Source organism: Scyliorhinus torazame, chromosome 9 (genome assembly GCF_047496885.1).
Source record: "Scyliorhinus torazame isolate Kashiwa2021f chromosome 9, sScyTor2.1, whole genome shotgun sequence".
In the NCBI taxonomy this organism is placed as follows: Eukaryota; Metazoa; Chordata; class Chondrichthyes; order Carcharhiniformes; family Scyliorhinidae; genus Scyliorhinus; species Scyliorhinus torazame.
In genome coordinates, this window is record NC_092715.1 from 88429081 (window position 1) to 89005796 (window position 576716).

The following is a 576716-nucleotide window of genomic DNA, read 5'->3' on the forward strand; positions in this document are numbered from 1 at the left end:
GAAGACACAGCCAGAGTGAGACAGAACCAAGAGTGAGTTTGGGAATTTGAATCTAGGTGGGAATTGAATCAAATCAGTAAGGCAGCTCCTTTTAAATTTCAGGAGTTTAAATTAATTTAAATTAAGCTAGAATTGTGCAGTGTAGGTTAACAAGGGCTGCTCCACCCACTCACATAACTGGTTGGCAGTTAAGTGTCAGTCACTTAAATCTACCTTGATCTAAAAGCAGGTGGGAGAGGGGAGTCAATTCAGGACAGTTTAAAAAGAGCAACTTGTAAACCCATCCCCAGTGAGTTCTCCCAGTGAGCCAGAGAAGACACAGCCAGAGTGAGACAGAACCAAGAGTGAGTTTGGGAATGTGAATCTAGGTGGGAATTCGAAGCTTGGGGGGGAGTAGGTGCTCTTTATCCCTGGTAAGTGACTGGTAAGTAGTGTTTCTGTTTTCTTTTTCTTTTCATTGGTATATTTATTTATTTTTTTCTTCGTTGTTTATTTATTTATTTATTTTTGTGGGGGGGGCGGAAATTGTAATTGTTGAAGTTAACCGAAGGTTTAAGACATGGCAGGAGATTTCAGATCCATGTCATGCTCCTCGTGTGCGATGTGGGAGCTCAGGGACACATCCACTGTCCCTGGCTCCTTCACGTGCAAGAAATGTGTCCAGTTGCAACTCCTGTTAGACCACTTGGCGGCTCTGGAGCTGCGGATGGACTCACTTTGGAGCATCCGCAATGCCGAGGACGTCGTGGATAGCACGTTTAGCGAGTTGGTCACACCGCAGGTGAAAGGTACTGAGTGAGATAGAAAATGGGTGACCAAAAGGCAGAGCAAGAGTAGGAAGGCAGTGCAGGTGTCCTCTGCGGTCATCTCCCTGCAAAACAGATATACCGCTTTGGATACTGTTGAGGGAGATGGCTCACCAGGGGAAGGAAGCAGCAGCCAGGTTCATGGCACCGTAGCTGGCTCTGCTGTGCAGCTGGGAAGGAAGAAGAATAGCAGAGCAATAGTGATAGGGGACTCAATTGTAAGGGGAATAGACAGGCAGTTCTGTGGACGCAATCGAGACTCCAGGATGGTATGTTGCCTCCCTGGTGCAAGGGTCAAGGATGTCTCGGAGCGGCTGCAGGACATTCTGGGGGTGAGGGTGAACAGCCAGCTGTCGTGGTGCACATAGGCACCAACGATATAGGTAAAAAACGGGACGAGGTCCTACAAACTGAATTTAGGGAGTTAGGAGTTAAACTAAAAAGTAGGACCTCAAAGGTAGTAATCTCAGGATTGCTACCAGTGCCACGTGATAGTCAGAGTAGGAATGTCAGGATAGACAGGATGAATGCAAGAGAGATGGTGCAAGAGGGAGGGATTCAAATTCCTGGGACATTGGAACCGGTTCTGGGGGAGGTGGGACCAGTATAAACCGGACGGTCTGCACCTGGGCAGGACTGGAACCGATGTCGTAGAGGGGGGGGGGGTGTTTGCTAGAGCTGTTGGGGAGAGTTTAAACTAATGTGGCAGGGGGATGGGAACCGGTGCAGGAAGTTGGAAGGTAGTGAAACAGGGACAGAAACAAAAGGCAGTAAGGGGGAAAGTGTAAGGCAGAGAAGCCGTAGTCAAAAATCAAAAAGGGCGACAGTACAAGGTACAGTGACTGAGGGGAGCTCAGTGAATAGGACCAGGAATACTAAAAGGAATAAAACAGGAAGTGAAAACATTAATGGTAAGCGACGCGGCAGGTTGTCACATGAAGATATGGGTTCAACGACAAGGAAAATTAGGAGAAAGGTTAAGAGGAAATATAATTTAGGAGAGGTTACTGATCGGGGTGTTAAGATTCAGAACAGAGGTAAAAATGCCAACATAAGTGTACTTTACCTGAATGCTCGTAGTATTCGGAATAAGGTAAATAAGTTGATGGCGCAAATCATCGTGAATGACTATGATTTAGTGGCCATTACTGAAACATGGTTAAAGGATGGTCACGACTGAGAGTTAAATATCCGAGAGTATCAAACTATTCGGAAGGACAGAGTGGATGGTAAGGGAGGTGGTGTAGCTCTGTTATTTAAGGATGACATCCGGGCAACATTAAGGGATGACATCGGTGCTATGGAGGATAAGGTTGAATCCATTTGGGTGGAAATCAGGAATAGTAAGGCAAAAAAGTCACTGATAGGAGTAGTCTATAGGCCACCAAATCGTAACATTATGGTGGGCAGGCAATAAACAAAGAAATAACTGATGCATGTAGAAATGGTACAGCAGTTATCATGGGGGATTTTAATCTACAAGTCGATTGGTTTAACCAGGTCGGTCAAGGCAGCCTTGAGGAGGAGTTTATAGAATGTATCCGCGATAGTTTCCTAGAACAGTATGTCATCGAACCTACGAGGGAACAAGCGGTCCTAGATCTTGTCCTGTGTAATGAGACAGGATTGATTCAGGATCTCATAGTTAGAGATCCTCTCGAAAGGAGCGATCACAATATGGTGGAATTTAAAATACAGATGGAGAGTGAGAAGGTAAAATCAAGCACTAGTGCTTTGTGCTTAAACAAAGGAGATTACAATGGGATGAGAGAAGAACTAGCTAAGGTAGACTGGGAGCAAAGACTTTATGGTGAATCAGTTGAGGAACAGTGGAGAACCTTCCAAGTGATTTTTCACAGTGCTCAGCAAAGGTTTATACCAACAAAAAGGAAGGACGATAAAAAGAGGGAAAATCGACCGTGGATATCTAAGGAAATAAGGGAGAGTATCAAATTGAAGGAAAAAACATAGAAAGTAGCAAAGATCAGTGGGAGATTAGAGGACTGGGAAATCTTTAGGGGGGAACAGAAAGCTACTAAAAAAGCTATGAAGAAGAGTAAGATAGATTATGAGAGTAAACTTGCTCAGAATATAAAAACAGATAGTAAAAGTTTCTACAAATATATAACACAAAAAAGAGTGGCTAAGGTAAATATTGGTCCTTTAGAGGATGAGAAGGGAGATTTAATAATAGGAGATGAGGAAATGGCTGAGGAACTGAACAGGTTTTTTGGGTCAGTCTTCACAGTGGAAGACACAAATAACATGTCAGTGACTGATGGAAATGAGGCTATGACAGGTGAGGACCTTGAGAGGATTGTTATCACCAAGGAGGTAGTGACGGGCAAGCTAATGGGGCTAAAGGTAGACAAGTCTCCTGGACCTGATGGAATGCATCCCAGAGTGCTAAAAGAGATGGCTAGGGAAATTGCAAATGCACTAGTGATAATTTACCAAAATTCACTAGACTCTGGGGTGGTCCCGGCGGATTGGAAATTAGCACTGTTTAAAAAAGGAGGTAGGCAGAAAGCGGGTAATTATAGGCCAGTGAGCTTAACTTCGGTAGTAGGGAAGATGCTGGAATCTATCATCAAGGAAGAAATAGCGAGGCATCTGGATGGAAATTGTCCCATTGGGCAGACGCAGCATGGGTTCATAAAGAGCAGGTCGTGCCTAACTAATTTAGTGGAATTTTTTGAGGACATTAACAGTGCGGTAGATAACGGGGAGCCAATGGATGTGGTATATCGGGATTTCCAGAAAGCCTTTGACAAGGTGCCACACAAAAGGTTGCTGCATAAGATAAAGATGCATGGCATTAAGGGGAAAGTAGTAGCATGGATAGAGGATTGGTTAATTAATAGAAAGCAAAGAGTGGGGATTAATGGGTGTTTCTCTGGTTGGCAATCAGTAGCTAGTGGTGTCCCTCAGGGATCAGTGTTGGGCCCACAACTGTGCACAATTTACATAGATAATTTGGAGTTGGGGACCAAGGGCAATGTGTCCAAGTTTTCAGACGACACGAAGATAAGTGGTAAAGCAAAAATACTGGAAGTCTGCAGAGGGATTTGGATAGGTTAAGTGAATGGGCTAGGGTTTGGCAGATGGAATACAATGATGAAAAATGGGAGGTTATCCATTTTGGTAGGAATAACAGCAAAAGGGATTATTATTTAAATGATAAAATATTAAGACATGCTGCTGTGCAGAGAGACCTGGCTGTGCTAGTGCATGAGTCGCAAAAAGTTGGTTTACAGGTGCAACAGGTGATTCAGAAGGCAAATGGAATTTTGTCCTTCATTGCTAGAGGGATGGAGTTTAAGACTAGGGAGGTTATGCTGCAATTGTATAAGGTGTTAGTGAGGCAACACCTGGAGTATTGTGTTCAGTTTTGGTCTCCTTATTTGAGAAAGGACGTACTGGCACTGGAGGGTGTGCAGAGGAGATTCACGAGGTTAATCCCAGAGTTGAAGGGGTTGGATTACGAGGAGAGGTTGAGTAGACTGGGACTGTACTCATTGGAATTTAGAAGGATGAGGGGGGATCTTATAGAAACATATAAGGCTATGAAGGGAATAGATAGGATAAATGCGGGCAGTGGTTGTTTCCACTGGCGGGTGAAAGCAGAACTAGGTGGCATAGCCTCAAAATAAGGGGAAGTAGATTTCGGACTGAGTTTAGGAGGAACTTCTTCACCCAAAGGGTTGTGAATCTATGGAATTCCTTGCCCAGTGAAGCAGTAGAGGCTCTTTCATGAAATGTTTTTAAGATAAAGATAGTTTTTTGAAGAATAAAGGGATTAAAGGTTATGGTGTTCGGGTCGGAAAGTGGAGCTAAGTCCACAAAAGATCAGCCATGATCTCATTGAATGGTGGAGCAGGCTCGAGGGGCCAGATGGCCTACTCCTGCTCCTAGTTCTTATGTTCTTATGTGCCACACATAGTTTGGAACATTCGCATACTACATTATTTATTGCCACGAACACAAATTTTTTTTCGAAAAGGGGGGATGTCATAATATACACATCAGTATATGATGGTGCAGAGACACACACTGACTGACACACTGCAAGATCAATCAACACACACAACACAGCAGCCAATCACCAGTTCGGGCACAGTCACTATAAAGACAGAAGGCACTAGTTTTCCCGCTCATTCGGGATGCAGCCTCTGAGACAGACAGAGCCCGCAGTCAGTAGCACAAACAGCCACCATGTGCTAGCAGTATAGGCTGGTCAGGTTAGGCATAGATCTTCAGTCAATCTAACATAGTGTCGACCCACAATGCAAGTATGTTTAACAGCTCTTAGTTAAATAAAATAGAGTTGTACTATTACAAGTGTTGGTAGCCTGTCTATGTTACTGCTAAGATAAACGCAGTCTCCACAGATCCAGAGTACCCAACACATCATCCTCCATTTTGAACATGATACTTTCTCTGTGGAGGCAAGAATTCAATCCTTGGAAAACCGTTTAAGTAGCATGGTGAAAGTCCGGGATGACTTGGAAAACCAAGTTTAGCGAAAGAATATTCAAATCATCGGTCTGCCGGAAGGTGTGGAGGGTAAGGGCCCTGTTAAGTTCTTCGAGAACTGGCTGTCATGTTCTCTCAGGTTGGTTGGGAAGGCTGATGTTTCAAAATAGAAAGGCCGTATCGTATCCTATTATTGAGGCCAAGGGGTGGTTTCCATTGCAGACTCTTAATCATTCACTTCCACAACCTTAAAGACTGCCAGAAGGTCCTGGAGATAGAACGGAGAAATGAGACCTGGCTCCACAAGGGAATGAGGATTTCTTTGTTCCAGGACTTTTCGGCAGGGATACAGAACAAATGTCGGGGCTTCGATGAAGTTCAAGGGAACTTCGGACTGTTGGTGTGAATTATAGTATGCTTTATCCTGTGACCCTGAAAATTGTATCCAACAACTCCGTCAAGTCGCTCGATAATCTGACAACCTTCATTTAATGCATGAGGTGCAATAAAATGTATTTGATGGTTTGCAGCTCAGATTAACTCAAGCTCTAATCGGGACTTCTTCCCTATCATGGTGTTGTTGATTTTATTATCTTGTATCCTGTTAAAGGGAGATGTAATTATATGTGCACTGATTGAATGTCTTCTGCTTCTCCAGGAGTATTTCAGGGACTTGTATTATCTTGTTTCACCCTGTATTATCTCATATTACCTTCTCTTAGTCATGATTGATATGGCGTCTGCTTATTATCCATCACTTTTCTTCTATTCTCTGAGTGTTAATCATTGGGGAAGTGAGTGGCACCACTGCCGAAGGGTGGATGGTGGTGGATACAGGTCCCATGAGTAAATCAAAAATGCGGGTGGGGGGTGGGGGGGGGGGGGGGGGGTGGGGGGTGGGGTGGGGTGGTGGTGGTTGGTGGGGGGTGCGGGGTGTTGGGGGGTGGGTGCATTCAATTCCCATTCCCTTTGTGGCCTTCCTTTTTTTCTCCTTGTTCTGAGAAGGTATTCAGATGGTAATGACATTATCCCGGGTTGGGGGGAAGGGGGTGTTTATCCTATGGAGCCTCAGTCTTAATGAGGAATGTCCCCTTTGGTTGTAATGTTCTTGTTTCATTTTGTTATTATGGAAGGGGCTGACTGGAGGGTGCAAATCAATCATCTATTGACATTTTAATGGGGTGGAACGGTGCCTCACGGCACCGAGGTCCCGGGTTCGATCCCGATCCCGGGTCACTGTCCGTGCGTAGTTTGCGCATTCTCTCCATGTCTGCGTGGGTCTCACCCCCACAACTCAAAGATGGGTTGGTGGAATGGCCATGCCAAATTGCCTTAATTGGAAAAAAATAATTGGGTACTCTAAATTTAAAATAAATAAATAAATATATTTTACAGTCAACATCGGACTTGAAGTCCATAACTCCCACAACTGGAAATCCACCGGGCGGTCATTGTGCAAATTTTCCAGGCATGACTGAGACGTGGTGGAGCCTGATGTGGGTCAAGGGGGTCAGAGCATAACTGAGGTGTCTCCCAAAGTTTATCGGAAGATTCCCCCCACCCACCTGACAAGCAGGGGCATCGTCCACTCCCCCAACCACAGGAATAACAAGTCACCCTCCCCCCAAAAGCACGCAGTATAAGGGTGACCTGATCCCCCCAACCCACCCTCCCACTCGTTCCAATAGCCTCCCATCAGTAACCCCTATCAGATCCCTTATTAGAGACCCCCTATCAGAGACCTCCATCAAAGACTTCCCATCAGAAACACACATCAGTCACACCTTACTTAAAGCTGAAGAGCTGTCAAAGCAGTACAGGAAAGATTACTGCATTTTCATTGACCCTACCCTAAAATCTGCTGCCTCAGACAAAAGTGTTTAAAGCAGTAGTCGTACAAGTGTCAGAAGGTTCCTGGAAAGCCAAATGCGCTTCAGGTGGCTTCAAATCCCTTAACAGATTTTGAAATGCAAAACTTCCATTTAATTTCACCCAGCAATTCATTTCACTAGCCAGTGGTTTTCAGTCTTGTTTGTTCAAACACAGCTGCTGAGGAGAATTGTTTATTCATCTTTCCATTGACACTTGAATGCATCTCAAATGCCCTGCATTGATGCTGACCATAATGTTTATAAACCCTCTTGCTTTGATTGACAGCTCTACAACATATCAAAAGGAGTTACGTGCTTTCTTCTGAGGAACTTTTTTTTCTTTTTTTTAAAAAGTTAGTGTACTCAATTCATTTTTTCCAATTAAGGGGCAATTTAGTGTGGCCAATCCACCTAGCCTGCACATCTTTGGGTTGTGGGGGTGAAACCCATGCAATCACGGGGGGAATGTGCAAACTCCACACGGACAGTGACCCCGAGCTGGCATCGAACCTGGGACCTTTGCGCCGTGAGGCTGCAGTGCTAACCCACTGCACCACCGTGCTGCCCTCTTCTGAGAAAAAGAGGAAGTGAAAGCACTTAGCCCATTTGGATGTGATGAGAAGGTGCCGATTATAGCAAAACTGTTTATAAACATTGTGATTTGCATCAATGGTGGGTACTTGAGATCCATTCAAGCGTGAAGGGAATGCTAAATAAATAATCCCCCTAAGCAGCTGTGTCTGGACCAATAAAGCTGTCAGTCACTGGCTACTGAAATGTATTGTTGCTTGGAATGGATTGGAAAATTTGCATTTCAAAGGCTGTCAAGAGATGTAAAGCCCTTTGAAGTGGAATTGGCTTTTGAGTAAGCCTCTGACACCTGTAAAAGCTGCTGCTTTTGAACATTTTTGTCTGAGACAACAAATGTAGTGGGGCATAAGTGAAAATGCACTGAATTTTCACTCTACTGCCTGGCCTGATCTTCAGCTTTCAGGACGTGCTGGCTGATGGAGGTCTCTGTTGGGTTTTTCATTGGGGGGTCTCTGATGGAGTCTCTGTTGGATGGCCCCCATGGGAATTAAATATCTTGGGGTTTTCATTATCCCTTCCTTTGGACAGGTATATGGGACCAACCTCCCCAGTTGATTGTGGCTATTAGATTTTGGCTCGATGGTGGCGCTCCCAATTTCATGACTTGTGAGGATTGCACTAATTAAAATTAATGTTTTGCCCAGATTATAATATCCTTTGCAAATGCTGTCTAATTTACTGTTGGCTAGAGTCATTAAAGAAATTAATGGAATAGTTAGCATATTCATTTGGAGCATAAAGAAGCCTCATTGTAAGTTCCTTAACCTCCAGGTGAATCTCTTGAATATTCAGCTATATCAGCTGGCCTCTCATCTAAAATTCATCAGAGACTGGGTTAGGATAGATCCGGCGTCCATCTGGTTCAATACAGAGCAGTCTATTCTCCCTCGACAGGCCTTGTTGTTTTATGGTGACATTAAGGCCGGCTCTGCTAAGTGAGATAATCCTAATATTATTAATACTCTTAGAGCATGGAGGTTGGTCCACCAACGAGAAGGGAGATCTAAACTGACTTCTGCTCTCTGTCCTATCCAGGACAATCCAGACTTTCCACCCTGTCTAATTGACTGGAGATTCGATATCTGGAGAAATAGAGGCATTTGTAGGCTGGGAGACATGTTCAGAGATGCCTCCTTGTCATCCTTTGAGCAGTGATGTCAGCAGTTTGGCATTCCAAGACAATTCTGTATATACAGTCTAGAGACTTTATCCATAACAAGACTTCCCTGCATCTTGACTCCACAATTTCCCCGTTGGAAAGAATCCTGAATTCTGTGGAACCTAAACAATTGGTTAGTAAGTTCTATGATGTTTTGAATTCCAGGGTCTGCATCACCTTGTTGAATGCCATGCTGGAAAGGTACTTAGCTATCAAGATTGATGAGGAAACACGGGGTAACATATGGGACTACGGCAGTAAAATTTCAGTTTGCGATAAGATGAAGGAGACCCCATTCAAAATTCTACATTGTACTCATATTACACCTAGTCTTAGACACAGGTTAGATGCTGCTTTATCCCCAATATGCCTAAAGTGCAGAGTTGTCGAGGGTGATTATATGCATTGTCTATGGGCCTGTGTCAAGATTCAATCCTATTGGTCAGGTGTGGTCAGAGAACCGAAGAGGATTTTTGAGAGAGCCTTAGAATCTAATCCTGTATTTCTGAATCTGGATCTCCCCGACGAGAGAATTACAGATTCTACTGAAAAAGGTCTGCAGAAATATTCTGGCCTTTGCCGATCGTAAGAATCCTATGTCCCTGGATCAGTGACAAATATCCCTCTATCGAAAACTTAAAATCCATAAAATCCCTACAGTATAAAAGGAGGCCATTGCGTCTGCACTGACCCTCCAAAAGAGCACCCTACTTGAGCCCACTCCCCTGCCCCATCCTTGCAACCCCACCAGAGTGGGCACTATGAGGCAATTTAGCATGGTTAATCCATCGAACCTGCACATCTTTGGACTGTGGAAGAAAACTGAAGCATCTGGAGGAAACCCACGCATACACGGGGAGAATGTACAACTCCACACAGTCAGGTTGGAATCGAACACGGTCCCTGATGCTGTGAGGCAGCAGTGCTAACCACTGTGCCACCCATAATTGATAATGGAATGCACCACATTGAATTTTTGACATTTGTTCTCTGCTCTAAATCTGATGTGTTCTGTAAACTGTGGGAGCCCTGTCTTTAATTTATAGGCTCTACTTTGGCTTATTTGCTTCTGTTGGGCTTTCTATGAGTGAATTCATCTTATTTCAACTCAATTCCATTTATCTCAAGTTGTTTGTCTGAATCACTGTACTTTGGGGTGTGCAACCTTGTTATCTTTCTCTATCAATATGATCTTGCCCTCTTTTCCCCATTCACTGTGGTATCTCCTCCGAATTGATCTGGCATTTAAGGTGGAGGCTCTAGTTTCTGATGTCATGGATTTGCCTAGTAACAGCAATAAACCAAATTTAACAAGGCATGATTGGGTGCGATCAGCCCAGCAACAGGTAGAAATCTGCCTACTGATAACAGCAGCCAGCATTCAAAAGGCATGATGAGATACGATTTTCACAGTAATGAGATTAGCAGGCACCTAGATAGAATCAGTTGGTAATCACCCTGTTAGTAGAAACAGCTTGCCCAGATGACTGAAAGATCAGTGGAGTTATAAGCAGGCTAATTTCTAGAGTCACCGGGGGAGGGGACGCCAGAATGGCCAGGCTTGCGATCAGGGGCCACCGATCGGTGGGCGCAATCTGCGGGGGGGTGCCTATATTTATGGGGCTGGCCCATGGTGTGGGTCCGCAATGTTGGCGGGGCCGCCGCGCGCATGTTCAGACCCGTGGCTGAAAGTGCAGGGCCCCATATCGGCAGCCAGAGCTGCGAGGAGCACTCCGGGACCCTGCTAGCCCCCTTCAAAACGCAGAATCACTCTGGACTTTCTCCAAGAAAGTGGAGATAGCCCAGAGTGATTTGCACCTGTTTTCACATGGCCGTGGGGGACATAACCCCATTATCAGAGAATTCCCCCCCAAGGAATTTGAGAGGCAGACTGTAAATATACAGAATGCAGAATCAATGCAAAATTGTATAACTGTCATCACCCGCAGAAGCCTGAAGGCCAGTTTACATTCAGCAGCCTGAGAGAGCAGTTTTACACTGAATCGCCTGAAAGGCCCATTTTACAATTTTTTATTTATTTTTTATTTTATGTTATTTTTTTTTCTGTCCTACCCACCCCTTTCTTAACCTGACCTGATCCGCCACCTTCAAATGTGTCTCTTGGAGCATGACCACGTCTGCCTTCAGTCCCTTTAAGTGCGCGAACACTCGGGCCCTCTTTACCGGCCCATTCACGCCCCTCACATTCCACGTTATCAGTCGGATTGGGGGGGCTCCCACCTTCCCCCCCCCCCCCCCCCGCCGACTAGCCATCTCCTTTTCTAGGCCAGTCCCGTGTCCGCGCCGCCCTCACCCTCCAGTCCCCCAGACAGGAGACACCCGCCCCGACCACCCCTTCTGTGTCCCATTCCCCTTCGGCCAGTGCAGCAGCAACCCTTTTTCCCCCCCTTCCCCCCCCCCCACCCCCCCGCTAGACATGTGTCTAGCTTTTCTGCTCCCCCCCATAACACTCCCGTAAGTCAGCTGACACCTGCTGACCCCGGCTTCCCCCGCCGTCCCGTTGACCTCCCCGTGTGGGAATCTCCCAGTCAGTGTGCGTTCCTCCATTCTCCCTCCCGCCTTTCTTCCCTAGCGCGGGAAAAAACCCGTGCTTTCCTAAGCCTACCCCGCCCCCTCTGGCGCAGCTCCTGTCGCGGCCTTGTCTCTCTCCCCCATTGCCATCCCCCTCTCTCCCCCAGCCCGTGTATCATTTCCTGCGCGTGATTAACACCCTATATACAACAACCATCAAACATCCGCCCCCAACCTTCACAAACCCTCAGTTTGAGTCCAACTTTTCGGTTTGAATAAAGGTCCATGCCTCTTCAGGCGTTTCGAAATAATGGTGCTGATCCTTGTATGTGACCCACAATCGCGCTGGCTGCAGCATTCCGAATCTCACTCCTTTCCGGTGCAGCACCGCCTTGGCCCGGTTGAAACCCGCTCTCCTCTTTGCAACCTCCGTGCTCCAGTCCGGGTATGTTCGGATCTCCACATTGTCCCACCTGCTGCTCCGCTCTTTCTTGGCCCATTTCAAGACCCTCTCTCTGTCCGTGAAACGGTGAAACCTCACCACAATCGCGCTTGGCGGCTCGTTAGCCTTGGGCCTCCTCGCCAGCACCTGGTGTGCCCCATCCAGCTCCAAAGGCCTCGAAGGGGCCTCCACGCCCATCATCGACTCGAGCATCGTGCTCGCATATGCCCCGGCACATCGGCCCCCTCCACTCCTTCAGGGAGACCCAGGATCCGCAGATTCTTTCTCCTCGACCTGTTCTCCAGGTCTTCGAATCTTTCCGCCCACCTCTTGTGCAGCGCCTCGTGCTCCTCCACTCTCCCCGCCAGGCCCAAGATCTCGTCCTCGCTCTCATTGACTTTTTTCTGCACCTCTTGGATCTTTACTTCGTGGCCTTCTGGGTCATCCCTAGTCCTTCAATCGCCGACAGCATAGGCACCTGCATCTCCTTCCGCAGCTCATCGAAGCAGCGCTTGATGAACTCCTGCAGCTCTGGCCCGCATTCAACTTTATCCCCGGCCGCCGCCATTTTGTTTTTCTTCACTCGCTTCTCCCGCTGCTCGAATGCCGCTTTTTGGGCAGTTTTGCTTCTGGTCCGGTCCATAAAAGGTGAAGGGGGACCTCTCTCTTCCCTTCCCACACGGCACGTCTTCAAAAAATTCCCGTTGGGGCTCCTCTAAAGAGCCCGAAAGTCCGTAATAGCGGGAGCTGCCGAATCGTGCGGCTTAGCTCCGCATCGCCGCAACTGGAAGTCGGCCCATTTTACAATTAACAGCCTGAGCGGTGAGTTAATAATTCACAGTCAGAAGGCGAGCTTTACATCTAAGTTTTAAAGCCAAGACTGTGCAGAAGCCTTTTATGAAGGCAGTTTAAATATATTTTTCTAGGCCAGGAAAATGTTTCCTTGACTTGATCAATTGCCTTGTATTGTGTGGTAACTATAAGCTGGATTTGATTTATAGATTTATTTAATTTGGATGTTGTTCAGGGAAAAAGGAAGTCTTAAGGAGTGCAGGGATCAGAAATATATTTTGGAACAAGGGATACATTCTGCACAAACTGCGTGTGTGTTTAGTGATTCATACACTTAATTGTCTGAGGGTATTGCAGTTCTGTTCATGTGCATTTCTCTCTTCTTTAATAAATAATCCATAATAATTGGTACACAATGACTGTGTTGGTCATTTTCACCAGAGTTTCATGTGACTCCTTGCACCATTCCAAAAACAAAACTATACACCTCCACGAACCAGAGTTTCATGTTGGAATACCCTCACAGATACCATCAGCATAGATTGTGAGATTTATCTAACCTGTTCCATATGTAGTCTGTACTGTTATCCTTGTATCTATGCTGGCAATAACTCTTGTTCTGTCTGTACATCTTTTGTAATTTTTTCTGTTGTTTGTTGCATTTATTTTTACAAAATGGGAAATGTGCAGCACGGTGGTGCAGTGGTTAGCGCTGCTGCCTCAAGGCACTGAAGGCTCGGGTTCGATCCTGGCCCCGGGTCACTGTCCGTTGGAGTTTGCACATTCTACCTGCGTAGGTCTCACCCCCACAACTCAAAGATGTTGAGGGTAGGTGGATTGGCTATGCTAAATTGCCCCTTAATTCGAAAAAAGAATAGGGTACTCTAAATTTTTTTTTAAATGGGAAACAGACCTAATAAAAACTAAATTAGGGTGACGGCGGGTGGGAGGCAGCCGCACACTGGAGGGCTCCCACTCGGGAATAGAAATTTCAGAGTTTTAACGCCCGGTCCCAGTGGCAATGGAGGCTGAAAAGGCTGTAAGAAGGCACAGGGAGGAGAAATGTCCAAGTTTGGGAGAAAAACAGCCGTGAAAAATGGGGTTAACTAAAGTCCGCTGGTGAGTGGAAAAGTCAGAATAGAACTGTAAGGAAAGTGAAGGCTGGAGCACCAGGGGAGGCAGCATCGCTCACAGCAGAAGAAATTACCAAGGTGATGGCCGTGGAACTTGAAAAACAGTTCACAAAACACATGGAAGCGAGGAAGGAGATGGGGGCGGTACTGAAAGTGCTGGTGGAGGAGGCGATTGCCCCGGTGAGGGCGGTGGTATCAACCGCAGCGGCGGAGGTGTGGGAGCAAGGTGAGACACTGAAGGAAGTGGAAGAGGCATTATCGCAGCACAGTGATCAACTCACCTCGATGGGGAAGGAGTTGAAGAGGGTGATAAGAGACCAACAACGGTCTGCGAGCCAAAATGGAAGACCTGGAAAATAGATCCAGGCGACAGAATCTGAGGATCGTGGGTCTGCCCGAAGGGGTGGAAGGCCCGAGGCCGATGGAGTATTTTACCACGATGTTGGCAAAGCTATTGGGGGAGGGGTACGATCCCATCCGATATTAACTGGATCGGGCTCATCGGTCGTGGAGGTCTATACCAAAGGCGAGTGAGCCGCCAAGACTAGAAACTGTGTGTTTCGGTAGGTATAGCGTGAAGGAGAAAGTCCTGTGCTGGGCCAAGCAGAAGCGGGTGGTGCAGTGGGCTGGAGCTGGTATACGCATATACCAGGACTTTACGGTGGAGCTGGCGAGGAGGCTGGCTGCCTTCAGCCGGGTGAAGGCACTGTACATCAGCAAGGTGCAGTGCAGCATAGTATATCCAGCTAAGTTGAGGGTGACCTACTGATGCGCAATCAATTACTCTCGAGACAAGGTGAGTCATAACTAATAGGCTTTAATCTGCTAGAACTGTTCCGCAGCAGCTTCGATACAGAAAGTGAAGCCTGCTGGGACGGCATTGGTTCTTATACCCCACCTCTCAGGGCGGAGCTATGTACATCAGCCAATGGTAGACTCCTGGGTCTAGCCAATGGTCATCCACCTCTCAGGTACCGCAATACCTGGTATTACCACACCTACAAATCCAAGGACTTTTATTTTGGGACGGTGGAGGAGCTTGCGAAGGCAGAAGGACTGTGGTAGAATTGAGAACTGGTCGTGTACCAATGTAGCCTCATGTAACTTTATTTTTTCACTGCATGTTGGTGCATGTGCTAAATGAGTCGACGCTGTATATATTTGGACAAGGGAAGAGATGGGACTTTCATTTGTAATGATGGTTCTTTGGGGCTTCAGTGTGTATGCGGGGGTTGTGTGCTAAAGGAGATTTCTTAGTTTTCCTGGGACCGGGCAAGGGGGAAGGAGACCCAGGCATTGAATATTAGGGGGGGTGGGGGTGGAATATATATGTCAATGTTGACCATAGGTGATTCCTGATTCCTTTTCTTTTTTCCTTTTTTTTCCACCTTGGGAGAGTTTGTCGTATTTGATGCTTATATTGTCAGGTGGGCCGTTGTTTGGGGGTGGTGGGAGGATGGGATCGTTGTTGGTAGGGGGATTGACATTGTATTAGTTACCGTTTACTGTTTGTTGGTGGGGTGTAAATTCTGAAGAAAATGTGAAAATGGGGAATAAAAATATTAAAAAAAACTATATTGAAGAAAAACAAAAAAGGGCCCCATGTATCAGCAAAGCCCGTCTGTCACAGGACACGCTTTAACGTGCATGGCTTCCCTTGATGCCAGGATAATTCCAAGATGTATTTATTAATTGATATTATTTGCATATTGTGTAATCATACTTATTAAATGTAACATTTTCTAGGATAATTGCTTTTGCATCAATACTTAGAAAAACAATTTCAATACAAATTTGAGGATCATAAGATACCTTTTCACACAAAGTGTGAAGTTACTCTGCAATCCAGTTGCGCAGAAATTGATTTGGTCCAGCTGAATCAGTTTGCAAAGTATGAAATCTCAGAACCAGAAGAAACTAATAGAAAAAAAAATAAAATGAACAATTCAGGTGTAATCATTCATCAGATCCTTATTCTGGCAGCAGTCAGTGATCCCCGTCCACTTCAGGAAATACATCAATGTGGTGACATTAGGTGTGAATGTCACATTGTTGAGAATGGAGATGGAAGTGCTGTCATGCTAACAAATGTATGCACCAGTTTTCTCATGCGTGTGTCTGCAGCTCGGTACATGATACTGAACTGTCATCTGGAAATGTATCTTGTGCAGATGAACTGACAACCATCCCAACTACTTGCCCCGCTACCTGATGTTGTAAGTTTGCTTGGGGTGACCTTACAGCATATGACAAAGAATTATCTTGATAAATGGCATAGTAAACTGAATCACTGGCAGGTTGGTGCCAGGGTCTGTAGATAGATGTTGTAAGTTATGCTTGTAGTGAAACTTCTGTCCTATGCCTCAACCTTTGCATTATCACTGCAAACATGAACTCTTCCTCCTCTTTTCTCACTTCCATGTAAATGGTTCAGTTTGCACAAAATCCATTGGGAAACCTTTTTTATGAAAGAAAATTGCCACTGGACCCAGTTCAAGTCTGAGAATCACTTCTTCTTCTGAAATTTTCTTAATGACTACGAATAACACAATACCACCTCCACTCCCACTTTGACAGATGGAAGATTCAAATCAAAATGATTATCTACGGATTTCTGAAATATTTTATATGATATTGGATCAGTTTGATGAGTAATTGTGGCAAAGGTAATGTGGATGATTGATTTTACATGAATAGGCCTGTATTTATTTGAATACTCTCAGGCAGAATACCGTGTATTCTTTGGAAATCCAGTGGTGTTATAGCACAATAGTACATAGACTGTTATTATCAAGCCATCTGATTGGGTATGAAAATGAGCATTAATGCATGATCAGTACTTGCATTCTTATAGCAAAGTTAGCAGATCAAACGTTTGAGCATGAGTTCCAAGATTGACATTTGCCTTTGTTCTTCTATCTAGTAATGGGATAATGACCATGCCAATATGTTTTATTCTTGTGGTTTAATCAAAATTGGTCCCTTATGCTAGCATAATATACACCACACTCTATTATAGCCATTATTTGTTTTCTATAATAAATATACACTTAATTAATTCTAACTATGAGAATGGATCCTGATCAGAGGTTCTGGTGCCACACTCATTCCTGTTAACTCAAACTACTGCATGTACGTTTTAAATATTTCCCTTTTCATGCCTTTGTTTATTGTTACGAGGATGTGTTCTTTGACTTTTCAAATGTTTGAAATGAGACATCAAAATGAAATTGCCTGTTCTGAAACAATAACTGCTAATAGAACTTCTCTCACATATACAACCAGTGTATTACTTTAAGGTACTGCTTATCAAGCAGTAGAGATGTAAAAAAAATACTGTACTGAACCAGGCTTCTGAAGCTCTTTGTCCTCAGTCTCTCTCTCAGAAGTATTGTACCCGAATTTGCCAAGTAAGCATCCTGAGAAATGTACCACAACTGAGATCTATTGGGAATAAAATGTGGAATCTGCTCCATTCAATGACACCCAGGAAGACAACAAAATGGCCATAAGCTGGAATCATTGCATTAAGACCAGCCAAGGAACAGCTAACCTTATGCACAAAGTGTAAAAAAACCCTTAAAGTTATCCTCTTATTCTACCATCTATACTGGGTGTCGGTCTGTGCTCAAGCGAATTTGTGAGATGTATGAACAGTGGTTGCGTGCTCTTTATTTTAAATTTGGTGAAGTTTCAATAAATGTACCTTGACTTTGTTTAACCCAAGAAGATCCATCCGAATAATTCTTTATAGTCTGAAGGTGTAAATAATGGGACTCCTTTCGAACTGGTGAAGCACTTTCTCTCTAAATTCATGAAAAACCCTTTCATGGTCAGACCTGGAGTGAGAGAATAGAGCAGTCATCCCACCCCTCCTCACGTGGTCACAACATTGTGTTGCACAAAACAGTTAAAAATGGTAGGTTTGTAAAAATAAGGCAAATCTTTTAAAATATTTTTGTGAGAAGAATATCCATTGTTGTAAATAGAACACTGCAGAGCATGAAATTTACATGTATGTAGACATACTCAGATAACTAACCAACAGCTGAGTACCAAAGTGCGGCTTGCATCAATAGATGTACATGTAAAGTGGAGAGGGCTTCAAAAAAGTTGCAATTTCTTTGGTTGGATTTGCAAAACATGACACTTGGGCTTTAGACATTGAGCAAAAAGTCTAAAGTTGTTGGAATCATTTGGAGGGGTGGTGTATTATTTTGGATAGGTCCATGGACCAAGTGTGAGAGGTCAAGTGCCCTTTATGAGAGGCCAGGTGCCTTTAACATTGTTAAGATTAGACATGAATGTGCATAAAAAGTGGATAAATTCATTGGAATGATCACATTTTCAAGATTTTTAAATCTGCTGCCCTTTAATTAAAAAAACAGCCTGCTGAGCTTACTTACAATATCACTTGTTTTCTTCACGTTAGCCTGAGGGTTATCGGTTATCATAACTGGATTAGTGCTGCATGACTTATTTCACAATCTTTCATTATCACAGTGGGGGGGGACTTGCAAATTCAGTTTGATTGACAGCTCCACATGGTTATAAAGTCTTTGATGTGGGGCTAAGAATAAAAATGGTTGTTGTCATAATGGATTATGTACTTGAAGGAACTTAAATGTATTTTAAAAAGTTTAAATTCAATGAGAGTGTTTTTTTAATACTGAAGTCATCAATCGAGTTTTTGAATTTCATTTTATTACAACTCAGTACGAGCCCGAGATCTGACATGGTAGGTACTGGGTGAGTTGGCACAAAGAGTGTAAGAGAAAAGTGTGGTGGGTGGTTGGGGGGGGTATGGGTTGGCATAAGTTAGCATAGGGCTATAAAACGTCATGAGGGATGAATGGGAGGTCATGGGTTAGCATGCGTTTGCAGTAAATTTGCATGGGGTTATAAAGGATCATGGTGGTGTTTGTGTGGAGGAGCATAGGTTGGCATGGAGGGAATGAGAGGTCATGGGGGTGGGGTTGACATGGAAGGTCTGGGGAGTCAGTGTGACAGTGACATCTGCACACTATTACTCACCTGTGGCCCAAGTCCCACATTGATCCGGGGCCTCACATTGGTGCACTTCTGGCACCTACCATTGCTCCCACTCTGGTGACAGTGCTGGCAATGGCAATCATCAGCCTCTAATTGTCCAGCAGCTCTCAGAGAATGGGATCTGTTCGCAGGCTGGATTGGCATGTAATTTGGCAAGCCTTCCTGAAAGGAACTAATGGGCTCTCGCCATCTCCCCAGCTGGCAAGACCCCCCCACCCCACCATTACCTCTATTAAATATCGTATGCAAAAGAGAAAAAATAATCACACTATGACATCAAATCACTATGAAAGCCAGTAACTTTACTGATTTGTCTGCAAAATACAAATTATACCTTATTTCCAGCGAGAGAAACTTGAATTTCCTCATAAAAATTTTCACTACAGACAGCTGAATTAAGTCCCTTGAGATACATAGATGTAATTTAACTTAGTTATTAACATCTTTTTGTCATCAAGTGGCGACAAAGTCCAGCTTATGCCGCTGTGAGCCTCTTTATTTTTGCTGCAAACGTCCACATTTCCCCCATTTACAAGCAATCATTTTGTATTACTATTGTATAATGGAAACAAATCCTCAGAAAAAATAACAGCAAACCAGCTGGAGCAATCCAAGTATGTTTTAGGTCAATAACAATAGTCTTTCTAAAGTAATCCACGGCTACAGTTTATAACAGTTCCTTCATATAGAGCACCGGTACCGTTTATCATTGCTTAATTAACTGACCTCTTTAAATTGTTTTGAGGTATGGATGAATTTGAGGTACGATCAGGGCAAGTATAATATATATAATAACCTGAACACAAAATAAAACAGAAAACAATTAGAGAAGCATATTTGCAAAACTGTGGCTAACCGCCTGGATTGCTCCACGTCTTTGGTTAAAATATTAACAAAAGCCTTTATCATTACTCTACAATTGAAGCACTCTAAATAAACATTTTTTTTGATCAGTCTTTCCAGAACTCTGTAGTGGCAGGAAACCAGCGTTAGGTGAAAGTTGCCACATTCTACACAGCGGATGGCACAAATAGTAACAATTGAAGCACTCATATTTTAATTTATTTTTTAGGCAATAGTCTTTTACGAGCAACAAAGTGGTTTTCTGGAACACTTGTTTTTAATTGTTAAGTATGTTTCTAGTAAAGTCAAACCTTCAAGGCATACTTTACAGAGTTTGGGAAGCAGTGGTGTGTGCACAAAGTCCATTTCTTGCTTTAAGTTTCCATTTAGAAAAGGCTATTTTAATGGTCAACTATAAATAAATATATTGTCAGACTTTTAAAAATAAATTTTCAAAAAATGTATAAGATACTGAATTGAGTTAGCTAGCTGATTTTCTTCTGAAAAAAAAAAGTTTCCTGAATGCTGTCTATTTTGATGGTGTGACCATTTTCTAGGGCTTTTAAAAATATTTCATGGGGCAATGTTGGGATATCCCATTTATCATAAACTCTGTCTTTTGGAGGTAGAATAGTGGATTTTGCAGAATATTCTGTCAAAGCTGATCTGGTTTGCTGATATTTTCACTATCTCAGCTTTCAAGGTATGACATCTGCTGGCTCTGATATGTCAACTCAAGTTACTGGCAGCAGTAATGCATTGCAAACATCAAGATATCAGTAAATGACTTTGCTCTCACTTCTGCGCAGAATAGTAACAAGCCTTTTTGATGTTCGTGAGTTTTATGAAACAGAAAATAACTTAACTGCCCCCAGGAAAGTGTCACTGCCATTTTTTTTTGCCTCGCAGTAAAGAACATTGCCTAAATCTGTTAGCAAATGGGTTGCGTGGAGTACATGAGAATATACAAAGGGCTCTGCCCCAATAATTTTAAAACCATAGTACTGTATCATTATATGCTAACTCAGAATTAGCTCTGTGGTCAAACATACAGCAAAATTATAACACTTGGATAACAGTGAGTAAGAGGGTTGTAGGTACAGAAAGGAGTGACCCATTGTGAATGAAGTTGTGCTTCTCGATTGATTCTAAAAAAAATGGTGGATATTAATTTGCTGTTATGATATTTTGCTAGTAGTTCAATTTACAATGAAATTGATTACTTAATTTTCATTAGGGTGCTGAATTAAAATAGTGTTAGGAATCTGGCTGCCTGACGTTCGTTTATTGACTGAGTCATTAGTGAGAATTGCTTTTTAGTAACATGCAAACACCTTACAATGAAGTTGTGAAGGCATGAAAGTTAGCTGGGATCGAAGCTTTATGTATGATTTTGCTTCCAAAATCCATTTGGAAATGGATCTATTACAGAACTGAAAGAGAACACACACACACAAAATGTGTCTCAATTAGGTTGTGGTCGGGGGTTATGATTGAGAAAAGTTAATTTTCTTTTCACAATCTTTAAAAAGACCTTTTTGTAAACAAATTCTTAAACGTATAAGTGACAAAATATCTGCTGGTAATTCTTCAGTTTCAAAAATTCCTGTTTAGAAAACATACAAATCCAAATAACTGAACTAATTTTTGTCAAGTATTCATATTAGGTTAAAAATAGATCAGCATTTCACACAATGCTCAGAATTACAAATTAGCAATTGGGTGTACTGGGAAAAACTAGCCCCGATAGCAAGGTCCTTCTGAAATTACCCCGGAACCCAAAATGGCAGGCAGCCCCACTCCTTTTGTTTTAATTCCTAAACAGTAACAAAATTTAGAATACATACTAAACCCGTCCTCCCAACTGGTTAACTCCTTTACACTGAACACAGCCAACTCTGATTCTGCAAAAGGTGTGCAGAAAAGACCTAAAGAATTTAGCTACTTAAACGTGCATATGCACAAATACATTCCCCCCCCCCCCCCCCCACTAATAAGATAACCAAAACAATGTTTGTTATGACCATAATTAATATATATTAGAAAGCTATACACAAGCATGTTAATTTCACAGATTTTAAAAGATTTTCTTAATATTATTTTTTTTATATAATTAGAAATACACAATTCAAAAACAAAACCTCTACAAAGAGAAAACAGTTATCTTGGTTAGCAAAGCGTGGAGTTTTTGTCATGGCTAGGGTAGTGCTTCCATACGAAGAGCCCAATTCCATTGGTTTTAGGACTGTTTAAAATACCGGCAAAGCTATCAGGAAAAAAACATTTTGGCTCAGGTAACTACAAAAAGCCACAAATGCTTTGCAAATGTTTTTTCTTGCTTTCATATGAAAATATAAGCAAAATGTAATGTACATCTTTTTTTTAAATCCACTTAAAATGTTAAACAGACCCAGAATTTGGACTTTTCCACATATTAACGATATTCCATTTTTTTGTCAAAGTACAACCTTCATGTAAATGACTGAGCCATTTCATTGAGTGCCATACTCTATTGATATGCCTTTTTTTCCTTAGTATGTTCAGAGATGTCAGTTGACCGGTTTGTCTCGTTGAGAATGGTCACCCATATTTCTGGGCCTGTCAACCAGCTATACATATATAATTTTTTTTTGTTTTTGTTGCATAACAGCTGCACTTTCTCTCTCAGCAAAGATCCACCAGTTCTGGCAAATGTTTCCTTTTAATCTGCTATTTACATGTAAATACGTTGAACCTGCAACATGACACTATCTATTGTAACATACATTTTGCAAGGGAGCACAGCAATGAAAAAGAGTTAGCAGTTAAATCTACATTGTACAAGGGTTTTCTTTGTACAACTCAAGTGCTAAAGCTGTTATCTCAGCAATTTACGTTACTTTATATCACTGAGGCAAGTTAAAAGTACTTTTACAAAACAGAGTACCTGACTTATTTTCCACACACGGCACATATAATGTTGAACTCCCCCCTCCCTCCCTTGCCCTGTAATGTAGCGCACACACACACTGCAAGAAAAAAAGATTACTGAAGAATCTTATCATGTTGCCCATCCTTCAGAGAGCCTCATCCGCTTGACAGATGGACTTTCCCTTTCGTCTGGCAAAGGCCTTGTTAGTCCGATGGGAGAGTGGAAGTCATTCCTGTGATCCTCTCGGTCACTTCCGTCATAGGAACTGCTACAGCTGCTCAGACTATCCACTGGAGATCGCCCTGCATCGAGCCTCGAGTGCTGCGGGTATCCCAGCGGTGTGTGGGTGCGGTCTCTAGGAGGAGAAACAGGTTCTGACTTGATGTTGAGGCTTTGAGTAGAAGGCAGGGACAGATTTGAATTCTGAGATAAGTGAGTGCTAGTACAAATTCTGTAGAAGGAAAGGAAACCAGTTACAGATTGAAGAGGGCAATTGCCCCCACCTGCATACATACAAATTTGCATGGATACTCACATAAATGCACATCTGTGTCAAGGATTTTAAATATTTTTATTAGAAGCAACTTCGATATTAGTAGTAGACGTTTAGACCTACATTGATGTGTTGCTGCTTCTAGTTGGCTTAGAATGGTGACAATGTCAAAATTAACTGAAAACTTCAGTCTCAATATTGATTGTGATCTCACGTTCATTTATTTAACGGACACAAACATTTTCCGTTACATTGCTTTTATAAATAGGCAGCTAAGTTTGAAACTGTCCTATATGAAGCCCGGGTTAATGGTAAACAATTTAAAAAGGATTCGGAGCTCCTGTTATTATGTTATTACTTCAACAAGTTTCTGTTTACTCAGAGACTGCTCACTGGAGCAGTCAAAGGGCATGATGAGCACTGCCGGGTCGGTATTCCCAGCCTTCCATCAGTGTGTTTCCCAGCGGGGTGAGGCGGTGTGCCATTCGCTGGTGGCAGGATTCTCTGCTCCTGTAAGTGTCAGTGGAAATTCCAATTGAAGCCACCCCACGCCAGGAAACGGGGGTGCGCTGCTGCCGGGACCAGAGAATCAGAGACGGCTGGAGAATTCCAGCTCTGATATTTAAAGTGATAAAAAAAATTAAAATACCTTTAGTATACAGGACTAAAAGGTTTTGGCGTCAATGGTATGTCTGAAGTGTTAATGGTTGTGTGATGCCGATTAATATCACAGAACCTTTTTGAGTAAAAGTAGTTATAGCATTGACTCTTAACAGCTCAGAAATCAGTCTGAACTGTCTAGCTGATACATTGCAGCAACAAACAACTGCAGCTGCTTTAAAGTTGCAAATTTCTAACTTAATTTCTGGCTGATGAATCTTCCCAAATGACTGTAGAGGGTGCATATAATGGGAGGAATGGTTGTGGTGGTATTGTCAATGGACTAGTAGTCCTGAGACCCAGGATAATGATCTGGGGACCATGATATGAATCTCACATTGGCAGGTGGTGAAATTTAAATTCAATAAAAATTTGGAATTAAAAATCTAATGATGACCACAAAACCATTGTTGACTGTCGTAAAAACACATCTGGTTCACTAATGTCCTCTAGGGGAGGAAATCTGCCATCTTTACCTGGACTGGCCTACAAGTGACTCCAGACCTACAGTAATGCAGTTGGACTCTGAAATGGCCTAGCAAGCCACTCTGTTTAGGGGCAACAAGGGATGTTCATATCACTATTGCTACTGAACTTTTGAAGATGCTGGGGAAACCTACCTGTCTACACCATTTGGGGACTTTGCAAAACAGTATAACTATTTCCCTGGGTTTCACAACAACTACTGGGGAATGACACCATGACCTAATTTCAAACACTGAGCTACTCGCCATGCTTGTCTTAAGGAGATGTCATTGAGGTTAAGCATTCACTCTATCCATAGTAAAAGAACTTAAAATCATAGAAAAGTGCTACATCTAAATAAAAGGTTTGAAAGTAAGTTTTAACAAGGAATTTGCATGGCACAGTGTGATAGTGCTTTGCTGGAAAGTGTGATGAAATAGCTATTAGAAGATCAGAATTGATTATTTCTGACTGAAAACGCAGTTTTATTCCTTAATTATCAAACTGAATAACAGTAGGCTGCAGTGGTTATGTTCAAAATGCGCTCGGTGATAGAGGACTGATAAGTAATTATCCATTGATTTAAATGGGCATCAGCAGACATACTTGGAAGATTGTCTTGGGGAATTCTGTTGAACTAATTAATGTAAGACAAAAAAGTTCAGATGCTACATTGATGTTTTTAACCTGAGCCATGAGTGCATGGATACAGTAACTAGGTTAGGTAACATGATGTGAAGTTGAATATTACAGCAATAATAATACCTTGCCATGGTACGTTTCTAAAGTTTTACCTTTGATGGTAATAAACGAAGGACCCTATTTATTTTGCCCCATCCTGAAAGCTACTTGTTTTAAACTTTTTGTTGGTGTGCTTTCAAATTGTTCGACCTCTATAACACAAGTCAAGTAATGAAAGATGTGCATTATTTGAAGGATACCGGTGAGCAGTATTACTCACCACAAGTGAGTATCCATTACGGCAGGAGGGGTCAGAGATCAGGGATGGGGCTGATTGGTGGAAGCAACTCGGGAGGGAGGCGGAGCTAATTAGGAGAAGGATGACAGGGAGAGAAAGTTAATCGGCGAATGAGGTCCAGTTCCCTTGATGGGTTTTCATTCTAACCAACTCTGGATGGATTTTTCAGAGCCAGCATCATATAATTTACAGTGCAGAAGGAGGCCATTCGGCCCATTGAGTATGCACCGGCCCTTGGAAAGAGCACCCTACTTAAGCCCATCCCTCCACCCTATCACCATAACCCTGTAACCCCACCTAACCTTTTGGACACTAAGGGGCAACTTAGCATGGCCAATTCACCTAACCTGCACATCTTTGGCAGGAAACCAGAGCACCCGGAGGAAACCCATGGAGACACGGAGAGAAAGCGCAAACTCCAGAGTCACCCAGGGCCAGAATTGAACCCGGATCCCCGGATCCGTGAGATAGCACTGCTAACCACTGTACCACCATGGTACATAAGTCGTTTGGTAATTGGTTTTCTATATTTGTTTGCAATGCGATTGACGAGTCAGATATTCTTTTCTTTCTAAAATGTTAAGAGTTTTATGGACACCTGAAGATTCCACAGTCACTTGAATGACATTGACCAATGTCACTGTCTTTCTTTCTGGACCTGACTTTCCCCGTTGCCATCCTATATGAAATATCACAAAAACATATCCTGCAGATGATGTCACCGCACATCAGAAAATGTTCTTTAATATATACTGAGAATCCCAGTGTCTGCGCGGGTCTCACTCCCCAGACCCAAAAAGATGTGCAGTGTAGGTGAATTGGCCATGCTAAATTGCTCCTTAATTGGAAAAAATTGAACTGGGTATTCTAAATTAAAAAAAAATATATATATATATATATATTGCAAAACACGAAACATTCACAGCAAAACCTCTTAACCTAAGATATATATAATTTCTAGTAATTAATATTTTTTCTGTTTGAGCATAAAATAATCATAGATCAATTTACTTGATCTATCATCACTCAACTAAATTTCAGCAATTTGGTTGACATGCAGAACTGCATGCGATGAAGGTACTGTACTGTGCTGCCCCCAAGTGGCTAATTATTGCCAAGCTACTTCTACACCATGAGGTTAAAGGGCTCATTGGATTCATTGATATCAAAAATGCTGAATGTTTTTTGTCTTTACTCAGTTTTAAATCTCACTTTTTAACACCATTGTGCAGACTGACAGCATATACTATGCCTGAGTCACACACATACTAGGTCACTTAACCGACTTTTAGTTTTCATAGAATCATAGAATTTACAGTGAAGAAGGAGGCCATTCGGTCCATCGAGTCTGCACCGGCCCTTGGAAAGAGCACCCCATCTACGCCCACACCTCCACCCCATCATCCAGTAACCCCACCTAACATTTTTTTTGGACACTAAGGGCAATTTAGCATGGCCAATCCACTTAACCTGCACATCTTTGGACTGTGGGAGGAACCGGAGAACCCGGAGGAAACCCACGCAGACTTGGGGAGAACGTGCACACTCCGCACTCCAAGCCGGGAATCGAACCAGGGATCCTGGAGCTGTGAGCCAATTGTGCTAACCACTGTGCTACCGTGCTGCCCTGATTTAGCCCCACTTTTAAACATTATTTTAAATTTTAACAAGAAATTTCTATCTGCATAAAAAAGCCTTAACTGTGAAAGATTCCATAACCCAATTACAGTGGAGGAGACCGTCCGCACCTCCTGCAACGCGTTTCACAGTGGCGGGAATCCGCCCGCCGTAGACAGGATCGTTTGGTCCCGCCCCTATCAATGGGCGTTCCCTTTGATTCCAACCTCTGCCGCCAGGAAACCCATGCCGAGGGTTTGCAATCGGCAGGACTGGAAGATCCCAACAACGAGAATGATCAGAAAATCCCCCCAAATATATCTTGAAGATTTTGAATAAAATGCTCTGAGACTCCAAGACACTGGGTAACCTTGTAAATAACATTTTTCAGTTCAATTATTTTAGTGGACAGAAATAGTGTGCATTGCCACTGGTTCCCCCAAAGCCATCCATTGTATGCAGAGTCCTGCCAGTGAAATAGGGCTCAGAAAGATTTTCTGGACATATTTTATTTATAATGTAGAAAAATAAATATTGCCACTCACTTTCAAAGATAACACAATCATCATTCTTTCAGTGTACTCACTTATCTCATTGATGAGGCTGGATTCAGGTGGGTGGGTATATAGAAATATTTCAGGGTTTAAGTTCTAATTATCTTCTGATCTAGGCAACCGGTCTTTATTTAAATTTGCCACTGGTAGTATTCAGGCAGGGTCTGCCTGAAATAATGGGCTTGCTTCTCTGGTTCGCCAGCCACGTGTTCCTCAGCAGAATGTCATTCGCTGTACGGAATTCTATACTCCCGCCACTTGTCAATGAAATACCCCACGCCGCCCGTAAACCCATGGGCGGGGTGCACTGCCAGTGGGAAAAGTGAATCCCAACGGCTGGAGCATTCCAGCCAATATTTACTACTGGTTTTATGATTTCATACAGAAACCCAACCCAAATGGAAAAGTCTGCCTGAAAGACTTTTTTGCTTAAAAAATTGAAATGTCTCCAATGATAGAATATATCTAGAGTGGTGGTCTTCGGCTGCTAGAGCAAGGTTGCTCTATGATTTTCTTTTTACATAAAACAGCCAATAGAGTGACGGTATATACAGAAAATACTTCGAGCATTTAAAAATGTGGTAAGACCTGCAAACCTTAAAAGTATTGTCTAACATTGAAAACATGTGATTGTCCTTGTAGCTATATTGTGAAAGGAGAACTGGATAGACTGAGCAAGATCTGGGGCCTACCAGCGTTCCACAGGTATGGCTGGACTCATAGGAATGTGAAATAGGCAAGATTAGTAATTTCTTTCTGCTGCTGGGGTTTTCTCTGAATGAATTTGAGAACAATGTTATTCAGTAACATGGAGATGCCATTTTGGTACAATAGTGCTTTTCCAATGTTGGAGTTAGGACACATGTTTGGAGCTGAATACAGGGAACTGGTACTCTGCCATTTGGGATGAGTGTTCACCATCAATTCAGTTTGCCTTTCCCCAGCAACAACAGTCAAGGCCTGAATTAGTAACTAAAAATCACTTAAATTGAAAAATTTACGTCCATATTTCATATAGGTTTTGAAGTATACTATTGCAATTATTGGCACATAAAAGAGTTGTATTACAATTTCATTATGATTTTTGCTCTTGGGTCATATTACATATATATGTCGCGCATGGTGAGAATGAAGAGATTAAATTAATAAATCATACAGAAGATTAATTCACTGTTTTGTTAAATGTACTTACCCCAACTGGCTGAGGGCTGAATGTTGCATATTCTGTAACTGATGTTGCTGCCAGCCAGTCATTGAGCCCAGGTGGAGGGCATTGGTAGTATTGTACCCAGTGAGAGATGACAAGTCTGCACTACTGAGGGAATATTCTTTATCGCGATGTCAGCAGGGGCCAGAATAAGAGGAAAAAGAAACAATACCGTCAATCAAAATGCAACATTCAGATTCCTGATCAAACAATTTACATTTGATGTTCTGAACACATTGAACATAAACTAATTTGGACCCTCCAGTACAAAATATTTAGTTTGAAGACGTATCAAGATCTTAATTTGTCGGAAGCCAATACATTATTGTTCAAAAGAAACATAATACCACAGAATCAGAAGATTTATCGAACAGAAAGAGCATGTTTGTTTTATTGCATCTGTGTCAACTCCAGAGCAATCCAAAACTATTGTCAACTGCCTCTCTCTTTGACCACAGCATTGCATTTTCCTCCGCTTCAAATAGTTATCTATTTTTTCCTTCCAAAATGCAGTGGTCGCTACCTCAACTACTCTCTATGGCAAAACATTCCACACCTCCAACTCTTCGTGGCCTGAAGTTTTTCCTAACTTCTGTCTGCCACTCACTTCCCAACCAGAGGAAATAATACTGCTCCAGTAAAAATAATGCTTGAAACACATGGTGCGGAATTTTCTGAGTGCTAGGTCAGGTGAGAAAAGCAGTGTGAAACTTGCTGATTTCACAGCTGCCTTTTCTCACCTGATCAAAGGGCACTTTGTGCAATTTCAAAATGCTGATGAAGATCACACAGCCAATTTGTGCATGTTGGTTGCGGGGGCACCGACACTGGCGGACATGGTCCTGCCATGTCCCTCACCATCTGGGGTCTATGTTCACTTCCGTGCCCCTGTTGTGGTCATCACGACTGTTTTTTGTTTTCGAAAACCAGTAGTGATTCCCGCCAGAGTGACTTCATGCCGGCAGCAATGGCGTTAAACTGTATAGTGATACTTAAATTAATTTAAATCTATGGAGATCAGATTCATCCCCACGGGGAAGATCTCAACCTGAGATCCCATTATGACCCTCTTGCGAGATTTAGTGGCCATTATGGTATTTGCACCTGCGGTGAATGGGCCCCGAGAATCGCACCCAAGGTTTTTTAATATCTACACCTTTCAGTATATTTCCATTCAGTGTGCACTCCCACTCCTTAATTTTCCTCACAAAACGTGTCCTACTGACATTTTTCATTGTCTTGCAACTTCAAAATGCTATCTTTGTACTCCCAGCATATTTACTCCATGAGTCTAAGGCAAAATCACCTGTCCTGAGAACAAAAATGATTCAACACTGATTCCTGCTCATCTTCAACCAACTTTATAACATGATCAAATTTTTGTAACAAATCCATTTTGTTTATTACAGATTCCCTTCCTAAAACTACCTGCATCACGCATACTACATTTCCTTTATCTATCCAATCACTCCCATAAAAACATCATTAAATTTGTCACATATGACTTGCTTTTAACAAAACCATGTTGCCTATTTTTTATTATCCTGCATATTTCTAAATGTTTACCTATCTGATCTTAAATGATGCTTTCTAAGAGTTTGGCTGCAACTAGTGTTAGAGTTGTCAATCTAAAGTCCACTCCCTTAAATTGAAAGCCATCTGGTTTAGCACACTGGTCTAAATCGCTGGCTTTTAAAGCAGACCCAGGCAGGCCAGCAGCACGGTTCAATTGCCGTACCAGCCTCCCCGAACAGGCGCCGGAATGTGGTGACTAGAGGCTTTTCACAGTAACTTCATTTGAAGCCTACTTCTGACAATAAGCAATTTCATTTCATTTCATTCATTTCATTTGTTTCAACAAAATAAATTGATTTTTTTCAGTAATTTGAAATGAAGCAATTTAATTGAAACAGCATGTGAATTATTTCTTTTACTTGAAATAAATTCGATATAATAGATAATTTGAATTAAGAGATAGAATTAAGAGTAAATTCTGTTATATTTGATTTATCTTCTTTCTCTTTTGATCAGAAGAATTATTTTGGTACCCAAGGAGGTCTAAAATATGCGGGGGAGCACCTGAACTATTTCCTCAGGTGATGTCAAGGCCCAGTGACATACGCATCAGCGGCTGGATCCTCCGCTGTCGGGATTCTCTGTTGCGCCGGCAGCCCGGGGGTTTCCCGATGGCGTGGGCCTGCCCTCAATGGGAAACCCCATAGGCCGGCTGGCGAGATGGAGAATCCCGGGTGTGCACTGCATCAGAGGTCTGGTGCGGCAGGACGGGGAATCTCGCCCCTTGAATGCTGTTACCCTTTTTAGGTCTAATTCGTTTTCTGATCTCTAAACCTTGTTCCATATCCTTCACTGGTACACCTATGTTCTCACATCCACCGACATTTGTGAAAACTGAGCATAATATATCTTTAAAATATCTTCATCCCCTACAACTAGATTTTCTTCTTAATTCCTGAGTCATTCTATCCTTTCTTTAATTACTCTTATTTACAATATGTTTATAAATACTTTCATTATTCTCAATTCTTTATTTGCCTTCTTCACTCTCATTCTCTATATTCCGAATAATTTTCATAGTAATAACTCTTGTTATATCCCAAACCTCCCATTAAATTTCATTTTGTATTAATCTCTCTGTTGTCAGATAACTCTATGTTTTGGTGTGTCCCGCTTTTCAAAATAAATTTATTTTATACTCTATCCATCTCATATTTGAACATTTTCTTCTGTTTGCTAAATTTTCTGTCTGGATATTTTGGGTCATATCCAATTCACCAAGGTTCATTTGACAGCACCTTCCACTCTCTGCTACCTAGAAGGACAAGGGCAGTGAATGCATGGGAACACCACAAGTCACACACCATCCCAACTTGGAACTATATTGCCATTACTTCACTGTTACTGCCTCAAAATCCTGGAACTTCCTTCTGGACAGCACTGTGGGTGTACCTACACCAAAAGAAATGCAGTGGTTCAAGAAGGCAACTCATAACTACCTTCTCAAGGGCAAGTATTAGGGATGGGCAACATATGCTGGCTTAGCCAGCGGAGCCAATATCCCATGAACAAACATAAAATGATCCCTTCATTAGACTTTACTAGTAAAATACCATACTTAATTCTTCATTATCCATTTCTATTTTTAATTTGAAACTATTTCCTAATTCTTCTTCTACTTTACATTAGTTATTTGTCAGACTTACTTTTTCCAGCAACAAGCTAGGATTGATTCTGATTGGAAACATCTCACAAATGCTTACATAAAAAGAGTAATTCTTACAAGAACCTTCCATTCAGGGGTTTCACTTCTTAGGTTACTCTGTTGACTTTAAATAATGGGTAGCTTCAAAAAGACTTGGGGGCGATATCTTCCAGCTGTTCACACCAATGGGATCTTCCAGTCCTGCTGACGGTGCACCATTGCTACGGGTTTCCAGATGGCATGGGGTAGATTCAATGGGAAATACCATTGACAGCGGCGGGACCAAAAAAAATCTCACCACCGACCAACCTCTCACTGCCAAGAAGCAAGCTGCGGAAGGGCAGAGAATCTTGCCCTTGTTAGGAAAAAAAGTAGTTGAACATCATGTGTGTTTCCTAATGTTCTCAAAGATTTTCTTTTTACTACAAGTTCCAGTTACAAGTTGTCTGAACCTATTAATCATATTGGGCGTGATTTAGTGGCCTTGTCACACCTGGCTTGGAGACACAGCGAGGCCGTTTCGCGATGGTCGAAATGTCTCGCAAGATTCAATGGAATCTCACTAGATGAGATCTGGATCTTGCCCTCGCTGGACAGGATCAAAATTAGCATATTTAAATGAGCCACTAGACCTTCCTCGCTGGGGCCAAAAAAAAACGGCAAAGTGACCACCCCGCTAAACGCGCCAGAAATGGGATTCTGTTTTCGTCCTGTTGAATCGCGCCCATTAAAACACACGCGAATGGTCAGCCCCTGAATCCTTTGAGGTCCCACAAACAACACCAAAAATAAAATTCCAGCCTGCTTGAAGAATAGTTTCAATTTACCATGTGCCCATTTAAAAACATTTTTAAGCAGTGTTTTTCATTAGGTAAATTAGTGGCAATTCAACAAAATTTTATTCAAAAGTTAGTAAAAATGCTTTCAAAAGTATGCGATTAAAATATATTTTGATTCCAAGGCTGATGGCTTCAATTATTCAAGGTGCATCAAAACACGTAATGTAAATTGTTCCAAAAGTATTATACTCAGTAAAATGCTTTCAATTGGGTTCTTACTGTATTACTATATGCCTGATATATATGACAATCAAAACTGAAGGATGTTAACTAAACGTGCAATTTGGAAAGTTTAACACAGCAGGGCACCCACTGTTGCGGAATTGATTAGCAATGCTTTTCACCAGACAACGGTGCTCCATATTTTACATTAAACTATGTAGAGATGTAATCAATAAATAAAATAGAAAGCATTCTTACAACACATTTGGTTGAAGAGTACATGTTTTTTTAAAAACTGTGGTGCAGGGTAAATTGCTGTGGTCAATATACACAACAGCGTGCATTTATGTAGCATCTTTAATGCAGTGATCTGGACTAAGTTGTTTCATTGGAGTGCAATTAAATAAAAATGGACAGACATATATAAATATGAATTTCCAAATGCGTGGGCCTACAATCGTCAAAGATATGTGGATATTGGAATTTGTGCCTGCCAAAGTTCATGCTAAATGCATGCCCCTTGACTATTCCTACAAATTCCACCGGACCTAGCACTAAAGGGCACCTGTATGTGTGATCCTGATGTAACCAGTGGGATCACGAGATTAAGAATTTTGGTCCCAGGTTTTCTTTCTTTTACGTGACCGAAAACTGTTACAAGAATCAACTCCCAACAAACAGAAGTCTTACTTTTGAAGGGAAGCAAGTAGGTCAGATGCAAAGAAATAGCAGGAAGTACAGTTATTTATTTGTTTATAAAGCAATATGTGCGCTCCTCTGTAGTACTCAGACACTATCTGTGAACCAGCAGAACAGCGTACCTGTTTTAGGAATAATGTAACAGCAGTATATCAGTAATATTGAAAGTCTTGGTTGATCTATTTCCTTGATAGTGATAGGAGTTACCTACCAGTACCATATGTGGTAGAAATGGCTGAAGGGTATCCTCCCATTCCATGCCCAGGCAAAGTAGGGGTTGCCACAGAAACTACTGGCGTAGCCAATGACTGTGCAGCTTGCGAGTTGTTTATTCTTTGATTCTAAAGGAAAACAAAATTGTGACTTTTAAATGATCTTTTAAGACTCTATTTTTAAAAATAATAGCTGCAAAAATAGCCAAAATGTAGACCGGACATTTTTAATAAAACGAATCACTTAACATAATTGGTCTTTAAGAACTCTTCTAAACCTATCATTTACAGCACTTCAGGAGACTAGATGTTCCCAAGGTAACCAATTACATCAGTATCTCCATAGTAACCAGTTAAGTCACCAGCAAGGATAGTGGTATTGTGGCAGGAAAAAGACCATATGGAAAACAGATAAAAATGTGCATTAGGCCCAGTTATTGTGCTTTTATATATATATATTTTTTAATGAATATTATGGTGGTGGATTTCAGTCGTTCTTCAAAGTATTGGATAGCTTGTCTTAATTATGACCAGAGGTTGTAAATCATAATATTTTACATAACCAGTAGGTGGTGCTGTGATACTTCTGTTTAACAGCTTGTCTGTAACATGCTTATGAAGGCAGCACATTTTAGGTTGCGTATATCATTTCTCATTTCATACCAGCATAATAAGATCAGAGCAATTAATTGATTAACAAATGCATAATGTCCAGCACAACAAAGTTTCAGAGATCTATTCTGGTTATAGGAACATGGAACTTAGGAACAGGAGTGGGCCATTCGGCCCTTTGGACATCTCCGCCATCAATAATATCATAGTTGTTCTGATTATGGCCTCAACCTCACTTTCCTCTTTACTTTGCCAGAAAGCATTATCATTTTCTAGATACCCTGCTATAATCTGCTCAATAATGATTCTAGCAATTTCCCTATGATGGATGTTACATTAACAGGCCTATAGCTTCCTGCTTTCTCTCCCTCTCCCGCATAACCCTTGACTCCCATTGACTATCAAGAATCTATCCAACTGAGCTTTGGATAATTTTGATGAACTAGCCTCCCTGGGGAAGAGAATTCCATAGAATAAAGATGTACTGGGAGAAAGAATTTCTCATCTCCATCGTAAATGGAAGACCTCTTATTTTTATCTTGTGTCCCCCAATTCTAGACTTCCACACAAGCGGAAGCATCCTCTCAGCATCCACCCTGTAAAGTCTCCTCAGAATCTTTTATGTTTCAGTAAAATCACATCCCATTCTTCCAAACTCTAATGGGTATAGGTCCCCTGTTCAACCTTCCTTCATAACACCACAGAATCACAAAATTGTTACAGCACAGAAGACCATTCAGCCCATTGCATGTGTACTAGCTCTACAACTGAGCATTATGACTTGGTGTCATTTCCCTGCCTTTTCCTCTGTACCCTTGCACTTTGTTTCTATTAAAATAGTAATTGAAAGCCTTCTTGAATGCCTCAATGGAACCTGCCCCCATCACACTTCCGGGCAGTGCATCCCAGACCTGAACCACTCACATTTACTTCTTGCTGTGCAGAGGGACCTGGGTGTGCTGGTGCACGAGTCGCAAAAAGTTGGTGTGCAGGTGCAACAGGTGATTAAGAAGGCTAATCGAGTTTTGTCTTTCATTGCCAGAGGGATGGAGTTCAAGACTAGGGAGGCTATGCTGCAATTGTATAGGGTGTTGGTGAGGCCGCATCTGGAGTATTGTGTTCAGTTTTGGTCTCCGTATCTGAGAAAGGACATATTGGCACTGGAGGGAGTGCAGAGGAGATTCACTAGGTTGATCCCAGAGTTGAGGGGATTAGATTATGACGAGAGGTTGAGTAGACTGGGACTGTACTCATTGGAGTTTAGAAGGATGCGGGGGGATCTTATTGAAACATATAAAATTATGAAGGGACTAGATAGGATAGATGCGGGCAGGTTGTTTCCACTGGTCGGGGAAAGCAGAACTAAGGGACATAGCCTCAAAATAAGGGGAAGTAGATTTAGGACGGAGTGTAGGAGGAACTTTTTCACCCAAAAGGTTGTGAATCTCTGGAATTCCTTGCCCAGTGAAGCAGTGGAGGCTCCTTCTTTAAACGTTTTTAAGAAAAAGATAGATACCTTTCTAAAGAATAAAGGGATTCGGGGATATGGTGTACGGGCCGGAGAGTGGAGCTGAGTCCACAAAGATCAGCCACGATCTCATTGAATGGCGGAGCAGGCTCGAGGGGCCAGATGGCCTACTCCTGTTCCTGGTTCTTATCTTTTGCAAATCATTTTTAATCTGTTCCCTCTCATTCCTGGACCTTTTATGAGTGGGAACAGTTTCTCCCTATCTACTCTGTCCAGCCCCCTCAAGATTTTAAACATCTCTATTAAATCTCCTCTTAGTCTTCTTCTCTCCAAGGAGTATAGCCCCAACCTCTCCAGTCTTTCCTAATAACTGAAGTTTCTCATCCCTCAAACCATTCTTGTAGAGCTCTTCTGCACTCTCGCCAATGAGTTCATATCTTCCTATAGTGTTGTGCCCAGAACTGTACATAGCTGAGGTCGAACTAGTATCTTGTATAAGTTCAGCATAACCTCCTTGCTCTTGCACTCTATGTACTTATTAATAAAGCTAAGAATACAATATGCATTATTAACTGCTCTCTCCACCTGTCCGGTCACCTTTGATGATCTATGCACAAATACACCCAGTTCCGTCTGCTCCGGAACCCCTGTAGAATTGTACCCATTATTTTTTATTGTCTACCCATGATCTGCCTACCAAAATGCATCACCCCACACTTTCCTGCATTGAACTTCACATCCGTCATCTATCTGCCCACTCCACCAACTTGTCTATGTCGTTTTGAAGTTCTATAGTGTCCTCCTCACAGTTTACAATACTTCCAAGTATTTTATCATCTACAAACATTGAAATTGTCCCTGACACACCAAGATCTAATATGTATCAGGAAAAACAAGGGTTCCAATACCGACCCCAGGGGAACTCCACTGCAAATCTTCCTCCAGCCTAAAAAATATTAATTGAGCATGACTCTCTGCTTCTTATTATTCAGTCAATTTTGTATCTGCCTTGCGACTAGATCAGCTTCCAAAATGGAAAATCTGTGAGCAGGACCTCAGGGGGCTCCTGCACTACCTGCCTAGTTCTCTTGGACTGCTTGGTGGCCATGCATTCCCTCAAACTGCATCGTAACCACCTCTCTGAACAAACTTTGCATGTAGCCCTCAGCCTTGCGAATGCATCACAGTGGCTCCAGCTGCTGCTCGAGATCTGAAACCCGGAGCTCAGGTTTCTGCAGCTGGAGTGCTTCCTGCATATATACTGATCAAGGACATCAGTAGCATCCAAGACTACGCACATATTACAGGACAGGCATCCCACTCGACTGACATCCCTTCCATGTCTTGGACTTTACTTCCCTTTCGTTATCTTTATTTTATTTTGGATCATCTTACTATATTGACCCCAACTTTTCCTTATTCCTGGTGTTTCTCAGTTAAATCCAAGTATAGCTACTTGTTTAAAAATAAAATGCTTTTCTAATTTACAGCAAATAAGCCCTTAATCCCAGGAATGAGCTCAGTGAACCTTCTCTGAACTGGTTCTGAAGCAATTACACCCTTTTTCAAATAAGGAAACCAAAACTGCATACAAGGCTTTAGATGTGGTCTCACCGAGATCCTGCACAGCTGCAGCAAAACAGCCCTACTTTTATATTCCAGTCCCCTTGCAATAAACACCAACATTTGCCTTCCTAAACATCTGCCTTCCTAATCACTTGCCGTACCTGCTTACTAACGTTTTCTGAGTCATGCATCAGGATATCCAGATTCCACAGAGCTCTGCAGTCTCTCTCCATTTATAAAGTATACTGCTTTTCTATATTTCCTACCAAAGTGGTCAAGTTCACATTTTCCCACTAGTTACAGCTTGCCAACCTGAAAATAACCCATTTATCCCAACTCACTGCTTCCGATTAGCTAATAAATCCTTTATCCTCCCCAATTTTTACCATGAGTTCTTACTTTTTGTAGGAAAGTTAAGACAACACTTACGGGAGTAACTTACAGGTCCCCTAACAGTAGCTGCACTGTAGGACAGAGTATACAGGATGAAATAAATGGAGTATGTAAGAAAGGTACTGCAATATTCATGGCAGATTTTAATGTACATGTGGAGTAGGAAGGACAGGTTGCCAAAGGTGGCCCAGAAAATGAGTTCATAGAGTATACTCCGGAAACCTTCTTAGAGAGGCACGGCTGATCAGCTTCAGGGTCCCAGGTTCGTATCCCGGCTTGGGTTACTGTCTGTGCAGAGTCTGCACGTTCTCCCCATGTCTGTGTGGGTTTCCTCCGGGTGCTCCGGTTTCCTCCCAAAGACGTGCTGTTAGGTGAATTGGATATTCTGAATTCTCCCTCTGTGTACCCGAACAGGCGCCGGAATGTGGTGGCTAGAAGCTTTTCACAGTAACTTCTTACAGTGTTAATGAAAGCCTACTTGTGACAATAAAGATTATATTATTATGACGTGGCACCTTGGAAATCCAAGTACACCACAGCTACAGATTCCCCTTTATCCATCTTACTTGTTACTTCCTTAAAGAAGTTGAATAAATTGGTATGATTTCTCTTTCAAAAAACTATGCTGACTCTGTCTGATCGCATTGTAAATTTCAAGTATCCTGCTATAACCTCCTTAATAATGGATTTCAGGAATTCCCCAATGACTGGCCTATAGTTTCCTGCTTTCTGTCTCCCTCCTTTCTTGGAAAAAGGTGTAACATTTGTTATTTTCTAATCCACTGGAACTGTTCCAGGATTTATGGCATTTTGGAAGATCACAACTAATGCAACTATTACCTCTGCTGCCACTTCTTTTGACCATAATAATAATCTTTATTATTGTCACAAGTAGGCTTACATTAACACTGCAATGAAGTTACTGTGAAAAGCCCCTAGTTGCCACAATCTGGCACCTGCTCGGGTACACGGAGGCAGAATTCAGAATATCCAAATTACCTAACATCACATCATTTGGGACTTGTGGGAGGAAACTGGAGAAACCAGAGGAAACCCACGCAGACATGGGGAGAACATGTAGACTCCTCACAGTCAGTGACCCCAGCCGGGTATCGAACCTGGCACCCTGACGCAGTGAAGCAACAGTGCTAACCACTGTGCTACTGTGCCGATAGGATGCAGGCCTTCAGGTCCTGGGGTATTGACAGCCTTTAGTTTTAATAGTTTTCCCCAGTACCCTTTTCCCTGGTGGTGGTGATTATTTTAATTTCCTCACTCCCTTTCTCCTCTTTCTTCTACAATACAAAATACTGTTCAAAGCTTCCGCAGTTTTCTTGTTTCCCATGATTAGCTCACCAGACTCCCATTCCAGAGGGCCAATGCTCACCACTTCAGTTCATAAGACATAGAGCAAAATTAGTTACTATTTTCCTTTTTAAATACTTGTAGAATCTCTTTCTGTTTTTATATTTCTAGCTATGTTTCTCTCCTACTCTAATTTCTCCCTTCTTCTTACTTTTTTTAGTAATTCTTTGCTGTTTTTTATATTTTGACCAATCTTCTGACCTACCACTAATCTTCACAGAATTGTACAGTTCTTTCAGTTTGATACTATCCTTAACATTCTTTTCAGCCACGGGTGATGGGTCCTTATCATAGTCTTTCTTTCTCATTGGGATATAATTCTGCTGAGAATTATTAAATACCTCAAACGTTTGCCGATGCTTATCTATTGTCCTACCTTTTAACCGAGATTCCCAGTTCACTTTAGTCAACTTTGCCTTCATGCTCTTATAATTAACTTTATTTAGGTTTAATAATAATAATAATCACTTATTGTCACAAGTAGGCTTCAGTGAAGTTACTGTGACTTCATTGAAGCCTACTTGTGACAATAAGCGATTATTATTATTATTAATAAACCTAAATAAAGTTAATTATAATAGCATGAAGGCAAAGTTGACTAAAGTGAACGGGGAATCTAGGTTAAAAGGTAGGACAATAGATAAGCATCGGCAAACGTTTGAGGTATTTAATAATTCTCAGCAGAATTATATCCCAATGAGAAAGAAAGACTATGATAAGGACCCATCACCCGTGGCTGAAAAGAATGTTAAGGATAGTATCAAACTGAAAGAACTGTCCAAGGTTTAAACACTAGTCTTAGACCCACACTTCTCACCTTCAAACTGAATTTGCAATTTTATGATCGTTCTCACTTAGATGCTCCTTTACTATGAGACACTGATTAGTCCTGTCTCATTGTACATTACCAGGACTAAATAGCAAGCTCCCTGGTTGATGCTAGAATGTACCTCTCTAAGAAACTGTCCTAAGTTCATTCTATGAACTCATTTTCCAGGCTACCTTTGTCAACCTGTTTTTCCTACTCTATATGTAGATTAAAATCAGCCATGAATATTGCAATATCTTTCTACCACACATTTTCCTGTATACTGTACCATACAGTGTAGCTATTGTTAGGGGACCTGTAAATTACTCCCGCAACTGTCCTCTTGCCTTTCCTATTTCTCGTATCTAACTAAACTGTTTATATATCTTGATCTTTCGAGCTAAGGTCATTTCTCATTACTGTGCTAATGTCATTCTTAATTAGCAAAGCTACCCCACTACCTTTCCCTAACTTCCTAGCTTTTTGTAATGTCAAATACACCTGAATATTCGGGTCCCCGTCTTGGTCATCTTACAACAGTGTCTCTGTAATGGCAATCAGATCATACATATTCATTTCTATTTGTGCTAACAATTCGTCCCTTTTGTTGCAAATTCACATCCAGATACAGAACCTTTAATTTGGACTTTTACCATTTCTGCAAACTCTGGCCTTATCTGCTGGTGCAATTTTAAGTTTCTAAGCTCTGTACCTTCCAGTCACACTCTGGTTATTATCATCCAAATCTTGCTACCTTGCTCTATTGACTTGTCATTTCCCTTTACTTTACCACACCTTTCCTTACATGATCCCCCCCCCCCAAAAATTTTTTTTTAGCTTAAATCTCTCTCTAGTTATATGACTCATCAAAATATTGATCTCGTCATGGCCCAGGTGAATACCATCCCAATGTTACAGCTTCAACCCAACTAAACCTGGCTTTTAAGCTTTATGAAAACCATAGGTGTGGAACTCCCAGGCTCAAGAAGTATACATAATTTGAGAACTACATTTAAGAAAGAAAATAAAAATAAAGTATCTTATTTGCTAAACAGGTTTGTACTAAAAACCACTGCCTACCCTGGTTATTTCAAAAGTAATGTGAACCTGAAGATAATGGCTATTGTACAAATGAGAACAGGGGTTGTAGGTAAATGCTATGGTTCACAGTTGTAAGTCAATGCTATGGTTCAGTAGGTGTAGGTGTAGGTCAATGCTATGGTTTACAGTTGTGGGTCAATGCTATGGTTCAATAGGTGTAGGTCAATGCTATGGTTCAGTAAGTGCAGGTCAATGCTATGGTTCACTGTTGTAAATCAATGCTAAGGTTCAGTAGGTGTAGATCAATGCTATGGTTCAGTAGGTGTAGGTCAATGCTATGATTCAGTAGGTGTAGGTCAATGCAATGGTTCACAGTTGTAAATCAATGCTAAGGTTCAGTAGGTGTAGATCAATGCTATGGTTCAGTAGGTGTAGGTCAATGCTATGATTCAGTAGGTGTAGGTCAATGCAATGGTTCACAGTTGTAAATCAATGCTATGGTTCAGCAGTTGTGGGTCAATGCTGTCGTTCAGCAGCTGTAGGTCAATGCTATGGTTCAGCAGGTGTGGGTCAATGCTATGGTTCAGTAGGTGTGGGTCAATGCTATGGTTCAGTAAGTGTAGGTCAATGCTGTGGTTCAGCAGCTGTAGGTCAATGCTATGGTTCAGCAGGTGTGGGTCAATGCTATGGTTCAGTAGTTGTGGGTCAATGCTATGATTCAGCAGGTGTGGGTCAATGCTCTGGTTCAGCAGCTGTTGGTGAATGCTATGATTCAGCAGTTGTGGGTCAATGCTATGGTTCAGTAGGTGTAGGTCAATGCTATGGTTCAGTAGGTGTAGGTCAATGCTATGGTTCAGCAGTTGTGGGTCAATGCTATGGTTCAGCAGTTGTGGGTCAATGCTATGATTCAGTAGGAGTAGGTCAATGCTATGATTCAGTAGGTGTAGGTCAATGCTATGGTTCAGTAGGTGTAGGTCAATGCTATGGTTCAGCAGTTGTGGGTCAATGCTATGGTTCAGCAGTTGTGGGTCAATGCTATGATTCAGTAGGAGTAGGTCAATGCTATGATTCAGTAGGTGTAGGTCAATGCTATGATTCAGTAGGTGTAGGTCAATGCTACGGTTCAGCAGTTGTGGGTCAATGCTATGGTTCAGCAGGTGTGGGTCAATGCTACGGTTCAGTAGTTGTGGGTCAATGCTATTGTTCAGTAGGAGTAGGTCAATGCTATGGTTCAGTAGGTGTAGGTCATTGCTATTGTTCAGCAGGTGTGGGTCAATGCTATGGTTCAGTAGTTGTGGGTCAATGCTATTGTTCAGCAGGTGTGGGTCAATGCTATGGTTCAGTAGGTGTGGGTCAATCCTACGGTTCAGTAGGTGTGGGTTAATGCTATGGTTCAGCAGTTGTGGGTCAATGCTACGGTTCAGTAGGTGGGGGTCAATGCTACGGTTCAGTAGTTGTGGGTCAATGCTATGGTTCAGTAGTTGTGGGTCAATGCTATTGTTCAGCAGGTGTAGGTCAATGCTATGGTTCAGCAGTTGTGGGTCAATGCTATGGTTCAGTAGGTGTGGGTCAATGCTATGGTTCCGTAATTGTGGGTCAATGCTATGGTTCAGCAGTTGTGGGTCAATGCTATGGTTCAGCAGTTGTGGGTCAATGCTATGGTTCAGAAGTTGTGGGTCAATGCTATGGTTCAGTAGTTGTGGGTCAATGCTATGGTTCAGTCGGTGTAGGTCAATGCTATGGTTAAGCAGTTGTGGGTCAATGCTATTGTTCAACAGTTGTGGGTCAATGCTACGGTTCAGTAGGTGTAGGTCAATGCTATGGTTCAGTAGTTGTGGGTCAATGCTATAGTTCAGTAGGTGTAGGTCAATGCTATGGTTCAGTAGGTGTAGGTCAATGCTATGGTTCAGTAGTTGTAGGTCAATGCTATGGTTCAGCAGTTGTGGGTCAATGCTATGGTTCAGTAGGTGTAGGTCAATGCTATGATTCAGCAGTTGTGGGTCAATGCTATGATTCAGTAGTTGTGGGTCAATGCTATGGTTCAGCAGGTGTAGGTCAATGCTATGGTTCAGCAGTTGTGGGTCAATGCTATGGTTCAGTAGGTGTAGGTCAATGCTATGGTTCAGCAGTTGTGGGTCAATGCTACGGTTCAGTAGGTGTAGGTCAATGCTATGGTTCAGTAGTTGTAGGTCAATGCTATGGTTCAGCAGTTGTGGGTCAATGCTATGGTTCAGTAGGTGTAGGTCAATGCTATGATTCAGCAGTTGTGGGTCAATGCTACGGTTCAGCAGTTGTGGGTCAATGCTATGGTTCAGTAGTTGTGGGTCAATGCTACGGTTCAGTAGTTGTAGGTCAATGCTATGGTTCAGCAGTTGTGGGTCAATGCTATGGTTCAGTAGTTGTGGGTCAATGCTATGGTTCAGCAGGTGTACGTCAATGCAATGGTTCAGTAGTTGTGGGTCAATGCTATGGTTCAGTAGTTGTGGGTCAATGCTATGGTTCAGTAGTTGTGGGTCAATGCTACGGTTCAGTAGTTGTAGGTCAATGCTATGGTTCAGCAGTTGTGGGTCAATGCTATGGTTCAGTAGTTGTGGGTCAATGCTATGGTTCAGCAGGTGTAGGTCAATGCAATGGTTCAGTAGTTGTGGGTCAATGCTATGGTTCAGTAGTTGTGGGTCAATGCTATAGTTCAGTAGTTGTGGGTCAAAGCTACGGTTCAGTAGGTGTAGGTCAATGCTATGGTTCAGTCGGTGTAGGTCAATGCTATGGTTCAGCAGTTGTGGGTCAATGCTATGGTTCAGCAGTTGTGGGTCAATGCTATGGTTCAGTAGTTGTGGGTCAATGCTATGGTTCAGTAGGTGTAGGTCAATGCTATGGTTCAGCAGCTGTGGGTCAATGCTATGGTTCAGCAGCTGTGGGTCAATGCTATGGTTCAGCAGCTGTGGGTCAATGCTATGGTTCAGCAGCTGTTGGTGAATGCTATGGTTCAGCAGTTGTGGGTCAATGCTATGGTTCAGTAGTTGTGGGTCAGTGCTATGGTTCAGTAGGTGTGGGTCAGTGCTATGGTTCAGTAGGTGTAGGTCAATGCTATGGTTCAACAGTTGTGGGTCAATGCTATGGTTCAGCAGCTGTGGGTCAATGCTATGGTTCAGTAGTTGTAGGTCAATGCTATGGTTCAGCAGGTGTAGGTCAATACTATGGTTCAGCAGCTGTGGGTCAATGCTATGGTTCAGCAGTTGTGGGTCAATGCTATGGTTCAGCAGGTGTGGGTCAATGCTATGGTTCAGTAGTTGTGGGTCAATGCTATGGTTCAGTAGGTGTAGGTCAATGCTATGGTTCAACAGTTGTGGGTCAATGCTATGGTTCAGCAGCTTTGGGTCAATGCTATGGTTCAGTAGTTGTAGGTCAATGCTATGGTTCAGCAGGTGTAGGTCAATACTATGGTTCAGCAGCTGTGGGTCAATGCTATGGTTCAGCAGTTGTGGGTCAATGCTATGGTTCAGCAGGTGTGGGTCAATGCTATGGTTCAGCAGGTGTGGGTCAATGCTATGGTTCAGTAGTTGTGGGTCAATGCTATGGTTCAGTAGGTGTAGGTCAATGCTATGGTTCAACAGTTGTGGGTCAATGCTATGGTTCAGCAGCTTTGGGTCAATGCTATGGTTCAGTAGTTGTAGGTCAATGCTATGGTTCAGCAGGTGTAGGTCAATACTATGGTTCAGCAGCTGTGGGTCAATGCTATGGTTCAGCAGTTGTGGGTCAATGCTATGGTTCAGCAGGTGTGGGTCAATGCTATGGTTCAGTAGTTGTGGGTCAATGCTATGGTTCAGTAGGTGTGGGTCAGTGCTATGGTTCAGTAGGTGTAGGTCAATGCTATGGTTCAACAGTTGTGGGTCAATGCTATGGTTCAGCAGCTGTGGGTCAATGCTATGGTTCAGTAGTTGTAGGTCAATGCTATGGTTCAGCAGGTGTAGGTCAATACTATGGTTCAGCAGCTGTGGGTCAATGCTATGGTTCAGCAGTTGTGGGTCAATGCTATGGTTCAGCAGGTGTGGGTCAATGCTATGGTTCAGTAGTTGTGGGTCAATGCTATGGTTCAGTAGGTGTAGGTCAATGCTATGGTTCAACAGTTGTGGGTCAATGCTATGGTTCAGCAGCTTTGGGTCAATGCTATGGTTCAGTAGTTGTAGGTCAATGCTATGGTTCAGCAGGTGTAGGTCAATACTATGGTTCAGCAGCTGTGGGTCAATGCTATGGTTCAGCAGTTGTGGGTCAATGCTATGGTTCAGCAGGTGTGGGTCAATGCTATGGTTCAGCAGGTGTGGGTCAATGCTATGGTTCAGTAGTTGTGGGTCAATGCTATGGTTCAGTAGGTGTAGGTCAATGCTATGGTTCAACAGTTGTGGGTCAATGCTATGGTTCAGCAGCTTTGGGTCAATGCTATGGTTCAGTAGTTGTAGGTCAATGCTATGGTTCAGCAGGTGTAGGTCAATACTATGGTTCAGCAGCTGTGGGTCAATGCTATGGTTCAGCAGTTGTGGGTCAATGCTATGGTTCAGCAGGTGTGGGTCAATGCTATGGTTCAGTAGTTGTGGGTCAATGCTATGGTTCAGTAAGTGTAGGTGAAAGCTATGGTTCAGTAGTTGTGGGTCAATGCTCTGGTTCAGTAGTTGTGGGTCAATGCTCTGGTTCAGTAGTTGTGGGTCAATGCTATGGTTCAGTAGTTGTGGGTCAATGCTATGATTCAGTAGTTGTGGGTCAATGCTATGGTTCAGCAGCTGTGGGTCAATGCTATGGTTCAGTAGGTGTAGGTGAAAGCTATGGTTCAGTAGTTGTGGGTCAATGCTATGGTTCAGCAGTTGTGGGTCAATGCTATGGTTCAGTAAGTGTAGGTCAATGCTAAGGTTCAGCAGCTGTCGGTGAAAGCTATGGTTCAGTAGTTGTGGGTCAATGCTATGGTTCAGTAGTTGTGGGTCAATGCTATGGTTCAGCAGTTGTGGGTCAATGCTATGGTTCAGCAAGTGTAGGTCAATGCTATGGTTAAGCAGTTGTGGGTCAATGCTATTGTTCAACAGTTGTAGGTCAATGCTATGGTTCAGTAGTTGTAGGTCAATGCTATGGTTCAGTAGCTATGGGTCAATGCTACGGTTCAGTAGGTGTAGGTCAATGCTATGGTTCAGTAGTTGTGGGTCAATGCTATGGTTCAGTAGGTGTAGGTCAATGCTACGGTTAAGCAATTGTGGGTTAATGCTATTGTTCAACAGTTGTAGGTCAATGCTATGGTTCAGTAGGTGTAGGTCAATGCTATGGTTCAGTAGGTGTAGGTCAATGCTATGGTTCAGTAGTTGTGGGTCAATGCTATGGTTCAGTAGTTGTAGGTCAATGCTATGGTTAAGCAGTTGTGGGTCAATGCTATTGTTCAATAGTTGTGGGTCAATGCTACGGTTCAGTAGTTGTGGGTCAAAGCTATGGTTCAGTAGTTGTAGGTCAATGCTATGGTAAAGCAGTTGTGGGTCAATGCTCTGGTTCAGTAGTTGTGGGTCAATGCTATTGTTCAGCAGTTGTTGGTCAATGCTATGGTTCAGTAGTTATGGGTCAATGCTACGGTTCAGTAGGTGTAGGTCAATGCTATGGTTCAGCAGCTGTGGGTCAATGCTACGGTTCAGTAGTTGTGGGTCAATGCTCTGGTTCAGTAGTTATGGGTCAATGCTACGGTTCAGTAGGTGTAGGTCAATGCTATGGTTCAGTAGTTGTGGGTCAATGCTATGGTTCAGTAGTTGTGGGTCAATGCTATGGTTCAGTAGTTGTGGGTCAATGCTATGGTTCAGCAGGTGTGGGTCAATGCTATGGTTCAGTAGTTGTGGGTCAATGCTATGGTTCAGTAGGTGTGGGTCAATGCTATGGTTCAGTAGTTGTGGGTCAATGCTATGGTTCAGCAGGTGTGGGTCAATGCTATGGTTCAGTAGTTGTGAGTCAATGCTATGGTTCAGCAGGTGTGGGTCAATGCTACGGTTCAGTAGGTGTAGGTCAATGCTCTGGTTCAGTAGTTGTGGGTCAATGCTACGGTTCAGTAGGTGTAGGTCAATGCTACGGTTCAGCAGTTGCGGGTCGATGCTATGATTCAGCAGCTGTAGGTCAATGCTATGGTTCAGTAGGTAGAGGTCAATGCTATGGTTCAGCAGTTGTGGGTCAATGCTACGGTTCAGTAGGTGTGGGTCAATGCTATGGTTCAGTAGGTAGAGGTCAATGCTATGGTTCAGCAGTTGTAGACAAATGCTATGGTTCAGAAAAACAAATCAGAAGTTACTATTATCTAAGAGTTTGGAAATGGTTTGAATGTATCAGCAGAACTCTCACTTACCTGTAATAAATCAACATCCTCAGACTGACAGCATAGAAAGGGAGCAATGGATAACTGTTAGCTGAAACGTTAACTCTGTTTCTCTCCCCACAGGTGCTACCTGGCCTGCTGAGTATTTCCAGCATTTTCTGTTTTTTGTTTCAGATTTCCAGCATCTGCAGTATTTGGGATTTGATCTATGGTAACGCTTGATTTGGGAAGACAAAGGTAGATAGGAATTGCACTCACCTGGGGCTCCAATCACAATATAAATCCATCGATTTACAGACTGCATGTACGTTTCAGAATTTTGCAATCCATCGTACATATTCAGTTCTCTTTTTAGCTTTTTGCACTATTCCCTCTAAGGTGCTTCCACCTGTGACCTGCTTCTCGGTTTTAGCCAATCAGCATGGAGCCCAGTACTACCTAGAGGGAGGCAGTATCCCTGGAAATACTCTCCTTTATTTGCCTTCCTTATGTGAGAATGCCAGGGATTGCATAGCACTTCTCTTTAATGGATTAAGAAAGATCAACATCCATATTTTGTGTGGTATTGCAAGTATGTACCTGCAACACACCACTTTGTGGCACGGCAAATTTAAATTACCACCCATTTAAAGCTGTTCCTTTAGGTTATTTCTTTCTATTTTTGTGCATTCATCCCTGAAAGGAGGATTTAAATATTCATTCAGTGGGGTTCAATTCTACTTTGTTTTACAGAATTAAGTAGAGTTATTATGCATCATCATACTACCAATTTTTTCTTTACCCACAAAACAAGTTAAAATCTTCTTCCAGTCTAACGAAAAAAAGCAGAAATGCTAAATTTTATTCCAAGTTCTATTGTATGTATAATTTGTATGTATCTTTTGTTTTAGAAGATTCTGGGAAAAAAAGTTCAGGCTTACCACTGATGGCATATTCTTTGAACCTGGCGGGATGAGAACCCGGAGGTCAGGTTTCCGATTGTTCATTCCCAAATTCATGGGAGGGGGTGACTTGGTTTGCATGTTCTTGTTCATACTGCCAGGCGAGACCAGCAAACCTGGCGAATTACGGGGATTTCCATACCCATTTCCTGTTGCATAAAAGATTAATTATCAGCGACCATATATTTAACATATAACAGAGAAATCACTTCAAATTAGAAATTAGTGGTCAATAGCTGATCTTTCATGGGAATAAATAAAATTAATATAATAATAATTATGGCCACAAATACAACACATCTATTTTTGACATCTGTTAATTTCCATGACGCTTTATCAAACCTTTGGCAGTACGAAAGGACTGTATCAATGAAGTGCACCAATGAAATGCTATTTGTCTCAGAATCTCAGCATCTAACATTTAATATGCTTGAATTAATATCAGTACAGTTCTTTAAAAAGTATGTTTTATTAATTGTCCTAAGAAACAGATTATGAAATCAAAGGCCGGAATTCTCCGGTCGTCAGGATACTCTTTTCAAGCTGGCAGCGCACCCCCGGCAGCGGGTTTCGCGAAGGGGAGGTGGTTTCGATGGGAAATCCCATTGACAAGTGGCGCGAAGATAGAATCCTATTGCAAGTGAACGGCACGTCGCCGAGGAACACGCGGCTGGGGAACTGGAGAATCCTGCCCAATGGCTCCACCAATTCCCATTTTGTAAAAAATGTGTCAACAAAAGGCATCAATAATTTCTGGAATATTTTTGTTTAAACTAGGAGTGCTGTTGATATCAGGTTAAAGTCCAACAGGTTTGTTTCAAGCACTGCTCCTTCCTCAGGTGAATCAGTGTTTGAAACAAACCTGATGGATTTTAACCTGGTATTGTAAGACTTCCTTCTGCGCTCACCCCAGTCCGACGCTGGCATCTCCACATCGTTGATATCAGGAGCAGGTAATCTGGATTACTTACTACCGGACGCATGAAGGAGCTCAATTAATGGTCATAGTTGAAATGGAAACACTGATGTATTAATGATTATATTTCCTGAGGTAATTAGTATTTCTCCACCTTCTAGCGTATTATGCCTTTTAAAAGCTAGCAGCATCTCCCCCTCCCCCCCCTCCCCACCCCAGCACCCACATCAGGCAACCCTGGCCCAATCATGCACACACAAAAAATGCCAGCTTGGCACCTTAGCAGTGCAAATGCAAGCTGGCAGTGCCACCTGGACAATGCCAGGCTACCACCCAGGTGCCACTGCCAGGGTACCCGGGTGGTACCAGCAGTGCCAGGGCATCACCCTGCTCAAAGGGCATGTAGCTGGGGACCTGGGAGACCCCCACAAGTGGCATTCTGTCTGTGGGGATCAGTTTTATTTTTACAAAAAGTATACTTTATTCGTAAAATCCATAATAAATATTACAGAACATTTAGAATTGTCCTGACAGTACATTTCCATCAGCGTTGCACATTCCCTTGACTTTCTTCCATTCAATTCGGATGACATTACCTACATATCCCTCTTTACATTACAATTCTTTCTTAAATATTTACATTGTCATGTTTCTTTTGTACATTGGAGTGTTAATGACCCAGACCGAGGGGGGTTTACACTGTTACCCGCCCCTCAGTGTACATTTGCTGGGAAGACCTTACACAGTGGTCTTTCCCCATTGCACCTTGGCGGCAGCTGCCCCAAGCATGAGTGCGTCCCTTAGCACGTAGTCCTGGACCTTGGAATGTGCCAGTCTGCAACACTCGGTCGAGGACAGTTCTTTGCACTGGAAGATCAGCAAGTTCCGGGCAGACCAAAGAGCATCTTTCACCGAGTTGATGACCTTCCAGCAGCAGTTCATGTTTGTTTTGGTGTGTGTCCCTGGAAACAGTCCGTAGAGCACAGAGCCCTGTGTCACAGAGCTGCTCGGGATAAACCTTGACAAATACCACTGCATCTCTCTCCAGGCCTTCTTTGCAAAGGCACATTCCACAAATAGGTGGGTGACCCTCTCATTTCCCCCACAGCCACTCCGAGGGCAGCGTGCAACGGCGCTGAGCCTTCGGGTGGACATGAAGAATCTGACGGGGAGGGCCCTTCTCACCACCAGCCAAGCTAGGTCTTGGTGCTTGTTTGTAAGTTCTGGTGATGAAGCGTTCTGCCAGATGACTCTGACAGTCTGCTCAGGGAACCGTCCAACGTCCTCCATAGTCTCCTTTTCCCTGAGGGCCTCGAGGACATTACGTGCTGAGCACTGCTTCATTGCCTTGTGGTCAAAGGTGTTTTTCTTCAAAAACCTTTCCACGAGGGACAGGTGGCACGGCACGGTCCAACTACTTGGAGCGTTCCGCGGCAATGAGGCCAGGCCCATCCTGCGTAACACCGGGGACAGATAGAACCTCAGTATGTAGTGACACTTGGTGTTTGCATACCGGGATGCAGCTGCACACAAAGGTGGCCATCAGGATGAGGGAGACGTTGGGTATGTTTCTTCCTCCCTTATCCAGAGGTTTGTACATGGTGTCACTTCGGACATGGTCCATCTTGGATCTCCAGATAAATTCGAAGATGGCCCGGGTGACTGCTGCGGCATAGGGTCGGGTAATGGGCCAGACCTGCGCTACGTGTAGTAACACCGAGAGTGCCTCACACCTGATGATCATGGTTTTGCCTGCAATGGACAGGGAGCGTTGCTCCCACCAGCCCAGTTTCTGTCTTACCTTGGCAATGCGCTCCTCCCAGTTTTTGGAGCACGCCCCAGCCGCTCCAAACCATATTCCCAGCATCTTCAGGTAATCTGACCTGACAGTGAAGGGGACAAAGGACTGGTCGGCCCAGTTCCCAAAGAACATGGCCTCGCTCTTGCCGCGGTTTACCTTGGCTCCCGAGGCCAGTTCAAACTGGTCGCAGGCATTCAACAGCCTGCATACAGATGTGGGATCCGAGCAGAAGACGGTGACGTCGTCCATGTTCAGGGAGGCCTTAACTTGCACACCTCCGCTGCCTGGGATCGTCACTCCTCTTATACCCGGATCCTTCCTGATGGACTCGGCAAAGGGTTCTATGCAGCACACAAACAGGGCTGAGGAGAGTGGGCAGCCCTGCCTGACTCCAGATTTGATCTGGAACTTTTCTGATTCCCACCCATTGATTGCGCTATAGATGTTTGTGTAGAGCAGTTTGATCCAATTGCGAATCCCTCCCCAAACCCCATTTTGGAGAGCACATCCATCATGTAGGTGTGCGATATTCTGTCAAAAGCCTTCTCCTGGTCAAGGCTGATGAGGTACGTGTCCACTCTCCTGACTTGCATGTAGGCGATCGTATCCCTGAGTAGCGCGAGGCTATCAGAGATCTTCCTGCCGGGTACAGCACAGGTCTGGTCAGGGTGGATCACCGACTCCAGAGCAGACCTGACCCGATTGGCGATGACCTTGGCTAGAATTTTATAATCCACATTCAACAGTGAAATGGTCGCCAATTTCGAATTTCTTCCCTTTCCCCCTTCTGCTTGTAGATGAGGGTGATGATGCCTTTCCTCATGGATTCTGACATGCTGCCGTCCAGAAGCATACTCTCGTACACTTCCAGCAGGTCTGGGCCCATCCAGTCCCACAGAGCCAAATACAACTCAGCCGGTAAGCCGTTGCTTCCGGGACTTTTACTCGTCTCAAAGGACCTGACGGCCTTGTCAGCTCTTCCAGAGTTAGCGGTTTGTCCAGGTTTTCCCCACTCGATATCGCCAAAGACCTCCATGATAGACGACAGGAAGGTCTGGGAAACAGTGCTATCTGTTGGCTTCAGATCATACAGTCCGGCATAAAAGGATTTACTGATCCTCAGGATGTCAGACTGCAATGACTTTACAGAGCCATCTTCTTCCTTCAGGCTGCTGATCACAGAGGTCTCTCTGTGCACCTTTTGGAAGAAGAAGCGTGAGCACTTTTCATCCTGCTCCATGGAGCAGACTCTGGAACAGAAGATAACCTTGGAGGCCTCCGAGGTGTAGAGTGAGACTTGCTGGCTCTTCACCTCTTGGAGATCCTCCTTGACATCAACCCCCATCAACTGCAGCTGGAGCAAATTCTGCATGCTTTTCTGGAGCCTGGACATGACCCCTCGTCTCTCTCTCACCTTTTGAATGCCTTTGAGGATGAAAAACCTTTTGATGTTCCCTTTGATTGCTTCCCACCAGAGATGTGGAGACTCAAAGAGGCGCTTCACGGTTCTCCAACCTTTGTAATCCCTTTTAAGTTCCTCAAGGTTCTCTGGAGTCAACAGTTTTGCATTCAGCTTCCATGTCCCCCGCCCGCCCCTTTGTTTTTCTGCAGGTAGCAGTCGGCCAGTAGGAGGCAGTGGTCAGAGAAGAACACCGGACCTGACCGTGAAAGCACGGGACACAAAGAAGAAGTCTATCCTGGAGCGGACGGACCCGTCTGGCCATGACCATGTGTATCTACGCTGCGCTCCGTCTGCAGGGTTGCTGAAGACGTCGAGCAGCTTGGTGTCTTTTACCGTTTCTATCAGGAGCCTGGACGTAGCGTCTAGTTTGCTGTTGGTTCTGCTGGATTGTCCAGCCGCATCGATGATGCAGTTGAAGTCACCACCCAGAATGACAGGCTTGGAGGTGGCCAACAGCAGTGGGAGTTGCTGAAGGACTGCCAGCCGCTCACTCTTTACTGCCGGGGCGTACACGTTAATGAGTCTGAGAGGGACGTTTTTGTATTTAACTTCTGCTTCAAGAAGGCGTCCACCCACTACCTCCTTAACGTCGGAGATGGTGAAGTTGCCTCCCAGCAGCAGAATACCCAAGCCAGAGGAACGACAGTCGTTTCCTCCTGACCAGATGGATGGCCTGTGGGACCACCAGCTCGACCAGCGCCTGTAGTTGCTGAGGTGAGGAATTCCACACTCCTGCAGGAACAGTAGGTTGGCTTTCACGTTTGCTAAGTAGCTGAGTGTGGCTACACACCGCGAAGTATCTTTAATGCTTTGCACATTTATAGATGCAATTTTAAACCCCATTTTAAAAAGGTAGATTTACCAGTCTCAGAGTCCAGAGTCTATGTAGTTGGGTGTTCCAGCTGTTGAATGTTCCCCAGCATGCCGGTGGTGCTCGCAAACTGTTGCACAGTTGCAGGGCTGAGAAAGCTGTCCTGGTCCGCACTGGGCCCGTGAACTCGACGGGGATGCATTGGGGGGGGGGGGGGGGGGGGGGGGGGGTAGTGTAGCCCTGGCGACTTTCGTGGCATTCAGTGGGTGTTGGGGTTGCAGGCCGGTTTTCGCCTGGGTTGTTGCTGCTCGTTAATTTCTGGAGTTGGTCTGTGACCTTATTTTTAATGTCCGGCGTTTGGTGTCCCTTGGTCATATTGCTGTTCCCATCCACCAGAGGTTGATGATCTCGGCGTGCTTTATTTTCTTCCCTGTCTGTGGTCTGGGAGGTCTGTGCATCCCGTTCCACATTGGTACTTTGCCTCTTTATTTGAGGCCGATTCTTGTCTTGTTTTCCCTCATCGGAGGAGGTATCGGCGCTAAGTCCGCTGGCTGAAAGGTGCCGCTTTTTGCTACTCCCCATCAGGGGTTTCTTCAGTTTATTTTTTTGTTTCCTCTTTTGTTTGTCCCTGTTCACCGTTTCCCAGGGCTCTTGATTCTTCGTTCCATCCTCTTCCATTGAGTCTTCCTCGCCAGATGAGGTTGGGGTTGAGTTGTCAGGTTGAGCTGGGGCCTCCACCTTTTGTTGAGGGCCCTTCTGTTGATTTTCAGTATTCTGTGCTGTGGTGTCTTTGTCGATGGAGGGTGCATGAACCTCCTCTGTGGTCGCCTTTTTGACTCCGCCGCTGATGATTTGTGCGTACGTTGCCCCGCGTTTTGGGCAGGCCCTGTAAAGATGGTCGGCCTCCCCACACAGGTAGCAGCACTTGTCTTCCTTGCAGTCCTTTGTCATGTGTCCCTCCTGCCTGCAGTTTTTGCAGAAGGTAACATTGCAGTTGGCGGCAATGTGCCCCGTTTTGCCACAGGTGCGGCATACCCGTGGTTGTCCCACGTAGTAGAGGTAGCCACGATTTCCTCCAATGGCAAAACTGGAGGGGGGGATGCAGGATGGTTCCGTCGCCGTCTGTTCTCAGAGTCACCTTGATCTGGTGCTCACTTGTCCAGATGCCAAAGGTGTCCTTCAGTTGCACGCTGTTACTTTTCAGCTCGACGTACCTGGCGAGGAACGTGAGCACATCAGACACGGGGACGTGGGGGTTGTACGTGTGCAGTGTAACAAACCGGTTTTGCTGAGATGGTAGCGTAAATAGAGGCTCCGCAGTCAGAGGCTCCGCAGTCAGGATAGACAGGGGGCTCTGGTTACCTTTTTCTTTGAACATGTTCAAGAATTTGGTGGAAGCTGCGATACTCTTGAAGGTAACGTCAAAATATCCATTGTTGGGGAAGTCTTGCAAGCAGAAGATATCTGTTGCTTGAAACCCGCAGCACTCGAGCAGCACCCGCTTCACGAAGAAATTGCGGTCTACAGGTGACTCCCCTTCCGATTTCTTCACTGTAACCCGGACAGTGTTTCGCACTCCCCAGCCTGGTGGTCGGGATGCAGCTGCAGCCATAGCTCACACGTTGAGTCTAAACTGTATCGGCATTAGGCCTAAACCAGAGGCTTAGACCAGCATGTAGATACACAAATAGCAGCAGAGCTCTAAACGTTTCCTCTTCGACGACTTCAATCCCTCCGTGTTCTCCAATCCATGATCGACATCGAAATCCTCAGCTTTCCTTGATCAAATATACAGTTGATCTTAGCCAAAAGGCCAAGAAGCGTTCTCAGCAAGCACTCACTCAGCAACCTCTGCCCCCCGCACGTCTGTGGGGACCAGTGCTGAACCAGTGCTCACCCAAGGTCTCTGAGGTAAAGGGGTTGAATCCCAAAGCCTCATGTAGCTCAGGAATCTGCACGTAAGCCTCACTCTATAATACAGATTGGCTTAAAAGTTGAATCTCGCGAGGCTTTGCGAGTCGGGTAGATCCTGGCAGCAAGGTCTCCCCGCTTTTAAAAGCCACGCTATGGCACGGCAAACTGATTTTCAGGTGCAGCGTGGCCGTAAGATTGTGGCCAAAGAGTTTAAAAGACTTCATAAACACATAGATTCGGCAGCAAATAATCAAACATGGCAGTGGCAGCATATAGCTAGTCACTGGAATAGTAATCAAGAGGCTAATGCTCTGGGAGCACAGGTTCAAATCACACTATAGGATTGAATGACAAGCTGGTGGAATTTAAATTCAATTAATGAATTCTACATTCGAAAGCTAGTCTCAGCAATGATGGCCATGAAATCATTGTCTTTGTAAAAATCCATCTGGTTCACTAACACCCTTGAGTGAAGGAAGTCTACCCTCCTTACCGGACCTGGCCTACATGTGACTCCAGACCCAGAGTAATGTGATGTGGAGATGCCGGGTGGGTACAGTAAGAAGTCTAACAACACCAAGTTAGTAACATTTAAGGGGCATCTTGACAAATACATGAATAGGATGGGAATAGAGGGATACGGACCCAGGAAGTGTAGAAGATTGTAGTTTAGTCGGGCAGCATGGTCGGCACGGGCTTGGAGGGCCGAAGGGCCTGTTCCTGTGCTGTACATTTCTTTGTTCTTTGTTCTTTGTTAAAGTCCAACTCCGAATGTTAGTGATTCCAAACAAACCTGTTGGACTTTAACCTGGTGTTGTAAGACCTCTTACAGAGAAATGTGGTTGACTCTAACAGCCCTGTAAAGTGACTGAGCAAGCCACTAAGTTCAACGGCAATTAAGGATGGGCAAAAAATGTTGGCTTTGCCAATGACTCCCACATCTAATGGGAGAATAAATAAGAAAAATAAAGTGGCAGATGTAATTCATTGTGAATAAGGTGGGAGGGGAAAAAAATGAGCATGCACTCAATGAAAATAAGCTGAAGGGGTGAATGAACATCTGGGGCGAAATTCTCCTACCCGCCCCGCCACATTTCTGCCCCGACCGGCCGGCGGGAGTCTCCGTAACACCGGCTGGTCAATGGGGTTTCCCATTGTGGGGCAGCCCCACGCCGTCGGGAAACCCCCGGGCGCCGGCAAAACGGAGACTCCCGCCGGCGGAGAATGACGCCCAATGTCTCCCGGCCTGAAAAATATAATTTCCCGGAAATGCCAGTACAGGCAAAGCCATAAAAGACCAATAGCGATTTGGGTGTCATAAGGAGGTATAAAGTACAAAAGCAAAAATGTAATGATAAATTTGTTCTGGGCATTGATTAAACGGTGTGCTGTATGCAATTCCAAGCCCCAATTATAGAGAGGATCTACAAGGCAGAGTACGCAATGTGGTGCAGAATCCCTAGGTTGATGCCGGTAATGGAAAGCTATTGGTATGTGGAGGGACTTAAGAAATTGAGATTACTTTCACTGAGATAGACAAGGCTAAGAGGGGATTTAATAGATTTATTAAAATTATGAAGGGTTTTGATAGTAAATGGAGAAAGATTATTTAGTCTGGTCAGGGATTGGACTTCAATTGTCACAAAGACTAAAGAAGCAGGTTAGGAAAAAACATCTTTACGCTGAGCACTGCTGGATATAGAATGCTTTGGCGCAGGGAGTAGTTCTTGCAGGCACCTTTTAAAACAAAAATGAATAAATGTTTGAATCAGAGAAAGATGCAGGGCAATATGGAGAAGGTAGGAAGGACAATGGGATAGCTGTTCCAGCAATGGGCTGAAGGCCCTTTTTTGTGTTGTAATCTCTGTGATTCAACGGTATAACATGACATGCTGAAATTGGGGTGTTTCTGAAAAATCTTTCAGGTTATATGATGATTTGCATATCATAATCATGCAACAGAAGATTATTGGCAAAGTTACTACACACAGATTTACTACTGCACCACTCAAGCTCTACCCATCTTTATTTAATGCATATTCAGAGCTCCAATCAGGATACAAGGTACATTTTTAATAAACAAAGAGTTTATTCTCATGTTGCAGCTGTTTTGAGGTCCATAGGGGTTTGAGACAACCTCTTTCTGACAGCAAGGCTAGCACAGTTATGTCAACCTGAAATTTGCATCACATTGCCCTCATAAGTACAGTCTAACTGGACCATTAAAGGCACCAACTTGTACACAAGTCCTTTCAGGAATACTTTCTATTTCAACTTCAGAGACTACTAAATGAGCATGTCTGCATTCAGAAACGTAATTCAAGTTTCTTCAACCTTCTTGGCATAACAACATTCATAAAGGACACTCAGAACACATAGTTGTGGATTGTGAACCAATTATGCAGAAACCCTTCATAAAATTAAAGAAAATAAATGAAAAATATGTGGTCGATTACAAAGTTTTTTTTGCATATACCCAAATATGCAAACCGCATCCTTCTTGCTTAGAATATTGCGGCCTGCACTGAGGCCTGGTGCTCCTCCCCAAGATAATCCATGAAACAGAATGACTTGATTTGATCTAGGAACAGGGATCTTCCCAAAAGCGTTTAATGTACAGATTAAAACTTTCCTCCTCAGCCCAGTTTAAAATTATGGTGGATCATGAAAATTACAATCTGTAATGCATCCATGAGCACTGTACTAAATTGTTTACTCACTATAAAGGACAAAAAATTATATATCAAAATTAGACATTCCGGAAAATCACAGGAAGATGAGAAGCACATGTTTTTAATGTAAAGCCGCATAATTGTATTTTCTGCAAGATGTTAATGAAAGTACTTTACAAAGAGAACGTTTATTGCTAAATTACTGTTTTAATCTCAAATACTTAATTTATTAATGGCAATGGATTTAATACTGTATACCACATGGTTTTATTTATTTGTTAGAATTGAAGATTGATTGTACTCCGTTACAGTTCATAACAATTAACTTAGCTTCAAGACTTTGCAGAAAATGTGGTTTGTGCACAAGCTGCAAATGTAGAAGTCCTGATGTGAAATCAGGAAACCATTAAGGGTAAACCTCAGTGTGATTTCATTCATCAGCAATACCAATCTGTTGACTCAATTTGGTCTAAACAATGCCTTTGATAGGATATAATCTGAGGTTTTCAGTAATCGACAGTCTCTACAGTTTTCACAGAGTGCACCAGATATGCATTATGAGTTAAGTTTTCCCAATAGACCAGAGAGTCTACCCAATAGAAAATGGAGGTAAAAAGACCAGGATGGTCATTAAGTTTTGATACCTAGACTGTGCTTGCTATCTAGCTTGATTGTGTGGTACAAGTGGCTTTAATGTTCTTAGGTTACTGAAGGGAACAAAGTAAAAAAAACAACGTTCTTTCTATTTAGCAACCTGCACTGGAAGTGTGTGCATATTTGAGAGTGAGTTTGTCCATCATGTGACAGGATGAGGCTTGGCTGTGATACCTGATTGAATTGCCTGCCAAAGCATAGTGCCAAGTGGCACTAATGACTGATGATGACCAGTTGGCTGAAGCAGGGAAGGGAACTAGAAACAGTGGAACCATTCCATACAATGGAATTAATATCTTTGGAAAAGAGGAGAAAACTGGTGGAGAAAAGTTGCAGAGAAACAAATAAATCAAGGGCACAATATAGGCTTCATTATGAATAAAACAGTAATGTGACAAAAGCTTAGATGAGCTCCACATTAAGCATGATGCAATGTTTTAGAAAATTTTAGAAGCTGTAGGAAAATTAATTGGTTATTTGAAAAAAGTCTCAATCCAAAATTAAATTTTAAGGTAATATCTACAACAATGTTTATTTACGTAGTGTCTTTAAAGAAATAAAACATCGGTGCTCCCAAGGTTTTTGTTCCTGTTCCAGTGCCACCCCGTGTTTATCCCGAAGGCTTTTTTCAGGCGGGTTAACAGGAGTATAATGGGGTTTGTGTGGGCGCGAGGGACTCCGAGGGTGAGAAGGGTGTTCCTCGAGCGGAGTAGAGATAGGGGGGGGCTGGCGCTGCCCAACCTCTGTGGGTACTACTGGGCCGCCAATGCGACAATGGCAAGTGGGTGATGGAGGGGGCTGCATGGAAGAGGCTGGAGACGGCGTCCTGTGTGGGTACGAGTCTGGGGGCGCTGGCAACGGCGCCGCTGCCTCAGGCGGGTTAACAGGAGTATAATGGGGTTTGTGTGGGCGCGAGGGACTCCGAGGGTGTTCCTCGAGCGGAGTAGAGATAGGGGGGGGCTGGCGCTGCCCAACCTCTGTGGGTACTACTGGGCCGCCAATGCGACAATGGTGCGCAAGTGGGTGATGGAGGGGGAGGGGGCTGCATGGAAGAGGCTGGAGACGGCGTCCTGTGTGGGTACGAGTCTGGGGGCGCTGGCAACGGCACCGCTGCCGCTCCCTCCAAGGAGGTATACCATGAGCCCAGTGGTGGTGGCGGCCCTCAAAACTTGGGGGCAGTGGAGGCGGCATAGGGGGGAAGTTAGGGCCTCGGCGTGGACCCCATTACGGGGGAACCACCGGTTCACCCCAGGAAGAACAGGTGGAGGGTTTTCGGGGTGGCACAGGGCAGGCATACGAAAGTTAGGGGACCTGTTTGTGGACGGGAAGTTCGTGAGCTTGGGTGAGCTGCAGGAGAAGTACGGGCTCCCCCCGGGGAACACCTTCAGGTACTTACAGGTAAGGGCGTTTGCCAGACGGCAGGTGGTGGAATTCCCACGGCTACTGCCACACACAGTGCAAGACAGGGTGCTCTCGGGGGGGTGGGTGGGATTGGGGAAGATCTTGGAAACTTACCAGGTGATGCAGGAGGAGGAGGAGGTCTCAGTGGTGGAGTTGACAGGTAAGTGGGAGTAGGAGTTGGGAGAGGAGATCGAAGAGGGGACGTGGGCAGATGCCCTAGGGAGGGTGAACTCTTCCTCTTCATGCGCGAGGCTTTGGGGGTGAGGACAGGTGTGTTAGGTGCTCAGGGAGCCCAGCAAATCACACCCATATGTTCTGGGTATGCCCAGCGCTGGAGGAATTTTGGAAGGGCGTAGCGAGGACGGTGTCGAGGGTGGTAGGATCCAGGGTCAAACCGGGCTGGGGGCTCGCAATATTTGGGGTGGCAGAGGAGCCGGGAGTGCAGGAGGCGAAAGAGGCTGGAATTCTGGCCTTTGCGTCCCTGGTAGCCCGGCGGAGGATTCTCCTTCAGTGGAAAGATACGAGGCCCCCAAGTGTGGAATCCTGGATCAGCGATATGGCAGGGTTCATTAAATTGGAGAGGGTGAAATTCGCCTTGAGAGGGTCGGTACAAGGTTTCTTTAGGCGGTGGCAACCGTTCTTAGACTTTCTGGCAGAACGATAGACATTGGTCAATGGCAGCAGCAGCTCGGGGGGTGGGGGGGGTTTACTTTATTTTTGTTTATGTTATTTACACTGGAAGGGTCTGAGGGGGTGTATACACCTGTTGTCTTAAGTCGGGGTGTTAATGTTAATTTATTATTTAGGTACGGGGAGGGAGGGGTTTGGGGGGTTGCTTTTTTAGATTGTGATTTGTACTTACCCCTGTTGGGTTCTTTTTTCTGTCTCATTTTGTTATTGATATTTTATGAAAACCTTTAATAAAAATTATTTAAAAGAAAAAAAGAAATAAAACATCACAAGACACATCAGAGGATTATTAACAAACAAAACACGATACTAAGCTACACAAGGCGAGATTACGGAAGCTAGGTAGGTTTTAAGGAGGAGTGTCTTAAGAGAGTTAGAGAGGTGGAGTAGTTTAAGTTGGGAATTACAAAGTTTAGGGCCTTAGCAGCTGAAGGCATGACTCCCAGTTTTGGAAAATTAAAATCAGGGGTGCTCAAGAGGCCAGAATTGGAGGAGCGCAGATATCTTAAGAGAGTTGTGTGCTGGAGGAGATTAGAAATTAGTGGGACATGGCCATCGACAGACTTTGAAATAAGGATGAGGATTTTAAAATTGAAGGGCTTAAATGAGAGACAATGCAGTTCAACAAGCACAAGGATGATGAGTTAATGGGACATTATGTGAGTTAGGGAGACGAGCAGTGGAATTTTGGATGACTTCAAGTTTCTGGAGGGTAGAAAATGAGACGCTGACCAGGAGTTTGTTGGAATAGTCAAGAGGTAACAAAAACATTAGTGAGAGGTTCAGCAGCTGATGAGGTGAAGTAACCTCTGAGTCAAGTGACATCATTGAGGTGAAAATAGGCACTCTTAGTAATGGTGCGGATATGTGGTCAGAAACCTATCTTGGTTTGAAATATGATGCCAAGATTGCAAAGGATCTGGTTCGACCTCAGACAGTTGCTAGAGCGAGAGACAGCATCAATGGCCAGGGAACAGACTGTGAGTAGCTGGCCCGACTCGGGGCTTGAAGAGGCCGTTAAATTGCGACGCTCGGGACACCATGTGAGATCTAATGGGATCTCATGAGATGCCGCAATCTGGATCTTGCCCTCACTGACCAAGATCCAGATTTGCATACTTACGTGAGCCATTAGGCGCACTTAAATATGTGTGCACCAGATTCTCCCACGGCCTGGGATCGAACGCCCACGTCCGGGACACCTCGCTATGGCGCCATTTAGCACTGGTCCAAATAAATGTGGACCAGGTGTAACAGCACCAATGGGGGGGGGGGGTTGGTCTCCCAGGCCATCGGAGGCCCCCCAGGTGGTCGGGCTCTGGGCAAAATGGTACACTGGCACTTCTGTTGGCACATGGGCATCTTGGCACTGCCAGCCGGACACCTTGGCACTGTCTTCCAGACACCCTGGCAGTGCCTGCTGGGCACTGTCAGGCTGCCTTGAGTGGCTCTACCAGGCCGGCAGGGACACTGCTGGGGTACCAGGCTGGTAGTGCCAAGTTGCCTGGGTGCCAGGTTGGCACTGCCAAGGATTGGGCCTGGGTGTGCCTTGCCCTTATGATGTGGGGTGAGGGGGTCTCGCAGATCTCCTAACAAGTAAGTTGGGGTGTGGGGTGGGGTGTTCAGAGGCGATGGTGGGGGTGTCCAAGGGGGGTCCAGAGATCGGGGTGATCTGGGCGGCACCTAAAAATGGTGCCCCGATCTCTTTCTGCACTGATGAGCTCAAATGAAAGTGTGCGGTGAGGCCAAACAAAACAGAGTGTCGTTTGACAGTGAGGTCTTTCTAAGCACTGCAGGCACAAAGGAACATACCACTAAACACACCCAAAACTGGACTCTGTTTTTTACCCATTAAATCGCGTCCAGTGGCTTTGGATTTCCCAATTTTTAGTTGAAGGAAATTTCTGTTCAACCCAGTTCTGGTCATTGAGCAAGCAGTGTGACAATTTAGGGAGAATAGAAAGATCAAGAAAGCTGGTGGTGGTGCAGAGCTAGGAGTCCTCCAAATATGTGTGGAAACCGGTGCTGCACTTTCAGATGAAATTGCCAAGGGGTAGCATGTAGATGAGAAATAGGAGGTGGCCAAGGATAGATCTAATACTTTGAGTTTTAACTACTGCCTCATGCTCTTAGACTTAGATCTACGGAGATCACAGATGTTAGTCACTGTATATAGTATAGATGGCTACTAATTAAAATGCAGTTTCAGAAAAGTATAGAGCAGTGATTTTAATCAAATCTAAAGTACAGTATTTATGTTTATAAATGTCCTAAATTATAAGCATGAATTTCACTTAAATGATGTACTTGAAGATTATGGTTATTAAAGGCATTTTCTACCTAAAATATTAGGCAAGGAATATAGGGTGTGGCCTACACAGATTTGTGGCTGATGTGACGAAAAGTATGCATTTCTCATGAATTCAGCCAGAAACAGTACTGTTTGAAGAACTCAGTTCAGTAAAAGTAATGGTCCTAAGTAATCAATGTTCAAAGGTTATCCTTGTTAATATTTTTGTTACCATTAATGGTTACCACAAAAACAAAGGTAAAATTATAATGTTGTAAGCTATTGCTTTCTCTGAAAGAATGTCTGTTAGCCTTTTATAAGTGATGTTTCTTGAGCAGGGATGGTATTACACAGTCAAGTCTGATGAGTGATTCATTATGTAAAGTGGTTTCAGATGTTTTAACATGGTTAGGCATGATAAAAATTGTAAGCTTTATTACAAATATAGCAGTAGGAACTACAACATCCATAGGTGTAATTTGCAAATAATGGATTGAATAACACAAATAAATATCTAACAGCTTTAATATGCCAGGAAAGACTCCTCTACTTATGTACCATTGCATTAACTTTGTTTGGGATGGGAAAATGGCATCAATAAAACAATGAACATTTTGTTTAATAAACACTTTGGGAATGTGTAATAGTCTGAAAAACAAACCACTAAATAAGTTGTGTTCAGTCACAGAGAACTAACTGTAGCAGAGTCCACATGCTTTTAATACGCCCAAATTTTCCTGTGCCAGAGTGGTAGGATGTGGGTTTGGCGTCACGATTCCTCACACAGTGAATTTCTGATCTTGCAAGTTCCACTGTAGGGAGATGATGAGAAGAGACAAACACACCCCTATGGTTTGGGAGGAAGAAATAAGAGGGAAACTCATGCTATGCTAATCTTGTGTGTTTCGTCGACATCAATTTTAATTATCTTTTATGCATTCGCAATGATATATTACAGGAAATTATGTAATGCGAGAAAGAAAATCATCAAAAATATTCAAAGAACTATGGAAATATTGGCAGAGAAAAAGGACGCAGAACAGCACGTACCTTTGCTTGTTTGCAATTGGCAAAGTACTGACAGAGTACCGACTGTGCATTCAGCCCGTGCTTGTAAAACCCAGAACATAACATCTAAAGTTAGCTGTGATTCTGGGGTTGGACAGCACTTGCTGAACAATTCTGAGTGTGCTAGGAATTTAAAATGATCAGTCAAGTTCACAATGTGCCCCACCTGCACCTCCTAGAAGCTACATATATTCATAGGCAGGAATCTGTTCTCTGCAGGCAAAAGAAACAGGTCCCAGGCATTATGTCTTCTTTGAATTAAACAAAAGCATGGGGCAATAGTTCTCCATGGCAATGCCTCAACCAATCAAAATAGACCTTTTCTCTTGCAGTATAAATTGTTGCTCCCATTGAAATTTGGAATTTTTGCACCTGTCCTGATGAATGCAAGATGAAAAGCTTCGACAGCATGTCTCTTTCTTCAGTAATACTTAAGATCTATACTACCAAAAAACTATAAAGAAAAAGGTGAAAGTCTACCTGGAGCTAAAACACGGGCAAAAGATTAGGCTAAAAACAGAGGTCTGTCATTCCAGATGTAAGCCTTCTTGGTCTATATATGTCGGTACCATATTAATGGATATCCTACAGTTCGCACTCTCAAGTCGAATAAATTACTTCCAAGATCAATTTTGAAAAATGGATCAAATTATTTTGTCAGATATAAGCAGAAAATGCTGGAAAATACTCAGCAAGTCAGTGGTCACATAACTTGATGTCATTTTGCTTTATTCTTTCCTGGGACAAGGGCAAGGCCAGCATTTGTTGCCAATCCCTAATTGCCCTTAGGACGGCAGTAGTAATAATAATAATAATGTCTATTAGTGTCGCAAGTAGGCTTATATTAACACTGATGTGGAGATGCCGGCGTTGGACTGGGGTCAGCACAGTAAGAAGTCTTACAACACCAGGTTAAAGTCCAACAGGTTTGTTTCGATATCACTAGCTTTCGGAGGGCTGCTCCTTCCTCAAGGAGCAGCGCTCCGAAAGCTAGTGATATCGAAACAAACCTGTTGGACCTTAACCTGGTGTTGTAAGACTTCTTACTATATTAACACTGCAATGAAGTTACTGTTAAAAACCCCTGGTTGCCACACTCCAGTGCCAGTCCGGTACACTGAGGGAGAAATCAGAATGCCCAATTCACATAACAAGCACGTCTTTCAGGACTTCTGGGAGGAAACCGGAGCGCCCGGAGGAAACCCACGCAGACACGAGGAGAACGTTCAGACTTCGCACAGACAGTGACCCAAGCCGGGAATCGAACCCGAGTCCGTGGTGCTGTGAAGCAACAGTGCTAAGCACTGCGCTACCGTGACACCCAAGTTGCCTTCTTGAACCACTGCAGTCCATGTGATGTAGACACACCCACTGTGCTGTTAGGAGGGAAGTTCCATGATTTTGATTCAGTAACAGTGAAGGAATGGCGATGCAGTTCCAAGTCAGGACGTTGTGTGGCTTGGAGGGGAACTTGCAGATGATGGTGTCCCCATGAGACTGCTGCCATTGTCCTTTTAGGTGATAGAGGTCACGGGTTTGGTAGGGACCCTTGATAAGTTGTTGCAGTGTATCTTGTATGTAGTAAGCACTGTTTACATGGTGGGTAAGTGGTGAAGGAATTGAGTGTTGAGGTTGATGGGTGGGATGCCAATAAAGGGGGCTGCTTTGTCCTCAAGCTACTTGAGTGTTCATGGTGCTGCACTCAGATAAGTGGAGTGTATACCATCAGACTCCTGACTTTGCTTTATAATAATAAGAATTCCCAACCTATAACCTGCGCTCGTAGCCACAGTGTATATATGGCTGGTCCAGTTCAATTTCTTGTAAATGGTAACCCCCCAGAGTCACCCTTGTACTTGGGAAGGGGGACCCAGAAAATCCGGGGGTAGGGGCCTCAATGTGGGGGGGGGGGGGGTACATAAATTTGCCTTGATGGGATACTGAATAACTTTGTGATTTGCGCTCCCACCAGTAGCAGTTCTCCTCCGGCAGGAGAACATAGGGCACGATCTTCAAAAAGGGAGCAAAGTCCCCTAGCGAGCCTGTTTAGCCGCATGTTTCCCAGCATTCGCAGTGCTGAGAAATATGAGGCTATTCAATGCTACTCGTGTTGAATAAGGGGCCTGAATGGGGAACGCATGGCCAAGGCCGCACATAGCCTGCTGGAACTGCCCATTGTAGTGAGAGATTGGGACACCATTTTAAAATGACATCCTGATATCCGAGGCTCACAAATAAAATCCCTGACCTCCCCCCAGCCCAAGCGCAACACGGGAAGGTGCCCCAGCCCACTCCCCGCACCCTCTAACATACATGGTGGGCACCCCCCGGCCCACTCACGCACACGCAACAAATGCCAGCTTGGCACCATGGCAGTGCCCCTGCCAGCAACACCTGGGTATCTTGGCAGTGCCAGGATGGCACCTAGGTGGCACTGCCAGGGTACCCAGATGGCACTAGCAGTGTCAGGACACCACCCTGCCCAAAGGGCATGCAGCTGGGCACCTCTGATCCCCTTGGAGATCCCCACAAGTGTCATTCCGTTTGTGGGGCCCAGTACCAAACGCTGCTCGCCTGAGGTCTCCAAGGCAAAGGGATTGAATCCCAAAGTCTGAGGTATCTTGGGAATCTGCATATTAGAGTAAGGCTTACTGCCTCACTCTAATATTCAGACATGTAATATTCAAAAAGTGATCCCACCCATTGTGGGCGCGATTCTCCTTGCAACATCTCGCAAGATTGCTTTGAATCTCGCGGATCCCGGGAGTGTGGCCTCCTGGCTTTCACCAGCCACGCTGCATTGCAATGAGATGCTTTTCCAGCGCAGCATGGCTGGAAGGTCGTACCCCTAGTCCCCCAAACAGAGAATCCCAGCCAACATCTTGAACAAACTGCAGCACTGGGTCTCCTGCCTGGCTATCTAACCTTGCCCATAAAATGCAATTATTCCGATCAATTTCAAAATAAAGACAGTTGAATTAGAAATGTACTAAAACAAAATTGTCATAAAAAATAGTATCCTCCCTGCCACATACACAATATTCTTGCATACATAGCAATTTATATGGATTGAGGTTTTTATTACTTTTGTCCAAAAATATAACTTAGAGACAGAACAACATATTAAGGAAACCAAAATGATAGGCATTTATAAACTATCGGAGTCCTTTGCACTGCAATGTCTATGCCCTGAGGTTACAATAGCTCATGGTCCATCACCACTTAATGTGAGTTACTGCAACTTCAGTGATCAAGGACCCTGCAAGTTCAAGACCCAGCAAAACTGTAATCTTTATTATGGGAGCTATGACAAATTAAAGATTTGCTTGTGCCAGAATCAATATGCTGAGTAATAATATAGTCAGCAAAATTTAGGAAGCAAAAAAACACCAGAAGTAGGAAAGTAAACCAGGTGTAAGTTAAGGAACATATAAACATAGGAACATGGGGCGGAATTCTCCATTGGCCAACTGCGATATCATAATCGGCGATCGGATGGAGAATCTCTTCCGACGCCCAAATTGCCAGTTTGACGCCGGTTTTCTACTTCCCGTTCCCTCTGAAATGGCGTTATTGCGACGCACGCCATTGGAACGGCTTTGGTGCCTCATCGGAAGCCTCTCCCCGATGCTCTGCCCCTGATGGACCAAGTTCCCGACTGCGCGTGGAGCGTGTGGTCTCAACGGTCGGGAACCCGGCGTGGCGGCCACAAACTGTGTCCACTGCCTCCTCAGTTGGCGAGGAGCCATGCTGCTGGCCGGCAGGCTTTCTGCGAGGGCTGGGGGGACTGGTGGAGGTAGCCAGGGGGGCAGTATTTGGCAGTCGGGTCCGCGCACGGCCAGCGCCATGTTGTCCGGCGCGACCGCTGTCAGTCGTCGCCATCCGCATGCGCGGCCATGGACCTGGCCATTCTCCAGCCGTTTTTGGCGTGGGTGCCGGGAGTTTTACCCAGCACGGCTGCCAGCCCCTCCCATTCCCAGGATCGGTGAAGGTTCAGCGCCGATTTTGCCATCGTAAAACGCCACAGTTCCCACACTGGCGTCGGCAATTAGCTGCAAAATCAGAGAATCCAGCCCATAATCTTGTCATCTTCAAATCTTTTCCACCATGAAATGTGATTATGCCTGTTCTTTATCCTTTTAAAAATAAATTTAGAGTACCCAATTAATTTTTTCCAATTACGGGGCAATTTAGTGTGGCCAATCCACCTACCCAGCACATCTTTGGGTTGTGGGGGTGAAACCCACGCAAACACAGGGAGAATGTGCAAACTCCACATGGACAGTGACCCAGAGCCGGGTATATACACTTTAATACCTTTTGCTAACTATCCATTCAATTCCCAGCAATCAGTCTCTCCCCCCCTGAACAGCAACCCCCCCCCCCCCCCCCAACCAGCTCTGGCAGCTAGTCTCTCTGTCTCTTCCCCCAATCCCCCTCCCTAAAACCTCTCTTTCTCCCCAGACTCACTGCCCCTGATGTTCAGGCCTCAGGCTGCATACAACACACTGCTCACTGCTCCTCCAATCCGAGACTGTTCTCTTACACATTTGTTGTTATTATTGTGCCTATCAGCAGCAAACACAGGAGAGAAGTAGCCTTTAATTGGAGGAGCAGGAGCAGCTCCTTGCAGAATCATCTGCACCACTCCACTTACTGCCATTTTGAACACTTGGTCCGGGAGCCAGGCTAGAGAATCATGGCGTGCGTACAGTGGACAAACCTGTCCTAACCAGTTGAATGATTTGCCTTCATTTCCATGAGCTTTGATTTTAGGTAACAGTCTGCCATCTTGAACTTCATCAAATGGCTTCTGTAAGTTCATATAAATTACATCCTTAAATATTCCCATCTCATGCTTTAGTTACTTCCACAAAAAATTCAGTTCCGCTGATTAGACATGATGATTCCTTTGCAAATCCACGTTGATTCACGCTAATCATCTCTGTCCTTAATTACAGATTCCAAAAGGTTGATGAAATGGATTACAAACTGTTCTCTTATGTCAAGATACAGGTTTGAATCTAGCCTAAACTGATGGTAGCTTCACCGTTGGCTGTAAGGGCCCTATATAAAATACGTTTGGACAATCCTAATGTCCACTTCACAAACCTGGTCAGAATTCAGGAAAAAATGCTAATCTCATTCAAAGAGGTTTTGGGATAGCTGGTGTTGGAAATGGACAATTTTGGTAGAAGTTGTATTTTAGAAATTGGAGGGACAGCATAGTGTTGGGCAAGGTAGTAGGACATTAGCTGAACTATATCCCTCATCTGTAAATGCTTGCTGGTAAGAGGTTAAATATTGTGAACTATCTAAGTGATCCCTTCAGCAGGAATCCACGTCTACTTTAAGGGCCAGGTCTTTTTAACATATTAGAAACACATTCTTTTTTAAATGTGCGCTGCCCATCCAAAACAATCTGCCTGCAGCTCACCAGCTCCAGGCCAGTGCAATATTGGGTGGCCAAGAGACTGATTTAGCCAGCGGGAAGACAGGTCTGGGAATGGCAGATTGTAGAATGGAGGCTCCCAGATTAGAAGTGGGTCACATCACTTTTGTGAACTCTTATTTTCAGGTATTTATAATGCTCCCACCTGATTCAAATTGGCAGCTGGACTACCCAGCCGAAGACTCAAGTTAAAACTGTAACTGAGCAAGAATGTGCCGAGAAGTTGGCCTCGAGGCTAGCTCTGGTATTCCCCTATTTCTGCCAGATGGAGGGAGTTAACATCAATGGTAACTAGCATCCTCTAACATTACTATCTCTCATCTTGCAAGAAGCAAAGGTTTGGAAAAGTACAGAAGTTTTACTGCAGTTATACTGGACATTGGTGAGAGCAAATCTGGAATACTGTGTGTAGTTTTGGTTTCCTGATTTGAAAAATGATATAATTGCATTAGAAGCAGTTCATAGAGGGGTCACTCAACTCATTCCTGGGATGAAGGGATTACGTGAAGAAATTTGAACAGGCTGGGTTGGTGTTTAGGAGAATGAGCAGTGATATTATTGAAAACTGTAAGATCCTGAGGGGACTTAATAGCGTAGGTACCTGTGGGGGAGGTGAGAACTAGGGAGAAACAGTTTAAGAATAAGAGGTCCACCTTTTAAATGTAGACATGATGTGGAGATGCCGGCGTTGGACTGGGGTGAGCACAGTAAGAAGTCTTACAACACCAGGTTAAAGTCCAACAGGTTTGTTTCAACACTAGCTTTCGGAGCACTGCTCACCTGAGAAAGGAGCAGTGCTCCGAAAGTTAGTGTTTGAAACAAACCTGTTGGACTTTAACCTGGTGTTGTAAGACTTCTTACTGTGTTAATGTAGAGGTGAGAAGAAATTTTCTCTCTCAAAGGGTCCTTAGTTTTCTATGAATTTAAGGAATGTTTGCTTTGCCAGCTAGTCCAGCATTTATCCCTAATTGTCCTTGAGAAGGTGGTGGTGAGCTGTCTTCTTGAATCACTGCAGTCCTTGGGGTGTAGTTCCAGGATTTTGACCCAATGACAGTGAAGGAACGGTGACATATTTCCACGTCAGGGTGGTGAGTGGCTTGTAATTCTCTGCCCCAGAAAGCGGTGGAGGCTGAATCATTAAGCTTAGACAAGGCAGAGTTTGACAGATGTGTGATAGACAAGCAAGTCAAGGATTGTGGGTGGCAGACCAGGAAAGTGGAATTGGGACCACAGCCAAATCAACCATGATCAAATTGAATGGCGGAGGAGGCTTGAAGTGCCGAATGGCCTACTGCTGCTCCTACGACCTATGTTCCCATACTTCTTGTTTTCCACCAAGTAAAGAACTTCTTCAATGTAAGTTCAGATGCTGAGAGTGTCTTATTATTGGTACCATTATAACCCTTTAAAAAGTACTAGGTAAACAGGTATTATCGACCAATTTTTTGCAAGCTGCACAGGTAATTGGGTACTGTCCAACCAATCAAAAGATGAAAATCTTCCAAGACTTAGTTAGAAACTTGTCAGTGTAAAATTCAACTACTTAGATATAATAGTGAACTTCACTGACATCTTGTTTGTCACACGAACATGTACTACTCAGTCCATAATTTTGAAAGAGAAATAGTTGCCTTTTCCGTATCATGTAAACAATTTAAGAAGTGCAGAATCTGCTGAACCATATAAAACTCTATTTCACTTCAGTTATTTACCACTGTTTTGCTTAAATTGGATTACATCTTCTGTTAAGTTAACAAAGAACATGAAAAATTCTACCTTCATAACATTTCCTTCTTCACGGTCCACCTATTCTTAAATATATGACATCAATTTCTTTAAATTCTGCTACGTTTTGTGGAGCTTACTTTAATATGGCAAATAAAATGCAATCTGGTTTTATAAATAGGAAGCTTACAAGAGCTGTGAATAAGGCTTTCCTTTTCTAAAATCAATGCACCAAGATTAGAGTTAGTACATAACATGCCAGTAACTGAAGAGAGCATACTTTCTAAGGCTGCATTCAAACTATAATGTTCTGCCAAAGGAAATGGTTCCATCAATGCAGACTGCTATCATACAGTAGCTATTAGCAATAAAATACTAATTTAAATAAAATTCAAAATGGGTTCTAGATTTTCCATTCATCGGAGCAAGCAAATTCTCCATTTGACAGAGTCAAAATATGTTGCTCAAAAGATCGTTTCATGTGACTTGTTATGCAATTTTAAAGCAAAGTAATAACAACTACAGAGTATCTTCTGTTTGAAAAACAAATGAAGAACAAAGACGACTTTTCATGTGTCCTACTGAAAACCCGTGGACACAAGAGTGGTTGAAAATCTTACATTCTCTGAAAGTGACATCATAGCAGACAGTGAAGCCCCTGAGGGTCCTTCCGTCCCACACCCTTTTCTGTGTGCCCTTTGACACGTCAGGCGATAAATGTAGTTTTCAAATATTAAGCCACATATTGCCATCTCCATAAAGACCGCATTTTTAAATAAAAGGTTATTATTTTCCAATTGAGAAACAATACATGCAAGATCATCTAACATGTAGGTTTATGCCACATACATTAAACAATTTATAATTTCAGCTGGTGTTTGTGTTTGTGCAAAACAAGAGTTTACCTACACCTTGTAGCATCATAATTCTCTTCAATCTAAAAAGGCAGTGCCTAATGTCAAAGGTTGACATGGCCTTTATCATTTCTAACCAAAAATCTGTAATATGAACTAAAAATGTAACTTATTTGTTCTGCCAATATTTGTTAACAAAACACTCTTGTAAACCTATTGTTTTCATTGGCTGGTGTTCATAATTCATTTCTATGGCTCTTTTTATAATCCATGATGCAGAGCTGTAGACAATATGTGTGAACTTTTGTAGTAAAGGCAAGAAAACACCACCCATAGTTGATAGACAGGCACAAATGCAGCTCAACAATGTGAACTTCCCATGGTTCTTTTTGTGGAAAAAGATATAAATCCTACAGTTGTACTGTTCATTAAATTTATATTTTAAACTTTTAATTGTACTAAAGGTATTTACTTTGTACTTTTTTCATCAGACTTTTTCTCCTTTCTGGTCATTCCAGCACAGGTGTCAAATGTAGCCAAGACGACAAATATGCAATTTGCCTCTGGTGTCTACCAATGCTGCCCTGAGCCAGTTATGAGGAGGCATGTAAAAATAGCCCAGGGTCAGCTGTCTTACCACTGTTCACACCCTCCTACCCTCTATTTGGAGAGATGCCCAAATTCTCCAACATCTGAGAGTGGGATTTATGATAAAAATTGAAACAAAGATTACAAACTCACTTGAATATACACAGTCATTTTTCAGAGTGAGACACATCAAAAGAGGTCATTTTTTTCAATTCAAATAAATGAGTCTTATTAGAAATTTGTGATAATTGACAACTCTCGGACAGTGCTTCATTCAATAGTTTAGAATAGCAATATTATTGAGATTAGTAACTCAGCAGACTTGAGTTCAAACTTTGAGCCTTGTGCATTTGAGTTCTGGTATGCTGTACTACAGTGCTGCAGATCTCTCAGTATTCTGAAGCATAGACTAAGCCAAATTCTAACTTCACACATTTCATTTAAAACGTAATTGCTACAAATAAAAATGGCACAACTTCAGATTAATTAAACGTGTGACAATGAAATAGTTGCCATACCTGCACTGGTGCCTGCACCAGTTGTTGTGAGGTCCCCACCCAAGAGGCCACCTAAAATTGAAAGCATAGGTTTTGATTAGGAACAATGACAGGAAAAAATATTTCCCAGCAAATCTAGTCTAAACATTATGAGTAGTAAAGCACATATAATATATAGTCAGAGTTAACATGGCATGTGTGGATCAACAGGTCAATATGATGCATCTAGTGTGTGGGTAAAGAGAATTAGCATGCTTTCAGCTTTTGTGTGTTAATTTGCTTCTAGCTTTCAGCCTACACTACTGGCTAACAGCAAGGTGAAAAAGAGAGACAAATGTCCACATCGTTTCCTTACAGCATCTCCATTTGCAAGTCCTCAGGGTCTCCTCGTGACAACCCACAGAAACTGGGTTCCTCACATCCTCAGGCTAAAGGTTCAGAGCAATTCAGAGGAGGTTTGGCCCTTAGACATGTAGGGCGCGATTTACTGGCCACGTTGCGCCTGAAAAGCAACACTTGGGCGGTAAATGAAGGGAGACTCCGCTCCCGGGATCTACCCCATTCACCATGTTTCGTGAGATCTAACGCGATCTTGCGAGACATCGCATGTAGGTGTGATCACTTTTTGGCAAATCTGCATATTAGAACGAGACAGCTAGTCTCACTTTAATATGCAGTCCCCTGAGGTAACCAAGGCTTTGGGATCTATCCCATTTGATTGGAGACCTCTGACAAGCGCCATTCAGTACTAGTCTTTACAGGGTTAGACGTAATGGCACTTGTGGGGTCTACCAGGGGATTGGAGGCCCCCAGGTGCATGCTCTCTGGGCAGGGTAGCACCCTGGCACGGCTGGTGTCACCTGGGCATCCTGACTGCCAGGCTGGCTCCCTGGCATTGCCAGCCTAGTACCCTGGCATGCCACCTGGGTGATAGCCTGGCACTGCGTGGGTGAGGGACTCCTTTACAGTGAGTTGCGGGTTGGGGGGTCGCTTCAGGGTCTTGAGAGATTGTGACGCCATTTAAAAATGGTGTCCCAATCTCTCCCTGCTCTGGGGAGTTTCGGCAAGCGGGGCCTCAGCTCTAATGCCTTGTGGATATCCCTGGAGTGGTTAAAAGCTAAGGAAGTCAACCCGAACAAACAATTTTAAGTGGACCCCAAAGGCAGACTGATGTCTATACATCTCATATTTCCAGAAATTCCTGTAACCAGGCCAGTTTCAAAAGCAGTATTTTACACTCCTTTGGTCCCAGTCAGAGAGATCAAGAGGGTAACCTTGATGTTTGGGCAGTCCAAGGTCTCCATAAATTTTGCCCAGGCTTGCACCCCGGGAGGATACTCCAGTTTCTCTGCAGAGTATTAACGCAACACAGGAGACAGCAGTTATGAGCGATGAGCCCAACTTGGCTGCCATAGAAGATGGGTGCACTTTGGGCTGTCCTGACAGAGGGAGGGGGTCATTGTGTTCTACTGGTCAGCCAACACCCATCTTAAGTTGGGCAGCCCCCAACTAGTAAGGCCCACCATTGTCCATCTGCTTCAATGAATGCTTGGAGCTTAGCATCTCTGCTCAACAAATAGATGGAATCCTTTGCACCAGGCAAACAAAGGAAATAAAGAAAAATAAAGAAGGTGTCAACTCTGATTGGTAAGCAGGAACCATGTGCAGGTGACTGACAGACGACTTGTAACTGGTTAATAATGTGCTGTGACTGTGGCTGACATGATGGCTGTAAGGGGCAGCAAGGTAGCACATTGGTTAGCACAGTTGCTTCACAGCTTCAGGGTCTCAGGTTCGATTCCCGGCTTGGGTCACTGTCTGTGCAGAGCCTGCACGTTCTCCCCATGTCTGCGTGGGTTTCCTCCGGGTGCTCCAGATTCCTTCCACAGTCCAAAGATGTGCAGGTTAGGTGGATTGGCCATGATAAATTGCCCTTAGTGTCCAGAAAAATGATTGCGTGGGTTACGGGGATAGGGTGGAGGCATGGGCTTAAGTGGGGTGCTCCTTCCAAGGTCCGGTGCAGATTCGATGGCCCAAATGGCCTCCTTCTGCACTATAAATTCTATGATTCTAACTGACATGGAACTTGGTAGGTTGAACATTGACATAGCTTCCCTGCAAGAGGCCGAGCTCACTGAGAGTGTGTCGCTGAAAGAAAAACATTCATCTGGGAGGGGAAGAGTTCAGAGGTGTAGGCTGCGCTGTAAGGTACTCACTGCTCTCAATTACAAATGATTCAGAACGTGTTCTCTGCAATTGCCTTTCAACTCAAACGGGGGGGGGGGGGGGGTGTTACCTCATGAGTTTCTTTAATTTGTTCATGGGACGTGGGCATCACAGGCTGTGCCAGCATTTATTGCCCATCCCTAATTGCCCTTGAGGGGACAGTTAAGAGTCAACCACATTGCTGTGGGTCTGGAGTCACATGTCGGCCAGACAAGGTAAGGACGACAGATTTCCTTCCCTAAAGGGCATAGCATGGTGGTTAGCAACATTGCTTCACAGCTCCAGGGTCCCAGGTTCGATTCCCGGCTTGGGTCTCTGTCTGTGCGGAGTCTGCACGTTCTCCCCGTGTGTGCGTGGGTTTCCTCCGGGTGCTCCGGTTTCCTCCCACAGTCCAAAGATGTGCAGGTTAGGTGGATTGGCCATGCTAAATTGCCCTTAGTGTCCAAAATTGCCCTTAGTGTTGGGTGGGGTTACTAGGTTATGGGATTATGGGGATAGGGTGGAGGTGTGGGCTTGGGTAGGGTGCTCTTTCCAAGCGCTGATGCAGACTCGATGGGCCGAATGGCCTTCTTCTGCACTGTAAATTCTATGATTCTATGATTCTATGATTAGTGAACCAGATAGGTTTTTACGACAATCGACAATGTTTTCATGGTCCAGATTTTTATGAATTCAAATTTCACCATCTGCAGTGGCAGGATTGGAACCTGGGTCCCCAGAGCATTACACTGGTCTACCAGTCCAGTGACAATACCACTATGCCACCATCTCCCCATTATTTATGCTCCAACACTGTGCGCCACTACAGAGGCACAAGGTCAGTTCAATGGAGAACTTGATGCTATCAGCAGAATTCTCAAGTCAGAACACCTTTACCTACTGGAGAATTTAAACACAGGAGTGGGTGTAAACCATGAGGCTTGACCCTCCTTCCTCAGACATCATGGCCTGGGAAAGATAAATGAGAAAAGACAGAGACTACTTGAGCTTTGCCGCTGCCACAAATTTCGAGCAACTAACTACTTATTTCAAAATAATGTCACAAGGTGTCCTGGAGACATCGAAGATGAGGGCATTGGCACCAGCTGGATTTGATAATCAACAGACGTGACTCTCTGAACAACATTCTCAAAACACACAGCTACCACACACAGTGCTGACTGTGGTACAGATCATTCCCTGGTCTGCACCAGGGTTAGAATGCAACACTTATTTCATTCAAAGCTGAAATGCCATCCTCATATCAACGTCAACCATACTGCCTGCCACGAAACAATGGACAGATCTTCCACTCAATTGAGCAGGTGCTCTCTGGAATTCCCAAAGAGATTGCAGAAGTGAAATGGACCATATTTTGAGACATCGAGCTTGATTCAACCAAATGGGAACAAAGTTTCATAGTGAACTCATTTGGCCGCGCTTTTCCCGGCGCTCGCAATGCCCAGAAACACATGGCTATTCAACATGATTTGCGTTGTATAGGGGGCCGCAATGGGGACTGCGTGGCCGAGGCCACACATACACCCATTCTGAACCCTAGGAATCGCCACTCCGCCAGAACTCCCCAGGGTAGTGAGAAGTCGGGACACCATTTTTAAATGGCATCCCGATCTCTTAAGGCTCCCAAAGCGATCCCCGACCTCCCCACAGCCTGCATGCACAATGGGAGGGTCCCTGCTCCCCCCCCCCCCCCCACAACATGTATGCAGGGCACGCCTGGCCCAATTCCGCATGAAAAGAATGCTATGTGGCACTGCCAGGGTGCATGCTGGCACTTCCAAGGTGCCAGGATGGCACAGCCAGGGTGCCCAGTTGGCACCAGCAGAGCCAGGGCACCACTCTGCCCAAAGGGCATGCAGCTGGGGGCCTGCGATCCCCTGGGAGACCCTTATGAGTGCTGTTACATCTGTTTCCCATTTGCGGGGACCAGTGCTGAACCAATGTCTCCAAGGCGGAGGGGATGAATCCCAAAGGTACCTCAGGAATCTGCACATTAGAGTGAGATGAACTGTCTTGCTCTAATATACAGATTTGCCAAAAGGTGATCACACCCACAATGGGTGGGATTTACATCGCAACATCTCGCAAGATCGTGTTGGATCTAGCGAGGTGTTGCGAGCTGGATAGATCCTGGGTGTAGGGTCTCCCGGTTTTAATCAGCCACGCTGTGCTGCAGCGAGCTGCTTTTATGGCACAGCATGGTATTGGATTGCGCCCACTATCTACAATACTGGTCTCTCAACGTATGGGAAGCAAGAGTGGAAAAATGTTGACTGGCTTGAGGCCAATGTCACTGTGATGAAACCTGTCATTGAAGCCTAATGGCCCACGCTCATCAATGATAAGAGAGGAGACCTGAGCAAGAAACCTCTGAATGCACTAAGAGCTGTTTGAAGTAAAGTCCGACATGTTGATAGGTGGTGCACCAATGATTACTGGTTTTAGTTTTGACAGAACATCCAGATATCATTCAACACAGGGAATGTCAGGGACGTGTATGAACGGATCAAAAGGCAACATGTCCATCAGCAAAGAACATGGCTCCATTGAAAACAAAGGTAGGGAGAGGTTAGTGGGGGAGATTTTGAGAGTGGACAGGAGATACGCAGAGGCCCCGGAGGAAAGATTACTTGGGGAAAGACGATGGCTCCAGACGGAGTTTGACCTGTTGACTACAGGGAAGGCGGAGGCACAGTGGAGGGAAGGCGGAGGCACAGTGGAGGAAAGCGCAGGGGGCGACCTACGAGTATGGGGAAAAGGCTAGTCGGATGCTGGCACACCAGCTCCGTAAGAGGATGGCAGCGAGGGAAATAGGGGGAGTCAAAGATGGAAGGGGAGCCACGGTTTGGAGTGCGATGAAAATAAACGAGGTATTCAAGGCCTTTTATGAAGAGCTGTACAGATCCCAGCCCCCAGCGGGGGAAGAGGGGATGAGACGATTCCTAGATCAGCTGAGATTCCCGAGGGTGGAGGAGCAAGAGGTGGCTGGTTTGGGGGCACCAATTGGGTTGGAGGAGCGGAGCAAGGGTTTGGGGAGCATGCAGGCGGGGAAGGCCCCGGGACCGGACGGATTCCCGGTGGAGTTCTACAGGAAGTACGCAGACCTGTTGGCCCCGCTACTGGTGAGGACCTTTAATGAGGCAAGAGAAGAGGGGACCCTGCCCCCGACAATGTCGGAAGCGACAATTTCTTTGATCCTAAAGCAGGACAAGGACCCACTGCACTGTGGATCGTACAGGCCGATCTCGCTCCTCAATGTGGATGCAAAGTTGCTGGCAAAAGTGCTGGCCATGAGGATCGAGGACTGTGTCCCGGGGGTAATCCACGGGGACCAGACGGGATTTGTAAAGGGCAGGCAACTAAACACCAATGTGCGGCGGCTCTTAAACGTGATAATGATGCCATCGGAGGAGGGAGAGGCGGAGATAGTGGCAGCTCTGGACGCGGAGAAGGCCTTTGACCGAGTAGAGTGGGAGTACCTCCGGGAGGTGCTGCGTAGGTTTGGGTTCGGGGTAGGGTTTATCAATTGGGTTAAGCTCCTTTACAGAGCCCTGATGGCGAGTGTAGTGACGAACCGGCGGAGGTCGGAGTACTTTCGACTGTACCGAGGGACGAGGCAGGGGGGCCCCCTGTCCCCCCTGTTGGTCGCATTGGCGATCGAACCATTGGCCATGTCATTGAGGGAGTCTAATAAATGGAGGGGGGTGGTCCGAGGGGGCGAAGAGCATGGAGTGTCGCTATATGCGGATGACCTGTTGCTGTACGTGGCGGATCCAATGGAGGGCATGGTGGAGGTCATGCAGACTCTAAGGGAGTTTGGGGAGTTTTCGGGCTATAAGCTCAATGTAGGGAAGAGTGAGGTCTTTGTATTACAGGCGGGGGACCAAGAAAGAGGGATAGGGGACCTACCGCTGAGGAGGGCGGAGGGGAGCTTTCGGTATCTGGGGATCCAGATAGCCAGGAGTTGGGGGACCCTACATAAACTGAATCTGACGAGGTTGGTGGAGCAAATGGAGGAGGATTTCAAAAGGTGGGACATGTTACCGCTCTCGCTGGCGGGTAGAGTGCAGTCGGTCAAAATGGTGGTCCTTCCGAGGTTTCTGTTTGTGTTTCAGTGCCTTCCCATCGTGATCACTAAGGCCTTTTTTAAGAGAGTAGGCAGGAGTATTATGGGGTTTGTGTGGGCAAATAAGACCCCGAGAGTAAGGAGAGGGTTCCTGGAACGCAGTAGGGACCGAGGAGGGTTGGCGCTGCCAAAACTGGGGAGCTACTACTGGGCAGCAAATGTGGCGATGATCCGCAAGTGGGTTATGGAGGGAGAGGGGGCGGCATGGAAGAGGATGGAGATGGCGTCCTGTAAAGGAATGAGCCTGGGGGCGTTGGTGACGGCACCGCTGCCGCTCCCGCCGACAAAGTATACCACGAGCCCGGTGGTGGCGGCAACGCTAAGGATCTGGGGCCAGTGGAGACAGCACCGGGGTGCAATGGGAGCATCGGTGTGGTCCCCGATCAGGGGTAACTACCGGTTTGTCCCGGGGAAGATGGACGGGGGTTCCAGAGCTGGCATGGGGCGGGGATTGGAAGAATGGGGGACCTGTTCATCGACGGGACTTTTGCGAGCCTAGGGGCACTGGAGGAGAAGTTCGAGTTACCCCCGGGAAATGTCTTTAGATATATGCAGGTGAGGGCTTTTGTGAGGCGACTGGTGAGGGAATTCCCGTTGCTCCCGGCACAAGAAGTTCAAGATAGGGTGATCTCGGGTGAATGGGTCGGGGAGGGCAAGGTGTCGGAAATACACCAGGAGTTGAAAGAAGAGGGGGAAGCGCTGTTAGAAGAGTTGAAGGGTAAATGGGAGGAGGAGCTGGGGGAGGAGATCGAGGAAGGTCTGTGGGCTGATGCCCTAGGTAGGGTTAATTCCTCCTCCTCGTGTGCCAGGCTCAGCCTGATACAATTTAAGGTGGTCCACAGAGCGCACTTGACGGGGGCGAGGTTGAGTAGGTTCTTTGGGGTAGAGGACAGATGTGGAAGGTGCTCAGGGAGCCCGGCGAACCATGTCCATATGTTTTGGTCATGCCCGGTACTGGAGGGGTTCTGGAGAGGAGTGGCGGGAGCAATATCTCAGGTGGTGAAAGTCCGGGTCAAGCCAAGCTGGGGGCTAGCAATATTTGGAGTAGTGGACGAACCGGGAGTGTAGGAGGCGAAAGAGGCCGGCATTCTGGCCTTTGCGTCCCTAGTAGACCGGCGAAGGATCTTGCTAATGTGGAAGGAGGCGAAGCCCCCCAGCCTGGAGGCCTGGATAAATGATATGGCTGGGTTCATAAAGTTGGAGAGGATTAAGTTCGCCTTGAGAGGGTCTGTGCGGGGATTCTACAGGCGATGGCAAGCGTTCCTAGACTATCTCGTGGAGCGTTAGAGGAAGGTTGGTCAGCAGCAGCAGCAACCTTGGGGGGGGGGTTTGCTCTGCGCGATTTCTCGGGTTTTTTTGTTACGAGGCGGGGGGGGGGGGGGGAGGTTATTGTTTGTAAGGGAGAAAAATTGTGTTAAAAAACTTTAATAAATATATTTTTTTTAAAAAGAAAACAAAGGTAGGGGAGATCATCACCGACTGCAACAAACAGTTGGAGAGATGGGTGGAACACTACCTTGAATTGTACTTGGATAGAACACTGTCACCAAGGAGGTTCTAGACACCATAGGAAGCCTACCTTGTCTTGGAATAGCTGGATATAGAACACATTGTGAAGAAGCTATTGACCCACTTGCCATGGGCAAAGCTCCAGCTGCTAATGCTATACACCTGAACTCAAATAGAGTGCATATTCTTTTGGCAGTGCCAAAGAATATGCACAATGGGAAGATTGTGATCTGTACAAGTACAAGGGCAACCGCAGCGATTACAACTATGGAAGCAACTCACTGCTAAGCATCATGGGAAATATATTTGCCCATGTTGCCCTTTTTTTAAAGGAGGGAGTTTGCGGTGGTGGATGGGGTGCCAGTCAAGCAAAATGATTCATTCTGGATGGTGTCAATGATCTTGAGTGTTGTCATCCAGACATGAGGGGAGTATGCCATCACATTCCTGACTTGTGCCTTGTGGATGGTGGACAGGCTTTGGGGCATCAGGACTTGAGTTTCTTGCCTCAGAATTCCCAGCCTTGACCTGTTCTTGTAGTCACAGTATTTATATGGCTGGTCCAGTTCAGTTTCTGGTAAATGGTAGCTGACATGTCCAAACTGAGTAAAAGAGCATCGAGGAACAACAACCTGACTGAGGACACCAAACCATGAGTCCATCAAGTCTAGTGCCCTCATCACTGTCCTCTACAGTGGTGAGATCTGGACAACATATAGACAGGAGAACAGGCTGCATTGTTTCCACCTTTGCAGTCTCAGATGTACTCTTGACATCCCTTGGCAGGACTTGGTCACAAACTCGGAGGTCCTAGAGCATGTTTATTCTATCAGCGTACATTTATTACTAAGCCTATGATATCTGCTCTGGCTGGGCAACATTCATCGGATGGATGATGGCCGTATACCAAAAGACCTTCTGGAATGGTGAACTGGTCACTGGGTCACAACCTCCTGTACATCCATATCTCTGCTACAAGGATATCTGCAAATGAGAGATGAGGATTCCGGACATTGACAACCGGGACATGAGCTCTGGAGGTTGACTTTGGCAGGGCATTGGAAAAGGCTGGCAGAAATTAAAAGCTCAGCCAACTGGGAAGAGGCCCAGAGAAAACAGAGGCCAACAAATTGTTCACCATCTCCGGCCCTAATGCTGGAGTGGGGCACCTGAACCACACTAGCACCATAGAATCCCTGCAGTGCAGAAGGAGGCCTTTTGGTCCATCGAGTCTGCACTGACCCTTACCCAGGACCCCTCCCCCGCCCAATCCCTGTAACCCCACCTAATCTTTGGAAAATTTAGCATGGCCAATCCACCTAACGGGCACATCTTTGGACTGTGGGAGGAAACAATAGGAAACTAGGTGGTGTTTATCACAGTTGAGCAACAGGGTGCAAACCATCACTGTGAAAGGCAGAAGACTGCCACCATCAACATTGTGAAGATTTTGCTTGTGTATTATGTGAAATAGTCATAAGCTTGTTCCAATTAAAAAGGACTTATAGTTTTGCAACACACAATGCACTGAGGAAATCTTTTTCTGATATTAGCTAGTTTATGATATGCAAGTCTGAGAATGATCCAAGCAAATATCAACATGTAATAACCTTTGCAGATGGATGGTCACTATCTTGTACTTATTAACCTCTCAACATTCTCCAATACACAATCACTGATATCCTTTTATAAGGCTTTGAAAGAGGGCTATGAGTGCTGGTAACTCATTTGAAATTTACAATCTTCATAAATAAAAATTAAAAAATAACGATTTCTACACAAACAACAGAACAGTGCAAAGCTTAAAATTTCAATGTCAGAGATTATGATAACATGCCCATCTCCCCAGGGATGATGCTCTGGATAGATAGGGAGTAACAAGAACAAATTTCTCCATTGAATACAATGAGAGCACTAGAGGGCAGCAGAACAGTTTATATAACCCGTGTCCACTAATAAACAACAGAAGCATGTGAAGACAAATAAATAGCACAATGGTTTGCTTCTTTGGGCAGAGTAGGTTGTCAATTACTCACATCTCCATTGTTTTCAAGTACTAATACAGTAGTTAATCCAGTGTCACTACTTCTTGTGAGAAATAAAATAAGGGGCTTGATCTATCGGGACCCAGTCGACCAGCCACTTTACGTCTTGCGATCTAACAAGATATTGTGAGGCGTCCCGATCTGAATCCTGATTCAAGTGAGCAGTTAGTCTCACCTACGTCGGATCTACCCAGTGCCTGGGATCGAATGGCCTTGCCTCGGAGCCCTAAGCGAGAACCATTTAGCACTAGTTTTCAAACGAGGACCAGGCTTATCGGCACTTGCCAGGATGCCAGGCTGATATTGCCAAAGTGCCCAGGTGGCATCTTACCTGAGCTAGGGATCGGGCTGGGGGGTGCCCTGAGGTAAGGTGCAGGGCCCTCAATGACCTCTTTATTGGTGAGTTGGACATTGGGGGGTCCCGAAGGCCCTGGTGGGGGAGGGGGGTCTAGAGATCGGGGTGCCATTTAAAAATAACGCCCCGATTTCTTCCTGCAGTGGAGAGCGGAGCTTATTAGTGCACAAAATGGGACTAAGTGCGGCCTTGACAGAGCGTTCCTTGTCAAGGCCCCGAAAAGAAGCAGAGTCCCATTTAATAGCGGGGTCATTCTCAACGCTGGGAAAGACATGGCTAAACTCGCCTGACAAGGGACTCTGTTTCATTTCCATCAAATTGCGCCCAAGGTTCTTGCGACTGACCCACCCAGTGGGAAAGTCACAGATCGTATCAGCTGCCTATTTTACACCTCTCCCAATTTTGCGTTCTATTGATGATTAAAATGACCCCTCCTTCAAAAGTGCATGTTAATATGTGCAAAAATATGTGTTATGTGGCCAAGTGAATCAAAATGAGTCAGAAAAATTAAAAAAGCATGTCTTTGTTTCAACTATCAGGGCCATTATGAAAGATTAAGCCACAATTCTACCTGCTTGTTCCAGTTGTTCAAGTTGAAAGATTCCATGGAAACATTCAAATGGCTAGAAGGTTCTCTCAGTGTCCTGACCAACACCTCAAAAAAACTGATTAACCAGTCATTCAGCTCATTGGCATTTGTGAGATATAGATATGTGCAAAACGGAAGCTATGCTCACCTACAGAAGAACAAAGACTACCACACAGCATCCCATCGCATGTGAACATAGAACATACGGTGCAGAAGGAGGCCATTCGGCCCATCGAGTCTGCACCGACCCACTTAAGTCCTCACTTCCACCCTATCCCTGTAACCCAATAACCCCATCTAACCTTTTTGGTCACTAAGGGCAATTATATCATGGCCAATCCACCTAACCTGCACATCTTTGGACTGTGGGAGGAAACCGGAGCACCCGGAGGAAACCCAAGCAGACACGGGGAGAACGTGCAGACTCCGCACAGACAGTGACCCAGTGGGGAATCGAACCTGGGACCCTGGCGCTGTGAAGCCACAGTGCTATCCACTTGTGCTACCGTGCTGCCCAAAACAATAACAGAACATACAGAGCAGAAGGAGGCCATTCGGCCCATCGAGTCCGCACTGACCCACTTAAGCCCTCATTTTCACCCTATCCCCGTAACCCAATAACCTCTCCTCACCTTTTTTGGACACTAAGGGCAATTTTAGCATGTCCAATCCACCTAACTTGCACGTCTTTGGACTGTGTGTGGAAACTAGAGCACCCGGAGGAAACCCACGCAGACACGGGGAGAATGTGCAGACTCCACACAGACAGTAACCCAGCGGGGAATTGAACCTGGGACCCTGGCGCTGTGAAACCACAGTGCTAGCCACTTGTGCTACTGTGCTGAAGAGTACCTTAGGTTGCTTGTCACAGGCCTGATAAGTGACTGTATAAACGTTAATATTGTAACTTATAAGTTTGCCTATTTTTATTTGGTTCCACAATCAACAGACTTTTAAAAACATAGCTGAGTGTTCCTTAATCATTACTTCATTGTCTAGGGATGTGCCAGTGTTTTTAGGGATGGAGGAAAAATGAAGTCAGTGAGCACAGGGGATTATGGGTGAAAGGGACTTGTACAAGTTAGTCATGTGATAGTGAAAGGCGCTGTAATGCAAGTTCTTTAGTTTTCTTGGTTTATCTCTTTCTCTCCTGCTCTAAAATCCAGACCAACTGAACACTAGAATTGAATCCAATTGCATTGGTACATTAATTGTTTAAGAGCTTTGAAAGTGGAACAAAGTGTAGCACAATCAATCACTCACACGACGAGAAGAGATGAAGTCAATCGATGGCTTTATTACGCAGACTTGTTCCCCAGCAGCTCGGTTACAGAATGCGGCTGCTGGGAGAACCCTGGTTCTTATACTCCGCCTTACTGGGTGGAGCCAGCACGCGGCAGATCCAATCAGGACCCAGTGTCTGTCCACCAATAGCCTCTCGGCATCACTGGGTACCGTACTACCCCTAATACATACCACCACAGAAAGCTCCCGCCGCAACATGTCCATATACAGTGTAATGCCCTGCAGTCTGTTGCCAAGTCCAGCACTTGAACTAACAGGCTACAGTGCACCTTTAAGGCCTATTTATTAAGATTGTTGACCTATAGCTGACAGCCCAGATTGATGGTCAGTGACCATCAATGAGAATTAAGCAACTGAAGGGTTGAACCATGGTTTGCATTTCTGCGTGAGTACTTCCTGTCAGGAAATAGGGAGCAGAACCAAAGCTTCTCGCAGAGAGTCAGTGCTCCAACCTGGTGATTCAAGGCACAGTCCCACAGAGTTTTTTTGACTGCAAAGGAAAGGTGCAACTTGTATGGAAATCTGACACAAACAAAACAGAAACACAGCAGCAATTTTGAGACAAATCTACAAATTCCCTGCCATTATGAAACTCTCAATTTCAATTCAGTGCTTTCTGTTTACAGGAAGTTGACAGAATAATCCAGGATTTGTCAGAGCAATCAGTGATCAGTTTCAATTAATTCCCGGCAGAAAAACAGCGCAGGCCAACACTCCCTCGCAGTTTCTTCCCACTCCCACTCGGCAGACCAACACTCCCTCACAGTCACTGTCAGGCTGACCCTCATTTCAGTGTCCTGAGCCCGAGTTTCCCACCTCCACACTCCCTCATGCCTGCTGTCCGGCCCTCAGGACTCAGGCTGAATACCACCACACAACTTTCCACTGCTCGCTGTTCCACCAATCACAGGTAGTTTCTTTCCTGCATTTGCTGCGAACGTGTCAGCCAATCAGCAGCAAACACAGGAAAGAAACTGCCTGTCACTAAGGGCAATTTATCATGGCCAATCCACCTAACCTGCGCATCTGGACTGTGGGAGGAAAACGGAGCACTCGGAGGAAACCCACGCAGACACGGGGAGAACGTGCAGACTCCGCACAGACAGTGACCCAGCAGGGAATCGAACCTGGGACCCTGGTGCTGTGAAGCCACAGTGCTATCCACTTGTGCTACCGTGCTGCCCTAAATTTAGAGTACCCAATTCATTTTTCCAATTAAGGGGCAATTTAGCGTGGCCAATCCACCTAGCCTGCACATCTTTTGGGTTGTGGGGGCGAAACCCACACAAACACGGGGAGAATGTGGAAACTCCACACAGACAGTGACCCAGAGTCGGGATTGAACCTGGGACGTCAGCGCCGTGAGGCAGCAGGGCTAACCCACTGCACCACCGTGCTGAAGAAGCAGCTCCTTACAGAATCCTTCACTCTTACACTTACAAGTCATTTTGAACACTGGTTGGTGGGCCGGATGGAAACCCTTGGCGGGCTGGACTCTTGCCCATGGTCCATATGTTTGACATGCCTGCTCAACAAGGCTGCTGGAGCCTGCTACCAGTTTTTCATCCTTGTATTCATTCACCCATCTGTTCCCATCTTTTAGCTGTTCACACACTCTTAAGATTCTGTTTATGGGCGGAATGCTCCCCAAAAATTGGTAAATTGATGTGAATCACGTCAGCTGTTCCAGCACGATTCTGATCGTAATCTTCCCGCACTTGGTAATTTTTTTGGAGCTTGGGGTGATTTGCGCCGTTAATGAGATGTGCGGGACCCAAAGACGCCAGCAAGGCCAGATTCTCCGAGATCGGAGCCCTGATCTTCGAATAATACTGCAGAACCCCCCCATCCTCACCGGCAAATACCACCACTCCTACAATTGCCAGCATCAGCCCTCCCGGGCCCCCCAAGAATGCCTCAATCTCAAAGTTAAAATGAATGCCCCCCCACAACCCCACTCACAGTCATTGCGCACACCCCTTCCACAGATATGGGCAACACCCCCAACCCTTGATGCCGTAGAGGCAACCTCCCCCCCCCCCCCATCAATAAATGTCCACTTCACCCCAGCCCCACCTCTCTCTTCCCCCTCCTAACCCCCAAGTGAGCAATATCCTGTTATGAGGTCGTTGAGGGTCCCCCTTTCACCCCCCTTCAATTCTCCCTCCCTTTCATGGCCATGACCCCTCTCAGGCACCACCCCTTGGCAGTGCCTCGTGGTACAATGGCACTACCCCATGGTAGTGCCAACTGGTATCTGCCTGGCATTGCCACGTTGACACTGCCGGAATGCCATTGTGCCAGGGAAGTTTCTCTGCCCTTTCCTCGACCACCCAGGGACTCCAGTAGCCTCTAGCAGCTCCGGCGCTGCCATCCTAGTGAGGCTGTGAACCAGATTGCATCCGGTACCACTGACCAGGAGTATCGCACATCTTTGAGTGCCCAGAGTGGAACCCGTTTAGCGGCCCCCCCTCTATTCTCTGGGATTAGTGTGAGATGCGCCATGTACAAGAGGGCGTTAGAATCGCGCCCTGTGTATCTTGTTACTTGATTGATTTCATTGCGTTTCCAGTTATCTCTTGCTTATATCACTGTCATTTAACCATTAAAGCACATTCCAAGCAATTCTATTTCTTTTTTCACCTTTCCCATGTGTTTTCCCTAGTTCACTCCCTTTTTAAATTCGATTCATCTGAAATATTTTCCAGTTCAGATGAAGGGTGCAAGCCTAAGATCTGAACTTGCTGCTGAGTGGTTCCAGTACTTTTATTTTTGTTTCATCATTTGTCTTTTAACCTTGTGATGTTCTGTATCATGAACCTTGGCCTTTCACCTAGGTTTCTCAACAAGGTAAATCCCTCAAAGCTTGGTAGAGAAGGACCTTAAATATAATCACACAGGTCTCAGTAAATTCTCTTTGCTAACCTTTATAATTATGGTAGAAAAGGGAGGGCATTCAATGCTCCTTTGTATTGAAGAAGAAATGTCAAGTATATTCGATGTGCCAAATAAATAATAATATAATAATAATAATAAATCGCTTATTGTCACAAGTAGGCTTCAATGAAGTTACTGTGAAAAGTCCCTAGTCGCCACATTCTGGCGCCTGTTCGGGGAGGCCGGAACGGGAATTGAACCCGCGCTGCTGGTCTTGTTCTGCATTACAAACCAGCTTTCTTAGCCCACTGTGCTAAACCAGCCCCTATATATATATATATATATAAATAAAAGCCCCTATAAATAAAAGCAACATACTTGGAACAACTACTGACCTTCCGTTCACAAGGCAATTACTAAACATGGAAGTTTATTGAATCTTACCTGTGTTTCCTGCACTTGGTGGCCGTTGTGTTACTCCAGGAGACATGCTGTTCCTCTGCAGAGAAGGATGACCCAGTGGCATTAGGTTGTGATTGCCCAGCGAGCTGCCTGGGCTACCGTATACCAGACTGTTTTGGTTGGACACTGGGATAGAAACTGGCATCTCAAAGTTAGGCGGTGGAACAGCCTATACAACAGGAAAGAGCAAAAAAATATACCAAAATAGGAAGGCATAGTCAATGTTAAAGAAATAAGGCTGAATTTTGTTTTGAGCTCATATCAGTGCAGTGATGGTTTGACCTTGCAGGACACTTCAGTGATAATATTTTTTTCCCACTGTTTTAATAATTTAAAATACATTTTGTACAGATTGGAAAGCAATTTTATCCCAACAAAAGGAAAGCATCAATGGAAATGCATTACATAACTGTCATAAGATGATTTCAAAAGTGTTAGAACATTTTGAACAAGCAAAACTAGTCAAATTATCTGAACAACTGGAATGAACTTCACAAAGAAAAGTAACTTCTGTATTATTATTTATTTATAAATTTTGAGTACCCAATTCATTTTTCCAATTAAGGGGCAATTTAGTGTGGCCAATCCACCTAGCCTGCACATCTTTTGGGTTGTGGGGGTGAAACCCACGCAAACACGGGGGGAATGTGCAAACTCCACACGGACAGTGACCCAGAGCCGGGATCGAACCTGGGACCTCAGCACCGTGCGGCAGCAGGGCTAACCCACTGCACCACCGTGCTGCCCACCAATTTGTATTATTAACCATTCTCATTTTATGTTATGAGGTAAGAAAATTAAAAGAAATAATTATTTTACTCATTCGTGGGATATGAGAATCATTGACAAGGTCAGCATTTATTGTCTATCCTGAAAGGCCTTTCAGAAGGTGGTAGTGAATCCATTTCTTGACTGCTGCAGTATATTTGTGAAGTTAATTCCTACAATACTATTATGGAGGGACATCCAGGGTTTTTGTGTAGCATTGATGAAGAAACAGCAATATATTCCCAAGTCAGCGATGTGGGTGATTTGAAGGGAAACTTGGAGGGGGTGGTGTCCCACGCATTTGCTGCTTTGGCTTCCTTGGACATGGAGGAGGCAGATGATGTCGATGAAGCCTTTGCAAGTTACTAAATGTAATGTGTAGATGGTACTTACCATAGCCATGGAGCACCAGCATTGGAGTGAGAGGAATGTTTAACAAAGAGGGTAGTCTGGTTTATGTAGTGTACATGGATTTCCAAAAGGATTTTGCTAAAGTGCCACAGAACAGGATTGCCAGCGACGCTGAATTATGTCCACGGAATAAAAGGGGTAGAGGCAGCATGAATACAACATTAGTTGAGTGACAGGAAGCAGAATGCAGTGGCCAAGGTTGTTTTCTGGACTGTACCTTTGCATTCCGCTGGGGTCAATACTAGGACAACTGCTTTTCTTGATATATATTGATGTCTGAGACTTGAGTGTACAGGAATAAGTTTCAGAATTTGCAGAAAGTTTAGGAGTATTGTGAAGCGTGAGGAGAATAGTGATAGACTTCAAGAGGGCAAAGAAAGGCTAGTGAAATGGGCAGACATGTGGCAGGTGAAATTTATGTTGAGGAGTGGAGTGATACATCTTGGTAGGAAGAATGAGGAGAGGCAATATAAAACAAAGGGCAAAACTCTAAAGTGGATGCAGGAACATAGGGACCTGGGGCTACTTGTGTAGAAATCATTAAAGGTGACACAGCAGTTTGCAAAAGGCATTTGGCATCCTGGGCTCGATAAACAGAGGCATAGAATACAAAAGCAGGGAAGTAATGTTGCACCTTTATAAAGCCCAGGTTGAACTGGACACCACACTTTAGAAAACATGTGAAGGCTTTAGAGAAGGTGCAGAGAAGTTTAGGGTCAGTTATCTCTGTTATTAGATGCCTAGATTGTGATGGAGAATAACATCAACAGAAGGAGTCCAATTCCTGTACCAGCTTCGGTAGTTCTAGTGCCCTGCCTCCTCGCCTAGTCCCATAGTGATATCATGCCACAAGACATGATTAGTAACCTTCGGACAACGAGGACGCTACATAGATTGAAAATGTCAGTATCGACCTAAATGGTTGTATGTGAAGCAAGAAGAGTGGTGTTAGCAAGCGGCATACTTATTTTATCAAGGTATGCGTTAAGTATGAGCACTGGAACTAGGTTAGCACTGCAGATACTGAACAAATATGAAGCAAAGACATTTGAATTTCACAGGTTTGTTATGAATGGAAGGAAAAAAACATGTTTTGATCTTGGATATATAGGCAAAAATGAACAAAGTTCCCCTAATTTTGATGTTCCATTGACCAAGACTGGTTTTAAATGTGTTAAAACAATACCAATAAAAATGTCTGGCCACGGAAACAACCATTGCACTGTTGTTTTGATGTGTTGTACTGATGGCAAAAAAATGATGTCATTACTGATCTTTAAGAGAAAATAGGCACCAACAGTTGAAATTCCACATGGAATCTTTGTTCACGTTGATCCTAAGGGATGGATGAATGAAGAAAGGATGCAACATTGACTGGAGAAAGTGTGGGTCAAAACAGGTTGCAGAAGTGAAGATACAGCCAGCTGTGATTCTAGGTGATCTTACTGGCCAATTGCAGCTCCTGGATATTTCAATAAATAAAGCATTTGAAGCATTCATGCACGAAACCCGACAAAATGGATGGCAGCTCCAAATCACAACTTTACACCAACAATGAAGCAAGAACCATTTTACAGGTGTCCGTGTATGTCCATGTGTGTGTGTCCATGTCCCACTGTGTGTGTGTCCATGTGTGTGTGTCTGTGACTGTGTGTGTGTGTGACAATTGCGAAGGCATTCAAGAAATGTGATATCAGCAATGTCCTAGATGGCAGCACTATTTGAAGAAAGTGACAGTTCAAATAACACCAGTGATGATGATTGCGATGGCAGTAATGAGGAATTCTGGGGCATCTACGATTAGAAAAACTTTGTGCTGCAATTTGTTTTGTGTCTGTAATGGTAAATGTATGTATTAAGTACGTACATGCACGGAAATACTTCTTCACAAATATTTATATTTAAAATCCTGGTGCGTCTTATGGTCTGGCAAATGTGGCAGCTGTCAGTAGCGTGGGCAAACATTTTCTTCTAACTGTGAGCAGGCCAAGGGACTTTTACATTGTTGTATGGTATTCTTGAGACATCAGGTTATTAAAGACGCTCATGGTATTACTGATGCTATAGCATCCATAGCATAAATGAAATAGTTTGCACATCAAAGACAACACTAAACAGTTTTGATTCTGAATTATACTAATTTTTTCTGTAAATAAAGGGCAAAAAAAACTTGAAATCTCACAACCATCAAACCACACTGTTGTGCATTACCCATACACCCATCACTCACCCAGCAGCAGTCCCTAGCTTTCAGGTCACGTGTCTAGCATTCACACACTGCACCTCACCACGGGCGGCACGGTAGCACAGCGGGTGGCACAGTAGCACAGTGGTTAGCAATGTGGCTTTTAGGGTCCCAGGTTCGATTACCAGCTTGGGTCACTGTCAGTGCAGAGTCTGCACGTTCTCCCCCTGTCTGCGTGGGTTTCCTCCGGGTGCTCCGGTTTCCTCGCACAGTCCAAAGTTGTGCAGGTTAGTTGGATTGGCCATGCTAGATTGCCCTTAATGTCCCAAAAAACTTCGGTGGGGTTGCTGGATTACGGGCATAGGGTGGAGGTAAGGACTTAAGTGGGGTGCTTTTTCCAAGGGCTGGTGCAGACTCGATGGGCCGAATGGCCTCCTTCTGCACTGTAAATTCTATGATCACACATCTTCCAGTTATGTAGCCACCACATACCCCCAACTTTTCAGCTATGGAAGGCACATTACCTAAACACAGGGCAACACAATCGGTGCCGTTCTTTCCTCGCTCCTGCAGGACAAAGTCTCAGCAGCAGAACTGGGGGGTGACAGGCAATGCCAAGATCAACACAACCTGATGGAGGAGTCAGTGCTCTGCATCTTGGGCTGGCTGCAACCAAACCCATTGCAATTGGCATCGCCAAGACCTTTCAAGTTGATGGCATGTCTAGTACCTCAACTCCCTCCTCTCATTTACAAGCATGATGAACAAGCTGGAGATGCTCTCTAACACCCCATCTGGAGCAAAGGGGTTCAGGATGCATCATCACTGCCTCTCCTCTTCTCAAGGTGGCCTCTGGATTCCTGAAGGCAATGGCTGTTTGACCCACCAATGCAGCAGGCCACTAGAATTTCTGAAAGCTGCTCCATTGTGTATGGACAACGTGCTGCTGAATGTCTGTTCAGTTGGGTGTGATCTGTGCTCAGGCTGACATTAGACATTCCCAGATGAAGAGACTGAAATAAACATCAAATTAGCTGGATATCATAATAACAGCACTCCTGATGCTTTGGATGCATGGACAGCATGCCGGTGCGAGAGCCCTTGCAAGGGGCACCATAAGGGTCTGTGCCAGAATTGGTTAGAAGTGGGGGAAGAACCAGCCCAGTGCTGCTATGGAGTCCAATCTACTGAGAAGTTACCATTTAGTTAACTGTTTACCTTGAAGTTAATTGAAATGATAAGCATTTTTACTCTGGCCAACTGGATAACTTAATTTATGCAATAATGCAAGTATTTTATTGTTCATTAACATGCACTTGAAAGTATTTTAAAATGATCAATGATTCAATAGTGTTTAAATGACTTTCCACATGAATATGCTACGGAAATTTCACAACATATCTTTTACAAGAAGGACTGTTGCAAACGTATAAAATTTATTTTGGCTGTGTTAATGTTATTTTTGATGGGAGACTTTGGATTGGAGGCTGTGTCTAAAGTTCATTCAGGGTCCCCACATTAAGTCAGGTCTTCAATAGCTCTTTGTTTTTATTTTCTGACCATGTCTTCTCTAGGATCCACCATTTCAACCTTCCTCAGTAATGTCCTTTCCGCCCTTATTTTGTGGTCTACTGGGTGAGGCGATTTGAAATGGTGATACTACACCATGCATGTGTGGGCTTTTAGTAGGCTGTCATTTTGCTGGTGCCATCCTTCCTGTGAGATGACGGCATCCAATACTTGAATCTGGACGCCCTGCTCTTTTTAACCACACTAACCACAGTATGAACTGTCGCAAGCAGAAGCTGGAGACAGTAATATTCATTTTATTTATTTTGTGATACTAATCCAATAAACTTTTTCTAAATCAAAACTGAAATATTTACTTATACACCATGCCCTATATTGATTTACAGAGCAAAAAACAACAAATTTAAATGTTTAGAATAACAGTTGTAATCATACTGCTGTATTAGAAAAAAAACTATTGTACTTATATTCATAATAACAAGTACTTATATTCATAATAACAAGCATAGTTTAAAAATAATGGAATAAATTAAAGCCCAACTTAGCAGATCACACAGTATTATAAGGTGATCACTATGGCGAGCTCATTAATCATGCAACTGTAAGCACATGCAGAAGTTATGTTATTTCTCTCAGTTTTCTGGCTAGGCATATGAATGACTATGAATGTTGAGGTTTTGGTTTAGTTGTCAACAGAATAGCTTAGTGTTAAGGCAGGAATATAAAATGTTCTTGACGGGACGCAAAGCAATTTTTGTAATCCTGTTAAATCACCCCAGCACACAATGTGTTTGAATTTCATCAACAGGATTTCATGCAAACTGACTCTCTACAGCAAGCAGTTAGCTTTAACCCTTTGAGTACAGATATCAAGTTTAATTTTTAATATAAATGTTGCATTTTGATATATTTGATTTACCTTTAATATTAAGGAAATATATAGAACTGCATTTAATAATGTACAAATATGATAGTTGCTGCTAAAGAAATATTTGTATTTACCCAAATTGTCTTTTAAAAGGTTTTAAAAATTTTATAAAACTGACAGTCAGTGATGTGATATTGCATGCATGTCGTGCATGTGTTATACAGTAAGATATATTATCACATAAAAATGCATTTATGCCTATGTGCATATTACAAAGTTGCTGCGTGAAACATCTATTTTTCCTATTAATTGAACAAACATGTGGTAAATAAGTCCATGTGGTTAATAGGATGAGAATAAACGTCAAAGCTATCTTGCTGTTTGGTATTTATAACCCCAACAATATCTTCCTCACATGCATAATAATGACCAGGTGGGTGGTGAACAAAGACAAAGAAGTAGACTGAGTTATAACACTGGTCTTTTCATCAAGGGTACTTGGGTTTGAACCTAGGTCAGAAATATAGAATAAAGGTTTTTCTGCAATGGACATTAAAGATCCTCAGTAAACGAAGCAGTGTCAAACTGATCTGAAGTGAATATTAGTGCAGTATGGCATCACACTGAAGATTGGCACACTCAGCCTTACGTAGTTATATCATTAATATAGGGACATGTAGTAGGTGAGCAAACAGCCATGTTGGGGCACAAGAGTTTGCACTACAACGTTGGAAATTTTGACACATTGCTTGAATACTGTTGACCAGTGATTTCTGTTGCAATCATTGAGTGAAAAGAAGGTTGAGATGCAAACAGTTATATTCAGTGTTGTTTTTTTATTTGGGATGCATAAATACAAATATTTGAGAAAATAACAAGTTACATAATGAAGACAGAAATTGTCAACATTTTTTTTAGGGGGGGACATTAATCACTATTCTGCAATAATCAAGTGTAATTTCTATAGTTATAATGGAATTGCATGTGGTTCAGTGACATTTTATAACAAAAACCCTGGGATGGATTTGCCAGTCCCCAGCCGCATGTTTCTCGAAGGTGCACCGTTCACTGGTGGCAGGACTTTTAACTCCCGCCGCTTGTCAATGGGATTTCCCACTGAAGCCACCCCACGCAGTCGGGAAACCCATGGGCGGGGTATTCTGCTGGCGGGAACAGAGAATCCCAACAGCTGGAGAATTCTGGCCCCTATCTTCTCAACAAAATGATGTAATCACAGGTTTGTCATGATGTGCAGCAAATTTACTGGAGCTTAAAATAGATGGATATTGCAAACAATTACTGTTTTCTTTCAATTATTAAAGAAAACTGCTTTCTGATAAGGTCATGTTTATTAGCATATAAAAAGGAGACAATATGGGCATGTTTCAATCATTTTTTTTTAAATGATGAGAAAGTTGTGAGTTCTTTTCTTAAATCTTTCACTCAAACATCTTTTTTGACAAAATGTAACACACTGATACTAACATATGTTGATAGTGAATGCTCTCCTAGGAAGGGATGACTTATTTACAGATCAGTATTTTTCAATTTATATGGTTCCTTAATCTCCTCTGTGGTTTTATTAAAAACCCTTATTTATTCTTACTTGGTTTATTTAGATTTGAATATTGAAATTCAAAGGTTTTATAGATCGACTTCCTGTTGTAGACTGTTGCACAGTCATTTTTCCTGTTAATTTTAGACTCTCAGTTCTTCTATTTAAAATTTCGGTCAATCATGTGAATGAGAAATTCAGAAAGCACCTAATAGCTGCTTTAGAGGGATGGAAACTAGCTGCTTTAAATGGACTGTAAAGTTTCAAAATAAGTTACAATCTGGCAACAATTTGGGTGTTAATTTCACTCCATAGTGATTGACTATGCGTTGCTATTTTCTTAAAAAAATGCTGCTATTTATTAGAAATAAAAACGGAATTGTAATCTGAATTATGTATTTCATAGAATTTACAGTGCAGGAGGCCATTCGGCCCATCGAGTCTGCACCGGCTCTTTGAAAGAGCACCCTTTGAAAGAGTATATTGGTGAATTAAATAGGGATAATAAATAAGGGTTTATTTTGTCCTATTTGATGGTGTCTTGTTTGTGAGCTATATGTAAAACTGCATTTAATGCAATTTAAATTGAAAGAAACCTGCACTGAAAGGGTAAAGTAGATTACTGCAGCAGTCATTAGCAGAGCAGCCATCTAACTCATGGTACTTACAGGTATTTTATGATTCCTGATCATATTATCAAACTCTTCATTAATTTTTTTGTATTTTTCTTCAGTGCGTGGGGTGAGAGCGTAAGAGGAGTCAGGATCAGGGCTGTCACAGCCTTTGTTTTCTTTCTTGTTCAATGCCTGCCAGGTTCAGAGAAATATCAAAAGTAAAAATAAAGGAGGGCCCTCGTACTTACACACAATCTTTGTCTGCTGATCATTAGATCAATATCTTCATTTATTTTTCTGCACTTCTCGTCAGACTCAGGGCTGTGACCCACTGAATCGTCTGCGTCTGGATCTGGGCTGTCACAGCCATTTAGTCCCTTCTTTCTCAACGTCTGAAATACACAATTTGTAAAGTTCAAACTTCTACACAGATCACAAGGGACACACTGGAATAAAGGATGTCTAAACTCTGAGGGACTTTGATCAAAACTTAGTCCATTTAAGTTCAAAGATGGTGAATACATACTAAATGAAAGAAACCATACTAACACTATTATATATGAAAGGATCCATATACATTTCATGTAAATACCAATCATTGGCTACAACCTTTGCTGTGATTATATTCAGAACTATTTAGAACAGTACTATACAATTGATATGAACCCATCAATTCAACCAATTAAAACAGCCTTTTATACCTCAAGTTTATGTCACCACTGTTTTATTGATCCTTGAGGGATTAAAAGCCATTTAACTTCAAATCTGAGCATTTTGCCTTCCATGTTAATAGTTCCAAAAAATCCACAATGTTATCAGCAAAATGCACAGAAAGGAAAGAAAATATTTTAATATTCCTCTTTTAAAATGTGTTGAGTGAAAATATATTTTTTTGTTAGATGTTTGATTTTGGTTCTAAAATGTTGGTGTAGCCCCCAAAAACTAAAAAACACTTTCCCCCATCATTTCTACTTAACTAAGCCATTAGCTTTCACATTTTTAAAGCATTTTTGTTCTTTGATTTTGATGAATTCTTGCTCCAGGTACTTGCATCAGCAATAGAAATATTCTGTTCTCATCAATTACTAATTTTGTTCATTGTTATTCCAGCAATATTTATTTCACCAAATATTTCTTGTGAAAAATGATAAATTAGTGAAACAGAACAGCCAGTATGTAACATTATTTTTGATTCATTTTACGGGGTGAGAGAGTCGCTGTCTGGGCCAGCATTTATTGCCCTTCCCTAACTGCCCTCCAGAAGGCATTTGAGAGTCAACCACATTGCTGTGCATCTGGAGTCAGGTAAGACTGGCAGACCTCGTTATAGAAGTCAGACCAGGTAAGGACGGCAGATTATGTTCTCTAAAGAGATATTGGTGAAGGAGATAGTTTTTGTTACGACAATCGACAATGGTTTCAAATCCAGATTTTAATTGAATTCAAATTTCACCATCTGCCATGGTGGGATTTGAACCCGAGTCCTCAGATCTTGTTCTGGGTCTCTGGATTACTAGAATGAATGAATTCACCCAATGAATGAAACCAGGATTTTTTTACTAAGACATCTGGATTTTGGTGGGAGCTTTAAAGAAATCTTGTTATGTTGGCAAGCTTTCTCAGTAAAACGCTAGCGGTAATAGGCTTGCAGAATTTTGCTTTAGTGTAAGTTTTTTCCGAATTGGTTTCCACGATGCAAAAAAATGAGTGACTACTGTGGTATGGCAAATGTCTCACCTCTACTACCGAAATGCATATTCGTTCACTACTTCTGTGATTTTTTTCAACTTCTTACTTAAAGATACATTTACAAAGCATGTCACTCTTATTCAAGTTAATAAATGAAATTCTCTGCAGTTTGTGTAGTAAAAGCATGAATTTTCCATTTACATAAACATGTTTAAGCACACATACACACAGCATATATATCCTAGTGAAAAAATAAAACCATTGTTGTAACAGCTATACCCAGATATTCCAATTGTCTCTCATGTTCCTGTGGGAAAGTGCCAGGACTTTGGAAAGAATAAACATTTAGCCAGATCAGCCCCCTTGCTCAGGACTCTGATGGAAACAATGGTCGAGTTGGGAGATCCTTCCCTCCAAACTGACCTGTGGGCAGAGTGGGAGATTGTCAGAATTTATGACTGTCATGGGAAGGCAAACGCTGGAGATGTGTCCAAAGTGGCATGTGGGACCAAATAGTTCAAGTAGATGATGTGTCCTTCTGCTGACCCTGAAAATTCCAGCTGGGCGAGTGACAAAGAGTATCATCAGGCACAAACAATGCATAATTATTAATTTCATAACCCAAGGAACTTTGTGAAGATTACATTTATTGCCAAATTGAGAAAAGTGTATCGCAAGCTGATTTTTAACTTCCTAGTGTGCATTGAAAATATATCAGTATCTTTGGCATGATGCAATTATAAGACAACACTTAAAGAACGGCAATTTCTAGTCGCTACCACCTGATGGCCACACACTGACTTGTCAGCTTCCTTCTGTTCTTGTCTGCAATGTTCTTTCAGCTGCTCTGCTAGTGTCCCCTTTTCTGACACTGCCAGCTGTCCAGCAATATTCCATGGTTGACAGGTGCAAATGTCACAGCAGTGATTTCCTCAAAGCATAAATGTTACCAAAAAGCTGCTGCTATTTGGCAGGTATTATGAAAGAGATATTGCTGAGTTTTTAAAAAAATCAAAGCAGCAATTTTACATAAATCATGACGTGAATTACCTATAACCCTTTAGCTAAACATGTACTCAAAGCACATTATAAAATTGTGTCACTTTTATTATAGACTTCTGTGCAATAATTGCATCAAGTCTGTAAAGAACAAGCTATCAGTTTTAAAATGCAAGAGCATTACTTCATAATTGCTCATTTTGCTTGAATTTTCATATGTTAACGGGGCCACATTTTATCTTTGAAGGCAGTTTCATGAACCTTTTCAATGAACTACAATTGTAGACTACACATTTGTGAAAATAGTCCTCATGTACCTCTCAATGAACAACAAAATGCAGCAGTCGATAAGTTTGAGACAACTTGGCTGAAGCCGAGTTCCAACAAGTTTCCAGTAAATCCCTGCTAGACAAACAGCTCAGAATTCTTATGCCCTCTCCCAACTGACAGGATTACATTTCCCAGGCGTCTGTAAAACACAGATACCATTTACACAGGGTTCAGTAAGAACTTGGACCTCGCCACCCGAGAATTCATACGGGGGCATGGGGGAGGGCTAACTTCGGCATCAAGTGATCTGAAAGCATGCAATTTGGCTTTGTGTTCAGTCAGAGCTCAGCATTTTACAATCTAACACGTGGCTACATTATTAGCCATCAGCAATTTTACTCATCCAAGATATCCACACCTGTCAGCAAATCTGCACCTGTTGTCTGGGAAAGATCACTTGACACAGCCAATCAGAACAGATGGTTCAGCTTCATGGCCATAGATGGCTCTATGTCTGTGATGTCTCCAATAACTATCTCTGTTAATCTCTTAAGGACCTGAACTGCAGCTTTGTCATTCGAACATTGTCAAAAACACATTCTCCCAGCCTACCAAATATGTCATAACCTCTTGCTTTAGCAACAAAATAAGTAACAAACCAATTTTTGTCTTATTTGTTTTTCTTATTGATCACTGTATAAACACTATTTGACACTGTAGTTTTAAAAAAACATTCTTAGACATTTGACATTCTAAAAATGCTGCTGTATTTTTTCCAAATAGGATTAGTGTGGAATGAGAGAAATATCACAATATGTCCTATTTATAATAGAGATATGAGATTCAATTATTTAAATTTTGGACGGAAGTAGCACAGCTTCAAAGGTTCAATGTTATCTATTGGGTTTGCATATAGTATATCTTCTGGAAGAAAACTATTAAATCCCTGTAATTTCAAAAAGAGACTTGTATTTGTTTTGCAATATATCGTGTCATTTAGAAATTTCTAAAAGCAATTCACGTACAATGAACTACTTTGATCTGTTATGTTTGGTTGAAGAACAGCTTTTTAAATGGATTAGTAATCATGGACCCCTCCCACCCCATTTAAATTATAATAGTGTATAATACTTGTAATATAAAACTGTTGCAAGTAAAGATTATTTTGATTAATACTTCTAAGAAAACAGATATTTATTGCATTACTGCAGAGTTTTTGTACCCTTGGTGTGATATTTGTTCATGCCACTAAAAATGTCTTATATAAAAGCCAACGCGCGGGGTTTCCAGCTCCTCTGCGGTGCATTTTCAAATGGCAAAGGCAACTTGCCATTGGTTGCTGGTGGGATCTTCCGGTCCCACCGATGTCCATGCCACCTTGTGTGGCTCACCCTTCCTGCTGCAGAGGGTTGCCTTCATAGGGACTGGAAGTTCCCGCTGGTGGGAAGGCCATAAAATTTGCCCAACATTTATTGTTTCCAAGGGAAAGGTTGATGGAATTAGTCAGTTCTTGGGATGTGAGCAAGGCCAGCATTTACCGACTGCTAAATACCCTTGAGAAGGTTGTGATGAGAATTCTTTCTGATCTGTTGATGTCCATGTGGCTAGATTTATCCACAGAGATTTTGGCCCGGATTCTCCGCCTCCATTTGGAGAGGGCGGGGGGGCGGGGAGGAGAATCCAACGGGATTCCTCAAATGGCTTTGACACTGGCAGGATTTCCCATTGTTCCACCCCCACCCACCCACCAAAAATGTAATGGAATTCCTGCATCGCATATCGGCCCTTAACCCCCCCCCCCCCCACACTGCAAATTGGCTCCGAACACCCCCCACCCCTGCACCTCAGAGCAGCTCCCCCCACCCCAAGATTTCCTATTTGTCCCCCCTCCCACCCACAAGTATGGGGATAGCACAACCCCAAACACCGGCCAGGGACCCCTGTGATGAGGAAATCCCCTCCCAGGGACACCTGTAGTAGGGGCACACCCCACAAGGGCCCCTGTAGTAGGTGATCCCCCACAGGGACCCCTTCAATAGGGAGACACCCCTGCCCAAAGGAACTCCCCTTCCAGAAAAGAGACCCTAGTGTGGAAGCTAGAGAAAATCCATACGGTGTAGTGAGAAGAAATCCAGCTGTGACTGGTATCCTGCAGCTCCACGTGTCCATTCCAGAAAGGAGAGCAGCTGTGACCTGCATCTGGTTCCCAGTCTCTTTAGCTGCAAACCATTCATAACTTTCCAGTAGTGGTCTATGATAGACAGCTTCTACAAACCATCTGCAGCTGTGATTCATTCACCTCCATTCATGGTTCAGTGATCCAAGTGGTGAAACCTCAATGTTTGTAAAGAGAGGTAAGTGCAGTGAAATTACATGCATGAATGATTGGAATGTACTTAGTGCTTGGAATGCACTTAGCTCTCTTTGACATGGTTAATGTTTACAAACATTGGGATTTCACCACTTAGGCCACTGAGTGGGGGTAGGGGGTTCTTTTGGCAATCTTGAAAATAAAATCCTCATCTTCAAAAATCTAAGTTGGTGCCGAGTGGCTCAATCAGAGCCTACCTTGCCAGAATAATGTTGTTGTACTGCCCCTCGCCTTTTTTTTCATAAGTCCAGATGGTCTGGCTGCTATAGTGCCACTTTTCCCGCCCGCTCTCATCCTTTGCCGATATTTGTGAAAGCTCAGTCCATTGCGTCAAAAGGTAGGAATTCGAGATGAATCTGAGGCGGGATTCTCCCATCCTGCGACAGAGTGTTCACGGCGTCGTAAGCGCCATCGCGTTTTATGGCAGTGTGAACGGGCCGCTGCCAGGAGTAATTCTGGCCCCTACAGGGAGCCAGCACGGCGATGGAGTGGTTCGCGCCGCTCCAGCTGCCGATACCGGCGCGAACTGTGCGCCGTGGGATCCGCGCATGCGCAGTGGCGTGTCACCAATGCGGACATGCGCAGTGGCGCTGGTGCCAACGCGCGCATGCGCAGAGGCCTCCTTCAACGCTCGACGCAACATGGACTACAGGGGCCAGCGCGTAGTAAATGAGGCCCCCAGCCAGAGAGGCCGGCCCGCCAATTGGTGGGCCCCGATCGCGGGCCAGGCCACATCGGAGCCCCCCACCCTCCCCACAAGCCCCACCCGATCCTTCAACGCCGAGGTCCCCCTCAGAGCAGGTTAGAACGGCGCCGGGGGGACTCATTTTATTTCTTACGGCTGCTCGGCCCATTCGGGCCAGAGAATTGGCGGGCCGGCCACGTAGAGCAGCCTGCGACCGGCGCCGCACCAACCACGCCGGCGCCAATTGCACCGATTCTCCGCTCTGCGGAGAATCGCATGCCGGCATCGGGGCGGCGTGGCGCAATTCGCGCGGCCCGCCAGCGATTCTCCGACCCGGCGTAGGGTTGGAGAATCCCACCCCTGATGTTAGTTTATTGTTTTAAATTGGGATTCTATTTAGGTGATGAACAAAGACTTTTCAGATGCAAAGCAGGAAAACGTAGCTCATGCGTGATGACACCTTTTTTATCCTGAAGCATGATACATAATACAGCAAAGCCATGTTCTGTTGTTAGTGTGGACTTCACCACGTATTACAGGCATTATTTGAATGAATAGTTGAAATGTTGAGGTCAGATATAATGGGCGGGAGTCTCCGTTGCCCGATGCTGAAATCAGGAATGGCGTTTGGGCGGAGAATGGCTCCTGACGGCTAAATTGTGGCAGGCGCCGGTTTGACGCCGGGTCACGATGCTCCTCCCCCTCCAAATCGCCACCATCATGACGTGTGACGCATGCAGATGCAACTCCGTTTGAAGAACAGTATCGGGCCCACCCGCGATGCTTTGCCTCCGATGGGCCGAGTCCCTGACAGCGTGGACCATGTGTGGTCTCAGCGGTCATGAGCCTGGCATGGTGGCTACGGAGAGAAAGAGGGCATGCGGACAGTGTCCAGCATTGCCATACTCCGCCAAGAGCCATGTCGCTGGCTGGGGGGGGCTTCTGCCAGGGCTGGAGGGAGTAGTGGGTGGTGGCCAGAAGGTGAGCTGTAGGGTCAAGATGGACAGGTACGTGGTCCAGCACAACCGGTGCCATGGTTTCCGGCGCAATATATGCGTGTGTAGGGGGTTTAGCCATACATGCGGCTGCAGCTCATCAGCCCTACACATGTCTAGCACGGACCCGGCGAAAACTACTTTTTTGCGCATTCCGCGGGTGTTTCATGCAGCGCCGGTGCTAGCCCTCACCGGTAGCAGACTCGGTGCGGGAGTGGTGCCCTTTTTCCATCGTGAAACAGCCCGGATTCTCCGTTGGCGTCAGCACTAAGATGTAGGAATGGAGAATCCAGCCCTATATGTTTGCTATGTTTGGGTATAATGGATCTCTCAAATTTAATTAAAACTGCTGTCACTTATTTTCTATTTGCTTTTCTGTTCTGGTTTTGAACTGCGAGTGCACAAGCCATACATTGCCAAATAAAGGCATTGCTTTGCAAAATAAGTTTTAAATCTAGCATTGTCACTTGATTGGAGTTTACATGTTCTCCCCGTGTCTGTGTGGGTTTTCACCGGATGCTCCGGTTTCCTCCCACAGTCCAAAATATGCAGATCATGTGGACTGGCTCTGCTAAATTGCTCCTTAGTTTGGCTCTGAGTGTGTGAGTGTGGCTATGCTTGATGTGGTGTAATGCCCCTCAAAGTTCTAAGCCCCTGGTGACAGACTAGCGATCTGTTCCAGCAATAATTTGCTACAGAAACAGACGCAAGTCTGACCTATGCACATTCAAGGCTGCGGAAAAGTTGAGAGAGAGAGATTGACACTTGGTTAACATACTTTTTAATCAGATTAAGCTTTGTCTTGAGATCGGGTCAGCTGCTATATAATATAGCATCTATCTGTGATAACTACCTAAGAAGGAAACCTCAAAACAAATCCTCACAAATACAGATACATCATCACAAATACATCACCTTATAATGGAACTAAGGTGAATGAAAAGGGAGCCCCATAAATCAAAATCTAGCCCCGAAAATTAAAAGAAGCCCTTAAGAAAATTTCCAACAGATGCCTCAAACAATATTTGCTGCCCCGAGGTACATTAGCTGTTTGTTGCCATTATTAATATTTGACTGCTTTCCACAACGTATAATCCTCTTTGCATGGGATCTGAAATTCACAGTTTGATTGATAGCTCAAAGAGGCTATGAAAGGATTAGCTGTCTTTGATGTGGGGTTATGAGTGCAAGGCTGTTTGTTTTTACAAGGGATTAAGTACTTAACAGGAATTCAAAGTTTTGAATGGGATGTAATGGATGGGTCTGTTATTTAATGCAGTGAAGGTTTCAATACATCTTTAAAAGTTTATTTTATTTAATCTCATCATGGCTCCTGAGGATGTCCTATGGTGGATACTGGGTCAGTTAGCGCGGAAGGTGTAAGTGGGTTGGCATGAAGTTGGCATTGGGAGCTACAAGGGACCATTATAAATCTATTAAATTAGTAGTATGTTAATCCTGCCACATGGAACCCATCTTGGAAGCAAAAATCCTGGTCCTTCCCTTCAACATCCCAGGAGAATGTTGAGAATGTCGGGATATAAACAAGTATACCTTAAATTGCCAATTTGCTTCCACGATTGAGCTCTCAAGGATAGCTAATCAGCATTTCTACCTGATACATGGTTCATATGATTCACATTAGCATGGAGTCAGTCTTTGAGAGAGAATCTTCTAGGATATCCCTGAAACTCACACAGGCAGGCTGCCAGGATCTGGAAGAGAAAGAGTAGCTAGAGGCCAAAGGTCTCTATGGTCACTGAACAGGAATGAGGGTGAGAGCTGATGGCAGACTGAAAAGACCAATTAGTTAGGATTTGAAACAAGGCTAAAAGATTGACTCAGTTTGTGCCAGAGAAAGAATTTTCAGGAAAAGCCCTCACCGCGGAAGTAAGTTTTGGGGTTAAAGGTTACCAGGTTGGGAAAGAAAGAGAATAAAAGTAAACTCTCAAGAGCTAAAAATCACTTTGGACTAGGTCTGGGAAAATCAAATGACCACTTAAGGGACAGAGTAAAGTATATCTGTGAAGTGCCAGATCATCCTTTCAGCTATTAACTGGAAAATAAAATTTCTTCCTAAAAGTTAACAGTCTCTACAGAGATCATAATAAATGCTGTGATTTAATTTGTTGATTGCAGGATCACTTAGTTCTGCTTTTTAGCCTTGATGTAGTCCTGTGCTGCAGCTTCGCCAAGTTGCCATCGCATTTTTAGGTATGTCTGATGCTGCTCCTGGCATGCTCTCCTATACTCCTCATTGAACCAAGATTGCTGCCTTGGCTTGATAATAATGATGTGGAGATGCCGGCGTTGGACTGGGGTGAGCACAGTAAGAAGTCTTACAACACGAGATTAAAGTCCAACAGGTTTGTTTCAAACACTAGCTTTCGGAGCACTGCTCCTTCCTCAGGTGAATATATACCTCTTCATTCACCCGAGGAAGGAGCAATGCTCCGAAAGAGAGTGTTTGAAACAAACCTGTTGGACTTTAACCTGGTGTTGTAAGACTTCTCACATTGATAATAATGGTAGAGTCAGATTGAGGGCCTTGCCAGGTCATGAGGTTACAAGATCTGTTCTGAGTCTAGTCCATTTAGGATTGTATCAGTGCTAGGAAACACAATGTAGGCTGTCTTCAGTGTGAAGACAGAATTTTGTCCCCACAAGGATTAAATGCTGTTCACTCCTGCCAATACTGATCTGGACAGATGCATCTGCAACAGGTAGGTTGATGAGGATGAGATCAAGTAGGTTTTCCCTCTAGTTGGGCCTCTCACCACCTGCCGCAGGACAATTTGGCAAGTTATATCCTTCTGAACATTCCGCTCAGTCTGTAGTGGTGCTACCAAGTCACGCTTGGTGAGGGACATTGAAGTCCCTCACCCAGAGTACATTGTATTCCTTTGCTAGGCTCACTATTTCTTCCAAGTGGTGTTCAACATGGAGGAGCACTGTTTCATCAATTGAGAGTGTTCAATTGAGAGTGTGTGGCAATCAGTGGGATGTTCCCTTGTTTTTGTTTGATCTGCTGCCGTGAGATTTCATTTGCTGTTGAATGCTGATGCTGGATAAAGTGCTGGCACTGCAGTTGGAACACTGCCTTCCAGAGGTGATCTCAGAAGACCAGACATGTTCTGTCAAGGGTTCGCAGCTATCAACCAATATACGTTGATTATTAAACATCACTGGAGGTAATTGTCTCACTGAACGCCAAAAAGCCATTTGATAGGCTGGAGTGGGGGTATCTCTTTGAGATTCTAGGGAGGTTTGGTTTTGGGACAAAGTTTATATCTTGAATTTGTCTTCTGTACAGGCCCCCACCGCAAGTGTTTGAGCTCGGGTTACTTTCAGTTGAATAGATGTACGAGGCAGGATTGTCCATTGTCTCCACTTTTGTTTGCTTTGGCTATCGAACCATTGGCCAAGTTAAGATCATAGTGTTAAGATCTTTCACTGATTGGAAGGGGTAAAGCGGGCAGGGAGGGAAACATAGGGGTCAGGATTCTCTAAAAACGCAGCTAAGTGTTGACACCGGCGTAAACACCGGAGTGTTTCATGCTGGCGGCAACGGGCCTCTTGGCCCAGCGATTCTGTAGCTCACAGGCGGCCAGCACGGCGCCGGAGTGCTCCAGCTGCCGTACGCGGTCCGTGCATGTGCGTGGTGGCGTGGAAGAAGTCCCCTCCAGATCGCGCGCGCCTGCCGATCAGTGGTCCCGATCGCGGGCCTGACCGTTGTGGAGGCACCCCCCCCCCGGAGACTGATCCCCCCGCCCCCCCCCCCCCCCACCAGGACGGCCACCGCAGCCGCGATGGCGAGCACCCACCGGGTGGAACCATATTTGAACCACGCTGGCGGGAACTCGGCTGGTCGACCGCGGGGAATCGCCGCGGGGGCCTCTTTCAACGGCCCCCGACTGACACCGTGTCGACCGCGCGCATGCTACTGCCGCCGATTCTCCGGTCGCCGAAGAATCGCGTCCCAACGTCGGACCCGATCGCGGGTCTGAGGCCCCATTCCCCGCCCCCCCCCGCTGAGCGCCATTTCGGCTCGGAGAATCCTGGCCCGCATGTCCTTGTATGCAGATGTTCTGTTTCTTTATATCAAGGACCCAATCTCCGCCATGGGTGAAATAATGAGGTTACTTAGTAGCTTTGGCTCCTTCTCAGGGTCTAAACTGAATTTGGACAAGAGCAAATACATTCCGGTGAATCGCCCAGGGAGGTTACCGATCTGGAGTTCTTGTGTTTTCTCCTTGCCAGATCTAGCTTTTGTAATCTGAGAATCTAGATGGCCCATGATTGAGCCTCCCTTCGTAAATTATGCTATTCTGGTGAATGGGGTTAATTCTAACTTGCAGAAGTGGGATAATCACCCCTTGTCCTTGGCAAGTAGGGTTCAGACTGTTAAAATAAAAGTCCTCCCGAGGATTTTATTTCTTTTCCAGTATCTCCTCATTTTTCTCCCCAAATCTTTCTTTGTCAGAGTCAACATTTCGATAGCTTCCTTCGTTTCGGCGGGCAAGACCCCAAGGATTCGTCTGGCGATTCTTCAGAGAGAGAAACAGTCAGGTGGCTTAGCCTTACCTAATTTGTTATTTTATTACTGGGCAGCTAATATTGAAAAGCTGCTGGGGTGGCTGAAAGAGTTGATGTCCATATGGGGCAGACGGAGGTGGGCTCTTGTTATGATTCCTGCCAGGGGGCTTTGGTAACTGCTTTGATCCATTTTCTCCTGCAAAATTTACCTCGAGTCCGGTTGTGCTGTCCACTCTGAGGATTTGGAGGCAGTTTAGGCAACATTTTAAGCTCGGCTCTATGTCTTTGCCAGCCCCTATTTGTAGTAAACATCTCTTTGTGCCAGCGGGTTTAGATTCAATCTACAGGTCATGGGGGAGGAGGATTTGGTGAGGTCTGGGGACAGGTTTGTGGAGGGTAGTTTTGTCGGTTTTGGGGAGCTCTTGGACAAATTTCAATTCCCGAGGACTAATTTGTTTAGCTATTTTCAGGTTCCAGATTTCTTGGTAAGGAGTTTTCTTCATTTTCCTTGCATCTTCGCCCTCTCTCTTGAACAGAATCTTAACTCTGGCCGATGCAGGTGAGGTGAAGATTTCGGATATTTATTACCAGATCTTGTCGGCGGAGCAGGCTCTGTTGGATGAGGTGAAGAGAAAGTGGAAGGGTGAACTGGGCCCTGTTTTGGATGGGGGGGGGGGGGGGGGGGGGGAGGGGGGAGCGTGTGGAGTGAGGCGCTTCGCAGGGTCAACTCTAGCTCCTCATGTGCTAGGCTCAGCTCTATTCAGTTCTACACGTGGCTCAGAGCTAGTCTGGTCCAGTTAGTTATAGTTAGCACACTTAGATTAATAGAGTGTCCCACAGCAAGCTGTGTGCACTGCTCCAGAAGTTCAATAAACATATTGAACTAACGTCTAAGTTTGGTGTCTACTTTACAGTAAACTGCATCCAGTTGCAGTCCGTGTTATCCCAGGGTGAATAACACGACATGGTGCCAGTAGTCTACTTTATCTAAGTGGTTTACCTCGAGTGATTCAGTGACGACCAGCGAGTGCCTTCCAGCGGCATGGAGAAAATCCAGACCCTCCACAGCTACGGATCTCCGGCAATCTCGGCGCCAACTGGCGGGTCTTCAAGCAGAGATTCCTTCTGCATTGTAATGTTCTATGTTCTATGGGAATAGTGTAGATGGGCTTTAGAGTGGTTTCAAAGGTCGGCGCAACATCGAAGGCCGAAGGGCCTGTACTGCGCTGTCATGTTCTATGTTCTATGTTCTCTACATTGAGGCCTTGGGCCTCGAGGATGCGTCCGATGCCAAAAAATTGCGCTGCTCCTATCAACTGCGGGGGACCAAGCCATCCAAATTTTCAACTCGCTCACTTTTGCCGATGGGGTGGACAAGACCAAATTCAAGACCGTTTTAGCGAAATTCAACAGTCACTGTGAAGCCGAAACGAACGAGAGCTTTGAGCACTATGTCTTCCAGCAACGCCTTCAGGGTAAGGATGAACCTTTCCAATCCTTTATAACTCATCTCCGTATATTAGCGCAGTCCTGCAACTATGGTGACACCGCTGATTCCATCATCAGGGATCAGATCAGTGTTTGGGGTCCACTCCGATTCTTTGCGGGAGCAGCTCCTCAAAATTAAAAACATGACCCTGCCAGTCGCAATCGAGACATGTAAAGTGCATGAACAGGCGAGAAATCGGCACTCCTGTTTCAAATCGGCAGAATAGGAACAACTTGCCTTCCACGAGGCAGAGAGTGTACAGGCCATCGCCCGGATGCGGCGCCTCAGTATCGATGAAGGCAGCCATTTCGCACGGTTTTCTCGGGGTCCCACGCATGCGCACCATGAACAGGAGAACGAACGGCCGAAGACCAAATTGTGCAAGTGCGAACATCGGCTGAGCGCACTGCGCATGAGCGACGACGCACGTCAACGTCATGACATGCCCGAACTGCGGGACCTCCCACGTAAAGCAGCAATGCCCTGCAAAAGGCAGGTGATGTTTAAATTGTGGGAAGCCTGGACATTATGCAGCCTTGTGCAGGTCTGCACCACTGGTTAAGGGCCAGCAATCCCATTTCCAACGCAAACGCGTTTGATGTGTACAGCAAGGTCTACTGGATTCTGATCCTGGTAGCACTACGGATCCAGAGGATGACTGCCTGGAGTCCCCATATCGTGTGGACATCATCACGACATGTGAATATGCCTCCTTGAATTCAGCAATGTGGATTCTGCGGACTCTGCTTCTGACTTCAACCTTGCGTTGTTGGCGTACAGGGCAACCCCTCTGTCCACCGGTATGTCCACGGCACAACTCCTCATGAATAGAAACCTGCGGACGACTGTTCCGGCCATACACTTACCAGACCTGGATCACCTCCCAGTGCTGCGAAAGCTGACGTACGATGCTCATGCTACCGATTTGCCTGTGCTCTGTCCGGAAGATGCTGTTTGCATCAAGTTACCTGATGGAGGCTGGTCAGCCCCAGCTGTTGTTGTTCGACAGGCTGCTCACAGATCGTTTGTGGTTCGTTTGGCTGATGGCTCCATTGTCAGGCGCAACAGAAGGGCATTACGCAAACTTGCCTTCCCACCACAAAATCTCACCTTTCCAGATGTTGTTATGCCTCCTCCGGATACCTCGCACTTCGAGGCCACCAAACTGGCAGCAATTCCGCCTGTCACGACGCCGTCGTCCCCACCTCCACCTCTCAGGCGGTTGACAAGGATCCGATGCCAGCCCCAAAGATTGGATTTATAGGCATTTATCTTGTAAATATTGTTCTGTATCTGCACGGTAGGCACCTTTCATGTACATATTCATTCACTCGCCATTTCATGTAGTTATACATGTACCTACAGTCGCATATGCTCTAAGCAACCGACAATTTTTTTTTAAAAAGGGGAATGTCATGATATGCACTCATGCACATAATGCGATACAGACAGGCAGTGACAGACACCCAGTACAGCCAATCAACACACAGGACAGAACACAGCCAATCACCAGGCAGAACACTAGAGGGGAGTTTCCCACTATAAAACACACGAAGCATCAGCACTCTGCCTCTTTCGATTGGTGCCAACTGTAGTGACAGTCAGGGTGTATATATCAGTTAGAACCTTCTACACATGGCTCAGAGCTAGTCTAGTCTAGTTAGTTATAGTTAGCACACTTAGATTAGTAGAGTGTCAACCCATAGCAAGCTGTGTGCACTGCTCCAGAAGTTCAATAAAACGTATTGAACTAACGTCTAAGTTTGGTGTCTACTTTACAGTACAACTGCATCCAGTTGCAGTCCGTGTTACCCCAGGGTGACTAACACAAGTTCTGCTTGGGTGGAGACCTCCTACTCTGCCCAGTGCCTTGGCCTGTTTGGGTGACCTAATGGAGTTCCTCTATCTGGAGAAGGTCAAGTACATCATTAGGGGTCGGTCGATGGGTCCTACTTGAGATGGCAGCCATTAATTTCCTCTTTCAAAGAGTTAGTTACCATCAGCTGTTTTGGGGGGGGGGGGGGGTTAGATTTTTCTTAGTTCGATGTTTGAAGAGTTGTGTAGTGGGGTTGTTGAGTAGTGATTGTGTTATTTCTTCCGTGCTTTCTTTATGTATTGGTGACGTAGTGTGGTATTATTTTGTTATAATGAAAAATGTATTCAATAAAAATATATATTTTTTTAAATGGCACCACCATCCTGGCCGCTTTTAACTTTGCATAATTTCTATGTTCACCAAATAAAATGGAAAACAAGTCATATTAAAACTAGGGAACCTTGCTAGGAATTAAATTCCGGTGAGCTAAGAAAATGTAGGTCACCAAATGGTGCAGTAAAATATGCATCTCAAAGAAACACTCTGGTTTACTTAAAAAGGTAATATTCTCCTTCCTTATATATTATTCTTACATTGAAATAATTCAGAAATTGATACCTTTAAATGATTGGTTTTACTGTCTTTTACAATGCCTCCAGGTTGCTATTTGACATAAATGACACTAAGTCTATCACGTCTGTCTCTTTACAGCATTGAAAACATGAAATATGGTGATGTAATATCTAGTAGCATGAGAATGCAGAACTGCAGTTTGCTCAGTTAATTGCTCCCAGCCCCAACTGAAATTGCTGTTAATTCCCAGTGGTTCATTGCCACAGTACTGAACCATACAGGCCAAGAGTGCTCCAGTTCAATCTTTGAGTTAGCTAGTTTCAGCTCTTTAATTTTGAAACCTTGCAAAAGATCATTGCAAAGCTTTGTTGTTTCCAGAGAAAGCCGTTTTCAACCAGAAGTCATTAGATAGAAATCTGGTGCAGAAACCTGGCTGATTTTCCACTCCCGAACCCAGTGACACCGAACCAAATGTATCAACAACTTGCTTATCAACACATGCAAGTCCCATATAACTCAATAAATGGAATTCTGTTTATTATGAATAGCAAGGGTTGGATTTTTGCAGAATCACGACGACTCTGGAGCCATAAAAAAGGCGAGCACAACCTGATTCCAAAATTTCTGCCCCCATTCCCAGTTCCGCAGTTTCCGTTAGCACAGAATAAGAATGGCCAGCTCAGACCCTGGCCTCCTGATCTGACCAGCTCCATTGTGAGGAAAGGCATCTCATAGCACCCCACAATTTTCCTGGCGTTAGGTCCCGCAGCTTCTCCATGACAGTGAAAATCTGGTCCTCGATTTTTAGGTTTCAATAGTCAATAATTTCCTTCCATCTACACAATACATATTAATTCATATATGCACAGAATACAAACAACAAATAGCCAAGAAACATACAAATAATCATAAAATAAAACCGACTGCTTTAACAGCTACACTGGGAAACACTCGCCTTTAAAATCACTTGGTCTCTGAATAAAACTCACTAAATAGCATGCCATGTCAATCCCGCTCGTCATAAAGAATGATTACTTCAGGAAAACAATGCTCCAGCATTATTTTTAAGGAATGAACGAAAAAAAATGGAATAGTCAGCCATTTAGTGCCTTCAAATAAATATATGAAAGTGCCAAATGACTGTTTGCTAATTTGTACTACCACCTATCTAAACTATTTTGCAACGTGGCATTTTCCACATACCATAACCAGCTACAATAGACCTTTGGCAATGCTCCTTTAATGAAATATCAATGGTTCTCCCTTGCACTCTGTGAAAAACAACTTGGTCTCTATTTGGTGATTCTGATTCTGTTTAACGCCACCACCAAGCCAAATCTGCATTTGATTTGGGGAAACTGCAGGTGTGAAGCGCACCATTGTGCCAACCCACACCAATGTTTTAAAAGTTATATAATAGCCCCACCGCAATATTTAAACACCAGTCCAGCACATTAATCTCACTCTCTCCAGCCTACCCATCTTCACCAGACCATACAGGATGTCAGAGGAAAAAGGCTAGCAGCCTCAAGAAGTCTGTTCCGCGATTCAACCATTCTGCCCCGATTCCATCACCTGTGATGCACCCATGCTCCATTTGGACCTCTACTTACTGCATCTAGAATCTTAGTGCATCCCCTTTCAGTAAACAATTTGGTATCTCTTTGACCCCCTTGGTTGTGAGCTTTTCAAGTCTTGTCGGGGGCCAGTGTCCGCCCTGTCTTCCCTCTGCCTTCCATTGCTCGTCTTCTTCATCCACCTTCTTGCCCCTCTACCTGCCATCGTGAAACCGCTCGCATTCCCCGCCCTCCTGGTAGAGCCCCACTTTCAGTTTGCCCCCCTTGTCTTCGCCAGCCCCCTACCCATCGTGACCTCACCTTGCACTCCAGCCCTACGTTTGAACTTCGGACCTCTGTTGCGGTGGCTGCATGAGTCCCACAGAACAATCCTGTCCAGATAAATACAAGTGTGTGACACCAGTGGGAAGGAGACCAGTGTACTCCCCAACCCCAGGCACAGTACTAATCTGAGACGGTGACACGGGAGGGTCCATGGGTGTAGCAGCACGGTGCTGTCCTTGAAGAGATGTTGGGTAGGATCTGGTCTGCCCCGGCAGAGTGGAGAGCAGCACAGCACTATGGCAGAAAGTTGTTGCACTCACCTCAAAGTTTCTGGTGAACTGACGACTGCCTTGTGCACGCCACTCTTCAGCAATCGGGTTTCGACCAATGTAATTTCAGGTTGGCATGGCGCAAGATTGGAAGACCTGATCGGGGGCCTGCAGGGAGCTAGCTTAATAAGCATTCAAGAGGTGCAAATGAATGCAAATTACTTTTACGCCATCAGCCGGGGGAAGACCAACTCACCATTAACCCGCCTTTGGGAAAATTACAATGTGATTTTACGTCAGTCGATTTCAAATTAATTGGCTCCGGCCCACAAGCAAACCCATCACAGACAGGATGGGAGCATTCTGCCGTTAGTCTTCACTTTTAGAAATAATTTAAAGATTGTTATACATCACATTACTGTGCCGTACGACACTACACTTCAGAATATTAGAAACCAGTGATGGGTTTCTCATTCATTTGCAGTGAACTGAAGCAGATATGAAAAATTGAAGATTATTTACTTTTTACTTTATTAACTCTTCTCACACCTTATAATTTCAGATAATGGGCGGGATTCTCCGATCTCCCAGCCACATGTTTCTCGTCCGCAAGCCGTTCGCTGGCTACAGATTCTATCTTCCCGCCGCTTGTCAATGGGGTTTCCCATTGTAACCATCCCACGCTGCCGGGAAGCCCCGACCGGCTGTGCGCTGCCTACAGGAAAAATGAATCACAACGACTGGAGAATTCCGGCCAATATAGAATATTTTATACTTAAATGAAAGTATTATGAAATTCCAGAAAAGCAGGCAAAAGTGATAAATCATTGCATAAAAGATAACAGAGGAATGAGGCAGGTGGGGTTCTCTGCACCCCCCCACCCACATATTTCTTGGTGGCAGGAGGTGGTGCGCCATTCGCTGGTGGCAGGATTCTTTGTTCCCGCCGCTGTCAATGGGAATTCCCATTGAAGCTACCTCACGCCGCTGGGAAACTAGTTGGCGGCAGTGCGCTGCTGGCGGGGCAAGAAAACCTCACAAAGAACAAAGAAAAGTAGAGCACAGGAACGGGCCCTTCGGCCCTCCAAGCCTGCGCTGACCATGCTGCCCGTCTAAACTAAAATCTTCTACACTTCCGGGGTCCGTATCCCTTTATTCCCATCATATTCATGTATTTGTCAAAATGCCCCTTAAACGTCACTATCGTTGCTGCTTCCACCACCTCCTTCGGCAGCGAGTTCCAGGCACCCACTACCCTCGGTGTAAAAAAACTTGCCTCGTACATCTCTAAACCTTGCCCCTTGTACCTTAAATCTATGCCCCCTAGTAATTGACCCCTCTACCCTGGGAAAATGTCTCTGATTATCCACTCTGTCTATGCCATTCATAGTTTTGTAGACCTCTATCAGGTCGTCCCTCAACCTCCGTCGTTCCAATGAGAACAAACCGAGTTTATTCAACCTCTCCTCATAGCTAATGCCCTCCATACCAGGCAACATCCTGGTAAATCTCTTCTGCACCCTTTCTAAAGCCTCCACATCCGTCTGGTAGTGTGGCGACCAGAATTGAACACTATACTCCAAGTGTGGCCTAACTAAGGTTCTATACAGCTGCAACATGACTTGCCAATTCTTATACTCAATGCCCCGGCCACGAAGGCAAGCATGCCGTATGCCTTCCTGATTACCTTCTCCACCTGTGTTGCCCCTTTCAGTGACCAGTCACGTCGGCGAACGGCCGGAGAATTCTGGCCTATATTTCAAACTAATTTGTCTGGCTTATCAAAGCACAAACAATAATTTAAAGATCCTCGGCTTCCTTCATTATTCTTTCATCCCTGAAATTAAACTATTGCAGACTTGAATTACACAATTTAGCTTAAAATTAAGCAATTCCTTTTTTTCTTGAGCATGTCATACCATGTGGAGGTAGTAATCGCCAAGTTACCAATCCCAGAGTGTGCTTTATTCTGTTTATTTCATAGCTAATGAGTCAAGTTTAATTCGTTCGGAAGACAACCTATTAAAAAAAACATTAATCTCAAACCTGCTGCCTCCATCAATGAATGACTTGAGTTTCTCTGTTTTTATAAACACACATTTTCCTCCTCTCTTTTCTGCCTAATTTGAGGCAGCCCATTTCTTCCACTGCTCCAGGCTGTTTCCGTAACTGAATCCTTTTGCACGTGGACTGGTTATTAGCCTGACTCACAACTCCCTACCAGGAGAACTGACTAGATATGATGGAGGTTGCCATTCCGCTTTCATCAGACAAGATTATTTTGCTGGATGTGAACCTAGTACTCAGAGACCTAAAACCTTGTGACTCAGAAGCAGCAACACTTCCACTGAGCCATGGGTCACTCATGTAGACATATGTGCTGATTATAAAACAATTAAGCTCAAGCCATCAAGCAGTCTGGTACAGTTACAATAATTATGCTTCTTAACCAGGAAACATTCCTCTCTGGGTTATATTTATCCCGGGGCATTGTCACTGTTGGCACATATAGGGGATAAACATAATGGGGAATTTTTACCTGACAAGTTGGGTTTGAATTTTATCAAGACTCACAGAACTTCTGGGTCGAGCATGCCAAAGAGTACAAGACTTAGCCTCATGGAGTCATCTATATTTTGAACTTTCCTTCCCACAAAATGAATGGCTGAAAAGAGAACAGCAATTGTCTGCCTCTAGATTGGTATGTGTGTGCATTTACAGAAATAAAATGTGGATACTTGTGCAAATTAAAGCATTTTTGCTCATAATTTATACCATCATGTCAGATAATGCTATTAATCTACAGTATTCTAAGCATTTCAAGCATGACAATTTTCATTGAATAGCATTCGCCTAAAAACTGAAAAAAGGAATGTTAAAATATATCATACTTTTAAAAATACAAAAAAGCTTTTAAAAAAGCACAGAGCAACTGAAAAAAGAAAATTTGTTTGATGTGTTGTCCTAAACAAGAAGAATCTCGCTCCTTCTTTCCCTCTGAGCTCTGGTTCCAATAAAACAAATGCTTTGTATTTTTCTCACTTGGCCCCCTTTGTCAGGGCAGTGCTCTGTGTCAAGCAGAATGCAGACATTGGGCGCGATCTTCCGAAAAGAGAACCAGTCCCCAAGTGAGCGTGTTTAGCCGCGTGTTTCCTGGCAGTCTTAGTGCAAAGAGACACATGGCTATTCAACGCGACTCGCTTTGAATAAGGGGCTTGAACAGGGAGTGCACGGCCTAGGCCACACATAGCCCCATTTCTTACAATGGGGAGCTCCCTGGAACTCCCTGTTGTAGTGAGAGATAGGGACGCCATCTGTAAATGGCATTAAAATCTCTGAGGCCCACAAAAGAATCCCTGACCTCCCCCAAGCCCGAACGCAATATGGGAGGGTCTCCCGGCTCCACTCTCCACATCCCCCAACCCCCAGGCGTGCAACCTCGAACTGACCCGCGCGCGCAGAAAATGCCCCTGCCTGCTGGCAATACCACCTGGGCACCTTGGCAGTGCCCGGTTGGCACCCAGGTGGCACTGCCAGGGTGCCAGGCTGGCACTGCCAGGGAATCCATGTGGCAGCAGCAGCGCCAGTGCACTACCCTGCACAAAGGGCAAGCAGTGATGCACTATCAATTATCACAAAGATGAGAGTAGTGGAAGAATCAAGGCTTTATTGAGTAAAGATGTTGTGCCTCCTGTAGCTGCCACCAGAATGGCTGCAGCACCGGCGAGCACACACATCTATACGCCGCCTACTGGGCGGAGCCAGCAGGCAGGGATTTATCCATGTACCTCTATTATACGTGTCTTACCGTAATACATATAACACTGCTAGTGGTGACTACCACAAGCAGCTGGTTGCCTCCAATCCCCTTGGAGACCCCCACGAGTGCCGTTCCGTCTGGTCCCCGTTTGTGGGGACCTGTACCAAGCGGCGCTTGCCCGAGGTCCCCGAGGCGAAGGGATTAAATCCGAAAGCCTCAGGTACCTTGGGAATCTGCACATTAGAGTAAAGCTTACTCGCTCTAAAATGCAAATTTGCGAAAAAGTGATCCTGACCATTGTGGGCAGGATTCACTTGACAACGTCTCGCGAGATTGCATTGAATCCTGCAAGGTGTTGTGAGCCAGGTAGATTCCGGGAGCGGGGTCTCCTGGCTTTCAACGGCCATGCTATGTCGCAGCGAGCTGCTTTTCCGCTGCAGCGTGGCTGGAGGATCGCATCCATAGTGTCCTACATCTACATCATCTGTACCTTTCAGTTCAAGATTTGTAGTTGTAATTATTCAATTGGCCCTAACCAAGCAGCGGTCTCATCTCCTGCCATCCAAATAAAAGCAAAATACTGCGGATGTTGGCAAACTGAAATAAAAACAGACAATTCAGCAGATCTGGCAGCATCGGTGCAGAGAGAAAATAGAGTTAATATTTCAAGTCTTTATGACTCCTCTTCAGAGCTAAAGAGAGGGGAAAATGTGATGGACTTTATACTGTATAAGGGGGTGAGGAGCAAAGTAGAAGGTTTGTGATAGGTGGAAGCTAGGAAAGACTGCAAAAAGATGTGTGGCATGATGCAGAGAAGCATTAATGGCAGTGTGAACGGCTACAGAAGGTGCTGGTAGTGGCATAAAGGTAATATAGCAGAATGTGTTGACAGGAGAACAGACGTCAGTGCTCGGTGAAAGCAAAACTTTTTTTGTGACAGAAGTGACAGATGGCCCAGTGGGGGAGGGGGAGGGAGGGTTTGCATTGGGACATAAAATGTTTGGGTTAAAAAAAGACGGTGGAGCAAGATTATACTCTAAAGTTATTGAACTCAATGTTAAGTCCCGATGCATTTAACATGCCTAATCGGAAGATGAGCTGCTGTTCCTTCATTTGGGCCATCTGTCACTTCTTCCGAAGTTTTGTTTTCACCAAGCATTGACCTTTGTTCTCCTATTAACACATGCTGCTATACTACCTTGATGCCACTATTAGAATCTTCCATAGTCCTTTACACTGCCATTCACGCTTCCTCGGTCTCGTGCCCTCCACATCTTTGTTGCAATCTCTCCTGGCTCCCACCTAACATTGACCTTCTGATCCAGCTGCTCCACCTCCTCTTGTACAGTGTATAAATAACCCTCACATGTCTCACTCTCAGTTCTGAAGAGTTATAAAGACTCGAAACGTTGCCTCTGTTTCTCTCTCCACAGATGCTGCCAGACCTGCTATATTTCTCCAGCATTTTCTGTTTTTATTCCTGCCATCTGAAACCAAGACTGGCCTTTTATGGCAAATATTCCAAGGCAATGTCCTGATTCGGGACAAACAGGTTGACACTTTACAACTTGCTGACCCTTTGTACATTACACTTCCTATCCTGTTTTCCACACATAGTCCTTTATCTTCCAGGTATTCTTTGTGCAGGCTGCAAAATTTTAAGGTTATTATTTTGAATCTGCAATTGTCTGACACCTGTTTTATTTTACTCTCTTTTCAAAAATGTATTGTATCGAATGCAAAAAAAAAAATTAAGACCAGATGAGAACAAAAGTAAGAAATTATCATTTACTGAAGCCAATTTTAACACTCCAAAGCTGAACAATAACTCAAATTTATGTGCAATGCAATAACAGTTCAGAATTGGCTTCTATCAAGAACATAAATATGTTGCACATTTGTACAGTACTGGCAATGCACAGAAGACATTAGGAAGTGTACACAGGGCAGTATCTTTATATACTTTTATTCAAATTCCAGTAATGTTGTATGTTACTTTGAAGAAGCATACTGACTTTTCATCTGCAAATCACTTATTTCGTTTAAGATAGTTGAGTACAATGTTCAAAAATTATATGCACCCTCCTGAAACTAAAGTATCTGCATATGTTGCAATAATGCACTTTTAAACACAACAAAAAATGTCGATGCATCTTAAGAAAAAGGTGCTAGAGTGGTGTGCACAAGGTTTAAGAATACAAGTTGATAGCACCGCCAGAGACCCAGGTTTGATTTTGGTCAGGGGTGACTGTATGGGATTTGCATGTTCTCCCTGTATCTGTGAGGTTTTCCTCCAGGAGCTCCGGTTTCCACCCACAGTCCAAAGATGTGTAGGTTAGGTGGATTGGCTATGCTAAATTGCCCTTAGTGTTCAAAGATGTAACGGTTAGGTGATTACAGAGATAGGGCGGGGGACTGGGCTTAGAGGGTCGGTGCAGACTTGATGGGCCAAATGACCTCCTTCTGTGCTGAAGGGATTCTAATACTAAACTTTAAAACTTTTAATGTTAAATATATTTCAGCAGTTATTAGTTACAAAATGGATATAGATCTTCACTGAGTGGTTATCTAGCAGAATGAATCGCCAAATACTGGAATGAAGGTGGTGGATGAAGGGTGAGAGATCGGCTCCACCAGATTATCAAGAAGCTTCAATGCAATTTTTATTTTCTCAAAGGTTTTCTGTCCAGCTGAAGTACAGTGTCATAAATGGTTATCTTATATCCTGTACCAATAGTCATTATTCATATCAGCACTAAGACAATAAGTACAGGTAATTATTTAATTGTGGAGCTCATCCGACCTTCAAATGTTCTCTTTCTAAATGCACCACTGGATAGCGATCAGCAGTAGAAATAAAACTGAATTCATAGAATCATAGAATCCCTACATTTACAGAGGCCATTCAGCCCATTGAACCAACCCTTCAAAAGAGCACCCTACCAAGGCCCAATCTCCCGTCCTATCGCTGAAGCCCCACCCAACCTCAGGGGCAATTTATCATGGCTAATCCACCTAACCTGCACATTGTTGAACTGGAGGAAACCGGAGCACCAGGGGAAACCCATGCAGACACTGGGAAAATGTGCAAAGTCCACACAGACAGTAATCAGAGGTTGGAATCGAACCCGGGTCCCTGGCGGTGTGAGGCAGCAGTGCTAACCACTGAGCCACCGTGCCACCTGTCCTCCCACCCTAGTCATTGAGTACATTTGCCCCTGAAGACATTTTGAGTATTGCCTATTTGAAAAGAGCTATTGACATTTGCATGGGACTCAAACAAAGAGAAAATGATGAACATGGGCGGAATTCTCCGCAATCGGCGTGATGTCTGCCAACTGGCGCCAAACACAGCGCGAATCAGTCCGGCATCACGACGCCCCAAAGGTGCGGAATCCTCTGCATCTTGAGCGGCCGAGCCCTAACCTTGAGGGGCTAAGCCCTCGCCGGACTGATTTCCGCCCCGCCAGCTGGCGGGAAAGGCCTTTGGTGCCTTGCCAGCTGGCGCGAATCTGACTTTGCCGGGCGGTGCATGCGCGGGAGCGTCAGCGGCCGCTCACGGGATCCCTGCGCATGCGCAGTGGAGGGGGTCTCTTCTGCCTCCGCCATGGTGGAGACCATGGCGAAGGCGGAAGGAAAAGAGTGCCCCCATGGCACAGGCCTGCCCGCGGATCGGTGGGCCCCGATCGCGGGCCAGGCCACCGTGGGGGCACCCTCCGGGGCCAGATCGCCCCGCGCCCCACCCCAGGACCCCGAAGCCCGCCCGCGCCGCCTTGTCCCGCCGGTAAGAGAGGTGGTTTAATCCACGCTGGCGGGACAGGCATTCCAGCAGCGGGACTTCGGCCCATCCGGGCCCGAGAATCGCCGGGGGGGGGCCCGCCAACTGGCGCGGCGCGATTCCCGCCCCCGCCGAATATCCGGTGCCGGAGAATTCGGCAACCGGCAGGGGCGGGATTCACACCAGCCCCCGGCGATTCCCGCCTCATATGTTTTAAAACTTAGAAATTAAGAATGCAATTGGAATTCCCCCTTCTAACAATTGTCAGTTCCAAAATAAAACAACCACAATCCAAACAGTTTTACAATAAGGTAGCATCAAAATACTTTTAATGGAAAAATGTTATCTTTTTGTAAAGATCTAAAATATGATCATTTGCAGGTCTCATGACAAGGAAACAGCACTGGAATTCATTCCTCAATAGCTGTGAATATACCAGACTAACACAATACAATCCAGTGTACAGGATAAAGAAATTGCTTGAGGTCTATTTCATTACAAAGAGCAGCAGGGGGCCGAAGCATGAGGAACAAATACTTCAGATCGTTTTGGAAAGAGACTAATGGGGCCCAGGCACACAGACATAAGGACCACAGTTTTTTCTATGGCACTCCACATCAATTATTGGCTTTGTCACTAAAGCCTTATCACAAATGCCCTACAGGAAGGATCTGCAACTATAGGCAAAGAGTACTGATACATTTGACCCTCTGAACGACAGTGACATTTACACACACAACAGTTCATAATTCAAGGACGCTTGATTATTCACACATTGCTATATAAAGAAATAAATGTTTAACTCTATTTGTATGTCTTAACCTATTACATTTTAACTAAAAATGTTAGTAGTTTTAACAATTTAGTGGCTAACATCTACCTCTCACGAACTTACAAAATCCAATAGTTTCTTCAATGTTTTTTTCGGTTTAATTGCTTAATCAATAACAATCTTGAATTATTATTGCAAATTTATTTTTATGCAGCCTTGTTATGTTTAATGGAAATATTCTGCGTGCTTCTATCTTTGCCTAGTTGCATCTATTTCATCTGTCCATTTTCTCTCCTATTCTGCATTTTATGTCCTTTTCCAGAGGAGAGGGCAATATGACATAGAGAGAGGTTATCCACAACTGATGCCATTTTGTGGCTATCTAACAGAAATCACAATTCAATTTGGCTAATGGACCCATATTTTCTCACCATTCTTATTTTGTCTGTTCTTTAATGGTTTTAAAATAGTAGTAATCACAAATTGGGAGAGGAAATTCTAAACTTATTCAAAACACCTCTTATTCAGAACTATGGACCTATAAATCATATCGTGGAAGGTATGGTTTGCAATTATTATCATACATGTATTTAACCCTTTCCTATCAGTTAAAAAATATATATTTTATTGTATTTTACCATGAGTTAGCAGATGCGTTTTAAACTGATGATAACACCACAGTAAAAGTGACACCAGCAACCTGGAAAAATATAAGAAAATGGAAGGAAAGCAAAATAATGGCTGAATATTTAATATTACCAACAGCATGCCTGATTGTAATTCATTTATGAGTTAAGCAGATTCCCTGACAGAAATAAAAATCTACACAACACAATCATCTATTCAGCAGCCTGCTAAACATAAATTAATATTAAGCAATAACAGTAAAAAGGTGTCTATACATTAGGGGGTTTATCGTGCTGAGGATTGTTCTAAAACAGAGTGAAGACGATTGTTGAAATAATTTGCCGTATGCATGTCTTGGAGTGCATTACTTCTGTTAGATTAGTATGTTTCTTCATTATATCTAGTTTTCTTTTTGAAAATCAGTAAATTAACAAAAATCACAACAGCCAAGTTATACTAATAGGAAAAATAAGAGGGCAGACACAAAGAACAAATTAAATATGTATTGAATTTCTAAAAATACCAAGAGCATTGTCATTGTTTCAATAGTGGTGTGAGGATAAATTCTGAACAAACGAAGCAATGTTGCTTTTACATCAACCTTTATGTTGCAAAGATTAATTGACGCAATCAAGGCCCAATTATGAATGATAACCTTGATTAAAACATATTTTATAGTGTATCTGTTGGGCAGGCAATTGTGCTTTTTGACTATATGTTGTGTGTAATAATAATAAACAGCAATTTGAACCAATACACAAAAGAATCTTCAATTTTCTACAATTTTATTTACGCTGTATGAAGCTAAATGTATATTTTATGCACAGAAACTGTACTATATTTGTTGATCTATTGCCCTTTCTGAATCTAAAGTCTGTGATTCACTGCTGTGCTGTTAAACAAAAAAAAAAGTGTATCCTTGGGCTAAAAGACTTATTGGCACCCAGAAGTCTGAAGAGTGGAGTTGGAGACTGTGGCTTTTTTCAAGGGCACTTTATCATTGCCTATGTTCTCAGAGGAATCGTTGAATGAATAGAGCAGGATCAGAGAAACTGCTACTCCACGCCCATTCCTTTCCATTCTCCTTGGCAAGGCACAGAGCTCACTAATTTTAGCTGCACCAGATCCTATTTTTAGGATACTACCGGTTATGAGGCATTTCTTAGCAAAAGAATAAAAACACAAAAGGGGGAGAACTCCCATTCTCATTATTTGAAACAAGCCTACGATCTGTTAACTCCAGGCACTTCATCTGCTTCCAATCTTAGAAAAATAAAGACTATTCAGAGTTCAGAGGTTTAAAAATAAACTTGCCCTCTGGCAGGCTGGCCAAAAATACTGAAAACGACAAGCTTTTACTGTGTGAAATAGCAACTAGAAAACAAAGAACTGACTCTACTTGGGAAATGCAGAAAACGCTAGAATGCAAGATATAATTATGAGCTGTGTAAAATATTCTTGCACGTTTGGTTTCTGATGTAGGAAGATTTATTTTTGCTCACTGGAACTTTCACTTCTTTTAAATATTGTGTATTGTATATTTGAGAGATGCGTTGCACTTACCATGTTATGAAATAAAAGAATCTTAAACTGCTGAAAATGTATGAAGGCACAACTCGATTAGAAACAGTAGTTAATTTGAAGTGTGAAGCTAAGCTCAGTCGTATGATTATTTTAGCTTTAACTCTCCTTATGAAAAATAAAACTCAAGATGAGAGCTTACTAACTGCTAAAAAAGAAATCTCCTAAAGTGTAATAATTGTGAAGTACGTAATGCTGATGACGCGAGATAAACCTCCTTAGTCCCACAAAAGCTAATTCAGTGCATAATCCTGTTTAATTCATTTCCACTCGAAATCTTTGAACAGGCTGAATATGTGGAGCGGCAGGATATCCAAAAGTATCTTTCATGCTAAAACTTCAACTCACACTGTACCTCACCTAGCCAAAGCAAAGCTGTTGTTTATGGTTTGCAAGGGTGACATAGATTAAAACAGTCGGATTTATGAAATCATGCTGAGATTTAATAGGACATTATACAATAATATATGTATTTGAACCCAAATCTCAAAACCCCCCAAATTGTTTTACTCTTAGCATATTGATTGCCATGCACTAGATGGCTCCAGTACACTTCATAAAGATACCCCAATGACAGCATATTGATGCCGTTCAAAAGATTTGATTTTGCCATTCAAAAGATTTGATTTTTTAATTAAGAAAAAATCTCTTTTTACACATTTACAAGTCTTTTCCCACATTCTTCTACTGCACATACAGTGCAAATAATGAAGCTCCATTGCCTATCTTTGCTGTCACACTCCATAAATAGCATAAATTTGACTTCACAGATTATGTACTTTTGCTCTTGAAGAGTCCCTTTTCCAATTTCTATTCCCATACCAATACATATATAGATATGCTATAGAAATTGCAGCACAGAAGAATCTGTTTATTTTGCTGTGCCTATGTTATTGCAAAGGCTCTAAATAGAGCTGTGTAATCTGACTTCTCTACCCTTTCCCCCAATGCTTGTAAATTCCACTTATAAAAACTTTATCCAGTTTCCTTTGTAGTGATCTTGTAGTCTCTGCCTCAAAGAACGTGTAGTGAAACATTCCATGTCCTGGTGACCTTGTAACAAATTACAGAATCATAGAAATTTCAACACTGAAGGAGGCCATCTGATTCATTGTACTTGTGCCGGTGTTAACTCCACACTGGAGCTCTTCAGTATATTCTCAGATTTCTGCTTTGCCATCACATACTGTGATTGAATTGTGCAACATCATATGCTATAATATATTCTGTATTCTACTAAACTTTTGAACAAAGAACAATACAGCATAGGAACAGGCAATTTGGGCCTCGATACCAACCTTGGCCAAAACCCTCAGCATTTCCTCGTGCCATATCCCACTAACCCATCGTATCCATGTATTTGTCGAGATGCCTTTTGAATGCCGTTAATGTATCTGATTCCACAACCTCCCCTGGCAATGTTCCAGGCCCCACGGACCTTAAACCGATGTCCCCTGGTGACTGACCCCTCCACCCTGGGAAGGGTGCCTGCCTATCAATTCTATCCATACCCCTCATAATCTTGTAGACCTCTATCAGGTCACCTCTCAACCTCCGTCTTTCTAATGAAAACAGTCCGAGTCTATTTAGCCTCTCCGCATAGCTAAAACCCTCCAGACCAGGCAACATCCTGGTAAACGTCCTCTGCACCCTCTCCAAATCTTCCACATCCTTCTGGTAATGTGGCAACCAGAATTGTGCGCAATATTCCAAGTGCAGCCTTACCAAGGTTCTATACAACTGTTGCATGACTTGCCAGTTTTTATACTCGATGCCCCGTCCAATGAAGGTAAGCATCCCGTATGCTTTCTGGACTACCTTGTCCAAATGTGTTGCCCCTTTCAAAGATCTGTGGACCTGCACGCCCAGATCTCTCTGACTTTCTATATTCCTAAGAGCTTTGCCATTTACTATTTTGCTATTTCCCCTCTATGTTAGACCTACCTCACATTTGTATGGATTAAACTCCATTTGCCATTTCTCTGCCCAAGTCTCCAGCCTGTCTATGTCCTGCTGGATCTGCTAACAATCCACTATCTGCCACTCCACCAACCTTGGTGTCATTGGCGAACTTACTAATCAGACCAGCTACATTTTGCTCCAAATCATTTATGTGTACAAACAACAGAGGATCCAGCACAGATCCCTGTGGAACACCACCAGTCACAACCTTCCATTCAGAAAACACCCTTCCACTGCTACTCTTTGCCTTCTGTGACCGAGCCAGTTCTGTATCCATTTGCATTGAAAGAATTCCTCCAATTTCCTCCTTCTATGCTTTTAGTACTAGTATACAGTACTAGATATATTTATGCGCTACTGAATCACCAGCGGTGTAAATAATTTTCATTAATATCCTCTCAAATACCTGTCAATACTTTGATCATTTTTATTAAATCTCTCTCAATGTCCTCTTTTCCAGTGGATTCAGTTTTGGTTTGCAAGCCTCTCATTATGTGCATCCTCTTAACCCTGGTATCATTCAAATCATTCTGGAATGTAACTTTTCATCAGCTTCAACGTTTGTTTTATAATTGGTTGCCTAAAATTGCACATTGTAATCTTGTTCAGATTCTTCATTCCTTCTTGCACGTATTTTCAATGTATGTATTAAAAATCCTAAATCAAATTTGTCATTTTTATGGTTACGAATGTTGAGGATTTGTTTCTGCGTTATTTCCATAGTACATTATAGATTCATGGAAAATAACTTAAGAATTCACATAAATTCAATTTCTTATTGATTTCTTACATTAATTTTGCACATACTAACAGGGAGTGCTCCAGTCAACATTCTTCTTTATCGTAAGCTGTCTTCACCTTCTAACAATTTTTAAAAATTGAGCAATTCCAGTACCAAAATAGTCACAACAGGATTTTAAGATTATTTTGCACTTTTGAAAGGCAATGAAATAAATTTAAACAGCTCTAGAAATGTGTATTTTTGTTTGTAAGTTGCTGGGACGGGGGTGGGGTGGGAGGGGGGAATCTGATTTCTAAGAGGCACGATAAAACATATTACCCCAGCAGCAAGTCATTAGCATTTTGACCTTTACAAATAATTGACAGAGATCTCTTTCATCTCATTCACAAGTTCTTACCAGGTGACTGAGTTGAAGCACGATGTAAGGCTAACTGCTGGGCTGCTAGCTTTGACGGGGATTATGCAGGCTAAAACAATCAGGATGATGGAATTGTTGGATTTTGTTTAGCACTAAAACACTGTTCATGTGGCACATCATGCATGAGCAACCCGTGTCGCCACCATTCTGCATGTTGCTCAACCTACAGGTACTGAAAGGAAAACCATTCTAATGCACAGGACCGTAAACTGTTCTTTCTGATCTTCTCCATATAGGAACTTCTTTTCAGGAGCATCATTACCCTAGCCCGTTTCCTGCTATAAAATGGCTTTACTAACCATCTTCAATTCATGGTTTCTGGGTACGAATATAATTAAGCAAAATTCCACACAAACCAATGGACTGTACAGTATACAGTGCAACGTTCTAACACTAAATAGTTCTCCCCCACCTACGTTTTCAGAAAAGATTGTGTTCCTCATAAATGGTGGTTTTTACCATCAGTCATAAATAACAGTAAGTACTGTACATTCTGATCCTAAATAACACCCTAAACCACTAACTCTAAACAAGAGCTTCATTGATGTTAGTGTTTTTTTTGTAATCAAAAGACACACGTGAGCAATGCCATTTTGAACATTATTCAAAGACTCTTTAAAAAAAACATAGCAAGCATGTGTGCACAAAATTATATATATTACATATTAAAAATCTGCAAGCGCAGCTTTTTAGATGATGCTAAAATGTTAAATGAAGTAACAATGACTGAATCTACTGCAAGGGTATCATGTTGCACTGACTGTCAGTTGCAAATTATTTTAAAATTAGTATGCGAAGTGACTTTATTACTTTTGTTTGTAAGTATTCAGCACAACCCTCAGCTTCTTTAATGCTACAGTACACATTTTAACTGGCAATGTTTTCAGTAGGAATAAAAGGTAGGAATTTTATGTTTTTCATAATTCTAAACTAGAGCAGCTCTCCTGTTAATCTGTCAGGATTGACATTCTGACTATATACACAGTAGTCCCACCTACTGATCTCATTTCTTAAGTAGTCTGTGACTTTCAGATCTGTTGTTGCATCTGATCATTTATTTCAGGAACATAAAGTAACTAAGAACTTTATCAAGTCAGAGGTAATGAGGATGCTTAGGGAATCCGGGGACTTTTCGGGGTACAAGCTCAATATGGGGAAGAGCGAGCTGTTCGTAGTTCAGCTAGGGGACCAGGAGAGGGGGATTGGCGAGCTCCCACTAAAAAGGGCGGAGAGGAGTTTCAGATATTTGGGGGTCCAGGTGGCCAGGAGCTGGGGGGCCCTGCATAGGCTTAACTTTACAAGGCTGGTGGAGCAAATGGAGGAGGAGTTCAAGAGGTGGGACGCGTTGCCGCTGTCCCTGGCAGGTAGGGAGCAGTCAATCAAAATGACGGTGCTCCCAAGGTTTTTGTTCCTGTTCCAGTGCCTCCCCGTGTTTATCCCGAGGGCTTTTTTCAGGCGGGTTAACAGGAGTATAATGGGGTTTGTGTGGGCGCGAGGGACTCCGAGGGTGAGAAGGGTGATCCTGGAGCGGAGTAGAGATAGGGGGGGGCTGGCGCTGCCCAACCTCTGTGGGTACTACTGGGCCACCAATGCGACAATTGTGCGCAAGTGGGTGATGGAGGGGGAGGGGACTGCATGGAAGAGGCTGGAGACGGCGTCCTGTGTGGGTACGAGTGTGGGGGCGCTGGCAACGGCGTCGCTGCCGCTCCCTCCAAGGAGGTATACCACGAGCCCGGTGGTGGTGGTGGGCCTCAAAATTTGGGGGCAGTGGAGGCGGCATAGGGGGGAAGTTAGGGCCTCGGCGTGGACCCCATTACAGGGGAACCACCGGTTCGCCCCAGGAAGAACAGGTGGAGGGTTTTCGGGGCGGCACAGGGCAGGCATACGAAAGTTGGGGGACCTGTTTGTGGACGGGAAGTTCGCGAGCTTGGTTGAGCTGGAGGAGAAGTACGGGCTCCCCCCGGGGAACACCTTCAGGTACTTACAGGTAAGGGCGTTTGCCAGACGGCAGGTGGTGGAATTCCCACGGCTACTGCCGCACACAGTACAGGACAGGGTGCTCTCGGGGGGGTGGGTGGGAGTGGGGAAGATCTCGGAAACTTACCAGGTGATGCAGGAGGAGGAGGAGGCCTCGGTGGTGGAGTTGAAAGGTAAGTGGGAGGAGGAGTTCGGAGAGGAGATCGAAGAGGGGACGTGGGCAGGTGCCCTAGGGAGGGTGAACTCTTCCTCTTCATGCGCGAGGCTCAGCCTCATACAGTTTAAGGTGCTGCACAGGGCACACATGACCGGGACAAGGATGAGCAGGTTCTTTGGGGGTGAGGACAGGTGTGTTAGGTGCTCAGGGAGCCCAGCAAATCACACCCATATGTTCTAGGCATGCCCAGCGCTGGAGGAATTTTGGAAGGGCGTAGCGAGGATGGTGTCGAGGGTGGTAGCAGCCAGGGTCAACCCGGGCTGGGGGCTCGCAATATTTGGGGTGGCAGAGGAGCCGGGAGTGCAGGAGGCGAAAGAGGCTGGAATTCTGACCTTTGCGTCCCTGGTAGCCCGGCGAAGGATTCTCCTTCAGTGGAAAGATACGAGGCCCCCAAGCATGGAATCCTGGATCAACGATATGGCAGGGTTCATTAAATTGGAGAGGGTGAAATTCGCCTTGAGAGGGTCGGTACAAGGGTTCTTTAGGCGGTGGCAACCGTTCTTAGACTTTCTGGCAGAACGATAGACATTGGTCAATGGCAGCAGCAGCTCGGGGGATGGGGGGGGTTTACTTTATTTTTGTTTATGTTATTTACACTGGAAGGGTCTGAGGGGGTGTATACACCTGTTGTCTTAAGTCGGGGTGTTAATGTTAATTTATTATTTAGGTACAGGGGGGGAGGGGTTTGGGGGGTTGCTTTTTTAGATTGTGTTTTGTACTTAACCCTGTTGGGTTCTTTTTTTCTTTCTCATTTTGTTATTGATATTTTATGAAAACCTTTGATAAAAATTATTTTTTTTAAAAAAAAGAACTTTTATCAAGTCTAAATTTTTTATGTGAGCCACATGTTAACTTACTTGAAGTAAGTTTCAACGCAAGAATTTTAATACCATAACCATTCAGCATACAGTAAGGTCAGCTGAGGTGATATATTTATACATATATGTGTGTGTGTGGATGGTCAGCACATACTGTGATTATTTTATCTGGTCGACGCACACAAGATACTCGCTTGTGTTATTGTTGTGGTCAATACCATACATGATTATTTTATCTGCTCTATTCACAAACTACTTGCTTGTCATTGTTGTGGTCAATACCACACAATGTAATACACTGCTGCATCCTGACTACAAGTTTGATATAAACATGTAAATCTGCAAGAATATCTGTGCTATACATAGCCAAGGTGGTTTTATTTCTCTTCATTAATTGATGCGATTCTGCAGTTGTTCCACAGGTACCACAGATTCTCCGGCCAGCAACGCCACAATCACGAATCGTGATCGGGCGGAGAATCGGGCGTCAGCCGAAAATAGAGGTTGGTGCCGAGCGCCCAATGGAGCGCCATGCTCCGATGTCTCAATGGCAGCTTGAATGCGTTCTACTCTCCGCGCCAACATGGGCATGCAAAACGTACAGTAGCATTCATTAACAAATCATTAATGGGCCCCGACCTGGTAATCTTTGGCCTCCCACTATGCTCCGCCTCTGCCAGGCAAAAGTGACGCCTTTGCGGTTCTCTTGCAGTACTTAAAAACGGGGACTGGGTGCTGTGGCTGCTGAGGGAGAGAGAGGAGGTAAGGAAACTTTTCAAAGACGCAACGGTGGGTTGACAGTTGTGCCGCTGGCTGGGGTGCATCTGCTGGGGCAGGGATGGGGGGAAATAGCGGGGCCAGAGGCGCTCCAAGCCATTGACGAGGCTGCAAGACAGCAGTCTGGATACACACTGCATTGACTGTCCACTGTGTCTGGTAAATGTGCAGAATCCACCGGCTGTGTGGATGCCCCCCTTCGGACCATCCCCCCTTGGAACCCTCAGACACCAGCTGCCCCATTAACGGGATGGGCGTGGTCCAGTGCAGCCAGAGGCCCACCAGGTGCTGGCACTCCTCAGTGCACCCATCCGAGGTGCTGCCGCACTGCAGAGGGAGAAGGGCAAGAGCACATCACACACCGGACCCATGCCTTTGCCACACTCTGGCACACTGCCCCCCAGGATGGATGCCGCACCTGTGGTACTATCAGCTAGCCCAATCCGCAGGATCACCAGTTGTCACCGAGCCCCGCCTGCCCACTGCGCCCTGTTCCCATCCATCCTGCCCCCAGAGAGGGGGGCACAACCCATGCATCGTAAAGAGAGCCCACAACACACCACAGCTACGGTCCCAATGGGTGCCCACTCTCCTTGCCCAGACTTATCCGTTGGCCCTGCCAGCATGCATGCCTCTAAACATGGTGCCGGTCAGTGAGACATGGTGGCATACACCCCAAACCAGGTGCCACCCTGCTGGCTGAATAGCACATGGCCCACCCAAGGAGGATACCCTAAGTAGGCCACACCAGAGGGCGCATGACAGTGGCCGCGGAGCGTTGCGCTGGCATGGGTAGCGACAGCCACGGGTACCCCTGCCAGCAGGGACGGGTGGTGGGATAAGAGTCTCCCCCGGTGCCAGGCATCAAAGAACAAAGAAATATTACAGCACAGGAACAGGCCCTTCAAGCCTGCGACGATCCAGATCCTCTATCTAAAACTGTCGCCTATTTTCTAAGGATCTGTATCCCTCTGCTCCCTGCCCATTCATGTATCTGTCTAGATACATCTTAAATGATGCTATCGTGCCCGCCTCTACCACCTCCGCCGGCAATGCATTCCAGGCACCCACCACCTTCTGCGTAAAGAACTTTCCATTCATATCTCCCTTAAACCTTTCCCCTCTCACCGTGAACTCGTGACATTTAGTAATTGAGTCCCCCACTCTGGGAAAAAGTTTCTTGCTATCCACCCGGTCTATACCTCTCATGATTTTGTAGACCTCAATGAGGTCCCCTCTCAACCTCCGTCTTTCTAATGAAAATAATCCTAATCTACTCAACCTCTCTTCATAGCTAGCGCCCTCCATACCAGGCAACATCCTGGTGAACCTCCTCTGCATCCACATCCTTTTGGTAATGTGGCGACCAGAACTGTACACAGTATTCCAAATGTGGCTGAACCAAAGTCTTATACAACTGTAACATGACCTGCCAACTCTTGTACTCAATACCCCTACCGATGAAGGAAAGCATGCCGTATGCCTTCTTGACCACTCTATCAACCTGCGCAGCCACTTTCAGGGTACAAAGGACCTGAACACCCAGATCTCTCTGTACATCAATTTTCCCCAGGGCTTTTTCATTTACTGTATAGTTCACTCTTGGATCTTTCAAAATGCATCACCTCGCATTTGCCCGGATTGAACTCCATCTGCCATTTCTCTGCCCAACTCTCCAATCTATCTATATTTTGCTGTATTCTCTGACAGTCCCCTTCACTATCTGCTACTCCACCAACTTAGTGTCATCTGCAAACTTGCTAATCAGACCACCTATACCTTCCTCCAGGTCATTTATGTATATCACAGACAACAGTGGTCACAGCACGGATCCCTGTGGAATACCACTGGTCACAGTTCTCCATTTTGAAAAACTCCCTTCCACTACTACTCTCTGTCTCCTGTTGCCTAGCCAGTTCTTTATCCATCTAGCTAGTACACCCTGGACCCCATGAGACTTCACTTTTTCCATCAGCCTACCATGGGGAACCTTATCAAATGCCTTACTGAAGTCCATGTATGTGACATCTACAGCCCTTCCCTCATCAATCAACTTTGTCACTTCCTCAAATAATTCTATTAGGTTTGTAAGGCATGACCTTCCCTGCACAAAACCATGCTGCCTATCACTGATAAGTCTATTTTCTTCCAAATGTGAATAGATCCTATCCCTCAGTATCTTCTCCAACAGTTTGCCTACCACTGACGTCAAGCTCACAGGTCTATAATTCCCTGGATTATCCCTGCTACCCTTCTTAAACAAGGGGACAACATTCTCCAGTCCTCTGGTACCTCACCTGTGTTCAAGGATGCTGCAAAGATATCTATTAAGGCCCCAGCTATTTCCTCTCTCACGTCCCTCAGTAACCTCGGATAGATCCCATCTGGACCTGGGGACATGTCCACCTTAATGCCTTTTAGAATACCCAACACATCCTCCCTCCTTATGCCGACTTGATCTAGAGTAATCAAACATCTATCCCTAACCTCAACATCCGTCATGACCCTCTCCTCGGTGAATACCGATGCAAAGTACTCGTTAAGAATCTCACCCATTTTCTCCTTTGTCCTCGAGTGGGCCAACACTTTCTCTAGCTACCCTCTTGCTCCTTATGTATGAATGAAAGGCTTTGGGATTTTCCTTAACCCTGTTGGCTAAAGATATTTCATGACCCCTTTTAGCCCTCTTGAATCCTCATTTCAGATTGGTCCTACATTCCTGATATTCTTCCAAAGCTTTGTCTGTCTTCAGTCGCCTGGACCTTATGTATGCTTCCTTTTTCCTCTTAGCTCGTCTCACAATTTCACCTGTCATCCATGGTTCCCTAATCTTGCCATTTCTATCCCTCATTTCCACAGGGACATGTCTGTCCTGCACTCTAATCAACCTCTCTTTAAAAGCCTCCCACATATCAAATGTCGATTTACTTTCAAACAGCTGCTCCCAATCCACATTCCCCAGCTCCTGCCGAATTTTGGCATAGTTGGCCTTCTCCCAATTTAGCACTCTTCCTTTAGGGCCACTCTCGTCTTTGTCCATGAGTATTCCAAAACTTACGGAATTGTGATCACTATTCCCAAAGAAATCCCCAACTGAAACTTCAACCACCTGGCCGGGCTCATTCCCCAACACCAGGTCCAGTATAGCCCCTTCCCGAGTTAAACTATTTACATACTGATCTAGAAAACCCTCCTGGATGCTCCTGACAAATTCTGCTCCATCTAGACCTCTGACACCAAGTGTATCCCAGTCAATGTTGGAAAATTAAAATCTCCTATCACCACCACCCTATTGCTCCTACATCTTTCCATAATCTGTTTACACATTTGTACCTCTATCTCACGCTCGCTGTTGGGAGGTCTGTAGTACAGCCCCAACACTGTTACCGCACCCTTCCTATTTCTGAACTCTGCCCATATCGCCTCACTGCTACAGTCCTCCATAGTGCCCTCCTTCAGCACAGCTGTGATATCCTCTCTGACCAGTAATGCAACTCCTCCACCCGTTTTACCTCCCTCTCTATCCTGCCTGAAGCATCGATATCCTGGGATATTTAGTTGCCAATCATGCCCTTCCCTCAACCAAGTCTCAGTAATAGCAATAACATCATACGCCCAGGTACTAATCCGAGCCCTAAGTTCATCTGCCTTACCTACTACACTTCTTGCATTAAAACAAATGCACCTCAGACCACCAGTCCCTTTGCGTTCATCATCTGTTCCCTGCCTACTCTTCCCATTAGTCACGCTGACTTCATGATCTAGTTCCTTACAGGCTTTAGTTACTACCTCCTTACTGTCCACTAACCTCCTCATTTGGTTCCCATCCCCCTGCCACATTAGTTTAAACCCTCCCCAACAGCGTTAGCAAAAGCACCCCCAAGGACATTGGTTCCAGTCCGGCCCAGGTGTAGACCGTCCAATTTGTAGTAGTCCCACCTCCCCCAGAACCGGTCCCAATGTCCCAAAAATCTGAACCCCTCCCTCCTGCACCATCTCTCAAGCCATGCATTCATCCTGCCTATTCTTTCATTTCTACTCTGACTACCACGTGACACTGGCAGCAATCCTGAGATTACTACCTATGAGGTCCGACTTTTTAACTTGGCTCCTAACTCCCTAAATGCTGCTTGTAGGACCTCATCCCGTTTTTTTACCTATATCATTGGTGCCTATATGCACCACAACAACTGGCTGTTCTCCCTCCCCCTTCAGAGTGTTCTGCAGCCGGTCTGAGATATCCCTGACCCGTGCACCTGGGAGGCAACATACCATTCGGGAGTCTCGATTTCAACCCTAGAACCGCATATCTACTCCCCTTACAATTGAATCCCTATGACTATAGCCCTTCCACTCTTTTTCCCGCCCTTCTGTACAGCAGAGCCAGCCACGATGCCATGAACCTGGCTACTGCTGCCTTCCCCTGGTGAGCCATCTCCCCCAACAGTATCCAAAACGGTATACCTGTTTTGGAGGGCGATGACCGCAGGGGCCACCTGCACTGCCTTCCTGCTTTTTCTCTGCCTTTTGGTCACCCATTCCCTTTCTCCCTCAGCAATCCTAATCTGTGGTGTGACCAATTCGCTAAACGTGGTATCCACGACCTCCTCAGCATCGCGGATGCTCCAAAGTGAGTCCATCCGCAGCTCCAGAGCTGTCATGCGGTCTAACAGGAGCTGCAGCTGGACACACTTCCCGCACGTGAAAGTGTCAGGGACATCAGCCACGTCCCTGAGCACCCACATTGAGCAAGAGGAGCATAACAGGGGTCTGAGATCTCCTGCCATTTTTAATCTTAAGCTTAACTTAGTCCAACTATAATATCAAATAATAGATACCAATTGTTACCAATCATACGATAAAAAAAAAATAGAAATAGAAAAACCCTACCTTATCAAGACACCTCAGGGAAAAGAAACTACTTACCAGTCACCAGACAATCACTTACCTGCTGGCTGTGACCTCACGGTTCAACTTCTTTCTACTTCTACCTGCCCTCGAGTCTCTCTCTTGATCTTTACTCAGCTGGGATCCTTACAGTAATTGTTTTTTTTTGGTTAGAGGAGGAGGTAGGGAGGGAAACACTGAAGAAGTGTTTGGGGTTTAACTGTCACTTGACAACAGCTCCTCCACAAACCACCTTCTGGATACAGTGATTGCAATGCACTGATGCAAATTTCCCTGCAACAGGCAATTAGCGGCTCCGCTCTGCTGCCCTCTGCTGGATTCTTGCCTTCCCTTGAACACGGAGGGTGTCTTGCTCAGGTACACCTTCTGGATACAGTGACCGCAATGCACTGATGCAAATTTTCCCCGCAACAGCCAATCAGCGGCTCCGCTCTGCTGCCCTCTGCTGGAACGATGGGGCCAGTTTTCCCCATCGATGGGGCCAGGGGCGTGATGCAGACAGCTGAGTCGGGGCGAACGGACGGAGGTGGGAGTGGGAGGATGAGACATGCGGGAACAGCGGCTGCAGTGCAGGCCAGGGCCAGCACATCGCCTATTGGACCTGGATGAGTATGGGAGTACTCACCATGCTAACATGTCTGCCCTTTACCCTTGCAGGCAATGGGTTTAGGAGTCCAGCCAAGATGGTTAGCATCTGCCTGGCTGCGGCAGCCCGTTCGGACATGATGAGACTGCACGAGCAGAAGTTGCTCTGGGAGCACCCTGAAGAACAGGAGTCTATTCCAGAGGAGCAGGGGCCAGCCGGTGAGGCTGGCGAGCCAGCCGTCCAACAGTCCGAGGAGGAGATGGTAAGGAGGCGACGCATCAGGCCCCATGTTTATCAGCAGTGCCTGTCCTTCGAGATCCTGCCAGAGAGCATGTCTCCGATGACTGTGGCTCAGAAGGGAGATGGTGCGACATCTGTGCAGATGATGGTGCACCTGGAATCATGAGGGAATGGGAGAGGAAACCTGCTTCCGGTGGCCGTTAAGGTGACGGTCGCCCTGAACCTTTTTGCCACAGGGTCATTCTCGACGTTAAATGGGGATCTGTCTGGGATCTCGCAGATGCCCATTCAAAGGTGCAGCCATGCTGTCACGGATGCCCCATATGCCCGAGCAGCACAATTCGTCAACTTCAGTCTGGATCAAGCCCATCAGGTTTCCCGGGCAGCAGGATTCACCGTCATCGCAGACATGCCTCAAGCCCAGAGGTGATAGATGACTATTTTAATGCTCTTATTGCTGGTCTTCTTACTCCATTCTTTATCTACATGTCCAAAACGTTGCTATATACAGGTTATCACACACTAAGTTCCACTTGCTGATCACCATCTTTGAATATCTACATTCACTATCAGTCCTCCCACAGGTCCAATTTAAAATCTTATCCTTTGAATCCTTAGCATTGAAACAGTGGAGGCAATTTTCCGACCATGTTGCACCTGCTGCAAATCCCGGGAAAATTGTGGGAGAGGACTGAAACAGAATTTGGGCTGGGCACCAAACTGTTTGCGATGTTCCTGGGCCATCCCAGCAGATGTAATCAGGTTCATGCCCAATAAGGGTATGAACCTGATTACCATTATTTTCATGGATTTCGGAGACCCCCATATCAGAGACATCATTTCAGAGACCCCATATCAGAGACCCCACTGTAATACCTGCCAGACAGCCAGGTATCTGAATTGTTTATTTTCATTTTACTTCATGCTAGTTTCTCAAGTACCCTGCTTTGAAGCTAACCACAATGTTTATAAACATTTAACTGAGTGACAGGTGTGCACCACATCAAAAGAAGTTAAGTGTTTTCTGTTGAGAAAACGAGGAAGTGAAAGCACTTATCTCCTGGATGTTTATAAACATATGGTTAGCTTCACAGCAGGGCACTTGAGATGCATTCAAGGGTGAAGGGAAATGAAAATATACAATCCAGACACCTGGCTGTCTGGAAGCATTTATCCTGTCATTTGCAGCCTACTAAATGCTATTTATCTTTGGAAGTGAATATAAACCCCACAGATCAAAGGATCTGAGGAGGTTTAAGTCCTTGTGATTTTTTTTGGCTTTCTATGAAGTAACACCTGCTGCTTTCAGTACTTTTGTCTGAGGCAGTAGGTGTAAGAGGCTGGTACGTGAAAAAGCAGTGACTTTTCACTGTTCTGCCTGGATTGCTCTTTAGCTTCAAGGCAGGGGTGACTATGGGGGTGGGTGGGGGATCTCCGTTATGGGCACCTCTGACATGGTGACACTTCGATGAGGGGTCGGTGGGGGAGAAATCGGGTCATCCTCATGCATGCATGCTGTGAGGGGGAATGACCCATAATTCCCAGGTGTTTGGGGGAGGATGCCCCTATTTGTCAGCAGGGCTGGGGGGCAGGATTTGAATCCCAGAAGCTCACCTCCTTGCATACATTTACATGGAAAAGGAGGGGGAAATCACTTGAGCGATGCTCCTCACGTCAGTGCAGGCCAGGAGCGATTCTACTCTGGCGGGAGAACTTAGTCTCCAAATGGAGAATCCAGTCCCTGGTATTAACCTGACTGTTTGCAACTTTTGCTTCATGCTTGACATTAAGGTGAGTTTCAGATTCCATATTTTCTGTCACAAGGACAGCTTTCTTGCACTCCTGCAAACCTTCACACCAATCTCAGAACCGTCATTGTTAAAACCCTAATGCTTTCACCACCATAAGACGACTACTTTAATGCTCTTATTGCTGGTCTTCTTACTCCATTCTTTATCTGCAACATATCCAAAACTTTGCCACATACAGGTTATCGACGCTAAGTTCTGCTTGCTGATCATCATCTCAGTAGACCTACATTCAGTACCAGCCCTCCCACATGTCCAATTTAAAATCTTACCCTTTGAATACTTACACAGCATTCTTCCATATTTCTGCACACTAACCCATATCCCTATACTCACTAGCAGCCAGTCCCACCTGCATTTTCCTGAAAATTCTGTACTTCTGAATCTGGCTTTTTGTGTGCCCCCTTGATTTTGCCCCACCATTGACAGGAAAGCCTTCAGCCACATAGGCGGTGGCATTTTGGTATTGTCACTAGACTAGTAATCCAGAGACACAGGGTAATTCTCTGTTGTCCTGGGTTCGAATCCTACCATGGCAGATGGTGAAATTTGATTTCAATAAAAATTTGAAATTAAAAGTATAATGATGACCATGAAACCATTGCCGATTGTCATAAAAACCCATCTGATTCACTAATGTCCTTCGGGGAAGGAAATTTGCTGTCCTTACCCGTTCTGGCCACTTGGTTCAAGGGCAATTAGAGATGGGCAACGAATGCTGGCACAGGCAGCGACACCCACATCCCAAGAACAAATTTTTACGAATAGAACCTGGTTTTAAATGGACCTATGCCAGATGAGGTACAAACCAGGACATAGATCTTTTCCTTGCCGGTAGATTTATCCACAGGATATAGCATTGCAGATCTCTGCCTCCTAACTACTAACCCAGTGTTCCAGCTGACTTTTATTATATGTCCTTTTGAATGCCAGTAAAATAAACTGATTAACAAATAAATGAATGAACAAATTCACCACCTCTCAAAGGGGCACTGTAACAAAAAAGACAAAACTTGAAAGGAAACTTTTCAAATTAAATGAAAATAATGCTCTTGGGGCTGATGATGTACTCCAGCCGATGATGGCCAACAACCCGCGGAAGATATCAAGAGTACCAATCGGATCTAATGAACCTCTCCATGGCCAACTGCCTGGACCTGTTAATGGTCACCTTGGCCGGGAGCAGACCCATGAGAAAGTCCTGACCAAAGGAAAATGTTTTAATTGGATATAAATTCCACCAGCTGCTGTGGTGCGATTTCAACCAGTGACCCCAGAAATGTAGCCTTGGCCGGTGGATTACAAGTATAGTGACATTACCACTACACCACATTTACCCATCATTAAATGGTGTGCTCAAATCTCTGAAGAGGTACTTGAACCCCAAACCATCTGATTCAGAGATGACAAAACTGACAGCTTTAAAACCATGCATTCATTGAATAAACAAATAAAGGCATGGCTAAGATTTGAAATCAAGATCTCCTATTTACTGGACAGGTGCTTCAATCCACTCAGCCATGGCACTAATTGGCATGTTTCACGGCCACCATTACGGAGACTAGTTTTCAATTCTAGATTTATTAACTGAACAGCTGCCATGGTGAGTTATTTTTGAACCTATGTCCCCAGAGCTTTAGACTGGGCCCCAAGATTACTGGAGCAGTGATGTTGTCACTATGTCACCGTCTTCCCCTGATTTTCTTTATCTTTTTTTAAGGGATGTTCGCACACACTTTTTCTCCTTTGCCGACGAGCAGAGAGCTGGTGAAAGAAATTCCAGGTTGATAATCAGCCCACCAAACTGAATAACAAACCCTCCTTTTGTGGCAAACAAGTTCCGGTGTTGGACTTGAATCCGGGGCTTCTGGCCAAGAGACACTACCCATTGCACCACAAGACGTCCTCTTGACTCTTTTTCATTTTCTTTTGAGTACCAATTTAAAAAATAAAGAAAATGGACAAATTAGCTACTTAACTAATTGACAGCCCCTTAAAGAGACAGAATATTGGGTTCTAGATCACCAGGGAGAATCCGCTCCTGCCTTCTTCGAACTAGTGCCATGGGATCTACTACATCCATGAGGCAGGCAGATGAAGCTTCAATTTAATACGTTCTGTCCTTGCCAAATATTACCCAATGTAATGATATGTATATATGTAGATAAGTAAAGGGTTAATTATTACATCTCAGTGTAACACAACCGCTAGAGGGCATCACTCGATCCCACTATAAATATGAGAACTCAGAGGATCTTGGTCTCTTCCAACCAGGAGTGACTAGACAGTCGAGTGTAAGAGAGATAGATTGCAGCAAAGTTTAGCATATGTAGTTTAAATTAGTTAATACTTTAATATAGATTACTTGATTACTAGTTATAGTTCTGTGGAGTGTGCGAACTCAATATTAATCAATCGTTACTCAATAAATCAGTTTTGCTTTAAGTTAAAGATTGGTGGTTTCTTCAGAATCACACCATCAGACCATTCTGGATTACGCAGCATAGAGTAACGAGATATATTACCAAAGAGTAATATAATACCCAACACTTGTGTATCTTCAACAGCATAATCAACCAACCATTAACACCCAGACTCTGAAATTCCCTATCTAAACTTCTCTAGCTCCTCTTTGAAATTTCTTCTCAAAACTAAAATTTGATCACCTTCCTAATGTCTCCCTTCCTGTTTCGGTGTAAAGTTTCTTCATGCAAAGCTCCTTGAGAACCGCTTTAATATTAGGCGCACATTTTCCAGTCCCGCCTGCCATGGGCAACATTTAAAGGTTCATTTAAAGACCATTTAAAGGTACGTTGACTTTGGGTGGAATTTCCGATCTCGGGGCATTGTGTGCCCACTAAATCCACCCTTAATGTCAGAGAGAGCAAGTTTAACTCCGAGTTAGAAGGTAATGGATGCAAACCCCGCTCCAGAGATTAGGGCACGTCACCTAAACTGACAGTTCAAAAAGTTTCAGCCGGAGTGACATTTCAGCCAGAGTGAAGGTATTGAGAATTTGGAGCGGAAGGAAAATTCGATGCTGAGGGAAAAGAGGTGCTCATAATCAGGAGGAGTGAAGAGGCGGACCTACAAGGGACACTCGAGCGCAAGTGAGAGGTGGAAAGAAATCAAAACGTGACGTCACAGCCAGCAGGTAAGGGATTGGTTGTTGACTGGTAGTTTTTTTCTTTTTTCTCTTGGCATTGTAGTTGTTGTTCTAAGCTAACTTAAGGGTTACGTCATGGCAGGGCCTGTGTCATGCTCCTCTTGTGCAAACTTGGAATTCAAGGACCCTTCCGGTATCCATGGCTCCTTCACGTGCAAGAAGTGTGTCCAACTGCAGCTCCTGTTAGACCACTTGACGGCTCTGGAGCTGCAGATGGATTCACTTTGGAGCATCCACGATGCTGAAGAAGTCGTGGATAGCACGTTCAGTGAGTTAGTCACACTGCAGTTAAAATTTACTGAGGGAGATAGGACATAGGTGACCACCAGACAGAGGAAGAGTAGGGTGGCAGTCTAGAGGCCCCCTGCGGTCATCACCCTCCAAAACAGATATACTGTTTTGGATACTGTTGGGGGAAATGGCTCACCAGGGGAGCGTGGCAGCAGCCAGGTTCATGGCACCATGGCTGGCTCTGCTGCGCAGGAGGGCAGGATAAAGAGTGGCAGAGCTATAATAATAGGGGGCTCAGTGGTAAGGGGAATAGACAGGCATTTCTGCGGACGCAAACAAGGCTCGAGGATGGTATGTTGCCTCCCTGGTGCAAGGGTCAAGGATTTCTCGGAGCGGCTGCAGGAAATTCTGGAGGGGGAAGGGTGAACAACCAGCTATCATGGTGCATAAAGGCACCAATGATATAGGTACAAAATATGATGAGGCCTACAAGCTGAATGTATGGAGTTAGGAGTTAAACTAAAATGTAGGACCTCAAAAGGTTGTAATCTCAGGATTGCTACCAGTGGCACGGTGGGGTAGCACGGTAACACAGTGGTTAGCACAGTTGCTTCACAGCTCTAGGGTCCCAGGGTCGATTCCCGGCTTGGGTCACTGTCCGTGCGGAATCTGCACGTTCTCCCCAACTCTGCATGGGTTTCCACCGGGTGCTCCAGTTTCCTCCCACAGTCGAAAGACGTGCAGGTTAGGTGGATTGACCATGGTAAATTGCCCTTAGTGTCCAAAAAGCTTAGTGCGGTTACTCGGTTACGGGGATAGGGTGGAGGTGTGGGCTTGGGTGGAGTGCTCTTTCCAACAGCCGGTGCAAACACGATGGGCCGAATGGCCTCCTTCTGCACTGTAAATCCTATGATGATTCAAACATAGCCAGAGCAGGAATATTAGGATTGATGAGGTGAATACAATGAATATGGTGCCGGAGGGAGGGATTCAAATTCCTGGGACATTGTAACTGGTTCTGGGGGAGGTGGGACCAGAACAAACCAGACGGTCTGCACCTGGGCTGGACTGGAACTAATGTCCTCGGGGGACTGTTTGTTGGGGAGCTTTTAAACTAATGTGGCCTGGGGATGGGAACCGATGCAGGAAGTTGGTGGGAAGTAAAGTGGGGACAGAAGGCAGTAAGGGGAAAAGTGAAAAGCAGAGAAATAAAATCAAAAACGGCCACAGTACAGAGACTGTGGAGAACTCAGTGAATGGGTTCAGTAAGGCTAAGAGAAATAAAACACAGAGTGTACAAAACATGACCGGACAGGTCTGAGAAAGCAGGGCAGAGAGCAATGGAAGTCTAGATTAAACTGCATTTATTTCAAAACTGCATTTATTTCAATACAAGAGGCCTGATGTAAAGGCAGATGAACTCAGGGCATGGATGGGTAAGTGGGACTGGGATATTATAGCTATTGCTGAAACATGGCTAAGGGAGGGGCAGGACTGGCAGCTCGATGTTCCAGGGTACAGATAGAACAAGAGATAAGAGAGGAGGGGGAGTTGGGATTTTGATTAGGGAAAATATCACGGCAGTACTGAGAGGGGATATATCTGAGGGTTCATCTACTAAGCCTATATGGGTAGAACTGAAAAATAAGGAGAGATCACTTTGATAGGATTGTGGCATAGGCCCCCAAATAGTCAGCATGAAATTGAGGAGCAAATATGTACGGAAATTACAGGTAGCTGCAAGAAAAATAAGGTGATAATAGTTGGGGACTTTAACTTTCCCAACATTGACTGGGACAGCCATAGCATTCGGGGCTTGAATGGAAAGAAATTTGTTCAGTGTATTCAGGAGGAATTTCTCATTCAGTATATGGATGGTCGATTAGAGAGGGGGAAAAACTTGACCTCCTCTTTGCAAATAAGGAAAGGCAGGTGACAGAAGTGTCAGTGAGGGATCACTTTGGGGCCAGTTACCATAATTCCATTAGTTTTAAGATAGCTATGGAGAATGATAGATCTGGCCCAAAAGTTAAAATTCTAAATTGGGGCATGGCCAATTTTGATGGTATTAGACAGAAACTTTCAAAAGTTAATTGGGGGAATCTGTTGGCAGGCAAAGGGACGGCTGGTAAGTGGGAGCTTTCAAAAGTGTGTTAACCACGGTTCAGGATAAGCACATTCTTTTTAGAGTAAAGGGCAAGGCTGGTAGAAGTAGGGAACCCTGGAAGACTTGGGATATTGAGGCCCTGGTCAAAAAGAAGGAGGAGGCCATTCATAGGCAGCTGGATCAAGTGAATCCTTTGCCCTTGAAGAGTATAGAGGTTGTCGGAGAAGAGTAGGAGAGAAATCAGGAAGGCAAAAAGGGGACATGAGATTTCTTTGGCAGATAAGGGAAAGGAGAATCCAAAGAGCTTCTACAAATACATAAAGGGTAAAAGAGTAACTAAGGAGAGAGTAGGGCCTCTTAAGGATCTACAAGGTCATCTATGTGCAGATCCACAAGAGATGGGGGAGATCCCAAATGAATATTTCTCATCGGTATTTACTGTTGAGAAAGCATGGATGTTAGGGAACTTGGGGAAATAAATAGTGATGTCTTGAGGAGTGTAAATATTACAGAGAAGGAAGTGCTGGAAGTCTTAAAACGCAGAAAGTAGATAAATCCCCAGGACCTGATGAAATGTATCCCAGGACGTTGTGGGAGGCTAGGGAGGAAATTGCGGTTCCCCGTGCACAGATATTTGAATCGTCGACAGCCACAGGTGAGGTGCCTCAAGATTGGAGGGTAGCAAATGTTGTGCCTTTAAGAGGGGTTGCAGGGAAAAGCCTGGGAACTACAGACCGGTGGGCCTAACTTCTGCGGTGGGTAAGTTGTTAAAAGGTATTTTGAGACAGGATCTACAGGCTTTTAGAGAGGCAAGGACTGATTAGGGACAGTTAGCATGGCTTTGTGAGTGGAATATCATGTCTCACAAATTTGATTTAGTTTTTTGAAGGGGTAACCATCAAGGTAGATGAGGGCAGTGCAGTCGACGTTGTCTACGTGGATTTTAGCAAGGCCTTTGACAAGGTATAGCTTGGTAGGTTGTTGCATAAGGTTAAATCTCACGGGATCCAGGGTGAGGTAGCCAACTGGATACAAAATTGGCTTGATGACAGAACACAAAGGGTGGTTGTAGAGGGTTGTTTTTTTCAAACTGGAGGCCTGTGACCAGTTGTGCGCCTCAGAGATTAGTGCTGGGTCCACTGTTATTTGTTATTTATATTAATGATTTGGATGAGAATTTAGGAGGCATGGAATACTTGGAATGCTGTGTACAATTCTGGTCATCCTATTATAGAAAGGATATTATTAAACTAGAAAGAGTGCAGAAAAGATTTACCCTCGCCAACACCTATCCCTCAACCAACAACGAAAACAGATGATATGGTCATTCATTTCATTGCAGGTTGAAGGAATTTACTGTGTTCATTTTGCACACATTTTTCTGTGTTTCCAGCTTTACCATCATATATTCAAAAGTCGTTCATTGCCTGCATGTCCTGAGTATGTGAATGCACCATCTAAATGCAAGTTTAAATTTTTTCTTCCCAAATTATTGCCGGGATTTTAATTTATGTACTTTGGAATTCCATGTCTCCAAAAGGTCATATTTATAAACTTTAGTGTAAAAATTCAGAGAGATTTGGTGCTATGTGGCATTTTTGTGACTGTTATGTTCCCCAGAGTACAAACTTTTTCAATCTGTCCAAACATGTCTGAAAAGCTTTCATGGGGTTATGCACCATTGTAGCCACACCACTAATTATCAAGCAAAGACATGCAAATTATACAGAACACCAGCTAATGTAAAGACCCTCTTTCAACACCCACACATACTGCAGAGCTATTTCCTGCAGGCTTGAAACTATGTTGTCTATGGCTGTGAACCTGAAGCAGCTTGTTTTATAAGAAAACTGCACTTAAATCAGATGAACAATAAACGTCTATTTCTTACCGTTTAAAAAAAACAAAGCTTAAACGTCCGAGGCGGCATCATTCGATTGATGTTGCAGTGAATAGTATGGTTGAGTTTTGCTGTTAATTACTGAAAATTCCTATGTTACTGATGTGAGTAATTTTAGCAAGCACTCTGTTCAGCTTTATCTATTGGTAATACCAATATTAAAGTGCACGTTATAACATAGTAAAAAGAAGCAAATAAATCAAAAATTAAAGCAGAGCAATCTGGGATTTTGCAGGTCAACATCTGAATGAGGGATTAGGTTAGGTAACATTTCTGGTTGGACAGTTTAATATCAATGAAGAGTATTATCCAAAAAGTTAACTTCTATTTCTCCTTCAGATACTGATATTTTGTGCGTTTTCTGTTTTTATTTCGCAAAAGAATGTGATGTTTTATTAATATTTTACATGTCTCCCATTGTTTTGTGCAATGTATGGTGACATCACGACACAAATGAATCCCAACAAACTTGGATCAGATTCGAGACAGCAACATGGGAACAATTACTCCTGAATTTAATTTGCAATTGGACTGGGTATAATAGATTTGCAACATCTGAGCATTTCTTCACATCTTTCATTACTAAAAGATTTTTCAATAACACTAAATGAACTGCATATTTTAACAGTTCTGTCCTCTAGGTGTATGGAATAAATGTCCATAGATCTAATTAATTTGTCTCGGTCAGAATCAGAAACAGACTTTTGATATATTTTGCTACCTCTAAGATCCTGAATACTACTAAACAATAATTAAGTCAGGGCAAATCCTACCTCAACAATATCTGAATTTGTTCGACTCTCATGTGGTTCGTTGTACTCTGTATATTTCAACAGTACTTTGTCCATATCGGTGCTGGCATACTGGAACAGTTTATTAGTGCTGTTAAAGATGATCAGAGCAATCTCACAGTCGCACAGAACACTTAGCTCATAAGCCTTCTTCATTAACCCAAACTTCCTCTTGGTAAATGTCACCTGTAGAAGGCATAAAAGCAGATTGAAGTCTGTTCAACATTCTGTAAATGTTCAAAAATCATCATCATCATAGGATTCTCAAGCATTTCCAGTAAGTTGTCCCTTTTATTATGTACTACTATAATCACATTCTAGAAACAGTTAGTCCAATATTGAGCAAAATATTGAAAATCTCACACAATAGATGGAATATCAAAAGTCATCATTTCTTGAGTATAATTATACCTTTACACTCAGGGCTGTTATTGACAATATTAATGAATCAGAAGTCACAAACTTCAGTCGATGGCACTAACGTTTTTACATGATATTGTTAACCCTGAAATGTACAAGATGTGAAATTGTGATCATCTAGCGCCTGATTTTTGGGTGACACAACTGCCCTCAGGCTTCCAAAATGGCATCCACGTCATACGTGCACACCTGAAAGGGGAATCACACTGGATACCACATTGGTGAGGACATTAACTGGGCACGGTGAATGTCCAATTATAGTACACAGAGCAGACAAACCACAATGTTAATCAACGTACAATCAGCCCTGGTAGGAATGGCAATCACCATTGGATTGTCACTCCTCTCCTATTTATTTACCTTGCACCGGAGCGCCGCATTTCCTGCCCAGACTTCTGAACCGGGCCACTTGAGAAATGTGGAGCACAGAGTCTCCTTTGTAGTGCAGGAGCATTAGTGAAAAGAAAGCCCCCCCCTTTAATGGCACTAGCTGCCGCAAATTGATAAGTTTAAACATCCCAAAGTAATTTTGATAAGCTACGGAGGGAAGGCAAGTGTGGTAGGTAAGTGAGTGAGCGGGTAGGACGGGTCAGAAAGACAATCACGTGTCAGGGCTAATCGCATGAAGGCTAGTGGGGGGGGGGGGGGGGGGGGTTAATTTGTGGGTTGTCAAGGTGTTGAGGGTAGTTGTGTAGCCGTGGGGGTAGTCGGGGGGCTGGAGAGGTAGTGAGAGATGTGGGGCTAGTTGGGGTTGGAGGAATAGTCAGGTGGTCGGGCTAATCGGGGTTGGGTAGTCAGGGACAGGCAGTGGTCAATGGTGTGTAGTCAGGTGGTCGGCAGTATACTCAAAAGTGGGAAGGTGCAAGGGTAGTCTGGGATTCGGGGGTAGTCCAGTGTTCGGGGGGTTGGGGGCCGTCTTGGATTCAGGGGATAGTCTTGGATTCGGGGGGGTAGTTGGGGGAAGATGTGTGGTCAGAGGAAGGTAGTTGCGGGTCAGTAGTATAGTTATGCTTGAGTTAGAACTCGTTTTAATCCTCTGGTAAGTGAATTGGAACCATCCAAAGTCTCCAACTTTAACTTTCAGATTGAGAGGGATGCAGATGTAGGGGAATTGCCCATTGGAAATTGAAACTTCCCAGGCAATTCCCGCAGAGTCCACACAATGGGACTTCTGAAGGGTTCCCCAGCATATCTTCAGGGGTACCTCTGGGTTAAAATACCCCAAAAGATCAAAAGGTCTGGATCATTGAATCATAAAATGGTTGCAGCACAGAAGGGGGCCATTCAGCCTCTGCCGGCTCTCTGCAAGAGCAATTCCAAAGCTCCATTCCCCCTTTTCCCCAGAATCCTGCAATTTTTGCCAGATAATTATCCAATTATCTTTAGAAAGCCACACTTGAATCTGCCTCCACCACCCTCTCAGACAGTGCATTCCAGACCCAAACTTCTTGCTGCATGAAACAGATTTTCCTTTTCGCTTCTTTTACCTTAAATCGGTGTTTGCAGTTCTAGATCCTTCCATGGAAATAATTTCTCCCTACCTACTCAGTCCAGGCACTTTATGATTTTGAACACCTCTATCAAATATAAACTTTCTCTTCTCCAAGGAGAACAATCACAACTTCTCTAATCCATCCATGTAAGGGAAGTTCTTCATCTGCAACCATATAGTGATTTTTTTCTGCACCTTTTAGAATGCCTTCACATCCTTCCTAAAGTGTCGTACCCAGAACTGGATACAATATTCCAATACAATATTGAAGCAAATTGGTATTTTATACAGGCTTATCGTAATTTCCTTTCTTTTGTACTCTATGCCCCTATCGATAAAACCAAGAATCCTATTTCATAGAATCCCTACAGTGCAGAAGGAGGCCATTCAGCCCATTGAGTCTGCACCATGCCTCTAAAAGACCACCCTACCGAGGCCCACTACCCAGCCCTATCCCCATAACCACACTTAACCTGCACATCCCTGGACACCAAGAGGCAATTTAGCATGGCCAATCCACCTAACCTGCACATTTTTGGACTGTGGGAGGAAACCGGAACACCCGGAGGAAACCCACGCAGACATGGGGAGAAAGTGCAAGCTCCACACAGACAGTCACCCAAGGTTGGAATTAAACCTAAGTCCCTAGAGCTGCGAGGCAGCTGTGCTAACCACTGTGCCACCGTGCTGCCCCGTGCTTTATTAACAACTCCCTCAACATACCATCCTTAAGGATCTGTGCAGTTATACCCCCAGGTCCTCTGCTCATGGACCCACTTTAGAATTGTACCCTTCATTTTACACTGCTTCTCTTCAATCTTCCAACCAAAATTAATCATAGAATTTACAGTGCAGAAGGAGGCCATTCGGCCAATCGAGTCTGCACTGGCTCTTGGAAAGAGCACCCTACCCAAGGTCAACACTTCCACCCTATCCCCATAACCCTGTAACCCCACCCAACACTAAGGGCAATTTTGGACACTAAGGGCAATTTATCACGGCCAATCCACCTAACCTGCACATCTTTGGATTGTGGGAGGAAACCGGAGCACCCGGAGGAAACCCACTCACACATGGGGAGAACGTGCAGACTCCGCACAGACAGCGACCCAAGCCAGAATCGAACCTAGGACCCTGGAGCTGTGAAGCAATTGTGCTATCCACAATGCTACCGTGCTGAAATAATCACTGAACACTTCTCTGCATTATATTTCATCTGCCACTGGTCAGCCCATTCCACCAGCCTGTCTATGTCTGCCCGTTTGAAATTTAACATTATCATCCTCCAAGTTCACAATACTTCCAAGTTTTGTGCCATCCTCAAATTTTGACATGGTGTCCTGTACAGCCAAGTCTAGATCATCAGTATATAGCAAAGAAAAGCAGGAATCCTAACGCTGCCCTCTGAGAAATCTAAACAAAAACTTTTCTCCTGTCCAAAAAACCAAACTATTTACCACAATACTCTCATGCTGCCTGTCACTCAGTCAATTTTGTATCCACACTGCGACTGCCCATTTCACCCAATAAGCTCTAACTTTGCTCATATGTCTGTTATGTGAACGTTATCAAATGACTTTTGGAAATCCATGTGCACCACATCGACCACATTAGCCTCAAACATCCTCTGTTACCTCATCAAAAGACTCAGGCAAGATAGTTAATCACATTTAAAGAAACATAGAAAATAGGAACAGGAGTAGTCCATTCGATCCTTTGAGCCTGCTCCACCATTCATCAAGATCATAGCTGATCATACAACTCAGTACCCTGTTCCTGCTTTCCCCCATATCCTTTGATTGCTTTATCCCCAAAATTAGTCCCAAGAGCTATATCTAACTCCCTCTTGAAAGCACTCAATGTTTTGGCCTCAACTACGTCCTGTGGTCGTGAATTCCACAGGCTCACCACTCTCTGGGTGAAAACATTTCTCCTCATCCCAGCCCTAAATGGTTTATCCCTTATCAATTGGACTGCAACCCCTGGTTCTGGACTCCCCCACCGTTTGGAACATCCTCCCTGTCTAGTCCCATTAGAATTTTATAGATTTCTGTGAGAACCCCCCTCAATCTTCTAAATGCCTGCAAATATAAAACAATCTGACTCAATCTGTCCCCAAACATCAGTCCTGCCATCCCAGGAATCAGTTGGTAAACCTTCACTGCACTCCCTCTATAGCATGAACATCCTTCCTTAGATAAGAAGACCAAAATGGCACACAATATTCCAGGTGTGGTCTCACCAAGGCATTCCTTCTCCTGTATTCAAATCTTCTCACTATGAATGGCAACATACCGTTTGCGTTCTTTGCCACCTGCCTCACCTGCATGCTTACTAGTGACTGGTATATAAAGGCACCCAGATCCTGTTGCACATTCCCCTCTTTTTAGTCTATAATCATTCAGATAATAACCTGTCTTCCTGTTTTCGTTACCGAAGTGGCTAACCTCACATTTATCCACATTATTATGCATCCACCATGTATTTGCCCATTCACTCATCCTGTCCAAATCACGCTGAAGGATTTCTGCACCTCCTCACAGCTCACCGTCCCACCCAGCTTTGTGTCATTTGCAAATTTGGAGATATTACATTTAATTCCCTCATCTAACTCATTAACATATATTGTGAATAGCTGGGGTCCTGGTATTGATCCCTCCGGTATGCCACTAGTCACTGCCTGCCATTTGGAAATAGATCAGTTTATTCCTAATCTTTGTTTCCTGCCTGCCAACTAGTTTCTATCCATCTCAATACACTACGCACAATCCCATGTGCTCTAACTTTATACTCTAATCACTTATGTGGGACTTTATCAAAAGCCTTTTGAAAGTTCAAATAAACCACATCCACTGGCTCTCTCTCGTCAACTCAATTAGTTGCATCCTTAAAGAATTCCAATAGATTTGTCAAACACTATTTCCCTTTCATAAATTCATGTTGATTCTGTGCGATTCTGCCACTGTTTTCCAAGTGCTCTGCTACTAAATCTTTTATAATGGGCAAGCATTTTCCCCACGACCGACGTCAGGTTGACTTGTCTATTGCTCCCTGTTTTCTCTCTCCCTCCCTTTTCAAATAGTGGGGTTACATTAGCTACCCTCCAATAGAACATAGAATATACAGTGCAGAAGGAGGCCATTCGGCCCATCGAGTCCACTTAAGCCCCCACTTCCACCCCATAACCGTAACCCAATAACCCCTCCTAACCTTTTTTTTGGTCACAAAGGGCAATTTATCATCGCCAATCCACCTAACCTGCACGTCTTTGGACTGTGGGAGGAAACCGGAGCATCCGGAGGAAACCCACGCAGACACGGGGAGAACATGCAGACTCCGCACAGACAGTGACCCAGCGGGGAATTGAACCTGGGACCCTGGCGCTGTGAAGCCACAGTGCTATCCACTTTGCTACCAAGCTGCCCAATCTATAAGAACTGTTCCAGAGTCTATAGAGTCTATGTGCTATGCATGATACTCTCCACCTCGCAGGTGCTCCAGAGTATCCTCAGCCGCTGCTCCATCTCCAAAATCCAGGCTTCTAGGACTGCAGTTAGAGACACTGCCTGCACATATACTGGCCCGGGTAACTGGAAATGTTCCCAGTTTCCCACATAGGCGCAATAGAAGCACACCACAACTTTGAGCTGTCCTGCCATGACTTACCCCTTTGAATTAAACCTTTTTGAAGATACTTAAAACCAAATAATACCAATTGCTCCAGCACTCTTCTACATGGTCCTTGGTACTATAGAATATAGCCCTTACAAACAACAGACCACAAAATACAGACCGTACAAACTATAAACCCTTCACATATTTGTGTGGGATTTACCTTAATTGATCTGCATTTGCCTCAAGTGATTGCTAATTTTGTCTAGCACTATCATTTCTAAAAGGTTCCTCAGCACTGAAGTTAAATTGCTTGGTTTGTAGTCGCTTATATTATCCTTACACCCAGTCAATGTTCTCTCTTCACCTCAAACAACTGAACACACACTCAGTGACATCTCCCCAGCACTACTTAACGAAAAGTGATTATTAACTATTTACAGGTTGATTGCTTGCTCAATGAATGTTGTGTAATCTGTTTGGGTCATACAGCTGACATGGTTCAATCGCTGCCAATGTGTGGAACCTGTGAGCTGTGGAGTGGAATTTAATGGGTGAGTGAATGGTGGGCCTGGCCACTGATTGGCAAGCCAGTGACAACACCTAAAGCCATTCCGGGCCCAAACCCCTCAGCTTGTTTTGTGTCACTCAGACACTTATCTGATCTGTGTGGGGACAAATCCTCATCATCCTCAGAGAGAAATGTCCCACCACTCAAGAGTTTCTAGCCAATCAGGGCCCATCCACTCTCCATTAATGGCAGCACTACTGGGAGCGGTGACAACTGGTTGTACTGCAGGAGGCCAAGGATGCTGGATGGTCATGGAAGTGATGTGGATTTGTCAGGGACAGTCAGGGAGGCACTTGCGAGGTATGGGTGAGAGGAGAATTTAGTGGTTAGGGCAGGCAGGAAAATTCACCCATTGGTATCCATGGCTCCAGCTGATGATTCCAGATGGTGTCACCATTGGGAAAAAGCTGCCCAGGTGCGAGGGATCGCCCCACCATGCTGTAGACATACTCATCGGGGACCTGGTGTTGTAAGACTTCTTATTAAGTGTCTAAGTAACTTGGTAGGAAATAGGAATAAAAAGAAAAGAACAATGGACCAAATCATTATGAATGTAGGTAGTGTGTAATACTCTGTGCTCTTTTTAAGTGGTGGACAAAAACCATGCACACGGATTGCACAAGCACAACCCTTTGCACAGTTTGTCTCAGTAAACATTCCAGCTACTATTGTTCACACAATTTTGTTTTCTTTTTGGAAAAGTTTAGCCCTTGAAAAACATTTCCTTAAAAATATTTATATTTTCTCATTTGACTAATTCCATTATTTGCTTACAGGAAAATCTTTAATAATTAAAGTTAAAAAATGAACGCATCAGAACTTTAATGTTGACATGCCTTTAAAGTTACAATTCAGCAGAAAACAACTTGCCTACACTTTTAAACCTCCAACTAATTGACAGAAATTAACATGAGTTTTTTTCCCTGTTACGTGCATTTTCATTTGCACAGGAGTTGGCTAATCAGCAGAACAAGCTATCAAATCACACTTTAATTAGGCACACTACAATGTTAGGTGACGGATAGATGGATTCAAACTGAAATGCCTGTGATAACTGTCTATGCATTTGAACCATGTGGTGCGATAATGAGTATCAGCAATAAAAATACACATTTAGATCGCAAAGTCTTATTGTTGTAATGTAGTGCATATTGAATTGGGATAAATGACCATGATTATTAATAATATTCTGGACCACTTGAAAGGAAGGAAGGAAGAATAATTGCACAATACATAGAATGAACTAATTTTACCCCCTTAAAGCAGTTCCCATTATTGACGGTGATAGAAAGATCATAAAAAGCAAGGAACCAGAGGTGGCCATTTGGCCCATCAAGTTAATATGTAAGCTAGTCTTTCGTATATGTAAGCTAGTCTTTTATAAGACACCAGCTCATCCAATTTCTCTCCTGAGAAAAAGCATGGTGTAAATATTTGATAATCAAGCAAGCCTCCAACATTCATCGTTTCTCATATCTCCACTATTTAACCTTGATGTTTACTCAACAAAAGAACATTTCTACCTCACCTCAGCAACATAGGAATCATTAGCACAGATCATGTTCCATGGTCCTTCTTGGAGTTCGAGTGCACTACACCAGGAAACAATATAAACTTTGAGCAGGGAGGCTTACCTCTGATTCATAGACTGATCTGCAATTCTTTCCAACCAGTGCCACGGAAAGAAATCATGGGCATTGGTGCTTCTCTTGTTCCGAGCCCCTTATTCCCCCCTCGCCACTTGAAACCTCCCCCTCAATCATGCGTGATATATTTCCTCCTTAGATTCACCAATTAATTCACCAAACAGTGTCAGGAAGGTCTTAATAAAAGGATAATGCCCATTGTTGGCATCTGGGTAAAATATTGTCTGATGGGGAGGGTGAAGGCTGAAATTAGAGGCCCAGTGATGAGTTTCTAAGGATAATTAATCAGAGAGTAATCAACTGATGTTAGGAAAATTACGACAAAGATATCACTACATTTACAAAACAATTAAACTCTGTAGCTAATGCAACCTTACCATTCTGACTTCTCTGGTGAATTTACAGCCTATGCACAGATTTCAAGTGATGTTGTGTCAGATTTATATTAAATAATCATGCAAATTCTAATAATTGTTTGAGGTGTGAGAGAAACAGGCAAATTAAGTGACAAAATGTAATTAAATAAATAAGAAACTCCAACAACAGGAAAAATGTGACAGCAACATCCCAAGAGAAATAATTTCTAGAAGCACTTAACTCAGAATTGGGTTCTATAAAGAAAAAGCACTTTATGTTATTTCTCCAGAATTTCAATGGACCTTTTTACCAAAGTTATGATGGATGATCAGGAATCCTCACCCATAGAGAAACATTAGCTGTACAGCGTGACCACCTTGTGCTACATTTTAAACAGGGTGGTGCAGAGTGGGGTGAACCTAAGATGGTGTAGAGATTTGTAAAGCTTTCCTTAAACAATCTCTTAGCGACAAACATGGATTTAATTCCCCAACTTAATGACAGCAATAAAACAGGTGAAAGTGAGGATAGTCAACACCCTGGTTTGCATCAGTCTTGGTTTTTAGTTTCTCACATTTATTTTAATGAGACCCAGGATTCTCTTCTTTTAAAAACAATTTTTTTTAAATTCTCCTCCTTTTTCACATTTTCTCCCACATTTACATCCATCAACAATAAACAATAATCAGCAAGATGTCAGTCCCCATAATAACAACGATCCCATCTACCCACAAACCCCCAAACCTCAACCCGCATGTTTACATAAACAAATGACAAAAAGGAATCAGGGATTACCCGTAGTCACCCTTAATTTTACACAGCTCCCCCCCCCCCCCCACCCCCCGGTCTCCAGCTCCTCCCGTCCACTGCCTCTTGTAAAACCCCTTCTCCCAACCTCAGTTCCTTCCCCCCAACTTTCCACCCTGGCTAGACCACTCGGACCCTGTTCTGCCAGGCTCCGATGGCCGCAGCCCCTCCCCCCACCTCACTCCCGTTCACTGGCCGGCTTAAACCGGCCAGCGTGGAGGCCCCCGCCCGGGTCCCTTTCCCACTTGCCCGACCCTAGGCAAGCCCAAAGATCTCCTTTTAGCACACAAACCCCGCATATCCACCTACACCCCAAAGAACCCTCATTTCGAGTGAAAGTCCCGTCCCTTCCCTTGTCCAAATATATACCACATTGGCTCCTTTAGTCTCTACACCCGCGCGCAGTGATACAAAAAAGAAGAAAATACAGTCATGAGGTTACATCGGCACATGGCCATTCCTCAATTTGTCAGTTCTGCCACAGTCCTTCTGCTTTCGCAAACTCCTCCGCTGCTTCCGCCGTTCCGAAATAAAAGTCCCTGAGCTTGTAAGTCACCCTCAATTTCGCTGGATATACAATGCCGCGCTGCACCTTGCTAATGTACAGTGCCCTCTTCACCCGGTTGAAGGCAGCCCGCCTCCTTGCCAGCTCCACCGTAAAGTCCTGGTATACATGTATACCAGCTCCAGCACACTGCACCATCCGCTTCTGCTTGGCCCAGCTCAGGACCTTCTCCTTCACACTGTACCTACGGAAGCACAGAGTCACTGCCCTTGGCGGCTCACTCGCCTTTGGTACAGGCCTCCACGACCGATGAGCCCAATCCAGTTCATATCGGGAGGGATCCTCCCCCTCCCCCAATAGTTTTGCCAACATCGCAGCAAAATACTCAGTCGGCTTCGGTCCTTCAACTCCTTCGGGCAGCCCCACAATCCTCAAATTCTGTCGCCTGGATCTGTTTTCCAGGTCTTCCATTTTTTCTCGCAGATCCTTGTTAGTATCCATCACCTTCCGCATCTCTTTCCCCATCAAGGCAAGTTGATCACCGTGCTGCAATAACGTCTCCTCCACTTCCTTCAGCGCCTCCCCTTGCTCTCGCACCTCCGCCACTGGGCTCGCCACCTCCGTCCTCACCGGGGAAACCGCCTCCTCCACCAGCACACTCAAAAGCTCCCTCATCTCCTTCCTCACCGTCTCCATGCATTTCGCAATCTGCGCCAACTGCTTTTCAAATTCCGCAGCCATCACCTTAGTTATTTCTTCAGCCGTAAGCAGTGCGGCCTTCCCTGGTGCTCCAGCCTCCATTTTCCTTGGTGACCCCGCAGTGACCTTTCCCCTCCCCGACGGACCTTCAGCTGTTTTTTTTCCAGCCGTTTTCTTGCTCACCCTGGACATTTTTCTTTGTTCTTTTTTTCCTCCTGTGTCTTCACTGTGCCTCCTCCGTGCCTTCTCCCTGCTTCTGCCGCCTCCGTGGACCCTGGGACCGGGCTTAAAGCCCTGAAAATGCCGATGCCGAACGGGAGCTCTCCATTGTGCGGCCGCCTCCCGCCCGCCGTCACCAGAAGTCGAGACCCAGGATTCTCAAGCAGCTGGTATGTCACACAGCATGTCACCAGAATTGTGTCTACTTTAGGCCATAATGAACTTTTGGCCGCCACTTTATGCTGGTTTAAGTTCAAAAGAGACATTCAAAGGAGGTTAACCAGATTGATTCCAGGTTGACGTACGAGAACAGTTTGGGCTTTCACTCGCTAGTTTAGAAGAATGAGAGGGGATCTGATCGAGGTCTATAAAATACTAAACGGGATCGATAGAGTAAACATAGACCAAATGTTCCTCCTTGTGGGGCAATCTAGAACAAGAAGCCACAGATATAGGTTGAGAGGCGGTAGATTTAAAACCGAGAACTACTTCTCGCAAAGGGTGGTGAATTTGTGGAACTCGCTGCCCCATAGTGCAGTGGTGTCCAAATCATTATCCTTCTCAACCTGTCTACAACCTTTCACACAACTGACCACAGCACCTTCCTCCAATACCTCTCCACTGTTGTCAAGCTGGTTGGCACTACATGTGCCTGGTTCCATATTTAAGTGTCGAGTTAAGCTCACATAAATATACTTGTGCCGGAGTTACCCAAGGCGCTGGACCTAAGGGTCTCGTCTCGGAGACCCGGAGCGCTCGCTGTTTAGCACTGGTTTCCACAAACGTGGACGAGGCATACTGACACTTGGGCAGTGGGAGGCTCAGGGGGGTCTCCCAGGTAATCAGGGACCCCGAATGGTCGGGCTCTGGGCAGGGTGGTACATTGGCACTCCCAATGCCACCTGGGCACTGTGGCACTGCCAGCCTGGCACCCTGGCATTGTCGGCATCATGCCTGTGCCGGTGATCATGCCAGGGAGTGCCTGCTCTTATGAGGTGGGGTGCAGGGGCTCCTGCCCTGACTAATACCAATTTTGACTGTTCCACAATTGGTGCCTGTGTCATAAGTAGCAAAGGCTCTAAGCACTGGAATTTGCTGCCCAGACCTTTCCAGTTGTCTCATAGACATAGACATAGAATTTACAGTGCAGAAGGAGGCCATTCGGCCCATCAAATCTGCACCCATCCCTGGAAAGAGCACTCCACCTAAGCCACACCTCTACCCTATCCCTGTAACCACCTAACCTTTTGTTTTGGACACTAAGGGAATTTAGCGTGGCCAATCCACCTAACCTGCACATAATTGGGCTGTGGGAGGAAACCGGAGCACCTGGAGGAAACCCACGCAGACATGAGGAGAATGTGCAGACTCCACACAGACAGTGACCCAAGCTGGGAATCGAGCTTTGGACCCTGGAGCTGTGACGCAAATGTGCTAACCACTGTGCTATTTATTGTGCCGCCCGTTTCCCTACCTTTCCTCCTTTAAGATACTACTTAAAACCTCTTAAGCGGTTCCAATGTCAAGTTATGTTTGATAATGCTTCTATGAAGTCCCTGCAGATGGTTGATTACATTAATGATGTTATAGAAACACAAATTGTTATTTCTGCTCACCAGTAACTGTAACTGTCTGGTCTTATCATGTAAATAAGGCTAGAGGCCTAATTGTGCTGGTGAAGGTATCGTCCTCTATTCTGAGTTTATGCTGATCAATTTCTAGGACCCTGTGTCATTGGCCTACAACATACAAAGAAAACTATTGACAGTTAAAATGCTGGGTGAAATAGGTATGATGATTAACAGATTTGGGCATCACCACGGATTACAGGGATGGATTGTGATCCAGTTCTGAAGAAGTTATATTGGACTTGAAACACTGGGCGAAATTCTCCCGAAACGGCGCGATGTCCGCCGACTGGCGCCCAAAACGGCGCCAATCAGACGGGCATCGCGCCGCCCCAAAGGTGAGGAATGCTCCGCATCTTTGGGGGCCGAGCCCCAACATTGAGGGGCTAGGCCGACGCCGGAGGAATTTCCGCCCCGCCAGCTGGCGGAAACGGCCTTTGTTGCCCCGCCAGCTGGCGCGGAAATGACATCCCCGGGCGGCGCATGCGCGGGAGCGTCAGCGGCCGCTGACAGTTTCCCACGCATGCGCAGTGGAGGGAGTCTCTTCCGCCTCCGCCGTGGTGGAGACCGTGGCGGAGGCGGAAGGGAAAGAGTGCCCCCACGGCACAGGCCCGCCCGCGGATCGGTGGGCCCCGATCGCGGGCCAGGCCACCGTGGGGGCACCCCCCGGGGCCAGATCGCCCCGCGTCCCCCCCAGGACCCCGGAGCCCGCCCACGCCGCCTTGTCCCGCCGTTCAAAAGGTGGTTTAATCCACGCCGGCGGGACAGGCAATTTATCGGCGGGACTTCGGCCCATCCGGGCCGGAGAATCCAGCGGGGGGGGGCCACCAACCGGCGCAGCCCGATGCCCGCCCCTGCCGAATATCCGGTACCGGAGACTTCGGCAACCAGCAGGGGCGGGATTCACGGCAGCCCCCGGCGATTCTCCGACCCGGCGGGAGGTCGGAGAATGACGCCCACTAACTCTGTTTCTCTCTCCACAGATGCTGCCAGACCTGCTGATCTTTTCCAACATTTTCTATTTTTATTTTGGATTGAGGCATAGATTACAAAAGCAGGGAGCTCATGGTGGAGTTGTATAGAACTTTGGTGAGGCCACAGCTGGAGTACTGTGTGCAATTCAAGTCACCACATTATTGGAAAGAAGTGATTGCACTGCAGCGGGTGCAGAGGCAATTCACCATGATGTTGCCTGGATGGAAAATTTAAGTTATAAAGAGAGGTTGGATAGGCTTGGATTGTTTTCACTGGAGCAGAGAAGACTGAGGGGTGACCTGATTGAGGTGTACAAGATTATGAGGGGCATGGACAGCGTGGATAGAGAGCAGCTATTTCCCTTAGTTAAAGGGTCAGTTACGAAGGGACACAAGTTCAAGGTGAGGGGAAGGAGGTTTAGGGGGATTTGAGGAAAACATTTTTACCCAGAGTGTGGTGATGGTCTGGAATGTACCGCCTGGGAGAGTGGTAGAGGCAGGTTGCCTCACATCCTTTATAAAGTACCTGGATGAGTACTTGGCACATCACGCCATTCAAGGCTATGGGTCAAGTGCTGGATTAGTTAGGCAGATTAGGTGTTTTACATATCGGTGCAGACTTGATGGGCCGATGGGCCTCTTCTGCACTGAATTATTCTGTGATTCAGTGGTTGTGGCCTTGTTCCCTAAAAACTGAGGATACGTTTTTTTCTGGGTAAGTGAGGAACCTAGCAATCCTCTGAGCCTGCCAACTGGCACCATAGCTTTTGGCCTCCAGGTGTGGGTGAGTGCTCAGTATGCATCTCTCATGGTGTGGATGCACACCACTGCATACATAAAAGGGACCTTCACTTCACAAACTTTGGCAGAGTCAGTGCTGGAGGTGTTGACTGGATATATCTCAACAGTTGGGCTAAGATAGAGACACTGGATTTTCAGGCTCCCTGATATAGGATACTGCACAGTGATACAAATATATTCATACAAACATAATCCCCATTTAATCAACGAATGGCTATATCCTTTACACTCCAGAAATTAAACAAAATTTCAGTTTGCTTTTATTATTCAAATAACACGGGCGGATTCTCTGGTCCCACAGCTGCGTGTTCCTCAGCGGCACGCCCTCACCCGCAGCGGGATTTTCCATTCCCGCGATCTGCCATTGGGATTTACATTGCAGCCACCCCACGTTGCCAGGAAACCCCAGGCGTGAGTGCGCTACCAGCCAATCAGAGAATCTCGCTAGCGGAGAATCCCACCCCGTATGCCTTTCATAGCATTAGGAGTATATGATGACCTGATATCGTCTGAGGAATTCATGTGGTTTTCAGACCAACCTCACCATGTTGCAGATAGGCTGTAAGTGATCTTTTTTTCCTGAAGCTAAATTTAAACTACAAAACAGTAATCTCTTCCCCATCCCAGATTCTACCACTCTCAAGCATGAATGGATGGGAACACACAGTGTGGCGGCTGCACATTCTTTGACAAATGAAGAAGGAACTTGTTTGGAGTAACCTAACCTACTCCAGCAGATAAGTTGGATACTTTGGGGTTGAAGTTTCACATGGGTTCTCATGACCACTCTCTGTAATCTCAGAAAAAAAGGTGCTACAAACTAAAGTAAATTATGCAAGCAGGAAGAGAAATTTTAATGTAGCCATGTATATAATGGGGATGATTTTTGTTTTGAGTGATCATTGGGCAGATTTCTTTTTCTTCATTGGGATGTGGGTGTCGCTTACAAGGCCAGCATTTGTTACCCACTCCTAACTGACCTTGCATTCCATGGCTTGCGAGGCCATTTCAGGGGGGTAGTTAAGAGTCAACCACATTACTGTGGGTCAGGAGTTGCATATAGGCGAGGCAGGGTAAGGAGGGTAAATTTCCCTCCCTGAAGGACATTGGTGAACCAAATGAGTCTTTCGGACTATCGATGATAGTTTCCTGGTTACTCAGACTAGCTTTCAATTCAAGATATTATTGCTTGAATTTAAATTCCACTAATTGCCATGGTGGGATTTGAAACTATGTCCCCAGAGCATGGACCACTGGATTAGTAGCCCAGTGACATTACCACTATGTTGCCATCTCCCCTTGGTAGGTGGAATGCCACCCAATGTTGCTGAGAGGAGACGTGCTTTATTTTGGGGATTGAGCCTCTCCTGATTAGAATAATAATAATCTTTCTTAGATTCACAAGTAGGCTTACATCAACACTGCAATGAAGTTACTGTGAAAAGCCCCTAGTCGCCACATTCTGTCGCCTGTTCGGGTACACAGAGGGAGAATTCAGAATGTCCAATTCACCTACCAGCACGTCTTTCGGTACTTGTGGGAGGAAACTGGAGCACTCGAAGGAAACCCATGCAGATACAGGGAGAAAGTGCAGACTCCGCACAGACAGTGACCTAAGCCAGGAATTGAACCCGGGTCCCTGGCCCTGTGACGCAACAGTGCTAACTACTGTGCTACCGTGCCGCCCCATTAAAATGAATGGCCGGTCAGTATTAAACAAATTCTGATCAGCCGCTCACTGATGAAGAAGTTTGCAGGAGACCCAGCAAGTTCACTTACCTACCGGGAGCAGAGAGGAACGGAGCTGTGCGGGACACTGCTGAAGGGGAGAGGATAAAGGCAGCACCAGGCTCGGGGCCTTCACTTACCTTCCAGGAGCAGAGAGGAGCGGAGCTGTGCGGGACACTGCTGAAGGGGAGAGGATAAAGGCAGCACCAGGCTCGGGGCCTTCACTTACCTTCCTGGAGCAGAGAGGAGCGGACCTGCGTGGGACAGTGCTGCAGGGGAGAGGATAAAGGCAGCACCAGGTTGGGGCCTTCACTTACCTTGGGCTCATAAAGGGCAGGTCGTGCCTAACTAATTTAGTGGAATTTTCTGAGGACATTACCAGTGCGGTAGATGACGGGGAGCCAATGGAAGTGGTATATCTGGATTTCCAGAAAGCCTTTGACAAGGTGCCACACAAAAGGTTGCTGCATAAGATAAAGATGCATGGCATTAAGGGGAAAGTAGTAGCATGGATAGGGGATTGGTTAATTAATAGAAAGCAAAGAGTGGGGATTAATGGGTGTTTCTCTGGTTGGCAATCAGTAGCTAGTGGTGTCCCTCAGAGGTCAGTGTTGGGCCCACAATTGTTCACAATTTACATAGATGATTTGGAGTTGGGGACCAAGGGCAATATGTCCAAGTTTGCAGACGATACTAAGATGAGTGGTAATGCAAAAAGTGCAGAGGATACCGGAAGTCTGCAGAGGGATTTGGATAGGCGAAGTGAATGGGCTAGGGTCTGGCAGATGGAATACAATGTTGACAAATGTGAGATTATCCATTTTGGTAGGAACAACAGCAAAAGGGAGTATTAGTTAAATGATAAAATATTAAAACATGCTGCTGTGCAGAGAGACCTGGGTGTGCTAGTGCATGAGTCGCAAAAAGTTGGTTTACAGGTGCAACAGGTGATTAAGAAGGCAAATGGAATTTTGTCCTTCATTGCTAGAGGGAGGGAGTTTAAAGACTAGGGAGGTTATGCTGCAATTGTATAAGGTGTTAGTGAGGCCACACCTGGAGTATTGTGTTCAGTTTTGGTCTCCTTACCTGAGAAAGGACGTACTGGCGCTGGAGAGTGTGCAGAGGAGATTCACTAGGTTAATCCCAGAGCTGAAGGGGTTGGATTACGAGGAGAGATTGAGTAGACTGGGACTGTACTCGTTGGAATTTAGAAGGATGCGGGGGGGGGGGTCTTATAGAAACGTATAAAATTATGAAGGGAATAGATAGGATAGATGCGCGCAGGTTGTTTCCACTGGCGGGTGAAAGCAGAACTAGGGGGCATAGCCTCAAAATGAGGGGAAGTAGATTTAGGACTGAGTTTAGGAGGAACCTCTTCACCCAAAGGGTTGTGAATCTATGGAATTCCTTGCCCAGTGAAGCAGTTGAGGCTCCTTCATTAAATGTTTTTAAGATAAAGATAGATAGTTTTTTGAAGAATAAAGGGATTAAGGGCCGGAAAGTGGAGCTGAGTCCAAAAAAGATCAGCCATGATCTCATTGAATGGCGGAGCAGGCTCGAGGGGCCAGATGGCCTACTCCTGCTCCTAGTTCTTATGGTCTAAGTGCTAAGCCATTAAAAGCACATAGGCAGGCAGTTAATGAAAGTGGTTCTGAACTTCTGAACTGTCATCAGAAGTGACAGTCTTTTTGTGATGTGGAGATGCCAGGTTTGGACTAGGGAGGGCACAGTAAGACGTCTTACAACACCAGGTTAAAGTCCAACAGTTTTATTTGGAATCACTAGCTTTCAGAGCACTGCTCCTTCCTCAGGTCTGGCCAGGGGAAGCATATATGCCAAAAGAGGAGAAACCTGCAGAAGTTCTATAACTTGTTTGATCACTTTTTGTCCATTTGTTTGTCCCATGTCTATCCCTTTTCCTTCCTATAGCAGAGTGTGGCAATTCACATGACCCAATATTGAAAAAGCAGTTCCCAATTTGTGACATCTGACCCGATGATCTTATTAATCCAGTCACTTTTGCTAATACAAGTAAAATCTTGACCGTACTTAGCACTGAATCCCAGCTGTTCACATCACAAAAAGATGACATGGAAATATTTCTGTCAATCTGTGTTAGTTCGGAGTAGATCATTTAGATTGCTGCTACTTTTTACTTTCAGTGCCCTAAGATATAATATATGCTAAATCCTTACTCCTCTTATCATATTAGTCTTATCAAAAAACATAATTGGCCTGTATCTTCCTCAGATGGCAATTTCCACCCAACCTTCCTCACTCAGGGCTGGGTGAGGCAGGAACTGTAGAGCCCACCCCTGGCTGCATTGGCTTGGATTAATTGGGGCGCAGAGAGGTAAGAAACACCCCCTTTTTACAGCACAAGGTAATTTAAAGGGAGACGGTAAGCAGAGGTGGGAATAAACAGGTCCTTTTCAGAGTGGCAGGCACCGGTGGAGTACAACAGGGTTCAGTGCTGAAACCCCAGCTGTTCACAATATACATGAATGATTTGGACAAAGGAATTGCCTGCAATATCTCCAAACTTGCAACCGACACTAAGCTGGGTGGCAGTGTGTGCTGTGAGGAGGACGCAAAGAGGCTGCAGGGTGACTTGGACAGGCTGGCTGAGTAGGCAAATACTTATTAAATGCAATATAATGTGGGTAAATGTGAGGTTATCCACTTTGGCAAAAACAGGAAGGCAGATTGTTATCTGAATGGTGGCAGTTTAGGAAAAGGGGAAGTGCAACGAGACCTGGGTGTCATGGTGGAACAGTCGCTGAAAGTTGGCATGCAGATACAGCAGACAGTGAGGAAAGCTAATAGAAACATAGAAAATAGGTGCAGGAGTAGGCCATTTGGACCATTGAACCTTCACCACCATTCAATATGATCATGGCTGATCATGCTAATTCAGTATCCCACTCCTGCTTTCTCTCTATACCCCTTCATCTCTTTAGCCGCAAGGGCCATATCCAGCTCCCTCTTGAAAATATCCAACAAACTGGCCCCGACAGCTTTCTGTGGTGGAGAAATCCACAAGTTCACAACTCTGAGAGAAGAAGTTCTTCCTCATCACAGTCCTGAATGGCTTACCCCTTATTTGTCGGCTGTGACCCCTAGTTCTCGACGTCCCCAACATCGGGAACATTCTTCCCGCATCTAGCTTGTCCAGTCCCAGCAGGATCTTATATGATTTATGACATCCCTCTCATTCTTCTAAACTACAGAGAGCACAAGCCCAGTCGATCCAGTCTTTCTTAATTTGTCAGTCCTGCCATACCGGGAATTAGTCTGGTGAACCTTCGCTGGATGCCCTGAATCGCAAGAATTTCCTTCCTCAAACTAGGAGAACAAAACTGCACACAATACTCAAGGTGTGGCATGCTAATGCCATGCTGGCCTTCATAGCACAAGGAATTGAGTACAGGAGTAGGGATGTCTTGCTGCAGTTATACAGGGCCTTGGTGAGGGTATATTCAAGAGGGAGCTGGACGTCGCCCTTGCAGATAAAGGGATTAAGGGGTATGGAGAGAAAGCGGGAATGGGATACTAAATTTGCATGATCTGTCATGATCATATTGACTGGTGGTGCATGGTCGAATGGTCTACTCCTGTACCTAGTCTCCATGTTTCTATCTTTCAAAGGTGAGTGAGTCAGACAAAAGGATTGGGCCGCTATGTGGGGTGGTGGAGCGGCGGGGGTGGGGTTCTTGCTCAAGCTGAATCCACAGACTGTCCTTAGAATTTGGGTGACACTGGGAAGGCTGCATTTATTGCCTGTCCCAGCTGCCCTAAGAAGTTGGTTGTGAAACTTCTCTTTCAGCAGAAATATTTCCACAATGGTGTCAGTCAGGGATTCCAGCATATTGACCTAGATAATGAAGGAACATCAAAGTCAGGATGGTATGTGAAACTTGAAGATAATGGCGTAACTACAACATTGCTGGTCTTGTCCTTTTTGGTGAATGAGGTTACAAGGAAAGAGGTGCTGTTAAATAATCTTGATGAGTTGCAATAGTGCACCATGGAGGTAAAACAATGCTCTATTGATAAAGGAGTGGTTGGCTAGTGTGTCCAATTGCAGGGATACCAATCAAAAGAACTGTTCTGTTCACAATTGTGCTTAGTTTCTTGAATATTATCTTATCTATATCCATACAGGAGAGTGGTGAATGTGCTTCACACTCCTGAGTTCTGCAGATGGGGAAGAATGTTCTGAGCATCAGAAAGTGAGCTATTTATTCCAGGGTGTTCAACCTCTGCCCCAGCTGGTCCAGTTCATAGATCATAGAATTTACAGTGCAGAAGGAGGTCATTCGGCCAATCAAATCTGCACCAGCCCTTGGAAAGAGAATCCTACCTAAGCGCATACCTCCACCCTATCCCCACACCTCCACCCTTTCCCCGTAACCCCACCTACCCTTTTTTTGGACACTAAAGGAATTTAGCATAGCCAATCCACCTAACCTGCACATCTTTGGACTGTGGGAGGAAACCGGAGCACCCGGAGGAAACCCACACAGCCACCGTGGAGGCCACCCCCGCCCCCCAGAGTGACCCAAGCCAGGAGAACCCCGGCCAAAGGTTTCCTGGAACTACTAATTCTATATTGAAATACATTTTTTCATCAGAGGTTTGCGGAGCGGGTTTTATAATAAAAAAAAAAAAATTGAATTCATGGTTCTGAAAATATTTTTTTTAATATAAATTTAGAGTACCCAATTATTTTTTTTTCCAATTAAGGGGCAATTTAGCATAGCCAATCCACCTAACCTGCATATCTTTTGGGTTGTGGGGGTGAAACCCACACACACACGGAGAGAATGTGCAAACTCCACACGGACAGTGACCCAGGACCCGAGTCCTCACCCGGGCCCAGTGCTAACCATTGCGCCACCGTGCTGCCCTGGCTCTACAAATATTAAACACATCAGCGCATTAGGATCTTGGTGGATTGTTAACAGCGTACTAGATTACATCTTGAGCTGCCGCAAGTATTCAATCAGACAAATGTTCAGCTGGTGTTAACTCTGTTTCTTTCTGCACAGATACGGCCTGAGCTGCTGAGTTTTACCAGCATTTTCTGCTTGTATTTCAGATTTCCTGCACCTGCAGTAGTTTGCTTTTGCAGTAACAGTCAGCTTATTCCCAATGGGCTGCTACATAGTGTAAATTACAGCTATGGAGAGCTTTATTGATGACAGGGGGCCAGAGAAAAACCAACAGAACCAGCAATGCCCTCCAGCAGCATAGTTTGTTGTTTATAATTACAACAGTATTACTCGTGTCTCTGGACCTTTTGCCCCCAGGCTGAGAAGACAAGATGGGGTGAGAGGCAGCAATGGGGTCTACTTTATGGAAGAGAAGAAATAGTATGTTTTTTAAATATTGAAAAGAGGTATAAAGAGCTTCTCATTCTTTGAGGCAATAAATTAAGTTGTTTATTACAATAACTTTATAAACTGACAGTTTAACTCAAATGTGATTACTTGACAGGCAATCCATTTTTAGATCATGCTTTTGCTTATATTGCAGTACTCTGCACTAAATTAACAACCAAAGCCAGATGAAATAAAATAATATTGCTGCCTACTGTACAGCAACCTTTGTTACTGTGCAAAAAACGAGGTGTGACTGAGCACTTTTAGGGATTTTAAACCACAGACCAGTGATAAATCAAGTATTCTGTGTGTCTAGCAAACCATAAATACTGAAATAGCACTACTCTGATGAATTATTGCACCTTAAACATTTAAATAATACATAAATAAAATATCCATTCAAGTTACATTTGAAAAAAGCCATATGTTGCTGTGAAAAAATAACTTTTCAGATCACAACTAAAATAGTGGGGGCATGGATTAAAACCCCCACAGTTTTTATCCTAATGTCACCTTCATAGAGACTACAAAAGGGGTGGGATTTTTCAGGTGCGTTCGCCATGGGTGAAAATCCTGTTATGGCTGCTAAACCTCGCAAGAGAACCATAGTGGGATTTGCGACAGTGAGATTCTGGTTTGCGATCTTCCCCGTCCCCGCTGTCATTGACGTGATCAGGTTCACTTCCAGAAAGGGTGTGTATTTGTAAACAGTTGAGGCCCGAGGACTGCCCCTGCGGCACCCCACTAGTTACAGTTCATCAACCAGAGAAAGATCCATTTAACCCCGACCCTCTGCTTTCTGTCAGTCAGCCAATTCTTAATCTCGTACTCTACCCTCAGTCCCCTACGATCTCACCTTCTGGACCAGTCTTTTACGAAGCACCTTGCCAAATGCTTTCTGGAAGTCTGAAATATCATAACCAATGCCAGCACTATCTCTGCTGCCACCTCCCTTAATACCCTAGGGTGCAGGCCATCAGGTCCCGGAGACTTATCTGCCTTTAATCCCATAGAGTTCAATTTTCCCACCAACTGGGGCGTCATCTTTAAAGATTGTGCCCCAATCTCTGTGTAGTCGGGCTTGCTGGCTCTTTCAGGCCCCACCCCATCAAAATGACAGCACGAAATACACACCCACCCACCCGTTTCTTTTTCTAATAGAGCATGAGAAGATCTGAGAAACACACCGGTTTTCGGTCACATCCTGACACTTTGCCATTTAAAAAAAAAAATTCCACGCAATGTCTTGAAGCTTTAGCCACTCTCTCTTTTACAATTGATCACATTATGGTCCTTATTTCAGCTAGGGCATTGGGAGAGAACCCGTTGAATCAAAGAGAAGCACATGCCCACGGGAAGAGAGAGGGTGAAAAACTGAAAGACATGTCAAAGTATACTTCTCTCACACACCTCTCTCCAAAGTACTATAGACTGGCAAGAGGGCTGCCTCCCTTTCCTTTTAGTGAAGGAATACTGTGTGACCTGGAAGTTGGGGCAGAACAGCAAAACCGAAATATATAAAGGCAACTGAGGAAGGATGTTCTTGCTCTCGAGGGAGTGCAGCGAATGTTTACCAGACTGATATGAGGAGAGATTGACTAGGTTAGGATTGTTCTCGCTGGAGTTCAGAAGAATGAGGGGGGATCTCATAGAGACTTATAAAATTCTAACAGGACTAGACAGGGTAGATGCAGGGAAGATGTTACCAATGATAGGTGTGTCCAGAACCAGGGGTCACAGCCTGAGGATTCAGGGTAACCATTTCAGACAGACATAAGGAGACATTTCTTCACACAAAGAGTGGTGAGCCTGTGGAATTCATTACCACAGGAAGGAGTTGATGCCAAAACTTTGAATATATTCAAGAGGCGGCTGGATATAGCACTTGGGGAGAATGGGATCAAAGGCTATGGGGAGAAAGCAGGATTAGGTTATTGAGCTATTCAGCCATAATCGTGATGAATGGCAGAGCAGGCTTGAAGGGCCAAAAGGCCTTCTCCTGCTCCTATCTTCTATGTATCTATGTATGTATGTAACTCACCTTTCTGGGAACCCATAAAGGGACAGAAATATATTCCTATGTGCCCTAATAATTCATTTATTTCACTTTTTTGTTTAATCTCTTTCTTAATCTCCCAAAAGTTAAAAGGAGAAAGATTACAAGGGATGTCGAAAAACTTGGTGAAAGAAGTGGATTGTAAAATGGCCCTGAAAGGAGGAGAGATGGAGGTCAGGGTGCATAGGTGTTTAAGAAGATAATTCCAGCACTTGAAGCCGAGGCAGCTGAAATCACTACAATTTCAGTGAAGTATAATGATGAGTGGATGAAGTCTTCATATCATTATTACTTTAACTTTCAAAAATATTCACCAACACAACTATATGCTTTATCCTTCCAAACAAATAAAAAAACAGTGTCAGCTGTGTAACACTGAGTTGACGGACCAGTGCTGACATGCAAGTCTGTCATGAATGTTTGGAGCAATTTGAGGTATCAAGCAAGAAATAAATGGTGCAACACTAAAGAACATTGATTTTCCTGTTCATATTTCCTGTTAAATATGCTAAATAGGATCAGTGATAAAACACGTTATTATAAATCTATAAATTTAGTAGCCAATCTATCATTAATTTGCTGAAGGAAGCATTTCAACCCATTTTCTGTTGTTTGTAAGTTTATTATAAGGAATATTTGTTTCCGACAAACCTGTACTCTCGTCTTAGTCAACTTTTTTGTTTAATTTTACTGAAAGTGCAATGAATCCTGACTTTTCAAAATCCAGTATTAGGGAGTGTGTGAATGTTAATTTCTATTCATTTATGTGCCTCAACAATGCTCTGGCCTTTGCTCAATAACACAGTGCACTGCCAATACATTGAAGATCAAAGTTGTACAGCAGGCAGATATTACAAGCTCCATAAAACTTCAGAAACTGTATCCATTTGTTTACATTTTTTTTGTTTTAGAACAAATAATCCAATGTTCATCAAGTAATAGGTCAACTTCCCAATTTCAGTATGGAAATATCATGACATCCCATCCTATAGCAACGTCAATTACTCAAAAATAAGCAAAGGTAGTTAATCAGATATTTTAAGCTTTTAGTTACAATTTTTAAATTGTAATGTTTTCTTAATCCAATGTAAATTTTACTGTTTTCACCTAGTTTTCTTATATGGTAGAACTACCATAAAACCAGGAGCCAAGATACACCACAAAGTACCATTTACTATGTTTACCCAGAAGCATTCCAGACCACCGAGCATGAATTGACCATAGAACTTTCCTATTTCTTTCTTTTAAATATAACATTGACAGGTATACATTAGAAATCATTTAACAAAAACATGTTTACTAAGGCAACAAAGACAAGTTATACCTTAGCTAAAGGTCAAAGAAGATCTGATTCCCTCCTGAGCAAATGGCCAGGAAGCACATTTGTCTGCATTTCCTGTCATAACAGGAAGAGTGCAACTTCTTCCCCTCTACAATGGCTTCAGTTCTGCTTCCCGCCTCTTACACTTCCTTAAGGCCTCCAGAAAGAAGCTGTAGCATTAGGAGTAAAAGCATTCTGCTACCATCTAATAGAAATTATATGTTGCCGCATGGGTACTGATGTTTACTATTTGGTGCAACCTTTAGGAAAGTAGCATGTTTTAATAAACTAAGAAACAAATTAAGAATCAAATAACTTTAACAAAAAGTAATAACGCTATTAAAATAAAAGTTCAGTTGTGAAGAATAATCTTGTTTTGACTTTTTTCACACTTTGCAGATCATTAGAATTGTGAGGGGTTTATAAATGTGCAGGACCATAGTGAAGACAAGACTAGAGAAGTTGAGCATGGATGTGGCAAAATTATGATGACGATTTCAGCAGAAGTGGGTGGGGAGGGTGACAAAGTATGAGTAATAATTTGAACTGGAGTTTGAAGCTCAGCTTGTGGCTTGGGAATGGGGGTTTAGGTGCAATTTTTCTAAAAGGAGGCAAACAAGGTGACTTTGACTTTCCTCCCAAAATAAGAGCAGTATCAGAATGTCACATAATAATTAGACGGCTGTATGTAGGGGTATTGGGAGTTTTCAAAATAAATTAAAATGTTGAATAATTATTTGGCGAGGCTTATTGTTGCCAAATAAAATTTTAAAACTTTTTTAATGCCACAGTGCTCCAGATTGGCCAGAACATTCTCAATATCAGTAACATAATAAGTGTAATTAAATTTTGGGTGTAGATCCATCAGACTTGATTTCAATTTCCACACAAGAACACAGCAAAGTGAGCATGCTGACTTCCAAACCAAAAAGGCTAGGAAATTTGTGGCAGGCAGCTAGCTATCCAGCCATTAAAGTCATTCTAGGAAACCCAGAAGTACTGTTCCTGGAACGGGGAAAGTGCTCCTAGACAAGGTTAGTTTTCTTGGAGGGAACCAAGGGGATCAAGGGAGGGGAATGCCAGTTGGTGGAGGAAGGAAGTAGAAACCCGGGGCATGGGAGGAACAAGGTTTCCTTCTGGAACAAGAAAGAATATTTTTGCTAGTTTTGACCTGGAAGGAAAGCGCAACATATTTTTAGAAAACTTAGGCTGCGTCTAGTTGTTTTCCTGGCAGTACTTGCCTGGGTGGGGGCCTCCACAACTCTGTCGCATGGGCTTCAGGTTACAATGGTAGTTGGGGTGTTGAAGACGGTATCAGTGCCCAATCTACATATTTAAAGAGGATCCCAGCAGCTTCAACTGGGTGTCCTCATAGCCTGCAACTTAAAATTGTAGTCACCCAGGGTAAGAAAGGAATGTATAAATCTGAAATTCAATTTCAACTTTCACCCCTGCCAAACCATCCTAGTTTCTGCCTGTCTTTTCCACAGATGTTATCTTAGCTACTGAGTTTTTCTCTTTTGCTTTTCAGATTTCCAGAACCAGCAGTTTCTCCCTTTCTTCTCACATGTAAAACATCTTCCGCTGTGTTCTTAGAACATAATCAAGGCTTTTGTTGCAGTTCTGTAGTAGCTGTGGTGGAAGAGTCCAAAATAAAGAGGCATAACCCTCAAATTAGGTTGTTCGTGGGTGATGTCTGAATTCAGTTCACACAAAGGGTAGTAGAAATCTCAAAATTTCTCCCTCCAAAAAGTTGTTGAGGCTATGTCAATTGAAAATCTCAAAACTGATAAGCAAGGGGTTTTAGGGTTACTCGAACCAGTATTTATGTTGCACATTAAAAATGATCTAACTTAATAGCACAATAACGCTCGAGAGACCTAATACCTGCTCTTGTTCCTAAAATGTTGCAGTATTTGGGTGGGATTTTCCAGCCCTTCTGCCGAAGGTATGCCCAGGGTTCCCCGGCAGCAGGACGGGCAAACCACTCAAAATGCCAGACATCGGCAGAAGCAGGAGATTCTGGTGGCGGAGCAATGGTGAGAAGTCTCCCCTGCTGTAAAACAACTGGCGGGGGGCTTGAAAATCCTGCTCTTTTAGAGATTGGAGAAGTTAGGACTGTTCTCCTTGAAGTAGAGAAATTTGGGAAGTGTTTTGACAGGGGTACTTAAAATCATGGGGAGTCTGGACAGAGAAGATGGGAGATGGTTCCCATTGGTGGAAGGATCAAAAACCAGAGGGCATTCAAGGTTGGCAAAAGAAGCAACGGCGATGTGGAAACATTTTGTCATACACCAAGAGGTTCGGATCTGCAATGCACGGCCTGAAAGTGTGATGGAGGCAGGGTCAATTAAAGCTTACAAAAGAGAATTAGAGTCTTCTTATCTGAAAATAAAGAATTTGCAGGGCTACAGGGAAAAGGCTGGAGAATGGCGCAAGGTGAATTGCTCCTCCAGAGAGTCAGCGCAGACATGACAGCTCAAATGGTCTCCTCCTGTGCTGTAACCACTTGATGATTCCATGATATAGCTTTAAGCCACACATTAATCTTCAGTGATAACATTTTGAGTGAAAACACTGGTTCTCCTTATTCATGGAATAAAAACTATATTGAACCTTTCGGTACAGAAACCAAGTTAAAATAACTGAATAAACATCTCGATTAAAAATAACAAAGGGAATGCAGACAAAACAAATTAAGTATTCAACCGTAATTTCCAAGGTTATCAACCTTGCTTGAATGTTTAAAAAATTTGATTTATATGTTTTAAAATCTTTTTTCACTTTCTGCACCATAAGGAACTAATCTCTGCAAAGAAAAAGTCTAATTTAGGTGGTACTGTGCACTTTATATTCCAAAAACTGAAATAGGCAGGGCCTATCCAAAAGTATAATTTCTCTGAGAGCTTCATGCGTTTGGTCTATTTTCAAAGCCCTTATCCACCTATCAAAATTACTCTGAGCCTTTCAAACTCCATGAATGTTTGACCAAATTATTTCCATAAGTTTCTAAACCTTTGTCTGTAAGCTTCAGGCACTAGCTCATATGCACTTCAGATGGATTTCTTCACCTCCTCATACGTTCCAGATACCTCCTCCGGTAGTGATGCAAACACTTCACTAGCCCTACCTACCAGTTTTGCTTGAGTCAGTAATACCCACATGTCCTGTGGCCATTGCATTTGTTTAGCTACCTTCTCAAATGAAATGAAAAAGGCTTCTACCTCCTCCTCGTCAAACCTTGGCAATGCTTGGACATATTTAAATAGATCCCCACCACGTCTTCGACTATGACGCTCTGTCTCATTATCCTCATCCATCTCCCCCAACTGTACGTGTCCCTTTGCGCCTGCCAATTTTAACTGATTTTCATGTTTCAGAGCCATTTTCCAAAGTTCAAACTCTCTCTCCTTTACCCTTTCCTCTCTATCTCTTTCTTTGTTTCTTTCTTCTCTCTCCTTTTCTTTTTCCTCTCTATCTCTATCCCTTTCTTTTTCTTTCATTGCCTATTCAAGCCACTTTAATTCTTTTTCATGTTCAAGTTGCTTTAATTCTTTTTCATGTTCAAATTGCTTAATCTGCAACTGGAGCTTTGCCATATCTAATGAGTCCGAATGTATCACAGGCAAACGTAAATGCACAGATACCGCGTTAAGTACCTCACCTTTTCGTATTTTGCTAGGCAGTGTTAACTGCAATGCTTTCGCCAAACCTAACAGTCTGTCTTTAGTCTCTGTCCGTAAGGTATCACGTGTCACCGTGTCCAACCCCAAAAACTTCTGAGCCTCCGAAAGAGTCATTGTTCACAACACTCTCCCCACTTAACCTAAAATACCACACCAGAAAAGCAACAAACCGCGATCGGTGCCCACCAATCATCGGTCCGTCCTCTCTGCAGGAGGACCTCCCTCCTTCCGCGGCCCTGCAAGATCCATCCCCCATCTTCTTGCAGGGCGGATTTAGAGAGGACAGCAACCACGCACGCGCGGATGACGCCCGTTATGCGGCGCCGGCCGCGTCATCTATGCGGCGCCGCTTTTACGCGGGAGACAAGGCCTGGCACATGTAGATGATGCGGCCCCGATCCTGGCCCATTGTAGGGCCTGAATCGGTCAGGACCGGGGCCGTTCCGCGCCGTCGTGAACCTCGACGGCGTTCACGACGGCGTTCACGACGGCGCGGCCACTTCAGCGTGGGAGTGGAGAATCCCGCCCATGGTTTTTAACACAAAACAAATGTTTATTCCATGAACTCAACTTAACCTTTTAAATAAACATTGGATCCCTTAACACCCCTTACTTCAAAGATAACCCTGAAAATATTACAACACTAAATAATCCTTCAGTTATCCCTTTCAACATCCATGAGATTTAACACCTTTAAACAGAAACACGTCAGGTTAAAGGCTTTACTATTATGAGTTTAAATCACCCAAATGATCAAGAGGTAGGCTTTCATGGCAGCGATCACAGCAGATCCAGCTCACTGCAAAACACAGACACACACCCAAGCTCTTTTTCAAACTGAAACTTCAAAATGGCTGAACTGAGCTCAGCTCCACCCACTCTCTGACATCACTGTTTTCTTAAAGGTACATTGCTTAAACATCCATTTCTTAAAGGTACTCTCACATGACAGGTGACAAACGTACATGGCATTTTTGTTTGGTTAATGTGGTTGAAAGTGTTGTCAGTATTCTCATGTGAGAGTACCTTTAAGTAATGGGTGTTTATAAATGGGTGTGTATATATGTATCTGTAGTGAGAGTACCTTTAAGAAATGGGTGTTTATTACTGCAGTGATCTCAGAGGGTGGGTGGAGCTGGGCTGTTTGTCAGCTTTTTACTTTTGTTTTAGGCTGTTTGCTGCAGGGTGTGTAACGGAAAGCTTAAAGGATTACGTAGTGTTGTATTCTTTGAGGGTTGTATTTGAATTAATGGTTGCTAAGATGTTCACTGTATGTTTTAAAAAGGTCACCTTGAGTTCATAGAATAAACATTGTTTTGCTTCAAAAATACTTTTACATTTCTGCTCTACCACACCTGTAGAGTGGGCCGTGTGCTCCCCATACCAGAATCTATTAAAAGTTGTGCGTCAGGTGAACTCCATGATACACTTTGGGGCTCTCTAAACCCTGGCCCATAACAGTATAAATGCCCCAAGTTTGAAAGGATTGACCATGATATACCCTCAGGACATGCTCAGGTAATCACGAGTGCATTAGTTTCATTTTCTAAACAAAAAGAAAAACAAAAAGAGTGCTCAGTCTCATTTTGCAAGCAACTTACTCAAGAAAAAAATGCATTCTAAAGTTTCTTTGGCAACGCAGGTAGAGTCATGTATTTTACATATTATACTGCATTATTTACTATATTCACTCAAGGATAAAGTCTTGTCATTTCCTTATCCTCATGAAAACAATACTATGGTATTTTTAAAAAAAAATTTAGATTACCCAATTATTTTTTTTCCAATTAAGGGGCAGTTTAGAGTGGCCACTCCACCTAACCTGCACATTTTTGGGTTGTTGGGGTGAAACCCATGCACACAAGGGTAGAACTTGCAAACTCCACACTGACAGTGACCCAGGGCCAGGATTCGAACCTGGGTCCTCAGCGCCGAAGGCAGCAATGCTAACCGTTGTGCCACGTGCCACCCTCAATACTACGCTATTAACTATTTACCTTGCCTTGCTTTCTTCATGAAATGCCTGAGATGTTGAAATTTTTGGCATTAAGTCTGGGCTCAAAATCTTCCACTTGCATGTTAAAAACAATGGGTAGCAGGTGTTCTGAAAACCAAGGCTGAGTACAGAAACACATGTTTCAGTGAGTCAGCCTAGAAAATGATAAGACCATCTGCAATAGTGAGGCTAGCCAGTGAGCCGAAAGATTTTTGTTTACATTTTGGCCATTTTTAATAACTATGCGGGCATGGGGAATAACATTTAGGGTCATAATTTGAAGGAAATAGCATTCAGAAAATGTTTAGTAATTAAGAACAAAAACAACAGAATAGAAGGATGTTTCTCCATACAGGGAATTATTGATGCGTGGCATAAAAGTGGAGATATAACAGAGAACAGACATTTTCCAGCCAACAAAAATTGAAAATTGGATATGGACAAAAGATCACAGAGAGATGTAATCACAGGAGGTGTCAGAGAACTGGCAGTTTTACAATGTAAAGGAAGACAAAACCAGGGAAATAGCTGACTATAGCTGAAAAAGAGACATGTTGCTGAAGCTTTTTGACTTGCAGTCATCAGAACACATGCAAGAATGCCAAATTTATACTATAGGAAAAAAAAGGTAACTTTTTCCACCCAAAAAGGTAGTAAATAGAAGTAAAAACTAGACAAACTTTAACAAATGGCAAGGGTGTTGGTGGTGGGATTGCAGGGATGGGGGGATTTGGGGTTGGGGCATTTAATTGGTGAGGTGAATTGTTTAGCAACTTAGACTGTGATTGGCCAAGGCATGCCATGGAGAAAGCAATGGGGAGGTTTCGGCTCCCCAAACTAATGGGAATTCAAAAAAAGCACAAGGCTTGGATCTCTGCCTTTCATTTGAAGAGAATAGGTATCATGTGACAAGCTTGCTTGTTGTTAATGTAACTATTAACACACTCAGGACACATGGATGACTCTTGAGACGATTGAAAACAGAGGTGAGGTGCATCCCCAACAAGAAATGAAAAGGAAAAGTGAAATAACTCCTCCTGCTGGCTGGCCATTCTTATCAATTAATTGGGTAGATGCAAGCAGTTATCTGAATGCAAATTAGTCATCCAATGTTCTTAAAGGAGAGAATGGCACACAACCAGGGACAAAGATCTATCACAGGGGAAGGAACACTGAGCCTCTCCCCCACACAAGCCTTGGAACTGGTGGGCACGAATTGTGTGGCCAGCTGAGTAAACTTCATGAAAGGCATATTTGAACCATCTGTACAGGTGGAAGATGTGAACACATGACAGCATATTACTGTTTATGGATTATGGCAATAAAGTGCTGGACCTCCCAATGCCATTTCCAATTCTTGCTATCCATTCCACATCTGCAACCAAAAAGGTAGTAAACAGAAGTAAAAACTAGACCGCTTAACCAGTGGTGAGTTTGATGGTGGGGAGAGGCATTTGATCTGGTAGGAAAGTGGAAGATTGGGGCCCAGCCGCCTTCCTGGCTCTTTCCGAATTAAGTCCGTGGCGAGAATGCTCATTGATAGTCCCACTTAAGAGCCTCATTCTGCCGCCATTTGTATTCACCGAGGAAGCCTGAAAAGCAAACTGTGTCAGGATTGCTTGTGGGCTTCCAGGTTGGAGACTCTCATTCAATGGCACTCATTGTCCGATTGAGCGACCCAGCATCAGGAAAGGAGGGCCTGCTAAGAGCCAGTCGTTGCCCTTGTTGCCAACTCTCTCTCCCACAAGCCCCATCACCTTCCTGCCATCACTCACCTGTAGCGTGGGTCCTTCCTAGGCCCCGGGTATCTGTATTAGCAGCAGCAGTCAGTGCCTCCCCAGTGGCACTGCTAAGTAATGAGCAGCTGCTGGTCTCCAATTAGTTGGAAGCTCTTGGTGGGTGGGAATTCAATGCCTAGGTCCATTTTCCTGGGGAAAACCCAGTTAAGTGCCTGATTAGTACTTCAGCAACAGGCCTTCAAAAAAAGAGGTGATGCAGAGATCTTGCCAACTCTCCAGGCAGCGGGTGGGATATGGGAACAGAGTGGGTAATGGTGAATGTGGTGGACAACTAAACAAATAATAGGAGAAGGGAACTTCATGAATACTCCCCAAACTCAATGATGCTGAAGTCCAGTGTAAAATACATGACTGAATGAAGCAAATGTAACCGTCTTAAGCCAAAACGCTGAGTGGATGATCCATCTCAGCCTCCTCCTGAGGTCCTAAGCACCATGGATGCTAATTTTAAGCTCATTCAATTCACTTCAGGTGATATCAAGAAATGGCTGAGCGCACTGAATACAGCAAATGTAATAGGCCTTGACAACAAGTTGGCTTTAGTGCTGAAGTTTTGTGCTTCAAAACTAACTATCTCTAGCCAAGCTGTCCCAGACCAGCTGCAACACCCGCCTCTAGCTGATAAAGTAGAAAATTGTCCGGCTGTGGCCTGTCCATAAAGAAATCAAACAAATTCAATTTGGCCAATTACCACTCCATCAATCTACCCTCAATTATCAGTAAAGTGATGGAGTATGTCATCGACAGTGCCATCAAATGGCACTTATTTAGCAATATTGTGTTAACTTATGCTCAATTTGGGTTTTAGAAGGACCATTCACCTCTAGAACTCATTACAGTCTTGGTCAAACTATTGGCAAACTGGCCGAATTCCAGATGTGAGGTGAGAGTGACTGCCCTAATTGTCATCAAGGCAGCATTTGACCAAGTAGACACTAAAGGAATCTGAGTAAAATTGAAATCAACCGGAATCAGGGGTAAACTCCCATTGGTTGGAATCATACCTGGTACAAAGGAAGATATATGTGGTTGTCAGAGGCCAATCAGTGCCAGGACATAGCTGCAGGATTGACATTCCCCCCACTGACATTCCCTGACATAAGGTCAGAATGCGCACTGATGATCACACAGTGTTCAGTTCCATTCACGTCTCCTGAACTAATGAAGAAGTGCATGCCCACATACAACAAGACCTGGACAACATTCTGGCTTGGGCTAATATGGTAAGTAACATCCATGACATATGTGTCAGGCAATGACAACCTCCAACAAGGGGTATGATGTACTCATGCATCCTAAAGGTGGCGTGGCCAGTAGATGCTAGGAGATCCCTCTTCTAGGATCTACCCGGCTCGCCACGTCTCGCAAGATCTAACCCGATGGAGGATGCAATCTCGCAAGACGTCGTAATTGGAATCCCGCCTGTTGTGTAAATCTGCATATTAGAGTAAGACAGCTAGTCTCACACTAGCATTTTCCTGATCTACCTGAGGTGTTGGGTTCTAACCTCTTTGCCTCTCAGACCTCAGGCGAGCACTGTTCAGTGCTGGTACCCACAAACGGGGACCAGATGGAACGGTACTTGTAGGGGTCTCCCAGGGCATCAGAGGCCCCCAGTTGCTTGTCCTCTGGACAGGGTGGCACCTTGAAACTGGATGCCAGTCTGGCACTGCCAAGGTGCCCAGGTGGCATAGCCAGGTGGGGCATTGCCAGGATGCCAAGCTGACTGTGCCAATGTGTCAGGCTGGCTTTTCTCCCACACAGGGATCATGCCCAGGCTGGGGGTGCCCTATGCGTGTGAGGTAGGGTGCAAGGGGGCTTGAGGACCCCTTATAGGTGCGTTGGGGCTTTGGGGGGTCAAGAGCTCTGGCAAGCGGAGCTCCTCAGTGCAGGAAATGGGACTACGTTCGGCCTCGGTGGGGAGTTCCCTGCTGAGACGCTGCATTAAAACAGAGTCCCGGTAGATAGCGTGATGTTTCTTGGTGCTGCAAGTGCCGGGAAACATCTTGCTAAATGCACTCATCACGGGACTCTTCCAATTTGGTTAGATCGCATCCTAGACATCTCTCCTTGACAGTCAACTGTATTATCATTGATGAAGCTCTTTGGAGGTCACCATCAACCAGAAAGTAAACTGGACTAGCCATATAAATATAGTGGCTAAAAGAGGTGGTCAGAGGGTGGGAGGTTTGCTCGCCAAAACCTCTCTGCAATCTAGAAAACATGGGTTTAGCTCCAACAATACTTATTTTTTATAAATTCAGATTAACCAATTATTCTTTTTTTCAATTAAGGGGCAATTTAGCGTGGCCAATTCACCTAATCTGCACATCTTTGTGTTGTGGGGGGTGAAATCCACGCAGACACGAGGAGAAGGTGCTAACTGCACACGGACAAGGCCAGGATTTGAACCCGGATCCTCAATGCCGTAGTGCTAACCACTGTGCCATGTGCCGCCCTCAATACTACGCTATTAACTATTTACCTTGCTATCTTCATAAAATGCCTGAGGTGTTGAAATTTTTGGCATTGTGTCTTGGCACCTTCTCAAGGATAATTAGGGATGGGCAAAATGTTGGTCGTGCCTGTGTACCTGCATCCCATGAATGAATAACAAAACACTGATTAGGACTGTTTGCTGGTGTGGAAGCTAAATTATAACATGAACCAATTGGACCAAGTAGCTTGTTTCTTCATGATAACTTTCAAATATTTCCATGTGCCAGCTATATACAACTGAACCAAAAATTATCACACTCTAGTTGGGCTGGTTTTCTTTGTCAGTACAATGAACATGTCGGAAATTAAGACATTAAATGAAAGGCCAATAAAGAAAGTCGTTGTTATTGTGCCACAATGTTCTAAATTATTAATACAAATTCTGACTGCCGGATAGAAAAAGAAACAGTTGGGAGTGGGAGAATAGACAAGGAGATAAACTACTCAAAGGGCCTAATTAGTTATGGAGCTAATTTTAAACAGATCTATCAAAGTGCACAAAGAACATGAGGCTGCTGATTAAACAGCTATCATTGAGAGAGCCGTTGATTCCTTTTGAGTAGAAATTATGTTCAGATATAAATAGACACAGATAGAGCTGAATTTAGTTCTGAAACCAACAGCAGAAGGTATCGGGGATCAGCAGAACCCCTCTAGGTCTTCCTGTAGCTGGTCATTTCCGATCGGGGTACTTCCCCCTCACCCTCCACGAGCTTATCACTTCAGTTTCAGTTATAACAACTTGACTGGTGTCATTTAGTAATGATAAATGATCATGTGCAGTACATGCAAATGTCAATCACATTTTATAGGGGGACATATAGAAAGGAAAAACACCATTTATTGTTGGTTCAGTTTTGGTTTTATGATTTCCTGCAGGACTACCAATGCTATTTCTAACATTTGAAATGTGTCTTAAATCCTGAAGGTTGGAAAAGTAGTTAAAGCTTTTGGATTTATGCGATAAGACAAGAGAATATTTGAACTTATTGTTGGCAATCGAGAGGATGAGTGTTTAAATGTTCATATGAAAGAAGGGTTAACTCATTTAAAAGATGTTAAGCACCATTTGATATTGTCAACAGTAATTTGTAGTCTGTAGGACCTTGAGTTTATGAAACTTTATTGATCAATGTAGGCAGACCAAACTATTTTGTTACTGCATAGTTGGGTCATGAAAACAAATGAAAACTAGTTAACCAGCTTTCTTATTTGGATGTTTAGAATGCAAAATGGACAACTTGTTAGAGATAAAACAATTTAAATATATTGCACTCTGATTGAAATGTAGTAATCATTTGACACTACGTTCCAATATTAAATTTGCAGTTTTCTGATTATCCTCTTTCATAAAGAGGCACTAGGACCTACATTCCTTAACCTCCAAATTAGGCGCCAGCGATGGCACTCTGAAAAGAAGAAGCCTGGAGATAAAAATAAATTTGCTCTTGGGCATCATCAGAACAAATCTCATCTGTTGGAGTCTTAGTAATTTCACTCTGCACTGAAGTCCCGAGGTAAGAGTAGGAAGGCTGGTAAGGAATGGTGGGGGATTAGGGGAGCTGAGAAGCTGCCCACATATGTTTTGTGAAGCTCGGAGGGGCACTCTTATTCCTTTTAATAAAGTTGGAGGCAATTTATTTTTTGGGGGGGGCGGTGGGTGGTAAAGCAGAATCCAGTTTATTAGGGTTTTGAAACAAAAAAGGCATGATTAGGCTGCTGGGATTTTCTATAAGCTTTCAAACAGTGAACAAGAGAGGAACAAATCTGCAGGGAAATCATAAAGATACACAAAAACTATAAAGTAATGATATCGAGCGGCCTTTAATTATCCAAGTATCAATCGGATAATATCAGAGGAAAGGGAAGAGAGGGAGGAATTTCTGAAATGGTGTTCAGGAGAATGTCATTGACCATATGATAGCGGTCCAACTAGAAAGGAGGCATTGCTGGATCTGGTGCTGAGGGATAGGATGGGCCCGTGGACCAAGTATCTGCAGGAGAACACTTGGGTAAGAGCAATCATCATATTTTAAGGTTTAGGTGAGTGATGGAAAAGAGCATGGGACAATGTAAAATAGAAATTGTAAACTGGAAGAGGTCAAACTTCAATGGGATGAGAAGGAACACAGCCTTGGTAAAATAGAAACAAAGATTGCCAGGAAGAGTTGTAACGGGGGAATGAATGATCTTTAAGGAAGTAATGTTGCACATTCATATTTTCCATACATATTACAACAAGGGTGAACGGCAAGGGAACCAAAACTAGGGCTCCTTAGACACTGAGTGAGATAGAGAATATGATGAAACAAAAAATGAGGGTGTATGATGCATGTCAGGTGAATTCTTTAAGAACCAGGCTAAATAAAATAAGTTGGAAGGGAAGTGAAGCGGAAAATAAGATTGGCAAAGAGAGAATATGAGAATAGAATAGCAGTTAACATAAAGTGGACCCAAACGACTTCTACCAGTAAATAGTAAGCGGGTAGTAAGAGGCAGGACAGGATATGTTGGGGCAAAGGAGGCACAGGGCAAGGCTACAATACTTAAATGTGTACTTTGTATTGGTGCTTACCTAAGAAGAGTAAACTGACAAAATATCAGTGGAAGGGCATCCAGTACATATAATAGATTGGGTGGAAGTTGACTGTACTGGAAAGTCCAGTTGGGTTTAAGAGTGGATAAGTCACCTGGTCCAGATGGCTTGCACCCGAGGATGCTCAAATAAGCTCCGGGAGTTGAGAAAGAGCTTGTCATAATCCTTCAATCTTCCCTAGGTATGGGGAAGGTGCAACATGCTTTCAGATTGTCAAATGTAACACCTTTATTCAAGGGACAGCTGTAAGGCTAGTAACTATAGGCCTTTCACTTTAACATTAGTACTGGGTAAGCTTTTAGAAACATTAAATGGGGAAACAAATTAACAGGCACATGGAGAGATTTGGGTTAATAACTGAGAGCTAGCACAGGTTTGTACAAGGCAGACCATGACTGACTAATCTATTTGAGATTTTTGGTGAAGTAACAGGGGAGGTTGATGAAGTGAAACCAATGGAAGCTGCCTACATGGATTAAAAAAAACAATCTTTGACAAATCACCGCATAAAAGGCTGGTTAACAAAAACAAATCATGGACTAGGATAGTCAGCGTCACTTAGGGTTAAATATTTGCTTAAGGACAGAAAACAGCGAGTTGTGGTAAATGGTTGCTTTTCAGGCTTGAGTGGTGTTCCCGAAGGGTCAGTGCTGTACAACTGCTCTGTTGATAAATATATATATATATATATTTATTATATTGTAAATATATAATATAGCTATTAAGGGCGCGGTTTAACCAAATGGGAACTATGTCCCAGACCAAGCACATTTAGCCACGTGTTTCCTGGCGCTCGCAACACCAAGAAACACAACGCTATCTAATGCAACTCCAGTTAGGTATGGGGCCTCAGCAGGGAATCCGTGGCCAAGGCCACACTTAGTCCTGTTTCCTGCACCGAGGAGCCCGCTCGCCGAAACTCCAGTGTAGGGAGAGATTGGGACACCATTTAGAAATGGTGTTCCAACCTCTCAAGCCTCTGACGCGGCCCCCAAACCGCCCCCAAGCCCCAACTCACTGTAAGGCGGTCCCTGCCTGCCCCTCACCCATGCAGGGCAACTCCCGCATGATCACTGCTGTGAAAAAAATGCCAGCTTGGCAGTGCCAGCCTGGCAGTGACACCTGGGCATCTTGGCAGTACCCAGCTGGCACCCAGGAGGCTCTGTCAGGCTGGCACTGTCAAGGTGCATGGCTGGCAGTGCTAAGATGCCCAGGTGTCATCAGCAGTGCCAGGGTACCACCCTGCCCAGCTGGCATTTTTGCACACGTGCGATTGGGCCGGGATGCCCTGCATGGGTGTTGGGGGAGTGTGGGCGTGCGGGGCCATTCCCATAGTGTGTTCCGGCTGTGGGGAGGTCAGGAATCGCTTTGGGGGCCTCAGAGATTGGGACGCCATTTCAAAATGGGGTCCCGATCTCTTGCTACGTTGGGGAGTTCCGTGAGCAGAGCTCCCAGTGTGCAAAATGGGGCTATGTGCAGCCTCAGCCGCGCATTCTCCGATGAGGCCCTTATACAATGCGAGTTGCGTTGTATAGCCATATGTTTCTCGCTGGGAAACAAGCGGCCAAATGTGTTCACTATGGGATTTTGTTCCCATTTGGTTGAATCAAGCCCTATATGTCTAAGTGTATCCCCTAAGGTTGAGCTCATGGATAAAAGGATCAAACGTATATAATTAAAAGTTTTATATTATACTGGAATGTGCAGGAAATAAAGAATAATTTCTTGGACAGGGCTGCAGGTAATCCAGGAGAGAAATCATAGGGGAGGAAGAAGTGCATTTTAAAATTTTCTTAAGAACCCTTACGTCAATTAGTCTTGAAAATATTGTAGACTTGGAAACAAAACGTTGTCTGACTGTGTGGGTGGTTAGAGGCAGGAGGTCAAGCAATGAAACCCACAGGAAAATGTGCAATCAGAATGAGAAACCCCAGGGCGAAGTTGATGGTGATTTACATTCCTCACCCATGCTGCCATCAGGAAACCCACGGTGGGGTTTATCTTTGGCGGGACTGGAATATCCTGCTGGTGGGAAGGGCTAGAGGATTTCGCCCCAGACTCTTATGCCTCCTGCACATCAGTTGTGTGTAGTAAAGTTGTCCATCATAAATATTATGGGCCAGATCTTCTGGCTCTTCAAGCCAGTGGGATCTTCTGGATTCGCCAATAGTGCACCCCTGCCACGTGTTGTCCCGGAGGCGTGGGGTAGAATCAATAGGAAAGTCCATTGATAGAGGCGGGATGAAAGGATCTCGCCGCCGGCCACCGAGAAACAAAACTTGTTTGCAGGTGTGCGGGGACGACAGTGAATCCCGCCTCATGTCTTCTGACCATTGACTCAATTGGATCAAAGACCATTATCGATCCCACTTTTTGTATTTTGTAAACTTGAGGTCATAGAAAACTCTGTTGATCATGTCCTAACTCGAATTAAGTCCTGTTTACCCATCACCCCTGTACTGACTGGCCTACATTGGCTGTGGGCTAAGCAATGCCTCAATTTAAAATTCCCAACCCTTATTTAAAATTCCTCCATGACTTCATCTCTCCCTGTCTCTGTAATCTTTTCCGGTGCCACAACATTCTGCGATCTCTGCGCTCCTCCAAATCTGGTTTCTTGAGCATCCTTGATCTCAGTAGTGCTGCTCTAGTCCACATACTACTGCATTCCTCTCACAGTTCATTGCACACGACCGGTGCCTGGCACTAAATCCCACCACTGCCGCATGTGATCACTGCTGCAACACAAGAGATTGGTAGAACAGCCTTGCAGATTAAGGAATTGACAGTCTATATGTAATAGTGGAGATCAAGGCTGATAAAGTTAGTTTAGTAGGAACCAAAGAGAAGGGGGAGAAGGTTCTCCCTATCCAGTGCCTAGCACTACCTTCTTTGGAAGCAGCAATAACATTGACAGATCTCAGGGAAATCTATCATGGATCCAAACCCCACCAGCTGAAAAGATGGGTGGGGGAGTAGCAGTCACTAATGATCCTGGAGCAGTTAGAAGGAAGGGAAACTCAGTTGGGTCAAGTGAGGCACTGGAAGCCTCACCACTTATTTTCTGCCTTTTTCCATTTCTATCCTTACCACCTTGTTTTAAGGAGCTTAGCAGAGGGAAAACTCAGCAGACATGCTCCAGTTTGACAGTGCCTTCAGGAAGGGAGATGCAAAGGCTCCAAGAAAGATAGCAGTGAAACCTCAGATAATGTTATGATCAGAAGGGTTGATTCATATCCAGTTAACTTTGAGTTACAGCATGGATATGCTATTTTCCAAGGAGAAAGAAATTAATTATGTATATTACCAAAAATCTGCTGTATTCCAATAAAATTTCCAATATAATTTGCTTCCCAATAAAACCACAAACTTGAGTCATTGGCTGCTAGAACCTTGATTCTACTGTACTCCGAAGTCAAGGTAATTATTTATGAGGATTTAATATATTCATTAAAACTAAATACAGTAACAGAGGTTTTGTGATCAACCCCCGAGTTACAAATGTTAAGAAGAAATTTCTAACATTAGTCCTTTTAGTAGCTTGCACTTGTTTCAGGGGTCGTAGTCGCCTCTGCCAAAGTAAATTTTAAGACCAGAAAAGTGACTACAATCAGTGTTACTTTGTGGTTGCCTTGCAGAAGGTGCAATTAAACAGGGGAAATCATTCTGCAAGATATTGTATTTACATTATTTATATCACCTAGTTATCTTCCCAGCTCTGACACAACCCAATACTGAGCTGTCTAACAAGCACACGTGCTACAATTTTCAGGAGCCTTGCAATAAACTTGAGAGCAACTCAATTGCTGTCCCAAACCTCAGCATATAAAAGCATATTCAATCCTCTCCTGCACTGAATCCCACAAACCCATCTTCTTCATCTTTACTGAGGTCCCCTGTTTAACACATGTTAATGACGGCATTAAGTTACATATGAACATACATACGAATTAGGAGCAGCGTCACTCGGCCCCCTCGAGCCTGTTTCGCCATTCAACAAGATCATGTCTGATCTGATTGTAACCTCAGTCCCACATTCCTGCCTATCCCCGATAACCTTTAACACCACTGTTAATCAAAAATCTATGTAGCTCTGTCTTAAAAATATTCAGATTCTGCTTCCACTGCTTTTTGAGGAAGAGAGTTCCAGAGACTCAGACCCTCAAAGAAATAAATTCTCCTTATCCCTGTCTTAAATGAGTGAAACTTTATTTTTAAACAGTGACTCCTAGTTCTATATTCTCTGACAAGAGGAAACATTTGCTCCATATCCAACCTGTCAACACCCTCAGGATCTTAAAAGTTTTGATCAAGTCGCCTCTTACTCTTCTAAACTCTAGTAGATACAAATCTAACCTATCCAACCTTTCCTCATCAGAGAACCTGCCCATTCCCGGTATTAGTCTAGTAAACCTTCTCTGAACTGCTATATAATGCATATACATATTTCCTTAAATAAGGAGACCAGTAGCATGCAGAATACTCCAGATGTCGTTTCACTTGTGTTCTTTACAACTGAAGCATAACCTCTCTACTTTTGTAATCAATTCCCCTCATCATAAACAATAACATGCTATTAGCTTTCCAAATTACTTGCTATACCTGTACACATGCATGTATACGAGCCTTTTGTGATCCATGCACGAGGACACACAGATCCCTCTGCATCTCTCTCTGCAATCTCTTACCATTTGGATAATAAGCTTTTCTTTTATTCCTCCTGGCAAAACGGGAAATTTCACATTTGCTCATGTTGTACTCTATTTGCCACAGTTTCGCTAACTCGCTTAACCTATCTTTGTCCCTTTATGCCTCCTTAGGTTCGCTTCACAATTTGCTTTCCTATCTTTGCGTTGTCAGAAAATTTAGCAACCATACTTTCAGTCCCTTCATCCAAGTCATTTGTATAAATTGTAAAATGTTGAGACCCAGCATTAATTCCTGTGGCAAATCACTTGTCCCAAAAAGAAATTGATGCATTTTGCCTACTCTTTGCTTCCTGTTAGCGAGCCAATCATCAATCTATGCCAACATATAACCCCCTAAACCATAAAAGTAAATCCACCGGTTCCCCATTATCCACAGCACATGTGACTCCTTCAAATAATTCCAATAAATTGGTTAAATATGATTTGCTTCACTGCAGAAAGAAATGTTATGCAAACTTGTCAACCCAGATTTATTTTTGATATTGGGTTCCCAGCTGTATCTTTTATCAAAATGTTCCAAAGTAGCTTTAAAAGTCTTCCTGTACACACTTCCAGCACACTCAAAAACTAAATGTAGCTTAACAGTGTAGAAACATTATAACGGTGTTATTTTGCTAAATAATAAATTGCTGCCCCACAGCTCATTGCTATTTAAAGTTAAATTGTGCTATTTAAAGTTAATTTGTACTGGAAGTAAATGCCACCCATTCAGGTCACATACAGCAGTGTATTCAAGCTAGTGTTTATTTTAATCAAGAAATGTGTCCTGTTCTTCCTAAACCTTTTGTTCCTTATAGGTTCTTCTGTGTTTTTAACCACCCCTCAATGTTGACATCTGCTATCGCCTCTCTAACTCCCAGGTCTCTATCACTGGCAAGGCCATCTCCAATTACTTCCCTCGTGTCCCTCACCACTTATGTACAAGTGTTCCTGCTAACATCATTTCCTTCTACATTCATCCCTAGAAGAAATTCTCACCCATGAACAAAACTTCAGTTTCCAATTTCAAACAACCTCCTTTAACTTTTCATTGTCAACAAATTTCCCGCCATCAATTTGCTCAGCCAGTCTCTTTACCTCAACCAGATACCCTCGTCGACAGAAAAACCTTAATTTGAAAAAAAGTTATTTCACGGGATGTGGGTGTTGTCATAATATGCACCCATGCACATCATGAGGTAAAAGCAGGCGGTGACAGACACCCAGGTGAGCCAATCAATGTACAGAACAGAACACGACCAATCACAAGACAGGACACCAGAGGGGGACTTACACCTATAAAACACATGAGGCATCAGCCCTCTGCCTCTTTCCACTGGTGATAGCTATAGTGACAGTCAGGGTGTACAAATCATTCAACACCTCCAACACGTGGATCAGAGCTAGCCTGGTCTAGATAGTTAGCTTTAGTTTACTTAGGGTAGTAGAGAGTCAACCCACAGGCAGCTGTGTGATTTGTTGTTAGAGTTCAATAAATCTTTTATTGAACCAACGCCTTCGTTTGGTGTATACTTGATCAGTTAATTGCATCGTGTGCAATCCGTGTTACCCCAGGGTGAACAACACGACAGGTGTCACTGTCTAAGCCAGCATTTGTTGCCCATCCCAAATTGCCTTTGAGAAGGGTGAGCGACCTGCTTAAACCATTGCAGTCCACATGGTGTAAGTACACCCACAGTTCTGTAAGGGAGGAAATTCAAGGATTTTGACCCAGCGGCTGTGAAGGAAAGGCAATATTGTTTCAAGCCAGGATGGTGTGTGGTTTGGAGACAAACCTGCAGGTGGTGGTGTTCCCCTGCATCATTGCCTTTGCCCTTCTAAGTGGTAAAGGTCATGGGTTTGAAAGGTGCTGTTGAAGGAATTGTGGAATTTTCTCCATTCTGGCCAATCTCCCAGTACGCCCCACTGCTTTGTTCCCACAAAACCAAGGGGTGCTTAACTGAGTGTACCTGGCGCAAAACTAATTTAGCAATCCATCACTGCATCTGGCTATATTATATTATGTACTATCGGGCCTAAGCCTCTTCTGTCAAAAGCACCCACTAGTGATTATCTTGGAGATATGTGGGCGTCACGGTGGCACAGTGGAAAGAGCACCCCACGCCTCCACCGTATCCCCATAACCCAGTAACCCCACCTAACCTTTTGGAAACTAAGGGGAAATTTAGCGTGGCCAATCCACCTAACCTGCACATTTTTGGACTGTGGGACGAAACTGGAGCACCCAGAGGAAATCCAAGCAGACACGGGGAGAACGTGTAGACTCTGCACAGACAGTGACCCAAGCCGTGAATCGAACCTGGGACCCTGGAACTGTGAAGCAACAGTGCTAACCACTGTGCTACTGTGCCGCCCATGTTGATCCATGGTGATATCATCTGCAGAAATGCAGTCAGCTTCCACATATCTGCTGATTACATCCAAGTCTACTGATCCTGACCACTACATTGACTATGTTGTCAAACTGCTTGGTCTCATCTTAGATGAGATGCAATTTCCTCCAAAACAATCACTGAAGACGAAATCTATCGTCTTCAGTCTCTTCTACAAACCCTATAACTTGCCATCAATTTAATTCTACTACCAGACCACTGTCTTAAGCTGAGCCATATTATTTACAGTCTTGGTGTTCTACTTGATCCTGTCAATGGTTCCTGGCTACATATCTTCTTTATTGCAAGACAACCTATTTTCACTTTTGGCATTGCCCACTTTTGTGTTGGCCCAGCAGTTGTTGAATCTTTTTGTCATTTTCATCTTCCGCTAACTCAATGCTCTTTTCGTCAGCTCCCCCTTGTTCTGCTGCCTCTAAACTACTCTATGGCTGTTCAGTGATCAACCATGCTTTTACTGATTTTAAATTCTTATACTCATGTTTAAATCTTTTCATTGTTTTGCCCTTCCCTATAACTACAACTTCCTCTAGCCCTGCAATTCACCTCCCAAACTATTCATTCCTCTGATTTATTCCTTTCATTTTTTTCCTACCATTAACTCAGCCTGCAACTTTGTTTCTTAAATCACTGTGTAGCACCTTGAGAATTTTTTTGCTATGAATGTGCAAGATAAATGTACATTTTTCTTGTTCTCCTAAACTAGCCTGGTGATGAAAGCAATTTTATTCCTGTCCAGAGCACAAGAAGCGGTACTAGCAGTAACCATCAAAACATCCATGAACCTGCATCTCTACCTGTCCACAGTATTACCAACCAATCTATGCCAGCAAAACATGGAAGAGAACAGCAAAGATGTGTCATAAGTTGGATGTAATTCTCCCCAGCTGCCTTTGTAAGATTCTGGGCATCATATGGAGTGACAGAATCACCAACAAAGAGGTACCATAGAGGACCTATCAGAGGTGCCTAGCGGACATCATGACGGAAAGATTACTAAGGCTGGCAGACACATATTTCATCTCCTGAAGGTACACACCACCAGAGTGGCAATAAAATGAACACCAGTTGGAAGAAGACAATGGGGCCAGCCAAAGAAGACCTGGTGAAGTACTTTTAAAGAGGACCTTCAAAAGATGGACACCACCTGAGTTGGAATGAAAGAGATTGTGATGGCTCGGTGGCAGAGTTTTGCTGCTCATTATCCTGCATGGGACCGGAGAAACAAAGGATGCAAACCAATGGCACGCTGCGTCGCAAAAAGCAGCTCGCCGCATAGCAGCGGAACCGATAAAAGCCGAGAGACCCTGCTCCCGGGATCTACCCGGCTCGCAATACCTCTCGAGATCCAACACAATCTCACGAGATGTTGCAATGTAAATCCTGCTCATTGTGGGCGGGATCACTTTTTCGTAAATCTGCATATTAAAGCGAGACAGCTAGCTTCACTCTAATGTACAGATTCCCGAGGTACCCAAGTCTTTGGCATTTATCCCCTTCGCCTCAGAGACCTCCGGTGAGCACCGTTCAGCACTGGTCCACACAAATGGGGACCAAATGGAATAGCACTCGTTGGGGTCTCCCAGGGGATTGGAGGCGCCCAGCTGCATGCCCTTTGGGCAAGGTGGCGTCCTGGCCCTGCTGGTACCATCTTGGTAGCCTTCAAGGTGCTCAGGTGGCATTGCCAGTTGGCATGGGCACTGCAAAGGTGGTATTGCCAAGGTGCCAAGCTGGCATTTTTTGAGTACGTGTGATCAGGCCGGGATGCCCTGTGTGAGTTTTGGGGGGGGCGGACCCTCCCATAGTGCATTTGGGCTGAGGGGGTGAGGTCGGGGATCACTTCGGGGCCTAGGAGATCAAATGGGGCTATGTGTGGCCGTGATCATGCGTTCCCCGTTGAGGCCCCTTGTACAGCGCGAGTTGCGTTGAATAGCCATGTGTTTCTCTGCACTGTGAGTGCCAGTAAACACGCGGCTAAACGCGTCATTATGGGACTTTGTTCCCTTTTGGATTAATCGTGTCCTGTGTCTGTCTAAGTAGGTAAGTAACTAACAGCCCTGATTGGCACAGTCATATAGTAATCAGTATTAGTCGAGCGACTTAAATTTAGATCAAACATAAACACAATTTGCTTTCAAGCATTCTAATCTTGCTTTTTTTTGGTTTTTGCAGTATTTTGCTTTTATTAGCTTTGCCAAATTGGCTGCAAGATGTGCCACAGTTCCTTGCTTTATGTTTGCTTCAATGTGCTTGTGATTTCCTTTTGCAGTGCTTCTCTCCACTGCCAAGTATGTCCAGAAATTAATAAGTAGTATCCTTTCTCATGTCAAAAGATTTCCAGATTTCAGTGTTTCATGAGATATACTGGAGAGGTGCAATGTGATAAAAGAAGAAACAAAACACAGGAAGTGAACAGAAAAAGTAATTATTTTATAATTATCACAAACTCAGCCAAAGGAATAAAAGAGGTGTCAAACATGAAATAAGGCTCATGTTCTTCTTTGTCAACCAGGAAATGGTATTGCATTTGCTGCTTGTAGTCGATGCAAATTTAGAATAATGAACATTGAAGACTGTGATGTAAAGAATTTTATAGACTATCTAGTTCTATTTATTTAAATACAGGAACAACTCAATAAAAGGATCATGTGCACATCTGTAATCTTCCCATCTCGATGTATTATGTTGCATAAAGTATTTAAGATGTTATCCTTGTTTTTCTTTGTGAGAAAGAGCAAGTGCTGGAGTAGGATTTATTTTACAGACTAGATTGCTGATTGTAAAGTGTAATGTGTACATGGTGTCACAGACATATTAGCACAATGAGTATACAAGGCCCAAAAAATATTACATGAAATTACATATTTGGGACATATAAATTACAAGGATATTGTTTTAAGAATGTGGAGGATAAATCATGTTGTTTGTGGTATAACAGGTACACAATAATATGCATTCGAGTAAAATAAGAGAAATATTTCTTCCTGCTCTTATAAAGTCCACTTTTTCTGTCAGAATAAATAAACAGGTGCCAATTGCACTCGTTATTTCACGTAGAGCAAATGTGTACCAGTAGATGGAGATGTTGAATTCCTGCACTGAAAACATCAATGAACACCAAAGCACAGAAATTTATATTTCTGATATTAGTGTACAAATGTTTAATGCACTCCATAATATTTCTCCATATACTGTTGTGATGACAGTATTACCATGTTCACTTTAAATGATCTAATACCTTCAAAACACATTCTAATACCTGAAACAACAGAGAAGTATGAACATCGCAAAGAGTGATTTCAGAAGCCTAAAGAGAGATCCTATTCAGCGTTTCAATATTACAAAGAGTACAGATAAAATGAATCATAATGAAACTGCATAACAGTTTAGAATTAGCTATTTTACAACACTATGAATGGAGGAAACGCACTACCCAGGAAAAAAAAATTTTAAGCAGGAAAGGAAGGGATGCCAGAAACCGAGCACGACGTGATATTTTCTGACCTTTGGGAAAGGCCAAATAGACCACAATGATCATTTTTGTTTCCCCAAGTTCCTAACTTTCAATAATGAACGTCGTGCCAGGAACATGCAACAATTTTTTGGTTTCTCATTGGATAAAGTTTTGGAGACAAAAATCTTTGAATCCACTCTATTGCTGCAATTGCAGCGAAGTCGAAGTACCAGCACTGACCTCCACTCTGGCAACAGCATGGGCTCAGGCAGTGGCACTTGGAATAGCTGCTTTGTGGGAGGAAAGGTGATGTGGCACTGAGATGCACTTGTTGACTCTCATCAAAAGTTGCTGCTTGGCAAATAATTTCCGTACCGCACTCACCCCACCCACTTTAGAAGGACATGTAAAATGTAGAATGCTCAAATCTGGGATTTTTCCAGGCCATAATACATAAAACAACTCCACCAATTCATAAACATCACATGCTTCCCCATAAATTCTACCGTGCCATTTTCCGAACATTCTCAATCGGTGTCTATTAGTAGACTGCACCACACCCAGACCTATTCTTGTTTCCTGGACTTGTACCTATTGGAAAGTTGATGTCCCATATGATGTCTGACTTTGTGGCTTGAATTTTTACTCCCGAGGCAAGAGTGTAGAGTCGGGAAATTTCCCAATGCCCTGAACCACCTTGAAAGAAACTATCCTGAATTCCAAATATTTGCTCCATGGGGGGGGGGGGGGGGGGGGGGGGGGGGGGGGGGGGCACATGCAGGATGGAGCCAGGCTCAGCAACCCCATAAGCAGTGCAGGTGACGAGATGGTCCCAACATAGGTAGTGTGACTTGGGCAGGGGATAAAAGGATTGTAAGGAGTTCCTTCTGAGCAAGAAGAAGATGGATGTTTTGCTGTATCTGGGAGGCGAAAACAATCAAGAATCAGATAACCATTAACTGTAATAGTTGTCCAATTGGTTGCTGCCACTGGAAAAGATGGCCCATTATGGCCTTTCCATACGAGAATAAATATAGATATTACTAACGTCTGTTTGCATTGTAACGAAGGAGCAAATTCTACAAAGTTAAGCCTAGAAAAGCTTCACACAACCCAGCCATGCAGATGGCAGCATCTTGGCACCATCAGCTGCTCATGATATTATGCATTGTCTCAGATTAATATAATGCCACAAGGGATGACTGCTAGATACCAGATGCAAAACCTCCTACCTACCCACTTTCCATCCATCTCTCAGAGTGTGGCAATGAAGCTGAACCTTCACCATGATCCTCATAGCTGCACACTGTTATTGAAGAACAATGTGACCCAGAGGGAGAGAGTCAGCAGAGTAACTTGTATTCAGGAGCACAAGATGTTTTCTGAGTGACAGGAACAAATGCCAGTCCACTCTGCATTCATTCAGCCCATTTCTCCCCCACACTCCCTAACATTCTACATTGATTAGAATACATGGTTTCTGTGTGTAAGTAGCCATGCCTGTGTAAGATCATTCAAAGCCGGAGGCCTTAAGTGCCCATGTTTTATTTTCATGTATGATGCCAGAATGTCAAAAAGCAGGCCAAGTGGGGAAGGGATGGGAGGACCAGCTTGCCGTTTCAGTAAGCCAGATCTACAGATTCTGTTTGAGGAGATCCAGAGAGCACCTGAATATAGGAAGTACATAGACGTTCAAGTGATGGTTAAACATCCGAATGTTGCACGAATGCTGGGAAACCTTGCACATACCTCTCCTACAGCATGAAGACTTGTATGTCCAAGCTGCTCCTGTAGGTGCACAGTCAAGATATGAATGTACAATGTGATGCACTGCCAGGTGCAAGAGATTTGTCCCTGGCGGCACTATATATTAGGCTAACATCACTCTATATTGTATCTGCCGGACAAGTGGGCCCATAATACGAGAGAGATGACTCGGACTAGCGGTGCGTCAGCGAGGCTACAGGAAATCAGAAATATGGAGAAGTCTGCAATGGAATTAGCCAAGCTGCCTGCCCGACTAGTTGTCAGAGATGGAGAATTGCCCATAGCAGATGCTTACGGCGGTGGTAAAGGCACTTTGGAACGTGGTGCTAATGGTGAAGGTGATCCTGAGAATTCAATGGGAAGAAGAGGACATTCGTATGTGAGGGAGCGTAAAGGTTGATTTGTATGATAATAATAATCGCTAGGCATCCTATTGCTAAAGGCAATGGCGTACATCAGAACATTCTCTCACAATTTAAAGGACTAAGGGCCGCATTTCATTTTGCCCTGTCGGGCATGGTTTTAGTGGAGGGCGGGAGCACTAAAGTAGAGTGCGTACACACCCCACCATCTTTCAATCCACACCCGAGCTCGCCCCATATTTAAATAGGTAATCAAGGATCAATTAGTCTTGTTACCAAAGCAATTGATCCTGATAATAATTGACCCTCATAAAATGTTTTGGCCTGGACAGATGGGTGGGACAAGGCAATTTTGTAAACTGCATTAATTAAAGGTTAGGAAGGAAGGAGGTTTAATCTTTGGAGGCTGCTGTTTGTGGATTGGGGAAAGGGGGCACTGACCCTAGATGGAACCCCGCCCCCTTTCTGCTAGACCCCCTGCAGCCTTAAAACCAACCAACCACATCTCACCTCCCTTGATGACCTGTCGAAATCCTCCCTGCCAATACTGGACATACCAGCTTTGGAGAACCTTCTTCCTCCTCTTCTTGCAGTCCAAGCAGCAACCACTGACACTGGCCTTGGCACTCCCAGACTGATGGGGCTGCCAGCCAATTGGATTGACTGGCAGCTCAAGGCGCCACTTCCTCCCCAGTGGCCATGTGGTAGTCCCACTTAGCCCTTGTGCAGCCTGCCTACAGTAGGTTGTGGCTGTCGGGCGGCTGATGTGGAGTGGGTCGGTTCCATGCTGAGTTTGCTTGGGGTGGGGGACTGTTCGCACCCCATATTATTCAGCCCTAAAACTCATACCCTCCTTTTGTATCTCATACAAGTCCCATCTCCCTTCACTCACACCCGCCCACCCAGACCGCAGCAACCCTGCCCTCTCTTCCCCACCACCACCACCACCACCACCAAGACCCCCACACCCACCAAGGGCCACCTCATCCCTTGGGTCTCAGCAGGAAGAAGAAGAGCCAGAGTCACATCAGACTAGCCCACACTCTGGAAATATGGATCCTAGTCTATTGGAGGCGTGTAGCATGCATGTAGAGTCGGTGACATGCAGTGAAGGGCACTGCACCAGAGTGCAGGGGGAGATGACTGAGTCAGAGACATCTGTGCACAGCCTCCTTGGAGGAGGGAGGACAGTCACAAAGTAGTCATGTGGGGTACAGTATTTGGAGCATTCGCAGAAAGTGTGTGAACATCTTCTGGAATTCCCCGAGGCAATGCGAACTCATGCGAGTGGAGGAGTAAATGGTGATGATGAGCACAATATCGTTTTGGGGGCTCAACTGCATGAACTCTAATTATGGACAAACCCATGGCCAGACACATGCCATATCACTTAAACTGGATGCAGGAGCAGCCTAACTTCCTACAAAGGATACAAGGCTCAGTCGATAGCCTGGGACAGAATATCAGCGCTAACATCCATGGAAGACACAGCATGATAATTAAGCAGCCTGCCTCCACTTCCTCTGAGACAAGGATGAAGAGAGGGACTATGTAGGAGCATTTACGAGTACAAGATGCTGTGTCATCTCAATCTCTGATGGGTTCGCATGGTTTTATTTCATGTCACTTTGTTTATAGCACAATTAGGCACAGTGTAAATACAAATCACTATTGCCAAAAATGTTTTGGTCTGCTTTCGTGCACTAATACCCTCAACAAAAATGTTTACAGAATGAAGGAGATTCCTCAAAGGGACTGAAAATTGCATGCTCAAGTCTATCTCCCATTGACACAATCAGGATCAAGTGTGTACGCATACAGTGGAAGCTGTTTCATTCTCCAGATCTTCAAAGAAAGTAGTAGTACACCAAGGGCTACAGGTTGAGATTCTCCTTGCAACAACATTTCTTATCCATTAATGATTCTCTTTAAGGGGAGCTAGGATCAGGTTCAAATCCAGTTTTCAGGTGCAGTTCAAATGAGTGCTGTGTTAAAGGCAGTCATCCTCACGTGATTGTTACAAAGTCACTTAATTAGTGTTTCCGCATGCAAGATTACATGGAAGTATGCTGGTATGGACTCCCAGCTGCAATGTATGCATTTGTCTTCTAGATAATGGAGGCTGTAGTTTCACAGGGAGCTAAGGTAAATGGATAATGTGGAAAGACGTTGAAGGAGTTGCAAACACGTGTGGCATCACCCTGCACAACAAGTCATTGTTGCAGTAATGTTAACACATACACGCATATTTGAAGGTCATGCTTCCTACAGGCAGCCTTGGTATAATGGGCATAGTTTGACTAGGATCAAGGTGACATTTTCTCTGGCTCTTTGAGAGTCTCTAACATACATGTGCATGGTCCAATGTGTGAAGGACTTTTAATATTTGAGTACAATGTTGAGATGAAGGGTTATGTTGGTCATAATTTCAGCCACGTTGGTGGCACTGACTTTCAGTATGTGGTGTTGATTTTTTCTCTTGTTGGGGATAGGCATTTCCCTCAAGAAGTGTGGTTTCTATGTTAAGGGTTTATTGTGTGAAGGTTTTTCACCATGGCCTAGCTGATGTAATTGGCGACATTTCAAGAGCCCAGGAGTAGCTACACTGAATTTGCAGGCTTCTGGTGGTGACTCCCCTCTTATAACAAATCTGTCATGGACCTGTCGATCATGTGGTCTCCCACTGTCATCTTTTCCTCCTCCGATGTGTCATCCGCATGACCATGGATAGGAGTCTCCTCTTCCTGCTAGTCATTTTTCTCATCGTCCTCAAATGTCATAGCTATAGGGCAGGTTTCTGCTCCCTCAAGTTCTAGTCCCCTCTGTGTGCCATATTCTGGAGCATACAGCACACAACTATTCTGGAGGCCCTTGCAGGGGAATACTGTGGAGCTCCTCCAGAATAGTCAAGACATCTAAAATGCATCTTCAAGATGCCAATAGCTTGCTCATTGTGGTGTGCGGCACACATTGTAGTGTTGCGAACAACGCTGATGTTAAAATGCGAGATGTATCCCACAATCCAGAAAGGTAATTTAGAACAGCGGTTCGTAGGAGTGGGTGGTTTTTTTTGGTATAATGTGAGGAACAGTGTACAAACCAGTGAAAAACAGATCAGTCATTGTGTGAAAAATTAATAAAGAATATTTATTAACTTAAAAGAAAGACAAGGACACACATGACAAGACGGACAAGACTATACACACATAATTTTGCATGAAACCATCCCTTGGTCCCCAACTATCTAAGTTTACCTGAACTCTGAGATATCCCTTTTCCCAAACAACATCCAATTTTAAGTAACTCCAGCAAATAATTACCACAATCCGGTTATGGTGGCCACATCTGGGAAATAGTCTTCAGGTTCAGCAAAGGCAGAAAATGGCTGCTTTCTTTCAGGAGACTGAATCTGCAGCCTGCAGTTCTGATGGTAGCTGTCTCTATTGCTTTTCCTTCATTAGTGTTCTACAGTTATACTATTTCTTTCCCTTTGATGTTATTCATCCTGTGGAGTTGCTTTTTAGCAAGTGCGTGTGAATTTCCTTATTTCTCCACTTTGACATTACCACCTCTATAGCCGCATTGTTTTCTCTAGTCACATGTGTAAAATACTTCTTTTCCACTGATAGGTAAATTCACATCACATCATTGCTCTCGATGTTTGTCTCTAATTAATTCCCTGTTTTACTTGATGTGGAGATGCCGGCGTTGGACTGGGGTGAGCGCAGGAAGAAGTCTTACAACACCAGGTTAAAGTCCAACAGGTTTGTTTCAAACACTAGCTTTCGGAGCACTGCTCCTTCCTCAGGTGAATGAAGAGGTATGTTCCAGAAACATGCTGAAGTGTTCCCCGACTGGAAGGAAACATTCCTGCCTGGTGATTCTGACGAGGAATGTTACTGGTTCAACTGGTCCATGGGTGCTGAGTTTCTGTAGGAAGTCTGTCGTGTCACGACAGAAGCTGGGCGTACCTTGTACGATGGGTTTCAAGATGCCCTCGATATAGCCAGAGAGGTTCTCACACAGGGTCCCATTGCCTGAAACGATAGGTCATCCCCACACCCCCACTACTTGCCTTCAAACAACTGTGCAACCTTACACAAATCATTGTTTGCAGCAAACTACCCAGCCTTCAGAACAGCGACCACGACACCACACAACCCTGCCATGGCAATCTCTGCAAGACGTGCCAGATCATCGACATGGATACCACCATTACATGTGAGAACACCACCCACCAGGTACGCGGTACATACTCATGCGACTCAGCCAACATTGTCTACCTCATACGCTGCAGGAAAGGATGTCCCGAAGCGTGGTACATTGGCGAGACCATGCAGAAGCTGCGACAACGAACGAACGGACATCGCGCGACAATCACCAGGCAGGAATGTTCCCTTCCAGTCGGGGAACACTTCAACAGTCAAGGGCATTCAGCCTCTGATCTCCAGGTAAGCGTTCTCCAAGGCGGCCTTCAGGACGCGCGACAATGCAAAATCGCCGAGCAGAAACTTATAGCCAAGTTCCGCACACATGAGTGCGGCCTCAACCGGAACCTGGGATTCATGTTGCATTACATTCATCCCCCATCATCTAGCCTGGGCTTGCGAAATCCTCCCAACTGTCCTGGCTTGAGACAATTCACACCTCTTTAACCAGGGGTTACCCCTATCTCTGGATCTGTAAAGACTTAATTATTTGCAAATGTTTGCATTCTAAGCATTTCAGGCTTCTTGCAAGGCCTCCGAAAAGGGATCAACAGCCACGTTCTTGTCCCCCAGAAACTAATCACAGTATCGGTGTCTGAAACAGCTGAGATCGTTGAAAATTCCTCAGTATTAAAGAATTGTGATACCTTCCAGGGTACTGTGCACATTTATGCAGGAACATCTTGATCTAGTCACACACCATTGCACATTCATGGATGGAAGGATTTCCTGTTTTTGAAGGTATCAGGTAGGTGACTTGGTGCCCTTATGACAATATGGGTGTAGTCAATAGCTCCTTGTACTTGATGGAATGCTGCTAATTCTGAAATCCTATTGCCCTCTTGATCTGTGACACAAGATCCATTGGAAAGTTTATGTGCTCACCCACCCGATCAAAGAGGACATCTGTAACTGCTTTGATACACTCCTGTGCGGCTGATTGTGAAATGCTACCGAGGTTTGCGGCTGACCCCTAGTAAGAGTCAGCAGCATAACATTTCGTAGCCACTGTGACCTTAAGTGCCACTGGGAGGGCATGTGGATTGGCAGACTGGTGCCAGATCTTGTTGCACTATAGCACATATCTAAGTAACCAATTTCTGGGTTAATCTGAGCCTTCTGCACTGGTTTTCTGTCGTATCCAGATATGATCGCCAAAGTTGGTACATTTTTACTTTGGGGTAAAACCATGTTCTCATCTTCTTTCTTGTCCTGCCTGGTAAATGCTCCACTGCCTCCAACTCTTGGACTTCTACCCTCTCTTTGGCCACAAGTTGTTCCTGCTCATGTGCCTCGAGGATGCAAATATGTGATGGTGCCATTCCCATTTTGCAGCCTCTCTGGCATGATGCACACTCATACCTTTACCTGTCATACTCTCCTTCCTCACGCCTGGATGCCCAGTTCAGAAGGGCCAAAGGTATATGCCCTTGTAAGGCCACAGGCCCCACCTTTCAACTCCCTTGGCTATCAGTTTCATATCTGTGTTTAAAATGGTTGAATATTTATGGCAAGTCGGTGAACTTCTGAACCTCTGCAAAGGGTACCTCAGAAGAACATAAGAACTAGGAGCAGAAGTAGGCCACCTTCCCCCTCGAGCCTGCTCCACCATTCAACGAGATCATGGCTGATCTTTTATGGACTCAGCTCCACTTTCTGGCCCAAACACCAGAACCCTTAATCCCTTAATTCTTCAAAAAACGATCTATCTTTATCTTAAAAACATTTAATGAAGGAGCCTCAACTGCTTCACTGGGCAATGAATTCCGTAGATTCACAATCCTTTGGGTGAAGAAGTTCCTCCTAAACTCAGTCCTAAATCTACTTCCCCTTATTTTGAGGCTATGCCCCCTAGTTCTGCTTTCACCCACCAGTGGAAACAACCTGCTCGCATCTATCCTATCTATTCCCTTCATAATTTTATATGTTTCTATAAGATCCCCCCCCATCCGTCTAAATTTCAACGAGTACAGTCCCAGTCTACTCAACCTCTCCTCATAATCTAACCCCTTCAGCTCTGGGATTAACCTAGTGAATCTCCTCTGCACACCCTCCAGCGCCAGTACGTCCTTTCTCAGGCAAGGAGACCAAAACTGAACACAATACTCCAGGTGTGGCCTCACTAACACCTTATACAATTGCATAACCTCCCTAGTCTTAAACTCCATCCCTCTAGCAATGAAGGACAAACCTCCATTTGCCTTCTTAATCACCTGTTGCGCCTGTAAACCACCTTTTTGCGACTCATGCACTAGCACACCCAGGTCTCTCTGCACAGCAGCATGTTTTAATATTTTATCATTTAAATAACAATCCCTTTTGCTGTTATTCCTACCAAAATGGATAACCTCACATTTGTCAACATTGTATTCCATCTGCCAGACCCTAGCCCATTCACTTAACCTATCCAAATCCCTCTGTAGACTTCCGGTATCCTCTGCACTTTTTGCTTTACCACTCATCTTAGTGTCGTCTGCAAACTTGGACACATTGCACTTGGTCCCCAACTCCAAATCATCTATGTAAATTGTGAACAATTGTAGGCCCAACACTGATCCCTGAGGGACACCACTCCTACTGATTGCCAACGAGAAAAACACCCATTAATCCCCACTCTTTGCTTTCTATTAATTAACCAATCCTCTATTCATGCTACTACTTTACCCTTAATGCCATGCATCTTTATCTTATGCAGCAACCTTTTGTGTGCACCTTGTCAAAAGCTTTCTGGAAATCCAGATATACCATATCCATTGGCTCCCCGTTATCTATCGCACTGGTAATGTCCTAAAAAAATTCCATTAAATTAGTTAGGCATGACCTGCCCTTTACAACATAGAATATACAGTGCAGAAGAAGGCCATTTGGCCCATCAAGTCTGCACCGACCCACTTAAGCCCTCACTTCCACACTATCCCCGTAACCCAATAACCCCTCCTAACCTTTTTGGTCACTAAGGGCAATTTATCATGGCCAATCTACCTAACCTGCACGTCTTTGGACTGTGGGAGGAAACCGGAGCACCCGGAGGAAACCCACGCAGACACGGGGAGAACGTGCAGACTCCGCACAGACAGTGACCCAGCAGGGAATCGAACCTGGGACTCTGGCGCTGTGAAGCCACAGTGCTAACCACTTGTGCTATTGTGCTGCCGATGAACCCATGCTGCATCTGCCCAATGGGAAAATTTCCATCCTCATGTGTTGTGAGTCCCACAAATTGGGTTTGGAAATAACAATGAAGACAATTGTTCCTGCTTATGTGCAGCTGCACTTTTAAATGTTCATGAAACACGCATGTACAAAATTCATCCTACACCCCATTTGCCTTCTGCTTCACCCTGCCTTACAACCCATCTCTTTATTATTGCAAACAATTTATTTCTATCTACTCTTTCCGTTCCTTCACAATTTTGAATACCTGTATCAAAGCAACTTGTAATATTCACTGTTCTAATAAATATAACTCAAAAGTTTCAAGTCTTTATACATATTCTGTATTTTTTCATTCAAGAATCATTCAAGAATCTGGGGAGACCAATACCACACACCATATTCTGGTAATTTATTGATGATTTTTTGAGGTCCATTATGATATCTCAGCTTTTACATTATATAGGCTGTATAAAACCAGGTATTCAATGCCTTTTATAACCTGAACAAACAACAAAGAAAAGTACAGCGCAGGAACAGGCCCTTTAGCCTTCCAAGTCTGCGCCAACCATGCTGCCCGTCTAACCTAAAACCTTCCACACTTCCGGGGTCCATATCCCTTTATTCCCATCCTATTTGTCAAGATGCCCCTTAAACATCACCATCATAGTTGCTTCCACCACCTCCTCCGGCAGCAAGTTTCAGGCAACCATTACCCTCTGTGAAAAAAACTTCCCCCGCACATCTCCTCTAAACTTTGCCCTCGCACATTAAACCTATGTCCCCCTAGTAACCTCATCAATTTAGGCTGTTGTTTTTAATATGAACTCAATCCTAAATCTGCTCTTCCCCATTACCCAGGTTTCCAAAAAATGTTTTAATTTTCTTCCACTTCACTGTTACCAGCGTGGAATTCAAACAGCCACTTTTTTTAACTTATTCCATTGAAAGAAGAGAATAGTGGATGCAGAGGAGAAGAAAATGGGGTGAGAGAGAAAGAGTACGAGCCAGAGAACAATAGAGAGGACAGGAAAATTAAAGTTCCAGAGAAAAGAAAAGAAATATACTGCCAATGACACTGCCGTTCATGTCAGTTCCTCCAAAACTGACACACAATATTTATAGAAACTCTCATGGCCTCCAAATATTTGTGACTTGCAACAACTTGTATTTCTATAGAGTTCATCACAAGACATGTTAAAATACTTAAGATTAAAAAGAAAGCAGCGGACCCGGGCACAAGTATGTGGTCTGGTGGGCATAGAACTCTCAAGCAAATTTAAAAAAAAATTATTTCACAAGATATTGGCATCGCTGGTAGGCGATCCCTAATTGCCATTGAAAAGGTGGTGACGAGCTGCCTTCTTGAACCACTGCAGTCCATTTGGTGTAGCTACATCCACAGTGCTGTTTGGGAAGGAGTCCCAAGAATTTGACCTAGTGACAGCTAAGGAGTGGCAATATACTTTCAAGCTTCCCAATTATCATGAGACTTAATTCCAGATTTTGTCACCATGTGTGGTCATGCGATTGGAACACAGGTCTGCAGATCATTACCCTGGGTCTCTGGATTATTTGTCCAGTGACAATTCCACTACGCCACTGCCTCCCACAATCAGAGGTGGTGGATGGGATGCCAATCAAGTGGCTGATGTGTCCTCTCTGGTGCTTCTTGAGTGTTGATGGTGCTTCACTCATCCAGTCTAATGGAGGGTATTCCATTACACTCCTGACTTGTGCCTCGTACATGGTAGAGGCTTTGGGGAGTATCAGGAGGTGAGTTACTTGCTGCAGAGTTCCTAGCCTTTGGCCTGATCTCGTAGCTATAGTATTTAAATGGCTGGTCCAGTTCAGTTTCTGGTCAATGGTAACTCCCAAGATGCTGTTAATGGAGGATTCAGCGATTGTAATGCCATTGAATGTGAAGGGGTAGTGGTTGGATTCTCTCTTGTTGGAGATGGTCATTGCCTGGCACTTGTGTGGCATGAATGTTACTTGTCACTTATCAACTCAAGCCTAAATTTTGTCTAAGTCTTGCTGTATATGGACATGGCCTTCTTCAGCATCTGAAGAGTCGCAAATGGTACTGAATATTGTGCAATCACCAGCGAACTTCCCCACTTCTGACATTATGATAGAGGAAAGTTCATTGATGATGGTTAGGCCTAGGACACTACCCTGAGGAACTCCTGCAGTGATGTCCTGGGACTGAGATGACTGACCACCAACAACCACAATCATCTTCCTTTGCTAGGTATGACACCAATCAATGGTGAATTTCCTGCCCTAATTCCCATTGATATCAGTTTTGTGAGGGCTTCTTGAAGCCATACATGGTCAAATGTGGCCTTGATGTCAAGGGCAGTCGCTCTCACCTCTGGAATTCACTTATTTTATCTATGTTCGAACTAAGGCTGTAATGAGGTCAGGAACTGAGCGGCCCAGGTGGAATGAGTGTCAATGAGTAGGTTGTTTCTGAGTAAATACTGTTTGATAGCACAGTCGACGTTCGCTTCCTTCACTTTGTTGGTGATTAGTGTTAAGACTGATGGGACGGTAATTCGCCGGGTTGGATTTGTCCTGCTTTTTGTGGACAGGACACCTGGGTAATATTCCACATTATTGGTTGGATGCCAGTGTTGTAGCTGATTTTGAATAGCATGGCTAAAGGCGCAGCTAGTAGCGGAGTACAATTCTTCAGTACAATTGTGATTCCTCACATTCCTTTATTGGTTTTGCTCCTATTTGTCCAAGCAAATTAACATCTTCTCTGAAGAATAGCATCTCTGGCAGTGCAGCACTCTCACAATATTTCACTGAATGGTGATTCAAGCTCAAATACCTAGACTGAGATGTGAGCCTTCTGATTCAGAGGGGGAATTGCAGTCAGAGCCTTGAATGGCATTTTAACAAGGGAAAAGTAATCATGGTGGCAGAAACTCAATTAACCTTTTTCCAAGAGGCCCACTTCATGATTGAAAGCACTAGAGCTAAAATAAAAATGACACGGAGCTGCTCGAATTCTCCAGTCAGATTGAGACCACTGATGCAGTCCTGCAGGCATGGGTGCCCTGGTTTTGCTAACATGCATATGGTCTCATTTCTAGGATCTGGAGGGGGCTGGTGGGGGGGGGGGTTAGACATTCTTGCCTGTGGCTATTGAAGGTGGGTATCTGTTCTGCTATAATTATACATGTGGAACAAACCCCCAGTAATTTTGGTCTCGTTTGACTTATACTAATGGAATAGTCATAGACTTAGAAAATCTGATCCAAGTGTTTGATTATTAAAGACATAAAATCAGACCACTAAGTAAATTGCTTGAGGTGATAAAGGGTGAGATTCTCCGGTCCCCAGTTGCGTGTTTCTCGGTGATGCGCCATTCGTTGGCGGCGGGATTCTCTAATCCCGCTGTCAATGGGATTTTCCATTGAAATCACCCCACGCCGTCAGCGGGAAAAGAGAATCCCAACGGCCGGAGAATTCCGATTATAATCAAGTAAAATTCAGAAGCACTCGCAGAAACTAAGGACATTGGGAGAGAGAAACTGGCAGTTTATCAACCTCTGAAATATAATTCCAGCTGAGGTAATGAAAAACCACTCCTGTGGTTCTTTAAGAAGCAGCAGCTGGAATTCTGTGTGTTGAAGTTATCGCAGCATAAGGAAGGTAAGAGCAGGTTATTACAGAAAATAATTAGTGGGTCTGGGATCCTATGCTGGGGAAGGGGAGATCTTGCAATGATTTTCCATAAAGGTTCAGATAACGTTTTTTTCTTAGAGGATACCTGAATTGGCAAAAGGCTGCCTTTTTTGCCTCTCTGAAGGGTTTGATAGGATGTATGTTGTTGAAATCAGCTGAGGTTGGGTTGAAGCTGGTGATCTTTCCTCATTTTAGATAGATAAACATAAACAGAATCTAACTGAACGGTCAAAGAACTTTTCAAAAGTCAGACGGAAATTAGCGCAATATTGATTGGACCGCTCTGACTCTTGGACTCATTACCAGCCTTAAAAAAAAGACATGAAGTCAAGGTACTGCATATAGTGAAACGTAAAACTTAAAATGCTGAACAGTAAGAAACTAACGAACAATGGTTACTACAAATAAATGGCATGTAAGATTACTCAATCATATTGTTCCCATGGTCAGATTAGTAACATTCAATCAAGTCAGTCAAATCTTTATAAATATCCAGATTCACAGTTTACTTTGTACGTGTATACTATACTGGGAACTTTTACTTATTTGTTATTTGCATTTTCCACCTTCACCAGAGCATAGAAATATCTCACAGTGTTGTCAGTTAGTTCATTAAGAAAAAAATCTGCATTTGTTTCCAGCAAAATTCTATTTCCAGAATGTGTTGCTATTTCATAGTATTCAAGTATTATCTAATTAACTGAGAGTAATGATATCACAATATTGTATGGCTATTAGTGCATGGAGAATGAGGTTGCAGCCCAGCATAAGTGCCACTGGAATCCTCAGTTAGTACCAGGTCCAAGGGAAGTTCCCAACCTTGATTACCAATGGTGGGTGCCCATGCCACAAGGCGAGCAGTGCAGAGGCCATAAACTGCAGCTCAGCATGACAGAAAATAAACTGGTGCCCCCTTGGACATGGTTGTCATGATATGCAGACATGCACATAATGAGATACAGACAGGCAGCTAATGAACACAGAGAATAGGACATAACCAATCAGCAGGCAGAACACTTGGGGGTGGTTTCCCACTATAAAAGGCACGAGGCACTCACACTCCGCCTCTTTCCACTGGACACATTTACAGAGTGAGTCTGGTGTATATATCACATAACACCTACAGCACGTGGCTAAGAGCTAGTCTGGTTCAATCAAACAGAGTAACCAAGTGTTCTGCCTGCTGATTGGTTATGTCCTGTTCTCTGTGTTCATTAGCTGCCTGTCTGTATCTCATTATGTGCATGTCTGCATATCATGACAATGGTGATCTCTGAAAATATAAGAAAGTGTCATGCACACTCTTTGAGGAGTCAGGGCCTTAACCCCCAAATGAAGCCACCCCACATAAAATATTCAGAGGCTGGGTACACCTGACCTTACCAGCTGCTAGGAGGCGCAGTTGAGGGAAAGCAAAGGCAAGGCATATCTGGGTTACAAACTAATTTCTGACAGTTCCAATTGACATGATGCAATTATGCTGGAAAGTCTGTGGATTTACGGCCCTGTGTGAACATCATCCAGCATCAAGTTCATGGACCATACTGGTTGTCAGCAACATTGACAATAACAGCATAACATCCTGGAAGAAAATGGAAACATTGTGTAGTATAAATAATAAAAGACACTAAGAAGTGACTTCAAGGGTGAAATCTCATGGCTAAGATAACTGTTATACAAGTACTTGGCCCTGAAGATGTTTGGGCTTCAATTCTGTCAGTAGTGTCAGGCGTGCACTTGTAGGTGCCCTCCAGTGCTGGCTTCTCCAAATTTGACAGGGTCTGTGTGAGGATGCTTCATTTTTATCAAACCAGTCAGTCAATCTTTGTGCCTCCACATCACATCAGTAGGTTATCTATTCCTTGAGTTGGAAATCTAACCATCACTGGTGGTGTGTGGCTCCCTCACTTTTCAGCACCCCGTGTAAGAGAAGCTGTGTGTAAGATGGTGGGGACCTCCAGAGGCCGCTATGCTTGATTTCACGGGTAACACCAGGCTTCTGTGTATTGCTAAATACATTAAGAGTTTGAATCCCAGCATATGGAGCATCTGCCCCTTTCACCCCACACAACCCCTGAATTTCTCAGGTAAGGTTGGAACCCAACATATCTGAATCCTGACCTTTATCAGATCTATTCTGTCAGACACCAATTTGGCAGGAATCCTGTGGTATTACCTAGTGAGTTTGGCCCTTCTGCTTGGCTCTTCCTGTTCCCATCAGCTGATCCTCAACAACTGTTTTGCAATCATTCAAAAGCATATGGTATTCCCTATTCAAAGTTGGAAAACAAGCTATATGATTTTTATTTCAGATTTATTTTCCAAGCTTTTCTTTTATTCCCATTAGGTTCTGCCACTTTGGCATCCTTTGACTAAATTTGCATAGAGCCATAGAGTCAGTCATTTATGGCACAGAAGCAGACTATTTGGCCCATCGAATTTATGTCAGCTTCCCACAAAGCAAACCAGTCAGTCATACTCCCTCACTCGATCTCCATAGCCCTCCAAGTTTATATCAAAGTGCCCATCCAATTTCCTTTTGGAATCATTGATCGTTTCCACTTTCACTCCCCTTGTAAGGAGCAAGTTCCAGATTGTTGCCATTTGCAGCATTAAAGACTCTTCCTCATGTTTCCCCTGCATCTTATCCCAAAAATCTTTGATCTGTGTCCTCTAGTCCTTCTACCATCCACCAATGGGAAGATTTTTTCCGTCTACCTTATCTAAGCCTATAATAATCTCTATCAAATTGCCCCTCAATCTGCTGTGCTCTAAGGAAAACAACCTCAGCCTTTCCAACCTAACTTTGCAACTACAACCCGCCATCCCTGGAACCATTCCGATATTTTAAAAATCTTCTCTGCTCCCACTCAAAGATTTTCATATTTTTCTTTAAATGTAATGAATAGAAATGGATGCAAAGCTCTAGTTGGGGCCTTACCAGAACTTACCAACATGACCGCCTTGCTTTCGTACTTATTGCCTCTATTTATGAAGTTTTGCTAATTACTCTCTCAAAATGTCCTGTCAATTTCAAAGATCGATGCACATGAATCATGGACATGATGCACATGAACCATTAAGTCGACATTGCCTCTTCCTGTCCCTTCTGCCAAAATCATCTCACACTCCTCTGTACTGAATTCCATCAGCCACTTACCTGCCCATTCTGCATTCTGCTGACCTATTTTTGCCCTATTGCAGGAAATTCATATTGTCCTCACTATTTGCTACTCATCCTTAGTTTGCTACTATCAGCAAATTTTGAAATTTTACTCTGCATTTCAAGATCCAAGTCATTTATTTACAGCAAAAAAAAAAGCAGTGGCTTGAGCACTGACCCTTGGGGAACACTGCTCCCTGCCATTTTCCAGTCCTAAAAACAACTATCTCTCACAACTCACTGCTTTCTCTCATTGAGCCAATTTTTAATCTAATAGAAGACGGACCCAACTATTTCATAAGCCTCAATTGTATTAACTAGCCTTTTATGTGGTACTTTGTCAAACACTTCCTTAAAATCCACATGGACAACATTCGCCACATTCCCTGTATCAAACTTCTCTATTCCTTCATGAAACATATCTCAATTAGTCAAACACGATCTGATTTTTATAAATCCATGCTGGCCCTCCTTAATTAATTCAAACATCTTCAAGTGCCTGTTGATGTTTTCACCCCGATTACGGATTCAAAAATGTTACTGATGTCAACTGGCCTGTGGCTGCTAAGACTGTACTTACGCCCTTTCTTGAATAAGGATATTACATTTGCCCTTCTCCAATCCTCTGGCACCTCTCCCATGTCTAAGGATGACTGAAAGATAAAGGCAAGTCCTTCCTTTAGTAACCTGGGATGCAAGCCATCTGGACCAGGTGACCTATCTATCCTAAGCATAGCTAGTCTTTCTAGTACCTTCTCTTTTTCAATCCTGTTCGTACTCTTTACCATTATCTACACTTCTACTGATATTTTGCCAGATTTTTCTTCCTTAGTAAACACCAGTACAAAGAACTCATCAAGTATTCTCGTCTTGCCCTGCACCTATAAGCATATATCACCTGTGTTATCCTCAATAGGACCCAGTCCACCTGTCACTATCCATTTACTATTTGCATGCTGGTAGAAGATCTTTGGGTTCCCTTTTAAGTTGACTGTCATTCTATTCCCATACCTTTTCCTTGCCAGCCATATTTTCCTCTTCACCTCCCTTTGCAACTTATTTTGTTTGACCTGGTTATCACTTGAAGAATTCACCTGACATACATTGTACACAATTTTTGTTTCATTATAAATTATATCTCTCTCGTCATCCAAGGAGTACTGTTTTAGGCTCAATTGTCGGAAGGTACCTCGTCTGTACACTTAGCAACTCTTCCTTAAAAATCACCTTGGGAGATTTTCCTGTCAGTTTCTGGTTCCATTTTTGAAATTAGCCCTCTTCAATTTAAAAGTCATATATTAGAATGCTCCTTGCTCTTCTCTATTGCAAACCTAACATTATGATATGATGATCACTCTTACCCAATGTTTCCCAACAGCCACTTGGTCCACCTAATTTCTGAGTAACACATCCAGAAATGCCTCCTTTATAGTTAGGCCAATGACATACTGATCAAGGGCATTCTTTTGAACCTATTTCAGAAATTCCTCCCCCTCCTTACCCTTTACTCTTAATATTATCACAATTGATATTTAGGTAATTAAAGTCCCTCAGTATCACCACTATGGGTCTAGTACATCTTTGTGGTTCCCCTACCGATTTGTTCCTCAATCTCTCACTCACCACGGAGGCCTATAGCATACCCAGGTAGCTTGATTTTACCGTTTTTGCTTCTCAACCTTAACCAAATTGACTTTGGCCAGACCTCCTAAAGGACATAACACTGCAACATATTCCCTAATCAGTACTGTCACACCACCTCTTTTTTATATTCTCTATCTTTTATATCCTTGTACATTAAGGACCCAGTCCTCGCCATCTTTAAGCCCACTATTGCCACTACATCATATTACCATGTGGCTATTTGTGCTTGTAGCTCACCAGCTTTATTCAGCAATTCTTTGTACATTTACATCCATTCACAATCTTTGCAATCTTCATAGTCTTTCTTAATCTGTTCCTATCTAATATGGTACCACTTTTTTGTCTAGTCCTCTCTCACATTATACACCATATCTGCTTCTATATGCTACATAAGAACCTAAGAACTAGGAGCAGGAGTAGGCCATCAGGCCCCTCAAGCCTGATCATCCAGTCAATAAGATCATGGCTGATCTTTTTGTCGGCTCAGCTGCACTTACCCGCCCACTCATGGTAACCTTTTATTCCTTTACTGTTCAAAAATCTATCTATCTTTGCCTTAAAAACATTTAACGAGGTAGCCTCAACACTTTAATTGGGCAGGGAATTCCACAGATTCATGACTCTTTGGGTGAAGAAGTTCCTCCTCAACGCAGTCCTAAATCTGCTTCTCCTTATTTTGATGCTATGCCGCCTAGCTCTAGTTTCACCCACCAGTGGAAACAACCTCCCTGCTTCTATCCTATTTATTCCCTTCATAATTGTATATGTTTCTATCAGATCCCCTCTCATTATTCTAAATTCAAATCAGTATAGTCCCAGTCTACTTAGTCTCTCCTCATAAGCTAATCCTCTCAATTCCGGAATCAACCTAGTGAATCTCCTCTGCACATCTTCCAATGCCAGTACATTCTGTCACAAGTAAGGAGACCAAAACTGTACACAGTACTCCAGGTGTGGCCTCACCAGCACCCTATACATCTGCAACATAACCTCCCTACTTTTAAACTCCATCCCTCTAGCAATGAAGGACAAAATCCCAGTTGCCTTCTTAATTACTTGTTGCACTTGCAGACCAACGTTTTGCAATTCATGCACAAGGACACCCAGGTCCCTCTGCACAGCAGCATGCTGCAATGATTTACCATTTCAATAGTAGTCCATGTTACTGTTATTCCTACAAAAATGGATTACCTCACGTTTAGCAACATTGAACTCCATCTGCCAGATCCTTGCCCACTCACTTAGGCTATCTATATCCCTCTGCAGACTTTCAATGTTTTCTGCACACTTGGCTCTACCACTCATCTTTGTGCCATCTGGGAACTATGACACATTACACTTAGTCCCCAACTCCAGATCATCTATGTAAATTGTGAACAATTGCGGACCCAACACTGACCCCTGAGGAACACCACTAGCCACTGATCGTCAACCAAAAAAACACGCATTTATCCCCAGTCTTTGCTTTCTGTCAGTTAACCAATCCTCTATCCATGCCAATACATTACTCGTAGAGCCATGAGCCTTTATCTTATGCATCAGCCTTTTGTGTGGCACCTTGTCGAATGTCTTCCCCAGAGTCCAGCGAAAATTGGTAAATTACCACGAGCGATTTGCGATTTCCCCCGCCACCTCACCCCATGAGGACATTGTCCTCAGTCCTGTTGAGCTTCAAGCTATCATTTTTGATTAGGTGCCTCCTGTCTCAGCACAGGTCCCATTGCCTCAAGAATGTGAAGCCCTCCCTACTGCACTGTTCTTCAAGCCACACATTGATATTCTCTATCTTCCTATTTCAACTCTGGCTAGTATGTGGCACTGGGAGTAATCCAGAGATTATTACCCTTGAGTCCTACTTTTTAATTTCCTCCCTAGATCCTGAAAATCTGACTTTAGAGCCTCAATACCTGCCCTCACTCTGTGATTGGTACCAAAGTGCACCACAACTTCTGACTCACTCCCTTCCCCTGCAGAATATTCTGCATCTTTTCTGTGATGTCCTTTACTCAGGCACCAGGAAGGCAACATACCATGCTGGATTGACAATTATGGTTACAAAAAAACCTGCCCATTGTAGCACAATCAATCACTCACGAGACGAGATGCGAACGATGGCTTTATTACGCAGACTTGTTCCCCAGCAGCACAGTTACAGAATGTGGCTGCTGGGAGAACCCGGGCTCTTATACTCCGCCTTACTGGGTGGAGCCAGCAGGCGGCTGTTCCAATCGGGATCCAGTGTCTATCCACCAATAGCCTCTCGGCATCACAGGGTACCTTAATACCCCCAATACATACCACCACACCCTTCTCCCTAACTATGCAATCTCCTATAACAAGATCATTTCTACTCTTGTGGCTCCCTTCTGCATGGTCCCTTTCCCATTGATGCCATGGTATGGGCGGTACTCCTCAGGGCATTGTCACTTTCAGCAGTCATTAACTATAATATCAGTTTGAAATTAGCACACAACTTGAAGATTCCTATAATACCTGACCTTTCCTACTCTTCTAGATGTCACACACCTACTATCCTCAACTCTCACTGCTTGTGGGGTGACCTCCACCTGGAACATATGTTTGACTAACAAGGAGTCAAAGGTTACCAGGGGTAGGCGGGAATGTGTGGTTGAGGCCACAATCAGGTCAGCCATGATCTCATTGAATGGTGTAGTCGGTTCAAGGGAACGACTGCCCTCATCCTGCTCCTAATTTGTTACTTTGTATGCTCGTATGAAACTCTCATCCAAAATCAATTCTCAGCAACAGGTCTCAAACATCAATCTACTATGTAAAAAATCTCTGTTCCATGGTGGTACCCTGTTTAAACTGTTTATTTCAATGAATATCCCGAGACTCACTCTGCTTATGCACTTATTAACTCACTTACTGTTATACCAACCCCAAATGAACATTTTTAAATTTCCATGGAGCAAATTTGAACGGATCGCTTTGTTTAGTGAGGGGAAAGAGAAATATACTAACCAAGCAAACACTTAACAACTTCCCTTTGACGTCATACTAAGATTTTTTGAACACCGTTGGTGGGCTCTGAACCCAAATACCTCCCATTGGTCTTGCTCTGGCTGCTGTGCTATTGCTCTTTTATGCTCCCTGCTGAACTCAAACTGTTCTCACTCTTGCTGCAGCTGCCCTGCTCTTTTACGCTCCCACTTGCCCCACACTGTTCTCGCTCTCACTGCTGCTGCCTCTGCGCTTTTATCTCCCCACTTGCTTTGTTTTGTTCTCCCTCTTGCTGCTGCTTTTGCCACTGCTCTTTTACCTCCCCTCTGGTCTTGCTCTCTTCTCTGGTACTTTCATTCATCTCCCATCTCCCTTCTAAACAATTCAGGTTTTAGCTCTGTGTTTACAAAATGGCCTGTCAATTTCAGCTTCTCAGGATTCCTCTTCACATTTAACTGGCAGAATCTTTTACCTGTCTTTCTAATGTTATTTAAAGATTCTCTCCTCTTCTTTTTTAACCTCTTTCCTTACTTTCTCATTCTCTCTATTTTCATCATTTTTAATCACACGTACAGACCTCATAACCCTCTTCTTAGATTTGTTAGTTTTTAATTTGTTTATTTTTCCTTATCATTCTGAAACTTAAAATAATCTTTTTTTTGCCATATTTCTATTCTGCAACTCCTAAGCTCATTGATAAAAAAATCTCATTTGTGATCTCTTATCCTGTGTCATTATCTCTATCCACCTTGACTCATTCATCTTTCTCATTTGCATAATGCCAAGATCTATTTCATTATTCATAACTTGACCATGCAATGCCTCTCTGCCATAAGCGTAAAGCTGGAAGGAAAAGCTCCGTGTATATCTTAGGAATTTCAGTTCACTTTCTCCGTTCATTCTCTTCTTATCCCAATCAATGAGTTGGTAATTATAATCTAGAACAATAACTTTCATATTGCTCTTCATTTCGGTCTACAGATTTCCTCTTCCATTCCCCTCCCACAATTATAGGTCTGCAGTCCAGCCCCAGCAATTTAACAATCTCTCTTTACATCTTTAATTTCTATTCATAGTGACTCCAATACAAACCTCTTTCTTGTTTGCATCACTCCTGTCTGCAACATATAAAATCAAATGTTCGTTGGTTGCTCTCAGGTCAACCAATTCACTGGTTGAAATGTTTTTTTGTTACAATTACCAATCAGCCCCTTTGATAAGACCGGAGTCCCACATTTGTCTCCAAATGATCTTTAACTGAGGTTCTCATGCTGTCTGGATTGTTGGGTAGGTTGGGGGCTGGAGCTAAATGGATTCTCAGAGGAATGCTCTCATGCCTTTCGCACCTCCTGCAAATTTCAAAGCCTTGTGTAGAGCAGATGGAAGTGCTGCAATCTCGTGACTCCAACAGAATTTCTTTCTGGATGGTGACCTGATTTTTCAGGATCCCATCTGATCTTCCACCCCCATTAGGACTCTTGTGCTTGACATGTCCAAATATTTAATTTATACTCTGAGGAACTTTGGGGATGGTACGCACTCATCGTCCGTGATCATGTCAGCAGTCACAGCATTTTGACCTCAGCAGATTTGCCATTTTAAAAATTACTAGTGCCTACCTCTTCAAACAGTTAGGTTCCAATAAGAAAGATGCAGGCTCAATGCAAATCCACATGTAGATAAACTCCACCTTTAACTGATGTGAGTGAAGAAAGACAAATTGCTGGCTAATGCAACTCCCATTGGTCTCCCAACATTCCCCAAATTTCTGTGATAATGGAGAAGGAATAATTTAAGTTCCACTGAATATCTAAAATGTCCTTCTGAGGTCTAAGCATTAATAATTATAGCACCTTATTACATCCTCAGGAAGTCCCAAAACATTTAACACTAAAATAATTGCTTTTCGAAGTATAGTCACTGTTGTCATTTGGACAATCATTGCAGCTATTTGTTTTCACATAGCAATGTTCCACAAATGGCAAGCAAGATTCTTCTGGTGATGTTGGTTCAGGGAGGTATCATAACACCTGGACAGGGCGGCATGTGGCGCAGTGGTTAGCACTGGAACTGCGGCATTGAGGACCCAGGTTCGAATCCCGGCCCTGGGTCACTGCACATTCTCACTATGTCTGCGTGGGTTTCACCCCCACAACCCAAAGATCTGCTGGTTAGGTGGATCGTCCATGCTAAATTTCCCCTTAATTGGAAAAATAAAAATAATTGACTACTCTAAATTTAAAAAAAAAACACCTGGACAATTCTCTGCTCTTCTTGAACTAGCAGCTACCTAAATAGGCAGAAAGCATCTAATTCAAAAATGAGTATTTCTAACTATGAGCACTCCCTTAGTATTGCACTAAAGCATTAACCTAGATTATGTATGGGTCCTGAAATGGGGTCTGATCTCACAGCCTTCTGATTTGGAGGCAAAAATTGCGACCAACTAAACCAAACTGACACACAAATGAACAAGTGGAAATGAAAAGAAAAATTGTGACTGGAGATCTGAAATAAAAGAGAAAATTTTGGAAATGTGCATCAATTATAATGATGTGTCACTGTTGACTCACCTCATTCTCACCTGCAGCTCAGAAGATTCACTTCAAAGATATTCAAGATGCACTCCAAATAAATTCAACACTCACTCCATAGCTATGAGCACATAACTGAGGCTGACATTTTAGTGCAATACAAGGTAAATGGTACACAGTCAGTCAGAATGTTAAATGAAAGCCTTTCTGTCCTCTTAGGTGGATGTGGAGGGTCCAGTGCAATATTTAAAGAAAAGCAGGGGAGTTCTCTCTTATCTTGGTCAATTAAGATCACTAAAACAGATAATATTGTTATTTATCGCATTGTTATTTGTGGGACTTTGCTATGCAAAAACTAGTTGCCACGTTTATCTACATTGTAACAATCACTTCACCAAAAGTACTTAATTGGCAGTGAAGCACTTTTGGAATAATCCAAGGTCACAAAAGTCACTATACAAATGCAAGTTATTTCTTTACCTAAAACATCAATATATCTTTCTCTTATAGAGACTAATTGACATGCTGTCCATTTCTAGGGGGAATTAGCTCAAGTGGCTTTGCATGTGAGAGGTAGTGGGATCGATGCCCACATTCTCTATTTTGACTTTATGGGCGGCACGGTATACAATGTTAGTACTGTTGCTTCACAGCGCCAGGGTCCCAGGTTCGATTCCCGGCTTGGGTCACTGTCTAAGCGGAGTCTGCATGTTCTCCGTGTCTGCGTGGGTTTCCTCCGGGTGCTCTGGTTTCCTCCTACAAGTCCCGAAAGACGTGCTTGTTAGGTGAACTGGACAACCTAAATTCTCCCTCTGTTAAGGCGCCAGAGTGTGGCGACTAGGGGATTTTCACAGTAACTTCATTGCAATATTAATGTAAGCCTACGTGAGACACTAATAAAGATTATTATCGCATTCTCTTTGTTTTTATTTCAAATGAATTAGTTCATTATCATCTGAATAACTTTTATTTACACACTGCAAATTGAAGAGCATCAAACTATCAATGGTGCATACAGAGATTGTGCTAAAAACTATGAGAAAGCACTCCTGAAGGACTAATATTCCGTATGTATTATCCAATGTCTGTTTCCGTATTTACATTGTGTACTTATCCTACGTTCTATACTTTCATGTATGGAGCGATCTGCCTGGACTGTACAAAGAACAATACTTTACTCTGTACCTTGGTACACGTGACAATAAATCTAAATCTAATCTAATTATATTCTTCTCCATCCTTCCACTGGGATCCAGGCAAGCACGTCTTACTCAAGGTATACCTAATTTTTCTGGCCCTCCCAATACAGGCTCATTCCCCAGGAAGGCTTTACACAGGGAATGACAGCAAAGGGGTGGAAATAGGAATGCAAATGCAGGCCTAGAGCACAACAGCTGTAAAACATCAAGACAAGAAGGTCACAGGGAGCAGAAAAAATGTGGACCCATCTTTATAATCTTTATTAGTGTCACAAGTAGGCTTACATTAACACTGCAATGAAGTTACTGTGAAAACCCTTAGTCGCCACACTACGGTGCCTGTTCTGGTACACTGAGGGAGAACTCAGAATACCCAATTCCCCTAATTCCCCATGTTTTGGGACTTGTGGGGAGAACATGCAGATTCCGCACAGACAGTGACCCAATCCTAATTTACAATTAATTATTATTTTTGATCATTCCTGGGCCCCATTCGACACACAGAGTGCAACCATAGGTCTCTATGTAGACACAAATGCTCATTCAGGGTTCCCAGGAAATTCTGAAGTAGCAGAGCTGGGGCAGAGGCCTCAGAGGAAATTGTCCCTTTAATCTCTATGAAGATTAACATTTTTAACCAGGCATAAAATTAGGACAATTAGAAACATGAGTAGGCCATTTGTCCTATTGAGCCTGCTCTGGCATTCAATAAGATCATGGCTGATCTGATTGTGGCCTTAACTCCACTTTCCTGCTGATCTCTCTCCCTTGTAGATCAATAATATGCCTAAAACTATGCCAAACTCTGCCTTGAATATATTCCTTGACCCAGCCTTCACTGCACTCTGTGGAGTAGAATTCTAAAGATTAACCATCTACTGAGAGAAGAAATTACTCCACGTCTCTGTCTTAAATGGGAATTTCATTGCCCAATGCCGATAATGTAATTGGTGATCAGGCGGAGAATCCATTCTGATGCCCAAATTTGGGTGGCGCCGGTTTTACGGCGGTTTTCGAGTCTCCACCCCCTCCGAAATGGTATCATGACGTCGCACGCCATGGCAACGCAATGCTCCGCCCCCGATGGACCGAGTTCCTGACGGCGCGGTTGACGTGTTTCCAGCGCCGCCACACTCTGCCGGGATCCATGTCGCTGGCCGGAAGGGGCTTCCGTGAGGGCTGAGGGGATTGGTGGGGGTGGGCGAGGTGGCCTATGGGGACATGTTTGGCGAGTCGGGTCCGCGCATGTCCGGTGCCATGTTGTGTGGCGCAACAGATTGTCACCATGCGCATGCACGCCCACGGACCCGGCCATTCTCCGGCCAATTTCGGCACGGGAGCCGGGAGTTTCACACGGCACCGCTGCTCGCCCCTCACTGGTCCTGGAATCGGTGAGGGTTCGGTGTCGATCTTGGCATCGTAAAATGCCCACGCATTCTCCATTTAGCCGGCACTTAGCCTCTGAAACGGAGAATGCAGCCCGTGAAGTCTAATTTTCGGTGGGTATGGCTGGGCGTTTCAGACTGGCTTTGTCGGTGAGATCCACACTGTTATAATCTCCCAAATGGAGAATCGTGCCCACGGTCTAAATGACACTTAGGTAACAACTCTCCGGCTGATGGGATTCGCTTTTCCCTCTGGCAGTGCACCCCCACCTGTAGATTGGGGGTGGAGTGTCTTCAATGCGAAATCCCATTGACAAGTGGCGAGAAGATAGAATACTGCCGCCACCGAACGGCACACCGCCATGAAACACGTGGCTGGATGACCAGAGAATCCTGCCCTTAGTCACTTTTTGAGAGAATTCCACCCAAGAACTCGAAATGTGTTTGATTAATTATTTTAAAGTACAAAATTCTTTATATTTGCATTTTTTTGCAGAATTTGGTGGATGACGTGAATGTCATCAACTCCCAAACCACTGTGGCATTTAAATAAACTACTGCTCCTTTGTTCCAATGTAACACTCCTATGTCCACATTATAAGGGATAACTAAGAGACAGAAACATGTGAAAAGTATCAAAACAAACATTGTTTCTCTTCACTATAAATTTTTATAAGATATACCTTTGAGCTCCCAGATGACGCAGTCAATTGGTTGAGAGAGAAATAATGATTTATAAACGAGCATTAAAGGCCTTAATTTCAGCTTCCAACTGTAAACTATTTAAAGCAAGCAATGAGGCACTTGGATAATGGCAGCATTATTGCTTTCTGACTTGGCTTGAAGAAATAATCAGCCTACAGGGAAAAACATAGAATGTATCCATCATAAATCCTAGGTTGGTTTGTTCTTTAAACATAATTTTTCCCTTAGAGCTGTTCAATCCCTATACAAAGTGTTGTTTTATTAATCCAACGATGGAAATGAAATTTGTGCTTTGATTGGTTTCTTTCACAACAGTGTTCAGAGGGATACAGAAATAGACATTATAACATCAGAGAGATTAAATGAATCAACAAATAAATGGAGGAAAGGATTTTAATAAAACATAAAAGACTGAGTGGAGAGTACTTTGATTGTCTCCTCCTCCTGATTTACTCAGATACCCTCCAAGCAATTACAGCATGTTAAAACTAATATAATCTAACTTTTCCAATGGAACGCAAGGAAGGTTGCCTGAAAATTGAACAGCTTTGCTGTTTTTAATTTGTTCTGAGAACTTTCAATTGTTTTGGCATAAAGTATTACTGCCCATATCTTCATTTAGAATAGATTTTATTGCTTAAAGAAATTCATAATGTAATGAAAAAGCAATTATTTTCTTTAGTGCATACTAACATAAGTAGCACATATATTTGGGATTCACACTTCAGAAACTGAGAGGAAGTTACAATTCAAATCAGTATCAATTCCAGTAACCAGTTCAGTGGCACACTTATTGGGCTGCATTCCCCGTTTCAGAAACTAAGTGAAAATGAAAATTGCTTATTGTCACAAGTAGGCTTCAAATGAAGTTACTGTAAAAAGCCCCTAGTCACCACATTCCGGCGCCTGTTCGGGGAGGATGTTACGGGAATTGAACCGTGCTGCTGGCCTGCCTTGGTCTGCTTTCAAAGCCAGCGATTTAGCCCTGTGCTAAACAGTGCTGACACCAGGACTGAATCGCGTGAGTTCTACAGCCTTGAAAGCGGCGCTGGTCCCGGAGTGAATCAAGACATCCTAATGGGCTAGCACAGGCGCCACATGGAACGAGCAAAATTCCAACCAACGCTGGCATGTGATTCGCTGGGGTTGAGATCGGGCACTGGAGAGACTGACAAGCAGGAGCTGCATGAATGAATATTTTGCATCAGTATTCACTAGAGAGGGAGCTTGTTGCGAGTGAGAACAGCGTGAACCAGGTTAATAGGCTCGAACAAGTTGCTATTAAGAAGGAGAATGTGCTGGAAATTTTGAAAAGCATCAGGATAAAATAAGCCCCCTGAGCCATACAGGATATACCCAAGGTTACTACGGGAAGCAAGGGAGGAGATTGCTGCGCCGTTGCCAATGATCTTTGCATTGACACTCTCTACTGGAGTAGTACCAGATGATTGGAGGGAGGCGAATGTTGTTCCCCTGTTCAAGAAAGGGAATCGGGATATCCCTGGGAATTACAGACCAGTCAGTCTTACGTCTGTGGTGAGCAAAATACTGGAAAGGATTCTGAGAGATGGAATTTATGATTATTTAGCAAAACATAGTTTGATTAAAGATAGTCAGCATGGCTTTGTGAGGGGCAGGTCATGCCTCACAAGCCTCATTGAATTCTTTGAGGATGCGACGAGACACATTGATGAAGGGCAGGCAGTGGATGTGGTGTATATATCTATTTCAGTAAGGCATTTGATGGTAGGCTCATTCAGAAAGTCAGGGGACATGGGATATAGGGAAATTTGGCTGTCTGGATACAGAATTGGCTGGCCGAAAGAAGACAGTGAGTGATAGTGGATGGAAAGTATTCCGCCTGGAGATAGGTGACCAGTGGTGTGCCGCAGGGATCTGATCTGGGACCTCTGCTCTTTGTGTTTTTTATAAATGACTTGGATGTGGAAGTGGAAGGGTGGGTTTGTAAGTTTGCCGATGACACGAAGGTTGGTGGAGTTGCAGATATGGTTAAAGGCTGTTACAGGTTACAACAGGACATTGACAGGATGCAGAGCTGGGCTGAGAAGTGGCAGATGGAGATCAACCGAGATAAATGTGAAGTTGATTCATTTTGAATTTGAATACAGGGTTAAAGGCAGGATTCTTGGAAGTGTGGAGGAACAGAGGGATTTTGGGGTCCATGCACATAGATCCCTCATAGTTGCCACCCAGGTTGATAGGGTTGTTAAGAAGACGTATGGTGTGTTGGCTTTCATTAACAGGGGATTCAGTTTAAGAGCCGTGAGGTTTTGCTGCAGCTTTATAAAACACTGGTTAGACCACACTTGGAATATTATGTCCAGTTCTGGTCACCTCATTATAGGAAGGATGTGGATACTTTGGAGAGGGTGCAGAGGAGAGTTACCAGGATGCTGCCTGGACTGGAGGGCATGTCTTTTGAAGAAAGATTGAGGGAGCTAGGGCTTTTCTCACTGGAGCGAAGAAGGAGGAGAGGTGACTTGATGGAGGTGTACAAGGTGTTGAGAGGCATGGATAGAGTAAATAGCCAGAGACTTTTCCCCAGGGCGGAAATGGCTATCACGAGGGGACATAATTTTAAGGTGATTGGAGGAAGGTATAGGGGAGATGTCAGAGGTAGGTTCTTTACACAGAGAGTGGTGGGTGGTCAGAGTCATTAGGAACATTTAAGCGACTCTTGGACAAGCACATGGACAGCAGTAAATTAAAGGGGTGTAGGTTAGGTTGATCTTAGTTTAGGATTAATGGTCGGCACAACATCGTGGGCCGAAGGGCCTGTACTATGTTGTACTGTTCTATGTTCACAAACCCTCATCTCAGCCAAGAGGATGGCACTGGTTGCGCTGAAGCTGCCCCTCCCATTGATGGGTCGGCTGAGACCAGAGGGTACCTAGGGGGGTGGCCTGGGGAGGCACCCATTTGACCCGCGGTGCTAAGTTCGCAGTGGGCAGTCAGCAGCAGGCGCAGCACCATGTTTGCCTTGCAGGCTGTGGAAATGGAGGTCAATGCCTGTCCACCCAACCCCACCTCACAGCCACCCCAGGCTACTCCCCCCAAACCTGGCAGAAGCCCCCCCCCCCCCCCCCCCCGCCCCCCCCCCCCCCCCCGCCCCCCCCGGCCAGCAGCATAACTGTCAGCATACTGTAGCAATGTTTGACACTTTTCGTATCCCCCTTCTTTCTCTCAGCAGCCACAGCGCCTGTTTCACAATTTTAAAAACAACAAGTGAACCTCGCCGTCGGTAATTCCTCCTGGTGCAGGTGGAGAATCGCGGGGTCCCTGGAAATTGCTGGGTCTGGCCCGTTAATGATATGCCAACACCGTTTACTGCATAATTTGCATGCTCATGCCGGAGTGCAGTGTGGAACGCATTCACGCCGCTCAAGAGCATGGCATTCCGGCGGGCGCCTGCCTCGATTTTCGGTTGACATGCAAATCTCCGCCCGATCGTGTTTCCCGATTCCGGCGTCGCTGGACGGAGAATCCAGCCTATTATGTAACTTGCACCAGCAACTATTAAAATCAATATATTCAGCAGATAGTTTTAAATGTTATTTTCAATTGACACTTTAATATAATTAGTGCATGGGAAGCCATTGCAACAGTTGTTGCTTATGATGTATAAAAATTTAGTGATTCTTCAATGTACAAACAAGACAAAGAACACAAGTAATTTTCAGTACTACAAAATGGAAATTAATCTTTCATAGAGTCCCTGTAATGTCTGCTGTAAAAGGAACTGTATTTGCCACTCACCTGTCTGTTTCGTTCATCCACAATCCGCGTGATCTGAATCTTTTTTCTCCCCATCCTCGCTGTTTCTCTTCTCTCCTCTTCTTTAAGTCCTGTACTCTTGACCTTAACTCAGTCCCGTTTTCTCAATACAACTCTTTCTTCTCACTCCTTACTTCGCTCAATTCACAGATTCTTGCATCTGTCCCTGTGTATATATAAAAACAAAATCTGTAAAACAGGACACCCTTCAACTCGTGAGCAAGGTAAAATATATGGCAGATTCCATTTGCAGGTTAAGGGTGCAATCTCAAAAAAATGGTGATGCTGGAGAGGGTGGGCAGGTGTTCTGGGGAAGCAGCACTCCACTCCAGGCATTCCCAATCCAATGGCACAGAAATGAGCAGGAATATATCAGTAAGAAGAAAGGTGGTGCACCCCACATCAGAAAAACAGGCCAGATCCTAAAGAAATCTGAACAGTTTTATTTTAAAGAAGTGGATCGACATTTTCATGGGGGGCGCAAGAGGGCAAAATCAGAGTTGGGGGAAAGACCCAAGACAATCTTCCCACGGTGGTGGGAATTCCAGCCACTTGAAGCAGATTACATCAGAAAAGACATGACATGGTGGCATTTGAGCCTTCCTGCCTCATATGAATTAGACGCCTTCCCACTGATCGAGCAATTTCTGTCAGGGTTAGAGCACTGCAGTGTACGAACCGGTGCAATCCTGGTGTAATCATTATCATTGTAACTGAAGGAATTTCAGATCATACTTTCAGGAGTGATTCACTTAAGAGGTGAGCGAGTGCCAAGGCAGGCTGGTTAGAAAACTTTGTTTCAATTTTAGAAGTTGTTCGGCCCTCTAGCCCTCGCCCTTCAAACCTACTCACCATCCCATCCAACCATCCATGGCCCCTCATACCCACAATGCCAACTTGATGCCAATCATGTTTCCCACCCACCTCCACAGCCACTCATACCCTCAATTCGTACCCATAGCCACTAACTTAGTGGGCAGACCTTAGGAACCATGTGGAGATGAGAACAATAAACTTCAAAGATTACAGCTCTCATTCCTACACACGTGATCCTGAAAAAAAAACCTTGTATTCACAAAATCCATTTAAAGCTTTTAAATATTAAATAGTTATGTTCTTATATCAACAAACTTCCATTCAGCCACTAATCATTTAATGGTTTCTTTAAGCTGTGAATCAAACAAGGAACTCAGAAATCCCTGTTGAGGTAATTATAGCTTTTGAAACTCAGACAAGCAGTCATAATGCCACAATAGCCCTTGGCAAAATGTTAACAAAGAACGCAACTGAAATTGCACGACCTGATGCTACATTTTTTCTAATCTACCCCTGTCAATCAAAGCAATCCAGCAGGGACTTTTTAAACTTTCATTGACAGCTGTAGCCTGTTTTTTGTGTTACTTTCAAAGAGCAGGGCATTTAGAAAAAACTCTGATGACAGTTATACAGATCTTATCCACTTTTCAAGAGGGATTAGATCCATTCCATCAATCTGTGTCTCACACATGATGGGTAAGGCCATTGGACCAGCCAAAATGGGTTCTGTTTGAACATAGCACCAAACCCAAATGAAATTGTTGAGTTCAGGCTTCCTGCCTGTGAGAATCATGCCCCTCCCCGATCCCCACCAGCAAAAATTGGATCTGTCAAAAAAGAGGAGATGCATCTGGATTCCGTCTGCCATTTTTAAAGGTCAACTGACTTACCAAAATCCTCTTGCCCAGGGTCCTTGATGTCACCCAACCTTTACTGGTAAGCCCAATACTGTGCAGGACATAGTCAGCTGTGGTTGAAATGTCATCTGGATCTGAGTTTGTTACTTACACTAGGATCACATTTTGCTGAGCGGGGGAAGGGGTAGAATCAGCCCTTTATTGCCTTGGGATAAATCCAAAACAAAGCAAAAATACTTCTGGTGCCAACAATTATGATTCTAATATATAAAATTACATAATAGTACAGAGTCTTGTTTTTGAGGAATGGCATGCAAAGCAAAATTAAGGAGATTCTACTAAGTTATTGTCCTTCCCCACAGCCCCTGATTAACATCAGGTCTCAAAGGTTTTACCACTGTATGAAGCATTGTACAGATTGGTTCAGTTCACAGATTATAGCATAGTAGACCACATTAAACTGTCAGTGTGGTCCAGAGAACAATTTGTTCCAAAATTGTATTTTGTAACGATTCTCTATTAAAGAAGGAAATCATAAAAGTGAGTCTCATATTCAGTTCTAGTATATAAAAGAGCATGATTTACTATATTCCAAATTCACACATTGGGCTGGATTTTATGGTCATGGTGGTGGGCCCATCCACCATGTGGAGAACAGACGGCAGCCCTGTCATGGCCATTCCCAGGGACCCGGATGCAACCAAAGGCCAATCAAGCTTAACACCTGGTCATCCGTTAATACTCTGACCCTGCAGAGCGATACGTCCCAACTCTGAATGCTGCACATCAAACAGGCCAGCAGTGCCACCAGGAATCGGTGGAATTGGTTTAAAGCGTGGGGAGGGATCTTCCCACAAGGTGGCCTGTATTACCAGCAGGACATTCCGCTGAGTACAGGATGCCTGAGCAACAGGGCCTCCTTACAGGCTGCTGTAAGACTCACCGGGGTATATCTGGCAGCTTGCTCACGTGGCATGGATTCCCCCACCTGGCACTTAAAGGGCCATAATTTGCTTCTGGGCTGGATAACAATCCTCGTCTCTTTCCTGTCCCCAGCGATAACACAGGGGAGCCAGGAAGGCAATCGGCTCTCCACCCCAAGCCTTTCTATCCCATTCCCTTGCTGCCCAGCCTGCTTCCAGGGTGGCATTTAATTCCACCCATTGTTTCTGTAAGATAACCAACCAGCTATTACAGCATAGGCAAAGTAACAGTTGTATCACAGCTAATGAAATTACAATGTTCCATAAGTAGGAAGGAAAATATTGTTTTTTGGACGTGACATTACAGATAGTGACATGTTCCTAGTTATGCAAATAACGTAATTGTCACTGACATTCTGCTGGAATGAGAAATTTTACCAGCTTTGAAATTTAAAAAAAATTGTATCAAAGAAAAATATCATTTGAATATGAGGAACCAAAAGTTACATGATAACTGAGTCTTCCTGTTTTCACAAGAGTGTTATTTATTTGTTTTTTTTATACCCTGTATTATATTTTGGGAAAGTTTTGTGCCTAAAAATCTCCAATGAGTGAAATCACTGAATTCTATTTTCACTTCTCTTTTCATCCTAGGTGGCATCCTGCACCATGGGTTATTGCCATTCAACTAGCTTTTTCTATGAAAAGCAATCTCTGTGACAAAACATATTTTTGGAATGTGATCAGATACTGATTTATGTCTCTCAAAAACCTGGTATGATTCTTCTGTTTATAGCCACTCCTTGCATGTACACTACCAAAGGGACTAAAATACAAAGTCATTGGCAATAATTTGCTTATGCAGAGGTACTAATGGTGTCTGCCATTAGTTAGGGTTGACTTTGTCGCATTTAGGTTTTAGAAATTCTTGCATCACAAGTTGCTGAAAGTGTCTTGCCATTCTTTTGACAGCAAAATATGGCCTTTTGAAGTACATAGCTATTGAATGAGATAAATATGGTGGTTGACAGACCGATCTGAGCTTTTGCAACTCACATGATAATTACAGATAAGGACGGATATTTGGCCCATCTACTTCTCCTCCCAATGCTTCCCTGGCTCATTTTTTTTGTTACACCTCTGCACATTACTTTGCGAGATTTTTCTGTGTCAAAGGTGCAAAATAAATGAAAGTCGTTCAATGGTTATTGAGCTATAATTTTAAATTAAGACTTTTTACAACTTTAATGAAGGAAGCTAAAATTCCTTTTCTTTTAATAACAAAAATATTCCTAAACAATGGGTGAAATTTAATGAGTGGCTGACAATGAGGGACAACCCATGGGTCCCACAAGCAATCCTTACAGGATGTAATTTGCAGGCTTCCCGCATGGTGATGATTAGCAATGACAGCAGCATGTGGAATAGCACACCTAAGGGCCTCAATTGGCGATGGGATAGGAAGGTCTTTCATGAGCCTTCTTTTTACAGACTTAATCATGGCAGAAGCAGGAAGATGGTGAGGTTCCCACATTCCCACCCTTCCAACTGATGAATTGCCACCCTGCCACCAAACTCGCCACAGGGAAGGGCATTAAGTTCTGTCCAATGTCTGTATTACAAAGTGATGCAACACAGATACAAAAGGAAGCCATCACATTAAGAAGATTAGCACAAGGTTCTGGGGAAATTCAATATATCATTTTCAGAATAGTACTGCAGTGCCTTGAAAAGAAAATGCACGTGGCAGACACTACTGTGTCCATAGGTTTGGGTTCAGTTTATTAGAAATCTTCATAAGGGCAGCACGGTGGCACAGTGGTTAGCATTGCTGCCTACGGCACTGAGGACCCGGGTTCGAATCCCAGCCCTGGGTCATTGTCTGTGTGGAGTTTACACGTTCTCCCCATGTCGCGTGGGTTTCATCCCCACATCCCAAAGATGTGCAGGTCAGGTGGATTGGCTACACTAAATTGCCCCTTAATTAGAAAAAATTATTGGGTACTCTAAAATTTTTTATTTTTTAAATCTTCATAGACTTATGCCACAACACTTGGAGGAGTTAAGGATTGTATCATTTCAGAAAAAATCCTCCATGTTACAATAACTCAATGCAACTGCAATTCAACAGCAATATCTTTAAGTTACAGTGTACTTTTCAAAAAGCTGACCAGCTGAAAAGACAGCTCTCTCTGGATGGCATTAACCAATCGTGCAGGAGCAGGAGGCTGCTGACAGAGACAGCTGGGGCATAATAACCAGGAAAGCACTCCACAAGTTTAAAGCAAACAGTTGCGGGCTAGAGGAGATTAAGATGGGAAAGGGAGTAGCCATGCAGTTACTTGGAAAAAAAAGGACGATAATTTTAAAATCAAGGTATTGCTTAACCAGGAGCCAATGTAAGACAGCGAGCACAGAGATGATGGATCAATGTGACTTGAAAGTAAAGACAGGCAGCACAGTTTTGGTTGGCTTCAGATTTATGGAGGGTAGAATTTGGGATGTCAGCCAGGAATGCATTGGAAAAATCTAGATGTAACAAAGACATGGATGAGGGTTTCACAGCAGGTTCGCGAGGTAAGTAAGCAGATCAAAAATAGGAGTAGGAGAAAATTCAAATATAAGTAATGATATTCCAATGCCCTGAAACTCCTAATCTTGGATTTTGTTGCCATGCAGTCATTTAAGTGCACTGCATATGATGTGAATGTGATGGATGGCTCTGTCTGAACTTTCACAAGATTCTAAGATAATTGCAGATGAGGGAAGCCACTTGATCCATCTTCGTTCATTCAGGCAGACCTATTAGGCAGATAGGAGTAGCAGTGTGGGTGAAGTAAGATCAGAGGGTGCGTAATACTGATATAAATCAGTGGTGCAAATTTCCTTTTTGTTCAGTAAAGGATTCATAATTAATTCATTTTGGGCTAGAAACAATTGATATTTTCAACACTTAAATTTTAATAATATTGTCTTTCTATGAGAAGGGAGGGGAGCCATGTGAGTTTTTTTTAGCAGTTAACTTGAAATGCTTAACTGTGCTTTGAAAAAGATTTTATAATGTGAGAATGAATATAAGCAACTATATAATGAAAATCAGCTCCTCGTTTTTGACCTCATTTTAGTCATTGTTCCTACAGTGGTTATAATTTAATTGACATCATTTCTGATTTATAAACAAGAAAATGGAGGTTCCATTAGATACTGCTGACAATTGAGAATATAGAAGTACATTTAAAATGTTCTTGGAAATATATCGCCTTTCCTTCACTGTTGCTGGAACTCCCTCCCTTACAGCACAGTGGATGTACCTACACTTCAAGAACTGCAGCGGCTCAAGGCGGCAACTTACCATAATCTTCTGAAGGGCACCTAGGGATGGACAATAAATGCCACCTAGCCAGCGAAGCCCACATCCCGTAAGTGAATAAAAAAAGAAAAAACATGAAATTGTAAGTCCAGAATTAAGCATCAAATTGATTCAAACGACTCAAGGCACATTTACTTCACTGAAAGCACATTTACTTTGATTATTTTTTGCATGAAGAACTTCCAATGCTTCAATGTCACCTTTTTGTCTCGATGACCAGAACTGAAGACTCAAGATGCCATTTGACCAGCACACCGTGTAACTCGAGCATTACCTCCTTTGACTTGTATTCTAGTGTTTGGATCATATAGTTCAACATTCTATTGTCTATTGATTGCTGCTCTGCATTGGCTGTGTGCTTTCAGCACTGATTCTACTCTGACTTGTAGGCCTTTTGCAACTCAACATTTTAACACCATTCATGTGCCCATTTTTCTTCCAGCGTATAGTTTCTAACTTTTGTATATTTCTTTATAAAATTGTTATTGAGTGCGGAACAATAATTATTTATCAACAGTAGTTAATAATAAGTGTAAAAATAATGCACTTTAAAACTAACAAAACAGAAGTACATAAACAATATTAATGTGTGCAAACTATTAAAATGTACGTGCACTGGTTTTCATTGGAACATGCTCTGTTTGCTGCTCGGGAAAAAAATAATACACCATACAACAAAACTCAATGAATTTTGCTAAAATACAATTGTTTTGCTGGCTTGAATATAACTTCTAAACACTTTTATACCACATTATAACAAAATTTCAGCTCTTCCTACACCATCACCTAGTCCCCTCCAAGCCATACACCATCTTGACTTAGAAATATATCAACGTTCCTTCACTGTCACTGGATCAAAATCCTGGAACACCTTTCCTAACAGCACTGTGGGTGTACCTACATCACATGGACTGCAGCGGTTCAAGATGGTGGCTGACCCACCATCTTCTCCGGGGCAATTGGGGTTGGGCAAGAAATACTGGCCTAGCCAGTGAAGTCCTTGGATGAATGAAAAAGAGAGTACTAATTGTAAAATCTCCCCCAAAAAGAAGCCAGTTGACATCTGCAACAATTTGCCACTATCTTCCTACATTATCATACCTGTATGGTTGAAACCATTAGGCATTGGAAATAAAGTCGGATTAGTGAATGAAAAATATATGCTTAATGTTGATAAATTACTGTTGAATAAAACTGAAATGAATGCCATCCAAGGGACAAAAAGGATTTAACAGAGAAATTACAGGAAGATATTGTAAGTAATACAGCATGCCAGGAGATTACAAGGCTGTAATCTTTCCTCACAGCTGAGATAATGATTACAAACTGTGCACACTGCTCTAGTGGTTTCTGACATCATCACAATACTTCAATTAAACTGCATCTTTGCCCTGCCTTGATGATTCAGCAAGTTTGTCCAAATGAGTAGATAAGCCATACAACTAGGAAAGTCCCAGGATCAACTGTCAGCTTTAGCGGATTTCAGCTGGGGTTGCAGCTTAGGTAGTACAACTGCTTTCAGCAATCGTGAATTAGGGAAAGAAAACTGGTAAGAGTTCACATTTCTAATGCCTGTCTGATGACTCACAAGAGATGAGAAGTCAGTATTATATTTTATGTGATGGCTCTCACAGTTAAATATCATCACTCATTGTTGAGTTTACTCAAGCAATAATAGACACTGGGTGAGCTATCTTAAAATAGGTGGTGATGATAGAAGTTAAAGTTAATTCCTTCAAGAGAGGAGTGAAGAGGAGAACTTTGGGAAGAAAACAGTGTTAGTTAACTACTGTAACTCACTCCAAAGAATCTAAGTATTAACTATAGTTGGGTTTCATTATTGCATTTATGAGGTAGCAAACAACAAATTGTTTAAAATAAGAAAAATCTAAACAGGCAAATATCTAATATAATTTTTAAACATTAAATTAATATTTTTGTTCACTTTCATTCATCCATCACCCCTGTGCTTGCTGACCTGCATTAGATCCTGGTTAATTAACACCTAAACCGTATAAAGTTCTCATCCTTGTTTACAAATCTCTCCATGGCTCTCCCCTCCCTTCTCGAAAACTTCCTTCAATACTACCAATGCTAGCTTTCTGCACATTCTTGATTTTAATTGCTCCACCAATGGGGCCATTCCTTCAGCTGCACGGCCCTGAGTGTCGAATTTCCTCCCCCACTTCTCTACCTCTCTTTTCTCCTTTAATACACTCCTTAAAACCTACTGCCTGTCATAATGTCTCGGTGTCAAATTACGTTTGATAATACTCCTGTGAAGCACATTGGAACAATTTACTATGACATAAGCATTATATAAATGCAAATTGCTGTTGCTGTCGAGAACTTGACAGGTTAGATGCTTGAGGGCTATTTCACCTGGCTAGAGAGTCTAAAACTGGGGTCAAAGTTTCAGGATAAGGGGTCAGTCATTGAGGGCTTAGATGAGGAGAAATCTCTTCACTCACAGGACGGCGTGTCTTTGGAATTCCCTACCCCAGTGGCCAGTGGGTGCTCAGTCATTAAGTGTAGCTAAGATGGAGACTTGTAACCTGCACGAGACCCACGGGGCTGGAGCAATCAGTCTCCCCATGAGTCTCGCTGAATACGACCTGTAGGCGGGAAAGTATGCCACAGTCAGGAGCAGCATGGGTGACACCTTGTTCAATGAAAACAGCCCAGACTATTTGTACCAGGTGGCGCAGTCTATGTTTGAAACTTTGCAGCCGGCACCCAGTGGATCTCCGGGACAATCATCCGCAGACAGGGCCGGTATCTTATCAAGTTCAGGCACAAGGTCACATCATGAAAAAGCACCTCGATCACATTCGGCCCAGACGACCAGTTTTATGAAAAATTATTGATTATGTTAGCATTTGCAAATTGCAGAATAAATATAAGTAATAGTGAAAAAGGCATCTAGGAAAGTAATTCACAGTGCCAGGTATATGCTATATGCCGGAAGGGCAACACAAGTTTAATTATTTCCCAATATTTCACTCCTTGCAAATTATCCTATACAGCCAATGGGACCGAAAATGGATGGGGTGGTGATCTAACGGCGACGTTGCCCCCCGACTCGAGATGCGACGTGGCTGGTAAATCATGCGAGATACCTCTAGTGTGATTTACCCAGCTCATCACGCCTTGCAGGATCTAATGGGATCTCGCTAGACATCGCGATCTGGATCCCAGCCAAAATGGGCAGGACCTAAATTTGCACATTTAAGTGTGCAGTTAGGTACATTTGAATATGCACCCGCCAAATCTAACCAGGGAATTGGGGGTTCCGGAAGCTGCAGTGGGGGGGTCTAGAAATCAAGGTGCCACTGGCGAGTGAAGCTTGTTGGTGCAGGAAATGGGATTAAGTGCGGCCTCGGCAGGACATTCCTCACCGAGGTCCCAAAATTAAATAGACTCCCGTTTAATAGCAGGGTCCTTCTTGGGACACCTGGCTAAATGCACTCGACACGGGACTCTTTTTCATTTCTATTCAATTGCGTCCCAGGTATTTCTTTCATCGGCTTCTCCTCCCTGCATCGAGGAGGCAGAATGCAGAAGATGACATTAATAAATTAGCTATCAGGTCATACGTGTACTCAGTCATTCAGGATTTCATTATAATCAATCTAGGGAAAATCTTTACACAGTTTTTTAACATCAAAATGGAAAAATATACACACCAAGCTCCATTAGTTCTAATCATGAACAGTCGAATAGTTCCTGCACTGATGCTGCCAGCCACATTCACAATGTGGGGAACAGTAAGTGCTGCCACTAGCACTGAAAGCAACCAATTGAAGAGCTGTGGTCTCAAAACAGCTTCTCTTCATTCCTAAATTCATAGATACAATAACAACTACTGTGACGCAAGCAAAAGAGCTTGTTTACTTTGTAGGATTCTACCATACTGCAAGATGTCAGATCAGCATAATGCTATAAAGACACTTTCTTCTGCTTTTACTGGAACAGGTTTTTGTTGAAACCACAGAAACAGCCAACAGATGGTACAATAATACACCATGTTTAATAGTACTGTATCTTGCAACAAAAACACAATTCTTTAAACTTAGTCAATATATTATGCATTTATGTTTCAGGTCTGTGTTATTAAGATGAGGGTAAGGCCATAAGCTCTGTAATATTGCATCATACCATATTTAGCATATAATAAGCCTACTCCATTATTGTACTCCTTTTAATTTTTCCAATAAAAAGTATCTATTTAGCACAGTAATATGTTTTGGCGTGAGCTTAATGTTAAAATTGTCAAGTATTCAAAAATAAAATTCCAGATACATGTTATTTGAAAAGAAAGTTACATAAAAGACGTAATGAGCATCTTCTCCTTAAACGTTACTGAGATTGCACAATGCAGTCTCTATATCAGGAAAGAAGAGGAAAGAAAAGTGTATAAAACTACAGGAGCAATACAAAACTATTCCACAATAATCAAACTGCAAATTCCTTGACCAAAGTACATGCACCTACTAGTGAATCATTTACAAATACTGTTTAATTTAAGATTATCGTACAAACACCAACAAAAAAGTGCATGAAACAAAAGTATATTTAGTTGCATATATTAATAACCAATTATCTGAAACTATAAATATTTTTGATTGTAAGACTTCAATCTTCACCTTTCTCAGCTACTTTTTACACAGGAGATTCTTTTTTTGAGAAGGGGTTAACTGTTTGTAATGTGGAAAAATAACGCTCAGCACACAGACACAGCTTATTGGCACAAACTGGGAATTTAAAATCTGGTACTGTAGCTGAAAGAGAAAAAGGAACTTAGTTTTGGCGGGCTTAGCATCACTGTACGATTTGGCACAGAGAACATGCTTGCAAGAAGAGTGATTTGACTGTGAATTAGGAAGAAGGCCCTTGGGCAGCTGCTGTAGATCTTTCTCTCTCAATCGCTCTCACCCCATAGCATTGCAAAGGCCTGACAGAATGGCAGGAAACACGCAGAGAGTGGTCAAGGAAGGATGTGATGTCAGCAACCACTAACAATAAAAGGTGTAAAGGTGCTTCCTTCCTTAAACTGTTCCAGAAGTGCAAAATGGGAACCAAAACTGTCCACTTCCTTCTCACAGCAGAAACCGTCTGAATCTGTTTTACTGCAGTACCCCACACCAACAGTCCTTTTGACAAAGTCACCGAGTAAATGAGTAAAAGGATCACTAACATACAAAAAATAACGTTAATTCACAAGTACTACAACTACTGTTAAGGTAAACAGAATAATGATAATCCCAATAGTTTCTGTTTTTATTATTTGCTATTTTTTAATTAGAATTTATACTTAGAAAACATAATAAGGAAAAAAAAGTTGTCATCAATTTAGTAAATTATCCTGTTTTACAGCTGTCATACCAGCATTTGGAAAACTTTCGTAAAGCAGTAAGCACAATATTAAAAACATAATTTATGATTCTGAACCATTTTATACATACTTTATTACCAAAAAGAGGATCAGTAATTTATCAGGACTGAAACTTTTTAAAATCAAGCTTTTATTTACATTTTATAATTTTAATCAGATGAATTCCAGAGGCCCAAAAAAATAATGTCCAGGACCATAGAAGCATTCCAGAGTTTGTCACTGTTTATCTATATACAGTATTCAAGTCAGAAAGCATTTCAAATAATCACTAAACACATACTGGATTAAACAGAAATGTCACCCAACCTTCATAAGAGCTTAGAACTCACAAAAATAGTTTATTCTCTTTGGAATAAACTTTCCAATTGTACAATTTAGTTTGACCAAATACTGAAAATGATTGTCCGGATTTTGTTTTGAGAATACTAACAACAACAACTTACATTTATATAGCAACTTTAATGTTCCAATGCATCCCTAAGTAATTCACAGGAACACTATCAAACAAAATATCTCACAAAGACAGAGAAGGACATAACAGAGCAGATGATCAATAGGTTGAAAGGAGACTGGTGACGTACAGAAGCAAAGAGGTGTAGGAAGGCAATTCCAGATCTTAGGGCTGAAGCAACTCGAGGCACAGCAAACAATCATTTGAGTGATTAAAATCAGGGATGCTCTTGAGGTTAGAATTAGATGAGTGCAGATATTTCAGAGGGTTATGGGGCTGGAGGAAATTCTAGAGATAGGATGGGGCAAGACCATGGAGGGATCTGAAAACAAGGATAAGAATTTTAAAACTATTTTTAAAAAATAAATTTAGAGTATCCAATTATTTTTTTTCCAAGGGGCAATTCACCTAACCTGCACATCTTTGGGTTGTGGGGGTGAAACCCACGCAAACACAGGGAGAATGTGCAAATTCCACATGGACAGTGACCCAGGTCGGGATTCGAACCTGGGTCCTCAGCGTCACAATCCCAGTGTGAATTTTAAAACTATGACATTTCTTGATTGGCAATCAATGTTGGTTCGCCAGTTCATAAGGGATAGGTGGATGAGATTGGAGTAAAATAGGACACGGGCAGCAGAGTTTTAGATGACTTCAAGTTTACTGAGCATAGAACGTGGAAGACCAACACGGAGGGTGTTGTAATAGCTAAGTCTAGATGTACTAGTGGTATGAATGAGGGTTTCAGCAGCAGATGAGGTGAGGCAGGGGGAAAGTTGGGCAATGGTATGGAGGTGGAAATAGGCAGCCTTAGTGATGGAACAAATGGGGGAATGTGCTCATCTTTGGGTCAAATATGACTACAAGTTGTGATCTGATTTATAGTCTCAGACAGTTGCTAAGGAAGAGGGATGGTGTTTGCAGCAAGGTAGCAGAGTTTGAAGCCGGGATCAGAAACAATAGTTTTAGTCTTCGCGCTTTCTATTAGAGAAAGAGGTAGTGGTGACGTAGAGGTGGGTGTGGTCAATGCACATCTGAGAACTAAAGCTCTACTTGTAGATGATGTCACCAAGGGGCAGCAGAAAGATGAGAAATAGGAAGGGGTCAAGGATAGATCCTTAGTGGCAATAGAGGTAATGATGTAAGAGCAGGAAGAAAAGCTATTGTAAGCGATGCTCTAGTTGCAATTACAGTGATAAGAATGGAACAATACAAAATAATCCCTCCCAACTGGAGATAGTGGAGAGGCATTGGAGTACGATGGTGTTGTTAACCAGTCAACCATGCCAAACGCTGTAGACAGGCAAAAAAGGATTGGGAGGGTCAGTTTATCTTTGTTACAGTCACATAGGATGTAATTTGGGACTTTGAGAAAAGCAGCTTCAGTAATGTGGCAGTGGAAACCTGATTGGCTGGATTTAAATGTGGAGTTTCAGGAAAGATGAGCATAAATCAGGGAGTCCACATGTTAAAGGACTTTGAAAATGAAAGGGAGGTTGGAAGTAGGTGCTAATTTTTTATAATAAGCTTTATTAGTGTCACAAGTAGACGTACATTAACACTGCAATGAAGTTACTGTCCATGCTCCGGCGCCTGTTCAGGTACACTGATGGAGAATTCAGAATGTCTAATTCACCTAACAAGCACGTCTTTCGGGACTTGTGGGAGGAAACCGGAGCGCCCGGAGGAAGCTCACACAGACACAGGGAGAACGTGCAGACGCCGCACAGTGACCAAGCTGGGAATTGAACCCGGATCCCTGGTGCTGTGAAGCAACAGTGCTAACAGTGCTGGGCTACTGTGCTGCCTGTTGGAGGACGATGGTGTTGTCAACCACAGCAAAGGCTGTAGACAGGCAAACAAGGGTGGTGGGATCATGGCTTGCTTTTTTGAGGAGGGGTAATGCGGACAGATTTACAGGAGAGCAGGTCAACATCTGAGAGAATGTGTGAGAATAATGGTGAGGTTATCATGACTAACAACTATTATGAAATAAATCAGACAGCAATTTCTAGGGTATGATATGTTTCGACCATCGCAACCACCGTCATCCACAGTGTAGAGTGGATGGTCCATCTCCGCCGCCTCCTGAGGTCCACAGCATTACTCGTCCTCAGCCAATTCAATTCACTCCACGTAATATCAAGAAACAGCTGAAGGTACTGGAGACTGCAAAGGCTATGGACTCTGACAACATTGTGACAATAATACTGATGATTTGTGCACCCGAACTAGCTGCGAGCCTAGCCAAACTGTTCCAATACAGTTACAACACTGGCACCTACCCAATACTGTGGAAAATTGCCCAGGCATGTTCTGTACATAAAATGCACGACAAATCCAACCAGTCCAATTATGGCACCATAAGCGTCCTCTTGATCATCAGCAAAATTATATAAAGGATCGTCGACAATGCTCTCAAGTAGCACTTACACAGTTTGGGTTTCGCCAGGGTCACTTGGCTCGTGACTTCATAACAGCCTTGTTCTAAATACTGACAAAAAAGCCAAACTCCAGAGGTGAGGTGAGTATGACTGCCCTTAACATTAAGGCAACATTTGACAGAGTGTGGCATCGAGGAGCAAAGCAAAATTAAAGTCCATGGAAATCAGGGGAAATGTCTCCACTGGTTGAAGACATACATAGCATAAAGGAAGATGGTTGTGGTTGTTAGAGGCCAATCATCTCAGTAAAAGTGCACAGCTGCAGGAACTCCTCGCTAATAATCTCAATGCAACCATCTTCATCTGTTTCATCAATGATCTTCATTCCAGCAAAAGGTCAGAATGTTCACTGATGATTGCACAATGTTCAGTGTAATTTGCAATTCCTCAGAGACTGAAGTAGTCTGTGTCCATATGCAGTAAAACTTGGAAAACATTTAGGCTTGGACTGATAAGTGCCAAATCGCATTTGCACCACACAAGTGCCAGGCAATAACCATCTCCAACAAGAGAGAATCCAACCATCTCCCCTTGATATTACCATTGCTGACTCCTTCACTATCAATACCCATTGACCAGAAATTGAATTGGACCAGCCATATAAATATTATGGCTACATAAATGGGTCAAAGGCTGGGGATTCTGAGTCAAGTACCTCACCTCCCAACTCCCCAAAGCCTGTCCACCATCTACAAACCACAAATCTGGTAAGTGGTGGAATACTATCCACTTGCCTGGATGAGTGTAGCTCCAACAATACTGAAGAAGCTCAACTTCATCCAGGACAAAGCATTCCACTTGACTTGCACCCCTTCCACCAAACTTAAACATTCAATCTCTCTACCATCAATGCACTGTGACACCACGGTGCATTATATACAAGATGCACTGTAGCAACTCACAAGGGTTCTTCAGCAACACCTTTCAAACCGGTGACCTCTACCACCTCAGGGGTCAAGGGCAGCAGACACATGGGAACACCATTATCATCAAACCACCCACCGGGCGGGATTTTAAGCACCCCCCGCAGCGTGTTTTGCAATGGTGAGTGTGGCCTGCCATTGGCCGATGACAGAAACTTCCGGTCTCGCCGCTGTCAACGGGGTTTTCCGTTATTCATACCCTCTGCCACTGGGGAACCCACGCCAGAAAGTTGCCATTGGTGAGACTGGAAGATCCCGCTAACAAGTACGGATGGAAAATCCTGTCCTGCATCCAGATTTGGAACTATCATTCATTCTCTGCTGCAAGATCAAAATTCTTGAACTCCCATCACAGCAGCACTGTTAGTTTACCTGTACCAGATATACTGCAGTGGCTCAAGAAGGTGGCTCACTACCAGCTTCTCAAGGGCAATTACGAATGGAAAACAAATGCTGGCCTTGCCAGTGACACCCACATCCCATGAAAGAATGAAAAAAAACTTTCAAGAACACACCTGAAGTAGGCTTGAACACTATAGAAAAACTGAACTTCAGAAATGGAATGCAATCTCTCAAGGGCAAATATGTTTGAACAACTGCAACTATGGTAAGAAAAGAAACAAGCTCATGTGCAACACACATTAATAATTTTGAATACCACCCTGCAGAGTGGATATTTCACCTGCTTTGTTGCAGCAGTAGTTTTACACTGAATTTTGTGAGGCATTTTTGCTAAACACAAGAGCTTTTCTACCACACATTCCATACTGAAAAGTTCTATTTATTCTAAATGTTTGGTTAACTGTCCTGAAATTTATCATGCAGTGCCAAAACTTTCACTGTAGTTAATTAACATGTTGCTCGGCTGTGAAATTGCCATCAGCATCATGGAAGAAATATAAAATACTACTGTTGTCACACTATGATGGACTCATAATACAACTACTTGTTTAGGCCACATTTTATGCATGGCTGCAAATTCATACTTTGCTGCCAACTTGCAACTCAAATAATTTGAATAGAAATTAACTGCAATTTTGATGTAAACAGGCCCTTGGAGATGTTTACCGGATTTCGTCTTTTTAAACATTTAATTGAAAACATTTAAAAGATATACATAATCTCAAAAATACAAAAGCCAACCGCAGCAACGGATGACAAATCCGCCCCCGCCCCCACATCCAGTAAACACCCACACACTCCAGCCCACAACTCCCCCCACAACTCCTCCTCCCACTTGCGCCTGACCTCCTCCACGGGAGCACACTCCCTCTTCATCAGCTCCCCACACATGTCCAAAACACTCCCCTCCCCAATTTCATATTTGGACAAAAGCTTATCCTGCAGCACTGGGGACAATAGCATCAGAAATGATGGCACCTCCTTCCTAATAAAGTCCCTAACCTGCAGCTACCTGAACCTATTCTGCTTTGATAACTGGTACATCTCCTCGAGCTCTTCCAGGTCTGCAAACTTTCCTTCCACGAACAAATCCCTGAAGTACTCTATCCCCACCTGCCGCCACTCCTGGAACCTCGCATCCAACCCGGTTGGTGCAAATCTCTGATTGTCGCAAATTGGCGCACACAACGACGTGCCTTCCAATCCAAAGTGCTGTCAACACTGGTTCCAAACCCTCAGTGCCAGACTCATGGAGTACCGAACCGGCGAGAACAGAAGGAACACCAACAACAGTGTCCTCAAGCTGGTCTCAATACACAAGGCCACCTCCATCGACCGTTCCACCGCTGCGCATTTCGGAGCCATTGTAATGTTTGCTGCCCTGTATTAATTCAACGGGCTCAGCAATACTAACCTCCCTACCCTTCGATCACATTCCAAGCACACCCACCTTCCCAGCCCAAACAAACCTTAAAATCATCCCATTCACCTTCCTGAAAAAGGACTTCGGAACAAAAATAATTAGCTTCTGAAATACAAACAAAAGCTTCAGCAGAGGGGTTTGAGGAAAGGTGGGGGATGTTTGTGACCGTCTTTGAGGAGCTGTTCGTCGCAGGGAGGGAGGTGGAGGGGGGAAGAGAGGGAGAGTGAAAAAGGGGAAAAATGTGAACAGACTGTATAGTATGTTTCCCGGGGTGTTTACATGTTGTAACCTGTTTTGATATATGTTTGTAATAAAATACATTTCACAAAAAACTTTGGCAGCACCATCATCTTCACTGTCTGCACCAGCCCAACCAAAGACAATGGCAGCACATCCCACCTCTTGAGGTCCGCCTGCATTCCTTCCACCAGCCGTGCCAAATTCAGCTTGTGCAGCTGGACCCAACTTCGCACCACCTGTATTCCAAGACAGGGAAAACTCACCCCCACCAACCGAAACGGCAATTCCCCCAGCCTCCTCTCCTGCCCCCGTGCATTAATTGGGAACACCTTGCTTATCCGCATATTCAGCTTGTACTCTGAAAAGTGGCCAAACTCACCCAGAATCCCCATGATCCTATTGAAGCTCCCAACCGGGTCATCACACACTCACCCGCTACTTACCCATATTCATTAAATACAATAATCTGCCCATTGTGCAAACCCACGTTCCCCACTTTATCATTTCCAAAGTTCAATGTCCTCACACACCTAACAGTCTATGGTCTCTCATAAATTCACTCGCCTCTTCTGGTGTGTCAAAATAAAACTCTCGATTCTGGTGTGTGACCCACAGACGAGCTGGATACAATACTCCAAATTTCACCCCCTTCTTGTATCAAGCAGCCTTGATCTGATTATAACCGGCCCGCCACCTGGCCAACTCCGCACACAGGTCTCAACTTCATACCCAGGTCCTGGTAGATCCTCAGCATGTTTCCTTCCCAGGTGCACTTGCTGGTTTGCTTCGCCCACTTCAGTATCTTCTCCTTATCAAGAAAATGATACAGACACACCACCACCGCCCTTGGCGGCTCCCCTGCCTTCGACCTCCTCCTCAGCACCTTGTGCACTCGATCCACCTTGGGGGGGGAAACGGTCAATGACCCCCTTCTCCACCAACTTCTCAAACATACTTGCCACATACTTTGTGGCCTGCATTCCCTCAATCCCATCAGGCTGCCCCACATTCTGGAGATTCTGTCTCCAGGAATAGTTCTCGAGGTTCTCCACCTTCTCCCTCAATTTTTTATGGTTCTCCACCACGAGCACCATCTCAGTCTCCAGCAAGGCCAACCCGTCCTCATGCTCCCCCACCGACTCCTCCTCCTTCTGGAGTGCCAGACCCTGTACCTCCAGCCTCTGCTCCACTCTTTCGATAACTGCCAGGTCTTCTGAGGCATCCTGCCTCTGTTGCTGGAACCTACCATTCAAAACATCCACAAGGTGGTTCAGTAGACCATTAGGTGAGCAACGATGCCTGAGCACCCTGTGCCATCTTTTCCTGTGTCGCACCTCGAATAAACTTTCACTCAAGCTGCTGCCTCTTACTTGTTACACTCCTCGTCTGGTAAGCCATAAACCAGCCCCACTGATGAACTATTTCAATTCCTCAGTGCTCATGCACTTCACACCAGCAAACACCTCCTAAATCGGGTGGGATTGGACCACAAAATTCCACCTTGACTGGGAGCCACCAAATATGCAACCACTCACTCCATGTCCATCTCCGCAAATCCCGTTTACCAGATTTCTTAAGAGTGAAGTCATTATTTTTTGATACAACTGTGTGTGAGAGTAACTTTAGCGTTGGGATTAATTTTAAAATTTACCTTTCTCAAAAGATATTTGTCCTCATGTTAAAGGAGAAATTTATGATCTGCAACTATTTTCTGTTAGTTATCGTTCTGACCTTTAAAGCAATACCTTAGTATTTGTGCTCCTAACAAGCCAATTTGAGACTGGCAGAGTATTGCATCAGAGCTTTTATCAGCCTGCTGACTCATTTTCATTCCAAAATAAGTGGCAACAGAGGGCAACAGAACAAAAGAATATTACACACTATCGTTTATAGTAGGTCATACTTTATGATATCCATCTACTGTAAATGTAGTATCTGTGTTACCATATCTCGACCTTGTGTGGCAAAAAACCCGAAACAATTAGAATTGAATCATCACGTTTCAAATATCTACCCACAATCGTTTTATGTATCGTATACAATAGGCTTTAAGGATCTTCTTTAACAATTAGATTTTAACAACAAGACAAAGGCAAACTATACGTCCTGATCCTTCTGTATCTGGCTGCAGCTTTTGATACAATTAATCACACCATCCTCCTCCAACGTCTCCCTGCAGTTGTGCAGTTGGGTGAGACAGCACTCACCTGATTCTATTCTTACTTCTCTAATGAAAACCAGAAATTGCCATCAATGGCTTCCCTTTCCATTCTCACATAGTTACTCTGGTGTCCCCAACGACCTATCCTTACCCCCCTCCTATTTTTCATCAATATGCTGCCCCTCAACGACTTCATCTGCAAATATTTATGTTTCCACATGTATGCTAACAACACCCAGCTCTAATCTTTGTAAAACTTCTCTGCCCCTCTACTTCTTCAACTCAGACTGCAATACTGGATGAGCAAAGATTCTTTCAATTAAGTATTGGGAAGACGGAAGCCATTGGGTGGGATCCTCCAAAATGGAGGCAGAGTATCCGCGCCGTCGTGAACGCCGGTGCGTTTCACGACAGCGCAAAACGGGCGCGGGCACTACTGATTCTGCCCCCCCCCCGATGAAGGAACTCCCCTCCCACCTCCACAGGCCGCCCCCCGACCCTGTGCTCATAGTTCCCGCAGGCTGCGAGCAGGTGTGGATGGTGCTGGCGGGACTCTGCCGTTTCCGCGTGGCCGCTCGGCCCATCAAGGCCGGAGAATCAGCGCCTGGCCGCGGACAGCGGCCCACGGACAAGTATCGCGTGCCGGCATCGGGGCGGCGTGGCGCGGTTGCGACGATTCTCCGGCCCGGCACGGGGCTCGGAGAATCCCGCCATGGTCTTTTTGGTCCTTGTCACAAACTGCGCTCCCTCACTACTTATGCTGAACCAGACCTGGTGTCACAAGTGACACAGAGATAAGTTTATATATCCACAGCGTCACCAAACCAATCTATTTCCATCGGTGTAACATTGCCCACCGCCATCCTCTCTCAGCTCTTCTGCTCCTGAAACCTTCATCTGCGCTTTTGTTACCTCCAAACCTGACTGTGCTATCACATTGCCAGCTGGTTTCCCACATTCTACCCTCTATCAACTTGAGATCATTCAAAACTCTGCTGACCATGTCCGAATTCACGTCAAAACATATCCCATCGCTCTTGGGCTCACTGATCTGCACAGGCCTCTGTTTAAGATGTGCCTCCAAAGCTATACCTCTATTTTCAAATTCTCATTCATGTTTACAAACTCCTTCAAGGACTAGCCCTCCCTATCTCTGTAATTTCATCCAACCCGAGTATACTCTGAAATATCTGTGCTCCTCTACGTTCAGCCTATTTGGTATCCCTGAATTTATTTAGTGACCGTGCTTTCATTGTCTCGGAATAGGAATTCCCTCCCTAAATATCTCCGTCTCTCCATCTCACTTTCTTCCATTAAGACACTCCTTAAAACCTACCTCTTTGATCAAGCTTTAAATCACCTGTCTATTATCTCCTTAGTGGCTCAGTGCCATATATTATTTTATAATGCCTCTGTGGATTACCTTGGGATGTTGCATTAAAGGTGCCATATAAGTATATAAGTTGTTGTTAAAGCTAGCTTTCCAATTAAGTTTTAGAAAGGATGTTCTCACTAAAACCAGTGCTATCACGAAACTGACATCAGACAGAATGTTATTTCATATCAGAAGTAACCAAACGTTTATAGATCCACTCTCGAAAAATGCCCCAAAGAATTTTGTGATGTGGAGATGCCGGCGTTGGACTGGGGTGAGCACAGTAAGAAGTCTTACAACATACCTCTTCATTCACCTGAGGAAGGAGCAGTGCTCTGAAAGCTAGTGTTTGAAACAAACCTGTTGGACTTTAACCTGGTGTTGTAAGACTTCTTACCAAAGAATTTCATAATGCTGGAATTATTAGTAGCTGCACAATCATCAAAAGCATACCTGTCTTCATAATAAAATGCAGCTGGTCTCTTTAATTTGTTAACATGCAAGCACAAATTCAATCTGTCTGTAAAATAGATTTGTGCTACAATTGTTAAATATTGCATTACAATTGTAGTATTTTTAATTTCAGGAACATTAATGGAAATAAATTAGCTCCAGCAAAGAATGAAAATCGGCACAGCTCTTAAGATTTTAAATCTATTAGTGGCAATTGTTTTTTTCAAGGGCTGATTGATGGTGTCTCTCTTTTGCATGTGTAAGATAATTCAGTTCTATATTTACATCAGGAATGTGGATAAAAGCTGATTGGGGAAACAAGGTACAATTTTCTCACTCAGTATACTTAAAAAAAACTGAGGGGAAAATTCCCTGCTGACAACACTATTGTACACCACTATTGCGGGGTGGTGGACAGTCAGTTTGTTCACAGCTAAATGGCCAAATATTTTTCCCAAATGCTAGACAGCTAAGATCAATGGTCAAATAAAGAAATCAAAGTAAAATCTTACTTATACACCACCTGATTTTCCTCTTTGCGTTCCAGTTGCCAATACAGATAAGGCCAGAAGCAATCAGATGTGCACTGGAGATAGTTTAGCAAGCGAGCTCCACTATCAAAGAGAAATAAATGAGATGGAAAGTATTGTATTTTTAAATGGTAATCCCATTACCAACTGTCCTGAGACTATTTCATCCTTTAAGCGATTTTCCACAGGAGAGAAGAAAGGAAGGAGGATTCTGATATTGACATTTAAACGTTTATATTTTCTTTTGCGCAAAATCCAAGTAACATTTGAGGCAATGGATGCATACACTTTGGCTTTGACGGTGGTTTTTGTTTGAGGTGTCAGGTATGGCTTAATAGTGGCATTGTTGCATGTCAGTAGATCATGAGGCCAACTCCCATACCAGAGCATCAAGTACACAATTTGGGCTGACACATCTGTGGAATACTGAGGTTTGGTGGTGCTGACTTTTGATGGAAAGGTAACCAGAGGTTTTGTCTGCCCACCTAACTGGTCGTAAAAGATGGCATTCTTTCAAAGAAGAGTGGAAGACTTTATCCAGTGTGCTGACCCACATTTATCAATCAAGCAACATCACAAAAAACAAGTCATTTGGTCATTTATCTCATTTGTGCTCTAGCGACCTTGTTGTCGAAAAACTGGTGACCACATTTCTCTACAACATGATTTACTTCAAAAAGAGCTTCCTTGATTGTGAAGTGCTTTGGGAAGTCCTGACATTCTTCCTTTATTTAAACAGTTGGAGCATTGTATATCTCTACCTATGAATAAAACACACCCATAACAATAACAACAATTTACATTTTTATAGCCCATTTAAAACAGTAAAACAGTCATTTGGCGTCTCACAAGAGAAATGTGATTCTGCGTCACACAGGCAACATTAGGGCAGATTGTTTGTTATTTACAGCACAAAAGGAGGCCATTCGGCCCATGGTGTCTGCACCAGCTCCCAAAAGAGCAACCTAGCTAGTCCCATTCCCCAGCCCTATCTCTGTAGCCCTCTAAATTCATCACTTTCAAATATATATCCAGCTCTCTTTTGAAACCTATGGAATCCACCTCCACTATTCTCCCAGGCATTACAGTCCAACTCCTAACAACTATCTGAGTAAAGACGTTTCTGCTCATCTCATTCCTAGATGATCAAAAGCCTGATCAAAGAGTTAGGTTTTAAGGAGTGTCTGAGGATAGAAAGTGGGGAGGCAAGGAGGTTTAAGGAGGGAATTTCAGAGCTTAGGGTTTAGACATCTGTCGGTGCAATTACCAATCATGGAGCAATTTTAAAATTGGAGATGTAGAAGAGATCAGAATTGGAGGAGTGCAGATATCGGAGAGAGAGATAGTGCTTGAAGAACTTACAGAGATAGGGAAAGCTTATGGAGAGATATGAAAATAAGGTTGTGAGCTTTAAAGTCATGACATTGCTTCAGCAGGATTCAGCAAGCACAGGCTTGATGAGTGAATGGGATTTTGCGCGTTAGGACCTGGTCAGCAGAGTTTTGAGTGGCCTCAGATTACAAAGCCAGGAGTGCATTGGAATAGTCAAGTTTTGAGGTAACAAAGGCATGGTTGAGGATTTCAGCTGCAGATGACCTGATGCATGGGTGGAATTGGATGATGTTCCGGAAGTGGAGTTCAAAACCATTGTAATTTTAAAATTGTATCATGTAAATCGTAACATTAGAGAGTTCATTAATTTAATTTATTAAATTTGTGAAAAGAGTTCACTATTTTATGAGCACACAAAAAAGTTAGTGAATTACAATTTTAGAAACATTTAAAAACTCTGAATGTGAGATTTATGTGGCAATAATTAATGCGTTCATTAAAACCACTATTTTGATTATATCAACTAATATTGCTATATTAATGCTAAGTAAAGTTATTATTTGGACTCGTTGAAGCAAATCTAAGTCAGAATGAATGCTTACAAATTACAGAATTATCATGGCATATAAACTATAATTTTAAAATATGACCTTTCAAAAACCTATCCGAGTGCTTATTACCCCTTTACAAATAGCAGAGTATAACAGTCTCTTGGAAATGAGAAGACAGAAATGGGAGACTTCAACATTGGAATATCCATTTACACTGCTTTCAGTCAAAAAAAAGGTGACGCACTTACCAAGGGCTGAAACTATATGCCTTCTTAATGGGCGTAGTGAGTTGCATATCTTCACCATTGAGTGTAAAATATTCTTCTCAACTTCCCCTGCAACACTTCTAAGAAATATCACAGACTGCAGTTTATATGCTGCTCCGGAGTAGAGAATTCCAAAATTGCTTTTGCATATAATCTATACGCCAAATGCACCATGAGAACAGGGATCAGTCACTGGCCTGATCTTGAGAACCATGTATCAGAAAGGACCCTTGAAAATGCTTGGAATGGTTACATCAACACCAGAAATGCAACGCGAGCACATGCACGAAAGTGAACCAAATCAAACTCAGAGTCCAGCAAAGATTTCTGACCAACAGCTAATTGATGTAGCTGTTTTATGGAATGAAAATGTCAAGTGTTGAGGCGGAAGTTGAAGAATACTCAGACATTACCAAAAAACATTGATGCCAAAATTACCAGTTCCAGCGATTCATTATCAGACAATAGCAAAAGACATGAGGGCCCATTAAGTCATATTGGCAACCTGGATGAAAAGCTCATGAATTTTAATATGCCCAAAGCCAAACTGTCGAGTGGATAAGTTCAAAAACAGTGAAAACTATAGGATATGATAGGATGGTGGTGCTCACCTGCATGGCCAATGGAATAAAACTAATGTCTGTGGCAATTTTCAAATATAAAATCATGCTTAACATCAAGTTCCCTGTTGGACTTATTGTGTATGCCCATTACAACAGTTAAAAAGATGAGGATTAAGTGAAGTTATGGATTAATAATGTGTGGAATAGGTGTCCTGGAGAATATGGGACATATTCAAAACTTATATAACTGATTATCTAGAGGTGGCTGCAAATAAGTAAGACCCACAATGCTTTTATACCAGGAGGTGTAACATCCGTAGTTCAAGCTTTATGCTTGCGTCAATAAACCATTCTGGAGCCTAAGTCTGGCTATTAGAAAAGTCGGCATGATTTGTGCTGGCAGCAGAATGGCTGAACACACACGATCTCCAATGTTGGAATTTGGTAATTTGGTGCAGTGAGGTAACCAGGAAAGGTAAATGGTAAATCTAATTCTGTTTTTCAGTTAAAAGTGCAGTGTGTAGATTAGTGTCTGATTGGCTGAAGCTGCCCCCACCCTAATTGCTGAGAGGCAGTTATCTGGCAGTAACCTGAGGCCTGTTTAGGGGCACAAAGGTACACATTGTATTCTTCTCATTGAAGTTTAAGTAGTGTGAGTCATCCAGAAGTCTGTATAAAAGACAGACAGAAAGCGCACTCAGTAAACGTTGCGCAGGTCAAAGAGACACAGCCGGAGTGGGAATTTGGAACTTGGTAATTTGGTGCAGTGAGGTAATTCGGTGCAGAGTGGGAGAAGGTGCTTTTTCCCTTCTGTTTTGTTCTCTCTCTTTCTTCTGGCCTGCAACTTTTAATCTGCAGGGAGAGAACCTGAGAGCATCTGAGACCCTCTGAAGGTAAGAAAGTGATTTTTACTCATTTTTACATTTATTACCTTTTCAAATTGTGTGTGTGTGGGGGGTTGGGGGGGGGGGGGAACTGAAGTGACATCACAGAAAATCTGTGACCTGATTGGCTGGTTGGGAATCTACATTAAATTTAAAAAATTAAGCATTGGTAAACTAATTAAACATAAATACTTAATTATAATTTGAGGGGTATCTAAGCCAGAGATCGGAGAGTACTGTATTTAGCTTTCACATTTATAGTAGAAATCTAGTGCTCGGAAACATATAATTAACAGTAACATTTTTAAAACTTTTAAATTTAATTGACTAAATAATTGACGCAATGTCAGTTAGAGGGGTGCAGTGCTCTGACTGAGAGATGTGGCAGGTCCGGGAGGTTTCCAGCATCACGGATGGATTCATCTGCAGAAAGTGCACCCAACTGGAGCTTCTCACAGACCGCATGGTTCGGTTGGAGCAGCAATTGGATGCACTTAGGAGCATGCAGGTGGCAGAAAGCGTCACAGATAGCAGTTATAGAAATGTGGTCACACCCAAGGTGCAGGCAGAGAAATGGGTGACCACCAGAAAGGGCAGGCAGTCAGTGCAGGAATCCCCTGTGGTTGTCCCCCTCTTGAACAGGTATACCCCTTTGGATACTGTCGGGGGGGGGGGGTAGCCTATCAGGGGAAAACAGCAGCAGCCAAAGCTGTGGCACCACGGCTGGCTCTGATGTTCAGAAGGGAGGGTCAAAGCGCAGAAGCGCAATAGTAATAGGGGACTCTATAGTCAGGGGCACAGATAGGTGCTTCTGTGGACGTGAAAGAGACTCCAGGATGGTATGTTGCCTCCCTGGTGCCAGGGTCCAGGATGTCTCCGAACGGGTAGAGGGCATCCTGAAGGGGGAAGGCAAACAGGCAGAGGTCATTGTACATATTGGTACTAACGACATTGGCAGGAAGGGGCATGAGGTCCTGCAGCAGGAGTTCAGGGAGCTAGGCAGAAAGTTAAAAGACAGGACCTCTAGGGTTGTAATCTCGGGATTACTCCCTGTGCCACGTGCCAGTGAGGCTAGAAATAGGAAGATAGAGCAGCTAAACACGTGGCTAAACAGCTGGTGTAGGAGGGAGGGTTTCCGTTATCTGGACCACTGGGAGCTCTTCTAGGGCAGGGGTACCTATATAAGGATGGGTTGCAACTAAACTGGAGAGGCATAAATATCCTGGCCGCGGGTTTTGCTAGTGTCACACGGGAGGGTTTAAACTAGTATGGCAGGGGGGTGGGCACGGGAGAGCATTGAGGGAGAGCTAGGGAATAGGGACAGTATGGCGCTGAGGCAGAGCAGACAGGGTGAAGTTGCTGAACACAGCGGGTCTAGTGGCTTGAAGTGCATATGTTTTAATGCAAGAAGTATTACGGGTAAGGCAGATGAACTTAGATCTTGGATTAGTATATTGGAACTATGATGTTGTTGCCATTACAGAGACCTGGTTGAGGGAAGGGTAGGATTGGCAGCTAAACGTTCCAGGATTTAGATGTTTCAGGCGGGATAGAGGGGGATGTAAAAGGGGTGGTGGAGTTGCGCTACTGGTTAGGAAGAATATCACAGCTGTACTACAGGAGGACACCTCAGAGGGCAGTGAGGCTTAGATCAGGAATAAGAAGGGTGCAGTCACAATGTTGGGGGTTTACTACAGGCCTCCCAACAACCAGCGGGAGATAGCGGAGCAGATAGGTAGACAGATTTTGGAAAAGAGTAAAAACAACTAGGGTTGTTGTGATGGGAGACTTCAACTTCCCCAATATTGACTTGGACTCACTTAGTGCCAAGGGCTTAGACGGGGCAGAGTTTGTAAGGGGCATCCAGGAGGGCTTCTTAAAACAATATGTCGACAGTCCAACTAGGGAAGGGGCTGTACTGGACCTGGTAATGGGAAAGGAGCCCGGCCAGGTGGTAGAAGTTTCAGTAGGGGAGCATTTCGGGAGCAGTGACCACAATTCAGTAAGTTTTAAAGTGCTGGTGGACAAGGATAAGAGTGGTCCTCGGGTGAATGTGCTAAATTGGGGGAAGGCTAATTATAACAATATTAGGTGGGAACTGAAGAACCTAGATTGGGGGCAGATGTTTGAGGGTAAATCAACATCTGACATGTGGGAGGCTGTCAAGTGTCAGTTGAAAGGAATTCAGGACCGGCATGTTCCTGTGAGGAAGAAGGATAAATACGCCAATTTTCGGGAACCTTGGATAACGAGAGATATTGTAGGCCTCGTCAAAAAGAAAAAGGAGGCATTTGTCAGGGCTAAAAGGCTGGGAACAGACGAAGCCTGTGTGGAATATAAGGAAAGTAGGAAGAAACTTAAGCAAGGAGTCAGGAGGGCTAGAAGGGGTCATGAAAAGTCATTGGCAAATAGGGTTAAGGAAAATCCCAAGGCTTTTTACACGTACATAAAAAGCAAGAGGGTAGCCAGGGAAAGGGTTGGCCGACTGAAGAATAGGCAAGGGAATCTATGTGTGGAGCCAGAGGAAATGGGCGAGGTACTAAATGAATACTTTGCATCAGTATTCACCAAAGAGAAGGAATTGGTAGATGTTGAGTCTGGAGAAGGGGGTGTAGATAGTCTGGGTCACATTGAGATCCAAAAAGATGAGGTGTTGGGCGTCTTGAAAAATATTAAGGTAGATAAGTCCCCAGGGTCTGATGGGATCTACCCCAGAATACTGAAGGAGGCTAGAGAGGAAATTGCTGAGGCCTTGACAGAAATCTTTGGATCTTCACTGTCTTCAGGTGACGTCCCAGAGGACTAGCGGATAGCCAATGTTGTTCCTCTGTTTAAGAAGGGTATCAAGGATAATCCAGGGAACTACAGGCCGGTGAGCCTTACGTCAGTGGTAGGGAAATTACTGGAGAGAATTCTTCAAGACAGGATCTACTCCCATTTGGAAGCAAATGGACGTATTAGTGGGAGGCAGCCTGGTTTTGTGAAGGGGAGGTCGTGTCTCACTAACTTGATAAGAGTTTTTCGAAGAGGTCACAAAGATGATTGATGCAGGTAGGGCAGTGGATGTTGTCGATATGGACTTCAGTAAGGCCTTTGACAAGGTCCCTCATGGTAGACTAGTACAAAAGGTGAAGTCACACGGGATCAGGGGTGAGCTGGCAAGGTGGATACAGAACTGGCTAGGTCATAGAAGGCAGAGAGTAGCAATGGAAGGATGCTTTTCTAATTGGAGGGCTGTGACTAGTGGTGTTCCGCAGGGATCAGTGCTGGGACCTTTGCTGTTTGTAGTATATATAAATGATTTGGAGGAAAATGTAACTGGTCTGATCAGTAAGTTTGCAGATGACACAAAGGTTGGTGGAATTGCAGATAGCGATGAAGACTGTCAGAGGATATAGCAGGATTTAGATTGTTTGGAGACTTGGGCGGAGAGATGGCAGATGGAGTTTAATCCGGACAAATGTGAGGTAATGCATTTTGGAAGGTCTAATGTAGGTAGGGAATATACAGTGAATGGCAGAACCCTCAAGAGTATTGAAAGTCAGAGAGATCTAGGAGTACAGGTCCACAGGTCATTGAAAGGGGCAACACAGGTGGAGAAGGTAGTCAAGAAGGCATACGGCATGCTTGCCTTCATTGGCCGGGGCATTGAGTATAAGAATTGGCAAGTCGTGTTGCAGCTGTATAGAACCTTAGTTAGGCCACACTTGGAGTATAGTGTTCAATTCTGGTCGCCACACTACCAGACGGATGTGGAGGCTTTAGAGAGGGTGCAGAAGAGATTTACCAGAATGTTGCCTGGTATGGAGGGCATTAGCTATGAGGAGCGGTTGAATAAACTCGGTTTGTTCTCACTGGAACGACGGAGGTTGAGGGGCAACCTGATAGAGGTCTACAAAATTATGAGGGGCATAGACAGAGTGGATAGTGAGAGGCTTTTCCCCAGGGTAGAGTGGTCAATTACTAGGGGGCATAGGTTTAAGGTGCGAGGGGCAAGGTTTAGAGGAGATGTACGAGGCAAGTTTTCTAACACAGCGGGTAGTGGGTGCCTGGAACTCGCTACCGGAGGAGGTGGTGTACGCAGGGACGATAGTGACATTTAAGGGGCATCTTGATAAATACATGAATAGGATGGGAATACCAGGATACGGACCCAGGAAGTGTAGAAGATTGTAGTTTAGTTGGGCAGCATGGTCGGCACGGGCTTGGAGGGCCGAAGGGCCTGGTCCTGTGCTGTACTTTTCTTTGTTTTTTGTTCTTTGTTCAACTCGTTCATTATGAATTTGGGAAGAGCTTGGTGACTCTTGTAGTGGGGCAGCAGAAAGTTACCCACCCTGCCATTACCTTATGGGGTACAAGGTCCTGGCACCATAGTTAAAGGGCACCCATTCACTGTGTAAGCCAAGAGCTCCTTATTGATACCCCATAGTGCTTGCAGCTGTAGCTCATATTGGAAAACCTGGTAGATGTAAGCAACCACATCCTGGGGCAGAGGAAAGAGCCTCTAGCATTGCCTATCACTCAGTTCTAAGGAAGAGCATCATCTGCAATACACGCAATCCATCCAATTCTCACTATTGCAGTGGACCATCTTCATCAATATTTTGACCTTCTGGAGGTCCCTCTGCCTATTGCTGCCCCTTGCCATTCTGTGATGGGCCATCCTTCCCCTCATCTGGATGAGAGCCATTACCAAGACAGGGCTGCTGCATCATCAACACCTCAGTGTACGTATGGACAAACTGAAATGATATACTTAGTGAGCATATCTTTTCCAGGTTTCCCCCCACCCATCCCAAAGCCAGCAGGCTTTTGCTAACCTTCACCTGGCTTCCATTTAGATATGGCATTCCACACTCCTTCCAGGTGAAGGACATCCTGGAGACCAAAGATGGGTGTTCCTCTTGTCCATACATGACTGTGCAAGGAGACATTGCTCTTAGACCAGGATGATGAGAGCCATGTATAAAAAGTTGCCCTCTGATGCTATTCAGCGTACTTCCACAATCCTTCCTATTCGTTAGAGAGACCATTCCTTCGTCAGCACAGAAAGACTAACCACATGAGCTCTTGTCCGCCATGACAATTCAGCTGGGAGGATGAAGTTTTGAAGGTGAGTTTGCTGCTGTTCACCCATTGTGCCCCTTGGAGGCATCTAACTCCCTCTCTCTTTTTATCCCTGCCTCTGACTTCAACCAATGCCAAATGGCACAGAATGAATGGCAACACCTTGCTGGTATCTCGATGATATGAGACCCATAACCTAGGACTTTGCCCCTCCCTCTGCAACTGGATGCTTGACTTCCTGACCCATGGACCACAATCAGTAAGGATAAACAACACCTCTTCCACGATAGCCCTCAACACCTGGGCCCTACAAGGCTGCGTACCTAGCCCCCTACTATACTCCCTATACATACACGACTGTGTGACAGAATTTGGCTCCAACTCCATCTACATGTTTGCTGATGACACGACTGTAGAGGGTCAGACCTCAAACAACGATGAGTCAGAATACAGGAGGGAGAGGGTTGTATACCGACAACAATCTCTCGCTCAACATCAGCAAAACTGGCTGAGTATGGTTGTTGGTTGGAGGGGGTGTTACTAACTGTGTTATGTTTGCATTCAAAATTGTTGCAAAAAAAATCACAAATGCCTTAATAAAATGTTTTTTTTTAAAACATCAGGAAAACGAAGGAGATGGTCATTGACTTCAGGAAGTGAAGTATCATACACACCCCTGTCTGCATCAATGGTGCCAAGGTGGAGATCATTGACAGCTTTAAATTCCTACGTGTTCACATTACCAACAATCTGTCCAGGTCCACCCACATCAATGCTACGACCAAGAAAGCACAACAGTGCCTATACCTCCTCAGGAAACCAAGGAAATTTGGCATGTCCACAAAGACTCTTACCAATTTTTACAGATGCCCCATGGAAAGCAGCCTATGTGTCTGCATCACAGCCTGGTATGGCAACTGCTCAGCCCAAGATCACAAGAAACTACAGAGAGTCGTGAACACAGCCCAGTCCATCACGTAAAACTGCCTCCCATCCATTGACTTTGTCCACATCTCCCGCTGCCTTGGGAAAATGGACAGCATAATCAAAGACGCCTCCCACCCAGGTTATTCTGTCTTCCAACCTCGTCCACCAGGCAGGAGATACAAAAGTCTGATAACACGCACTAACAGGTTTAAAAACAGCTTCTTCCCCACTGTTACCAGACTCCTGAATGACCCTCCTGTGGACTGAACTAATCTCTTCACACATCTTCTCTACTTAGTACCACACTCTATATGCTTCACCCACTGTCTGTGTCTATATATTTATATTGTGTACTTATATATATACTATGCTTTTTTAATGTATGGAACATCTGTCTGGACTGTACGCAGAACAATACTTCTCACTGTATATCGGTACACGTGACAATAAATCAAATTAATCAAACAAGTCAGGAACAAAACCGCTGCCATGTGGGCTTTGCCATAGCAAGAACACAATTGAACAGGGTTAGCACAGTAAGAAGTCTTACAACACCAGGTTAAAGTCCAACAGGTTTGTTTCAAATCACTAGCTTTCGGAGCACTGCTCCTTCCTCGGGTGAATGAAGAGGTATGTTCCAGAAACATATACATAGACAAAGTCAAAGATGCAAGACAATGCTTTGAATGTGAGCATTTGCAGGTAATTAAGTCTTTACAGATCCAGAGACGTTCTCCAAGGCGGCCTTCAGGACGCGCGACATCGCAAAATCGCCGAGCAGAAACTTATAGCCAAGTTCCGCAAACGTGAGTACAGCCTCAACCGGGACTTTGGATTTATGTCGCATTACATTCACCCCCCACTATCTGGCCTGGGCTTGCAAAATCCTACCAACTGTCCTGGCTTGAGACAATTCACACCTCTTTAACCTGGGGTTACCCCTATCTCTGGATCTGTAAAGACTTAATTACCTGCAAATGCTCACATTCAAAGCATTGTCTTGCATCTTTGACTTTGTCTGTATATATCTTTCTGGAACATACCTCTTCATTCACCGGAGGAAGGAGCTCCGAAAGCTTGTGATTTGAAACAAACCTGTTGGACTTTAACCTGGTGTTGTAAGACGTCTTACTGTGCTCACCCCAGTCCAACGCCGGCATCTCCACATCTTGAGCAGGGTTAACATCCAATTTCCTCATATTTATTAGGGTGTCCCTTTCATCGGCTACTCACGTTGAGCTTGAACTCCACCCACCTGAAAAAATCTCTTCCAGCTTCAAGGGATCTCACTGACTGAGTGGTCAAGGTCAGATTTGACCATTCACCACCTTCTACTGTTTCCACCATCCACAAATTCCCCCCATCACTATGGACCCACCCAATATCATCATTCCTCTCCCATATGTCACCCTTGAACCTCTCCCCGTTACCATGGACCTATCATGGTCCACCTCCACATGCCTTCCCTCTCCTCTGAGCCGACACCCAATAACGTTTCCATTTACGCCCTATCTCTGCCCCCTCCCATTATCCTAGCCACCTGTCTAGTCCCCGAGTGACCCTCCAATGAGATCTTCATCTGCCAAGTTCTCGCCCTGGACATGCCACCCAATTGCATCCCGCTCCCCCCTCACATCGTTCTCTCCTACCACCAGTACTGATTTCACTCCCTAGGTCCCACTGTCAACACCACTGACCCCACCCTCTAAGACACTGTCAACCACATTTTCCCTTTCCCCAGATGCATTCCGCGACCCCCCCCCCTTCCCCGGACACTCTCCCACACCCTTTCACTGGACTCTCTCCCTCCTAACTTTCTATGGGCACTCTCCCTCCCCCTTTCTCCAGACACTCTCCTCATTTTCTTCAGCCTTGGCGCAACGTTTGCTGCCAGCATTCAATGTGCTGCAGTTATGCAAGGCCCCCATGAAGGTAAAAGTAGCATCAAAGACCTCAAAGTTGTGGAAGAAGTGTAGCTCACCAGGTGCACACCACTTATATATAGTAATAAAATTGAACATTCAAAATTATTACTTATGGGAAACTTAATTGGGGGGGGGGGGGGGGGGTGAACGTAATTCCAATAAAGTGGCCATTTAATGAACGTGCATGAAAATGTCAATAATGAATGCAATTGGGGTTCCTGACAATGTTTCTTGGGAAGCTTGACCTGCCTTCAACATGCCTTGAAAATTGGAAGAACAAAATTCGGGAAGTTTATCCCGCCTTCGGCAAACAGGTTTTTTTCCTTCTGCCAAATTAAGTATCTCCACCCACCACGATGTTAATTTAATATGAATTGCTGGTGTGATTTCATTTCACATTTCTGAATGGCAATCACCCACACCAGCAGTTCACATTTTATAGTTGACATAAAGGTCAACCCCCATTTTTGGAAATACTTTTGGAGGCTTCAAAAGTCAATTTATACACAGTAATCTACAGTACTTTAAATCCCTGATCGCTGATTATTGGTCATTCCTATTCACCCTTCATGATTCTATACACCTCAATTAAATCTCTCCTCAACTCATGTATTCCGAAGAAAACAGACCGATCATATCCAGTCTTTCCTGGTTGTGAAAATTTTCCACTTCTGCTAACAACTTTGTAAATCTCCTCTGTAGCCTCGCTAGTCTGATCTCAATTGTCCTGTAATGCAGAGACCATGAACTATGCATATTACCCTAGCTGTGGTCTCAGTAGCATTTTTTGCAGTTCGAGCATAATTTCCCTGCTCTTCTATTCTATGCCTCAACTAATAAAGAAAAATATCCTATATGCTTTCTTAACCATCTTATGTACCTATCCTGGCACCTTCATGGATCTGAGGATTGTACATCAAGGTCACCCTGTTGCTCTACATTTCTCAGTAACTATCATTTATTGTGCATTTCCTGCCTTATTTTCCTCCCCAAATACATGATCTCACATTTCTGCATTTAAACCTGAATCATGAAACGCAAGGGACCCAATAATTATGCTAAATAAAATCATACATACTATACAGTACTTCATTTTTAATTTTCAACTACAAAGTAAAGTTCAACATTTCATCGGTAACATAAATATATTACTGTGTCATATGATATCTGAAAGTAATGTCCTATGACGTACTTTATTTGTATTATCTAAACAGCATGTACACTGGATCAAAATGTTTTTGTCAAACAATTCCACAACCCCTCCCCATCTCCCAAACTGAACATTTAACCCTCATGCTAACATGAATGAAACACCTTTTTTGTTCTATGGTGACAATATAAAGGCTGCCAAGTTTTTATTTTAGATTACAGTGTACATATTTGTATAACTCTGGAGGGTACGTTTTTAAAAAAAATTGGCTTAAGATAGATGATGCTATGCAACTGTTGCAATGCAAAAATAGAAAAATTATAAAATGAGAACAGATCACATATCGCAAAATAAATTGGCGCAAAACAGGTGCCCAAGTATCCAATATGAGTCGGCCAGAAGTGTGCCACCGGCCAGATCAGTAAATACTGAGTTATAGGGGCAGGATTTTGCATTTTGAATCAAATAGGGGCCCTGTCACCACAATGCGACAGGAGCAGTCACCCAACATGGACTTTGCATGAATTGGCTAATTAGTGGCCAGATGGTTCACTTGCAGTTCAATTAAGGATGGTGGGCAGGCTCCCAAAGTTGGAGGACAAAAAGGAGGCCCTCCAGCATTGAAGAAGCCTGCCATCACAAAGGATAAAGAGGGAAGGAGGTACCCTCTCAGCACTTTAAAAAAAACATAGTCGCAGGAGTGAGCCATCATTTTGGAGGGGTAACCCCTTTACATGATGGAATGTGCACAGCTGTGGTGAAATAGCAGGGTGTCCAAGGGGACATATGGTTAAATTGGACTGATATTGAGCTTAACTAGTACCCACTGCTTGCAAACCGTCAGCTCTTCTGCCCCCAACCTGGCCTCCCAAAATGGCAAACCTGGCACGCTGGCCTGCGGCATGTAATTATATATCTGTCCACCTATGTCTCTACCCAAATACAGGGATGAACAGTCTGCTCTAGATGCCCAGCTCCTGAATTTGAAGCAGGCAGTCCACATGTATAAGTAAAATGCCAGAAGCCCAATATCAAGTATTTGGGGCCTACCTGTATGTAACAGAGAGTGTTCCCTGCTCCCAGTTCATGCTAGCAGACCAACGCTATTCAATATCCCTCCTATTATTTTCTGATTACATCATAGGAAAAAACTTATTTCTTATTTTCCTAAGCTGCTGTAGATGGCCCTCATACTGCTATTCCCATGTGTGATGACAGCTGCAAGCCTCAAAATGCAGGGCAGAAGGGTGCATATCAATCTTACTGGTGACAGTGACAGCTGAAAATTGTGCTTTAACATTTCTACTCACAAATCAAATTTCTGTCAAGGACTTTTTTAAAAAAGTTTCTTTTTAAGCAAACTGTCAGCTTCAAATTTCAATCTTTGAATTCGACCATATAATTTGATTTTGTGCAGTAGAGTAAGAGTTCAAATCACTTTCAAGTATTTTAAATATAAAAGGTTGTGCAAAAGATGCTTCATTTAGAGATTTTTTTCTGTGAAATTATACCAATTGATGATAAAAGCTGCCTGTGTTGTTGATGGAACTATTCAGTTTTGCCTATGTAGCTGTGTGCTTGCAGATAAAATGTTACAATAGGAGAGAACCTGAAGGGGTAACATATTGATACGTTTGTTATATATCATGCAAAGGAATTTTCGATTTCATGCAGAACATTTTGTCAATATTGTCTCACTGTTTCAACTGCTGAACAACAACTTTTCTTGTCCACCAGCATTTTGTAAATATTTTGGTAACTCCTGTGGCAGGGTGGTTAGCACTGCTGCCTCACAGCCAGGGCACCGGGTTCAATTCCAACCTTGAGTGACTGCCTGTGTCAGGTTTTTACATTCTCCCCGTGTTTGCGTGGCTTCCTCCGACTGCTCACGGTCTTCCTCCAAAGGTGTGCACGTTAGATGGATTGGCCATGCTAAATTTCCCTTAGTGTCCAAAGGTTAGATGGGATTATGTGTTACAAGGATAGGGCAGGAGAGTGGACCTAGGTCGGGTGCTCTTTCAAAGGGTTGGTGCAGATTCGATGGGCCGATTTACCTCCTGTATTGTAGGGATTCTACCAAAGAACAAAAAAAAAAATGAAATCTAAAATTGGAACCCATCTTCCTTCATTTCTATTCAAGAAAACTTATTTTTGTTTTACACAGTGACAAACAAAAATGCAGCTATAGATCATATTGCATAGGATATATACCTATAAATTATTACACTCTTTATATGGTTCTAAAAAAACCAATTGAGCCATGCAAAATAACACACACTATGTGTTACAGTGCTGACATCACAGTACCTTAATGACTGACAAGACATGAGATACATTTCACACATTTCTGACCACTCACAAATACAAGATACACATTGCAGCTTTTAGATTTCCTGTTGTCCAAAAGAAACAGTGCACCTAGAATTGCAAAAAAACTTCAAGCAATGTTTTATGTTGGTTTTCTGCTTATTGTTAGCTACTTTATTATGCCCTGCAGTCTTGAGTCTCCATTGTGTGCTAAGTTGCTGTCACAAAATTCATGGTTAACGATGGTTTCACCTTGAAGACTACGTAAACATGTTTTAACTAGCAAGGCTAGGGCTGAACCTGATGACCATCCACTAGCTCACAGCAAACCACAAACATGACATCCTGACTATCGAGACTCAGCCGTAATCCACAGTTACAGGTGGGGCGGAATTTTACAGCCCTGTTGCAGCGAGGGCAGTGAGCCATTCAAAAGCTCACCGACTTCGACGGGACGATAAAATCCCACTGGCATAAAATTCCGCTCATGGTTTCTGGATACATGGGGAATACTCAACTAACACTTGCCACTCTCAAAACATAGCCTGATACATACAAAATACCAATGTGAAACAAAAAATGCTTCACTCATGTATTCTACTTTTAATGTTAGCATTTCACAGGGTTCCTCTGTCACCAGGAATAACAAAGGAAAAACAATTCTATTCTAATATTTATTGATGGTAGTTATTTGATAAAAAAAGATATTCATATCAATATATATATATAAACGTCAAATAAGCAATGGCAATTTTTGTCAATGACATAAAAGTCACTGTTATGCATTGTCCACATATATTTATTTTTAAATAAATTTAGAGTATTCAATTTTTGGGGGAATTAAGGGGCAATTTAGCATGGCCAATCCACCTATCCTGCACATCTTTGGGTGAGACACAAGCCGACATGGGGAGAATGTGCAAACACCACACGGACAGTGACCCAGGGCCGGGATCGAACCCAAGCCCTCAGCGCTGTGAGGCAGCAGTGCTAATCACTGCACCACTGTGCCACCCATTTTCCACATTTATAAATCTAAAGTATAAACCATGTCTAATCATATCCCAATTTCAGTGACAGTCTGGCTGGGGTGGCTGCTAACTTTGTCAGTCGAACACCAGGAACAGAGTTTTCCCAAGAAATGGCAAAGTGTCAGGCTCAGATCGAAAACTGGCCTGTTTTTCCCTAGAGAAATAAGTGGGTTTTCTCTCCAGATCTTCCGACACTGTCAGAAAACATCAGGGAGGTGCGAATTGTGCCATCATTCCCGAGAGGCAGGCCTAAAGACTTCGGCAAGCCCAGCTTTCCCAGTTTGGAAAAAGGGCAGGTTGGCACTGCCTTGGTACCAGGGAGGCAATGCCCTGCCATGTCCCTCGCCACCTCCAAGTCACTGCCGTGGTCATCACGACTGGTTCCCGTTTTTGGAAACCATTAGTGATTCCTCCAGGCATGACGTCACGTTGGCGGGGGGGGGGGGGGGGAATGCACAGCAAACCTGGAAGCGATGGCGTACAGCCATTTTTGAATATTTCAATACATTTAAACGCATGGCAACCAGTTTCATGCTGTCGCTGGGCGTGTAGCTGATTACATCGCCAACGAGTGGCCGGGAGATCTCAAACTGAGATCTCCCCAGCGTAAATTCCTTTATGGTCCTCTTGCGAAATGTTAGCGGCCATATTGAAATTTGCATCCGCGGGGAACAGGGTCAGAAGAGAAGTCGAACTCTTAATTCTCAATTGTTACTCAAATTCAATTGCAGTCCACAGGTGTTTCTAGCTCAGCTGATAGGTGAAGCATTACGTGAGGTGATGAAAAAGGCTTCTTTTCTTCACTGCCAACCATCTCCTTAAACATCTTTTCTCCGTGCCCCTTCATTGTCCCCTTCACACCTTCAAAACCATGTAAGGAGATTATGGACTCCAAGTTAATGGCCATCTGTCAAGTCAAACTCTTTACCTTCTGCGCCACCATGGCTCCACCTAATCCTTAGACTGATTTTTTCCTTGTTTCTCTCGCACGTTTGCTTCAAATTAATCTCCTCAAGCTTGTTGAATCGATGAGACATACCCCATTCCCGCCCACGTGTGAGCTAACGTTTTAATAATCCAACATATTTAACATTTTCAAAAACAAAAACCAGTTGTGATGACCACATTGCACAGTAAGTATAGCGCCCAAGCGTGATGCACATGGAGCAGGTCCTGATGTCTGCTGGGAGGTAGGGGGCTTAAATATAACTTTGACATTGAGGCACCCTTTAAAAATGGCACCTCGTTCTCAGAATTCTGGCTTTGCCACAGTGCTTAGGCTCCGCTCCTGCAGCTGGCTGTGTGGTCCTCACTAGCACTCTGAAATTGCACAGAGCGACACTTAATCAGGAAAGAAAAGGCGTCTTGTGAAGCCCGCAAGTTTCACACAGCTTTTCTCGCTTGATTCAGCAGCACTCTGTGCAATTTTGGGAAAATTCCACCCAAATTCTGCCACAGCGCAAAAACAGCCAGAACTAAAATTACAAGTTAAAAATTGTCTGATCGTAGCAATAGTACATTATCCTTTCACATCCCATTTACCCTCTCTTCAGCCTTTGATAGAGTCCACCATGCCATCTCCCTTACATCTTTTCTCTGATATCCATTCCATCGTAATGGGACTATCCTTGTGCAGTTACACATCTAGATATCACATTGTAGCCATGGGGCATGCAGCGATGGTTTGGCTTCTGGAATTCCGTATGGATCTATCCCTTTTTCTCCCCCACCCTTCCTTTTCTCCATCTACAAATTATCCAATGGCTGTATCATCTGCAGACATGGGGTTAGCTCGAACACATGTGCTGACAAAACCTAGCTCCACCTCTCTAAAGCCCCACACTGCCTTTATGTTTCCAGGTTAGTCGTTTAATATCTCGTTTTGAATTAGCCATAATTCCATGCACCCCCTCCCCACCCCCACAATTAAATAATAGAGACCAAAGTCATCAGCTTCAACCCTTGCCACAAAATCTTAGATTCCCCATCAATTTCATTCCCCTTCCTAACACACATATCAAGGTGAAGAAGATAATTTGTAACCTCAGCATCCAATCAATCAAAAGCTGAGCTTCGCATCCGATATCCTTTCTACCTGCTTCCATTTCTGTAACATTGCCCACCACAGAATGTACCTCAGCAAATCTGCTGCAGAAACACTTGTCTTTATCTATTCCAAGCTTGATTACTACAATTATTTTCTCACCAGCTTTCCTCTGGAAATTTCATTTCACTCAAATCTCTTGCTGCTCATTGTCTTATCCTGGCACCAGATCCTGCTTGCCAATAAATTCTGTTCACTGACCTACATGCCACAATGCTCGTTGATCTCTGCTCCCCCAGGACCATTAATTTAAAATTCTAATCCTCATATTTAAATTCTTTCAAAGGCTCACCCTTTTTAATCTATGCAATCCATTAACCCCTAGAAGCTCCCTCATAAACATCCCATTCCTCTGATTAAGGCCACTTTTGCAACTGTTATATGTCGCACCATTAGCAACTGTGCATATAAATGCCTCGGTCCCATGCTCTTATGTTCCTATAGCCCAATTTTCTATTTGTTAAACCTACTTATTTGACCAAGCCTTTGGCCACCCCTCCTAAAACTACTTTCTTTCATTCAACAGTCATTTGGTTACATCTCTCTAAAGTGCCTTGAGATATTTTTCTGTGTTATTGTTTGATATTGTTGATGATGATAATGATGTTCTCATGGCAACTGTGGAACTTTGCAGAAAGCAAAAGAGTGAAGGAATGGCAGCATCAGGGGTTAATATGAAAACCATTACAGTGATAAAGAAACAAACAAATCAGAACTGCATAACACTAAAATGTCACTTTACCTAGATGATTTAATCTATATTGGGCAAGTTGAGGGCATGGTTTTAGTTCAGGTCAGGTCCTCCTTCAGATTTCCCGCATTCCTAGTTTTGGAGCAATTATTCTATTGGCAGCAAAATCCTACCAGGATCCTCCAATCAGCTGCTGCTGCAACCTGTTCCATGCATTTCCACCCACTTCTCCAGCTTTGTGATATTTAAGTAGCAGTTCTCCCTTCAGACGCCAGTCTCAGTTACCGTTGCTAATTTTAAATTTCTTCCCTTTGTAACGCTGGGATCGGCCAGATATATTGCAGTGGTCGTTTCTGGTCCTGCATATCATACTTTCCTGAACATTTCTACTCTGGGTTATACTGATGTTAAATCAACAGACGTTTGGATTGTAGTCAGGAATTAGCTTAAAAAGTGCCATTTAAAAATTCACAAGGAGCGAAGCAGATAAATAGCTAACAGCATTGTGCTGGTTAAACAGAGAAAGAACAAAGAGACGACAGGTTTGATGAACAGCAAACATAAAATTCACTTATTTCGGTTGCAGGACTTTCATAATGTTAATTTGAGCCTTGAAGGCCGTGGATACTTTTATTTGACAACTTGCATGTGGGTTACCTTATACACAAATATATACGGCAGCTCTATTTTTAAAGTTAGTTACGCATTAGCTGCTTTGTTCAGCATTCCTTATAAAACTAATATTTATAAGGAGACCGTTATCCTATAGAAAATCATACACCTCTGTACAGAACATTAAATCTCTGATTACCTCATCTCATTTTTCCAGCATCCTAATCAGCCTAATTAAACCTTTGCTCATTTTTAAACCTCAGATGACAATTTGTTTAACTCCACCCTGCAGCAGTTCTGTGAAAAAGCGAATTAAATTTGATCTTCTGACAGCAATTATTAAATGTTCCCAACTGGTCCCAATTAAGACACAAGGCTTACAGGATGCAAAATCCACTGAAGTATCACATCTTTTACTTTATTGGTCACGTACGGTACTTTTATACTCTCTGTGACATAATTTACATGTCACCAAACCTGCCAAGTAAAACCGCTTAGTCGACTTGCCTACATTATTGACTAATTGTAAGGGCGGCACGGTAGCACAGTGGTTAGCACAGCTGCTTCACAGCTCCAGGGTCCCAGGTTTGATTCCCGGCTTGGGTCACTGGCTGTGCGGAGTCTGCACGTTCTCCCCGTGTCTGTGTGGATTTTCTCCGGGTACTCCGGTTTCCTCCCACGGTCCAAAGATGTGCAGGTTAGGTGGATTGGCCATGCTAAATTGCCCCTTAGTGTCCAAAAAGGTGAAGTGGGGTTACTGGGATAGGGTGGAGATATGGGCTTAAGAAGGGTGCTCTTTCCAAGGGCCGGTGCAGATTCGATGGGCTAAATGGCCTCCTTCTACACTGTAAATTCTATGAATCTAAATTACCTTGTTTACATGTGCTACCCAATGTGCCGCTCAAATCAAATCTTAACTTCTTGTTCATAAAGAGTGAACTTGAGATTATTTAACACTTGATCATGTCCTCAGGATAACTTAGAGTGCTTCTCAGCCAATGAATTGCTTTTGAAATGTAGTTGCAATTAATGTAGTCAAATGAAGCAACAAATCCACACACAGCAAGGTCCCACAAACAGCAAATGAAATCATCAGCCAATTAACCTAAATCTGGTTTAAAGAGGAATGTTGGCTAGAATGCTGGACGTCCTTGATGTTTGTTGACTAGTTCCTTGAAATCTTTAACAGCCTCCCGAACCAACAGAACCTGTTTTGGGCCTCAGTTTAATATCATCATCTGAAACATAGGGCGTGCTCCTCCGGCCACACTGTGCCGGATTGCAGCTCGTCGCGGTGCAGCATGGCTGGTGACAGCCATGAGACCCCACTCCCGGGATCTACCCGGCTCACAACGACTCACGAGATCAATCTCGTGAGACATTGTAAGGCTAATCCCTTCCATACTTTTTGGCAAATCTGCATTTTAGACAGAGGCAGTAAGCCTTACTCTAATGTGCATATTACCGAGGTACTCGAGGCTTTGGGATTCGATCTCTTCACCTCGGGCGAGCGCTGTTTGGCACTGGTCCCCACAAACAGTGATTGGAAGCCCCCAGCTGCACAGCCTTTGGGCAGGGTGGTGCCATCTGGGTACCTGTCAGTGTCACCCTGGCAGTGCCACCTGGATGCCAGCCTGGAACTGCTGAGGTGGAACTGCCAGCTGGTAGGGGCACTGCCAAAGTGCCATGCTGGCATTTTCTGCACGTGATCAGGCCGGGGTTGCCCGCATGGGTGCTGGGGGGTGCAGGAGGGGGGAGGGGGGTGGTCTGGGATTCGTTTGGGGTCCTTGGAGATGGGATGTCATTTAAAAATGGCATCCTGATCTCTCACGACAACGGGGAGTTCAGGCAAGTGGAACGCCCCGTTGAAAGAAATGGGGCTACGTGCGGCCTCGGCCGCACATTCCCCGTTCAGGCCCCTTATTCTGCACAAGTCGCGCTCGTTAGGAGACTTGGTTTCCTTTTAGGAAGATCATGCCCATAGCATCTGACAAAACAGTGCCTCCTCAGACCTGCACTGGACTTTCCATCTAGATTATAATCTGCTCCATTTTTGGACTAAGGTTTGAATTCAAACTTTATCTGGAATTCAAAACTGTCAGCTAATTTCTGTATATTACCGTAATCCAGAATAATACAATAGCCGCTTTGTACATGCAGTCAGAAGGAGCTGGTCTCCGGTCGCGTTAGGTCCAGTAAAAATCCCGCTTTGTTGAGAGAATTCGGAGGACCCAAAATGGGATTTGTGCTAGGCGCAACACGACCGGAAACCAGCTCCTTCTGACTGATCTGCCCCTCCATTAATCAGATTAGCATTTAAAAATTCTCATTTCAATACGCAGAATTGGCGAAACCGAATTCTTCCGGCTCCTGCAATTCCTCCATCTGCTGGCGCAACATTAAGCTGGTGCAAATCAGACGTGACGGGGCTTGAGGGCCATTGCAGCCACCAGGTGGTTGGGGTCATGGCAGGGCAGTGGCAGGTTGGCACTGCCAGGAAATCAGGTTGGCACAGCCAGTGTGCCGGGGGGCTGTGCCAAAGGGTGAGGCCTTATAGGGTGGAGTCTTATGGTGTGCAGTTTAATGGGGATGGAGTTTGAAGGGGTGGGGCGTTTGATGACCCCATAGTGGGATATCACTCACCTTGGCAGGGAGTGGGCACTGGTACCAGTGATTTGGGGCAGGGGACGCAAGTACTGGCATTGAGGAGGGGGGCATCATTGCGGGATCGCTTTTTAGCAAAATGTATATTAACGTGAGACAGCTAGACTCACTTCAATATGCAGTTTCCCGTGGTGCCCGATGCATTGGGATCTATCGGCTTGGCCTCGGAGACCTCGGGTGAGCACCATTCACAAATGGGAACCAGATGGAATAGCACTCGTGGGGGTCTCCCAGGGATTGGAGGCCCCCAGGTTTTTGCCCTTTGGGCAGGGTGGTACCCTGGCACTGGTGTCACCAGGGCACCCTGGCTCTGCCAGCCTGGAACCCTGGTAGTGCCACCTGGGTGCCAGCCTGGCACTTGCAATTGGCAGAAGCACTACCAGAGTGACAGGTTGGCAATGCCAATGTGGCATTTTTTGCACGATGGCTATCAAGCCAACAATGCCCTGTGTGGGTGTTGGGGTATTGCGAGAGGGGCCCGTGGACCATACCATGGTACATTGGGGGGAGGGGTTGCTTTGGGGGCTCCAGAGACTGGGATGCCATTTAAAAATCGTGTCTCGGTCTCTCGGAATGTGACATTCTGGCGAGCGGAGCTCCTCAATGCACAAAACAGGGCTATGTGCGGCCTCGGCCATGTGTTTCCCAATGTGGCCCCCTACTTAATCCAAGTGCTGTTTTATAGCATTGTGCATCTCGGCACTGTGAGCACAGGGAAACACGTGGCTAAACACGCTCGCTATGGGACTTTGTTCCCAGTTAGTTAAATCCCACCTTTTGGCGGCACAGTAGCACAATGGTTAGCACTGTTGGTTCACAGCGCCAGGGTCCCATGTTCGATTCCCGGCATGGGTCACTGTCTATGCGGAGTCTGCACGTTCTCCATGTGTCGGTGTGGATTTCCTCCGGGTGCTCCGGTTTCCTCCCACAAGTCCCGAAAGACGTGCTGTTAGGTAACTTGAACATTCTGAATTCTCCCTCTGTGTACCCGAACAGGCACCGGAATGTAGCGACTGGGGGCTTTTCACAGTAACATCATTGCAATGTTAATTTAAGCCTACTTGCGACAATAAAGATTATTATTAGTCATTTTTGGGAGAATCCTGCCCAGAATTTCAAAGGCTGGACACTACGATCAAACCCAACACGGCATACAATATTGCCAAACTATTGCCCATTTATGCAACCAAAATTCAGAATTTACATCGGTCTTTATGCTCTGGAATCACAACTGTGGACCCCGGAGAGATTGACATATTTGATTTGAAGTATTCCTGGGAATGCCGGGAATCGAACATGGGACCCTGGCGCTGTGAAGCAACAGTGCTAACCATTGTGCTATTGTGCCGCCAAAAGGTGGGATTTAACTAACTGGGAACAAAGTCCCATAGTTCTTTTAACCATGGATACCAAAGTGTCTTTTGTTATTTTTAAGCATAGATTTAGATATTGGTTGAGTGGCTAAATAGTTTTTCGCATTATACTTCAGGGAACAAGTATAAAGACTTTTTGACTGCGGTTTTCAAGGTCTTCTCTATCTTGTTTTGGATGATGTCTGGTTGGATTGTGTTCTTTGTAGTGACTACAGTGGGTATTATACTCCCATCCTCCTTCTTATGTCAACCTGCCCTTTTCTTTCTCGGTGTCAACTAAGTATTTATAAAAATAAATTAATCTAGAAAGGGGGCACAGACTGTTCATTATTTCTCTAGTTACATTAGTTAAGGTTAACATATGACATATAGTTACATAATTTATATCTTTGTGGTGATGGTCGTTCTGTTCTGTAGTCACTATTCTGATCATCTCGCTCTTAATGTGGCATTATTAGATATGTGGCTGGGATTCTGACCCACCGGCCGAAATCTTGTTGAGACACATGGGATCTCGCCTGCCACCTGGAGAGACAGCGAGAGACCCAGGCTGCCCCTTTTCAGGAAAGCCTGCCAAACCACAAACCAATAGGCAATGATGAGGCCAGCAGGCCTTCCCCTGGAATTAAAATCCCAGGGGTGGGCATTTTGTCTACCGAGAGCCGCCAGCCAATTACAGGCCAGTGATGCACGATCAATTACACAAAGACGAGAGTAGGATGTAATCGAGGCTTTATTACACTGAGGTTGGGGGGGGGGGGGGGGGGGGGGGTGGTGGCGCCGGGTCGGAGGGGGGGGGGGGTGGAATCAGCTGGTGCCAGGTCCCTGAGGGAGACTGTGTCTTGGCGGCCGTCGGGGTACGCTACCTAGGCGTACTGCGGGTTAGCGTGAAGTAGCTGTACCCTCTCAACCAACAGGTCCGCCTTGTGTAGTCGAACGTGTCTACGGAGGAGAACGGGTCCTGGAGCTGCCAGCCATGTCGCGGGCGAAACCCCGGTGGACTTCCTAGGGAAGGCAAAGAGACGTTCATGGGGGTTTCATTAGTCGCGGTGCACAGGAGCAACCGAATGGAGTGAAGTGCGTCAGGGAGGACCTCCTCCAAGCGGGAGGCCAGGTTTCTGGACCGTAGGGCCAGCTGGACGGCCCTCCAGACTGTCCCATTCTCCCTCTCCACCTGTCCGTTTCCCCTGGGGTTGTAGCTGGTCGTCCTGCTCGAGGCAATGCCCCTGTTGAGCAGGTACTCATCGCTCATGAATGAGTATTCCCGGTCGATGTGGACGTAGGCGGGGAAGCCGAACAGAGCGAAGATGGTGTTGAGGGCTTTGATGACGGTGGCAGACATCATATCAGGGCATGGGACGGCAAAGGGGAATCGGGAATATTCATCGACCACACTGAGAAAGTATGTGTTGCGAGGGGCCCTTTGAAGTCCACGCTGAGGCGTTCAAAGGGGCGGGAGGCCTTCACCAGGCGCGCACGGTCTGGCCGGTAGAAGTGCGGTTTACACTCCACGCAGACCTGGCAGTCTCTGGTGATCGCCCTGACGTCCTCGATGGAGTAGGGCAGGTTGCGGGCCTTGATGAAATGGTAAAAAGTGTGACCCCTGGGTGACAGAGGTTGTCGTGCAGGGTCCGGAGTCGGTCCACTTGTGCGCTGGCACATGTACCTCAGGATAGGGCATCGGGGGGTTCGTTGAGTTTACCGGGGCGATACAAAATCTCGGAATTGTAGGTGGAGAGCTCGATCCTCCACCTCAAGACTTTATCATTTTTGATCTTGCCCCGCTGTGTATTATTAAACATGAAGGCAGCCGACTGTTGGTCAGTGAGGAGAGTGAATCTCCTGCCGGCCAGGTAATGCCTCCAGTGCCGCACAGCTTCAACGATGGCATGGGCCTCTTTTTCGATGGAGGAGTGCCGAATTTCGGAGGCATGGAGGGTGCGGGAAAAAAATGCCACAGGCCTGCCTGCCTGGTTGAGGGTGGCGGCCAGAGCGACGTCTAATGCATCGCTCTCGACTTGGAAGGGGAGCCTCTCGTCGACCGCATGCATCGCGGCATTGGCAATGTCGGCCTTGATACGGTTAAAGGCCTGATGGGCCTCGGCCGTCAAAGTAAAAACAGTGGATTGAATGAGTGGGCGGGCCTTGTCCACATAGTTTGGGACCCACTGGGCGTAATACGAAAAGAACCCCAGGCAACATTTGAGGGCCTTGGGGCAGTGGGGGAGGGGGAGTTCCATGAGGGGGCGCATGCAATCGGGGTCGGGCCCCAGAATTCCGTTCTGGACCACATAGTCGAGGATGGCTAAGCGTTTCGTGCTGAACACGCGCTTCTCCTTGTTATATGTGAAGTTGAGGAGAGTGGTGGTGTGGAGAAATATGGCAAGGTTGGCGTCATGGTCCTGCTGATCGTGACCGCAGATGGTGACATTGTCCAGGTACGGGAAAGTGGCCCGCAGCCCGTACCGGTCAACCATTAGGTCCATCTCCCATTGGAAGACCGTTGGTGAAGCCAAAGGGAACCCTAAGAAAGTGGTAAAGGCGGCAGTCTGCCTCAAACGCAGTGTATGGGCGGTCCGCCTTGTGTTGGGGAGCTGGTGGTAGGCAGATTTCAGGTCTACTGTAGAGAAGACCCGGTACTGTGCAATCTGATTGACCATATCAGATATGTGTGGGAGGGGGTACGCGTCGAGCTGTGTGTACGGATTGATGGTCTGACTGTAGTCAACGACCATCCTGTTTTTCTCCCCAGTTTTGACCACTACCACTTGAGCTCTCCAGGGGCTGTTGCTGGCCTCGATGATGCCTTCCCGAAGCAGCCACTGGACTTCAGACCTGATGAAGGTCCTGTCCTGGGCGCTGTACCGTCTGCTCCTGGTGGCGACGGGTTTGCAATCAGGGGTTAGGTTCTCAAAAAGGGAAGGTGGGTCGACCTTTCGGGTCACGAGGTCACACACAGTAAGGGGTGGTAGGGGCCCACCGAATTTCGGGCATTTGGGCCCCCCGGGGTTGGTTGGCTGCCGCGCAGCACTGGCGTGGGATTGGCTGAGGGTGGTTGCTGATGGGGTCCACGAAGGGCGGCCGTCTGCGGAGTCCACGATGCACAGGGGGCATAGGCCTGAATGTTGCGTGATGCGACCGTAAGTGAAAGCGCTAGTTTTTGGTCGCCGCAAGGTCGAGTGTGGCCCCCTCTAAGAGGTGCTGGCGGATGTAGTCAGACCCTATGCCCGTAGCAAATGCGTCTCTCATTAGCAAATTCGAGTGTTTCGTGGCCGAAACGGCCTGACAGCCACAGTCTCTAACTAGGGGGAGCAGGGCGCATCAGAAATCTTCCACCGACTCACCGGGAAGTTGGCGCCGTGTGGAGAGGAGGTGCCTGGCGTAGAGTGTGTTCATCCGCTGAGCGTAGTTTTCTTTCAGGATCGCCATGGCCTCTGCATAGGTCGGCGGGTCCTGGACAAGTGGAAAGACGTTGGAGCTCAGCCGCGTGTAAAGGACCTGGGGCTTCTGTGCTTCTGGAATTTCGTCTGCGCAGACCCGATGTACGCTTCGAAACAGGCTAGCCAATGTTCAAAGTCCTTTTTGGCGTTGTCTGCTTGCAGATGCAGCTGCAGGCGATCCGGCTTGATGCGGAGGTCCATCTTCTGAAAAACTCAGTGTAATAAATTGATGCACGATCAATTACACAAAGACGAGAGTAGGATGTAATCAAGGCTTTATTACACTGAGATGCGTGGCCTCCTACTGCAGCTGACGAAATGGCTGCTGTACTGGGAGCACATATTAATACTCTGCCTACTGGGCGGAGCCAGCAGGAAGGGATCTACCCCCGTACCTGTAGTACAGGGGCCTTACCATAAAGCACCTATATCAACATCCTATATATACAATATATACATCAGTGGTGACTACCACAGCCAGACTATTGTTTGCTCAGTAGTGCCACTGGGAAGGAAATGGCTGCTGGCGGAAGGACAATGTGTGTGTTGTGGGATGGGGGCTCTGAAAAGAGGGATGCAGGGGAATCGACAGCAAGGGTCAGAGGGTATCTCACAGCTCCACCTCACTTCCCGATATCCAGCTCCTCGATCAGACAACCGAGTGCCTCTGATCAAGGGACCTCCCCCACAGAAGATGACAAGCTGGCCGCACGGTTTTAGCTGCCAAGCATGCCATATGGTGGCCAGCTTACCCACTACTGGGTTAATACCAGCATCAGAGTGATGAGGGGTGAGTGGTCATTAATTGGCCACTCAAGGTTATGGAGTAAGGAGGTCAAGCATGGGCCTTCCCACCCAGAACCTAATTCTGGTGGAGGTGGGAAGACAGTGGGGTTCCGTTACACCACAATCCCACCCCAATTACATTCTCTACCTTCCTCTCAGCTCATCACCAATGAGCGCAGAAGTTTCTGTCCATAATTTCAGCCAGAAGCAAAAAGAAAGGAGCATTCAAAAAAGGCTGCTCAAGTAATATCTCTGCCATAATTCTTGTATTTTTAAAATAATCTATGGATTGTAGGGGCGGCACGGTAGCCTAGTGGTTAGCACTGTTGCTTCACAGCGCCAGGGGCCTTGGTTTGATTCCCAACTTGGGTCACTGTCTGTGCGGAGTCTGTATGTTCTCCCCGTATCTGCGTGGGTTTCCTCCGGGTGGTCCGGTTTCCTCCCACTGTCCAAAGATGTGCAGGTTAGGTGGATTGGCCATGATAAATTGCCCTTCGTGTTTAGGTGGGGTTACTGGGCTACGGGGATAGGGTGGAGGGGTGGGCTTAAGTAGGGTGCTCTTTCCGTGCTCTTTCCAAGGGCCGGTGCAGACTCGATGGGCCGAATAGCTTCCTTCTGCACTGTAAATTCTATGATTCTATGGCTTATTTACCTATTAAATGCATCATATTAACTTATTAAATGCATCATGTTTACAATGATCAAATAATACATTGTCCACTGGAAAAATAAATTTTTATCTGATCCTGCACCACCTAAATAATATTAAATCTGTGCACTTTGATTCACTTTGCACAACTAAGGTTGCTTTTTTATTCACTCATGGGTAAAGCAACAGCATGTGCACCAAAAATAGTTCTGTAGTATTAAACAACAATGAAAAATTGAATGTGAAGTTGAGAATCTTGAGGAGCCAGTTTTTTGAGAATGATGACTTTATCTGCAGAGGAACACAATACATGGGAGAACGTTTAGGGGGGGGGGGGGCAGGGAGAGGGGCGGGGCTACAGAGGCAGGCAGTGGCTGTGGAATCAGTGGCAGGGAAAATAGGGAGCTAACCTTCATACCTTTCATTTCTGCTCTAATTTTCTTGCTTATTTTGAGTGGTAAGTTACAGAAGAATTTTCCCATGTCATCAAATTGTAGAATTGTAAATCAGACGAGTAGCCCCAGGATTTAGAGCAGCGAGTTTGTGCTAACTCGGGGCACAGATGAATTAAAAACAGCCTCATGAGAATGCAGCAACTCCTGTTCGCATCTGGCTCTCTTTACTCTGAACTCCCAACACCTGCCTGTAAGTCAAATCGCCCTCTAAAGCTGTGAAGAACACAAAGAACAGATTTAACTGCGGCTCCTTTAGCATCAATATTTTTTAAAGTTAAGTCTGTACAATGATCATAAGCAGTAAATCCAAGGCACATGCAAATAGGCATCATTATAAATTATGTTTTTACACAAATCAGGTTACTCCAGTTCAAGTCATAGTAATCAAAATGAGCCTGACTAAAAATGCCTCCAGCAATTATTGGTTCATCAAATGCAATGTTGATGCTCTGAGTCACACTAATGCAATCTTGGATTGATAGCATTAAATTGTCAGCCAAAATGTATCAGTATTTATTTGCTGCAATAATTCAAGGTATTCAAGAATAGAACTTAAAAGTCTATCATATGGTTCTTTTCACACAGTAGTCTGCTTATTCTGCACCACATTAATGATACTAGATTATATGGTCTGCAATACAATGATGCTTCAAAATAGATGTAGCTATTTTTACACCACATTGGATATCTTCACACTCATTGTGTAATAGAAGTACGAATTTTAAAATGGCATTGACAACAAAAATAGTGCAAATAAAAATGATTCTGTCCAACAGCAAGAAGCGCTGCTACTGTGGACTCCAAAAACTTGGTGACCTGTGCACCATCTATGCAGCCACACCTGTGAGTCACAACCAGTGTAGAAAAATATCTTGATATACAATACATGTAGCCATAATAATAACAGCTTTGACTATGATTTACTGACTCTCAATAGTTATAGACTCTTATTGTTTTCTACCTCTTTATTCCTTTCCGTCTTGAATACAGAAGTTACTTTTAGATGTGGTCAATTGGCCATCATGTCTATACTGCTTCTTGCAAGCTGCCAGCTTCACCAAATCCAACAAATTTTGTGGGGGGGGGGGTTTCTGTACGAATGAAATATTACTGGGGTATTTCAAATAATATAAAAACTATCTTCGAGAACACTCACATTTCACTTTACTTCTTTAAAGGTTTTACCAGCTCATTCTCAAATATACAGTCCAGTAAGTTACCACAAAATATCAACAGCTTCTCCATTAAGCTGTTCCAACTTTAGACCCTGGGATTTGATCCCCCATTATCAAGACTTTAAAAGTGCAAGGTCAAATAAGGACACTGCCACAAACAGCTGTAAAGTACTATATAAACCTAACTTTGTAATATTCAACCGATACTCAAGTTGTGCAGCAGCCAAGGCTAAAACAATGATTAATAAGTAATTTTTAAATAATATAACAATTAAATATTTTTCATGAACAGAATATTGCCAGCTAACATGTCTGGAACAGGTTACAGACCTGTATAAGTTACTTTTCGAATAAAAACTGTGTCAAACCTCTTAACCATATCTTATCATATTGCACCCTCTTCAATTTTAATGGCACTTTTGATACATTAAACCTTCAAATTCTACGTGGATTTTCTCTTGTTAGCACAAGCTTTACAGATGGCATCAACAATATTCCAGGTTGGTATAACAGGGATTTGATAGCATCTTAAACGATTTGTGAAAATTAAATAATTGGGACAAGGGAAGGCAGGTGCAAATTCAGACAATTTTAGGCTGCTGTTCATGACAAACAACATGCACATCAACTTTAATGTAGCAAATATCCCGAGGCACTTCACAGAGGTACAATGAAAAAAATGGATGATGCAACAAAGGAAGCAATATTAGGAGAGTGAACAATACTTGATCAAAGAAGTGGCTTTTAAGGAGAATTCTAAAAGAAGACAATGAAATATAGTGAGTGTAGGTAAGTGAGAGAATGCCGTGTGGACCCTAGATGGACCACAGGGTAAGGGTGGGGGAATGTAAGGATGAAGATGGGGAGGGGGACACGGGGGAGGGGGGCACGAGAAGAAGAAAGGGATGCGTCTCAGATTGGTTTCAGCAGGTAAGATGCAGGTTGAGGGAAACCCAGGAGTGCAGGGGCACGTCCACCAGGTAAGTATGGTTGGTCCCGCAGGAGTGGAGGGACAAAAAAACCCCACCAGGACTATCACCTGGAACATTAGGGGACTTAACGGCCCAGTGAAAAGATCCAGAGTCTTCATCCATTTGAGAAGTTTGAAAGCCAACATAGTCTTCAAGAGACACAACTGAGGGAGAAGAACAGACTGCGGGTAAGGAAGGGCTGCGTGGAACAGATGTACCATTCATGTTTCGGGATGTGGGCTAGGGGGGGTAATACTGATTGGCAAGAAGTCAGTGTTTACAGCGACAAGAATGGTCATGGACCCAGGAGGACGGTATGTCATGGTCAGCAGTGTCCTACGTGCCCAACTGGGACAACACAGATTTCATAAAAAAGACCATGGCAGAAATCCCCAACATCGACACACACCAACTAATCATGGGAGGGGACTTTAGCCACATACAGGATCCACTGACGGACCGAACGAGCTGCACAACGGGGAAAAAGATAGGCATGGCTCGGGAACTGGGAACATTCATGGAGCAGATGGGGTCAGTGGACACATGGCAGTTCCTACACCCTGGTGAGAAGGAATTCTCATTATTTTCGCCAGTGCACTAGGTATACATCTATATCGACTTCTTTGCAGTGGAAAAATTGGAGCTTCCAGAAAAAGTAAGAGTGGAATACTCCCCGATAGTCATCTCTGACCATGCTTACACTACATGGAAGTGAGATTGGAGATGAGTTATGCCCAATGCCCTGCTTGGAGGTTGGACATGGACCTCTTGGCCGACAAGGTCTTCTGCCAGAAAACATCATGGGCCATAGGCGAGTACATCATGGACAACCAGAATGAGGAGGCACGTTCTGGGAGGCACTGTAGGCGGTGATCAGGGGAGAAATTATAGCCTACAGGGCTCACAGAGATGGAGGAGAGAGGGCGGCTTGGCAACAACTGATCGACTCCATCCAGGAGATGGACAAAAATACGCTGAGGCCCCACTATAGAGCTTCTGGCGGGGAGGAAAATGCTACAAATGGACTTTAACCTGCTATCCACCAGGAAGGCAGTGCACCAACTCCGCCAGACATGGGGGACCATTTATGAAGACAGAGAGAAGGCTAGCTGCCTGTTGGCTCACAAGCTGAGAAAGCAGGCAGCTATGAGGGAAATAGCCCAAATAAAGGACAGCAGAGGCAGAATGGTAGCCGAACCAAAAAAGGTCAACAAAGCATTTGAGGCCTTCAGTCGGGACCTGTACACCTCTTGAGCTCCCCGACAAGGACCCGGGGATGAAATGGTTACTCGATAGACTGGACATGCCAGTCATGGGGGATGATCGGCGGAGGGACCTGGAAGTACCAATAGACTGGGAGAGGTCATAGAGAGCATCGTCTCCATGCAGGCGGGGAAGGCGCCGGGACCCGATGTGTTCCCGGCGGACCTCTATAAAGAATTTGCACCAGCTCTGGCCCCACACCTACAAGAGATGTTCACAGACTCGCTAACGATGGGCTCCCTGCCTCCTACACTGACACAGGCCACCATATTGTTGATACCCAAAAAAGACAAAGACCCAATGGAATGTGAATCATACAGACCCATTTCTCTGCTTAACGTAGATGCGAAAATACTCACGAAAATCCGGCCAAGAGACTGGAGAACTGCATAACAGGAGTGGTCACAGAGGACCAGATGGGCTTTGTCAAGGGTAGACAGCTAACTACCAACATCAGATGGCTGTTGAATGTGATACTAACCCCATCCGGGGGGAGATCACCAGAGGTGTTCATCTCCCTGGATGCAGAAAAGGCCTACGACAGCGTCGAATGGAAGTACCTCATTGAGGTAATGGAGCGGTTTTGACTAGGGACGGGGTTCGCCTCATGGGTGAAACTCCTGTACAACACCACCAAGGTGAGTGTTCGGACCAACACCACCGGCTCTAAATACTTCCAGCTGCACAAAGGCACGAGGCAGGGATGCCAGCTGTCCCCGCTCCTGTCTGCCCTGGCAATTGAACCCCCGGTGATCATGCTGTGAGATGCAAAAGACTGGAAGGGAATCTGAAGAGGAAGCAGAGAGTACAGAGTCTCACTCTATGCGGATGACCTGCCCCTCTACATTCAGAGCCGCGGAATGGCTTAAAGGTAAGCATGAGGCTCCTGGCAGAGTTCGGGGCCTTCTCGGGCTACAAGCTCATCTTATGCAAGATCGAGGTATTCCCGGTGAACCTGAATGGGGGCGGGACAGAGCTTGAAGGTCTACCATTCAAACTAGCCAAAAAAAAATTCCACTACCTGGGGATTCAGATAGCCACAACTGGGCAAGGATCCAGAAGTGGCATCTGACCAATCTGTTAGAGGAAGTTAAACAGGACCTGCAGAGAGGAGATGCACTCCCGTTCTCCCTGGCAGGGAGGGTGAAGACGATAAAATGAACGTACTACCAAGGTTCCTCTTTATGTTTCGATCCATACCGATCTATCCTCAAGGCCGTCTTCAGGGAATGGAGAATCTCCAAAAATACACTGTAGAGAATAACAAACATGAGCGGCCTGGTCCTTCCAAACCAGCAATACTACCACTGGGCAGCCAGAGGCTAAAGACTGAGGGGATGGGTTACGGAGCCAAGCAAGGAATGGATGAAAATTGAGGAGTCCTCCTGCACAGGAACAACCCTCCGAGCTCTCGCCACGAAAGCGCCCCCATCCCTCCCAGCAAAGTACACCTCCAGCCCAGTGGTAGTAGCTACGTTAAAAACTTGGAACCAGGTGAGACAGCACTTTGGCGTAACCGAGATGTCTACCATGGTCCCCATCTGCGGTAACCACAAATTCCCACCAGCCACGCTAGAAGCCACGTTTAAGAAGTGGAGACCGGACGGGGGGACACTAGAGATTAGGGACTTCTACACGGGAGACAGAATTGCAACCCTGGATGAACTGACAGAAAGCTGAAGCTACCGACATTTACAGATCAAAAACTTTCTCTACAAGGAGACGACAAGGTACCCGAGAGACACAAAGCCGGAGGAACTTCTACAGGCGGATTGTATGGAGAAAGGGAACTGCTGGGACATGCATGGACGACTGTTAGAAAGGGCGAGGCCACCACTAGACTGAGCAAGACTATCATGGGAGGACGAACTAGGGACGGAGGTAGGGTGGGGACTCTGGAGTGGAGCACTGAGCAGGGCCAACTCCACCTCGTCCTGTGCAAGGCTAAGCCTCATGCAATTTAAAGTGGGGCAAAGAGTTTACGTTACTAGGACCTGAATGAACAGGTTCTTCCCGAAAGTGGAGGATAAATGCGAATGGTGCCAGGGAGTCCCGGCCAACCACGCCCACATATTCTGGGCCTGCCCAGGCCTGTTGGGTTCTGGACAGCCTCCTTCGAGGCGATGTCCAAGGTTGTGGGGTTGAGGGCGGAGGCGTGCCCAAGAGTGGCAGTCTTCGGAATATCGGACCAGCCAGAACTACATATGGGGAAGAGGGCCAATGCCCTGGCTTTTGCTTCCTTACTCACATGCTGTAGAATCCTGCTCGGCTGGCGATTGGCAGCACCACCCACAGCTGCAGACTGGCTGGCAGACCTGTCGGAATTTCTCCACCTGGAGAAGATCAAATACACCATCCGAGGTGTAGCCCCCTCCCTCCCCCTCCCCCCCCCCCCCACCCCCCCCACCCCCCACCCTCACCCCCCAACAATGCCATAGGGACAGCAGTTGCAAAATTGTACATACAAACTGTCTCGCACACCTATTGTACAGATGTAAAAATTCAATAAAAATATTTTAAAGTAAAATAAAAAGGGCAAGGGTGTCGGGCGGGTGGAGTTTGGGCGAGTAGGGACTTGGGGGTGACCTCCAATGTTTGGCTTTTGTAAATTGCATCTGGTCTACACAGACATGTTTATTTTGTATTATATAAAATGAAAACCTGAACAAAAACATTTTTAAAAAGAAATGCCCTGTATTGTTTGGCACATGGCCTATTGTACACACCGCTCATTAAAGCATCAGAAGTATTTAAACTGGGGGCTTAGCCATAATATGATGTAAGTACCAGAGTGGTACTCCACACATGAAGCACCCATTTAGAAAGAGTGTTAGAAAGGCTAATGGAAGAGTGGGAGAAAATGAACCCTGGTGGTACACTCCTTTATACAGCTATCCTTACTTTGCTCTTGCTTTTAGGCTGGTACCGAAGCCTGTAAACACAGTAGCTCACTGTCCATTAGCAAAAGAGAAAGGTAGACTTTTTTGTTCCTCTCCTCAAATAAAAAAAATTCTGACTCTCCATAAGCATCAATCGGTCTTTCACTAACTGCGGACATCTGACATTCCATCATTCCATTCCCCCGAATGCTCAAGGTATATCATGCATTGTGCTTCGGGAGTCCCTAAAACAGTAAAATGAGGTAACCTTTCATTATTAAGTAAGGGCATCGCACTTGTGCGCAAGTGCAAGAAGAGTCGAGGGAGCAGCAGTCTCAGTGTCACTGCATCAAGATCAAATTGTCAGCCCTGTAATATGGACACCCATCGAAAGCAATTAGTGTTCCGTTGATTAACTCATTCAATAAGAAGCTGGCCAATTATCTGTTTAAGAATGAGACTGTCGATTAAAAAGATAAGTATTGACATAGATGATCAAATGCTCTTTGGAATACTTTAGTACAAATCTGTGGGACCATGGGAATGTTGTCTGTATTATGTAGCCAGTTTGAGCTGAATAATTAGACTGTAATGTTAAAATGACATCCTGCAGTTCTGAATCAATCACTTTGTGGTCGGAAGTAAATTATAGCATTGGAGGGCGATTTTAATTTTAAGCAGACTTGGAACAGGCAGTGGGAGGACTGTTTGTGCCATCTATTCGAAGTCCTTGCTGTAAGGAATGGGCCATTTTGAAGTTCGGGACTCATTTGCTAACTACCTGTAAAATCCATACTGACCGACTATATTTTCATATTCTGATTATATATTTATGGGCGGCACGGTAGCACAGTGGTTAGCACTGTTTCTTCACAGCGCTAGGGACCCGGGTTCGATTCCCGGTTTGATTCACTGTCTGTGCGGAGTCTGCACATTTACCCCATGTCTGCGTGGGTTTCTCCCAGGTGCTCCGGTTTTCTCCCACAGTCCAAAGATGTGCGGGTTAGGTGGATTGGTCACGCTAAATTGCCCCGTGGTGTCCAGGGGTTGGGCTGGGTTGCAGTGGTGGGGGTGGGGGGGTGGGCCATGGGTGGGTGCTCTTTCAGGGGTTGGTGTGGACTCGATGGGCTGAGTGGCCTCTTTCTGCGCTGTAAATTCTACGACAAATTACAAAATCAAAAAAGTTGTAAGTCAGGAACTATCAAATCATCACTGCAAAACCATCTATTAGTTAGGTTATTAAACAACTGAAAAATTTCACCTCTTATGACATTGTGTCAGTAATTACATGTGAATGACTGCCATCTAACAACTTTAGTAAGTCCATTAGACAGAAACACACTGTTGCGTTTGTTCCTTATACCAAGGTATATTACAACCTGTGACTGCTATTATAATGACAAGACACTTACAAGTATAAAGCAGTGTATCCTCAAGCACATGAAATCAATGCGATTTGAAAATGCAGCATTTCCTCACGAATAACAATTTTAAATATTCTCTAAATTCCCTTGATGCCTCTTAAATTGTATGAACTATGTAATTACTCCAATACAAAGTGTTATGGATGAAAAGTTCGGTCTGTATTCTTGGGCGGGATTCTCCGACCCCCCGCCGGGTTGGATAATCGCCGGGGCCGGCGTGAATCCCGCCCCCACCATGTCCCGAAGTCTCCGCCACCAGCGATTTGGCGGGGGCGGGAATCGCGCCGCGCCGGTCGGCGGGCCCACCCCCGCCGATTCTCCGTCCCGTGATGGGCCGAAGTCCTGCTGCTGGAATGCCTGTCCCGCCAGCGTGGATTAAACCACATTTTTAACGGCTGGACAAGGCGGCGCGGGCAGGCTCCGGGGTCCTGGAGGGGGCGCGGGGCGATCTGGCCCCGGGGGGTGCCCCCACGGTGGCCTGGCCCGCGATCGGGGCCCACTGGTCCGCGGGTGGGCCTGTGCCGTGGGGGCACTCTTTTTCTTCCGCCTTCGCCATGGTCTTCACTATGGCAGAGACGGAAGAGACCCCCTCCCCTGCGCGTGCGCTGGGATGACGTCAACAGCCGCTGATGCTCCTGCGCATGCGTCGCCCAGCGAAGACATTTCGGCCACGGCTGGCGTGGTGCCAAAGGCCTTTCCCGCCAGCTGGCGGAGCGCAAACCACTCTGGCGTGGGCCTAGCCCCTCAAGGTGAGGGGGCGGCCCGACGCTTGAGTGGTTCCCGCCACTCCATTACGCTGGAACCCCCCGCCCCGCCGGGTAAAGGAGAATCCCGCCCCTTATCTTTAACAAAGAACAATTGGCGCGATCTAACTTTTTTTTAAAGTGTCAGTTCTGGGCATGATTAGCGGGGCTGCTCTTGTTGCAACCCCCGCACCCCCCAGCTCACCTATAAGGGGGTCATCACCAGCAGTGCCAGGGTGCCACCCAGCCCAGAGGCCTCCAATCGCCTGGGAGACGGCCCCCCCCGGTACCATTCCGCCTGGTCCCCATTTGTGAGGGCTGGTACTGAATGGCGCCCAGCTGGGATCTCCTCAGTAAGGCCAGTAGATGCCAGGAGACTGTTAGGTCCAGCGTGAGCACGGCTAAGTGGGTTCTTAAATTCACTTAACTGGGCAAGGCTGGGTCCCGCCCATTACCCAGATCGTGACATCTCGTGAGATCTTGTAGATCTTCTGAGGAGTAACTGCCATCGGAAATCCCAAAGGAGGCCTCTCCCCGGATCTAGGAACCGCATCGCGCCCCCGTTCCAGCAGGTTACGGCCAGTAGATCATGCTCAAAGTCTTTGCACTTACATAATTCCACCATGTGAAAGAATCTTTCTGAGCGCAAAACGAGGGGAGGTGAAACACCAAGAAGAATGGACAATTTAAAAGACCCAACAACATATAGCAAGGGGAGGCTTTTCAAAGAAAGGATGAAAGATGATATTCAGAGGAAGATCTAAAAAGCAGCTTGTAACAGCTGAAAAACCGATTGACCGGCAAAATACTGTAGTTGCTAAGGGCTGGGAAACAGCTCGTTTCTGGTCCCAAACCACCCCTTTGCCCCTTCTGGGAGTTGAAGAGGGGCAGCCACTGCTTAGTTGACATGGAAACAGGTTCTCTGTCCAATTAGGCGAGGCAGATGGGCTTTTGCAGCTGGAAGGTCAATAAAATAAGAGGCCTTCTAAAGAGCAGGCTGCAGTAAAAGGGTGAATAACTGCAACTGTGCTTCAAAATGGCATTGCCATATCATCAATTTTTTTTTTTAATTAAAAAGCAGGAAAATATCAACACGGTGGGGTGGAGGAGGGAAGGAAGCCCCCTTACAGTGCAGCCTTTGGCTGCAGCCCCAGCCAGGTAGATAGGCCCATCTGAAGTACTGCCACTCCCACCAGCCTGATACCAAATGCCTGCCTCCATTGAGTTGGAAAACTGCAAGCCGACTGGAAGATCCCAATTGGCCTCCTTTGAAAGTGCTTAACAAGGCTCTTAATGAGCTTAATTGGCTATCTGCCTTATGGGATTCAGTTCACCGACATATTTTCCCAGCTCTGACAAAATGTCATCAACATGAAAATTTGCCACTGTTTCTCCACAAATGCTGCCTCAACTGCTGAATGTTTCCAGATACGTTTTTATTTCAAATTTCCACCCCCCACAGAATTTAGCTTTTGTTTTTCATTATAACGAACTGTGCTTACAATGATCTGCATGGCATGGAAATTTAGTTCATCTACAGCAAATCCTTAAGCAGGTTATATTGTGACACCATACTGGAATTTTTGCTTGAGGCTTAATGAAAGATAACTAATTCAAGTGTCCCGCAAGATGCATGCATTTGTTGTCCGATAAGCCAATCCACACAGAAAATGAAACATGGCAATGGGTGTGGGGGAGCAACGAGGAAACAGACCTGCAGATGAAGATGGCGAGTAAGTGATCTTATTTGTCTTTGAAAATTAAAATTCAAACAACTAATGACTATGGTCAACAAGGCAATTGCAAGTCACAATCTGCAAAAATTTGGCTTGGCAAAGAGCACTGTTATAAATGGAATGCCAAAACAGGTGCTATCATTAAAGATGAAACAGCAATCCAAAGAAAGTAAATCTGTACTGCGATTCATGAAGATCGTCAAGAAAGATTCTATCACTGGTTTAAAACAGCCACAGAGATCAATATCCAATGTCAAGCGATGTGTTACATGCAAAGGCTGAAAATGTTATCTGTTCTTTAGGCACTGAAAACTTCAAACGTTTGTTGGATCACATTAAGTAGCAGCATGTTTTAAAATTTTAGACAGACAATAGTGAAACATTTGGGGCTAACATAAACACGTGGCGGGCGGCACGGTGGCACAGTGGTTAGCACTGCTGCCTTTGACACTGAGGACCTGGGTTCGATCCCGGCCCTAGGTCACTGTTTGTGTGCAGTTTGCACATTCTCCTCGTGTCTGCATGGATTTCACCCCCACAACCCAAAGGTGTGCAGGGTAGGTGGATTGACCACGCTAAATTGCCACTTAATTGGAAAAACATAATTGGGTACTCTAAATTTATGGGGAGAAAAATATAAGCGCATGGCTAGGTGTTTTTGATCTCATTTGGAAACAATAGATGTTTATGACTGCACCAAAGCTGGGCATTTCTTATCAATTTCTTTCCCAATGAATGTCTGGCCGTGGCTGCGTGTGTTTCCTCCGGGTGCCCCTGTTTCCTCCCGCAGTCCAAAGATGCGCAGGTTAGGTGGATTGGCCATGCTAAATTGTCCCTTAGTGTCCAAAAAGGTGTGTAGGTTAGATTAAGGAATTAATGGGATAGGGTGGGGGAGTGAGCTTGGGTGAAGTACTCTTTCAGAGGGTCATTGCAGAATTACCTCCTTCTCCACTGGAGGGATTCTATAATTCTATGAAATTGCTGATGATGCCTCTGTTGGCAATAAACAAAGGAAACAGCAAATTATTCTCCTACTAGGAGAAAACACGATGAAACTTGTGTATGTCTCAAAATTCAAACTATTTTAGAAATGTAAAGATGCTGCCAGTAGGAAAAACAAGAACGTTTGGACCATATCCATGGACAGAAAAATACTATCTCAAATCTCTCAAAGTGCTGCTGGTTATGGATAATGGCTCTGCACATCCAAAAGTTAAAGACCTGAAATCAGTCATCATGCACTTTCTCTCTCAGAATGCAACAAGTGTTTTATAGTCCATGAACTAGAGTGTTATTCAGTGCTACAAATCATGAAACAGGCAGTTCCTAGTGATGGAGATGATAGAGTGTATGACCATGATTTTTTTTTAAAATCAGGTCAACATTTTGCAAGCCATGCACGTCAGCAAGGTGCTTTGGGATTTGCTTTATACATGTCGGATAGTCTACAGAAAATGAGGATCAAAAACAAGAAGATGCCCTCTATTCGAGAGCAATGTGATTCACTTGAAATTTTTCAATCAAAATTCTAGGCAGTAGAATTTGAAGAAAAGCAAACCCCTACATGAGCAACTAGAATTAATTATTTGAATCAGGAAAGGTAACAGAACTCAATGATTGTCAGCAGCAGAGCAGGTGTGCTCCAGGTTGAATCCAGTGCCAAACAGAGTTAGGAGGGCAAATGGCAGATGTAATTCCAGCGAAACCATTCCCCCCTTTCATCATGAAGTGAAGATGTGCACCTTAAATCCTGTCTTGAGTTCATTGATTTGTAGAGTTTTTAAATAAACCTAATATCCAAAACTGCTCAGCTTCATCACCCAACAATGTTCACTCTTTCCCTCACCCCAGCAGTGCTCAGCCATCCTTAGCCCCCCCCCCCCCCCCCCCCCCCATAATTGCTCATAACCACCTCACGACCTGACAATCTCACCCTACTACCACCCCTCCCATGATATTCACCCCTCCTCAGGCCCCACCACAGTGCCTAGCCCCCTTAACCCCCCCAACATTGTTCCCTACCGCCTCACCTCCCGACAATGCTCACTCCTCTCGCTACTGACAATATTCACTCCTCCCTCATCAACCGGCAGTGCTCACCCCCTCCCTGACAGGGTTCGCCCCTCCATCACCCATACCCACCGAGGCTGACCGTCCTCACCTCTTACCCTAAAATGTGTTCATTCCCCTTCGTCAAACACCCACAAGAACGTTTACCTTTCTAACAAAAGCCAGACAGGAGCCAGGGATTCGGAAAGGAAAGTTTGGGGTGGGGGAGGGTAGCATTACCGGGGGTTGCGGGGGGCAACATTGTCTTGTTAGGCGGAGGGGTGGTGGGAGGGGGCTGAACGCCGCAACAGTGGGGAGCATGTTGGAAAGTGAGCATTGCTGGGGAGGTTAGGCATTGACACTGGCAGGTCAGAGGCAGGGCTGAGTAGTGTCATGATTGCCATGGTATTGGAGTTCCTTGACAGTCCAGCTGATTTATTATGAACTGCACTCCTAAGCAGGCTTTACACCTACTAGGAAAGTAAATCTGTAAAAAAATCAGGGCAAGTATGATGCAAACAGCCCCAGTCTCTGTGGTTCTGGCCACCTGGTCCCACTGTCCTAGGGAACCGTGCAGCGGTCCAGACAGCGTGAAACCAACAATCAGTAGTTTAAACATTCTGCATTAGAGCTGCGCATGAGCGCACATTGGGACTTCCTCAGGATCAACAACTTAAGCTGAATCATTTGCTTCTCCTTGTATCAGAAGGTTCAGGGATTATCTCTTCATTGGCTGAATTTAAAAAGGAAATTGTAACTGTGTAGAACTTCACACAGTTATTGCCTTTATCTGAGGATCTTTTTGGGCTGATTAAGATAGAAATAGTGTACATTGGGAAACGTACAAAACATGAAACTCTTTTCAAATGATGTTCAATTCAGATTGGTTGTTTTTTTATCTTGATGAGGCAGCAAATAGCTAAATCCTATTATAGTACACACCTCGAATGGATTTGTTATTGTGACATTCATCTTTACTTTTGAAATGTAATCACTATTATAATGTAGGCAAAGACAGCAGCCTATTTGTACTCAGGACAGTTTCACAAATAGCAATGAGACAAACAAACAGATAATTTGTTTCAGTGGTTTTGGTTGAGACATAAGTGTGAAGCAAGAACTCCTTTCCCTGGTTCAAATTATGCCATGGAATTTTTAAAATCCAGGCACAGGGAATGATTCCATTAACGCATCCAGAATATGATACCTCCAACAGCACGGCAGTCTGCCTATACTGCACGAGACAGCCAAGTTTATGCGCTCAAATACTGGAATGAGATTGAACCCACAATCTTCCGAGTCAGAAGCAAAAGTATAACTGGGCCAAGGCTAGCAGGTTTTACTAAAAGCAACACAATTTGTTTGACTGAATGCATAATATTCCTGCATGTACCATACTTTACCAAAGAAAATGCTTCTGATGGTGGATATACAATCGACTGGATTTAGATTTTACAAATGTTTGGGAAACACACATTGTTTCATTTCCAGTAAATACAAAGAATGAACTTGAATTTCTCTCTTGACTTATTTCTCAAAGCATGCCAAACCTGATTCACATTCAATGCATTACCTTTCAAGTACAGTTACCGTTGTATTGTTCGCTGTATTGTTAGCCACTCTGCACAAAGCAAATGGCAATGAGATAAATGGCCACTGGATCTAGTTTTTTTTGGAGGCTTTGGTTGAGGGCAGAATGGTAGTCTGAAGAAATTTATGTTGTTCTTCAAATCCTATAATGGTATTTTGCACTTTCACCTGAACCAGTAGAAAAGGCAAACATGGCCTGTTTCTAGTCATTCATGTCATGATATCCACATTAACATATCAATGTGCAATCACACACACACACACTGATGGACAGGTAGTTGGACCAACCAACACACACACAACATCGCAGCAAATCACCAGTGAGAGCACACGCACTATAAAACAGGGAACACCACAGTTCCCGCTCATTCTACCAGGAGATAGCTCAGAGCACAGAGCTCACAGCGTGCCACTCAGACATACACCATGTGCTGAGTGCCTCACTAAGATAGTGCTAGGGTTGGGTCCACAGGTTAGCTGGTGAAGTATGAACCACAGCCAGAAGTTAATAGTTATTATTGTACAGAATAATAAAACAGAGTTGTACCATCTACAATCATGTTGGTTCGTTTGTGTATCGGAACACCCAACACAACATGATACTAGGACTGGAAACTCGCCAGCGACCGTGAGACCTACCTGCACCTCTTCAGAAACCCGCCATCCTGCGCCATGGAAACCATCAGCCCGCCGCAGCCGCTCCAGATCACTGGAAATCTTGGCGTCAACTAGAAGCTGTTTAAAGGGGCTGTTTAACACAGGGGCTAAATGGCTGGCTTTGAAAGCAGACCACGGCAATCCAGCAGCACGGTTCAATTCCCGTAACAGCCTCCCCGAACAGGCCCCGGAATGTGGCGACTAGGGGCTTTTCACAGTAACTTCATTTGAAGCCTACTTGTGACAATAAGCGATTTTCATTTCATTCAGCGCTTCCAACTCTTCCTAGAAGCCACAGACAGGGAGAATGCATCGGACACCAGGAAGATCGCCCTCCTCCTCTGCACAGCGGGGCAACACGCCATCCACATCTACAACTCCCTGGCATTCACGGAAGGCAAGGACAAGACTAAGTACAAGACGGTCCTTCTAAAATTTGAGGAACACTTCAGCGTGGAAGTTAATGAGAGCTTCGAGAAGTACCTCTTCCAGCAGCGCCTGAAGGGTAAGGATGAGCCTTTTCAATCTTATTTGACACACCTCCGTATCCTTGCGCAGTCCTGCGGCTATGAGGCCACCTCCGACTCCATGATTCGGGTTCAGATAGTTTTGGGGGTCACCTCAGACACCCTCCACCAGCAGCTCTTCAAAATAAAGCACCTCACCCTAGCCACCGCCATCGAGACCTGCATCCTTCACGAAAACGCGACCAGCCGGTACTCCCAATTCCAGGCGGCCAAATCGGCACGGCAGGGGTCCTACGAGGCCGAGCGGGTCCAGTCGATCGAGTTCCTCCCGGCCCGCGGCCCGGACGAGGGCGGCCATTTTGAGCACTTTCCGAGGCCTCCCGCGCTTGTACGCGGCAAAAGAGGGGACGTCGATGCAGAGGGACGGGATGCGCAGGCACGCTCTACGCAGGACCGCATCATGCATGTGCGGTGGCGCAATGAATGCCATGATGTCACGACGTGCGGCAACTGTGGATCCGCACACTTAAAGCGGCAATGACCGGCCAAAGCGCAACAATGCCTCCGCTGTGGCAGGATGGGCCACTACGCTGCCTGCTGTCGAGCAGCCCAATCTGCCAACTCTCCGCAATACCGCCAGCCTCGCAGGGACGTGTGGGCCATTCAGCCCCCATACACCCAGTCATACCCTGACGACGTGCAGACCGGTGATACCGATGACCGGGAACCCTTCCGCGTTGCAGTAATAAACAAGAACCGGATGTCCCCAAGTCAGACCCACCAGCCGCTGCCAGTGCACAGCATTAATCCGGACGATGAATGGTGTGCCACCCTAACGGTCAACCCAAATTCGTCGCCCACCTAATGGACTGGACTTATGAGCCTGTTTGCACATTGGACTCACTGATTTGTTGTGCAATAATGTTGACGTGTTTCTTTCTTGTCGTTCCAGGAGTTCTCTTTCGATATTTGCTGATTGCACTTGTTTTGTTTGTGGTACAACCTCGTTGTTCTGTTGCACCTGACACCTTCCTATGTATATAGTTTAGCCTCATGTACATGTTGTAAATATTGCACACACATACTCAGATGCACTCAGTACACACCAATATTTATTACCATGTAGGCACATATCCTTGTGAAAAGGGGGGTGTCATGATATCCACATTAACATATCATGGTGCAATCACACACACACTGATGGACAGGTAGTTGGACCAACCAACACACACACAACATCGCAGCCAATCACCAGTGAGAGCACACGCACTATAAAACAGGGAACACCACAGTTCCCGCTCATGCTACCAGGAGATAGCTCAGAGCACAGAGCTCACAGCGTGCCACTCAGACATACACCATGTGCTGAGTGCCTCTCTAAGATAGTGCTAGGGCTGGGTCCACAGGTTAACTGGTGAAGTACGAACCACAGCCAGAAGTTCATAGTTCTTATTGTACAGAATAATAAAACAGAGTTGTACCATCTACAACCGTGTTGGTCTGTTTGTACATCGGAACACCCAACACAACAATTCAAAGGGCATTACCGCCAACTATGCAGAATTTCCAGAGTAGTTAACTGAACTGTGAACCTCCATTATATGCTCAGGTCCTGAAAGAATCTTGAATCAACAGCTCTTTGTCTCAGAAACAAAAATTTTGACCATCAGAGCCAATATGATGCATGCTAGATGGAAAACGTGAAGATGAACATAAAATATTGTTATTGAAATATTGCTAAACAAATACAGCTCCATGGTACATAAGCAAATGTAGTAGCATAGGAACATATGAAATAAGTTTCCATTTCGCCTCTCATGTCTGCTCTGCCATTCAATGAAATCATGGCTGATTTGCAACCTAGTCATTAATTCTCTCGTAATTTGTTAATAATAAATGTTAGGCTGACTGGTCTATTATTCCTGGACTCCCCCTCTCACCTTTCCAAATTAATAGAGTGACTTGCGCAATTTTTCAATTTTGTAGGACAGGTTCCCAAATCGAGAGGATTTTAGAAGATTATAGTTAGGGCATCTGCAATGTTCTCACATTCTTCTCTAGGATGGAAACCTGGAGCACACCTGCTCTGTTGCTGACTAGAAGATCTGGGTCATTCAACTTGTTTACTATTCCGTTAATATCATTATTATTGGTTAGTAAGGGACACATATTACTCCTGGGGGTCAGTTTAGCTCAGTTGGCTGGTTTGTGTTGCAAAGCAAGGCCAGCAGCATGGATTGAATTCCCGTACTGGCTGAGGTTATTCATGAAGGCCCACATTCTCAACCTTGCCCCTCGCCTGAGGTTTTGTGATCCCCGGGTTAAACCACCATCAGTCAGCTCTCCCCTTCAAATGGGAAAGCAGTCGATGGTACATCCGGGACTATTTCTCCTGACCAACTTTGTTTCCTAACATAATTGTAAAAGTTTTTTCGTGTTGATTTTAATATCCCTTGGAAGTTTCTTCTCATACTCTTTCTTTTGTAGCTATTATTATCTATTTTCTCACCCTTTGCTGTTCTTTGTAACGCTCTCAGTTGCCAGGATCTGTTCTATTTTTGCATTATTTTTCTTTCAGATTTATCTGGTCTCTTATCTCTTTGGTTGTCCTTATTTTGGCAAGTGGAGCTCTTGTCTCTTAGGCGCTTTATCTGGTTCTGTATTACATTAAATTATTTTTTGAACACCTCCTACTAATCTTCGGCCTTTTTTCCATTAACAGTTTTCCCATTTTACTGCAGTTTCTGTTTCACTGAATTCAAGTCAGCCTTACCGAAAGAGTTTGTTTTGTGTTTCTCCCCTCAAAACACCATGTCATATTCTGATCACTATTGGATAAATATTTATACAACAATAGGTTGTAATATATCTGGCTTATCACTCTTTACTAAATCTAATATGGCATACTAATTAAGCAAAATCTCAATTTTAAAACTCTGCTACTTGTTTGCAAATCCGCCTATGGCCTCACCCCTTCCTTTCTCTGTAATATCCTCCAGCCCAACAACCCTTCAAGATAACAGCATCATTCTTAGCCTTGATCACCCCCATTTACATTCCCTTCGTCTTTCTGTCCACAACATCTTTGTCAATCTCCACCTGTCGCTGGCTCCCTATGCAGCCCCATTGCTCCACAACACCGTCACCCTCTCCCCCCCCCCCCCACCTCCCCGCCCCCCAACAGTATAAATCTGACTCTTATTTCCAGTTCTCTGTTGCTTTGACAAAGAGTCATCCAGACTCAAAATGCTAGCTCGCTTCTCACTCCACAGATGCTGTCGGACCTGCTGAAATAATCCAGTATTTTCTCTTTTTGTTTCAGATTCCAGCATCCACAGTAATTTGCTTTTAACCCTGCAAAATAATTGTGTTCCTCCAATTAAGCATGCCCAATTCTTATTGCTCCATTGTTGGTGGCTGTAGCTTCAGCTTCTGAGCTCTTCAGAAGGTCAGAGGTATTACAGATCTACCACCCAGTCTTCCGCCAATTCAATTCGCTTCATGTGATACTGAGAAATGACTATATCCAGCAAAGGTCCTCGTAACACCATCCTCACAGTACTAAAGACTTGTGCTCCAGAATTAGTCACACACCCTTAACCAAACTGTTCCATTACAGCTACAGCACTGGCATCTACTTGTCAGTGTGGACAATTGCCACAAAAAAATAGGAGAAATTCAATCCAGCCAATTATCACCCTGACTACTCTCAATCATAAGCAAAGTGACAGAAGGTGTCAGCTCTTGACCTCATTACAGCCTTGGTCCAAACATTGATAAAATAACCAAATTTAAGAAGTATGGTGAGAGTGACTGGCCATGACTTAAAGCAGCATTTGGCCAAGTATGACATCAAAATGTCCTGGTAAAACTGAAGTCAATGTGAATCAGGGAAAGTCATATTTTGCACAAAGAAACATGGTTGTGGTTTTTGGCGGCCAATCATCCCAGCCCCAAGATGTCACTGCAAGAGTTTGTCAGAGTAGTGTAGTGTCCTCAGCCAAACCATCTTTGGCTGCTCCATCAATCACCTTCCTTCCAACATAAGACCAGAGTGGGAATGTTCATTGAAGCAGGACGGCTGAGGCAGTCCCTGACAGCACGCAGCAAGATCAGGACAACATTCAGGCTTGGCATGATATATGACAAGTCACATTCACACTACACAAATTGCAGGCAAGGACCATCTCCAACAAGAGAAAATCCAACCAATTTCCCTTCACCTTCAATGGCACTTCCATCACTGAATCATGCGCCATCAACATCCTGGGGTTACCACTGACCAGAAACTTAACTGGATTAGCCACGTAAATATTTTGGCTACAAGAGCAGGTCAGAGGTTAAGAGAGTAACTCACTTCCTGACTCCCCAAAACCTGTCCACCTCTACAAGGCATAAGAACATAAGAAATGGAAACCCCTCAAGCTTGCTCTGTCATTCAATAAAATCATGACAGAAATGATTGTGGCCTTATCTCCACTTTACTGCTCACCTGACATAACCCTTAACTCCCTTGTAAATCAGCCTCAAGTTAGGAGTATGATGGAATACTCTCCACTTTTTTGGATGAGTGCAGTTCCAACAACACTCGAGAGGCTTGACACCACCCAGGACAAAGCAGCTTGCTTGATTGGCACTCGATTCACCACTTAAACATTCACTCACTCCATCTCCGACCCATACACTGCATCTACTTACCAAGGCTCCTTGGATAGTACCTTCCAAACCTGCAACCTCTATCACCTAAAGAACAAGGGCAGTGGACACATGGGAACATCACCACATGCAAGTTCCCCAGCAAGTCACCATCATCCTAACTTGGAACCATATTGCTGTTCCTTCACCATTGCTGGGTCAAAAACCTGGAATTCCCTCCCAAATAGCAGCGTGGTTTACCTAAACCATATGGATTGCAGTAGTTCAAGAAGGTGACTCACTACCACCTCCTCAAGAGCACATAGGGATGGACAACAAATGCTGGCCTTGTCACAACACTCACATCCTATTAACAAAAATCAAAAAGGCTCCTGGAATTCCTCTCTCAACTCTTCCATCTCTCGGTCAATCTTTACTCCTTAAAGACACTCCTTAAAACAATCTGGTTGGACAAGCTTTTGGTCATCCACCCAAATATCCTTATTTGGCTTGGTGTCAATTTTCATTTATAATGCTCCTGTGAAACATCTTGGGACTTTCCAATGTTAAAGATGCTATATAAATACAAGTTGTTGTTGCTGTTGCTGTAGTAAACCAAACAAGTGACACTGTGATAAAAGTATAGAACACTGTCATGTTTTACACAAGGATTTTAAGACATTTGTCAGTACGAACCACATTTTGCAAAAATAAAGGCAAAAAGGACCCACAACTCTAATGCTAAAAAGCTGGAGATATCTTGTGGAAAATCTGTACATAAATCGGATCAGCCCAAATCCTGTCATTAGTCAGCACTACAGTGTCATGCAGCTGTTTGTAGTGGTTTGGGGAACCAGCAGGGGTTGGAAAGTCTTCTTTACTTGACTCCAACATGATCACAGTTGAACCTCATCAAAGTAAGTGTTCATAATTTGTCACAGAAAGGAGCCAATTAACATATGCTCGGAAACGGCTTTAAAAGATAATATATGATTAAAGGCCTAACACAGCTGTTAAAAATCAAAACCTCTACAGTTTGAAAGAAACCTCAGATTGGTTTATGTGATCATTAATCTGATAAAGTTTGTTCTAAAGGGCAAAAAGGACCATAAAAAGAAAAAAATATAGACTTTCCAGCAGAATTTCAGAGTGATACAAAAGCAAAGTAATTTGGATGCTGGAAGCCAGAAATAAAATCTGAAAGTTCTGGAAATATTCAGCAGGTCAAGCAGTATCTGTGGAGAGAGAAACAGGACTGACGTTCAGGTCAATTACCCTTTGTCAAAACCGGAAAGGCTAAAGAGATGTCACAGGATTTAAACTAGCAAGGAAGCAGGGAAAGGGGAGAAGGGAAAAAGATAAAAGGCAAAGGTCTGAAATAGGATGGAATGCAAGACAAAAGGCCAGGCAATGGGAGAGGTAGAGAAACAGAAAATGTGATCGGGGTATATATAAATGGCAGAATCATTAACAACAGGTGCTATCTGAAAAAACAGGGCCAGGATTATGGTCTGAAATTGTTGAGTTTAAAAGGTTATAAAGTTTCTAATTGAAAGGTGAGGTGCTGTTCCTGTTGAACTTCTAATAAGAGACCAAGGGCAGAGAGGCCACAGTGGGAGTAGAGCAGCGAATTAGGATGGCAGGAATTCAGGGTCACGCATGCAGACTAAACATGCAGACTAAACATCAAAATCGCAAAGCCCAATTTCTAACTATCCCAATTACTGCTATCAACAACTTTTATATTGGTTTATAATTTGTTACCAGGGTGCACAAAAGAAGCTTTGCAGAAACCTTGTTGTGCCATTGGCCACAAGGTTTGCTATAGAGGTGCTTAGTGTCCATAGAATACTTAGAGTAAACATATCCTAATATAATAGCTTCCTTACAAAATACAAACCAGCCTCATTTTGTTCAAGCTAATATTAGAAAAGTTTAAAAATGTATTGATTATCACATTTTTTCGTAACTGCAGATTTTGTTACAATTCCATAAAGAATGATAACTTTAAAAAAAACAGAACAAAGTTATGGCCGGAATGTCTCGCTCTAATATGCAGTTCCCTGTGGTAACCAAGGCGTTGGGATCTATCCCCTTCGCCTTGGAGATCTCAGGCGAGCACCGTTCAGTACTAGTCTCCACGAATGTCGATCAGACGGAATGGCACTCATGGAGGTCTTGCAGGGGACCGGAGGCCCCCAGGTGCTTGCCCTCTGGGTCAGGTGGCACCCTGGCACTGCCAGCCTGGTACCCAGCAGTGCCACCTGGGTACTAGCCAGGCACTGTCAAGTGCCCAGGTGGCAATGCCAGCTGGAAGGCACACCACCAGGGTGCCAGGCTAGCAGTGCCAAGGTATCAAGCTGGCGTGGCGGGGATCGGCCCCGGGTGCCCTGTGCACATGAGGTGGGGGGGGGGGGGTGGTTTGGTGGGGTCACGTCCGGAGATCGAGATTAAAAGATTTTAAAATGACATCCCAATCTCTCTCTGCACTGAGGAGTTTTCGGCGAGCGGCGCTCTTCAGTGCAGGAAATGGGACTAAGTGCGGACTCAGACTCGCTTTCCCCGCTGAGGCCCATCTAACCAGAGTCATGTTAGATAATGTGTTTCTCGCACTGTGAGCGACAGGAAACATGTGGCTAAACCCACTCGCTATGGGACATAATTCCCATTTGGTTCGATCACGCCCCTGAAGTTTATAACAATCAGCTTCTCTGATAACTTTCCAATATCTCCCAGTTAAAAAATAAAATAGAATAATATGTTTTATATAATGCAGGCATTTCAGAGGTATGAGAGAAAGAAAATAACAAGACGCAGGACAAAGATATTCAGAGAAACACGGAGGGAAGAAATAACAAATTTGAATCACGTGCCCACAGTAAAAGACAAAAATTTGTAAATTCATGTCAAATTTTGGAACATAATGATTTTAAGAAAGAAAATCACCATTTATAATTTATTTAAGGTCACATTCACAGGCTCTTTTACCACCAATACAATTCCTGATTAAGATCTCAATTCCAGTTTTCAAATCCACAGAGTCCTGCTGCATCTGGAATGTTCACATAACCTCAACTGTCCCCCCACTAAGGAAAAGACATGCGACCTCAAGCACTACAATTTTTTCCATTCAAAAATTACCAATAACAGATACATCAACTGTTGCACATTCTGTGGGACAATCATTCAAACTGCCTTCTTGTCAGTCATCTGACATTACTTCTCCTTCCATCTTAAGGAAACACAGCGTAGATGAGAGGCAAAATTCTCTGGCCTCCCACAATGTGTTTCTTGGAGGCGGCCTGCAGTTGGCTGATTTTCTGGTTGTGCCACCATCGATGGGATTTCCCAACTGAATCCACCCCTTGCCAATGCCATGCCAGCACGAACAGCCGGAAGATCTTGCCCATAATTCCAGCGTGAACTCTGACCTTAGTTTCTTTTCCTGCACAGTTACACATTAATGTCGCACAGCCACAAACAATTTCCTGAGTATTTATAGTATTTGCAGGCCAGCTGGAAACAAGTCAAAAGAATATTTTTTTTAAACTTTAGATTAATGTTGTAAATGTTAAAATGTTTAATTATTAAGGCACACACAGAAACATATAAATAAATAATATGGCAAATTAAATAGCTGGTTAAATGCAAATTTGTTTTGCAGCTTGTGAAGGTTATTTTCCATACTTAACAATGTTCCGATAGCAAGTGCAACATATACTCAAATTTAAAAAAAATCAAATTTCAATTTATAACTTACTGATGTTAACAATAACCAATACAAATAAGCATCTTAAACATCAAGTCTTGATTTTCTCTTCTGAGGGAATGTATTATCTGTCCATCATTACTTGTATTGTTTTTAAATATTCTTATTGGGTTGGAAACCAAGCAAATTGATAAAGAAAATTTGAAAATTGTATAGGAGGAGTGTCCCTCATTTCCTTACAGTTGTTTACATCCATCTTTGCTTTATGAAACACATTAAATAGTCTTGAAGTATGCACGATTATTTAACTGGTTTGAAATGCACATTGTGAAAATAGTTTCCTCCGCCATAAGCGATAGAAGTTTATAACAATACAATCTTGATCTCCAAGAACAACTGACAACAGCGGACTTTCCCCAACTTATTACACTTGCAGTCAGATCTTCTGGATGAGAGAAGATCGACTGGGAATAGAGAAAGGGGCTCTGTCAGAAAGGGATGAGGTGCGATTATGAACTTTATTTTAAAATGCAACAGGGTTATCACATTATCTGCTTATTTCTCCTATAATGAAAATGAGGGGTTGGATCCTCCAATCCCCCAGCTGCCTGTTTCTCGGCAGCACGCCATTCAACTGCTCGGCCCAAGGTTGCAGGAAACTGCAGACTGAGGTGAACTCAGCCCAACGCATCACACAAGCTTGCCACCCTCACATTGATTCTGTCTACACCTCCCGCTGCCTCAGGAAGGCACACAGCATTAGCAAAGACCCTTCCCATCCAGGCTTTGCCTTCTTCCAGACCCTTCCATCAGGCAGAGGATACAGAAGTCTGAAGACCCGCACATCCAGCCATAGGAACAGCTTCGTCCCCACAACTACTAGACTCTTCAACGATTCTCCCTCGGACTGATCGGTTCCCTGTAAGAACACTATTCATGATGCCCTATGCTGCTCTAGCTCATGTATTTGCTTTGTTTGGCCCCTTGTTCTGCACTGTGACCAATCACTATTTGTCAATGTACCATTTGTCAATGTAGTCTGTCGATTATTCTTTTTTGTCTACTATGTACATACTGTGCATGCTCCCTTGGCCTCAGAAAAATACTTTTCACTGTACTTCGGTACATGTGACAATAAATCAAATTAAATCACTGGTGGCAGGATTCTATACACCCGCCGCTTGTCAATGGGATTTCCCATTGAAGCCACCCCACAGCATTGGGAAACAGATGCGTGGGGGTGCGCTGCCGGCGGGAAAAGTGAATCGCAACAGCTGGAGTATTCTAGCCGAGATGTCTTCACCACCTAATGGATTGCTATACCAATGCCCTCTTCCATCTCTGCCCCTCAGAACTTTCAAATATTGCAGGATCCTTTACAAAGCCCTTCACATTGGCAATCCCGGCAGCACGATGGCCCAATGATTAGAACAAGAACAAAAAACAAAGAAAATTACAGCACAGGAACAGGCCCTTCGGCTCTCCCAGCCTGCTCCGATCCAGATACTTTGTCTCAACCTGTCGCCTATTTTCCAAGGATCTACTTTCCTCTGTTCCCCACCCATTCATATATCTGTCTAGATGCATCTTGAATGATGCTATCGTGCCCACCTCTACCACCTCCGCTGGCAAAGCGTTCCAGGCACCCACCACCCTCTGCGTAAAAAACTTTCCACGCACATCTCCCTTAAACATTCCCCCTTTCACCTTGAAATCGTGACCCCTTGTAATTGACACCCCCACTTTGTAGACCTCAATCAGGTCCCCCCTCAACCTCTGTCTTTCCAACGAAAATAATCCTAATCTACTCAACCTTTCTTCATAGCTAGCACCCTCCATACCAGGCAACATCCTGGTGAACCTCCTCTGCACCCTCTCTAAAGCATCCACGTCCTTCTGGTAATGTGGCGACCAGAACTGCACGCAGTATTCCAAATGTGGCCTAACCAAAGTCCTGTACAACTGTAACATGACCTGCCGACTCTTGTACTCAATACCCCGTCCGATGAAGGCAAGCATGTTGTATGCCTTCTTGACCACTCTATCGACCTGCGTTGCCACCTTCAGGGGACAATGGACCTGAACTCCCAGATCTCTCTGTACATTAATTTTCCCCAGGACTCTTCCATTGACCGAACGTTCGCTCTTGAATTAGATCTTCCAAAATGCATCACCTCGCATTTGCCTGGATTGAACTCCATCTGCCATTTCTCTGCCCAACTCCCCAATCTATCTATATTTTGCTGTATTCTCTGACAGTCCTCCTCGCTATTTGCAACTCCACCAATCTTAGTATCATCTGCAAACTTGCTAATCAGACCACCTATACCTTCGTCCAGATCATTTATGTATATCACAAACAACAGTGGTCCGAGCATGGATGCCTGTGGAACACCACTAGTCACCTTTCTCCATTTTGAGACACTCCCTTCCACCACTACTCTCTGTCTCCTGTTGCCGAGCCAGTTCCTTATCCATCTAGCTAGTACATCCTGAACCCCATACAACTTCACTTTTTCCATCAACTGCCATGGGAAACTTTATCAAACGCCTTACTGAAGTCCATGTATATGACATCAACAGCCCTTCCCTCATTGAGGATGTGGGGGGTGGGGGAGGGAATGATGCATGAGAGGATAGCGGAGGAGATTGGGCCACCCTGATGCCTTTGAGGTGTGAGGGTGTGTGACGTGAACAATTATTAGTGTTGGGGAGGTTGTCCCTCTGTGATCAAGGGTTGGGCTGTTCCCCTTGTTTGCAGGGTTCACAATATCCATGGGGGATGGCTAAGGGGGTCTGCCACCTTACTTTGAGATCAGGGTGCCTTTTATAAATGGTGCCTCGATCTCTGCAGAGCCGAACCTGCAGATGTACCAAGATGATGCAAGGGATGGAAAACCATTAATAGAATCAAGATTTTATATGTTGAGATTATCATTGGGACTGGGAAAACTGCAGGAATATCTCCCTTACAGAGGTCTTTTAAATTATAGAGGAATTTGATATATAGGAGAAAGGCAGTCTCTTTAGGTAGAGGTCATCATTGTAAAAATTCTCATTAAGAGAGTGAAGAGAGAGGTGAGCGAAAAAGTACTGCTGCAAAGAAAGTTATTGGAGCATTAAATACTTTGCTACTGGGAATGGTCAGGGCAGAAACCATCGCAACTTGTGGGGAGAAATTAGACGAACACAAGCAACAGAGGGGTTGAGAACAAGATAACAGGATTAGTTCTGAATTGTTATGGCACAGAAAGTGGTCATTTTGCCTGTCATGTCCATGACACCTCTTAGATAGTCCCACTTGGATTGGCCACTTGCCTTTTGGCTGTATCCCTGATTTTTTTTTCTCTTCAGATAACCAATTCCCCTTTGAAAGTTACAGTTGAATCTGCCTCCACCACTCTCCATGGCAGTGCATTCCAGAAGCTAATCAGTCTTAGCATCAAATGTTTTCTTCCTGTCACCTTTAGTTTGTTCTCCACCTTAAATAGTTGTTCTGTGATTCTCGGCCCTTCCAAAAATGGGAACAGTTTCCCCCTATCTATCATGGTCCCTCATGATTTTGCATTTTTTTAAAAATTTAGAGTACCCAATTACTTTTTTCCAATTGAGGGGCAATTTAGTGTGGCCAATCCACCTAACCTGCACATCTTTGGGTTGTGGGGGTGAAACCCATGCAGACACTGGAAGATTGTGCAAACTCCACACGGACAGTAACCCGGGGCCAGGTACGAACCTGGGTCCTCAGAGCCGTAGGCAGCAGTGCTAATGACTGTGCCACCGTGCCGCCCTTCCTTCATGATTTTGAAAACCTCTATCAAGTCTACTCTCAACTTTCTCTTCTCTAATCTATCAACATATCTGAAGTCCCTCATCTCTGGAGTGCTTCTCGTACATATTATCTGCATCCTCTCGAATGCCTCCGTAGCCTTCCTAAAGTGTGGAGCCCAGAGGTCAAACTGGTGTTTCATAAAGATTCAAAGTAACTTCCTTGCTTTTGTACTCTATTCCTCTATTTAAAAAGCTAAGATCTCGAATGTCTTATTAACCACCTTCTCAACCTGCCCTGCTACCTTCATTAATTTGTGCACATATACACTGCACCCATTTTTTTCAGCCCCTGTCCGCTACTCCTGTATCTCCTTTAGTATTGTATCTTTTTGTTTTATATCGCCTCTCCTCATTCTTTCTCCCAACATATATCACTGCACACTTCGCTGCATTAATTTTCACCTGATACCTGAACACAGGGCTAAATCGCTGGCTTTGAAAGCAGACCAAGGCAGGCCAGCAGCACGGTTCAATTCCCGTACCAGCCTCCCCGAACAGGCGCCGGAATGTGGCGACTGGGGGCTTTTCACAGTAACTTCATTTGAAGCCTACTTGTGACAATAAGTGATTTTCATTTCATTTATTCCACCAACCAGAGGACACAGATGATTGGCTGAATAGCCCCTTTATTGCTGTGATAGCCATTATGAAATAAGCTATTAGGGATCATTGGCATCTGCAAGAAAGGAGAAAATTGTAAAAAAAAGCTTGTTCCTGTATGGGAGAAAACTCTCGGTGGCACGCCATTCACTGGCAGTGGGATTCTCTATTCCCATTGCTTGTCAATGGGATTTCCCATTAAAGGCACCCCATGCCACCAGGAAACCCATAGGCAGGGGTGCACTGCCGGCGGGAAAAGAGAATCCCAACGGCCAGAGAACTCCTGCCTTTATCTCAAAATGTTACTGGGTCTCTCATTGAAATATTGGTGGTCTTGGGGGGTATGCGGGGAACAGAATTAGGCAGAGAGAAAGAAGAAAATTCCTTAAAACATTTAACATTGTATCATAATTGTCAAAGGTTATTTTTAAATTGAAAGCACTGATCAGTAGCATGTTCCCATGTCACTGACCCTTTTGTGCTACGTGGCGTAATGCACCAAAGAGCATCATCACAGATATGCTTACATTGTACAGCCACAGCAGAACTCGCAGCACGACAAAAACTTGTGAGCACATATATAGCCAGCCGCTAAATGGTATTTAAAAATAACAGTTCTATTAAACTGAGTCACAGGTTAGTCAAAACTTCATATCAAAGTAATATCATAAACTACTTTAATTTTGTTAATGGAGTACGCTGGAATATTAGCAAAGCTGCTGTGACTAAATTAATGTGCAAGATAGTATTGAACTTAGCATCTCGCATCATCAGAACAAAATAGGCCTGCTATCAGAATATAAAGGCCCTGATCCTTCAGCCCTAACAGTGATGATCGCTGAAATTTTCACTGTTATTGAGGGCCACAATGGCACTACAACTTTGGGAAGCTGACTTAGATATGAATAGGCCCCAGAGAAATGACGTCCCCACCGGGAAGTGTCAGCACGAAAACCTGGAGTGACTGCCCCAGTATTTAGATTGAATTATTTTGAGCCTGGTCAGGAACACAGCCCTACAATTAAACAGGAGTTGAAAACACTCCTGAAACGCCTCCTCCCTACACACAACTCCCATGCCTGATACAACCCCCCCGGTTCCCATAGCAAACCTCAAGATGGCCAGGGATGACACTGATATTGGGTCCAAAGTGAGTGCAGTCGGGTGGAGATTGATGGAGAGGTTGGTGAGGACATGGGGAGGGTTGCCGGGGGGTGGCTATTGCCACAGGTCACCATGGGTCACAGAGTGCTGATCATTTTATATGCTTCTGCCACCTTCCAGTCCAGCCCGAGAGGGCTGCTAAAGTTGAACACAATGGGCGGGATTCTCCCATTTGGCGGCAGAGTGTCCATGCCATCGGAAACGCCGTCGCGTTTCACGACAGCATGAACGGGCCGCTGGGAGTACTGATTCTGGCCCCTACAGGGGGCCAGCACAGCGCTGGAGCGATTCACGCCGCTCCAGCCTCCCATCCCGGCGCGAACTGTGTGCCGCGGGATCCGCACATGCCCAGTGGCACCGGCGCCAACCCGCGCATGCACGATGGCCTCCCTCAACGCGCAGGCCCCGACACAACATGGCGCGGGGGTTCAGGGGCCGGCGCGGAAGAAAATAGGCCCGGGGAGCGAGAGGCCGGCCCGCCAATCGGTGGGTCCCGATCGCGGGCCAGACCCCATCGGAGCCCCCCCCTGGGGTCAGAGACCCCCTCCGCCCCCCACAGGCTGCCCCCCGACCCTGCATGCAGAGTTCCTGCCGGCTGCGTCCAGGTGTGGACAGCAACGGCGGGACTCTGCTTTTCTTAGAACGGCCGCGCGGCCCATCCTGGGCCGAGAATCGGCAGCCGCATGCAAGCGGCTCGCGACCGGTGCCGCGCCAATGGCTCCGATTCTCTGCTCCGCGGAGAATCGCGTGCCGGCGTCGGTGTGCCGTGGTCCGGTTGCGGGGATTCTCTGGCCCGGCCCTGGGCTGGGAGAATCCTGCCCAATGTTTCAGGCAAATTACTTGTTGAATGGTCATTGAATTGAAACTGTGCACTGAATTTTACCACAAGCATCAGGGTCCAGATGTTGGGGTGAAAAGCAGGCAGGCCAAAGAAGACCTTCATATTGGTTGCCTGCAGGCCTGCTATCGAATTAAAGATATGATCGGTGAGCTTCTGATTCTGCCACACCAACCTCTGAAACCTCAATGGCGCCACTCTGGGTGCTGGTGAGGTAGATCAGGAACCATGAGGGTGCCTAAAAATGGAGGTGATCTTGGACAGATGTTTGAAAATTAAAATTTAGGATAGCTGAGGGCAGTCAGCTCCTCAAGATGGAGCACAAACTCCTCTGGGGGTATCATTAGGACTGCGAGGGCAGCACGGTGGCGCAGTGGGTTAGCCCTGCTGAATCACGGAACCGAGGAACCAGGTTTGATCCTGGCTCTGGGTCACTGTCTGTGTGGAGTTTGCACATTATCCCAGTGTTTGCGTGGGTTTCACCCTCACAACCCAAAGATGTGCAGGGTAGGTGGATTGGCCACGCTAAATTGCCCCTTAATTGGAAAAAATGAATCGGGTACTCTAAATTTGTTTTTTAAAGGACTGCGGGGCTGTATTTCCTGCCTGTGGCCCTCTCTTTGGGTCATGAAGCCTCTGGCTTGGAGGACACTGCAACCGCCAATCCCAAACGTAGGACTGCCATAGGGAGATGATGCCCATGTAGCTGGTAGCCTCCCCACACACATTGGGAAGATGCTCAACCTTCATCAAATGCCAGCAGTGCCGTAAATAGGGTCGTAAATGGGGCCCTTATTTTTGCAAATAACCTGTCTGCCTCTATGGAGCATGCCCAAGTCTATATTTTCTAGAGTACCCTTCCAAAGCCTCAACAGTGCCCACTATATGAGGAGAAAAGTAACAAATGTGGTATTCTAACCAACGTTTTGTAAAAGGACAAATAGGTATGTGTTGTTTTGTAATGGATTGTCCAAAATGCAATCTGTGTACTTTAGCTACAGGTTCACGTAAATGTTCATGAACCAATGTTCAGATTCCTGTCCTCTAAGAGTATGATTCCGCTTCTGCAATTTTCATTTTGCAATGACACAAAAATGACAATTCCATTTCAGAGTTGGACCTGAATCTAAACTAATTTCACACCACTAGGATTTGACAATGCATGCGGTGTAACTCTATCGCTGTGTCAAACCTAGCCTAAAATGTGCTTAGGGACCTGGGAATTTTATAAACTTACATTGAGTTGCTCCAAATGTTCTCAAGGCAGACACTCCCAGCATGCTCTCAATACATTAAAAATTTAATAGCTGGAAGCACAGCATTGTGCATCCATATGAGCATGCATGCATGCACAACACTGTTGAAAACTGAAACTGGAGCCAGGTAGTATCTATAAGGCACTGAGTGGCTGTAATTAATTCTGCAACTATTGATTTCAGACTATTGGTACAGTGTAAATACACTTTTTGAAAAGAATATTGGAAAATTAACTTACAGGGTGGTGTTCCCCATATACCCCAGCCTTGAGGTACAATTCAAATTTTGAATATATTGTTTGGCAAATTTGTGGTAGCAGTATACTCACTATTTGCTCCTTTACAACCTCCTGGATGGAAATTATGGATTGGAGTTTAAACCTGAATTTAGTTTTCATTTTTAATCAGTTTTAATCAGTCTGCAACACACAGACTTAGCACTACATTACAATATTTTTTTTAAAATTAAAATGCTTTTCAATTTCCTGAATGAAAGAGCGTTAATGGTGTTTCATAACATTTCTGTTATAGACTACAGTACAGCATGTATTCTTCTAAATTTTTCCTGCCTGCTTTATAGTATTGTTCTTCTGACAACCATTTCAAGGACAAATTTCTTTTCAGGGCTAACTGTTGCAAAATCGCTGCCAAAGACTGCTTGAAGTAGATCTACTGAGGTTTACAGCGAGTGATAAGACTCTTTCAATATCAACACACAATTAATAACTTGTATGTTTCCGACATTACAAGATGTGCCATAACACCTGACCAAACATTACTGATAAGGAGGCTTTTAACTAGATTTCCTAAAGTCCACAGTTGTTAAGTGTTTTAGCCTTTGTTTTGAATTTGAGGTTGTTGGTTCAATAAATTATTTGGTGATAAAAGGAAACATTGGTCCTTGTTTCTCCCTTGATTGTTTAACACAAATTGTGCAAAACCAGTTTCAGAAATGTGCATACTTTATAAAATGAATATTACAGAATATGCTCGACAAAATCAATTTTTTTAATGATGGTGAACAATGTGCCCTCCTAGCTGGCTCCAAACACAAAACGAATAAAAGTTTAATAAATGGGTAAAAGGATAACTGGTGAAAGAGACGGGCCCATTAAGGACCACAGTGGTGATTTGTGTGTGGAGCCAGAGGACATAGGTAGGGTTCTAAATGAATACATTGTGTCAGTGCTCACAAATGAGAGGTACGGTGTGGGTATAGAAATCGGGGAAAAGGACGGTGATAACATTTTTTAAATTAACAAAGACAGAGAGGAGGTTCTGAGGGTCTGGCAGGCATAGAAGTAGACATATCTTCAGGGCCAGATGAAATGTTGGGTGAGGCAAGGGAGGAAATAGCAGGGGCGCTGGCAATTATTTTCAATTCCTTTCTGGCCACAGGAGAGGTGCCGGAAGACTGGAGGATAGCCAAGAAGGGAGAAAGGGATAAATCGGGAAATCACAGGCCAGTCAGTCTAACCTCTGTGGTGGGGAAACTATTGCAAGCAATTCTGACAGACAGAATTAATCTGCATTTGGAGAGGCAGGGATTAATCAAGAACAGTCAGCATAGTTTTGTTAAAGGGAGGTAATGTCTGACCAACGTGATTGAATTTTTCGAAGAGATGACCAGGTGTGGAGATGAGGGCAATGCATTTGACGTAAGAAAGGTTTTTGATAAGGTCTCACATGGGAGACTGATTGCAAAGGTAAGAACCCATGGCATCCAAGGAAATTTAACAAATTAGCTGAGTGGCAGGAAGCAGAGGGTGATGGGCGAGAGGTGTTTTTCTGACTGAAAGCCTGTGTTCAGTGGGGCCCTCCTGTTAGTGGTTTATATAAATTATTTAGATATGAATGTAGGACTGTTGATCAGTAAGTTCGCAGATGATACAAAAATTGTTGGGGTGGTAAATAGTGAGGTGATTGCCTTAGATTGCAGGAGGATATAGATGGGCTGATCAGCGGCAAATGGAATTCAATCCTGATAAATGTGAGGTGATGCACTTGGGTAGGACAAACTAGGCATGATGAACGCCAAGGATCAGAGGGATCTTGCTGTGCATGTAATAACAATACTCTTTATTTGTGTCACAAGTAGGCTGACATTAGCACTGCAATGAAGTTACTGTGAAAATACACCAGTCCCTTAAGGTAGCAGAGCAGGTGGATACAGTGGCTAAGAAGGCAAATGGTATACTTGCCTTTATTAGCCGAGGCTAGAGTTTAAGAGCAGGGAGGTTAAGATGGAACTGTACAAAATATTGGCTCGGCCACAGCTGGAGTATTGTGTGCAGTTCTGGAATCCACTTCATTAACTAAATGCAGATTAACTTGTGTGAGCTACAGCAATCAAGAGGCTAATAAATAGAAGAGCAGTTTGCAAATAAGTTCATTTCAAGTATCTCCTTCGGATGCACAGGTATTTTGTGAAACAACTATAATGCTCCATATAAGGCAGATTTATTTCCACTCATCTGATGTATCATAGCCACTTTCAAACAGATTCCAACAATGCATTATATTCCAGTACATTTTTCATAGTACAACAACGCATGGCAAAGAGTCACCATTGCATGATTGCGCTTTGAAACTGACTGAACATTTAACAAGAATTAAGGGCATGACCAAACCAAATTGGAACAGAGTCCCGTGACTAGCGGGTTTAGCCAGGTGTTTCCCGGCTCTTGCAGCATCGAGAAACAACACACTATCTATCGGGACTCTGTTGCAATTCGGGGCCTCAGCAGGGAACTCCCCACCAAGGCCGCACTTAGTCCCATTACCTGCATTGAGGAGCTCCGTTCGCTGGAGCTCCTGAGTGCAGTAAGAGATTAGGACGCCATTTAGATCTCTCGATCCCCCCCGACACAACCCCTGAATCCTCCCAAATCCTCAAGTTACCTATAAGGGGGTCCTCAGGCCCGGCCCGCACCCCACCTGACACGCACAGGGCACTCCCAGGCCCGATCCCCTGCATGGGCACTGCCAGGCTGGCACACATATGGCACTGTCAGGGTGCCAGAATGGCAGTTCCAAGGTGCCTGGGTGGCACCAGCAATGCGAGGGTGCCACCCTAACCAGATGGAGAACCACCCTGACCAGATGGAGAACCACCTGGGGGCCTCTGACCCCTTGGAGACCCCCACAAGTGCAGTTCCATCTGGTCCGGGTTTCTGGGGACCAGCACCGAATGGCGCTTGCCTGAGGTCTACGGGGCGAAGGGGTTAGGTCCCAATGCCTCGGGTAAATCAGGGGAGCGCATATTAGAGTGAGACTAGTTGTCTCCCTCTAATATGCATATTTGCAAAATACTGATCCCGCCCACGATGGGAGGAATTCAGATCGCAACAAGAGGGGTCTCCCGGAATCTACCAGCTGTGCCGCACTATCTTTATGGTGCAATGCGGCCGGTAGATTGCGCCCTCGATATATGTTTTTTAATCAAAGTTTTAATTTTTTTTAAATTGCAAACAGATTTAATTTTGGCCCTCTGAAATAAGACCTACTTTAGAAGCAATATAATTCATCATGGGAAAATTAGCATTGCAGTTTAAACAAGAGGTGCCAGGTTCAAGGCCTATGGGTTACCAATCAGTTAACTTTGCTTAAGTTTAATTTCTAGCAAGCTGTTAATCGGAAAACTGCTTAGTGGCTCGTGTTCCATCTCACAAAAGAGGAAAAGGTTCTGGCAGTTATTTCTCTGTGCTAAATACAATACTCTCTTTATCCAGTCAGCCCTACTGACCAATCTGTAAATGGCGATTATTTTTTCAGGTAACACCATTGCTTACTTTTCCCTTTTGCTTTCTGTCTCTGGTCATCCTTGTACTTGAACATAAAAAATATACCCTGGAGCTTTCTTGAAGGTGGGTAAAATAGATAAAAGTATGAAGAAGTGGAGCTTTGATTGAAGAGCTGGATAAAGTGGCTGAAAATCTGGTCAAAAAGGTGAGTTTTGAAAATGTTTCAAAAATAAAGAAGACAGTGGAGATGGAGTGATTTAAGGAGGGAATTCTGGAAAATAAGGTGAAGGTGAGATGGAGTCAGAGAGAGGAAGAATGTACAAAAGCGCAGTCAAAGGAAGGGTATGGGAGGGGTTATCAAGCTGAAGAAAATTACAGTGCTAGGATAAGCCAGGGTTTGACAGTGGAGAGACTTAAAGACAAGTGTAAGGACTTTAAATTAAATACAGTGGAGGACAAGGAACTGATGTAAATCTGTAGGGACAGAGCACTATTCAAGCTGGACTTATGATAGAGGAGGATATTGGCAGCCGAATCTTGAACGTTGAAGTTTACAGAACAATGGGAGAATGGCAAGGAAAATAGTGCAGAGGTTAGGAGAAGACAAGTGTGAATAAGCCTGTAGGCAACTGTGGACTGAGATAGTGGCGAGGTGCATAATATTGCATTGTTGAAAGTAAAGTGTAGGCTGATAAAATGTTGATTTTGAGTCAGAATGGGATGCTGTGGGTTCAGTCTAAACAAGCTGCCAAAAAGGAGGGCAATAGAGTAAATGATAGAAGAATGGAATAATGGCAGGTACCAAAACCAATAAATACAATTTTTACAAGATCAGTTGGAGGAAATGTTGCCCTGTTGTCAGATTGGCAGTCAAATAACACAGAGGAAGCCAGAGTCAAGGGACGTGGTGGTGAGTTACAGCTGAACTGACCTCCTGCCTGCAACCACTAAGGGACAGCATATAAACGAGGAAGGAGAAGAGACCAAGCATAGATAGCTGCAGGTCTCTGGACCTGACTGATAGGGCAAATAAGAAGCCATTTCTGTAATTGAGCTGGTTGCTTTCAGACACACTGGAGTTGAACTACACTGGACAATGCAACAACGTTCAACTGTAGAAGAGAGATAATGGAGGAGCATGACACAGACAGCTCAATCAAATGATTCAGAGAGATACAGGAGGGCAAGGGAAAAAAATGCAGCACAGTCTCAAACAATGCCAATTCATGAAGTTGGTTTGCAGTCAACAGGGCAGAAACAATGCGGAAGGAATTGATGGGGAGTTTTGAGAGTTGCGGGGAGGCTGTACATTTGAGGATTTTATCGTAGTAAGGAAGAATAGGGATAGAACGATAGTTGAAGAGATTGACTAGGTCCGGGTGGGATTTGTGAGATCAGGGACTTTGTACGGAAGTAGAACAGTTCCTGGGATTACAGAGTCATTAACAATGCCAACAAGTTGGGAGCTAAAATGGATAATTGAATTATTTCGTGTTGAATGGTGAGGGGGATTGGGGGCAGGGGCTGGCGCAACAAATGATTAGGTGGGCGCAGAGAACTAGATAGCCTTGAATATCTATCTTCCTGGCAGTAAAAAGATATATATAATGCCTGCCAAATTATGGTGAGGATATCAGGGTAAAAGAAAGGAAAAGCTATCTTTAAGTGTCATCAATTATTCTACAATATGAAGAAACTAAAAGTAGGCCACCTCATACTCAACTTCGGTCATCATTTTAAAAGCTTCTAAGAGCAAACACAACGGCATGTTCTGACATGTTCTTTTCACAAAATAAGTCCTGTTAATGACAGCAGAACAGATTGTATACATCTGCTGGGAAAGAGCCAGATGACGGTGGAAATATTTTCTTGCCTTTTCTGGCTGAACATATTATATACAGATATATGCTCAGCATTCCTGTTAAATTTATTTTTCAATCTATTGCTTTATTGTGATTGTTCAAAAAGCTTAGATAATGCTACACTCAATGCTGATTTTTTTTTATGCCACAAAATTCTAAACAAATATGCAAACCATTTACTAATGTTTAATGTTTCACTGTGTGTCGATTGTGAAGTGAAAATACATTCATACTTTAAATATTTAAGAAGTTGCATGTTTGGAATACAGTGAAATTTTGCAGGCATGCACAGTTGAAATAGTGTAATAAATGAATTACGAAATACAATTCTGCCTCCAATAGATTGTTTTTGTTCGGATAAAAAAACTGTTCAAATGTCTGAAACCAGATTTATTATAATTACAATGATAAGCTACAAAGAATATGGGCCGGGATTCTCCAAAATCACGGCAAAGTGTTGACGCCAGCGTAAACATCGGAGTGTTTCACGCCGGGCCTCTTGGCCCAGCGATTCTGCAATCCACAGGGGGCCAGCATGGCGTTGGAGTCCTTCACGCAGCTCCTGCTGCCGATACGGGCCCCAGCACTTCCGGCCGCGGGTCCGTGCATGCACGCAGTGGACGTTTTCGCACCGGCCCCCGCGCAACATGGCGGAGCCTTACAGTGGTCCGGCACGGAAGAAGATAGGCCCCCCCCAGAATGCGCGCGCCTGCCGATCGGTTGCCCCCGATCGCGGGCCTGGCCATCGTGGAGGCTCCCCCGGAGTCTGATCCGCCCCACCAGGACGGCTCCCGTAGCCGCGACGCGAGCTCCCGCCGGGTGAAACCATACGGGAACCATGCCGGCGGAACTCAGCGGGAACTCGGTCGGTCGACCACGGAGAATCGCGGCCCCCGACTGGCGCCGCGTCGACCACGCGCGTGCAACTGCAGCCGATTCTCCAGTCGCCAGAGAATTGCGTCTCGGCGTCTGACCCAATCGCGGGCATTCTCCGCCCCCGCGCCGATCGCAATTTCGGCGTGGAGGCTCGGTTGATGTACAAGTATCCAGCAAAGCCATAAAACGCAAACCGTCTAAATTCAGATCGAAACCACATTAGCACAGCTAAATCCATCTCCTTATTTCTACACGGATCATATTATAACCAGTGTTGCATGAAGAAATGATACAATTAATCTATTTGAAAAAATCATCTACAAAAATGAACTGTTCGAAGATCAGAAATGGTTACAATTGTTAGGGAATTGATAAAAAATCAGAACATTAATCTCTGTGATGATCAAAGATCCCAGGCCATTTTGCTATCACTTTTAAAACTCAAATATTAATTTTCTGGGGAAATCCTGCCTGTGAAACTTAATATTTATTAATAAACACCGAAAGGCCAAAACTCCAATATATTTTGACATGTTTCGTGATATTATTTTACGGATGAAACTATAGACGAACATCTCCATTTGGGAGACTCCTGCCAGAGCTGAATTGCATCTGATTTGTGTTCCCACTCCCAATCCTTCACCATGCAAATTTATGCATGGTGAGGATTGCAAGGGAATACCGCTATCGGGCTGCCATTTTGAGCGGGCGGCCCGATAGTGAGGTCACACGACTGGCCACCACCGCCCCGCACCCACTGTAATTCAGTTCTCCCCCCTCCACCATGAAATTCAGCCCCCCACTCCCAGAGTTTCTGGGTTCATCCCTCCCCCCTACCCCCTCCACACACACAACTTCAAAATGTGGTTGGAAAGCACTTAATTCTGTTTGAAGTATTCCAGGGCCTGTCAATCAAAGCTTGATGTTTATACACATTATAATAATAATAATCTTTATTGTCACAAGTACGCTTACATTAACACTACAATGAAGTTACTGTGAAATCCCCTAGTCGCCACAGTCCGGTGCATGTTCGGGTACAGAGGGAGAATTCAGAATGTCCAAATTATCTAACAACACGTCTTTCGAGACTTGTGGGAGGAAACCGGAGCAACCGGAGGAAACCCACGCAGACACAGGGAGAACGTGCAGACTCCACACAGACAGTAACCCAAGCCGGGAATCGAACCTAGGACCCTGGAGCTGTGTAGCAACAGTGCTACCCACTGTGCTACCGTGCCGCCCCCTGGTTAGAGCACTTCAGAGTTACTCAACCGTAAAGGGAGATGAATGAAGCAATGCTGACAGCTGTGTGTGTGAGGACGCTGTCAAACACAGGCTAGTAAAATAAATATCAAAGATAAATAAATGAATGGCTTGCAGTTCAAAGATCTGAGGGTTTAAACACAGTTGACTGGTTTTCGCTTTCCAGGAATTCACATGTGGTGCTTCTTGTGTCTGAGCCAGTAGGTGTGTTACCCAGGTGGGTGTTACAGCAGTATTTTTTTCACTGCCTCTGAGTGGACTGCTCTCCAGCTTCCAGAGAGGCGTCTCTTTTCTGGAGGTGGGCTGAGGCTTCCTGACAGCTATCTCTTTTCTGGGCGCCTCCTGTCAGGGGTCTCCTGTGGAGTTTGTGGGGGTGTCACTTTATTTACAGGGTTTCTGGGGGTGGGTCCCTTTATTTAGAGAGACTCGGGGGTCCTTTTATTTAGGGGGTTTCTGTGGGGGGACTCTTTATTTAGGGGCTCACTTTATTTAGGGGGTCTCTGTGGGGATACTGTTTTTTTAGGGGTCTCTGTGGCGTCCCTTTATTTACGGGATACCTGTGTGGGGTCTCTTTATTTAGAGAGTTTCTGGGGGGTCTCTTTATTTTGGGTGTCTCTGGGGATCGATGGGGGAAGTCTGGTGGGGTAGAGTGGGCAGGTCTTGCATTTTGGGGGTGGAGGGTGGCCCTCGGATGGACTTTGGGGGCAACTCCCTGGAAGAGTTACCCCCTTTGCTCACCACGAGGTCCACATCAGGGCCACGCATGTCAATAGCAGTAGTAATTTTCACCCACGTGATTCCTGGCCCAGAGGACGGAGAATCATGCGAGCCCGGAGATTATGGTGCACTGCCCGCTCAGTCGATCCTAACGCCAGCGGGGGATTGGACCATTGGAAAAGGATCGGCTCCAGGCTTTGTACCAATTTTTTTCACTACCACGGGATTCTCCACCTCATCAGGAACTCCGCTACCAGCGGCGCAAGGCGGAGAATTTCATCGTATATGTGGCATGCCTTTAAGAGATTGGAAGAACAATCATTTTCAGTACACTATTGAAAGTGAAACTCGGTTTCATCCTTGACTCTACAATAAAGTGTAAGGACGACATACTGGAACAGAATAGAGACATTAAAAAAAATACTAAACATGGAGTTCACTTACATTTAATTATTGTGTCATACAGAGGTTGGTACGTAATGTATTAGCTGATTGGAACATGGATTAGTATATCTGATCTAACTTCAAAACAAGGATTACAATATCTACTATATCTTCCAAATAGTGAAATCTGTGTAACCCTTTCATTGAGGGGTTCATGACAATAATGATAAAACCAGAGAAACAGAGTGCAGAATAAAGTTCTTTTATGATAAAATAGATTAGGCACCAGCATTTATGGAAGCCAGATAAATTCTGTTGACACCTCTAGATTTATTGTGACATGATGAATATATTACCCCTGTGGTTTGCATAGAAATACAAATGAAAGTAACGGAGGATAACAGATAGAAAACAGCTCAGAAGCCAATCTAATTTAATTTATCGTATTTAACTGTAAATCTCTTTTTCTAGTGAAAGGTAATTAGGTTTTGATAACATTTTAAAATCACTGACAAGCGAAATCCCCCCAAAATCTCTTGTTATATTAGTGGCTTTATTCCATCTCACTCACCAAGAGATGTGAATGACCAAAAGCATTTAGAAAATCCAACTTGTTCTACGATTATTGTGGCTACTACATGGAACATCCTCTCTACATACTGGTATACAGCGCATCTTGACTGACTGATTACAATATAATGAACCAGGCCTCAAGAGTCACCACTGACATATCTGTAAAGTACATATTTTTCTAAAATACCAATAAAAAAATTGTAGAGAAACTTTCTAAATTTAGTACCAGCACCAACCACCACCGTTCTATGAAGCAACAAAGAAAGGAGATTTCAAATCAAAAACAAAGATAAAAAGTCAGTGAATGATGCTGTTCTGATCTCAATCCATTTGATTCAACAGCACACCAATAGATTATGCAATTTTCTTGAGCTATCTTTGTTGAATTCGCTTCAGCTTTTAATACTTTGCAGTCTTTCAAGCTTATTGAGAAACCTTAATGTCTCCTACTTTGGATCAATGATTTCCTTTACAACAGGACCCAATGGGTGTCACTTTCAAGGATTTGCTCGGAGCCCACATTAACAAATACTGGATCTCCTCAGGGCTGTGTACATTTACCTTTACTTTTCATCCTCTATATGAATAATTGTCAATCGGACTATGACGGCATAATGATCCTGAAGTATGCTGATGATACAATACTTGTGGGGCCCTTTGCTCACCACGTCAGGGCCAGGCATTTCAATAGCAGTAGTCTTTTTCACCCACGTGACTCCCGGCCCAGAGGACCGGAGAATCATGCGGGCCCGGAGAATATGATGCCCTGCCCGCTGATTCGATCCGGACGCCAGCAGGGGACCGGAGCATCGGAAATGGATCGGCTCCAGGCTGAACCAATTTTCTTCACTACCATGGGATTCTGCACCTCATCTGGGACTCCGTTACCAGCAGCATAAGGTGGAGAATTTCACCATATATGTGACATATCTTTAAGAGATTGGAAGACCAATCCAATTGGAAGAATAATAACAAAGGAAACTAGAGGAACTCAGTGGAGGTCTGTAAAATGGTGTGATAACAATTCTCTTAAACTGGACAAAAAGAAAACGAAAGAACTAGTTGTAGATTTTAGAAAAAATCTATTTAATGATATTATCCCTGTTAGATCAATGAAGTGGACACTGAAATAGTTACTATTTTTTTTTTGTTCATGGGATGTGGGCGACGACGGCTGGGCCAGCATTTATTGTCCAACCCTTGACAGAGCAGTTAAGAGTCAACCACATGGATCTGGAGTCACATGTAGGCCAGACCAGGCAAGGACAGTAGATTTCCTTCCTTAATGGACATTAGTGAACCAAGTGGGTTTTTATGACAATTGACAATGGTTTCACCATTGAACATTTAATTCCGATTTTATTGAATTTCACCATCTGCCACGGTGGGATTTGAACCCGGGTCCCCAGAGCATTATGCTGGGTCTCTGGTTTACTAGTCCAGTGACAATACCATGATACCACCAGCTATCTATAAGTATCTACGTATCAAAGTAGATGTTAAGTTGAATTGGAGGGAACGGTGTACAGATGTGGTGACTAAGAGACATACATGATTATACCACATCAGAAAATTAAAGTTCTTTCAAGTAGGTCCCACAATCACAAAACTTTTCATTATGGCTATAGATAAGAGTTCTATACATTTGCATGTCTATCCTCATGCTGTTGTTTTAGGAAAGTAGGCTCTTTATAGGTACAAAGATTATTGAACCAGGCATGAGGAGTATTTGATGAACAGATCTTTCTTGATGGAATCTGCTCTCAAAGAATTTTGAAATATTGTCACGACCAATGAGAATCACTACTTGTCTCAGTATTATTATTGGATGCTTTCAGGAAAAAGGCCACACACAGCCCCTCAGCATGGATGAAGGTATGCATTTATAGCGGGACTCCCTGACTGATCATTTTAATGCACTGATATAGTTTTTAAATACATATTTTAATTAAAGTTAGGGTAACATTTTTTCTTTTTATTTTGTTATTCATTCATATGTAATTTTTTAACAACTAATCAATGTACATGAAATGAATTTCTGTATTGGCAATAAAGTGAAATTGAAAGAAAAACTGCGAAGAGCCAAGCTGGTTTGTTTTAAAATAAGCTTGTTCAACAATACGATCTGATGTTGCTGATGGTTTCTTTCTAATTTGCGTTCTTCGGTAATCCTTTAATAAAATCAAGGCTGGAATTCTCCAGCTGATGGAATTCTCTGTTCCCGCCGGCAGTGCACGCCTGCCTGTGGGTTTCCCTGCGGCGTGGGGTGGCTTCAATCAGAAATCCTCAGCGGCATGGCGTGCCACCGAGAAACAGGCGGCTGGGGGACCAGAGAATCCAGTCCCTGTTCTAGTGCTTGCTTTCTGCCCAATACTCCCAACGGAAAGTCAAGTTTTGCTTCACCTGCAGATATTCAGGACACAGATGCTACTCAGCACAATAGCAGATGAGGTGTGTATGCTCACAACTACTCTGAAAACCCACCTAATGGGCAGAATTTAATGCCTTCGCCTGTGCCGGGTTTGGTAGTGGTGGAGGGGGGAGTTGACAGGGTGGCACAAGGGCACTCTGCTGCCTTACCACCACTGCCCCGATGAAGTCTGTGGTGGAATGCTTGTGCATGGCCTTTCCTTTTCCAAGTCCTTAAATAGGCAATTAGCCCAGTGACAGGCAGGGGACATGCCATGTCAAAAGCCTGAAAAGTAAATCCTGGCATGTTTGCTTGCAGGCTTCCAAGGGGTTGGCTGGGACGGGCGGTGAGGGGGTCCCTCATAAAGGGGAGCAAATATTGCAGGTGCACAGAACCCACTGAGAGCCATTTCCCTCTCCCGTGATCCTCCCTCTCGCCATCACTCACCTGCGCCAGGGTCCAAGGTGGTCCAGGCCTCGAATATCTGAACAGGAACAGCTGACCTGTGGCACTGCTAATCAATAAAGGTCTGCTAAACTCTGATTGGGCAGTAACTTTCTTACCTGATCGCAAGGAAGGCTCACCACTGTCCAGTTAAATGTCTGATTGGCACTTATTTCTGCAGGACTTCCCGAAAAGTAGCAAAACACTATTTCCACAGTTCTTATGAAAATTAATTAAAAGGAGCCAATGTATTTTCCATCCTTATTTGTTACATAGAGAGTTAAGGCCTTCACCAAGAGTGCTAAAACTTATTTTAATAAACTTGTCTCACAGAGCCAATGTATTTTCCATCCTTATTTGTTACATAGAGAGTTAAGGCCTTCACCAAGAGTGCTAAAACCTGTTTTAATAAACTTGTCTCACAGCTGAGTACATTTTCATGTGACTAAGAACAATGAGGATTTTGTTGGTTGGCAGCTCAGTTTGGTGTTTGACTTTAAATATATTCACAAAGAATTTATTCATACCAAGTTCTAAATAAACAGATTCACAAGCTGGAATGTCTTTCTGTAACATAACAGATGCTACAAAACATCATCATGCAGTCTTATTAAACTAGTCCACAAACATATCTTTCACTTGCTTTGAAAGGTTGCTGCAAAAGCTATTGACATAAATCTTAAAACCTATAATATGTTGTTCTAGTAAGCAGCTTTTAGAGTAACTCTTTCAAAGTATGTGAGACATTTATTTGTAGAATGTTTTAATGTTTGCAACACCCAATATGTTATCAAATGAATGTATTCACCATACAAATCTATTTTTTAAAAACATAGGGTGAAAATATGCTTTTGTGAACATACATGACCAAATAAAAATGATGAACCAATGATATTTCAAAGAACAAAATGGCTGTTGAAGCTTTATCTCATCGGTTACACTATTCTGTTAATTGAAGATAGTACAGTGCAATTTCTTTCAATTTCCCAAAGGGTTAACCTCTTGATACAGCTCCATCATTACATATGACAGCAAATATATTCATTAGTGTTGAAAGTCAATCTTGCAAAATGATCTTGCAAAGAGCCACAGCTTTGCAAGATCACCTCAATCATAACAGTTTTAAAACTGAATTAAATTCAAACTATGATAAATGCTATTATATGGATTATTATGGCTAAAACCACTGACCCTAAGAAACCAAAGATCCTTGCAGCAATCAAAAGCATCAACTGTCCAAGTGCATCAGAGAAATGCATATGCCTGGAGGACTGGTTAAAGGTCAACTGTGGGCTTACAGTTTAATCCATACATAAAATGTGATTACCAGAATCTGTAAATGTATCACACATGTAAACTGCACATGCAATACTGTCATATTGTACATATTGATATTTAAATGGGAATGAGTCATGGTTTGATGTTATCTGATTTAATACAGTTAAGCTTAACTCATGTTGGGCCATCTAGAAGGACAAGGCAGCAGGTATATGGGAACACCACCACCTGGAAAGTACCCTCCCAATCACTCACCATCCTGACTTGGAAATATATTGCTGTTCCTTCACTGTCATTGGATCAAATCCCTCCCTCATCGCACAGTGGGTGTGCCTAAACCACATGGACTCCAGCGGTTGAAAGAGGCAGCTCACTACAACCTTCTCAAGGGCAATTCGGGATTGGCAACAAATGCGGGCCTAGTCAGAGAAGCCCAAATATAAAAATATTGTTCTTGTGCTGAAAACCTCCTTCTACCTCATTAAAAAATCCTATTGTTCAGAATCTAATACAATATTGTTCAATGTTAAGTTTATTTTAAGTGGGGAAATGCAAACAAGAGTGCTGAAAATATACACGAACAGAACATACTGGACAATCTCAGCAGGTCTGACAGCATCTGTGGAGAGAGAGGGAAGGTAACGTTTCGAATCTGGGTGCTCTTTGTCAAAGTCTTTTTTTTTTAAACTACTGTGCACAATTAAATACTCTAATTAAAAGTCCACTTTTAAAAACTAGTGAGATTGCATGTATGTTTTTAAAATGTAATCAGATGTTGCAGATGCAACATAGAAGTATACTCCACACATTTTTGACAATGATATGAGTTTATGGAGTTTCCAATTTTTTAAATCTAAGCATATGCTGAATAAAAATGTCCTGTCCATGAAGTTACTGTACGATGCTTCACAAAGTTGAGGTTTCAGTTGATAGCATGAACTGTGATCTAAAACTTGGGCAGTTTGTAATACTTTGAAGCAAAATATTGTCAGTCTATGTAATTTATACAAAGTCAACTATTTTTAAGAACACGTGATGCTGACAAAAAAGATTTAACTGTCTCAGTTATTAAATAACCTTGAAACGATATAAAGAAGTACACACAAGGGCCGGGATTCTCCCCTACCTGGCGGGGCGGGGGGTCCCGGCGTGATGGAGTGGCGGGATCCACTCCGGCATCGGGCCACCCCAAAGGGGCTAGGCCCGCGCCGGAATGGTTGGCGCGCCGCCAGCCAGCGGGAAAGGCATTTGGTGCCACGCAGCCGGGGCCAAAAGGACTTCGCCGGCCGGCGGAAGTCCACGCATGTGCGGGAGTGTCAGCGGCTGTTGACGTCATTCCCGTGCATGCGCGGGGGGGGCGGTGCCTCTTACACATCGGCCATGGTGAAGGCTGTGGCTGAGGCGGAGGGAAAAGAGTGCCCCCCCCGACACAGGCCCGCCCGTGGATCGGTGGGTCCCGATCGCGGGCCAGGCCACTGTGGGGGCACCCCCCGGGGCCAGATCGCCCCGCGCCCCCCCAGGACCCCGGAGACCGCCCGCACCGCCTAGTCCCGCCGGTAAGAGAGGTGGTTTGATTCTCGCCGGAGGGACTGGCATGACAGCAGCGGGACTTCGGCCCATTGAGGGCCGGAGAATCGCCGGGGGGGCCGCCGACTGGCGCAACGCGATTCCCGCCCCCGCCGAATATCCAGTGCTGGAGAATTTGGCAACTGGCGGGGGCGGGATTCACGCCAGCCCCCGGCGATTCTCCGACCCGGCGGGGGGTTGGAGAATCCCGCCCAAGATTTGTGACCTAGACAAATAGCATGATACAATGGCACATGCCTTATAACTGCGCTGAACAAATATAACATGTTATTGTGTTATCTGGATAATTTAATCTATTTATGTGTTTTATGTATTTTAATAATTATTATGTATAACCAGCTAGAAAGAAGAATGCATTTCATTCAATGGGGAATTAATTCTAAAAATCAATTACTTTGTGTTAATTGGCCACATGATCTACTAACCTAAATTCTTGTGCAATAGCTATGCTTTCTGTGTAATACTAACTTGGCAGTAAAAGTTTTGCTTACTGTGCAAAATAAAAGAATAGTTTAATGCTAATGTTGTTTCATGTTACAAAGTAAATTTGATATTCTTTAAAAATAGTGGTAACAGAAGTAATTTATTGATATTAAATTCAGAACTGCCGAACAGTGAAAAACTATAACTGCAGGTTATAAATGTTGAACTAAATGCACAGGATTATAGTACAAATAATAGGTCATCTAGCGCAGTGGATAGCATCCTTGTCCCGGAATCAGAAGCTCCGGATTCAAGTCCCACTCCAGGGGCGAAATTCTCCGACCCCCCGCAGGGTCGGAGAATCGCTGGGGGCTGGCGTGAATCCCGCCCCCGCCGGTTGCCGAAGTCTCCGGCACCGGAGATTCGGCGGGGGCGGCAATCGCGCCGCGCCGGTTGGCGGGCACCCCCGCACGATTCTCCGGCCCGGATGGGCCGAAGTCCCGCCGCCAAAATGCCTGTCCCGCCGGCGTAGATTAAACCACCTACCTTACCGGCGGGACAAGGCAGCGCGGGCGGGCTCCGGGGTCCTGGGCCGTGATCGGGGCCCACTGATCTGCGGGCGGGCCTGTGCCGTGGGGGCACTCTTTCCCTTCCACCTCCGCCACGGTCTCCACCATGGCGGAGGCAGAAGAGACTCCCTCCACTGCGCATGCACGGGAATGCAGTCAGCGGCCGCTGACGCTCCCGCGCATGCGCCGCCCAGAGATGTAATTTCCGCACCAGCTGGCGGGGCACCAAAGGCCTTTTCCGCCAGCTGGCGGGGCGGAAATTCGTCCGGCGCCGACCTAGCCCCTTAAGGTTGGGGCTCGGCCCCCAAAGATGCGGAGCATTCCGCACCTTTGGGGCGGCGCGATGCCCGACTGATTTGCGCCGTTTTGGGCGCCAGTCGGCGGACATCGCGCCGTTTCCGGAGAATTTCGCCCCAGGTCTTGATGGCCAAGAAAATAGCATTCATAATGCAGTCAGACTGGTTGAGTATCAACTTCAAAATGCCAATAGCAGGTGGTAGGAATGGGAGAAATTCTACATCAGCCATGTGATGGAAAGAAATTGAAGCCCTACAATCACTATCCACAGCTCCAGGCTGGAACATGGATGCAAAATTGGCTGTTGCCACAGCAACTTAGACCCCTTGGGGCCGGTTGGTTAGACAGACGATGTGACAAGTCAGACAGGTGCCAAAAGCACATGATTTAATCCCCATTTCAACAGGGGTAGATTCAGGATCTGCCCTTGCCCTCCCCATGATGAATATCGTGGCACTATGTGTCGGACTTGCCTTAGGGTAGAGATGTAGGAAGAAGATGATGTAAACAACTTAGATAATCGGGGACCACTTAAAATAACACAAAAGAAAAATACTGAAGTTGCTGGAAATTTGAAATGGAAACTAAAACGCTAGAAATACTCAGCCGTCCAGGCAAAACTTTGCTTTATTCTTTCATGGGATGTGGGTGTTGCTGACTGGGCCAGCATTTGTTGTCCATTCCTAATTGCCCTTGAATTGAGGGGCTCGCTAGGCCACTCCAGAGGAAAGTTTAAGAGTCAACCACATTGCTGTGAGTCTGGAGTCATATGTCGGTCAGACCAGGTAAAAATGAAGATTTACTTTCCTAAAGAACATTAGTAAACCAGATTGTTTTTTTACAACAATCGGTGATTATTTTATAGTCACCTTCATACTCCAGGTTATTAAATATATATTCTGCAGTTTGGAGCAGTCTATTCAACTATTAATTTTAGATAACTTATTTTTGTTCTTTTTGTATGGAATTTGTATGTTATATCACCATTTTAAGTAGCATCGCCATTTTAAGTAGCTATCTGATACAACAGGTTTGTCATACAACATTTTTATTCACTGTTGTCACCATTTTCTATTTGCCCTGACAAGATGATGGTGGGCTTTCTTAAGTAGTATTATTTGTGGGTCACTTCAGAGTCAATTGCCAGAGACATGTGTAGGCCCAAACCAGGTAGTGGTGACTAATTCTCTTCTCGTTAGTAAATCAGCTGGATTCTTATGAAAAACAAGCCGTTTTCAATGGTCACTTTTTTTCTTTTCTGGGCCCATACTAGATTTACTGAATTCCATTTCACACAAGTATGTGGAGTCCCAGCTCACAACTTTTATGTTAGTCCAGTACCATAGCCACTATGTTACTGTATCTAGTTTATAATTATGTACATCATTAATGGAAGGCAGCATGATGATACATCAAAATGAAGCATCAGTTTACACATGATGAAATCGCAAACTCTCTAGGCTGGACTTTTCCACAGGGAGAGAAGGAGGAAGGAGGAATAATCAGAAAGCAAAATGTCGAACTCGATTCTTTCATACTTCTTTGCAGCCAGTTTAAGAGCAGAATTGGCAGTGGTTTATGACCATGTCATATGCCTGATCTCTTGCCCTTAAATGGAAAAGACTTTTGAAGAAGGAAAGCAACTAACCAAAAATAAGGAGAGGAAAGGCATAGAAAGGCATTTATATACCATACCCTAGCATTCAGTAACTAGTCAACAGACAAATGGTGAGTTAATTTATTTAAACAATTAACAAATTAGTATTCTGAATAGTGGAAGAGACTAAAGAAGAGAAGCAGCATCATCCGGCTGCTGAAGTTTGTTCTGTGTATGGACAATATTATGCAATGAAACCAAAATTACTTTTATTGTTACGAATTTAATATAATGGTTGTAAGGAAGGAGATAGGAAAGGCATTTGTTTCTGAAAAAGTAGTTAACTGGCATATACTAATGTGCAATAATATCCAAGAAGAACAAATCATAAAGCTGAGTTCATCAACCATTTGATATATTCAACACAGCTAAAGTCAGGTTTTGGTAATCTCAAGCTCAGTGGCTCTTAAGATGGTGGAGCTGGCCATTACAGGAGTGAGCCAAAACCAAATAAACATTTTTTTTAAAACACCAAAAACAAACTTTAACTTAAAAAATTGATTTTGATATCTATTTCAGTCATTTGGGAGCTGGTAGATGGTTTTTGTGTCAATTAGGCATTAGTTAAATTGGATAGAACATAGAAGATGCAGTGCAGAAGGAGGCCATTCGGCCCATCGAGTCTGCACTGACCCACTTAAGCCCTCACTTCCACCCTATCCCCGGAACCCAATAACCCCTCCTAACCTTTTTGGACACTAAGGGCAATTTAGCATGGCCAATCCACCTAACCTGCATGTCTTTGGACTGTGGAAGGAAACCGGAGCACCCGGAGGAAACCCACGCAGACACGGGGAGAATGTGCAGACAGTGACCCAGCGGGGAATCGAACATGGGACCCTGACGCTGTGAAGCCACAGTGCTATCCACTTGTGCTACCGTGCTGAAGTCAGTTTACTTACAACTAGAAAGCTGTATCATATTAGTAAATTGAGATTAAGGGTGAGATTTTAACTCATTCAAAACACACCCACTTAAGAATTAAAATTGGGCCCTTATCGGTTATTAATTTATGTGGGATGGGTGGGATTCCATAAAACTGCTACAATATTGTTGTAGGAATATGGTATGCAAAGGATTCTCTGCTTACAGTATACTGAAATGAGTACTTCAAAATTGTACTCTTCTATACTTTACACAGCAAGGAGTTAAAATCTGGAATGCACTGCCTGACAGTGCGGTGGAGGCAGATTCAAACGTGGTTTTCAAAAATGAATTGGATAAGCGCTGAAGAAAAGAAAAGCAGGGAAAGGACAGAATAATGGCGTTAGCTGAGTTATGGTTGCAGGGAACTGGCATCAACACAATAGGCCTACTCTATGATTCTCGCACATTTAAAAAAATCATTCATGAGGCGTAGGCATCGCAGGCTGTGCGAGCATTTATTGCCCATCCCTAATTGTCCTTCAAGTGGCAGTTAAGAATCAACCACATTGCTGTGGGTCTGGAGTTGCATTGAGGCAAGACCAGGCAAGAATGGCAGATTTCCTTCCCTAAAGTACATTAGTGAACCAGATGGGTTTTTATAACAATTGACAATGGTTTCATGGTTGTCATTAGACCCATCTGCAGTGGCGGGATTTGAACCTGGGTCCCCAGAACATTACTCTGGGGTCTCTGGTTTACTAGTCCAGTGGCGATGCCACTACGCCACCACCTCCCCTAACGCAGAACTGCATTGAGATTTGTTGTTTAATATCAATCACTAGAACATGCCTAAAAATCTAACATATGAAAAATAACTGCATGATAATGAGATCTGAAATTACATTGCAAGGTAGAAAATCTGTTTATTCTTTGAATTTAGCATTACTGAAGAACTGTGTATAATTAACATATTATTCACATGCGTTTGTCTACATAGTGCACCTTTTGACTTCGAATTTGTATTGAAATGATAATGGAAAAAATAAGGATGTCGTTTATAATACAAATTTTAAGGTAGTTCTTAACCCTTTTCCTTCTATCTAGATTTCAATCATGTATATTAAAGAGATAATATTTTCAACAAGTAAAAGTTAGCATTTATATCTACAGGTTAAAAAATTATACACAAGCAACTATTTTTTTAAGCATTTTTGTTTGTTGCAGGTCATCACAGCTAAGCTAGTTAGATTTCATATGAATACCAGTGAATGTTGACATGCAAAATATTGATTTTATAGTCACTAACAATGTTCTTTTTTCTTGAATATATGAACAATGATGAACAGATAAAAGGACTCTGATCCATCAGCCTGCTTCACCTTTGACTGGAATAACAATCACAGCCCTTGATGGTTCAGCCAGTTAATCCAGGTAGTAGCTGAAGAGCCCAGGTTGGAAGTGGTCTGTGCTGAACTGACTGAACATTAGGGCAACACTAGGGCTACTAAGAAACTTATTGATCTCAGATTAGAAAAAGCAAAATCAGTTAGGGTATCTGCTCCTGATCCCCACCCAGAAACAATGTTGGACATGTGGCTGTTAGGCAAAAAACATATTAATTGTGGCCACCTGGATTAGAGAAAAATAACAACACTAATTAATATGCGGTCACCCAGGGGTGGGGAATGTGCCGCACAGAAAATGAATAGGCTGAGCACAAGCAACATTCCCTTTAAGAAACATGCATGCACCATAAATCTTAAAGGATCCACAGAATGCAACTGACCATGCACAGTAAAACAGCGCTCATCAGTACAAAAATCACAATATATAGGACACAAGCAGCAATGTTCCAGATATTTAGTTTGTTTCTATAACACTTGCTCACAAAAACTCCAGATAACATTAAAGTGCTGGGCACAACTTGAATATATCACTCCTGCTCTTTATTACTTGTATCAATTGTCAAAACATTGACAAAAAAAATAATTTACACAAAGCAGTTATTCTATTTTCCCTTGCTATTCTCCTCTAATCCAGGTGAATACAATTTATACATCTCTTTCCCAACAACCATACCTCCACATGGCCAACAAGTGCTAATTGGTAGAGATCAGGAGCTGAAATCCAGACTGACTTTTGTTCTTTCTAATCTGAGACCAAGACGAATTTTACTAGCCCTTATGCTGTCCAGGTTCAGCCAACTCACCACAGACTACCGATCAAACCTGGGGCCATTGTGATCTAAATAGCTGTGCTACCTCCTGGATAAATTGGCTGAGCCATCAAGGGCTGTGATTATTATTCCATTCAAAGCTGAGGCAGGCTGATCGATCAGAATTATTTTCCTGTCCATCATTACTCACATATTCAGGACCAAAAACAATCTACATTTGCCTGTTGCCTTGTCACATCCTCAGGTCATCCTAAAGCACTTCCATAACCAATGTTTTTTTAAATGCAGTGACTTGTTATCCAGTAGCTGTTCAGTACCCAAACCAGAGGTGCATCATTAATTCTATTATTTGTTTTAAACAAATTATTTTTTCTATAATTTGTCTTCACAAAACAAATATGTTTATAAAGAAGGAAAGAACTTGCACTTTACATCCTCAGGATATCTCAAAGCATCGATGCTTAATGAATTACTTCTAAACTGTCGTCACTTTTATTATTCGGCAAACAAGACGACCAATTTACCAACAGATATGTCTGACAAACAGCAATGAGATTATTTACCAGTTAATATGTTAGGTGGTGTTGTATGATTGGGGAATGTAGGTTAGAATACTGGGAAAATTCTCTCTGATTGTTCAAGGAAGTGCTGTAGGATCTTTACATCCAGAACAGCAGATAGGACTTTGGTTTAACAACTATACCAGCAGATGGATCTCCAACAGTGCAGCATTCCTAAAGTGTTGCACTGAGGCACCATCCTACAGTGCATGTTCAAACCCTGGACTGGGGTTTAAACATGTAACCTTCTGACTCAGAAAATAAAGTGCCAGCACTGAGCCAAGATGACACAAAACCAGAACACTTCAAACACAGTAAAATGTTATTACGGCAGAATAATAACACTTGTTACTTTTTGGATGAAATGTTAAACCCAAGCCCCATCTCCCTGCTAGGGTGGATGTAAAGGATCCCATGGCACTATCTTGAAGACAGGCAGGAGCATTATGCCCAGTGTTCTGGCCAATATTTATCCCTCAATGAACATTGTAAAAACAGATTACCTGGTCATTATTATGTTGCTGTAAAGTGCTTTGAGATGTCTGGTGGTCCTGAAAAGTGCTATATAAATGCAACTCTTTCTCTCTTTAGAGTACATTTTGGAATTTTAAAACTATAGAATAAATTCCTCATGTCAGTCATTTTTCTAAATTGAATCTTCAGTAATGCAGGGTTTTCTGCACCTTTTTGCAACTGGTTACTGACCGAATGGACCTTGGATGATAGATTCCAGCTACCTATCATCCAACTTTGGCATGAATAGCTCAAGGAGGCCTAAGTGGAGGGAGAAAAATGCCATCAAACTCACAAATGGAACAACAGTAATTCCGCTCAACAGGCCCAGCTGTGAGTTGAAAAGTCACAGAATTTGCTTCTCCTTGACACAAAGGACTCCTATTTATTCAGTATTTGAAGAATAGTGTTAAAAATACTTGATTCAACATGCATAAAAGTTAATTTGAAATGTGTGTTTTTGTAGCTTAAAAAATTAATAGTTCTTTTCAATTGTAAATATCAAAGGTAACAAAAATGAAGGCTATAGATATAACTTATTGCTAAATTCTGCTTTTTCTATGAGCATTGCAATGCTCAAGAATAAAATATAAGCTATCGAACCATCATAGTTTGCATCTATAATGTGGCAGTGAGGTTTTCCAAGTGCAATCAAGGAGTTGAAATGTCAGTGTCTAAATGATTACAGCTTGTCAGACAATAGTAAAACCACATTAAGCATAAAATATTTTCTGATATTTACAGTTGAAATAAACACTCATCAAAATAAGAATCAAATTAGATATTAATCATGTGTTTCAGCTCAAATTGAAATTCTACAGGTCAATTGTGAACAATAAAATTAATCACTGGGGAAAAAAGCTAATTATAAAAGAAGCCATTCAGTTCAATTGGTCAGAACTTTTGTAATTAAGTTCTGTATAAGATTTGTCCATCTACATTGACGATAATGAAGAATGTATATGAAATGTTAATGGTTTTGGTATCCTATGCCAACAGAAGACATAACAGTATTTCAAACGTCAAGATATGATTTCAACTGCCACACTGACAACTGCATATAAATAACCCATTATAATATAATCTCCAATAATCTAAGAAAACTTTAATTAATGTACCAGAGTTATGTCTAGCAAACATGTAAAATTAAAATATCTGTTAAAATGTTTTGTATAGCCTGAATCTTGACAAATTTAAAACACTACCTATTTTTCTGTTACCTAGTACAAATGCAATCAAATAATCTTTAAATACAAACATGAAACAAATCACAATTACAACTTAAATGTCCAATATATTCTCGGAATACAACATTTCTGATTTGTCTACATCATCTTGAGTTTGTTCTAAGCACTTCATGGGGTGCTATGTAAAATTTTGACTTTAAGCAGCATTAAAATCCTAATTTAGTCTCTATGCACCAGGTATTAAGCAGTTTAATTTATCTGCCTATTCATGCAAAATAATGTATTTACCCTACAGTCAGAATGAAGTGGTATTTAATTCTACTTTCCAATATTTCCTTTAAATAGGTAGTGTAGTTCAAACATAATGTTGTACAAATGTGTCTGTCATAAATCTTTAATGGAAATACATCTGGCAATCACACTAGCATTCTTCTTCACTCATAGCTCTAATTTGATTTTAAATCTAATAGTCTGGTTTTAACTACATTTAACGTTTATTACAAAATAGCATGAAATTCAAATGTTTAAATATATATTGCATAAAATTCTTGCAATTGTGTATCTTTTATTATGTGTATCCAAAATGTTCAACACATATCAGTTCAGTTTATCACCGCAATTTAAAATAATACGACATGACAAAATTCTGTAACCATTAGCTCAGTAATTAAGCACCAAGTTCAGAGAAATAGCTGGAGTAAACTGAAGAAGGTACAGTATAGATTTGATTTTAGCAGTTTTACATTACAACCTATGTAGGCCAACCAGCAGGGATACTGTCTCCTCACATGATAATCAATTGAAACTGGAGTGTGCCTTGCCATGCCCCAGCAATCGGCTCTGGTCTCTGGCCAATCAGGATGACACGTGAACCGCCTAATCCTTCCTTTGTAGGATACATAAGACTCTGTTGTCACTGCTGGTTTTTCATGAATTGCCTGTGAAAGCCTGTCTGATTTCTTGAAGATGACAGGCCACACTGAATGTTTGCCGTCCATTGTGCAAATGCCGGTGTGACTACAAGATTAAAGTACTAATGAATATATCTCTAATTGCATGTCCACATGCTATAAATTTGCCTTAAACCAGAGCAGATTACAAAGTAATCCTACAGAAGCAATAAGCAATTATTAAGATTAATATGTCTTATCTGGTTCAACAAAAAATTGATAGTCTAGATAGAACTCTTGCCTAAAAACCTAAATAGTTCATGCTAAGTGCCCCTGAGACTATGCTGCGTAGCAATCTGCATCTTTTTAAAAATTACTATCATTTATCCAGAGTAAACGATTTATTCAAAATTCGATTGGCACCTTGGGAATTGTTATAATAATCTTAATTTTTGAAATTATTTTCTGAACACTGAAAGCTCTTGGACTACGCAATAAACATCTAAACAATAATTACATGTCATCTTTGAAATAGTGCCCTATAAGCCTTGACATTAAGCTACAATGTCACATCATGCCATCAGTAGCATCCTCTTATCTAGTCATCTTTTCTGGGCACCCAGTGACACATTTTGTACTGTCCAAATATCAAAACTGTACTCAAGCGTACTACCATCATTCTACACGTTGCAACATTTTTTTAAAAAGCACACAAACCCCATTTTGGACTAATTCCATTGTAGATTTTGATCAAAATAATTGCCTATTTTAATCTAACTATTTAAAAATAATTTAGCAACTGTATTCCCATAGAATAAATATCCTTACATATATAATATTCAAGTCCACATAACCACCTTATGCTAATATCAAAAAGTCATGTCCGTAAGCCTATTGACTGTATATGGTTTAGTGAATTTCTTTCTTGATTAACTAAATTCAAACAAAACACATTTGCATGCTGGATACACGTGCTAAATGTGAGGGGGGTGGCCTTAAATGAAACAAGTGACCTTTTTTACGAGTCAGAGCAAACGTGGAGTAGTTGTTCTATCGCATATTTTTTTATGTAACCACCTGAACTCCATTTTATTATGAACCCAGAACTGAGTTTAATGTATAAATGCAGGTGGCAGCAGGGAAGACTGGGTTATGTGTGTAGGTGCGGGTAAGGGGGGGGGGGGGGGGGGGGGTCTAAGGTTTTCCATTTAGTGCAAACTAAATGGATAAAGAGAGGAAGCATCATAAAAATCAGTATGTAAAAGTTGTTTTAAGTAAGAAGCAGCTGAAAGCAAATAGTAAAATATGAAAATATAAAGTGCTCCCAAAACAAATTGGGTTGCATGAATGCATAGGCAGATAATCTTGAAGATGCATCACTAAATCAACAGAAATTGCGTTCACTATACTCCTCATTAACATCATCCATACCCAAAAAACGCTGCCAGCAAAAACAAATTGTAGTAGTAATTCCCTAGGTTGGCACGCCAGGAGTCCTGCCTACCCATGTACTGACACATAGACATCAGGAAATAGAAGTAACCTCAAAACCAAACTCAGCGCCAAAGAATCGTTCTTCAAGTTTTAGTGACAAAATGTTCACTCCACCGAGTCAAAATTCCCATAAATTGGCTTTGCGCCAATGATCTGACCTCTGACATGTCTGATCATTTATGAATGTTGATTTCGCTTGCGTTATGTAGAAGATGTTCCTAATATATATCTGTGTCTCACTGAAATATTGCAATGGTTTGCGGTGGGCGTTTCAAAACGACGTGAAGGCACACGCATACTGCACGGTCTTTGAAATAAAGGGTTAAAGGGTTTGAAAAATCTGGCTTTAAAAGTGTTGATTACGACAGGTAATATGCTAATATCACACTCCCCAGAAGAAGAAATACCATGTACAAAGGGCCAATAATTTGTTCATTTGTGTTAACGTCAAATAGAGAACACGGAGCACACACTACAAGGTCAAAACATTTGGGTGTAATCAACAACACCACATATCATACATCCCAAAGTAACAGGTTTCATCTTACAAACAATGCGACCTCAACAACGCCTAAACACGCGGGGGGGGGGGGGGGGGGCGGGGGCTGAATATGGACAGCTGGTCGCAGTAGTTTGCATTGCCCCTGTCAAGATAGTGGAGCGAAGTGAAGTTTACAACCAACTCGCAACTGGCAAAAGTATAGCAGAAATTCAAATGCAACATTAAATATTTTGAAATTTATCCTAATTGATGTCGGAATTTCACTCACTTTCAAATCTTCCCTGAAAAGGTCTTTTCCAAACGGAAGGTCTGCATGTGATTGATCCTTGGCTACAGTTACTATCTCCCTGCTCTGGATTAACGTGCCGCGCTCAAAGAGCAGGTTTGAACTTATTTGATCGACCACACTCGGTGGACTCCGCGGTTAGAAATCCGAACTCTGGTATATTCACTGCTGATAAAAATCACTAAATATCACTTGAAAACTCGGCGGCAGGGAAGAAGAGGTAAAACGACCAGTGCTCTCCCACAATCCTAAACCAGTCATATGGATTATCAGTTTCATTCTTGAAAAGGGGCGGGATCAAATCTTCAGCATTTTCCTAAAACAAATACCGTGCTTCCAGACAAGACCGAAAACATGTTAACTCCTTTATAACGCATGGTTAACCAATACTAATTCTCATCGCAGGATCAACAAGCTGGCTACATTCCTTTTCACTTTTCATTCACTCTATATAATAGATATCCATCGCCTCCATGTCTATATTGTGAGAAATTTGTCATATTTTGTTTTGATAATGTAATGTTGAGCATGACCTTGTCTGACAGCACGTTGGCACTATTTCTGTAACTTGGCGTACAATGTAATGTATTACAGCCATTAGCATGATACATTAAAAAATCTACAGGGACAGAAGAACACTGGCCCATTCTACAATATTATTCTCCTAGCCTTGTTACGCTTGTAAAAAAAATGCCTTTTCTTACCAAATTATGGGGAAACGTTGACAAATTCATTACAATCTCGAGTTTTATCCCAGTCAAATGCTGTTGTTGCTGTTCTAATGCTGTCACGAACTAAAAACCAAGGCAGTTATACAGCCTGAGTTAAGCCAATGCTCCTGTGCCCTCGCAATTAATTGCCTGAAATGTGAGCACTTAGCATTTCGGGGAAAGACTGCGGGGGGGGGGGGGGGGGGGGGGGTGGAAGTGGGATGATCTGGCGTCTATAAAACAAAATAGACTTAATCTAAAAGCATGCATTGATAAATCAAGGGAATGGTAGCAAAGTTTAAAAAATAAACTTAGGTCAGGATGAATTCTGAAATTAAGGGATAGCTATGTGGGGTAAAATAATAAGATTATCCGTAACTTGAAGAAAGAGTTACAAAATGAAATTAGGGTTGTCCACGATGATGAGTTAGACGTAGATGCACTAAGAGACACAGATTTTGCATGGTTCAGTATATTGCGCAGCAGTGTGACTTGGAAAGCAGCTCCACACATTCCACTGTCTGAGCGTTTCCTACTGTGCCAGGACTCCGGCCCCCTCTCTTACAACAATCCTGTTATACCGAACAGCGATTTGGAAATTAAAACAAGCAGCTTCTCCCAGGCGGCGTGGAGTTCAAATTCTCTGGACAACATCAACACAGGAAGTGCAAATCACTACAGATAAAGATTGGTCGTCATGGCAAAGTTGAGGAAATCGCAAATAAACAACCTCAGCCACAGGTCTAACATAATTCAAGTAACATAATGAAATGAAATGAAAAATGAAAATCACTTATTGTCACAAGTAGGCTTCAATGAAGTTACTGTGAAAAACCCCTAGTCGCCACATTCCGGCGCCTGTTCGGGGAGGCTGGTACGGGAATTGAACCGTGCTGCTGGCCTGCCTTGGTCTGCTTTAAAAGCCAGCGATTTAGCCCAGTGTGCTAAACCATCCTTGCCTGCATGAAATGCAGAATGAAAGTGACTCTTTGAGTGCACGGAAAGTATGTACAGCATCGCGTGTTCACTTTCAGAGTGAAACTGTCACCGACCCATCACTACAAACTATTAAATGTAAAACTATAACATCAGAAAAATCAGATATGATGTAATTTATACTCATTGCAATTGCATTACTCAGTAATGTGTAACTGTAAGTAGCAATGCTTGAAGTATTCAATGATCACATGTACTGTATCAGAGCTTCTCTACAATATCACTTCAAATAGGATTAAACCATTTCTAAATAAATGATATTTACTGACAGTCACATTACGAGAGAGAGAGAAATCCCACCCAAAATATTAATCGCAGCTTGTAACAATATTACTGAAAGCACTGAATATAAAAGCGGTAAATTAAAAGTGAAAAAGTGCCATTGTCCATTCTCGCTTAGCATCGGTAGATACAGCATATTGCACACTAACTCCATTTTAGTCATTGTGTGATTTCTGTACTTTCACACGGACCGCACATGTCAAAACAGAATCCAGAAACAAGACAAAAGTCTACGCACAGTAGAATTGAAAAAAAATCACTTACCGCACAAACCTCGACGATGCTGCGTCCTCGACCTCAATTTTTCCCCTCTTGAAGACGAATTAAAGTTACTTTAAAAGCTCCAACTTCTTTGACACCTTTGGATTAAAAGCAGAGCAAGAGGATCGACCATGTTACAAACACATAAGCCGGAGCAAAGCTCGTCATCATTCACCACAACAACACGTTTACGGGCCATGTGAACATTAAAGATTGAACAAAACCACGGCTGAAACAATGACAGAAAGTATTAACATTTAATTCCCTCCTCGGATTTGTACAACGTAAGTTTCAAGGGGGGGGGGGGGGGGGGGACAGCCAATTTAAAGCACAGCAACATCCACAGGCCGTAATTTGCTTCCTATATAGCTTCAAGCATTAAACAATTACTGGTGTAGTCTAGTCATTAAAACTGCGCTGCTGTGTTTTTTTTTTAAGGAAATAAGTTTCTATTTTTACTGACCAGTGAGATGAAGATAAATCGACTGAGGACTGAGATTTGTATACATTAATATTTTTTAAAAAGACAATACTTTAAAAACTGACATATAGAGAGCTTATAGATAGAGCCATTTCGCAGTGAGTGAGAGAGAGAGAAAGCCCCTGCTCGGTTTAGTCAGTCTCCCTGTCTGTGTGTATCTGCTTCTATATTTAGCGGAGCAGCTCCAGCGAGAGGAGGCGGGGCCAGCACTGCGCTCGCTCGCGCGTCGGGTACGCAACGTCACCGGGCGGGCGGGTGCCCGCCGGCCCGCGCGTGGATACACCTCCACAGCGCCGCACGCAGCGCTTCCGCCTTGGCACCCGCCTCGCAGCGTTGACCCGGTAAACGTCCGCGCCCGCTGACAAAAAGAGTTCCAGGCTGGTTTCCTGTTACTTGTGTGCCTCTGGGTGGTTGGGGCCAGCCAGGTAGTATTTATGCCCCGTTCTGGAATTGCTACCATTATTAATTTCATATCCATACATTTTTTTTTAAAACTGGCAGTCTTTGGTTGTCGTTGAATGCAAACGGACGCGGCTGGAGACTTGCTTTCCACAGGATATCTGTCTTGGGTTATCTGGGGATAGGGATGAAATGTTGCGCCTCTCCCGACACTGGGGCACGGTAATGTTTTTTGGAGGGCCCAGGAAAGTGCGGCGTTTCGCCTTTTTATTTTAATGTGTAAACAAGATTATCGTCGCCCGTTCGGCGGCAGCCACCCCCAGAGCCCGGATTCACGCCCCCTCCCCCATTGACGTCACAGCCCGGGCTGTCAATGCGCGCAGAGCTGTCAATCAAGCCAAGTTGTTGCGAGCAGGCGACAAGTGGAGCAGCGCGCGGAGCTAGAGCTGCACCGCCGCAACGCTCCCTGTGCTTGTGAGCGAGAGAGAACAGCGGCGATTGGACTTAACACGTCATGGGCGATCAATCACAACACACTGTTACTTTTAATATCTCTGCAGCCAGCACAGATTAAACTTAAATGAAGCAGACTCGCTCCAGTTGATGAGAAGAGCCTGCCAGATGACGTAGAGGGGGGGGGGGGGAGGCGTAAGAAGTTACTGTCAAAAAATAACTTATTTATTTTAGTCCAGATCAACTTTTCGTGAGTCAGAGACCATGTCACCATTAGTTGTCAATGGAGCAATTAAGAAAACGAAATAGTTCCGATTTAACAGCCGCCAACGAACGACAGGATCCTGGAGGTCTTCCTCACTAACTTACTTTTTTAACCGGCCCTTTGACCTGCATATCATCGCTAAAGCGCTGAAAGAACATGGCACTGCCCACTGACGTTTATTTTCAAAGCACTTCTATTCCAATAATTGGCGAATTTAGTTTCCTTCCACTGGAAGACCTATAGACCATAGATTTACCCCCCCCCCCCCCCCCTTGCACAAAGCCGTCAATCACGTTATCTGATAATCCATGTTAAATTCAGTGCTGTTCTGTAAAACATTCAGCCGTTTCTTTCAGCCTCTTCAAACTCAACTCGATTTACTTGTTTGTTTTATGGTGAACTGCATTGCAACAACCACGCCAAGATGCAGCGATCGCCCACTTTGCTTGTGAGCACGTCAGGTTTATAAATAGGGGTAAACAAAATAGTACGATATATGGTAAGAAAGCAGACAATGTCTTCCTCTTAAAGCTCAACGAAATTAATTTAAAACAATGGTCATCAGACAACACGTTTCTAAATGTCATGCAGTATTTAATTATATATCTAATGGAGAGAAAGGAAACGATTTGGCCACGCGCGGTTTGGAGTCAGTAAACATTTCTTATCGCTTATAAGTGCAATGTCAGGCGAGTAAATCAAAGGTACATTTTACATTTCGAGCCTAAGCTTGAAATTAACTTGCGGGACTGTTAACTGCGCCACAGCATTTGACGCGAATAAAGAAGCAATAAATAATGTTGAAGTTGCAATCCTGGTATAAGCGTTTAATAGTTATATAACCTTCTGGAAAAAAAAAGCAGTCTACCACACATCCTGACAAACAGGATCCCATTTCTCTATAGTTCTTTGTATATCAGATAGCTAAATTAGAGAAGCTAGAAACAAATGGAAGGGCAGATGACACAAGTATTGACACTGACTGCTGTGAAGATAAAGACCTGAAGAAATTTATACTGAGGGAAAAAATGAATTGCAGCATGATACCCTGCATCCTTGAAGCATAAACAAATATACCAGGATCAATGGGGGGAAAAACTTCACAGAAACTGAAGGTTGTTCTTTAGTTTGACCCTACATTCTAAGTCACTTTTTAGAATAGTTTAGAGTCATAGTCATAGAGGTCTACATCACAGAAAACACCCTTCAGCCCATCATGTCTGCCAGTCAAAAACAACCACCATTCCAATCCCATTTTACAGCAGTTGGCCCATAGCCTTGTATGCCTTGGCATCACAAGTGCATATCTAACTACTTCTTAAATGTTTTGAGGCTCTCTGCCTCCACCGCCCTTTCAGGCAGTGAGTTCTAAACTCCCACCACCCTCTCGGTTGAAAAAACTTTCTCTCACAACCCTTCTAAACATCCTGCCTTAATTCTATGCCCCCTGGTCATTTATCCCTCCACCAAAAGGGAAAGTTTCTGTTTTTGAAACAGTTTCACGAGACCAAGCACCACTGCTGTGTAATCACTGAATAAGTCAATTCTAGCCAAACTGCACCAGATTCATGATAACTTCACTAGAGCTTTTGGGATTGTACCCCGGAGGATTGTAGATGCTCCATCGTTGAATACATTTAAGGTTGGGACAGACAGATTTTTGGTCTCAGGCAATCAAGGCATAAGGGAACCAGGAGGAAAAGTGGTTTTGAAACCCAAGATCAGTCATGATCGGACTGAATGGTGGAGCAGGCTCGACGGGCCATGTAGTCTACTGATTCTATGTCTTGTGTTCTTGTGTATTCCACCAGTACACCCCTTTTCCATTAACATTGAACCCAATAGCTCGGCATCTAATTTACAAAGCCACCGATTTATGGTGATGGAATCTCATCCAAAGTTTGTAAATCTTTTAAGCATATTTTGCAAATCATGTTTTGCAATTCTAACCATTTCTGTAAGGAAACATAAACCAGTTGACTCTCTGGGACACATTTGTATTCTGTTGACATGCAAAGGAATGCAAATACAAAAGCCCTACATTTGTAATGGTATTGTATAACCCTATAGTAAAGTGTGTGTGGGAGGTCAAATGAGTTTGCAAACCTGCCTCTGGTATTGCTTATTTCTACTTACGTTATTGCTATTATTTATTTTATTAGTCATAGTTATATAATGATTTGGCTACTTTGTAACCAAACTCAAAATCGCATGATAAATTCAGACCATCTGATTTTACTGTTTCAAAAGTAGTCTGCCCAAAGAGAAAGAGCAGAAAATATCTCAAAGAATAATCACATGCCTATTGAAATAATAAAGTCCCATCACATTTATTATTATTTTACGGTAAAATTACGGTAAAAGATTAGATATGAAGTCATAAATTAGTTTCAGATTTGCAACATCAGTGTTTGATTTGAAGCATTTCACAAGTTCATAGATTTGAACTCAGTTTATAGAAATCAATGAGGCAGATTGAAATATTTATGGTTTTCATGTGACTTCACAATCAAGTTGATTGGCTGAAGGGGAAATAATCTAGTCTTTTTAAATCTGTTCAAGTCAAAGCAAATTCTGTCTCAAGTTCATGTACACCATCGAGTCGTTTCTGTATACCCCACCTCAATTATTGACCTTGCAAGCAATGTTAAAGTCCATGTAAAATACAAGTGTTTGCATTCTAATTTCAATGACGGTTAAATTCCAATGACTGAATTGTAATGTTCCTTCCACATCTGTCCTAAATTTCAATTCTAAAGTAGTTGTTATTCGATGTTGCAATGGAACTCAATGAAGTATCAATTTCTTATTTGCAGTGAGTCTACAGAACCTGGCATTGCTGAAACCTACATTAGAAGCATGACCTAGAGGACAGCTGTAAATTATGTATGTCAAAGTCAAGATTATGTCGACCAGTTTTTGGAATTCAGACTATATCTGATTAGCTTAAACAAATCACTGGTGATATCTTAACTGTTTCCATTTAATGAAATTAATCTTAAGTACTAATAAATGAAAAGGGTAATTTGATAAAAACAGCAAAAGACAAGTTTTGAATGTACTGCTAAGGCACCTACATATAATAACCAGCTGTTGGATTTACTCAAATCAAAGATTAATATCAATATCGAGCCATGTTTGCTCTGTGCATCTGTTACAACTGATTTAACTATGAAAACCAAAGTTTGCATTTACAGAAATTATATTCAATAGAGATATGTGGTATTAAATGCGTGTTTGTTATTTCAAAGCTGGTTGTACATAACGCTGACCTTATCTGAGGAGTAGGTTAGCAAGGTGTTAAAGGTCTGTGGTGGCAGCATAAAAAAGGTTGTGGCTTTATACAGCACTTAAACTCTTTTTATTGAGTTAATACTTAAGATAATTCCATATATAGCTTTACTTAGTGTGCTGATAACAACAAAAGTAAGATTTACCCAGATGCTTCAGAAGAAATAACAATCAATTATAGCTAGTAAAATATAGTTGACTCTTAGAATACAAGCATATCAAAATTATTTATTTTAATGGAAGTCTAATTTAAACATATTGCCATTTAATGAAAGACATATCAGTTTTGCCTTAAATATAATGCTCGCTTGTTTCACTTAGAAACATATTAGACAGTTTTCAAACTTTCCTTGGTTCACTATGCACAACAATAGGCAAAACCTTCAAACTTTTAAGTATTTGTACTTTAATATAATAACCACTTATGCCATATTACTTTTTAAAATAAAAACACTATTTCGGAATATTTCACTTATTAGTTCGGCTATAACTGTTTTCTTTGCTTTCAGGTAAAGCTTCTCACAAATGTTGCAATGGAGGCTTAACATGTAAATTTTGATGTTTTGTTACTTTTTGGTCCAAAAACTCACCAATGTCCTCTTTCCTTCTTTCTATGCTCTGCAGCACCTGCTGCAGGCTCGGATGATCAAAGGCTGCAGGTAAAAACAAAATCCTGAAGTAAAAGCCAGACCAGCTGGCTTTGAAGAGAAACCCCCCTCTTCGGGATGAGCTTGCTTCGGTCTGTTTCCACACTGAAGACAGTCTTTTTCCCCTTTCGATGTTGACCTATGGTTGCATGATGCTTTGCACAAGTGGCTGGTTGCCCTGTGTCCACCTGTTTCTGTCACTCTGGGGTAAATTTAGCCCTGGAAGGTATCACTAACAGTCAGACCTTTGTCAGTTCTGGCAAGAGAAATCGGACTAGTGCCCAAGTAAGCATGAACAGGGTTTAGATGGAAAATGAAATCTGGAGTCTTATGCAAAAATCATGTATTTTGCCAATTAAATTACTTACATATGGCAGAAAGTAATGTTTTACTTCTAACTGAAAATTATTCTTACAGCAGTAAACTATATTTAGCAGTTAATATATTGCAATTTTTAGGTTGACGTAAGATAACATTGCTTGCTAAGTTGGATTAGTTGCACAAGTAGAAACTTCACTGTCATAGTTCTTCCAATTTTTTTAAACATGGAAAGTTTAGTCTTCAGGATATTAACTGTTAGTCTGTTGTAGGAAACTAATTGAAATTCATAATTCTCTGTCACTAGTATCAGGGAAAGAGTTAAAACATTAACCCAAGTAGAAAGTAATATACCAAATCGATATGTGATAATGTTTTATTGTTTGAACTCTACAGTTTGTATTTTGTGAAGAAGTAGATTAAGGAGTAACCATTCAATAGCGATACAAGTGAAATTTGGATAAACCCCGAGTTACATTATTTATGATACCGATAAATAAGCCATGCAAAATCTACTGTTTTAAATTCTAAAGAAAGAATGTTTGGCTTATGAAAGAGAAATATTGGGCGCGATCTATCCAAAAAACAATCAGAGTCAGTTCTAGGCGGGGTTAGCAGTATTGTTCCCGGCGCTTGTAGTGGAGCGGAGCTCTTCAGTGCACAAAAAGATTGGGACCCCATTTTTAAATGGCACTCCAATCTTTCAACCCTCCAACGCGACCCTCAGACTCCCCTAACGACCCAACTCACCTGTAAGGTGGTCCTCGGGAACCCGGAAACTCACCTCACATCGGAAGGGCACCCCTGGACCTGATCCCTGATGTGGGCAAAATGCCAGCCTGGCACCCTGGCAGTGGAACTTGGCACCCTGGCAGTGCCACATAGATGCTTGCCTGGCGCTGCCAAGGTACCCAGGTGGCACCAGCAGTGACAAGGTGCTACCCTACCCAGATACCGACCATCCGGGATTCTCTGATCACCTGGGAGACCCCCCACAAAGTGCCGGTACGCCTGGTCCATATTTGTGGAACCAGTCCTAATCGGCTCTCGGCTGGGGTCCCCTCAGTGAAGACGATAGATGCTGGGTGGCCGACTAAGTAGGTTTTTAAACTCACTTACCTGTGCGAGACAGGTCTTGCCCATTTTGGGCGGGATCTAGATTGCAACGTCTCGCAAGATCTAACCAGATCATAGAATCATATAATCCCTACAATGCAGAAGGAGGCCATTTGGCCCATTGAGTCTACACCGACCCTCTGAAAATGCACCCTACCTAGGCCCAAACCCCAAATCGTGCCAATACGTCAAAGAAGAAAGAAAAAAGATGTGTTATCAGATTTTCCCTTTTAAGTTCTACTAAACACAGTGATGTTTCTTGTTTTGTGTTTCCACAACAAGAAGAAAAATGCTTCTAAGATACTATTACATTTAATGACTTAATAATATTACAAGATTAACAATGAAACGTATCATTTATGAATAGCAGCAATAAGGCTACCTGCAGGGTGCAAAGAATAATAATAAATAACAATAAATAATACCATGAATGGTGTTTTGAATTATCATCTAGCGCTTTCAGCTCTCAAACTGAAGAATACTAAAGTGAACTTTGAACCAGATTACTCGTATGTCTCTGTTAATCTGTCTACATTTGAAGGCACTGTAGCACCAGTGCAATTTCAGAGTTGCTTAATGCAACTGAGTGCACTATTATCAAACTGTGCGTCAAGAGCAGTTTTGTGTTCCATAGTCATGTCATCAAGAACCAATCTATTACCGGACAAGGCCATTTCCATGTGACATCAAAATCAAACCCCATAATCTGTGGAAATGGAATGATGATGTTTTATGTCCAGAAGTAACAATTATACTACAGCAAACCTCACATCAATATAGCAATAACATCATTCTGGCAAGCACGGTGGCCATTACCAGTTCTGTGGTGCTCATGTCCAGCCAGTGCAAACACAATGATCTCATGAGTGCCTTTACCATTCAGAAGTTTTATTTTGAAGACTGCTACTCTGACAATGTCTCCTTTGTACTTTTAAATGTATAAACAATGCTGTTTTAAAAGTTGCCCAACTCCCTCCTTTGTGTTCGATTCTGGGTCACAAAAATCCAGACACCTACGTTAATACAACCTAAAATTAGAATTATTTGACACGGTCAATTGCCTTTGTCATAATATTATTTGGTGACAGACGCTGGTAATATTGACTCTTAACATTTCACCATAGTTTATTTCAACATTCATTGAAATTAATATTAATCTATGAATAATTGGACAAATTTTGTATTCCAATCATGTATGCATGATATGAAAAGGGAAATAACTATCAAAGATTTTTATGTAGACACAAGACTATTTTCAAATAGTTATGCTGCAGGAGCTGAGGTATGGAAGCTGTTGTTCGCAGTCTGTCATTAGGCTGACAAGTAAACCAAGCAATATTATTGGCGGCCCCAAAGAACAAGCAATACAAGTATTACGTTTCCCTGAGCAAGTAATTCAAATGTATAATATTCAAATCTACCGGATAGAGGAAATATGCTTCACAGGACACTCAAATAAAAATGTCTCACATCATTAGAGTTTATCATCCCCTGTTCCAGCATGACCGCATTAGAGAGAACAGTGAAAAAGAATGCAAGACACCCACATCTTAAGCCAAATTCTGCTGGCAAGATTCTATTTACATGTTGCCTTTCTGTTAACACTGTGGGTGGTGTTTGATGGAGGTGACGGGGGTCTCGCCTGCCAGCTGGAGAGCTGATGACAAACCTGCTCACTTTTTTTAGGGATGGCCCATTTTATTAAATGACACTCAGGCACTTTCGTTGGCCATTGGACCTTCCCCAGGATCAAAGATCCCGGGGGTAGAAGACTCACCTGCCGAGAGTTGCCAGCCAGTCAGAGGCCAGCAGATCCATTGAATGGCAGTGGCTGATGCCAGTATAACATCTACTCAAGGCTCAGTATCACCACAGGATCACAAGCCACATGTGAGTGATGGTGGGATGAGGGTAACAGGCTGGGGGTCACGGGAGTGCGGGGAAGGGGAGCAGCATCAAGGGCTATTACCATTTTATCAATATTTTTTTGGGGGGATGTGTGCGCCACTGGCCGGGCCAGCATTTGTTGTCGATCCCTGAGGGCGTTGCTGTGGGTCTGGAGTCACATGTAGGCCAGACCAGATAAGGACAACATATTTCCTTCCCTAACGGACATTAGTGAACCAGATGGGGTTTTACGATGATTGGCAATGGTTTCATGGTCATCATTAGACTTATAATTCCAGATTTCTATTGAATTCAAATTCCACTATCTGCCCTGGTGGGATTCAAACCCTTGTCCTGTTGCTCTGTTTATCTGGTTATAAATATGGCGGTCAATATGGTCGCCTTTCTTAATCCTAATTATGTTTCTACTTTCAGTGTCGCCAGGTATCTCTCGATACCACCACAAGGTTCAACCCGAATACCGATCAAAGAGCCAATACACCAGTTAGTTAGTTCAAAGTCAATATTATTTATTTGCACACACAGTAAGATCTACTCATGCACAACAGTACTACAAACTAAACTATCTCTAACTTTAACGCCTATACTTAACTTCTGGTGCCCACTTAGTCAGAGAAACAATGGCCGTTGTTCGGATCTGAGGCTGTTGGGTTCGAAGAGATACAGAAGAACAGCTAAGGTCGTCCATTTTGTAGCGAGCGTTGACCTTGAACTTACTTGCTTCTGGTGATGCTGGTGGATGGGTCTCTCCGCCTGAGAGCCAAATCCAAGAGAGCGAATCTCGTGGGGGTTCCTTTTTATACTTGGAGGGGCTTCGCGTGCTTTTAGGCAGGCCTTAAACTTGGTCCCAATTAATTGGGCAGCTTCTCGATCATTGTTATCGATCTTAACCAATAAAAGGGGTGGGTGCCCTGATGGCTGGGCGTGTCTTAGGTGGCCGTTGGCCTTGCTTTGTTTGTGTCTTTCTGGCGTTGGGATGTCTTTAACAGTATCAACTACCTGAGTGTTAGTCCTTTGTTCCTCGGACATGGGCCATCAATATGCTAATCGACCCAGAGTTTCGATTCCGTCTGGTAACTGCTTCCCAAATATACATTCAAGCACTGTGCCTGCTTGTTGTCCACATTTCCCTAGATTCTTTGTGAGCGTCCATTTTGTATTCTGGAAGTGGCCATCCCAGATGGCAACAATCCCCAGAGCATTACCCTGGGTCTCTGGATTACTAGTCCATTGACAATACCACTTGATGCACGATCAATGACCACTAAAGTGAGGTTGTAGTGCAACTGAAGGCTTGAATAAGCCATATGTTTCCCCCAGCAGCTCAGGGACAGAATGAAGGCTGCTGGGGCGGCACGGGTTCTTATACCCACCTATCAGGGTGGAGCTAACACACATTCTAACCAATAGAAAGCATACAGTTTCCACCAATGGTGCTTTAGCCTATCAGGTACCATAATATCTACAATACCACATTCACCCCCTGATAAAAAGAGTCCGGCGGGGTGGTGGCCTGAAACTACAAAACATGGCAACATGGCATAATTAGTTATGGAGGTACCGTAATACCTCCCTACAGTGTTTAGTCACTATTTACAAGTCTGATAGCTATGTCCATTTGATGGTTTATATTTACAGATTACAATTAAAATGAAGCAATCAGTCGATCGGGGGCCCTGGTCGTCCTCTGTGATCGTCGGAGCTTCGGTGGTGACTCCGGTGGAGGCTCGGGCGTCTGTGACTCCAGGAACGTGGCCCCGATCTCTGTGGCAGCTTCAACACCCCTAGACGGTGCTGGTGGGGAAAATGGTTGACCTGGGAAGGAATCGTCTGCGGGGTGCGTCGGTGGTGGGGGGTCCTAGTCGGGGCAGGTGGAAGGACCGATCCTCCTGTAAGGTGCACTGGTGGGAGGGAGGGTGGGACTGGTGGCTGGGGTGTGCGTGGGGATCCGGCGGGCACCAGGTCTCGTAGGGAGACTATCTTGTCAGCAGTTGGGGTACGCATACTGGGGGATAGCGTGGAGACGATGGACCCTCTCGACCAACGGGTCCGACTTGTGCGCCCGCACGTGTTTTCGGAGCAGAATGGGTCTGGGAGCTGCCAGCGAGGTCGGGAGCGAAGTCCCAGAGGAGGACTTCCTGGGGAAGCAAGGAGGCATTCGTGAGGTGTTTGGTTGGTTGTGGTACAAAGCAGTGACCGGATGGAGTGGAGGGCATCCGGGAGGACTTCCTGCCAGCGGGAGACTGGGAGATTCCTGGACCGTAGGGCCAGTAGGACGGTCTTCCAGACCGTTCCGTTCTCTCTCTCTACCTGTCCGTTACCCCGGGCGGGCTGTAACTGGTCGTCCTGCTCAAGGCGATGCCCTTGCTGAGCAGGAATTGATGCAGTTCGTCGCTCATAAAGGAGGACCCCCTATCACTATGTATGTAAGCGGGGAACCCGAACAGTGCAAAGATGCTATGGAGGGCCTTGATGATGGTGGTTGCGGTCATGTCGGGGCAGGGGATGGTGAATGGGAACCGGGAGTACTCGTCAATCATGTTCAGGAAGTACGTGTTGTGGTCGGTGGAGGGGAGGGGGCCTTTGAAGTCCATGCTGAGGCATTAAAAGGGACGGGAAGCCTTTATCAGGTGCGCTTTCTCTGGCCGGTAGAAGTGCAGTTTGCACTCCGCGCAGATTTGGCAGTCCCTGGTGGCTGTCCTGACCTCCTCGATGGAATAGGGCAGGTTGCGGGTCTTGATGAAGTGGAAAAAGCGAGTGACCCCCGGCTGGCAGAGGTCCTCGTGGAGGGCTCGGAGGCAGTCCACTTGTGCGTTGGCACATGTGCCGCGGGACAGGGCATCAGGAGGCTCATTTAGCTTCCCGCGACGATACAAGATCTCGTAGTTGTAGGTGGAGAGTTCGATCCTCCACCGCAAGATCTTATCGCTTTTTATCTTGCCCCTCTGTGCATTATCAAACATGAAAGCAACTGACCGTTGGTCAGTGAGGAGTGTGAATCTCCTGCCGGCCAGGTAATGCCTCCAATGTCGCACAGCTTCTACTATGGCCAGGGCCTCCTTTTCGACTGAGGAGTGGCAGATTTCGGAAGCATGGAGGGTACGTGAGAAGAAGGCCACAGGTCTGCCCGCTTGGTTGAGGGTGGCCGCCAGAGCTACGTCAGACGCGTTGCTCTCGACCTGGAAGGGGAGGGACTCGTCGATGGCGTGCATCGTGGCCTTTGCAATGTCTGCTTTGATGCAGCTGAAGGCCTGCCGGGCCTCTAGCGCAGGGGAAAAACTGTGGATTGGATCAGGGGACGGGATTTGTCCGCATAGTTAAGGACCTACTGGGCACAGTAAGAGAAAAACCCTAGGCAGTGCTTAAGGGCCTTGGAGCAGTGAGGGAGGGGGAACTCCATAAGGGGGCGCATGCGTTCAGGGTCGGGGCCTATAACTCCATTTCGCACTACGTAGCCGAGGATGGCTTGGCGGCCGGTGCTAAACACGCATTTATCCTTGTTATATGTAAGGTTAAGGATCTTTGCCGACTGGCGAATTTTCGGATGTTGGTGTATTTGTCCTGCTGGTCGTGGCTGCAGATGGTGACATTATCGAGATACGAGAATGTTGCCCGTAAACCGTACCGGTCAACCATTCGGTCCATCTCGCGCTGGAAGACCGAGACCCCGTTGGTGACACCGAAGGGCACCCTTAAGAAGTGATAGAGCCGCCCATCTGCCTTGAAGGCAGTGTATTTGCGGTCACTAGTGCGGATGGGGAGCTGGTGGTAGGCGGACTTAAGATCCACCGTGGAGAAGACCTTGTAATGCGCGATCCTGTTTACCAGGTCGGATATGCGGGGCAGAGGGTACACTTCCAGCTGCATAAACCTGTTGATGGTCTGACTGTAGTCGATGACCATCCTATGTTTCTCCCCGGTCTTTAACACCACTACTTGAGCACTCCAGAGACTGTTGCTAGCTTCAATGACTCCTTCCCTCAGTAGCCTTTGGACCTGAGGGTTGAAACGAGTATGGCAGGGGGATGGGCACGGGAGCACTAGGTCAGAAGGTGAGAGCATTGAGGGAGAACTAGGGAATAGGGACAGTGTGGCTCTGAGGCAGAGCAGACAGGGAGAAGTTGCTGAACACAGCGGGTCTGGTGGCCTGAAGTGCATATGTTTTAATGCAAGAAGTATTACGGGTAAGGCAGATGAACTTAGAGCTTGGATTAGTACTTGGAACTATGATGTTGTTGCATTTACAGATACCTGGTTGAGGGAAGGGCAGGATTGGCAGCTAAACGTTCCAGGATTTAGATGTTTCAGGCGGGATAGAGGGGGATGTAAAAGGGGTGGCGGAGTTGCGCTACTGGTTAGGGAGGATATCACAGGACACCTCAGAGGGCAGTGAGGCTATATGGGTAGAGATCAGGAATAAGAAGGGTGCAGTCACAATGTTGGGGGTTTACTACAGGCCTCCCAACAGCCAGCGGGAGATAGAGGAGCAGATAGGTAGACAGATTTTGGAAAAGAGTAAAAACAACAGGGTTGTGGTGATGGGAGACTTCAACTTCCCCAATATTGACTGGGACTCACTTCGTGCCAGGGGCTTAGACGGGGCAGAGTTTGTAAGGAGCATCCAGGAGGGCTTCTTAAAACAATATGTAGACAGTCCAACTAGGGAAGGGGCGGTACTGGACCTGGTATTGGGAAATGAGCCCGGCCAGGTGGTAGATGTTTCAGTAGGGGAGCATTTTGGGAACAGTGACCACAATTCAGTAAGTTTTAACGTGCTGGTGGACAAGGATAAGAGTGGTCCTAGGGTGAATGTGCTAAATTGGGGGAAGGCTATTTATAACAATATTGGGCGGGAACTGAAGAACCTAGATTGGGGGCGGATATTTGAGGGCAAATCAACATCTGACATGTGGGAGGCTTTCAAGTGTCAGTTGAAAGGAATTCAGGACCGGCATGTTCCTGTGAGGAAGAAGGATAAATACGGCAATTTTCGGGAACCTTGGATAACGAGAGATATTGTAGGCCTCGTCAAAAAGAAAAAGGAGGCATTTGTCAGGGCTAAAAGGCCAGGAACAGACAACGCCTGTGTGGAATATAAGGAAAGTAGGAAGGAATTAAGCAAGGAGTCAGGAGGGCTAGAAGGGGTCACGAAAAGTCATTGGCAAATAGGGTTAAGGAAAATCCCAAGGCTTTTTACACGTACATAAAAAGCAAGAGGGTAGCCAGGGAAAGGGTTGGCCGACTGAAGAATAGGCAAGGGAATCTATGTGTGGAGCCAGAGGAAATGGGCGAGGTACTAAATGAATACTTTGCATCAGTATTCACCAAAGAGAAGAAATTGGTAGATGTTGAGTCTGGAGAAGGGTGTGTAGATAGCCTGGGTCACATTGAGATCCAAAAAGACGAGGTGTTGGGCGTCTTAAAAAATATTAAGGTAGGTAATTCGCCAGGGCCTGATGGGATCTACCCCAGAATACTGAAGGAGGCTGGAGAGGAAATTGCTGAGGCCTTGACAGAAATCTTTGGATCCTCACTGTCTTCAGGTGATGTCCCGGAGGACTGTAGAATAACCAATGTTGTTCCTCTGTTTAAGGAGGGTAGCAAGGATAATCCAGGGAACTACAGGCCGGTGAGCCTTACTTCAGTGGTAGGGAAATTACTGGAGAGAATTCTTCGAGACAGGATCTACTCCCATTTGGAAGCAAATGGACGTATTAGTGAGAGGCAGCATGGTTTTGTGAAGGGGAGGTCGTGTTTCACTAACTTGATAGAGTTTTTCGAGGAGGTCACAAAGATGATTGATGCAGGTAGGGCAGTGGATGTTGTCTATATGGACTTCAGTAAGGCCTTTGACAAGGTCCCTCATGGTAGACTAGTACAAAAGGTGAAGTCACATGGGATCAGGGGTGAGCTGGCAAGGTGGATACAGAACTGGCTAGGTCATTGAAGGCAGAGAGTAGCAATGGAAGGATGCTTTTCTAATTGGAGGGCTGTGACCAGTGGTGTTCCGCAGGGATCAGTGCTGGGACCTTTGCTGTTTGTAGTATATATAAATGATTTGGAGGAAAATGTAACTGGTCTGATTAGTAAGTTTGCAGACGACACAAAGGTTAGTGGAATTGCGGATAGCGATGAGGACTGTCAGAGGATACAGCAGGATTTAGATTGTTTGGAGACTTGGGCGGAGAGATGGCAGATGGAGTTTAATCCGGACAAATGTGAGGTAATGCATTTTGGAAGGTCGAATGCAGGTAGGGAATATACAGTGAATGGTAGAACCCTCAAGAGTATTGAAAGTCAGAGAGATCTAGGTGTACAGGTCCACAGGTCACTGAAAGGGGCAACACAGGTGGAGAAGGTAGTCAAGAAGGCATACGGCATGCTTGCCTTCATTGGCCGGGTCATTGAGTATAAGAATTGGCAAGTCATGTTGCAGCTGTATAGAACCTTAGTTAGGCCACACTTGGAGTATAGTGTTCAATTCTGGTCGCCACACTACCAGAATGATGTGGAGGCTTTAGAGAGGGTGCAGAAGAGATTTACCAGAATGTTGCCTGGTATGGAGGGCATTAGCTTTGAGGAGCGGTTGAATAAACTCGGTTTGTTCTCACTGGAACGACGGAGGTGGAGGGGCGACCTGACAGAGGTCTCCAAAATTATGAGGGGCATAGACAGAGTGGACAGTCAGAGGCTTTTCCCCAGGGTAGAGGGGTCAATTACTAGGGGGCATAGGTTTAAGGTGAGAGGGGAAAGGTTTAGAGTAGATGCACGAGGCAAGTTTTTTACACAGAGGGTAGTGGGTGCCTGGAACTCGCTACCGGAGGAGGTGGTGGAAGCAGGGATGATAGTGACATTTAAGGGGCACCTTGACAAATACATGAATAGGATGGGAATCGAGGGATACGGACCCAGGAAGTGTAGAAGATTGTAGTTTGGTCGGGCAGCATGGTCGGCACGGGCTTGGAGGGCCGAAGGGCCTGTTCCTGTGCTGTACATTTCTTTGTTCTTTGTTCTTTGTTCCAATAAAGATCCAATCCTGGGCACTGTACCGTGTGCTCCTGGTGGCGACGGGTTTGCAATCGGGGGTGAGGTTCGCAAACAAAGACGGCGGATCGACCTTGAGGGTTGCAAGGCCGCAGACAGTGAGGTGGATATAGGGCCGCCGAATTTGAAAGTTCGACTTTGGAGGTTACACTGGAAGTCTAAACCTAGGAGTGTGACCGCACAGAGGTGGGGAAGGACATAGAGCCGGTAATTTATAAACTCCCTTCCCTGGACTGTGAGGTTTGCTACACAAAACCCCTTTATCTCTACTGAGTGGGAACTGGAGGCCAGGAAGATTTTTTGATTAACGGGGTCGACGAGGAGAGAACAGCGCCTTACCGTGTCGGAGTGTATGAAGCTCTCTGTGCTCCCAGAGTCGATTAAGCAGGATGGCTTGTGCCCGTTGATTAGTACTGTTGTTGTAGCAGTTGAGAGTGTTCGAGGCCGGGACTGATCCAGGGTCACCGAGGCTAATCGCAGCAGTTGAGTGTTCTCTTCGGGTGATGTGCGGTCAGCCGAGCTGGAGTCCTGGGAGTCCATCCAAGATGGCGGCTCCCATTGGTCGCACATGGCTGGGGGTGCACAAAATGGCGGCGCCCATTCATCGAACGTGGTGTCCGTGGGACAAGATGGCGTCACCCGGGGGCCGCACGTGGCCCTGGAGGAGGAAGATGGCAGCGCCCGCTGGCCGCACGGGGACCGTCGAGATGTTTGTGGTGGCGGTCCGCATTCGCCGCCGGAGACCGCGACCACACGGGCTTGGCATACCACCACAAAGTGGCCTTTTTCACCGCATCCCTTGCAGGTGGATGCGCAGGCCAGGCAGCGCTACCGGGGGTGCCAAGCCTGCCCGCAAACGTAACAGCGGGGCCCCCCGGGTTTGCCAGGCCGCCTTGCAGTACAAGCTTGTGGGGGGATGGGGGATTTCTCGGGGTCGGCTGCGGAGGGGTTCCACGCTGCCCAAAGGGCTGCCGCGCGGTCGGGAACGTAAGCGCGGGCGTTTCTGGAGGCCACATCCAGGGAGCCGGCAAGGACCTGTGCCTCCTTGAGGCCTAGGGTGTCTTTTTCCAGCAATCGCTGGCGGAATTGGGAGGACAGCATACCTGCCACAAAAGCGTTCCGGATCAAGAGTTCTGTGTGGTCCCTCGCCAAAATTTGTGGGCAGCTGCAATTTCTCCACAACACCAGGAGCGCACGTAGACTTCTTCCAGCGATTCCCAGGGATTTGTCGCTTCGTTGCTAGCAGATGTCGGGCATAGACTGGTTTACCAGGCGAATATAATGTCCTTTTAGCAGCTCCATTCCTGCATCGAAGTCATCCGCATCCTCGATGAGGGTGTAAATTTCCAGGCTCACCCTCGAGTGCATGACTTGAAATTTCTGTTCTCCCGTGGGTATGTTTTTGGACGTTCCGAGATACCCTTTAAAACACGCCAGCCAGTGCTTGAAGGTTGCCGCTGAGTTCGCCGCATGGGGGCTGAGTTGCAGACACTCCGGCTTGATTTGGAGCGCCATCCTTTTAAATCTAGCTTATTAAATTGATGCACGATCAATGACCACTAAAGCGAGGTTGTAGTCCAACTGAAGGCTTTAATAAGCTCCATGTTTCCCCCAGCAGCTCAGGTACAGAAAGAAGGCTGCTGGGGCGGCACGGGCTCTTATACCCCGCCTTGCAGGGCGGAGATACCATACAGCTTGACCAATAGGAAACGTACAATATCTACCCATGTTGTTCCAGCATTACTAGGTACCATAATACCTGTACACAGACTACCACAGCTACCTCAGAACAGCCGCTGAAGAACCCTCAGACTCGCAGAAGCTCCAAGTCCTCTACTCATGGGTGAGCCCTGACATTTTTCCCCTCATCCGGGATGGGCACACCTACTCTGAAGCAATGGAGCTCCTGAAGGGACATTATGTTCGACCAGTGAATCAAGTGTACACCAGGCACCTCCTGGCTACGAGACAGCAATTCCCCGGGGAGTCTCTGGATGATTTCTGGCGTGCCCTGCACATCCTAGGTGAGAACTGTGACTGCCAGGCAGTTTCGGCAGTCCAGCACACCGAACTTTTAGAGACGCTTACGTCACGGGCATGAAGTCTGCGTACATCCGCCAGCGGCTACTGGAAGGGGGTATGCTCGATCTTGCGGGAACTAGGCAGCTCGCTAATTCGTTAGAAGTGGCCTCCCGTAACGTTCAGTCCTACGTCCCCGACCGCCCGGCACCCTCGTGGGCATCGTGGGCCCCACCAGCTGCCGACTCCAGCTCACCGCAAGCCTGCGCCGCGCAGCAGCCAGCCAACTCTGGGGGGCCCCAAATGTTATTTTTGCGGGCTAAACTAACACCCCAGTCAGCGCTGCCCGGCGCGGAGCGCGACGCGCGACCTGCAACGGGTGTGGGTAGAAAGGACACTTCGCTGCTGTTTGCCAGGCCCGGTCGGTCGCCACTATTTCCAGGCCCGGTGTTCCTACACCCCCCACGTGTGACTCAGGGACGCCACCATTTTCCCCTTCGCAAGCCACGTGTGGCCCGTGAGCACCACCATCTTCCTCACCGCAAGCCACGTACGGCCGGTGGGTGCCGCCATCTTTGGTGCCATTTTGGACGGCGCCTCCGGACCACTGCCCGTCTGGCCGTTCATCGCCTGCCGCTACCTCCGCCACCGCTGACCAACCCTGGACCTCCCAGCATCTGCCGCAGCTCGCCTCGATCACCCTGGATCAGTCCCGACCCCGCAACCGTGACGACCTGCCTCTTTGACTCCGGGAGCACTGAGAGCTTCAGCCAGCCCACTACGGTAAGGTGCTGTTCCCTCCCGGTACACCCCGTCATCCAGAAAATCTCCCTGGCCTCCGGATCCCATTCCGTGCATCGCGACCCTCACTGTCCAGGGCGTAGAGTTCAGCAACTTTCGGCTCTACGTCCTCCCCCACCTCTGCACTGCCCTGTTACTCGGCCTGGATTTTCAGTGCCATCTCCAAAGCCTGACTTTAAAATTCAGCGGACCCCTACCCCCCCCCCCTCACCGTCTGCGGCCTCACAACCCTTAAGGACGATCCACCTTCCTTGTTTACGAACCTCACCCCAGATTGCAAACCCGTTGCCACTAGGAGCAGACGGTACAGTGCCCAGGACAGGACCTTCATCAGGTCGGAGGTCCAACGGCTTCTGCGGGAAGGGATCATTGAGGCCAGCAACAGCCACTGGAGAGCTCAAGTGGTGGTAGTGAAGACTGGGGAGAAGCACAGGATGGTCACTGACTACAGTCAGACCATCAATCGGTACACGCAGCTCAACGCGTACCCCCCCCCACGCATATCTGACATGGTCAATCAGATTGCGCAGTATCGAGTCTTTTCCACAGTGGACTTGAAGTCCGCCTACCACCAGCTCCCCAGCCGCCCGGAGGACCGCCAATACACTGCGTTCGATGGCCTTAGGGTTCCCTTCGGCGTCACTAATGGGGTCTCGGTCTTCCAGCGAGAGATGGACCCAATGGTTGACCGGTACGGACTGCAGGCCACCTTCCCTCACCTAGATAACGTCACCAACTGCGGCCACGATCAGGAGGACCACAACGCAAACCTCCAAAAATTCCTCCAGACCACCAAACTCCTTAATCTCACATACTATAAGGAGAAATGCGTGTTCCGCACCAACTGCTTAGCCACCCTTCGCTATGTCGTTTAAAATGGAGTCCTAGGGCCCGACCCCGACCACATGCGCCCCCTCCTGGAACTCCCACTCCCCCACTGCCCCAAGGCCCTGAAACAATGCCTGGGGTTTTTCTCCTATTACGCCCAGTGGGTCCCTAATTATGCCCGCCCACTCATTCAGCCCACAGTTTTCCCCCTGGCGGCTGAGGCCCGGCAGGTGTTCAACTGCATCTCGGCAGACATCGCCAAGGCCACCATGCACGCGGTCGACGAGTCCCTCCCCTTTCACGTCGAGAGCGATATATCGGACGTAGCCCTGGCCACCACACTCAACCAGGCGGGCAGGCCCGTGGCCTTCTTTTCCTGCACCTGACATGCCTCTGAAATTTGGCACTCCTCTGTTGAAAAGGAGGCCCAAGCCATTGTGGAAGCTGTGCGACATTGGAGGCATTACCTGGCCGGCAGGACATTCACTCTCCTCACTGACCAAATGTCGGTTGCCTATATGTTTAATAATACACAGCGGGGCAAGATAAAAAATGACAAGATCTTGAGAGGAGGATCGAGCTCTCCACCTATAATTACGAGATCTTGTGTCGCCCGGGGAAGCTCAACGAGCCCCCTGATGCCCTATCCCACGGTACATGTGCCAGCGCACAAGTGGACTGACTTCGGGCTCTCCACTATGACCTCTGCCACCCGGGGGTCACCCGGTTCTTCCATTTTATCAAGACCCGCAACCGGCCCTGCTCCATTGAGGAGGTCAGGACCGTCACCAGAGACTGCCAGGTCTGCGCGGAGTGCAAACCGCACTTCTACCGACCAGATCGAGCACACCTGGTGACGGCCTCCCGCCCCTTTGAACGCCTCAGCATGGACTTCAAAGTGCCCCTCCCCTCCACCGACCGCAACACGCACTTTCTGAACGTGATTGATGAGTACTCACAATTCCCTTCCACCATCCCATGCCCCGATATGACTTCTGCCACGGTAATCAAAGCCCTGCACTGCATCTTCACTCCGTTTGTTTCTCCCACCTCTATCCACAGCGATCGGGGATCCTCTTTCTTGAGCGATGAGCTGCGTCAGTTCCTGCTCAGCATGGACATCGCCTTGAGCAGGACGACCAGCTATAACCCCCGGGGAAACGGGCAGAGGGAGAATGGGACTGTCTGGAAGGCTGTCCTGCTGGCCCTGCGGTCTAAAAATCTCCGGTCTCCCGCTGGCAGGAGGTCCTCCCGACGCGCTCCACTCCATCCCGTTCGCTCCTCTGCACCGCGACTAACGAGGCCCCTCACGAACGTGTGTTTGCCTTCCCCAGGAAGTCCACCTCCAGGGTCTTGCTCCCAACATGGCTGACGGTTCCTGGACCCGTCCTCCTCCGTAAGCATGTCCGGACCCATAAGTCGGACCACCTCTTACATGCAAACCCACAGTACGCCTACGTGGCACACCCCGACGGGCGACAAGACACAGTCTCCCTCCGGGACCTGGCACCTGCGGGATCCCCACCCACGACCTGACACTGCCTCCCCCCCGGTTGCCTCATTCACCCCTGCGTCACTCATCCTCCCTCCAGCGAACCTCACTGCAGCCCCCACTCCAGGAGGATCCGTCCTCCCCCTGGATCCATTCAGGGGTGACGAAGACGAGGACAACACACTCCCGGAGTCGCAGGTGACCAAGTCGGCGCCCACATCACCACCAGGACTGAGGCGATCGCAGAGGAGGGTCAAGGTCCCCGACAGACTTAACTTTTAATGTTTTCCACCACCCCCGCCAGACTCTTTTTTTTAGCATGGGGTGAATGTGGTAGTCACCATTAGTGGCATATTATATGTATTACAGCACTGCCCGTAAATTAAGGGTACAACGGTAAAAGCGTATAAAAGTGTGTGCTCTCCGATTCTGCAGCCATTCTGATTCCAGCTACAGGAGGTACAACACCTTGCTCAATAAAGCCTCGATTGTTTCACCATTCTCGTCTTGTGGTAATTGACGGTGCACCAGACGAAAACTGGACCACCAGAGGAAACCAGAGGAAACCCATGCAGACACGGGGACAAAGTGCAAACTCCACCCAGTCACCCGAGGCCGGAATTGAACCCAGGTCCCTGGTGCTGTGAGGCAGCCGTGCTAACCACTGTGCCACCGTGCCACCCCAAGTATGGTCTTTGAACATTAAAATGTACTGTGAGGCATTGATGCTCATGGACATTGCAGTTCGTAAGGATTAATTCCTATTACTTGGACACGCACTGTACGATGGTTTTCAAACATCCTGCCGACTCCAGAAGAAGAAGTCTTAAGGATTTTTAAAAAGCAATGCAAAGTGGATGTTCAAGGAATATTTCAGGGACTTTCCCAAGAAGGTAGGGCTAGTGCAAAAGAACAATATGCAGATGAATATGGAGGGTGTGTTCACAGATTCCCACCTGAGTTGTTTCTGCCTTCATAAGAAAGATATTCAGAAGAAGGGGCACTCAGATAAGTGTTGTCAGATCTACACCTGGGCCAATTCAGATTGAAGGAACTCAGCGGGGCACGCAGTAAGGTACAAGAGTTTTGACAAAGTAATATTCCTTTAAAACCTGCAAATCACAAACCATCTTTGTATCTGGAGATCTTCTAATTGATGTGTTCCAACAGACCTGAAGTTCACATGAATTCCTATCCCAGTATCAAGGAGAGTCAGTTCTTTTCAGGAAGGCCCACTGCCTCTTGACAAGCCAGTGACAGGCCTTCAGCAGGACCCAGTGGGTGGAAGACTCCACCTATGGAGAGTTGCCGGCCTTGGATCAAGGAGGAACCCAGGCACAGGTGGGAAGGGGGCGACATTTCCTGATACTGGGTCGAAAGCTAGGCACTCAGAAACAATGGACCTCACTACCTGTCATCCCCAGACACCCGCAACCAAACACAGCAGGATTTATTTGCCTTGCTCCCTGCGTGGAGAAGCCCCCTCCTCGCCACTGAGTTAATACCAGAGCTGGCAGGATGAGGCCTTTAAATGGGCATTAATTGCCTCAATTGGTGCAGAATATGAAGGCTGTTGAAAGTGGCACAGCAGAAGTGTGCTGGGCCCACAACCCAGATGTTGAAGAATCAAAACCATTGTCTGCTGTTTACATTTTCCATTACAGTAAAAAGACAGACCTTACTGTCATGGATTTGATAGGGATAGACATTTGTGATATTCTTTAAAAAATACTCTCATTCATGTACCTCTGAAAATATAAAAATACTGATGAATAATATTGGTTTAAATATTACATTTTTATGCTATAATTCTCAATACCAACTTCAGGAGTCGGAATGGTGGCGTCCCCGTCCGCTACACTCCCACCTGATTAAAACCCCCACCACCAAACTCACTGCAGGGAAGGGCGCAAGGTAACTCTGTTTCTCTCTTCACAGACGCAGCCTGTGTATTTCCAGCATTTCTGTTTTAATTTTGGGTTACAGCATCAACAGTATTTTGGTTTTGATTCAATCTTTTTTTTGTCAATACTACTCTGAATGTGAAAAGTAACCTCTGCTCTTGGTTTCTAGTTTTGTCTCAGTACAGCTACAACGATGAGCATGTCATTGTAGATCAGCTCCTTTGTTATATAACAGACTATTTAAACAACTAGCTAAACAACACACCCTTGCACCTTGCGTCCTATACTGTCCTTGATTTCCACAGGAATCAAATGCATTTGGACAGGAAACCAGTGTCATGGAAATTGGAAATAATCACAGAATAACAAGTGAGAAAAATAACTAGTTGAAATGAAACTTCTCTGCAATGTGAATCAAATACCGGAATGCATCTGGAAAACATTTAATGTTAAGATAATTAAAATCCTTCCATAACTCGTAAACACACATTTAGCATGATTTACATATAATCCTGCTCTGCCTTCAAAAGATTGTGACGGTAAGGTGTTTACACAAACAAGATATTCGAGGATTTAAAACCAAGTTGGTTAGGCTGACTTACCAAATTGAAATTCTTTTAATGACAGAAAGATTTAGTGGACAATAGAGTATCTTTAGAGTATTGGAAATAGAGGTCTTTAGAGTATTGGAAATAGAGGTCTTTAGAGTATTGGAAATTTCCTACACTACAGTACTGGAGTGCCCACACTTCCAAAGTACTTAATAGGCTTGGAAGCACTTTGGAATGCTCTGCTATCATGAAGGTACCTATATAAAAGCAAATGTTTATTTGAAAAACATGGATGATGATGAAGTAAAGATGTTGCATCATTTAAAAAGTGATTATGGAACTAGAAGAACTAAAATTGGTAAGCCTCATTTGAGGTTCGGGATTTGAACCTTTACGATTGCCAAATGAAAGGTAATATTCCAACCGAAAGAAGTTAATATCTCCAAAAACGAATTGGATCCAGATCTGAATGATCATGGAATTGAAAACTATGACAGTAAGTATAGACATTTGTGATATTCTTTAAAAAATACTCTCATTCATGTACCTCTGAAAATATAAAAATACTGATGAATAATATTGGTTTAAATATTACATTTTTATGCTATAATTCTCAATACCAACTTCAGGAGTCGGAAAATATGCATAGTTTTATCTTCTTGATAGTCCTATCTACAGTTATCAATTTCCCTCAGGCAACTAAATTGATGAAATTGAGTTTGGGGAAGGAGTGGGTTAAATGGACTGAATGGCTTCTGCTACTGTATTTTCTAATGTTGATGAAACTAATGCAGCCCTGGATCTGGGGATGGTCTTTCATATATGAACGAAGAGCAGTATCAGATTGCATACAAGTGCAACACTTCAAAGTGAAGTTTGGTTGGATACTAAGCATGTTTGATTAACTTTATTTTACTCACAATGCTTTTCACTTTTATAGCACATTTAACTAACACAATAAGATGCACTGAAGCAATTCATGGATGTGATAATAGCTAACAAATACAATACAGAACTGTGTAGAAGAAATGGTGAGATGTTGATTGAAGGCAAGGTCAGGCAAGCAAAACTTTAAGAAAGTTTTTGAAAACAGAAATACAAGTTGAGGGAGAATATTCTAGAGAATAAAGGGCAGGATTGTCCGTTTGGGAAACTAAGGGCTGGATTCTCTGATTCTGAGGCTAGGTCCGGAGGAAGTGTCAAAAAAATCGGCAAGGCCCCAGCACCGACCCTCCAACCAGTGAGGGGGTTAGCAGCCATGCCACGTAAAACACATGGGGCTGGATTCTCCGAAAATGGGGCTAAGTGTTGACCACAGTTCTGGTAGTCCTCCTCCGGTCCCCCTCACCGTGCCCGAGAAGAAGGCAATGGATATTGTTGGCGGACCAGAGGAGTGGGAGGTCACCGATGCGGAGGTCAGAGGCGCACCACCAAGTGAGAACCCCCTGCCTATATGCAGCCCCTCACAACACATGTGTGCCCACCGCCACCCAGGTGCTGGCTGGCATCGCACAGACGCAGAGGGAGATGACTCAGTCCAAGACAGGGATGGCCCACTCCCTGTGCTCCATGGCCGCTAATATTCAGACCTTGGACAGTACCAGAGCCGGCATCCAGGACTGGCAACGCCAGGTGTCAGGAGGGCCTCAGGGTTTTGCTGCACTCACAACCCCGTCCCATGGAGAAGCCCGGGGGCCTTTGGGCAACCCGAGGGAGGAGGTGGTGCTGGGGCCAGTGCCAGTGACTCCTGCAGGGGAGGTGCCAGGACAGCGCTGCACCTTGGACTCCCCCCCTCCTGTTCCCTGGTGCATCTGGTGGGCAGCGGGCAGAACAGAGCGGCACCACACCAGCCGGAATGCCCAAGGAGTAGCCATCCAGGTCAGGCTACCCCAGGAAACATGCGCCAAGGGGGACCCTAGTCGCAGGGCAGGAGTCTCGACAGTCCACCTCCACTCCTGCTGTACCATCTGGGGAACCACCTCGGCATAGTAAAGGGGCTCGTAAGGCCAGGAAGATAGACACCAGTTAAATTGGCATGGGTGCAGGGCACAGTTTAGTTATAGCAGCTAGGTCACGGAATGTATATGAAACACATGTTAACACCGTTGAAGCCTGCCTCTGTGCTCTGTCTGATGGGTGCGGGTGTGGGGTGGCAAGTGATGGCCACTGGGAGTGGGGAGTGGTGGACGAGTGAGGCCCAATGGGTGGGCCATGCAGTCCCACCCCCACCCACCCCCCGAACGTCCCCATCACGCCGGCCCCAGCGATTTGACAGGGTCATGTGATGGACTGGCCAACCCGCATGCAGGGATCACCTAGGTGGAAGGTGCTGCTGTGAGCATGAGTCAAACATTGCCTAACGATGAAGAGCTCGGAGCTCATCGCAGAGAGGGCTGTCATCATCCTCCATCCCATGCACCAGACCCGCTGTCACTGACAACCCAGTGCCCCGCAGCTGCATATATAATGGAGGGGTGGTGTGCGTGCGGGTGGTTCGGCAGTGTGGGAGGTGCTTGTGTGAGGTGGGGGTGGGGGGGGGGAGAGGTTGTTCAGTGGTGGGGCAGGTGAGTGTGTTCAGTAGTGGGGTGGTGTTGGTGGTGTGGGGGGTGAGGATGTCTGGTGGTGAAAGGGAGTGGTATTGTGGTGTTTGTGCCCCTGCTGAGCAACCCCCCCCCCCCCCCCCCCCCTCCGCTATTTGGTGGAACGTGCGGCGATCAAAGCTTCCCATGCTCGCTGGCCCTGCCGATGGCGTAGTGCAGCCTCCCGTGCATGGCCGGCCCCCATGTCCCGCCCATTGTCCCCCTCCTCCTCCTCTGGAGAGGCCTGCCCTTGCTTCTGTAGCCACGTAAAATGGCTGCTTCCCGATTAATTTGGCCAAAACCCGATTTAAAATGGCTAACCGGAAAGGCTGCTGGGAAAAGCAGGGAACAAGACAGAAACGGACAGCTGCAGACAGACTAGCATATTCGGCTCTGGGGAAGTTGGCCCAGATCGATACTCAGGGCTATTAACAGCCCATCCACCCAGACATCTGCAGTTTAATCAGCTATCCCCGGGAACAATTGCAACATATTAGCAATTGAATACCGCGCCAGACCTGTCGGCGCCTGCAGTGGCCGAAACAAAGACAGGTGAACGACCACCCCCCGATCGGGGAATCGCCTCGCAATTGGACACATCGACCCCAGAGATTGGGAACAAGTCCAATCACTTGGGACTCAGGGTCAAGGGCCGCCCCGAGAGGCTGGAAGCCCCTGGGCCCTATAAAGTGAGGGGCCAAGTTCAGATCGCTCTCTCTCTCCCTTCTTCGCCTGCTCGAGACCTCCGCAAGAACAGCAACCGACAACCGTAAGTTCGAGTCCAGCGGTCGCTATCTGATAAAGACTCCTAGCCATCGACCTGTAGCAGCCTTTTGAATCCCGCGGGCCAGATCCGATTGGATAAGCCATTCGTTTCCCTGACCTGGTGGGCTCTTCCTAAAGTTAAGTATTGGCCAGTAGTGATAGGTTTATTATATAGATAGTAGGATTATTGTGTAAACATTACTTGTTGTATATAATAAATGACCGTTGATTTCAATCTTACTAAGCGGTGTGCTCTTCATTCTCGAGCGTGGGCATGGGGGAGGATGGATGGTCCCGGGGGGTTGCTGCTGGGAGCGCCGGGCAAGGGGAGTGTGGTGTCGGGCCGGGGGTGTGTGTGTGTGTGTGTGTGTGTGTGACCTGCTGGTGCCAGGTCCCTGAGGGAGACAGTATCCTGGCGGCCATCGGGTTACGCCACGTAGGCATACTGGGGGTTTGTATGGAGCAATTGCACCCTTTCCACCAACGGGTCCGCCTTGTGGAGTCGGACATGCCTATGGAGCAGGACGGGTCCTGGAGCTGCGAGCCAAGTCGGGAGCGACACCCCGGATGTGGACTTCCTGGGGAAGGCAAAGAGACGTTCGTGGGGTGTGTTATTAGTGGCAGTGCACAGTAGTGACCGAATGGAGTGTAGTGCATCAGGGAGGACCTCCTGCCAGCGGGAGGCCAGGAGGTTCCTGGACCGTAGGGCCAGTTGGACGGCCCTCCATACCTTCCTATTCTCCCTCTCTACCTGTCCGTTTCCCCGGGGGTTGTAGCTTGTCGTTCTGCTGGAGGTGATACCCCTGCTGAGCAGGAACTGACGCAGCTCATCACTCATGAAGGAGGATCCACTATAACTGAGGATGTAGGTGGGGAAACCGAACAGAGCGAAGATTATGTTGAGGGCTTTGATGACGGTGGCAGACGTCATATCGGGGCATGGGATAGCGAAGGGGAATCTGGAGTACTCATCGACCACACTGAGAAAATACGTGTTACGGTCGGTGGAGGGGAGGGGCCCTTTGAAATCCACACTGAGGCGCTCAAAGGGGCGGGAGGCCTTCACCAGGCACGCACAGTCCGGCCAGTAGAAGTGCGGCTTGCACTCCGCACAGACCTGGCAGTCCCTGGTGATTGTCTGTACTTCCTCGACAGAGTAAGGCAGTATGCGGGCCTTTATGAAATGGTACAACCGTGTGACCCCTGGGTGACAAAGACTGTTGTGCAGGGTCCGGAGTCGGTCAACCTGTGCGCTGGCACATGTACCTCGGGATAGGGCGTCTGGGGGCTCGTTGAGCTGACCGGGGCGATACAAAATGTCGTAATTGTAGGTGGAGAGCTCGATCCTCCACCTCAAGATATTATCATTCTTGATCTTGCCCCGCTGTGTGTTATTGAACATGAAAGCTGCCGACCGTTGGTCAGTGAGGAGAGTGAATCTCCTGCCGGCCAGGTAATGCCTCCAATGCCGCACAGCTTCAAAGATAGCTTGGGCCTCTTTTTCGACGGATGAGTGCCGAATTTCTGAGGCATGAAGGGTGCGGGAAAAGAATGCCACGGATCTGCCTGCCTGATTGAGGGTGGCGGCTCGGGCATCGTCTGATGTGTAGCTTTCTACTTGAAAGGGCAGTGTCTCGTCTACTGAGTGCATCCCGGCCTTGGCGATATCAGCTCTGATACAGGCGAAGGCCTGTTATGCCTCGGCCGTCAGGGGTTGACTGTATGAGTGGGCGGGCCTTGTCCGCATAGTTTGGGACCCACTGAGCATAGAACGAAAAGAACCCCAGGCAGCGTTTGAGGGCCTTGGGGCAGTGGGGGAGGGGGAGCTCCATGAGGGGGCGCATGCGATCGGGATCCAGAACTCCGTTCTGGACCACATAGCTGAGGATGGCAAAGCAGTTTGTGCTGAACATGCACTTCTCCTTGTAGGTGAGGTTTAGGAGAGTGGCGGTGTGGAGAAATTTGGCAAGGTTGGCGTCGTGGTCCTGCTCATCATGACCGCCAATGGTGACGTTATCTAGGTACGGAAAGGTGGCCCGCAAACTGTACCGGTCGACCATTCAGTTCATCTCCCTTTGGAAGACCGAGGCCCCTTTGCTGACGCCGAAGGGAACCCTGAGGAAGTGATAGAGGCGGCAGTCTGCCTCGAAGGCAGTGTATGGACGGTCCGATTTACGAATGTGGAGCTGGTGGTAGGCGGATTTGAGGTCTACCGTTGAGAAGACCTGGTATTGTGCAATCTGATTGACCATATCAGATATGCGTGGGAGGGGGCACGCGTCGAGCTGCGTGTACCGATTGATGGTCTGGCTGTAGTCCACAACCATTCTGTGTTTCTCCCCAATTTTAACTACTACCACTTGGGCTCTCCAGGGGCTGTTGCTGGCCTCGATGATGCCTTCCCGAAGCAGCCGCTGGACCTCGGACCTTATGAAGGTCCTGTCCTGGGTGCTGTACTGTGTGCTCCTGGTGGCGACGCGTTTGCTATCCGAGGTTAGATTTGCGAAGAGGGAAGGCGGATCGACCTTTAGGGGCGAGAGGCCGCACACAGTGAGGGGTGGTAGGGGCCCGCCGAATTTCAATGCTAGGCTCTGGAATGCTAGGTTGCACTGGAAGTTCAGGCCGAGTAGTAGGGCAGCGCAGAGGCTAGGGAGGACATAGAGACGGAAGCCACTGACTTCTACGCCCTAGACCGTGAGTGTGGCCGTACAGTACCCCCGGATCGCCGCGAAAGGGGGTCCAGAGGCCAGGGAGATTCTTTGGTTGGCGGGGTGTACCGCGAGGGAGCAGCGCCTTACCGTATCTGGGTGGATGAAGCTTTCGGTGCTCCTGGAGTCCAGCAGGCAAAAGGTCACGTGTCCGTTGATTTTAACGCTGGTCGATGCGGTGGCCAGGTGGTGCGGACGAGACTGGTCGATGGTCACTGAGGCGAGTCGTGGTCGGTTGTCGCTAGTGTAAGATGACGGGGAGCCCGGGCGGCCCTGGTCCTGGAACGCTGGCGGTGCCCATGTGCCGTGGGGGAGACAACATGGCGGTGCCTGAAGACCTCGAGGAGGACAAAATGGCGGCTGAAGATCTAGAGCAGTACAAAACGGCGGCGCCCATGGGCTGCACATTGCGGGGGTTGAACAAGATGGCGGTGCCCATGGGCCGCACGTGTTTCTCGGGGGCGAAGATGGCAGCGCCCATTGGCCGTGCTTGGTCTGAGGGAGAGAAGACAGCGGCTCCCATTTGCCGCGCATTGTCTGAGGGGATAAGATGTCGGCGCCCATTGTCCGTAAACGAGGGGGGTGCGGGCGATAGCGGCAACTACACGGGCTTGGCACACGGCGGCAAAGTGTCCCTTCTTGCCGCAAGCCTTACAAAGGGCAGCGCGGGCCGGGCAGGATTGGCGGGGTTGTTTCTGCTGGCCGCAGAAATAACACCGGGGACCCCCGGGGTTCGCTGGCTTGTGCATGGCGCAGGCGTATTGGCTGGGTAAGGCCCCTGCTGGGGCGGCCGTCTGTGGGGTCCACGATGCGTAGGAGGGGTGGGCCGCGCGGCTGGTGGTGTAGGCCTGAATGTTGCGTGAGGCGACCGTCATGGAGAGCGCTAGTTTCTTTGTCTCCGCTCGGTCTAGCGTGGCCCCCTCTAACAGTCGCTGGCGTATGAGGTCCGACCCAATCCCCGTAACAAACGCATAAGTAGGTTTGAATTTTCAGTGCCGTAATGGCCTGACAGTCACAGTCCCGGACGAGTGGGATTAGGGCTCGTCAGAAATCTTCTCTGGACTACGTGCCTGGCGAAGAGCGTGTTCGTCTTCTGAGCGTAATTCTCCTTGAGAAGCGTCATGGCTTCGGCGTAGTTTGGCACGTTATGGATTAGCGGAAAGACGCTGGAGCTCAACCTTGAGTACAGGATCTGTATCATCTGAGCCTCCGAGACAGGGGTGGACGCCGAGTTTATGTATGCTTCGAAGCAAGCTAGCCAGCGTTGAAAGTCTTTTTTGGTGTCGCTTGATTGCGGATCCAGCTGCAGGCGATCCGGTTTGATACGGAGGTCCATCTTTTGAAAATCTTAGAGCAATAAATTGATGCACGATCAATTGCACAAAGACTTGAGTTGGGTACAACTGAGGCTTTATTACTCTAAGATCTGTGGCCTCCCACAGCAGCTGGCGAAATGGCGGCAGCCTGAAGGACACACATATTTATACTCCGCCTACTGGGCGGAGCCAGCAGGCAGGGACTACCAACATACCTGTACTACAGGTCCTACCAGACATCACCTAATAGAGGTGCAACAGTGGTTTACCACAGCACCTGAAGCGCATCTTCAGGACCCTGAAGCACCTCTCGACCACACCCCTGGTCGCACAATGGGCTTCATTGTATGGTTCTCCGCGTCGCTCTGTGGCCTCCGTATAGGCGTCACCAGCCATGACTGCAACGGGTAACCCCTGTTGCCTAACAAGCAGCCCCGCAGCCAGGGAGGGGGCTCCCTCAAACATGCCGGGGAGAAATGATTGTGCCAATATGAATGAAACATGAACACTGCACGGGTATCGGGTGCAGGCATGCAGGATCTTCATCTGTTGGTCACAGACCACCTGAATATTCATGGAGTAGGACCCCTTCCTATTCGTGAACATCGGCCTGTTAGCCACTGGTGGCCGCAGGGCAACATGCACCCCATTGATTACCCCCTGGATCTGGGACATCCCGGCAATGGCAGTGAAGCCTGCTGCCGGGCATCCTGGTGGGAGCAGTCCACAGGGAACTGTATGTACCGGTCCACCAGGCATACAGGGCAACAGTCACGGCACAGATGCACCTATACACCGATGCCTGAGAGATGCCGGAGAGGTCCCCACTCGGCGACTGGAACAACCCCGTGGCATAGATGTTCAGGGCGACTGTCACCTTGACGGCCACCGGTAGCGGGAGCCCTCCCCCACTCCCATGCGGTGCCAGGTGTGCCAATATGTGGCAGTTGTGTGAGACGGTTTCCCGGCTCATGCGCAGCCTCCTCCTGCATCCCCGGTCCGGGAGTTCCTGAAAGGACTTGCGACCCCGGTACATGCGGGGCCTGATCAGGTGCCTCCTTGGCACCACCTCCCCCTCCTCCTCATCCCATTACTCCTCCTCCTCCTCGGCCTGTCAGGAAGGAGGCCTTCCAGCCTGAGCGGCTGCCTCCTGCCCCTCTGCGGCCCGCTCCTCTGCTGCAGCCTCCGCCTCCTCTCTCAGCCGCCTGCACTGACGCTGCCACAGGGCTGCATGCAGGGCAGTGGACCCCGCCACGGCGGCCAACATTGCTGGGTGGTGATCAAACATTATGATCTGCAGGGGATGAGGGGAGAAAATGTTACCATGGCACATGGACCCGTGCACAACCAGGTGCCATGGGCTACATGGTCGCCCCAGTCGGCACCGTGCCCCACCCCCGCCCCACCGGTGCCCCCGCTCGTGACACCTGTCCCTGCTGCCATGGCCACTGTTTGATGGCACTGCCCTCAATGGGGGCTGCCGTCAGTGTGGCCTTGGGTGTTCCCCCCGGTGGGTGTCGTCGGTTGGGTGAGGTGGCCGGGGCGGGTGGGGGTCCACCCACCCATACTGCCATTAACCCTGCATTCACCTAGGGGCCAGGGTGGCTGGCCAATAAGATGGCTGCCGTAATGGAGCTCGGTGTGTGGGCACAGCCCTGTCAAGTCGGGGGCTCCCCGACTGCTCGGCCTGTCCCACCCCCTTCCCTTCCACTCCGCCGACCCTGGCAGGCCACCCCGCTCCCCCCCCCCCTCTTCGCAGAGATCACGGCTGGTGTCTGTTTCGGGAGTCAGCGGTCCCCCCACGCCAACCCCTACCTCCTTCCGCAGCAGCATCAACCAGTACACCGGCTTCACGATTTTTTATAGGTGGTTATCATAGATTATCATAGAATTATCATAGAATTTACAGTGCAAAAGGAGGCCATTCGGCCCATCGAGTCTGCACCGGCTCTTGGAAAGAGCACCCTACCCAAGGTCAACACCTCCACCCTAACCCCATAACCCAGTAACCCCACCCAACACTAAGGGCAATTTTGGACACTAAGGGCAATTTAGCATGGCCAATCCACCTAACCTGCACATCTTTGGACTGTGGGAGGAAACCGGAGCGCCCGGAGGAAACCCACGCACACACGGGGAGGATGTGCAGACTCCGCACAAACAGTGACCCAAGCTGGAATCGAACCTAGGACCCTGGAGCTGTGAAGCAATTGTGCTATCCACAAGGCTACCGTGCTGGAACCATACCGTCGACCTTTGGCCCATCCGGGCCACAGAATCGCTCAGGTCCCGGAGAATCAATCGTCGGGGCACCTAACGCGATTCTCCGGGCTGCGTGATGGACGCTGCGATTCCGTTGTGTTGGGGGGTCCGGAGAATCGGATATTATCGTCAAACCGGCGTCAATGCAGATTTTGACGTCGGAGCCAATTCTCCAGCCCATCGCATTTCGCGGAGAATCCAGTCTGCGGCCTTTACAAAATAAATGGGTGGAGAATTGCCGGGTCCATGGCCGCGCATGTGAACAGTGATGACCTGCAGCGTTCCCGCCACACAACATTGCGCCGGCCCATGTGGACCCGACCTGCCATATAGTGCCCCCCTGGACACCCCCTCGCCACCCCCGGACCACCCCCCATGTGTCCCCCCAGCCCTCGCCGAAGCCCCCCAGCCAGCGGCACGGCTCCCTTCCCTGGCTGTGGTGCCACTGGACACAGTCCGCAGCCGCCACGCCAGGTTCACAAAAACTAAGAGCACACGTGCCTCGCATCATCATGAACTCAGCCCATCGGGGGCGGAGCATCAAGGAGGGCCTTCAGGTAACATCCTGAGGCCGTTCCAAAGGTGTGCGGCCTACTCCCTGATGATGGCGTTTTGGAGGGGTGGAGCATCCAAAAACAGGTGCCGCCTCCAATTCGGTCGTAAAAAGGAATTCTCCGCCCGATTGGCGATTACGAAATCGGCGTTGGGGAGTGAAGAATCCCACCCTAAGTTCTCCTGTGGTGGAGAATTGCTGTAAATGCACACTGCTGCTGGGAGTGCCAGCTGTAATAGTATGTATACATAGAGACTTGTAAAGGGTTAATTATTACAAGCGGGATTCTCCGAAATGGGCGCGATGGCCCGACGCTGGCATCAAAAACAGCGCGAACCATTCCGGCATCGGGCCGACCGGAAGTAGCAGAATTCTCCGCACTTCCGGGTGCTAGGAGGACGCCGGAGGGATTGGCGCCACGTCAGCTGGCGCCGAAGGGGCTGTGCGAGTTGCGCATGCGCCAAAGGGCCGCCGTGATTTTGCGCATGCGTGGAACCGCCGGCATATTCTGACGCATGCGCAGGGGGTGCGTCTTCTCCTCGCCGGCCATGACAGAGCCCTACAGGGGCCGGCGCGGAAGGAAGACGTGCCCCCACGGCACAGGCCCGCCTGCAGATCGGTGGGCCCCGATCGCGGGTCAGGCCACCGTGGGGGCCCCCCCGGGGTTGGATCCCCCCGCACACCCCCGAGGACCGCCCCAGCTGACTTACCTGCCAGGTCATGCATAACCCATGCCGGCGGGACTGGCCAGAAACCGACAGCCGCTCGGCCCATTGGGGCCCAGAGAATTGCTAGGGGTCCGCTGCCAACGGCCCCCGTCCAGCGTGGCGTGAACCCCACCTGAAAACCGGCGCAGGAGAATACGGCAGCCGGCGGCGGGGCGGGGTTCGCGCCACCCCCCGGGGATTCACCGACCCGGCGGGGGATCGGAGAATCCCGCCCTACACCTCAGTGTAACACAACCACTAGAGGGCAACACTTGATTCCATTATAAATATGAGAACTCAAAGGATCTTGGGTCTCTTCCAACTAGGAGTGACCAGACAGCAGAGTGTTGGAGAGATAGATCACAGCATAGTTAGCACGTGTAGTTTAAATTAGTTAATACTTTAATATAGATTACTTGATTACTAGTTATAATTCTGCAGAGTGTGGAAATTCAATATTAATCAATTTGTTATTCATTAAATCTGTTTTGCTTTAAGTTGAAGATTGGTGGTTTCTTCAGAATCACACCAGCAGACCATTCTGAATATATAAAGCAAAGAGTAACAAGATATTACCAACCAGTAATATAACTCTGGCAACAATTTATTTAGGATATGTGAATGGACCAGCAGCCGCAAATTCCAACCCCTGCTGACGTCTGATTCACTGAGGCCGGGATTAGCACTTAGCACCTCAAAAACTGGAGCAGCTTTAAAGTGCTGGACTCACACCACTGAGACCTCACTTTCTCGATGCTGACATTGATAGACTGCTGGACGCCATCGAGAAGAGGAGGGCCATCCTCTTCCCAGGGTGGGTTGGAGACCCAAACCTGCCATTCTTATCCAGGTTTGGGATGAGATGGCGGACGCCATCAATGCTGCTGATGTGACCAACAAGACCGGCATGCAAAGCCGTAAAAAGCTGAATGACCACCTTCGAGCAGCTCGGGTGAGTAACCAACTCTGGGCCCCTAGCATCACTTCTGTCCCTCACCCTTTAGACCTGCACCCCAATCACCTAGAGGCCAACAGCATCCCATCTGCCTGCATTTCCCTTACAGCCCACACTCTACGAACCCCCAACATATGTATTTCCCTCCTTGGCTAAGAATTTTGCACACACACGCCTACAAAACCCTATCAAACTCACATCCCAGAGTCTCAATATGTCCTTTCTGTGTCCCCAAGGATGAAATGACCCATAGCCACGAGGAATGGGACATCACGGACTTACGAGTTCCCAACCTATTTGAAGGAAGGGCACTCCAAATCGCCAGGGAGGTCGAGGAGAGGGCAGTGGCTTGAATCAAGTTTGGCATGAGGCAAACAAGTAAGAGGCCAATGAAATTCAATGCAGCTGACCCCATATCAAGTGAATCTATCATCTCCCATAGATCTGTCCTTCCCAAGATCTCAACGTTTGTCTTTTGTCTTGCAAGATCACCATCAGACAGGTCCGGGCCATCCAGGGTGACCGCCCCCCACCAAGACCCTCAAGACACCTCGGAGCATGACTCCGAGGAAGACACCGACATCTTGGCACTGCCGTCACTTGCGACATCCACCATCACAGAGACTGTCACCTTGGTGGGTAATGTTAGTGATCAGGCTCCAGGATCACCCTGCAGTCAGCACCACACACATACTGCAGCACATCAGCTGGAAGCAGGGATTCAGGAGGGAGCAGATGTTTGGAGGGCTGTCTCCCAGACAGATGTTTGGCTTCTAGAAAAGATGACTCCAGCACTCATGCAGATGCAGATTCAGAGCCAGATTGTACAGGAGATGTTAGCAACATTCCAGCGCCTGCTAGGTCAGCTGGAGGTATCCACTCACCTTCAGGTGAAGGAGATGTTTCCGACAAACCTGGCACCCAGGCCAACACTGAAAGGGTGGCGGCCAAGGTGGAAGGCCGGGAACAAGACGTCAGGGCATTGAAGGCTTGGGGCATACTGTGCTGTCTATGGCTGAGGCGCAGGACTGAATGGCCCAGACACAGGTGGACATGTCCCGGGCACAGGTGGCCAACCCAGGGTCAAAGGGTCATGGCTGAGGACGTTGAGAGATTTGGTCTAAAGCTGAGGGACCATGACCAGACGCAAAGGGACATGGTCAAGGTATGGAGGGGCATGACACATTCAGAGTGAACAGTCCAAGCCACTGAGGGACATGGCTCAGTCTCAGCGTGCCTTGGCTGAGGGCATTGAGACCATTGAGACGAGGGCATGCCTCCAGGACTGGCAGCACCAAGTGACTATGATGCGTCCAGAGCTCATTCTGGTCTTTCCTGGAGTAACCTGGGAGGGCCAGCGGAGGAAGGAGGAAGTGATATCCCATGCCAGCGCCTCCTGCAGGGAAGGTTCTGCAATACCTGAGCCCCACCAAATCCCCCTCCATCTGACACTGGCGCCTTTGCTGGGAAGCAGGCAGAACAGAGTGACACATTGTCACCTGTGACATTGAAAGTTGATCAGGTCCAGGCCTTCCAGAGGACACCTGGCAAGGGTATCAAAGGGCAGGGGGCCGATGTGCTGATGTGCTGTCTGGGAAAACCTGAAAGAAGTGGTAGGCCACGAAAGATTAGAAAGGTAGATTACACGTAAACTGGCATGGTGTATGAGAAACTCAATGGTAAGTGGGAAGGACACACATCATTGTAAATAATCACAATTACAATCTTTTGCAACACCCATCCGTTTTGCCTCTACCCTCTGTTCCGTGGACATGAAGGATAGGCTGGGGCTGGATGTTGTGCAGTGGCCAAGTGGGGGTGGGAGCGAGGGTGGGGGGGGAGGTCATGGGGGCAGGCCGCCCATGACACAGGAACGCCTCACATGCCCACCTTGTATGACATTATCCCCAGTGCTTGAGCCAGAACTGCATGCCACCTCCCACAAACCACCCCCCCCCCCCGGCCAACATTTTTGGAGATGTGAGAAGGAATCATCAGCACAAATGCAGGGATCACCCAGGGGGACAGTAGACTGTTATCTTAAAGACAGGAGTCAGACTTTGTGAGACAATGAGGAGCACCAAAGCTCAACGCACAGCGAGGCATCATCTTGTCCATCCCACAAACAAAATCCGTTGATACTGCCAACCCAGAGCCAACACCCTGTGCTGAAGCTGGTATGACCCACAAGGGGGAGGGTGAGCTGCGGTAGAAGAAAGGAGCAAAAAGCTAAGGGGAGTGTGGAGTGAAGGACTAAGGGAGAGGGAAGGGGTGAGAGGCTCAGGGAGGGGTGCATTCTGGGTGGAGGGGGAGTGTTGAAGTATTGGGGGGAGGGGGCTGGTAATAGGTGGGACAGGGCAGCAAAGTTGCCGGTGGCCAGGCCTCCTAGTTCGTAAATTGGGAGGTGATGGGGATACCCGTCTGCGGTGGCCCTGGATCACACATTGAACGGCCTGTCGTGCCAGCACCAGCTCCACACCCGGGTCTTCCTGTACACACTTCTCATCGTCCTTGTCAGTTCAGGCCTGCCATTATTCCTCCTCCTCGAGCACGTAACCGCTCTGCTGCATGATGTTATGAGGACTCAGAAGGCCACCATGATGCTTGGCACCTTCTGAGAGTATATTGAAGCGCCGCATCAGGTCGGTCCAGGTAACGGAAACACATCTTGAGCATGCCGATGCATTGCTCGATGACGCTCGGTGGCTGCTTAAGCATCATTACAACAATTTCCCACCTCAGTTTGGGTCACCACACAGGGGTCATCAACCCATTACCTCAGCGGAAATGCCTTGTTGCCCACCAGCCAACCTCTCACCCGAGGCAGCGCCTCAAAGGTGTCTGGAACCGACAAGTGCACCAGGATACATGTGTTAAGCATGCTGCCTGGAAAGACAGAGGAAGCCAGCATGATGAGGGTTCCCTTGACCATCCGCTGCCACCAGGTTACATGGTCACCCTGGGTTGTCCTGCTGTGCCACCCTCAACACATGCCCTCACCTTCCCCCCACCACCCTTCAAGGTGATGTAGTCCGTACTGCCTCTCTTTTTCCATCGGTGACTGGCACCCAGCCTGTGATGTGTGGAACATCTATCCTTGCCACCTATCCCTGTTGACTGGTATTAACGAGAGATTCTGTGGGCCTTGTCCTGTCTCTCCCAGTGGTGTCTACTGTGGGTCTCCTCATTGAGTGAGCCTTGTGCTATGCCACCAGGAAGATAGCATCTGGTTGTATGGTGGAGAGGTTCATACTATGCAGCCATTCATCTCCATGTTAAGAGCCTGGTGTGTGGGCAGATCCTACAGATAGAGGTGAGCGAGGGATATGTGAGTTTGCTGCTAGCTTAACTGCACTGTTAAGCCTGGAGGGCTGCTCATTGACCATGGCCAGCCTTGATTATATTGCTGGGATGGGGGGGGGGAGGGGGAGGGGGGGAGGGGGGGCTGGATGGGTTGCCACATGGCCAGAGTGGTCCTCACAGCATTTCTAGTGAGCAGTCAGCAGTGTGAACAGCCAGGAGCATGTAAGTTGCAGCTCTGGGGTTGGGTTTGAATGAATGCATGACACCTATGGGTGTCTCAGTCAGGGCAACCCGGTCCAGAGGGGGGACACCCAAAGTCCACACACTTGCCACAAAGTAATTCCCCGCTACTCTCAGGGGTCTAGGCATATACCCCCCAGAAAGCCCAGCACATTTACAAAGTTCACTTACCTCCTTACTCCCCCTGAAAGGCCATGTTCCATGCTTGTGGATACTTGCCACAATGCACATCCACGCGACTCCTGCCTGTGAGGGGTGGAGCATTGCGATGGAATGGAGATTCGGGCCTCCAGTCCGTTAATGAGATTTTAATCCATGCAAATCGTGGATTTGCATGATTTCACCGGTGCAGGGCGGGATATTCGTTGAGGCCTCTGGTGGGGGACTAGAGCACCGGAACTGGCGTCAATCCTGTTTTTAGCCCAACACTCGATTCTCTGCTGTATCAGAAAACCTGCTGCCAGCGGAGGGCAGCGGATAATCCACACCTACGTCACTGAAAGTAGAACAGAAAGAGAGACTGGTATGAACTGAGCTAGAACCAGATGAGTGAAGGGTATGTCCTAGAACTTAGGTATGAATGATATGGGGTGGTAAGGTAGGTGTTGCCAGAAAGGGGCTTGTAGATGTGATAAGACTTTTAGGTCAATATTTTTCAATCTCCCAACTTACGTTTGGCATTATCATAGAATTTACAGTGCAAAAGGAGGCCATTCGGCCCATCGAGTCTGCACCGGCTCTTGGAGAGCATCCTACCCAAGGTCAACACCTCCACCCTATCCCCATAATCCAGTAACCTCACCCAACACTAAGGGCAATTTTGGACACTAAGGGCAATTTATCATGGCCAATCCACCTAACCTGCACATCTTTGGACTGTGGGAGGAAACCGGAGCACCCGGAGGAAACCCACGCACACACGGGGAGGATGTGCAGACTCCGCACAGACAGTGACCCAAGCCGGAATTGAACCTGGGACCCTGGAGCTGTGAAGCAATTGTGCTATCCACAATGCTACCGTGCTGCCCCTAACATGATCAAGGTTTGTGTGCGATAAGATGAGGCAATGGATTTATAATTGTTATACATAGATACATAGAAGATAGGAGCAGGAGGAGGCCTTTTGGCCCTTCGAGCCTGCTCCGCCATTCATCATGATCATGGCTGATCATCCAACTCAATAGTCTAATCCAGTTTTCTCCCCATAGCCTTTGATCCCATTCTCCCCAAGTGCTATACCCAGCCGCCTCTTGAATATTTTCAAAGTTTTAGCATCAACTACTTCCTGTGGTAATGAATTCCACAGGCTCACCACTCTTTGTGTGAAGAAATGTCTCCTTATCTCTGTCCAAAATGGTTTATCCTGAATCCTCAGGCTGTGACCCTTGGTTCTGGACACACCCATCATTGGTAACATCTTCCCTGCATCTACCCTGTCTAGTCCTGTTAGAATTTTATAAGTGTCTATGAGATCCCCCTCATTGTTCTGAACTCCAGCGAGAACAATCCCAACCTAGTCAATCTCTGCTCACATGACAGTCCCGCCATCCCTGGAATCAGTCTGGTAAACCTTCGCTGCACTCCCTCGAGAGCAAGAACATTCTTCCTCAGAGAAGGAGACCAAAATTGCACACAATACTCCAAGTGTGGCCTCACCAAGGCCCTGTACAATTGCAGCAATACATCCCTGTTTCTGTACTCAAAACCTCTTGCAATGAATGCCAACATACCATTAGCCTTCTTTACCGCCTGCTGCACCTGCATGCTTATCTTCAGCGAATGCTGCACAAGGACACCTGCTGCACACTCCCCTCTCCCAATTTACATCCATTCAGGTAGTAATCTGCCTTCCTGTTTTTGCTTCCAAAATGAATAACCTCACACTTATCCAAATTATACTGCATCTGGTTTGCCCACTCGCCCAACCTGTCCAGATCTTGCTGTCGGTTCCCTGCATCCTCGTCACAATTCACCCTCCCACTTAATTTGGTATCATCTGCAAATTTGGAGATGTTATATTTTGTTCCCTCATCCAAATCTTTAATATATATTGTGAATAGCTGGGGTCCCAGCACCGATCCCTGTGGTGCCCCATTAGTTACTGCCTGCCAATTTGAAAAGGCCCCATTAATCTCTACTCTTTGTTTCCTCTCTGCCGAGTTTTCTATCCACCTCAATACATTTTCCCCAATCCCATGTGCTTTAATTTTGCACACTAATCTCTTATGCGGTACTTTGTCAAACGCCTTCTGAAAGTCCAAATACCACATCGACTGGCTCCCCCTTGTCGACTGAACTGGTTACCTCTTCAAAGAATTCCAACAGATTTGTCAAGCATGATTTTCATAATTTGTAAACAGTGGCACTCAAGAAACTGACAAGGGTATAATTGGCCTAATTCAGTATGGAGTTGACAAAGGCATTACAACTGCAGTAAAGGTGTGGATTTAGCTCATAAAGTGCAGCATACTGATTCAAAATATTGTGCTTACATTCAAATCTTTGCATAGTGTGGAAGTCCAAATGGATAACAAATTGCATTAATTATAAGTAACTGGAAATCCAAATGTTTCATCTGCATGTGTGAAAAATTACACCTTCAACATGAGGGGTTTAGTTATCTTGTTGGTTTAACTGATTGACTTTAGCTGAACCAGAATCAGAAATCTTTGGTGTAGTCTTGCACTTTTAAAAGTAAACAACCTTTCCATTCTTTGCCTTGTATGTAAACAGGTACTCACTAAGACATTCATCTCCACAGGAGCACCACTTTTAGATAAAACATAAACCAAATATGCATCACCGAGTCACCATGGCAACAAAGTAAGCACCTCTCTTATTACAGCATTAAGTTAGCCCTTTTTTCAGAACTCTGAAGCTGCGTATTAAGTCAGTGACAGCTTTTATTCAATAATTCTATAGAAGAAATTGTGTTTATTTTTCAGGAAGCTGCTGAGAGCAAAGTAGATCCTTGATTATGCGTCACAGTGATACACAAGATTTTATCGTAAAAAACAACTAGATTGGACAATTTGTGTAATTTTCAGCAGTTCAGGAAAAAACAATTTTCCTGTGCTTTTAATGAATGAATCAGTGAATCTATTTTTTTGTTCTGTGTGATTTAGGTGTTGCTGGGAAAGCTGGCCTTATTGCCCAACCCTAATTGCCCTTGAACTGAGTGGCTTGCTCGACCATTGCTTTGGGTCTGAAGTCATATAGGCAGATCAGGTAAGGATCACAGATTTCCTTCTTAGAAGGAAATTAGCTAAACAAATGGATTTTTCCATGGTCATCTTTACTAAAGCTAGCTTTATATTCCTGATTTATTAGTTAATTTTAAATCTCATTAGCTGCTGTAGTGGGATTTGAGTCCATGACCCAGATTATTAGCCTAGGTTTCTGGATTACTAGTTTAGTGACATTACCATTATACCACCATCACTGGCATTCTAAAGACTGTTTCAAGATGACCATTTTGAAGACCATTATGAGTTTTAATGACAAGTGACCAGGATTTATTTCTTTAGGCTGAAGTATATTCAGATATAAACAAACTATATGATCTGTGCATTACTAGATTCATGACAATTATCAAATATGTTTTGCACCTTTAAAGACTGGATAGTTTGCAAGACAGGCATTTCTACCACCAACTCAATAGCAACTCCTTCCATCAACGAATACCATGCCAACAGTTTTTATGATCTATAGAATGCATTGCATTAACTCATATGTTTACTTGGCCTTACCCAAATACCATGAAGAACAAACACTACAATGCCATTACCTTCAGGTCCCTCTCCAAGTCACACACCATCCTGATTTTGGACAGGTACTGCCATTCCTTTGTTGTCCTGGGTCATTTTTGTTCAATTTCCTTCCTAACACCATTTTGTGAGTACTGTTCCAATTGTAAGGTCAGCAGAGCTTCATTAGTGTCTTGTTTAAGTGAGAGTCTTTAATAAACTTCCTTTAAGATGTCTGCCTCCAGAATCATGGCAGAGTCACATAACGACTGAAAGCCAAATGTGTCAATCAAACTGGTTATGTTTCAAAACACCAAACATCCCCCTTTTCATATCAAACAAAATATACAAGACCCCTTTTTCTAGTTAACAAAAGACATATTTGCATGCGCAATCCTGTGTGATGACACGTTACCAATGTTACCCATTATACACCCACTGTTCATTCAGAAATGGAGAAAAAATAGATTTTTGAACCCTGGAAAAGAGAAGACACTGAAAACCCAGGAACAGAAAATGGTTCCAATCTGCAAAAAAGCTGCTGAAAAGAACAAAGGACAACAGACAGGTTACAAGTGAAACGTAAAATGAATCACCATTGTGAGGTGATGCTAACTGCACCCATTTTGCCATCTTGTGTGGAGGCTCTTAAAATTAAGTTGTTTCATTTGGTCTCAAAGACATGAATAAGCTGATTTTAAAATTAAGCTGCTTAATTTGGCCTCAAAGACATTAAAAGGCATATGTTAATAGCTTGTGAACATAATTTTTGACTGTACATCATTGTAATTAGAAAATCGGTAAATTTTAGAAGTTACTTTCAGTTATTTAAAATCGGGTTACTCACAAGTGTGGATTGGACACTGCTTAAAAATGCTTTTATTTTGTGATAAACCCATTTGCAGCTGAATTAATAAAACTGCACCAGATTACTACTATATCAAGAAATATTTGATGAAGCAAAATATTTCTAAAATTGCATTCTAATGTTCTGGGGCATGACATATTTTACATTTGGCATTAGGCAAGACCTTACTGCAAACCTTGGTGCAACTTACTGAAACTACCCCAGAATGATTGGTGATTTTATTTTTGTTGAGAAACAGTTTATTTCCAGATTAACTTTATACATGAATTAGGAAAATTGGCCCCCTTGTTTATAAAATTCCCATGAAAAAGATGATACGAAACATATTGGCAGCTGAATTGTATACATCTGTAATTCACAATGTTTTTCATGATTACATTTAATCTTGAGTTGATGGAATGAGGACATAATTATAGTAAAACATTAGTCATTAATAATGATCATTCTGCAGTTCTTCATTACTTAATAATTGAACACTGGAATATTTGCTGATTTATTGTGAAATATTTTAATGCTTCGCATAAAAAGGGGGATCTAAGGTGCATCGCAGTATACCCAACTTGCATGAGATTTGAAGTATTGTCATCGTGTTTTCTTTAGAATATAATTCTCTGGCTACTCTGTTGCAATTATTTTCAAAGGAGCATAAGTAGGGCCTTGCTAAAGGCGCTGCCTCCATTCTGAGGGAATAGTATGGGCTTTACTCAAGAGATGGGGCAATAAAGATGAGGATGAGGAAATGGTTGAATAAGTCAAAACTGTAATAGTGGCAAATGGAGGTCAATATTTTTTAGAAAGTATGAAAGTCTAGTCTGTTTCACAGGATATTTTATTGCTGGGGAAGATACAGATGGTTGTTCAGTTGAAGTGGGTAGGCGGATGTGGATGCTTAGGGCTACAAGGAAGTGATCATAGATGGCTTTGTGATTGACTCTATTCCACTCTGCAGATGCCGCCAGATCTCTGATCATTAAGTTTAGAGCAGTTATTAATAGGAACAAGGAACAATCAGGTTGTGTTGGGCACAATTTTCCCATCCTGCCCACCAGGGGATTTGCTGCAGGTGGGTGCAGAGAATCCAGCGGCAAGCATAAAGTCAGAAACGCGCTGGCGCAAACACAGTTTGCGATTCTGCCAATGGCGGATTGGTTATCCCGCTACTTAGTGGCATGAACATTATTCACATTCACTCCCATCTCATCAATGCTCTTTAAAACAATTGCTTGCTGGAATCTCATGACACCTTACAATCTTGTGTCACGCCAGTGGGAAATTACGTCAGCCTGAAAGGATTTGTGTGTACATGTTGGTTCTCAGTTTGCTTGTGACTTGGAGGTGAGTGCAACATACATAGTTTACTTGCCATTACACTGTGCTGGTCCTGTTGCAATTAATGTTACACTGCAGGGGCTGTATAGTTGGTCTTCTCCCACTCTTCCCCTCCATTGTCCAGAAGTCACCACTGTGCAGTACTCCCCATGCAAGGCTCCACTTTAAGACACTGACCAGTATTGTGCCCGGGTGTGGGGAGTGCAAACGTGTTCTGCTCCTCACACGCCTGGACCGTTGTCCAGGACTGTACTGTACAGTGTCACTCAGTTCGAATTCCACTCTCACATCTATTGTTGTGACCCTGGGTGTGGGGGAGGATGGGGATGATGAACCCAAAGGTGAACACAAGGGAGGGCAAGGGGAAGGAAGACTGTGCAAGGTCTGTGAGAGGGGAAGGGGGAACAATGGAAGGCAGAGGATATCCCAAGGGATGGGAAGCTGAAGCCTGATAACGGTACATGAAACAGGGGTGAAAGGGATAACATATATTTGAATGTAAGAGGTGTAAGCAAACTGGAATAGGAAGGGGATGTTGTTAGTGTGGCACAAGAAGGATGGGTTGCACAGAAACTCAGAAGGGAGTGGCTGTGGACAGCACACTGTAGTCCTCAGTCATTAGGGCAATGGGGAACTCTGTGAATGTCAAAGCCCGTGGTCTGCTACTTGCAGCCAGGAGTCACAGAATACAGACATACCTGTGGCGATGTGGAAACGAGTCAGAGAGTAGAGGCGGTCCAGGGTCTCTGTGAAGACGGAGATTGTAGGCAGTCCTGGGATGTAGAGGGCATGCTGCAGGAGGAATCATTTTGTGCACAGTGTACTCCAACTTCACGGAGGAGGGGGGAGCACACTGCTGGGCTAATGGTGGGGGGCGTCATCTAACTTGTTGGTGCCACAAGAGTGAACAGGAAGACCTCCTTGGGAAGAAAGCCACTGAAAGCCAATGCTTAATCAGTGCTGTTAAAGAGATACTCAAACTCAGCGGATTAACATCACAGTCCCTGAATTTCAAGAGTAACGCAGAGGAATTACAAATTTGGGAATGCAGGCAATGGTGAAGGAGGCACGACTGCATTATATATGGCATGCTGTCAATGACAGCACATGTTCACCAGAATTGGCATTGATAACGGGCCAAAGGACATCTACTCATTGATCACAAGCAACTGATCGGTAATTACCATGTCACATCTGAAGCGACGTTGAGATACACCTTATCATCTCACACATGGCTCCAGATGTTACATCCCTTTCTCATGAGTCACAGACAACTAGCATGCAGGTACAGCAGATAATAAAGAAAGCAAATGGAATGTTGGCATTTATAGCTAAAGGAATAGAGTATACAAATAATAATTTTCATTAGTGTCACAAGTAGGCTTACATTAACACTGCCACAAAGCTACTGTGAAAATACCCTAGTCACCACACTCCGGTGCCTGTTCAGGTACACTGAGAAAGAATTCAGAATGCCCAATTCACCTAACACGCACGTCTTTCGGGACTTTTGGGAGGAAACCGGAGCGCCAGGCGGCAACCCCCACACACACAGGGAGAACGTGCAGACTCCGCACAGACAGTGACCCAAGCCGGGAATTGAACTTGGGTCCGTAGCATTGTGAAGCAACAGTGCTAACCACTGTGCTACCGTGCCATCCATATAAAGTTAAGGAAGTGTTGTTGCAACCATACATGGCATTCGTGAGACCCCACCTGGAGTATTGTGCACAGTTTTGGTCTCCTTATTTTAAGAAAGATGTAGTGGCATTGGTGGCAGTTCAGAGGAGGTTCACTAGGTTGATTCCAGAGATGAGGAAGTATGAAGAGAGATTGAACAGTTTAAGCCTATTCTCTCTAGGGTTTAGAAGAATGAGGGGGAGATCAAATTGAGGTATACAAGATGATAAAAGGAATGGATAAAGTCGACGTGGAGTGGATGCTTCCACTTGTGGGGCATTCTAGAATGAGAAGTCATAGTCTTAGGATAAGAAGTAGCAAATTTAAAACAGAGTTGAGGAGAAACTACTTCTCCCAAAGGGTTGCGAATCTGTGGAATTCACTGCCCCAGTTTGTGGCTGATGCTGGGGCAGTGAGTAAATTTAAGGAGGAGTTAGACAGATTTTTAATTGGTAATGGATTGAAGGGTTATGGAGAATGGGCAGGACGATGGAGTTAAGGCCAGAATGAGAGCAGCCATGATCAAATGGTGGAGCAGACCCGATGGGCCAAATGGCCTAATTCTGCTCCTGTATCTTATGAACTTGTAGAGTGACCATTGGGCTTCTGAAGATGCACTTCAGGTGCTTGGACCTGCAATGTGCACCAGAGAGAGTTTCCCACATGATCACAGTGTGCTATGTCCTTTACAATCTGGCAATGCAAAGAAGTGAGCCCCTCCCTGAGGGCAAACTGGAAGGAGGATGAGAGTTCATCATGGCCATGAGGAAAGCAAGACAGACGAGATGTGCCCGTGACTCTTTAATTGTTAACATGTTCCCAGAAGAGTAAGGTTAAGTAAGGGCATATGGACACATCTCTCCTTCCCCTCAGTGCCATTCCCTTTCATCTCACGAAATGTCCAACTTCTCGCAGTGAGAACAAGTCCTGCATTCACACTTTCACTTTCTGGTCCCATGAATTGTCAGGCCATGATCTCTGCTTTGGTCTATGGTGCCCTGTGAATGCGCTCACTCTGGGAACTGAGAGTCCACTGAAGAACAAGAGTGATGCAAGAGAAGCCTTGAAACATTCGCTGCCAGATACTGATGCAAACACTGCATCCACTGAGATGAGGACATGGCTAGGAATCTCCTCCTCCCATGCTTGATTGGCTTCTGCCATCACCACTGAGGAGACACCATTGCGCTAAAATATCAATGCTGTGAGCAGCCTTAATGCAATGGTGTTCCATGAGAAAGAAGGGTTAGAAGTGCATACATCACAAACTTCAAATAAAGATTTTAGCACATCTCCCAGACATGACATAAGGGATTGTAGACTATTTCAACTGAGGTTGACATCACACAAATGTTAACCTCGCAGTGGGCGCTATCAAAGAGTGGGTGCATAGCTAAACTTTGACATGAAACACTTTTAAACATTTTCCAATGCACAAAATGAATGCTGTTAGTTGACTAAGACATTCGCATAACCATCAAACGTATTCAAAGAAATAGTCTTCACAGTGGTAGTACACCCGTGACCCAAAAGTGACATCAATATTTCTTCATTTTCCTACTGCTACACGGCTGGGTGTAGCCCTGACATCCACAACAGAGGTGGAGGCAGCCCGCTGACTGCTATACCCTGATGTCTGCAATGACATTGGCAGACATCCTCTAGTGGCATTGGCATGAGGGCCCTAGCCTGATAAGGAGTTTACTGCTCGGAGGCAGATGCACCCTCATTGGTCTGAGTAGCTGGAGTGCATGGGGTCTCAGGCAAAGGGGACTGTGAATGGCTGCACACCCTTGGAGTGTCCTGAGAGTGCTCTGCTGATGCTTATCCTCCATGTGGCGGTTTGAGGATCCTGCCCTGACATCATGAGGAGAAGCTGCACCTGGAGTAAGGTCAATGTGCCACGTTCCCCCTGTCTCCGGTATCTTGATGGTGCCCACCACGGTGTGTGGCAATGGGGTTGAGGGCTGAGTGCTAATCCAGCAACACCTGCTGGACGAAGGTCTCCATGGTGATCGGCAAACTTCCCATGGTGACCTCGATGCGCTCGAGAGATTTATAAATGAGGAACAGGAAATAAGAGATTTGCAGAAAAGCTATTGAAGAGCTAGAAAACAAAAGTAACAAAAATCGATACAAATACAGCAACCACAATTAGAAGAATGTGTGATTGTTATAGAGAAAGAGAGAAAAAAAAGTGTCAGGTAATCAAAACAGCAAGAAGGATGCTTAAAAGATTATAAGCAGGGGAAAAACAGAGAACACGTAAACCACACTGTTTTTGTCCATGTGCAACAAAGTGCATTTTACCTCGTAATGCATTGACCTGAACCTAGTTTAATTTCTTGGAGAAGAACCTTTGTGTAGAAATAAGTAGAAAATTAACAAATCAAATTTATCATTTGATAATCCTTGGTTGTTTTGAATGTTGGAGTTAGATGGCAATTAATATGTTTTTAAAACTTTCTTACTTGTGTGACATATGAAACACTTCTATTCCTTGGTACGAATTAAATTGGACACACAAGGGTGACGTAGTCCAAATGGATCTGTTCAGAGTCTACATAATAATATTACTGTCAATGTGATCTGTATTTACAAAGAACAATACAGCACAGGAACAGGCCCTTCGGCCCTCCAAGCATGCGCCGATCACGTGTCCTATCTAGACCAACCGCCTCCATCCTTCTATACCCCGTCTGTTCATGTGCCTATCCAGATATGTCTTAATGGTCGCGAACATATCTACTTCAACCACCTCACTTGGCAGTGCATTCCAGGCCACCACCACCCTCTGTGTGAAAAACGTTCCCCATACATCTCCACTGAACCTATCCCCCGTCACCTTGAACTTGTGCAGCCTTGTAATTGTCATTTCTGCCCTGGGAAAAAGCCTCCAACTGTTCACCCTATCTATACCCCTAATAATTTTATAAACTTCTATCAGGTCGCCCCTCAGCCTCCGTCTCTCTAGGGAGAACAAGCCCAATTTATTCAATCTCTCCTCATAGCTAATACCCTCCATACCAGGCAACATCCTGGTAAACCTTTTCTGTACTATCTCCAAAACCTCCACATCCTTCTGGTAGTGTGGTGACCAGAATTGGACACAGTATTCCAAATGTGGCCTAATCAACGTTCCTAATAACTGTAATATAATTTTTGAGCTTTTATACTCGATACCCCATCCGATGAAGGCAAGCATGCCATATGCTTTCTTTACCACCATTTCCACCTCTGCTACCACTTTTAAGGATCTGTGGACCTGCACGCCCAGATCTCTCTGTGTCTCTATGCTCCTGATAGTTCTGCCATTTATTTTATAGCTCCCACCTGAATTGGATCTACCAAAATACATCACCTCGCATTTGACCGGGCTAAATTCCATCTGCCATTTCTCCGCCCAATTTTGCAGCCTATCTATATCCTGGGCATTCTCTGTCAATCTTCATCACTATCTGCAACTCCTGCAATCTTAGTATAATCCGCAAACTTGCTAATCAGACCCGCTAAGCTTTCTTCCAAGTCATTTATATATATTACAAAGAGCAGAGGTTCCAGTACTGAATCCTGCGGAACACCACTAGTTATAGACCTCCATTCGGAAAAACACACTTCCACTGCTACACTCTGTCTTCCATGGCCAAGCCAGTTCTGAATCCATCCAGCTGGTTCACCCCTGACCCCATGTGATTTAATCTTTTGCTCCAGCTTACCATGAGGGACCTTATCAAAGGTTTTACTAAAGTCCATGTAGACAACATCCACAGCCCTTCCGTTCATCAATCATTTTTGTCACCTCCTCAAAAAACTCAATTAAAATAGTGAGACATGACCTCCCTCGAACAAAACCATGCTGTCTGTCACTACTAAGACCATTCACTTCCAAATCTGCATGAATCCTGGCCGGGATTCTCCAATATCGTGGCCAAGTGTTGACGCCAGCATCAAAACCGGCGCGAGCGATGCCTGCGTCAACAGGCCTCCAGGCCCAGTATTTCTCCTGTTCTTCATGGGCTAGAATGGCGCCGGATTGCTGTGCGCTACCTTGGCGCTGAAAGCCGGCCCTGCACGGCCGGCGCAGGTCCGTGCATGCGCGTGGTTGCCGTCTCTGCGCCGGCCCCCGCACAACATGGCGGAGCCCTACAGGGGCCCGGCACGGAGGAATATATGCCCTCCCAGTGAGCGCGCCCACTGATTGGTAGCCCCCGATCGCGGGCCTAGCTACCGTGGTGACCTTCCCAGAGTCGGATCCCCCCCTGCCCCCCCACCAGGACGGCCTCCGCAGCCAGAACACCGAGGTCCCACCGGGTGGGACCATATGTGAACCACCCCAGCAGGATGCGACGGAACTCGGCGGGCACTCGGCCCGTCGAGCGCGAAGAATCGCCGTGGGGGCCGCTTTCACAATCACTGGCGTCAAGCTCACTGTCCGATAATTACCCAGGTTATCCTTGCAACCCTTCTTAAATAACGGTACACCATTGGCTATCCTGCAATCCTCTGGGATCTCACCGGTGGCCATCGAGGACACAAAGATTTCTGTTAGAGGCCCAGCGATTTTATCTCTTGTCTCGTGCAGAAATCTGGGATAGATCCATCTGGCCTTGGGCATTTGTCTACCTTAATGCTTTTTAACACACCTAACACTTCCTCCCTCGTCATAACGGCCTATTCTGAAATGTTTACACATCCCTCTGAGACACCACCAATCAATGTGTCCCTCTCCTTTGTGAGTACCGATGCAAAATACTCATTAAGGATCACACCTACTTCCTTAGGTTCTACACATAATTTCCCTCCTTTGTCCTTAAATGGACCGACTCTTTCTCTAGCTACTTCTTGTTCCTAATGTACGTATAAAATGCCTTGGGATTGTCCTTAATCCTGTCTGCCAAGGACATTTCATGACCCTTTTTTGCCCTCTTAACTTCCTGCTTGAGCTCTTTTCTACTTTCCTTGTATTCCTCAAGTGCTTCATCTGTTTTTAGTTGCCTGTGTCTCACGTATGCATCTTTTTTCTTTTTGACAAGATTCGCAATTTCTCTGGTCATCCATAGTTCCTGAACCCTGCCTTTCCTGTCCTTCCTTTTTACCGGCATATGCCTGTCCTGCACTCCCATCAACTGCTCCTTGAAAGACTCACCTATGCCAAATGTGGATTTACCCTCAAACAGCCTCTCTCAAACAACAGCCTCCAAATCCTGCCGAATCTGGCAGTAGTTAGTCATAAGATTTGTTTTTGTTTCTTTCAATTACTGTTGAATATTGACCCTGTCCAGAAACTATTTAGCAGAGATTGAAATAAAAGAAACAGATTTATCATTTGACAGCACTCCTAAGAAGCAGATTACATGGGGAATCCCTTTGCATTGTGTCATCCCAGGTTGTTCACATCAGGGTTTAGCAGCTAAAAGTATGTTTACAAGAGCAATATACTTGAGACTATTTAAAACCAAATGGTTTTCCTTCGAATGAGATGGATCAACAACAAATCATCTAAACTATTTGATAAATACATCTGCAATAATCTGAAATAATTATCACATACAGCTGCAATAATTTTCAGAGTAAGAAACACATGAATGTTTTAAAACACCTGAACAAGTCAATAGAATAGAACAAGTTTAGAGGAGCAAAATTTTGGAAATTCAGGTTATTCCTTGGTCTCCATACAGATTTGTGCTCTGTCTTTCGTCCTGACGCTGCAGAAAGTTCTTTGGGGGACAAAATTGCACTTCAGCGTACTAGGACTAATGATTCTTTTTCTGAATATTAACAGATATTTTTGGGCCGTTATTATCAGAAAGAAACAACTGTTTGTTGTAAAGAGGTCTGTACTAGCAAACAGCATAGTGCATTGAATGTAACCATCTTTCAGCAATTTAGGCAGTTTGGAAGAAAGGTCCCCACAGACCCATTGAACAATGACAAATTGTGTAATTGTCCTAGATTTATTGTTGCATTCAACTTCGCCTTAACTCAGCCCTTTTGGGATCATCAACTGAGGTTTCCAAGGGGAATTTTCTTGATCCTTAACCCTACTTAACTCAACAAGTTTAAGCTGTAATGATTTTTAGCATGACGCAGTAAATTCCAGCATATTGTCTTCTAGTAGTTTTTTTTTCTCATCGCATCACTGATAGCAGTCTGTGTGAATTATGGAAAGCTTGGACTTACACATCTCAATGATAGATAATCAATAGTTGAACATCAGGGGACTATCTTTTGGTCTATTAGCAACAATTGGCTTTGCCTCAGCAAATTCAAGGTCATTCACAGAACCTCCTTGATATCACTTAGGCTTCAAAGAATGGCTTTTGCCTCAGCTAACACTTGCTGGAAGTGAGTCTGGAGGCTTTTACATGCACTTGCTGTGGGAATGTCCGGTAATGAAACCCTTATGGGACATCTTCTTTGCAGCTCGATTACATTTTTAATGATACCAAAACCACAGAACGCCTCTCATTTTTAAAGTGATAACTGTGCATTGATTTTTTAGAAGTGACATTGCAGATTAGAACAGAAATCACATGGTCACTACGTACCAGTGGAAAGCAAAATAGATTTGCATATTTATTTTAAGAACACAAAACATTTCTAACTTGTGTACGTTACAAATACAACCAAAAATAATAAAAAGAATAGCTCTGTTTCACCTTGAAATTGCCAGTATGAAGAGATATACTGCTCGTGCCATTGTGAAATCATGTGTTGATAACTGATTTGAAATTTTCCTCTTGACTGATGTCAGAACTTGTTTGCAGCTGTACATATGATTTAATATCCTGCATGCAGCTCCCAAAGACATTCTAATTGGTTTCTTCTGGTGTAAAGTCACTGACTGCAACCATTTAACACACTGAGACCGTGTCTCCAAGTCCACTGCATTTAATAAGGCACTGCAACAATTTCAGCTGTCTTCCATTTAGTCTTTTGCCATTTTCAATTATACCTTTCCACCCCACTATTTGTGTAATTTTCAAATCTGTCTGAGCTGACTTGTACTGCTGTTCACTACTGCACTGCATGACAGATTACCTGACAAGCCATATCTGTTCAGCCCAGAAATGTGCAATAACACAGGGTCATGACTCTATCACATGTTGTGTACTTTATTTCCTCACAGTTCACTGAAGACTGTCATCTGTTTTTTCAACTATCCTTTGCCATAATGTGCTTTAACCTTTTGTTTGCCGAAATGTCTTAGCAGCTGACAAGAAACTGCCCATAGCGTTTATCAAAATAGAGAGATAATTTCTGTGGAGAACAAAATAAAGTGAAAAGAACGAATGAGTTCCGATATTACACAATTGGAAAGGGTATAATATGACAAAAGAAGTTCATTAACTATTGCGCTGAAATATACAAAACTTCTGAAAAAAATGACAAAAGGACCAAAGCCTATATTTTCACTTTTGTTTTGAATGCATTTCATAGCAATGAGACAATAATAATAATAATCCTTATTAGTGTCACAAGTAGGCTTACATTAAGCAATGAAGTTACTGTGAAAATCTCCAATACTTACTGAAAATGGTATATATTGACAAATTTGCCATTAAATGAAAAAAAAGCAGCTTCCAGATTCAAATATTAAAAAAAATTAGAAGAAAATTAATTCCTCGATTCCATGTCAAACAATTATATTCTGATATCATCAAATGCAAAAATGGACCTGTTGCACTTCTTTGACACAGTCCCCTGCACGTTTTAATAGAACCATATATTCTTACAGCAATGGTGGAGTCCATTCAGTACATTGTGCCTGTATTAGATATTTGAAAGAACTGTCCAATTTGCTTTCGCAACCTGACTTTTCACCGTATAATTCTGCACATTAATCTTTAAGTGCCTATTCAACTGCCTTTTTAAAGTTCCTATGAAATCTGATCTCACCACCTTTTCAGGTAATGCTTTCCAGAGCTCAGCAATTACCTGTGTAAACATTTTTTTTTCTTATTTCCCCTCTCATTCTTTTGCCAATTCTCTGTATTTCAACACACTTATAGATGAAGCAATTTCTTCCCAGTAGTTTTTTCAAGCCCCTCATAATTTTGAGTACCTCCATTAGATCTCTCCTTAACCTTCTCTGCTTGAAGAAGAACAATTCTAACCTCGAAACATAGGAGTCCCTGTTACCAACGTAAAAGTAAAATGGTCGGCAGCTTTCTTGTACCAGCAGTGCCATTGAGAGTGGTGGCTGTCGTGAGATGCAGACACGCACATAATGATATACAGACAAGCAACTAATGGACACAGAGAACAGGACATGACCAATAAGCAGACAGGACACTCAGGGGTGGGATCTGACTATAAAAGACATGAGGGACTCACACTCCACCTCTTTCCACTGATGAACATCTAGAGAGTCAGTCAAGGGGGTTGTTACAATCTCACACCTCCACCACGTGGCTAAGAGCTAGTCTGGTTCAGTCAGACAGAGTAACCACACTTAAGATAGCAGAGAGTCGAACTCACAGAGAACTGTGCTAACTGTGCTATTAGTTCAATAAACCTGATTGAACTAACTTCAAGGTCTGGAGTACCTTTCTGATCTAAGCTGCATCCAGTTGCAGCCAGTGTTAGACCAGTGTACCTAACACGACATGATACCAGGAGACTACTAATTTAAGGTGGCTTACCTCAGTCCATTCCGTGACGACCAGAAAATGTATCCCGGATTGATGGAGGAGATTCAGGCTCCTCACCAGCTCAGGACCTCCGGCAATCTCAATGCCAACTGGCGGATATTCAAGCAAATGTTTCTGCTGTACATCGAAGCCTCAGACCTCGAGGGTGCGTCTGACGCAAGAAAGATCGCGCTTCTCCTCTCAACAGCGGGTGATCAAGCCATCGAACTCTTCAACTCGTTTAACTTCACCGAAGGCCAGGACAAGACAAAGTTTCAGACCATCCTGGACAAGTTTGATAGACACTGTGAAGTGGACACCAATGAAATCTTCGAGCGCTACATATTCAAACGACGTCTTCAAGGTAAAGGTGAATCTTTCAATGCCTTCTTAACTAGCCTCCGCCTGCTAGCGCTGTCCTGCAACTTTGGTGATATTGCTGACTCCATGATCAGAGACCAAATCATGTTTGGAGTTCACTCTGATCCTCTGAGAGAGCAGCTCTTAAAAATCAAGCATATGACCCTGCCAGTTGCGATTGAAACATGTACAGTGCATGAGCACGCAAAAAATCGGTATTCCCAATACAAATCGGCTGCAAATGAGAAACTTGCCTCCCACGAGTATGCAGGCCATCTCCCGGATGTAGTGCCTCAGCATTGAAGACAGCGGCCATCTCGCGCGCATTTCCCGGAGCCCCGCACATGCGCGGTGCGAATGGGATAACGAAGCGGCCGACACCCACACTGCGCAGGTGCAGATGTCTGCCGACCGCACTGCGCATGTGCGACGACGTACACTGCGTCACGACGCCGACGTCATGACGTACCCGAACTGTGGCAACGCCCACTTAAAGGGACACTGCCCTGCAAGAGGCAGGCGATGTTTAAACTGCGAGAAGCCTGGACACTATGCAGCCTTGTGCAGGTCTGCACCACCAGTCAGAGGCCAGCGCTCCCAATTCCGGCGATGGCGCATCCAGAATGTGCAACGACGATTACAGGATTCTGATCCTGGCAGTACAATGGATCCAGAGGACGACTGCCTGGAATCCACCTTCTGAGTGGACACCATTACCACATGTGAACATGCCACACCTAACTCATCTCGCATTCAATCCATCCTCGCTGTGGATTCGGAGGACGAATGGCGTGCGGTGATGCAGGTCAACCGCTGCTCCATCCAGTTCAAGCTGGACACAGGTGCTTCTGCCAACTTCCTCTCACAGGCAGACTTCAAATGCATCAAGAAGCCCCCCAAGGTCCTTCTGGCAGCCTGCCAGCTCCTGGACTATAACGGTAATGCCATCACGGCACTGGGATCCTGCCATCTACTCGTCTCCAACCGGAGTACCCATGCACAGCTAAGTTTTGAAATTGTCAAGGCGGACAGGACATCCCTACTGGGCGCGTATACCTGCAAAAAGCTAAACCTGGTGCAGCGAGTTTATTCGACGACACCCTCCAATGTGGATCTTCAAGCTGGCATTGACGACATCCTCGCTCAGTATCCAGATGTGTTTGACAGGATGGGCACTTTGCCATATCGGTACAAGATCCTACTGTGACCTGGTGCCAAGCCAGTGGTCCATGCACCACGCCAGGTCCCGGCTCCGCTGAAGGAGCGCCTGAAGGAACAGCTCAAGGAGCTGCAGCAGCAGGGGATCATTTCCAGGGTGACCGAACTGACTGACTGGGTCAGCTCGATGGTGGTGGTTAAAAAACACTCTGGAGACCTGCGCATCTGCATCGATCCCAAGGATCTCAACCAGAATATAATGCGTGAACACTACCCCATCCCGAAGCGGGAGGAACTCACTAGTGAGATGGCACATGCACGGGTTTTTCACGAAGTTAGATGCATCACATGGATTCTGGCAAATCCAGCTGGATGAGTCCAGCAGAAGGCTCTGCACCTTCAACATACCGTTTGGCAGGTACTGCTATAACCGTATGCCGTTCGGCATCGTCTCGGCATCGGAGATATTTCATCGCATCACGGAGCAGATGATGGAGGGCATCGAAGGGGTTTGTGTGTACGTGGACGATGTCATCATATGGTCCACGACCCCTGAGGAGCATGTTTCCCGACTCCAGCAGGTATTCCGCCGTGTCCACGCCAATGGCCTGAAGCTGAACAGGGCCAAATGTTGCTTTGGCATTACGACACTCAAGTTCCTAGGGGACCAGATCTCTCAGCAGGGCGTGTGCCCCGACACAGACAAGGTCAAGACCATCGCAGCCATGAAGGTCCCGGAAGACAAGAAGGCGGTATTACGCTTCCTGGGCATGGTCAATTTTCTGGGCAAGTTCACCCCAAACATGGCCTCACACACCACGGCCCTACGAAACCTAGTGAAGAAGTCCACTGCCTTCGAGTGGAAGGTGGCCCATCAGGCAGAGTGGTTGGAGCTGAAAGCTAAGCTCACCACCGCACCCCTATTGTCATTTTTCGACCCAGACAGAGAAACAAAAATCTCGACAGATGTGAGCCAGGATGGCATCGGTGCGGTCCTGCTGCAATGCGATGACACTTCATCCTGGGCACCGATTGCCTACGCATCAAGGGCAACGACGCCCACCGAACAAAGGTATGCACAAATCGAGAAGGAATGCCTGGGCCTTCTCACTGGCATTCTCAAGTTTCATGACTATGTCTATGGCCTGCCGACATTCACAGTCGAGACGGATCACAGGCCCCTGGTGCACATTATCCACAAGGACCTTAATGACATGACGCCTCGGTTGCAGCGCATCCTCCTCAAACTCAGAAGGTATGACTTTGACCTGGTGTACACGCCTGGCAAGGAGCTCATCATTGCCGATACACTGTCCCGCTCCATCACCGTGCCTAGTGAACCACTGAACGTCATCCGGCAAATTGAGTCACAGGTTGAGTCACAGGTGCAGCTGTGTGCTAGCACCCTCCCGGCATCTGATGAGAAGGTGATTCGTATCCGTGAGGAGACAGCCAAAGACCCCCTCTTGCAGTGTGTTATGCAACACCTAGCCAATGGCTGGAAAAAAGGGCAGTGCCCTCAATTTTTCAATGGAAAGGACGACCTGACGGTGGTTGATGGTATCCTCCTCAAACTGGACCGGATTGTAATTCCACACAGTCTCCAGAGCTTGGTGCTCCGTCAAATCCATGAGGGCCACCTGGGTGTGGAAAAGTGCAGACCACAGAGCCAGGCAGGCTGTCCACTGGCCCGCGATCAGCCAGGACATCGCGAACATGGTCCTTAACTGTGCGACCTGTCAACACTTCCAGCCAGTGCAGAGTAAGGAGACACTTCAGCAGCATGACATCGAAACCTCTCCGAGGTCCATGGTTGGCATCGACCTCTTTCATGCAAATGGTCGGGATTACGTGTTAATCATTGATTACTTTTCCAATTACCCTGAAGTCGTGAAGCTCTCAGACCTCACATCTCGGACCGTCATCAAGGCCTGTAAGGAGACGTTCTCCAGGCATGGTATCCCACTCACTGTCATGAGTGACAATGGCCCGTGCTTCAGCAGCCATGAATGGTCTCTGTTTGCCAGTTGTATCAGTTCAAACACGTCACTTCCAGCCCAAACTATCCGCAGTCAAACGGAAAAGTTGAGAAAGGGGTGCACATAGTGAAGCATCTCATCTGCAAGGCCGCGGATTCTGCGTCTGACATTCACCTAGCGCTGCTTGCGTACAGGGCGACCCCACTGTCCACTGGCATGTCGCCGGCTCAACTCCTGATGAACAGGGACCTGAGAACAACACTTCCAGCCATACACGTGCCCAACCTGGATCATCTCCCGGTGCTGCAGAAGGTGCAGCAACTCCGAGACCGGCAAAAACAGAGTTATGATGCTCATGCCACCGATTTGCCCGTGTTATCCCCATCAGACACTGTTCGGGTCAAGATCCCTGATGGAGGCTGGTGAGCTCCAGCTGTCGTTGTTCGACAGGCTGCCCCCCGCTCGTATGTTGTGCGTCTGGCTGATGGTTCTGTTGTGCGACGAAACAGACGGGCACTGCGCAAAGTTGCCTGCCCGCAAACACATTCTTCTCCGTTTCCTTCTGTTGTTTTGCCACCTCCTGATACCTCGACTCATGAGGCCACCAGTCAGGCTTCAATCCCGCCCATCAAGGCGCTGTCATCCCCACCACCACCTCTCCGGTGGTCGACTAGGATCAGACGCAAGCCACAGAGACTGGACTTATGAATATTTGTTCTGTTTGCTATGTTCTGTGTTCACGCATTAGACAGCTGTTTTCACATGTATATATGTTCACATCCACTGCATGTATACATGTTAATATTGGCCTATTCTTGTAAATACGTTCACATATGTCATCCAAACATTTAAAAAAAGGGGAGACGTCATGATATGCAGACACACACATAATAATATACAGACAAGTAGCTAGTGGACACAGAGAACAGGACATGGCCAATAAGCAGGCAGGACATTCAGGGGTGGGATCTGACTATAAAAGACACGAGACACTCACACTCCACCTCTTTCCACTGGTGAACATCTAGAGAGTCAGTCAAGGGTGTTGTTACAATCTCACACCTCCACCACATGGCTATGAGGTAGTCTGTTTCAGTCAGACAGAGTAACCACACTTAAGTTAGCAGAGAGTCGAACTCACAGAGAACTGTGCTAACTGTGCTATTAGTTCAATAAACCTGATTGAACTAACTTCAAGGTCTGGAGTATCTTTCTGATCTAAGCTGCATCCAGTTGCAGCCAGTGTTAGACCAGTGTACCTAACACGACCGTGGCCACTGCTGAAACTGCAACAGTACCCAAGGAAGACATTCAGTGATGGAGCCCAGACCAACAGGTGAGCCCAGAGTCTTATCGGGGGCCAGACTGGCAGGCTCCAGCAAAGGCTGCAAGATGGATGGGGAGCAGAGGATAACTGTTCAGGAGGGGGATAATATGATAGAGATTCTAGGCCTTGGTGGGAGCCTCCAATGTGCACAGGGAACCTGACCAGAAGACACCTCCCTCACCAGCCAGATCTTCAGGCAAACAGCTCTGGGTGGGAAGCCTGGGCATTCAATATGTGCCTCTCCTACTGCAGGGGGAATCTGAGTAGCAACTGGAAGACCTTTAATCAATTGACCCTTGGAAAGAGAGATGCGTGATGCCTCCACCATCATAGGCCTTGTATCTAAGGAAGGATGTGCTGGCCTTGGAAAGGGTCCAGAGGAGGTTCACAAGAATGATCCCTGGATTGAAGAGCTTGTCATATGAGGAGCAGTTGAGGACTCTGTATCTGTACCCATTGGAGTTTAGAAGGATGAGGGGGGATATTATTGAAACTTACAGGATACTGAGAGGCCTAGATAGAGTGGACATGGAGAGGATGTTTCCACTTGTGTGAAAAACTAGAACCCAAGGCCACAGCCTCAGGCTAAAGGGATGATCCTTTAACACTGAGATGAGGATGAATTTCTTCAGCTGGAGGGCGGTGTATCAGTTGAACTCTTTGCCACAGAAGGCTGTGGAGGCCAAATCACTGTGTCTTTAAGATAGAGATAGATAGGTTGTTGATTAATAAGGGGATCAGGGTTATGGGGAGAAGACAGGAGAAGTTGGATGAGAAACATATCAGCCATGATTGAATGGCGGAGCAGACTCGATGGGCCGAGTGGCCTAATTCTGCTCAAATGTCTTATGGTCTTATGAATAAAATACCTACATTGTGAGTGGACAGGCTACAGGCATGGCACTACTGGCAATGCATGGAATTTTACAGACCCCCGACTTCCCTGCCTTCATTGATACCCCTGGGGGAAATGTAAAATAATGGCCAAAGAAAGATTTATAACACAAAAGGATGCATTTCAGCCCATTCTGTCTGTGCTAGTCATAAAAAAACAACCCTGTCCATCCCACCCTCCAGATCTTGGTCTGTAACTCTGTAAGTTAAGGTATCTCAAATGCATACATTTTAAAACTTAGATTAGTATTTCTGCCTGTGGCACACTTGTGGGCAGTGGGCTCCAGACCCCCACTATCCTCTCAGCAAGAACATTTTTCTTCAACTCCTCTCTAATCCTTCCACCGATCACTTTACATCTCTGTTCACTGGTTATTGACTTCTTTGCTAAATTAAATAAAACCTTTCTATTTACTCTATCTGTGGCCTGTCATCATTTAATGAAAGTCACCATAGTCCCCAAGGATCATAGGCTGCTCTTCCCTTTGAGAGAGAGGAGAGTTGACTGATGGTGATTTAACCTGAAGGTCACCACACCCCAGGCAAGGGGCAAGGTTGAAACGGTGGGGCCTTCATGAATAACCTCTGTTGGTACAGGAATTGAACCTGCGCTGCTGGTGTCGCACAATTAACCAGCTGTCCAGCCAACTGAGCTAATTTAATACACTTCAATTTAATCTCTCCTCAGCTCCCCTGTTCCAAAGAAAAACAAACTTCGCCGATCCAGTCTTTTCTCATCACTAAAATGCTCCATTCCTGGCAACATCCTTGGAGTCTGCACGTCCTCCCCGTGTCTGCGTGGGTTTCCTCCGGGTGCTCCGGTTTCTTTCCACAAATTCTGAAAGACGTGCTATTAGGTAATTTGGATATTTGAATTCTCCCTCTGTGTAGCCGAACAGGTGCCGGAATGTGGCGACTAGGGGCTTTTCACTACAGTGTTAATGTAAGCCTACTTGTGACAATAAAGATTATTATTATTAAAACTCTCTACTGTGATTACATCCACCTTGTAATGTGGTAACTAGAAATGCATGTAGTATTCCAGCCACAGCCTTAGACATGTTCAATACAGTTCTAGATTTACTCCTATCCTCTAGGCCTTGGCCAATAAAGAAAATAATCCTGTGTGTCTTCTTGACCACTTTCCTACCCAGCCTGCTGGATTTAGGTATCAGTAGACATGCACTCCAAAGTCCTTCTGTCCCTCCATACTTCTAATATCCTACCATTTATTGTGTATTCCCTTGACTTGCTTTTCTTCCCCAAAGGCATTACCTCACAGTTCTCCATATTGAATTCCATTTTACACTTTTCTGCCCACCTGACCAGTCCATTGCTATTTTCCTTCATTTTGCATTTCTCTTGCTAACTATCAACCACACGGCTTATTTTTGAATCAGCTGCTAAATTTATAATCATGCCCCCTACATTTAAGTTTTAATTAATGATATGCACAATGAATAGCAAGGGACCCAGCACTGAGCCCTGTTGAACACCTTGGGAAACAGCCTTCCAATCACAAACACACCAATTTCTCATAATCTTTTTCTCTCTGTCCTTGATTTTGGATACAACTTGCCACTTTCCCTTTGGATCCCATGAGCTTTTAATTTAATGATCAGTCTGCCATGTGGGACTTTGTCAAAAGCCTTGCTAAAATCCATGTTGATGCATAAAGTCCCAACCCACAGTAACCTTATTTGCTACTTCTTCAAAACATTCAATCACGTTCGTCAGCTACGACCTTCCCTGAATTATTCCATGCTGACTATCATTGATTAATCCATTCCTCTCTAAATAATAGTTATCTCATCTCTCAGAATTATTTTCTACTAATTTCCATCATTGAGGTTAGGCTGACTGACCTGTAATACTTGGGCTATCCTTTCTTTGGGTTTTAAACAACAGTATAATGAAAGTAGCTCTCCAATCCTCCGCATGACACTGGAGGGGATTGTAAAATAATGGTCAGAGCCTCCATTATCCCTTCCCTTATTCCCCTAAGTAGCCTGGGATGCATTTCATCCAGGCCTGATAATTTGTCCACTCTCAAGGTGCCTTAACACCTAAACATTTCCCCTCTCTCCATGTTTATCCCATCCAGTATTTCACACACCTCCTTAACTACAATGCCTGCTTTGTCCCTCTCTCTTGTGAAAGCAAATGCAATGCAGTCATTCAGAGTCATGTCCATGGATTGCATCTCCTCACACAAAGTACCTCTATGGTCTCTAATTGGCCCTCTCTTTTGTTAGTTATTCTCTTGCTCTTTATGTATTAATTGAATATCTTTGGGTTTTCCTTCATTTTACTTGCCAATATTCTTCCATGCCCTCTATTTGCTTACCTAATTTCCTTTGTAATGTTACCACTGCACTTTCTGTACTCTTGGCTTTTCGCAATATTGAAATCTTGACACCTGACATAACTTTTTTATTTTTGCCTTATCCTCCTCTGCATAATCTTTGATATCTGGAGGAGATCTATGTGTGTGTATGCGACTGTCATGACATGCAGATAATGATATACAGACAGGCACAGGCAGGCAGCTATGAACACAGAGAACAGGACATAACCAATGAGCAGGCAGGACACTCAGGGGTGGTATCTCACTATAAAAGGCACGAGGCACTCACACTCTGCCTCTTTCCACTGATGAACATCTACAGAGTGAGTCAGGATGTATGTAACAGTATCACACCTCAACCACGTGACTAAGAGCTAGTCTGGTTCAGTCAGACAGAGTAACCACACTTAGGTTAGCAGAGAGTCGAACTCATAGAGAACCGTGCGAACTGTGCTACTGGTTCAATAAATCAGATTGAACTAACTTCAAGGTCTGGAGTATCTTTTGGTTAAAGCTGCATCCAGTTGCAGCCTGTGTTATCCCAGAGTACATAACACATCAGCGACGTGGTGGTGGTGGGGGAGTCTACATTTGTAAGTGCCTCTTTAGCTTCTCTTTGACTGCCTCCCACCGCTCTGACACTGATATCCATTCAAGAAGCAGTTTCCAGGCTTCTTTTGTCAAGTCACATCTTAGCTTAGTAAAATTGGCCATTTCCCATTTTAAACCTTTGACTCTTGGTCTGTCTTTCCCCTTTTCTATAACTACTCCAAGTCTAATTGAACTATCAACATGACCATCAAATGCACTCCCACTGATAACCCTGCCATCTGTTCAGATTTATTCAGTGAAACTAACTCCAAACCTTTTTTTTAAGAATATACAGTGCAGAAGGAGGCAATTCGGCCCATCGAGTCTGCACTGACCCACTTAAGCCCTCACTTCCACCCTATCTCTGTAACCCAATAACCACTCCTAATCTTTTTTTTTTGGTCACTAAGGGCAATTTATCATGGCCAATCCACGTAAACTGCACGTCTTTGGACCGTGGGAGGAAACCGGAGCACCCGGAGGAAACCCACGCAGACACGGGGAGAACGTGCAGACTCCGCACAGACAGTGACCCAGCGGGGAATCGAACCTGGGACTCTGACGCTGTGAAGCCACAGTGCTATCCACTTGTGCTACCGTGCTGCCCCAAACTTGCTCCTGTTGGCCTTGCTGCAGGCTGGTTCTAAAAGATCTCCTGAATACATTTTAAGAAGCTGACTCCCTTTCTTCCTTTTTCAATGAATGTAACCTCGATAATATTAGAGTGGTTGAAATCTCTTATTGTCTGTGCCTTTTTTTCCTGCACTTGACATTACGTGTTGAAAGGCCTCTTGCTATGCTCCAAAACTCTATGGGCAGGATTCTCCGTCGGCCGACGCCAAAATTGGTTTTGATGCCAAAATTGTGGTGGGCGCTGGGTTCACGCCGAACCGCAATTCTCTGGTGCCTCAACAGTGGCTTCAATGCATTCCATTCTGCACGTACAGTAAACACTATTTGCATATCATCAGCGGACGTGGTATTCTCCAGGGCCTCCACGATTCTCCACCTCCACCGGGGGGGAATCTCCGACGGCGAGGTTCACTTATGTTTTCAAAAATCGTGAAACTGGCGCCATAGCTGCTGAGTGTGAGAGAGGGGAATGTGTCCATAGTATGCGGACCATTGTGCCGCTGGCTTCTGCCGGGGCGGGGGGTAGTAGCGGGGATTGGCCAGGAGGTGAGCTGTGGGGTCGGGGTGGATGAGCATGGAACACCATTGCCGCAGCCTGCAAGGCAGCCATGCAGCTGTGCATGCCACTGACTGTCCACTGTGAACTTAGTGCCACGGGTCGTATGGGTGTCACCCCAGCCCATCCCTTCTGGCCCCAACCAACCCATCAACGGGATAGGCACGCCATCTTGTTGGCTGGGATGAGTGTGTGTGGGGAGTGAAGTGTGTATATGCGGCTGCAGCTTGTCAGCCTCCTGAGTGTCAATTCCGAACCCGCGAATCCGGCATCGTTTCTCATTGGAATCGATTGTGTTCCACATGGCTCCGGTGCTAGCCCCTCAACAGTCGCTGAATCAGTACAGGTGCGACACCAGTTTTGCTGTCATAGAAGTCCACGAATCCTGCCCCGGCATCAACATTTATAGTCTCAGGAATGGAGAATCCGGCCGTATAGATTAGGTGAGGTGAGAGTGACTGCCCTTGACATCATGGCAGCTTTTGACCGAGTATGGCATCAAGGAGCCCTAATTAAACTGGAGTCAATGAGTATCGGGGGAAACTCTCTGCTGGTTGGAGCCATACCTGGCACAAAGGAAGATGGTTGTGGTGGCTGGAGGTCAATCATTTCAGCTCCAAGACATCACTGCAGGAGTTCCTCAGGGTAGTGTCCTAGGCACAACCATCTTCAGCTGCTTCTTCAATGAACTCCCTTCCATCTTAAGGTCAGAAGTGGGGATGTTTGCTGATGACTGCACAATGTTCAGCACATTTGCAACTCCTCAAATAATGAAGCAGTCCATGTCCAAATGCAGCAAGACCGGGATAATATCCAGCTGACAAGTGGATTTCATTTAATAATCTTTATTGTCACAAGTAGGCTTACATTAACACTGCACATGAAGTCACTGTGAAATCCCCTAGTCGCCACATTATGGAGCCTGTTCGGGTACACAGAGGAAGAATTCAGAATGTCCAATTCACCTAACAAGCACGTCTTTCGGGACTTGTGGTAGGAAACCGGAACACCCAGAGGAAACCCATGCAGCCACAGGGAGAACATGCAGACTCCGCACAGACAGTGATTCAAGCCGGGAATCGAACCTGGTACCCAGGCGCTGTGAAGCAACAGTGCTAACCGCTGTGCTACCGTGCCACCCACAGCAAGGTACATTCATGCCACACAAGTACCAGGCAATGACCATCTCCTACAAGAGAGGATCTAACCCCCGCCCCTTGACATTCAATGGCATTGACATCACTGAATCACCCACAATCAACAACCTGGGGGGTTACCATTGATCAAAAACTGAACTGGACTAGCCATATTAATGTGGCTACCAGGGCAGTCAAAGGCTAGGATTCATACGGCGAGTAACTCACCTCCTGACCCCCCAAAGCCTGTCCGCCATCTACAAAGCACAAGTCAGGAGTGTAATGGAATACTCTCCACTTGCCTGGATAAATGCAGCTCCAACAACACTCAAGAAGCTCAACACCATCCAGGACAAAGCAGCCCGCTTGACTGCTCCCCCTTTCACAAACATTCAAACCCTCCACCACCGACGAACAGTGGCAGCCATATATACCATCTACAAGATGCACTGCAGTAACTCACCAAGGTTCCTTAGACAACACCTTCCAAACCCACGACCACAACCATCCAGAAGGACAAGAGCAGCAGATACCTGGGAACCCCACCACCTGTAGGTTCCCCTCCAAGTCACCTACCAACCTGACTTAGAAATATATCACCATTTCTTCACTGTGGCTGTGGCAACATCCTTGAACTCCCTCCCTAACAGCACAGTGGGCGTACCTACACCTTAGGGACTGCAGCAGTTTAAGAAGGCAACTCACCAGCACCTTTTGAAGGGCAACGAGGGATGGGCAATGTTGGCCTAATCAGTGACACCCACATCCTGTAAATGAATTTTAAAAATGATACTGTATCTCCATGTTGTTTTTTCCAAAGTGCATCACTTCACACATATTCAGATTAAATTGCATCTGCCCATTTCATCAGCCTGTTTATATCTTCCTGAAGTTTATAATTATTCTGATCACCATTTATTATGTTGTCAATTCTGTGTTATTCCTAATTTTTGAAATTGTACTCCCGATACACAAGTCCAGGTAATTTATATCAAGAAGAAATGAAATGGTCCTAATAGTGATCCCTGGGGAGCTCTGTTAAATACTTTGCTCCAATCAGAAATATTTTTCACCACTGCCCAACATCCAATTACACATCCAAGTTACCACTGCCTTTTAATGCTTAATGCTTTTATCTTCTGATTAAATATGTTATGTAATACTTCATCAAAAGTCTACCTTAACCATAACTAGTATGTTACCTTTATCAACCCTCTTTCTTACCTCCTCACAGAGCTCAGTTACATTAGCCGATGTGATTTGCCTTTAACACATTCATGCTGACCATCCCCCTATGAACTCAATGTTTCTTCAAGTGAGATTGTTTTTGACCTTGACAATGATCTCTAGAATTTTCCCACCACTGACAGTACCAGGCTTATCCCGCTCCCCTTTTTTTGAAAAAGGGTGTACTATTGAAATCCTCCCGTCCACTGACATTACTCATTTATCCAAAGATGATTGAAAGATTGTTACTTCCCTCCCCAATCTAGGATGCATCCCATCTGGATCTGGTAACTTGTTGATTTTGAGTGAAGCCAGTCTTTTTATTTAAGAAATATCAAGGATTATATTGTAGGTACCAGTTTGAGATAAATATTCATTTGCTGAGGGACCTCACTGTTGACTCTGCATTGCCACGGCGAACAGAGCACATATCATTGGAACTCTGCACACTAGCATTCAATTGGTAGTTACATTTTAATGTTAACAACACGATTACTGACTCATTAGCATTCTACTAACATTAAAACAATAAAAACATTTCAGTTTAAAAGGTTTTACCAGCTTTTTGGACTTTGCAAAACACTGGCTGCCTTTGAACCAATTGTAAGGCTTAACTGCAATGCGTTGACTTTATGTCTGAATTATAATGCATACTAGTTGCATTGGTACAAAGCTGAAGCTACTTCATATCAGTGGATATGTCTGAACAAATGTTCTATGATTGACCAGTTTTACAGTTTTTAAGGAGCTTAAAAAATGTACTTGTAGACTTGTGGAGTAGAAGCCGGAATGTCAGGGTAAACAGGACTACGTTGGAAGGGATTTTGTATCCACTATGATGTTTATATATTAAAGATGGCCTAGCTGTGGTGAAAGCAACTTTAAATAATGAAAGGCATATCTGTAGCAGAAATGTCAGAAACATTCTGGGAGTATTGAGACTGGCTCTTATGTCAAAGATTGGATTTAATTTCTTGCAAGTGCTTAAAAATGCAGCATGTTTCAGATAGATTCAGCACAGTGCTTGTATGAGCTAGGAGTGAAATATGCAGCCTGTGCTTGTTCTGTTCCCTTTGCACAGCATCAGTCTTGGGCCAAACACCATGCTCAGAAATGTATGAAATTTATCAAGGCCTCACGATCGCTGGCTGATACAGAACATGTGGGGCACTCCTGGCAGCACAAAGCACATTCCTACATTTGCGGGCTCTGCGTGATATTTCAAACAGCTCCAGTTTCCCTGGATATGACCTGCTGCGGAGAGTCAAGCTGCTATGTAAACAAGAAAGAGTTCAGAATCACAGTGCTTTTATTTCCAACACCAGTGGCCATTTGCTCACTTGTTTCTTTTTGAATTAGTCCATTTTTCTACTGCAGTCCATAAGGTCAAAACAATTTCAACAATATTACTAAGCTCACTATGATATATACTTGTTGTAAAACAGTTTCAGTCTTCAGTAGCATCATACAGTTGATTTCAAATATCCACACCAGAATAGAGGTTGTTAAAGTTCTAATTCCAGAATAATTTAGTTCACAATTCATCTATCAGAAGACAGGAATGTACAAACTAGGAAATGGCTTCAGCCCATGCAGCTCCACCATCAAGGTTGTTTCACGGTATAGTCTGATCATTTTCAATTTTATTCCCATTAAAGATGTCTGGTCTAACTGTACTTCCTGGTGCAGTGTCACAGCACAATTTAGAACTTGTGCTGAGAAAACAATGGCAATTGGTTTGTAAGTGCAACATGGCCAGTTGGGCGGCACGGTAGCACAATGGTTAACACCTGCTGATTCACAGCACCAGGGCGCTAGGCTCAATCCCGGTCTTGAATGACTGTGTGAAGTTTGCACTTTTCCCCCCTGCCTGTGTGGGTTTCCTCTGGGTGCTCCGGTTTCCTCCCACAGTCCAAAGATGCGCACGTTAGGTGGTTTGGCCAAGATTAAGTTGCCCCGTAGTGCCATGGATGTATAAGCTAGGTGGGGTTATGGGGATAGGATAGGGGAGTGGGCCTAGGTAGGATGCCCTTTCAGAGGGTCAGTGCAGATCGATGGGCTGAATGGCCTCTTTCTGCACTGTAGGGATTCTATGATTCTATGGACTTTTTTCTTTTGTAGCCAAATCTGATCGACTGCTATGATAATCATGTTTTGAGGCTGAAATCCTTTTTTGATTTGGCACTGAAGAGTAGACGTCACAAGATTGTTCTCCTGGCATAGAGCTACATGTGTTCCGATCACAAAACAGGAACTTTGGGTCAGAGGTCAGCAAAACCCTAGTTCTCCCACAAGTCTTACTTTTCCCTCAAAATGACAAGCTGCCACTCACTGGGGTCTGCCTGACTGGCCCTGGCAAGCCACACAGTTAGCTCCATTCTTGGAACTTCTCCATCTCTGCTGTTTGGAACTGGCTTCAATCTAAGCATTGGCCACTCTCGGTGGGACTGAAGAGCTGCTGGGCCTCCAAATGACTGGCAGCTCTTAGAAGATCTCCGCTCTTAAAGGGACTGAGGGCCTGAATCCAGGCAGTTAAATGCCTGATAGGCATGCAATTGGGCCAGGACTTCTGAAAATGGCCATGACAAGATTGCCCCCAGCTTCTGGCCGGTGGATGTCAGCCCACCATGCGCAGCATTTGCTGTTGCTAACCAAGAACTGAGATGAAACTGACTGATCTCATTCAGCACCTTTACAGAGAAAGACCAGACTTTCAGCCCAGTAGAATTAATTTGATTCAACTCTAAATCCCAAGGTGCAAAAATAGCATTCTAACCCAATGTACCATTTAAACCCATGGAAGTAATTTTCACCCATCAGACGAAAGGGAAACCAAAAGAGAAGTATAGGTGGAATTGCAGGAGGGAAGATGGTGGTGTTCCCCTCCATGCCACACACCATCCTGACTTCGAACTATATCACTGTTCCTTCACTGTTGCTGGTCAAACTCCTGGAACTCCCTCCCTGACAGCACTGTGGGTGTACCTACACCACGGGACTGCAGCAGTGACAGCTTACCGACACCTTCTAAAGGGCAATTAGGGATGGGAAATACATGCTGGCAAAGTCAGTGATGCCCACATCCATGAATGCATCAAAAAATATAATCTGGTATCCTGTTATAAGTATGTTTACTTATATTTATATAACATCTTAAGATAATTTTAAAAATCCCAAGGCACTTCACAGGAGCTTTATAAGACAATATTTGACGCCAAGTCACATCAGCATTGGATATTACAGCAGATGACTCAAGGCTTGGTCAAAGAGATATGTTTTAAGGCAAATTTTGAAGGAAGAAGGAGTGAAAGGGAGTCAGAGAGATTTAGAGAGGGAATTTCAGACCTTGGGGCTCAGGTAGCTGGAAGTATGGCCACCAATGGTGGAGAGATTAAAATTCGGGATGCTCAAGAGGTCAGAATCCGAGGAACACAAAGACATAATAACAGCAGAACATAAGAATTAGTATGATCTCAGTGGATCCTTTCTCCGGGTGCGACATTTAAACCTCCCTCTCACACATATCTTTCAGTGTGTGCAGCCCAGGACATCTCCAGGTGGCTGGTGGGCCCCAGAAGCAGAAGTGTGTAGCTCCCAAGTTTATTGACACCTCGCTGGGTCACCTTCTGGGTGATGCTGAGGCCCACTGTGACCTTCTCTACCTTCGGGATGGCCAGCAGGGGTCCAACAAGATCAACAACCAGGTTTGGTAGGAAGCACCAGAGGAGAAAAGGGATACAGTGCCACAAACAGATGAATGATCTCATCCTCACAACCAGAGTAAGTCAACCTTCTCAGCCCTCTGAGCTCACTCTCACAATCACCTCACACATTCCCAGGTTGACAGTCCACAGGGATCTCACACACTACCAGCACAAGGGATATCACCACTTACTCTCCCAGACGCATCATGAAATTTCTATCTGGGCTCACATCCGGTGCAGTTCACATCCTCATCCCATACACAGCTCCATTCAGCATCCACAGAAGGCAGGCATGCTTTCTGTTCACATTCTCTCCATCTGTCCCCATGAAGGCCAAGCTCACCCACAATAAGATGGAGAGAGGTCCCAGAACGGTGTCGGGATGACAGAGATCAGCGCCCTCAACCAGTATGAGGAGCGTGCATACACCTGGCCAGAGAGGACCGGGACCATGCCTGTGATGATGGTGAGATTGTGACGCACACTCAAGCGAGTACCCTGTACCAGTGGATCCTTTAGCTAGCGAGACTGTGAGTGCAATGTTATGTCTTGGAGTCTGCTGCCATGCACTAATTATCTCCACGCTTTTTTATTGGTACCACATACAAGTGCCACAAGAACACCAGGAGCCAGCCCCTCATATGCAGCCACGAAGATAGCTCGAATGACAATGTTGAGGACCCACTTGTGAAAGACCCAACACAGCGATGACCCATAAGCTTCAACAGCGCAGAGACACACACCTCGGGGGGGACCTAAATCTAGGGCAGGCTTGGTGTCACAATCTGGTGAACACTGCACAAATTCTTGTCCACAGCAGACGGAGGGTGGCACGGTGGTACAGTGGTTACCACTGCTGCCTCACAGCTCCAGGAACCCGGGATCAATTCCGGCCTTGGCTCATCACTATCTCGGTGAAGAAATCTCAATACTAAATGGTTTACCCCGTACACTCAGGCTGTGACCCTTGGTTCTGGTATCCCCTGCCATCGGGGCCATCCTTCCTGAATCTATCCCGTCTAGTCCTGTTCACATTTTATAGGATTTTGTGAGATCCCCCCTCATTCTCAGGCGCTGGCCAATGTTGAGCAGTCACAAAGGGATGTGGCCTAGTCCCAGAAGAAGATGGCGCAGTCACTGACTGATGTGACACAAATACCCAGAAGCTGGTATCACAGTCAATGGGTGATGTGGCACAGCCCCAGACGGTGATGGCCGATTCCCTGTGTTTCATGGCCGCCAGCATGCAGACCCTGGTTGAGACAAGAGTGGGCCTCCAGGACTGTCAGAGCCAGGTGGTGGAGGAGCCTCAGGGAATTACTCCGCTCGCAACCCTGTGCCATGGAGTAGCCCGTGGGCCACCGGGCACCCTGAGGGAGGAGGCGTGATGGGGCCCGTGCCAGTGGATCCCATTGGGGAGGTGTCGGCACACCACAGCACCTCAGATCCCTCCCCTCCTGTCCCTGGCGCATCTGGTGGGCAGTGGGCAGAACAGGGCAGTACCACGCCACCTGGGTCACCTGAGCAATGGTCTCTCCAGAAGACAACCACCAACAGGGACCCAGGTTGCAGGGCGGGAATCACAGCAAGCCGCCTCCACTCCTGATGTACCATCTGGGGATTCTCCTAGACGTAGCGTTAGGGCCCGTAAGGCCAGAAAGTTAGACACCAGTTAAGTTGGCACAAATGGAGGACACAGGTTAGCTATAGAGGCGAGGGCATGTATCTGTAAATAGTTGTGCACATCAAACACCTGTTAACACTGTTACAACCTCGTTGCTCTGTCAGGTAGGTGTGAGGAGTGGGTTGGCCTGGGCTGGCCAGAGAGGGTGTGCAGGGTGGGAGGATTAGGGAGGGGGATGGGTGACGTTGTGGGTGGGTTGTCGCCCCACCACCATCACCCCAAGGATCTGATGGGACCATGTGATGGAATGGCCAGCTTGCATGCAGGGATTGCCCAGGTGGATGGTGGAAAGTGCGACTGTGGGCAGGAGTCAGATGTTGTCAAACGATGTGGAGCACCAGAGCTCATCACAGCGCGGGTTGTCATGATCCTCTATCCCATGAACCAGACCCGCTGTTACTGCGAACTCAGGGCCCGCACCCTGTAGGGCAGCAGGTATGTATCACGGAGGAGGTTACAAACGTGGTGGCCGGGTGGGGGGGGGGGGGGGCATGGTGGTTGGTTGCGGTGTCCATGTCTCCCTGGCCAGTCTCTCTCCCGCCCCCCCTCCAGTCGGTGAACCTGGAGGTGATCAGAGCATCTCATGCGCATTGGCCCCAGCGCACACGTCGTGCGCCCTCCCGTGCCTACCTGGGCCCCATGTGCTGCCCATCTTTGCTCTCGCCCGCATCTTCCTCGTTGGATGAGGACTGGTGTTCATTCTCCTCCAGCATGTTGCCCCTGTGCTGCGCGATGTTGTGGAGGACACAGCAGGCTGCCACGATGCGGGTGACCCTCTCAGCGTCATACTGGAGGGCCCCTCCAGAGCAATACACCTGAACCGCATCTTCAGGAGCACCACTCAATCACACCCCTGGTCGCTGCATGGGCATAGTTATAGAGAGGCACGGCATTGGAGTGTGGCCTCTGGATAGGCTTCATCAGCCATGATTGCAGCAGGTAACCCCTGTCGCCCAGGCGCTAAACCCCAGCCGAGGGTGAGGGGGGGGGGGGGTCTCGAAAATGTCAGGATTCGTCGAGTGTGCCAGGATGAAGGTGTTATGCACACTGCCCGGGTATCGGGCGCAGACGTACATGATCGCAGCTGTGCACCATCGGCTGACAATGCCCTTGCCAGCGGTGTGCTCTGTGGCCCCCGCCTGACGCCCTCATAGGTGCTACATTGGACGTTGCCCTTGGGTTGGCCATGTGATGCACCTTTGGTGGGTGGCAGCTGGTTGGTTGTTGGGGGGGTGGCGGAGGGTGGGGTGTGGGGTTGGGATCTGGAATCTGGGAGTGGGGGTAAGGGGCACCCATGCGGCCGGTGTCACTCTGCAGAACCAGGGACCAATGGTGGTGGTCAGTGGGGTGCGCAGCAAGATGGCTGCCTTGTAGGCCGTGGCAATGGTGGTCCGTGCCTGGACATCACCCCACTCGGCCCGTTCCCCTGCCACACCCACCCCCGGCCCTGTCAGGGTTCCCCCCCACCCCAGCCAGCCCAGCCAGTCTCCAGCCCAGCAGCCCACAGTCGCACCTCTCTGTATTCTACCTCCTCTCGCTTCCTCATTAGCCACAACGCCAGTTTCATGATTTTAAAAAGCACACCGCTGGGAATTTGGCCCATCGGAGCAGAGAATCGCGGAGGCTCCGGAGAATATTGGGTCAGGCCCACTAATGATATGCAAACGGTGTTTACTGTAAGTGCGGTCCGGAACGCATTGATGCTGCTGCCGAGGTGATGGAGAATTGCGATTTGGCTTCAAATTGCCACCCGCTACGATTTCGGTGTCAGAACCAATTCTCCGCCCAAAGTTTCCGATTAGAGCGTAGGCCAATGGAAAATCCCGCCAATAAACCTTCCTCACTATTGTGTTAATTTCCTCTTCAACCAAAATTGCAACCCCACCACCTTTTCATATTTGTCTGTCCTTCCTAAATTCTGAATTCTCCTGGATGGTCAGTTTCCATCCCTGGTCACCCTGCAGCCACGTCTCCATTATCCCGACAATATCATATCCGTTCCTTAAGGCTTGTCTTTTTAACATTCCTTGTTCCATTCCCATTATTTCTCACTGTGCCCCTCTTTGATTCTGGATCTTGATTTCTCTGCCTATAACTTTTCTTATTCGCCTTTCTGTCTTGTTCTTTCTTTGTTCCTTCCCGTACCAGCCTCCCCGAACAGGCGCCGGAATGTGGCGACTAGGGGATTTTCACAGTAACTTCATTTGAAGCCGACTTGTGACAATGAGCGATTTTCATTTCCTCTGCCACCTTACTTGTGGTTCCATCCCCTTGTCATTTTAATTTAAACCCTCCCCAACTACAGCAAATATCCCTCCCGAGGATATCAGTCCCTGTCCTGTTCAGATGCAACCCATCCAGTTTGTAGTGGTCCCACCCCCGCAGAAACAGTCCCAGTGTCCCAGGAATCTGAAACTTTCCCCCTTGAACCCCCTCTTCAGCCATGTGTTCATCTGATATATCTTGCTATTTCTGCTCTGACTAGCACGTGGCGCTGTCAGCCCTTTTTTTAACTTGTGTCGTTTGTACCAAAATGAGTACCACAAGCAGTAGCTGTTCATCCTTCCCCTCCAGAATTTCATGTAGCCGCTCTGAGACATCCTTGACCCTAGGACTGGGGTGGCAACATACCATCCGAGAGGCTCGACTGTGGCCACAGAAACACCTATCTGTTCCCTTTACAATTGAATCGCCTATAACTATGGCATTCCTAGACTTAACTATTGCATTCCCAGACTTTTTAACTCCTGTCCCATGCAGCAGAACCAACCGTAGTGCAACTAATTTGGCTGCTGCTGTTTTCTCCCGAGAGGTCATTTCCCCAAACAGAATCCAAAGTAGTATATCTGCTTTGCAGGTGAATGGCCACAGGACATTCCTACACTGCCTGCCTAGACGTCTTTCTCTGCCTAGTGGTCACCCTTTGCCTTCCTGCCTGTAGTATGACCACCTCTCTATACCTACTATCCATGATACTCGCGATCTCACGGATGCTCCTGCTCCTTTGTGTCTCTAGCCACAGCTCTGAAACCTGACACTGCATCTGGAGAGACTTCCGACATACATGCTGTGTTTCTGGCTTCCCATACAGTGCAGGAGGAGCACACCATGGCTTTCAGCTTTCCTGCCATGACTTATCCCTTTAAATTAAACCTTTTGGAAGAAACCCAAATAATTATTCGAGGGCCGTTCTTCCCTGGTCCTCGTTACTACCAGATATAACCTTCACACAAAATAAACCACAAAATAAAGACCTTACAAATTATAAGTGATAAATGTAGTAAATATGTATCTGACTGCATTCATCTAATCAGCTGCTTCCACTCACCCCATGTCACTTCTAACTCCTGATGTCACCACAGCAGCTCCAAACTCCATATTACCACTGAGATTTCCCACCGCACTCTCACGCTGTTTTCCATTTCTCCACAATCAGCTCCCTCCATTGTAGCCTCCCCTCTAGCTCTAGGTTCTGCTGGCTGTCTGTCTCAGTGACATCTTCTTGCATTCTCCTTTAGGTGCTGCTGACTGTCTTTCATGGTGTCCAGATGTCCTCCTCTGATAATCTCCTCTGGGTGCTGCTGACCATCTGTCCCGGTGTCCTCCTCTAGCACTTCTTCTAGGTGCTGCTGACTGCCAGTCCTGAAGTCCCCTGCCCTCCTCTCAAACTATCCTCTAGGGGCTACTTACTATCTATCCCGGTGTCCTCCTCTTGCACTCTCCTCTAGGTGCTACTGACTGTCCCTGTGTCATCTGCTCGCACTCTTCTCTGTGTGCTACTGACTGTCGGCCCTAGTGCCCTCCTCTTGCACTCTCCTCCAGGTGCTACTGACTGTCTGTCCCGATGTCCATCTTTTGCACTCTCCTCTAGGTGCTACTGACTGTCTCCTCTCCAACACTGCTCTAGGTGCTGCTCTGGCACACTTGTAGCCACTTAAAATGGCCAACTCCCGATTCAAAATGGCGAACGGCAAAGGCTGATGGGAAAGTCAGCCAACAGGACACAAACGAGCAGCTGCAGGTTGAGTGTGTATTTACCTCTGGAAAGGCCAGACAAGATCGATACCAGCAACCATCAGCATAACAAAACAACAGCCACCTGCATACTAATGAGCAATCCCCGGGAACAATAAGCAACATTTCGACACACAAAGCAAAACCTGACTCTTCGGTGCCAGCAGGAGCCTACACGAAAGGAGGTGAACGAGCACCTCAAGACCGCCCATCGATCAGGGAACCGCTCCAGCATTGGAGAAAATTGAACCAAGCGATTGGGACAAAGTCCAATCACTTGGGACCAGGTACATGGTCCGCCCCGAAAGGCGGGAAGCCCCTGGGAACTATAAGAATTGAGCCCCAAGTTCAAATCGCTCTCTTCTCCACCGCTTCTCCAGCTCTTCACTCTTCAGCAGCTGATCAAAACTGTAAGTCTTACTTCAACGCTCGCTACGAGATAGGCGCTCCTAGCTATCAATCAGTACCAACTTCGAATCCCGCAGGCTCAGAACCCGAACCAAAGGCCATTTGTTTCCCTGACCTGGTGGGCCAGTTCCAAGTATAGGCCTGTTAGTTGTAGAAGTAGCTTAAACGTAGAATTTGTGCATGAGTAGTGATTACTGTGTATAATAAATGTGCTTTGATTTAAATCTTATTAAGCGGTGTATTGGATTATTGATCATTACTCGGACTTGCACCACGTGGCGGTATCATAAAGATACCTGGCGACTCAAGAGCAAAGGTGATAAAACAGAGCAATTGAACTAAGGCAAAGTTAGCAACGCACTGGGCAGGCATGCCAGTGCACCAACGTAAGCATTGATAGGATGGCCCTTACCATGAAGACCCTAGTGCAGGGCATTGTGCCTGTGCTGCTACGGGGGTTGCACTCCATCATTGTAGGCATTGGTGACATCAACCTGTGGCTACGCCAGAGGGGGCCAGGACTTCAATCCAGGTGCACCTTCTCCTCAAGGAGTCAGCCAGATGCACCCAATGGGATGAATACCAGTAACTGGACATCCCAGGGCTATCCACCCAGGTGACACCATGAGTGTCCAGTTGATCCCAATCCCCTCTGCCTTTGACCCCATCACCTCCAGTTCCACAGGGTGAGGAAGGTGCACCTGGACCACAGCAGGAGACCCAAAGCTGGTCTGGACCCTCCAAATTGTGGCCTCCAGAGGGCACCCACCAAAATCATAACAGACAACAGGGTATATCAGTCAGCAGGTTGCCTCAACTTCAACTATGGCTGTCAGGGTGCATGTAAGGGTGAACATTCTGGAGACACTGCCTGAGTGAGATGGAGACTGAATGAGTTGCAAATTAAGTTCATGTGGGAATTTGGTGTATGGGGAAAGAGGTGCTTTAAGATCTATTGAAGCTCAGAAGCTGTTAAGTATTCGTCGGATTCATCAGTACTAGTAATGTTTATCAATAGTAGTAAGGTTTATTAAGTTAAGGCCAAGTAAAATTAATATAAGTAACCCAAAGTAAAACTAAGTTGATGGATGTGAACTACAGTTAAGATATGTCATGGCAGTTCAGTTATGTGGAATGTGCATCCTGTAGTATGTGGGAAGTTCTGGATGTGACTAGCGACCGATACAACCACATAAGCAGAAAATGTCACCAACTGCAGAATACTGAGTCCAGGTTCCTGAGCTTGAGTGGCAGCTGGTGTCACCAGAGATATCTGGATAGCATATTAAAAGAGGTAGTCACATTGCAGTTCAGGAACATGGAGACAGAACGAGAATAGGTGACTGCCAGGTCGTCCAAGACAACCTACACTACGCAGGAGTCCCCTGAGTTCCTGCTCATTAATTGGCTTTCTGTTTAGGATACTGATCACAGTGTTGGTTCCTCAGAGCAGTGTAGTCAAAGCCACGTGCCTGATATCATGGGTGGCTCAGCTGTACAGGAGGGGAGGAAGAGGATGGGAAGAGCAGTAGTGAATGAGAATTTACTAGTTAGTGCAATAGAACAGCTTTTCTGTGGCTGCAGAAGTAATTCCAGGATGGTTTGTTGCCATCCTGTTGTCAAGGTTAAGGATGTCTCCAAGTTACTGTAGGACATTCTTCTGGGGTTGGTTGAACAGACGGAGGTCATTGTCCACATCAGTACCAATGATAAGTAAGTAGGGGAATGAGGTCCTGAAAGCAGATTTCAGGGAGCTAGAAAGGATTTGAAATGCAGGATCTATAAAGCAGTAATTTCAGGACTACTTACAGTCCCATGTGCTAGTAGGCATAGAAATAGGAAAATTGAATAATTGAACACATGGTTGGATAACTGGTGTAGGAGAGAGAGTTCTGAGGCTTTGGGAATGATTCTGCGGCAGATTGGACCTGTGCAAGATGAATGGGCTGCACCTGGACAGAAGTAAGACTAACATCCTCACAGATAGAGTTGCGAGTGCTGTTGGAGAGGGTCTAAATTAGATTGTCAGCGGCACAGAAATCTGAAAGGAGCTCAAATTTGAGGGAAGCAAAACTGATAAAAGGAAGTAGAAAAGCAAAAGGCAAAAGTGGAAACAGAAGAAGCATAGGTAAGCATCAAAGAGGATCAGAATAGAGAATAATGTTGAAAAAAAATCAAAATTAGAGCTACGCTATCTAGAATCATAGAATGTACAACGCAGAAGGAGGCCATTCGGCCCATCAAGTCTGCACCGGCCCCTGGAAAGAGCACCCTACCCAAGCCCACATCCCCACTCTATCCCTGTAACCCAGTAACCCCACCTAACCCAACCTTTTTGGATACTAAGTGCAATTTAGCGTGGGCAATCCACCTAAATTACACATCTTTGGACTGTGGGAGGAAACCGGAGCACCCGGAAGAAACCTGCGCAGACATGGGGAAAAAGTGCAAACTCCGCACAAATAGTGAGCCAACCCGGGAATCGAACCTGGGACCCTGGAGCTGTGAAGCAACTGTGCCACCGTGCCCTTCTGAATGCACATAGCATTGCAAAAAGGGGTGATGTTTTGAATGCACAAATGAGGAAAATTGGTATGATTTAATTGCCATTATGGAGATGTAGCTACAGGATGACCAACATTGGGAACTGAATGTCCAAGGATAACTGGCATTTAGGAAATGTGGGAAAAAAGAAAAAGGAGCTGGGTAGCATTCTTAATAAGGGACACGATCAGTACATTAGTAAGAGAGGACCTTAGATTGAAGGATCAAAATGCTGAATCAGTTTGGGCGGAGCTACGAAACAGCAAGGGGCAGCAAATAATGGGGGGGGGGGGGGGGGATATTTATAGGCCACCAAACGGTAGGGCTAATGGTGTGCATGGTATAAATCAGGAAATTAGAGATGCATACAACATGGGTAATACAACAATAATGGCCAACTTCAATTTACACATAGACTGGGTTAACCACATCAGCACTAATGCTCTGGTGGAGGAATTCCTGGAATGTGTACAAGCTGGGTTTCTGGAGCAGTATGTTGAGGAGCCAACTCAGGTTATTTTGGACTTAATGTTGCGTACCGAGAAAGGGCTAATTCATCACCTTGCTGGAAAGGAGCCTTTGGGAAATTGTGACCATAATATAATTGAAGGGCAGCACAGTAGCACAGTGGTTATCACAGTTGGTTGACAGCTCCAGGGCCCCAGATTCAATTCCCGGCTTGGGTCACTGCCTGTGCGGAGTCTGCACGTTCTCCCTGTGTTTGCGTGGGTTTCCTCCGGGTGCTCCGGTTTCCTCCCACTGTCCAAGGATGTGCAGGTTAGTTGGATTGGCTATGCTAAATTGCCCTAAGTGTCCAAAAAAGTTTAGGTGGGGTTATGGGGATAGAGTGGAGGTACAGGCTTAGGCAGGGTGCTTTTTCCAAGGGCTGGTGAAGACTCGATGAGCCGATTAGCCTCCTTGTGCACTATAAGTTCTATGATTATATCAACTTTGAATTTACGTTTGAATGTGATATCATTCATTCTGAGACTAGGATCTTAAACCTGAAGAAAGGAAATTATGAAGGTATGAGGGGCAATTTGGCTATGATGGATTGGGAAAACGCACTAAAAGATTTTACTGTTGACAGGCAATGGTTAGTATTTAAAAAAATACTCCATGGTCTGTAACATATAAATTCCACTGAAGGCAAGAACACCCAAAGGGAAAGGTAAAGCAACTGTGGTCAGTGAAAGAAGTTAAACATTGCATCAGGTTAAAGGAAAGCGCTTATAGGGATTCTTGAAAAAGTGGTAAGCCTGAGGATTGAGAGCAATTTAACACCCAGCCAATGAGGACCAAGAAACTGACGAAGAAGAGGAAAAGAGATTATGAATGTAAACTACCGAGCAACATAAAGGTGGACTGTAACAGCTTCTTTAGGCATGTGCATAGGAAAAGATTATCTACGGGAAATGTGGGCCCTACAGGTGACGACAGGAGAATTTATAGTAGAGAACAGGGAAATAGCGGAGGAACAGTTACTTTGTACCTCTCTTCATGGGAGAAGATACAGAAAAACTCCCAGAAATATGAGGCAATCAAATGACTTGTGAAATTGATGCACTGAAATAAATTAATATTAGTTAAAAAGGAGGACTTGAAAAGTTAATTTGAATGTTGATAAGCCCTCTCAGCCAGAAGAGCTATAACCCAGAGTGTTGAAGGAGGTGGTAGTGTTAGGAAAACAAAAGTAGTTTTAAGCAAATTAAAACTGTATTGGCAAACATTAGAAATAAGATATAGTTTTAAGTGGGTTTAATTTAATGTTTCTGTGCCAGGAAGAGTAAAACCTATAGTTAGATTCATGCTGGACAAAGGTGTTTGTATAAATTCCAACTGTTATTCTATAGTGCGTAGTGCTTAGAGAGGGCTATGTCGTAAAGAATAAATAAAAGGCATTAACACATGGGTATTCCTTAGCAACTAGGCCTTGTAAGGTAGAGAAGCTTTTACGTTTTAGTTTAGCTCATTTGAATGTGAGGGGAGATAGATAATGAGATAGAAGGCAAGTCTCACAGCTCTGCTAGAAGCAGTTGGTTTTGGAAGACTAAAGTATTTCTGGAAGTAAAACCATACTATGGAGTAGTGGTTAAGAAAGCAGATGCCGGAAATCTAAAATCCAGTTAGTTAAGGAAACGAGAAAAATGAAGAGAAGTGTCCAAGATGTCTGGAGTTAAATGAACTGAGACCAAGCTATGGTTCAGAAGAAGTCAACAAAATTTTCTGCATTAAAGAGACAAATTCAATAATCAGATTTAAAGTGGGACAGTAAATAAAACGTCTGATGCCATTTTAGTGCCATTTTAGAATTGAGAGTTAAAGCAATTGTGAACAGTTTGCACAGCAGTCAAGACAAAGAAATCCAAAAGGTGTTGGTGTAAAATCCTGGACCAGTATCACTGTTAAAAGTAGAGCTTTGATTAAAAGTGTCATTTAGAAAACTTGGTCTGGATTTTGGAACGTAAATCACGAAGGGAAAGCATAATTATGAGAGAAGGTGTAAAGTGTGTTTTTTTGGAATGGAGTTGAAAAACTCTCACATGACAAACATCTGGGGAGATTCTGAGGAGACATCCACAAACATTCACTTGCGGTTCAGAGTGGAGAGTGCATTTGCCCACAGTTATCGTGTGCCCTTAAAACGGACTTTGTGGACTTCCGGTGGCAACCATGGAGGAGTAGATCGCACATTTGAGAGCTCCCACCTGTGACAGACTTCTGGACCTTTCTCCCCCGTTTGTTTCTGGATTTTATGGGACAAATCAGTGAAGAGTGAGACAATGAGGAGAAATCCCCCTCCAGTATATGGAGAATTGGACCAGAAGTGGCTGTGTGAGAAGACAAAGTCCTATAAGGAAGACACGAGCAGAGCTGGTAACGCGGGAAAGCATGGCAGAGAGCAAGGGCCACGGGGAGACGGCACAGTGGTCGACGGGGCAGCTGGTGGAGTTTTTTGAAGATTGCTTCGCCAAGCTGAAGAAGGACATGCTGGACACGATTAAGGCTTCGATTGATCAAATTGTGCAGAATCAAGAGACCCACGGGAGAGCGATCCAGGAGGTGGAGAAAAAGGTGTCCGAGCACAAGGAGTACATAACCGTGCTGGAGACCAAGGTGGAGATGATGAACGACCGCCAGAGAAGAATGCAGGAGAAACTGGACGACCTGGAGAACAGGTCCAGGAGGCAGAATCTTAGAATTGTCGGCCTCCTTGAAGGCAGTGAGGGATAGGATGCGAGGACTTATGTGACGGACATGTTGGAGAAGTTGATGGGGGCTGAGGCGTTTCCTTGGCCCTTGGAAGTGGATAGAGCGCACAGAGCCCTCGCGAAGAAGCCCCGAGCAAACGAGCCGCCAAGGGCGATGGTGGTACGCTTTCACTGATTCCTGGACAAGGAACACGTTCTGCAGTGGGCCAAGAAGGAACGGAGTATCAAGTGGAAGAATTGTGAGCTGCGCATTTATCAGGACCTGGGAGCGGATTTGGCCAAGAGGCGATCTGGGTTTAATCGGCAAAAAACGTCTCTCTTTAAGAAGGGGGTGAAGTTTGGGATGCTGTACCAAGCCCGTCTGTGGGTCACACATGAGGAACGGGACTTCTACTTCGAAACACCAGACGAAGTATGGACTTTTATTAAAGAAAAGAGGCTGGAGGCGAATTAAAAGACACTAAAGCCTTGGAAAGTACTGTGGTGGTGATTTGTTGTGCTGGGCTGTATAAGTAGTGCTATGTGAAATAAGTGGCTGTTTGGATGGCTGAAGGTAACTTTGTCTTGCAGGGAGCTGGTTAGAGGGGGCATGGTCTTTGGGGTTGGTTCTGTTTTTTTGGGTGTTTTTTCTTTCTAAAGTGGCTGTTTCTTCACTGTTTTTTTTCTGATGCTTGTTTACTGTGGAATGTGATGCTTTTAATATGTTTGTCCAAGTGGGGGGAGAGGGGAGAGAACAATGGGGAGATAGACTGCTTGGTGCCAGGGGCGGGCGCTATCAAGTCAGCATGGGTTAGCTCGGAAGAGCAGTGGGGGGAGAGCAGGTGTTAAGCTGGAGCTTGACTTGGGGGGGGGTTGGGTTGCTAGTGTTGTTGCTGGGGTGGAGGAAGAGGGGGGGAGCTGCTTTGCTGACAGGGAGGAACTGTTTGCAGGGGACAAATGGGAAGTCAGGAATGGCGAATGCCCGAGGGGGAGCTCGCGGAAGCGGAGGGCGCGAGCTAGAGTCTGGCCTAAAAAGGGTGTTGGCTAGTCGGCAGGGTGGGGGGGTGGTAAGAGGGCTCACGTATTTGCGCATTTGAGGGGGCTGAAGGCGGACCTGGCAATGCTACAAGAGACACACCTAAAGGTTACAGACCAGACGAGATTGAGAAAGGGGTGGGTCAGCCAAGTATTCCACTCAGGGCTGGACTCAAAGACCAGGGGGGTAGTGATCTTGATCAACAAGCAAGTGGCATTCAAGGCAGGGAGAATCGTGTCAGACAAGGGGGGTAGGTACATAATGGTGAGTGGGAAGCTGGAGGGGGTGCGGGTGGTACTCGTGAACATATATGCTCCGAATTGGGGCGATGTGGAATTTATGAGGCGGGTGTTAGGTAAGATCCCAGACTTAGAGTCACATAATCCTGATCATGGGTGGAGACTTTAACACAGTCATTGATCCGGAATTGGACCGGTCAAAATCCAGGACAGGGAGGAGGCCGGCTGTGGCAAAGGAATTGAAGGGGTTTATGGAACAGATGGGGGGAGTAGACCCACGGAGGTTTGCACGGCCAAGGACGAAGGAGTTTTCCGTTTTCTCACATGTCCACAAGGTATACTCTCGCCTCGACTTTTTTGTTCTGGGCAGGTCGCTAATACTGTGGTGGATACTGAGTGGCAATTGCAGTGTCGGATCATGCCCTGCATTGGGTGGATCTACGGGTTAGTGTGGAGAGAGGGTAATGCCCGCTGTGGAGACTGGATGTGGGGTTGCAAGCGGGCGAAGCGATCTGTGGGCGGGTTAACAAGTCCATCCAGAACTACCTGGAGAAATGATACAAGGGAGGTCTCTGCAGCGACGGTCTGGGAAGCTTTGAAGGCAGTGGTCAGCGGGGAAATAATCTCGATGCGGGCCCACAGAGAAAAGGCGGAGCAGGCTGAGAGGGACAGGTTAGTGGAGGAGATACTCCAGGTGGACAGGAGATACTCGGAGGCCCCGGACGCGGGGCTACTGTGGGAGCGGCGGAGGTTACAGGCGGAGTTTGGGCTGTTGACCACAGGGAAAGCGGTTGACGAAGGCAAGGGGGACGATTTATGACTACGGGGAAAAGGCAAGCAAAATGCTGGCGCACCAGCTTAGGAAAAGGGAGGCGGCCAGGGAGATAGGTAAAGTAAAGAGTAGAGGCGGCAATACTGTCCTCAACCCAGCGGGGGTGAACGAGGTGTTTAAGGACTTTTATAGTAAATTGTATGAGTCGGAACCCCCGGCTGGGGTGGAGGGGATGAGGCAGTTTTTGGATCAGTTGAGGTTTCCGAAGGTAGACGAGGATCTAGTGGAAGGGCTGGGAGCCCCAATTGAAATGGAGAAAATAATCATGCTGGAGGGCATGCAGTCGGGCAAGGCCCCGGTGCCTGACAGCTACCCGGTGGAATTCTATAAGAAGATTTCAGAGATATTGAGCCCACTGCTGGTGAGGACATTTAATGAAGCAAGAGAGAAGGGAGTCCTCCCCCCAACAATGTCGCAGGCCTCGGTTTCATTGATCCTGAAACGGGAGAAGGATCCGGAGCAATGCGGGTCATACAGGCCAATTTCTCTACTGAATGTGGATGCCAAATCCTGGCTAAGATACTGGCCACAAGGATAGAGGACTGTGTCCCGGGGGTGATAGGGGAAGACCAGACAGGATTTATAAAGGGCAGGCAACTCAAGGCCAATGTTTGAAGGCTTTTGAATGTAAATTTGCAGATGACACTAAAGTCGGTGGAGTTGTGGACAGTGCGGAAGGATGTTACAAATTAACGAGGGACATAGATAAGCTGCAGCGCTGGGCTGAGAGGTGGCAAATGGAGTTTAATGCAGAAAAGTGTGTGGTGATTCATTTTGGAAGGAATAACAGGAAGACAGAGTACTGGGCTAATGGTAAGATTCTTGGCAGTGTGGATGAGCAGAGAGATCTTGGTGTCCATGTACATAGATCCCTGAAAGTTGCCACCCAGGTTGAGAGGGTTGTTAAGAAGGCGTACGGTGTGTTAGCTTTTATTGGTAGAGGGATTGAGTTTCGGAGCCATGATGTCATGTTGCAGCTGTTCAAAACTCTGGTGCGGCCGCATTTGGAGTATTGCGTGCAATTCTGGTCGCCAAAGGGCCTGTACTGCGCTGTTAAGGTCTATGTTCTATGTTCTAATGTTCCTACCCTGCTGAAAATGTGTTGTGTGCAAATGAGACAGTACAAGTCTCTTAAACTTCATTTTGTTACTTCATAAACTAGGGCGCACAGGGGAATCGGGAATATTCATCGACCACACTGAGAAAAAACGTGTTACGATCGGTGGAGGGGAGGGGCCCTTTGAAATCCACGCTGAGGCGTTCAAAGGGACGGGTGCCTTCACCAGGCGCGCACGGTCCGGCCGGTAGAAGTGCGGCTTACACTCGGCACAGACCTGGCAGTCCCTGGTGATTGTCTGTACTTCCTCGACGGAGTAGGGCAGATTGCAGGCCTTTATGAAATGGTACAACCATGTGACTCCTGGGTGACAAAGGCTGACGTGCAGGGTCCTGAGTTGGTCTACTTGTGCGCTGGCACATGTACCTCGGGATAGGGCATCTGGGGGCTTGTGGAGCTTACCGTGGCGATACAAAATCTCGTAATTGTAGGTGGAGAGCTCGATCCACTACCTCAAGATTTTACCATTCTTGATCTTGCCCCGCTGTGTGTTATTGAACATGAAGGCTACCGACCGTTGGTCAGTGAGGAGAGTGAATCTCCTGCTGGCCAGGTAATGCCTCCAATGCCTCCACAGCTTCAACGATAGCTTGGGACTCTTTTTCGATGGATGAGTGCCGAATTTCTGAGGCATGAAAGGTGCGGGAGAAGAATGCCATGGGTCTGCCTGCCTGATTGAGGGTGGTGGCTATGGCGACGTCTGATGCGTCGCTCTCTACTTGAAAGGGCAGCGTCTCGTCTACTGCATGCATCCCAGCCTTGGCAATATCGGCTCTGATACTGGCGAAGGCCTGTTGTGCCTTGGCCGTCAGGGGAAAATGGGCTGATTGTATGAGTGGGAGGGCCTTGTCCGCATAGTTTGGGACCCACTGAGCGTAGTACGAAAAGAACCCCTGGCAGCGTTTGAGGGCCTTGGGGCAGTGGAGGAGGGGGAGCTCCATGAGGGGGCGCATGCGGTCGGGATCGGTCCCCAGAACTCCGTTCTGGACCACATAGCTGAGGATGGCAGAGCGGGTCGTGCTAAACACGTACTTCTCCTTGTTGTAGGTGAGGCTCACAAGAGTGGCGGTGTGGAGAAATTTGGCAAGGTTGGCACCGTGGTCCTGCTGATCATGGCCGCAGATGGTGACGTTATCTAGGTACGGAAAGGTGGCCCGCAAACCATACTGGTCGACCATTCGGTCCATCTCCCTTTGGAAGATCGAGGCCCTGTTGGTGATGCCGAAGGGAACCCTGAGGAAGTAATAGAGGCGGCCGTCTGCCTCGAAAGCGGTGTATGGACGGTCCGATTTATGAATGGGGAGCTGGTGGTAGGCGGATTTGAGGTATACCGTTGAGAAGACCCGGTACTGTGCAATCTGATTGACCATATGAGATATACGTGGGAGGCGGTATGCGTCGAGCTGCGTGTACCGATTGATGGTCTGGCTGTAGTCCACGACCCATTCTGTGTTTCTCCCCAGTTTTAACTACTACCACTTGGGCTCTCCAGGGGCTGTCGCTGGCCTCGATGATGCCTTCCCGAAGCAGCCGCTAGACCTCGGACCTGATGAAAGTCCTGCCCTGGGTGCTGTACCATCTGCTCCTGGTGGCGACGGGTTTGCAATCCGAGGTTAGGTTTGCGAAGAGGGAAGGCGGATCGACTTTAGGGTCGCGAGGCCGCACACAGTGAGGGGTGGTAGGGGCCCACCGAATTTCAGGGTTAGGCTCTGGAGGTTGCACTAGAAATCCAGGCCTAGCAGTAGGACAGCGCAGAGGTTAGGGAGGACGTAGAGGCGGAAGCCGCTGAATTCTACGCCCTGGACTGTGAGTGTGACCGTACAGTACCCCGGATCACCACGGAATGGGATCCGGAGGCCAGAGAGATTCTTTGATTGGCGGGTGTACCGCAAGGGAGCAGCGCCTTACCTTATCCGGGTGGTTGAAGCTCTCGGTGCTCCCGGAGTCCAGCAGGCAAGAGGTCACGTATCCGTTGACTTTCACACTGGTCAATGCGGTGGCCAGGTTGTGCGGATGAGACTGGTCGATGGTCACTGAGGTGAGGTCGTGGTCGGTCGTCGCTGGTGTAGGATGACGGGGAGCCGGGGGCCCTGGTCCTGGAACGCTGGCGGTGCCCATATGCCGTGGGGGAGACAAGATGGCGGCCCCTAAAGATCTCGAGGAGGACAAAATGGCGGCTGAAGATCTAGAGGCGTACAAAATGGCGGCGCCCATGGGCCGCACATGTTGCTCGGGGGGAAGGTGACGGCGCCCACTGGCCGCGCTTGGTGTGAGGGAGAGAAGATGGCGGCGCCCATTGTCCGTAAACCATAGCGGCGACTGCACGGGCCTGGCACACCGCGGCAAAGTGCCCCTTCTTGCTGCAAGCCTTACAAAGGGCAGCGCGGGCCGGGCAGCATTGGCAGGGGTGTTTCTGCTTGCCGCAGAAATAACATCGAAGACCCCCGGGGTTTGCTGGCTGGCACGTGGCGCAGGCGTATTGGCTGGGTAAGGCTCCCGCTGGGGCGGCCGTCTGTGGGGTCCACGATGCGTAGGAGGGGTGGGCCACGCGGCTGGGGATGTCGGCCTGAACGTTGCGCGAGGCGACTGTCATGGAGAGCGCTAGTTTCTTCGTCTCCGCTAGGTCGAGTGTGGCCCCCTCTAACAGTCGCTGGCGTATGAGGTCCGACCCAATCCCCATAACAAACACATCCCGCATAAGGAGGCTTGAATGTTCAGTGGCCATAACGGCCTGACCGTCACAGTCCCGGACGAGTGGGATCAGGGCCCGCCAGAAGTCTTCTATGGACTCACCAGGGTGTTGAGAGCGAGTGGCGTGTACGTGCCTGGCGAAGAGCGTGTTCGTCTTCTGAGTATAATTCTCCTTGAGAAGCGTCATGGTCTCGGCGTAGTTTGACGCGTCCTGGATTAGCGGAAAGACGCTGGAGCTCAACCTCAAATACAGGATCTGTATCTTCTGAGCCTCCGAGACAGGGGTGGACGCCGAGTTTATGTATGCTTCGAAGCAAGCTAGCCAGTGTTGAAAGTCCTTCTTGACGTCGTTTGAATGCGGATCCAGCTGCAGGCGATCCGGTTTGATATGAAGGTCCAGCTTTTGAAAATCTTAGAGCAGTAAATTGATGCATGATCAATTGCACAAAGACTTGAGTTGGATACAACTGAGGCTTTATTGCTCTAAGATGTGTGGCCTCCCACAGCAGCTGGCGAAATGGCTGCAGCATGGAGGACACACATATTTATACTCCGCCTACTGGGCGGAGCCAGCAGGCTGGGACTACTGACAAACCTGTAGTACAGGTCCCACCATACATCACCTAATAGAGATGCAACAGTGGTTTACCACAGAGGGTCAATGGTCGGGTTCACCCGGAGGTGGCAGCCGTTCGTCGACTTTCTTGGGAAAAATTAAAATGTCACCAGATGCAGTATACCAAGGCGGGGGGAGGGGGGGGGGTGGGGGCGGTGGGGGGGGGCTGAGGGCCGGATTGTTGTTTTATGGTTGGGGGGTGTGAAGATTAGGATGGGGGAGAAATGTTTATTATACCATGTTTATGTCATTGTTCATGTTATTATTCTAAAAATTTTCAAATACCTTAATAAAAATATTTTTTATAAAAAGCAACTTTGTGTTAATGAGACCATTATAGATTGAGATGTACTTTGTAATCTGTGTTAATCCTAAAACCTGTGTGCAATTGCTAAGGTAAGGGGCGAGTAAATGCGTATTGTATCATAATCCAATTTTTCATGTTTGATAAATGTTTTTCTCTTGTTAAAATTAATTAGTGTCCTGTGACGCTGTTCCTCCACGTTTTACAAATAAGCGTAAACATTATTTAGCCAAATTCTCTATTGGCGGAATCCTCCAGTCACCCACGCCCTCGGATTTCCCGACAGTGTGGGATGGCCACAATGAAAACCCCATTGGCCGGCTGCAGGAAAAGAGACTCCCGCTGCCGCTGGGGGCACGACGCGCAGGAAAACACGGCTAGCATACCAGAGAATCCCACCCATGGTCTTTTGAGCCAGGATCCCATTATGGAATGTTCCCGTCCAGTTATAACATCAACTGGGATTGCAATTGCAGAGAGATACTGGATGCTTTGGTGGATATCTTTCAAAATTCTATAGATAGTGGAAAGGCAGCACCTTTTGTTGTGCGATGCTGGATCAACCTCCTGCAATTGGTACCTCACCTGAGCAAGGACACATGCCCCTGAGGCTTCATCATTCTTCTAAGGATGAGGACATGGTGAGCAGAATGTGTAAATACTCAACCACAGAATGAAGAGGACAGATGAGAAGACTAGCCACACTAGTAGTGATGTGGACTGAAAAGTAGCAAATGTAACCCCACTGTTTAAAAAAGGAGGAAGAGAGAGAATTGGAAATTGATGGTATCAAAAAGGAGGCTTTTTCATGTTTGTTAGGCAAATGTGTGAAGTTGATTATCATGTGGTGATCAATGTCCATTGAAAGGTCAAACTAACTGGAGCTCCATATCCCTAACCGAGAGAGGAGGGTCTCAATGTAATGGGGATTAAGGCAACACTGAGGTCTGAGTGCTTTGAACATGTGTTAACACCTGTTGAACATCTTTGGCTGCCTTGGTCCAAGTCTAGCCTCACAGTATGATCATTGAGGTGACAGATAAGGTGTTTTCCATTGCTGGAAATTGATCTCCTTGAGGCGCATTGTCAGACTGATGCAGCTGCCATGAGTCTGCTGAGGACTGCAGTGCAAATCCTACCTCTTGCAGGCTGCCTTAGCATTCTGGGATGTAAGAGAATCACTTGAAGAGGCTGAACCTTCTGTTGTGCGATGCCGGTTCAACCTCTCACAGTTGATACCTCATCTCAGCAAGGACATATAGCACTGAGGCTTCATCATCCTTCAAAGGATAAGGACCTGGTCAGCAGAATGTGTACATACTCAATCACAGAATGAAGAGGATGGATGTGCAGACTAGCCACACTGGTGGTGATGTGGGCCCATCTTACAGGGCACTCGCCTGTCAGGATAAGTACTGCTACTCGTCATCATCCTCCTGGATTCTGATGACTATGAGTGCCTCAAGCACATGCTTGCCTCAGCTGACATGTGCTTTGGCTTCTTCCTCGTCCCTCTCGATGTCCTCATCGGAGGAAGCATACAGCTCCTTCATCTCGGCACCTTTCTAGCTGCAGGTTGTGAAGGGCACAGCAAAGCACGATGATCCGTAATACAGCCTGGGGAGTGTTCTGGAATGTGTTGCCATATCTGTAAGGCAAATGAATTACATCTTTAGGATGCCATTGGTCTGCTGTACCAATGATCATGTGTCAGAATGAGCATCACTGTACCTTACCTCAGGTGGAGTTTGTGGCTGTCAAACAGGCGCCATCAGCCATGTCTTTTGTGGGTAGATATTGTCACCAAGGGGACAACCCAGGATGTTGTGTGGTCCCTTGAAGTTGACCGGGATATGCGATCTACTCAATGTATAGGGATTGTGGCAGCTTTCAGGTAACTTGCACAAACTGGCACGCTATGTTTCTGGTGATTGTAGACCAACTGCACATTGAGCGAATGAAAGCTCTGCCTGTTGATGTATTACACTGCCTGTTGTCAGGGATTTCATATAGCCACATGAGTGCAATCGATAGCACCCTGCACCTGTGGGAATCCAGAAATAGCAGAAAAGTCCTGTGCTCTGGCTGCCTGGCTAGTTTGATCTCTAGCAAAGTGCACATAATTATGGGCCTTGGTGAAGAGGCCATCTGTCACCTCTTGTATGCACTTGTAGGTGAAAGTTTGAGAGATCCTGCAGAACTCCCTAGTGGAGCCCTGGAAATAGCCACTAATGTAGACGTTAAGTGCAGCAGCAAATTTCAGAGCCACTTGCAAAAGGATGACCTCCCAGACCCCGTGGTGTCAACTCTTGGAGAATGTGGCCCACCAGATCCCTGGACATATGGAAGTGTTGATGACACTGTCTCTAGCTCATCTGCAGAAAAGACATGTGTCTTCTGTACACTGATAGTCTTGAGAGGTGCCTAAGCACAGTGTTTCTGTGAGCCTCCCCTTCTGGGTCTGGAGAGGACTCTGCTGCCCCTTACTCATCAGGGTGAAACTCCTCACTTTGGGAGCCTGGCACCACTTTAGCATTCTTCTCTCCCTTTCCTCCTGCTTGCGATTGTTGACGCAGGTAACACTAAATGCACCCTCCACCTTCCTGTAGGTTTCCTCTCTGCAGGAACATTGGAAGAAATGCATGACTGAACATCAGCCTCCAAAGTGTTTCTTTCTGTCACTGACTTGTGAGTGACTGTGGGTTCAAGAGCTTGGCTACAGTCCCGGCTTATACACCTCTTGTCATCACAATGGCTGCTGCCAGTCCCATAGTCTAATCTCCTTTCTGTAGGTAAATTGCCAAGAGGTAGATTTGGGCAGGTGCTTCGATGTCCAGCATTTGTTTAAGGTGACAAATTACTCATTCAGACCCTTTGGACATGGGGGGCATTTACTCTGAGGGGATGAGATTCTTTTTGCCTTCTTTGTGAGTTCTGATCTCAAAATTTGTACCTGCAAGGTTTTGATGTGTAGTTTCCAAGAGGCTTCTCCTGTTTGTCCAGGTGCCAACTTGTTTTCGAAGCCATTATCACACTGAGGAATTACCAAAGTTATGACAATGGGTTGCAGAGTGATCGATGATTGGAATGCATTGAAATTAATCGCACATGGATGCACCAGGCTCCAACTTACCGCTATCTTTATTGAGGTACTTCTACTTGTCTCAGCTGAGGGCAGGAGTGGGCAACAACCAGCTGTTTTTATGTCAAAATTAAACTGACTATTTGGCTCCCACGCTGTTTCCCCCTCCAAAACTGCCTTTATGCCCGTCTTGGGAAGGACCTGAAAATCTCCACCATTACTCTCCGTTTCTTCATCTAAGTCATTAATCTATGTCAGAGGGTTATACAGAGATGGGGAGGGACCAGTCCCTGAAGGGATTTGAAAATAATAACGTGGATTTTAATATTGAAGTGCCAATTAACTGGGAGCCAATGTAGGTCAATGAGCACAGGGGCGATGGGTGAACAGGACGTGGTGCATGTTAGAGGCAACCTTCAGAGTTTTGCATTTGGAAGTTTACAGAGGGTAGAACCTGGGAAGGTGGCCAGGTCTGTATAAAGTCTGGAAGTGACATAAACATGGATGAAGTCTTCAGCAGTGGATATGCTGAAGCTGGGGCAGTTTGGGGCAATGTTACAGAGGTGGAATTCAGTGGTCTTAGTGGTTTCAGTGTTCTTTGGGCAGATATTTAATAGGATGGTCATCTCTGGAACAAATGTTGAAACCAGTCTGCTTCAGCCTCCGGCAATTGCCAGAGAGAGAGATCGGGTTGGTGGAGAGAAAAAGAGTTTGTGGCAGAAAGTGAAGATAATTCGAACCAGAGAACCAGAAAAAGGTTACAGCACAGAATGAGGCCATTCAGCCCATCTTGTCCATGCCAGCCCAAGGACACCCAGGTGTCCTTTGCAATCCCACCTTCCTGCACCCGGTCCATAGCCCTATTGTTTACAGTACTTAAGGTGTAATTCCAGATCCTTTTAAAAAGATTTTAAGGTCCTTGCCTCCACCACCAACTCGGGCAGCGAATTCCAGATTTCCACTACCCTGATGTTCTACCTCATGTCCCCTCTACACCTTCTGCACTTATCTTGAATCAATGTCTCCTGGCTCTAGAATTTTCCACCAAGAGAAACAATTTTATCCTGTCCACTCTATTACTTCCCCTTATAATTTTGTGCACCTCAATTAAGTTATCCCTCAGCCTTCCTTGTTCAAAGGAAATAACCCCAACCTGTCCAATCTCTCCTTGTAGCTACACTTTACTACCCTGGCAACATTCTAGTACACCTCTTACTCAGCATACTCCTGGCAAACGTCCAAGTGATTGAAAACAAGCTGGACGAACTTAACGACAGACGTACCTCTCAGAGGAAAATAAGAGACTGCTGTGTGCTCTGTTTCACAGAGACATGGCTCACTCCTGCCTCACCAGACTGTGCTATACAACCTGAAGGCTTCTCAGTTCATCGGGCGACCGCACCGCATCATCAGGCAAGCAAAGAGGGGAGGGGTTTGCCTCTTCATCAACTTCTCCTGGTGCTTGGATGTGGCGACCCTGACGACCTACTGCTGCCCGGACCTGGAATACCTGACCATGAAGTGTTGCCCATACTACCTTCCACGTGAGTTCACGTCAGCCATTATCACAGCGGTCTACATCCCACCCCAGGCAGAAGTGAAGTAGGCGCTGGACGAACTGTACGCAGTTCTAAACAATGAAACAGAACACCCGTTCATCGTGGCCGAGGACTTCAACAAGGCCAACCTCAAGAGTGTACTGCCAAAATTCCACCAGCACATCTCCTGTCCCACCAGGGGCAACAACACTCTTGACCACTGCTACACAAAAAATCAAGGGCACCTACCGTTCCATCCCCAGACCGCACTTTGGAAAATCAGACCATAAGACGGTGCTCCTTCTCCCGGCATACAAGCAGAAACTTAAGCGGGAGAATCCAGCTAGAAGGTTATGCAGTGCTGGTCCGAGGAAACAGAAGAGATCCTACGCGACTGCTTAGAGACAGTGGACTGGTCCATATTTAAGAACTCAGCGACCAACCTAAATAAGAATGCCACCACCGTCACAGACGTCATCAACAAATGTGTGGACAACTGCGTGCCAAAGAAAGCATTATGCACGTTCCCTAACCGGAAACCATAGCTTAATCGGGAGATTGGCTCCCTACTGAACGACATGTCTGAGGCATTCAAGTCAGACGGCTCTGGCCTATACAAGAAATCCAGGTACGACCTCAGCAAAGCCATCCGGGATGCCAAGAGAGAATATCAGACCAAGCTAGAGTCACAGCCTAGCGTTACAGACTCTCGTCGCTTGAGGCAAGGCCTAAACAACATAACGGGCTACAAAGCGAAGCCGAGCAGTATCTGCGGCAGCAGCGCACCCCTCCCCGATGAAAACCATCAATCTGCTGTAGAGTGGCCAGCAGCCCAAAACACACGCATACCCACCGTCACAGCTTCCGAAGTCAGATCGCCCTTCCTGAAAGTGAACCCTCGGAAGGCGTCGGGTCCGGGCGGGATCCCTGGTTGTGCACTCAGAGCCTGCACGGACCAGCTGGCAGATGTGTTCACGGACATCTTCAACCTGTCCCTACTCTGCTCCGAGGTCCCCACCTGCTTCAGGAAGGCCACCATCATATCGGTGCCAAAGAAGAACCAGGCAACGTGCCTCAATGACTACCGTCCGGTGGCCCTGACATCAATCGTAATGAAGTGCTTTGAGAGGTTGGTTGTGAAGCGCATCAACTCCATACTTGCAGAACGCCTAGATCCACTGCAATTCGCATACCACCGCAACTGGTGCAAAGCAGACGCCATTTCCCTGGCCCTACATTCATCCCTCGAGCATCTCGACAACAAGGACTCCTACTTAAGACTCCTATTTATTGACTACAGCTCCACCTTCAACACCATATTCCCAGCCAAGCTCATATCAAAGCTCCAAAACATAGCACTTGGCTCCCCACTCTGCAACTGGATCCTCGACTTTCTGACCCACAGACCACAATCAGTAAGAATAAACAACATCTCTGCTCCGATAGTCCTCAATACCGGGGCCCTGCAAGGCTACGTACTTAACCCTCTACTATACTCCCTGTACACACACGACTGCTGGCAAAATTTGGTTCCAAATCCATCTACAAATTTGCTGAAGACACGACCATAGTGGGCCGGATCTTGAATAATGACGAGTCAGAATGCAGGAGGGAGATAGAGAACCTAGTGGAGTGGTGTAGCGACAACAATCTCTCCCTCAATGCCAGAAAAACTAAAGAGCTGGTCATTGACTTCAGGCAGCAAAGTACTGTACACACCCCTGTCTGCAAAAACGGTGCCGAGGTGGAGATGGTTAACAGCTTCAAATTCCTAGGAGTGCACATCACCAAAAGCCTAACCTGGTCCACCCACGTTGACGCTACCACCAAGAAAGCACAACAACATCTATACTTCCTCAGGAAGCTAAGGAAATTCAGCATGTCCACACTGACTCTTACCAACCTTTACAGATGCACCATAGAAAGCATCATACCTGGCTGCATCACAGCCTGGTATCGTAACTGCTCGGCCCAAGACTGCAAGAAACTTCAGAGAGTCGTGAACACAGCCCAGTCCATCACACAAACCTGCCTCCCATCCATTGACTCTTCCCGCTGCCTGGCGAAAGCGGGCAGCACAATCAAAGACCACTCCCACCTGGCTTACTCTTCCAACTTCTTCCATCGGGCAGGAGATACAAAAGTCTGAGAACACGCACTAACAGGTTCAAAAACAGCTTCTTCCCCACTGTTACCAGACTTTTAAACGACCCTCTTGTGGACTGACCTGTTTAATACTGCACTCCTGTATGCTTCAGCCGATGCTGGTGTCTATGTATTTATATTGTGTACCTTATGTTGACCTCTTAAGTATTTTATTTTAATTTTATTTTCATGTACTTAATGATGTGCTCGCAGAAAAATACTTTTCACTGTACCTCGGTACATGTTACAATAAAAAAATCCAATCCAACAAATCCAATCCAACGTCTTCTGCACTCTCTCCAGAGCAATTACGTCCTTCCTGTATTGTGGTGACCAGAATTGCACATAATACTCCAGTTGTAGCCTCACCAGTGTTTTATATAATTCCAACATTATATCCTTATTTTTAAATGCTATACTTTTGCCAGTGAAGGACAACATTCCATATGCTTTCTTAACAATCTTGTCTCCTTGAACAGCTGCTTTTCAGGACTTGTATACTTGTACACCAAGATTTCTTACTTCATCTACACCTCTTAGTATATTCCCAGTTACCGTATACTCCCTATAACTGTTTAATCTTTCTAAATACATGACCTCACACTTCTCTGTGTTAAATTCTATCTGCCACTTTATCTCCCTCTCCACCAACCCATCCATATCATTTTGGAGATTAGCTATCTGCTACACTGTCCACCACTGAGCCGATCTTTGAGTCAGCTGCAAATTTCCCAATCGTGCCCCTCTTGTTCACGTCCAAATCATTAATATATAAGTTATAGTCAGGGTCTCAACACCAAGCTCTGTGGAACACCACATGAAACAACTTTCCATTTGCAAGGGCATCCAATGACTACAACCCTTTTTATCCTGTAACTAAGCCAACTTTTTATTCAGTTTTCCCCATTGCCCTGTACCCTGGCTTTTACTTTATGACCAATCTGCCACATGGGACCTTGTCAAACCGCCTTGCTAAAATCCATGTACACAACATCCACTGCATTACCTTCATCAACCCTTCTTGTCCCTTCCTCAAATAATTCAATCAAACCTATGAGGCAAGTCCTTCCTTTGACAAATTCATGCTGACTATTCCTGACTAGTCCATGCCTTTCTATGTGATAGTTAATTCTATCTCTCAGGATTGATTCTACTAATTTCCTTATCACCAATGTAAGACTAACTGGCCTGTTATTGTTTGGCATTTCCTTCGATCCTTTTTTAAACAATGGAACCACATTTGCATTTCTCCTGTACCTCCTGTGTTTAGTGAGGATTGTAAAATCATCCTCAGCGCATCTGCTATCTCCTCCCTGACCTTCTTCAGCAGTCCCGGAAACAATCCATCTGGCCCTGGCAACTTATCAACTTTCAAGGATTCCAACTCTTCATATACTTCCTCTCTCTTTATGACTATCTTGTCCAATATCTCACAGCTTTCCTCCTGCATCATCAATTTCCTTTGTAAACACGGAGACAAAATATTCATTTAAAGCCCTTCCCACAGCCTCTGCATCTACACACAAGTTCCCTTCTTCATCTCTGAGAGGTCCCATTTTTCCTTAACTAACCATTTACCATTAATATATTGGGAAAACATCTTTGGGTTTTGTTTAACTTTACTTGCTAATGTTTTTTCATGCCTTCTCTTTGATTTCCTTATTTCCTTTTTTACTTTGTCCCTGCACATCCTATACTTGTCTAGGTTATCTGCAGTGCTTAGTTCTTTGTGCCTATCGTACGCTTTCTTTTTCTGTTTGATCTTCTCCTGTATTTCTCCAGACAACCACAGGGAGGATGTTAGATTTGGCAGCATCACTCTTATTTTTGGAGGGGACATGTCTACTTTCTACATTTAAGATCTCGCTTTTCAGTGCTTCCCACCGGTTTTCCACTGATTTATCCTCTAGCAGTTCTCATTTCTGCAAAATTTGCCTCCCCAGGTCAAGATTTTTATTTCTACATTATCTCTGTCCTTTTCCATGGTAATACTAAATCTAATTGAATTGTGATCACTATCCCCGATATGGTCGCCAGCTGTGACTTCACCCACTTGCCCTTCGTCGTTACCCAAGACTAAGTCTGGAGTTTCATCTCCTCCCGTTTGGGTTTGTCACTAATTCGTCGAAAAGAAATTCCTGGACACAGTGCATGAATGTTTCTCCCTCAGTTTCCCTTGTATTGTTTGAATCCCAGTTGATATTGGGATAATTAAAGTCTTCTACTATTATTGCCCTCTTGTTCTTATAGGCAGAAATTTGCCTGCATTTCCGTTCTTCTATCACCGCCCTTTCACAATTTGGGGTCTGTAGTAAACTCCCAATAGTGTGACTGCCCCTTTTTTTATTTCTAAGCTGAACCCTAAAAGCCTTGTTTGTTGACCCGTTTAGCATATCATCCCTTCTTCCCAACTGGAATTGATTCTTTAACCATTAGTGCTACTCACCATCTTTTTTTATCTCCCACTCTAATGTGTCTGAAGACTCTATTGCCAGGTATATTGAGCTGCCAATGGTCCCCCTCCTTTAGATAGGCTCCCATTATAGTAATGACATCCGGCTGCCATGTGTCTACCTGTGCCTTTAACCTTGTATTTAACACTCCTTGCATTGAAGTAAAAACAGTTTAACCCCATAATTTCCCCTTGCTGGACACTTTTTAAACTTTGATTCTCCTGTAATCCCAAATCTATCACGACATCTTCTACATCACTAGTTAATGTTCTATCTCCATTTTCCTGATCGAAATTTGACCAATCTGATCTTAATCGTGGGATCCAATTGTTTTAGGTTTTCCAATATTTAGCTGTTCACTCAGTACTGGATGCCAGACCATCAGTCTGTCAGTTTAGAGGCAGTGGATAAGTTGAGAAATATGGTGACAAAATAGAGCTGGCTGTCATCTGCGTAAAGGTAAATACTGATGAGTTTTCACATGATGCTGAGAGGCAGCATGTCGATGAGAAACAGGAGGATAGCTCATTGTGGGACACAAGAGATAATCGTGCATATGATGGAAGAGAAGCCATAGCAGGTGATTCTCCGGCTCTGATTGGATAGTAATAATAGAACAATGTCAGTGTAGTCCCACACAGCAGTGGATAACAGTGGAGCGAAATTGGAGGAGAACGATGTGGTCAACCGTGTCAAAGGCACAGTCTGGTCAAGAAGGATGATGGAGCATGTTTAAACTTTGTCACATTCATATGGGATGGAACTTATCACTTTGATAAGAGCCTTTTCAGTACAATGGCAGAGATGGAAGCCTGATTGGAAGAATTTAAGCGAGGAGTTGCAAACTATGCTTGCAGGTCATCTGGATTGGAGAATTTCGATTTCTGGTCTATGTTCACTGGAACTTTGCGATTGTGAAATTATCCCATAGGTACTAGGAAGAAGAGCTGGGAAATAAAGCTCCAGTGGAAGCAAATCCCAACCTGGATTTCTCACTTGTGTGATTCTAATTCCCAAACCATCCCAGGCCACTGGAGGTAGTTTCTTCTTCAGAAGCTGTGCCACCAGTTTTTCACTAGTTCTGATTTTTGATTTATTATCCATCATGTGTAACATAATACTGCAAGACAAAAGTGATTCAGAGCATTTGAGTGCCGAGACATGCATGACATTTTTCAAATTTACAATGTTCTCATACTTCACGATACAGAGGTTGATGACCATGTAACACTGTGGCAGGCAAAGATCAATTTCTGTCTTATTCATCACCACCCAGTTCCAAATACCCCCTCACCCACCTTTAAGGTGGACTTGGAAGAGGAAACCGAGGTCTAGTCTGAAGAATACAATGACCATGAGACTGGAAATTTGGGCAAAGTCAGAGGCATATCCTGGTAATGGGTAATATCCCAGCAAAGGAGCACTTACATTGCACAAAAGCAAAACATTCAGGCTTCCAAGCATGTTTCACTTGACAAACATCCCATTCACAAGCTTATAATTTGTTATTCTTGCTCAACTGATGATTTGTAATCCAAGCCCAGGCAGATTGGTTCTTCAGGTGAATTAGTTCCAGAATTCTTTCCTGGTATATGCAAAGTTTTGTCAGTTTCCTGCTGTTTGTACACTTACTTATAAGCCAAAGGTATACAGTATCTAAGCTGGGTGAGTGTAATGCCGAGCACAGCAGATGTCTGAATGGGGGAAAGTTAAGAATAGAGGGAATAGAAGAACAAATACAATTTTTCCTGCTGTTACCTGCAGTATCAGCTATGTTAGCATAACAATTTTCTGAAAACAGTGCTAGGGAAAATGATCGCATTATCATTTTCTGTGCTAGCAAACCATTGCAATCTTTATAAGAGGTGTGCCAGTACAATGCTTCAATGCACTTTACAATGGGGCTGTAAGAAGAATGTTAAACATCTTCATTCAGTTTCGATTTCAGCTGCGTCATCAATATAGGCAGCTGGCGAAAGATCAGTACATCCTCCAACACTCAGAGTAAGACCAATATCAGCAAAGTATTAGGAATAATAACCGATTCCCCCTCTTTCAGTCCAAGGCAAGGAGAAAAGAAGACATTTAAAAAAAAAGATATTGTCAGATAAGGGGTCAAAAATTGAAAGCACTTGACTCGATTTTCATCACACATCGTCCTATCCTTTTCTCTAATAAGGGCATAAACATTGTGACTATTGTTCTTGCTTTTCAATCTACTAAAGCAGAGCATACTTCTCTTTCCTCTTTCATTTTAAATTAATCTGACAGATAATTATGATGCAGAACAGCTTACAATTAAGAACTCGATAGAAACAAAAACAGAAAATGGAAATCTGTTTATGACAATCAGCATAACATAAATTCCTTATTTTTCTCAGCATCTGGGTGGGTTGCCTTCCAGGTTGCTGAAGGAAGAAAGGGTTGAAATTGTGGAGGTTTTGTAGCCACAGTCTTCCAATTCTGTTTAGAGGTGGATATGGTGACAGAGCACTGGAGGATTGCAAATGTTCCACCCAGTGTGAAAAAAGGGATAGGATAAACTCAGCAAGCAGAAGACAGTCATGTGGTGAGAATTTAAAAGCAAAACTGTTAGGAAAATAAAGGTAGTTTTAAGGGAATTCGATTTGTATTGGCAAACATTGGAAATAAGGCATGGTCTTAAGTGGGTTTAATTTAATGTTTCTGTGCCTGGAAAGATAAAATCTATAGTTAGATTCATGCTGGACAAAGGTGTTTGTATGTGTGGGGATTGGTTAAGTTCCAGTTGTGATTTTATTGTGTAAAAAAATAAAGGTCACAAGCAAATCATGTGGGTGTTGCTTAGCAACGGGGACCTGGTACAGTAGAGAAGCTTTTAAGTGTAGCTAATTTGATTGTAGTTGGAGATAGGAAGTGAGAGACAAGGGGCGGGATTCTCCGGCCACCCGCCAGGCCGGAGAATCGGAGGGGGACGGCTGTGAATCCCGCTCCGGCACCGGCTGCCAGATTCTCCGACGCCAATTTTTCGGCGGGGGCGGGAATCGCGCCACGCCGGTCGGGGGCTGTTGCCGATTCTCCGGCCTGCGATGTGCTGATTGGCCGCCTGTTTTCGGCGGATCCCGCCGGCGTGAAATACAGCAGGTCCGTACCGGCGGGACCTGGCTCTGTGGAGTCCTCGGTGGGGGGGGGGGGGGAGGGAGGGGAGGGGGGGGGGGAGTGCAGGGGGTGGGGAGTGCGGGGGGGGGATATGGCCCCGGGGGGGACCCCACGGTGGCCTGGCCCGCGATCGGGGCCCATCCAAGACAAAGCAACTGGCTTGATCAGAATCCCATCCAGCACCTTAAACATTCATTCCCTCCACCACTCTTGGTGAGGGGCAAACATCCTGCTTCAAGCCAATTTCTGTTTCTCCTATTATGTGATACTTCGTAAGTCTATATAGTATTGCCATCCCAGACCAAGTCTGGATGGTATGTGGCTTAGAGGGGAACCTTCAGGTGTTGGTGTTCCAATGCATCTGTTGCCCTTGGCCTTCTAGGTTGTAGGGGTCATGGGTTTGGAGGATTCTGACAAAACAGGTTTGGCAAGCAGCTGTACTGCATCTTTTATATGGCACACACTGCTGTCACTGTGCATCAGTGGTGGAGGGAATGAATGTTTAAGGTGCTGGATGGGATTCTGATCAAGCCAGTTGCTTTGTCTTGGATGGTGTCAAGCTTGTCAAGATGCCTTAAAGAACAAAGAACAATGCAGCACAGGAACAGGCCCTTCCACCCCCAAGTCTGTACCGGTCATGATACCAATCTTTGCCGAAACCCTCAGCACTTCCTTGTGCCGTCTCCCTCTATACCCATCCTATCCATGTGTTTGAGTGCTTTTGATGCTGCAGCCAATATTACATCCCTCTCATGACTTGTGCCTTGCACAATATGGACAGACTTAGGGGTGTCAGGAGGTGAGTTACTTGTCATAGAATTCCCAACCTCATGCCTGCCCTTGTAGCCACAGCATTTATATGGTTAGTCCAGTTCAGTTTCTGGTCAATGGTAACCTCCAAGATGTTGAGAGTGGGACATTCAACGATGATAATGCCATTGAATGATTAGCAGAGATGGTCTTGTTGGAGATGGTCGTTGCCTGGTACTTGTGTGGTGCCAATGTTACTTTTGTCACTTATCAGTCCAAACCTAAATATTATCCAGGTCTTTCTGCACATGGACGTGGACTACTTCAGCACCTGAGAAGTTGTGTATGGGACTAATTAGCAGCAATTATCAGCGAACATCGCTATTTCTCTTTTCATGGTGGAGGGAAGATCACTAATGAAACAGGTGAAAATGGTTGCGCCTAGGACAATACCCCAAGGAGCTCCTGTACCGATATTCTGGGGCTGAGATGATTGACTTCCAACAACCACAACCATGCTCCTTTGTGCTTGTTATGGTTCCTCTCAGTGGAGAGGTTTCCTCCTGATTCCCATTGACTGTAATTTACTTTGGGTTCCTAGATGCTACACATAGTCAAACACTGCCTTAATATTAAGGGCAGTCACTCTCACTTCACCTCTTGAGTTCAGTTCTATTACGTGTGTTTAAACTAAGACTGTAATGAGGTCAGGAGCTGAGTGGCGCTGTTAGAAATGAAAACGAGCATCAGTGAGTAAGTTATTGCTGAATAAGTGCCTCTTGATAGCACTGTCAATGACACCTTCCATCACTTTACTGGTCAGTGAGAGTGGATCGAAGGCACAGTAATTGGCAAGATTTGATTTGTCCTGGTTTTTGTGGTCATGACATACCTGGGCAATTTTTAACATTGTCAGCTAGATGCCATTTTTAAGGAGTGGAACGCATAAAGTAGTGATAAATGGTTGACTGGAAAAAAGTATAGAATGATAGGGCTATATGTAAAGAGCAGGACAGTGGAAATAGTTGGATAGCTACCAAAGAACCAGTACAGGCAAAATAGGATCAATAGCCTCCTTTTGCATTGTACGATTCACTTTGGCTCGATAAAATAACATAGTAATGGTGTTACCTCAGCTCAGTTTATGGTACTATAACCTCTGAATGAAAGGCTGTGGGTTCACCTCATGCTACATTTTGAACATGACCTCTAGGCTGATGCAGATGTTAAATGAGATGTTAAATTGAGGCCCTCCCTGTTCAGATTGATGTAAAGGATTCCATGGCTATATTTGAAGAAGAACAGAGAGTTCTTCCTTCAACCAAAATCACCATAAATTAATGATCTGGTTATTTGTTCACATATTGTTTGCTGTACACAAAATTAGATGTTGCATTTGCCTGCATAAGAATGCTAAAGTAGAATCGCCATAGGCTGCTTTCTCCTTTAAGGGGGAGACCTGACTGGGGGTGATTTAACCTGAGGAAGATAATGCAAGGGGGAAAGGTAGGCCTTGATGAATAACCTCAGTTGGCTCAGGGATTGAACCCATGCTGTTCACTTTGCTCTGCATCATAAACCAGCTGTCTAGCCAACTGAGCTAAACCAGCCCCATAAAAATGGCTAATTCACACTGACAGAACCCATTTATGAAGCACTTTGGGAGATCTTAGGGTGTGATAAGGCAGTATATAATTCTAAATTCAGCGGCTTCCAAAACAGCTGTCAGAAAACAAAAAATAAGACTTTTCTTTGAATTCCACAACAAGATTTCTAAGTGTTTAAGTCGTTGTTACTGCAACTTTGATACTGAAAACTAGCAATGCCTCAGGTTTCCAGGAATTGTTAGAGTACCCAATTATTTTTTTCCAATTAAGGGGCAATTTAACTTCCCCCCCAGCCCCCTTCACCAACACTCCGACTCCCTCCCTCTCCACTACCCTCCTTTCCCCTCTCTCCCCACCATCCCCCTTCCTTTTCCTTCTGTTGGTACAGCGGCTAGGGTATCTGGTCTCTCCAGCGCAAAGTTAAGTGCTTGTACCATTTGTTTTTTGTAGGAACGTGTTGTGAACTGTTTTAATAATCAGAGTATCCACCCCCCCTTCCCCGTACATTGGTACTGAGGGGAAGGTACCCTGTTTTTCCAACACAAAATTAGTGTTTGTACCGTTTGGCCTTGTATATATTTTTTACTGTTTTAACAAAAAGATATGGCCAATCAACCTAGCCTGCACATCTTTGTGTTGTGGGGTGAAACCTATGCAAACACGGGGAGAATGTGCTCCACACGGACAGTGACCCAGGGCTGGGATTGAACCTGGGACCTCGGCGCCGTGAGGCAGTGCTAACCACTGCACCATCGTGCTGCCCCCAGGAATTTGTTTTTCATGGTGCTAAGCAGCACAAATTATGGTTGCTGCTATGGATAAAAATGTGAATAAACTCTGTTCAAAAATGTGAAGTAATGTATCTTGATGGTATTAACTGATATGGTAAACTATGCCTTAATCACATAGTTAAAATCTGTTTGAGACTTTTAATGAAGTGCATTCCATCTTTGGTTCAAATCAATGTAGCAACAAAGGATATTGAAATTTTCATGCTTTCATCTGTTGATTTTTGAAGAGAAATCCCACCTTGTTTTGTCTTATAACCAAATGGGTGCATTATTATACCTCTTTGTAGGAGTCATCGAGTCATAGAGTCATAGAAAAGGCCCTTCGGCCCATTGAGTCTGCATCGGTCAAAAACAACCATCTACTAATCCCATTTCCCTGCACTTGGCCCATAGCATTGTATGCCTATCTAAATATTTCTCACATGTTTTGAGGGTCTCTGTCTCCACCACCCTTTCAGGCAGCAAGTTCCAAACTCCCACCACTATCTGGGTAAAAATGTTTTCCCTCACCTCCCCTCTAAACTTCCTGCCCCTTACCTTAAATCTGTGCCCCTTGTTATTGATCCCTTTACCAAGGAGAAAAGTTTATTTCTGTCTACTCTGTCTATGCCAGACATAATTTTATACATCTTAATCATATTGTCCATCAGTCTCTTCTGCGCCAAGGAAAGCATCCCCAGTCTATCCAATCTCTCTTCATTACTAAAACTCTCCAGCACAGGCAACGTCCTGGAAAATCTCCTCTGCACCCTGTCCAGTGCTACCTCATCCCTCCTATAATGTGGATTCCAGAACCGCACACAATACTCTCGCTGAGCCCTAACCATCGTTCTGTACAGTTCTAGTATAATCTCCCTGCTCTTAAACTCTATGCCTCGGCTGCAAGTATACCATTTGCCTTCTTAACCACTGTATTCACCTGCTCTGCTATCTTAAGGCACCGTGTGTGCTTGCACACCAAGGTCCCTCTGATCCTCGGTGCTTCCCAGAGTCCTGCCACTTATCATGTATTCCCTTGCCTCGTTTGTCCTGCCCAAGTGCATCAGCTCACACTTATCCAGATTGAATTCCTTTTGCCCTAATCGGGTACTCACTCCACAAGCAAAATTTTATTTTGGCATAATAATCCAATTATTTCTTCCTGCTATTTTTCAATCCCCCTTTCCTTCCAAGGTGGAGTCTGAGAAAAACTTTTTTTGCTTCCCCATTTTTGCATATTATATTTCAGTCAGAGGCAGCTTTAACAACAAATTCACAATGATTGCTTTGTGTTTTCTCTTTCTCCAATGCACCTTTTACATTTCACAGACCTTTTCCACTGAACTAAGGAGATATGCCATTCTCCCAAAACTCAACCTATGCCTTTCAATACATAAGATCATAAGATTTAGGAACAGAGGTAGGGTCATTCGGCCTATTGAGCCTGTTCCGACATTCAATGAGATCCTGGCTGATTTCTATAATTCAGTAGCTAAATTCATATGAGAGGTAGTTTTGCTGGATTGTTCCCTGTGAATGCAGGAAATACTCAACAGATCATATATCTTCTGTATTTTCAGGTATTAGATCTCAGCTGAAGCGATGGCAATTGTACTAAAATCAGCCCAATATCCCTGAGCTAATTTAAAGTCGCCTTATATCGCTCTTCAGTAACATTTGGTGGAAGTGCATGAGCATGAATCCTAATGAACACAAACCTGTACATAGGTGTGATGATATCATGGCAATATCAATGTCCAGCCACACACAAAAAGAACATTGATGGAAACAATGTTAATGAAACTGTCTTTGTGTATGGTTTAACACCTCCAAGAAAAGAGATGTAAGAGGAAGAAATCAAATGGGAAAACTGGAGAAAAAATGTATGAACTAAACATTTTGGTTCAGAGATTGCCAAACTAGTGCTGGGCTAGGTTTATGGACTGTACCATTGTAAATGAAATTGAAATGCATTGTGAGCATATGACCATTAACAGACAAGCATCTTTGCAAAATGGTCTTGACCTACTGGATTTAGCGGCTTCGTCACACTCGGCTTGGTGTCGGGACAAAGCCATTGAACCTCTCGCGAGATTTGTGGTTAGAAACATCTCGCGAGGTTTAACAAAATCTGCGAGGCGTTGCAATCTGGATCTTGCCCCCACTGGGTGTCGTCCAGATCTGCCATTAGGCTGATTCAAATATGCAGTTGCAGGATTCTCACAGTGCCCAGGACATAACGGTCGCACATGGGAGACCTCGCCAGAGCGCCGTTTAGTAGTGATTTCCACAAGCATGGCACCAGTCGTAATGGCACCTGGGGGGGTCTCCCTGGCCATTAGAGACCTCTGTGTGGTCGGGGACAAGGCAAGGGTGCACCCTGTCACTTTCTCTGGCACCTGGGTACCTTGGGGGGGGTCTAAAATGGGGGATGGGGGGGAAGATCGGAGCAGCCAGACAAAATGCTGCCCCAATCTGTGAGGAGCCTTCCTGCTGGGCTTGCGAGCAGGAAAATACTCAATGCAGCCTCGGCAGAGAGAAACTCCCCGAGGCCAAAATAAACGGCAAAGTGACGTTTAGTGAGATGCTTCTTGCCGCTGCAGCCACCGAGAAACATACCGTTAAACGCATCCAAAACCAGACAAGATTTATTTCTGTTGAATCTCACCCCCTATCTCTGGATCTGACTCCAGTTCCAGTTCCTCTCCTCAAGTAAGCGATATTGGTTCAGATCACTAACCAAATCTTCAGCAAATGCATTTCTCTCTTAAAACAATTACTGGTGTATGCATTTTTGTAAATGCATTTCTCTCTTAAAACAATTACATGGGGGCATCACAGTGGTGCAGTGGTTAGCACTGCTGCCTCATGGCACCAAGGACCCGCGTTCGATCCAGGCCCAGGGTCACTGTCTGTGTGGAGTTTGCACATTCTCCCCATGTCTGTGTGGGTCTCACCGCCACAACTCAAAGATGTGTAGGGTAGGTGGATTGGCCACACTAAATTGGCCCTTAATTGGAAAAATCAAAACATTAAAAAAACTATTACTGCTCTATGCTTAGTGACAATATCATTACTTTCTAACAATTATACCCAATCCACGAGCCACATTTATAAGGTTGCATATGTTGATGCATTAATATGTTATCAACGGATATGCATTTGATATAGACTGTGACCACCTGCATGGTAAAAATTAAATATAACAGAAATTTTGTTAAAGCCTTAAATATAAGATAAAACATGTATGTCTTGCAGTTCATTGTATTTTTGATGTTTTAGAATTGATCTTCATATTAGTGACAGAGGAAACATTGTTTTAATATATTGTATTTCATATCAATCATTAATCTGATATTGGCAAAGCATATTTCACCACACGATAAAATGTGTTCTGATCAAACCTCAGTTTAAATGGAGGCAATGTATTTTTTAAATGATCAAATTGAAAATAAATGAGATTACCTTTTGATAAAGGGTAGAATGAACAACTTTGGTTGGGTCAGCTGGTTACCAAACGTTCTTGGTTTACATTAAATTAGGTGCTAAATAACACCATTACATCACTAGCAGCTGAAAAGATGGACCAGCATAATTCACATTACTTCTAGGTTTTGTGGCCTTAACCTCCAGATTTTGCAGTATTATATTTAGTGATTTCTTATCTAGCTACACGTTTTAATTTTTAAATGTATTATCTTCTATCAGATCTAGGCTATTTACCGTTGAACCATCATTTTTGTCTGCTTGGATTGCATTATTATTTTGATAAGAATATAAAATATACATTAGATATATGTATACACACACATATATACATATATGTAATATACATATATATATGTATGCTTACACACACACATACCTTTGGTTGTTGCCATTTCCTTGAAAAGATTCTGTACTTTTGGATCAAAGCCAACAGAGGTGTCAAGTTCCATATGCCCTTGTCATCGGCTGCTGTGCTAGTTTTGCAGTACAGGCAGCAGCTGCCAGACAAAATAATCTAAATTCTCACATGTTCCCTTCCTTCAGGAAATAACTGACATTACTGCACAATTCTGCCAGTTAATGGTGCCACACCTTATGTTTATGTGCTGAAAATTGTGCCGTACGTGATTAAAATGTTAACCCTCCATCTTCCATGGCTTTTAATACTACGAGCAGGATTCTGGTGCCGCCATTGTTAAACAACATATTTAAACAGCACACCTTGCATATGTATTTTGGGCTGATCTCACTTAATTTCAATTAAATAATTTTTAAAAAACACTGCTTCCATTTAATCTGAGGTGTAATTGGAACACATGTTGTCTTGCAGTGAAAAATCCTTTGCCAATATCAGATTAATGATTAATATGAAATGCACTATATTAAAGCAATATCGTCTGTGCCATCTATTAATGTTAAAATCCATTCCAAACCATCAAAAATACAATATCTACAAGACACACAGGTTTGATCTTATACTTAAGGCTCTACTAACATTTCAAATATGATCTTAAGCATTTTATCTCACATTATATCTAGTAGTAATGCAAGATTTCAGAGATTGCTACTTATGCCACAGAGAGCTTTTAAAGGAAATATAAATGCTATGAATCATTTAGATCCCATACAATCGAATAACAGCGTCACTAAGGATTCATGATTTAAAAATGTCACATTAAACATATTTTTTGTGGAATTGCATACAACTTTGTGTTGTTATTTTCAGACCTCTGTATGTCATGCACAAAAAAATTGTATTTACCCTGATTCTTTTTTGGCACAAGCTACTAGCAAATGAATGCTTAACATGTTGCTCTAAAATTCAAGCAAAATACTGTGGATGCTCGGAATCTGAAGTAAAACAAAATAATCTGGAAATATTCAGTAGGTCTGGCAGCATCTCTGGAGAGAGAATCAGAGTTAACATTTCAAGTCCAATATGACACTTCTTCAGAACTGAAGTGTGCCATTGAAAGGGGAAGGAGGATGGAAAAACAAATGGGAAGGTCTGGGATAGGATAGCGGGTAGGAGAGGTTAAATGATAAAGATAATAATAATAATCTTTATAAGTGTCACAAGTAGGCTTACATGAACTCTGCAATGAAGTTACTGTGAAAGATGTCTGGAAACTGAAAACAAAGAGAGCGGTAATGTTTGTTGTACAGAGACAAAGCATTTGTCCAGAGTGACTATAAATGCTTGTCTGAAAACAAAAACATGAAAAATAAGATTCAAACCGTCACATAGTTTTTTAAAAAGCATCAAAATGGGGGACGGAGTTCATGGTCTGAAATTGTTGAACTCACTATTGAATCTAGATGGTTGTAAAGTGCCTAGTCGGAAGGTGAGGTGCTGCTCCATGAGCTTGCATTACACTTCACTGAATCATTGCAGCAGGATGAGGATAGAACTGTAAGCATGAGAACAAGATGGTGAGTGAAAATGGCAAGTAACCGGAAGCTTGGGGTCATTCTTGCGGACAGAGTGAAAGTGTTTTGCAAAGCAGTCATCCAATCTGTCTTTTCACAATAGAGGAAACTGCATTGTGAGCAGTTGAGCAGTGAATACTGTATACTAATTGAAATAAGTAGAAGGAAATTGCTGCTTCACCTGGAAGGAGCGTTTGGAGCCTTAGGTGCTGAGAAGAGAGGAGGTAAAAGGACAGGTTTTCCACCTCTTGCATTGCATGGGAAGGTGTTGTGTGAAGGAGACGAGGAATTAGGGGTGATTGAGACATAGGCCATGGTGTCACAAATGAAACAAGGAGGGTATTAATAACTTACATTTACCTGCCAATTTTGGAGAGGATGTTTAGAGGTGGCTGGAGGTGGAGGAAATGGCAGAGGAAACTTTTCGGTGGAGGCTGGAGAGGCTGAATGTGAGCACAAAGGGAACCATGTTGAGGTTCTGGGAGGTAGGAGAAAAGGTGAGAGCAGAAATGTGGGAAATGAGTTGGACACGGTTGAGGGGCCTATCAACCACAGTGGAGAGGAATTCTCACTGTAGGACAGAGGAAGACACAAAGAACAAAGAAAAGTACAGCACAAGAACAGGCCCTTCGGTCCTCCAACCCTGTGCCAACCATGCTGCCCGTCTAAACTAAAACCTTCCGCACTTCCGGGATCCATATCCCTCTATTCCCATCCAATTCATGTATTTGTCAAGATGCCCCTTAAACGTAACTATTGTCCCTGCTTCCACCACCTCCTCTGACAGCGAGTTCCAGGCACCCACTATCCTCTGTGTAAAAAACTTGCCTCGTACATCTCCTCTAAACCTTGCCACTCGCACCTTAAACCTATGCCCCCTAGTAATTGACCCCTCTACCCTGGGAAAAAGCTTCTGACTATCCACTCTGTCTATGCCCCTCATAATTTTGTAGACCTCTACCAGGTCGCCCCTCAACCTCCATCGTTCCAGTGAGAACAACCTGAGTTTATTCAACCTCTCCTCATAGCTAATGCCCTCCATACCAGGCAACATCCTGGTAACTCTCTTCTGCACCCTCTCTAAAGCCTCCACATCCTTCTGGTAGTGTGGCAACCAGAATTGAACACTATTCTCCAAGTGTGGCCGAACTAAGGTTCTATACAGCTGCAACATGACTTGACAATTTTTATACTCAATGCCCCGGCCAATGAAGGCAAGCATGCCATATGCCTTCTTGACTACCTTCTCCACCTGTATTGCCCCTTTCAGTGACCTGTGGACCTGTACACCTCGATCTCTCTGACTGTCAATACAGGGGCTGTTTAGCACAGGGTTAAATTGCTGGCTTTGAAAGCAGACCAAGGCAGGCCAGCAGCACGGTTCAATTCCGGTAACAGCCTCCCTGAACAGGCGCTGGAATGTGGCGACTAGGGGCTTTTCACAGTAACTTCATTTGAAGCCTACTTGTGACAATAAGTGATTTTCATTTTTTCATACTCTTGAGGGTTCTACCATTCACTGTATATTCCCTACCTGCATTAGACCTTCCAAAATGCATTACCTCACATTTGTCCGGATTAAACTCCATCTGCCATCTCGCCGCCTAAGTCTCCAAACGATCTAAATCCTGCTGTATCCTCTGACAGTCCTCATCACTTTCTGCAATTCCACCAACCTTTGTGTCGTCTGCAAACTTACTAATCAGACCAGTTACATTTTCCTCCAAATCATTTATATATACTACGAACAGCAAAGGTCCCAGCACTGATCCCTGCAGAACACCACTAGTCATAGCCCTCCAATCAGAAAAGCACCCTTGCATAGCTACTCTCTGCCTTCTATGACCTAGCCAGTTCTGTATCCATCTTGCCAGCGCACCCCTGATACCATGTGACTTCACCTTTTGTACCAGTCTGCCATGAGGGACCTTGTCAAAAACGTTACTGAAGTCCATATAGACAACATCCACTGCCCTACCTGCATCAATCATCTTTGTGACCTCCTCGAAAAACTCTATCAAGTTAGTGAGACACGACCTCCCCTGCACAAAACCGTGCTGCCTTTTGCTAATACGTCCATTTACTTCCAAATGGGAGTATATCCTGTCTCGAAGAATTCTCTCCAGTAATTTCCCTACCACTGAAGTAAGGCTCACCGGCCTGTAGTTCCCTGGATTATCCTTGCTACCCTTCTTAAACAGAGGAACAACATTGGCTATTCTCCAGTCCTCCGGGACATCACCTGAAGACAGTGAGGATCTAAAGATTTCTGGCCTCAGCAATTTCCTCTCCAGCCTCCTTCAGTATTCTGGGGTAGATCCCATCATGCCCTGGGGACTTATCTACCTTAATATTTTTTAAGACACCCAACACCTCGTCTTTTTGGATCTCAATGTGACCCAGGCTATCTACACACCCTTCTCAGGACTCAACATCTACCAATTTCTTCTCTTTGGTGAATACTGATGCAAAGTATTCATTTAGTACCTCGCCCATTTCCTCTGGCTCCACACATAGATTCCCTCATCTGTCCTTTAGTGGGCCAACCCTTTCCCTGGCTACCCTCTTGCTTTTTATGTACACATCAGAAGCACTACTGTCGGCTATTTTGCTTTAGATGTTTGAAACAAATAAATTAATGCATCCCCTAAAATACATTCTGCCAGGTTATAATTTCAGGGTCAGTGTATCAAACATAAACTGACTCAATGACCACTAAGTCTAACAATACTTGTCACCATAAAGGTTGTATGCAATTTGTGAACTTCTAGCTATAACACTAGAAAATGGCATAGCCTGATTTTGATTATTAATTAGTAATAAATAATAAATTGAACATTGTTTGGTGGATGGAGCAACCGTTAATGTATGGTAAATGTATGCATTTTAAGAACAAGCCCAACTGTCCCATGTTTCATGCTGTGTAGGGAGGAGAAAGCTGATAAAAACAGGAGCCTGTGCTTCATGCTTTAATTGACTCTCATTCTAGTATTCAGCAGGTTAGAGCATTCATTGTCACTGGATTGGAAAGAAAAATTAGAAGCTGGATTTTGTGAACTACATGTATTTTTCTTTTACTTTATGCCACCCCCACCCCCTCTTCCCCCCGCCCTCACTGCACAATTGCTTGTAACATCATACAAATCCAGTTCCCGTGTCATTAATGTAATGTCAGGGGAATGTGGAAGTACGTTTAACATAATTGATGCAGTCCCACAAGTTTAGCTCATTTGTGTTGTTGAACAAAATGGTATCAAATGGAAAAATGTGGTCCTCTTTCAGAGATAGGTGACGTCAATCTGTGTGATGAGTGAAAAGTCTTTAATTTCTTTTCTTTCTGCCTACATTTTCTAGAGCCACGAGAGTGCAACTGCAACGTTTGTCACACTACCAAATGACATTATAAAGAATACTTTTACGATATTAGCAGTCAAAGACAATGAAGATTTCTGCAGTACCTTGCTGCAAACCCCTGCCAGAATTGGCAGATAAATATAGGTTATTAATACCTTCCTTGTCAGTATGTAAAAAAATGAGTGCAGTATTTCCCTTGAAACTGTTAGTTCAAGTTATTCCAATCTAGCACATCTATTTTCTTAGTATTAGAATATGATCCAAGTGGAGTGGTTTGTGTCACAGTAATTATGGGATATTTTTTCTAGCTCCTGGTAATGTTTCTGATGGTTTAACAACATTCGGAAACAGCAGTGCTAGACATGCTGAATAAGGTGGCCATTGTGGATGTAGGTTACCAGTTCCTGATAGGTTTACAATGTCAAAACTGAGTTTCCAAACCTGCTGCAAAATCAAGCTCATTAAACTGGGGCAGATCCAAGTAAATTAACCTGTTTCTGATCACTTAAATGCCCTGTGACATGTTGCTGTAAGTCTAATTCAGAGCTGTCGGTAGCAAGATAAACAGTTCACGAAACACAGTGAGGAGGGCAGCAATATGAATTTTGTCTCTCCTATGGCAACAATCATTCATTTAGATGAAGCACAGCACAAATGACATTTTTAGGCACAGAGGCACAGAACTTACGCGAAATTGCAGGTTAAAATCTACAGGATCTGAAGGCCTTACTGAGGACTGACAGATGAGCAATTATTAAGTACATTGAGGCTCTGCAGACATGTAATTTACAGATGTTTAAAATGGTTGCAAATGACTTTAAAATCTCTGTGTGATTCAGATTCCTGTGTGCCTGTTGCTATTCCATAATGTTTACACTTTTCTATTTCAGTAATCTGATGATGATTTGCTGGCACTACCCAGGGTATATGCCAACATACTCTGCCCACCTACCCTCAAGACATGACTGATTGCTGATCTTGGGAGGCTAGGGCGGTGAGGTTGGCCGGGGGAGGGACGGGGGTGGCGGGGAAGGAGTCATAGCTTCATCTGTTTCAAGAAAACAAGAAATGGAGGACAGCGATTCTAGATTGGGTCTACAAAGATACCAATAAGACATCAGCTATCTGATGCTGCATCATGGCTGTGGCTGTGAGTGTGCTACAGGATCAACTACTCGTTCCATGCTGGAAAGAATGAACTCTATGCTTTGCATAAAGCCCTGCACCAGGACATCTCCATACTCCTTAACATTGACACCAAACTTTCTGGCAGGCTTGCAAATGCACCAAACATTTCATTTTGTACACGCATGAATCTTCTTCTCTTGCATTCCTCATTGATGTCTTTTGGTGAATTCTTTGCACAGAACTTAGTTTTCTTTTTTCATTCTTTCACAGGATGTCACCAGTATTTATTGCCCATCCCTACTTGGCCTTGATAAGGTAGCTGTTAGCTGCCTTCTTAAACCACTGCAATCCATGTGGTGTAGGTACACCCACAGTGCTGTCAGGGAGAGAGTTTCAGGATTTTAAACCAGAGACAATGAAGGAACGATGACTTGGAGGGAGTCTGCAAGTGATGGTGTTTCCATGCGTCTACTGGCCTTGTCAAAGAATCACAGAATAATACAGCACAAAAGAGGCCCTTCAGCCCATCGAGTCTGCACCGATGCATGATAAACATCTGACCAACCTACCTAATCACATTGCCAGTGCTAGGCCCATAGACTTGAATGTTTCATAGATAGAATTTACAGTGCAGAAGGAGGCCATTCGGCCCATCGAGTCTGCACTGGCTCTTGGAAAGAGCATCCTACCCAAGGTCCACACCTCCACCCTATCTCCATAACACAGTATCCCCACTAATTATAGGCCAGTGAGCTTAACATCGGTAGTAGGGAAGATGCTGGAATCTATCATCAAGGAAGAAATAGCGAGGCATCTGGATGGAAATTGTCCCATTGGGCAGACGCAGCATGGGTTCAGAAAGGGCAGGTCGTGCCTAACTAATTTAGTGGAATGTTTGAGGACATTAACAGTGCGGTAGATAACGGGGAGCCAATGGATGTGGTATATTGGGATTTCCAGAAAGCCTTTGACAAGGTGCCACACAAAAGGTTGCTGCATAAGATAAAGATGCATGGCATTAAGGGGAAAGTAGTAACATGGATAGAGGATTGGTTAATTAATAGAAAGCAAAGAGTGGGGATTAATGGGTGTTTCTCTGGTTGGCAATCAGTAGCTAGTGGTGTCCCTCAGGGATCAGTGTTGGGCCCACAACTGTTCACAATTTACATAGATGATTTGGAGTTGGGGACCAAGGGCAATGTGTCCAAGTTTGCAGACGACACTAAGATAAGTGGTAAAGCAAAAAGTGCAGAGGATACTGGAAGTCTGCAGAGGGATTTGGATCGACTAAGTGAATGGGCGAGGGTCTGGCAGATGGAATACAATGTTGACAAATGTGAGATTATCCATTTTGGTAGGAATAACAGCAAAAGGGATTATTATTTAAATGATAAAATATTAAAACATGCTGTGCAGAGAGACCTGGGTGTGCTAGTGCATGAGTCGCAAAAAGTTGGTTTACAGGTGCAACAGGTGATTAAGGAGGCAAATGGAATTTTGTCCTTCATTGCTAGAGGGATGGAGTTTAAGACTGGGGAGGTTATGCTGCAATTGTATACGGTGTTAGTGAGGCCACACCTGGAGTATTGTGTTCAGTTTTGGTCTCCTTACTTGAGAAAGGACGTACTGGCACTGGAGGGTGTGCAGAGGAGATTCACTAGGTTAATCCCAGATCTGAAGGGGTTGGATTACGAGGAGTGGTTGAGTAGACTGGGACTGTACTCGTTGGAATTTAGAAGGATGAGGGGGGATCTTATAGAAACATATAAGATTATGAAGGGAATAGATAGGATAGATGTGGACAGGTTGTTTCCACTGGTGGGTGAAAGCAGAACTAGGGGGCATAGCCTCAAAATAAGGGGAAGTAGATTTAGGACTGAGTTTAGGAGGAACTTCTTTACATAGAACATAGAATATAGAACAGTACAGCGGAGTACAGGCCCTTCGGCTCTCGATGTTGCGCCGACCTGTGAAACCAATCTAAAGCCCATCTACACTATTCCATTATCATCCATACGTTTACCCAAAGTATGTTTACCTAAAGTAGATTTAGGACTGAGTTTAGGAGGAACTTCTTCACCCAAAGGGTTGTGAATCTATGGAATTCCTTGCCCAGTGAAGCAGTAGAGGCTCCATCATTAAATGTTTTTAAGATAAAGACAGATAGTTTTTTGAAGAATAAAGGGATTAAGGGTTCTGGTGTTCGGGCCGGAAAGTGGAGCTGAGTCCACTAAAGATCAGCCATGATCTCATTGAATGGTGGAGCAGGCTCGAGGGCCAGATTGCCTACTCCTGCTCCTAGTTCTTATGTTCTTAACACTAAGGGCAATTTTGGACACTAAGAGCAATTTATCATGGCCAATCCACCTAACCTGCACATCTTTGGACTGTGGGAGGAAACCAGAGCACCCGGAGGAAACCCACGCACACACGGGGTGGATGTGCAGACTCCGCACAGACAGTGACCCAAGCCGGAATCGAACATGGGATCCTGGAGCTGTGAAGCAATTGTGCTATCCACAATGCTACCGTGATGTGTCCTTCTAGGTAGTAGTGGTCATAGGTTTGGAAGGTGCTGTCGGAGAAGCCTTGGCGACCCTGAACTCCAGTGAGCTGGCACCTGTGTTACTTTATCCATTAATATGGCTGCAGGCCAATTATGCCCAATATCTCTTCATGTGCAATTCCTGTCATTTTCAAAGTCGGGGTCGCGATCTGAGGGTGGGTCGCGAACGGGTGTTGGGAGGGTCATAGGGCCATGCATAGCAGCGGTCCCAATTATGGAAGTCGTGCCCAATGGCTGCAGCAGCCGGATTTTTTAAATGATGGCTGCGACCAGCTTTCAGAATGTCAGCTGTGCTGCGCATGCATGCCCGCTTATCAGTGCACAGGCCCGGAGCCCAGCGAGAAAGACCGCTTCCTTCTAACTTCAGCGCCCTGATTCAGGAGAAGATGTTAAAAAAAAATTCACTGCAGTCTTCCTCCCTGAAGTGATGGCAGAAAGCAGGTCATGTGCCCCGAACACTAACGTCACATGCTCTGATCGCGATTGTGATTCCTCCATTCTGTTAGCTGCAAGCAATCAACAGGATGGAAGAATTTAAAATGGATCATTTTGTAATAAGGAAGAGAGGGCCAGAGATACAAACAGGCCAGGATCTCACGACTAAATCTGCTGGAGAGAACTGTTCAGGAGAATCCACAGCAGGACAAAGCAGTGCTGGTGTGAGCTCCAGGGCTTCTGGTGAACAGTCCATTAAGAAGAAGCTGAAATTAGGCAGAAAGCAACATAAAGATGATTTTTTAAACCAAGATATGGCTTTATTGCAATGCAAATCAGAATGCAAAGTTTATGTGTGTTATATGCAAGGAAGTATATGCATGGAGTTCAGGGTCGCCAAGGCTTCTCCGACAGCACCTTCCAAACCCATGACCACAACAACCGAGAAGGGCACATCATAACATTCAAGTCTATGGGCCTCGCGCTGGCAAATGTGATTAGGTAGGTTGGTCAGGTGTTTAGCATGCATCGGTGCAGACCCGATGCAGGGAAATATGCAAATGAAAATTTAACACCCTCAAAACCTCAAAGACATTTGAAGACTAAGCATGGCGAGTTTGAGGGCAAACCTCTTGATTTTTGTCAAAAGGATGCAGCGAGAACTTAAATCGTCAGCTGAAGTCCTCAGCAGAAATGCTATATTGAATGACAAAGTACAATTAGCTTCTTGCATGGTAGCTTATTGTGTAGCAAAAGAGAAATGGCCCACACTGCAGCAGATAGATTAATTCTCCCTGCAGCAATAGACAGAATTCATATGGCCCTAGATGAGAGGTTAGCTGAAAAAGTGAAATGCATCCCACTTAGTGATAACATCGTGGCTCGCTGAATTTGTGATATTGCTGCGAATTTAGAAGCCCAGCTTATTACTCGTTTGAAATCAGCACAGGAGTTTTCAATACAACAGGATAAAAGTACAGACATTTCAGATTGTGCAACCTTGCTAGTTTATGTTAGGTACGTTTGGCATAATTAATTTGCTGAGGATTTGCTGTGCTGCCTGGCATTGCTAACCCACATGACTGGCGCAGAGATTTTTGAAGCATTGAATAGTTACGTGGCTAGAAAGTGGGGGCTCGACTAAGTTCACTGCAAAGAAATCACAAGCTATGGAGCAGCCAACATGACTGGGAAAAACAGCAGAGTTATAATAAGGATTAAGGAGGTAGCTGGTCAGGACATTGTTTGGAATCATTGTTTTATTCATCGTAAGGCATTGGCATCAAAAGGAATTCTATCCGATCTTGAAGTGGTGTTGAAAGGAATTGTGAAAGTTGTGAATTTCATTAAACGCAGCAAACTCAATACCAGGTTTATTGAGACTTTTGTTCCGATATGCGAGCCGAGCACATACATTTACTGTTCCACACAGAAATGCGTTGACTGTCAAGGGGTTGGATTCTAATCAGAGATAACGAACTGAGGTATCAAATGCACGCTTTCCTCCTCGAGAAATCATCCCCTCTGGCTGATTCGTTTGCTGACGAAACTTGGATGCTAACTGTGTCTTACCTTGTAGACATCATTTCAATTCTAAATGAACTGAACTTCAAATTGCAAGGGAAGAATGATGATTGCTTTCACCAGTGTGAATAACTCGAAGCTTTCCAAAAGCCATTGAAAGTTTGGCAAATGCGAGTGCAAAGCCAAAACTACTACACGTTTCCCACACTGCTACGACATATCGAAGAAAACAGCATTCATAAGGGAACTGTCAATAGACTGGCAAGCCTTATTCAGTCGCATTTGGCTGCACTGATCAACAGTTTTTGTCGTTACTTTCCAGAGAAGTTTCAGAATTTGAGAGAGAAGGTGTGGTAAAAAAGCCCTTTGAGTTTGAGACCCCACAATAAATTATTAACTTGCAGTTGACTCCAAATGAATAAACTGAACTTCTGCGCATCAGCTGTGACAGCACATGAAAAACACGGCACAAGTCACAATCAATGACCTAAACCTGCGAAGTTGGATTTTCCATTCTCATAAAGATGAAAACAGCACAAAGGAACCGGCTGAACTCTACACCCGATATACGCTTAGTACACTCCTCCTGTGAACTTGATTGGAGTGAGATCATGAGGACCAAACCGGCTCACCTCTCGCATTAAAGGTAAGCAAAAATGGTGGGTGGCGAAGGTCAGCCGGCATGGGTCACGAAGGTCGGCCTGTGGATCCCGAAGGATGGCCGGTTGGTAAAAATTGGTCGTAGGCAAAAAAGCTTGAAAACACTGCTCTAAACCAACCTCTAAAGTAAGAGCAGTGTCCGTATCTGGGATGGTGGCTCCCATTGTAAGGGTTTCTTTTTCATCACGATATTCCTCCTTCTCCACCTCTTGCCCTTGCTTGGTCAAGTGGTAGCTTTGGGTAAAGAAAAGTCTCAATAGTCCCAGGTGACCATAAGCTGCATTCCCCTTTGAGGGGGTGAGCTGACTGGTGGTGATTTTAACCTGAGGATCACCACACCTCAGGGAAGGGGCAAGGTCGAGAACGCAGGGCCTTCATGAATAACCTCAGCTGCTAGAAGAATTGAACCTGCGCTGTTGGCCTCGCTGTGCATCATGAACCAGCTGTCCAGCCAACTGAGCTTTCTGAAAGGAGAAAGACAAAATGATGGAGTTGTGGGGTTGGAACTGCGTGGTGGTTGGAAGGGTGGGGGGGGGGGTGTTGGTGGGGAGGGGTGAGTGGTGTGGGAATGTTGTTGGTGTCAGAAAGCAAGAAGTGCATGCTTACATACCTGCAGATTATCAGAAGAGATTGTGAGGTGGTGGGGGACATTAAGTATGATAATATTAGCATCTTCTATTGTTTCAGTCCATGATGGCTGCTCCGATATGTTGATCTTTGTTGTTTCTCTGGGGATAAGAACATGCAGAACTTGCTTGTTAGACCTTGCTGTCCCCAGTTCCTTGCTACATCATTCTGCAAGAGGGAGTATCACTGAGCGTGGGTGTGCAATCTGTTTGGCAGCTGTGTCTGTCATGGTTGAGTAGCTGTGCAAGTTGTGAGTTTCGGAAGCAAGTATTACAGCAGTTCTAAGCTAGTGACGGTGAGATGTAGCTATGAATGTTAGGTATGGCCATGATTGGTGGAAACTGTTGGTCGCTGAGTGATGGAGGCGTGCTGCATTGAGCAATGTGTGAGGTTAGTGATGCAGTGTCTGGGATATGGCATTCAAAGATACATTCACTGACCTTGATTACTCGTGAGGTTGTTGACCTTTTTGCGACACTGCATCCAAATCTTTGGGTATCACTCTTGGAATTGATTCGCGTGGCTGTCTAGCCCCACAGTCTTTGCAAAGTTTGTTTAAGCCCCCCGCTAAGGTATGCAGCCACTCAACACCATGTTGTATGTTGGTTGCATGTAGCAATCAGAGAAATTAACAGGCAAAATGAAGATAGTGTGCTACCTGCATTGTCAATAAATTCTACATTGTGGTCCCCATGCCTGTTTGCGTGGTTTTATCCCCAGTGGCTAGGATCATACAAAACTGCTGGTGACTTACCTAGAATAATTATTCATTGATTAACACATGGAGAGATAACATAACGAATGCTATACAGACTAAGTTACTGATTGAGTTTCCTGGATTTTCCTGGAACTACCCGATGTGTGACTGTCCTGTTGTATGTCTTACTACCAACTGACGGTAGTCGGATGTCACATGACTGATGTATGGCACCACCAGCTGGGTGGAGATCACATTACTAACTATATGCAATATTATACACATGCATATCACCCCATTTATCTCCTCTCTTGTACCATAATTCACTCTCTTTCCTGCTCAGACTCTCTGACTAATAGTTCCAGTAACAGTTCCAGCTAAAATGTACAGTTACAGGCTGTGCTGCTAGCCTTGCATGAACTTGAACCCCCTGCAGAGGTGTGCAACCACTCAACAGCATGTTTAGTGTTGGCTGCATGTAGCCATAATACAAATTGGCAGGTTGTACAAAGTTGGTCTGTTACCTGCATTGGAAACAACATGCATGGGTTAATCTCCCATTGTGATCCCCATGCCTATTCTTCGGGGCTGTTGAATTTTGCCCTCACTGTGTATACTGTGTGGATTTCACCTGATGTGTTATGTACTCTGGGATAACACAGGCTGCAACTTGATGCAGCTTTAACCTAAAGATACTCCAGACCTTGAAGTCAGTTCAATCTGATTTATTGAGCCAGTAGCACAGTTAGCACAGTTCTCTATGCATTCGACTCTCTGCTAACCTAAGTGTGGTTACTCTGTCTGACTGAACCAGACTAGATCTTAGACAAGTGCTGGAGGTGTGATACTGTACATACACCCTGACTCGCTCTGTATAAGTTCATCAGTGGAAAGAGACGGAGTGTGAGTGCCTCGTGCCTTTTATAGTGAGATACCACCCCTGAGTGTCCTGCCTGCTCATTGGTCATGTCCTGTTCTCTGTGTTCATTAGCTGCCTGTCTATGCCTGTCTGTATATCATTATCTGCATGTCTGCATATCATGACATCACCTGTGATCTCATGTGACTGGAAGTTGAAGGTCAGTTTCTGCCTGATTTCTACATCATAGAAATTGTCCTGACACCTTGCCATATATTACACATGGATCTGTTGGTGACCTTGTACATAATGTACAACGTACTTATGCCCATGTTGAACTGGACAATCCAGCCTTTGAATGGATGGTCCAAAAACTAAATATGATAATACAATATGATATAATTTTAACTAATAAAATATAATTTTCTCCATTATTCCTTCTCCCTGTACCAGCCTCCTCGAACAGGTGTTGGAATGTAGCAACTAGGGGCTTTTCATAGTAACTTCATTTGAAGCCTACTTATGAGAATAAGTGATTTTCATTTTCATTTCATTTCATTTCATTATTTCATTAAATTGAGGAATACATTACTAAGATTATGATGATTTTCGGTGCATTTCTCAGAAAAGGTTATTGGGATTTTCAATGCATTTCTCAGCAAAGTAAATCTCAGAGTGCCAAGTGGCTGATGCACCTTGACCTCCTCCTGAGGTCTCCAACGTCAGAGAAACCAGCCTTTGCCAATTCGATTCACTCCACATGATATCAAATAATGGCTGAAGGCATTGGATACTGCAAAGCTTTTTTAAAAATAAATTTAGAGTACCCAATTCATTTTTTCCAATTACGGGGCAATTTAGCGTAGCCAATTGTGGTTAGCACAATTGCTTCACAGCTCCAGGGTCCCAGGTTCGATTCCGGCTTGGGTCACTGTCTGTGCGGAGTTTGCACGTTCTCCCCGTGTGTGCGTGGGTTTCCTCCGGGTTCTCCGGTTTCCTCCCACAGTCCAAAGATGTGCGGGTTAGGTGGATTGGCCATGCAAAATTGCCCATAGTGTCCAAAATTGCCCGTAGGGTGGGGTTACTGGGTTATGGGGATTAGGTGGGGTTACTGGGTTATGGGGATAGGGTGGAGGTTTGGACCTTTGGTAGGGTGCTCTTTCCAAGAGCCGGTGCAGACTCGATGGGCCGAATGGCCTCCTTCTGCACTGTAAATTCTATGTCTATGTCTAAATTCTATGTCAATCCACCTAACCTGCACATCTTTTGGGTTGTGGGGGCGAAACCCATGCAAACGCGGGGAGAATGTGCAAACTCCACACGGACAGTGACCCAGAGCCGGGATCGAACCTGGGACCTTGGCGCCGTGAGGCAGCAATGCTAACCACTGTGCCACCATGCTGCCCCGGATACTGCAAAGCTAATGGGCCCTGACAACATTCCAGCAATAGTACTGAAGATTTGTGCTGCAGCACCAGTGGTGCCCTCATCCAAGCTGTTCCAACTACAACACTGGCATCTACCAGGCAATTTGGAAAATTGCCCATGAATGTCCTGTCCACAAGCAGGCCAAATTCAACCCGGCCAATTACTGCCCCATTCGACTACTCTCACTTATCAACCATATAATGGAAGAGGCCATCGACAGTGCTATCAAGCAGCCTTTACTCAGCAATAACCTGCTCAGTGATGTTCAGTTTGGGTTCCGCCAGGGTCACTCAGCTCCTGGTCCTGGTTCAAACATGAACAAAAGAGCTGAATGCCAGAGGTGAGGTGAAAGTGACTGCCCTTGACATCAAGGCAGCATTTGCACGGGTGTGGCATAAAAAAGCCCTCGAAAAACTGGAGTAAATGGGAATCAGGGGAAAACACTCCACTGGTTAGAGCACAAAAGAAGATGGTTGTGGTTGTGAGGGGTCAATCACCTTAGCCCACTGCAGTAGGAGTTCCTCAGGTTAGCGTCATAGGCCCAACCAGCTTCAGCTGCTTCATCAATGACTTTCCCTCCATCATAAGGTCAGAAGTGAGGATACTTGCTGATGATTGCACAATGTTCAGCACCATTCACAACTCTTCAGACACTAAAGTAGTGTCCATAGGCAGCAAAACCTGGACAACCTTCAGGCTTGGGCTGATAAGTAGAAAGTAACATTGGTGCCACACAAATGCCTGATAGTGACTGTCTACAACATGGGCAGCACGGTGGCACAGTGGTTAGCACTGCTGCCTCACAGCATCAGGAACCTGGGTTAAACCTTGGGTGATTGGCTGTGTGGAGTTTGCACATTCTGCCCATGTCTGTGTGGGTTTCCTCCAGGTGCTCTGGTTTCCTGCCAGAGTCCAAAGATGTGCAGGTTAGGTGGATTGGCTATGCTAAAAAATTGCACCTTGGTGTCCAAAGGTGTGCAGATTAGGTAGGGTTATGGAATAGGGCGGGGGAGATGGATTAGGTGGGGTGCTCTTCCAAAAGGTCAGTGCAGATTCAATTAGCCAAACGGCCTCCTTCTGCATTGTTGAGATTTTATGGTGTTCTTTGGTATGAATGGATCCAAACATCTCTCCAAGGCATTCAACGGCATTACTTTGAACATCCTGGGGGTTACCATTGACCAGAAACTGAACTGGACCAGCCACATAAATAATACGGCTACAAGAGCAGATCAGAGGCTGAGAAGCCTGCGGTGAATGACTCACCTCCTCATTGCTTAAAGCTTGTCCACCATTTACAAGGCACAAGTCAGGAGTGTGATAGAATACTCTCCACTTGCCTGGATGAGTGCAGCTCCAAAAACACTGAAGAAATTTGACACCATCCAGGACAAAACAGCCAGGTTGATTGGCACCCTATCCGCCAGACCCAACGTCCTCTCCATCCACCACCAACACACATCGGCAGCAGTGTGCATCATCTACAAAATGCACTGCGGCCCCTCATCACGGCTCCTTCAAAAGCATCTTTGAAACCCGTGACCTCCATCACCAAGAAGGACAAATGCAGCAGATGCACAGGAACAACAGCACCTGCAATTCTTCTCTCAGTCACACACCATCCTGATTTGGAACTATATTACTGTTCCTTCACTATCACTGGGTCAAAAACTTTTATTTACTTATGTGTAAAATAATTCTTCTCAAATCCACTCTTTTTCCCGATTATCCTAAGTCTGTATCTTTTGGTTACCAGCCCTCCTACCAGTAGTAACAAGTAGGAACATCGGTGGCTGGATTCTCCGCCCAGCCGCGCCACATTTCTGCTTCACCCGGCCGGCGGGATGCTTTGTTACGCCGGCTGGTCAATGGGGTTTCCCATTGGGGGGCAGCCCCACGCCGTCGGGAAACCCCCGGGCTGCCGGCAAAACGGAGCATCCCACCAGCGGAGAATCCAGCACAGGACCTTTGAGCAAAAATAAACCACGTGGATTTAGATTTGTTTGTTTATTGTCACGTGTACCTAGGTAGAGTGAGAAGTATTGTTCTGCGAGCAGCTCAAACAGATCATTTAGTCCATGAAAATAAAAGAAAAGAAAAAGAAAATACCTAATAGGGCAACACAAAGTACACAATGTAAATGAATACATAGGCATCGGCATTGGGTGAAGCACACAGGAGTGTAGTATTAATCAGGTCAGTCCATAAGAGGGTCATTTAGGAATCTGGTAACAGAGGGGAAGAAGCTGTTTTTAAATCTGTTTGAGCGTGTTCTCAGACTTTTGTATCTCCTGCCTGATGGAAGGAGTTGGAAGAGTGAATAAGCAGAGTGGGAGGAGTCTTTGATTATGCTGCCCGCTTTCCCTTTCCCACAGCACTGATCTCTGTGGCACTCCACTAGCTACAGCTTGCCAATCTGAAAAAGACTCATTTGTCCATTCTCTAATTCCTGTTTGCTGACCAAACCTTTATCCATGCTAAAACATTACACTGACACCTACACCATGTGCACTAAGCTTATGTAGTAACTTTTTATGTGGCATCTTTTGGAAATCCATGTCAACCACATTTACAGGTTCCCCTTCATCCAGTTTGGTTTATTGTCCTCAAAAAAACCTCTAATAAATTAGTTGAACACAATTTCCTTTTCACAAAATCATGTTGACTCTGCCTGATCATATTGTGATTTTTAAAGTATACTGCTATAACCTCCATGGGAATGGATTTTAGTAATTTCCCGAAGTCAGAAGTTACCCTAACTAGCCAATAATTTCCTGCTTTCTGGCTCTCTCCTTTCTTGAATAAGGGTATGACAGTTGTTATTTTCCAATCCACTGGGATCATCCAAAATCTAAGGAATTTTGTAAGATTATAACCGATGCCTCTACTATTTTTGTAGCCATTTCTTTTAAGACACTAGGATGCAGGCCACAGAGTCAGAGAACCATAGAATCCCGACTGTGCAGAAGGAGGCCATTTGTCCCATCGAGTCTGCACTGACCCTTTCTGAATGAGCACCCTACCCATGCTGACTCCTCCGCCCTATCCCCGTAACCCACCTAACCTGCACACCACTGACACTAAGGGCAATTTAGCATGGCCAATCAACCTAACCTGCACATCTTTGGACTGCAGGAGGGAACCGGAGCACCTGGAGGAAAACCATGCAGAAGTGGGGAGAAAGTGCAAACTACACACAGACAGTCACCCAAGGCCATCTAGTTCTGGTAAGAATTTTCCCAGCAGTTTTTCCCATTTTTTAGCTAGGACATCATGATCGGCACAGGCTTGGAGGGCTGAAGTGCCTGTTCCTGTTCTGTACTTTTCTTTGTTCTCTTTGTTCTTTGTTAATTTAACAGTTCTGTCAATTTGTCCTGCCAGCTTCGAATGTTTGTGTCATAAACCCTCAGGTTTCTTTGTCTCTTTGCCCTCTTTAAAATAGTATCACTTAGTTTATGTTGTCTTTCCTCGTCACAAAAGACACTGGATGGAATTTTCCCGAAAAATGACAAAATGTCATTTTGGGTGTGAAATCCGGTGTGATTCCTGTTGGCTGAGTCAGTGCGAAACTGATTAAAATCTTCCCACATTTATAATAAATTAATCTCAACATGAAAACGCTGAGCTGGAGCCTCAGGCATCTGATTCGCCAAACCTGGGGCTTAGCTGCGACCCCTCTGTACACACTCCCAGTCAAGCCAGGCGGATGGCAGTGTGGAGACCTGCTCCTTGCTTCCTGGAGGGAGATGTGAATAGGCTTCTGGATGCCATGGAGGAGAGGCTAGGCACCCTGTACCCCCATGTGGGTAGGAAACCCCAAAGTAATGTGACTAATCCTGTCTGATATGCAGTGGAAGCTACAGTCAGTGCCAAGGAGGATCTGACAGGGAGGATCGGGATCAAATGGCAAAAGAAAATGAATGACCTCCTGCAGAAAGGGTGAGTTTCTGCCTGTTTCCTCCTGACATCAGACCCATCTGTCACCCCTGGAATGTCACCATTAATCCACTCACTGCCACCTCGCAAGTCTTCCAACACCTGACCTCCCTGCATCTTTCACAGAACCCCCGCCCCCCCAGTAATCCTCATCACAACCCCTTCCTGTCTAAGCACGGTGTCCACAGATGCCACTTGCTGTCGACCTCGGATCCACCAGGAGTCCAACTCACAATGTGCTCTTTGTGTCCCCGCAGGAGAAGAAAGCCCATAATAAAAAGGAGAGGGAGAAGATGGGCGGGAGAATGCCCAAGCTATTGCTCCTTAAAACAGAGATGAGGAGGAATTTCTTCAGCCAGAGGGTAGTGAATCTGTGGAACTCTTTGTCGCAGAAGGCTGTGGAGGCCAAATCACTGAGTTTCTTTAAGACAGAGATCGATAAGTTCTTGATTAATAAGAGGATCAGGGGTAATGGGGAGGAGGCAGGAGAATGGGGATGAGGAAAATATCAGCCATAATTGAATTGCACAGCACACTCAAAGGGCCGAGGGGCCTAATTCTGCTCTTGTCTTATGGTCCTCACCCTCTATGAAGAAAGGGCGATGGAGATCGCAGGGGAGGGCCAGGAACAAGCCATGACTGACTGTGAGGTAGGCCTGCACCCGAGAAGTGAGGAACCACTGCGCCTTCATCCATATGACCTGTCTCAAGTGGGTTATCAGTTGCCCAGATCCTTGTCCTTTCCACTTACTAAACCCATGAACCTTGTCTTACAGAATCACCATCTGATTAGGCTGGACCATCCAGAATCACAACCCCCCTCCCCCTCCCACCACCTCACAACCCTCAACAGCACCTCAGAGGAGAGCTCCGAGAAATACAGTGATAAGACATCACACCCATCTCCTGCACCATCTACCAGCGTAGAGACACACGGTGGGCGATCTTAGCAGACAGACTTCAGGGTCACTATCTGGTGAGCATCACACAGTTGCTGATGCACATCTAGTGGAGGCAGGAATGTCCCAGGGATTGGGCAGTTGGAGGTCTGGTGGATCTCAGGAAACAGCTGGCCCCCAGCCAGATGTCGTGCTCTGGAAACATTTCTCCATTAGTTGCTGGAGATTCAAAGGCAGAGAGAGTCGGGAGATCCAGGAGTGGTTAGTGACATTCCTGCAACGTCAAGGCCAATTGGAGGAGTCCCAAAGCCTTCAGTTGCAGGAGATGTTGCCAGCATTGTATGGCACCCAGGCCAACAATGAAAGGGTGGTGACTGCAGTGGAAAGCCTGCGGCACGACATCTGAGCCATGAGTGGTGGAGTCCCAGGCATGCCTTTCTCTCTGTAGACCATGGCTGAGGGCTTCCAGAGCATCGCTTAGACACAGAGAGCCATTGCTGAGGACTCTGACACCATGGCGCAGACAACAGCAGGCCTCCAAGACTGGCAGCACCAGGTGATGCAAAGGCTTCTGGAGCTCCCTCCAGCTGTTGTTCCATCCCATGGTGTAGCCCAGTGGCCCATGAGCAACCCAAGAGCGAAGGAAGTGCTGGAGCCCATAATGAGGCCTTCCACCAAGAACGTGAGTTGACAGCATTCTGCAGCCATTTTGAATCCCCCCTTTCTGACACCGGCGCATCTGAGCGGCATTGGGCAGAACAGGGTGACAAGGCAACACCAGTGACACCTGAAAGCTGGCAGGTCCCTCCAGGTCCAGCCCCTCAAGAGGATGCCTGTCAAGGGCACATCAGGCTACAGGGTGAGGAAGGCAGCAGACTGATGTGCATCCTAGAGTTGCACCTAGACGTAGCGGTAGGCCTGATACGATTAAGACGTTTTTGGAGCAATGGGCATGGGTAAAGTTAGACACTGTTAGTAAGGAAGTAGATAAGGCCGCTCTGTAACGATTCACCACATCAAATAATTCCGCACCTCAAAGCCGCAATGCCTTTGTCTTTGGCCACTGTCCCACATCCGAACTCAGGACCTCCTGTTGGCCCATCAAGCATCACAACATTTAGACCCCATGAGACCCATAGTCATCCTGGAATCACTGCTTCTTAACTCACTGAACACTTGGCCTTGGCCCTTCTCCCCCCCCAAGTGGGGCAAAGACCCTCACTCAGACATAAGCCGAGGAAACAGTGTGCAGTCAGCAGACAGACAGGAGTCAGTTGTAAGCCGAGCATGAGGAGCATCCCAGCTTCCCTCACAGCAAGTAATCATCATCCTTCAGCCTTGACAAGTGACTCCCTTTTACCCAGGCCCATCACTCTGGTGTGATGTCAAAGTGACCTTTAGAGGGGGTGGGCAGGGGAGGGGGGAGGTTGGGGGGAAGCTGCTGGGAGTAAGGTTTGCAATGGGGGAAAGGGTTTTGGGTGTGGGGGGAGGGTTGAAGGTTGGGGGGGTAGGTGGGGGGTGTTGTGGAGCTGCCAGACACCAAGCCTCCTAATCCGAGAATTTGGATACTATCAAGGCCTCCCTGATCCTCCTGGCCTGTCGCGCCCTGGCTGCCACCAACCAGAGAGAGTGGCCACTGCATGACAGTATGACTTAAAGCCCAACGGTCCATCTCATATTCGCCTCCCCAACAGAACATTACCGTCCCACCTGCGCTCTCTAGTTACATGCAGCCAGCTCCTTAGGATGGCAACCTACAATCTTATTACTTCCTTCCACCCAAATCAGGAGCCCCCACCCCCCAGGCCATTGGGAGCCAAATTCTGGGAGAGTTTGCTCAGCTCTCTGGTGCTCAGCCAGAAAATTCAACGATGGCTGCGAGAAGGTCACCATTCAAGAGCCCTTCCGTTCTAATGTCTGAGTGGAGCCATCTGCTTCGATGGGGAAAAAACTTGTCAAACAAACCACAGGGCTCTGCCATAATGGGTAATGAAAATAAAGCATTGAAAAATTAGCCAGGCCCAGGTATGCAATGGAAGAAGCTCTTGAGAGTTAATAGGGCATGAAATGCAGTGTAAATGAACAATCACAAAAGGTCCGATGAAGCAGATAGCAGCTGGCTAAACCATAGAAGGCTTGTAAAAGTTAATGGAGCATGAAATTAGTATAAGTACAAAGAGATAAAAGCAGGCAGACTGCAACAGTGAAACCACAGAGTCTATTAAAAATTCAAGGTGTGCGAAATGGAATATAAACAAGCAAATGCAAATGGATAAAAGCAGGCAGACTGTAACAGTGAATCCACAGAGCCTACTGAAACTTCAAAGGGTGTGAAATGCTTCTCCAAGAGATAAACTACAGAATGGCTCTGTCCTATGGAAGGATTTTAAGACAGACAGGCTGCAGCTGTGCTGTGAGCCGTTAAACATGAAAAAAGGAACCGAACCTCAGGTCCCATGAAGGACCCCCCCCCCCCACCAACGGCATCTGGCCAACGGCCGCTTTGCTCTGGTGTACCCTGCCATTAAGTGGGAGAGGGGCATTCACCTCCTTCCTCCCTCGCGGAGTCCATGGCACCGAGTCCCAATTTTTAAAGACCCATAGTAATTGGGGCCCGCTTGACATACCACTGGTAGGTGGGAAGATTCTGTGAGGCCGGAACACCTGACTTTAATCTCGCTAATGAGATTATAATGAATTTAAATGCATGTTAATCAAGTCCTCATAATTTCAGGGCAAGATCTCGATCATTAGAGCGTGAAGGACCTGGGAAAATCGCAAAATGATTTGTGCCCAGTGCAAATCCCATTTTGGACCAGGGATTTTCCCAATATAACGGGATTTGCGCTGAATGTAATGCGGCCAGAAAATAGCCCCATTACCTCACACTTCATTGCATTAAGCTTCATCATCAAACCGCATGGCTTCATCACATTGCTACGTGCTGTTGTGTCAAACTGGCTAGATTTCCCAGCACTACTGGAAAGTCTGTCAGTTCTCCAATGCATGTATTTCATAATAGCATCCTATATATTATTGAGATCCCGATGGTGTTTGACACGAGCTGGTGACAGAAAAACTGATTGTAGTGGAGGGATCCAGGTAAATGATTTTGAATACATATAGTAAGTACCATAGCTTCAACATTGCTTATTTCATTGAATATATTTTTCTCACGTAGTGTTTCTCACTGAGATGATGTCAGGTGCAGGCCTCCTCCTGCCCCTATGTTCTATGTTTCTATGCATGGCCTGTAGGTTTCGTGGGGTCGGCGAGGGTCATTTCTTGAATGGGGAGTCTTCTTCATATGTCACCTTGGGCGAAATTCTCCCCCAACGGCGCGATGTCCGCCGACTGGCGCCCAAATCAGCGCCAATCAGACGGGCATCGCGCCGTCCCACAGGTGCGGAATGCTCCGCATCTTTGGCGGCCTAGCCCCTCAATGTCGGGGCTAGGCCGGTGCCGGAGGGATTTCCGCCCCGCCAGCTGGCGGAAATGGCGTTTGTTGCCCCGCCAGCTGGCGCGGAAATGCGGCGCATGCGCGGGAGCGTCAGCGGCCGCTGACAGTTTCCCGGCGCATGCGCGGGAGCGTCAGCGGCCGCTGAAAGTTTCCCGCGCATGCGCAGTGGGGAGAGTCTCTTCCGCCTCCGCCATGGTGGAGGCCGTGGCAGAGGCGGAAGGGAAAGAGTGCCCCCACGGCACAGGCCCGCCCGTGGATCGGTGGGCCCTGATCGCGGGTCAGGCCACCGTGGGGGCACCCCCCGGGGTCAGATCGCCCTGCGCCCCCCCCCCAGGACCCCGGAGCCCGCCCACGCCGCCTGGTCCCGCCGGTAAATACCAGGTTTAATTTACGCCGGTGGGACAGGCAATTTCTGGGCGGGACTTCGGCCCATCCGGGCCGGAGAATTGAGCGGGGGGTCCCGCCAACCGGCGCGGCCCGATTCCCCCCCCCGCCCAATCTCCAGTACCGGAGACTTCGGCGGGGGCGGGATTCACGGTGGCCAACGGCCATTCTCCGACCCGGCGGGGGGTCGGAGAATGACGCCCCTTATTCCTCAAATGATAAAATTGAATGGCTCTGCCATCTGAACTGGATGAGTTCCCCAGCTTTCCTAAAGATGGTATTGGTCTCCGATTGCGCGCAATGCCAGATGGCACTCTGGCCGATGTTGCAGATGTAACCATTGGAACTCAGAAGAAACCAATGGTGTGAAAATTGAGAGCTGTGTTGACTGTGGCAGCCTCAACCATGGCTGTGCAGTGTCTTAATTTGGGGCAGAAGACAATCATGCAGTATGCGATTATGACTCATCCTAGGTCTCCTAGTGAATCGAATTGATGATAAATCTCCTTACTCATAAAACTTCAGTGCCTTTGGAATCATTGTACGAAGTCTTACAACACCAGGTTAAAGTCCAACAGGTTTGTTTCGATGTCACTAGCTTTGAAACAAACCTGTTGGACTTTAACCTGGTGTTGTAAGACTTCGTACTGTGCTCACCCCAGTCCAACGCCGGCATCTCCACATCTTTGGAATCATTGTGATGGATAATAATAATTTGGCCTTGTCTTCCTCCAACAAAGTTGCAGACAGGGATTCTCTGCGGAAAAACCCGTGTTACTCTATGGTTTGACTAACTACTGTGGATGCTGGAAATGACCAAATAGTCTGTCACTCTGACACTTTAAGATGTAATTCAGAGGTTCAGCAGTTCCCTAAACAAATCCTGAAATATGCAGGCAAACCTGACCAAAACTTATTCAGGCAGTGTTCCTCGTTAATTGGATTGTTCCAACAAAGCAGATTTTCTTCCTACAAGGTTATGCCTGTCGGTTAGAGTTATTGAAGTCAGTGAAACACCAATTCATTTCATTGGGGGCAGGCTGACACTTAGACATGTCTTTGGTACCTGTTTGCCCCATGCCCCATGTCAGTAGAGGGTCTACCTACCTGTCTCCTTATGGGTGAGGAAGTTTGCCATGAAAAAGGAGACCATTCAGCCATTGTGCCTTCGCCAGCCAGAAAGAGAAAATAGAAACTAGTCGCTCATTTAAATCCCATTTTCTAGCACCTGGTCCGTAGCCTAGCAGATTGTAGTACTTCAGGTGCAGATTCAGGTACCTTTTAAATAAGTTGAGTGTTTTAGCTTCAACCACCAGCTCAAGCAGTGAATTCCAGACACCTGCCACCCTGTGTTTGAAACAGCTTTCCCTCCTCTTCCCTCTAATCTTTTGACCAATCACCTTAAATCTATGCCCCCTCAGTAAGAGAAATTAAATTTTTCCTGTCTACCCTCTCTACGCCCCTCATAATTTTGTACACCTCGATTAGGTCATCCCTTAGCCTCCTCTGTTCTAAGGAAAACAATCCTAGCCTATCCAATCTCTCCTCATAGCTGCAATTTTCAAGCCCTGGCAACATTCTTGCAAATCTCCTCTGGACTCTGTCCAGAGCAATTATGCCTTGCCTGTAATGTGGTGACCAGAACTGCACACAAAATTACATCTATGACCTAATCTGTGCTTAATACATTTCCACCACTACAGCCCTGCTTTTCTATTCAATACCTCACCCAATACCTTGCATTCCATATGCTTTCATGAACACCTTGTCCATCTGTCCTTCCACCTTCAGGGGCCTGTGGACACGCCCCCTAAGGCCTCTCACTTCTTTAACCTCTCTCAAAATATTGCCCTTTATTGAGTTTGGTTTGCTTTCCCCAAATGCGTTACTTCACACTTTTTTGGATTCAATTCAATTTGTCACACAACCAAACCATTGATATAATTCTGGAGTTGACAGCTATCCTCTTCACTGTCAATTAGATGGCCAATTTGCAATTTTCCCATCATGTCATCCACATTTAAGTTTAAATCGTTAATATATACAACAAACAGCAAGGGCCCCAGGACTGATCCCTGTGGAGCATCACTGGAAACCATTTTAGATTTGAAAAAACATCCATCGACCATTACCTTTTGTTTCCTGTCACTGATCCAAGATCCAACCTGCCACCTTCCCCTGTACCCTATGCAATCCCACTTTTCTGACCAGTCTGCCATGTGGGACCTTGTCAAATGCCTTACTGAAATCTAGGTAAACAGCATCGACTACACTATCCTCATCAATCTTCCTTGTAACTTCTTCAGAAAATTCCATTAAGTTAGTAAGCATGCTGTTCATCTAACAAAACCATGCTGACTATCCCTGACTATCCATGCCTTTCTGAGTGACAGTTTATTCTGTCTCTCAGAAGTTGAATAGAATAGAATGGAATCTCTGCAGTGCTGAAGGAGGCACTTTGACCTTAGGTGGCCTATCAAGTCTACACAACCCTCTGAAAAAGCACCCCGCCCTATTCCCATAACTCCAATTAATCTTTTGGACACTAAGGGATAATTTAGCACAGCCAATCCACCTAACCTGCGCATCTTTGGACTGTGGGAGGAATCCAGAACCCCCAGAGGAAACCCACGTGACACGGGGAGAATGTACAAACTCCACTACAAACAGTCACCCAAGGCTGGAATTGAACCCAGGTCCCTGGTGCTCTGAAGCAGCAGTGCTAGCCACTGTGCCACCTTAATTGTTTCCTATAATTTGCCCACCACCGAAGTCAGAGATTAACTTATAGTTTTCTGCCCAATGCCTTGCACCCTCTTCAAATGCTGGTAAAACAAAGAAAAAAAGATTGCGAGAGGAGTCGGGAGTTCAAAAAGAGGGCGAGAAGAACCGAGAGATCGCAAAGAGCACGAGACAAGGCAGGAGATCACAACGAGTGTGAGAGGAGCCCCGAGATCACAAAGAGTGTGGGAGGAACTAGAAGTCATAGAAGTAATATCATAGAATTTACAGTGCAGAAGGAGGCCATTCGGCCCATCGAGTCTGCACCGGCTCTTGGAAAGAGCACCCTACCCAAGGTCAACACCTCCACCCTATCCCCATAACCCAGTAACCCCACCCAACACTAAGGGCAATTTTGGACACTAAGGGCAATTTAGCATGGCCAATCCACCTAACCCGCACATCTTTGGACTGTGGGAGGAAACCGGAGCACCCGGAGGAAACCCACGCACACACGGGGAGGATGTGCAGACTCCGCACAGACAGTGACCCAAGCCGGAATCGAACCTGGGACTCTGGAGCTGTGAAGCAATTGTGCTATCCACAATGCTACCGTGCTGCCCTTAAGTCCAAAAAGAGCTTGAGAGGAGATGGGAGACTAAGAAAGCACGAGATTTGGTGAGACTGAGAGCGGAGCCGGGAGATTGAAGAGAGCAGAAGTGGAGAGACAGTCGGGAGATGGAAAACAGCATGAGAGGAGAGGCAGTAGGGAGATTGAAAACAGAGAGACATGTGGGATATTGAAAACAGCACGAGAATTCAGTGAGAAATCTGAGTGCTAGTTTGGGAGTTTGGAGCTTCTGAGGTGACATCAGGATTCAAAAGTGACAAGTGGCAAGTGGAAGCAGCTGATTGGGTGACATCGATTGTGTAAGTATTTGCTATTTTTATCGCTTATAGTTTGTAAGTTCTTTTGAAAATATTTTTATTCAAGACATTTTCAATTATGTACAGAAAAAGAGAAAAACAACACTAATAAACATCCTTAACAAACCATACTCTAGGTACCCAAACCCCTCCACCAAGCCCACACCCTCTGCTCTGTTTTCTAACTATAGTAACAAAGGAAACCCCCCCAAAACCCCCCCCCCCATACAACCCCCTCCCCCACTGGCATTTTACCACTCTTTAAAGAAGTCATAGATTATAGAATTTACAGTGCAGAAGGAGGCCATTCGGCCCATCGAGTCTGCACCGGCTCTTGGAAAGAGCACCCTACCCAAGATCAACACCTCCACCCTATCCCCATAACCCAGTAACCCCACCCAACACTAAGGGCAATTTTGGACACTAAGGGCAATTTTGGACACTAAGGGCAATTTATCATAGCCAATCCATCTAACCTGCACATCTTTGGACTGTGGGAGGAAACCGGAGCACCCGGAGGAAACCCACGCACACACAGGGAGGATGTGCAGACTCCGCACAGACAGTGACCCAAGCCGGAATCGAACCTGGGACCCTGGAGCTGTGAAGCAATTGTGCTATCCACAATGCTACCGTGCTGCCCGAAGTCGACGAACAGCCTTCACTCGAGAAGAACCTCTTATCTGAGCCTAGAACAGCAAATTTTATCTTCTCCAGAAGCAGAAACTCTGCCAAGCCGCTCACCCACACTGTTGCTTTAGGAGGCTCCCTAATAATATCTGCCTCCAGACAATCAGGGAGGCAAAGGCCAACACATCAGCCTCTCTCCCCACCTGCACTCCCCGCTGTTCTGAAACTCCAAATCTTTCTACCCATGGGCTCAGAGCCACCTTTACCCCTAAAACATTTAACATAGTACCCGCAAAGGCCTCCCAGAACTCCTCCAACTTCAGGCATGCCCAAAACTTGTGGACATGATTTGCCGGATCCCTTGCATATTGCCCGCATCTATCCTCTACTTCTAGAAAGAACCGACTCATCATTGACACTGTCATGTACGCCCTATCCACCAGTTTGAACTGGATGAGACTCAGTCTCGCACATGAGGAGGATGGATTTACCCTTTGCAGGGCCTCACTCCATAGCCAGGCTTATAAGGCCTTTCCCCAGCTCCTCTTCCCATTTTTGTTTTTTTCCTCCACCAAACGCCTCTCTCTCTCCATCAACTCCCCTATATGTCCGAGATCCTACTCTCCCCAATCTTACCCTCGGACAAAATCTTATCTTGTAGAGCTGAGGAGTGGTAATTTTGGGAACATAGCCAACTCCTTCCTGACAAAGTGTCTAACTTGCAGATACCGAAACCCATTCCCCCTCGGTCATTGAAACTCCACCTCCAGCTCCTCCAGTTCTACAAACTCCACCCCCCACACACAAACAGGTCAAACAGGTCCCTAAAGCACTCTCTCCCCATTCCCACGCCCGAAACATGGAATGTAGGCCTGCCAGAATAAACCTGTTATTGCCACGTATCAGCACCAACAGTGACATACTTTCCATCTTAATGCTGTCCATTGATTCCATACCCTTAACACTGATACCACTACCGGGTTGGTGGAATAACTGGCTGGTGGGAATGGAATAGGTGTCAACAACAGTGCTGCTCTCAAGCTCGTCCCTCTACATGAGGCTTCCTCCATCTGATCCCACACCGACCTCTCCTCCACTGCCCACATCCTGGCCTTCTCCACGTTCGCCACCCATAAATAATTCAGCAGGCTGGGCATGCTAGCCCCCACCTCCATCTGTTCTCTCCAAAAACGCCCTCCTAATTCTGGGTACCTTACCCACCCATATGAACTCCGAGATCATCCTATTGACCCTACCAAAAAAGGATTTGGGCACATAAATCGGGTGATTCTGGAAGACGGACAGCAACTTCGAGAACATCGTCACTTTAACTCTCTGGATCCTTCCAGCTAACAACAGCAGCAAAACATCCCACATCTTAAAATTCTCTTTCACCCCCTCCACCAAATTCGCCAAATTCAGCTTGTGCAATTGAGCCCAACTATGCGCCACTCGTATCGCAAACCCACCCCAACCAGCCAAAATGGCAACCTTTCCAATTCCTTCCCCTGCACCCCCACGTTGACCAGAAATATCTTGCCCTTCCCAACGTTGAGTTTATACCTCGTGAACGAGCCAAACTCCACCAATATCCTCATCATCCGATCAAAGCTCTCCACCGGGTTCATAACATACAGCAACAGGTCATCTGTGTACAGGGAAATCCAATGCTCCATCCACCCCTTCCCCCCTCACAGTCCCCAAGGCGCTAAGTGCCATTGCTGGAGGCTTAATTTTTAGGATGAAAAGCAACTGAGACTGCGGTCACCCCTGCCTCATTCCCCGGTGCAGACGAACAAACTCCGAACTAACATTGTTCGTATGAACACTCGCCATGGGGGCCCCATACAACAACTTAACCCAATCTATGAACCGCTGCCCAAACCCAAACGGCCCCAATGCCTCAACCAAATGCACCCACTCAACCCGATCAAACACTTTCTCCACACAGGGGCTGGTTTAACACAGTGGGCTAAATAGCTGGCTTGCAATGCAGAACAATGCCAGCAGCGCAGGTTCAATTCCCGTACCGGCCTCCCCGAACAGGTGCCGGAATATGGTGACTAGGGGCTTTTCACAGTAACTTCATTGAAGCCTACTTGTGACAATAAGTGATTATTATTATTATCTATAGACACTTTAACCTCCGTTTCTTGGCCCCCGGGGACATCATGGTCACATTCAACAACCTTCTAATGTTAGGCTACAGCTGCCACCCTTTCTCGAACCTCGTTTGGTCCTCGCCAATCACCCCTGGTACACAGTCCTCTATATTCATTGCCAGAACCTTCGCCAACAGCTTTACACCCACATTTGGCAGTGATATAGGGCGGTACGTCCACATTCCTCTGGGTCATAGAACATAGAACATAGAAAAATACAGCACAGAACAGGCCCTTCGGCCAACGATGTTGTGCCGAACCTTTGTCCTAGATTAATAATAGATTATCATTGAATTTACAGTGCAGAAGGAGGCCATTCGGCCCATTGAGTCTGCCCGGCTCTTGGAAAGAGCACCCTACCCAAAGTCAACACCTCCACCCAACACTAAGGGCAATTTTGGACACTTAAGGGCAATTTATCATGGCCAATCCACCTAACCTGCACATCCTTGGACTGTGGGAGGAAACTGGAGCACCCGGAGGAAACCCACACAGACACGGGGAGGATGTGCAGACTCCGCACAGACAGTGACCCAAGCCGGAATCGAACCTGGGACCCTGGAGCTGTGAAGCAACTGTGCTATCCACAATGCTACCGTGCTGCCCTTAAAAACAAATATATCTACACTATATAATTTTACCATAATCCATGTACCTATCCAATAGCTGCTTGAAGGTCCCTAATGTTTCCGACTCAACTAATTCTTTATCATTCTTTAAAATGAGCGAAATTGAAGCCAGAGATAATGTGGACTGAGGCTCCCCCGTACTGACCGACTCATTATATATCTCCACTAGTAGGGGTCCCAGTTCCCTGCCAAACGTTTTCTAAATCTCTGCTGGGAACTTGTCCAGACCCGGGTTATTCCAGACTGCATCAAACCAACGCACCCCATTACTTCCCCCAGCCCGATCAGGGCTGCACCTTTCCCTCCTCGTCCCCCAGGAAATCCAGTCCATCCAAAAACCACCTCATGCTTTCATCCCCCATCGTAAAATGTTTTAAATGCCCTGTTTACCTCCCTCACCTCAGTGATCACCTTACCTCCAAATCTTTCATCTGACCAATCTCCCTCGTTGCCACCTGCCACATTAACTGATGTGCAAGCATCCTACTGGCTTTTCCCCATATTCATACATCACCCCCTGGCCCGATGCACCTGTCCCACCGCCTTCCCCATAGACATAAGTTCAAATTCCATCTGGAGCTTCTTCCTCTCATTTAGCAACACCTACTCAGCGGCCGCAATAGTACCTACGATCCATCTCCAGAATGGCCTTCATGAACCTTTGTCCTTCTAACCTCTCCACCTTCTCCCTAGGCATCTGGATGAAAATAAATTCCCCTCTGATCACCGTCTTCAACCCTTCCCACAATACGGAGGTGGAAACCTTATTTGTTCTATTAAGCTCCAAATAAGTTTTGTATAGCGACCCCCATCTTTTCACAGATCCCATATTTCGCATATCAGCCAACAGCCACACATCTAGTGTCCACTGTGGCCACTGGAAACTCTCTCTTTCCACATGCAGGTCCACCAGATGCGGTGGGTGGTCTGACACCACGATCGCTGAAGATTCCATCCTAACCACCCATGCTAATAATGTCTTATCCAAAACAAAGGAAATCAATTCGAAGTGAACATGCAAAAAGAATGAGAAATTCTTCACCCTCGGCCTCCCAAACTGCCATGGGTCCACTTCTCCCAACCGCTCCATAAACCACAGCAATCCCCTCACCATCACCGATACCTTCAGGGACTTAAGGCACGACCAGTCTACCCTCGGATCCAAAACCATATTGAAATCACCCCCCATATTCAACCGGGACCTTTGTCAACACCTTCTTCATAAATTCTACATCATCCCAATCGGGGGAATGGATATTCACTAACACAACTGGTGCATCCTCCAGCTCCCACTGACCATCACATACCAGCCCCAGGATACGCCACAATAGTACCAGCCGAGAAAGTCACCCCCTTACTAACCAGCCCCGCTACCCTTTCATCTTCACATCCAACCCTGAATGGAACACCTGCCCCACCCAGCCTTCCCTCACCCTCACTCACCCTCGTCTGATCCACAACCTTCAAACAAGTCTCTTGCATGAATACCACATCTGCATTCAAACTCTTTAAGTGCGCAAAAACCCAGGACCTCTTAATCAGCTCATTCAGGACCCTAATGTTCCAAGTGATCAAACTATTTGGAGTGCTCTAGGACTCCCATCCTCCCCGATCAGCTATATCCACTGTCTAATGAGCTACTCCAGGCTCAAGACTCGCTCACGTCTCGGGCGTCTGCAAAAAGATTATCGCCATCCCCCCATAACCAACTGTGCACGCCAATACCACCCATATCAGCAATCTATCCCTGTCCACTACCCTTCCTCCAACCCAAACACAAAACACCGCACTATCCCAAACCAACCATTCCCCCCCCCCATAAACAAAGAAAACCATCCCAATCCAAACTCCCCACACCCGTCCCCCTCTGCCTCCACAACTTCTACCTCCCACTTCATTTCCGATAACTAGCCTGCCTCCTAGCAGGATGACCCCCACCCAAGCCAGCAGCTTCTTCCCTCCCAAAACGACCTTCCACCCACTCTTCCCCATCCAACCTCCGTGCCCTCCCAAACTCCTTCATCCCCACCCCCCTCTCCTCCCCCCTCTCTTCGGCCCCCCCCACCCCCTTGAGCTGCCCACAAAAATTAATATACATCCAACACTTCTCTAAAAGCTGGGAGGATAAGAAGATACAACAGTTTTGCCATGACACAGATAACTGATTAAACCCAGTGGGTAATATAATCAAAGCCAAACATAATACCCCTGTCCAAACATAAACAATTCCCCTCCCTCCCTGAGGACAGCAGCTCCAGTTTATTTTACCGGTGAATACACCCAAATTCCAATGTTCTCAAAAGTCCCCAAGTCATGGTCTCTTAGGATCTTATTCGCCTCCTCCGGCGTATCAAAGTATTGTTCCTGTACCTCATAGTGACCCATAAAAGAGCAGGATACAGCACGCCGAACCAAACTTTATTTCTGAACAGGGACATCTTGACCCTATTGAGGTCGGTCAAAGACCCCCTCCACCAACAAGCTTCTTAAACATCCCAGCCAAGCCACATACTTCGTGGCCCACGATCCTGAGATTTTGCCTCCTCGAGGAGCTCTCCAGGTCATTCACCTTCTCCCTAAACTTCTGGCTCTCCGCCATCAACAGCATTTCTGCCTCCATGGAGGCCAAGCAATCCTTGTGGTTACCACTGACTCCTCCACCTTCTGAAGCAATGCATTTTGTACCTCCAACCTCTGCTCCATTCACTCTGTGGCAGCCCGAATCGGCTCTGACAGCTTAGCCAAATCATCTGAGGCTGCCTTCCTCTGCTGCTGGATTTCAGCTATCAAAAGCTCCATCAGTTGTGCCATTGACCATTGTGTGGGCAACTATCTCTCCATCATCTTTTCCTCTGTTGCGCCTCGAGAGTCCTGCTGGTCTGACTGTTGGTCTTTGTTTGTTGCACTCCTCGTTTGGTAGGTCCGAGTCATTCCTACCAAAGGAGAATCACTAGTTCTCAATGTTCCTATGTTTTACAGCTGTGTAACACCCCGTAAAACAGGTGAAAATTACCAAAGAATCCAACCTCGGGAAGGAGCCACCTAATGTGCACCTAATGGCCGCCCACCGGAAATCCATTTGTAAGGTTTTCATTTTGTGGTTTATAGTTTCTATGTTCTAAATTCTATGAACTCACCCAGTATCCACCATGGACAAACATCAGGACCATGCTGATATAAAATAAAGTTGTGTCTATGATGTCACTATTAAAAAAAAAACACGCTCGATGATAAAAATATTAAATACTTAGAAATTCCTTCAACTATCTCTTATGAAAATATTAATTTCTACTCTATAACCACTTAGAGCTATCAATCAAGGTGTTCACTGAACAGGCACCCAACTATGAAAACGTTAGTTTGTAAAATTAGTTTTGCAGCACAAATTGTATAATGGAAGCCCTCAGGTTTATGTTAACAGGCAGAATGAAATAACAAGCATTGATTTTATTTGAACTCCAGAGTATTTTTTTAAATGGAAAGCCCAGCAGAGTTAAATCCATTGAGAACTTTGGTAGTTCCAATGAGGTTTGACAGTTCTTGACAACTTTGGCAGTTCTTTGATAGCTTGACAGTTCTTTGATAGTTCCAGTGAGTGTATGCACTTTTTATGCACAATTACATATTCTTTTAATAATTTTAAAGGATGCTTTATCTTTGCCAAAGGGTACCTTAATCTCCCAAAGTGTGCCTTGCCTCTCTCAGACGGTACCTTACCAAAAGGTAACTTACCTCTCCCAAAAGGTAACTTACCTCTTCCAACAGGATGCCTCACTTCCCCCAAATGTGTCGCCAGACGATATCCAAAGGGGTACCTGACTTCTCCAACGAGGTACGTACGTTGGCTATACAAACAAATGGACCAAGTTCAGACCAGCTCTTAGCTGGTCTAATCTGCCTACCATAATCCCACTTTAGGGAGGAAGCTGATGATAGCAATGATCAGCTGTCTCCATAAAATGCGTATGTGCGAACTCTGGCCTTACTCCAGTCCATCCCTGCGAAAATGGGAAATTCCATGTTATGGGGCAGGTCTTAGGATTTTAAAGTCATTTCCGCTATTTTCATCATGACAGCGAGTCTCTCCATCATAGTGGAAATCTCAGCCGTAGTCTCCAAATCTCAAAGGGAGGTGTTAAGAATTTCAGGTTTTATAAATGCTATTCTTTAAGTTGTCTATTTAATTTCCAGAACAAGTGGAGTTGGGGATTTAGAAAATAGTCTTTTCCATCTAGATACTAGGCCCTTGTGATTCATGTTGCTGCGGAAATAGGCTTTGAAAGGGGAACAGGCCTTCAAAAGCCATTGTAATATTGGCTTGTAAAGTTTTGCTAAGGTATCTTTGAACATCATAGACAGGTCAGTCTGTAAGAATCTGAGGGAGAGAGAGAGCAGAGATAGAGAGGCAGCCAGTTTCTATTGTTCAACAAGCAGAATGCGGTTGGGAGCTTGTGCGTGCTCTGATTAAGAACATACGAGGGTAACAAATAGAAGCAGAAGCAGGCCTTTCAGCACCTCCCCCTCAACAAAGGCTGCCCCACCTCCTATAATCCTTGATTTCCTTGTCAATCATAAGTCTGTCTCACTCAGCTGTGAATATATTCAGTGACCCAGCTTCCACCACTCTATAGGAAAATAATTATAAATACTAATGACCCTCTGAGAGAAAACATTCTTTCTCACCTCCATCTTAATTGGCAGACCCCTTGTTTTGGAACTCTCTAATTTCCCTCTGGTTCTAGATACCCCCATGAGGGGAGATATCCTCTCAGCATCAAAGAGCAAAGAACAATACAGCACAGGATCAGACCATTTGACCCTCCAAGCCTGTACCAGTCATGATACCAACCTTTGCCAAAACCCTCAGCACTTCCTTGTGCCATATCCCTCTAAACCCATCCTATCCATGCGTTAGTCAAGATGCTTTTGAATGCTGTTAATGTATCTGCTTGCGCAACCTCCCCTGGTAACACGTTCCAGGCAATCACCACCCTCTGCATAAAAAAACTACCTCGCACGTCTCCTCTAAATTTTGCCCCACGGACCTTAAACCTATGCCCCCTGGTGATTGACCCCTCCACTGTGATAAAGCATGCCTGCCCATCCACTCTAACCATGCCCCTCATAATCTTGTAGACCTCTATCAGGTCACCCCTCAACCTCCGTCTTTCTAATAAAAACGGTCCGAGTCTATTCAGCCTCTCCACATAGCTAACACCCTTCAGACCAGGCAACATCCTGGTTAACCTCCTCTGCACCCTCTCCAAAGCCTCCACATCCTTCTGGTAGTGTAGTGACCAGAGTTGTGCACAATATTCCAAGTGCGGCTTTACCAAGGTTCTATACAACTGTGGCATGACTTGCCAGTTTTTATACTCGATGCCCCGTCCAATGAAGGCAAGCATTCCGTATGCTTTCTTGACTACCTTGTCCAATTGTGTTGCCACCTTCAAAGATCTGTGGACCTGCACGCCCAGATCTCTCTGACTTTCTATATTCCTAAGAGTTTTACCATTTATGGTATATTTCCCCTCTATGTTAGACCTACCAAAATGCATTATCTCACATTTCTCCAGATTAAACTCCATTTGCCATTTCTCTGCCCAAGTCTCCAGCCTATCTATGTCCTGCTGTATCTTCTGACAATCCTCAACACTATCTGCCACTCCACCAACCTTGGTGTCATCCGCAAACTTACTAATCAGACCGGCTACATTTTCCTCCAAATCGTTTATGTACACTACAAACAACAGGGGCCCCAGCACAGATCCCTGTGGAACACCACTAGTCACAACCATCCATTCAGAAAAACACCCTTCTACTGCTACCCTCTGCCTTCTGTGACCGAGCCAGTTCTGTATCCATCTTGCCACCTTACCTCTGATCCCATATGAGTTCACCTTTTGTACCAGTCTGCCATGAGGCACCTTGTCAATGGCTTTACTGAAGTCCATGTAAACAACATCCACCGCCCTCCCCTCATCAATCATCTTTGTCAACATTGTCAAATCCCCTATGACTCTTACGTGTTTCAATAAGATCACTCTCATTCTTCTGAACTCCAATGAATATAGATAGGCCCAACTTGCTCAACCTATCTCTTTAAGACAAATTGCTTATCTCCCTCGGAATCAGCTTAGTGCAATTTCTCTCTAAACTGCTTCCAATGCAAGTATGCCTCTCTATAAGGTGAGCAAAGCTCTATTTTTGATGATACATTTAGTATACGCAACTTTTTTTTCAATTAATGGGCAATTTAGCATGGCCAATCTACCTACCCTCACATCTTTGGGTTGTGGGAATGAGACCCACACAGACATGGGGTGAACGTGCAAACTCCACACGGACAGTGACCCGCGTCGGGATTGAATCCGGTTCCTCGGCGACGTGAGGCAGCAGTGCTAACCACTGTGCCACTGTGCCGCCCCAGCAAAGCTCTGTTCAATACACTAAGTGTGGTCTCACCAATGCCCAGTCCAGTTGTAGCAAGACTTACCTACTTTTATATTCTTTCCCCTGCAATAATGGTCAGTATTCCATTTGTCTTCCTAATTACCTGCTATACCAGCATGCTAACATTTTGCGATTCATGTACAAGGACACCCATGTCCTTCTGTCCTGCAGTATCTCTTCATTTAAGTAATATTCTGACTTCCCATTTTTTTGTCAAATGGGCAACATCATATTTTCCCACATTACAGTGCATCTGTCAATCCACTTGCTTAACCTATGTATATCCCTTGGCAGACCCTTTGCACTTTCCTCACAACTTGCTTTCCCACCTATTGATGTCAGAAGAGACATGCTGACAAAGCTTTTTGTCTTGCACTCATCAGGACAGATGCAAGAATGCCAAATTTCAAAAGGAGAAACAATTTAAGCACTCTTTTCTCATGCCATATACCTTTTTGCATTGTCAGTACATTTGGTTATCGTGCAGTTGATTCCTTTGTCCAAGTCATTAATATAGATCGGAAATAATTGAGGCCCCAACACTCTGGCTCTTCACGACTCACAGTCTGCCAACCTGAAAATGACCAATTTATCCCATTCTCTGTTTCCTGTTGGTTGGCCAGTCCTCTATCCATGATAATGTATCACCCACCACACCATAAGCTCATCTTGTGTAGTAATCTTTTCTGTGGCACCTTTTTGAATGCATTTTAGAAATTCAAATACACCACATCTACTAGTTCCCCTTTCCCAATCCTTCCTGTTACATCCTCAAAGAATTCTAATAAATTTTGCAAACACAATTGCCCTCCCATAAACCAGTGCTGTTCGCTGCTGGCATGATTCCTGTTCCCATTGTTGTCAATGGGAATTCCGGGGACGGGGACGTGCTGCTGGCAGGATCAGAGAATCCCGCCACTCGCGAATGACCGGAGAATTTTGGCCGCTATCTATGCAGCCAGTTCTTTCACAATCCTATGACGCAGACCATCAGGCTCAGTATATTTACCAGCCTTAAGCCTCAATAGTATTCCCAATACTTTTATTCGAGTGAAGATTTTTTTTTTAATTTATTTTTATTAAAGTTTTTGCACCCACCATAAATTTTATAACCAAACCCACATTATCCATGGTAAATGTTACATAAAACCAATGAAACAAAAACCCAGCCAACTGTACGCACCTCATCCACAAACAGAAGAGAGAAAAAAACCAACCTCCCCCCCCCACCCCCGATCACCTAAACTCTTCCCCTCCAGCAACTAATTGACTAATTCCTTAATGTAGGCAATGAATGGCTGCCAAATCCGGTAGAACCCCTTACCCAACCCCATAATGGTGTACTTGACTTTCTTCAGGTCCAAGAATTCCATTAAGTCACCCAACCATACTGAAGCATTGGGCAGAGTAGAGGTCCTGCACCCCAGGAGAATCCACCTCCAGGCAATCAATGAGGTGACAACGAGGACTCTGCCTTCGCCGTACTTGCAGCCACGGCAAGTCCAACACCTCCAAAATGGCCACCACAGGACTAGGCTCCAGATCAATATTCAGAATCGCTGACATGGTGCTTACAGGTTTGGGACAAGACCAGAACATGTGCGTGTCATTGGCCGGCCCTCTGGAACACCCCTCGCACCTGTCTCTACCTCCAGAAAGTCACTCATCTTAGCTTTGGTCAGGTGCGCCCTGTTCACCACCTTAAGCTGGATCAGACAAAGCCGCACACATGAAGATGTGGAGTTCACCTTACCAAGGGCCTCATTCCACACCTCATCATCCACTATAGGTCCCAATTCCTCTCCCACTTCACCTTCACCTTATCCACCGGTTCTGAATTCTTCGACAGAATCCGACAGTAAATGCCGGACGTGCCGCCCTCCTCTGACCTCGCCAGTGAAAGGATTCTCTCCATCAGGAAAATCGTCGGTGCCATGGGAAAAGTCAGGGAGGTTCCTCTTACAAAATTCCTTATCTGGAGGTTCCTGAACGGGTTTGGTTCCAAAAGCCCAAACTTCGTCGACCATTCCTCAAAGCTGGCAAACCATCCCTCCACAAACAAATCCCCAAATCTCTCAAGCCCTTTCCCTCCTCACACCCGAAATGTGACATCTAATCTCGACGGCTCAAATAAATGATTGATGCAAATAGGGGCCATCCTCAAAACGGATCCAAGCTTAAATTGCTGCCTGAATTATCTCCATATCCTTAAAGTTGACAGGACCACTGGGTTTGAGGAGTACCTTGCCGGAGGAAACGGAAGTAAGGCCATCACCAGTGCACCAAGACTAGATCCCCGAGAGGACCTCGCCTGCATCCGTATCCATATGGAACCTGGGTCACTGCAACACCTCATCACCTTCTCAGCATTGGCTGCCCAATAATTAAAAAGCAAATTCGGCAAGGCTCAGTTCCCCAACTGTATCCCTTTGAAAAACTGACATGAGGATCATCGGGGCCTTCCCACCCACATAAAGGATTAACCCGCACTAAAAAGGATTGAGGGAGAAAAACAGGAAGACATTAAAAAAGAAACAAAAATCTTGGGAGAATATTCATTTTAGAAGACTGGACTCTACCCGCCAAGGACAGGAGAAGGCTCTCCCACTTTTGCAAATCGGATTTAACCTTACTGACCAGACTTGCATAATTTAATTTATGAAGCCGGGCCCAATCATGGGCCACTCACACACCCAGATACCTGAAGCTAGAGCTGGCCAAGCAAAAACGCAGCACCCCAAGTTGGCTCCCCTTCCCGGGGGATTGATGCACTATCAATTACCACAAAGACGAGAGTAGTGGAATAATCGAGGCTTCATTGAGCAAATATGTTGTGCCTCCTGTAGCTGCTACCAGAATGGCTGCAGCACCAGCGAGCACTCACATTTATACACCGCCTACTGGGCGGAGCTAGCAGGCATGGATTTACCCATGTACCTCTAGTATATGTGTCTTACTGTGATACATATAATACAGCTAGTGGTGACTACCACATTCACCACCTGAAAAAGAGTCTGGCGGGGGAGGTAGACATTTTTTTTTTACAAGTTCAGTCTGTCGGGGGCCTTGATCCTCCTCTGTGATCGCCTCAGTCTGGTGGTGATCTGAGCGCCGACTTGGTCACCTGTGACTCCGGGAGCGTGTTGTCCTCGTCTTCGTCACGTCTGAGTGGAACCTGTGGGAGGACGGATCCTCCTGGGGCGGGGGCTGCGGTGAGGTTCGCTGGGGGGAGGGGGAGTGGCGCAGGGTGAGGCAACCGGAAGGGGGGTGTGGGGTGGGTTTCGGGTCCGGGGCCGTGGGTGGGGATCCAGCGGGTGCCAGGTCCCAGAGGGAGACTGTGACCTGGCGCCCGTCGGGGTGTGCCACGTAGGCGTACTGCGGGTTCACGTGTAGGAGGTGGACCCTTTCGAACAAAGGGTCCAACTTATGGGTCCGCACATGCTTCCGAAGGAGGACAGGTCCAGGAACTGTCAGCCATGTTGGGAGCGAGACCCCGGAGGTGGACTTCTGGGGGAAGGCAAAAAGACGTTTCGTTAGGTTTCGTTAGTCGCGGTGCAGAGGAGCGATCGGATGGAGTGGAGCGCGTCGGGGAGGATCTCCTGCCAGCGGGAGACCGGGAGATTTTTAGACCGCAGGGCCAGCAGGACGGCCTTCCAGACCGTCCCGTTCTCCCTCTCCACCTGCCCGTTTCCCCGGGGGATGTAGCTGGTCGTCCTGCTCGAGGCAATGCCCTTGCTGAGTAGGAACTGACGCAGCTCATCACTCATAAAGGAGGATCCCCGATCGCTGTGGGCGTAGGTGGGGAAACCGAACAGCGTGGAGATACTGTGGAGGGCTTTAATGACCGTGGCAGAAGTCATATCGGGGCATGGGATAGCGAAAGGGAACCGGGAGTACTCATCGACCACGTTCAGAAAGTGCCTGTTGCGGTCGGTGGAGTGGCGGGGCCCTTTGAAGTCAATGCTGAGGCGCTCAAAAGGGCGGGAGGCCTTCGCCAGGTGCGCTCGATCTGGCCAGTAGAAGTGCGGCTTGCACTCTGTGCAGACCTGGCAGTCTCTGGTGACAGTCCTGACCTCCTCAATGGAGGAGCGGCAGGTTGCGGGCCTTGATGAAATGGAAGAATCGGGTGACCCCCGGGTGGCAGAAGCCATCGTGGAGAGCCCGGAGTAGGTCCACTTGTGCGCTGGCACATGTGGGACCGGGCGTCAGGGGGCTCGTTGAGCTTCCCGGGGTGATACAACATCTCGTAATTATAGGTGGAGAACTCGATCGTCCACCTCAAGATCTTATCGTTTTTGACCTTGCCCCGCTGTGTTTTATTGAACATGAAGGTAACCGGCCTTTGGTCAGTGAGGAGAGTGAATCTCCTGCCGGCCAGGTAATGCCTTAAATGCCGCACAGCTTCCACAATGGCTTGGGCTTCCTTTTCGACAGAGTGGCGAATTTCGGAGGCATGGAGGGTGCGGGAAAAGAAGGCCACGGGCCTGCCCGCCTGGTTGAGGGTGGCGGCCAGAGCTACGTCCGATGCATCGCTCTCGACCTGGGAGGGGAGGGACTCGTCGACCGCGTTCATCGTGGCCTTGGCGATATCTGCCTTGACGTGGTTGAAGGCCTGGCCGGCCTCAGCCGTCAGGGGAAAATCTGTGGACTGAATGAGTGGGCGGGCCTCGTCCGCATAGTTAGAGACCCACTGGGCATAGGAGGAGAAAGACACCAGTCATTGTTTCAGGGCCTTGGGGCAGTGTGGGAGGGGGAGTTCCATGAAGGGGCGCATGCGGTCGGGGTTGGGCCCTGGAACTCCATTTTCCACGACATAGCCAAGGATGGCTAAGCGGTTGGTGCGGAACACGCATTTCTCCTTATTGTACGTGAGATTAAGAAGCTTGGCAGTCTGCAGAAATTTTAGGAGGTTAGCGTCATGATCTTGCTGATCGTGGCCGCAGATGGTAATGTTGCCTAGGTACGGGAAGGTGGCCCGCAGTCCGTACCGGTCAACCATTCGGTCCATCTCACGTTGGAAGACCGAGACCCCATTAGTGACGCTGAAGGGAACCCTAAGGAAGTGATAGAGGTGGCCATCTGCTTCGAACGCAGTCTATTGGCGGTCCTACGGCAGATGGGGAGCTGGTGGTAGGCGGACTTCAGGCCAATGTGGAAAAGACCCGATACTGCGCAATCTGATTGACCATATCAGATATGCGTGGGAGGGGGTACGCGTCGAGCTGCATGTATCGATTGTGGTCTGACTGTAGTCAACCACCATCCTGCGCTTCTCCCCAGTCTTTACTACTACTACTTGGGCTCTCCAGGGACTGTTGTGGCCTCAATTATGCCTTCCCGCAGGTGCCATTGGACCTCCGACCTGATGAAGTCCTGTCCTGGGCACTGTACCGTCTGCTCCTGGTGGCGACGGGTTTGCAATCTGGGGTGAGGTTTGCAAACAAGGAAGGTGGATCGACCTTAAGGGTCGTGAGGCCGCATACGGTGAGGGGGGGTTAGGGGTCCGCCGAATTTTAAGGTTAAGCTTTGGAGGTGGCACTGGAAGTCCAGGCCAACAGGGCAGTGCAGAGTTGGGGGAGGACGTAGAGCCAGAAGTTGCTAAACTCTATGCCTTGGACGGTGAGGGTCGCGATGCAGTACCCCCGGATTTCCACGGAATGGGATCCAGAGGCCAGGGAGATTTTCTGGGTAACGGAGCGTTCCGCGAGGGAGCAGCACCTTACCATCGTGGGGTGGATGAAGCTCTCTGTGCTCCCGGAGTCAAAAAGGCAGGATGTCTTGTGCCCATCGATTTTCACCGTTGTCGTTGCGGTCGCGAGGTTGCGGGGCCGGGACTGGTCCAGGGTGATCGAGGCAATCTGCGGCAGATGCTGGGAGGCCCCGGGCTGGTCAGCGGTGGTGGTGGTAGCAGCAGGCGATGAACAGCCAGACGAGCTTCCAAACGAGCAGGGGTCCGGAGTAGCCGTCCAAATTGGCACCGAAGATGGCGGTGCCCACGGGGCGCACATGGCGGGTGGCATTAAAGATGGCGGCACCCATGGGCCGCACGTGGCCTGGGGAAGAAGATTGCGGCGTGCACGGGCCGCATGTGGCTTGCGAGGAGGAAAATGGCGGCGTCCCTGGGTCGCACGTGGGGGGTGTAGGTACGCTGGGCCTAGAAACAGCGGCGACCGACCGGGTCTGGCACACAGAAACAAAGTGTCCCTTCTTTCCGCGTCCGTTGCAGGTTGCACTCCACGCTGGGCAGCGCTGCAGGGGGTGTTTGTTCTGCCTGCAAAAGTAGCATTTGGGCCCCCCGGGGTTGGCTGGCTGCCGCGCGGCGCATGCTTGTGGTGAGCTGGAGTCGGTAGCTGGTGGGGCCCACGATGCCCATGAGTGTGCTGTGCAGCAGGGGGGGTACGACTGGATGTTACGGGAGGCCACTGTTAATGAGTTCGCAAGCTGCCTGGTTCCCGCGCGGTCCCCCCTTCCAATAGGTGCTGGCGGACGTACGCAGACCTCTTGCCTGTAACGAAGGCATCTCGGATTAAAAGTTCTGTGTGCTGGACTGCTGAAACTGCCTGGCAGTCACAGTTCTTCCCCAGGATGTGCAGGGCACACCAGAAGTCGTCTAGGGACTCACCGGGGAGTTGCTGTCTCGTGGACAGGAGGTGCCTGGCATATAGTTGATTGACTGGCCGAACATAATGTCCCTTTAGGAACTCCATTGCTTCGGAGTAAGTGGGCGCATCCCGGATGAGAGGAAAAATATCAGGGCTCACCCGTGAATAAAGGACTTGGCGCTTCTGCGAGTCCGAGGGTTCCTCAGCGGATGTTCGGAGGTAGCTTTCGAAGCAGGCTAGCCAGTGGTCAAAAGCGGACGTAGCGTTGGCTGCTTGAGGGCGCAGCTGCAGGCGATCAGGCTTGATGCAAAGATCCATCGTTTTAAAAATCTTTGCTCAATAAATTGATGCAGTATCAATTACCACAAAGACGAGAGTAGTAGAATAATCGAGGCTTTATTGAGCAAAGATGTTGTGCCTCCTGTAGCTGCCACCAGAATGGCTGTCGCACCGGCGAGCACACACATCTATACGCCGCCTACTGGGCGGAGCCAGCATGCAGGGATTTACCCATGTACCTCTAGTATATGTGTCTTACCGTAATACATATAATACAGCTAGTGGTGACTACCACATGGATTAACCGGAAAGTATTCGCTTTTTTCTACATTCAACTTGTATCTTGAAAAAGAGATACAGCTGGTGTGAATTCGCGCATGCTCATGGGTTTCCTCCTCCGCACCAGCCCCTACGCAACATGGCGGAGCGTTACAGGGGCCCAGCATGGAGGAACATAGACCCCCACCAGGACAAGCCAGCCCGCCGATCTGTAGGCCCCGATCGCGGGCCAGGCCACCGTGGAGGGCCCCACCGGGGTCGGATCCTCCCTCCCCCACCAGGCTGCCCCCCACAGCATGAACGCCTAGGTCCCGCCGGGTAGGACCACACGTGAACAGCGCCGGCGAGACTCGGCCTATCTCGGCGGGCACTCGGCCCATCGCGTGCGGAGAATCACCAGTGGGGCTGCATAGAGCGGCCCCCGACCGGCGCCGCACCGACCGCGCAGACCACGCCGGCGGCAATGGCGCTGAGTCTCTGGTGACCGGCGTCAGAGCGGCGTCGCGTGAATCGCGCCTCCCCCCTGACGCTTCTCCGTCCCAGCCCGGGGTCGGAGAATCCCGGCCCCCTGTGTTCCACTTCCCTCTTTATCCTCTTCCACTTACCCGAAGCCTGTAAAGCAATAGCTAAAGGTTCAATCGCTAATACCAATACGAGGGGAGGCATCGGACACTCCTGTCTTGTCCCTCTATGCAATTGAAAGTACCCTGAGCTGAAGGTGTTGGCATGAACACTAGCCGAGGGGGGCCCATACAATAACTGTACCCACAAAATCAATTCTGGCCCTCGACCGAACCTCTCCAGAATTTCAAATGGTACCTGCACTCCACCCTATCAAATGCCTTCTCGGCGTCCAAAGACGCAATCACCTCCGGCTCAGGCCCATGGACGGGTAGAGAACAACATTCAATAGCCTCTGAATATTGGCTGACAATTGCCGGCCCTTAACAAAGCCTTTCTGATCCTCCACCATCACCTCAGTGAGACAGGGCCTTACTGCCAACTCCTTGGCCAGTATCTTGGCATTCACATTTAAGAGTGAAATAGGCCGGTATGACCCACACTCCGTGGGGTCCTTATTCATCTTCAACCGAAGGGAAATAGAAACATACAAAAGTGTAGCAGGCAGGGATCCCGGGACAAAGAATCATTAAACATATCAACATATATCACGGTGGCGCAGTGGCGCCTTGTTGCCGAGGTCCCAGGTTCGATCCCAGCTCTGAGTCACTGTCCGTGTGGAGTTTGCACATTCTCCCCGTGTTTGCGTGGGTTTCGTCCCCACAACCCAAAGATGTGCAGGCTAGGTGGATTGAACATGCTAAATTGCCCCTTAATTGGAAAAAAATAATTGGGTACACTAAATTTAAAAAAAACATATCAACATATCATTAAACTTATCAATTGTCTGCCCAAAGGATGAAAACCCAATGTCCACCCAAGATGGCCGACAAACCCACCCATAAAGTGAAACAAACTCCATAGGCACCATCCGAAAACTAAACTCTCTCCCCCCCCCCCCATTCCTCCCCTTCCCCTGAACCAGACCCACCTAAATGTAGATGTTCATTACATACCAAAGAACAATACCCCCTTCTAACCAACCCCAACCCAACAAAAATGCTAAGCTCATTGAACCATGAAAAACAGGTCCAACAGGCTGCAGCCCCTTCCCCCCCTAAAAAAGTAAAACAAAAATTTAACACCCCTAAAAGTATCAAACTCCCACTGGGCGCCATATATTTCCAAAAATACTACCTTAAACAATACCCACAGAACAGTTAGACCCCACCCCCACCATACAACTTATGCAAAACACTCCTATCCCATCCCAAGAACAAATAGGTAACAACAAATATATACAAAGTAAAAAAAAAAACCCTTCCCCTCAAACGCCATAAAAATCCCCACAGAACCCATTTATCTTGATCCCAGTTCATTCTTTGAAACAAAGGCCACAGCCTCCTCCGAAGTGTCGAAGTGATAGTCCTTTGACTCAAAGGTCAGCTACAGCCGTGCTGGGTACACCACTCCAAATCACACTCCACCCTTGTACAATGCTTCTTTAGCCTTATTGCCTTCAAACCCATCAGCCTATGGTGAGAGAACAAATCATCTGCCAGCCCACCAGCTGATTCTGAGGACAACTTACCTGTACATAATTAATGAGGTTCTGAGTACAGAATCTGGTAAGGGATCCCTCCATTCGGGCCCACGGGGAAGGTGCCCGCCACTGCACTTAGTCTCAAATATAGAGAAGCCCGCCCAGCATATCTTCCAACTCACCATAAACAATGTCATGAGAGATCCACTAGTTATGTACAAAGTGTTGAGAGTGTTAGTAGATTTCAGATGTCAGATGATGAAGTGTTAATTTATAGAACTCAGGTGGTCACTTAACACTGAAACCAATTATAAGTTATTTACTGTTAGTGGGGAAACTTTGCAAGCAGCAATTGTACAAACTACAAAATTCCCCCAAACAACTGTAATGAATATGTTATTCACCTTTGGTTTGTTTACAGCAGTAGATTTTGAAAGTTTAAAGGTTTATCTCAGATGTAGAGCTTCACCTTTATGGTAGATGAATCCTTCCGTGTTACAGTAGTTCTAGCCCTAAAATCACTTATTTCTTTTGACTTTCTCCGATCTCCATTCACACCTTCCCCAAGCCATCTTCACCATGAGATCCATCTCTGCTCTCTCAACCTTAGTTCCAGTGAACCATTGATCATCAGCTTCCCTTCCTGATTGCCACATTAGCCAATATTGTTAGCATTTCCCTTTCATCAAATGTTGTCCCTCTCTCTATTAAATCTTCCATTATTATCCCTGTCCTCTAAAAATAACCCTTCAACCTATCAGCTTTGCAAGTTATCACATTTCGCCAACCTCTTTTTCCTCTTCAAAGTCTTTGTTTGTCACCTCCCAAATCCATGTCCATCTTTCCTGGTACTCCATGTTTGAATCTTGCCAATCAGGATTCCACCCCACTACACTACAAAACTCTAATGCACATCACAAATGACACCCTCAGTAACTATGGCAAAGGGAAACGTTCTCTCCTTGTACTTGTTACCCTGTCTGCAAGCCTTTGACATGGTCAGCCACACCATCCTCCTCCAACGCCTCTCCCACTGTCATCTGTCTGGAACTGCTCTCGCCTGGTTACATTCTTATCTGTGTAATCATATCCAGAGTATAACGTGCAATGGCTTCTCCTGCTCCTGTACTATTTCCTCTGGTGTCCGCTTACTATTTGCCCCCTACTTTCATCACCTACACACTGCCCCTTGGCAACATCATCCAAAAGCATAGTATTAGTTTTCACGTGTATACTGGCAACACTCAGCTTTAACTCACCTTCACCTTTGGTGACTCTGCAGCACTGGGAGGTGATCAAGGTTGCGCAGGTGTATGGCTGGAAGCGTCGTCCGCAGGTCCCTGTTCATCAGCAGTTGAGCTGGTGACATGTCAGTGGACAAAGGAGTATGTCGGAAGCGGAGTCTGAGGCCTTGCGGATGAGCTGCTTAACGATGTGCACCCCTGATGCACGATCAATTACACAAAGACGAGAGTTGATGCAATCGAGGCTTTATTACACTAAGATGTGTGGTCTCCTACAGCAGCTGGCAAATTGGCTGCTGTACGAGGAGCACACATTTATACTCCACCTACTGGGCGGAGCCAGCAGGCAGGGAACTACCCCTGTACCTGTAGTACAGGGGCCTTACCATAAAGCACCTACACCGACATCCTCTATGTACAATATATACATCAGTGGTGACTACCACATTCACCCCCTGTTAAAATTGAGTCCGGCGGGTGTGGTGGAGAACTATTTACAGGTAGACGTTTTATAGTTAGTACAGAGGGAAAAAAAATTGAGTCCAGCGGGGAGGAGGGGAAAATTATATACAGAGTGATGATGTTTTAAAAGTCCAGGTCATGTTACAGATTCAGTCGGTACGGAGCCTTGATCTGCCTTTTGGAGCGCCGCAGTGCTGACGGCGATTCCGGTGTCGGTCTGGTCTTCGGTGGATCCGGGAGCGTGTCAAAGTCCTCTTCATCCCCGGGTGTGGGCGGGGGGGGGGGACGGATTGTCCTGGGGCGGGGTTTGCGGCTGGGTGCGCCGGAGGAGGGGGGCGGGGTTTGCGGCTGGGTGCGCCGGAGGAGGGGGGGTGGCGCCGGGCCGGGGGGGGGGGGTGAGTGTGAGGAACCAGCTGGTGCCAACTCCCTGGGGGAATCTGTATCTTGGCAGATCGTCGGGGTAGGCGTACTGTGGGTTGGTGTGGAGTAGCTGTACCCTCTCAACCAACGGGTCCACCTTGTGAAGTCATACGTGTTTACGAAGGAGTATGGGTCCAGGGGCTGCGAGCCAAGTCGGGAGCGACACCCCGGAGATGGACTTCCTAGGGAAGACAAAGAGACGTTCATGGGGGGTTTCGTTGGTCGCGGTGCACAGGAGCAACCGAATGAAGTGAAGGGCATCGGGGAGGACCTCCTGCCAGTGGGAGGCCGGGAGATTTCTGGACTGTCGGGCCAGCTGGACGGCCCTCCAGACCGTCCCATTCTCCCTCTCCACCTGCCCGTTTCCCCTGGGGTTGTAGCTGGTCGTCCTGCTGGAGGCGATACCCCTGTTGAGCAGGAACTGACGCAGCTCATCGCTCATGAATGAGGATCCCCTGTCGCTGTGGACGTAGGCGGGGAAGCCGAACAGAGCGAAGATGGTGTTGAGGGCTTTGATGACGGTGGCAGACATCATATCGGGGCATGGGATGGCGAAGGGGAATCTGGAATATTCATCGACCACACTGAGGAAGTACGTGTTACGGTCGGTGGAGGGGAGGGGCCCTTTGAAGTCCACGCTGAGGCTTTCAAAGGGGCGGGAGGCCTTAACCAGGGATGCACAGTCTGGCCGGTAGAAGTGCGAACTACACTCCGCGCAGACCTAGCAGTCTCTGGTGATAGCCCTGACTTCCTCGATGGAGTAGTGCAGATTGCGGGCCTTGTAAAAGCGTGTAACCCCCGGGTGACAGAGGTTGTCGTGCAGAGTCCGGAGTCGGTCCACTTGCGCGCTGGCACATGCACCTCGGGATAGGGCATTGGGGGGCTCGTTGAACTTACCGGGGCGATACAAAATCTCATAGTTGTAGGTGGAGAGCTCGATCCTCCACCTCAAGATTTTATCGTTTTTGATTGTGCCCCGCTGTGTGTTATTGAACATAAAGGCAACCGACTGTTGGTCAGTGAGGAGAGTGAATCTCCTGCTGGACAGGTAATGCCTCCAATGCCGCACAGCTTCAACGATGGCTTGGGCCTCTTTCTCGACGGAGGAATGCTGAATTTTGCAGGCATGTAGGGTTCGTGAAAAAACGCCACGGGCCTGCCTGTCTGGTTGAGGGTGGCGGCTAGAGCGATGTCTGATGCATCGCTCTCGACTTGGAATGGTAACATCTCGTCGTCCGCGTGCATCGCGGCCTTGGCGATGTCGGCCTTGATACGGTTGAAGGCCTGGTGAGCCTCGGCCGTTAAGGGAAAAAGAGTGGATTGAATGAGTGGGCAGGCCTTGTCCGCATAGTTTGGGACCCACTGTGTGTAATAAGAAAAGAATTCCAGGCATCGTTTGAGGGCCTTAGGGCAGTGGAGAAGGGGGAGTTCCATGAGGGGGCGCATGCGGTCAGGATCGGGCCCCAGAACTCCGTTCTGGACCACATAGCCGAGGATGGCTAAGCGGTTCATGCAGAACACGCACTTCTCCTTGTTGTAGGTTAGGTTGAGGAAAGTGGCGGTGTGGGGAAATTTGGCAGGTTGGCGTCATGGTCCTGCTGATCAAGCCGCAGATGGTGACATTGTGCAGGTACGGGAAAATGGCCCGCAGCCCGTACCGTTCAACCATTCGGTCCATTTCCCGTTGGAAATCCGAGACCCCGTTGGTGACGCCAAAGGAAACCCTAAGAAAGTGGTAAAGGCGGCCATCTGCCTAAAAGGCAGTGTATGGGCGGTCCGCCTTGCGGATGGGGGGCTGGTGGTAGGCGGATTTCAGGTCCACAGTTGAGAAGACCCAGTACTGTGCAATCTGATTGACCATATCAGATATGCGTGGGAGGGGGTACGCGTCGAGCTGCGTGTACCTATTGATGGTCTGGCTGTCGTCCACGACCATCCTGTGTTTCTCCCCAGTTTTCACAATGACCACTTGGGCTTTCCAGGGGCTGTTGCTGGCCTCGATGATGCCTTCCCGAAGCAGTCGCTGGACCTCAGACCTGGTGAAGGTCCTGTCCTGGATGCTGTACAGTCTGCTCCTGGTGGCGACGGGTTTGCAATCTGGGGTTAAGTTTGCAAATAGGGAAGGTGGGTCGACCTTTAGGGTCGCGAGGCCGCACACAGTAAGGGGTGGTAGGGGCCAGCCGAATTTCAGTGTTAGGCTCTGGCGGTTGCACTGGAAGTCCAGGCCGAGTATCAGGGCAGCGCAGCGGTCGGGGAGGATGTAGAGGCGGAAGCCGCTGAACTCCATGTCCTGGATAGTAAGAGTGGCGATGCAGTACCCCCGGATCATCACGGAGTGGGACCTGGAGGCCAGGGAGATTCTCTGGTTAGCGGGGTGTACCGCGAGGGAGCAGCGCCTTACCGTATCGGGGTGAATGAAGCTCTCGGTGCTCTGGGAGTCCAGCAGTCAGGAGATCTCGTGCCCATCGATCTTCACGTTGGTAGAAGCCGTTGCCAGTTTGTTTGGGCGAGACTGGTCAATCGTGACCGAGGCGAGACGCGGCTGGTCATCGGTGGTTGCGGGCAGCGCACGGCCAGATGAGGTGCCCGGGAGGCATGGGTCCTGGTAAGATGGCGGCGGCCATGGGCTGCACATGTCGTGGGGAAAACAAGATGGCGGCGCCTGACGATCCTGGGGAGAACAAGATGGCGGCGCCCACGGGCCGCACATGGTGGGGGTTGAACAAGATGGTGGCGCCCACGGGCCTCATGTGGTCCGGGGAGGGGAAGATGGCAGCGCCCACTGGCCGCACGTGGGGGCAGCTGGAACAATAGCGGCGACTGAGCAGGCCTGGCACACCGCAGCAAAGTGCCCCTTCTTGCCACAGGCCTTACAAGTGGCACTCCGGGCCGGGCAGCGCTGTCGGGGGGGTTTGGACTGCCCATTGAAGTAACATTTGGGGCTCCTGGGGTTGGTTGGCTGCCGCGCGGCACAGGCGTGGGGCTGGCTGAGGGCGGTCGCTGGTGGGGTCCACGATGGGCCAGCCGTCTGCGGAGTCCACGATGCACAGGAGGGGTGGGCCACGCGGTCGGGGGCGTAAGCCTGGATGTTGCGCGAAGCGACCGTAAGCGAGAGCGCTATCTTTTTGGTTTCCACGAGGTCAAGCGTGGCCCCTTCTAAGAGGCGCTGGCGGATGTAATCGGACCCTATCCCTGTAACAAAAGCGTCTCTCATGAGCAAGTTCGAGTGTTCCGTGGCCGAGACGGCCTGACAGTCACAGTCTCTTACTAGGGGAATCAGGGCATGCCAGAAATCTTCCACTGACTCACCAGGAAGTTGACGATGAGTGGAGAGGAAGTGCCTGGTGTAGAGCGTGTTAATCCGCTGAGCGTAGTTTTCCTTCAGTAGCGCCATGGTGTCTGCGTAGGTCGGCGCGTCCTGGATAAGCGGAAAGACGTTGGAGCTCAGCCGCGTGTAAAGGATCTGAATCTTCTGGGCTTCTGGAATTGGGTCTGGTGCAGACCCGATGTACGCTTCGAAACAAGCTAGCCAATGTTCAAAGTCCTTTTTGGCGTTGTCTGATTGCGGATGCAGCTGCAGGCGATCCGGCTTGATGCGGAGGTCCAGCTTCTGAAAACTTAGTGTAATAAATTGATGCACAATCAATTACACAAAGATGAGAGTTGGATGCAATCGAGGCTTTATTACACTAAGATGTGTGGCCTCCTACAGCAACTGGCGAAATGGCTGCTGTACGAGGAGCACACATATTTATACTCCTCCTACTGGGCGGAGCCAGCAGGCAGGGAACTACCCCCGTACCTGGAGTACAGGGCCTTACCGTAAATCACCTACACCAACATCCACTATATACAATATATACATCAGTGGTGACTACCACAACCCCTTTTTTGACTTTGCCATTGGACTGCGGATAGTGCGGACTGGAGGTGACATGCCTGGAATTGTAGCTCTTGACAAACGTGGACCATTCTCGGCTGTGGAAGCACGGGCCATTGTCGCTCATGACGGTGTTCGGGATGCCATGCCGTGAGAATGTCTCTGTACACGCTTTGATGACGGTCCATGAGGTGAGGTCTGGAAACTTCAGCACCTCAGGATAGTTCGAAAAGTAATCGATGATTAAGATATAGTCGCGACCATTCGCGTGGAATAGATCAATGCCAACCTTGGAACACAGAGAGGTCTCTAGGTCATGTGGTTGGAGCGTCTCCTTGCTCTGAGCTGGTTGGAACCTCTGACAGGTTTCGCAGTTCAGGACCATGTCCGTTATGGCCTGGTTGATGCCGGACCAATAGACAGCTTGCCGGGCCCTACATCTGCACTTTTCTACGCCCAGGTTCCCTCATGAATCTGCCGCAGCACCATGCTCTGGAGACGTAGCGGGGTGACTATCCTGTCCAGCTTGAGCAGGATGCCGTCGATTAGCATCAGGTCATCCTTGACGTTGTAGAATTGAGGGCATTGCCCTTTCTGCCAGCCATTGCTGAGGTTGTGGATGACTCGCTGCAACAGGGGGTCTTTGGCCGTCTCTTCTCGGATGAGAACGATCTTCTCATCTGTTGCCGGGAGTGTGCTTGCAATTCAATGTGCTGGATGATCTCCAGTGGCTCACTGAGTGAATTGACGGAGCGGGACAATGCATCGGCAATGGTGAGCTCCTTGCCAAGTGGGTACACCAAATTGAAATCATACCTCCGGAGTTTGAGCAGAATTCTCTGCAAACGAGGAGTCATGTCGTTCAGGTCCTTTTGGATGATGTAGGCCAGAGGCCTATGATCCGTCTCAAAAGTAAATGCTGGCAAACTGTAGACATAATCATGAAATTTGAGGATGCCGGTGAGAAGACCTAAACACTCCTTCTCAATCTGCACATATCTGGTCTCAGTGGGTGTCATTGCCCGTGACGCGTATACTACTGGTACCCAGGATGACGTGTCATCTCTTTGAAGCAACACCGCCCCAATGCCAACCTGACTCGTATCTGTGGATATCTTGGTCTCTCGGTCTGGGTCAAAGAATACAAGGACGGGTGCAGTGGTAAGCTTGGCTTTCAGCTCCAGCCACTCTGTTTGGTGCTCCGCCTTCCACTCAAAGGCGGTTGATTTTTTTCTGCCAGGTTGCATAGGGCCGTAGTGTGTGTGGCCAAGTTCGAGATGAACTTGCCAAGGAAATTAACCATTCCCAAGAAGCGCAGTACTGCCTTCTTGTCCTCGGGGACTTTCATTGCCTCGATGGCTTTCATTTTCTCTGTGTCTGGGCGCACACCGTGTTGCGAAATCTGATCGCCCAGGAACCTCAGCGTGGATGTCCCAAAACAGCACTTGGACCTGTTTAGCTTGAGGCCATGTTCATGTATGCGTCGGAATACTTTCTTGAGTCGCGACACATGTTCCTCTGGGGTTGTGGACCGGATTATGATATCGTCAACGTAGACACGAACCCCTTCTATTCCCTCCATCATCTGTTCCATGATGCGATGGAAAATATCTGATGCCGAGATGATGCCAAATGGCATTCGGTTGTAGCAGAATCTGCCAAAAGGTGTGTTGAAGGTGCAGAGCCTTCTGCTGGATTCTTCAAGTTGGATTTGCTAAAATCCTTGGGATGCATCCAATTTTTTGAAGAAGCGCGCGTGTGCCATCTCACTCGTGATTTCTTGCCTCTTCGGGATGGGGTAATGTTCCCGCATAATGTTTTTGTTTAGATCCTTGGCGTCAATGCCGATGCGTAGGTCCCCCGAAGGCTTCTTTATGCACACCATCGAGCTGACCCAGTCGGTTGGTTCAGTGACCTTGGAGATGATGCCTTTTTGTTGTAGACTCGTGAGCTCTGCTTTCAGGTGCTCTCTCAGTGGAGCAGGGACACGTTGTGATGCGTGGACCACTGGCTTGGCATCAGGCCGCAGTAGAATCTTGTACTCGTACGGCAGCGTGCCCATCCCGCTAAATACACCTGGGTACTGGGTTAGGATGTCGTCGATGCTGGCCTGGAAATCCGAATGGGACAACGTTGTGATGTAGACCCTTTGAATGAGGTTCAGTTGCTTGCAGGCGTGCGCACCTAGCAGGGACGCCCTGTCTGGTTTAACAATCTCGAAGGGTAAGCTTGCTTGTGTGTGTCGACTTGACACCTGCAGATCGCAGGACCTCAGTGCCTTGATTGCGTTTCCATTGCAGTCCAAGAGTTTGCAGGCAGCTGGAAGGATTGTGGGGGGCTTCTTGATTCTCTTGAAGTCCACCTGCGAAATCAGGTTAGCGGAGGCACCTGTGTCCAGTTTGAACTGGATGGGGCAGTGGTTGACCTTCATCACTGCATGCCATTTGTCCTCGGAATCCACGGCCAGGATTGATTGGACTCGCAATGTGTCCAGTGTGGCATATCCGCACTTCATAATAAAGGCAACTCGGTAAGTGTTTATCCAGGTATTCATCATCTGGAACCATCGCACTGACTGGATCAGAGTCATGCATTTGGTGTTGCACACTTCTGACGTGCCGCTGTCGGAATTGGGAGCGCTGGCTCCTGACTGGTGGTGCAGATCTGCACAGGGCTGCATAGTGGTTTGGTTTCCCACAGTTTAAACAGCGTTTGCCTATTGCAGGGCAGTCTTTTTTAAAATGGGCGATGCCGCAGTTCGCACATGTCATGACGACGCTCAGTGCGTCGTTGCTCATCCGCGGTGCAGTTCTCGGATGTCTGCACCTGCGCAGTGCGGTTTTCTGCCGCTTCGTGTTCCCGATCGTATTGCGCATGCGTCGGGCCGCGCCGCGGGAAGAGCGCACAAAATGACCTCTTTCGTCAATGTGGAGGCGTTGCATCCGGGAGATGGCCTGAACACTCTCCACCTCATGGGAGGCTTGTTTTTCACTTTCTGACGTTTTGTACTGTGAATCGTGATTTTTAGAGTGCTCATGCACAGTACACATTTCAATCTCGACTGGCAGGGTCATGTGCTTGATTTTCAACAATTGCTCTCGCAGAGGATCAGAGTGGACTCCAAAAACGATTTGGTCTCTGATCATGGAGTCAGTGATATCACCGAAGTTGCAGGATTGCATTAGCAGTCTAAGCAGTTAGATAGGAGTTGAAGGATTCGTCTTTACCTTGCATCCTCTGCTTGAAGATGTAGCGCTCGAAGATTTCGTTGGTGTCCACCTCGCAGTGGCTGTTGAATTTGTCCAGGATGGTTTGGTACTTTGTTTTGCCCTGCCCTTCGGAAAAGTGAAAGGAATTGAAGATCTCTGTCGCATTGTCACCTGCAGTGGTGAGTAGAAGAGCTATCTTCCGAGCATCGGTCGCGCCATTGAGATCGGATGCTTCCACGTATAGTTGAAATTTCTGCTTGAATGATCGCCAGTTGGCACTAAGATTGCTGGTGGTCCTGAGCTGATGAGGAGCCTGAATCTTGTCCATTGTGCCTGTATCAGTCGTTGGTTGTCACGGATCTTGCTGAGTTGAACTAAATAGATTGAACAGTCACTCCTGGTATCATGTTGTGTTATGCTGCTTCGGATAACACAGGCTGCTACTTGATGCAGTCTTAACTAAAGGATGCTCCAGACATTGAAATAAATTCAACGTGTTTGTTGAACTACTAACGCAGTCCTCAAACGAGTTTGACTCTCTGTAATCTAACTGTAGTAACTCAGTCTAACTGTACCAGCTTTCTCTAAGCCACGTGCTGGGGTGTGATGCTGCTGATCAACCCTGTCTAACTCTCTAGATGTCTGTCTGTGGAAAGAGGCAGGGTGTGAGTGCCTCATCCCTTTTATAGTGTTTATGTCATGCCCCCTTGTGGTAATGCCACCTCTGAGTGCCCTGACTGCCCATTGGTTGTGTCCTATTCTGAGTGTTCATTGGTTGCATGTTTGCATATCATGACACCACCCACACCCACACCCCACCCTATCCCCGTAATCTATCCTGTACATCCATGGACACCAAACTTGAATGAATCAATATATGCCCCCAAACACAATGAAGGACATGGATTTCTGAAAATAACTGATACAAATTCAAACAGGAAAAGTCTACCACCTTGATTTTATAATTCATTTGTATTCCACTCAGGTGTGTCAATTATTTTTCCTGCAATAAATTATTGTTTTACTAAAAAGTAGCAATTATATGTATGTATGGAAAATGGCTCCATATCACCTCTGACTCAGAGTGTAGACCTGTGGATGTTGTAGAAAATAATGAATTCTGTGATACAGCACAAGACCATGTTGAAAATTATCTGATTATGGTTATATCAGGCTGTAAATTTAAGTGTTGGGTACAGTTTTACCTGCATGTGATATTGATAAGTTCTAAGCAGCATGTGAAAAATGTGAAACAAGTAAAATACTCAGCGTTTTAATGAATCTTTCTTTTTCCCCTAGCAATTAGCAGACTCTATTATCACCATCCAGGCCCCTTACTAAAGTCTACTTTCTCCAGTGAAAGTTTCATTATCACTTCTAATTATGGAGCACATTCCCTATACTTCGGAACAATTAATGATTCTCTATTTTCCAGATTCCATTTGCTGGCGGCACAGAATTACTTGAAAGTCAGTGGAAGAAAACGTTTCTCAAAAAATGTTCAAGGTGTCACAAATGTAATTTTCAGTTGGGATCAGCAGAGATGAGGAGTTCATGAATTCAAAGTTATAGAAGAGCAGAGTAAGAACAGGGTCAGTCAGTATAAAGGTTCAATTGTTCCTTTGTGAATATTTTTGTTTGCAAAAAAAAACCTTTCTGGGTTAGATGAGTTGCTTAAGCAATACGTTATGGCTTTTTGGAGATTACATTGGAAGCACCTAATGTTAACTCATAGAACTCTACTCACCCGAGGACCTAAAGCATTTCTTTCACAGAAACAAAATGCACCCAAGACACAGCAGCACAATGTTTAAAATAAAACCGAGCTCAGAAAGTGTTCATCATTCAGAAGTACCTCCGCAGTTGACCATTCAAATGGTAAAATAATGTTGAAAATAAAACATCTTCACTCACAAATATCTCCACTGATGCAAGGGGCTGGAATTTGCATTCCTCCACTGAGCGTGTTCCTGGTGGAGAGGCTCGTAAAACACGTTGGGTGCCCATCCCAGCACCTTCTCACCCACTCCCGAACTCATCCCCAAACACAGGAGGCACTGAAATAGGCAGAGCACCCACCATATGCAAATAAAAAATTAAGTGTTAATTGAGCTTGCTAACAAGCCAGTTGATTCTAATATTATGCTGCCCACGCCATAGTCCGGTTAGCGTGGGCAGGCGGGTGGGAATTGGGTCGTCCATTTTTTAAAACATAGGTGGAAAGGGCGCCATTTGCGCATCGGGGAAGCCCCCTTCCTTCCTACCTGCCTGCTTTCCAAAACCTAGCTCCCCCTCCTTTCCCACCACCTCGTCCCCCCTCAGCTAGCCACGACTGAACTCTTAGTGCTGGCGGTACTATTGAAGCTGCTGGCCAATTGGATTCATCTCATGAAAGAACCAATAAAATTTTGTCTCAGAGTACGAAAAGAGAGGAGAAAAGATTTGTGAGATGTCAACATTCATGAGGAGAAAAATGTTGAAAGCTAGGAAGGTTTGCAAAAACAGTAATTTTATATTCATGTACAATAAAATTCTAAATAGTTGGAGCCATCCGCAGACCCATATGTCTTATATATTGTATATTTACACCCATATTGTATAAAATAAGGGACTTGATTAACAGAAATTGGTTTGAGGATTTTCTGTACAGTAATAACAATCTGATAAAATGTAGCCAATGTAAGGCAGAACTTTCCATTCCAGAGACCAAGTCCGATGGCAGGTGGGAAAGTCTGTGTGATTTCCGTTGGGCGGCGGGGCAGTAGAACACACATCATCTTCCGCTTTTCGGCTCATTAATTTTGAATCCACAAGGAACTTGGTGAATCTCGTAAGCGGCGGGCAGAGATTCGCCTGCCCAGCTTTACCTCATGGGGTCAAAGGTCCCAGTATCATAGTGAAACACCATCCAGACAGACATTCACTCACTGCAGGCTGAGCATTTTGTTGCACAGGAATTAATGGAGCCAAGAAGAACCAAACCTTCTGCACCACCATTCAGAGGAGGCTCGCTGGGGATTCTCCTACAGGCTGACTAGGAAAGCTTGGAGATCCACTTTCATAGAATTTACAGAATTTATCATAGAATTTACAGTGCAGAAGGAGGCCATTCGGCCCATCGAGTCTGCACCAGCTCTTGGAAAGAGCACCCTACTAACCTCTGGGCAATTTAGCATGGCCAATCCATCTAAGATGCACATCTTTGGACTGTGGGAGGAAACCGGAGCACCCGGAGGAAACCCACGCAGACATGGGGAGAACGTGCAGCCTCTGGACAGACAGTGACTCAAGTGAAATCAAACCTGGGACCCTGGCGCTGTGAAGCCTTGATGGGAGAAGGAGATCCTCCTAGCAGGCCAATGTGGTCAGTTGGGAAGTTGGCAGGGAGTTTAGCGCCCATGGCAAATAAAAAGAAAAGGACTGCTACAAAAAGGTTGAATGATCTGCTCTATTCAGCTAGGGTAAGTGGAATTTCTACTCACTGCAAACTCACACTCTCGTAAGGGCATCAGCTAGTCTAAGGGTCAGAACTCACAGGGATGCCACTCTTGACAAGAAGATGAGATATCAGCACGGAATGTCTGTCAGCCACTTTAAGCTCACCATCTTGTGCAGGTTCCTGATTAAACAGAGTCTTCATCTGTTCTTAGGGAGGGCTCAGCACACTAAACAGGCCTGCATGCTTCTGAACTGCTGTTTCATGCCACAGTGCTCACAGTCAATCCATCTGTCCTTATGCAGGACAAGTTCTCCCACAACACAAGGGAGAGAACCAGGCCGGGGGTGGTTGGGGATTCATGGAGCTGCGGACCTTCTCACCGTTTGAGGAAATAGCTGTAGAGCTGACTGGTGAGGATAGGGGTTGCACCTGCACAGAAGGCAAGATCAGCCTCCTCAACAAGGGTACATAGAATATACATTGAAAACATCATCACTGCCTTCACCTGCATCCTCCACCAACTCTACCTAGAGTAGGCTCGGGCTCACAATCTTGTGCTCACCTCACAGACATGGGTCCACAGCTGGTCGAGGGAATGGCAACCATGGTCTCTGACACTCGGAGGATTGCTGGAGACCAGGCCCCAGCTGAGTCCAGGTCCGATGACAAGCCTCTGGAATTGGCCCCAAGGGAAATAAATGTTGGAGATGTAGAGACAGGCAGGGGAATATCAGGTAGAATTCTCAGAGGCCGTTAGCAGACTGGAACGAAGGAAAGCCTGTCCATGTTCTGCTTGATGTTGTGGCTCTGACATGCAATCATACTGAAAGCTCCATTGGAAGTGTGGTGTCGAACCTGGGACCAGGTCCATCAGATGTGTTAGTAGAGTATGATGTTTTGAATGCTCACTGCTGGCACAGGTGTTCACTCATTGCATACACTTTTCATTACTGAAAATATTTTTTGCATTAACCCTTCTCGAAGTCTCATGGATTCAATGGATCTCCAATGTCCTGTGTTTATTCAAGGGTCAATCATATATCTCCCGCTATGAACACCCATCTGGATTCTCAGTTGCATGACTTCTCATATGGTCTTACCACAGTAAATAGTTATTACTTTATTACTTCCACATCTCTGACTTCAGCAAAGGCACATTATATATGACAACGATGCCTGGCCAGTACACTAGTCACCCTTAAACCTCAGACAAACATTGTTTGGGCTCTGGAGAATTGCTCATCATGGCTAGCGATTATCCTGATGCTGTCGAATTGATGTCTGTAGTTTGTGGATGGTATAATTATTTATCACAACTAACGTTATATTTGGTTCTCCAATGCACACTTTGCAATGGCATTTACTTTATGAAAATGAGTATTTGGAAACAGTCGTATCAAACATTGAACCCCATGGACATGAATGCCTCTCTGCTGCTTGGCAGTGTCTCCGCATTTAAGGCTGAACATCATTCCATGCTTAGTTCTCACACTCCCCATGCATGTTGCTGAACGAGGGATCGATCAGGGACATTACACTTGTATGCAAGAGGGATATCACTGTGTGATGTCAGAGTTGTGTGCTCAGCTTTATGAAGCCACCTCCTTACCTGTGAGGATCTTACACTGCTCCTGGTTGGCTGCCTAGCAATGATTTATGTGATCCTTGTGTAAAGGCACAGCACACAACTCGATCTGCAATTCATTGCATGACAGTGCTCTCATTGACTTAGGGACTATAGGAATGATTGGCCTGGTGTTGAGGACAATCATGCTCTGAAAGTGATGCTTTTGCACATCTCCTAAGTCCACACCTCAGGGTCTATGAATGGAAGATGTTGTCATTGGCTGATCTACAAATACTGGCCACAAAGTTCATCCAGGACAGGAACTTGTCAGGCTTCCAACTCAGGGTCCGGAGTGTCCCGGTGAGATACTCTCTGTGAAGAAAATGCAAGCAAACCTCAAAGGTTTGGCTGCTTGATATAGAGTTACAGATCAATGAGTCCTCATATGCGAAGGGCAACTGTTCTTTTTGTCATAAAACGGCACCATTCCCACGCCGGCGTGGGAACGTAGCCTCAAAATAAGAGAATCCAGCCCATGGAGTTCTCCGGATGTTGCTCCCTCTTGAGACGGTCAAATACAAACCACTGATGAATATTTTTTGTGTTAGGCCACCTTGCATCCATGCATGAGTTGGCTTTTCAGCCATTGAAAAGCTGCCACGCCCACTGACTTGGTGATGCCACTGTCGAAAGGACTGTACTTTGCGTAGTTGCTTAAGGACATGTGCTAAGGGAATGATAATGGCATTCCACAGCGGCCACAATTTGCCAAGGCCTTCCAAGGATCATGGAATCATAGAATCTGAGAAAGTTTAAATCACAGAAAGAGGCCCATTGGCCCATTGTGTCTGCGCTCGCCTGAAACGAGACACCCAGCTTAATCTCACTTTCCAGTATTTGATCCTGCAACTTACAGCACTTCAGGTACATATCCAGACATTTCTTAAATGAGTTGAAGTTTTCTGCCTCTACTACGCTTTCAGGCAGTGAGTTCCAGACTCCTTCAACCATCTGGGGATTTTCTTTTTTATCTACCCTCTAATCCTTCTGTCATTCACTTTAAATCTATGCCCCCGAGTCATTGGCCTCTCTGGATGGCCCCATCATTAAGGCAGAAGGTAACAAATTCTGCTTCCATGGTCATTGTGAGAGAGATGACCTTTCCTGAGATGTTCACACTGAGAATGAAAGTGTTGTTGCGAGCCCTGCATCAAAGGCTGAAGAGAACTTTGATTTGATAGTTAATCCTCACCTTATTCCTCCCTGAATCCTGTAGTTATAAATTTGTCACAAGCATGTTTGCCATGTTGTGCCCATGCAGTGGCATCCTCATGTGGTTCATCTGAATCTTTGCCCTCTTCAGACGTCCTCTGTATCCAAGAGGCAGCACGGTAGCATTGTGGATAGCACAATTGCTTCATAGCTCCAGGGTCCCAAGTTCGATTCCCGGCTTGGGTCACTGTCTGTGCGGAGTCTGCACATCCTCCCCGTGTGTGCGTGGGTTTCCTCCGGGTGCTCCGGTTTCCTCCCACAATCCAAAGACTGTGCGGGTTAGGTGGATTGGCCATGCTAAATTGCCCTTAGTGTCCAAAATTGCCCTTAGTGTTGGGTGGGGTTACTGGGTTATGGGGATCGGGTGGAGGTGTTAACCTTGGGTAGGGTACTCTTTCCAAGAGCCAGTGCAGTCTCGATGGGCCGAATGGCCTCCTTCTGCACTGTAAATTCTATGTCTATGTCTATGTCTAGCTCCTCAATGCCTCCCACAGACAATACATCCCCTCTTTGCAGCACAAGGTTGTGCAGGGCACAGTAAACAACTATGATGCGGGCACTCTTTGTGATGAGTATTGGAGAGCCCCACCTGACCGGTCCAAACATTGGAAACGCATCTTCAGGAGGCCAATAGATTGCTCTATTATGGTCCTTGTAGAAGAATGTGCTGCATTGTATCTCTCCTCAGAATCACTCTGCAGTCAATGAATGGGAATCACAAGGAATATCTTCCAGGGGTACCCGTTGTCTCTAAGGAGTCAAACCGCTAAGTGGTGGGGTCCTTCAAAGATTCATGGTACCTGAGAATGACTCAAGATGTAAGAATGTGAGTACCTAGCACAAACGTGCTGGATCTGTTTTCTGTGGTCGCAAATTAGCTGGGTTTACAGAGAGTGAAATCCTTTTATAGCTTCATGGAGTTTTACAGCTTGAGGCTTTATAGGCCCTTTTGCCCATCGAGTCTGCACCAACCATCAAACACCTATCTATTCTAATCCCATTTTCCAGCACTTAGTCCATAGCCTTGAATGCTATGGCATTTCAAGTGCTCATCTACCTGCTTCTTAAATGTTGTGACTCGGCCTTTCTATTAATGAATCTCACAAGCTGCTACCAGGGAGCTCTCGAGCTCCATGTGTGCAGTTGATGGCATCCTGCACTTGTGGGAAACCCAGGATTACTGTGAATCCCATAGCTTTGGCAGCCTGCTTGCGTCATCTATGCAGAACTGCATGTAATGATGAACTTTATTGAGAAGGGCATGTGTCACCTCCCTTATGCATTTATATGTCACCAATTGTGAGATTCCACAAAGGTCCCCAGCAGATCCCTGAAAGGATCTGCTGGCCAAAAAGTTAAGTGCAGCAATAACCTCCAAAGTAACTGCCATAGGATATTCACCAAGCCCTTGCAGTATGAGCTCATCAAGGAGAAGATGACAAATGAGAGCTGTCATATCCATAAGCACGTTAAGGCACCTGCGACACTGTATGTCACTGATTCCGTGTACAGGCTGTGTCTTCTGTAGATCCCTGGTAGCGCCAAACATCTTTGTGGATTTTGACCATCTTCAGCAACATCTGGAACTTCATGGGGCGCCGCTGGCTCTTGCTCCACAGGACAATGGTCTTCCCAGAGCTATGCTCGTCGGTGATGTGCCCTTCTTCTCCAAAGAACATAAGAAATAGGAGCAGGAGTAGGATATTCAGCCTTATGGGCATACTCCACCATTCAAGAAGACAATGGCTGATCTTCTGCTTCAGCACCATTACCCTGCACTATCCCCATTTCTCTTAATGTTTTTAATGTGTAAAAATCTATTGATATCAGTCAGGAACTTAATGAGTCAGTCTCCAGAGCACTCTGGGGCAGACAATTTTAAAGATTCAATACCCTATAAGTGAAGAAATTCCTCCTTACCTCAGTTGTAAATGGCATGCCCTTATTCTGAGACTGTGTCCTCTGGTTCATTCTAATCATGCAGCATTCTCTAACAAAGCCTGTCCACCCCCAGGACAGTCTCTGAAACATGCCCCCAATTGCGTGGTCTCAGCCCCAGGTCAGTCTCTGAACCTTCCATGGTCAGTCTTTTAACTATTGCGCTGGATGGTCTTTCACACTTCCACTCTGTTTCTTGACCATCAGCGTCCAACCCCCCCAGTCATTTTCCTTCTCACTCTCCCCTCTCATGTTACCCTACCCTGCCCTGTCTCCATCTAACCTTCCCCTCTTGTCTTGTGCTCACCCCTTAGCCCTGCCTTTGTCTCACTCCTTCCTGCTGGCCGTGCCTCGGTGCCCAGCCTTGGTGCACCTTGTGCGACACCCACCCAATATATCTCAGTGATGCCATTCGCTGGCTTTGAAAGCAGACCAAGGCAGGCCAGCAGCACGGTTCAATTCCCATACCAGCCTCCCCGAACAGGCGCCGGAATGTGGCGACTAGGGGCTTTTCACAGTAACTTCATTTGAAGCCTACTTGTGACAATGAGCGATTTTCATTTTATTTTCAAGTAAGACGAAAGCAGCATCTATTGACCTCCATGACTTGGATGAAGTGAGGCTCGCCAAATGTGTGCCATTATATACAGCCGTAAACAGACCTTTCTAAATATCCACTGGCAGGGCATTTAACTTGGAGGGGAATACAATTCGGGCAAGTTGATCTTTTAATGATGTGGAGATGCCGGCGTTGGACTGGGGTGAGCACAGTAAGAAGTCTTACAACACCAGGTTAAAGTCTAACAGGTTTGTTTCGAATCACTAGCTTTCGGAGCACTGCTCCTTCCTCAGGTGAACCCTGACCCCTTCCTCAGATTCACCTGAGGAAGGAGCAGTGCTCCGAAAGCTAGTGATTCGAAACAAACCTGTTGGACTTTAACCTGGTGTTGTAAGATTTCTTACCGTGATCTTTTAATGAGCATTCATGAGATACAAATGAACACAAATGTGATTCCCGACATAACTTAGTGGGAAACTCTGGGCCTTTCACAAACATTCAAAATTGTGATAATAAAATTCACTCATGTCAAATTTAGTGATTCCGCCTGCCATGATTCCCTTCTGCCTGACCAGATTTCTTGATTATTTTGAGGCAATGACATCCACAAGTGGAGAGTGAAATCGGACGAGATTCTCCGACACCCCGCCGGGTCGGAGAATCGCCGGGGGCTGGCGTGAATCCCGCCCCTGCCGGTTGCCGAAGTCTCCGGCACCGGATATTCGGCGGGGGCGGGAATCGCGGCGCGCCGGTTGGCGGGCCCCCCCGCTCGATTCTCCAGCCCGGATGGGCTGAAGTCCCGCCGATAAATTGCCTGTCCCGTCGGCGTAAATTAAATCACCTACCTTACCGGCGGGACAAGGCGGCGCGGGCAGGCTCCGGGGTCCTGGGGGGGGCGCGGGGCGATCTGACCCCGGGGGGTGCCCCCACGGTGGCCTGGCCCGCGATCGGGGCCCACCGATCCGCGGACGGGTCTGTGCCGTGGGGGCACTCTTTCCCTTCTGCCTCTGCCACGGTCTCCACCATGGCGGAGGTGGAAGAGACTCCCTCCACTGCGCATGCGTGGGAAACTGTCAGCGGCCGCTGACGCTCCCGTGCATGCGCCGCCCGGAGATGTCATTTCCGCACCAGCTGGCAGGGCAACAAAGGCCGTTTCCGCCAGCTGGCGGGGCGGAAATTCCTCCGGCGTCGGCCTAGCCCCTCAATGTTGGGGCTCGGCCCCCAAAGATGCGGAGCATTCCGCACCTTTGGGGCGGCGCGATGCCCGTCTGATTGCGCCATTTTGGGCGCCAGTCGGCGGAAATCGCGCCGTTTCCGGAGAATTCCGCCCATGATCTCTAACATGGGCCGTGATTCTCCCCTACCTGGCGGGGCAGGGGGTCCTGGCGGGATTGAGTTGCGGAAACCACTCCGGCGTCGGGCCGCCCCAAAGGTGCGGATTTCTCCGCACCTTTAGGGGCCAACCCCTCACCTTGAGGGGCTAGGCCCGCCCCGGAGTGGTTGGCGCGCCGCCGGCCGGCGGGAAAGGCCTTTGGTGCCATACCAGCCGGGGCCGAAGGAACTCTGTCGGCCAGCGGAAATCCGCACATAATCAAGACGTCATCCCCGCGCATGCGCAGGAGGGTCACCTCCGCATAGCCTCTGCGATGGCTGAGGCGGAAGGAAAAGAGTGCCCCCATGGCACTGGCCCGCCGCGGATCGATGGGCCGATCGCGGGCCAGGCCACTGTGGGGGCACCTCCCAGGGCCAGTTCGCCCCGTGCCCCCCCCCCCAGGACACTGGAGCACGCCTGCGCCGCCAGTCCCGCCGGTAAGGTAGGTGGTTTGATTCATGCCGGCGGGACTGGCCTGACAGCAGCGGGACTTCTGCCCATCGCGGGCCGGAGAATCACCGGGGGGGGGGGGGGGGGGGGGGCTGACCGACGTGGCGCGATCCCCGCCCCCGCCAAATTTTCGGTGCCGGAGAATTTGGTGGCCGGCGGTGGCGGGATTCACACCGCCCCCCGGCAATTCTCCGACCCGGCGGGGGGTCGGCGAATCCTGCCCCTGGTGTTCATGGGCTTCTAAAAAACATCTGACAAAATTCTACATGAAAAGTTAATCGTGATGTTTTATTCTGTGATAGTTCAGAATAATTCAAAGGACCTGCTGGTGGCATCTATAGAATCTCACATTTTCCTGTCCACAAATGTGACTCCCAGTTCACAAATGCTGTCTTTGTCAAGGCTGGTACTTATGTCCACTTTGCTACCTTCTGGCACGATCAATTAATTACCTTTCGTACTCAAAAATCTATCGACCTCTAACCTGAATATATTCAACAAATGTGCATCCACAATCCTCTGGGGTAGAACATTTGATAAGATTCACAATCCTTTGGTTGAAGAGATTTCTACTAATCTCTGCTCAAAGTGGCCAGTCTCTTATTTTGGCACTGTGACCCAATGTTTTAGATTCCCCAGCCATGGGAAACATTTTCTCAGCATTTACCCTGTCCAGCATCTAAAGAGGTTTATGTTTCAATTAGATCATCTCTCTTTCTTCTAGACTTCAGGAAATCTAAACATCTGGCTTGTTATTTCCAAAGGTCTGCAGAGTCCCCACAGCTCCATGAAAATGTAGGTCAAAGTATTCCTTTAATATCTCTCACATTTCCTTATTCCCCTTTATAATTTTACCAGTCTCTTTCTAATGGGCCAATGTTTACATTCACCAATCTTTTCTGATTTACATTAGTACAGAAACATTTAAATTCTATGTTAATGCCTGGTGCTGCCGACAAAATGCCCTCAATCCTCAATTCTACTACCCATTTTGGCAACATTATAAGCTCTTCCTTTGATCTAATCCTATTTTAACTCCTTTTTCTGCCATAGTTGGTCAAGTTTTTTGTCAGCGATATTAAAAGAATACTTTGACCTGCATTTTTTGTGTCTTAAAGGAATGTCTGTTTTGCAAATTATAGATTTATTCTTTATTTACTGCAATAGCTTGTCTACTTAATGTATTTTAATGTGATTTCCCAGTCTAACTTGGCTAACTCTGCCCTTATACCATTGTATTTCATCTTTTTTAGATTTAAGAGCCTCATTTTGGACTTAGCTAAACAGTTTCCAAATTAAAATAAAATATTATCATATTTTGGTCATTCTTCCCTCGAGGCCCTTTTGCTACAAGGTTATTAATTAAACCTTTCTCATTGCAAAATACTGGACCGAAAATAACCTGTTCCCTAGTAGGTTCCTCAACATACTTGTCTAGAAAACTATCTTGCATACATTTCATGAACTTGTCTTCCTCACCATTAATAAAAATTGGTTTCTCCTGCCTAAGTGCCAATTAAAGTTCCACATTATTTTTGTACCGTTGTTGGATGCACCTTTAAGATCTTGATTTATACCCTGCCCTACACCACCGCAGCTGTTCGGAGGTCTATAAATAACTCCCACCAATATTTTCTGCTCCTTGCTGTTCCCAGCACCATCCAAACTGATCTTCTGAGGAAGAGTAACAAAAGGAAAAGGAAGAAATTGAACCTTATATGGTGATGGCACTTACAAATGCACACTTAGTTGCCAGGGATGACTAGGGCAGACTCTTGCAAGCATTCTTCAGTCAATCTGAGGCAATGCAGTCATCTAACACCCCACACCAAAGCAATCGCACAAGCAACAATTAATTTCTCACAGACACCTACTGCTTGTATTTAACTCTTGTCACACCATTCTTCACAGGCAGAAGGTCACACGGCAGATGGCAGGCAAAAATTGAATAAGGGCAATGGAGTTGTAATAGTGCATGGCTGAAATACATTAAACAGAAATATGATGCTATAACAGAGTGTTAAACATGCAAGTGTTTAATACCCTTATGCAACTGCAAATCCTTTAATAAAATATAATAAATACACAAAGTAAATGCTGGAAATCCCAGCAGGCCTGGCCACAACTGTTGAGAGAAAAACAGAGTTAATGTTTCAAGTTTGTGTGACTCTTCTTCAGAGTTAAAGAGAGGGAGAAATGTGATTAATTATGGCACCCTGGGCGAGGGTGCAGTCAATTCCAGCCCTCCTTAACCCAGAGTGGCTCAACACTTGAATTGATCAATAATTCTTTGAAAAATACCCAAAGTCTTTGACTCTTGGCTGCCCAATAATTCCAGTAACCAGGTTTATAAATTTAAACACAATTACTTTTTATTAATAACAAGAACTATCATGAAATATGCAACAAATACAACTGGTTAGCTATTATCCAATTCTTAAAGCCCCACTTTAACTTTTTCCCACCCTCGACACACATACAAAATAAACAAACACAGAGGGGTGAAGAGGGGGTGAAAATAATATGCAACAAGAGAAAGAGCTTTTGTTTAAGATGGTTACCTTTAAGCACACCTTCCTTCAAACCGGGCTTTCGGGTTGGGGTCTCTGTTTTCAGTGTGTAATGATTTGCACTGTAGATCCATTCATTCATTTATGTTCTTTGTAGGTTCATAAATACAGCAGCATTTCTGGAGAGATGGAGAGCGCGAGGAAGAGAGAAGAGAGGGAGAGCAGGCACTCACAGCTCCTTCTTCCTTGAGTGTCCAGGACCCAACACTGCTTTCCTTCAGTCTCTGAAAATCATCCCACTTGAATGGGATCCAATCACCCCCTCTTAATAGGCAGAATACAGCCTTTTGGCCAATTCATTGGCCACCAGGCAACCACATGAACCAAGCCCTACTTCATCTCTCGGGTGCCACAAAGTCTGAGTTCAGCTGCTGGAAAACTAGCACCATATACTATGTTGCAACTTTTTGAATTCCTCATTCTCTCTGCTGCTTGACTTAGAGATATTTGCCCATTAAGCATCCATGGATGAAAAAGATAATGTCAAAAAAGTAAAGAACGTGGAAATAAGGAAATCATCAGGAAGGACCCTTACAGATTATATACTACATAAGTGGGGGCGGAGTGGGTGAACCAAAGTAGAAGCTGAGTGATAGGTTGGGATTAGTAGAGATTGCAACAAAGATGCGGAGGGCACAGGATAGAGGAATTGTTAATGGCAGTGTGAAGATTAATGAGAAACGTCTCAGTCTAAAGTTGTTGAACTCAATGTTGAGTCTGAGGGTTGTAACCTGCCTAATCAAAAGACGAGATGCCGCTCCTCCAGCTTGTGCCAGGCTTCACTGGAGCATTGCAGAAGGTCAAGGATGGTCATGTGCCATGAGAACAAGATGCTGAGGTAAAATAGCGAGCGACTAGAAGGTTCGGGACAGGCTTGCGGACTGAGCGAAGCTGTCACCCAGTTGGCATTTCACTCCCCAATAAAGATTGCATTGGGAGCAGCGAATACAGTGCACCAAATTGAAAGAGATGCAAATGAAATGTTGCTTCATCTGAATGGACCATTTTGCCTTCACAAATTCTTTACTTTCATTTTTCTGCTCATCACATGAAGTAACCCCCCCCCCCCCCCCCCCACTGATGGTTAATTTTCCACGAAGAAATGGTTGCCACCTCCGGGCGAACCCATACAGTGAACCTCTCAAAACGAACTTAATCTTCTCCATACCGAGAAAGCTCGCCATATCTGATAGCCAGGCCTCCGTCTTTGGAGGTTTTGAGTCCCTCCAGGGAAGCAAAGGCCAAAATGTCAGCCTCTCTCTCTTCCTGGGTCCTCCGAAACCCCAAAAATAGCCACCTCTGGACTCATCACCACCCCTGTTTTCAGTACCCGGGACATAACATCCGCAAACCCCTGCCAGTACCCCCTGAGTTTGGACATGCCCAAAACATGTGGACGTGGTTCGCAGGTCCTCCCGACCATCTGCTGCACCTGTCCTCCAATCCGAAATATTTCATCATCCGGGCCACTGTCATGTGGGCCCGTTGGACAACCTTAAGGGGAGATCTAATAGAAACTTACAAGATAATGAATGGCTTAGATAGGGTGGACATAGGGAAGTTGTTTCCATTAGCAGGGGAGACTAGGACCCGGGGACACAGCCTTATAATAAAAGGGAGTCACTTTAGAACAGAGATGAGGAGAAATTTCTTCAGCCAGAGAGTGGTGGGTCTGTGGAATTCATTGCCACAAAGGGCGGTGGAGGCCAGGACGTTGAGTGTCTTTAAGACAGAAGTTGATAAGTTCTTGATTTCTCAAGGAATTAAGGGCTATGGAGAGAGAGCGGGTAAATGGAGTTGAAATCAGCCATGATTGAATGGTGGAGTGGACTCGATGGGCCGAATGGCCTTACTTCCGCTCCTATGTCTTATGGTCTTAAATTGAATCAGGCTGAGCCTGGCGCATGTTGCGGTCGCGTTTACCCTGCTCAACGCCTCCGTTCATAAGCCCTCTTCTATCTCCTCTCCGAGCTCCTCTTCCCACTTAAGCTTCAGCTCCTCGGTCTGTGACTCCTCCGCTCCCATACGTTCTTTATATATATATATATCCGAGACCCTCCCCACCCCCACCCATCCACTGGACACTACCCTGTCCTGGATCCCCCTGAGTGGCAGGCATGGGAAGGACGGAATCTGTCCACGTAGAAGGTCCCGCACCTGCAGGTACCTGAACTCATTCCCTCTCGCCAGCCCATATTTCTCCTCTGACACCCTCATGTTCGGGAAGCTCCCTTCCAAGAACAAATCCCCCATCCTCTCAATCCCAGCCCTCCACCATGCTCGGAAGCCACCGTCCATATTCCCCGGGGCAAACCGGTGATTGTCGCAAATTGGGGACCAAACCGATACTCCCATTCCCCCCACATGCCTTCTCCATTGGCCCCAGATCCGCAAAGTCGCCACCACTATGGGGCTGGTGGAGTACCGTACAGGCGGGAGTGGCAGGGGCGCCATAACCAGGGCTGCCAAACTGGTCCCCCTGCACGAAGCAGCCGCCATCTGCCCCCAAACCGACCCCGCTCCCACCATCCCCTTCCTTATCATAGCTATGTTGGCTGCCCAGTAGTAATTACTGAAGTTTGGCAGCGCCAGCCCCTCTTCCCCTCGGTTCCTCTTGAGCATCACCCTCTTCACCCGCGGGGACTTTCCCGCCCACACAAATCCTATAATCATTTTATTAACCTTCTTGAAAAAAGACCGCGGAATGAAAATGGGGAGACACTGGAAACCGAACAGGAATCTCGGGAGGATCGTCATTTTAACCATCTGCACTCTCCCCGCTAGTGTCAGTGGGAGCACATCCCACCTCTGAACTCAGCCCTCATTTGCTCCACCAACGAGACAAGTTCAACTTGTGCAGACGGCCCCAGTCCCGCGCCACCGTTATCCCTAAGTATCTAAAACTGTCCCCACTAACCTGAAGGCAGTCCCCTCAACCTACCCTCCTGGCCCCTCGCCTGGACTACAAACAGCTCACTCTTTGCCATGTTCAGTTTGTACCCCGAGAACCGGCCGAATTCCTTCAGTATTCCCATGATTTCATCCATCCCAGCCACTGGATCCGTGGTGAATAAGAGCAGGGCGTCGGCATACAATGAAACTCTGTGTTCCGCCCCCCCCCCCCCCCCCCCGTACCAGCGCCTTCCAGCCCCTAGAAGCTCTTAGGGCAATTGCCAGCGGCTCTATTGCTAACGCAAACAGCAGTGGGGAGAGGGGACACCCCTGCCTTGTCCCACGGTACAGTCTTAAATAGTCAGATGTCGTCCTGTTCGTCCTCACACTCGCCTCCGGAGCCTGGTACAACAGTCTGACCCAGTCGATAAAGCCCTCCCCGAACCCAAAACGTCCCAGCACCTCCCATAAATAGTCCCACTGAATCCGGTCGAAAGCCTTCTCAGCATCCATTGCCACAACTACCTCTACCTCCTTACTCTCCGGGGGCATCATAATCACATTCAGCAGCCTTCTTAGGTTGACCACCAGCTGCGTACCCTTGATGAACCCGGTTTGATCTTCCATAATGACGTCTGGCACACAGTCCTCAATCCTAGCCGCCAAGAGCTTGGCCAGAATTTTAGCATCCACGTTGTGCAGAGAGATCGGCCTATAGGACCCACATGCTTGCGGATCTTTGTCCCGTTTCAATATCAGGGAGATGGTGGCCTGTGACATCGTCGGGGGTAACACCCCTCTGTCTCTTGCCTCATTAAAAACCCTAGCCAGCACCAGCCCCACTATCTCGGAGAACTTTTTGTAAAACCCCACCGGAAACCCATCCGGCCCCGGGGCTTTACCCGATTGCATGGCCCTCAAGCCCTCCAGTATTTCTTCAGTCCTGATCGGGGGCCCCAACCCATCTACCAATCCCATGCACACTTTTGGGAAGGTCAGTTGATCAAGAAAGGGTCTCATCCCCTCCTGATCCGGGGGGGATTCTGAGGAGTAAAGCTTGCCACAGAAGTCCCTGAACACCTTGTTCAGCCCAGCCGAATCTCCTACCAAGTTTCCACCCCCGTCGACTACCATCCCTATTTCCCTGGCCGCTTTCCTCTTCCTCAGTTGCTGTGCCAGCATTCTACTGGCTTTCTCCCCGTGCTCGTAAATCGCACCCCTCGCCTTTCTAAGCTGCTCCACAGCCTTACCTGTGGACCACACCCCAAACTCAATCTGTAGCCTTCGTCGTTCCCTTAATAGTTCTGCCCTCGGGTGTCTCCACGTATCTCCTGCCTATCTGTATAATCTCCCTTACCAGTCGGTCCATTTCTGCCCTGTCCGTCCTGTCCCTATGTGCTCTGATCAAAATCAGCTCCCCTCTCACCACTGCCTTCAGCGCCTCCCAGAGCACCGCAGCTGAGACTTCCCGTGTCATTGACCTGCAGGTAGTTTTGCATACATTTCCTCACCCTCTCACACACAGCCTCGTCCGCCAGCAAACCGACCTCCAGCCTCCATCGAGGATGCTGAAAACTTTCCTTGCAAACCTGCAGATCAACCCAGTGCGGGGCATGGTCTGAAATAGCGATCGCCAAATATTCTACGTCCATCACCCCCGGTAACAAATCCCTGCTCATGATGAAAAAATCAATTTGGGAATACACCTTATGGACATGTGAATAGAATGAAAACTCCCTCCCCGTCGGCTGACTAGCCCTCCATGGATCAGCCCCCCCCCATTTCCTCCATGAACCTCCTCAGTTCTTTCGCCATAGCCTACATCTTACCCGTTCTTGAGCACGACCGGTCTAGGCCAGGGTCATGGACTGTGTTAAAATCCCCTCCCATAATCAGCCTGTGCGAGTCGAGGTCAGATATCTCCCCCAGCAGTCTCTTTATAAAGTCCATATCGTCCCAATTTGGGGCATATACATTGACCAAGACCACCCTCATCCCCTCGAGCTTGCCACTCACCATGACAAATCTGCCTCCCCCATCCGAGATTGCGCTGCCCGCCTCAAATCGCACCCGTTTATTGACCAAAATCGCGACCCCCCTGGTTTTAGTGTCCAGCCCCGAGTGGATTGAGCCTTTCCTCAATCTGACCTGGTCAGCTACTTTCAGATGCATCTCCTGAAGCATTATCACGTCCGCTTTAAGCGACCTCAGATGCGCGAACACCCGTGCCCTCTTTAGCGGCCCGTTTAACCCTCTAACGTTCCAGGTGATCAGCCTGGTTGAGGGGCACCGTGCCCCCCCCCCCCCCACCAATCAGCCATCCCCATTCTTGGGGCCACCCCCAGCCCCTGTGTCGCGCTTCCCCTGGCCCGCCTCCTGGCAGCCCCCACCTCTGACCTCCTCCATGCTCCCACACCTAAGTCCCTCCCTCATCAGCAGAACAACTACCCCCCTCCCCCCCTAGCAACAACATCCGGTAACCTAACCCCGGCCATAAACTAACTAAATACACACCCCCCACCTGGCTTCCGTAGACCAGCTCACCCAGCTAGCCTGGTGACTCTCGACTCCGGCACCAACGAGTCTCCCACCTATTGTTCCATCTGACCCATCCCCCCCGCCCATCAACACCACTTCCCCAAACCAGCCGTCCTCAAGCAATTGCTCTGAAAAGAAACATGCAAAACGAGAAACAAAGAAAACCCCAATGCTAGCGCAAATCAAATAAAACAGAATAAGTAATAGGAATTTCCAACCCCCCCCCCCCCCCCCACCCCGGTCCGAATACAAAAAGCCCCCAGCACCACATACCTTAACCTCCCTCTTTTATCCCAACAAAAACACAAGTACAGGAGGGAAACAGAAAAACCAGGAAAAAAGAAAAAGAAAAACACATAGCACCAGAAAAATGTGTAAACATCGCTCAGTGTCTTATTAACCCAAGTCCAAAAAGTCCTCAGTTCGGCACCAGCCCTTCTCTCTTGGCGAAGTCCATCGCATCCTCGGGCTCCTCAAAGTAATGGTGCCGTCCCTCATGTGTGACCCACAGGCGCGTCGGATACAGCAGCCCAAACTTCACCTGCTTCCTAAATAGAACCTCTTTGACTTGCCTGTAGCCTGCCCTTCTTCTGGCCACCTCCACGCTCAGGTCCTGGTAGATGCGCAAGACACTGTTATTCCAATGGCAGCTCCGCGTGCGCTTGGCCCACTGTAGCACTCGCTCCTTGTCCAGGAACCTGTGAAATCGGACCACCATCGCTTGGGAGGGGGGCCTCCCGCTCACGGCTGCCTCGCCAGTGCCCTGTGCACCCTGTCCACCTCCACCAGGCGCGGGAAGACATCATCTCCCAACAGCTTCTGCAACATGCCCACCACATACGCTGCGGCATCCTCTCCCTCAGCCCCCTCCGGGAGGCCAACAATTCTCAAATTCTGCTGACAAGACCTATTTTCCAGGTCCTCCACCTTTTCCAGGAGCCTTTTTTGCTGGTCCCTCAGCCTCTCCACCTCTGCCTCCACCACTGTTTGGTGATCCTCCTGCTCCTTCAGTGCCTTTTCCAGCTTCTGGATCGTACGATCCTGGGCATCCAGCCTATGCTCAAGGCGCTCGATAGACTTCTGAATCGGGTCTAAACTATCCCGCTTCAAAGGAGTAAAGCCCTCTTGGATGACATTCAACAGATGTTCCGTTGTTGGCTGGACTGTCTGCCTCGGGGTCTGGATATCGGCCATGTTGTCCTCAGCAGAAGCTTCTACACTGCGCTTGTTTGCCCACTTCAACTGTTTGCGATTCTTTCTGCTTTTTAATTCCATACACCTGTGTCTGGAGTCAGTGCCTGAGTACCTATGACTTCCGAACTAGCAGTTGAAAGCACAATAAAGTCGGGGGAAAAGGTCCAAAAGTCTGACCGGATCGAGAGCCACCAAATGTTACTCCTCCATAGCCGCCACCGAAAGTGGTATATCCCTTTTGGCTTCAGCAGAGTTAGAGGCAGGCTGCGCTGACTACTCAGATGCTCTTGGCCAATGACCTCTAGATTTTGGAACCCATGATGGCCCTACCAAAGACTAATCCATCTGCTCCCTGCACAGGGGCAGACTTGATAACCAGGACAAGAGGTAGCATGTGGTGGCGGTGGTGGTGTGCGTGTGGGGGGGTCGCAATGGGTCAGAGTGGGAAACATTTTTAATGGCCCACTTCCATGTGCCCTTTATCCATTTTCTCTCTCATTATCCACCTGCACTTCCCTTCTAACAAAGGGCTCGAGAGTACTTTATTGCACTTCAGTGGGGCAAGGTCTTCCTCAATCAGGCTTACGGTAGTAGTCTGAGTCTGCAGGCCATGGAAAAGGACTACTATATGTACTACTACTACTAATAATGATAATAATCTTTATCTTTACAGGAGACACCGTTTGTATATCATTAGCGGGCCGACCCGGTATTCTCCGGGGCCTTTGTTTCAATATACTATACCTAATCCCATGCACTTTAATTTTAGACACTAATTTCTTATGTGGGACCATGTCAAAAGTCTTCTGAGAGTCCAAATAAACCACATCCACTGGATAAGTTACAGCCTCGAAGAATTCCAGTAGATTTGACAAGCATGACTTCCCTTTCGTAAATCCATGCTAATTCTGTCCAATCCTGCCACTGTTTACCAAGTGTTCTGCTATTAACTCTTTTATAATGGACTCCAGCATTTTCCCCATTATTGACATCAGGCTAACTGATCTATAATTCCCCGTTTTCTCTCCACATCACTTTTAAAATAGTGGTGTTATATTAGCTAGTCTCCAATCTTGGAACCGTTCCAGAGTCTATGAATCTTTGAAGATGTCCACCAATGCACCACTATTTCTTGGGCCATTTCCTGAAGTATTCTGGGATGTAGATTATCAGGTCCTGGAGATTTATCAGCCTTCAATCCGGTCAATTTCCTCAACATCATTTCCCTACTAATACTGATTTCCTTCAGTTCCTCCCTCTCACCAAACCCTGTGTTCCCCAAAGCTTCTGGTATGTTATTTGTGTCCTCCTCTGTGAAGGTAGAACCAAAGTATGTATTAAGTTGGCCAGCCATTTATTTGTTCCCAATTGTAAATTCCCCTATTTCTGACTGTAAAACATTTGTCTTCATCAAACATTTTCTCTTGACAAACCTGCAAAAGGTTTTACAATCAGAATTTATGTTCCCCACAAGCTTACTCTCGTATTTTATTTTCCCCTTCTTAATCAATCCGTTTGTCTTCCTTTGCTGCATTCTAAACTGCTCCCAATCCTCCGATCTGTTGTTTTTCTTGGTCAATCTGTATGCTTTTTCCTTGGATTTAATATTATTTCTAATTTCCCTTTTAAGCCATGGTTTGGTCACCTTTCATGTTTTATTTTTGCATCAGACAGGAACGAACAATTGTTGCAGTTCAGCTAAGCGCTCTTTGAATGTTTGCCATTGCCTATCCAACATCATCCCTTTAAGTAACATCCCCAATCCATCATAGCCAACCCATGCCTCATACCATACCATCATAGTTTCCTTTATTTAGAATCAGGCCCCTAGTCTCAGAATCAACTACGTAACTCTCCATCTTTATAAAGAACTCTATCATATCATGGTTGCTCATCCCCAAAGAACAGAGCACAAATAGTTTGCTTATTATTCCTTTCTCATCACACAATATTCTGGCCATGTTGTATTCTGGCTCTTGATTCTCTGCCTCGATGTCGAGGCGCTGGAGCATTGCGACGCAACAGCTGCTAATTTGACGCCAAATCGCAATGCTCCAGCACCTCAACAGCGGCGTCAATCCGTTCCGGAACGCACGTATAGTAGACACCGTTTGCATATCATTAGCGGGCCCGACCCGGTTTTCTCCAGGGACTCCGCGATTCACCACCTCCGATGGTACAGTTCACTCGTGCTTTTAAAAATTGTGAAACCCCGTGGCGGCTGCTGGGGGAGAGAGAGGCCGTATGGAACGTGTCCAACATTGCCATTGTTTGCTGATAGTTGTGTCACTGGCTGGGGGGGGCTTCTGCCAGGGCTGGGGGGAGTAGTGGGGGGTGACCAAGAGGTGAGCTGTGGGGTCAGGGTGGACGGGATGGGAACACCATTGCCGCAGCCATGCTGCCTTTAAGTTGGGTTATGGGTGGAGGTGTGGCCTTGAGTGGGGTGCTCTTTCCAAGGGCCAGTGCAGACTCGATGGGCCGAATGGCCTCCTTCTGCACTGTAAATTCTATGATTCTATCTAGCTCTGCACACCGCTAACAGTCCATTGTGAACTTAGTACCATGGGTCACATAGGTGTCCCCCCAGGGCACCGCCCCTGGGTGCCCTCTGGCCCCAACCGACCCATCAGAGGAGTGGGCGCGCTACAGCGCAACCAGTGTCATCTTGTTGGCTAGGATGAGTGAGTGTGGGGCTTGTAATGTGTAAAAGCGGCTGCAGCTTGTCAGCCTCCTGAGTGTTAATCACAGACCTGACGAATCCTGCATCGCTTTTCATTGGAATCAATTATGTTCCACACGGCACCGGTGCTAGCCCCTCAACGGTAGCGGAATTGGCCCAGGTATGGCAGCGGTTTTTCAGTCGTAAAAATCCACAGATTCTGCATTGGCTGTCGTGTTATTCACCCTGGGGTAACACGGACTGCAACAGGATGCAGAGGAATGGTAAAGCATACACCAAACGTAGGCGTTGGTTCAATACGATTTATTGAACTTCTGTAACAATGCACACAGCTGGCTGTGGGTTGACACTCTCCTACTCTAAGTGTTCTAACTCTAACTTACTAGACCAGGCTAGCTCTGATCTACGTGTAGAAGGTGCTGAATGATATATACACTCTGACTGTCATTACAGTTTTCACCAGTAGAAAGAGGTGGAGTGCTGATGCCTCGTGTATTTTATAATTGGAAGCCCCCCTCTGGTGTTCTGTCTGGTGATTGGTTGTGTTCTTTCCTGTATATTGATTGGCTAACCTGGGTGTCTGTCACTGCCTGTTTTTACCTCATGATGTGCATGGGTGCATATTATGACATTGGCATCAACACTCCGGGTGCTCCGGTTTCCTCCCACAGTCCAAAGACGTGCAGGTTAGATGGATTGGCCATGCTAAATTGCCCTTAGTGTCCAAAAATGTAAGGAGGGGTTATTGGGTTACGGGGATAGGGTGGAAGTGAGGGCTTAAGTGGGTAGGTGCACACTCGATGGGCCGAATGGTCTCTTTCTGCACTGTATGTTCTATGTTCTATAACTCTACCCTATGCAGCAGAGCAAACTTAGGTGCAAATTACTTGGTTGTTGCTGCTTACTCCTGAGAGGTCATTCCCCTCAACACTATCCAAAGCGCTACATCTGTTTTGCAGGGGAATGGCCACAGGAACTCCCTGAACTGCCTGCCTGGGCCTCTTTCCCTGCCTGGTGGTCACCCATTCCCTTCCTGCCTGTGGAGGCTGAGTCTGCGGTGTGTTTACCTCTCTATACGTGCTGTCCGCAACACTCTCCAACTCGCAGATGTTCCACAGTGTCCCCAGCCACTGCTCCAGCTCTGAAATCCAGGCTTCCAGGAACTGCAACGGGAGACACTTGCTGCACACATGCTGGTCCCGGACACTGAAAATGTTCCCAGATTCTCACATAGAGCAGGAGGAGCACACCACAGCTTTGAGCACTCCTGCCATGGTTTAGCCTTTTATATTAAATCTTTTGGAAGATACTTAAATCCAAATAGTATCAATTACTCTTAGGCCTTCTTCCCTGGTTCACATTAATACGGAATATAGCCCTTACGAACTGTGGACTTTAAATATAGACCTGACCATCTGTAAGCCATTAAAAGCAGTAAATATTTATCCATAGAATCCCTCCAGTGTAGAAGGGGGCCATTCAGCCCATCAGGTCTGCATTGACCCTCTGAAAGAGCACCCTCCCTTGGCCCATTTCCTGCCCTAACCCCATAATCCAGTTCCCTGTCGCTCTAAGGCAGCGGTGCTAACCACTGAGCCACCACTCAATCAGCTGCTTCCACTTATGTGTCATTTCTGAATCCTGGGCCGGGATTCTCCCTTCCAGGGACTAAGTCCCCACGCCAGCAGGAAAACCGGCGCCAACGACTCTGGCATCAACGGGCCCCCAAGGTGAGGAATTCTCACCTTTCTAGGGGGCTAGGTGGACACCGGAGGGGTTGGCGCTGCTCCAGCCGGTGGCAAAGGGACTGCGCGAGTTTGCGCATGCGCAGAACCACCGGCGTCATATCGCGCATGCGCGGAACCGCCGGCGTGATTCCACGCATGCGCAGACCGGCCGTCGTATTTTGGCGCATGCGCGGGGAGTTCTCTTTTCCGCACCGGCCATGGTGGAGTCCTACAGAGGCCAGCGTGGGAGGAAGAAGTGCCCCACGGAACAGGCCCGCCTGTGGGCCCTGATCGTGGGCCACGCCACTGTGGGGGCCCCCCACGGGGTCGAGTCCCCCCGCGCCCCCCCGAGAACCGCCCATGCCGACTTACCTGCCAGGTCCTGCCGTGTCGGACCATACGTAACTCACGCCAGTGGGACTGGCCGCTCGGCCCATGGGGGCCCAGAAAATCGCCGGAGAGGCCGCTGCCAATGGCCCCCGACCGACGTGGCGGGAATCCCGCCCCCGCCTGAAAAACGGCACCAGAGATTACGGCAGCCGGCGTCGGGGCGGGATTCGCGCCGCTGCCTGGGAATTCTCTGAACCGGCGAGGGATCAGAGAATTCCGTCCCTGATGTCACTTCAGTAGCTACAAACCCCAAGCTAGCACTCTGCTCTCAGTCTCGCTCTTTCTTGCGCTCTTTTCTCCTCGTGGCTCCGCTCCCAGTCTCATTCTTTCTCGCATTCCTTCAATCCTCCCGGCTCAGTTCCCGGTCCCCCTCTTTCTCGCATTCCTTTATCCTCCCGGCTCTGTTCTTGGTCCCGCTCTTTCTCACGCTCCTTTATCCTCCCAGCTCTGCTCTCCAGCTCGCACTTTCTTGCTCTTTTTTCTCCCCAGCTCTGCTATCTAACAATATCTGACTTGGTTTACTAAATTACCTTATTTCACTTTGATTCAATTTAACTTTACTTTTCCGTTGCTAGTGTTACTTAATAAAATTTAGGGAGCTACTTCTTCAAAAATATCCATTTGTATAGTTGAAGCAATTAAATCACAATTCCCAATAGAAACTCTCACCAACCAATGAATTTGTGATATTCCTGTAATAACACTCCTGGATTTTCTTTTCAAACTCAGCCCCCTGCCTCAGTAGAGGTCGCCTTCGCATGTCTGGCTGCCTCTGCTCTGAAGGTGAGTGAAGGCTCTGGGCCTCTCTCTGTATTTATTAGCTGCCCCAGTAGAGGTGTTCCTCACAGGTCTGGCTGCCTTCGCACCTGGAGAATGCATAGTGGGCAGTTGTCAATGGGCGCGATTGGAGGAGACAAAAACAGAGTCCCGTTTCGGGCGCGTTTAGTGGGATGTTTCTCGGTACCTGCAATGCTGAGAAAGACTCTGCTATTTAACAGAAATTCGCCGTTTGTTTTGGCCTCGGTGGGGAATGCCATGTTGAGGACCCACAAACACCATTTCCTGCATTGCCGAACTCAGCCCACCAGTGCAGGAAGATCACTCGTGGAACGGAGCACCGTTTGCAAATGTCATCAGGGGCGAAATTCTCCGGTATCGGCGCGATGTCATCCGACCGGCGCCCAAAACGGCGCAAATCAGTCGGGCATCGCGCCGCCCCAAAGGTGCAGAATCCTCCGCATCTTGGGGGGGCCGAGCGCCAACCTTAAGGGGCTAGGCCCGCGCCGGACTAATTTCCGCCCGGCCAGCTGGCGGAAAAGGCCTCCGGAACCCCCTCTCTCCCCCACTGCACCCAATTTACCTCTTCAGGGGTCCCCCAGCACCCCCCCCTCACCCCATCTCTTAAATGCAAGGCACCCCCAGGCCTTATCCCTGGCATGGGCAACCTGGCACCCAGAAATCTTGGCACTGCCACCCAGGTACTGCCAGGGAGCCCATATGGCAGCACCAAGGTGCCAGTCTGGCAGTGCCATGGTACAAGGCTGGCAGTGCCAAGGTGACCGGGTGCCAGATTGAGTGCCAGAGTACCACACTGCAAAGCGCATGACCACCAGGGAGTCTCTAATGGCCTCAGAGACCCCCCCAGGTGCCATTATGTCTGGTCAACCTTCCTGGAAACCTGTGCAGGGTTTCCCAGGCCCAGCCATTAGGTCCCGGGCACTGGGAGAATCCGACGCAGACATATTTAAATAAGCCTGATAGCTCACTAAAATATGCTAATCTGGATCTCGCCCAGCGAGGGCAAGATCTGGATTGCGAAATCTCTCGCGAGATTCAACGGCCTTGTCACATCACCAAGCCCGCGCGATGAGGCCGTTAAATCTCACCCAATAGCACTAAACCTCCCACTAATGAGCATTAAATTGGTAGTCTTACTTAGAATTAAGAATGGCTAGGAGCACTCATTTGTGGCTGGGGCTAATGAATATTACTGGGACAGAAAAGTGGGAACTTTAATCTGCCTCTGGCCCCTACAGTACTTGACATTGATGGTGGTGTTAAAGTTAGAAAAGATTCCATTTCCATTGGTGACATCTCTCATCCTAATGAACAGATACACTCAGAAATAAGCCTGAATTTTTAAAAAATGGATTAGTTGAAAGCAATAGGAGCCTGTTAACAATTTCAGAATAGTTGTTTGATTTCAAGCATTTGCCTTTTTTTGCTTTTTATTTTATTTCATATTAACATTGTGCTATTTAAGTTTCTGCTTGTGATTGCACACATGTTTACACCTTGTATCTGATATGATATGAAAATGCAAGAGTCACCTGCCATCTTGTCCCTTCTGTGCAGATTTGTGATAGTGACACAGTCAGGAGACGTTGTAATCAGGAGCAGCTGTCACACTGAATCTGGCAGACCAACAGTTGAGCAGTACAACAGGACCACACACAGGTCATGTAGCCCAGTGACTAGGTTATACATTCTGCATGTTACTGATGTCGATAGCAGCCTGATAATATGGTAACAGACACAACAAGTGTCATGGGAATGGTGTAATGAGAATTGTAATGAAATGTCAGTTCTACTTTGGGTATTGCAGAAGTCTGCAGACAATCTCAATGTGCTATACATTAAGACATTTCCAGTTAATTTGCACAATTAGGATAATGGAGATAGATTCTCATTGCACGTTTCCTTATAATCTTTGACATATTTTTAAATGAAGAATTTGTTTTGAAGGCGGCATGTGGTGGATAAAAACGAAACCAGTGTATCTATGTATGAGTGATGATAGATTAACTATGGAAAAGTAAGAGGTTGATGGTTATTAAAATAATAAGCAATTTTTATCTTACACTCTTAAAATGATTTTGTTAGTGAGTGTATTATTTTAGAATTTGTAGATGTGATTTTATAATGGCAGCATTGCCTTCAAAAATCTTTGAGGTCAAATGGGGAATATGCAGCCATCAATTGCCATTGAGTTCTCTGTAACATTAATATTTAACAATGCTCTGAAACAGTGCTAAAATCTTACCGTAACTCATTGCCCCAACAAACTATGAATCTAGAAATTTGAACCAACTGTCATGCAAGGTATTCGGATATATCCTTATATTCTGCTGTAGCATACAGATTTGGCAGCAAAAATGAGAAGGCAAACTATTATCTGAATGGCCATAAATTAGGAAAGAGGAATGTGCATCGAGATGTGGGTGTCCTCTTACACCAGCCACTGAAGGGAAGCATGCAGGTACAGCAGGCAGTAAAGAAGGCAAATGGCATGCTGGCCTTCATTGTGAGAAGATTTGAGTACAGGAGCAGGGATGCCTTGCTGCAATTATCCAGGGCCTTGGTGAGGCCCCATCTGGAATATTGGGTGGGATTCTCCGTCTCGCCGCACCCGTTTTCTGGTGCAGCGCGCCCCCGCTGGCAGCGAGATACTCCATCCCGGCAGCTGGCCAATGGGTTTTCACATTGTTGGCACACCCACGCCATTGGTAAATCCACGGGTGTGAGTGCACTGCCGGCGAAGGAAAGGATCCCGTCGACGGAGATCCAGCCCATTGTGTGCAGTTAAGGTCTCCTTTTCTGAGGAAAGATGTTCTTGCTCTGGAGGGAGTTCAGCAAAGTTTTACCGGACTGATTCGTGGGATGGCAGGACCGATGTATGAGGAGAGATTGAGTCAGTTAGGACTGCATTCGCTGGAGTTCAGAAGAATGAGGGGGAATCTCACAGAAACCTATAAAATTCTAATAGGACTAGACAGGGTAGATGCAGGAAGGGTGGGCGGGATTCTCCGAAATGGAAGCAGAGTGTTCACGCCGTCGTGAACGCCGTCGAGGTTCACGACGGCGCGAAACGGCCCCTATACCGACCGATTCAGGGCCCGATAATGGGCTAGGAGCAGCGCGCGACATTTACGCGCGCCAGGCCTTGGAGCCGCGTCAAGGCGGCGCCGCATACATGGCCAGTTTTTTGGGCTGGCCGCTCGGCCCATCCGGGCCTGAGAATAGCAGGGGTGCCGGAGAATCGCCATTTTGGGTGTCTCGGGCGATTCTCCGGCCTGCGCCGTGCGGAACTCGGCAGGGCCGTTCCCGCCGCTTGGGAGAATCGCGGGAGGGCGTCGGACCGGCGTCACGGGAAGGTTTGGCGACCCAGGCGATTCTCCCAACCGGCGCAGGAGTGGAGAATCGCGCCTGATGTTCCCGATGGTGGGTGTGTCCAGAACCAGGGGCGAAATTCTCCGGTATCGGCACGATATCCGCCGACCGGTGCCAAAAACGGCGCAAATCAGTCAGGCATCGCGCCGCCCCAAAGCTGCAGAATCCTCCGCATCTTGGGGGGCCCAGCCCTAACCTTGAGGGGCTAGGCCAGCGCCGGACTGATTTCCGCCCCGCCAGCTGCCGGAAAAGGACTTTGGTGCCCCGCCAGCTGGCACGGAAATGACATTGCCGGGTGGCGCATGCGCGGGAGCGTTAGTGGCCGCTCACGGCATTCCCGCGCATGCGCTGTGGAGGGAGTCTCTTCCGCCTCCGCCATGGTGGAGACCGTGGCGAAGGCGGAAGGAAAAGAGTGCCCCCACGGCACAGGCCCGCCCGCGGATCGGTGGGCCCCGATCGCGGGCCAGGCCACCGTGGGGACACCCCCCGGGGCCAGATCACCCCGCGCCCCCCCCCCCCAGGCTGCACGGTGGCACAGTGGTTAGCATTGCTGCCTATGGCGCTGAGGATCCGGGTTCGAATCCCGGTCCTGGGTCACTGTCCGTGTGGAGTTTGCACATTCTCCCCGTGTCTGCGTGGGCTTCACCCTCACAACCTAAAGATGTGCAGGTTAGGTGGATTGGCCACATGAAAATTGCCCCTTAATTGGAAAAAAAAATTAATTGGGTACTCCAAATTAAAAAAAAAATTTTAAATAAAAAAATAATGCAGGCACAGGGAGAAAGTTCAAACTCCCCACAGACAGCCACCCGAGGCCAGAATTGAACCCGGGTCTTGGAGCTGTGAGGCAGCAGTGCCGCAGAGCATGGCGCCTCTCTGCGAACTCCCTCAACCAAACCCTTTTCTTCTCATGGGCAGCACGGTAGCATTGTGGATAGCACAAATGCTTCACAGCTCCAGGGTCCCAGGTTCGATTCCGGCTTGGGTCACTGTCTGTGCGGAGTCTGCACATCCTCCCCGTGTGTGCGTGGGTTTCCTCCGGGTGCTCCAGTTTCCTCCCACAGTCCAAAGATGTGCAGGTTAGGTGGATTGGCTATGCTAAATTGCCCTTAGTGTCCAAAATTGCCCTTAGTGTTGGGTGGGGTTACTGGGTTATGGGGATGGGGTGGAGGTGTTGACCTTGGGTAGGGTGCTCTTTCCAAGAGCCGGTGCAGACTCGATGGGCCGAATGGCCTCGTTCTGCACTGTAAATTCTATGATAATCTATGACCCCGGAGCCCGCCCGCGCGCCGCCTTGTCCCGCCGGTAAGATAGGTGGTTTAATCCACGCCGGCGGGACAGGCATCCTAGCAGCGGGACTTCGGCCCACCCAGGCTGGAGAATCGCAGGGGGGGCCCGCCAACCGGCGCGGCGCGATTCCCGCCCCCGCCGAATCTCCGGTGCCGGAGAATTCGGCAACCGGTGGGGGCGGGATTCACGCCAGCCCCCGGCGATTCTCCAACCCGGCGGGGGGTCGGAGAATCTCGCCCCAGGGGGTCATAGTCTGAGGATATGGGGCAGACCATTTAGGACTGAGATGAGGAGACATTCCTTCATCCGGAGAGTGGTGAGCCTGCACAATTTGTTACCACATGAATTAGTTGAGGCCAAAGCATTGTATGTTTTCAAGAAGCAGTGAGATATAACACATAGGGCAAAGGGATCAAAGGATATGGGGGAAATCGGGATTAGGCTATTGAATTGGACGATCAGCCATGATCGTAGTGAATGGCAGAGCAGACTCGAAGGACCATTTGGCCTTCTCCCGCTCCTATTTTCTATGTTTCTATATCAAAACTCTTGAAATCACACAGCACAATATAATTTTGTTCAAATCATTTCAAATTCATAGAATTTACAGCGCAGAAGGAGGCCATTCGGCCCATCGAGTTTGCACCAGCCCTTGGAAAGGGCATCCTACCTAAGCCCACTCCTCCACCCGATCCCCGTAACCCAGTAACCCCATCTAACCTTTTTGGACACTAAGGGCAATTTAGCATGGCCAATCCACCTAACCTGCATGTCTTTGGACTGTGGGAGGAAACCGGAGCACCCGGAGAAAACCCACGCAGACACGGGACACTGTGCAGACTCCGCACAGACAGTGACCCAAGCTGGGAATTGAACCTGGGACCCTGGAGCTGTGAAGCAATTGTGCTAATCACTGTGCAACCGTGCTGCCCTTCGATCGTTGTCCATTGCTGCCAACCATGATATCTTTGTGGGATAACGAAAATGGAAATGGCACAAAACAAGTTTGTAATGCAGGTAATAGGAAGGCTGAATAGAATGTTGGCCTTTATTTCAAGGGAATGGAGTATATGAATAGGGGAAGTCTTGCAAAAACTGCAGAAGGCACAAGCTAGACCACACCTGGCATACTGGGAACAGTTTTAGCCTCCTTATCTATGGCATTGGAGGTAGTCTGGAGAAGGTTCACTAGGTTGGTTCCAGGTATGGAGGGATTTTCTTATGAGGAGAAGTTGAGTAGGTTGGGCCTGTACTCATTGGAGTTTAGAAGAATGAGAGGCAACCTTATTGACATATTTAGGATTCTCAAGGGGCTTCACAGGGTAGATACTGAAAGGTTGTTTCCCCTGGCGGGACAGTTTAGGTCCAGACGGCATAACCTCAGAGTAAGGGATTGCCTATTAAAGACAGAGATGAGGAGGAATTATTTCTCTCAGCGGGTAGTGAATCTGTAGAATTCTTTACTGCAGAGAGCTGGAGAGGCTGTTTTTTTAAGTATGTCCAAGGCTGAAATAGACAGAGTTGTTTTGTGAAAATATATTTATTGAGACTTTGCATTTTAAAGAATTACACAACCAAGTTACGAAATAATACATCCCCATAAGTCAGAAGAAGTAAAAAAGGAAACAAATACACGAGTACAGAGTGGAACAGGAGATCAACATCACAATTGGCTTGATATAATCATTAGAAAGGATTAGGTCCTCAAAATAGTCCTATTGGAGATTGAGGGATAGACAGGACAAAGTCTCCCACACCCAGTGGCCTACAATCACAATGAAATATCATGATGGGTCTCCCAAGCCATGGTCCGGTGAGCACCAACATATATCTCCCTCAACATCGCAGCCTCCTCTCTTCGGACACCAGACCCATCTGTACCCTTACAAAAACAAAAGAAACTTCATGAAAACCCCAGTCCGAAGGGGAGTTATGTATATGCCGCACGACACAAAAACATCCAATCCAGGCCCTTGGCAGAACTAAAATCATTCCAGCCAAATGTAAAAAGAGGACCCGCAGTGACATGTTCGGATTACAACAAAACCACCCAGCCAGAAAGAGAATGGGAGGCAAATACCCCTCCCACATTCCGAATCCACCCACAAAGAGAGAAGGGGTGGGAGGCACAAGGCACCATCACTTCCACCATGCCATCTCTCTGAGACCCAGGCGGTTCACAAACTCAGCCCTTGCTGGGGAGAATGATTCAGCGATCTTGGCCATTCCCACCTCCTCACGATAAGCATCGCAAACAGGACAAGGGACCAGCAATTAGTGGGTCAGACTAACCACCAGTTTCGGAGACAGCTTTGGGCAGCACAGTAGCACAAGTGGATAGCACTGTGGCTTCACAGCGCCAGGGTCCCAGGTTCGATTCCCCACTGGGTCACTGTCTGTGCGGAGTCTGCACGTTCTCCCCGTGTCTGCGTGGGTTTCCTCCGGTTTGCTCCCACAGTCCAAAGACGTGCAGGTTAGGTGGATTGGCCATGATAAATTGAAATTAGTGACCAAAAAGGTTAGGAGGGGTTATTGGGTTTCGGGGATAGGGTGGAAATGAGGGCTTAAGTGGGTCGGTGCAGTCTTGATGGGCCAAATGGCCTCCTTCTGCAATGTATGTTCTATGTTCTACGTTGTGCTCCATTGAATCTGATGCAACTAACCTCCAAGTCAGGATTACTAAAGCATGGCAACCAATATTTGAACACAACAGGGAACTGTAACATCATCTCTCACCAGGAAGCGGGCTCAGGGACACATACCGCCTGGCTCCTCTTTCCTGAACACGACAGGATGGATAACAGACCATGCAACAGAATTTCGACATTACGAAAGCTGAGATCCACTGCCAAGACAACGTTTCCAATGGCAGTCATCATGCAGCTGCATTCAGCATCACCATGGCAAGAGCCCACCCAGTAGCGACTGCGCCGCTGCAAGCTGGTCCCCACCCCGCCCCACTCTGACCGCCACAAACAAATGAAGATTTCAACATTTTATCTTGGCTCTGACTCACAGAAACACTAGTCAGGAACTTAGAGAGACATAGCACATGCCACGTAACCCAGAAAACAATAAACACGAATGTGCACCAGGAAAAAAATATGACAGATTAAAGAATGAACAGAGCTCGCAGAAACATGACTGCTCCTGCACTCACATCACGTGACCCCCCTTCCCAAACCAAACATATTCTTAATCAGTAAGGGAGTCAAGGGTTCTGGGGATAAGGCAGGAAGGTGAAGTTGAAGATTATCATATCAGATCAGTCATGATCTCATTGAATTGCGGAACAGACTTGATGGGTGGAATGGCCTACTCCTGCTTCTACATCTTATGGCCATATGGTAAGAATTAACTCCCTGACTAGAATGTGTTATATGGTATGAACTATCTCAAAACTTTGAGTTCCATTCTTCCTCTTTAAAATGGCAGTTCAACTTTTGTTATTTATATTGCTGTTGAAAGACGTTCTTTAGTCTGCCCAAAATTTGCTGGTCTTCCAGTGAAACGAGTTGCCCTCAACTGAGTGATGCGGACTGGCATATTACAAGGCCCAAGACTACATGCTGAGGGATGCATTAAAGCTTGGGACTGCTGCTGCAGAAATACAGTGGGGAAAGTTCACTGTCTAAGGTCTTTCAGCAATAGTACACTGAAGGGCTGGAACCTGTAGAACCCCTTCAGTTGTATGACAGACATGGAATTGTACTGAGTCATTTTGGAGTTGGACATACTGTTTGGAGAAACGTTGAATTCTATTGCACGTTCTGCAAAATTCAATTTTGACATGGGACGTATATTATAATTAGCAAGTGTATTACAATTGTACTGAGGCAACTCAGAATGGAACATGTTATATGGAGAAAAGTTGAATTGTATTGCATTTTCCGGAATATTTACTTTGAAAGGTTTTGGAATGTACTTTTACAAACCTATTGTTAAAATTTGTTCATGGGACGTGGGCGTTGCTGGCTTGGCCAACATTTATTGCCCATCTCTAATTGCCCTATCGGGGGAAGTTAAGAGCCTACCACATTGCTGTCGGTCTGGAGTCACATGTAGGCCAGACCAGGTAAGGATGGCAGATTTCGTTCCCCTAAAGAACATTAGTGAATCAGATGGGTTTTTACAACAGTTTCATGGTCATCATTAGATTTGATTTGGTTTGATTTGATTTATTATTGTCACATGTATTAGTATACAGTGAAAAGTATTGTTTCTTGCATGCTGTACAAACAATGCATACCGTACATAGGGAAGGAAGGAGAGACTGCAGAATATAATGTTACAGTTATAGCAAGGTGTAGAGTAAAGATCAACTTAATACGAGTTAGGTCTATTCAAAAATCTGATGGCAGGAGGGAAGAAGCTGTTCTTGAGTCGGTTGGTGCGTGACCTCAAACTTTGGTATCTTTTTCCTGACAGAAGAAGATGGAAGAGAGTATGTCCGGGGTGCGTGGGTCCCTAATTATGCTGGCTGCCTTTCCGAGGCAGCGGGAATTGTAGACAGAGTCAATGGATGGGAGGCTAGTTTGCGTGATGGATTGGGCTACATTCACGCCCTTTTGTAATTTCCAGCGGTCTTGGGCAGAGCAGGCTCCATACCAAGCTGTGATACAACCAGAAAGAATGTTTTCTATGGTGCATCTGTAGAAGTTGGTGAGGGTCGTAGGTGACATGCCAAATTTCCTTAATCTTCTGAGAAAGTAGAGTCGTTGGTGGGCTTTCTTAACTATAGTGTTGGCATAGGGGGGACTAGGACAGGTTGTTGGTGATCTGGACACCTAAGAACCTGAAGCTCTCGACCCTTTCTACTTTGTTCCCATTGATGTAGACAGGGGCATGTTCTCTACTACGCTTCCTGAAGTCGATGACAATCTCCTTCGTTTTGTTGACATTGAGGGAGAGATTATTGTCGTCGTACCAGTTCACCAGATTCTCTATCTCATTCCTGTACTCTGTGTCGTCATTATTTGAAATCCGACGCACTCCTGTAGTGTCGTCAGCAAATTTGAAAATCGAGTCGGAGGGGAATTTGGCCACGCAGTCATAGGTGTACAAAGAGTATAGTAGGAGTCTGAGAACACAGCCTTGTGGGGCACCGGTGTTGAGGATGATCGTGGAGGAGGTGTTGTTGCCTATCTTTACTGATTGTGGCCTGTGGGTTAGAAAGTTCAGGATCCAGTCCCAGAGGGAGGAGCCGAGGCCAAGGCCACGGAGATTGGAGATGGGTTTCGTAGGAATAATGGTGTTGAAGACTGAGCTGTTGTCGATAAATAGGAGTCTGTCATAGGTCTCTTTGTTATCTAGGTGTTCCAGGGTAGAGTGCAGGGCCATGGAGATGGCGACTGCTGTGGACCTGTTGCAGCGGTAGGCAAACTGTAGTGGATCAAGGCAATCCGGGAGGCTGGAGTTGATTTGTGCCATGACTAACCTTTCTAAGCACTTCATGATGATGGATGTCAGAGCCACTGGACGATAGTCATTAAGGCACGCTGCTTGGCTTTTTTTTTGGTACAGGGGTGATGGTCTTCTTGAAGCAGATAGGGACCTCAGATTGTTGTAAAGAGAGGTTGAAGATGTCTGCGAATACCCCCGCCAGCTGATCTGCGCAAGACCTGAGTGCCCTTCTGAGTGCCCCATCCGAGCCAGTGGCTTTCCGAGGGTTGACCTTTGAGAAGGCTGCTCTGACATCTGCAATGGTGATTCCAGATTTTTCATTCCAGATTTTTATTGAATTCAATAAAATATTGTTTGAAAGGGAGGCAGTCGCAAAAAGACAAACAGAAAATATAAGTGAATTGTGCGATGATCCAAATTGAGGGATTCCTAAAAACATAGAGGCAAATGATGGAGTGAACATTATGATATCAGAGGTGAAGAAAGCTTTGAAACTGATGAGTAAAGGAAAGCTCCAATTATAGATGAAGTAACAACAGAACATCTAAAACCTCTCGGAGAAACAGAATTTGAAGTGATAACAGAAAGTTATCACTTCATTGAACACCATTTGTCATTGTTCCACGCACCTGTCTCACCCATTGATAGCTCCCTATAGTTTACAACGGAATTCAGCAAGAGCTGGAGAATGTAGATTGGGAGCGGCTGTTTGAGGGTAAATCCACATTTGATTTGTGGGAGTCTTTTAAAGACCAGTTGAAGAACAGGCATGTCCCTGCGAAAGCAAAGGGCAGAAATGGCAGGATTAGGAAACCATGGATGACAGGGGAAATTGTGAGACTAGTCAAAAAGAGACTAGTCAAAAAGAAAAAGGAAGCATACATTAGATCCAGGCAACTAAAAACAGATAAAGCTTTTGACGAATATGGGGAAAGTAGGAGCAAACTCAAATGGGGAGTTCGGAGGAGCTAAAAGAGGCCATAAAATGTCACTGGCAAGCAGGGTCAAAGAAAATCCCAAGGCCTTTTATACATATAGAAGGAGCAAGAGGCTAGCTCAGGAAAGAGTAAGCCCACGCAAGAACAAAGGAGAGAAGTTATGCATGGAGTCAGAGGAAGTGGGTGAGATCCTTAATGAGCACTTTGCATCGGTAGTCACCAAGGAGAGGAACATGACAGATGTTGAGGTTAGGATGGGTTTGTGAATACTCTAGGACATGTCAACATAATGAAGGAGGAAGTGTTGGATATCTTAAAATGCATTCATGTAGACAAATCCCATGAGCCAGATGGGATATATCCCAGGTTACTGTAGGAGACAAGAGAGGAAATAGCTTGGACCTTAACAGATATCTTTGCATCATTTTTGACCACAGGTGAAGTTCCAGAGGACTGGAGAATAGCCAATGTTGTCCCTTTGTTTAAGAAGAGAAGCAGGGATAATCCAGGTAATTATAGGCCGGTGAGCCTGACATCAGTGGTGGGGAAGCTGTTGGAGAAGATATTGAGGGGCAGGATTCATTCACATTTGGAAGCGAAAGACTTGTTAGTGTAAGGCAACATGGTTTTGTGTGGGGAAAGTCATGTCTTATCAACTTGATAGAGTTTTTTGAGGAGTTGATAAAATTAATTGATGAGGGAAAGGCTGTGGATGTCGTCTACAAGGACTTTGGTAAGGCGTTTGACAAGGTCTCTCCTGGCAGATTGGTACAAAAGGTAAAGTCGCATGGGATTCAGGGCATGCTAGCTAGATAGATAAAGAACTGGCTTGGGAACAGGAAATAAGAGTGGAAGGGAGTTTTTCCGGATGGAGAATTGTAACTAGAGGTGTTCCACAGGGATCAGTGCTGGGACCACTGTTGTTTGTAATATATATAAATGATCTGGAGGAAAATGTAGATGGTCGAATTAGGAAGTTTGCAGATGACACTAAGATAGGTGGAGTTGCAGAGAGTGAAGGGGACTGTCAAAGAATACTGCAGAATATAGGTAGATTGTAGAGTTGGGCGGAGAAATGGAAGTTAAAATCAATCCAGACAAATGTGAGCTGATGCATTTTGGAAGATCAAATTCAGATGTGACTTATACAGTAAATGGCAGAACCCTTAGGCGCATTGACAAGTGACAATGTAGGTGGATAATGTGGTCAAGAAGGCATACGGTATGCGTGCCTTCATCGGTCGGGGCATTGAGTACAAGAGTTGGCAGGTCATGTTACAGTTGTATAAACTTTAGTTAGGCCACATTTGGAATATTGCATGCAGTTCTGGTTGCCACACTACCAGAAGAATGTGGATGCTTTGGCGAGAGCGCAAAGAAGGTTTCCCAGGATGTCGCCATGTCTGCAGGGTGTTAATTATGAGGAGAGGTTGAATAAACTCAAATTATTTTCATTGGATAGACAGAGGTCAGTGGGGGAAAGCTTAGGGCTGATGTGCAGGGAACGTTTTTCACGCAGAGGGTGGTGGGTGCCTGGAACGCATTGTCAGTAGAGGTGGTGGAGGCAGACATGCTGGCAACTTTTAAGATGTATCTTGATGGACACATGGATGGGCAGAGAATGGAGGGATCCAGATTGTTTGAGCAATAAGTAGTAGGTCAAAATAAGGAATCTGGATCGGTGCAGGCTTGGTGGGCTGAAGGGCCTGTTCCTGTGCTGTAATGTTGTTTGTTCTTTGTTCTCTTTTGTTCTTTGAATTGAAGGGGGAAATGAGGATAAACTATTTCACACAGAGGATTGTTATGACCTGGAACACAGTACATGAAGGGGTGATGGAATCAGATACAACAGAAGACTGTTGGACATGAGTTTGAAGAGGACTAATGTGTACAATTATGAGGAAAAAGTTGAGGCGTGGGACTAAACTGGACATCTCTTACAAAGAGGCAGTCCGGTGGTTAGCACTGCTGTGAGGCAGCAGTGTTAACCACTGTGCCACCGTGCTGCCCAATTATTTGGCAACGTAAACATAATAAAACACCCTTACCCACTTCACAGAAGCATTAAAAACAATGTTTGACACTGAGCCATATATCAGGAAGGTGGTCAAAGGTTTGTTCAAAGAGGTAGGTTTTAAGTTGCATCTTAAAGGAGGAAAGAAAGTAGAGAGGTGGAAAGCTTTAGGGAGGAAATTCCACAGTTTAAGGTCTCGGCAACTGAAAACAAGGCCACTAATGGTGGTACAATTATTAGGGAGTTGCGGGGGTGGAGGAGATTGAGAGGCAAGGCCAAGGAAGTATTTGAAACCAAGGATGAGAACTTTAAATTTGTGGTGGTCCTTAAATATTGCTTATTGTATAAGGAAAATGTATAAAATAAATAAGTTCAGATGAGGTCCTGAAGTAGAATTCAGATGTCAAGGTAATTTAAATGGTTTGTGTTATATTTTTCTTATTTCTGCGCCCTTAAATTTTTAATTGAACATAATCACATAATTTCTGGATGACCCAATTTTCCACATTTGGAGCCTAGTGATTGTGCAGTGCTTACACGAGGGTAGTTTTCTACCTGGACACTCCCTTTGTAAAACCTTGCTTGTTGAAAATTGATATTAGAAATCTTGCTAACTTGCACGGATGGTTTTCAAAGAATAATATTGCACAGGAACAGGCCCTTCGGCCCTCCAAGCCTGTACCGGTCATGATACCAACCTTTGCCAAAACCCTCAGCACTTCCTTGTGCCGTATCCCTCTATACACATCCTATCCATGTGTTTGTCAAGATGCCTTTTGAACGCCGTTAATATATCTGCTTCCACAATCTCCTCTGGCAACGTGCTTCAGGCATTCACCACCCTCTGCATAAAGAATCTGCCTCGCATATCTCCTCTAATCGTTGCCCCATGGACCTTATACCTATGCCCCCTGGTGACTGATCCCTCCACCCTGGGAAAGAGTGCCTGCCCATCCACTCTATTAAAAGCCCCTTATAACCTTGTAAAGCTCTATCAGGTCACCCCTCAACCTCCGTCTTTCTAATGAACACAGTCCAAGTCTATTCAGCCTCTCCACATAGCTAATACCCTCCAGACCAGGCAACATCCCGGTAAACCTCCTCTGCACCCTCTCCAAAGCCTCCACGTCCTTCTGGTAGTGTGGCGATCAGAATTGTGCGCAATATTCCAAGTGCTGCCTTACCAAAGTTCTATACAACTGTAGCATGACTTGCCAGTTTTTATACTCGATTGCCCGTCCAATGAAGGCAAGCATTCCGTCCTTTTTTGACTACCTTGTCCACTTGTGTTGCCACCTTCAAAGATCTGTGGACCTGCACGCCCAGATCTCTCTGATTTTCTATATTCCTAAGAGTTTTACCATTTACGGTATATTTCCTCTATACGTTAGACCTACCAAAATGCAATACCTCACATTTGTCTGGTTTAAACTCCATTTGCCATTTCTCTGCCCAAGTCTCCAGCCAATCAATGTCCTGCTGTATCTCCTGACAATCCTCAACATTATCTGCCACTCCACCAACCTTGGTGTCATCCGCAAACTTACTAATCAGACCGGCTACATTTTCCTCCGAATCGTTTATGTACACTACAAACAACAGAGGCCCCAGCACCGATCCCTGTGGAACACTACTAGTCACAACCTTCCATTCAGAAAAACACACTCTATTTCTACCCTTTGCTTTCTGTGACCGAGCCAGTTCTGTATCCATCTTACCACCTCACCTCTGATCACATGTCTAGGCATGATAAGCCAATTTGTTTCTATTCTACCATTTTATGTTGCAATCAACAAAATATACTTTCCCACAGTGATCTATGGAGAAAAAAAGAAGAATGGGTAAAAAAAATGGGGTGGCACAGTGGTTAGCATTTCTGCCGCAGAGCGCCAGCGACCTGGGTTCAATTCTGGCCTTGGATAACTGTGTGGAGTTTTCACGTTCTTCCCTGTCCACGTGGGTTTCCTCTGGGTGCTCCAGTTTCCTCCCACAGTCCAAAGATGTGCAGGTCAGGTGGATTAGCCATGATAACATTGCCCCTCAGTATCCATAGATGTGCAGGTTAGGTTGGCTTACAAGGATAGTGCAGGGGAGTGTGCCTGAGTAGGGTGTTCTTTCAGAGGGTCAGTGCAGACCTCGGATGGGCCGAATGGCCGCCTTCTGCACTGTAGGGTTTCTATGGCCCTCTAAGCTGTGCTGGAATTTCTAGTGTGTAATTGATCCCTCAAAGTTTCCACCCAAGTTGATAGAGTTGTTAAGAAGGCGTATGGTGTGTTGACGTTCATTAACAGGGGGATTGAGTTTAAGAGCCGCGAGGTTTTGCTGCAGCTTTATAAAACCCTGGTTAGGCTACACTTGGAATATTGTGCCCAGTTCTGGTGACCTCATCATAGGAAGGATGTGGATGCTTTGGAGAGGGTGCAGAGGAGATTAACAGGATTCTGCCTGGACTGGAGGGCATGTCTTATGAAGAAAGGTTGAGGGAGCTAGGGTTTTTCTCACTGGAGCAAAGAAGGAAGAGAGGTGACTTGATCGAGGTGTACAATGTGATGAGAGGCATGGATAGAGTGGATAGTCAGAGACTTTTCCCCAGGGCGGAAATGGCTGTCATGAGGGGACATAATTTTAAAGTGATTGGAAGAAGGTAGTCAGAGGTAGGTTCTTTACACAGAGAGTGGTGTGTGCATTGTCATGATATTCACATCTGCATATCATGGTGCAATCACACACACACTGATGGACAGGTAGTTGGACCAACCAACACACACACAACATCGCAGCCAATCACCAGTGAGAGCACACGCACTATAAAACAGGGAACACCACAGTTCCCGTTCATTCTACCAGGAGATAGCTCAGAGCACAGAGCACACAGCGTGCCACTCAGACATACACCATGTGCTGAGTGCTTCACCAAGCTAGTGATAGGGCTGGGTCCACAGGTTAGCTGGTGAAGCACGAACCTCAGCCAGCAGTTAGTAGTTGTTGTTATTGTTTAAGACAATAAAACAGAGTTGTACCATCTACAGCCATGTTGGATCATTTGTGCATCGGAACACCCAACACGACATGATACTAGTAGTGGAAGCTAACCAACGACTGTGAGACCTACTTGCACCCTCTCAGAAATCCGCCATCCTGCTTCATGGAAAACATCAGTCCGTCGCAACCGCTCCGAATCGCTGGAAATCTTGGCGTCAACTGGAAGCTGTTTAAACAACGCTTCCAGCTCTTCCTAGAAGCCACAGACAGGGAGAATGCATCGGACACCAGGAAGATCGCCCTCCTCCTCTCCACGGCGGGGCAACACGCCATCCACATCTACAATTCCCTGGCATTCGCGGAAGGCGAGGACAAGACAAAATACAAGACGGTCCTTCTAAAATTCGAGGAACATTTCAGCGTGGAAGTCAATGAGAGCTTTGAGAGGTACCTCTTCCAGCAGCGCCTGCAGGGTAAGGATGAGCCTTTTCAATCTTACTTGACACACCTCCGTATCCTCGCGCAGTCCTGCGGCTATGAGGCCACCTCCGACTCCATGATATGGGATCAGATAGTTTTTGGGGTTATCTCGGACACCCTGCGCCAGCAGCTCCTCAAAATTTAGCGCCTCACCCTAGCGACTGCCATCGAGACCTGCGTCCTGCACGAGAACGCGACCAGCCGGTACTCCCAAATCCAGGAGGCCGAAACGGCACGGCAGGGGTCCTACGAGGCGGAGTGGGTCCAGTCGATCGAGTTCCTCCCGGCCCACAGCCCGGACGAGGGTGGCCATTTTGCGCGCTTTCCGAGGCCTCCCGCTTGTATGCGCCAAAAGAGGGGACGTTGTTGCAGAGGGACGTGATGCGCAGGCGCGCTCTACGCATCTACCATCTACAGCCGTGTTGGATCATTCGTGCATCGGAACACCCAACACGACAGCATGGAATGCACTGCCAGTGGAGGTGGTGGAGTCAGAGACTAGGGACATTTAAACAACACTTGGACAGGCACATGGACAGCAGTAAATTGAAGGGGTGTAGATTGGTTTGATCTTAGATTAGGATAAACAGTCGGCACAACATCGTGGGCCGAAAGGCCCATACTTGCTGTACTGTTCTATGTTCTATGTAATTGTGGCCGGAGAGACCCACAAGAACCACTAACTCAGAAAATTGGCCCTGATATATAAAGATGGGGTTAAATATGGAATTTAACTGACCCAATCTTCCCAAATTCTGAGCCTCATGTTGGTTATTCTGACTGGTTTAACGCTAATTAACATTCCAGAAGAGGATCACACCGTGTTACCATCCTTGCCATCCATGCGCAATATCTAACTAAACAATGGCATCATCCAGGGATACAAACAGTTACGTATACTTATAGGAGTATATTACATCCTGCCACATGAACTCTCTGCTCTTTGCTGAAAGAAAACTAAAATGCACGTTATCAAAGTAGGCACAGCTTTAGGCCATTCACTGGTCATTTACACTGAGCACATCAAGGAACAATATGTTGTTTTTATAGCTCACACAATCAATTTCCCTGTGCTCCTCAGTTAGGGAAAACAATAAATATGCAACTTATTTCTAAGATAAGAAAAAAAGCAAGACCAGCCATTACCTTCTGCCACCCAATAATGGAACAACATTTATGTTAGATATACGGAGAGCCTCGGTCCAGATCAAATTATCTATCCTTGTAGCTGAAGGAGTAAGTATGAAGATGGGACACAACACTGAGGCACCTACGGGAGGAACAGTTGCGAGGCAAAAAGAACAACCTTCATGGTTTTCTATCTATATGTTGGCAGTACTGAACATTCTGTGATTTAGTTTACAACAAATAGAAAAATTATGAAAAAAGTATTATTTAATCTGTTTTTATGAGGCAAAATTCCCATTGCACCCACAAGGCTTAAAAATAGCATGGGCCTCTATCTTTCAGATACTATGAACGACAGAAACTGATCATTTAACATGGGTTTGTGATAACATTTGTTTATTCGTCCAATAGATTCTTACAGTCACCACAGATGACTGAGTAACTCAAGGAAGTGACAGCTTTGACTGTACAACTATGTCTTCCTGATGCCAGGTTACATTCAACTTCTGTTTTTTAAAAATGCCCAGTCTGAAACCAGCATCAGTGTTGTTTTGCAAAGAAATGATTTTAGCTTGCATGATTTAACCCCTTACCTTACAACTTTAAATATTTGAAACTGTAGAGCACCAAAATGTCTCTATCAAGAAGGAAAAACAAGTACTTCCTGCACAGACATCCTTATCAAGGTAGTGCAGCAGGCACATGTTGAATAAATGGACCATTCAAGTTCTAGATTGTTTCAATAGGCTGGCGAAGAATGTAAGTCACCAGAAGTTTTGACCTAATATTGTCCTCCACAGCGAAGCTCCATTGTATTATATGAGAGGGTTCTAAGCCCAGCTGTCGCAGCTCGTTGGGTTGGCCTTGAATGTTTGAGTGGAATTTTGTTTATGTATCAGCCTTTGGCACTCTTCCAGGTCTCTGACCAAGGACATATGACATCAATCTGCTACTGGAGACATTGGACTGGTTTCCAATGGATAAATGGCTAAGAATTCCAGAGGGAGGATCAGGGAACAGCTGCGACTAAAAAAGTGCTCCAGCCTTTGTCTGCTTTCTCTTTTAGTAATATCCATTCCAATGATCATTAATATTTTGCTTTTACTTTCCTTACTTCATATCACTTTTTTATCTCCTGTTTCCTAGCCCTTTATCTTTTTATTCCTAAATCCCTCATTTGTCTATTTGCTTTCTCTTTCTTGCTTCACATTTGGTTCTAATGGCTATCCGGTTTGCCTCTGCATTCCTTCCATGTTTTCACTTTGATTCCATTAAAATGTTTTGTCGCATTAAAATTTATTTGTTCACCAACTTGCGTGTTATTTTCTATTATCCCATTATATCTTCCCAGCCCAGGCAGTATTCCCTGCCTTACGAGCAAGGGCTCTGCCATTGTAAACCTTCAACTGACTGAGGGAATATTAAATCAGTAACGATTGTTTTAATGTCTGTCAGACTCTTCTTCAGAGCCTCTGAGAAAGAGTCATGGCATTTTTCTGTTTTATTTCAGATTTCCAACAATCTGCTTTTATTTTAGGATCGTTTCGATCATTGATTCCCTTCCCCTCTTTCCTTCTGGAGTATTGAGAGCCTCATCTCATCATTTAGGTTTCAGCCTTGCCTTGGAATTGGCAGATTGTGGTTCTGTGTTCCACTTCGTGCACTTAAGCACCTCAGTTGGCTTTTCAATGCAAAAATGAGGGATTGAACCCTTACACACCTCAAAATTAGACCCTGGTTGAGATTCGAACTACCTCAGTTACCTTGCTGACTGACTGGAAGCTAAGCCTGCCAAGCAGGCTGGCTTCTGGGTCAGGAACCTGACCGTAATGCTGTGGAGTAAAAATGCCACAGTATGTGACAAAACCTCAACTTCCAGTTTTTCTGCTGCTCCCGGGACCCCCGTGCTGGCAGGGCAAAAAGCTTAAACTTTCCTCAATCTTTCGCTCTCCAGTTTAATCTCCTTTTGAGAAAGAACATTTCTCTCTTTGATAACCAAAAACAGGTAGAGATGTACAGGGCAATTAAATGCATCTTCCGATATGTTGTAACAGTAATATCTTTCACACAGATGTGAGCCACGGCTTGGCGAAAGTGCTTACTCTCACTACGGGATCAGAAAATTGTGGAGTCAAACCAAACTCCAGAAACTTGAGTAGGTGCTTTAAGCAAACATTTTAATTAATTTTTGGGTACCCAATTATTTTTTTTCCCCCAATTAGGGGGCAATTTAGCATGGCCAATCCACCTAACCTGCACATCTTTGGGTTGTGGGGGTGAAACCCACGCAGACATGGGGAGAATGTGCAAACTCCATTTAAGCAAACATTTAAGCACATTATTGAGGGAGTACGATGGGCAGATGATTCAGATACAATGTTCAATTGAGTTGTAAAAGATACTATGTCACTACTTAATGCAGATCGGGAGAATTGTCTGTGCCAACATTTATTCCCAATGGACATAACTAAAATACATTGACTGCTCATTAATCTCATTGTTGTTTTTCGGACCTCCCATGTACAAATTGGCTACTGTTTTTCTGATGGTTAGCACAGGCCGGATACTTAAACACCGCACTGTGCAGTTAGCAAACACAAATGTACAAATAGTAAGATCCCTTAATCTACAATGAAATCAAATAAATCAAAACAAGAGCAAAAAATGACTTCCCTCTTCATTTTTTTATAAAGGTTATTCTAATTAACATAACCAGCCTCTATCACTGTTCTGGACACACAATACCAGTCATAACTTTGAATTATTTGTAAATTATGTTGTATTAACTCAGATGTTATTTTAAGGTACAGAATCATAAGCAAAAATCAATGCAAGTGCAGTGCTCAGCTGAATGGGATACTCTGGATTACCAAATGCAATTTTAACCTAATCTGCCATCATGTGAATGGCCAAGTGACCTGTTTTACACCCTGTCCAATTTTATTTTCCATTAATTTCAATAGGCATTTGATCTGAGCCAGTCAGTTTCTGTTTGGGTGGGTTATATTAAAAGTACCACTCTAGTCATACAAAATATAAATATTTTGTGAGTGAGGAAACATTTATACATTTGCATGTTTTGGGGAAATTTTTGATCATAATGGTGGATGCCAGTGTTGAGTTAAGGGAATATTTTTGTTATACATCAGTACCGCCAAGAAAAAAGAGCAAGTACAGAGTAAGAATTTAATTTTGTTACTTCCACGCCATGTCCCGGTCACGCCCTTTACGTCAGGTCAGACATTGTGATTTGTTTATTCTGGTTGGCAATCAGTAGCTAGTGGTGTCCCTCAGGTATCAGTGTTGGGCCCACAATTGTTCACAATTCACAGATGATTTGGAGTTGGGGACCAAGTGCAATGTGTCCAAGTTTGCAGATGACACTAAGATGAGTGGTAAAGCAAAAAGTGCAGAGGATACTGGAAGTCTGCAGAGGGATTTGGATAGTTTAAGTAAATGGGCTAGGGTCTGGCAGATGGAATACATTGTTGACAAATGTGAGGTTATCCATTTTGGTAGGAATAACAGCAAAAGGGATTATTATTTAAATGATTAAATATTAAAACATGCTGCTGTGCAGAGGGACCTGGGTGTCCTAGTGCATGAGTTGCAAAAAGTTGGTTTACAGGTGCAACAGGTGATTAAGAAGGCGAATGGAGTTTTGTCCTTCATTGCTAGAGGGATGGCGTTTAAGACTAGGGAGGCTATGCTGCAACTGTATAAGGTGTTAATGAGGCCACACCTGGAGTATTGTGTTCAGTTTTTGGTCTCCTTACCTGAGAAAGGATGTACTGGCTCTGGAGGGTGTGCAGAGGAGATTCACTAGGTAATCCCAGCGATGAGGGGGTTGGATTACGAGGAGAGGTTGAGTAGACTGGGACTGTACTCGTTGGAATTTAGAAGGATGCGGCTGGGATCTTACAGAAACATATTAAAATATTAAGGGAATAGATAGGATAGATGCAGGGTGGTAGTTTCCACTGGCGAGTGAAAGCAGTACTAGGGGGCATAGCCTCAAAATAAGGGGAAGTAGATTTAGGGGCAGCACGGTAGCCTTGTGGATAGCACAATTGCTTCACAGCACCAGGGTCCCAGGTTCGATTCCGGCTTGGGTCACTGTCTGTGCGGAGTCTGCACATCCTTCTCGTGTGTGCGTGGGTTTCCTCCGGGTGCTCCGGTTTCCTCCCACAGTCCAAAGATGTGCGGGTTAGGTGGATTGGCCATGATAAATTGCCCTTAGTATCCAAAATTGCCCTTAGTGTTGGGTGGGGTTACTGGGTTATGGGGATAGGGTGGCGGTGTTGACCTTGGGTAGGGTGCTCTTTCCAAGAGCCGGTGCAGACCCGATGGGCCGAATGGCCTCCTTCTGCACTGTAAATTCTATGATAATCTATGACTGAGCTTAGAAGGAACTTCTTCACCCATAGGATTGTGAATCTATGGAATTCCCTGTCCAGTGAAGCAGTTGAGGCTCCTTCATTAAATGTTTTCAAAATAAAGATAGATAGTTTTTTGATGAATAAAGGAATAAAGGGTTATGGTGTTCAGGCGGGAAAGTGGAGCTGAGTCCACAAAAGATCAGCCATGATCTCATTGAATGGCGGAACAGGCTCGAAGGGCCAGATGGCCTACTCCTGCTCCTAGTTCTTATGTTCTTATGTCTTCACTTCAGCTTCAGAAATGCTCCCTTACTGGAGCAGCATAAATCTTTTCGCTTGCCGCATACATCACCTTCTTTTATGGCCCTTCAGATAGGATTACCACTTGTGCTGGTCGATGGTTTGTTTTGTTCTGCATGTTGCTGCTGACAAAAGAGTGAGCTGAAGCATATTAATTTCTCGTGAAACTTCACAACTGAAGAAATAGGAGATTTTCATGCCCTAAATCAGAGGTGGATAAGGAGAAAAGTTGACACCCTTTGCAATCTCCCAACCCTCTTCAAAGTCTCATAAACTTTGTAATATGTTTTTTGACTGCTATTTTTTTCTTATGTAAAATATAATATTTTTATTTTCTTTTATAATCCTTTGAACTCAATCCTTATATTTGCATCTTCCCTCCTTAACCTTAACTGCAGTCTCTACCATGCACTCTCATAGCTAGTCAAACAACCTTAGGACCTTTGATTGCAAAGCTTGCGGTTTGGATAAGGGAGATGCCTCTAATTGGCAATTTCCATTCCTCCATTTAACAGGACTTGAATCTAGTACTCTTCTATTTGTAAGTGGCAAAAATATTCTGACATGTGACGAAAAAGAAACCACCTATACTGGGTGAAGATTGTCCTTGCAAACATAGTGGCCCTGTGCATTTGATAAGAATATAGGGGTGGCATGTACTGAAAGTATTCTATCACATTTTCCATGATTTTTTTCCTGCGCAGTAGCATCTAAACAATGTGTATATTGATGGATGTCAATATGTTGGGGTTTATATACTAGATATCTCAGTCTCAACATCAATGGCATTCCCATAATAAAACCTCAAGCTCTTGATGATTTAGCTTGGTTCTTCCCTGCGTAAATCTCGATAAATTGTTACATGATTTAGGGATATTACAAAGCACAAGAGTCACTGCAATATAACAAAAAATATCTTCTATTTATTAATTCACAGGATGTTGGTGTTACAGGTTGACCAGCATTACCCATCCTTAATTGCCCTTGAGAAGGTGGTGATGAGCTGCCTTCTTAAAACCATACAGTCCATCTGGTGCAGTTACAGTGCTGTTAGGGAGGGAGTTCCAGAATTTTCACCCAACGATAGTGAAGGAACAACAATATATTTCCATGTCAGGGTGGCATGTGACATGGAGGGGAACTTGCAGATGGTGCTGTTTCCATGCATATGCTGCCCTTATTCTTCTAGGTGATAATGGCTGTGGGCTTGGAAGGTGCTGTCAAAGGAACTTTTGTGAATTGCTGCAATGTATCTTGTAGACGGTATACACTGCTGTTACTATGCATTGGTGATGGAGGGCATGAATATTTAAGATGATAGATGGGGTGCCAATCAAGCGGGTTGCTTTGTCCTGGACGGTGTCAAGCTTCTTGAGTGTTGTTGAAGCTGCACCCATTCCAGGCAAGTGGGGAGTATTTCTATCAAACTCCTGATTTGTGTCTTGTAGATGGCGGACAGGCTGCGGGGAGGCAGAAGGTGAGTAACTCTGCAAAGTCACAACCTCTGACCTGCTTAGTAATTATATGGCTACTCCAGTTCAGCTTCTGATAAATAGCAACCCGCAGGATGTTGATAGTGGGGGATTCAGTGATGCTAATGCCATTGAATGTCAAGGATTAGATTCCATGGGGCTTCCGGTTGCGGCTATGCCGAGGTAGGTCGCACGTTCGGCAGCACCTGCCGGGAACGGGCTTTTGGGCTCTCTAGAGGGGCCCCAACGGCAATTGTTCAACGGCTTCCAGTGTGGGAAAGTGACAGCAAGGTCCCCCCGACATTATATGGATTGGACCAGGAGTGGAGCGGTAAAAAAAGTGATCTTGGCGCAGCAAAAAGTGAGAGGGAGAAAAAACAAGATGGCGACGGGTAGAGACCAAGCAGCATGGGCGCAGTGGTCGCAGGAGCAGCAGGGATTTCTTAAACGTTGCTTTGAGGAGCTGAAAACCGAAATTCCGGCGCCAATGAAGGCGGCGATTGAGAAGCTAGTGGAGACCCAGAAGGCCCAGGCGGCGGCGATCCGGGAGGTGCGGCAAAAAGCCTCAGAGAATGAGGACGAGATCTTGGGCCTGGCGGTGAAGGGGGAGGCGCACGAGGCGCTGCACAAGAGGTGGGCGGAAAGATTTGAGGACCTGGAGAATAGGTCGAGGAGGAAGAATCTTCGGATTCTGGGTCTCCCTGAAGGAGTGGAAGGGCCTGATGCCGGGGCATATGTGAGCACGATGCTCAATTCGCTGATGGGCGCAGGAGCCTTCCCGAGGCCTCTGGAGCTAGATGGGGCTCACCGGATCCTAGCAAGGAGACCCAAGGCCAACGAGCTGCCAAGGGCTGTAGTGGTGAGGTTTCACCGCTTTATGGACAGAGAGTGTGTCCTGAGATGGGCCAAGAAAGAGCGGAGCAGCAGGTGGGAGAACACAGAGATCCGAATCTACCAGGACTGGAGTGCAGAGGTGGCTAAGAAGAGAGCTGGTTTCAATCGGGCTAAGGCGGTGCTCCATCGGAAGGGGGTGAAGTTCGGGATGCTGCAGCCAGCGCGATTGTGGGTCACGTTCCAGGATCGGCACCACTATTTCGAAACGCCTGATGAGGCATGGAGCTTTATACGGACTGAAAGGTTGGACTCAAATTGAGGGTTTGTTGTGGGGGGATGTTTACTATGTATATGGTGTTTATTATGTTTAGGGAATGTTCCTTTGGTTGGGTGCTGGATGGGGATGGGTGAAGGGATTTGATGGGGAGACTGTGGGAGAGTGTGGGCGTTGGTGTTGGAGGGGCAGACCCCCACGAAGGAAGAGGGGGAGTGGAGGCCCGGGGATGGGGAATTGGGGTAAGGCCACAAAAGGAGCTGCGCCAGAGGGGGCGGGGCCGGCTCTGGAAAGCGCGGGCTTTTTCCCGCGCTAGGGAAGGACGGGGGGGGGGGGGGGGGGCGCGGTGCTGGAGAGGAGCGCACACTGACTGCCAGGGAGGGGGGATTCTCACACTGGGGGGGGGGGGGTCGATGGAATGGCGGGAGAGGCCGGGGTCAGCAGGAGTCAGCTGACTTACGGGAGCATTATGGGGGGAGCAAAAGGGCTAGATGTGGAACTAGCGGGGGGGAGAGGGCGGGTATAGGGTTGCTGCTGCATTGGCCAAAGGGGAGCTGGAAGTAGGAGAGGTAGTCGGGGCGGGGGTCTGCCGGCTGGGGGACTGGAGGGTGCGGGAGGCGCGGGCAGGTGGCTGGCTTAGAAAAGGAGATGGCTAGTCGGCGTGGAGGGGGGGGTGGGGGGGGGGGGGCGGCGGATGGGGGTGGTGGTGAGCAGCCTCCCAATCCGGCTGCTAACTTGGAATGTGAGGGGCCTGAACCGTCCGGTCAAGAGGGCCCGGGTGTTCGCGCACTTAAAGGGACTGAAGGCAGACGTGGTTATGCTCCAGGAGACACATTTGAAGGTGGCAGATCAGGTTAGGCTGAGACAGGGATGGGTGGGACAGGTATTCCACTCAGGGCTGGATGCGAAGAACAGAGGGGTTGCAATACTGGTGGGGAAGCGGGTGTCGTTTGAGGCAATGAATATTGTAGTGGATAATGGAGGTCGATATGTGATGGTGAGCGGTAGGTTGCAGGGGGTGCGGGTGGTACTGGTAAACGTATATGCCCCGAACTGGGATGATGCCGGATTTATGAAACGCATGCTGGGTCGGATTCCGGACCTGGAGATAGGAAGCTTGATAATGAGGGGGGATTTCAACACGGTGCTGGACCCAGCACTGGATCGCTCTAGGTCCAAGACGGGTAAGAGGCCGGCTGCGGCCAAGATACTTAGGGGGTTTATGGACCAGATGGGGGGAGTGGATCCATGGAGGTTTGCCAGGCCCCTGGCCAGGGAATTCTCATTCTTTTCCCACGTCCATAGAGCCTACTCCCGGATAGATTTTTTTATTTTGAGTAGGGCGCTAATCCCGAAAGTGGAGGGAACAGAGTATTCGGCCATAGCCATCTCAGACCATGCCCCGCACTGGGTGGAGCTGGAGTTAGAGGAGGAGAGGGACCAGCGCCCGCTGTGGTGTCTTGATGTGGAATTATTGGCGGATGAGGAGGTGTGCGGGCGGGTGCAGGGGTGCATTGAAAGATATTTGGAGGCCAATGTCAACGGGGAGGTGCATGTGGGGGTAGTCTGGGAGGCGCTGAAGGCGGTGGTCAGGGGAGAGTCAGGGCCCACAGGGAGAAGAGAGAGGGCAGGGAGAGGGAGAGGTTGGTGGGGGAGATCTTAAGGGTGGACAGGAGATATGCAGAGGCCCCCGAGGAGGGACTACTCAGGGAGCGGCGGAACCTCCAGATGGAGTTCGACCTGTTGACCACAGGGAAAGCAGAGGCACAGTGGAGGAAAGCGCAGGGGGCGACGTATGAGTATGGGGAGAAGGCGAGTCGGATGCTGGCACACCAGCTTCGTAAGAGGGAGGCGGCGAGGGAGATAGGTGGAGTTAAGGATAGAGGGGGGAATATGGTGCAGAGTGCGGTGAGAATAAACAAGGTATTTAGGGACTTCTATTGGGATCTGTACAGATCTGAGCCCCCAGCGGGGGAAGAGGGGATGCAACGATTTTTGGATCAGCTGAGGTTCCCGAGGGTGGAGGAGCAGGAGGTGGCTGGTTTAGGAGCGCCAATTGGGCTGGAGGAGCTGGTTAAAGGATTGGGGAGCATGCAGGCGGGGAAGGCCCCGGGGCCAGATGGGTTGCCGGTCGAGTTTTACAGGAAATACGTGGACCTGCTAGGCCCGTTGCTAGTGAGGACTTTCAATAAGGCAAGGGAGGGGGGGAGCTTGCCCCCGACAATGTCCGGGGTGCTGATCTCTCTGATCCTGAAGCGGAACAAGGACCCACTGCAATGTGGGTCGTATAGACCGATCTCGCTCCTCAATGTGGATGCTAAGTTGCTGGCAAAAGTGCTGGCTACGAGAATTGAGGACTGTGTCCCGGGGGTGATTCATGAGGACCAGACGGGATTTGTAAAGGGCAGGCAGCTAAACACCAATGTGCGGAGGCTCCTCAATGTGATTATGATGCCCTCGGTGGAGGGAGAAGCGGAGGTAGTGGCAGCTATGGACGTGGAGAAGGCCTTCGACCGGGTGGAGTGGGAGTATCTTTGGGAAGTGCTGCGGAGGTTTGGGTTCGGGGACGGGTTCATCAGCTGGGTCAGGTTGCTATATAGAGCCCCGGTGGCGAGTGTGGCTACGAATCGGCGGAGGTCGGATTACTTTCGGCTGTACCGAGGGACGAGGCAGGGGAGCCCCCTGTTCCACTTGTTGTTTGCATTGGCAATTGAGCCTCTGGCCATGGCACTAAGGGAGTCCAGGAAATGGAGGGGGCTGGTCCGAGGGGGAGAGGAACATCGGGTGTCGCTATATGCGGACGACCTGTTGCTGTATGTGGCAGATTCAGTGGAGGGGTTGGCGGAGGTCATGCGGATCCTAAGGGAGTTTGGGGTCTTCTCGGGCTATAAGCTCAACGTAGGGAAAAGTGAGCTCTTTGTGGTGCATCCAGGGGACCAGGGAAAGGGGATAGACAACCTACCGTTGAGGAGGCGGAAAGGAGCTTTCGGTACTTAGGGATCCAGGTGGCTGGGAGTTGGGGGGCCCTGCACAAGCTCAATTTGACGCGGTTGGTGGAGCAGATGGAGGAGGATTTCAAAAGATGGGATGTGCTGCCACTCTCGCTAGCGGGCAGGGTGCAGTCGGTTAAAATGATGGTCCTCCCGAGGTTTCTCTTTGTGTTCCAGTGCCTTCTCATTATGATCCCCAAGGCCTTTTTCAAACGGGTAGGTAGGAGCATCATGGGTTTTGTGTGGGCAAATAAGACCCCGAGGGTAAAGAGGGTGTTTCTGGAGCGTAGGGATTTGTGCGGCTATTATTGGGCTGCCAATGTGGCGATGATCCGTAAGTGGGTAATGGATGGAGAGGAGGTGGCGTGGAAGAGGCTAGAGATGGCGTCCTGTGTGGGCACGAGTCTGAGGGCGCTGGTGAGAGCACTGCTGCCGCTCCCGCCGACAAGGTACACCAAGAGTCCGGTGGTGGCGGCGACGTTGAAGATCTGGGTGCAGTGGAGACGACACAGGGGCAAGGTGGGAGCCTCGGTTTGGTCCCCGATTTGGGAGAACCATCAGTTCGTCCCGGGAAGGATGGATGGGGGGTTTCGGAACTGGCATTGGGCAGGGATTAGAAGAATGGGGGACCTGTTTATAGATGGGACGTTTGCGAGCCTAGGGGCGCTGAAGGAGAAGTTTGGGTTACCCCAGGGAAATGCGTTCAGGTATATGCAAGTGAGGGCATTTGTGAGGTGGCAGGTGAGGGAATTCCCGCTGCTCCCAGCACAGGGGACTCAGAACAGGGTGATTTCGGGTGTATGGGTTGGAGAAGGCAGGGTTTCGGCGATCTACCAGGAGCTGAAAGAAGAGGAGGAGGCCTCGGTGGAGGAGTTAAAGGGCAAGTGGGAGGAGGAGCTGGGGGAGGAGATAGATGAGGGTCTGTGGGCTGATGCCCTGAGTAGGGTTAATTCTTCCTCCTCTTGCGCCAGGCTCAGCCTAATACAATTCAAGGTTATTCACAGAGCGCATATGACAGGGGTGAGGTTGAGTAGGTTCTTCAGGGTGGAGGAGAGATGTGGGAGGTGCTCGGGAAGCCCGGCGAATCACGTCCACATGTTCAGGTCGTGCCCGGCACTGGATGGGTTTTGGAGGGGTTTCGCGAGGACTATGTCCAAGGTGGTGAAAGTCCAGGTCAAGCCGAGTTGGGGGTTGGCACTATTTGGGGTAACGGACGAGCCGGGAGTGCAGGAGGCGAAAGAGGCCGGTATCCTGGCCTTTACGTCCCTGGTAGCCCGGCGGACGATCTTGCTATTATGGAAGGACGCAAAGCCCCCAGTGTGGAAGCCTGGATAAATGACATGGCAGGGGTCATTAAGCTGGAGAGGATAAAGTTTGCCTTACGAGGGTCTGTGCAGGGGTTCTTCAGGCGGTGGCAACCGTTCCTAGACTATCTCGCGGAGCATTAGGAGGAGGTCAGCAGCAGTAGCAACCCAAGGGTGGGGGGGGGAGGGGTTTCTTTCAGGGGGGAATTCGGGTGGGTGGGGGGGGCTTCCCTATGGGTACCTTTGAATGTCATTTGGGGGGGTTACTGTATATGGGGGAAACCCAATGTATACGTTTTGTATAATTTTTGACTGACGTGTTTGTGTTTCTTTCTTTTTGTTATTGGGGGGGGGTTGTTAAAAATTTTGCTGGAAAATTTGAATAAACATATTTTTTTTAAAAAGGATTAGATTCCATCTTGTTTGAGGTGGTAATTACATGGCCTTTCTGTGGTGTGAATGTTTCTTGCCACTTATCAGCACACGCCAGAATATCATCCAGGTCTTGCTGCGTATGTACACAGACATAGTGATCTTAACACTCTTACTTATATGGATGGCAGAATGAATAAGTACTACACAAAGATAAAACCAATAAAAAGAGTTTATTTATAAATGATATGTAAATAAATTGAATAAAGTTTAGAATAGTGAAGATATTCATTTCATAATACTCATCAGCATATGAAAACAATTAATCTGTAACTTTCCTTTCTCTCTAAACATGGCCGACAGGGCGGCACAGTGGTCAGCACTGCTGCCTCACAGCGCCAGGGACCTGGGTTTAATTGCTGCCTTGCGTGACTGTGTGGAGTTTGCACATTCTCCCATGTCTGCGTGGGTTTCCTCCGGGGGCTCCAGTTTCCTCCCACAGTACAAAGATTAGGTGGATTGGTCATGCTAAATTGCCCGGTAATGTCCAGAGGTGAGGTGGGGTTACAGGGATAGAGCAGGGAATTGGGCCCAGGTAGGGTGCTCTTTCAGAGGGTTGCCGCAGACCCGATGGGCTGAATGGCCACCTTCTGCACTGCAGGGATTCTATGATTCTGTGATCTCTCCTCATCCCAAATTGTTGGGTATTTACATACTAATAATAAGTGGGTTTAAAGCTGTCATTTTCCCAGCAAATGTCGGGCATGTAACAGTTGTACACTATTATTATATTTTCAGGATTTTAAGAAGTATTGATTCACAGAATTACGTCACCTTTTATAATGAAAGAGTGATGTGTGGGATCACATTTTTCATTACATATGCATCGACAATATTTCAAGAATCTTCCGATACACAAGTTAGGAAACCTGTTTCCACTCTGTCAGTGAAACCCATTGAGAACAGTTTTTCATTGCCACTATTCTCGGGAAAATACAGTGAGCCAGAAAAATCATATTAAAGATGGTGCGCCCTGATTAATTTTAGAGAGAGTGGATGACAACACGATTATGAGAAATTAGCTGAAAACTAAGCGGTATCAGTAGATAAGAGTTAATGTAGCATCCATATTTTCAAAAGGTTATAAAACAGACCCAACTAATTGCACACCCATTTGTACAATATCAATTGTATGTAAGACAATGGAATCCTGTTAAGGATAAACCTGAGGATTATCAATATATTAATAACCTATTAATATTTATAACAACAAGCCTTTTGTTTATTTATTAAATCAGTGGATGTGGACATCACTGGCTCTATTGCATTTGTTGCCATGCTTAATTTTCCTTGAGAAGGAGGTGGTGAGCTGCATTCTTGCTCTGCTGCAGTCCATGTGGTGTAGATGCACCCACAATGTAGTTAGGGAGCGAGTTCCAGGATTTTGTCCTGGTGACTGTAAAGTTTTCAAGTGAGGGTGGTATGATTTATCATCATTACTAAAAGAAGTCCCGGAATTGCTCTCTGAAACGGCCTAGCAAACCATTTAATTTTATTAAACTGCTACAGACAAAAGAAATAAAGCTGGATGGACCACCTGGATTGACCTTGGTGCCAGAAATGACAATTTCTGCCCACTCGATCCTATAGAGTCCTCCCCACTTTACCAACATCAATAAGTTCCATCCCAACATCAGATTCACCATGGACGACTCTCCAGAATCGGTTGCATTCTTGGACACACGCATCTCCATCAAGGCTGGTCACCTCAGCACTTTGCTTTACTGCAAGGCCGCGGACAACCTCACGATGCTCCACATCTCCAGCTTCCACCCTAAACACATGAAAGAAACCATCTCCTATGAACAAGCCCTCCGTATGCACAAGATCTGCTCAGATGAGGAGGAACATAACAGGCATCTACAGACGCTGAAAGATGCCCTCGTAAGAACGGGATATGGCGCTCGACTCATCGATCGACTGTTCCAACATGCCACAGCAAAAAAACGTACCGACCTCTTCAGAAGACAAAAACAGGACACAACCGACAGAGTACCCTTCGTCGACCAGTACTTCCCCGGAGCAGAAAAACTATGATACCTTCTTCGCAGCCTTCAACACGTCAATAATGAAGACAAACATCTGGCCAAGGCCATCCCCAACCCCCACTACTTGCCTTCAAACAACCGAGCAACCTCAAACAGACCATTGTTTGCAGAAAACTACCCAGCCTTCAGGAGAACAGCGACCACGACGCCACACAACCCTGCCATGGCAACATCTGCAAGACCTGCCAGATCATCAACATGGGTACCACCATTACATGTGAGAACATCACCCACCAGGTACGCAGTACATACTCGTGCGACTCGGCCAATGGTGTCTACTTCTGAGGCCACAGGAAAGGATGTCCCGAGGCGTGGTACATTGGTGAGACCATGCAGTCGCTGCGACAACGGATGAACAGATATCGCGCGATAATCGCCAGGCAGGAATGGTCCCTTCCAGTCGGGGAACACTTCAACAGTCAAGGGCATTCAGTCTTTGATCTTCGGGTAAGCGTTCTTCACGGTGGCCTTCAGGATGCGCGGCAACGCAGAATCCCCGAGCAGAAACTGATAGCTAAGTTCCGCACACATGAGTACGGCCTCAACCGGGACCTTGGATTCATGTCTCATTACAATCACCCCCCACCATCTGGCCTGAGCTTGCAAAATCCTACCAACTGTCCTGGCTTGAGACAATTCACACCTCTTTAACCTGTGATTATTCCTCTCCATCTGGATCTGCAAAGACGTATTTACCTGTAAAGACTGACATTCAAAGTATCATCTTGCATCATTGACATTGACTGTCTATATATGTGGTTCTGGAACCCACCTCTTCATTCACCTGACGAAGGAGCTGCGCCCCGAAAGCTAGTGATTTAAAACAAACCTGTTGGATTTTAACCTGGTGTTGTAAGACTTCTTACTGTGCCCACCCCAGTCCAATGCCGGCATCTCCACATCTTTACTAACATCATGGCTCTTGTGCCAAATAGAGAGAATTGTCTCACAGGCTAGTCAAACAACATCCTGACTAAGTCAAGCTCACTGAATCAGACTTTACAACCATACACCTCCATTATCACCCTGGTCATGGCCTGTCAAACCAGCAGGACAGTCCACCAGAGGTGGCAACATTGTGCTATACAGTCAGGAGGGAGTTGACCTGGGACTTCATTGATCCTGGGGAAATCTCCATCTCATTAAACTTTTCATGGCATCATGCCAAACATGGACAGGAATGCCTCCTGCTGATTATTGCCTAACCCCCTCCCTCAGCTGATGAACCAGTACTCCATGTTGAAAACTACCTTGAAAATGCACTAAGGGTGGCAAGGGAACAGAATATATTTTAGGTAGGGAACTTCAATGTCCATCACCAAGAGTGACTCAGTCATACCACAACTGACCAAGCTGACCGAGTCTTAAAGGACATAGCTGCAACAGGTGGTGAGGGAACTGACAAGAGGAAAATACTTACTTGACTTCGTCCTCACCAATCTACCAGTTAAAGATGCATTGCCCATGCCAATATTGGTATGAGTAGCTACTGCACAGTTCTTGTGGAGCTGAAATTCCATCTTCACACTGACGATTCTGTCCATTGTGTTATGTGACATGACCAATGTGCGAAACGAAATAGAGTAGGAACAGAACTAGTAACTCAAAACTGGTCATCCATGAGGCAAGGTGGGCCATTAACAGTAGCAGAATTGTATTCAAACACAATCTGCAACCTCATGGGATGGCATTTCCTTCACTTCACCATTACCAGTAGGCCACAGGATCAGCTATAGTTCAAAGACAAATGCAGGAGAGCATATCAGGAACAGCACCAGGCATAGCTAGAAATGAGCTACCACTCTGGTGAAACTACAACACAGGACTATATAGAAAATAGGAGCAGGAGTAGGCCATTTGGTCCTTCTTAAATATATTCAGTGACTTGTCCTCCACAGCCTTCTGTGGTAGAGAATTCCACATGTTCACCACCATCTGAGTGAAAATATTTCTCCTCATCTCAGCCCTAAATGGCCCATCATGTATCCTTCATGCCAAACAGCGATGATAGCGTACAACAGACAGAGCTAAATAATCCCATAACCACTGCAACCGACCCAAAACTCTGCAGTCCTGTCACATCCAGTTGTGAATGGTAGAAGACAATTAATTAACGAAACAGGGGAGGAGGCTCCACAAATATCCGATCGTTAATCCAGGGGAGCTCAGCACATCAGTGAAAAGACAAGGCTGAGGCATTGCAACTACCTTCAGCCAGAAGTGCTGAGGGAATGATCCAACATAGCCTCCTCCTGAGGAGATGCCTGTCTTCTGCTAATTTGATGCACTCCACATGATACGACTCTAGATGTACGATAGAAAGCATCCTATCTGGCTGCATCACAGCTTGGTATGGCAACTGCCCGGCCAAGACCGCAAGAAATTACAGAGAATTATGAACACAGCCCAGTCTATCACGTGAGCCCACCTCCCTCCATTGACTCTGTCTATACCTCCCACTGCCTGTGTCCAATTGAGGACCTGCACCCTAGCAGTTTTGGCGATGCCACCAATAGAGGTAGTCACTACTGAGGCTGCAAGCATAGGAAGAGGGCGTTTCCATGTTAAGACACCTTCAAAAGCCATGTAAGTTTTATTTGTTCTATGCCGGGGACTGGAGTGATGAACCCTCCATCAGTGGTGTGACAGCTGTGGTGCTGGCCGTTACCCTGGGGTGCTGCATTGGTCATTAAGGTAGGCCCTCCTCCTAGGAACTCCGAAAACAAGACCCTTTACCTGGTGAATTCCCCACATGGCAGGGGTCCTTTCTGGTGCTGGTAAAATATGGGTATGGTGGAAGTGGCCATTAATTGATCAATTAACTGATTTAATTGGTCATCCACCTCTAGTCTATAGGCATCTGCACTACTGAGAATATTCCATGGTGGTAGAAGATGTCAGAGTCCCTCCTGGAGTCTTTCATCGCCATTTTATGAGCGATCTCACCTCCTGCCCATCTCTGCGGGATGATAAACTCCAGGCTACTGAAGTCTCAGGGCTCGGTGTTCAAACCATCACTGAAAGTGATCAAATTTGTAGGTGATATTAAACTAGGGGGATAGTGGAATCGTAGAATCATAGAATTTACAGTGCAGAAGGAGGCAATTTGGCCCATCGAGTCTGCACCAGCTTCTGGAAAGAGCACCCTACTTAAGCCACGCTTTCACCCTATCCCAGTAACCCCACCCAACCTTTCAGAACACAAAGGGCAATTTATCATGGCCAATCCATGTAACCTGCACATCTTTGGACTGTGGGAGGAAACCGGAGCACCCGGAGGAAACCCACGCAGACATGAGGAGAATGTGCAGACTCCGCACAGACAGTGAACCAAGGCGGGAATCGAACCTGGACCCTGGAGCTGTGAAGCAACTGTGCTAACCACTGTGCTACCATGCTGCCCACATCTAAGGAGCCAGCTCAGAGACTGCTAAATAAATTGGACAAGATATGTAAGTTGGCAGAAGTTGGCAGATGAATAGCAAGTGCATTGCAGACAAGTGCAAAATTCTACCTGTAGGCAGGAAAAATAGATGACACGCTTGATATTGAAATAAATATGGTTTAATTTAGATCGCACTGCACATGTTTGAAAGGCAAAGAGGTCGGTTGACCAATTCTACATTGTCCTGCCACATTAGGTGTATCTGTGCTGCGTGCAAATTATGTGCTGCATCAGTCCCAATTCAGACATGGTCAAATTTTGACGTCTTAGCATCTTCTTAGACTTGCTGCTAAACATGTCTAACTGGCAGAGAGCATCAATCAACAAATTCAATGCAACATTTTAAAAAATTGGAGAAAGTGGTGATTAAACTTTTCAATGCTTTGGAGAAACTGACGGCACATTGAATTTTTGCATGTTGCCAAGGAGACATTTAAACTGGAGGAAATGCAGACAAGAGACACAATATGAGATCCTCCTACCTAATGTGTAAGTAATGAGGAAAGAATAGATACATTGGGATTTTTAACCTGGGAAAAATACATCTGAGGGGTAATGTTATAGAAGTATTTAAACTAGTTAATTAAATGAAAAAGTAAATCCAGAATATTACTTGCAATTAAATTGTAAGAGTTTACAATGAAACACAGGTTCAAACTATTTAAAAACACACTTAAAACACAAATGGTGTGTGGTAGTATGTATTGGGGGTCATGTGGGACTGGAAGCCCTAATGTCATTGGCTGACAGATCCCGGGTCCTGGTTGGCCGTTGACCTCTAACTCCGCCTTGAAGGCGGAGTATAAGAAGCCGGAGTCTTCCCCCGCAGGCCAGTTTACTATTGAGCTGCGGGGGAACAGACACGCTTAATAAAGCCTCATCGACTTCACTCTATTCGTCTCACGGAGTCTTTGTGCGCTACAATTTATTAAGCGTGCCTAAAAAGGACTATGGAGCTCAGGATCATTCCGGAATGCCTGAGGATCAGCCCCCACGCAGTGAACGCGGCAGCAGCCTTCAAGCACTGGCAGACTTGCTTCGAGGCCTACCTCAGAACGACCACCGGCCGGGTCTCAGAAGACCAAAAACTGCAGGTCCTGCACTCGAGGGTGAGCACGGAGATTTTCTCCCTCATCGAAGACTCGGAGGATTTCCAGACGGCGTTCGCAGCACTGAAAAGTCTCTATGTCTGCCCAGTTAACCAAATCTACCCTCGCTACCAGCTCGCGACGAGACGGCAAGCTCCCGGAGAATCGATGGACGGATTCTACGCCGCGCTGCTGATTTTGGGACGAGCCTGCAGCTGCCCGTCGGTGAACGCAAACGAACACACGGACATGTTAATGCGCGATGCTTTTGTGGCAGGTATGCAATCCTCCCAAATCCGCCAAAGACTTCTAGAAAAAGAGTCGCTAGGACTCTCAGAGGCACGGACCCTAGCAGCCTCCCTAGACGTGGCCGCGCGTAATACACGCGCCTATGGCCCCGACCGCACGGCAACCCATTGGGCCCCGTACATACCCGTCGCGGCAAACCCCCTACCCCCCCCCCCCCGGACACCCCACAGGCTTGCGCGGTCTAAACGCCGAGTCGCACCGGGGGCGCCCGCTGTTATTTCTGCGGCCAGGCGAAACACCCCCGACAGCGCTGCCCGGCCCGCGCAGCTATCTGCAAAAGCTGCGGGAAAAAGGGCCATTATGCGGTTGTGTGCCGGTCCCGCGAGGTCGCTGCTGTCCCGGGAGTACAGGGAGCCCTGCAAGCAGTTTACGCGCCCCAACCCCCCCAGCACGCCATGTACGACCCGCAGGCGCAGCCGCTCTGGGTCCTGACCACCGCGGTCCCGGGAGAACTGGGAGCTCTGCACGCCGCTTACGCTCCCCAACCCCCCTCCCCGCAGCCCATGTATGACCCGCCGCCGGCGCTACCGCTTTGGGTCCCGGCCAACACTCTCCACGGAGAGGAGGGAGTTTTGCACGTCCCTAACGCCACCCTAACCCCCACCCCGCGCCCCACGCCTGACCCGCCGGCGCCACCTACTTGGGCCCCGACCACCGCTGTCCCCGGTGAGGGAGCTCCGCGCGGTCCTAGCGCTCGCGGTCCTAGTGCTCGCGGTCCTAGCGCTCCCCAGCCCCCCCAGCACACCATGTGCGACCCGCAGACACCGCCATTTTGGGTCCCGGCCACCACGAGGGGAGGAGGGGCGCCGATGTGCGACCCGCAGACGCCGCCATTTTGGGTCCCGGCCACCACGAGGGGAGGAGGGGCGCCGCCATCTTGGACCGCCCCAGACCTGTACGACACGTGGGGGCGGCCATTTTGTCCACCCCCGCCGCCATCTTGTGACCCCCCAGCCACGTGCGATGTATGGGGGCGGCCATTTTGTCCATCCCGACGCCATCTTGGACGGCAACAACGGACCCCACTCCACTACTACAACCACGGCTCGCTTCAATTACGCTCGATCAAGCTCGGCCCCGGACACTCCAGACGACGACGACAACGGTGCTAATAAACGGCCACGAGACGCCATGCCTCGTCGACTCCGGGAGCACGGAGAGCTTTATACACCCCGACACGGTAAGACGCTGTTCCTTGACCACCTATCCCAGCGCACAAAAGATTTCCCTAGCTGCAGGATCCCACTCCGTACAGATCCAGGGATTCTGCATAGTTACCCTAACGGTGCAGGGGAGGGAGTTCAAAAACTACAAACTAAACGTCCTTCCCCAACTCTGTGCCCCCACCTTGCTGGGATTAGATTTGCAATGCCTTACGTTCAAATTCGGCGGCCCCATACCCCCAATCACTATCTGCGGCCTCGCAACCCTCAAGGTGCAACCCCCGTCCTTGTTTGCGAACCTCACCCCGGATTGCAAACCCGTCGCCACTAGGTGCAGACGGTACAGCGCCCAGGACCGGACCTTCATTCGGTCCGAAGTCCAGCGGGTACTAAAGGAGGGCATAATCCAGGCCAGCAATAGTCCCTGGAGAGCGCAGGTGGTAGTAGTGAAGACAGGGGAGAAACAAAGGATGCTCATTGACTATAGCCAGACCATCAACAGGTACACACAACTAGACGCGTACCCTCTCCCCCGCATATCCGACATGGTCAACCGGATTGCCCAATATAAAGTCTTCTCCACCGTGGACCTCAAGTCCGCCTACCATCAGCTCCCCATCCGCCCAAGTGACCGCAAGTACACAGCCTTCGAGGCAGACGGGCGATTATACCATTTCCTACGGGTCCCTTTTGGCGTCACAAACGGGGTTGTCGGTCTTCCAACGGGAGATGGACCGAATGGTTGATCAACATGGGTTGCGGGCCAACATGGGTTCCCGTATCTCGACAATGTAACCTTCTGCGGCCACGATCAGCAGGACCACGACGCCAACCTCCAAAAATTCCTCCAGACCGCCAAAGCCTTGAACCTCACGTACAACGAGGACAAGTGCGTTTTTAGCACCAATCGGCTAGCCATTCTGGGCTACGTAGTGCGCAATGGGATAATAGGCCCCGACCCCGAACGTATGCGCGCACTCATGGAATTCCCCCTCCCGCACTGCCCAAAAGCACTGAAACGCTGCTTGGGGTTCTTTTCATACTACGCCCAGTGGGTCCCCCAGTACGCAGACAAGGCCCGTCCCCTAATACAGATCACGACCTTCCCTCTGTCGACAGAGGCTTGCCAGGCCTTCAGCCGCATCAAAGCGGATATCGCAAAGGCCACGATGCGCGCCATCGACGAGTCCCTCCCCTTTCAGGTCGAGAGCGACGCCTCCGACGTAGCTCTAGCGGCCACCCTTAACCAAGCGGGCAGACCCGTGGCCTTTTTCTCCCGGACCCTCCACGCCTCAGAAATCCGCCACTCTTCAGTAGAAAAGAAAGCCCAAGCCATAGTGGAAGCTGTGCGACATTGGAGGCATTACCTGGCCGGCAGGAGATTCACTCTCCTCACGGACCAACGGTCGGTAGCCTTCATGTTCGATAATGCACAGTGGGGCAAAATCAAAAACGACAAGACCTTAAGGTGGAGGATCGAGCTCTCCACCTTCAACTATGAGATTTTGTATCGTCCCGGAAAGCTGAACGAGCCGTCCGATGCCCTATCCCGCGGCACATGTGCCAACGCACAAATTAACCGCCTCCAAACCCTCCACGAGAATCTCTGCCACCCGGGGGTCACTCGGTTTTACCACTTCATCAAGTCCCGCAATCTCCCATACTCTTTAGAGGAGGTCCGTACAGTCACAAGGGACTGCCACATCTGCGCGGAATGCAAGCCGCATTTTTTCAGGCCGGATGGAGCGCACCTGATTAAGGCTTCCCGCCCCTTTGAACGCCTGAGTCTCGATTTCAAAGGGCCCCTCCCCTCCACCGACCGCAACGCATATTTTCTTAATGTGGTGTACGAATACTCCCGCTTCCCTTTTGCCATTCCCTGTTCTGACATGACCGCGGCCACAGTCATTAAAGCCCTGAACAGCATCTTCACACTGTTCGGTTACCCCGCTTACGTCCACAGCGACAGGGGGTCCTCTTTCATGAGTGACGAGCTGCGCCAGTTCCTGCTCAGCAAGGGCATAGCCTCAAGCAGGACGACCAGCTACAACCCCCAGGGGAACGGGCAAGTAGAGAGGGAGAACGGCACGGTCTGGAAGGCCGTCCTACTGGCCCTACGGTCCAGGGACCTCCCAGTTTCACGGTGGCAGGAGGTCCTCCCGGACGCTCTCCACTCCATCCGGTCGTTATTATGTACGAGCACTAATCAAACGCCTCACGAGCGTCTCCTTGTTTTCCCTAGGAGGTCCTCCTCTGGAACGTCGCTGCCGACCTGGCTGGCGGCCCCAGGACCCATCCTGCTCCGAAAGCATGTGCGGGCACATAAGGCAGACCCGTTGGTCGAAAGGGTTCACCTCCTCCATGCGAACCCCCAGTACGCCTACGTGGAGTACCCCGACGGCCGACAGGACACGGTCTCCCTGCGGGATCTGGCGCCCGCCGGCAACACGCACACCCCCCCGACACCATCAACCCAACCGCCCCCCTTCCTGCCACCACCGCACCCCGCGACCGCCCCCTTCCCAGGAGGATCGGTTCCCCTCCCCTCAGCACCGACCAAGAATAAAGCCCAAGCTGAAACCGTAAGGCTCCTGGAGGCGACAACACCGGTACAAGCACCACCACCACCGGGGCCGAGGCGATCGACACGGACGACCAGACCACCCGACCGACTCGTGGCGTCGATCTAAAACTAAACATGGACTTTTCACAAGAACAGTTTGCTTTTCTTCCCATACCCTCTGTAAATAGTTGCAACAGGACAAAATTGTACAATACTGTATTGCCTTGTGAATGTTTTTTTTTCCTCCCAGGACCAGCCCTGTAAACCCTTACCACCATACGAAGCATCACCCTACCGGGTTCATTTTTGACAAGGGGTGAATGTGGTAGTATGTATTGGGGGTCATGTGGGACTGAAAGCCCTAATGTCATTTGCTGACAGATCCCGGGTCCTGGTTGGCCGTTGACCTCTAGCTCCGCCCTGAAGGCGGAGTATAAGAAGCCGGAGTCTTCCCCCGCAGGCCAATTTACTATCGAGCTGCGGGGGAACAGACACGCTTAATAAAGCCTCATCGACTTCACTCTATTCGTCTCACGGAGTCTTTGTGTGCTACATGCTGCAATTCTCTGGCCTCATTTTGCTTGAACAAGAGTGCAACAAGGCCGATGAATAGCGGGAGAGGCCAAAACGAGAACCTTGCCGGGAGCCAAACCGTTTGCGATGCAACCGGCCCGCTCAAGTGGGCGAAATCCGGATCTCGCGTAGAGTGGTGAGAAACCAATTATCACCACTTTCAGCACTATTTCCATTCAATTAGCAGGAGCCATCCCATATCCAACAGCCAACTGCGATCCAGCGGCCATCCCAGCATGTGCTAACGCTGTGCCGATTAGTACTCCTTTTGAAAAACATGAAAAGAATCAGATGGGCTGCTGCGGGAAGCCGAGGAGGTGAGCAGCCAATTTGCTCACAGGCAGGGAGCCCGGAGGCACAGGGCATGCTGCCGATGCGCTCAGGGTGGGGAGGGGTGGAACTTGGAGGAGCTGGTGGCCACCATCGCCAGTCCATAGGATGGGTCTGGGTTGCCACCCTGTGCCCCTCCTCCCGCTCAGTGCCCATAGGGCCCTGGGGTTCACCTCAGGATGGATGGAAGATAGATTGAGCCCCGGCTGCCTCTGCATCATCAGGTCCTGCCAAAGCTGGTGGTTCCCCATTGTCTACACCATGGTGTCGACGCCCTCGGCGATGCTCCTCAGTGATTGGGCCATGCTCTGCAGTGCCTCAGCAATGCCCACCTGCGATTGGGACAAGCTCCGCAGCACCTTGGCCATTCGCATCTGAGACTGGGACATGTCCCTCAGCACCTCATCAAGGTTAGCCTGGTTTTTTTTGTTATTCGTTCATGGGACATGGGGGTTGCAGGCTGTGCCAGCATTTATTTCCTATCCCTAATTGCCCTTGAGAGTCAACCACATTGGTGGGTCTGGAGTCACATGTAGACCACTAATGCTGCTGACGCTGTGCACTAGGCTCTACACTGTGGTCACCACCCAAGCAGCGTTGGTCTCAATGTCATGCATTGCCGGTGACATCTCCTGCGACTGTAGCCGCTGGGACTCCTCCAATTGGCTATGGACCTGCTATAGATATCGCTGACATTGCTCTCTGAATATCCCGGTTGCTCCCTAATGTCTCCATCAGCTCCGGAACAGCATCTGGCTGGACCAGTGCACCGACCCCCGCATTGGTGACCGCTCTGTCCTCGGCCACCACCGTTACCTCCAGAGCCCATTCCTCAAAGGTCATGAGGATTCTTATGTCCGGCACCCCACCACCAGTCTGGGCCCTCTCCCAACGATTGTGGGATAGCTTCTTCTGTGGAGACAGGAGGGCATTGTTAGCCCCAAGTGTGATTCACATTGGTGAGGGGGGGGGGTGAAGGAAGGTTTGTGGGGGGTGAGGGGGGGTGAAGGGAGGGGGGGGCGTCAACACATGCGTGTGACCTGCTGTAGGTCTTTGACTTTCTTGTGACAGCGTGACCAGTCCTCCTGGTCACGCTGCCCGAGCTGAAGGCCGCTGCCATCTCATCCACTGGCTGCCCTGTGGCTCACTGTCCGGGATCCTCAAGAGAACAGGACTCCCCTCCTGGCCTCAAACGCATCTAGGAGCCTCCCAGGTCCATGGGGCTGGTTGTCTCGGCGTCGTGGCCACAAGCTGGGTGAGGTTGGCTGTGTAAGTGCTGTTTACGTCCTTCTCGACCCTGAGCATAGTCCCGACAAATAGGCTGGTGAGACTTCATTTACAGCCTGAAGCCCGTGGGACCTTGTACCAATTAACGTTGTATTGCAGTTCCCGCTCGCTATCACACTTAGAAATCTTTCCGGAGAATCACGCCCCAAAGAATAATCAATAGGTAGAATAAACCTCCCGACAGAGTGGTGGAGGCAAAAAGCCTGATATCATTTCAGAAACAATTGGATATTACAAGAGGAAGACTTCAGGATATTCCTGCATGGATGAATTAACATTGGCTGAATGGGCTGTTATATTAATAAAACAGAGTGGATTCAAGCCCTGAAGGTTATATTGCTGATTTTTCTTTAATGAATTGAAATAAACAAATGTACCACAGTTTACTTTGTTTTTCATCGGGAATATGAACTGTTACTGGGGATGGAATGACTAACAGAGGAAAGTCCTCGCAGCATCTTACTTCATTTTACTATTCATCAAATTATTCCTCACCAACAAATAGGGGTATATTATATGATTCCAATTCTGATTTTCTTGGTTTAAATTTGAAAAGATCCTCCCCAACAAAGTGGCGTGAAAGCTTTTTTAACTTAGCAATTCCTTCAGGCAGATCAGAAATTAGAGCCTTGCTCTGTGCCCACAGGATATTAGGCCTTGATTTACCATGGGTTTTTCAAAATAAAATTTTAAAAGCTGCAACAGTTCACTTTTTCAAAATAAACTTTGATTTTGAAAATGTCAACACATCAGGCATTTTATTTGGATAATAATGTTCCATCAAAAGGAAAGAGGTGAAGGACTAGTTAATGTATCTGATTGAATTGGTTGAAAGACAGGCTATCAGGAGTGCTTTCTGCTTTTCTCCAATAGTATTGTGGCATCTTTGACACTCATCTAAAGCCTTGACACAAGCAGACAACGGTTTGGTTTAACTTCTCATCTGGTTTTGTATCTGACCTGAAGGAATTTGACAATGCAGCATTCTTTCAATGCTGCAGAATTCTGAGATGCAGAAAGATACAGGTGCTCTACTGCATAAGTCACAAAATGTTAGTAGCAGATACAATACATAATTAAGAAGGCTATATTTTATTATGAGAGGAATTGAACATACAAATAGAAATGTTATGCTTCAGTTGTAGAGGACTTTGTTGAGACCAGTGGCAGGACTTTCCAACCCCCTCGCAGCATATTTTCCAGCGGCAGAGGTGGCCCTCCATTGACTGGCGGGAGGATCTTCCAGTCCCACTGCTGTCAATGGGTTTTCCCATCGTTCACACCCTCTGCCGCCGGGGAACTTGGGGCAGGGATTTGCTGTCAGTGGGACTGGAAAACCTTGCCAGCGGGAACGGCTGGAACATTTTGACCCACATCTCAAATATTGTGTGAAGTTTTGGTCTCCTTATTTAAGGAAAGATGTCAATGCATTGGAGGTGGATCAGAGGAGGTTTATTGGATTCATACCTGGAATGAGCGGGTTGCCTTATGAGGAACTAGACTGGACTTGTTTCCACTTGAGTTTAGAAGAGTGAGAGATGACTTGATTGAAGTATATAAGATCTTGAAGTGTCTTGACAAGGTGGAAAGGATGTTTCCTCTTGTGTGTGAGTCCATTACTTGAGGTCACTGCTTTAAAATTTGCGGTCGCCTTTTTAGGACAGAGATGAGGAGAATTATTTTTCCCAGAGGGCTGTGCAACGTTGGAACTCTCTGCCACAGAAGGTAGTGGAGGCAGGATCATTGAATATTTTGAAGGCGGTATAGATTGATTATTGTTAGGCAAGAGAATCATAGGTTATCAAGGGTAGATGGGAATGTAGAACCTGACACACAAACAGATTATCCATGATCTTATTGAATGGTGGAGCAGGCTCGAGGGTCCAAATGGCCTACTTCTGCTCCTATTTCATATGTTCGTATGCAATAAAGTGGCAGCCTAGATTTTGTGCTTGAATGGAGTTTAAAGCTGCAACTAGCTCTCTGGCTCAGAGTTGAGAATGCAACCAGCTGAAACTAAGCGGGTAGAGAATTGAGTGAGTAGGGACAGTCTGTAGGAATAGCACTGGAATGAGAGAATCACAGTGTCAAACCACAAAACAGCTGATTTTTTGCATTTGTTCAAGAGCGAGATCTTTTGTTAAAAAAAAATGAGCTGTTGTGACATGAGCTTGATTTGCTGTCTTGAATGAGGAAGAAACCCATATTTGCATGCAGTGTCTATGCCTACCCATGTGGTACAATATTGCCCATGTAGCATGTCCATTAGGCTGTTAAATTAGTTTGCATTTTAGCAACTTCCCTTTTCCCTCCACCCTCCCCCTCCCCATCCCCTCCAAAGCCGCCAGTGTTTGGAATCTTACATTTTGTAAATATCTATCTTGTGATCATAAAGCCTCCTGGCAACTACAGAGTAAAAGTCACATTATTGTGTGGTTCCACTCTACGCCTTTTAAAGCCCAACATCCATGTAAATGATTACTGTATGTGAAAGTCTGTCAATGTTCCTGCTCTCTTAATGGATCAAGAGGCATCTGGCTTGGCCAGAGGCCATTGGAACACTGATGCATTTGTTATAACTGGTTTTCCTGTACATATTCTCACAAAAAAAATCCCATTACAACCTAACTATTGACTATAAAACTACCCACGCTGTAGGTTTTTTTTTCTCCAAATACAAACCATTAATGTTTTTCCTTGGAATGCACAAAAGGTTTCTTTGCTGGCTTAGTTGATAAGTTAGCTGTCCATTGTGGTACTGAGCCATTTATACCAGGTAGGTCTGCGATTCCAAGTCTGACATGTGCTGGTATGGCAGTAGCAGTACTATAATGTGGCCTCAGTGTCCCTGAGTTCAGCTGCTTTTGCCACGTCTGATTATTACTTAATGACCATGACCGGAAAGTGAACATGCAGGGAGCTTTGGGTGAGAACAAACTCAGGTTTGGTTCTGATATCCCTTTTGGCAAATAGCCTGCAACACTGTTAAGGGTCACACTAAGAATAGCCATGAGTTAGTGCCAACAATAAGAGGACAGGCAAAAAAATAGTAGGACAAAATACTCAAGGGAATAATCACATTTTCTCCCAAATCTCTTGTATGTATAAAACTCTGGACCACCAGTGCTGAATCGCAATATGTCAACGTGATTTTTTTGGCTAAACCTTCTTATTGACATGCATTGTACAGCAGTGAAAGAGTAATTTCAAAGGCATGCTCTTATAATTCTTTCGGGAGGTTATGAAAATGTTTATTGTAACAATGTATTGATTTCCTTTATGCTGTGCAAACAGAATAAAAAATGTGGCTCAGCAAGATGAATAGGAGAGCAAAGTTATGAGACTGGGGTGCAATGTTTGTTTTACCAGGATAATAGTGCAGGTACCCAGTGATATTGCACATTTAGCCCAAAGATTACCTGGGGGTATTCTATATGCTCCAGAAAAACAGTTTCATTTTTTCAGCATTTGCAATTGAATCACGTGGCTACCAAAAAAAAGTTAACCCTATCAACCAGTTTCAATATAGTCATAAGCTGCAAGATGTGATAGCCTGTTATAGATGATAAAACAATCAAAGTTATAAAAGAGAAAAAAACAAATTAAGTGGTTTTCTAATCTTAATTGTGGCCAATAAAGGTTGTCAATAATTCATACAATGAAGCAGCATTATCTGTAGACATTGTGGTGCTTATAATGGAGCATCAAATAATGATAACTGGAGCTATTAGGAAAGACAATTTATCTTTATTGTTAATTTATTAAAAGGGTAGCATTGGTTGAGGTCAATTAGGCCTCACCTGTGAAATCAGTCAATAGGGTTTAATGTTTTAAGTGTGCATTTTTCTCTTTATTTTGATGATGCTCTCAAGTGTTAACAGCTGGCGTTCTCCACCATACCTCATTTACACATTGAACCGTTCACTAAACAGGCAACGCGAGATATTAAGCTGAACACTACATTCAGGCAGCCAGATAGGTTATTTCCAGGACTAACCTGGAAATAACAATTGCCTGTTATATGGACTTGATAATGATTGTGTAGATGGTGTGTCTCTAACCCAACAACACTTGTATGCAACTTGCTATAAATACATTAAAAAGCTATTAGAAGTGACCAGAAATGGAAGTTCTTGTGCAGGTACTTAGGGAGTGTAACAGTTTCGGAGAGACCCTCTTTTGGATCAGACACTAAATCGAGGCCTATCTGCCCTCTCAGATGAACATAAACGATCCTATGACACTACTTTGAGGAAGAGCTGGGGAATTATTGCCGGCGTCCTGGCCAATGTCACAGCCACAGATTATCTGATCGCTATCACATGACTGTTAAAACATGCTGCGCACAAATTGGGGGCTGGGTATCCGACATTAGAACAGTAACTTTACTTCAAAAGTACTTCATTGGCTGTAAAGCACTTTGAGTCACCTGGCTGTCATAATAGGCAATATGCAAATACAACATTTTTCTTTCTATTTTAAAATTGCCACATTGTCTTCACAGATGCTCATTTGTCCTCATAAATCCACTTATTTCCATTATATTTTAAAGTTCCTGGTGAAATCAGTCCTGAAATATAATTGGCTATCATCTTCATGCTGTGGAACATAAAGCAATCATAAGTTTTGAAAATAACTGGCAATTGTTAAACAATGCAAAATTAATGTTTAAGAAGGAACCCTATAAAACATACTTATAAGATTACCAAAGTGTAGATCATCAAGGGAATAGTGCCTCTTGGCTATTTGTGAGATACAATTCAGGATGATTTATGTCTGTTTAAACAAGTAACTGTTCCCTATTTCACTCCCTCACTCTGTCTCTCTCTCTCTCACACACACAACGGGCGCGATTCTCCACTCCCACGCTGAAGTGGCCGCGCCGTCGTGAACGCCGTCGAGTTTCACGACGGCGCGGAACGGGCCCGGTCCCGACCGATTCAGGCCCTGACAATGGGCCAGTATCGGGGCCGCGTCATCTACCCGCGCCAGGCCTTGTCGCCCGCGTAAAAGCGGCGCCGCATAGATGACGCGGCCGACGCCGCATAACGGACGTCATCCGCACATGCGCGGGTTGCCGTCCTGTCCAAATCTGCCCCACAAGAAGATGGGGGACGGATCTTGCGGGGCCACGGAAGGAAGGAGGTCCTCCTTCAGAGAGGACGGCCTGACGATGGGTGGGCACCGGTCGCGGGCCACCCCATATTCCAGGTGAAGCCCGGTGCAGGATCCCCCCTCGCCCCCCCCACAGGCCGCCCCCCCCCCCCCCCAGTGTTCAAGCACAGCCCACGACTGTAGCAACCAGGTTTGGACGGCGCTGGGGGGAACCCACCGTTTTGGCCTGGCCGCTCGGCCCATCCGGGCCTCAGAATAGCGGGGGTGCCGGAGAATCGCCATTTTGGGTATCTCCGGCGATTCTCCGGCCTGCGGCCCGCGAAACTCGACCGGGCCGTTCCCGCCGCTTGGGAGAATACGGGAGGGCGTTGGAACGGTGTCCCCGGAAATTTCGGCGGCCCAGGCGATTCTCCCAACCACCGTGGGAGTGGAGAATTGCGCCCAACATTCGGCACTTCAGAGGCGGGATTTTCCATTCTGGAGACCAAGTGCTGCTGCCGGTGGTGAATCATGGCAATTGCATGCTGCCGCTCAAATTGCTGGCAAGGAGCAATTCAAAGCTTGCAAATAGGATAACACACAGCCCCCGTGTAGCCCACCTGAATCTCGACCCGCAGGCATCTGCTTTGCTGGGGTTTGGGATTCGCATTCAGAGCCTGACATGCTGGAGCAGCGTTTAAGTGCTCCACTCAGCACAGACTGTCTTTCCAACTAAGGGGATGGCTGCATGAAGACCATAACCAAGGTTCCTGGATGCTGACATCGAATACCTCAGCCTTTCTGAATCCTCCCCCCACCTGACACTGGCGCATCTGTTGGGCAGCAGGCAGAACAGGCTGACACGTCGTCACCTGGGATACCCGAAAGTCGGTCAGGCCCAACCAGGCCCAGGCTCTCAAGAGGACGAACACCAAGGATAACTAGTGTTAACGATAGGCTATGTGGCCCCTGTTCTGTTTCTCCCATTGTGGTCAACTGTGGGTCTCCTCACTGGATGAGCCTTCTGCTCCCCCACCAGAAGGGTGGCCACTGGTTGTATAGTGGAAATGTTCATACTGTGCAGGCATGCGGCTCTATGACATGAGACAGATATGTGGGCAGGCCATGCAGATGGGGTAAGCGAGGGGTGTGTGTGTTTGCTGGGACCTTAGTTGCAGTGTGATGTGGAACCTGGGTTCTACACACAGGTTGTGACAGGGAGCTGGTCATGTTTCCCGGTCGGGGGCAGGATGGGTGGGAACAGGGGCGCGGTGGACAGACAAGGCTTGGAGACAACTTGTGGTCCTCAGGGATAGGCTAGCTGATAGTTGTCACTGGTGAGGCTTTTACTCTGAGAGGGGATGTGTGCCAGGGACAGTTGCAGTGACACCAGTAAATGTGTCCTTTGTTTGGGGTGAGCTCTGATAATGCTCTGCTTCCTGTGCTGTGGGGCAGTGGTTCTGATGAGTGTACTGAGGAGTGCCAACACCTGGTGGGCTGGTGATTGAACATGGCCATGCCCATCCCCTTGATGGTACTGCTGCGATATGTGTGTTTCCAGAGGAGCGAGCTGGGTGGGTTGCCACATGACCAGTAGCCCTCAGAGCATTTCCAGTGGTCTGTGAACAGTCAGCAGTCTGAGCAGCCAGGAACCTGTACGTTTCAGTTCAGGAATGGGTTTAAGTGAATTTATGCAGCAATGGCCCCACTTGTAAATACTTGCAACCCATTCCGACCTGAGTGGGGTGGAGCATAACGGGGGGTTGTGGGGGTGGAAAATTAGGCTTCCAGCCCGCTAATAAGATTTTAATACATGCAAATTGCAGTTTTGCACGGTGCTGACACGGGACGGCTAGCTCGCTGCCAGCGGGGAATCAGAACATTGCAACGGGTTTGGCGCTGATCCAGTCTTTCGGACGATGGTCCATTCTCCACCCGATCGGGAATCCAGTTGGTGGCGTCGGCATTGGAGAATCCAGCCCCATGTTTTCTGTGAACTTGGTGTCATATTTAAGTGGGCAAAAAACATTATATATCACGTCGAGTACACGATGACTCTCAGACAAACATATTTTTTCTGCAATGGCAGCAAATTAATCTTTCTTTCAATAATTTTCGGTGCTTGTTTGAGAATGAACTTGATTCATTCAAAAAGCTATGTCCAGCCAGGTGTTTGTACATTTTAATCTTGTTCCCTGAGACAATGCTTTCTCCACCACACAGTATCTTTAGTCATTGACTCTACTTCATTCTGATTTATCCACAAATTCAAAGGTATCGTTGCTCAGCATTCAGAAGGATATTACAAATAATTCAATTTAAAGTTAATGTGTCTCTTGCAGCTAAAGATCAAAATGAAAATCATAAATATATATCGAGACAATTGCCTGAACATATTCACCAAATATTGCTCTGTTCTCATAATATTGTTCTGCTTAGCTAATAAATATGTCCATTCTATTTTGAACAACTGGTTCATCTCAATTAAATCAAATCTTAAACAATTTTTACCAGAACCCGAGCCATCCTTGTTACCTTTGATAATTAATAATATTCTATTCATAGTCTAGTTTTATAACTTATATCGCAAAATGCTGCTAATGTCTGGTCGCCATGAAATGAATTTGTGCAGCTGCCATTTAAACAATGCACTGATTGTGCAGATTTAAGTGCTTCAAGAAATGTTCAGTCGGCATAAATAGTCTGAATTTAAAGGACTATCAAAAATCAAACCAACCTACACAAGATCCTGCTTTACATATTGCAACCTTCACATAAACATCATATGGTATAAATTACAGTAAATCAAAGAAGATTGCAGTAATGTTGGAAGGGGCTGGCTTTTTATAATCGTCTCTAAAAACTGCACGGCACATTTAATGGGGAAAAAATGATGGATGACATTTTGCATACTTATCCTCATTCCATGATATTTTCCTTCTAAAAGACCATCCACTTCCGTTGAAGATTCTTTTTTAATATTCTGACTTCGGTCATCTAAACGAGGTGTTGAGATTTGGTCCAACATTTCATACGCTTAAATGTTTTTGAAATACCCCAGAGCAGACCGGAGGCCTCAAGGATACACCAGGGGCAGCAGTAAGCTGCAGTAAATATCCCCATGAGTGAATGTGCCTTGTTTACTCAGTTTATGACCCTTATAGCATGGTTTTACTGAAATGTTTTAGCGTTACTTTCACAAAACAGAAGTGACTCCTGGAGAGTCAGGGTCTTAAATTTCAACGAAACTCAGTAAGTTTGTGGAACTTTCCAAATTTGCAGCTCCTTTCTAGGTTTACAATTCTGCTGTCAAAGATGGTGGTAGCTGTTGGTTGGACATGTGAGAGGCATTAAAAATATGGTGCCTTTGAAGCAACATTTGTATTTGCCCCATTGGAGGGTATGATGGAGGTCAAGATATAATGACATAGACATTTCACTGCAAGAGGACTGTAGTAGTCATAGACCTAGACCAAAAGAAATATGAATTGCAATCTCGCTATGGCAAGATATCAAATTAATTTCAATCAATCTAGTCATTTCTGGCTGGCACCAGGAAAAAAAAGGATAGCTTGTAATTTTACTGTAAAAATCCAACTGCTTCATTGATGTTCTTCAGGGAAAGGAGGCCACTACCCTGACCCAGTCTGGTTTACATGTCAGAGGATAAGATTACAGCATGAAAGAGCAATTTGAGATGAAACTAGGCAGCCATAAATATAGCTTTGGAGGGAAACCACATATGTTGGCAACTTGTTTAGAAATGCATTGTACCAGTCTCTGCCAAATGCCTTGTAAGTGTGC

General features: G+C 45.7%; 1 protein-coding gene across 12 annotated transcripts; it reads right to left on the reverse strand.

Moving 5' to 3' along the window:
- Nucleotides 1-19135: 19135 nt before the first annotated feature.
- mef2cb (myocyte enhancer factor 2cb) lies at nucleotides 19136-444545 on the reverse strand. 12 transcript variants are annotated; one of them, XM_072516240.1, is made up of 13 exons: nucleotides 340906-341079; nucleotides 335430-335524; nucleotides 231038-231081; nucleotides 225072-225255; nucleotides 147139-147342; nucleotides 96706-96849; nucleotides 88509-88695; nucleotides 73054-73104; nucleotides 48217-48386; nucleotides 47327-47350; nucleotides 33715-33844; nucleotides 28569-28704; nucleotides 19136-23059 (listed from the first exon to the last, which is right to left on the reverse strand). In XM_072516240.1, exons 4-13 carry the CDS (start codon nucleotides 225123-225125, stop codon nucleotides 22738-22740), a joined length of 1422 nt encoding a protein of 473 aa, XP_072372341.1. In that variant the 5' UTR covers nucleotides 225126-225255; nucleotides 231038-231081; nucleotides 335430-335524; nucleotides 340906-341079; the 3' UTR covers nucleotides 19136-22737. The 12 variants fall into 12 exon arrangements, with proteins under 12 accessions (XP_072372341.1, XP_072372340.1, XP_072372343.1 ...); XM_072516239.1 differs by lacking the exons at nucleotides 231038-231081; nucleotides 340906-341079 and adding an exon at nucleotides 444524-444545; XM_072516242.1 differs by lacking the exons at nucleotides 96706-96849; nucleotides 231038-231081 and adding an exon at nucleotides 96512-96649 and having other exon boundaries at nucleotides 340906-341080.
- Between the last annotated feature and the right edge of the window lie 132171 nt (nucleotides 444546-576716).

Bases quoted from the DNA above. Each gene is read 5' to 3' on its own strand.
- mef2cb (XM_072516248.1), bottom strand. From the start codon at position 225,125: ATGGGGAGAAAAAAGATTCAGATCACGCGGATTGTGGATGAACGAAAC. The intron at 96,850-147,138 runs GTAGGATTTGCC...TGTGTATTTCAG, and splicing joins CAAATTCAGATATTGTTGAG to ACGTTGAGAAAGAAGGGACT. The intron at 48,387-73,053 runs GTATGGCAACTA...TTTATGCAACAG, and splicing joins TGGTGCAGGCACCAGTGCAG to GAAATGGGTATGGAAATCCC.